At 39.6% G+C, this 452,500-nt stretch overlaps 18 protein-coding genes and 4 long non-coding RNA genes across 51 annotated transcripts in view; 12 read left to right on the top strand and 10 right to left on the bottom strand.

The window, feature by feature from the left end:
- The first annotated feature begins 8,452 nt into the window (after positions 1-8,452).
- On the top strand, positions 8,453-10,545 carry aurkaip1 (aurora kinase A interacting protein 1). 2 transcript variants are annotated; one of them, XM_077719906.1, is made up of 4 exons: positions 8,453-8,599; positions 8,972-9,078; positions 9,163-9,620; positions 10,213-10,545. In XM_077719906.1, exons 2-4 carry the CDS (start codon positions 9,027-9,029, stop codon positions 10,327-10,329), a joined length of 627 nt encoding a protein of 208 aa, XP_077576032.1. In that variant the 5' UTR covers positions 8,453-8,599; positions 8,972-9,026; the 3' UTR covers positions 10,330-10,545. The 2 variants fall into 2 exon arrangements, with proteins under 2 accessions (XP_077576032.1, XP_077576040.1); XM_077719914.1 differs by having other exon boundaries at positions 8,471-8,586.
- Positions 10,546-14,010: 3,465 nt separating this feature from the next.
- Positions 14,011-19,640, top strand: LOC144206047 (matrix remodeling-associated protein 8-like). Its single transcript, XM_077730739.1, has 8 exons — positions 14,011-14,329; positions 14,750-14,851; positions 14,925-15,380; positions 18,335-18,493; positions 18,575-18,605; positions 18,689-18,768; positions 18,838-18,891; positions 18,973-19,640. Exons 1-8 carry the CDS (start codon positions 14,125-14,127, stop codon positions 18,996-18,998), a joined length of 1,113 nt encoding a protein of 370 aa, XP_077586865.1. The 5' UTR covers positions 14,011-14,124; the 3' UTR covers positions 18,999-19,640.
- Positions 19,641-20,504: 864 nt separating this feature from the next.
- Positions 20,505-41,667, top strand: LOC144200031 (segment polarity protein dishevelled homolog DVL-1-like). The gene is made up of 15 exons (XM_077721917.1): positions 20,505-20,942; positions 26,086-26,155; positions 27,120-27,241; positions 29,715-29,833; positions 32,160-32,298; positions 33,197-33,290; positions 33,435-33,504; positions 33,674-33,813; positions 34,400-34,476; positions 34,602-34,669; positions 34,755-34,832; positions 35,183-35,317; positions 35,408-35,575; positions 35,645-35,860; positions 39,983-41,667. Exons 1-15 carry the CDS (start codon positions 20,773-20,775, stop codon positions 40,456-40,458), a joined length of 2,142 nt encoding a protein of 713 aa, XP_077578043.1. The 5' UTR covers positions 20,505-20,772; the 3' UTR covers positions 40,459-41,667.
- Positions 41,668-42,989: 1,322 nt separating this feature from the next.
- tnfrsf9a (tumor necrosis factor receptor superfamily, member 9a) lies at positions 42,990-47,779 on the top strand. The gene is made up of 7 exons (XM_077721965.1): positions 42,990-43,239; positions 43,934-44,053; positions 44,135-44,272; positions 44,581-44,653; positions 44,974-45,068; positions 45,146-45,316; positions 45,980-47,779. Exons 1-7 carry the CDS (start codon positions 43,104-43,106, stop codon positions 46,105-46,107), a joined length of 861 nt encoding a protein of 286 aa, XP_077578091.1. The 5' UTR covers positions 42,990-43,103; the 3' UTR covers positions 46,108-47,779.
- Positions 47,780-52,806: 5,027 nt separating this feature from the next.
- ccdc187 (coiled-coil domain containing 187) lies at positions 52,807-63,715 on the bottom strand. Of its 3 annotated transcripts, XM_077726842.1 has the most exons (13): positions 63,387-63,715; positions 63,040-63,101; positions 59,495-59,557; positions 59,154-59,292; positions 58,968-59,058; positions 57,589-57,661; positions 55,226-56,392; positions 54,721-54,842; positions 54,555-54,626; positions 54,341-54,475; positions 53,224-53,318; positions 53,049-53,143; positions 52,807-52,970 (listed from the first exon to the last, which is right to left on the bottom strand). In XM_077726842.1, exons 1-13 carry the CDS (start codon positions 63,395-63,397, stop codon positions 52,834-52,836), a joined length of 2,262 nt encoding a protein of 753 aa, XP_077582968.1. In that variant the 5' UTR covers positions 63,398-63,715; the 3' UTR covers positions 52,807-52,833. The 3 variants fall into 3 exon arrangements, with proteins under 3 accessions (XP_077582968.1, XP_077582986.1, XP_077582977.1); XM_077726860.1 differs by lacking the exon at positions 55,226-56,392 and having other exon boundaries at positions 63,387-63,697; XM_077726851.1 differs by lacking the exons at positions 63,040-63,101; positions 63,387-63,715 and adding an exon at positions 60,621-60,819.
- A 4,929-nt stretch (positions 63,716-68,644) lies between these two features.
- camta1a (calmodulin binding transcription activator 1a) lies at positions 68,645-336,639 on the bottom strand. Of its 12 annotated transcripts, XR_013325926.1 has the most exons (26): positions 336,152-336,637; positions 334,334-334,396; positions 333,150-333,251; positions 322,377-322,480; positions 215,497-215,564; positions 181,547-181,682; positions 117,063-117,134; positions 96,856-97,009; positions 93,130-93,270; positions 89,996-92,265; positions 89,351-89,477; positions 88,603-88,737; positions 78,597-78,784; positions 77,621-77,817; positions 77,455-77,533; positions 76,975-77,320; positions 76,304-76,767; positions 75,983-76,161; positions 75,276-75,519; positions 74,604-74,675; positions 73,590-73,610; positions 73,314-73,504; positions 73,072-73,146; positions 72,773-72,803; positions 70,916-71,219; positions 68,645-70,780 (listed from the first exon to the last, which is right to left on the bottom strand). XR_013325926.1 is itself a non-coding variant. In XM_077713736.1 (25 exons), exons 1-25 carry the CDS (start codon positions 336,174-336,176, stop codon positions 71,187-71,189), a joined length of 5,517 nt encoding a protein of 1,838 aa, XP_077569862.1. In that variant the 5' UTR covers positions 336,177-336,637; the 3' UTR covers positions 68,645-71,186. The 12 variants fall into 12 exon arrangements, 11 of the variants coding, with proteins under 11 accessions (XP_077569862.1, XP_077569883.1, XP_077569945.1 ...); XM_077713736.1 differs by having other exon boundaries at positions 68,645-71,219; XM_077713757.1 differs by lacking the exon at positions 73,590-73,610 and having other exon boundaries at positions 68,645-71,219; positions 336,152-336,638.
- LOC144194626 (uncharacterized) lies at positions 75,070-82,563 on the top strand. Its single transcript, XR_013325936.1, has 3 exons — positions 75,070-75,476; positions 81,512-81,696; positions 82,259-82,563. It is a non-coding gene; the product is annotated as an uncharacterized LOC144194626 (long non-coding RNA).
- Positions 94,895-103,627, top strand: LOC144194633 (uncharacterized). Its single transcript, XR_013325941.1, has 3 exons — positions 94,895-94,939; positions 103,080-103,214; positions 103,313-103,627. It is a non-coding gene; the product is annotated as an uncharacterized LOC144194633 (long non-coding RNA).
- Positions 252,727-253,037, top strand: LOC144207120 (uncharacterized). The gene is made up of 2 exons (XR_013328573.1): positions 252,727-252,868; positions 252,949-253,037. It is a non-coding gene; the product is annotated as an uncharacterized LOC144207120 (long non-coding RNA).
- Positions 336,640-337,265: 626 nt separating the features above from the next.
- LOC144206042 (uncharacterized) lies at positions 337,266-339,823 on the bottom strand. Its single transcript, XR_013328284.1, has 2 exons — positions 339,683-339,823; positions 337,266-337,931 (listed from the first exon to the last, which is right to left on the bottom strand). It is a non-coding gene; the product is annotated as an uncharacterized LOC144206042 (long non-coding RNA).
- On the top strand, positions 339,250-346,243 carry dnajc11a (DnaJ (Hsp40) homolog, subfamily C, member 11a). Its single transcript, XM_077730719.1, has 16 exons — positions 339,250-339,379; positions 341,174-341,303; positions 341,389-341,462; positions 341,575-341,676; positions 342,048-342,179; positions 342,261-342,383; positions 342,935-343,008; positions 343,088-343,277; positions 343,373-343,458; positions 343,541-343,657; positions 344,185-344,340; positions 344,489-344,558; positions 344,733-344,790; positions 345,316-345,458; positions 345,532-345,661; positions 345,842-346,243. Exons 1-16 carry the CDS (start codon positions 339,308-339,310, stop codon positions 345,865-345,867), a joined length of 1,683 nt encoding a protein of 560 aa, XP_077586845.1. The 5' UTR covers positions 339,250-339,307; the 3' UTR covers positions 345,868-346,243.
- A 617-nt stretch (positions 346,244-346,860) lies between these two features.
- LOC144207250 (F-box only protein 6-like) lies at positions 346,861-350,570 on the top strand. Of its 3 annotated transcripts, none has more exons than XM_077732627.1 (7): positions 346,861-347,217; positions 348,044-348,290; positions 348,369-348,483; positions 348,565-348,660; positions 348,856-348,991; positions 349,108-349,196; positions 349,293-350,570. In XM_077732627.1, the coding sequence occupies exons 1-7, from the start codon at positions 347,173-347,175 to the stop codon at positions 349,432-349,434; spliced, it is 870 nt and encodes a 289-aa protein (XP_077588753.1). In that variant the 5' UTR covers positions 346,861-347,172; the 3' UTR covers positions 349,435-350,570. The 3 variants fall into 3 exon arrangements, with proteins under 3 accessions (XP_077588753.1, XP_077588769.1, XP_077588761.1); XM_077732635.1 differs by having other exon boundaries at positions 346,871-346,988; XM_077732643.1 differs by having other exon boundaries at positions 349,108-349,444.
- A 50-nt stretch (positions 350,571-350,620) lies between these two features.
- LOC144207284 (cell division control protein 42 homolog) lies at positions 350,621-354,044 on the bottom strand. 2 transcript variants are annotated; one of them, XM_077732671.1, is made up of 6 exons: positions 353,779-354,040; positions 352,848-352,976; positions 352,705-352,777; positions 352,521-352,630; positions 352,240-352,437; positions 350,621-351,597 (listed from the first exon to the last, which is right to left on the bottom strand). In XM_077732671.1, exons 2-6 carry the CDS (start codon positions 352,950-352,952, stop codon positions 351,508-351,510), a joined length of 576 nt encoding a protein of 191 aa, XP_077588797.1. In that variant the 5' UTR covers positions 352,953-352,976; positions 353,779-354,040; the 3' UTR covers positions 350,621-351,507. The 2 variants fall into 2 exon arrangements, with proteins under 2 accessions (XP_077588797.1, XP_077588806.1); XM_077732680.1 differs by lacking the exon at positions 350,621-351,597 and adding an exon at positions 351,689-352,114 and having other exon boundaries at positions 353,779-354,044.
- Positions 354,045-354,169: 125 nt separating this feature from the next.
- Positions 354,170-359,737, bottom strand: LOC144207272 (CMRF35-like molecule 1). Of its 2 annotated transcripts, none has more exons than XM_077732662.1 (4): positions 359,650-359,737; positions 355,424-355,789; positions 354,590-354,623; positions 354,170-354,362 (listed from the first exon to the last, which is right to left on the bottom strand). In XM_077732662.1, the coding sequence occupies exons 1-4, from the start codon at positions 359,663-359,665 to the stop codon at positions 354,218-354,220; spliced, it is 561 nt and encodes a 186-aa protein (XP_077588788.1). In that variant the 5' UTR covers positions 359,666-359,737; the 3' UTR covers positions 354,170-354,217. The 2 variants fall into 2 exon arrangements, with proteins under 2 accessions (XP_077588788.1, XP_077588781.1); XM_077732655.1 differs by lacking the exon at positions 359,650-359,737 and adding an exon at positions 355,857-355,920.
- On the bottom strand, positions 358,564-361,386 carry LOC144207243 (uncharacterized). The gene is made up of 3 exons (XM_077732615.1): positions 361,180-361,386; positions 360,070-360,435; positions 358,564-359,900 (listed from the first exon to the last, which is right to left on the bottom strand). The coding sequence occupies exons 1-3, from the start codon at positions 361,241-361,243 to the stop codon at positions 358,711-358,713; spliced, it is 1,620 nt and encodes a 539-aa protein (XP_077588741.1). The 5' UTR covers positions 361,244-361,386; the 3' UTR covers positions 358,564-358,710.
- A 2,176-nt stretch (positions 361,387-363,562) lies between these two features.
- slc60a1b (solute carrier family 60 member 1b) lies at positions 363,563-367,658 on the bottom strand. The gene is made up of 10 exons (XM_077732561.1): positions 367,376-367,658; positions 367,095-367,293; positions 366,746-366,988; positions 366,495-366,657; positions 366,278-366,393; positions 364,553-364,726; positions 364,326-364,473; positions 364,163-364,233; positions 363,959-364,079; positions 363,563-363,853 (listed from the first exon to the last, which is right to left on the bottom strand). Exons 1-10 carry the CDS (start codon positions 367,603-367,605, stop codon positions 363,759-363,761), a joined length of 1,560 nt encoding a protein of 519 aa, XP_077588687.1. The 5' UTR covers positions 367,606-367,658; the 3' UTR covers positions 363,563-363,758.
- Positions 367,659-377,897: 10,239 nt separating this feature from the next.
- pm20d1.2 (peptidase M20 domain containing 1, tandem duplicate 2) lies at positions 377,898-385,597 on the top strand. The gene is made up of 13 exons (XM_077730226.1): positions 377,898-378,224; positions 378,314-378,400; positions 379,086-379,321; positions 380,194-380,280; positions 380,369-380,502; positions 380,574-380,693; positions 381,121-381,196; positions 381,270-381,331; positions 381,407-381,485; positions 381,555-381,626; positions 381,690-381,855; positions 381,922-382,021; positions 382,168-385,597. Exons 1-13 carry the CDS (start codon positions 378,032-378,034, stop codon positions 382,295-382,297), a joined length of 1,542 nt encoding a protein of 513 aa, XP_077586352.1. The 5' UTR covers positions 377,898-378,031; the 3' UTR covers positions 382,298-385,597.
- LOC144205495 (chitinase-3-like protein 1) lies at positions 382,960-387,841 on the bottom strand. Of its 3 annotated transcripts, none has more exons than XM_077729939.1 (12): positions 387,709-387,841; positions 386,939-386,972; positions 386,837-386,866; positions 386,439-386,643; positions 385,599-385,655; positions 385,320-385,485; positions 385,115-385,239; positions 384,918-385,041; positions 384,637-384,819; positions 383,923-384,039; positions 383,666-383,798; positions 382,960-383,565 (listed from the first exon to the last, which is right to left on the bottom strand). In XM_077729939.1, exons 2-12 carry the CDS (start codon positions 386,961-386,963, stop codon positions 382,979-382,981), a joined length of 1,752 nt encoding a protein of 583 aa, XP_077586065.1. In that variant the 5' UTR covers positions 386,964-386,972; positions 387,709-387,841; the 3' UTR covers positions 382,960-382,978. The 3 variants fall into 3 exon arrangements, with proteins under 3 accessions (XP_077586065.1, XP_077586143.1, XP_077586232.1); XM_077730017.1 differs by lacking the exon at positions 387,709-387,841 and adding an exon at positions 387,395-387,556 and having other exon boundaries at positions 386,939-386,974; XM_077730106.1 differs by lacking the exon at positions 387,709-387,841 and adding an exon at positions 387,389-387,556.
- A 1,104-nt stretch (positions 387,842-388,945) lies between these two features.
- Positions 388,946-402,945, bottom strand: nfascb (neurofascin homolog (chicken) b). Of its 4 annotated transcripts, none has more exons than XM_077729747.1 (28): positions 402,706-402,945; positions 400,744-401,004; positions 399,726-399,838; positions 399,528-399,633; positions 399,247-399,437; positions 398,932-399,054; positions 398,169-398,387; positions 397,901-398,012; positions 397,297-397,484; positions 397,093-397,224; positions 396,867-397,010; positions 396,014-396,125; positions 395,781-395,944; positions 394,861-395,008; positions 394,650-394,774; positions 394,468-394,569; positions 393,721-393,918; positions 393,381-393,451; positions 393,091-393,313; positions 392,889-393,004; positions 392,203-392,413; positions 392,007-392,129; positions 391,399-391,572; positions 391,209-391,340; positions 391,065-391,134; positions 390,625-390,636; positions 390,499-390,534; positions 388,946-389,916 (listed from the first exon to the last, which is right to left on the bottom strand). In XM_077729747.1, exons 3-28 carry the CDS (start codon positions 399,799-399,801, stop codon positions 389,682-389,684), a joined length of 3,543 nt encoding a protein of 1,180 aa, XP_077585873.1. In that variant the 5' UTR covers positions 399,802-399,838; positions 400,744-401,004; positions 402,706-402,945; the 3' UTR covers positions 388,946-389,681. The 4 variants fall into 4 exon arrangements, with proteins under 4 accessions (XP_077585873.1, XP_077585952.1, XP_077585711.1 ...); XM_077729826.1 differs by having other exon boundaries at positions 399,726-399,893; XM_077729585.1 differs by lacking the exon at positions 400,744-401,004.
- Positions 402,946-403,574: 629 nt separating this feature from the next.
- On the bottom strand, positions 403,575-410,987 carry LOC144201061 (calcium-independent phospholipase A2-gamma-like). 5 transcript variants are annotated; one of them, XM_077723510.1, is made up of 11 exons: positions 410,783-410,987; positions 409,552-409,703; positions 408,319-409,478; positions 406,268-407,373; positions 406,019-406,171; positions 405,633-405,790; positions 405,177-405,271; positions 404,930-405,101; positions 404,798-404,855; positions 404,529-404,723; positions 403,575-404,362 (listed from the first exon to the last, which is right to left on the bottom strand). In XM_077723510.1, the coding sequence occupies exons 4-11, from the start codon at positions 407,291-407,293 to the stop codon at positions 403,904-403,906; spliced, it is 2,316 nt and encodes a 771-aa protein (XP_077579636.1). In that variant the 5' UTR covers positions 407,294-407,373; positions 408,319-409,478; positions 409,552-409,703; positions 410,783-410,987; the 3' UTR covers positions 403,575-403,903. The 5 variants fall into 5 exon arrangements, with proteins under 5 accessions (XP_077579636.1, XP_077579645.1, XP_077579646.1 ...); XM_077723519.1 differs by having other exon boundaries at positions 406,039-406,171; positions 406,268-406,329; positions 409,552-409,740; XM_077723520.1 differs by having other exon boundaries at positions 406,023-406,171; positions 406,268-406,329; positions 409,552-409,740.
- LOC144201102 (monocarboxylate transporter 2-like) lies at positions 404,537-415,191 on the top strand. The gene is made up of 6 exons (XM_077723521.1): positions 404,537-404,740; positions 412,395-412,567; positions 412,651-412,882; positions 412,969-413,112; positions 413,702-414,538; positions 414,617-415,191. The coding sequence occupies exons 3-6, from the start codon at positions 412,666-412,668 to the stop codon at positions 414,823-414,825; spliced, it is 1,407 nt and encodes a 468-aa protein (XP_077579647.1). The 5' UTR covers positions 404,537-404,740; positions 412,395-412,567; positions 412,651-412,665; the 3' UTR covers positions 414,826-415,191.
- Positions 415,192-429,305: 14,114 nt separating this feature from the next.
- LOC144197830 (chemokine-like protein TAFA-1) overlaps positions 429,306-452,500 on the top strand; it is a 27,661-nt gene continuing 4,466 nt past the window's right edge. The window contains exons 1-2 of one of the 3 annotated variants that reach the window (XM_077718499.1): positions 429,306-429,322; positions 433,967-434,120. In XM_077718499.1, coding sequence (XP_077574625.1) covers positions 429,320-429,322; positions 433,967-434,120 — 157 coding nt within the window. In that variant the 5' untranslated portion in view covers positions 429,306-429,319. Of the gene's footprint in view, positions 429,323-430,732; positions 431,122-433,966; positions 434,121-452,500 lie in introns of those variants that run through there. The other 2 variants (XM_077718516.1, XM_077718508.1) reach the window with 2 other exon arrangements.

Raw genomic sequence — 452,500 nt, forward strand, 5'->3', positions numbered from 1 at the left:
GTTCTGGTGTCCATAACGCAATGGTTACTTTGAGTTGATGATATTTTTAGAAAGACTGAAGCATCATCATTTGTAATAGTGACTAAGTCCAATTTTATGAAAAACAAGGACTTTAAGAACACAGCAGTAAATAGAACTGCATCAACGGAGAGGGCTAGTGGTAGATATATGAACGGTGAGCAGTGAGAGAGTGACTGAGTGGTTAGCATGTCACCCTCACAGTTCTGGGGCTGAGGGCTTGATCCCAGGAGGGTCCTCACTGTGTGAAGTTTGCATGTTGTCTCTGAGCTTGCATGGGTTTTCTGCGGCTACTCCAGTTTCTCCCCACATTCCAAAAACCTGGAAGCAGGCTGGTGAACACTAAATTAGTGAGTTTGTGAGCGTGAATGGTTTTCAGTCTCCTCGTACCCTCCAAATGGCTGTACCCCGCCTGGTGCCCAAAGTCATTTAAGATAGGCTCCAGCACTCCCAGTGACCCTTGTGAGGATAAGCCGTACAGAAAATGTGTGAATAAATGTATATGCAGTAATACACTGCTTTAAAGTGTTATTAGTAACACTGTTTCTAATGGATGTGACAAGTTCATGTATGTCATGAACTTTTACCCTTTCTGTCTAACTTTTTTTAAAGTTGCGTGGTTGAGATCAATTTTGCAGGGAAGTTGTAGTTGTCGCCCAATGCGTTAGGTGTGTGTCTCTGTGTTAGCCACATTAAAACAAAACGGCTGAGTGGGTTTTTCGCTGCAGGACGAGTCTCCACACCCTGAACAATAGGGCAGGTTTTAACCGACTACAGGTGTACTTGAGAAGGGCAGGCCTTGGCTTTGAAGTTGAAGCCAACTGGGACTGCGGCCCATCTCTGACCAGAAGCAAGCTCAGATACATTCACTTTCAATTAACACTCTTGCTTCAGTCCTCAAATCTGCCTTTTTGTCTTTAAGTCACTACTGCACTCTTGAACATGGCGTTCTTACCTCCAATTTAGATTGGAATTTGCAATAAGACTGTCGATTTTAATGCAAAACAACCCTATTCACCTTGGAAAATATTATAGTATTATGATGATTATTATATTTGATGTGAAGTATTTCCTTATTCTCAATGCCCGAAGAGCTTTGAGTCCTCCGATGACACCCTTTTTATCAACTTGATGTTATTCCATCATGGAGCTTTTCCATCTTTGGCAAAGTAAATGCAAACATACAAACTCTAGGTTTTTGATCATCAATTCCAATAAAATTAGGACATTCTGTTAAACCCAAATAAAATCGAATAAAATCATTTGCAAATCATGTTCAAGTATATTTGACTGAATTCACTATAATGACAGATATCTAAAGTTAAACTGATACACAATCTATTTGTTTCAAAAATATATATAAACTGATTTTATAACTGCTATGTGTTCCAAAACAGCTGGCAAAAAAGACTGAGAAGTTAGGGAATCCTCATCAAACACCTATTTGGAACATCCCACAGGTTAATACACCAATTTGGAGCATGTGGGTGCCATAATATAAAAGGAGCTATCCTGAAGTGCTCATTCTCAACCAAAGCTGGGACGAGGTTCTCCTCTTTGTGAACAAGTAAGTGAGAAAATAGTTGAATAGTTTAAGTATCAATTTACAATTGCAAGGAATTTGAGGATTTGGCCATCTAAGGTCCATAATAACAAAAGGTTCAGAGAATCTGAAGAAATCACAGCATGCCAGCGCCAAGGCCGAAAGCACACATTGAATGCCCGTGACCTTCAATCCTGTAGGCGGCACAGCATCAAAAACCAAGATCAATGCATATTTTACCAAATGGACTTTGGAGCACCTCAGAAAGCCAATATAATTTGATATAGTAGTTTGGCATTAAATCCATTACTGGAAAGCAAATGGGATTTGCACCCAGAAATGCCACCCTCTTCACTAGGCCTGAGATCTTCTAAGAGGGATTAATTTGATTTGCAGATTTCTGTACGTATTTCTCCTTTTTTTCATGTTTAATACAACAAACAAATTTTATTAGAATGTGATTTGTGCTTACTGTATTTACAAGCGCACTTTCTAGTTGGAAATAAGTATATACGGTATGCACATATCTCATTAAAAAGTGTGAAAACGAGAAATACATGGATATTTCAAAAGAAAGCTCCTTGGAGACAACTACATCTGGCTCCTGTTAGCCGTGAGCATATAAAAAACAAATGAGGGTTAGTTGCACACACACAAGCAAACACACACGCACATACAAGGAGGTACAGGAATCTAGTATGGTGGTCACCCCCACTGCTTCCTGAATCTATGTTGCCATTCCTTATGAACACAGCATTCATGAAGAGGCTCAGACAAAGATGATCCTGCAAGAGATAAGCAACAAACTCTGCCTTTTTTCCAAATATTAATATTACAATGAAACCTTTTCAAACTGTCACATTGGTGCCTTCTGACATGACTTTTGGATGTTATGTTAAACATGTGCTCTGATAAAATAATAACTTTCACTAGAATATCATGAGAGACTTTGGATTTTGTCATTTTGTGCGTAGATGACAACACAGGAATTTGAGTTTGCCAAGAGGATGAGCGAAATAAGCAGACACTCACTGAACACTTTTACATGACAGTCATCCAAACAAATCTGCGTACACTATTTGACTTGTGCAGAAAGGCTTGCCTAATAGTTTTGTGTCAATGTCTTCTATCGATGGTGAAATCAGTGACACACTATCAAAGCATGCAGTCTTTTATATATCCATGTTTAAAAGTAGAAAAATAAGGAGTTTAAAGCTAACACATTTCCAACAAGTTAAGCACTAATATTTTTCAAAGATCCTGCAATATTCTGGATGTACTTGTTTTTCGATGTCAGTGAGGTCAAAGATTGCTCATCCTGGCCAGCGGGCATGTCTGAAAGAAGCCCCGTGAAGATCCCGCTAGTCTTCAATTTCCTGCCATGTTAAATCCTGGAGAAAGCGTCTGTCTTTCTTTCAGCTTGGGTGGGATGGGCACCACTTCAATCCCTTCTTTTATTATTGATATCAGTGTGTCATTTCAGAATACCTATAAGAAATAGATGTTTTTTTCCATAACTATCTTGTTATAATAATCCTTACTTTGTTGTGTAAACTTTGGGGGAAAAAATTGAATTACTTTTTTTTTCCTAATGTTATTTTCTGAAAGTCCCTTCTAAGTTTACCAGGTCACTAACCAAGCTTTTGTTATCATAAAAAGGTTTGTCATTGAAATACAGCATATTTTTTTACACCGAGCTTGAACTATTATTGAATTGGGGCCAGTTGAAAGGCTCCAATACAGACTGGCATGTCCTTGGCAGTAGCCGCCCTTCTTTCCTGGACTGTCAGAGTGAAATGTTGCCCATATGTTGGCTTTTGGACAATCTCTGACTGTGATGGACGAGTTCCCTAAAGTCTAACTGAACACCATTGGTTGAAGGAGAGCATGATATCCTCCTTTAGTTTAGGGTTCGGAAAAGTGTTGAGACTCAGAAGCAGAACATTTTACTTGGTATCAGCTCTACCAGTTGGCATTCCAACACAGATATTTTTTGGACGTAGGCCTATCAGTATTTTGGTGAGCTGGATTGCTGCAGAGGTATACAAATTCAATGCGTGGATAAAGGCACATTTCATTCATAAATATATTACTACCAAGCATCAACCCGTTGAAATCGTTACGGCTGGTGAGCAAAAAAAGGAAACAAGCTCATGATCCACCATGATAATCCTCTGTTCTGATAGAGGATGAGCTGAAAATCGTTGAGAGGAATTTTATCAATAAATGACTAGTGAAAGACCTGACATGATGTTCTGAGAAAATCCCACACACTGCCTTATCACAACAATTTGAAACAGGCGCCTTGTTCCCTAATAGTTTTTAACTGGGTTTTGTGCCCTCTAGCAAGCTGAGAAACACATGTACACACACTGAAGTGTTTTCAGTGATCCTGCTGATACGGTGAGATGAAAGCATACACTGTCAGCCCCTGGTGAACAAAATAGCTTGTATTATGATTTAAAACAATAACAAAAACAAAAAACAAACCTGCCTTTTATTTTAATACTGCTGTTTGGACTACAAAATGGTTACAAATCATTGAAAAAGCACTTTTATGAATTGTGAAGGCCTCTCCCTTATCTCTGCTGTTTGATTGGAACGAGTCATTTTCCTTGGGGAGGACACTTTTGGACAGTTATTTAAATGTGGATGTTTAATGGCTTTTTATCCATTCTAGTGTTCAACACAAATATAACACAGCATTGTTGGCATTTCAGAAAAACAAAACAGCAAGGGGGAAAAAGCACCACGGTGACTAATAGCAAGTGCAAATGGGAACCAGAGAATGTGAAATGTCAGGACTGCTGTAGATTTATACTTTACCTGCTCTCCTGGGATCTGCCACACATACACCTACTCCGAGCAGAACAAAAGAGCAGTGAAGGATGTGAAAAAGTATGGGCAGGGAGTCAAAGGTCAAACAGTACAAGAGGATTAGTAAGGGAGCCTACAAAGATTGAGGAGTGAACAGAAATCTCAGCTGGGGCTTATTTACATCAACCTTTGTAGTCGACTGTACACTCACATGTACATCTGCCCTCCATATGTTCTACTGTACTCCACTGGGCGGGCTGCCCTTTATGACTCCTTATCACTCTGCCTCGTCTTCAGTGTCGGATGCCTCTGTCTACTGGAGCAGAAACCATTCATGCAAAGGTTGTGGTGATTACATTGTGTTGATACCTGTGACAACACACACACACACACACACAGACACACACAGTCTTTAAAAAAAAAAAAGACAGATGCAGAAAAATGCAATTCTACTAGATATTGTTGCCAGATCTGAAAGACATTCTTTTTGCGACATACCTCATAGTGGAATACAGATTCTGGTTGACAGTTGTGCTTTGTCTCACAGCATACACCTTAGAGAACTCAGTAATCGGCAGGCGCGCACGACAGGAGGCGTTTCAGCTGTCAGCTGACAGAGCGCTCAGGTGTAAACTGTCTCTTTTTAATTGCTACTTGTTAGAGACAGAAAATGAGGAAGAATGAATCACCAAAATAATTATCTTTTTATGAATACACCTGTATTTGTTGTTGTATCTGTCACCTCAAGACTGAAAATCTGGACGTATTGTGTAAGCCTGTTTTATCGAAATATGATTAATGCAGCAGCCCGACGGCCAATTTGGAGTGTTCAATCATGAATGTTTTTGAAAGCATACCTACCAAATTTCCTTTTTATCCATTCACAAAAAAGTTGAGGGGTAGAAATTTTACTAGTCTCCCAAGAAGAAAAAGAACAGAGTAAGCATGAACTTGAGACTTCCCTCCAAGCGGTTTAAAAAGTTGAAAAAACTTCCGATCAAGATCAAGTAATGAACAGAACATTACTAAAACGAAGAAGAAAATAGGCACAGAGTATAACAAAAAATACAGGCAGCAAGGGAACTCAAGAGAATGAATGTGAGCCAGGGAGAAAGGCATATTGTTAACATACCCAGAATAAAGTTGTTTTGGCAAAGTGGAGCTAAGATCAGTTATGTACTCAGAGTGATGGATAATAAAAAACAGATGCATGTGATGAATAATCTGCTGATAAGAAACAAGGGCCAAACAGGAAACAGAAGCAAAAATATTTTTAAATAAAACAGGAAAATGACTCACATCAAGATATTTCATAAAACTCCTCTTACACTCAATGTTTTTTATTGGTTCATTTATGACTCTAATCTGTGTTTAACTGATTTTCGAGTGAGAGCAGATTTTAATGTGTACAAATTGTTTTTTTTTCCTAGTAAAATGTTTTAAAAAAATAATAATTCCCAACTCCTGCGTCACAGCAAATTAGTGCAATATGAGGGATCATCTGAAGTCATGTTGGACATTTTCAGATTTAACCCACTTGGTATAATAAATACTCTTTCATTCATTTTTTTTTTTTTTTTACTATTTCTTTTCACACCACGTAAATGTGAATGAGATGAAATATTAAATATTTTGGTACAACATAAACCAACACTCGTGACCCGGCATCAGAGTGGTTACCATATTGGCCTCACAGTTCTGGGGTCAGCAGTTCGATCCCAGGTGTGTCTTAACCCGGGGTTGTGTGGGTTTTCTCTGGGTATAATCCTGTTTCTTCCCACATCCCAAAAACATGCCGAGTAGGCTGGTTGAACACTCTAAATTGCCCTTAGGTATGAGTGTGAATGGGTGTCTGTCTCCTTGTGCACTGCGATTGGCTCGGCACTGATTTAGTGTGTGCCCAGTTAGTTGGGATCGGGTCCAGCACCCCCTGTGAACCTTGTGAAGATAAGTGGTTTAGAAAATGAATGAATGATTAATAAACCAACACTGCCTTTTTTTAACTCATCATAGGGTATGTGTAACATTTTATAATTCATTTAAGATATGAAAAATCAGTATAATTGTGAGTGACATGACTGATGAAAAATAGCACTAACCAAAATACCAGCATCTCACCATGTATATGAAGCCTGCTAATATCAATCAATTTAAGAGTATTAAAAATTCAGGGATGATAGTACATACCTGCAGAGAGGTCAAAACATCTTGATCCTAAACATGCTTGGACTGGGTGGAAAGGTCACAATGGCCGCTAGAATGTTCTTAGGTGCAAGTGTTTGAAGAGAAGCACATCCAGATGTGCAGTTGCGTGCGGCCTAACAGTTAATGGTCCACAGTGACTAGCTGATCACAAAGTGCACTCACCACGGGAAAACAACACATAAAAGCTCTGTCTAAATAAAATCCTGAAACCCCTTGACAGGAAGACCCCATTACTGCACATGCATCGATAACAGTGGTGCCCCTTTGTGCCCTGTGGCCCCGATATCCATCTCCTCCCCTCAGTGGGTTTTTACTCAGGCTGTGCAGGTCTGTCTGTCCAAGTGTCCCCAGAGAAACAACATAATGGAGTTAAGGACCCCACTTATGTACCATGCAAACCAAATTTACCGTAACTTTGTTAATTTACCCCCACTTTGTGTTCTTCGATTTGTATGATCACACTGGAGAACAAATACAAAGTCTGTCAAGAGCACCCCCTTGAAATATGCGCTGACACGTGCTATAAAGATATTCAACACTTGACGGCTTTATTTCTCATAAATGTTTTATTTTGATCAATGAAACCACAGGAATGTGAAATAAAGTTTCTCCTAAATGAAAGATGCCAAGTAGATAAAACACATGTGTATATGTTCAAGGTGTTGTCACAAAAATTTAGTAGGAAACCCCACAAAAGCTGAAGCGTTATATTATGTTTGAATAGAACTATTTTGACCACAATGTCATGCACATGCGTGAAAACACCACATCGCGTATTGGCCAATTACAACGCATTACATATCATGCCACTCAACAACTCCCGTGAAAGCAGACAAATGTTTTATAAAATGTCACCATTTTTAAACAAACAAACTGGCTCACAAAATTGAGTTTTCCCCAGGGCTAATCAGGGCCTTTTCTCCACTTGCCTTCTTCCCTTGGTTTAAAAAATTCCATTTTCAAACGTCTCAAAATGTGTTCATTCTTGAGAAACATCATATCAAGACATCAATTACTAAATTACAAGTTGGGCCTGTTGTTTTTCTTTCTTACCGTGAACAAAGAAAAAAAACTATAGTTATGATCCTCAGAAAACACACTGCAAAACACACACACCTGGTACAGTATTTCTCCTGATAATGGTTTCCAGTGCTCAGAAGATAAGGCACTAGCTCATAGTGACAGGACAGATAAACACACAGGAGTGGTACCCGTCAAAGGTCAATATACGTGCACCCACTAATTCTGCATTTTAAACGTTCACAGTGCTTGTTTGGTCTGTTGAGGTTCTACATAATGACACTAAATGTATTAGTTTTCCAACTACACAGCTCTGAGGTCGTGGGTTCAAATCCAGGTAATCTCCTCCTGCGTGAAGTTTGCATGCTCTCCCCTGGGCCTGTGTGGGTTTCCTCCGGATGTTCTAAAAACATGCATTCTAGGCTGATTGGACACTCTAAATTGACCTGTGGTTTGGGTGTGAGTGTGTATACTTGTCCGTCTCCTTGAGCCCTACGATCGGCTGATTCAGGCCCGGAGCCAGGTGGTTTAGGCTCCAGCACTCCCCATAATGAGGATGAAGCGGTTCAGAAAATTAGATCAGATGAGATTCTCTAGACAAATATTTTACCTGACTTTTTCCAGATGTTTGCTGCCACCTGCAGGCTGAACAAAGAACGTGATGCCAATAACAAAGGTGCATTTTTGTGTGTGTAGAAAATACGTTTCTCCCAAGAACAGTTCTCGGGAGAAACCTATTTTCTACACACACACACAAAACACATTTGTTATACTAGTACTATATACCGTATATAGTGACAACCCGTCTCCCGACGCAAAATGGCCGACAGTCACTTACGCCTAGCTCCACCCTTACAGAACATTGTAAGACTCGGGAAACGGAAGTGCGTAGAATTTGTGTGACACCAAGCAGAAAAATAATGCTAGTGTCACATTGAAAACTTTCTTCTCATTGAGAACGGACATTTTCATTTGTTGTCAAGGTAAATCTTACGGGTGAGTGATAACACAATTCCACGTATGCTATCGAAAACGTATGAATATAATTCATTATAGGCGTTAGATATATCTCTTGAAATCAAGAGCTACAACAGCATAGCAGCTACGAGCGAACGAACATTCGGCCTTTTTCCAGATAAAGATTATAATTCATGTACTACTACTTCAGGGTTTCCACAAATTGGAATTGTTTGTCCATTGGAATACTTTATCATCTTTTGAGGGGACACGTAACGACATGAAAGCTGACGTTTCTTAACAAATTTTAAATTTGGCAACATTGCAAGGCGCCCGTATGTTCAGGTTTAGTCGCTGTTCAGAAGTTGGTGCAGAAATACATGGAATAATTAATTGGTTAATATTTCACAGGACCGTTATTATAGAAATCTATTTCCTGATGACTTGACGTTGCTGCTGTCCAGCGATGTTTACGTTGAAACTCCTCCCTCGTCTCCGTCGACTATACAAGCCAACTTGTAAGTGAAGATCAAACTGCAGTATGTGCGTCCATGTATTTTTTGGCGTTTACATGACGTCTGGTGTCCTTTCCTCATGACTAGTTTTCCATGGAGACATTCTAAATGGATGTGTGCGGCCAGCAGTTCCCACGCATAGCACGCCATGCAGTGAAGCACCTCGGCACTACTCGACATCCGCCGACAATAGATATCCACCTCGATGGGTCCAACTGGAGCCCGAGCTGGATGAGGTGCTTGTGCCACGTAAGCTGTCAGTAAGTCCTCTGGAGACCTGGCTCTCCCTACGTTATACCCTTCCTCCCCTGCCGGAGTCGGCCCCGCTGGAACAGGAGCATCCTGACCTGCTAGTAGAGAAAGTGCTCCCACCCATGAGCAGTGCTGATTTTGAGGGAGGGGATAGCTCGGCAACACCTCTCAGTTGTAAAAATGTCCTGGAGATCCGGCGGCGCAAGATGAATCGGCACAAATACAAGAAGCTGAGGAAACGTACTAAATTCTTGAGGAAGCGAGTGCTGGAAAGCAGAGGCAAGAAAAAGCAGGTATGTTTCCGAGATGGTGGCAGGTGACTGTTTTATGAATTTTATTTAAATAAATAAAAAGCCTTATTCTCATAAACACCCAGAAACATTAAATTTGGGGTATTGTAGGCCACCCACAGTATTAGGAATATGATTCGTATAATGGACTCACTTATCCAGTGTTTTATTTAATGATTTGTTATTCATGAATAAGCAAAAATATACTTCTTTTAACTCATTAACTACCATTTACAACAATAGGCGTCCAGTTCTTTTAAACCAGGGGTGGGCAAACTATTCCAGAAAAGGCTGCAGTAGGTGTGGGGTTTTGTTCCAACCTATAAGACGAAACCTTTCCACCAATCTAGTATCTAGAAATGATTTTTATCAGAAACCTCAATGATTAAACTGTTTGCGTTGGATTGGTTGGGAGAAAAACCTACACCTAGTTTGCCTACCCCTGGTTTGAACTGCGGACAGGCTGTGAATGCTCATGTTTTAGTGGGAGCACTTGCTGCCAGCCTCTCCCATTCAGAATGGATTGGATGTCTGGGGCCGTCAATAGCAGCCAATAATTTAATTGAATAATCTGACAGCAGTTTTCGTCATTCAGAAACGTTTTGAGGAAGACCTGAAAAGGATCTGGAGACGGGCCGGGTTGAAGAAGGCTCCAGATGGATGGGAGACACCCAAGATCTTCATTAAACAATACGGGAACAAGAGGAACTGAAAGTCAACATTTGGGCCAAATCTGTTCACACTGGACTGGTTTGCTTATCATATTCTCCGTTTTTACGAAATGTCTCAACATTTGAGCGTGTGTGCATTCTCACAGTGCTGCACTTTTTTGTTGACCTCCAGGCACAGTTCCTCCCCAATGCTGTGGATGGCAGTGTTGCCAGTCGAATAAGTGTAAAGAGAAAATAAAGTCGGTTGTAGAAAAGAATGTGAGAGTTTGGTCAATTGAAAAAGTAGATAATAATCCTTGACAGTAAGCCTTAATAGAGCAACCATTCGAATAATTAGGTTCTACATCTAGTTCTTGATGTTGGCACTGAAATGAGTGTTCACAGTGGTTTTCATTAATGTGAATTGGATTGCATTCTTGTTAATTGCAGGCAATCCAGTAATCCCTCCAATATCGCGGTTAATGTAGAGCAGACATGGCCGGGATAGACGAAAAATCGCAAAATAGGATCACACCCAACATTACTACCGCAATACTTGCTTTTGCAACTATACAAAAAAGCACACGTATTATTATTAAAAAGTGTAGATTTTTTAAATATTCCAACTACAAACATAAAAAAATAATGGTTTAATATCCAAATAGAATCTATACATAGTGAAATGTAAAGACTTTTAAAATTTAAACTTAAAATCAAGTTAGTACTTGTATACCCCCCCCCCCCCAAATAAATAAATAAAAATAAAAAAAATGGTTGGTGATTGTAGTCCAAAAAAAGGTTAATGATTGTAATGTTATGTTGTAATCTACACAACCCAAAAATGTAAACATTGAACATCCACCACAGGCTATTGAGTTGATTTTTATTTTATTTTTATTCAATTACTCAAAGTAGTCACAGTGCTAAAAGTGAACATTCTATTTATATTAGTGATTTATCATTTTAGGAAGTCTTGCGTGTAATTTTGAGGAAAGTTTGCCAGTGAGTGTTGGGTTTCAAGTGCTGCGGAGGCGGAGCGTCTGCGGGCGGCCGGTCGGTCGGACTCAGCATCCAGACGTTCACGACGACATCACAAACACAACTGCTCGGTCTGCTCTGAAGTTCTTTTGTGGTAGACTTTGTCCGATTCAAGCCCGACATGCACGTCAGTTTGATTCTGCTGCCAGGTGAGACCATTTTTCCTATCTATAATCAATTACACAAAAGGCAGAGTTTTGTTGCTTAAACTGCCCTAGTTTTTATATAAAGGGAAAAGTGGGAATACTTTTGGTCAATTTGTTTGCTTTTCTGGTCTGCTGTAACATTAAGTATACTTTTTTTCATGTTTTAATGTATTTTTGTGTATGTTATTGTTCTTTGTTTTGGGGGTCAGTGTTCCAGCTTAAATGTAACCGGAAAAAGAAGAAGGGAAAAAAAGATGGATGTGAACTGCCAAGAAACATGACTCGTCTTGGCCCAGGGGATTTTTTTGTGTGTTTATGGGAATTTTTTCATGGTTTTGATTCAATGTGTTTCTTGTTAGCGGTGGGCTGAGGAGAGTAGTCAGCATTTTTTAACAGCCCCTCATTTAACATGTCGCACTAATGAATGTTTTTTCTCAAGAGGCTTTCATAATTGTGTTGTTAAAAGGAACCGGAGGGGCGTGGGGGTGGAATGGGTTTGATGAGGGCTATTAATTCCCTGGCTGCCATTGGCAGTGATAGGTCAACTAGATCTGCTAGGAATTTAATTTTTAACTCATTACACAATGACCACTCTGAAACTAAGTATAAGGCGATCAATTTACTGTGCTTACTGTTACGTCTGCTTTAATGTTACTTTGTACAAATTTCTTATTGGATATCATTGATGGTGATAAATTTCCACCATCGAAAGCGTCTCTTGATTGATGGATTGGACATCTAGTGCAGTCAATAGGACAGAAAGATAATGATTTAAAGCCAACCCAAATTAAAATCATTTGGTGCCTTATGTCAGTGAGATTACAATTCTGTCACACCTTGTTAGAAATGTCTAGTTCATGGTTTTAAGAATTTACGAGAGGTAAATATAAAGAAACCTATTCATGAGTTTGGCGGAAAAGTACTGCATATTAATGTACCTGTAATTCTGGCTTTTTTACCACATTTACGCCAGTCTGTGAATGTGCCTTTGTACTTGGAACCCCGTGTGCTGCTGCACATTCTTATTCCCAGCTGGTGTGAACATTCACAAATCACACTGTGCAGAGTGAAGACATATTTCAGATTTAATTTGCACATCTTAAATTCACCACAGGGGTGATGTTAATCTGATTGCTGCGGTTGGGAATTGTCAACAGATTTGAAAGTTCAATCGGCAAATAAGTAGTAAAGAACACTTTTTGATCTTTGTTGCTGTTACGACTCACAACCAGAGAGTTTAAATGGCAAATTCCAGGAGTTGGGATGAGACTTGGATTTACCTTCACTAGTGAAGCCAGTTTTAAGCATTAGTAGTCTAGTAGTTATTCCCCAGCCAGAACTATTGTTATAGTGCAAATAGCCAAACAAATTTGTCTGCATGTCATCCATGCAAGTTAATAATTTTATGATCTCATTGTTGGCTTTAACACAATGGAATGGAAAAATGACCACATTTGTTGGGGTAGCAACCAACACAGAAGTCAAACAAATGTGCTAACGTGCTAGTTGTATTGTGAATTTACAGAAATTGGGTGCTGTAAATACCACCAAATTGGCAGATAGAGGCTAGTGACAGCCACCTCCAAAAAAGAGCAGCCTTTAGTGCTAGTCATCCACCCTCTAAAGCAGTGTATCCCAACCTTTTTTGAGCCGAGGCACACTTTTTGCATTGAAAAAAATCTCAAGGGACACCACCATCTGAAAATCTTTGTCGCCTATATTTATAATAGTTATTCTCATCGAAGTTTTATCAGCAGAAATCGCATCCAAAATTATTCCAAAATCAAATTTTTCACAATGACCTAATGTCACGGAAATTTGGCCTGTGGACCCTGAACAACTTCCGGTTTGAGTGATGCAAATAACCAAGTAAAGTTATTGATCGCATCATTTTATGATTTTTCTCTAAATATTACTTAAATCTCCTAATATTCCGCAAAAAAATGTTGTGCTCACACAGACTTTACGTTGGCAAAAGTTGATGCCCTGGAAACCAGACAACTTCCGTTTCGACTAAGAGAAAGAGCAAAAAAATACTGTTTGACAACTTGAATCAAATAATAGTATAATCTACAATTTAACGTCCATCATATTTTGATTTGAACCTTGTAATAGTTCCATTTTAATCTTATATTCATATTAATTTTTCTCTCTCAATATCACATTGTATGACTTCTTGAAATTTCCCACGGCACACCTGACCATTGCTCACGGCACACCAGTGTGCCGCGGCACAGTGGTTGGGAAACACTGCTCTAAAGATCATAAGTCAGCAGTAAATCAGCAAAAAAACACGTAAATAAATCCTGTGTACCAATCTGAATGTTTCAATGTGTATATTTCTTGTTTACAAACCAATTTTCCATTACTCTATACATCCAAATAAGGTCAAAATGTACTAGCCAACTTATAAGTATTGCCCTAAATAGCCATTTTTTGGTCTCTTTCAGTTCTTGCTGTGTTCTTCATGCCTGAAGGTAAATCAGTTTTGTCAGTATTTTGTCCATCACCCAGGTTTGTACTAATTGATGGTTTTCTAAGAATGTGTCTGTGTTCATGACCATAGCATGGGGTCAGCGGAATACCAACAGCAGACTTGGGGTGTTGGCTGATGCCCGGAACATAACCCTCTCTGTAGGGAGTAAGGCTGTTTTACAATGCCACAGCCCTCGCATGGTGTGGACAAGGGACAGACTAAAAGACCGTCAGAGGGTAGTGCACTGGGACGTGACACGCAACACTCCAAAATACTCTGTGGAACGAATTCTGGATATGTCTCCTGGAGCCCGTCAGAGGATCTACAATAGCTTCAACAAGGATCGCATTTCCATTCCAGGTTCTGCGTTCAAAGATGGCAACTTCTCCCTTGTCATCAACAGTAAGACATCTTGTCAATATATATTATAGTCATCCTATTTGTTATGCATTTCATTGTTTTCAGGGATAGAAGGGAATTGGAAGTTTATCACAACATTGTTCTAGTCAAATCACTGCATACCTATAGGGAAATGGTCACAATTCTCATATTTTTGGCTTCAAGCACCACCTTAGATTTGAGATTGTGTTTAAAACAGTTCTTTAATTTATTTGTTTGTTGTAATGGTCTGTTGTTGTTTAGCTAATAAGCAGGACAGGGTGTCTACTATTTGTTTTTTTAGGTTTGGTTCTCCTACCGTCACAGACTACTGTGTGTTTTTAAGTGTTATTCAAAATATACCTTAAAATGGGCTGTCTATGCTGTCCTGTTTGAAATAATCTGGTAGTGATTGAGTTGAACCATGATTTATTTTCCCTCCAGATGTGGTCCAGAGTGACCGAGGCGTTTACACATGTAATCTGCATCATCATTACTGCCAGAATCAGCAGTCCGTTCAGATTCAGCTCAACACAACCAAGTCAGGTGAGGCTTATTTGTTGTGTTAATGCATCCATTAATACACTGTTATTTTAACAGTATATCTTATGTTTGGTAGCAAACAAGGAGAAGCGATACTGGGATGGAGAGAAGACTATTTTCGTGGTCTTGGTGGGCAGCTCAGTGGTATTGCCATGCGTCAACCGGCACCCCCTTTGGAGAGATGGTCTCCAAGAGGACCAGCAGCAAGTGGCACACTGGGACTTTCAGCCTCCGGGCGTTCGTCCAGATCGAGCCGACCGCTTGGTGGACCTCTATGCTTCAGGAGAACGTCGAGATTACGGGCCACTCTTTGCCGTCAAGAAGATGAGTGTGGCCGAGGATGCTTTTACAGTCGGTGACTTTTCACTGACCATTTTGGACTTGAGGCCAGATGATAAAGGCCTGTACTCCTGCCATCTGCACCACCACTATTGCGGCCTACACGAGAGACGCATCTTCAGACTCACCGTGATAACTTCACCACTTTCCACCACTGCGTCAGCAACCAGCTACAATGAGGAACCTGAACCAAGTAAGCCTTTCACAATTCAAAGCCTACCTAAAGGTAATTCATAGCATATACTTTATGGTATGCATGTTAAAAGATGATTGCTGAAAATGTACAAAAGTCAGAACCATTTAACACAGATTATGCACCATTCTCTGACATACATGCAAGAATGTGTGTGTCCACCACATTCAAAGGTTGTGGAAAGGCCACTTTGATTGGCAGCGACTTGAGTTTTCTGCAACCACTCCCAAAGTGTCAAAGAATACTTTTATCGCACACCCCGCCATATTTGTGCCGGTCATGAAATTAGAGTTTGTAACATTAGTTTTTCCAGCTTTTTTGGTTTCCTGATTTTTGACACACTTGGAGAACTTGGGCGGCTTTGTTCGGCTCAGCAGTTATCCTGTGCAATTGCTACTTCTGGACACCAGGAATTCCAAATACGTTTCTCTGTTGTTTTCGTTTTCAACTGAGCAGAGGGGGGAGGAAGGCACAGCTGTACTTGCAGTTATCAGCATAGTTGGTCAGTTAGGTCAAGTCTCATTCTGTTCCCATTTTTTCCTGCAAGAGGAAGAGCGTAGTGAAATAAACAAAGTCTAATTTAGGCTTAACTGTGTCTTTTTTTTTATGTCTGAGCTCATTTTTTTCCTATTGAATAAAAAAAAATTGTCCATCTGGAGATATTTTCCGAACACTTAGCTGTGTAGGTCCCAGCAATTTAGGGAGGGTATGAGTTTAGCTTACGTTTGACCCAATTTCCAAAAGTTCCGAGCATGCGTGCGAGACATCTTACATTGTTTCTCAACTTTGGTTTGCTCTCCTTTGCTTTACTGGGTCCCTGCTATTTTCTCAGCTGATGAGTATCAGCCTCGAGTGGAGGCATGTTTACCAGTGGTCAGTGGAAATCTGCTGCATCTGTTCAACATCTGCACCAGCTGTGTCATGCAAGGAGAGGTTTAGGGGTCTACTGTCAGAATGCAGAGCCCCCTCACTCTTTTAAAGAAATGCTCTCTTGGCATATATGGATTGACGGCCTGCCTCTGTTTAGATTTGATTCTTCCTTAAGCACCAAAAATCATCGAAGAATGACAAACAAAATTTTGCTTTTATTTGGCGTGACAGAAATGAAATATTCTTGCAGAGAGAACTGCCAATATGCCAGTGCTGATTACTGAAAAGTGTAACATGATAGGATCCAACTTATTTCCTTTTTAAAGAGGAAAAGGTAGCTCATTCCCTTCATAGATTTAGTCCACACTTGATGATAGAATTCAGTGGGAAAGGCATTTTAGACATAAATAGATAAGTAAATGAATAATGCTGAGTATTTATTGACACTGTATTAAGATAATATTGAGTGTTTATGAATGATGTTGTATGCTACAGTTTAGGCCTGTAGTGCATCATACTGGAACAGTGATTACATACCTGTCAACTGGTACGTTCTCGCCGTAATTGGTACAACTGAAAGCCCATTTTTATATTGGTACGCTGTACACATGAAAATGGTACGCTAAACGGTGATTTTGAGAAAAAAAAATAAATTAAGGCACTTTCTAGCCATTTTTCACCATCCGCCATTGTTTCTTCCCGGAGTGATATATGTACCGGCGCCTCTGATTGGCTAAAAAAAAAAGATCATGATAAACATTTCGTTTTGTAACACTTTCACCATGTGATTTCCGTTTCCTGTTCCCTTGTTTATGTTTACTTTCATTTTCTACTTGTTGTTCGTGATTTTTTACAAAAAAGTAAAGTGGTAAGATTTTCCATGTATTTATACATATATGTAAGGGCGAAAACAAAATTTGGTAAGATCACAAATGGTTCGAGGTTGACAGGTATGTGATTAGTAAGAAACCCTACAAAAGCTTAAAGACTGAAACTGTGAGAGTTCCTCATAGCTAAGTTGTTTTTGGTGACAGTTGTCATGTTAACCACACACTTGAAAGTCTCACGTTATTTCCTGACTAAAGAAGGATAGCTGGAATATACATTAGACATTACGTACAAAAAATAGTGACACAAGAAATCAAAAAGTGATCTGCAGACAGACCACATAAGAGAATGTGTCTCTCCTCACACTTTCCTCTCATTTGTGGTCAGTCTTTTTTTTTCTCAGGAGAGGGGAAAAAAAGGTTCTGGAACATATTTCTGGTCACAAGAATTTTGACATTTAATTTGTCTGCTTTTTCTCTTTCTGACTTTGGAAAAATAAACTGAAAAGAAGAAACCTTAAGACGGTGCTCAATCACTATTATAAGGCAACTAATTGATTATTTTTATTGTGGGTATCGTACAAGGGTGATTATAATCGCCTACAACCATAATTCCAACTTCCAACTAATATACATTAAACTAAATGGTAGCCCAAACACGTGGAAAGGGACTCATATTTACTCAACCACAGTGTAAATAACATTTAATTTGTCACTGCATAGTGGTATCTGGAGAAAAAATCTTAAAACATTGACATGAATGAAAATTCTATCAATCTGTTCAGGCTCCTTAAAACCATACCAGCAAATATGGTTGTATTGTATTGTACCATCATATTATATTTCATAAAAACATACTCTAATGACATAAATAAATAGAATTTAAACACAATGTGCCAATTCACTGGAGATTGCATTGCGTCAGCCTATTTTCAGCAAAAATCATAAAAACATACATCCTCTTTATTTCCAAACTAACAAATTTATCGCCTCATGATCTTATAATACTGCCCAAAGATGTAGAATACACATACAATTTAGTAATTGTTTTTTATGGTAGAGAACAGTGATATCTAATCAGCAAAAAAAAAAGCCAACTTCCCATTTTTCATTCTTTTTTAGTTAAAATCACAATGACAGTGGAATTCCACGTCCATCTTCTAGTTTTTATCACTGCAGTTAATCCCCCCAAAAATTGTGGGGACCATGAATGGAGTGGGACTTCTCATACATGATTTCCATGTTGTATGCTGGCAGGGATTGAAGAAGTGGAGAGCCCTCACGTGGTGAACGTCATCCTACCCGAGCATCGAAGCTACTTTGTGCATCATTTGGGCTATTTCCTGGCAACTTTACTGCTTTTGGCCTTCATCGTCATCGCGGTCATTGTGCTAACCCGACGCCGTCAAAAGCAAGGTGGGGTTGACAGGACAAAGATCAAAAATAACCAACTTAGTGGATTCAATCTTTTTGATGAGTGTTGAATATTATTTGCAGGCCTGGCATTGGACCTGCGGCGATACGACGAGTAAGATGTCAAAGTGCTTCCAAAAATAAAATATTTATCATTTCCATGTTTTTGTAAATTAAACCCATTCAATATCTGTGCAGGGGAAATGTCATAAATGAGGGTGAGAGCTCACTGGACTGCACAGAGCTTAGGACCCGCAACCAAGAAGCGCTCAATTCAGGTAAATAACATTTGTTCTGTCCAAATGGAAATAACAGATTTCAGTCAAATCATGTGTTTCACCATATAGATTACAAAAATAATCTTCTGAAAGAGAGAGACTACAGCAAAGACTGCAACAAGGGTGAGTCATGATGCAATACACCAGGCTTACTTTACAGTAAATGATAATCTATAAGTGTCCTCTCCTCCTCTTTCGGTGCAGACTTTGATGGCAAGACATGGAAGTGAGAGAGACGCTTTGGAGTTGCTGCTGGCAGGACCAGGGCAAATACTGCGAGAGAGAGATAGAGAGAGAGAAATAGAGAAAGATAAAGAGAGCGAGAGAGAAAGAGAGAAAAATAAAGAGAAAGAGAGAGAGAAAAGGGACGAAAAAGATGGCCAACACTCCTTTGCTGAAAATTCACAGCACAATTGTTTTTACCATTTTGTTTTCATTTATGGAATTTATTCTACTTTATTTGATATTTCATGTTGTGTATTTTTTTATGAGATGTCATTCTTCTCTTTTTTTTTAATCAGGGAATGTATGCTCCACTACTTCACTGCATATCATTATATAATTGTTAGAGCAGGGTTTTTAGTTCATTTTCCAGCACAGTCCAGGTTTAATGTGCATGCATGCAGAGCTATTTGCTCACTGCCTCAGTATTTAATGATAATGCTTTTTTCTTTTTCTTGTTTGATTGTTGCTGGCACAATTTCTGCTGTATTGTAATTTGCAAATCATCAATAGTCGTTTACTGTGTGTGGACAGAATCACCATTGGTGATGCATTTTATTGTTACTATCCTTTTTTTTAATATACATACAAATTCTTTCCAAGCGTGTATGCACCCTGTCCAAAAAAATATTAAACATTTTAAAGAGGAACTGTGGTCATTTTCTAATATTTTTAAATATTTCATGCATCAGTTTGTTTGAACTGAGAGTGTGCCCTGCCTGGAACAAGTGTGTTAACTCTGGAAATGGTTGGTTATGAATTTTGTCACTGAGTGACTTTCCCCATGCTGCCCAAGCCACAAAACATTTGTTATTCCTTTAACTCTCTCCAAATCAAATTTTGCACATGTGCAGCAGCAGCACAAATCACGTCACACCCCTTTCTTGCAGGTTTCTGGCATCAACTGCATTCTTTAATAATATGTAGGTTTATTAATGACTCCTTGCATTGTTTTGTTTTATTTTTCTGTGCAATTATTTCCCCCTTTTTGTGTCATATTTTTATATTGGATATATTTGGATGCATTTCAATAAAAAAACAAATCATTAAATTGAACTGAATGCTTTTATTGTCAATATAAAAGTATGATAAGATTTAAAGATTCACCATGAAGTGCACAAATAACAACAAAAAACTGACAGAAAAATAAATAATAAGATTTAATAATAAATAAGTAGTCAACGACATAAATAAGTAGGGAAGTGCAAAAATAAAAACAAAGTAGTAACGATAATCAGTAAATAATAAAAAAAAAGTAATACATTATCATAATCATCATCATTTTTTGCATACACAGGTGTGGTGGAGTTTGCATGTTCTCCCCGGGCCTGCGTGGGTTTTTTTCTGGGTACTCTAATAACTAATGAATCATCATCATCGTCGTCATTTTCAACTCAATACGGCGGTGTTGCTGATTTACAGCTCAGGTTCGAGGCCGTATTTATTCCCGCGTCCCCATTGGAGGGTGCACTCCCCAAACTGGCCACTAGATGGAAGCATCGTCTAGCCCACCGGGCACTTGGAAGCTCAGCCAATATTCTTCCCAGCGAGCATATCACAAGGATGTGGACTGTCCCTTCCTGTTTTACAGCCACCGTAGCTCGGCGGGGCAGAACGACGGGCGCTCCGAGGGCGAACATGTCGAAATCCGGCTCGCATGGCTCGTCCCCCACGCGGACGCGCTTGTACTAGCCCGTGTGGCGTTCCCTGCTAAAGCTTTAGCGGGCCTGCTCATTACCATTCCGTTCCAGTCCTGCCAATGCTCGCCCTCCTCTCGGTCTCATGGCGGAGACCAAAATCATTTATCACATAGACGAGGAGGAGACTCCCTATTTGGTCAAACTGTCTGTTTCTCCGGACAAAGTCACCTTAGCCGATTTCAAAAATGTCCTCAACAATCGACCCGTCCACAGCTACAAATTCTTTTTCAAATCAATGGACCAGGATTTCGGGTGAGTGGCCCGTGTTGTCCTCCTTGTCGTTGTCAAGCTTTGCTTATTGTGTTCGTATCGCGATCGGTGTGTGTGTGCTGAGTCGTGGTGGGATTATAAAAAAAATATAATAATAAACAAAAAAAGCAGTGTTTCCACACTTGCTGGCACCTGCTCATTCCCGTGCGCGGGGGTCGAACCACGGGTGTTCGAGCTCAGACCACATCCACCCGATGGGGGTCGTCATGACGCACCCAAATGCACATGTATGCCTTCTCGTTTGTTGTCGTGTCATTTGTTTCTCAACAAGGACTGCAGGTGAACATCTCGGTGGGCTTTTTGGGGTAGTGTCATCCAAAAACGTCATTTGTACACGCCTCTAAACACATGCACTGATGCTTTGTGTAAGGACACGCTTATTTAATGTCAATCTAGTATTATGCAGGGTCTTGCTGATGATGGGTACATATTAAATATTGAATTTCACTCTTCCAATTTAATGGTTTTATTAAATAAGCTAAATCAAACATGCAATCTCTAGGTTTGATTGACATTATCTATAATTTTGATCTTGTTGATAGACATTGCACTCGTAATGATGTCACTGGCACAGTCTTTCCAGATTAGGGATTTTAATTTCCCAATGACCTGGGTGGATTTTTTTTAGGTGTGAATGTGATTGACTGGTGACCAGTCCAGGGGTTGTTTACACCTATTTCTCTGCTGGGATGAGCTCCAGCTCTACTCTCGTAGACAATGGATGGATGGATCTTACTGAAATGTTTCTTATAGCACGGTTGGTTAGCCTGAAGACATGTCATATTAAGGATAGATCGCCTGACTGCTTGTACAGCTTCATGTTTTTGTCTTTTGTTCCAAAAGATTGACATTTTCCCGGGTCGGTATCAATTATTAGTCAACAACAAGAAGGATTAAAGTGTTGAATCTAATAATAATTAGCAATACATGGGGAACTATTTCTATCAAACTTTTGAATAATGCACCAAAAAATGTTAGTACAAAGATCACAAGTGGTTTGTTCGGGTGTAATGCAAATCTCAGTTGTATTACAATACAAAAAAAACACAATTCACATATGCTCAAATAGTAATAGTACCCTTCTGTTAACCTCACGGTGTTCACATGAAAGTACATTGTCAATACTGTGAAATTGTGAACTCACAATTCTGGAGAGAAAGGTGCTCCCAGGGTCCGAATGCCTGGTCCCAGGTAAACGTCATGGGTCTTGCAGCAGGATGATGATCTCAATCACAGCTCAAAATTCTCTTATTCTGAATTGGCCTCCTATGATCCCTTATCGGCATCCAGATGAACATCTGTGCAAAAAGCTGGGACATGTCGTCTGAAGAAACAACCGGCAAATGCAGAGATAACTGGAGCTGTTTGCTCTAGAAAACTGGGCCAGAGAAGTTTTGAAGTCCCCTTTGTGGTAGCAAGAATCTTTTGTTTGCAATGATCGCTTCAAAATATTACAAGATCGTTCTGATGAACAGAAATTTAAGAGCAATGGCTAATTTTCACTGTCCAAAACCTTTAGGTTTTCTCAGTGACCAACATGTTTTGGGGGGCCAATGGAATATTTATTACTATATGTCTAATCCACCACAAATGCATCCAGTTTAAGAGCTTTTCATTTTTTAAGGGATAATAAACGTGAGGTGACCAAAACGTATTTATTCTCAAATATTTTTTTCTTAAATTAAAATCCCCCATATTTAAATGCTGGTGGAAGTTGTTTACACACGAACCCATACCTTGTATTTTCCAAATAAAGGCAACTCTGACCAGGTATCCATGTTTCGTATTTGGCTCGTATGATGGTGACATATTCCATGTGTGAATCGCAGTCTCAAACAAAAATTTCTTCTTCTTTGGCTATATTTTCAGTTCTGGCAAAAAGTGCAGGGAGTTCACGCTTAGGCAGCTCATGCCTCATCTTATCTTTGTTTTTCAAGAAAGCAAAATGTTACCAGCATTCCTTCTGCAGTGAATGTGAGAGATTAAACCAAAATGTAGCCCCTATTCATTTAAAGAAAAATTAAAAACTGTGGGGTGATGAGGGTTCTTAGAAATGTTTAGAAAATTGGCATTTTATCTTTGTCAGCACTTGCACAATTGACTTGTTTAGTGACTTTGCACATCACATTCTACATACTGAGTGTGTGTAATTCTTTGCTGACAATTCCAGGTTAAATACCACTGCTGAAATGGCTCCCCAAATCCTGTCCCACGGGGACATCCATGTACTGGTGAAGAAATTAGTGGGGTTGCTACTAAGGATGACATATTTGTGTCATTTTTGTCATTCTACACGCTCTAAATGCCAAAACTTTGAGTAGAGGAAGTAGGAAGATGGGTGGCGTCTCCATGCAGACCCAGTCGTCATTTGTTTCCACTGCAGGCTGACCTTGGAAGGGAAACCGGCTCTTCCTGGTGGTAGGCGCGCTTGGGGTTGCTCTGTATGCTGGGCTTCCTGCGTCTCTGGCAGTGAGAGGCGGGCTGCTCCCCGAGGCTCAGGTGATCAGTTTATGAAAATAAACAGAACGTGTTTGGGTCTGTCCACTGACACTGCTACGTTTTACGAAGTCCAGTTTGCATATCAACACAGTGCGGGGCTCGGTAAAACCGAGGTTGGATTGAGCACGAAGCTGTCCGCGGAAGCTTTCCGGCCATTAAGTCAGGCTCGGATAACCAGACTTTGTGAGATGTGTATGGCACTGGCACACTATAGAAGGGAAGGCAGGCATAAGCCCAGAGGACGGCAGCTCTTTTGTGGCAGTAGTGCTGGCCGCGTTGCCCGAAGGAGCGGTAAGACTGCCGAGCAGAAAGGGAAAACATCAAATCCCTTGTAGTTCTCGATGCTGTTTGAAATGGAAATGAGCAGCCAGTGCAGGGCCCTCTATAGTAGACCCCCTGCTGCACAGGAAGAAGCAGACATTTTCCTACGGGATTGCTGCAAAACACGTACACCATTTTTATTACGACTTCGAGTAAGCAGCCAGGCAAAGAGCGATGAACGGACAGCCAGACAAACTGCTCGACTTGTCTTTTTTTTTTGTTTGGGACGACGTGTCCTTGCAGTTCCTGCTGGACTTCTAACTGCACGTTTGCAGGGGTGTGTATTATTTGCGCACAATTCCTACTTCACTTGTTTTTGTTTACACCACGTCATCAATATTCATAAGGCAAGTGGCTAATTGAGCGACCTGATTTGCTTGTCGTGAGACTTCAAGGTGCTGATGCTGCATCACAGTGGCGGGCATCGTTGCCCCTAGTGTGCTCAAGTGTACTCTGGATCTTACTGTGATGCTTGTGAAAACGGCAGCCGAGCTCAAGTCTCACACAATAAGGGGGCCTCAAGAGAGGGGTGCACGTTATCCTAAGGCTCTATATTTTGGAACCTACCCGATTTGCTTCGTTTGTTTCTTCCCCAAAATATACAAGGTTTTGACATTTATCATGATGTTTTGATCATGCTTGTACCACCCCCAAACACGGTGTTACAATAATTGAGTTTTTAAATTAGAGTTTAGAATATTGTTGCAGCTAATCATTTTGATTTAAGATTTGCAACTTTTCTGCACCAGCTGATTTTAGAGGCTTTATGCACTGCATCCCCACATATAAAAAAAGGGGGTGGGGGCTTTGGGGGGGGATAATCATGATGCATTTTCAATTATTTGTAGATTTTTATCACAATAGCAAATATTTATTTGACGGGCAAGCCAGTCAAACTTTTGCCATGTACAAGAAACGTGTGTGGCAGATTAAATGAGTCTTTTCTGGTTTGGGCTGGATTTCAAAATTAATGCTAGAGATGGGGCTAACATGCACACACTAAATCTTAAAGTACCTATCACCCAAGCACACGAGTAACAAAAACGCAGTGACAAAATACATATTTGAATTCATTGCAGTAATAATGTAAGATTATGAAGTGCAGTATAGTATTATGTATTGCTATTTTTCTCTTTGAAATTCACATTTTTGGGGGGGTTTGCTAGAACTGATAATGCCATTTTCTTTCACTTCTTTGGAAAAATAGTTTAAAACTCCCATCTCAAAATAGCAGTTCATGCCTTAGAAAGTGATATTTTTTTCAACAGATGTTTAAAGGATTACTTGAGACCCAAACACATTCATCCACCTAACGGAAGAATCAGGAAGGAAAGGCATTGCTTTTACTTTGTTTATCCTCACAATATGCTGAACAGCTCCTCATGTAGGTCCTGAGAGAGAATGTAAACACTTCCAACAAGGCTAGCTGTCACAACCGCAAAGGTTTCTGAAAGGTTGCGGCTTGAAGCCACCTTGCCGCAAACTTCCACATGGCTTGCTCCTGCATCGATTTTTTTCCTTGTTTCATATATTCCACTCTTTTGCATTGTCTTTTCAAAGGGTTTGCGCTACTAAGGTGGGCCACAAACCAAGTAACTTTGCTGAAGCAAAACGTACATACATGGTATAATGGTACAGTCTAAACTTCAACTGACGTGTGTCGAGTGAGTGACATGTTCACACTTGACGGACTGACTGAGACAACTTGACTGTGCCTGTACTGTATCTTTGTCATTGCTGTTTCATTTAGACTCCATAGATGTCAACAGCATACTGACAAATAGTTGTCTGTCAAAACAAATGAAGGCATTGGCACTTCAGTGGCTTTAAAATGATAGTGTTTATGAACCGAAAACCTTTCTTAAATGTTATTTTGTCAACTTGTAAAGAAAAAGGGGAAAAAAACAGGTCTAGCTCGTTGTATCATAAATTCTAGCTCCTAAGGATATGCTGATAATTATCATGTTTTGTAAGTGTGTTGGCCAGTTTATATCCTCGCGCCATCGGCCTGGCAGGTGTGACTCAGGCAGCTGTTAAACTTTGTCCCAGCAGGTCAACAGTTAACTGCAAGGTATTTTTGTTGGGGAATTTATAACTGCCAGTGATGAAGCTGCAATACGTGTTTATCTATTACCATGTGATAACCTACATTTTTTTTTCCCTGTGGTTTGCCACAATTATGTAGAGAGCCTGAATGCATTGTGGGATGACTATGTTATTTTTACTACTCAGCAGCATTACACAAAAACATATTTTTGGATGTTTTTGGTAGAGTTTGATCACGCTGTTTCTTTCTGCCCCTTAGGGTTGTCAAAGAAGAGATTTCTGATGACAATGCCAAGCTGCCTTGCTTCAACGGCAGAGTTGTGTCCTGGGTAAGTAAGTGAGATGATGAGGCATACATGCATTGCTCCGAGTGCAGTTGCATGGAACACTTGAGGATCATGTAAATGGAAACGGCTACACAAAGCTTTTTCTCAACGCTCTTTGGCGTGATGCAATGACTCATATATACTACATAGGTGTTCTGAGCTGGATTAAATCTTAAACTGCTTAAACACTCATTGAATTTGACAGCCAAAGCAAGATGTTTTAGCTCCAGTGCAACCTATTTGTCAATCTGTTACTTCAGTTGCTTTGCCGTGTTGTGTAATTACCAGAGTCTCCCTAGGGGGCAATAAGGGATGTCAAATTAAATCAAGCTGCCGTGTTAGCAGAGGATTTACATTTTAACGGTTACATTCTAATTTAGGGATGAAGATGGAGGTCAAGGTGGTGGTCTAAATTATTGATGAGCATGATGGTACAGCAAGCTGTTTTTTTTTTAATTCAGCAAGTGGCTCTTGGCCATCTATGATGTTTGTGTTCTTAATGGCAAATGTGTAACATTTAATTTCTTTATGTTGCCTCAAAGTTTCAGGGACCCATCATTTTGTAATGACAAAAAGTAAATCTGGCAGCCCGGTAGTCCAGTGGTTAGTTCTACTTTATTTTCATTTTCCAGTCCTATTTAAAACGGGTTACTACAACATGCTGGGATATCTCATTAAATCTACGGTCACCCCTTCTCACTGGATTGTCCACATATTTTTCTAGAAGTTTTTCATACTTCGACATGGTAATCGCAAGAATATCTTTCGGAGAAATCACCATTGAAGAGAATATGCTAGTAAACTATGGACTGATCAACCACTTCACACTTTGACTGCCAGCCCTCGCAAATCAAATAGATTGGAATTGATGGTCAATGGCAGCAAATTAAATTATTCAACGGTTAGATTTGTGTGACAAATGGCCTCAGGTTGAACAGAATCCATCATTACTTTTCTTTCCCTATAGTTGGTGCTTGCAGAGAGCTCTCACTCTGATGGGGGATCGCAGTGTACAGAAAGCCATGCAGATCTGCCCCCTCCCCTCGAACGAACAGGCGGCATCGGCGATTCGCGGCCCCCTTCCTTCCAGTGAGTAGGCCGATCGCTGCTTGTCATACATGCACAATTACACTCAGATACTTGTATTCAAGCACACACTCCTTGGTGAGCTTTTAACCACGCAGTGGGCCCATTTCATCGAGTCACATAGAATCATCATCACAAGCTTCATTGGAGGTGAAGTTCGCTATGCGCCTATGTGTGAATGTTCCACCTATGTGAGAAAACTCCTCCATATAGAAGCATGCTCCGGGGCCAATTTTTGTCCCTCTTTGCTTTCCGTGGCGTATAGAGGCGGTATTTACTCTGTTTTTTATACAAATGATGCATTCTAAAATAGCTTTTGCAGCATAATCATCTTCAGGCACTCATTGAGAAGCATTAGTCACTCTAAGTAGTCATACATATATGCTTTTTCTTAGTATTGGGACATACCGAAAAGATGCAAGAAAATGGCACAAAGATGAATAGATTTGTCTTTAATGTTTTCCAGCGGTATTTTGTGGTGAGCAAATAGCACTGGGAAATATTATTATTAAATGCTGTACAGTTACAATCTGCAAGGTTATGTCAAGCCGAGTCACTAAATTGTTTTGAGTCAGGCCTAATTACTAGGTTGTTCAGTTGAGTCATGCCAAGTCATGTTTGTAAAGCTGACTTGGGTCAAGTGACATGTTTCCTTTAAGTCAAGCCTGAGTTAGTGTTTTTTTTATCTTCCATGAGTTTATTAAATTTGTAATCAATTTGCACCCATTTTACACAAATTCAAATGTTTTCTCAGGGGCTTTGTAGTCAGCTCTGTGAGCCATTTGTATGCAAATAAACTAATTCCTTTACGGTAAACCTTTTAATTCAACGTGCATTATAGGCCAAAGAATACGATTATTATATTAAAATAATATTGACATGGTTAAAAAAGGCTCGTAAATGTGTTATTTGAATCTCAAGGAATGACAATTTTCCATTTTTTTCCAACTATAGTACTTGTTTTGTGGTCAAATTGGTATCAATGTATTTAAATTATTGCTTATTTTTTTCCTGAAAAATAAAATAATAACAGTATCCCCCTAAAACCGCGCATTTGCTTTTAAGCCTCACAATTCATGACTTTTTCCTTGGTTTTGAAGTACTATTTCAGCGGCCTGATGAGCAATACCTGGAGAATATCGAGCCTATCTAAATATAGCGTAAAGGGCTGTCGATGGGGGTGAGGGTTGTTGTCATTGCGAGGCCAAAGCAATATTCTATATAAAGAACAAGCAATCTGTCATGTCTCACTCCATCTCTTTATCTAGTGTTGACATCTCGGCTCGAGTTTGCCCTCTGCCGCCGAGTTTTGCCCTCCTGATCCGATTGTCCCCATCTTGCTCGATCCGGGACTACTGCCGCCACGTGGTGCTAAATGACAGTGCGCCAACCTTCACATTCAAATTCCCCCACCTTTCTCCGTCTCACCCGTCCACCCCCCTGTCGCTCTCTCTCGCGCTCTTTCTTTTTGTCCTTTGAGTCCGACAGGCCAGCCTTTTTTCTCCATAATCCCCATCGTGAGCCTCCCCGCTATTCTCCATGCTTTCCAGTTGTCCCTAAATAGACAGAATATTATTACTACTTAATTTCCCTTTTGTGCCTTGTACATGCCGCTCCCATGTTCTTCGGGATAAATGGCCGCATTTGATGAGCGCAGGGGTTAGCTGTTTTAGGAGCAAGTGATGCGTTTCTGCCGAGTAATCCGGATTAACAAACATTAAAAGCACCCATCTCCATTTCCCAAAAGGAGGGGCGGACATTGGCGGCAAAGGGGCTGGCCGGTTTAAAAAAAAGGGGGATGGAATTTGTTCACAGCTGCAGTTTAGCTTTGTATAATATAGCCCTAGATGAAGAAGCAAGGCCAGGCAGAACCCATTATAGTTACCACATAGCACATTTTCCGTACTGTTTATGAGTGCTCATTTTTGCATGAGCATGTTCATGAATTATGACAGGCATGAATTATGTATACTGGTGGAAAAAAACAAACATGTTTACCAAATTGTGCGTGACAGACCATGACATAGTTAAGTAGAGTTCTCAGCCAACTCGGGTTTCGTCGAGTCTCCTGACCCTTCAACGCCTTCAGCTCTCTGACAGAATAACAATGTACCCCCTAGCACTTCTTTAACCCCTGCAGACAGCAAGTACACAGACCAGTTTATGGCGCTCAAACACCTGATCTGCCACTGCACACCTACTCAAGCTATCTATCATTCCCTTCCGATGTGTCTCACTTCAAAATGTGCTCTAGGCACAATCTAGACTTTCAAGGGATCTTATTATTATCATTTGCCAGCAGTGTCCCAAATAACAATTTTCCGTGGCATTCTGGTCATTAAAGACAGTTGAAAATATAGCATCTACCATCAAACAATGACTATAGGTATTATTGATGAGAGTCAGTCCTCAAATGAGAAATGAAAATCCATGCCCCCACCCTTAGCAGAATCTGACTTAAGTTTTCTGTTTGTAGCGCCAACGCGGTGAGCAGTCGTGATGGCCAGGATACCGAGACTGGCACGGAGTCGCTCCTCAGCCACCGACGTGAGCGAGAGAGGGAGCGTGCACGGCGGAGAGCTCGAGAAACTGAGCGTAAGTACAACAATGCCGACAACGGAAACTTGATTTTTTGTCCGATCCGACTGTCATCTCGTGAGGTACCGGATTTAGTTGCTATGCGGCAAAAATAGACATTACTGTCCTCATTCCTTCATCGTAGCTAAACTTCTGGCTCATTCAACTTTGTTTATTTCACGACTACTGTTAAGTCTTTTTTCCCATTTGAGCATCTTGTGACTGTCCTTGTGATTTTCACATGTTTTTTGATCCTGGATATACACCATGTGCAGCTGCTTTTAACAATTATTTTATTTTTGGACTGAATTTAGTTTGCATGCATTTTTATTAGATTTAGAATTCCTGGAAGTATTTTGTCCTGGACATAATTCAAAAAAAATAGATCTGTGACTATCAATCAATCATCTCATCTCATTTTCTGAACCGCTTTATCCTCAATAGGGTCGCGGAGGGTGCTGGAGTCTATTCCAGCTGATTTCGGGCCCGAGGCGGGGGATAACCTGAATTGGTGGCCAGCCAATCGCAGGGCACAAGGGGATAAATGACCATTCATGCTCGCACTCATGCCTAAGGGTCAATTTAGTGTGCCCACCATGCATGTCTTTGGAATGTGGGAGGAAACTGGAGTACAAATGTCATAAAATTCATGTAATGATCAGTTCCATGGCTGGTATTCCTATGCATGCTATTCTTTGATTGTATAGGCTAACACACACACACACACACACATGTACGCCCCCTCCCTTCCCCCAACACACACACACACACAGTGCTTTCCTGCTAATGAACCAAAAGCAGCAGAGAAAGAGGTTCCTTCTTAAGCACAGCAGCAGCAGTTGTGTGCCCAGGAAATCAACCAGTCAAATCAATTTGAATTCATTAAATTAATTCTATTTGGATTGACTGACTAAATGGGGCCACAGTGCCTCAGATTGAATGTGAAGTTATAACAAAGACGGGCGGACAAAGTGAGAAAGTATTGCAACCTTGCCGCCGGCAGCTTCAACACCTGGAATTCCCCAGTTACCTTATCCACCCGCTCCGAGTGATGCTGTCAATGACATTTTACAGTGATTGCTTGAACTTGTTAAGCCAAGAAACATATCCCCTATTATTTTACTGCCTGTGCAAGGATGTTTTGAAACGAATTGTCCAGTTGAAACTTTTGGAAGGCTAAACAGGTGTTGGACCCTGCGGTTGTTGGTGGTTTAATGAGGGATTTGATCAGTTCCAAGGCTGGTATTCTCATATTGTACAGCCAGTGCATAACAGGTCATGTGATTTGTTATGCCAAAAGCGTGTACACAATTCTTAAATTGGAAGCTTTAACACAGAAACAACGGTTGTCCATAAAAGAGGAGAAAATACACTTCATATGTTTTTGAGGTTAAAACCTGAGACTGCAATGAGAACGGCACCTCATGGACGAGCTCATCTTGATTCTCTGCTCTCTGATTGGTCAGAGGGAGATTAGAAGGCGTCCTATAGCCTATAGTTGTGTGTGATGGGAGGCAGACACCAAGTAGAATACATTTGATCCTGACTGTCAGATTGTCAGCGCATACGATGAAGGCTACTGATGAAACCTGAATTGGGTTTTTTTTCCCACCACTTTTTAAAAAATGATAATTGCCCGAGCTTTAATGCTTCAGTGCCAATTATTACCAACATCTGCGTGAACATTTATGACACAACAATGGAGGGACTTGAAGACTCAGCTTTTAATTGAATAGTTATTTTTGTTCAAATTGGGACATTTTTAGATAGACGGGTGTCTGGAAGTGTGCAGGAGAATAATGTGAGAAATCTAGCAATGGAGTTACATCTCTGAAACGCAATGTGTTGCAATGAGGACGACATCATTACTGGAATGTTTCCCTGGAGCTCGGCAGATGCGTTCAGCGCCTCACCCTCTTTGCCTCGCCCGGCCGTTCCGGCCAATGCGTTGTTTCCCGGAGGCGGCCCCTCCTCAAAGGCGGTGTATGTATGCTGCGTGTAATTTCATGACTATCATCTCTCTTTCTCTCAAGTTTCCAACGTCGACAACACAAACCAATTTGATGCTTGCCATGAATCTGTAGCAAATTCCCCTTTTTTCAACTCGGTGGAAATATTTTTGCTGGTCATGGAATTTGGATGATGGGAAATATTATTAGAAACGGTGTAATGCATTGCAGTTATAGATGATTGCAAAGGATATTCATTCATAAATTAACCTTTTTTTAACTGTGTCCATACTGAACATTTGCTTTTTAAACCAGATATCTTTATGTCAAAGCAGGGAATGTGTAAGTGTGCCTGATTTTGCAACCGCTCTGATCACCTTCAACTTTGTGACCAGTCCCTCGCATCAATGGACACTCAAAATCTGAGCGCACTGCCCGGGACTCGGCCATGGGTTACGACAGCGCCTCCGTGATGAGCAGCGAGCTGGAGTCCAGCTCGTTCGTTGACAGTGACGAAGACCAAAACGCCAGCAGGTGAGAATTGTCTTCTGCCACATCACTGCCATACACTTCCTGCTAATAGTATAAAGCACATTTCAGTACAATGCTTTGCAGTCGGAAATGGGTGACTTGAGCACCTAGAATGGTTGCTGGTGAAATGTTTTTTCTGCTGCTTTTGTGTTGATGTTTTTTTTTTCCTAGTTTCGTGCTATTCTAAAATGCTATATCTCCATCGAAGCTAACGCTGAAAGTCGAGCCTGTCCTGTCTCTATTCGATTTAGTGCTGAAAATGTTCGTTGCCGGTTGTGACAGATTGGCTTGTTTTGGAGTTGTCCGACCTTTCTTAATGATGTCCAGTTTTTTTCTCTTGAAAAGTCCATCTTGAAAATGGCTTTAAGTCAACACAACAATATATTTGCTTGTGCACCGCGCTCCAGATACAGTTTGGTAGCTTCGGCCCGCCTACTCTATCACCAGCCAATCAAAGTTGGTGAAAGCGATGACGTATCCTTATACGTGCGACCAGGCATTGTGGTGTTGCCAACTCGAAATCTGATTGATTAAAGCAACAGTCTTGTCGACGCTTGTTTAATGCAGCAGAGCCCGCAGAACTGACTGTGAAGGCCTTGAGGCAGATTTCTGACCCTGGCAACAAATAATGGCCGAAATGAGATTGGTTAAATGCTTCAATATGAAAACACACATCTGGAAGCAGTGCAACCAGGGGGAAAAGCAATGAAAGGAAGCTAACAGACAATTTGGAATTATTTAATAAGTATTGATGGACAAAATATAATATATGATTCAGATATTTCTTAGGCCAGCAGAGAAGGCTTTGAAGGCTCCGACGGTTCGCCACTCATTGTGTAATCTTTGGCTGATGCGATTTATAGTCTGAAAAATACTATGATAGCACTCTTCTTTTTTTTAGGTTAAGTAGCTCCACAGAACACAGCACCTCCTCCCAGCTGATGCGCAGGCACAAGCTCCGCAGACGGAGACACAAAGTGGCCAAGATAGACCGGGTGAGCGTCTCTAGGACATATTACTGCTGTCATTTTCTGTGACCCTCTGCATAAAAGACAAAGGAGCAGCCTAAATGAAATTGACTTGCTGCCACATTGAGTTATTTGCCTCATACATTGTGTGTTCTCCCTCTGCCTTTTCAGTCTTCTTCTTTCAGCAGCATCACAGATTCCACCATGAGCCTCAACATCATCACCGTCACACTCAACATGGGTAAGTTCTCTAAAACTCCCCTTTTAACTGGGAGAGCTGTGAATGAATGATCATGTTTCAGCCCAAAATAATCCAAGCATGTCAATGTTGCATGGACAAATGACATCCCACTGCATCTCAAATTCGAAGCCAACTGATCATATTCTCTACTCTGTCTCTCCCCCATTAGAGAAATACAACTTTCTGGGCATCAGTATTGTGGGTCAGAGCAATGACCGTGGTGATGGTGGTATCTACATCGGCTCCATCATGAAGGGTGGAGCCGTGGCTGCTGATGGCAGAATAGAACCTGGAGACATGCTGCTGCAGGTACTGAAGTGCATCCTGTCCTCATTGTCTGCTTTTGATCTGGGGAACTGTCAAAGGAGGGGGATAAAAATAGAGCACAGCTCTTGCAGACATATATTTATTTATTTTATATACTATAGTACCGTATTAATTTTTTCAATATTTTATCATCCTTCTCTTGTCACTTAAATATTTTTCCGGGTTGTTTTGAATGTCTTTCAGCTCCAGGCAATGTACATGACAAAGGTTTCCAATTTCTTTAATGGCCGCTAGAGGGCTGCTTTGTGTCGAAAATTAAAACGGGGAGTGTTTTGAAAAAATGTTTATGTAGCTGCTTGTGTATGTTATGCAGAATATAGACTATGCGAAATTATGACTGGCATCAATTTCTTAAAGTGAGAAAAGTAGAGCGGGTTTACTTTTACAAGTAAATGGCCGTTCACACAACTGAGGCATCTTCATTCAAAATAGACTATACTCATAATGATGACTGTTGGGTTAGTTTTATTTGATAAAATAATGCAGTATCTGCCTTTTGGTAGGATGCAGAAAGGTCTTTGCAGATGAGATAATTGTCAATACAAAAATTGCGCCATTGTTTACCCAGGTGAATGATGTCAACTTTGAAAACATGAGCAACGATGATGCAGTGAGGATCCTAAGAGAGATTGTTTCTAAAACCGGGTAACAACTTTTGGCAAATGCCAGCTCCTTATAAATTGTCTAGTCTGTGACACAACTGGGAATTTAATTACTTAAATGAAATTTTTTTCCGTGTCTAAGCTTCTCTCATTTGCTCTTCTTTTCAGTCCTATTAGCCTTACTGTTGCCAAATGTTGGGACCCATCTCCTCGAAGCTATTTCACCATCCCTCGTGGTATGACCAATACTTGAATAGTTTCAAGGGCAATGTAAATTTAGATAAGTCAAAAATCAAGTTGTGTTCTTGTCATTATGTGTAGCTGAGCCAGTGAGGCCCATTGATCCTGCTGCCTGGATTTCGCACACCACTGCCCTAACAGGACCATACCCCCACTACGGTAACATCCTCAACTATTCACTGCCACACTAACAGTTGTAGACATTAAATCAATTTCAATTGTAAAGGCTGACATGAGTTATCATGTTTCACTGCCACGTGTCATTGTGAATCAACTGAAATTTCAAACTAGAAAGTATCTGTAAAGAAAGACATTGGTTAGTTCATAAGAAGGTTTCAATTGTCTAGTGTTGCCAGCTGTTCTGCAATATTAAGTGACAGAGGGGTGGTACTTGCAATGTAGCAAGGATTTTGGGTTGGTGTTTTTTTACAGTTTTGAATGAATTACCTCTATCAACTAGCAAAAGTGACATGGTAACCATTATTAAAATAATGCTGCTTTTTTGGCAGATTTCGATGAATTACCTCTATCAACTAGCAAAACCGACATGGCAACCATTGTCAAAATAATGCAGTTACCAGACTCGGGCCTGGAGATTCGGGACAGAATGTGGTTAAAGATCACTATTGCCAACGCTGTCATTGGTGGGTAAATGCCTTAAATGTGTTTGCGATACAACGTTTAAATTGAAGTTCTGAGGTTTAATCCACGTGTGGCTCTACCTGCTGTGTCAGGCGCTGATGTGGTGGATTGGCTCTACTCCCGGGTGGAGGGCTTTAAAGACCGGCGGGATGCTAGGAAGTATGCCAGCAGCTTGCTGAAACATGGTTATCTGAGACACACTGTCAACAAGATCACCTTCTCTGAACAGTGTTACTACACCTTTGGGGACCTCTGCCAAAGTAGAGTATCATGAAATGAATCGTTTTATTTCTTATCTGACTAAATATATTCTTTTCTGTTTCAAAAAGATATGGCGTCTCTCAATTTGAACGAGGCATCCAGCGGCGGTGGGTCTGAGCCTGACGCTTTGGCACCCTTGCCTCCCGCTGCCAACCCATGGCCCATGGGAGGGCAACCGTTCCCCTACCCTCCCTTCCCTTCCGCGCCCCCCTGCTTCCCGCCAGGATACTCGGACCCGTGCCACAGTTTCCACAGTGGTAGCGCAGGCAGCCAGCACAGTGAGGGTAAGTACTGACAAACTTGTTTTATTCCAGTTGGAAAATCAACATGCCAAATGACATCATTATTAATTTAAAATAGAATCTTTGTTTGTTAAAAAGCAGCTATTAAGGTGTCGATAGACACATGTTCCGGGGGCATCATTTAAAAAGTGGATCATTTACTGCATGTAGGTGACATTTTCATGCAGTATGAGGAGTCTTTTTACCTTCAAATATGATCTCGGGCTCTTTCACAAAAAATCACAACATCTTTTGCTACTCATTGCAGAACATGAAGGTCTTGGGTTAATAAAACAATTTAAAAATCTGTTATGAATAGTTACACAAAAAAATCAATTACAGAAAAATTAGAATTGTCATACTGACCTGCGGTGTGAACCTAGCCTCAATTGACATGTTTAACTTCATTAGTATAGCGATCACCCTCTCATTTCGACATGTTCCAGACCACCCCTGTAATAAGTGTAATCCACAGTCTGTTTAGATTTTTTTACAGTTTTGAATGAATTACCTCTATCAACTAGCAAAAGCGACATGGCAACCATTAATAAAATAATGCTTTTCTCAAAACTATAAACATTTACTAATCATGTCCAAGGGATCAACCCAGTGAACAGGTGGTCAGCGCGTCAGCCTCTCAGTTCTGGGATTGAGAGTTCAAACCCATATCAGCCCTCACTATGTGGAGTTTTCATGTTCTCCCGGGCTTGTGTGGGTTTTCTCCGGGGTACCCCCCCCCCCCACACACACACACACACACACACACACACACACACACACACACAAACACACACAACTCAATAACATGCAGGGTAGGCTGCTTGAACACTCTAAATTCCTCTTAGGTATGAGTGTGTGCGTAAATAATTCGTGCCCTGCGACTGGCTACCCACTCATTGAGGGTGTCTATTGCCTGGTGCCCGTAGTTTTCTGGGATAGGCGATAGCACGACCGGGACCCTTGTGAGGATAAGCGGTTCCGAAAATGAATGAATGACTGCCCAAAGAATCTACTCACATTGCAATGAACCTAAGGCTATTAATTTCTGGGGTTACGTTACTAAATGACAAATGTGACATTTAATATTATTTAAAATGCTTCCAAGTGGACTGTAATTCCTGAATCCATGATGATGATGATGCATTACTTCATCTTTAATAACTGTTTGGCACCATCTTGTGGCACATTTGGGAATTTACAGTTAAAACATAAACATAAAAATAAATTGGCCATCAGGCCACCTCATGAATCAAAACAGGGGGTTTGACTGTATCCCTGTGCATGTTGTGAGTCATGCAGCTCTGCAGTACTGGGTGTGACATATAAATATGACACATTTCTCTCCATCGATGTCGGAATCAATTAACATTGGGCCATGCTGCATGCTTTCTGTTACTTGCACTGAGCAAATGTGGACAATGAGTGCTCTTTGTGGGCCAGCGTGAATGTTAGTTTTAGTTGATAATATAAGCAAAAATGTAATGCCACGTCTTCATTTAAATAACTGCCAAGCTGCTACTTGGTTTGCAGTGATTTGAATCAATGCTACAATACCGTACTTGAGACTCCTCAATTTTCTCGCAAGTCGAAGCAAATTTAAAAAAAAAAAAACAACATCAGAAAGAATTGTATTGTTAAAACCTGAGAGTGGAGTCACTGGTATCTCAAGCTGCCAGTGTGTGGGAGGAGCCTATGTGTTGTTACTGTTTACATTTCTCGTGTGACATTGTGGTCGCGTGTGGCAAGATGCTCTTATTGAGTTGGAGTGGGATGGTTAGGGTTTTGGAGGATTTAGAAAGCCAGATGCGTCACTCTTGCTGTAGGGTCAAATGTATTGGTTACAAGTAGCCATTTTAGAATTCTCACCAAAAAAACAAAATAAATTACTAAAGGTGATCATAGGTTTCCAAACAACCGTACATGCAGTGAAAATGTAAACAAAGATCCTCCTCTTGCATGTATTGTGAATGGGAACTTTATGATTTCATGTAGTAGCATAAATTAGTAGAAACAAGGAAAGGATTGTGTCCTATTTTCATGAATTGTGCATTGTCTATTAAGACATCAGACCTGACAAGCTCTAGATACAGCCATCAAACATCAGAGTTGTCTTGCTTGCTTTTGTTGAGAACATCTTTTAGTTGTTTTTTTTTCCACACTTCTGTCATGGCAGTTCATTTTTATTCACAACATTCATTGTTTTGGACTATGTAGCTGTTTTTATTTTCACCACATGATGCCATTATCTGATGTTTGTTTTGGGCATGTTTGAGTGACTGTACAGTACATTCGGCCACAGGGAAGGTGTGTGTAATTGTGTTGTTCCCTCTGTTTCTGCTGGGCGAACGGTAGACTGAAGGAGGAGGTAGTCCCAGGACACTGGGGGAACCGGTAAGCCTGCTATACCCCTCAAATTTCCATCATCTCATCCCTCTTCATCTCTTTCTCTCGTCCATTTTCTGTGGTTCTCCACTCTGTGTGCCCACTGGAAAATTAATTCCCCTGTAAAGTGAAAAATAACTTCTACATTCTGGAACGGAGTTGGCAAAAACCTCGCCAATGAGTTATCTCAATTTGAGGTACCGTATTTTTCGAACTGTAAATCGCAAGGTGCTCTGGCAAAAGAATACGCAATGAAGTGGGGGGCAGTTTTTAATTCCTCAGAAACCAGGAACAAATATTATACGTTAAAGTAATAGTAATATAGGCAGCAACAGATAAAATAGCCAGTGGTAATGTAACATAATAGTTTTTGGGAAAACTATAGCGGCCTGTACAACAACATTACAACTGTTGGTGGTCAGAGTGAGAAAAAACTAAAGACAGGTAGATGTCGCTGTTGAGTATAAGTCATAGGTCCAGCCAAACTACAAAAATAGTGCAACTTTTAATCAGGAAAATAAGAGTCCAAATTGTGACCAAGTGTCAATATTCAAACCGCTATCAGAATTCATTAGGCCAAATATTTGTGTCGCTCAAAAATTAGAATACCCATCTGTTAAAGCTAATGGAAAACTACACTGTCCCTACTGCGAAATGTTGAAAAGTCTCTGGTATGGTCATGATGAGCGCCAATAGGGATTTTATTTATTTTTTTTTTTTAGCAGGGAGTCTGATTTCACTTCACATGGTTTTTAAGCTTTGCCATACACTCATTTCGTATTGTCTTCTGTGTCGTACGTCACCCCCACCCACACAGTACTCCACCCACACACGCACACACCTGCACCTTGGGCATACATGTTCATTCTTTGGTGGAAGTTTCAGTGTGAGGTCAGCGCTATCATTCTCAGTGTTGTGCCATTTCTACCCAGTACTGTTGGGCTCGTTGCTAAAGGGGAGTATTGCAAGGTTTATTTACTGATAAGGAGGCAGCCATGTGGTATTCCTCTGATAAGTGTATTGAGATGTATAACCTATTCCAAATATTTGATGGATACAGTTCTTTTTAAAAAATAGTTCAGTATTGAGTTGCTGAAGATAGGATCATTTTGAGCTGATAAGCGTGTTTTTAAACAGCCTTAATGACATTTTTGTACAAATACCTTTTTTCAAAGTCTGTACAATTTGCGCTATTTTGTTTTAACTCTTTTCTTACGTTTTTTTTTTTTCCCCTGGAAGGTGTTGGTAGGGTTTTGTTTACGTTTATTGTAGGAGACTTACTGCTGTCATTGAGCGTAAAGACCCCTTCAAATAAAACTCAAAATTTGACATGTGATCATATTAAAAGGTTTAGTACTATTTTTATAGAGTCCCATTTGATAATCAGATGTCAATACTTGCACTTATTAGATTACAATTACATATATTGAATATCAAATGGAATTTTCAATCCTTGCTTAATTTAAATCCCTCGTTATGAATATACCCGACATTTTCGGTACCTTAATAAGGCACACAGTGTAATATTTAGATTTTTTTTAAAACTAAATTTTGTCTATTTACAAAAAATTTTGGTTAGCCAAAATAAATTGTAGTTCATGACTGAATTGAGACATGGACATATTTTTTTGAATTGTTTTACAATCACATATTTATGCATGGGGAATCACAGCTGTTGTGCCTGCCTGGGTTGTTCTTCTGATGACGTTAAGCTGATGAAGAAATCCTTTTCTTCCCAAACAGGAAGCCGTAGCAGTGGATCCAACCCCAGTGCGGGCAAAGGGAAACGTTCGTCCCCGCAGGAGAAGACTCACAAGTCGACGTGCAGCGAGTCGGAGGCGGGCGTGCGCGGGGGGAAGCGGGCCGACAGGTGCGCCAGTCAGATGAGTCATCGCAGCCACGCCCGATCAAGTCACAGCCAGTCTCACAGGAGCCATCAGGCCTCCTTTAACTGCAGCCAAGCGCCCGTCTCCCAACACAGGCCGGGCTCGTGCCCCCGCAGCGAGCGAAGCCACGCGTCCTCCTACGGCCCCCCCGGCCTACCACCACCGTATTGTCTGGCCCGTTTGGCTCCCAAGGCTTCGGTCAGCAGCGGCACGCCACCAGGAGCGCCTCCCGGGCGAGAGTTGGCCGCCTTTCCCCCCGAGCTCACCGCCAGCCGCCAATCCTTCCAGCACGCTATGGGCAATCCTTGCGAGTTTTTTGTTGACATCATGTGACGGAACAATGCCGTTAGCCTGCCACCGCTACCGGCTTTCTCCTCGTGAGCAATTCCGTGGCTGCCGATTGGACGTGAAATGTACAGTTTGTGAAGTGCTATTCAATGTGGTGATTCTAATCTCTCAAGCGGCCGTGCCGGACGTTTATTTGCTCCCTCTTGGATATGCTCAACCTGCAAGAACTTTCAGCTGCCCGGGCCTGGATCTCAATCCCCAGACCGTCAACGTCCCGCACTTACTGGACTCGATGGAGTCGTACTGGTAAACGTTGGCCGCCAAATTTGGACTGGTTTTCCTATTCTGTAGCAGTACCACTGTTTATTTTCTTTTTCTAAACTGCGGTCAGGAGGGTATCTTCATCTTGGTTGGAAGGAGGTGAGACAATGCATGACTTTCAAGTGCATTTGGTTTCCAGTATGACCTTCATGTGGGCTGAGGTCCAAAAGGAACGATCCGTACACTGGAGTATGTTTGTGTTGTTATTTATGTGGTTGCGTTATATTGGTGGTGCCAAACATTTGTCCATTTTGACCGACTGACAATCACAAATTGGCCGTCTGTCTATCAGGGGCAAGTTTACAGTCGTAGCCGTTCTTCGTCGAATGTATTGTTGTCAGCGTCAAGAAAGTTGACTGTTCATTTTGTTTTCAATAAGATTGCAGACAGTGGACGAGGGGGAGCTTTTTGTCCTCCTAGCAAAGCAATTGGAAAATAGATGTGTCCAATCAGAAGGGAATCACGCAGAGATCAAATACAAACAACTGTGGAAAAATTGAATAGAATATTTTCAATGATAGCACAATTAGTCTTTAAACTGATCAAACGGTCTTTTTTTAATGTATTTTGGCAGCACTTCTCATTTTATTGACTCACAATCTGTCATAGGAATCAGCAATGTGCCATGCTTATATGGCTGACCATGTTTGCGTTGCTATGATACTTTAGTTACATCCAAACTTGCTTTGTAAAAAAAAAAAGAAAAAAGAACAACAACACAAAGCCAAACCCCTCATCCCAAATATTCAGACCTCCTCCTCACCCCCCCAGAAAACTTTAATAAGCACTTTTCCAAGTTATCTCTCCTGACGTTGCTATCAAACACTGTTTGCAATCAGCGCTTTCCCTTGCATTGTCTTTCTTTACAAAAGAAAAGTTAATTGTACATACAAATTTATTATATATGATTAAAAATCTCTATGTTGAAAGGTCGGACTGAATCTGTCACTCCCCGTAAACGTGCAAAAGTAGTGGACGTTTATACTCACAACTGTGATGTTAATGTCGATTTATTGAATACAAAGTGTACTTTCCAAGTGGGTAGATTCATCAGAAGGGTTTTCAGCACATCTGAGCCCACCTTTTTTCCTAAATGAAAGGAATAAGCTTAAGTGTACCACATTACCCGACAGGAAGTGAGCTCAGCTAAGATCTGAGGACCTATCGTATGCACTGTACATTTGAAGTTTCACACTTGTAGACCACAACTCAGTGACTGTCTCTGTGCTTTTAGGAGAAGCACACAGACAGTTGCCGGTCCTGTGTGGGAGGTGTTAGTCGAACGTGGGCAAATTGAGATAAAGCTGCTCTCAACATTACTTAAGTTTCCAGTCAGTCGTCACACTGCAGTTAAGTCATACAGCAAGTCAGCTTCTTTGATTGGTTTAAATACGTCAAGGCATTTATTAGTAGCACAATGCACACAAAGCCAATTATATGACATTCTGCACGGAGGTTGATCAACTTTATAGCCAGCTCGAGTTTAGTATATTTAATGATTTCATACAACATTTGTTTTAATACTTTGGTGGCTCTTGCACACAACCAGTGAAATAACCACAATGAAATGGATAAATTAACTTAATTTCAGCCATTTTAGTGGGAAGTGGGTTTTAGCTGTTTTTTCTCTTAGAATTTTTTTGGCAGGTGTAATCTGGGCAAGCTTAAACATGAATTTGCTCACTGGAATTTTTAGGATGACTAAAGAAAGATTTTAATTCCAAAAGTGGGAAAGGTGAGTCATTGGGATTCTCATTTAAAATAGAGTGACACATCAAAAAATCTCTACCATGCGTAATGAATCGAATGGATGGATTGAAACTAGATAAGCATATTTCTTTTATATTCATTTGATGAGAAGCCATCATGTCACTTTCAGTTGTCTTTTGAGTAAATTGACTTCATCACTATATAACTAAACTTAACTCTCTTTCACCTATACTTCCGAATTACACATAGTGGCCCAAAATGTAATATCTATTCAAAAACTTACAGGGTAAGTCGGTTTGATTATGTTGGGTATTTTTTTAACAGCACTTCCTCTGTTATGACCCGATGGTAATGAGTAATAATTTTTTTTATCATTCTGTAACTACACCTGTAGTTCAAAATAACCTTTCCCCATTGAAATGTCCTTTCTTTAGTGGAATACCATAGATTTACTTAATCAAATTTATGTAATCTATGCTTCATCCCAGTTAAAGTCCCGCCTCTGTTGGGGGTGGGAGAAGAAGAGTATGAGTAAGATGCTCAGCTGTACATCTGGGTAACCACTACTCACACAAATCAGATTGAGAGGGAAACAGAGCACATTTCCCTTTGTGTGTTGGTTTACTCACCCGTTCACTGTGTGATCTTCAGAGCTACGAATGGCCATGTTAGTGGGACCGATCCTCATCTGTCTGCTGGTCAGGAGCGCTCTGAGCAGCATGCCTCAGAACAACAGAGGCTGCAGGAGATGGACTACAAGAGGACAAAACCAATGCTGTGAAGAATGTCATCCAGGTGAGTTGGTATGATAGAAGCGTATCACACAGGATCCCTCAAACTTCGGTCAGTTAATTTGGGAGAATGTAAAGAATTTAAAAAAAAAATCTACATTAGCCTATTTTTTCCTTTTATTATTTTTATTTATTTATTACAAATTAGGGATCCTGACTTTTTTGCTATTTTTTTTCTTTCATTTTTTTTTGCAAATGAGCTCAAACATCAACTGTTACATTAATTGCTTCCATCTATTTCATATTTTCAAAATGTATTGGGGGAAGGTAGCAGAAATATATAAAAATATTATTACATTAATTAAATTTTACCCAAGTAAAGGTAGTGATATAAAAATCTACTCCACTAAAAGTAGTGTTACATGAATGAACTTTTACTCAATCATAGGCACATTAATTTAGTATTAGAATTCAGTAAGTTAAGAATATATGTTTGCAAGTCAGAACCCAGATACAAAATGATCTTTACTCCAACAACTACATATTAGTCTTAAACTTGTAGTAGGGCCCAATAGCAGTCACTTACTTACATAACATAAGAAAACTGCTTTTGGGTAATATATTCTAAGTTGATCTTCATTCAAATGCTCAATTCAGCGTTCATTTATTGGCCATTGAAATAAATTGATATGTTATTATCGCAGTTCTTCCTTCTTGAACAACGCACATGTCATTTTTTATTTCTGTTGCATTTGCAGGCAACCGTCTTGTTTCTATTTGTGGTATCAAACCCGAAGAGCTTTGCACTCCATGCCGTAAAGGAACCTATACACAGAACCCCAAAGAATACAAGTGTGAAAGGTGCACTCAGTGTACAGGTCAGTCCTTTCTCCACTGCCATTAGTTCATCGGCTTTTCAGAGCCTTCATCTAATCAACCTACCAAACTCGGCCACGCAGGTGCGCAGATTGAGTTGAAGAAATGTACACCCACGAAAAATACGCAGTGTGGATGTAAAGATGGGCTCAAGTGCGGCAATGAACAATGCTCCTTCTGTCTTAAAAAGTGCGGCAAGGGCGAAGAACCCACTGAAAACCGTGAGATGAACTAGGACGTCACATAGAAGACAGACCTGATCAAAATCTTAAGACCAGTTGAAAAATTGCTAGCATATGAATTTCGGACAAGTTTATAAAAATGGCTATAAGTTCTGGACAGTTGATGTTTTTTTTTTTTTTGGAGCCATCTTCACTCCCTTTTACGATATACTTAACAATTCAATAGGATGCAAATGGGCAAAAGGTACATTCTAGCTATTTTTCAACTGGTCTTAAGACATTGATCAGGCATGTAATTACATTTTAAGTATGATGATCCAGAAAGGGAACCATTTCTCCCTCCCCAGGTTCTTGCAGACAATGCCCAAATGGAACATTCAATGACCAAATTCATCACAAGTGTAAACCATGGCGTACCAAGTGAGATGCAAATTTGCTGCTTAACAAAGTACTGTCCACACAGTATGCTGTCATGGCAGAAAATCAATTCAGCATTACATTATAACATGTTCTGTGTTCCTGTTTTAATGTGAGAAGTGAATACATTATAACATAAATGTATCATATTCAGTATGAAAGTAGTAAGTATGCTGAATTTTTCACATTTTATCCTGGAATGTTTCATTTCCTTATCATATGTGTAATGCTTTAATGTGATTTTTTTGAATGTTTTTAACACAATACCGTCCATTTTTTTTTCATGATAAGTTGTGTCATCGCATTTTATTGTCTTTCTCAAGGTGTCCTGATCCATATCAAAGTATTGTGACCAGTGGCAATGCCTCCACAGACAATCGTTGCGTTCAAATTTCAAGCAGTAGTCTAAAACAACCTGGTAAGTCACTTCCTTCCTAGAATATGAATCTCTGTCTTCTATGCTTTTCCCACCTGCTTTATTATTATATCTTTCAGAATCCAAATACAATCACACACTGTCTGAGTGGGCACCAATCTTTACTGTGTTCCTGAGTATGGGCCTGTTGGCTTTTATCATCTTTCTAATCATAGCTGGATACAATTTGACGAGAAAAAAGAAGGCAAGAGCAGAAATCAACAAAGCGCCAATAATAAGAACAGCAACAGGTATCATCGTGTCAGCTCAGTTGTAGAAGCAATTCACTGAAAGTCATTCTGTACCACCTAAATGTTGAAATCCCAAATACAGTGGCCTGCGTGGGTTTTCTCTAGACACTCCGGTTACCCTCCACATTCCAAAGACATGCACGGTATGCTGATTGGACACTCTAAATTGGCCTTTTCGCCTCTGGGTCGGAGATAGCTGGGATTGACTTCAGCACCCCCCAAATGAGAATAAAGCTGTTTAGAAATGTGCTGAGTACAACTCCCGTGACTCGATCTAAAACGTCAGTATTCTGACAGCAAGAGAGATTAAACACGTGATATTAAGATAAAAAAAAATGTAATATTAAGCGATTAAAATCATTATACTATTGCATTATGAAATTTGACCTATACATTAAATACGATGATAACAATCAATTTATTTATACTATATTCATACAAATTAGATGATGAAACATGTAGATAAAAAATATCGGGACTTTATTCTTGCAATATTACAACTTTATTCTCATGATTTCACAACTTTTTTTGTGCGAATATGACTGTAATCTCATCTCACACTAGGAATTTTTTCACCGTTATACACATAACACACACTCAAACAAGTCCAATTTTGGGACTTCTACACTTGCATTACTATAAACTTGTTTTTCTCCTGTTTAGATGATCCTGAAATGTTAATGGCTACTGAATGTAGTTTCCATGAAGCCCAGGAAGAGCAAGTCAGCAGCTTGTCTGGATCTTTAAACTGCAGTGAGTCCGGAAACTCTCTTGGCAGGAAAACAACTTAGAGTGCATGTTTGTGTTGACAGCACATTTTCATCAGAAAAATGGTCATTTGGGATTTAGTCTTAAACTGAAGTGAGGAACATTCTGGGGAAAAAAACAAAAATCTATTACAGATTTAACCCCTTTAGAGAGCAAGAGACTAGTTTTTCCTCATTTCAAGACTTCACCTTCACCTGGACCTGGACAAAATGTCACGTATTTCTTGATAAACTACTTATTCCGTACGCTATTTTCATAGCCTTAATTTGTGACCAGTTTTCTGCCATCTTGTTTAATGTCAGTGCAATCCACTTAGAGGAAAGTGTTTTAGTGTATGTGTGGCACATTTGTTTTCTGTTCCAATGTATTGTGTACACATCTTGCACATGTACTATATTGAGGGTTGAGTGTGGGAAAGGCACTATTTGATGCCACAATATACGTTCAAGTCTGGTCTTGCTTGCATTAAGTGTCCAAAAATTGTACGTTACATACAAAATCATTGTTTAAATTTTCAGGAATCTTATAAATCCTGAATAAGATAAGCAGACCATGCGACTGGATGGACTGAAAATACATTCAAGTGCATTTGAAAGCTCAAACAAGACGTGGAAGTCCCCTAAGAGTGCATTTGACGCACTCATCCTTTTTCTTTTTCATTCTCTGACGTGAGTGGACAGCTACAATAACACAGGAAGGGGACATGCTTTCTTTTTAATTTAACATGTCAGCTTACTGCTCTATGAATGACTAAGCAGTATTTTTCGGAAGAGTCTGACTGGAGGGCAAAACTGAAACAGTAGAATTGAAATTCCGTCTGTAATTCCATGTCTTTTTACACATATCTTTTCAGAGAATTTAATTTCTCAAAAGTAAATTTAAACTTTGCTGGTAAGGTCCAAAATTGATTTTGATTATTCTGCAACTAGATGATGGGTTTGCTATTTTTAATTTTTTTTTGGCTGCCAAAGGATTCATAATGTTTCTCCCTGTACTGTGAATGTGTTCATGTTCCAGCATTTTCAAGAAAAAAATATTTTTATATATGTATATGTGTGGTATTAGTTTATGAGTAACTGAATCCCTTTCACACAAATCCACTAATACTATTTTTAAAAACAATTTTGATTACTCTACCCACCTGTACTTCTTTGTGTAAACTCAAGCAAATAATAGAGTGGTAGTTTGAGATACAAGTTCCTTTTTATATTGGTTTTGAAATAAAAAAAAAAGATGTGCTTTAAACTGTTAAGGGTTGGTTTTGTCATGTATTTCCCCTGTGTGACCTGATCCTATAATTGCCCATTAAGTTCACCAGTCGTTTCCCCCCCTTCCTGCCTCTTGTGTGACCCAGGTGTTTCTGATTGTCTGCCTATTTAAGCCCTGTGTGTTTGTAAGTCTTTGCCAGATCATCTTTGCCTGCCTGTAAAGCTTGTTTCCATGTCCTGTGAAATATGGTAAGCCTTTTATTTGTTAAAAAAATGTATAATTAGGCCTTTATTAGTTTGAAATCATGACCAAGTATAGTGAGGCATTTTTTTTTTTAAAAAAGGACCACGTATAATAAGACTTTTGTTTTTGAAAAGGACCGTGTATAGTAAGGCTTTTATTTGTTTGAAAAATGACCAAGTATAGTAAGATTTATCTTGAAAAAAAGAGCATGTATAGTAAGCCTTTTTTTAAATTATATAGTATAATAACCTTAACCCTAAACCTAACCCTGACCATGACCCTGACCCTAACCCAAATCAGGAGTAAAGTTGAAATAAGGAATTGGTTCAAATCCACTCTTTGCATTTGTCAAATTCTTTATTAAAATAATGAAAGGATAAATATAACTTCCAAATTTGTGATTTCAGAAGTCACTGTTGTCCAGTGGCAGGTACATTGCTCAGAACTTGAGATGGTGAAATTCAAATCAGGAGTTGGTTTGGATCCACTCTTTGGATTTTTTCAATTTCTTTATCGAGATAATGAAAGGATAAATATAACTCCCAAATTATACATTTCAGAAGTCACAGTGGTCCAGTGGACCACAGTGACTTCTGAAATCTCAAATTTGGAAGTTATATTTATCCTTTCATTATCTCGATAAAGAAATTGACAGTAGCAAAGAGAGGCCTTGAACACACTCCTGATTTCAACTTCACCGTCCCAAGTTCTGAGCAATGTACTTGCCACTGGACTACAGTGACTTCTGAAATATGCAAGTTGGAAGTATAGTAAGGCTTTTTATTAAAAAAATGACCATGTATAGTAAGGCTTTTTATTAAAAAAAATGACCATGTATAGGATGTTTTTTTATTAAAAAAAATGACCAAGTATAGTAAGGCTTTTTACTAAAAAAATGACCATGTATAGTAAGGCTTTTTATTAAAAAAATGACCAAGTATAGTAAGGCTTTTTATTAAAAAAATGACCAAGTATAGTAAGGCTTTTTATTAAAAAAATGACCATGTATAGTAAGGCTTTTTATTAAAAAAAATGACCATGTTTAGTAAGGCTTTTTATTACAAAATGACCAAGTATAGTAAGGCTTTTTATTAAAAAAATGACCAAGTATAGTAAGGCTTTTTATTAAAAAAATGACCATGTATAGTAAGGCTTTTTATTAAAAAAATGACCATGTATAGTAAGGCTTTTTATTTAAAAAATGACCATGTATAGTAAGGCTTTTTATTAAAAAAATGACCATGAATAGTAAGGCTTTTTATTAAAAAATGACCATGTATAGGATGTTTTTTTATTAAAAAAAATGACCAAGTATAGTAAGGCTTTTTACTAAAAAAATGACCAAGTATAGTAAGGCTTTTTATTTAAAAAATGACCATGTATAGTAAGGCTTTTAATTTAAAAAAAATGACCATGTATAGTAAGGCTTTTTATTAAAAAAATGACCATGTTTAGTAAGGCTTTTTATTAAAAAAATGACCAAGTATAGTAAGGCTTTTTATTAAAAAAATGACCATGTATAGTAAGGCTTTTTATTAAAAAAATGACCATGTATAGTAAGGCTTTTTATTACAAAATGACCATGTATAGTAGGGCTTTTTATTACAAAATGACCATGTATAGTAAGGCTTTTTATTTAAAAAAATGACCATGTATAGTAAGGCTTTTTATTTAAAAACATGACCATGTATAGTAAGGCTTTTTATTAAAAAAATGACCATGAATAGTAAGGCTTTTAATTAAAAAAATGACCATGTATAGTAAGGCTTTTTATTAAAAAAATGACCATGTATAGTAAGGCTTTTTATTAAAAAAATGACCAAGTATAGTAAGGCTTTTTATTAAAAAAATGACCAAGTATAGTAAGGCTTTTTATTAAAAAAATGACCAAGTATAGTAAGGCTTTTTATAAAAAAAATGACCATGTATAGTAAGGCTTTTAATTTAAAAAATGACCATGTATAGTAAGGCTTTTTATTAAAAAAATGACCATGTATAGTAAGGCTTTTTATTAAAAAAAATGACCATGTATTGTAAGGCTTTTAATTTAAAAAAATGACCATGTATAGTAAGGCTTTTTATTAAAAAATGGCCATGTATAGTAAGGCTTTTTATTAAAAAATTGACCATGTCTAGTAAGGCTATTTATTAAAAAAATGACCATGTATAGTAAGGAATTTATTTAAAAAAATGACCATGAATAGTAAGGCATTTTATTAAAAAAATGACCATGAATAGTAAGGCTTTTTATTAAAAAAATGACCATGTATAGTAAGGCTTTTTATTAAAAAATGACCATGTATAGTAAGGCTTTTTATTACAAAATGACCATGTATAGTAAAGCTTTTTATTAAAAAAATGACCATGTATAGTAAGGCTTTTTATTAAAAAATGACCATGTATAGTAAGGCTTTTTATTAAAAAAAATGACCATGTATAGTAAGGCTTTTTATTAAAAAAATTACCATGTATAGAATGTTTTTTTATTACAGAAATGACCAAGTATAGTAAGGCTTTTTATTTAAAAAATGACCATGTATAGTAAGGCTTTTTATTAAAAAAATGACCAAGTATAGTAAGGCTTTTTATTAAAAAAATGACCATGTATAGTAAGGCTTTTTATTAAAAAAATGACCATGTATAGTAAGGCTTTTTATTTAAAAAATGACCATGTATAGTAAGGCTTTTTATTAAAAAAATGACCAAGTATAGTAAGGCTTTTTATTAAAAAAATGACCAAGTATAGTAAGGCTTTTTATTTAAAAAATGACCAAGTATAGTAAGGCTTTTTATTTAAAAAATGACCAAGTATAGTAAGGCTTTTTATTTAAAAAATGACCAAGTATAGTAAGGCTTTTTATTAAAAAAATCACTATGTATAGTAAGGCTTTTTATTAAAAAAATGACTATGTATAGTAAGGCTTTTTATTTAAAAAAAATGACCATGTATAGTATGTTTTTTTTATTAAAAAAATGACCAAGTATAGTAAGGCTTTTTATTACAAAATGACCATGTATAGTAAGGCTTTTTATTTAAAAAAATGACCATGTATAGTAAGGCTTTTTATTTAAAAAAATGACCATGTATAGTAAGGCTTTTTATTTAAAAAAATGACCATGTATAGTAAGGCTTTTTATTAAAAAAATGACCATGTATAGTAAGGCTTTTTATTTAAAAAATGACCATGTATAGTAAGGCTTTTTATTTAAAAAATGACCATGTATAGTAAGGCTTTTTATTAAAAAAATGAGCATGTATAGTAAGGCTTTTAATTTAAAAAATGACCATGTATAGTAAGGCTTTTTATTTAAAAAAATGACCATGTATAGTAAGGCTTTTTATTAAAAAAATGACCATGTATAGTAAGGCTTTTTATTTAAAAAATGACCATGTATAGTAAGGCTTTTTATTTAAAAAATGACCATGTATAGTAAGGCTTTTTATTAAAAAAATGAGCATGTATAGTAAGGCTTTTAATTTAAAAAATGACCATGTATAGTAAGGCTTTTTATTAAAAAAATGACCATGTATAGTAAGGCTTTTTATTTAAAAAATGACCATGTATAGTAAGGCTTTTTATTAAAAAAATGACCATGTATAGTAAGGCTTTTTATTAAAAAAATGACCATGTATAGTAAGGCTTTTTATTAAAAAAATGACCATGAATAGTAAGGCTTTTTATTAAAAAAATGACCATGTATAGTAAGTTTTTTTATTAAAAAAAAATGACCATGTATAGTAAGGCTTTTTATTAAAAAAATGACCAAGTATAGTAAGGCTTTTTATTAAAAAAATGACCAAGTATAGTAAGGCTTTTTATTAAAAAAATGACCAAGTATAGTAAGGCTTTTTATTAAAAAAATGACCATGTATAGTAAGGCTTTTTATTAAAAAAATGACCATGTATAGTAAGGCTTTTTATTTAAAAAATGACCATGTATAGTAAGGCTTTTTATTAAAAAAATGACCATGAATAGTAAGGCTTTTTATTAAAAAAATGACCATGTATAGTAAGTTTTTTTATTAAAAAAAAATGACCATGTATAGTAAGGCTTTTTATTAAAAAAATGACCAAGTATAGTAAGGCTTTTTATTAAAAAAATGACCAAGTATAGTAAGGCTTTTTATTAAAAAAATGACCAAGTATAGTAAGGCTTTTTATTACAAAATGACCATGTATAGTAAGGCTTTTAATTTAAAAAATGACCATGTATAGTAAGGCTTTTTATTAAAAAAATGACCATGTATAGTAAGGCTTTTTATTAAAAAAATGACCATGTATAGTAAGGCTTTTTATTTAAAAAATGACCATGTATAGTAAGGCTTTTTATTAAAAAAATGACCATGTATAGTAAGGCTTTTTATTAAAAAAATGACCATGAATAGTAAGGCTTTTTATTAAAAAAATGACCATGTATAGTAAGTTTTTTTATTAAAAAAAAATGACCATGTATAGTAAGGCTTTTTATTAAAAAAATGACCAAGTATAGTAAGGCTTTTTATTAAAAAAATGACCAAGTATAGTAAGGCTTTTTATTAAAAAAATGACCAAGTATAGTAAGGCTTTTTATTAAAAAAATGACCAAGTATAGTAAGGCTTTTTATTAAAAAAATGATCATGTATAGTAAGGCTTTTTATTTAAAAAAATAACCATGTATAGTAAGGCATTTTTTTAAAAGCTATGCATAGTATGACACCATGTAGAGTAAGGTTTTTTTTTTTAAATGACCACGTATAGGCTTAAAAAAAAAGACCATGTATAGTAAGGCTTTTATTTAAATTAAAAAAATACCATGAACAGTAAGGGCAAATCTTTGAAAAAGTACTATGCATTGTAAGGCTTTTTACACAAAAAACATAGGGTGTTCAATATATATATATTTTAAATGACCTTGTACTGTTAGGCCTTTTAAGTAGTTTCTCAATATACTGAGAACTATTGTATCAGCAAATGAATGTTAGTGAAATGTTAAGTGTACAGCAGTGTCTGTTTTTTAATCAACAAATTCAAAAGCTATTGTGCACTTTAACCCCAAAACAAACCCCACATAGTTCAGTTTTTATTGAACAAGGTTGGTGTACATTTAATAGAATTACTTGAACTCAAAAGCATGGCAGGATTCCCTTTTATTCAATTGTTTACAGGAAGAAGAAAAAGTGTCTCAAACTTTCCTGCTCTAAAGTGCTGCTGGGGCAACTGAACCATTGTTTGTAGTTTACAAAACAAATCGAGTGTCAGACATGTAGTGTTAAAAAATAGCCATTAAAAAAGCGTCAGTGTCCACTTTTTGAACATTATTGTTGCTTGCAATTTTCCTTCTTTTCTTTGGATTTAGTGCGTCCCGCTTTGTCCTTTTGACGCTTGGTGGGTGGGATGAAAGTGGCCTCACCGAGGAAGTCGTGCACGTCAGGAACTGATTGACGGGCAGTGCCTGCATTCACGGAAAACCATGTGGATGTGCATCTTGTGATAACGGTAAACTAAGTGTTCTAAGTCTGATTTACGTTACCGTTTTGACCCGTTCGGAGGATGTCTGCACCTTGGCTCTTGGCCTGGAAAGTCGGATCCAACTCCTCCGCAATGTTTCGGGCTGGCTGGGATTGTCTGGAACACACAACACTTGCCGAGTCAGCGTGACATGAGGTCGAAATGGAGACGGGACATGCTTGTGCTAGGATAAGTACGCTAGTGTAGAGATGGGGCTGGGAGGCTGGTTCTCAGGTGAGTAGTCCTCAGTGGGGGAAGGGAGCCCCTCTGAGTCCAATCGCTCTCTCGGGATCTGACAAAAAGATGCAGACAATGAAGTCAAATTATTTTTTGTGCATTTAACCTCTAGGCACTTTTTATCAAGTAGGCTTTAAGGAACAAACCATTTCCTGTGGTGGGTGAAATAGCCTCACATTGGATTTAAGTATGATTATTCTTATGTTATATTAAGCGCACACAAAAATTAAAGTTTCAAAGAGTTTGAAAATGACAATCTGGAAACTATAATGATAGCAGAATACCAAAATAGAAACCAAGAGGGGTGTTGGGTTTATTCTGTATTACTATTATACATGTGTAGTAATTCATTTCTTTGTTAAATCATTAAAAGTCTTTCTATTGTTCGGATCGAGGTCATAAACTGCCGCCTCGTCAACTCTCACACGGACTTATCCAAGGCAAGGAGACGCCAAGGTCCAACAACAGATACGGATATCTGCCACTTCCATAACACTCGGACACTTCGGACTTCATTATGTAATTGTTATATGATTGTTAGGTCAAATGAAGGCGTGATTGTTTTTATTCAAAATGCCTTAAAGCTGTACAGAAATACGGTTCGAGAGGATACTTTTGAAGATCTCCTCCCTTAAGGTTTCTTATCTGTGATCCAATCTATTTAATTAAATGTCAATAATTGAATAAGATGTCTGCCTGCAGTTATTGATAATTACAAAGGGTAATTATTAATGAACCTATCAAGGGGAAATAAGCACAACTGGCAAGCAGATCACTAACATTTTTGGAATATGTTTGTCAAGTAACTCTGTGAAGTTAGAATAATTTATACTATATGTATTTGATGTATTTCCTAAATGTCAGCACTGGATTCCAAGGATTATTCACTCCTATGAAATAACATGAAAAAAAAAAATCAAAATAATTACTAGTATGCAGTTTTAAATAGAAATATTAAATAACTAAAAAAATACCCCACAGCAATGGTTTAGCCTTGGCCTTCATTTTACCCAGAATTTTAAACTAATGTTTAGTAGAGATTCTGATATATCCAGAGTTGGTGTGACGACTTCTTACCGGTTTATCTCGTGCCATTCGGCGGTCGTGATGACTCATCATGGCCCGGTGTTCCTGCCATGATCCTGGTCCTTCCAACTGGCGTGATAAGCGGTTTGACTTGACCTCTTGCTTTTGCATATAACGAGCAATTTCCTGGAAGTTACAGCTCAGTCAGGGTTGTGGATGTGACACTATAGCATGACAATGAGGTAATGGTCACACCACAGCATACCTCATCTTGGGCCACCTGAGCTACGCGGAAGTCCCCCTCAGGGTAACAATGACGTTGCCTGGACTGAGAGTTCTGCCAAAGGAAGGAATAGTAAAGGGAATATTATACAGTGTTCACAAATGTGTTTACAAACCAACCAAATTTGCATCGTATCATGAAACCTTACCTTTGTCAACTGCTTGCCTTCTTGCTCTTGTAATTTGCGGGCCATCTCCTCATCACACAAGACCTGCTGCAGGTCGCCCAAGTCCAGGCTTGTCTGCCTCTTTTTAGGGGCCAGTGATGCTCCTAATGATACACTCAAGGTTACTAGTCCAGCAGCGACTACTAACGGCAGTGTATGAGAATAATATTGAAGAATTACAAAAATTCACCAGAGAAGCAAAAGAAGATCAAACAACCAATTCAACAAATCATAAGAGGCAGTCAAGTTTTCATTTTTAGGCTGATTCAAGACTGGAAAAGAGTATGGATGAGCGAAACACGCATTAAATATGAAATTGCAAGAATCAAAGAAGAAACTATCATTGTAGCTGGAAAACCCCAAGCACCACAACCAGATCCAAAGTTTGTCCATGAAGGTCAGGCAGAATCAAACTCGGACGGGAAATAGCATCGGATGTGCTCATCCTGCAGGTTGCAGTTGGCAGCATTTCGGGTTGTTACGATACCTGCTGCCATGAGTCTCGACTTGACCCAGCCCCCGCTGAGGGTTCTCCGGGGAAGCCGCGGCTCTTTTCTTTCTGCCTGCTCCTCTGAACTCAAATAGTTTTTTACAGTCTTGTGCCAGTTTCTGCCAGTTTTTCTCTCAACTGCACCCTCCCTTGCGGTGCTTCCCTCATCCATGTTGTGGCGCTCCAAACTTCTAGTGTCTCTGATTTCAGAATGCTCTCCATTTCCTTTGTAGCTGTCTTCAGATACTCTGCTCTCGCGGCGAGTTAATCTCCACTCCCTAACGTCCCCATGGAAACTGTGCCTGGCGGAGGCCAATCTCTGAAAAGGCATCTGATGTGGTTTGGGGTCACTCCTGACAAGTACTGTTCCACCCTCTTGGCTTTGCTTTCCTATTTTCAGCGGAGCTCCACCTCCCCCCAAACTCACAGGGATGCCCCGTTCTCTGAGAACCTGTCCGAGCATCTCCCAAACCCGAATGTTTGTGTTCGGCTGTTCGTCGGTGCTCTCGTCGTCTGCTGCAAAGCGGACGCGTTTGTCAGCGCTGTCTCTGTAACTCCACGTCCTGGACGGGCCACGGTCACCGTGTCTTGATCGCACGGGCACCAGGACGGATTCGCTGCGACGCCACCGCCGTTCACGAGCCTCGGGCGGACAGGATCTTGCTTGGTCATCACACAGCGACCGAGTCCCATTTCCCATATGGTGATTGATTTCCCGTTCCCAGTCGCCAGCCCTTCTCTTCTCTTGAATGCCATAATACTGGTCTTCACTCTCCTCAGCAATTTGGCTGGGAGCCTGCAGACTCTTGTTGCCTCTCTCACGAGGTAAATGTAAAGATAATCTTCGAGGGAGAGGCACTGTGTTGTTTCTTATGTTTCGTCTTTGCTCAAAGAAAACTGAGTTTCCATGCACTGACTCTTTCAGTTCTTCCAGGAATTGCCCATGGGAATGTCGCTGCCCTTCATTTAAACTTGTAGTTTGGTAAGATGCCACTCTACCCCTGGGATAGTTAGGCAGAGGAGGGCTGTTGTAGTAATCTGGAGAGTTAGAAAAAATAGAATACTGCCACCTAGCGGTGGAATGCGAGTCTTGCGTCTGACTCAATTGACGTCTGCCGACTGCACGTTGCCTTGGTGACGACGATGCAGAATCACTGGAGCTGCCTTTTTTTTTTTAAATGGCAAACAAAAAAAGCAGGGAGGTTGTGTGAAGCAGTTAGCGGGTACTTGACAAAAGCAGTTAATGATGAATAATAAACATTCTCCGACTCTCACAGTAGAGCTGCTCAGCCATGCTGGTGGTTCAATATGAATTGCAATACAGTGTTACCTCACTACTTCGCGGTTCAGCTACCGCGGACTCAGAGCTTCGCAGATTTTTTGGGGGGGGAAAAATACAAATATTACATTGAAACAACCTATTTTACAGTTTTTGTTGTTGTAACATGAATTTCACTCTCTCTACCCGTATTCTATATGGTGTACTGTATACAGGGGGATAAAAAAACATTTAAAAAAAGATCTTTTTTAAAATTAAATTCAAATTAAGCATTTTTGAAGGGGAATCCCTACTTTGCGGAAATTCACTTATCGCGGGTGGTCCCGGTCCCCATTAACCGCGATAACCGAGGGAACACTGTACAGTCATATTTTAAAACCACACCTGACACCCCCTTGCTTTTCTAACAACTGTGTGAACTTTGCTTACACCTGCAAAATTGAAACTGAAATTGCAAGTGTTTGAGCAGCAAAGGCCATTTTGCTTAATTGGAGTTTTTCCATTCGGTAATTTTATCCTCCTTTCACCCGATGTCAACTGGGATAGACTCCAGCACCCTGCAATCCTAACAAAAGTAATAGTTGTTGAAATTGTATGCTAATTCTCCTATGAGGGTGAGCTCGACCAAGCAAAATAAAATTATTTTTGTTATCAAAAAAGGTTGTTCAGTGTTTGAGTACTGTGTGAGTATTTAATTCCAATATTCTTTTAGTTTTTTGGTGAATAAAGATTGGATGTAAACATGTCACCTGAAGGCACACTTTTACTGTAATATCAGAGTGATGATTGTTTTTATAATTGTGATTTAAACTCAATGCACTAAAATGTGGAGTAAGTCCGGCGAGTCCTCACTAAAGGCCCGTGTATCGAATTTACGGCCTACCATGCAATCAATCCCCTTCAAAATGTATACATATAGAAAAATCCCAATCAAGTTGAAGTAACATAACACTGTTTGATACACCCAAAAAAATCAGATGAATTGCAGAAATAATATAATTCAAATAAATAAATACATAAAAAATTATGTAAAGTCTGACTGAAAAAAAAAACGCTAAGAGAAGAGAAGGTAAAAGTGTACCTCCATGGCGTTCTTCATCTCTGGCTCTCCTCATTCTCTGCTCTTCTTCGGCCTGCATTTGTTTAGCCATTTCCTTTGTATGAACAGATACAAATATATGTTGTTAATTGTTGTTAATAGAATTATGAACTAGGATGGATTTCAGACGATTGCGCCAACAGAAAAGATTGAACGATCAGAATTTTGTCAAGGTTTCTCCCCTTCATCACCAGCAATGGCAAAATAACTTGCACTGTATGACCAATGTACTGCCACTGACTTGGTACCATCTTTTCAAGTCTTTTTATTGTTATCAACATATGCTTGGCAATTCTGACTACAGCAACCCAAGCTAGGTATGCAGAGTGATTCCCATCACAAAGCGACAAAGCAGTTCAAATGTGTGTCAGTCAGCAGCTTTGGCAAGATGAACAGACAATTAGCTGATTGCTATGTCAGGTTAAGTATACAGTGCCACAGGGATTTGGCATTTTATCCCACATGCCTCCTGTTCGGTAATTAAAGGAACAACCAAGAGGGAGACATGGATGTAATAAACACCGCAGCTAAGATGCCCACTCAAGAAAGTCTTCCCAATAAAAGTTCTCCACAGATAGGATGATACAAATAAATAAGTTAATTTAGAAAGATAAATGCTCATAACCCTGAACACAAAACTAGGCCGCCCAAATGGTGCTCCAGTCTCACATCCGCCAAAAAGGGCTGTTTGTGTCCCTCACAAAGCAGCATTCTCTAGAAGGAAGTTACAGGCCAAAGGAAAATATTACTCCAGAGGGGCCAAGTGAAACAACTCTAACCCTGTACCAGTCAGAAAGTTTTGTTCTTACTATGCTCTTCTTTTCTAAAGCACTTAAATATCAGTCATTCTATTTCAATGTGCTCTTAAAGAAAGAACATTTCTTAAAGGGCGGTTTAGTGTGCACAGTGGAACAAGCTGATTGATGGTTACCATGTGGTTGCTTCACAGTGTGTGCTTACGTTACATTTTTGGTCTTTGTTGTTTTCTTCTCCCTTTAAAAAATGTTGCCCTCCACAACGGTTATTACAAAGTTTATTTTTATTTGCTTGTACATGAAGTCTGGTCAACATTAACCGCGATATTCGTGGGATTACTGTACTCTGGGCATTTAGGCTATATTTTCCATTGGAAGGGGGGCAGCATTTTTACATAGAACAGTATTATATTATGTGGCCTTACCAGAACAAATGTCCTTTTAACTTACAGGAAAATGTTTTAACATATGCATTTACCCCTGATGTAAGGGTCTGTGAGTGACTGGAGTCTGTCGTCATTGGCAGCCAATAAATTAGAAGAACCACACCTCTATACGCACGTGCATGAACCCAACTAAATTTAAAGCATGGTACTTTGCAATTACCTCGTCATCCTGCTCTCTCCTCCAGTCCTCCTCTGCCCGCCGCCGGAGCTGCTCCTGGATTACGCGGGCATACTCAAAGTCCTGCTCCTCCCTTTCAGACAACAAGGACAGAGAATAATTCATTTTTTCATGAAAATGTATAAATACAATTAGTCAAGTAAAATGGCAGCCGAGCGATCCCCTTACAGGTGTCTGGACTCTTGGTTTAGGAGGGCTCTTTGTAGTGTCCGGTTGTGCTCCTCCTCATCCTGGAGCTGCTTGGCCACACGGATGTCATTTTGCACCAGCTGGCTCTTCTGAATGTTCGTGGTGTAGTACTGCTCGACTATGTGGGCAAAACACCAAAGGGTGAGAGAGTATCCAATCTATTACGCATGAATCAACGTTCAAAGGTTAGACAGATCTGTTCTTATTAAGTCACATTGAAAATAATGTTCGTACAAGACACACAGAGGTTGAAGAACCACATAATTGACATCAGGTGAAGCATTGTTGAGTTATCACATGGTAGCCGACACTCTACTTACTTTCCTGCTCCTGGAGAGTGTGTGCCAACACTCCATCTTCCAACACAGCAAAGTTCTGGCACACTTAACAGAGAGGAAAATGTAGTCAGTGAGGGGTCCTCATTAATATTAACTCATCTTCTGAGCAATGTATGCCGTTTTTTTGAACATAGCCCATCAGGTGAGTAACACCTGCGAGTGAAAACATCAGTTTAATCCCTTCCCCAAGCAAGCTGGCAGGATGTCCAAAGACTACTTTTGGGCTTCTTTGTCATTTGCACATTGTCCAGATGCTAAACATCTGGAAATATTATAGTAACCAATCAATGTTGTGTCAGGGGATGTTCTCGATCCGATCGATCATGTGAATGGGAAATGGGCCTAATCACAAAATTACCTGAGGATCGGAATCGAGTGAAAAGGATCAGCTTTGGAAAATGTTCTTACTTTCAAATTTTAAGGACTACAAAGCAACAAAATATTCCATATGTACAAGGAAATTGGCCTAAAAACTAAAATCTAAGTTTTATACTACACAAGGTGACAGCAGACGTAAACACCATCGAAAGGTGAGCACTTTGGTAACTTTTGCAGGAAAGTAAGGGTAAAATAAGACTTGTGCAAGCAAATGAAAATATTTTATATTTGAGTGCATGTGTCCTCTTATGTACAGTTCAAATTGTCACAAAACAGCATAAGTGCTTAAGTGTGCAACATGAAAAGGCATCAATGAAATCCTAAATATGAACATGTGGTCTCAACATGTAAAACGTCAAACTATAAAATACACTAAAATCATTCACTCTGTATTCAGAGATAAACCCAAACTGACCAAGCCCATTTTTTTTGTTTTTTTTTTAATCCCACCAAAACCAATGTAGAAAGAGATTCCTAGGCGTCATCATTGTTTGAATTAAGTTTTCCGATTTTCATTTGACTCGTCTACCCCCATTCTTGTCAAACCTCTTAGATAAGAAGAGCTTCGCCAGTATGAGTTGAATTTAAGGAAATTGGTACACTCACTCAACAAAATGGGAAAAATCTGTCCGTAAAACAACAAGTTGGACAAATGCTGACACTATGAATGACCCCAGTAAATTTACAGAGACTTAACCGCCTAGAACAACAGACATGCATTATTACTTACACCTGTTCAATGCCATAAGAGACTGTCCACTAAATGGATTTCCAAGTGGCCTTATGCCTTCTGTCTGCCAGTGAGGATGGATTAGGTCTTAGATTCACTCCAATAGCACAAAGTGGCAGTTTAACCACAAGTCGACTGCAAATCCAGAGACAAAACGCCAGAATGAGGGGAAGCAAGTGCCAACGGATGCAACAAAATGAAAGAAAACTCTCCATAAGACTTGTGAGGGTGTGTCAGAATTGCTGGTTAACTTGTTTTTCCAAACTCCCTTCAGTGAAAATAGCCCAACCAGGGGCGGGACTCCCACACCGTGTGCTAAACAGGTTTAGAGGGATGGCATGAGGCATTCAGGTCCAAGAGTCAAAAACATGTACTTATTGCAGTTCTGGCCAGATTGCTTTCATCATCCTTTTTTGTTTAGACCAAATAAGATAATTGTTTCTTATTAGCCAGGATAACATAGTCAAACGATTATCCGAATGTGAGCAAGTGAAAAAGTCTTACTTTGTCTACTCTTTTATTCTCTGTACCGCATATTTTGGGGAGGGTGTCAGAGCCTATTCCACCCAGCTTTTGGCATAGGACACCCTGAATTGGTGGCCAACCAATTGCAGGACACAAGGAGACGGGTGACCATTCACCCTCACACATAGGGGCAATCTAGTGTTCAACCAGCCTACTCTGCATGTTTTTGGGATGCAGGAGGAAACCAGAGTGCCCGGAGAAAACCCATGCAAGCCCAGGAAAGAACATGCAAACTTCACCCAGAAAGGTTTGAACCCTCGACCATGGAACTGTGAAGTGGAAATGCTAATTAGCTGACCAACAGGCCACCATGCAATAACAAATGAACAATTAATTTGGTGCGCAATTAAATACTTCACTTTACATTCTCCAAAATAATCCGAATTTGAGTTTCAACAGTAAATATTCTCAGATTTATGAAGTCTCAAATAAAAGCCGATTAATACCCGATTTCCCTTTGGACCAAGGAAGATTTTTTTTCTTTACCATGATGACATTTACAAAGCAAAGCTCATTGACATTTCTTTAGAATTTTTGGAATAACAATGACAGCGATGTGTTTTTATTTAAATAACGGAATTGTGCATTTTAAAAGCGATTGCAATAGACGTGTTGGGGTTATCAATATTATATATGTGCTTGCAATGAAGAATGCTTTGCTTACTTTGGACATTAAACATTACAAATATAAACGCTTTGCTCAGAATCCTCTGACCGGAGGTGTGTGTAGAGTGTAGAAATGGACCCTAGCAGAAAATAACATGATTCTCTTTGTGCAAGAATCAAAGCATATGATTTCAGATGCCTCCTTTATTGAAAGGTGAATTTGGGAATACTTATTGGTGAATTCATCAGACGTCTAATTCATTTCAACTGGGAAGACAATGGGAGTTACGATTTAAAATGATCTTTTAAAAGAAAACCAAGTCTTGCCAACCATGTTGACATTTGCACTTTGTAAAAACAAGCAATCTATGTACTTTTCACTTGGATAGCAATAAAAGCAAGTCTATACCAAACTAAGAAATGGACCCAAGCAGAAAATAACATGTTCTATTTTGACTCAAAATACACCTCTGACCCCCCTTCCTGCAGAATACTTCACAACTCAGCGTCTCTATGCCACAATTCTTTGGCATGGGTAGGCCAACCTGGCTCTATAGCAGAAAAAGGATGAATTGTATTCTGGATTGCCAGTTAGGGAGAGAGAAATTAGGACTCGGGGGCTGTGGGGGAATTCCGGAGGTAGCTGTGTTGCCTCGGCATATGGCGCTTTATCAGAAGCAGCAAGACAGGGCCCAAAAAAGGAACTGATAAGGATGTGTGTGAAAACAAAGGCCACACAAGTCATCTGGTCTTTTGGATGGAAAAGTGGGACACAAGGAACCCGGAGCTCTTGAAGAACCCCCCCCCCCCCCCCCCCCTGAACGAAATAGTCAAATACAACAGTACGACTAAACATTGTCAACATGTTAAGACATCTGATTTACAGAGAGTCATTGAGTTTGTAACCGCTGTGTTGCTTCCCAAAAAAGCATGATAGCCGGACAGTGAGTGCTTTGTATGAACAGAAGAGGGTCAAGCGCGATACCAAAGACATGCACAACTATTTCCATCCCTGTCATTAGTGTGGGAATGCCATACTACCACGGCTTCTACGAGAAACATCCAGAGATCATGGCTGTGTTTTAAGTTACAAGTCACAAACATTTCAAACATGTTTCATGTTGGCCATTCCATAATTTGTTTTGTCCCAAACATAAATGGGGTAACTCATTCAAATAAACTAAAGGCAATGATCTATCGCTGTTAAAGACAGCCAACATAAAAAAAAATACAAATAAAAAGTTTAAATGAAAAATAAAACAAGGTGTTGTGTCTGTAGTTTTCTCACCTTCCTGAACACGGGGTAGGTTTGATTGATCTATCTGGATTTCTGCCATCACTGTGCCATCACTGCAGCAAGGTGGTACAACAACACAATTATGATTAACAACAACACAATGATGATAAACAAAAAACAACAACACTTAGTTGGCCTGAGTCATAACCGTGATGACTGTTTTGTATTCATCACGGCTGTGACTCATCCAAATGTGGTCAACTAACTCATAATTAGGTCACAAACTTAAAGCGGGTTTTAAGGACACCAAGATCGAATTTCCGAAAATACCGAACGAGTAAAAAGAGCATTTTTGTCTTTAGAAGTTTAGATCATGCAGGATAGCGTTTAAAACCTACCTTTTGCCCATCGGCGTCTCTCGCGGTGTTTTCAACAAGTGGGATACATTTCCTTACTTATTCTTTGTCTGCCTTTAAACTAGCACGTTAAAAGGCTTTTTAGTTAAAATTGCACAAGCGGATGATTGAATTTAGTGATCCTCTCGCTCGCATAAATTGTTAGTGATCGATCAAAACAAAAGCCTAATAGACATTGAAACTTGAATCCTTCAGTTGAAGTGGACTCGTTGTGGGCGGATATCCTTTGCTGCGTTCGAGTACTCCGGGAAATTCAGAACTTACCTGTCTGCCGAATAGCATTTGTAACGACGCGTTTTGTCGTCAGTCAAGCAAAAAGTCTTCACAGATTTGGTGAAGGGGGGTACGTTTTGCAGTCAGTCACTATACGAATAAAGCCCAGGGGATCAAAAAGTAGTAACGCAATGCAAAGGTTTTCTAGCAGAGATGTGTTTCCTTTAGAGTCCAAAGGACCTCCGATTTTTTATGAATGCAGCATTATCTGTTTACAGTTAATAATTACAATAGCAGACTACAATATAAAAGTTTACAATCAAACAATGGCGAATGCTATGTTGTTGAAAGGACAAGTGGGCGATTTTAGTGATATACAGAATATGCACCTGGATACATTGCATTGCAAAAATATTTAAATCCCAAACAGTTTTTGATTAAATTAATATGTATTTTTTTAGGAAAATACTCCCCTTGTGAGGATAATTGGTACTGATAATGAATAAAGAAATGAATGAAAACACACTAAACTACTGACTAAACTGTTTTAAAATGAGTTTACAGTTTAGGGCATCAAGTTCCTTTTCGACAGTTTGTATGAAAATGCACTTATGCTGTCTGACTGTACTCATGCTTAAATTCAGTTGTTTATTGGCTTTGCAGCCACTTAAAATAAACGAGGTCATCAGTAGTATTTTTAAGATGATGCGTTGGGTTTTGTTGGGTAAAGTCGCCATCTGTTGGTCGCCCTTACTTCAAGCAAAAATAAACTGCTACCTGTAAAATGGGTCTTTAAACTCCAGCCCGTGGACCAGCTTCAGTCCACTGCCGTTTTTATTACTTGATTAAAGGCCGGTCCTCACTGTGTAGGTTTGCATATTCTCCCCGGGCTCATGTGGGTTATCCCCAGGTAATCCAGTTTCCTCCCAAATCTCCAAAACATGCATGATAGGCTGGACGAACAGTCTAAATTGCCCCATAGGTTTGAGTGTGAGTGTGAATGTTTCTCCATCCCTTGGGGCCTTGCGATTGGATAGCCACTCATGTCCCCTGCCTGGGCCCCATATTTAGCTGGGATAGGCTCCAGCACCCCTGTGAGGAAAAACGGTTCGGAAAATGTTTCATGATGGAAGAGGATACGTCTTGGTTTATTTGATAATCTGGAGTATAATGTGGGTGTATTTTAGTGGGTAGTGTGTAGGTGTGTAGTTTACAAAGTAAGCTTCGGGGGAATAGAATGTATGTCAGTTGATTTTGGTGTGTTAACAATTTTTAAACTGTGTGGTAAGTTTCGCTCATTATGTCTCGACTGTCGCGAAAAACTGTAATCAATAATTCTGGCTATTCCTTCAAGGAATTTTCTTGTAAATAATAATGTTGGCTTGTCTTTGTGTTGCAAAGAGGCAAAAAATGATGGTGCCCCCCAAAATAACATTTGAAAGATCCAGTCCATGATGAGCTCTCAGACTGCATTTCAATGGTGCCTTCCTTTAAAATATGCGACACAGTTATTGCGTACTACAACACTCCTGTACTAGTCAATCAGATTGTAGTTCTAATATTAAAAAGATGTAGATACAAAACAATCTAGGCAAAAGTCCATGGAACAAAACTTGCCTTAAAAGTGCAACCCAATACAGAGCAATATTATTGGCAAGTGCTGGCAGACAACAGCTATCTGCTTTAAGCGGGGTCCAAATATATACAGAATATAAATCTTAACATCTTTTCATGATACTTTGCAGCTCATAATGGGCAGCCTGCTTTTTCAAGCATAAAATTAAATGTCACTGTTGCTCCAAACTTCTCATTATGATACAGGAGACCAAATACTAGCATCACCTTTCTGATGATTACGCGACAAACATATAGTAGCATTTCAGACAGAGACATTTGAAATTGCTGCCTGCAGCTTTTCAGTTAATTGGAACACATTCGCGCCTCTTTGCATTTACTGGCCATGCTATTAAAGCAAAAACGATTGACAAAAACATAAATAAAGCCTCTAACTAGATCAAGGACGCTAAATATGCAACCTTTGGAATACTGCACACTCTTGTTTTCAATTGCCTGCAAATGTCAAATGGCTTACAGGCAAAGAGGTCGGGCATTTTATTTTCCTTTAATATTAATTTGTGTGTCTTTGGAAATAAAATCAATGTTTACAGTGATTACTTTTCAAAGCTTTTAAGAGCTTTCAATGGAGAATATAATTCAAACATCTGTTTTCGCTCCATTTTCATATAGTCAAGTTGTAGAACTTGAGTGACTTTAATGCGTGGGCCTTAGCAGGACTTTTATTAGGCTAAACATTCCGTGAGAGGCAGTCGATTTACGTCTTGTATAAACAGATTTAAAAACAAACAACAACAACAACAGAAAAATTATGAATGCAGTCCTTGCTGTTCAAATGGAATGGGCACCTGTTAGCTTTTATGGCAGTGAATGAGTTAAGATATTTTATACAAAGGGTGTCCAGAAAATGCACTCAGGGTTTATCTTCTCATTACTTAAGATTATTTTACAATAGACTAATACGTATTCACATCCAACCTAACTGTATGTTGCTCATTCGTATGTTATACTGAATACAGAATGTAGCAGAAGGTTTGTTAAAAAATGATTATTCATGTGTATTATTGGTATTCTTTTTGTGGATCACAATAAAACATCTTTGGTATCCACTCTTTATCTGTTTGTATTTTTTTTAGGAGTGTTTAAAGACCCTTTTGCAACAAAAAAAGGAACATTATCTGAATGTGCTGCAAAAGACAGCAAATCTCATGCAGAAAGATGTGCAATGGTTTAAGACAATGTTCCAACAGTTTTGTCATTTTTTATTATTTTACAGCAGAAAGAATATAAAGCATTCAGAAAACATCTTCCATATTTAAGGGCATTTCAAAATGTTTTGCATGGCTTCAGCAGCTGAAATCACTTTTTTTTTGTTTTTAAAACATATCCATCGAGTCAGTGACGCTTGTACATGCACAGTTTACAAAAATAAAAGCTACAAACGAGAAGGAGAGAAGGGGCAAAAAAAAAAGAAGCAGAACGCAAAAACACATTAGGAGAACCTAGGTTAGCCGAAACATTTGAGGGTGGGAGGAAAATTCACATAACATGGGAGGACAGAGAAAGAGCGCTATAGAGGAGCGGAAAGTAGATCTAACACTAGTTCATCACATGCAAAGTGTTGAGGACCCAGAGCTTTCTATTAAAGTAGGCCATTTTTTTCTTCTTGCTTGGACATTGATGAAAACGTGCAGTTGGGTTATAGGGTGCCATATAATTTCTCTCCCTAAACTACTAAGTGCTTGTCTTTGCATAAGAGTCAGTCAACTACGTGTGCCCAGTCATTTGAAACGAATGTCTCTTTTATTGCTCTGCTGACGAGTAGAGGATGTAGTGAGAGTATGTTATCCTGGCGTGTATCTATTGTACCTCTCTCTGGGGTTTGGGCAGTGGAGTTTAAAGAAGAGGAAGAAAGGTAGATGCTGAAATGTCATTCTGTCTATAAGGCAGACTTAGGCCACAGAGCTTCTCTCATGCTAATCTGTTGGGCACAATGATTGGATATGCCTGTAAAATAAGATGGACTAAAATGAAATAATTGTTTATTTCTCCTCTCCATTTTGGCACCCTGAGTAAAACACGGAAGGGAGATGAAATAGGAGCGCAACACTGCTCGCTGACCTGTACGACGGCACTGTCTTTTTTTTTACTCACACTCACAATCTTCTCATTTCCATTTTGGAACACAGACTCAATTGGAAGGAATGGAATAGAAATTAAAAGAGAACAAAAGAAGCTGCTTTCAAACTGTCCCCGTGCTTTGCCATGAAAATATTAGTAGCTACCGTTTAGACGACTTCTCCAGCCACTTGCCTTCCTGCGGCACGTTAACCCATTGCTCACCGTATCGCCGAGCCTGTTTGTCAATCATCTGTCAGTTCTACTGATTCTAGGAAAGAAAGCATGCATCAGGTGCACTTCTATCACCCAGTTTACTATTTTACCCATGCAAGCATAATAAATCCCCCTCTTTTAGCGGCTGTGCATTGGCCATGCTTTCCACCTGAGGGTGGAATTGCACTGCAACAAACTGCAGTAGTGGCACTAGAAAATGGGATTTAGGGAGGCTGTGCTACGCAGAAAGAAAGGCAGAAAGAGAAGATGAGTTTTCCATGCTTTTTTGCATGGACACAGGTGTGATAAGGAAATATTACAGAACCAGACATGAACATACACGTGCATTTTTTTTTTCTCACTGTGCACCATGAAATCTGACAATTCCAATTCCTTTCTGGTTACAGGTCAATTGGGATAAACAAAATATTTGCTGATTATGAGAGGATATATATACATATATATAGATAGATACATACATATATATATATATATATATATATATATATATATATATATATATATATATATATATATATATATATATATATATATATATATATATATATATATATATATATATATATATATATATATATATATATATAGATAGATAGATAGATAGATAGATAGATACATATATATATATATATATAGATAGATACATATATATATATATATATATATATATATATATATATATATATATATATATATATATATATATATATATATATATATATATATATATATATATATATATATATATATATATATATATATATATATATATATATAGATAGATATATAGATATATAGATATAGATATATATAGATATATAGATATTTTTTACCAAAGACATTTTCACAATATTCTTCATTTCAAAGTTTGAGGTTGCTTTGCTTCAACAGAAACTGGTGCATTTGAAAAAAAAGGCCATCATGGGTCGAACGTGGAAAAAGGAAGGGAGGCTGAGCAAGCCTCAGCAAAAGAATGGGTCTTCACATTGAAGACGACCAAAAGCATATCACAAAGCGATTTTTAGGGTTAAAAAAATATTGGTATATTTGTTTTGAGAAGCTTGTGGAAGGATGCCCAAAATGTTTGACCTAAGACAGACAATTTAAGGACTTTATTACAAAGATCGCTGAAGTATAACTTCTGAATTTGAGGAATATACGTGATATCGTTTTTTAAGATTCACACTTCAAATAAAAATATTGCAGCATTTAGCACATTATTTTGCTAATCCTAATTGGTATGTTTTCATGTTGGACAGTGAGAAAAGAAAAAGTATTTTTTTTTAAATAGCACATGTAATCATCTATATTCAATTGTAGCTGTGGTCAATGGAGGGTAACAATGTAAGCCTGTTTTTGACTACAATAAACAAAACAAAGCATTTCAAAATTGGCGCAAAGTAGGGTAAATAGGCACTTTTAACATAAACACGGACAAAACAGTAATTAGAGTGGGTTAAACAAAACATCTACTTTGCCAAATTACTGTTGAAGAAACAGTGATATGCAAAATACACCTCAAATGTTTCCAGTTTTGTACAAATTCTGAGTGAATTGTTAATATTCCATTATGGATAAAGTAAAAGTAGCACCTTTGGCTTTTTGACAAAGAAACACAGTCGTGCACTGTATGCTACATGTGTTACAGCTTGAAATATTGACTTTTTTTTTTTACACAGCATAAGATCACTTTGGATCTGGCAGCCTTGATCAAGAATGAAGTACTGAATGAGGGTGACGTCATCAGGTAATACAATGCACAGCACATTTAACAATCTTGTTGATGGAGATGAAAGAACTTACCTGATCAAGGCTGCCATTTACAATCTTGACTTATCACATTCCTTTTGGAGATAGATAGATAAAGAGAGAGATGGATAGATAGATAGAGAGAGAGAGAGAGAGAGAGAGAGAGAGAGAGAGACAAAGAAAAAGCAAAAAAACTTGGATAATGAGTGATAGTGTTTATATAATGCTTTCTTAAATATGACAGCCTATTAAAAATGTGCACTGTTGTTGTTCTTGTGGTCATCAGTCAGATGTAATTTTGAGAGAGTCACTATATTTCCCTGTCAGCCTAGCAAAATTATTTTCCCAAGCGGTGTAGCGTTCACATTTGGCGGCACCAATGGCAATGGATTCTGGATAGCTCAACATGAATTCATGGGAAAAGACAGTAAACGGTTGTTCTAGGGTGATTTGTTTTTTGTTTTTTTTACAGACATCTAACTCTACAAATAGTATTTTTTCATTTCATTTTATATGGCATTTTTAACATGCTTTAGCAAAATGTTCATTTTTGTTTTTTTGTTTTTTTTAGGAACAATCAAAATAAAATACTCTTAAGAGTGAAATAGTTTTCATTTTACAGAGCATAGCCACTACTGCTTTGTTGTGTCTTCCACCTACCAGCCTTGGCTCTTCTCACTTTACATGCACATAACTCATTTTTATCCCCGTTATATACACTATGTACAAACAATACATCTGTATGTACTTATTAGGCATTCAAAGAAATCTATACAAATATTAGTTTTTGTCCTGTACCTCTTTTTGGCCCATTTTTGAATGAATAAAATAATATTTTTCTAAAATACAATCCCCTCTGGGTAAATGTGTCATTATTATTGACATTTTTTTTTATTCCTACGTGCTTTCAGCCTTCTTTATATACAGAAATGTTTGCTCAATTCTCAAAAATATGGATTTGTCAAACCCCTATTTTGGGACAATCTTAGGGATCCTTTGAAGAATCTCTAAAGATGTCAAGGCAATGTATGTGATCTTTGCCTCAAAAACCCTCACAGGCTCTGAAGTTCATTGAAAAAAAAAAAAAAACAAACAAGCGTAACCTGACCATCAACCCGACCACCCGTTGCAACAAAAAAAAACAGGCAAAAGTTTGGAACAAAGACAATGAAGACTTAACCTGCCGCCAAAAGAAGCAGGCCATAAAACACACGAGCAAAGACTTTTCTTAGCCATAAGTCATGCATTTTTTTTTCTTAGGTTGGATTTTACAACATAGAACCTGGAGATTAATCACTGATACATCAAACATGAAGGGAGGAACAGCATGAAACCAATTCAAGCCATAACGTGACAACAGGCAACTGTTTGCTCCTCCGACTACATTCAGTTTTAACTTCATCTGTGTAGGACGGGGAAGAGTATTCTAGATGGCGTTGAGCTGACTTGATTAAGGTGTGTGTTATCCATGTAGCCTGATGTTACTGGTATGGAATTTAAAAAAAAATCCATGATTGGAGGAATTGATCAGTCACTTAAAAATATCCTGTAATACAATGAAGAGTCTTCCCGCACGGTGTCTTTATTTTGTGTCAGCAGCAGCGGCAGCCATGATTTACCTTTCAATTTTTGATCCATTGTCTTCTTTTTCCTTCATTGTTCAAAATCACGTCCGAGAAAAAAAATGCCATGAAGCTGAACTGTGTGCAATACCCACCCCTAAAGGTTTGTAATGCCATGGTAGAAGTTGCAAGTCTCCAAATGTAAGTGATGTATTGGGGAGTGGTGAAATTGTACTTTTTACTAATATCTTGGGTCCAAAAGGGCGGTGGGGGAGAAGAGTTATTAGAGGAGTGATGTCACATTGTGAGGGGGGCATTCTGTGTGGCCTCATGTTCCCTGGCCCTTTTCAATTCTTTCACCCTGGAACACACAGTGGGAAAAATACATGAACTTGAAATATTGCTAACATGAGTTTGAAATTATATGACAAAATATGAAAGGCGGCACCACCAGGAAGTATGACAGCTCTGTGAAAGGAAGTGCTTGTCAATACAACATCAATTTACATTCAAAGCATGAAAATGCAAGTAAGGCATTAACGTTCAACTGTATCCAAATGCATACTGCATATTTTCGTTTTACTTTTCTTGTTATTATTAAAATCTACAGTATTATCACTGTGTATGTGCACTAGCACCCCCCACACACACGGATAATATATTATATATATATCAATATACATATAGTAAGTATATGGGAAAACATTGATGCCTTGAGATATACAAATATAATTTACAGTTATGTCTCTAAATATCCAAATCATATCTTCTTTAAACAAAGACAGCATGTAAAATGTTTCCATTTCCTATGTATGTTTTTATAATAACATAGCAACACAATTGGCGGTGGATCTGACCTGTTTAAATGGATTGGACATTTATCACTGTTAATGGCAAAGAATGAGTTGATTTATCTCGCCTAACGCAAACCGCACTGAAGCCCAACAATGTGTTCAAACCATCGCTCATGATGACCATGCAGATTCAGCTTCTCTCTGCTTCTTTTTCACTGTGACATTTACGTGCATCTGTGTGTAGCGTGTGTGTGTCTGTGCTGCATTCTGTCATGCTCCGCTGGTGAACTCTCTGGAGGTAAGAATCCATTACTGTTCTCCCACTGGGTAGAGGAATCATTGTTTTTTTTTTCCCGCTCCTTGTGACCTACATGATTTCTTGCTGGTCTGACCTATTAGACAATATGCAACAGACTGTCATCTAGTACAGGATGCTGCACAATTCTGCCTGCTCAGTGCATGTGCATGTAGCAAATGTTGTCCAGTGATTGAATAACAAAGGTGGATTTTAATGGTTTCCTTCTTTAACTTGCCACCCCACATTTTCAACTTTTAACAGTTTGGGGCTTTCAATTATAAGATGGTTTCTGTTCGTCCCAGTCTGTCAAGCAGTAAGAAGCAAATCACACAGCCAGCTGGTAAAACACGAAGACAATTCGACAAAACAACAGCATGCCTTCAGGTCTAAAGTTGTCAACACTTGACATGCAGCAAAGTAATATGTAATTGAAAGACGCATCACCGCGCACTCTCAAACTGTCTTTCTGTGTGCACTGCCTCAACTGATAGAAAGAAAAAAAAATCAATGGGGGGCGAAGGGGGGGTGGCAAAGGCCTTTTGCACCGTTTTTGTTAGTTTGACACGTCTGGCACTGACTGGGAGCTTTTCAGCACACCTGTGGCTCCAGCTGGCAGCCCTCATGCAAGCAGGCATCAAGCAAAAGTGATGGAGGACGAGGTCGGGTTGGAAGAGAGACACGAAAGAGAGAAAGCAAAGGAGAAAATGAGCGCGAGAAGAGAGGGAATGCAAAGGCTGAGAGGGCAGGAGATCATTGTATTATTAAAGAGCAATAGATAGAGAGAAGAGGAGGCACGAATTGAGTTGCTGAAGCAGCACTCACCCGCTTGAACAGTCTATGGTCCATCAAGGGGCTTGGCATAAACAGCAAAACAATACCAGACAGCTATTAGCACACAGTAGGTACTCTTAAGCAGGAGTGCTAGGACAGGTGTGTATGTGTGTCAGTTTGCGTGATTACAGTGAAAGAGAGAAGGGCACCTTCTAACCACATCCAACCAAAAGTAATGCATGTTAAAAAAAGACTTGCGAAGGCAAAAGTCAGGAACCTAAAAGTCTAGTTGATTTGATTTGCTCAGTCGCAAAGTGACAGAAAGCAATGAGGTGTTGTGTGGGTTCTACCTGTGGCGGCATCGACGCAGAAACCTCATGATCTTCCTGGCAGCTTGATCCTGTCTCTTAGTGAGCAGACTTTCCCTGGAGGATAGCACACAAAAGGTGGAGACAAAAACATTGGGGTGAAATGGAAGAATGGGGAGACACAAGAAACAGATTTTATCCTATGGAAGAAAGCTACCCAGGGCACATTATGAGTCTCAAACTAATCCAGTGACTAGAGACAGGCCTCTTCATTGAATTTCTACCTCAATTTCAGGGCAGCAGTGCCAACACGGTGGTGAGGCCTGAGTCTACTTGAGTCCTTGTAGCTGCGGTAGTATTGCTGAATGAGCACAGCGGCCCTCCTGCTCTGTTGGAACTTCTTCTTCTCATGATAGCTGCGGAATTTACTCTGGATAAGGATGGCGGCCTGCGTCATCTTCTTATAAAGTGCATACTGCAAGTAAGAATGTTAATGGTAAATATTTTGCTGAGTCAAAAATGAGGTGCTTTTGTAAAGTGGTGGCTGTAAGGAAGTTTACCTTCAAAGCTATCCATGTAAGCTTGTATGAGGAAAAAATACAAAACAAAATAATTGAATCTGATTTTGTATTTGTAACACTACGCAAGTGGGAAAACAAGTACAGTCGTACCTCTACTTATGAAATTGATTGTCGTAAGTAGAGGAGTACAGTTGTAAATTTGTTTCACGGTCCTCACACAACTTAATAAGGGGGATTTTTTAATCATTAATGAGGGGAGCATTTAGCCGAGGTGGACAGTAGAGAGAGAATCTTGAAACATGGACAGTGGTTGTTGTGAGACAGCCAATTGAATTGAATTGAATGCTTTTATCATAATATGAGATAGAATGAGAGTGATGAATTGAGACCCCAGTAGAGTGTAGTGATGTTCCAAAGTGAGAATCAATGCATCTGCGACAATGTTTTCAAGATAAAATAATGGATAAGGAAATGCATTTACTTTTTGGGGGATTTCGTAACTTGAATCTTTTTCGTATCTCGAGTCACTCATTTGCAATGAAAAAATGTCATAACCTGAAAATTTGGTACCTAGAGGCATTCATAAGTAGAGGTATGAATGTACAGGTGAACCTCAATTTTGAAAAAATGTACCCTTTTTTTGGTTTTGTTATTTTTTTCCCCTATGTGTTTCTGCATAGTGCAAATTGGTCAATACCCAAGTTTGAGAATTTTAATCGCAGCACAGTCTCTCATGTCTTCTAAACATGCACCTTGGCAGTCAATGTGCATGAGTGACATTATTCAGATGTTTATTGGAATTATTTTGTTGTGTTATTGAGTGCTACTCTTCAATAATTTTCCATGGGCGAAATTTACCAGAACTTAAATAAAGAAGCCCAGAAGCCCCAATACATTCAGAAAAGATCAGGTAGAAATATACAGAATATTGTATTTTCTTTCCGATGTCAGGAAAAGATGAATTGGTTTTAGATTTTTCAACAGGAAATAATTTTGTAGTTTTTTTCTAGGCAGATTTATCACAAAAAAATAGGTTCCATCCATCCATCTTACCTGTTTGTATTTCTTGTAACAACGCTGAATAACAGCAGCAGCTACTTCTTGTTGTTCTCGAAGCGGTCGTCCCTGTTGGAGAGTAGAGCAGGATGGGTGAGAAGCCAAATATTAACCTACTATTTGCCACCTTCAGTTCAAGTGGCTTGGTCCAGTCTCTTTGAGTCTCCATGAGGTGAATGCCACCTGAGCCTGTGTCCAGTATCGATGAAGAAGATACGCACCAAAGATGATGAAGAAAAACAGACAGTTGATCATATTGAAGAAAGTAAGACAAAGAATTGGGGGGAGCTGCTTAAGTATCTGGTTAACAACAAGCAGCAGGCGCCATTTATCAAACAGAGCAGAGAAAGCTTTACCACCAGGAGGAGCAATATGGAGGGCAATGCAAAACAACATGCTTTGCTCAAGCAATCGTCTCATGCTGAGATCAAAGTGACATTTTCGTTTATGTGGTCATGTGTACTTTAGCAAAGGGAGAAAACAACAACAACACAGACTGTTACCAATGCATTGCCACACAAAAATATGACCTCTACTGGAGAAGTCACACTGCCCCACATGTTTGTGAGCAAATAAAGGCAAACCCATCGATGTTTCTCCAAAAGGGCTACATTTATTCGCTTTCCACTGCACATTATACAGAATCCGAGGTGAGGAGCGGGCCTGTACCTTGTACTTGCGGAAGGCAGTCTGAACTAGACGGGCAGCTTCGTACAGTTCTCTTTGTTCTGGATCGGAGAGAGTCAGCTGGGCCAGGTCTCTCTCCACTTTGCTGTTGGAAGCATGGATGAACTCACTCCAGTCTGCCGGAGATGGGAGTGTGGGCCTCTCCAAGGCTACCTCTGCCAGTGGGGAACCTCCTGGACTCAGGTTGGTGTTGGACGATGGGGTCAAGGGTTCATTATATAGAGACCTGTGGGAAAGAAATGGACAAATATCGAGATTAGGGACTTAGCTTTTAGAGACCCAATGCTAGATTGGGGAAAAAACCTGATCATCAGTCTTCCTTCATAGAGAAAAAACACATTCTCGGAGAAACAATAATTAATCAAATAAACTTTAAGCCTACATTACGTTGAAGAAATATAATCTAAATCTACAAGACCTTTTTGGTTAGACAAACATGAAATAACATCTCTTAACAATCCAATCACTCCAAATGAAAATGTATCATATGTCTTTAAGGAAGCACTTTTTGTCAGAGCAATTATGGCAATACCATTAGTGGCAGCAGAATGAAGTGGTGAATTTATACTATTGAAATAATGTTAAATTAAACACTGGAGTGTCAGTTAATGTGCTCGTTAATACTACTATTCCTTTCAAAAACCTACAGTGGCTCATCTAAAAAAGACCTACTCAAGGTGATTCATTACCGCAGGTGTAGGAGGCTGGGAAGTTGCTCCACATCTCCCAGGTAGTTGGCCAACCAGTTCATGGTGTTGTTGACCGCTGATGTGTCTATTGGCAAAGAGTCGGTAGCAGTAAAGTGCTCCCTCTTGATCCTTTCTGGTGTTGCTTCAATGATGTGCTCAGCCAGAGACATCATATTTGCCTGTTTGATTGAGACAAATGTGTATGACTATGCATTGACGCAGAAAGACAATCCATGTACCCGGGTCAAAGGTGTGTGAGGGCAGTGTAATAGATTGTATAAGTGTTACCACCCAACACAGGAGATATACTATTCATCTCACCTGTAGGTCATCCATCTGTGCGAGACAGTCATGATTCTCCAGATCATCCCGATAGGAGAGCATTTCCGCCTCATCCATGTTTCTATCTGCCATGACCAGCATGCCGAGCTGTTCCCGCTGGCGTAATCGGGCAACAAGCTTTTCTTTGCCTAAGCTTCCGCCGACACCTGGCCCCTTCCTCCCCACGTTGCTACTGGAGAAACTCTCCCGGGTGGTCCATCTGGCTGTCCCCGTGCTAACGCCTATTGAAAGACCCTTGTCTGAGCTTTCGGAGGATTGGCTCTTGGGGCTAGAGGACAGCTTGTGTAGCTGCTGCTGCTCCAGGCTCAGAGGAACGGACATGGCTTTGTCGGGCCGCGTCTGGAAGTGCTGTGGGTTGGGTTTATGCTTCTTAGCGAGTGGTAGGTCTCTTTGACCCTCACTAGTGTAGTAGCTGGAAGGCTCTGACCTGGGCCTGCGCAAGTCTGTAAAACACATTAGATGTGACGGTTAGCTGGAGCAATTCAGAGAAATTGATCAGTCTGACAGTTGACCTATTTTGACGACATTACTGTGGTTATATAAAACACTGAATTTCTATTGAAATGTGGCTAGAGATACAAATGTTTTAAGTTAAAGTAACAATTCCAAGCCACATTTCAAAGAGCCAGTGTAGAAAAAGAAGTACGAGCCTGGATTGTGGCTGGTGTTGCTGGATGTGGTTGTAGTTGTAGCGGAACCTCCTCTCTTGCCACTAGGTGTGACAACACCCTCATTGGCCCAACTAAGCATCCAGCTGTCTGTCGTGGGGGTGTCGGGAGCCGGAGAGAAAGACATGCGAGTTGTAGGAGGCAGAGCAGACGGCTGTTGCTCTTCCCGTTGTAGTTGCTCCAGACACTCGGCCAGTTTGGTGTGGCCACGGGAGCGGGCGATGGAAAGGGGTAGACGGCCCAGAGAATCAGGAATTGCCAGTGCCCGTCGATCCCATTTATATAGGACCACTGCTGCCTCCAGATGACCCAGTGCACAAGCCCACATCTTGCATAATTGTGGAAAAGTACAAAAGACACAGATGTTTTATCACGTCTAAATAAACCATGCTAGTAAATTGAGGGCTTACGGCAAACAGCACAAGTAGCTCAAGCTATCATAAAAATACTGGGCATTCTTACCAAAGGTGTGCAGGAGAAGTGATCCACATTCAGAGGGTCCACTTCCAACTCTAAATCAATGCTATCAGCATGCTTAGTGCTGGAATGGAGACAAAGAAAAATGCATTTATCTACAAAGCTGATTGTAAACCACATCACCAGGGTATTGTCGATATTTTGCACCCACCGCCATTTGATGAGCGTCTGGATGAGGGTAGCATAGCCCTGGCCAGCAGCCAGGTGCAGGAGCGTCATGCCTCGGAAAGTTTTGGAGTGGATTAGATGTTTGGACTTGGCCCAGCATGCTCGGCTCATCATCTTTTCACAAACTACCACGACACGGCTCTCAAAGGAGCTGCTGGCCTGCGTTGGGCCCAATCCACACTGCCAAACACACAAGATAGGATTTATTTTAAAACTTTTTTTAAACATTCATTTCTGAGAAAACAGTGAATGCGTTACATTCTTTATGGTACGAAACACAACATCCTAATGCTTTAAACACAATACAGTAATTATCTGCCTGTGTCGTCTCCTCCACATTAGGTACTGTTTTACATATTTTCCTATTGCTCTGTAATAACTTCTTAGTTATTTTCATAGAGGCTAGTATAATTAAAATGAGGAATTGGTGTCAGAGAGCAAAAAATGCTCCGTACATGTAAGCATTTAGTTTTTATGGTCGAACAATGGTATTGCATATCTCCACTAGTACCCTAAAAGCTAAATGGGCCTAACTTCAACGACATGTGTACAAACCTTCAGTTCACCCCAGAGACTTTTATTAGCTTCTGTTTTTTATTTTTGTTTGGGCTGTTCTTGGGCAATACTAAAACATTTATTTTGGTTTGCCTAAGGTTCTAATCATGTAGAGGTCAACTCCCTCTTCATCTTCAGACATCTGATTGTTTCAGGCCAACATTAACTCAAAAAAGGCTGGGCTGAAGAAAACATGCCCAAATCATGAAGCTCCCACCATCATGTTTAAAAAAGAGGTATACTTTTCTTCTGGTAATTAACATCAACCATGACTGTGTCCGATATGTAACGGATACATTTACAAGTATGGTGTGTCCTTTAGAAACAAAACACAATCACACACCATTTATATCAGCCTCACAGTAGTTATTTTTGTGCTATATGAGATGCCGGAGGAGATTTACCTGTGTTTGACTGTTGTTGTCTCCCACTCCGCCGCCACCACTCACTCCTCCTCCCCCACCAGTTCCTCCCGTTCCTCCTCCAGCTCCTCCACTTCCAGCACTGCTCTGCTGCTGGTGGCTGGCCATCTCGGCCATCCTCCTCTCCATCTGCTCCAAGCGCTCCAGGATAGACATTCTGAACTGGTTATCTGGAAACGTAGTCGGACACAAAAGAACACCACTTATCCAACAAATTAATGCATGTGTTCACAGTCGCACCTGCGCACCCAACCTTGTACCATGACAAGATAAATGATCACACTGTAGGCACCAAATGTGTTTCCCTGAAGCCCTTGAACCATAACCATCAAACATTTGTGACACATAACCCGTAAATCACAAGGTCCCTCTTCCGACAATTATATACAGTGTTCAATCATCATTAATCGGAATAAGACCTGACTGTCAACAAAGCCATCAATCATTAACCTCATCCTAACGAGACATTTTGCCAAAATGCAGTTCCAACATTTATCAATTGCCTATGGAAGGGCTCACGTCATTAATCTGCTTTCTCTAGTTCGGCTCCCTCCAACACATACCACAAAGATTAACAAGTTGAGCAAAGACATGAAATTGGCCACCCCTTTACACACAGGGCACACAGGATTGCAGGGAGCATGTGAGTGAAGGCCTCTCCACTTGATTAAATGCAAGCCATTAAAGCCAAAGAGTCCCAACTCCCTACTCCCCTTCCATAAGCTGACTCCATACAAGGGGTAAGAAGGGACATTACCAATAAATCACAACCATATCCAGAGCCCTTGAAGAATCATCCATTCCATACATCAGGATGGAAATGCATTAGCCTTGAGAGTGCTCACATGCAGCTTAGGAGGTGGCTAATATCCTGTGCATTTCTAAAAGTCAAAAGGTAGGTCTTGGACACCAGCATATGTGAAACAAATTGAACAATATTGTTATATTTCCCCCGAATATACACTGAAAAGGGGTCCTAGGGTTGCGGGCAATTCATGAGAGATCCAAACTGAAGGGGAAGCCGCTTGGGGATGTGTGTCTTTGGTCCATGTAATAGAAAAAAAGCACTGCTTGAACTGTGCAATAACAATACATGGCTGTCAGGAACAATCTTAAAAGGGGTTGTGAGCACTTCCTTCAACTATGACTGTTATATCCTACTATTACCTTTGGGCAATTATCATCGTACTATTGCAAAAAAAAATCATTGTTCAAGTTTTTTTACTTCAACTTGAAGTCATGACTTAATCAGGAAAAAACGGTCAAACAAATTAACCACGGCAAAAATCACTGCTGACCGAAAAAGAGGGAAAAAAGGCTTGTTGTAATTTAGCAAAAAAAAAAATTCTAAAAAATTCCCAAAATTCTTTTCAAGATTCTTTAGTCTGACAAAGCATAATGGTATGATGCCACATTTTTCAGAAAAGGAACATGATATAAATTCCTTCCAGATCTTCAATAGTTAAAGAAAAAGCATGATTTCAGTCATTGCTGCGTAGCGCAACCATTTATGAGGTTTGGAGGGTAATTACTATTTTTTTTACATAGGTTCAAATATCTCTGAAAAGTGTAGGCTTATTGTTTTAAAAAAGTAGTTGTCTTTACCAGGCTTATTTTCGTCAGACATTTAATTAATTTATTCATGTTCAACATCATTTAACATTCTTGGGGTCACGGAGTTCTGGAGCCAACCCCATCAAACCAAGGGTGGAAGGCAGACTACACCCTAAACTGGTCACCAGTCAGTTGCAGGTCAAACAAACAGATAGTCAACCACCGGCAGCCACAATTAAAGTCTCACTCCGTCGAAATCGATTTCACGCTGCCTGCACTGAAGTCAGGTGAATGAACCACTGCACCGTCAGTGACTGTTCTCTTCCATTTCTATTTGTTTTGCTCAAACACTGAAGTGGTCAAACTATACAAACAAATGTGAACATGAAAAGAGGGGAACTTTTTCATACTAAGGTTATGCATTTTGAGTGTAAAGGGGTGTGTACACAGAGTCCAAGGTAGAATGCATTAGCATTCCCTATTTAGCCACTGTGAGTCTGTTTCTGTGGAAACCTGCTGCTGAGCAGTAACTAGGCGACAGGAACATGGCTGTGTGTGTATGGTCTGTCTTCTATTAGCTTATTGATGAAGGGGAGGAGAAGGACTATACACAGGAAAGAAAGGAGGGAGGGACTGAGGGTCAGGATGGAAGAAAATCTATGAATATTCTTTCCTGTGCTTTATGTAGTAAACACTTTGGCTCACTTGTGTGGATTTTGTCAGCTTGGGCCTGATATCTTGAAGTGGGGAGTCTTCACAAGGCTGTGGCATTTGCTTTTTTTGCAACAGTGATGTCTCTAAAGAACGCTAATGTCAGCCAACAGCATATGTGGTCAAACAAGCAAACATAATGTCAGTGGCTAGGAAATTGCTGCTCTTCGTGACAGCATGCAGCACTGTCTATTACGTTCGGGTCGCTACTCTCCTTCCATCTCTGAGAACACCTCCCAGATCAACAGAGCTGCAACAATGCATGTGTTTACAGCATCTCCAGCTATCGACCTGGTATTAGTGCCAATATAGAATTCCTCGATATAAAGCCATTAAGCCCCGTGATTGATTGTTTGGCCACCCAATCAGGGCAGGTGTACCCTGCCTGGTGCCGATAGTTTGCCGGAATAGTCTCCAGCACCCACAGCACCCTTGTGAGGATAAGCGGTTAAAAAAAATGAACACATGAAAATAGGCAAATAAATCTGAAGTGCAGCACTTGGCTCATGATTGGGCAGAGCACTGCAAGCTGTCACAGCACAAGGCTACGCACTTTCTCTTTTCTCGGGCAATGCGGGTCAAGGGAGATGCGGAGCGGATAGTTAACAGTACGCTGACATGTCTTTGTTCAGGCCCTAGTGCTGCAGTGTGCTGCAGTGCAGATGATGTCATTTCCACCTGCTGTCTCTGAATGCGATGCACGTCCACTGCAGAGGGAGGATGGGGGAAGAGACGAGTGGGAGGAGACATGGAAGCTATTCAGCCAAACAGAAGTGCATCAACACGGTGACGTTGTCTGGCGCCTTCCCGCTCTTAGGTTCGTGGAGGTGGATGGTAGACGCGTGCGCACTCGCACATTTAGGGCAAACAAAAGTGAGCACGCATGGTTCATTCACACATTTTAAGTACGGAACAGAATATTGCTGATGATTATACAAGTCAAATTATGTCTTTTAAAAAAATCGATATATATATAATTTTTTAACATGTCTCAATAAACAAGATGAATATCTTTCAATTAGTCCATCTCACATAAAAGCGATACAAAAAAATATACAAATAGGCCGAAAAATACCACCAACGAACAACTTTTATGTAGTGGCCGTTATCAGAGCACAACGTAAAGAAAAATCCATTACTGTCCGACAAAAAAGGCTTGAACATTTACGACCACTACCACAAATGAGCCATTTTATTGCTTGCCATGGATCCTCATTATCCGAAATCACTCGCGCTGCCCCTGTGGACCTAAGAACCAACTGGCTGCATTTTTGCAGACCCACGTGGATGGCTGTTTTGCTAGCCTACTTTGTGCATGATGAAACTAACTTGGTACCTCCATCAATGCATGGGATGACTTAAGACTGTTTTTATTCCAGAGGTCACTCAAGCTAATTAAATGCAGAGAAGTCTCAATATAATGATGTCGACAGTCTCTCAACATGACTGCGACTTTTTAAGAGACTCCTAAAAGAAGAGATATATGCAGTGGAGGGAGATTACAAGCAAGGGCAACAAAAGGTTGATCTGAGATGACAAGGGCAGAAGGAAGAGGATGATCCTGGGTACAAATCAGAAGAAAGGTTGCAGAATTTTCAGGATGGGGGAAAGAACCAAATGCTAAAAATTCTGGACATTTCTGACTCAATATCTCGCTTTGGAAAAGCCTCAACAAAAGAACTGCAAATTTGGAAGGTCTTCATTCTGTTGAATGATGTATTGAGTAACTTTCTATATCTGTCACAATCAAATAACTTTTAGTTTATAAGAATGTACTTGTTTTCCTCAATTTAATTAGTGTTTAAAATTAGGACCCTTTTTTCCCCAAAGCAAAACTCAACATTCCAGGTTCCACAAATACTGTTATTTCCCATTAAATACCTGACAAAAAAATGAACATCTTTTTTTTCTTCTGTACTCATAAGGCTGTTTTTTTTGTGAGTTCTTAAACACGTTAGCTTTTTATGCACATTTGGGGCACTAAAGAAAAGGTTATTTTATATTCCACCAGTGCCAGTTATTGTCATGGAGTAACTTTGTTTTGTTGCCAATTAACAGCTTTTCTGTCTAACATCACAAACCATGATAGACTGACATCAAATCTAAGGAGGACATTGTGAATTCCACAGTTTTTCCTCCATTGTATGGAACTCTAGAGAGAAAAAAGTCCAGAAAACTCCCCAAATTTGGGAGAATCTTTTGGTCATTTCAGAAAATGAAGTGAGCAATAACGAGAGATCATGATTCTCATTCTCATCTTTCATATCACTCATCCCCACTAGGTTCGCAGGGGGTGATGAAACATATCTCAGGCAAGAATGGGCTGCAGGGGGGGGGGGGGGGCCCTGAATTAGTTGCCACCCAATCAACAAATATTTTCAGAGAATTTGAGACATAATGCGGATTCATTTTTTTTTCTAAGTTAAGCTTACTATGCCTTCCACTTGAATATGACAACAAATTATGCTCTTTGATTCAGAATCAACATGAATTTGTAACATTTTATTTTCCATTTTGAATAACAATGAAGGTACAGTACACCTATATTGACTGGCCAAGCCATTTAAAGATTTTCTTAATGTCGCCTTGGGAATCATATAGAAATATAAACGAACAGTTACTAAAGGTCACATTGTGTGATTGCACCACTTGTCCTGCACTAAGAGAGGAGCACTTAGCCTTCTGGCATGTGTCCAACTAAATAGGTCAATACAAGTCTCGTTGAAAAAGTGAAGAGATATATTTTGTCACAACAGAGCTAAAATGCCAAGAGTGAGCGCCATGGGGACTTAATGTCATAGACCATTGTACTAACAGACTGCTATGCAGGCTTGGGTTTCTTGGACAGCAGGTCAGTTTGTTTTTCTGGTTTCTAAATAATATCATACAGTACACTATTATAACTAATTTCATTGAATATTAGAGATGGTTTAGTAACTTAGACTTAAAAGTGATGCGGGACAAATATTGCATGAAACACCTAATCTTGAATTTGGTTAAAAGCACCTTATTAACATACAACTGCCATCACTGGCATAGCTTTTATCAGAACCTTTCAGACATTCCTGCCAAAAAGTATGAATAAGCAATGGGTGGCCACCACAGTGAGGAAGAAAAAGCAAGCTATCCAACTGTTTCCATAGATGTCAAGCCACAAGGTAATGGAAAAATAATTGTTTAATGATGATAAGGAAGATATTTTTTGCTAATTCTATTAATCATCGGTAAGCTGCCACCTGTAAGGCTTTCATAGGTGTCGTCACAGCAAAATAATAATAGGAGTGTCAGTGTTCTGTTAAAATGTTTAGTTTCATAAAAACGATATACATTTTTTCTCCTTCTGCTTTTGGTCAAATATAACCATATTGTATTTCTGATTTCTACTCTTCTTCTTAAAGAGGTATTCAAGTCATTTTCAGATATTTGAAACTTCATGCAAGAGATAGGTTGATAACTGCTATCGATATTTTTTTTCATTAGACTGCAATTGTTTTTGGAAGTTGTGCAAACGGTAGATTTTGAAATAGACATGTTGGGCTTGTGCAAACTTGGTAAAATGGCAACTAAGTTCATAAAAAATTACTTATTTTGATGTATGAACAATATAAGAAAATATTTTTTGTGTCTTGACAAAAAAAGAATCAAATTGCTCTTCAAAGGTGTTTCACTGGCAGTGAAAAATAAGAAAAATTAACATTTAATGTGTTAATTACAACTTGCTTAATGTATTATCAATGTAATCACAGTCACTAATTGATACATACATTGTTAGAGCAATACCTAATTGGTCTTTAAATTGTTTGGTTCCATGCCAACTCAAAGTTTTTTCAGCAACATTTGTATAAGTTTCCAAGCTGTAAAAGTCATGTACACAGGCACAACTTACTGGGGTACCGATAAGCTTAAATCCACAAAGAAATTGGTTTCAGGGTGTTGAATATTTAAAGAATTCTCAAACAAGTAAGGCATTGTGTATCTGGACCAATGACAGTTATAGGCAGATCGATTACCGAGAATGCTCTTCCCCTAAATGGAAAGTCCAATTAAACCGTGTATCTGCCTGTTGCCATTCATGCAAGAGAGTCCGTTTTGTGTTGACCAAAACAAGGCCACATTGCACAATTTATCAAGGTCCTTAGACTCCATCCAGTAGTAATGCATCAGGACTTGTCTATTACATCCAAAGAGGGCCATTTGTTTCAAAGTCTATTTCAGCTCAGTCAGAGCAACAACAACAACCGCATGCCACTTCAACTTGTTCTTAACCTCACACACACACACGATAAACAACAAGTCTGCACAAGCACAATAGCCTTAAATTCTAACCTTCTGTCTTATTTTCCATCTGGTAGAGAGAGAAAAGTCCACGCTCCTCTTTTGTTAGTTAGGAGGCGCAGTTGTCCGTCACCGGTATCCTGACCCACGCGAGTCCCTCCATGGCTGCGTTTTACTCCCCCCCAAGATGGTCCCAGCCTCCAAGACAGTGTACGCGTGGACAAAGGAATGCCAAAGTCCATTCGCGCGGATGTTGTGTCAGGCTCCTCCACAGAGTGAAACAGTGGGACAAGTGAGGGGCGAGAAAGGCGTGATGAGAGCTACTCCTCTTGTTCCGATGGCTCCCTCCTCTTCCAACTCCCTCCTCTTCTCCACTGCTTTCTCCTCAATCCACACACACACTTGCGCACACGTGTTGCCGGTAAACAGACGCTATGGTCCTCATTGGGGGTATTCTTCCACATTTCCATTCACTTCTTTGTCTACTGCCTTTTACATCCACAGCACCCCGATGTGTCAGAAGCATTCAAACAGGTTTGTTTAATCTCATTAACATGCATCTTTTCTGTAGTTTGGGCAAACACGCCCACCTCTAGAGCTTGTATTGTGCGTTTGCAGTTGCTCAATGTGCTGCTTGAGAACAGTCTGAAAGCTGCCTGGAGTCCAGCTACATTTTAAACCACACACACGCACACACACACTTATACCCCCCACGCACCCCAGGATGGGGTCTATTAGGTTAGGAGCGCAGGATTGTAGTGGAGAGATGTGCACTGATGCTGGCTATGTCCTGCTCATGGCTCCCTACCTGCAATGCTGCAGAGGAAGGGAAAAAACGCCCCTTCCCCCACTCTGCATTATGACAAATCAAGGCAGGCAAGCAGTCAGGCAGTATTTCCATTAGCATCATCACAACAGCGAGTCGTCATCTTTGCGCACATGCCCACGGATGAAATACAAAGTGTTATGTTAACCTCACCCGCCTTTAGAAATCAGGTGGCTGCATTTTGACTGCAAGTCACACTGCATTGCAAGTGCGGCGTGATCACCGTGCAGATGACGACAATATGCGCCAGTGACACAGTCTGCCCTACTTGGGAAGAAAGTTAGCAGAGATGGTCGTTTTCAACTTGTTTTAGGGAGAACAAAGCAAAAGAGTCAAAATAGTGGAAAGACTGAAATCTGTTTACTGATTGTGATGCTGCTGATTTTTTGTCTAAACAGCCTAATTCACCCCACATTCAGTTATACCTCATTCAAGGTTAGGGCCATAGCGACAGACGTCAATTTTAGTTTGAACAGATCAAATGGATGTAACGTCCATCATCGTCAATGAAATTAGATGGGCTCATCTAAATAAAACAGTACAACCAACCTATTCTCTTCTCTCTACCTCAACATTCTCATCGAGTTTTGCCCCAGATGTGTACCGATGTGGTAATAGGAAAATGGCAATAGAGTATAAATAAAATGATCAGAGAAGAGTTTACAAGTGTACTCATAAATTCAATGAGATGACTCAAAGCTACAGACAGTGACATTATTCACTTTCCAAACAATGCAAAGTTTCACAAGATGCATAGATCATGCCAGGTATACAGTCGTCCACAAGCCCAAATGTCAATAAAATGACAGTTTCTTCATTTTGCGAGTACAAATATGCAGCATCAATGAGTCACCATTTCTTCCGTAGGATAAACAAGGGCAAGTATCGATTGGGAAAACAATATGTACAACTTCATACTATAAGCTGTTTATACAGATAATGATTTACAATGGTACTATGTTTGCCTTAATTTAAGTGGCTATTCTACAAAATCTCTTTGCTGTAATTTCGTCATTTACAGACTTCATCCAGTAGATAAGCTCAATTCAATAATGGAGATGAATCAAAAATTGTGCTGTCAAAGAGGCATTCATAAACCATCTGTGAATTTTGAAATGACATTTTTATAAGAAAAAAACCTTTGAATTAAGGACACCACATTAACAGTGTTTTACCACTACTTCTACTGCTACAAGTAAGGAGTTAGTATAGGAAGGTAAAAGTGTGGGGCAGCATTTTCCTAAAGACAGCTCCTTCAGCTGGTTCTGTGAATGAGCCAGTGATGCTGAGGGGCCAGCATATGAATGGCGGAGGGATCCGTTGGCTGTGATGTGAACAAGTCACCGTATTTTATCTCCCTCCCACCCCCTACATAGCCGCCTGCAATGCAGCTGTCCTGGAAACCTGTTCTTCACCATGTCCACCTTTATCTTGTCAACGTTACGGCACTGCAGCATTGCTTTTCCTTACACCACATAGAACGTAAGCACCCGGGCAAAAGAGTGCTTGTTTTGGGACGTTTTAACTTATTGGCCCCCTTTGCCGTTGATAGACGCCCAATAAATTTGGGAGGGCTGGAAGTAATCATTGCATAAATTATATCATTACTAACATATAGGATTTCGGAAATGGGGCATCTTATTTTACTGTGGTTTATCTAAAACAACTCTACGGTAAAAAAAAAAACAACTGAAAATGGGTAAAGAAGAAAAACACTCAAATAAGCAATCCACAAGTGTGGATTTCTTAACTCTAGCAACCGCCTCCCATTGTGGCATTATAGTATTGACGTTTTTTGGGGTTTAGTTTGTAACTCTAACTAGGGGTACACTACTTATTTTAATGCTGTAAATTAGACTGATGAAGAAGAAGAATAAAAACAGGGAGTATTTCAAATCATCCTACTATTTTTTGAAGCTTAATGAACGTCATGCTGTATTTCATGAAATTAGATCACATATATTTAGATAGGTTTCATGTGATGATAAGTTTGTTAGGAAAGGCAAAATGGGTTTGCTGTTCATCTATGTTTAACAATGTGGAAGATAAACACAGAAGGATCAAACATAGATTTGTTTTGTTTTTCATTGCTCTTGCATACTATGTTTGGCATTTTTGTGTGTTTCTTTGGTCATTGGCTTACAAAGTCTTCAAGATTGGAGCTGTTACTTTGGCTAAACTAGCAAGCACAAATTTGAGATATGTTGGCACTGAAGTTATAAAAATTATAATTATTAGAAAATGTTTCGGTCAAAGGCTTCAATCTTTTCAATGTCACTTCCTGCTAAACCGTACTGTGAGGCTACAGAAAAACAGAGTGAGTTCCAAATGTAGTTAGAAGGACCACAAAACTTTCCACAAAGTCTGCGATCAGCATGCTTATACACCATGAGAAATACCACGTGTTTGCATTCAATTCAATGGTAAAGATGATATAAAATGAAGTGCACTCATGGATACAGTCGCGTGTATGAAAGTTCTAATCATGTGTGGTTCAAAGACAAGCAAGCAATAATATGTCATTTGTAATATAATTTAGTAACAGATTTCTGTGTGTCAGAAATTATTTAAGTGAGTGGAAGAAAGGTGAAATAAATGTTAAGAAATATCAGCAAGACATACCATCCAGTGAGAGCCAGTCATGCTGAGAGGAGGGCAAGGAAGGAAGTGCTCGAGCCTTGTACTCAAAGACCACAGAATTGGAAATGATCTGATTGCTGACGGCCACTTGAAGTGTCACCAGTCCTGTGTCGTGAGCTTGCAAGAGAGAGCGAACATTCACACAGTCAACATTCATTCTTTCCTAACTTTATTATTTTATTTATATATAGTGATGTATGTATGTAAGCCCGAAATAATGTCCTACATTTCTACTTATGTTGATCCTAAAATGTGATCGGGTCATCAAAATCACAAAAACAAAGAGCCTACCTAAACTAACATCACACACATATTTGTATAGTGCTATATCAGGTGAACCACAGATGTGTGTATGAATCCATGTATTTAATATATGCATATTTGACAGTTATAATTTCAGCCAAACCATTTCTGTTCTTTCAATTTCACGACCAAAACCATCAGCATCTGTTGATTTCTTTAAAATAAATGTGCACGTTTAGCAAAATTCATGGGCATGTGATGGGAATTGCTTCCAATGGTAAGTCATATTAAGGTCAGCAGCATTGACCACTACGCAGAATGTTCTTGGCAGGTAAAAGAACCAAAGATACTACTTATGTGTTGAATTACTTAAACAATTTCTTTATTCTTCTGATTTTGAGTAAGATCAGACCACATTCAATTGTCAATTTATGCAGAAATGTAAGACACTCCAAAGGACTCACATACCTTTTCCACTGTACCTCACCTGGACAGTAGCAACGCAACACCCCTGGTTGGATGAGAGAAGCTGGAACTGAGATCTGGTCGAACAAGCAGCTATAGTTTGATCCTGCCTCTTGCCAGGGGCCTGTGATTAGCACTTTGACGCCACCCTTCAAAACAATGTGGGGGTCATCAATCCAGCAGAAAAATAATAATACAAATATAATATATTGCAGAGTATAAAACTTGCTATTTTGACACATTCATAGCATTCATAGAGTAACACATGGGTCTATTTATAAGATGCATGGAGTTCTAGACAAAATAATAATTCTTCAGTGTATGTATGATTAAATTGAATCATGATCAATTACAGCAGGATGGAGTGTTTAACTGTTGTATGCTGCCACCCAGAGTCCAAAACACAAAATGACATTGACTAGAGTGTGGTGTAAAAAAGAATTTGCTTCTACTGCCATCTCGTGGAAAATAAATAGAAAAGTAACGTTGATCATTTCCCCTACCTAACAGGACACATATCCACTTTTACACTTGAGACACTTGCAAAGTATAATGTTATTTTGTGTACTGCACAATTGGGGATCTGACGATGAAAATGTAAATGTGCATACATGTACATGCTCACCCTAAGATTCAGTCAAGTCAAACAACAAAAAGTCTGTCTCACCTCAGGATAGGACCACTCGGGGGAATAGTCAGTGACCATGAAGAGGCGGCCAGTGGCCTGGAGCATGCCCAGCGCACCGTGAGCAACGGCTGCGGAGACCACGTCAGCTACATTCATGTACGACAGAGAACCCGCTTCTCCAGGGTTTCCCCCTGCAGTCGCTGCCCCGGTCAGAGACTGGGGGCTGCAGCACGATTGAAGGCAGAGCTCCGAAGCGTTGTATCCAGAACTCCTGGTATCGTCCTGGCTCTGAGGGGGCCCACCACCTGTGGCGTTTTGACCATCAGAGCTGTGCGACGCAACAAGCTGGTGAGCATAGAGGTTTCCACCGGCGGACATGGATGTCCCACTGCCATCCACGGAAATGAAGTCATTTATGAGATCAGAAAACTGGTTTCCAAAAGAGATGTCAAAGTGATCTAGGCTGATTTCCATGCTTGCCCCTCCTCCTGCTCCCCCTCCACCATTACTGGTGGCTCCCCCCATGGCTTGGTGGGACGTAACGGCGTTGTAGAGTCCTTGGACCATGCTTGCTCCCTGGAGGAGAGGCTGGAGCTGCTGTGGCGTACGATTGGTGCCATCACTGTTTCCATTGTGGAGTGCCATACCATCACCTGCGTTCCCGTTTCCTCCTGCTCCCCCATCTGACCCTTGAAGATAGTGCTCAGTGGCACCCACTTCTCCATTTCCTGACACACAGGCCTGCATTTGATCTCCCGGCTTGAGTAAATTTTCCACTCCGTTCTCTGAGGCTGTGCTCTGGCCAGAGGTCACGCTTCCCCGCTGTTCAAGACCCACCACCTCCTCGTGCTCAGTGCCCAGCCCAGGAAAGGTACCTTGGTACTGCAGCATCTGCAGGGAACCACTGTGGCCAGTGCTGGCGGTTGGTGAGCCTCCATTACAGTTGGCCCTGTGCTGGGTCTGCTGAGGGTGGTGCAGGTGACCGTTACTGCCCGGAGGTTCAGTCTTCACCACATGCAGCCCCATATATGCAGCACCAGATTCGTGGGCATTGTGCTCCATCATGTGTGTTTTGTGGCCCATGCTGGCCCTCCCCTGCTGAGTCTGGCTGGACTGAGAGGCATCCTGAAGGAAAAAACTAGGAGAACGGTTCTGGTGCGGCACATGGGGACCGTAGTTCACTGCAGGAGCCCTGGATGTGTAGTCCTGCTTGGCATCAATAGCACTGAAGTCCATTTGCTCCAAGGTGGTGCTTGGACTTAAACCACCACCTGAAGGAAGCAAGGATCCAGCCGGGTTCAAAGTGAGGCTTCCCTGACCTGAACCGGCAACAGGTGCTACAGCAACCCCGCTACCGCAGTTGACTACTGCTCCCACCTGGTAGCCACTCTCCTTGGCCAGCTGCTGCTCAAACGAAGTGTCTTCCGTCTTGATATTTTTCACTAGAGCTGAGCTGAAGCTGTAGCCGTTGTCTGTCATTGACGGAGAGGTCTGGAGACTACCGTTGGTGCTACCGATGACCCCGCAGGAGGATGAGGCACAGTTTCCCTCGGTCTTCATTGCACTACCACCATACGTCTGGCCTTGTTTGGGATTGTTCAGGAAGCAGTCCGGGTCAAAGTTCATATTGGTTTCAGGTATCTTGATGCTTCCAGAGTCAAGACTGCTTGAGAGCACCAGTTCCTCAGAAACCCCAGCTGTGGACAGCATGGAAAGCCCGTCTCCTGTATTCCCAGCTTCCCCAACTCCACCACTGGGGAAAGCAAATTTGTGACGATCAGGGGTCACAGAGAGTACCAAGCTCTGGGAGTTGGCATCTGTACCCATGAGGTGAGAGTTGGGGCCACCAGTTGGAGACATGCTGTAGATGGGGTCTCCAGGAACATCTGACATAAAGACACCCTGGGAGAGGCCAGACATGACGGAGGCCACGTGACTCATTCCTGTTACCACAGGGCTGTCAGCCATGTCTGGGTCGCTGTTGAGGCCACTGCTGATGGACACGGGGGAATTTTGGGTGGTGTCGGGTACCTCCACTTGGTTTGTGGATGACACCTCTGTGCTGTTCTGATGCAGCAAGATAGGCTTGTGGACTTTCCCGTTACGTTTCTCCCTAGTGCCACCCCCTCCGCCACCACCAGAGGTTTTATTGCCACCATGGCCGCTGTGCTCAGTTTTTCCCTCGGACACGTCGTTGTTTTGTACTTCTGAGTGAGCGCTGCTGTAAGCTCCTGTGCGGGGGTCCACCTTGGGGGAGATGATGCGGTGTTTAGCGCTGTTACATTTGTGGTGTACACTGCTACCGGCACCTAAGGGTGAACAAGAAAGATTTCTGTTAGTGAGGTATCAAAAGTTGGGATTAGATATGTGAAAAGGGATTAAACATTTAGAAACATTCATTTTCCATTTTCTTTCTCCACCCCTCTGGAGTAACTCAGCTTTACATTCTGAGGCAATTTTCCCAAATGATGGGCAGTAAGTTTGAGATTTTTATTTTTTGTAAAAAAAAAAAAAGGGGGGGGGGGGGGCTAGCATAAAAACAATTATACTTGCTTTAATTTGTATTCAAAATTATTTTAATGGGTTTTCTTGAAATCTCGAGCCAATTGCAAAACGACTATCAACTTTTTTTTTCTTCTCTCAAATAATAGATTTTTTTTCCTGATAATTAATGTTCCATACAAACATTTATAGAGGTAAATGTTGAAAATGTAAGGATGGCACAAACCCTTAGTAAACACTATTATATGAGATCAGCTCAGTTGAAAAGTATACAAAGAAGGTTTTTTGTTGGAGTAAAGCCCTCTGATTGCATGGTCTAACCGCTGATTAGTAAATGCTGGTCCTTATTGGTGAAAAACAATCATGTGTTTTTTCATTCGGTTCATTCAGATCAGAGTAGTTAGTAAAATCTCGAAAAAGACTGCTCTGAATATGGGTGAAAGTGAATGAGTTTTGCAGCATGACACTCTGGCATCAGAACTGTAATACTGGATGGGAGAAAAAATGATGCACCCACAAATACAAATACAGATTGCACCCTCTATCATAAACCACTCCCAACGGCATTCAAGCACAACCAGATTCTCTACTCTAACATATTGGGATCCTCAAGATATATTCCTGGTTGTCCCTAGAGCAAAAAACTCCGCCCCTGTCACTAAAGCCCTTACCCAGCGTGCCTGTGCAGAGGCAGTTGTGAGTCCGGGGAGGTGGCTTAGTTTGGTGGCTGTCCAGTATCTGCTGCACTAGCTGCTCCACTGAGAAGCCAGAGCTGCTGTTCCCGTTGCTGCAAGTCCACTTGATGCCATGAACTGCCGGGAGAGAGGAGGAGGAGACACAGATGTCAGACCACCAGCCACGCCATCGCCCCGCCCCACCCACTGCCTGCTACCTGACAATCGTAATGTTGGTCAAACGACCCCTCATGAATGCAGACAACAGTTACCATGTGCCGGATCCAAAGGGATTTCTTTGGGTGACTGTCTGTCTATCACGCTTACCATCACGCTCAGACAACCACAAAGAAAATTATCTGTGAAATTCCCTTATTCTGAGTGTTCGTCTTCCATCAGCTGCCTTTTCTTTGTCAACAAGCTATTGCGTTCTCTCCGCGTGCACTGATCCCAGTGACGCCATGCCCACTCCTTCCATCATCTGCTTTTAGTTAACCTAACCCTATTTGTGGACTGATAGAAACTACGGGGATAAAAGACCATCAAGATGATGTCACATTCGGGGAAAGACAGTCCAACTCCTGATGAGCTAAAACAAACTTCTTAATACTCTGACCATATTTCATTATTCGACTTGCCTAGGAGTATACACAGCTAATCACATGGATATCTCTTTCCAGGATACTTGGTGTTACACTTCTGCAAAAAGAAAAACAATAATCTGACTGATAGCAGTTTAAGTCAGCTAGGATAGGCTCCAGCACCCCGTGATGCTGGCGATCAAAAGCGGTTTTGAAAATGGGTGGATATTGTTAAAGTAAAGGATATCCAGCACCATATTTCAGAGTTAAAACAAAACTACTGTAAAAAATATCAGAGAGAAACTGTGAAGCATACTCCAATGTTGGATGAAAAAGTATAAGTAGTTCTTTTTGTTCTCTGTGTAGAAAATAAATGTGAAACCAAGATGGGCAGAGTATTGATATTTTTGCAATCAATTCCTTCTTTTCCGGATTAAGTATGTATTTCAGTTTCGATACAGCTCAATACTTTTAATAACCCTAGTATCTGTAGTCTCTGGTTGCAGCTTACTTCAAACAAGAATCATACATGCATATGACCTTGATTTGTGACGTCACATGGTAAGGTTCCACCCGTAAGAGAAATTAACCAGGCAAATGAATGGGGAATTATGTAATTCTCAAAAAGGTATTTATGCAGTATATTTGAAATCCTCGTATTGTGCTATCCTGACGATTGTACTTCATATGACAATATATTGGTAATATTGGTCAGCCCTACCTACTTTTGAATGATGATTAATATGGAGTAGTCTTTGATATATTTGGAACTGCACAGTGTGGTGGATTCTGCAAGCATTTAGCTTTATTGACCATGATGTTCACTGAAGTGGTAAAATAATAATATGCAAAACAGAGGCTAATAGTTGCTCCACTTTACTATTTTTCAAGTAACAGCCAAGTGATAGACTGGTGAATGTGAGGAGTGTTATCACACAGCTGTGGCACAAAACAAAATGTAGGAAATGCTCCTTCCAGCAGGATGCCACTGTTCGCCATGGGATGACAACAGAGCTCAGCCGTCCTTGTTTTTTCGACCCATTCTCCCTAGCCAGGAGAAGGGCCTTGTGTCTGTCTGTCTGAGTATTTGTTAAAGTCGCTCATGCGCTATCTGTCAGCAGGCCGGGGGGATAGCTGCAGTGAGGTGAGTTGAGCTAGCTGTGTGTTTATAGCGTGAGAGCAAAAGGAGTGAATCAAGCTGGCTGCCTTGTCTATGGAACTCTAGCGTGAGTAATGATGCCAATCTTTTGGGCTTCTCCACACTTTCTTCTTGACTCCCTATCTTTTCTAGCAAACAACATAGGGTGTGAGGTTGGGAGATGTCACATTACGAATAACTGTGAGTCACTCTGTGTGCATGTGAGAGTGTCCTTGCCTTGAGATAGAACAAGCTCAACTCATTCAGAAATGTCCTCTTCTGCCTGTATTTTGTGTGTCATTTTTTTGGTAAAATATTGAAGAGACACAGAAGAGTATGACAGGAGAGGGCAATTGCATTGCTAAAGTTGACATTATACGGATGTCTTTTAGCACAATAATGATAAGAAAATAGAAATGGTCTGCTAGTTTATCAGAAGAACCTCTTTGGAAAAGAGAGGGCATGAGTTGCTACATAAGGGAAAATATATCGTATCATTAAAGACACGTTTGAATGTATGTATAAATGAAATGGATATTACCGCTGCTGACCTTGCATTGGCATATATGCATTTTACAAATTAGGTCACATGATTGAACTACAATATTAAATAACTGGGATCATTTTGTACTCCGTGTAGAATCATTCTAAATTTCAAGTATTTACAATTTCTTGGGAGAAGAATGATAAATAGAGCTGTAGTGTGATGTATAAAAAATAACTGTCAAGCAGGTACCTTTTAACAAATTGACAAACAACATAAAAATATAAACTATGTGAATGACAATTTTGACTCAAAGTGTAGTAGATCAAATCAAAATCAGCCTAGTGAAGATTGCCAGGTGAAAACACCATATCTTATTTGAAGTCCTCCCTTCTTTTCAACATTTACTAACCAATGATACCAAAGAAAACCACTAGATGACAATGTTGCTCCATTGCAGATCTTACCTCAAGCCATCCATGAAAGGAAATAAAGGAAGGAAAAGATAGAAAGAGGAAAGACAGAAAGCATGACTTTTTTTTTTAACTTTATGGATCCCTTACGTGCAGCTTGGTAGCTAGAAGGCGTCACCCTCTTTGTCCCAACAATTCCCAAAGTTAATGACTTAACGCATTACTGCAAATGGTGCTTGCTTTTACATTAAGTCACAGATGTAATGAACACTTTGGGCCATTGTAGCTTGGCGGCTTTATGTCCTAAAAGTGACAGGAAGCAGAGCGGTGAGGAGGATAATGATGTGGACAAAACCTCAGTGATGATACCTGTCAGCGCTCTATGGGCAAGGGCAAGTGCCTTAAGGCTTATCTTTACCTGACCACGGCACTATTAATTGGCCACTGGAATTCATTGCCCTGCCATTGCACCCTCAAGCTTGATTCCCCTTAAATCACAAACAGGCCATTAGGGGTATGTATGCTCATCCCTGGAAGATGTTCTATGGTATATAACTTCCAAATTTGAGGATCACCATCATCTGAAAAACCTAGATTTTTTCCACCACATCACCTCAGTCTTTAAGTAGGCCCAAGACCCATTAAAACAGATCTAAGGTTGAACAGAACATCTGTAAAGACCATAACAACATATATAAACCCAGTAGAGCGGGTCACACAAGCAGTGAGGGTTACAGGGTGGGTGTGTTATATTTTTGGTGAGTCAGACATTCCTGCTCCTACATGCTAACATGACTGGATAGCTGATGTGATGCTCTCGGCCTGGTCTAAGTGGAGCCAGAAGTATAAGACGGGCTGTCCTTTGACCCACGACTTGCAAACGGTTCCAGGAAGAGCAGTGCACTCATAAAAGAATGAACAGACAGTGACCGGAGATGCTCCTTGACTGAGAATCTGAGGACACTTAGTTCAGTAGCAATCAGCTAATAAGAGTCAACGCTGGAACTCCAGACGAAATAACTCTCTGTCGTGCAATAGACCATTTTCCAAGGGTTGAATAATAAGAGCTATAAATAGAATTTTCCGAATGGATGGGTAAACACTCACACATGGGCTTGAGCTGGCCGATCAGCTCCTCCTTGGTCCATTTGGCCCACTCCTTCTTGTCTGTATTGATGGAACACAGGATTGGACCGCATGGTTTCCCACAATCCTCAATGGCTGGCACATTCAAATAGTGGACGAGCACAATGTCCGGGTTCTGTGGGGGAGAACAGAGATGAGATTATGCGTGGCGTCAGCCACACGCCCAACACGTTCAACGCTCTTAAAGACACTATGGCAAAGAGTGCAAGTGACACATGGACGCGGTGGCTCAGCTGGGAGTGCTTTCAGCAGGCTAAAAGGCGCCAGCTGGTTGATGAGAAGTCAAAGTAGATACAGCAAAGCGTTACAAACAAAGCCCACGAAAGCAAACTTGAAATAATCTCACTCGTACATAACTGTCCGAGGATGTCTTTGGATGTGTGTGCTTACATCCTTCCATTTGAATGTGTGTACACTTATGCAACATATTGATGGCACCTCGTCAAGTCCTCCCATATGGTAAGTTGATACCTTGCCCAAAAAAATAATGCCACACTAAGCCTTGTTTCAGGTTATAAGGAACAATTGAACTTCCAAAATTAATTAATGTTACACTTCATAGTGGCTTTGGAATTATCATTGAACTCTGAAAGCACTGTGTCCTGTCTTAGATGTAGTTGATGCCCACTACCACTAAAAATATAGAAAATAAAGTAAACCTCAATAATTAGAAGCAAGAGGGTGAATTCAGCTAAACAACACGCAAAAATGGACGAACAGCAAAGAGGCTGATCTAGAAAAATGCAATGACAACATGTGTGTGCAACTGCAGGTTGAAGCTTCATCAGGACTAAGTGGCAAATAAATCAAGGCGCGGCTACAGTACGTCTGTGCGCCCTCTCGCTGTGTACACCATTAATCAGGGGACCAGACACCAGCATTCCGTCTCGCTTTCTCCCCTTTCATCAGACAAGGGTTTGGCTGAGGGTGAACAGGCCCAGAAAAAACAATTACTTGTGTGAAAAAGAACCCCAAACATACAAACAACTGCCGCCCTCTCTGGTGACCTCACGTCAGCACATCGCAGAATGCTCTCTAGCTGATTTGCGCGTCTCCCGTCATTGATATGGACACTATACAATGGCGGCTGTCCTGTTTGGATGCAGATGGCGCAGGTTGGTGAGCCGTGCCCCCAGATGGCACTACCAGCTGTGTCAACGACAAAGCCATGTCCTCCATCTTCGCTTCAGAATGCAGAGACGGCGCAACATACTCACAAGCACGTATACAGTTAAACCTCAATTTAAAAGACAGGGAAAGAGATTTGCGATTTAACGGAGAGCGGGCTCAGGTAGAATGGTTGTGGGCCTTTGTAACTAAAAACATTGTTATTTAAATGTAAAATAGAAAAAAACCATTGTGTTTTGATACATCCACAGCTTTCTTCTGCTAGTCTATCATCATATGCCGCACACTGTTTTGGATTTAATCTATGTGAGTGCACAACAATCACACTGATGTTTCAAATGAGGTAAAAACAATGAACTATTTAACAACAAATGTTTTTTTCATGTATGTTTTGTAGGTCACATTTTTTTTTAATCCAATAAAATTGCAAAAACCTCCAACAAAACTTGCTCTAAACTTCTCTATGATAAATGCTAAAGCACATATTCTGATGACAACCGCCCACAGCTCATCTCATTAAAATAGCTGTCAATGTCTAAAGCTGTATTCTTTGGGTTGTGAGACAATACCTTTCACATAAGATCAATGATGCTGATGTTCGTATTTTCTGGACTATAAGTCGAGTGTCGGCAAATATCAAAAAAGTGACTTTAAAATACAAAAAGTAGCTACATGAATATGGACAATCTTAAAATGTCTCTGGAGACACGGAAAGGAAGAAATGGGGTCTTAGTGGTGAATGGATTATAAACAGAATATTTTGGAGGCTTGCTGGATGACAATTTGTTCAATGAGTAACCCTGAGGAGATAATGCAGAGAACAGCAATGCTGTTGAACTGAGTATTGAACGAAACTGTGTGAAGGGCTTATTGCATGCAGAGCTCCTTAAGTTAGCACCTAGCACCAGCACCGTTATCCGTGCCTGTCAACTTGTACTGTTCGAAATAAAGTTAGGAAAATACGGTATATAGGATAAGGTATACAATACACAATGCCGTACGTATACGTTATACACTTCATTTGGCACCTCAGAATAAAAAAATAATTTATCATTGCATCAATGTATCATTCTGGAAATGTTTTTAGTAAGAGTTTCATTCACCTTTGCTACTTGAACAACTATGAGGTTTTTTAGTCAAATAAAAAATCATAATACAGTGCTTAACTTTTTTAGATACAGGATTAAACTTAATCAAGACAATCAATTTCCTCAATTAATCAGAATTTGAACTCATCTGGGAGGTGAAAATAATTCCATGCTTAAAGTCCATATAACAAGTGTAAAGCTCATTCAAAGCCGAATAATGTGTATTATTTGAATTTAAATCTCTTGCACTATAGCTAGAGAAAAACACTTACACCACAATCTTGTTTTCCTTCTTTCACACTTCTCACACTGAGCAACACCCCCACATTTGTGTACACCTCCCCATTAAAGAGAACAGAAAAGAGAAATCAACACAATGAAAATGTAAAGTGCCACATAAATCTATCAGGATGGTGATTTAATTTAATTTCCTACTGGCTGCTGTCTTTTTTCACCACGCAATATCGCAACCTCGGCAAAGGGTACGAAAAGGCTGAGGGGTAACTTTTTTTCCTCGATACTCTTTTCCAGAGAAAATTAGATCTCATTAAGTTATTGATTAATTGTATAATGTGGTCTTTGGGTTGCTTTTGCCTGGTTCCCAAAGGAATCCTCTTCCCTCTTATCTCAGCTGCGGAAGGAAGGCTTTGACGCCTGTGGCGTCCGTGTATAAATGCCCGGGTTTGTATGAATCTATGGATCAAGTCTATGAATAAACGCATGGTTGCGCAATGATGTCTGTGAACACGCAAAAAAAGCTTCTTATTACAGCCAGTGTTAAATGTCTCCAGACAGTGTTTGTGTTCGTGTTTATTGCACCTCCCTAGAACAGATGGATAGATGTTCAACTAATTGCAAGCAGAGTCTCTGAGAGTCAGCCATGGGGGCGAAAGGCCTGCTGAGTGGGCGGGGGGGATGCTTTGCCTTCACATAAATCTGACAAAGCACATGAATGTGTGGGTGCACGCACACAGTTACCATTCATTTTTTGCGTATGAGAAACTAGTAAAAAAAAAAAAAGAAGTTGTGTGATAACACACGGGCATATGCAAGATATTGCCATCGCAACCAGTGACTGAAGGTGATCTTGTAGCCAGGCAACAGGTTTTCTCTGGCACCCACGCACTTTAAGGCAGCCTCCTGCAATCTATCAGTGGCTGCCTACCTTGTCCTGAGGTCACAAACCTTGTTCTACTCTGCTAGACAAGAAATGGAAAGAAGAAACCAAGGTAGGCAATAGTTTGGCTAATGAAGCTGACCATTAGACAGAATGTAGACAGCGTTAGATGGAGATGGATACAATGACCTTCAACGTCTGCTAAAATGGGATCACGCGGCTACAAGAAACGAAGAGTGGAATCTGTTGGCTGAGGCTAGCCACGTCATCTGTCTGCTGTCTCATTAAGCCTTTGTGACCCTAGCCACGAATCTGCCTCCCTCTTGGAACACCTCCACGTAACTACCGAGCCTCCGACAACTTAGGATAGTTTAATAAGCCACAAGGTGCAGCAAGCTCAGTCTAGTCAGAGACAGAGATGCACTGAAAGTCAAAAGGACACCGACAAGAATACCCAGCCGACACAAAAACAAAGCGGCCGGATCCGGAGCTCGTTTTCGACTGTATGTTGGGCTTTTGCTTCGAGAGGCCGGCACGGATGTGATAAGAACACCATTAACATGAAAGCATCTTAATTGAGAAGGGATGCATCACAAAACACAGAACAACCAGGGGGGAGGTTTGGGGGAAAACCCTTGTTCCCCACTGATACACATATCCCCACAAAGAAGAAGAATTGGGGCTACAAAGCCCATCAAAGTGGAAGAAATAGTAGAGCAGACATGCTTGCCTTCACTTTAAGGTGGAATGAGAACAACAGGAAAAGGACAAAAAGAGCCAGCAATTATACAGACGCTTTGTACTCACAGGCTATTGGGATATTCCTTTCAATGAACAAATTATATTGAAAAAAATGGGAACAGTCAACTGTTTTGTCACAAAAATTCTGCATCAAGGCAGTAACAAAGAGTAGAGGGACTTGTGTTGCCATGTTTCTTTGTGGATGTATTGTCACCTTTATGTGTTGTTTGGCTGGCTAGAATGAATTATAAATAGAATGTGAATGAGTGTCTGGAGGCACATGTTTGTATGTTGCTTAGTACACGCACATCAATATGCATAGAGAATGAGCACAATGAATGAAGTGTGAGTGCATCTGCTAGCTTGACTGCATTTTCTTGTACGTGAGAATTTGCGGTCTGTCTTTTTGCTGTAGAACGTCAGTCACATAAATGTACTTGCTTGTTTCGGTCTAGCTCGATGTACGGTAGTGACCTGACATCCCGCAAATGACCATGAATCTCTTTCTTTAAAGCAAGAAAAATTATGTAATGTGTATTATTTGTATTCGTTTGGAGCTTATACATAGTCTTTATCTTTGACTAGACCGATGCTTGATGTCTTGGGCTAGGGTCTGAGAGTATATATAGCAGATGTACTGTGCATTCCAAGTTTGTAGACAAAGTGAATAAAAAGAAATCAGCAACAGGGCAGAAATGTATCATCTGAAATCAGACTAGTTCACGCCCACACTCACATTACAAATATGCCTAGTGAAAAAAATGGCAGGGAGGTAGGTTGATACCAAAAATAGATCAATTGGAGGCATGTTGTAGTTTGTGGAGTTGGCAGAATTATACATGCATGCAAAATCTTCGCTATTTGAGGAGAACCCTACATTACGAGTCTCATATGGTTGCAGGCGTCACTGATGAGTGCTATTCACTTGGGAGCCTTCTGGCCTAAGGCACTAAGGTTGCTCACTTAAACACCACATCACTCACATCTTGTGTACAAACATTACCGTTCATTTCAAGGTCAACCGCCGAGGCGATTCTGCAGGTTCACTACCATGAGGCACGAGGAGAGTTCCTGCTTTTGCTTTGAACCTTTCCCTGCCAACGGGTGCGTGTTGAATTGCGGGGGTGGCTGGCAAACGCCTCGCCTCCCGCAGCCACACATGGAGCGCCAACACATACACAGACGTAAATAAAACCTCATGCCAAACACTTCCAACAAGACAGCAAATAGCCTGAAGCTCTTGTCTGGGTAGCATCAGAGTAATCCATAATCGAAATCTGATTCCCGCCCTCTCTTTCAGCCTAATTAGGGTATCTTGAGCACTGCTTCGACTCCCAAATACATCCCTCCTTTTCCCCAGTTACTGATAAAGTGCTGCGTCGTGCAGGTAGCAAACCCAACCAGGCTGAACTTGAATTACCTCTGTCTCAGGTCTCAAAGAGGAATTGGAGAGCGGATGGCCCAGTAGCTGGTCCTGATTTAGGAAAACTCCACCTCACTACCTTTGCTACCTCGTGTACTCGTGAGAAGATATAAAAAGGCACATGGTGGAACTTTTCAGGAACAGGAAGAGGCCGGCATGTTTGAGCGTGTTTTGAAGGAAGCCAGGGGCTGGGGCCTGTGATGTTTAATTCAGGAGCACATAATCACTTCGATGGAGTTGAGAGCGGGGGCTTTAAATAACTCAGCTTAGAGGGGCAGAACTGCTTCACTCTGAGTGGGGCAATGAAACTGTGTGTGTGTGTGTATGTTTGTGCAGATATTTGAGTGCATTTAGCTTTTCTTGGTGTCTGTGAGAGAGTGGTCCCCTATTTCGGTGTGTAGCTCCTCCCCTGCTTTGAAACATATTATTTGTGCACTGCATCACAGCAAAAGTGAGGTGAGTTGGTCGCTTTGCCGAGCGCCTGCATGCATTAGAAAAAAAGTGCAAAAGGCCAGCGTTCAGAGGCCGAATATGGAGGAGCACGCTTGATGCCAAAGCAGGCAAGCAGTAAGTCAAGCGGTAAGCTGGGCAGTGAGGCATTTTAGTCCCTGTAGCTGCCACAACTCAACTCACGGTTTACGGCCAACTTATTCTTTCTGAGAAACTCATAGAGCACACTTTCCATTAGATGAGGTGGTCCCAAGTGAGATGTGCTGTGCTGCTCTGGAGTAGGCTGAGAAAAGACCATCCGGAACCCACATGGATATCATAATAGCCTTGGCACTGCCTATGGCGCTGATCCTAATATTCACTGGACAGACAGGTGAGACTGAGAAACACAAAAGCTCTTGCTTCAAGGCGCCTTTCTGTTTCTTTTGTCTTAGACTCACAATATAGTCTCCTGTGTTTTTTTTCAATCAGTTTTCTGGATTTCTCTGGGGAATTGTACAAATTTTGGGTAGCAACTAAACAGCTGACGCCATCCCTTTTGATATCTTCACATCTGCTCTCAGTCGTGTTCATATTACCGGTAAGTCTGATTTGATCACGGTGTCTTTCTCCCGGTGCCAATCGACAAGACACGCCATCTATGCGCCATCATCTGGCGCATAAGAACTTCATGCACGGGAGCTGCCAGGGGTGAGAAAGGAGCAACGTGCTTGTGCATTTTTGCAGAAGGAGTCGTGGTGAGTACTGGTATGGGTCCAACTCGAGTATTATCTGATACTGCAAAGGCCCACTGAACAACGATAGAATATACACTGAATCTGAGCATCAACAAAAGCGCTACAAGTTGCAACAGAAAAGACGCCCAGTCAAGCATACACGTACATACAATAAATGAAGATGTGTACACATAAACACATCATACGATGACCGAAATCAAGGCCTGCTTAAACGGTGGGCTATGATGTCATACACAAAGACCTCGGTGATATTACTAGAACGAATTAAAGCTCAGCTTTATAAAAACTACTGCATGCGGACGCACGGTCAGGCTTCTTATTTCATTTTATTATATATTTGCCTGCAACAAAGTATAAGCTTGGTCTTGCTATTGAAGAATGCTTGGCTTACCCTTAGGTATTAACATACTTGCTTGCAATGAAGTATAAGCCAAACCAAGAGGAGCCAAGACGCCTCGGACTACTGGGAACCTGCCCTGAGCACTGCACCTGCGGCATCTGGTCACCACCACGGACGATACAAGAGGCTTCCTGGCGCTTTGGTCCTCATCTGTTTTGACTATTGGGGACATATTTTGGTACATGTGTACTAGGCTTAACTCACATGCACGCACGAAGATAAACACACCCAGACGTCTCAATTATGTTTTCTCTTTAGAGTTGAGGCATTCATGTAATCGGGGCCACCAGATGTAATAAAGCAACAGAAAAGATGTGTAAGGTTAAAATGGAGTCAGGAAGCTGCTGCAGCGGTCGTTCTCCTTACAAGAAAAAAAATCCAGAAGACTGTCTTTTCTTCTTTAGTTGTGGGTGAATTTGGAAATGTCTAATGGCGAATTTGACACACACAAACACCAAACAAATGGGTGTTCTGAGTATATAAAAAAAGTACTAACAAACGGCAAGATGGTTTCCTAGCAACTTGTGGTATGTTGGGCCACGTGGAAAAAAAAAAGCTTCTGTTGGTTGTGTGACAGAATGAGAGAATGAGTTTGCTATAAACAATGCATATTAGAAAAAGATGGAGGGCTTTATGGGGTGAAGGAACGAGTATCCAGAGATAAGACGTCATGAATAGCTTACGGGGGAATAATGAAGAGAGCAAAAGCGTGAAAGAGAGGAAACACACCACAGCAAATCTGATGAATCCACGGAAAAATAGCACATTTCCTCCACACTACTAAGGGGGCAGTATTGACTGTCAGTTGATTCACTGAGCAGGTCTGATGACGGCACTGCTTGTCAAACCTGGTTGTAGGGAGATGATATTGGGGATAAATAAGTAACAAAAACACAGCTATTACTAGAATGAAAAAGTAGAGCAAGCCAGGTGGTAAAAGAAAAATTCCAAATACAATGGTGTTTGCACTTGCTTCAAATGCGGGAAAAAAAGTTCTGGGTAAATCTCAGTGGCTTTTTTTTGTCAAGATAAATGGTACAAAAATCACCTTAAAATGATTCAACAAGAATTTGGCCTTATATCTTATTTCATTAACTTAGTATTGAGTTGCCATGTAATAGTCTTCCCGTGTGCATACAAGATACATGCATATTTGTCACATGGTGCTGCAAAATAGTGCTATGTTGAGTTGGCAAAAAAGAAGACTATCTCCATCCGGCAGCTGCCACAAAGTGGAGTCCCAAAACAAGCGTGGGACTGTGACAGAGACGGAGCGACCGCAGCCTCCTGGTAGTGTACTAGGAAATTAATTGAGACCATCAATATGGTATTAATCATTAAAGACCAGGTGCTGATGTGGCACTTTGCTGGCTATTCTTCGTTTCGCAGTGCTCACACACGCACTGACACAGTCAAAGTTGGATGTGCTGTGTTGCAAAAGAGAACAAAAGTAAAGTAATAACTGAAGAAAATGAGAAAAGGCAATTTCTTTAAAACATTGGGATATCTCTTATATGCGATTTTCGACGACTTCAAAAAGTGACGGTATTTATTCAGTGAAATGGTCAAATCAGAATATGTTGGGTGAATTGGGGTTAATAATCAACTCTTCTGGAAGCCATGTTTCTCATAAGACCTAATCCGTTATGAGGCAGAGCACCACCAGGCCTGGAAAGCCATTTTAATCAGCCAGAAGAGACGCAAAGCGAGGCAACAACATTAAGCTGTTAAGAGCACCACGTCTCAAAACTGTTGAAGGTGTCTCGCTGAGATGAAGGCGTCGTCTCATGAATCATGCATCACACAAAGACAAAACCAGACTCACACTTGGGTTTTGGTTTGTTTTGTGTAAAAGTATGCCAGCGGAGAAAAGCTTGTGTTTTTCAGTGTCCCTGCGAGACCATATGACGCACCCCAAAATATGCCAAACCCCACTTCAGATCCAGACTCCCAGTGCAGTACACTGGGAGTCTGGAGTCCCAGTGGGGAGTCCCAGTGCAGTACACTGGGAGTCTCAGCCTCAGCACCTGCTCTCTATTGGATTGGGTCAATGGGCACTTCATTCATGATTAAGGAGCTGCAGATATGATAGTAACTGATCTGGACGGAAAGGCAAAAATTGACAAAGTTTAGAGTCAGCCCAACAATAAACTGTGTAGGTATGAGATAGCATGAGAGAGAGTATAATGACTCATTTGTCAACACAATGGATAAAAGGCAAGACATCATAGATAACCCCATCATAAAGAGTTGATTAATAATGCAAGCAGGTATCAATGTATGTTGGGGAGTGTATTGGGATGGAAGAATGCTTGTTAGATGAGGGTCAACATTAGAAGTGAGGAAGCAAGGTGTAGTGCAGTAATGATGATCAGAGTGCGAACATTCTAATCAGTAGTTAAAGAAGTCAGTGGAAAGTGCGTTTGTGTTTTATTTGTTTTTCTCAGTGACAACACATTTTTCAAGCCAGGCTGGCTAGCTTGTGACATAATTTGATGAGGTTGAGATGACTCCCTCACAATTTGTGGTATTTGCTCAACAACTCTGTACATGATTGACCACCATCATTGAGTCTTTTTTTATTCCTTTCAAATAAAATTGCTCCCATTAATGTGTTGTACAAATCTACAGCGATGTTTGTAAATATTTGGAGAGGATGGTAAACAATTTTGGTGCAACTGTACCACAACTTTGAGTTGTATCTAGCTGTAAGTATGCATGTGAGATCGACTCTTGGAATAGAGAAAAAGCCTTTGATGCATATGATGGCAGCACATGCCAGCTTGCAGGAAAAAAAAAGTCAAAGACACCAGAGAGATGGGGCCTGTGCCCACGAGGCCTCTCCTTGCCCTCCCCGTCTTGGCCTCCCTAGTCTGATCAATAAAGGGTCCTAATCACGCAGGACAGATCAGTCCTTCCTCCTTTCTCTGATCTCTAATTGCCCCATGTTCTATTCTGGTTTCACGACCCTTACTCTTGCCAACTTCCATAGACTGAAACTGTATATGGACGTCTTGGTGTAGTTTTCAACAGCAGCACAGAACTTTTATTCCATCAGAACTTGGTCAAAGACCTCGCCCTATTTCTAGAAAAAAATGCAACGTAGGCATCTGCTGAATTTATTCTGAATAAAAAAGGATGGAGATTAAGTATTTAAATCCATTCTATAACATTCCTGATTTACTTGCACAATGTGATAGAATGAGACAAAAGTTACGTTTAATTATATTTAAAATGCTTTTTATAAGATTTGTGTTCAATTCTGCATTCAATAATATCAAAGCCTTATTGGCTATCTGGAGATAACTATTTCAAAGCCATTGCTGAGTATACTTTACAAAAAACAAAACATTCAACACCATTGAAAAATAAATTCTTCAATCATGTTTTTTCAATGGGCTAACCATTTTACTTCTGGAAACACGCCGTCAGATGGCAGCGATGAACACTTTGAATCTTTGCACTTTTGATTTGACATAATAATTTCTGTAATAATGTCAACATTGTGAATTAATGATAAAATATGATATCCAAATTTTGTTTTGGTGAGCGAGTATGATTTGGTTGTTCTGAGAAGAAGAAAAACATAATTGAACAGGACATAATGTAAAATTCTCTTTTTTTTTTACACTTTATTTTACTTTAACAACCAACATTGCATGTGATAGTTTTAGATCTAAAATTAATATCTTCATCAGAGTGTTTTACTTGATCAGGTTCACATTGAACTTAATGGTGTTCATATTAACACAACAATTCGTATAACGAGTGCATGTGTCTGCATGCAGCAAGATAAAAGAACATTCTCCAAAACCAACATAAACCCTGGCGAATTAAGAACAGCATGCATAAACTTAAATAATGACACATCCATTCATTTCTGGGGCTTCATCCCAGTTATCTAATTGCCTGTCTTTTATTTCTTTAATAAACTAATGAATGTGGCTGGGTTGAAATCCTACATTAACTTTAAATCCCAAATGGCATCAGAAGAGCAGAATAATTTGTAGGAGAAATAATTACAGAGCATAGGAGCAGGCATCAATTGCCAAACACCGACTGTGCCCTCGTTGGAAACTACCTCACCCGAAAGCCAAGGCTCCATTAGGTATTGTCTGGGGCCTACAGGCTAATTTGTTTGCATCAATAATACATTCAAAGGATTTATCTAACTTGCAAATGAGCTTGCATTTACTGGTCCAAGAGGCAGGCAAGATGAGGAGGCAGTGAGAGGGGTGGAGTGGAAGCCTGCAACAGCTGGATTAGGCTATGTAGGACACAGTTAGGACACCAGGAGACGAGTGTGCAATGGGGGACTGTTCAAATTTGGGATGTGTTTGAACACCAGCCTAAGTCAACGTGGGGTGGGGACAGGCCAAATTGTTGGTGACCAAATGTTGGAAAGACATAAATGAATTAAGAAAAAAAATGACATTGAAATCACCCTACAGCCACAACATAGTACCTGCTGCTCTGAATATTCTCTCATCCTGTGCCAGATGACAAAAATGACAAAGGAGAGCGAACATGAGCGTCTCTCATATAATTTGGGCAATCCTCAGAGGACTCCAAATACACTTTGATCTCTGTCCTAGGCTGAAGGAGAGCAAAAACAAAAGAAGAACAAGGTTGTGGCTAAATTGAGGGTTATCAAGAGTGAGCTGGGAGAGGGAAAGTAAGAGAGAGACGGAAGAGGAAAAGAGGAAGCCTGGCCATGAACATATGTTGGCGCTTCATGCCAAGCCCCATTGGCTCAGGAGAGCCACACATACGCTGCACCGCTGCCGCGCTTGCCACTCCAAACCTCTCCAACATCAACACCATGGCACTACTTAGTCGAACAAATCTACAGGGATGAATCTGGAAAGAGATGAGGTCTTCCCAGGCTCAGATCTGCCAGCCTCAGCCTGATTGGAGTCAAACATTCACAGACAAGTGGCATTTGGGAACTCTTAGGGTCGTGTCCCAACATATTTGGGCTGCAACTCATTTCTGTACAATAACTAAAAAGCCTTCATTCTTCAGGAGTTAGGCAATAAGCTTAACAACAGACCACAGCGGAATGGCCAATTATTTACGAAAATAATTGTTTTACCCGAATAACACAGAGTCTGCGGTATTTAATTCAGTTTCTATTATGGAACATTTATAATTAGTGTCATACTTGACTTCACAAAAAGGCCTTGCATAGTAATATCTTCACACAAGACTTAATATGATTATTTAGGAATATAATATATGTATGAAATATTTTGTGTAATAAGAGTAGAAACCCTTGAGCTATCGCAGAACAACGAAGATGTTCCTGCATTTAATTTTACTGTGACGTTAAAGAGGGACAGAGAGCTGGGGGGAGAAAATGAAGGTGAGAAATTGAGAGTGGTTGGATGGCTTTTGTACTACACTGGCACTACTTGGGATCTAACCATAAAGATACACAATTTATCTCATAAAGCCAGACAATTGAGCCAAGGGACACAAAACAATTAAACAGGTCAAGGCGTGTTGGGAAACACTGCAAGACAGTATGTCTCTGCTGATCAAAACCCAACTGGAACTTCTAGTTTGTTCAAGACACCGAATGGTTCCAATTGACAGTAAATTACTGTGGTGATATCTAAAAAAAATAACAATTTATATAAAAACATTTAACGTGAGGCATTCCCATCCAACAACACAGAAAAATAGTGCGCCCATATCGCCTGGGAACCGCAGGAGCGATGAGGGGAAAACTCTCATGGGAATAGAATGGGGACATTTAGCCCACTGTGTGTATTCATATATGTGGATGTGGACAGTATTGTAAAGAGACCTTTGAACACATTCTCTAAAAATAGTAACAAGGAAGCACGGGTGGGATTCGGGCTATTATTATTGCACACACGTACCACTTGGTCCAACCAAGGAAAGGGATGGGACTAATGATTTTCCTGGCGCATGCAATTAAAAAACTATTTGTCACCTGCCAGGCTGCGTATGACTTTAGGGCCCCTTGCCAGAGGAGCGAATAGTAAGTCCACATACACATACTACCTACTGTAAAGTGTATACAACAACTGTGTGTGCTCAAAGAGGAGTTACAGGTAGAAAATGAGCAGGGGTAATAAGGCAGACAGGAAGAGTGAAGTACTTTGGCCAAGTTGTGTAAAATACTGATTTACACAGGGAGGTCAATACCAGGACAGATAGATCCTCTGATGAAACACTTCTATCAGAAAGGCATCTAATATTTAGAATCCTTTCAATGAAAGTCATTCTCCGGGTGGTAAGCTTTTGGCTAAAACAATATGGTATTCCCTAAATCAACATGACCCCACTGCCCAGCCAGTTGTGCCCTCAGAGAGAATAAGATTATGGGAACCTCTGCTCTCCACACTATTGCTTTTGTCCATCTAACCAATTCTGCTGCACATGATCAAAAGGATAAAAAAAAGAGGTTTTGCAATTGTCGTGGACAATTTTTATAACTTTTTATAAAATGTCATATATTTTCCCGCTAGTTGATCTCTTCTTTTCTATATGTGAGAAGAGGGAACCACTTTAATTTTAGGGAGAGCAAAAATCAACTTCTAGCATTATCATATGCTTCTGAGAGACTAAAGTACAGTCATACCTCTACTTACAAATGCCTCTAGGTAAGAGCGTTTCAGGTTATATGAAAAATGACTGACTCGAGATACGAAAAAGATCCAAGTTTCCACATTTTTTTTAGAAGAGCCAAGTTTACTTTGATCATCAAATTAAAAAGTTGAAGGCTCTAATTTCCAGTGGCAAAGTATTAAGTCGATTCAGATTTGCTGAATCGATATTGAATGACACAGGAAAGAAATGCAATGTGTTGATTCATTAATATCTCTGCCTACAATTAGATATGACTGTTTTAAGTTACAAGTGTGATTACTGAACAAATAAAACATGTATGTCAAGGTACTGCTGTGTAATGAAAATGGGCTGGAGGAAGTAAATAACAGTAGGACAAGTGAAGGCTTCCTGTGCATTTTAAGGTTCCTTCGAGATCTGGGCATACGCTCAGTTGCTGTAATTTACAAGGCAGCTCGTTAACATCTGCTGATTTGCACCACTCATTTGCTCTCCCTCATCTTCACCCAATGATAACGTCTTCTGCAGCTAATTCTCCCATCTGCCGAGCCCCTCTGAGCTTTTTGAGGTCTGGTTAGGTTTTGAGATGCGACTGAAAAAAACAGCAAAGCCAACAAACTGAAGGCTATGTGTGTTCAATATGACATATATCCAGTTGGAAAAAAAAAGACTAAAAGACGTCTAGTTTGGCACCGATGGCTTGATGTTCCCTTGTAGTTACTTCTCTACCACCCCCTGCTGAGTGAGAATGATGAGAAAAAAAAACTTGGAGATGAAGGGATCACTATGAAATTGTGGGGGCGGCGGGCACTGTGGCAGAGACAGATTGGCAGGATGACCCAAAAATAGAGAGAAAAAAAGGAGGCTAACTAGGACATGCCAAACACAACAGCACTGAAAAACAAGGTAATAGATTGCTAAATTAGATAAATAAATACATCAATAAAATTCTTAATTAAATAGTCCACAGTCAATGGGGACTTCACTAACCACTTCCAATGACAAACTGCCTTGATGTGATGAATTGAGCACAAACCGAACTTAAAACCATCATCCTTCCACCACTGAGGAATGACCAGATAAAATACTATAATTTGAACAATGAAAATTGCCAATTATAGTAATTGCAATCAAAGCTGATGGCTTGTGTGCTGAGGAGGGCTTGTCGGTAAAAAGCAAATTGAGATCGATATCATTCTGGATGCAAAGTGAATGAGTGGCAGCTTCCATCATCATAGCACGTGCCTGTGTTCGACCCCCTTTTCTCCCTTTTAACCATTCTCGCTCTGCTGTCTTTTCTTTTCCTCCACGGCACATCCATGTGATCGTAGCACACTGTCAGCCCTCATCCACAGCTAATTGGAGCTCAGAGGAGCAATCAGGGCAGGACAAATCGGACAGTTCTGGTCATTAGGCGTGACCAGTGTTCTCTGGGAAGCGGGGTGACGCTTGCATGCTTCTGTCATCAAGCTCTAGCCTACACAGTGACATGGGCAATCTGCGGCTTGACATGAGAGGGGCCACAGAGATTGGCATAAACCGATTGGGAAGTGTTGATCTCCGAACACACACAGACACATGCACACATGCAAGACATGAGCACAAACAGCCCAGCTGGTCACACTTTGTTAAAAAAGACATGTCAGAATTTCATAAAAGTGCAACATCAAAGTCAGGTCACGGTTCTTGTAACCCAATCTTTTTATTTTTCTACTTTCAGTGTGCAAGAACCACATTTCCAGGGTTTTTGTTGGCCCTATCTCCTATGTTTGACATTTTTGGACTCATTGTAAACCATTTAGGTAGATATAAATCTGTCCCTTGTTGTCATTTAAATTTATTGTAACTTCACCCCAAACCCAATAAGTTTAGTCTTTTCAATCAAACTGTTCTGTATTTTATTACTCCAATAAGAAAAAAAAATACTTTCAATGAAAAAACAACACTATTTGACTTTTCAATGAAGAGTGACAAGTTGAAATCGTGTATTGCTTGGTGGCAACGTTTACACAGTGAGAGCGTGCAGTATTAACAGAATAAAATTATTTATTGCTCTGGGCCTCCTGGTGAAATAACAAGAGTAGTACACTGACATGTAAAATGTTGACGTCAATAAGGGTCGTGGAAAAGACCAAATGTAAACAAGTCGATGGTGACTCCCAGGGAACGCAGGCGGCACAATTGTGGAGCAAGATGAATGCCAATTCGCCTCGCTGGCCGAGTCCTAACCTTTCAGGATAACTGAATTATTTAAGAAGCCTATACCTGTTGTGGGCCTTTACTTGTCCGTCTAGGACTCTAGGCTCATGCTGGTTCGAGAAGGGGCAGACAAGGGCCCTGCACGCCTCTTTGGTCGCGATGTGAAAATGGCAAGACAAATGCAGCGGGGGATTTGTGATAATTGGCTGTGCTGGTGGGCTTGGCCACGAGTGGAGAAAAGGTCGTAGGCACTGTAGAAGAGATCATCCCATGCTCATTGTTTTTGGAGAAAGAGCTCCAGCGGGGGCTATTAATTAAGTACCCGGGTAACCTTCAATTTGTTTGGAGGTCAGGAGCTTCAGCATTGCCGCTTTGGGCCATGGCGTGCTCAGCAGACCAGAGGAAAAGTCATATCAGGGTGACGGAAATGTTTGAAAGTCAGACGCGCAATTGTTCTGTGACTGCACAGCAAGCTAGACACATGCTATAAAAGGGGCAAGGCGCGACTACTAGGTGTGCCACTGAATCAGTTGCTCATATCACGGCACCTAGGCTGGTATAGACGTAAGTACTCTTTGGTGTAAACTATCACAGTTCCTAAAGGGACTCATTAATCCATTGAATGTGCCAGTGTGGAGCATCCTGATATTCTTGTCCATGACGTGTCAAGAGGTACTGCCAATCCTGTAGTGAATAATACTGTCAGGCACTAGCGTCAAATTGATATGCGGTAGATTTGATCTCCTTCTCTGTTGAAGTGTACGTATTTCCATCTGATACAAACAACAGCCTGCATCGCTAAAGGCAATTATGTTTCTAGTGCTCGTTTGCCCCGAGGTTGCAGACAGCCAGTCAACACCTTGCCAGCTTTTCCTACCTCGCAAGCCTCTCAGTGAAATCAACTCAACGGGTCCCGGGGCTCATCCATGATTTATCTCTGTGAAATATTCATTATGGACCCTTGCATCGTTTGGACATATCTGATGTGAATAATCTGGAACTGACAGCCTTTCTTGGTCATCACACATCACCTGAGCTGGCCCGGCACTTGTCTCCTACCGCTCGGAGCAGCAGCGGCATCTAAACTGAGCTGAAGGAATACAGAATTCCCGTACATATAAAGAATATATCTGCCGGTCTTAAGTCTAGAGGCATGTCAGCCAAGAGCCCAGAGCTGTCACAATTCTCTTCTACGTAAGCAGGTGATGAAGCCTCACATATAAAACGTATCTAATCTGTATTTTCTTAAGATTGTGTGAAGGGGATAATCTGTATTTTCTTAAGATTGTGTGAAGGGGATGTAAAATCAGAATCTGGCAGGTGTAAGATCTCGATAGTCAAGGTGAAGCAATGATAAATAAATCATCAAAGACAATAAAAAAAGGAGAACTTGAGGCCCCCTGACAGTCTACTCTGTCAATCTTCCATCACTTACTCTGCTTCCTTTCCAATTAAGTGACCTTTGGGCTCATACATACATTAAAAGACTGAATACTGTCTAATAGTGCTGGAATGATCACAGTGACAACGGTGAGGGCTAATTTTCCGACATAACACTGGTTCAAGTGGTTCCAAAGTCATTAAATTCACGGGGAATAATGTCATAGGAAAAATGGAAGTGCGGTGAATACTGATATTAATAATGTATTCATGAGAGACAAGAGCACTGTGGTCGGAGCTGAGAAAAGGTTCGAGGGAGGAAGCGATAGCTGGAAAGAAACAAGGTCGTCAGCGTTCCCTCCTGCCTTGGAAGTCATTTCATTATCTCATCCCTCTCCCTTCTCTAAAGTGGGAAAGGCAGGAGAAGCTATTGACCCCTCTCTGAGAAGAGGCAGGCAGCAGGACAAATGAAGTTTCCCCTCAGACCCCCTCCATATTAATATCATAATTATCCCCACCTCTGTGCCCCCGCCAGCCAGCGCAAATGGCGCGGTCTTATTTGCTGGAGAGGTGCAAGCGTGGAATTACATTCGATTAGCTCTAAACAAAAGAGGGGGACATGAGGCGAGAGAATCAATCAGTGTCAGCGGCATGCTTCTTCGTGTCAATGGGCGCCTGCATTTTTCATCCCAACTTATGCAGGTATACATATCGAAAGCTTTCCCACTGACTTTTCCATTGTAGTCATCTTGGTACTCCTGCTCCATCGCACAAATGAGACGAAAGTATTCAATATTTTTGTGCTCAACACTGAGTTTGACCAGATGAATATTTAGGAGAAACCAGAAATCGAGATCCATTACATTTGGGGACCCTGGAAACGACTAAATTAACATACTAAGACAAAAGTTAAGACCAGGACTAGGAACAAGAGAACACAAGACCGAGTCTCAGACCAGGAAAACAATTTACATATGTGATCTTAAACCACGGCCAATTTCCAGTCTAAACTAATGTTTTGTTGATATCTCACTTCAGTACTTTCCAAGGAGACTGATTTTGCTGTAATTTATTCCACTTCAAATGGAATGAAGTGCTTTTGCGTTAATTTTCCATTTAAACTCTTGTGAGAACACATGAGAGCAAATTTCCTCCTCTGTAATGTTTTCCTCCCATAAATATACCCGACTGGGTGCAACACACAAAGCCAAAGTGAATGCTAGACTGGAAAAAAAACAGTTTATCATTTTTATGGATACAAAAGGGAACAAGATTAGTCACAAAATAACAATTGCTATTCCTTTTCTAATATCCCCAATTATTGAAATGGCTTCTTTAGATTAGAATAAATCCTTTCATCATCATTTATGAATATTTCTTTGTATTGATTTTTGTAAACATAGAATGTTTACAGAAAAGGTCAAAAATGCCTGCAAGTATCAAGTAATTCATTTTGATGGATGAGGGCGAGGTGTTTTAAAGGCACGTGTGCCATTACCACATACATCAAGCTCTATTAGCTCAAATATAACAGATTGTTTGTAACTGCAGGAATGGAGACCGATTTGGTGGTTGGTTTTAGAGACATTTTAGACTCAAGTATCTGAAGCTGTGGAGGGGTGACAGCAAATTGGGAGGTGAAAAGCACAAAATGAAGTGAATCGAGTGAGAAAGACCACCCAGCTCTGCACTTGTGTCCCCAGGCTCATTACCCAGTCTTTACCTGGCTCACTCAATAAAGAGTGGATAAAGAGGTGCACAACCGTAAGCTCTCTCCCTGAAACACCTTTCTCTAACGTCATTGTTTGTGTCCTCCTCCAAAAATACTGCCCTGCATGTTAAACACGGATCCATGCCCATTCCTTCAATGCTTCACTGTCCTTTTTTTATTGCATTGCATCTCGGAAGCCATCAGGGTTATTTTTAAACTTTTAAAAAGTTGCGTCCATCTTCCTTGCATTCACCCGCATTCCCCTCTGTCTCTCCCTGACTGTGCTGTGTAATGGAATATATTTTCATCCATGCTTCTGTGCGACAGTTGTTGCTGGATGCTTGAATATTTGCATTTTTCACTCACTGGTGACCTTTCCAATTCACCGCTTTGGGAGCACCAGTCTTTTTGCTGCCTGCCTGTTGACAGACTACTCCCTGCAAATCACATATGCCCACAGCTAATAGTGCACAGGGATTCACGGAGGCAGAGTTGAGGCAGATAGAGGCAAAAGGTGGAAAAAGCGACAGAGCGAAGACCTGACTGACTGTCTGGCACAATGCTTCTGAATGCAAGTTGAAATCTGCATGTAAATTTAAAAACGGGTGTATGTTTGGTAGCTTTGTGCACGAGGCACCTACGGAATCAAAACATTTATTGGGTGAAAATGTGGTATTTGTTGGGCGGAAGAAAGTGTCGCTAGGGAAGAATGTTGTGCATCAATTGAAGTGTAGTGGGGTAGGCACAGTATCTGTGTTTCTGATCACACCAACAGGAGTGGCAATAATAGGCAAAAGAGGGGAAAAAACTATGAAAAGTTTTCAAAAAGTACATTAAAAAATTGCAATGATGAATCTAGCAGAATCTTTGTCTGGTAAAAAGAGTGATGGGATGGACAACTAACTAAGATTGCAGATTAATGACTATGTAAGGAAACCCTGTGGTGCAAGGAAACTCGTATATTATATTTAACAGATGTGACACAAGGGTGATGGCTGGGCTTTATAGAAGACGAAGATTCTTCTCCCACATGATGGTATGTTTGTGCAATGCCATCAGAGACTTGGAAGACATGTGAACGTATAGTGGGTGTAAAGTGATATGCTGACACAATACTGCCATATGACAAAATAAAATACTAAAGGTGAAAAGGACTCACAGCAACCTATTCGGGTTCAAAGGAGGAGCTCTTACCTGGAGCAGCCAGTAGCACCTACGGTGGAAGGTCGGGATGATGGACGAGTGGACGTAGCAGCCATATAGACACTGGAAGAAGACAAGACAGGAAAAGGTGTCAGTGAGACAGACAAGGGGAATTGCCATCACAATACCATTCAATAAGTCACAGATGTGGGGTGTACAGAGTGGGTTCGGTTCCCACTTCTTGACTCGTGTGAGTGTGAATGGTTGTCTGTCACTCTTATGTTCCCTGTGACTGACTGGCAACCATTTCAGAGTTAAGTGGTGTACAATCGATGCTCCATCCTTGATGCGGACAAAAATGAATGCCCACAGTCATAGTATTGTTGTCGTTGAGCTGGAGAAAGGACCTGGATTGGTTTAACTGGTAAAGACAGCAATTGTGACTTCCCAATTTGACTATTTCTTTCTTTGCAATCCACTCGTATCATGACCTGCTTGGAAAGAGCCTCTGTCAAAATGATTAAAACCCTCCTTATGTCATCACCCCATGGGGCACCCCAAGCACATAACTAAACTACAGTGTTATTAATATCTTTATCGCAAACAGATAATGCGGTGCCTGGGGGCTAGTTACTGTGGAGTGAGCTAGGCAGAGTTGATAACGCCCCCATATCTGGCAGAGGGGACATTTTTCAACAGCGGTCAACAGAGGTAAATAAAGCCAGCATCATTCCCCCAAACATGGACATGTTCCATTATTCTCAGGCAGGCCATTGGCCGAGGCTCCCAGGTGACCCACAAGGGCAAGGGACAGGACAGATATTTGTGATCTCATCTAATCTACCATCTAATTTTCTGAACTGCTTTATCCTCACTAGGGTCACGGTGGATGCTGTAGCCTATCTCAGATGACTTCGGGCCAGAGGCGGGGAACACCCTGGATTGGTGGGCAGCCAATCGCAGGGCACAAGGAGACAAACAATCATTCACGCTCACACTCATACATAGGGCCAATTTAGAGAGTCCAAGCAGCTTATAATGCATGTCTTTGGAAAGTGGGAGGAAACCAAAGTTCCTAGAGAAACCCCACGCAGGCCCGGGGAGAACTTACAAACTCCAAACAGGTGAACCAACCTGGATTTGTACTCGGGTCACTGTGAGGCCGACAAGCTAACCACTCATCCGCCGGGCCGCCCGATGTTTGTTGGCAAACACAATGTACATCATTCAGGAGTTACCTTTTTTGATACACTTAACAACAATAGGGTAACAAGAGCCTTCACGCTTAGTAACAAATTCAACATGTAAATAAACAAGAGCTTCATGTTGGTCCACTCAAACAAAACCACAAGAACAATATCAAATGCGAAAAGCGTTTGCTCGAGTTTCTTTTTTTAAATAGAGCCTAATGCAATTTCTAGCCATTTCCATGAGTGAATGCATATATTAACTGCCTCCTCGTATCACCTAAAGACAGAACATAAAAAGTTAAAGATGAATTTTTAAATGAAGTTGGGGAGCCATTTAAGGCAGCTAGTTCTTAGAGCAATGGAAAATATTGCTCTGTGACAATGTGAGCACCAAACCTACCATAAGAAAGAGAGGGCTCTCTACTCACACCAGAAATAGACAGTCTATCTTTAATATAGGGGTGGAAAAAAAAGGGTTCTATAACCCAAAAGATTGAACTGGTATATGCAAACAGCAAGGAAACAACATTTTCAAGACATTTTCTACTATTTTTCTTAGATTATATGTGCACAATTTCTTGACTCTAATTAGTCGTGACACCACACTGACACTCATTAAGAAGTGATACTTGCTAAAAGCGCTCAAATAGGTTTTCCCAGCATACTATTGTGCATAAGCAATGGTAGAATGCTAAAGCAATGAATTGGACGGTGTGAAACAAAGCATCCGGTAGCATGTGATAAATAGGCACCCCTGAGTGTGTTGTCTCAGGTTGAAGCCAAAGGAAAAAAAGAGCGATACTAGTAAGGCTAGGCTTGCAGAGTAAAACTGTGTTTAAAACCATTTGTTTGGCAACACCAAATGCCCTGATTAATTATACTTGTGTAGCACTCCACTGCTACAAAAATACAATACGCATTGAGGGACACATGTAAAAACATACTGAGCACGTGCAACAATTTAGCTTTACATGAAATAGCTATAATTATTTTGTGTCTTTTGCAATTTATTTTAAAGAGCAATATGTACAATGTCATACTTAAATTATTCGTTAAAAGCCTCTACTATTTCAATAGACATTACAGCCCATTGAAGGAGAGAAGTTTTACAGGTCAATATTGTGATATTGGGTTGCAGTACCAATTATGACCACCATTCTTTCAGATTATTCCTTTAAATGGCAAACTGTCATACAGAATTCATGCTCCTTTTACTTTTCACTATCCTCTCTTCCATTAAAGCTGTCTCAAATTTGATGTGAGCCTCCTCCCACTTCTATAGCACTGCCATCCATTACTACACGCTGGCAACAAGCAGATGTGTCCTCCCACTCCCACAGTGTAGCCACTGTAATGTCACATTACTCCACACAATTACATTTGCTATCAGCTTGCGTGTGCCGGCTGTGAAGTTTTGGGAGGATTTAAGATAGAAACTTCTCTTGAAAACATTTTGAAATGTAAGGCAATTTACTGTTTAATTAAAATTTGTTGCAATAGCTACACTAGAAGAACAGATATTGTAGACAGAGACTGTACTACTGGGATTAAAACTGCCATAATTGGCCACAAAGTATGACCATTCATTGACTTTGATTAGAGTTAAATAACATGACATGAACAGTAGTGAGGAGTAACTGATTGCATGTAATAGCTTTACATATTTCTCTACTTTGACTAAAGCTATACCTGCCTTGTTCTTCTTTCTGGTTGCCCAGGAAGGCTCCAACTATTAAAGACACGTCTATGGTTGGAGTTCCACTTTCAGTAGAGATCGATTGAAAATATGGACGAGCAGTTTGACAGCCCTATACAGACTCTTGACCTCAACCTTGAAGCACTCTCGGACAATGGCCGAGAGCCAGGCATTTTTCTCAGTATAAGTGTGATGTGTGCTTTTGACTTGTAGAAAGCCAGAAGAGTTTAAGATGTTAAGAGTAAAGATGTCACAGTTCATAGGCAAGCTAAAAGAGGCGATCCATTACTTTAAACCACATTGCTTTGTTGTTTGAATTTCTGCAACATTTATGTAGACAGAACAAAAGAATGGCTGTCTTTGTAATTTGTGACTACCGATGATCTATTAATGCATCATGGCCGATACTGTTTCTGCTCATAGCAGTTGATCCACTGAGAAGAGGCTGCGCCGTGCCTGCATGCAGTTGGACGAGGCTTTGGCGTGCTTCCTCACAATTGACGGAGGCCGGGGCAATGGGCGTCTGTGACTTGGCTGGGGAGGGAATAAATTAGCCCCCAGGCCGCGGGAATAAATTAGCCCCCAGGCCGCTGTCTTTTCCCACTGTTTACTCAATTTTTCAAGCACATGAAAAAATGTGAAGAAAAAACAAGCAGCTTAAAACATAACAACTGTTGCACCTGCCAGAAACGATATACAGTCAGTATCAAACACATTTGCATACACACATAAGCTTGTGCACCTTTAGCCTCCAGCCACACTTCTACCAACCCACACACGCACACAAGTAGAATTTGGCAATGAGTTCTGACAAAACTGCGCCCACGCCTTTAGGAGCGCTCGCCCGAGTCAGACTTGCTCTTGCGCTCGTGCACACACGCCCCTTGCGCACAGTTTAACAGACAATAATGATACTCTTTTTGTGCATGTGTGTGTGCGCCTACATGCAAAGACCATCAAACTAGAGTGCTTATCAGTAATTCAAGACATATTTACTGGTGTTGCTGCTCTTTGCATGCCAAGCATCTGTGCACTCAAGTGATGGCAACATAACTATTATTTGCTGTCTCGGAGTTATGACAGATGACAGCAAATCACAGGGAAAACAATTAAACCGTAATTACACACACATACAGTAGCAAACATATAAGCCTGTGGTGTAAAATTTAAGAGGCCTTTGCACACATCAAAACAGATACATGCTGTTTTGGCGCTGCACATGACTCATTATAGAGGACTACATGGAGGTGTACAAAAGAAGTTTGTCCATAATGAATTCATGCGCTGTCACCGCAGACAGCAAAGCAAAAAAGGAGTTACAACAACAAAGTCAACGCCATTGCATTCATCATTCCGCCATGCAAAGCTGGCTTGCTACAACCACAGAACACTTCTCCATTTATGCCGCCCCTCCGCTAAGAGGTTGCGACTGATTCAAGTTCAAAGTTCACTCGGGGCAGAAGGGCAAGACAGCTTCGTGATAAACGGTTTAGCCTTAATAAAGCTTTCTTAAAGGCAGGGCCGCCAACAACTACCGGTCCTCCCTTCGGAATCATCAGCTGACCCTGGCCTGTCTGTTGCCGTGGCAACGCCACACTTGTACCCATCCATCATGTCTGAAAGGTGATGGGCACTGACGTGGCAGCAAAGAACAAAGTCCGCTTTGCAAACATGATTTAGATTCCATTCAAAAGTATTATTTCTGCTTATCCTTATTACACATTTCATGAAAATTCTAAACACAGCAAAGATATTAAGAGTCAGAGTGAAACTGGTAAAGTGATGGCATTTCTTTACCTGCAATTTATAATTTTGTTTTTCTAAAACGCATCTAAAGCAACCTTTATACACAGACATATTGCAATTGACTTCAGCCCTCAAATTGATCATTTATGGAACATTGAAATGGAGTCATTTAGCATCGTATATGGCCAAAGCATTTCAATAATCAGCCACTTTATTTTTCTTACTGGCTGAAATGAAAGTTTGCCATGTCGCAACTTAAGTAATTGTTTATATTCTTCTTCCTCATCATCTTGTGGACACACAATTTTAAAGTACTACTCCTCCAATACTCTTGATGCCTGGTAGCTACATAGCATGGGTCCATATCTATCGATCCCCAGTCCCCAGTTTTTATTATTATTTGTTGTATCACGGCTGATTATTTAATTGCAGACTTAGATTTACCTGTAGGTTAAGAGTTAGCCAGAAGAGGGCAGGAATGCTCCTTGTCACAATCTTTTCAGCCTGTAGTGTGTTATAGCACATTCTTCCTTAAAAAAAATCAGTTTCTATCAAGTTTCTTATTATTATTTATTTTTAATGGCTCCATTTTTGGACACATAATTACGGAACCTATTGCGTGACACGTTTTGGTGAGGTATTTTACTCAAGAGAAAAGTAAAGGAAATAAATAACCAAAATGACATTATTATATCAAGAAGAGCAGCAACCTGTGACTTTACAGGAGAAGCAAATATAGAATGATTCTCGGTTTATTCTACATGTTTTTCAATTATCAGCCTCATAGCAGTGAGGATAAAGGAATTTTCATAGAGGTTTGTTTTCCGAACGGTACATAATACCATCGACCCTTAGGGCATGATTTGCAAATTCACCGCCAAGTACGTGATCAGGATGGGTTAAAAGTCTTTCTGCTTTCTGGACCACCTGTGTTGCCCTTAAGATTGAAGCGAGTAATGATTTCTTTCAGACACCTTTTTGTCTTCCATAAAAAGAAAAAAGACAAACAAACCGGCATGGAAGAATAAGTGTAGAGACTATAGGTAAACATATGTTGTAAATATAAATACATTCAACTGAAAGATATGATTTTTCTGTAGTTGTGGGTGTAAATGATTAAAAGGAGGGGCGATAATACACATTGTTTGTAGCTATAACAGAGGACCTGACCTGTAATCATTTAGTCCTTACTCTGTTATGATTTATATTATTTACCATTTTTCTAAAGGTTTGGTAACGATTTCTTGGATATTTCTGTACCATTTAGGCTATGTTCACACTTCTCTATGCAACTGGTATTTGACTGTTTTTAATGCAGTCTGGACATCTATTTCAGATTTGAACTTCAAATTTGACCTGTGGTATTTTATATGTGGATAACAATTGGGTATTTTTCACATGTCACCGCAGTATGAATGCCAAGCCGTATAAATAAGACACACTTCCTCGACAAGTGAAATATGTCATCACTATTCGACAAAACAAACAACACGTGAAGGAACAATGGCAGATGGAGGTGCAAAGTGTAAATTTAACGTTGGGGCTGAGCACAAAGTCATGTTCTAGCATTCTAAACAGTCACACAAATAAAAATATAATAGACAAAAATCCAAAATGGGGCTTTGAACTGTAAGCGACTCAGCTTGTAGATGTTGAAGAAGGTACACGGACTGACTTAGTGAGAAGGAAAATCCTCTCATTATAAACTAACAACTCTTAATCAGTGGGCGGCATCTTATTTACAGTGTGCTGGCAATTTACTTTCTTCCTGCTGAGATGCAAACATTTTACAGTCTGACTCAAATGTATCACCCCGCTGGATCCAACAGAGTGTGGGGGACACATTCATAGATTTAAACATTTGTAGTTTGACTCCTGCAAGTTTTCTAAATAATAAATCTCGTACACATGCAGAAATGAAAGCCAGAACCGACAACATTTCTTGCCTTTCAAATATGCTCTTTCATTTTCATGTCTAATTGATATCTACTGTTGTCAAACAACTGCTTTAAAGATAGCTTTAAAACCAATTTATGTGAGACTTTTGTGAATCAACAGTTTAGATGCAACATTTTTCTCCTTATCTGTATTCAATGATTCCTTTAAATTATACATTAGCCAACTTCACTTTTTGTCACCAAGGTTCTAAATAAGGGGAAAGCCAACACCTTTATCAAGTAAGAATCTTGTTTATATATTTTTATAAAATCATTATTTGGATGTTTAATAGTTGAGAAAGTTGATAGACGTGCATGTTGCATATGACGGGTAACATCGGAGTCTCGGGTGCTCAAATGCACCCACAGATGTCATGCAGGACCACCAAATCCATACTCAGTAGAGATTCATGGACCATGCAAGATTCAAGCTACCCACAGCACTGACAGCATCCATGATGACTATTGATCAAGCAACGATTCCCAGTGCCATACAAATGTGATTAGATATGTTACGACTGAAAAGTGCCACTTCCAGTTTGCGGGATATGCTCAATTTCAATTCAGTGTCGAACTCTGCATCTCAACTGCTGTCTTCAAAAGACGGCAACGCCATATCTCCAAACTATTGAGGGAGAATGATATCACTGGTAGAGACACTCGAGGGTGGCCCTATCCTCAGAATGCACATAATACATACTATATGGTATTACCCACTTGCATTTCAGATGGAGACATCTACACAGCAGCCGTACATTATTGCCCCTATGACTTTATCATGGCTACTGTTTTGTTTATAATGATCCCATCTTGTTGAAATATAACTCATCTGTGCATTGGAATAAGGATGTAAGCCTCTGTTGATGAGATATTATACATGCTGTGGTAAATCAAAATAGACTTAGATTCATTTCTTGGACAAACTGCAGACTTAATCAGTCAAAGGAAGGCATACTGTAAAATGAATTGGCAGGCTGTACACATAAGGTGGAGTGGGGAAAATTAGAAACAAATCTAAATACAGCACCAAAGCAAAACAAATTATTCTTGGGGAAATATACACGTATAATAGAATTGACCGTCCCTAAAAATAGCCCACTCATTAAAAAATAAACAAAAACATGATAAACAGGCCCTGAAGAAGAAAGTTAATTAGCCATGCTGAGCGGGTAAACACAGCTATACATCAAGTTCAAGTGGAAACAATAAAAGGCATGATGCAATGGTGTAGAGCAACCCCTGATCACACAGCATGACATCCCAAAATCTTTCTGAATGCAAGAATTAGAGTAGAAGCGCTTTCGAGGGAAATGATGGCATGGCGTTTAATAGCTGGAAATATGATGCCCATGTGGGGGGGGGGGGGGGGGTGGCAGGGAGAGGAACAAAAGAATGATGGGGCTTTTAGCCACCCTTTGCCATGTGCCAGGGTAAATTCAAGCACAAGCCCCCCCACCCCCCGTACTCGCACCCGCCTGACGAAAGACGCGCTGTCTGTGGATGCTAATGCTACTGGTCCCGGGAACACGGCCAAAGGCATTAAGTGGAATTGAATTTCACCAAACTAGCTTTAATCAGCAGCTTTTTAAGGTTAGAATTACTCTCCCTCTCCTCCAGCCTACTGGCCAAGGTTAAAGCAGAATGACAGGGACTGAGCTCGCCTAATAGGATGCTGAACAGGGATGTGTGGGGAGAACACTGACATGCCAAATATGCCATGTACTCCACACAGATGAAGAGTATTATGATCTGAAAATGCTTGAAACACACACCTACACTAATACACACACACACACACACACACACACACACACAAATACACACACACACACATACACACACATACACACACATACACACACATACACACACACATACACACACAAACACACACGCAAAATCAAAAACCTATAAACATAGTGATTCAACTTGACGGCTTGAATAAGGTCATTTTAGCAAGACAATAAAAAATGGCCACAATTCCTACAGAGAGGAGCCTTTATTTTTATAGTTTCATTCAGTGGCATACTTTATTGAATGTCTATTGTACCAATTGCTTGTGGGTGATATAGTAAATCCACAAGCCCATGTCAACACCGGCTGCATAAATAAAACGTTTGCATTATTTTGATCTTGTTTGCACATTAAACCTAAATCCATTACTTCAATTTATTGTGAGCCTTTTTCAAAAAGTTTTCCAAATTGCCAGTCGCTTTAATGCATTTTGACTGATCTCAAATTTAAGGGCTTTGTGTATTATTTAGTTTGGGCATGCTTTACTCTAAGAAGATTTTGAGAAAACTATTTGGTGGGAAAGGAAAATTGTCAAGACAAGCAATGACCTCAAACTAAAAATGAGATAGACTAAAAAAGGACTTTTGTTGTCAAAATAATAATTTATGTATTGATACACAACTAAGGAAAGGTGGGAATGACACTGACTTATAAAATAGAATGGCAACAACTTCAATAATTTCTGTCATCTTTTTTCATTTAGAAAAGTATGCAGTATTGAAGTTGGCCACTGGGTAACAAAAAAGTTTGAGGCTTTGAGAGACCTTTAAAGAAGATAATTCAGGGTCACATTGACATTAACAGTGACCAATGTACTATGTATGTATGTGTATTATACTAGCAATACAATTCAGCAGTTGTTATTCATGTATGTATGTATGTATGTAACATTTATCATTTATTTATGGTAAACTACTACACATTGGTGTTGTAAAATAAGTAGCACTTGTCAGGGACAACATTTATATTTCCACAGCATTATTTATGTATTTATTTTTTTATACATTTCTCTTTGCACTGGACACGTATCACTAGAGCATGCCTGACTACAATGAAAACCTTAATAAAAAGAAAGGTGAAAAGGCTGTACAACTGAATGCATCACACTACTTTTCATCCTTTATAAAACGTCAGGAGAGGCCTTGCCTTGACCTGCCAAAGACACATTGACGAGAGGAGACCAAACAAATCTAAGTAAAGCTTGCAGCACTTCTAACAGTTACACAAAAGTCAAAAGAGCTTCTGCAATAGCCGTGACATCAAGCAGAGAATGGACAAAATATTTCCACTTTTCCCACTCGTTTTACTTTGAATTACTCACATTTTTTAACTAAAAATTCATCTTGTTTAATGTGGAATTTTTTTAAAAACAAATATGAGGAGATAAGCCTGTGTCAGTATGAATCATCTGAAAATTGCTATCCACAGTATAGAGGTAGCATCAATACATTTTTCAAACACCAGAATTAAGCATGAAAAGGTAATATTAACGCCAAGCACTAAAAATGCGACCCGAATACTGTGCCAAAGCTGCAAGTCATAAAGTTGAAAGAGCTGAAAGCCAATATGAGAAAATGAACACATTAATTTTAATCAACACTTAATGTGACATGTTGCAAATGTACTTTGATTATGTGCACATAAAGCCAACGCAGGTTGAAAGCACCCATTTAAGTTGAAACATCCTCACCTAATAACATCTGTCTATATCGGGTGCAGAAAAAGAAGCCATAATGATCTGTTTGCATTAGAAATGAGAAATTAATTTTCATCAAATCCAAATAATGGATAATCAGTGTGGAATAACTCGCGCAATTTTTGGCAAAATGGCAAACAGCGAGGAGACATTTCAGAATGCGTGTCTGCTTAGTTAAGGCAGAAGTACACTATCGTCCCGATTAGGCCAAAGAGTGCCTGTTAATCGGCTGCACAACTGCTAATCAATTGTGCACCTTGTTTGTAGCAGTAGTGGAGATCTAAATATTCAAAAAAGGGATTTTCTTTCTGAAGTTTGGGAGTGAAATTAGTACTTAACCTCATAGGATTTCATTATTGAAAAGACAACACATCACACATCACCAACCTTTCTGCTTCTGCCAATTGCAAACATTTTTGCATTACTTGGCAGATTCCCCATGCCACTTCTCTCTTTTTGTCACCAAATTGAGTACCAGTTCATGGCTGCCGACACAAAAGCATTCAGCACAATCGGTCTCAGGTTTACTACAAAAACACTGCCTGTGCTAAATTCATGTGATTGCATATAAAAGTGGGCCCTTGCTTATTTCCAACTCTAAGTATTTTTTTTTAATGACAGCAAAATAATGAAGTTATACTTTGTCCCCCTCAATGCCTGTTAGTCATTCACAGAGTTTCACTATTTATCAGCCATTGGTCCACTGCGCCCTCTCCAACCTGCACAGTCCAATTTTGGGTGCAACCGGTTAGTAGATCACTTTCCACAATCAAGCAATCAAGTTAGTGCTGCTTTTTGCACGCCTGGACCTTTAGTAAATCAGCCCCCCTATACAGTACTATACCTATATATGTATGTGCTGGAGAGCAGCCAAAGGGATATCAACACTAAACAGCTACACTGAGACAGAGAGCAATTTAGTTGCGCCCACTACGGGCTATAAAACAATTTATTGCTGTCTACTGACTTTACATTTACAAGGTACCTCATTGTCAATTCATGGTGCATTGTACATTGTAATGCAGGTAGACTGGTGAGGATACAGGTATGCAATTTAACAGACAAGTTGAAAGAAAACAGTGGCACCCAAGAATGAGTGTAGTTGTTTATCTTTCTATTTCTTGACTGAAATCATTTTTCACTCTGTTCCTCACTGTCTCCACTCAGAGACAGGGCTTGTACAAATCAGTTTACTTTCGGCTGCCCATTCTTCCAGCATGTTGTTTTGCCGGTGAAGCACTTTTTAAACCTGGAAGTCCAGGTTACTGTTAACTCAAACCGTGAGCCAAATGTTCTAATGGACAAGATAGTAACTGGTTCAGGATGTATTTAATTCACTGCTCACACCATCACTCCAAGTGCTGATAGCTGATGACATTTTGCCAACACAAAACTCACACCAACCATAAATTGGGATCAATTGCGATAAAAATTGAATTGTTAAAAAATGTAAAAATGAAATAAAATAATCAGCATCCCTGTAATAATAATTTTAGAGACCATTGAACAAATCCTAGTGCTATTTATCAGGCTGAGTTTATACATAGTGGAGTAGACCTTGGTTGCACATTGGCAGATGGAACTATAACAATACAACAACAAAAAACTAAGAGCAAGTGGAATCTATTTTAGCATTTTCCATGGCAACCTGCTAACATTCTCCTTACGAGCCATCAATATATTCAGATTTCAGCTAAAACAAGCATCACATGGGAGACACCTTCTGCTTAATAAATATAAAACATTATTCTATAAGAGCACACATTAAACTTTCATCCGCTCAGCTGTACTGAGGGGAAAAGTGCCACTGATTGGAAAATGAGAGAGAGATGACGCAAACACCACTTAAGATGACATCACAGCCTTAGCATCTGCTAGTGTTGCCAGATTGGGCTGGTACCCACCCAATTGAGCTATTTTCAATAACTCAGTGAGGGAGAGAAATGGACTAGGGCAGGTCGATAAAAATTGACCAAATTTGGCGGTTTCGGAAGGAATAATTTTGATTACTTAACCAGTCAAACTTGTATGGCTTCACATTGAAATTCAGCTACGCTGCCCTGCTTGTTTACAGCAACATCTTCACTCCAATTAGAAGTATCGGCGGTTTAGCACCTCACAATGCATGAGCTGTGAACTGTATGCAATTTGTAGGGATTTGCACCCTGCAAATGATTAATTATTCATTCTATTGTTTATTGAAACTACAAGACACTAGTTGTAACCTTTTCTAAGGAGAACAATAATGCTTACCGACAGCATTGATTCGACTACAATGTATTCCCTCGGTTCATTGTTGTTTTATTCAGGTTATAAAAGAAAAATATACATTAAGTGGGATTAAGGAAACATCTTTTTTTTTAAAAGGCAATTTGTAATTTGGGTTGGATTTTGTTAAAATTAGTTGGTAGTCATTGGACTGTGTTTCTTCTCTGGCAACCTGGCTGTCTGGCAGCCAGACCACAGCATCTAATTTCACGTGAGCACTCCAACTTGTGATGCCGCACACTTGTGTTCAGGCTGATTAGCAGAGGGTCACGTCCGTGCCCCCCGTTGTGATCTATAGGCACTTCAAATTTCCAATATATCCAGTGTGAGCAAGGGAGAGCACAGTGGGACTGTAAATCATGACGAGGCTCACAGAGCAGTGGCGAAAATATGATGGATGGATTGCGAGCAAGCTAGTGAGCGACATGGTTTGTATGGAAACATGAAGCGGGGAGAGAAATAGGGTGGAGGGAAATTACGAAGGGAATGAGGTGATAGGAGAGGGAGTAGGGCACATCTAGAGGGGAGAGGAGCACAGAACAGCCAGACTTCAAAGAGAGGACGAGGAGAAGAGATACGATTACTGAGGAGACGGCGAGGGGGGAAAAAAAAATCCTGCTAGGGAGAACGAGTCAGAGACCGTTGGGAAGAAAGGGAGTGGGAAAACAGAGAGAAAGGAAGATAGAATGAATGCTAACAGGGAGCCCAAAACCAGTACTGAGGCTTTATCCTTCACAGGCAGAGGAGCAACAATCGCAAACACATTTTCTCTCACCCTGGCCCTATGAGAGATAAAAAAGCAATTTGTATTCTATTCCTATTCAGAGTCGCTTGGCCTGTTTCTCTGCCTGCATATTTGTAAACACAGCTTTGTCAGAGCAGCTTAATCTTCCCAACACAAACACAGAGTACAGGAAGGGAGGGCACAAAGGGTGAGGAGGGCAAGGAGAATAAAAGAGAAGTGGGGGAGGAAACAGGAAAGGATGCCAGACAGGGTCAGACAAGATGCCGAGCCGGGACGTCACAACTCGTTTTAGTCACGACGGACACGGGATGCCCACATGTCTTGTCCTTCTACGCCATACACGCGGAGACACATTTGGACTTTCCCAGGCATCCTGAGCCTGATTTCCATGTCACAGCAAGATGCCAAAGCCCTTACACAGGGAAAGCTACAGTTTGTGCCTGCATATACAGGGTTTTCCTTTAGGATTTTTCTGTCAGCAGCGGGGGCAGAAATATTTATTATTCATCTTCCTCTCTGCTTAACCTCACGAGGGTGCTGGACCTTATCCTAGTATACTATTGGCAGTGAGCATATATACATATATATACACACATACACATTTTGAACGATGTTTGCACATGTGTAGGTGTGTTGCTCAATCCGGGGTCGATTGCAAAAATTGCAATGTGAAATAAGGAATCACACTTTACTTTGCTCTAGACCAAGGGTGTCAGACTCGGGTTTGTTCGCGGGCCGCATTAACGTCAATTCGACTTTAGGTGGGCCAGACAATTTTGGAAAGAATATTTAGATTCTTTTTTCATAAATGGAATAAAAGAACTGGATTAAAAGCCCTGCATATTCAGTTTTTGATAGATTTAAAACAATGTTTATTTTGAATATATTTTTAGATTTTACAAAATGAATTTCGAACTAAAAACACAAAAAAAATAATTAAAACATTACAATTATTAATTTAAACGGGGGAAATCAGGATATTTAATATAAATTTATACTCTTCATTTTAATTTTATCCTAAAACAGAAAGTCCGCACTCAGGATTTACTTCCTCGGGCCGCACAAAATGTTGCGGTGGGCCAGATTTGGCCCCCCGGACCGCCACTTTGAAACCTGTGGTCTAGACTAAAGAAAGTGAACTATGGGCTTTTTTTTAATAGTTTTTTTCCCTGTAACTGAGTGCATCCTTCACTTGTACATATTTTTATATATTTTGTTTATTTGTATGTATACACACAAGCATGTAGGTGGGAAGCTCACTGCCAACCTTCCTAGTTCAAATGGTTTGGATGACCATGGATGATGGACGATCATCCTCTATGGCAGGCAATGGGTTAAACGTGCATAGGCTGAGTTCTGCTGTGTAGTTGATGAAATACTGCTGCTTTCTTTCAGAAACAACAGTAATGACTAATAGCCTCATCAAATGCAACCAGTGGGGTTCAAGTTTGCTTGTTGCAAAATATCACACAGCTAAAATTGGTAAATCCTTTAATGCATCATATTTGCTAACCTGCAATTCTTTCCACTCTTTGATGATCCTGGTCAGCGAGCTACTTGGCCACAGGGTTTGCAGACTGGGCGTGTAGTTTCGTTTGGCTGTTGGCCGTGTGAGCAAAATGCTTACAGATTGCACTATACAGCGTTTTTTTTTTAAACAACCATCAAATGAGTGCAGAGGCTCGTGGCAACATACTCTCTGGAGAGATGTCGTCCACTGAAGAGAGCACTGTGGTTGGCTGCAGATGCACGGAATTCTGTTAGAAGTCTGCTCTGTTATTGTCACTATTATAACATAATTTAATTCATGTATTTCTAAACTGTTGTTTTACTTTTAGGCAACATTTATATGCATGTGCATTTTTTCGAGGACCAATTTATAAAAACAAACAGACAAACAAACAAAAACAAAAAGAAGAGTAGAAAAATGCAATGTTAAATACTCTGGAAACTATAGATTCTATGGTTAGGAGCGTCTGGTAACCCCCACTACAGGATCACCTGTATACACTGGGCCGGTAAGCATTGATTGTATGCCAAAGAAGAGCAAAGGAACCCCGCCATGTGACAGGACGTCCACCCTATCACAACTGACTGCACATAAAAGCCAAGACTGAACCACGGGGCGGTGGCTGCTGCGGCCGACCTGGAAGCGCTTTTCGTCCGGGTGCACATTCGCTCACAGAGGCATGAAATTGGGCTGAACAACACCTGCCAATAGACATTGCATGAGACCGTGCCCATCTAGCAAACCCACATTTCATATCACACTGTATCTTTTGTACATACTGTGAGATGACTTCGTTGTGGCCCTTGGTGCCCAATTAAAGACTGCTGGCTGGTCTGTCTCCACTCAATATTGCAGAGAAGACAGAGCGGCAACAACCTTCATCTGCTTTTTTCTCCGTGTCCTTAGTCACCCTCAAATCTGGCAACACCTCTCCCAATGTGGAAATTAGATTAGAGGCGATGACAATAATGATCACAGAGGTGCTACTACTAGACACTAAACCGGCCAAACTATATTTTGCTCCCAAGAATTGGGGACAATTGATGAGCCAACTGAATAAAACGGAAAGAACTCCCAAATGCACAATTTCTCAGTGAAAACATTCGTAGCAGCTACACAACTTTTTCCTCTGTTGCTTTATGGCCTGGTTTTGACTAGATAAAACCGGCATGCATGATCGTTTTGCATTCCATAGTCAAAAATGTTGAATCTCGCCAATGCCGGCGCTGACACTCGAGTCCGTGCAGGGGGTAAAGAGGCCTGCAGACTTGAGCAAACACACAAAAGACACATTTACAGAGAAAGGCGGCCACGCAGAGTGAAAGTGTGGCGGGCTAACGTGGAGGCACAGAGAGCAGCGGGCAGATGGAGCCGCCTGAATGCCCTCAGGCAGCCCTCTGATGAAGACAGTGGGAAGGCAAGTGAAAGGGTCCATGTTCTGTGCAGACTTGCGACGAATGTGGAGAGATGTGGGGGAAGCATGCAAGGGAGGGAAAGAGGAAGAAAGCAGACAGCAGCATTGGGGGGGAGCGGGCCGATCAGCCAGCAAGCCAAAAAGAGGGAAAGCAAATGAAATGAAAAGTGACACTTTAATTCGGAGGGCTTCTTCTGCCTGAGTTATTATGAGATGTTTGTAAACTGGCTTGTTCATGCATCTCCACTGGCCTCACGCCTGGCTCCACGCTCACTGAGGGTACCTGTGGCCCTCACTTCACAGCAAGGGAGCCATCAAGTGGGGAACAGCACAATGCCACCATCCTCTGCTTTGATCCTCCCAAGACTTCCTTAAATGAAAAAAATGTCTGAGGCTCTCTTCTATCACAAGGCCAAAGTCCTACAAATTCAAGCTTGAGACTAAGTGGTAATGGTAAAGGCTTCAGGTTTCACAAACATTTTTAGGACTCTTAAGTGCACATGAACCTTGTCCTTGGCAAATGAATGAATATGGAAAATAACCATTGAAAAAGAAATATTATTTGGTATCCTTGAAGAAACCTGTTCAAGCTTTTTAACTCAAATAATGGACTACGAAGAGTTTAAGAACACAGGTACATGCAGAAATGGAATGGAAAAAGGTGAGCATCCCAAGTAAGGCAATTCGGTTTGTGGAGATGAATATGGAATAATATACAAAAGTGGTTGCAACACAGACCAAAAAAAGTACAAAAATGCCTTTGTAGCAGCTGTGTGTTTCAAATTTTTTTTTTTAAATGCTGAAAAACACAAAATAACACCAACATAATGGATTATATGCACAATGTTTGCTTTTAGTCGTTATTATCAACTAAAACCTCAAGAAATCTGAACTGCTCTTCAAACATTTTCTGTATTCTCATGTACAATGACAACAACATCCTCAACAACAACACATACGCTGTCTATGACTATTTCAGTAATTCCTTTACCAATCTAACAATAGTGGTACACATACCTCAGTTTGAGAATCACTGCTTTAGGGCAAGGATGCCCAAACCAGTCCTCAAGGGCTACAGTTTGTGGACATTTTTCTTTCAATCGATCCATCACATACAGTTTAACCAATACGGCTTCGGCTGAAACAAGCAACACCTGACTGCATTCAACTGATAACACTTGTAAGACATCCGATTGGTCAAAAGGTGTCTTTTTGATTGGTTGGAATTAAAGCTTGCACTCACTTCGGCCCTTTGTGGAATAGTTTTGACACCCTTGCATTATGGTATCAACAGCAGTGATACAATTGTCAAATGTTATTTCACCAAGAAATTCAAATAGCACTGCAAAAAATGCCTTTTCTCATACAAATCAGTAGTCGTCAAATTGCTAGTATTGACAAATAAAGCAACAAGGACACAGGACAAAGTCATAGTGCTAAGTCCAAATGCACAGAGGCTGCAAAATATAGCAACATTTCAGCTCCTAATAGGAAATATAAGGTCTTGCCTTTTCATATCTGCGAAAGGGAAAAAAAAACACTTTAGTTGTTCGCAGCCCAGTTCACCTCCTGATATTAAATAATGTGGACATTACTTGCTCATATCTGTGTGTTATTTGTAGTGTGAATGGTTTCTTTGTTCCCATTCTCTGGTGAAATCTCAAGGTTATAAATGGTGTAGTATAAATTCAAAATGCCAACGTCAAACGCGTCTCCATGTTTGCCTTGTACCGTTTTCCTCTCTTGCCGAGACGTTTGAGTCCAGTGCTTGATTTATTTGCAGTATGCACCATTAATCCTGCGTCCATGCATGCCTCTGCTGAATAATTGATCTACACACTACTGTAACTAAATCCCTCAAAACGACAACCTGCCTCTTTTTCCATCCCCTTACATCTATTCCTCCTTATTTTCCCCACTATAAACATCTTTAAGTCCTAAAGTCTGCTGTAATTGCTCAAGTGACTCTTCTTACCAGAATGTGTAAAATGATTCAACCGCCAGGTGGCGACTGTGTCTGGCTGTTAATGAGGATTCAGAGGGGGAAGCCCAGCCTATTGGTGCACAAACATAAAACTAAATATGACCCTGGGAAGTCGATGGTCAGCTGATAATGCAAACACACCCCTACACTACCTAACCATCACTAGAAAACAAAAATAAAAAAACAACAACAGAGGCAGCAATCTAGTGAGCAGAGAAATTGTACAGTGTCCCTTCATTTAGTTTTCTTTGAGCATCCAACACTACAAGTAATAAGTATAGCATCTCTCCAAAAGCCACATGCTATAAATCATTGGGAAATGGAGCTGTCATCCAAACAAACAAGAGAACCAGTTATCATTAAAATGTTCTTGGGACACATGATACATGCTGTCATATTTTTTTTATTTATTTTTTGCACAGGATGTACCACAATTTATTTCAATGTGCCCCAATGTGGAAATGTTGTTGTTCCCAGAATACCTAATTTCTGTCACAGAAGGGTTGTTATTTAGAGATAAGTTATTTTTCTTTAAAAAAAAGACAATGTGCCTTCATCATTTCACAGTAAAATAAGAGTTGAGCTGAGTAAGTGAAAAGGATCCACAAGACCCTGAACAATGTGAATTTCCTACGACCGCAGTGTGTGAATGATGGCTTTACAAATAGCCGCCTGATTATGATATTTGAGCTCTTTAATGACTTCTTGTGACAAATAGCGCACAATCACACACTCATTCAATCATAACATGTGGGTCCAAGTGACATTATGAAGATTTAGGTCAGTGATTGGAAAACGAGCTCCACATTTGATTGCGGCAATGACATTGTTCAATGTCACCAGCATGACATGAAATTTTTGCATCATTTGTCACATTGCGCTGTCAGCCGTCCTGACAGCCAATAGGATGTCAAGTCAGCTATATGCCAACATTATTATCAGCTTCATGACATATGGATCATATAGTCTCAACTACTCACATGATGAGTACAGCATACGTATGTGCATAAACCCATGCAACTTTGATTGGCTCAATGCAAATCACATGGTAATGTTTCCTTCCAAAGGACAACTAATTCTATATGAATGCAGATATGCATCTTATTGTTGTCTGAGATTCTTTTCAATGTGATGTGATTTGGCTTACTGTGGCATTCTTTCACCAAAATGGGTTTATCTGTAAGTAAAACAGAAAATATGCGGGAGTTTATATATAGGGCTCCTACTTTGCGGAAATGTATTTAATACGGCTGGTTATTGGAACAGATTAACTGCGGAAATCGAGGCAATACTTATCCTCACAAGAGTCTCTGGGTGTGCTGCAGCTTATCCCAGCCAGGTAGGGGAGACTCTAAATCAATGGCCAGCCAATTGCAGGGCACAAGGAGAAAGAACTATGACCTCCATCAGTATCTCCCTAATCACCAATAAGAATCCATTGAAACTGTGGCTACAAAGAGGCTTCAAGTAAAATATAGCATATCGCCAAGGCCTGTAAATTGTTGCGCCAACATTTTAAAGAGGGTATGGTGCCACTCTTGCAGCATTAAAAAGTAAGGGTGAGGAGAAAAAAAAATAAAATCACAGAAAACGACACAAGCAGTTTAATCTTGGCGAGCTGAGCTGAGTGATGCTATCTAATCAAAACATACGCCTCCTTAATTATAGCTCAGTTTTCATTTGATGAACAAGTGTTGTCTGTCGCCACTTTGTGATACCTTCAGTGCGCCTGCCAGAGTTGCTCATCCCAGCTCGGTCTGTCTCGGGTTGCTTTATCTATTGGGGTTGTCCGTCTGTCCTCCCTGTGCTTGGACTGAAATGTTCCATTAGCTCTTTTTGCAGAGCCCCCAGTGCTGTGCCCTATCTCATTATGTGGGCGAGATGTTTGGGGGTCTCTTGGTGCCAGCCTGTCATGCTGTCAGTGAGCATAATGCCTCTCAGTGGCTGCATAGATACTGCAGTTTGTGTGTCTGTGGGTGTATAGTAAGAATCAGATGTACGTACATTAAGCTGCTGTCTCGAATTCTTTTGAAGCACTATTAAGATATGGAGGTTGTCATAATGAATTTCTGATCTAAATGTCATTGGGTCCCCTTGACTGTTGTAAATACATTGCTTGGACTTGTCTCCGTCTTTTATACTTGTGTCCATTGCTGAGGGTGAAATTTAATTAAGCTGGGAGCTTTAAATAGTTGGGTGACGGGGGAGTAAACGTGAGATTTGCTTGCCAAATGGCATATTAATAAAATTTCTGAGGGATGACAAATTATGAGGACCAGACAGCCAACACACACACACACACAAACAAAAAAAATCCCAAACAACTTCTGGAAAAGGCTTAAATGACATTTAATATATTTCCTGGCAAACACAAAAATAAACTGACACCAGGATGCAAATGGGAATGAAAACAATATCTTTGATTACTAAACCTGGCATACGTAATGACTGTGAAGACTATTATGGAGCGCAATATTGTATTTCATGTTCTCTGAAATGTGAGATATGTCTTTTGCAATTCCAAATCACCTCAACACAACATCTCCTTTTATAAGCACTAAAATTAAAATAACGGAGGAAACCAAAAATTGGATTGTAACCCTTTAAAGACCTAAAATCAAAATAATTTCCATCAAATTAAACACTATTTCCTGACAAGTTTACTGGTGATGAAAACAAAACACTTTCATCTTCATTACATTATTGTGGCAAGTGTGAAAATTGGACACATTTTTTTCTTGAATGTAAATAAAGACATTATAATAAGCAAAGGACGGATAGAAAAAAAAGAGAGTCAAAGTTCGAGGGCAAATGATAAGAGAATGTAGTCTGTTAATGAGTGTGATAAGTGTTGATGTCATTTGTGCTGCAATAGTGTGTTGCAACAAGACCGACACCTCAGGTGGGTGATTTGCGGTAATTATATAATTACACAAAATGTGATAATAAACACCACAGAGGGAACCAGCTCTATCATCTGCTTTGCAGCCACTCAAATGTAAGCGTATCCTCATGTTAATATAAACAAATGAAAACACTGCGAGAGAGAGAGAGAGAGAGAGAGAGAGAGAGAGAGCAAGCAAGCCAGAGAGAGGGAAAGTGAGAGAGATAGAGAGGAATGTGCAAAGCAGATAGTCCAAGGTGATGCAAAAACTAATGGAACACTCACACTTATACTCCTCCCGCACCTGTGAGTAAAAAGCGATTTGCTCTCTGACAAACAGTAACGGCCAATAAAACAAGTGCTGAGTCGCTCCCAAAGGCAGCCGAGGGAAGCGGTGGACAAATGAACACAAACTGGGAGTAAAAAGCTTCTCCCAAGAGGATTGGGTCTTTTCTGTAGTCTTCACACTCACTCTAACTTGACTGAGGAACACTACATGTGAAAGATCCTACAATTGTCCAGTTTATCAGAAGCACCACTGCTGGAAAGAAATAAAACGGCACGCAAGAGCATCGATGATAGGTAGTATGTGTTGTTGCCCTTTTACCTTTAAAATATGTATAAGTAGGCTCCAGTAAATGTTTGTGTTTATTTGTATGTCAAGGCGACCTTCAGCAAAAGACCTAGGGTAGATTGCGGCGCACAACACATTTCTAAAATATGCCGAAAAAGAAATATAAAATATTGTATTCAAATAAATGTCTGGAGTGAGCGGCCTGGTGCAGCAAGTGGTTAGTGTGTCGGCCTCACAGCTCTGGGGTTCTGGGTTCAAATCCGGGGTGTGTCCACCAGTGTGGAGTTTGTATGTTCTCCCCGGGCCTGTGTGGGTTACCTCCGGGTACTCCGGTTTCCTCCCACATTCCAAAAACATGCATGGTAGGCTTTAAATTCTACCTAGGTATGGATGTGAGCGTGCATGGTTGTCTATCACTTTGTGCCCTGCGATCGTCTGGCCTGGAGTCAGCTGGGATAGGCTCCAGCAGACTCCCCGACCCAAATGAGGATTAATCGGTTTAGAAAATGAAATGAGATGTCTGGAGAATGTGAATTGGAATGGGTCATCAAAACTAAAAAGAGAACAAAACGAGTTTCGAGGGGGGTTGATAATTACCGCTATTAAACCCAGCTGGATTTCAAGTGCAAATAAGGTATAAAATGATTCGATCCAGTGGGGTAATTGGGATTTATCACTAATTACATCATTGTCATCCGTTCCCATCAATGTGGGATGTCCAATGTGCTTTGGTGCACAGTGAAGATGGCAAGCATATCAAATTTAGTATTTGGAATTTTACGTTCAATGCAGTTAGAAAGGATAATTGTAGATTCAAACTGGTGGCAGCTAATGTGTATTTTGGCAGAGCTATGATGAGTCTGGAATTGTCAGGAAAGATAGTAAAGAAGACCAAAGGTCATATATGTAGGAAGAGAAACTCAGTCCATTGGAATGAGAGAAGAGGATTCAGAGGTATTTTTCCAAAATCCAAATATCAGCTCACCAAAATAGATTTTAACTGCTAATTTAGTCACACTGTCATTGATTAGAACTGTGCAGACTCACTTTTGCTACTAGTCGATCCCATTGAAACCTGCAGTGGCACTAAGTCCTCTGTTGAGAAGGCTTTAATTATGGTGTTACCAAAGAAAATGATTGTGGGTATACATCATCTCACCTCAAATTCTATTTCTACTTTAGTCTGAAAGCCAAAGGGGACTGTGTGTCAAAAGGTCTGGCTGAAAATGACTATAACACATTGTTTCACATTAGGTATTGCTTGCTTTTCATGAATCATGTCGTTCTTTGACAGTAACTTCTTGTGACCTGTGGCTCCTCTGATTCAAAGCAAAACCTATTACAGTTTCTGTCAGTTTTGGTTTGTGTATTTGGTGCACCTCATGTGTTTACATGCATGTGGTTTGAACTTTTGAACTAGCTCTCTCCCTCATGTGGCTGACGGCTGCTAACCTTGACTGAAAATCAAAGTCTGACGACGCAGAGGTCAATGGAAAATGCTGCCTTTTCGGATTACGGCAAACATGACGTATGTTAGTTGATGTAAGAAAGTATTAACAGGATGGGAAGGGACCGATGAAAGGAGATACTAGGAAAGCTGCTTTTCCATGCAATGTGGAATGGATGAAGGAAGTTTTAACATTACCAATTTTTAAGGAGGTTCAACTTATATCGGTTGTCCATTGATCAGCATATTACGTATAGTTGCATTTGAATCTACAGTCACTGTTAGAAATAAAGTTGTGAGGTTTAATGAAGAATCAAAATTGTTTTTTGGTGGGAATGGTTTGTCCTTGTAGGGTAAACAAGTTAAATCCAGGGGCGCAACACTCCTCATCCAAAAGCTGAGCATACAGTTTAAAAAGTGTTAGGTTTTAAATTCCAACTCGCACTATACGAACTAATCGCCTGTGACAGAAAGTCAAAGCTGACGAGAGACGTGCTCACACAGTGTGGACTGACTGAAAGACATGACTTGACTGCTCAAACTGTGCGTCTGGATCATTGCTGTTCCACTTAATTCCTTCAGGTGAAGATAGTGACTTTTCAAACGGTTTCTAATTGTCCAAAAAGTGATAGTGAATTTGCTAATACACTAAATACAAAGCTGCAGAAAGTTACAGGTACATTGCTAAAAGAGAAAATTGTGCCTCAGACAAGATGAATCGTGCACAGGCTCAAATGATCCGAACAACTATGAATGTCATCGTGTACCATGGAAGACCATCCATAGCTGGTTTCTACTCCAATGATGTGTACTGTTCAAATTTGGCTTTCTTTATGCTTCTTCAGAGAAATTGTCTCAGCATAAAATGGCAAGAAAAAGGAACAAGCGTCGCTAGCCTGGGAGGAGATGCCACTCTCAGCCAGCCTCTATCTCGCCATAGCACCTGCTTGGTCTCAAGATGAGATCAGGAAGGTGGGGCAGCGTAGGGCACAGGAAGGTGAAGCAAAGGCAGGCTGGAAGCATGGCGACAGTCTGATGAGGGTGCAAGAGAGAGATGGGAAGAAGGAGGAGGAGGGCTGTGCACAGAAGATATCAGCTCGGGCTTTAAACCTAGCTCGAGGCAGTCGTTATCATGGTTTGATTTCTTGCTATGCTGCTGCTCCACATTCTCCACTCATTGTAATGCTTGTTGGGTGTGAAAATAGACGTGGGGGCTTCAAGTCAAACGGATTAGCCATGTAGGGAGAAATACGTTTATTTACAAGCGCGATCAAAAAACATTTATCAAAATCAATATCTGAAAGACCAAAGGAAAAAGTAACTCCTGTGTCCTTCTAAGGTAAATCCACTTAGTGTAGTCAAGTTCAATGGAACATCGAAGTGGTGTAGGTAGTAAAGTCGTGGCCTTACAAATGTAAAACACAACCATTTTGGCGTATTTCTCTCTCTAACAGATATTGTCAACGATGCATTGAAAGGTGCAAAGATCATTTGTTACAAGCAGGGAAAGATGAAGGCCTGTATGAATCTTGTTTAAGGTAACTACATATTGACCTTGTGTTGACAGAGACAAACAACATTTCATATCAGTGAGAAGTCTTTTCTTCACAGAATCACCCTCCTACCCCACATATCATCCCATATCAGTGAACAATATCATTTAGTAGCGTAATCTCTATGGGAAAACAAACTACGTAGTCTCATGTCTATTTAGAGTCTCAGTGTGAACTTCCCACCAGCAACTTAGTTGAAGTCCCACAACAACTAATCAAGTCTAGTTAGGCTTTTAAGGGGTCACATCATGTATAAAAAGGTTACTGCAGCCTTGTTGTGGTTTTACAGAGTACCATCTCGTCGCGTGTGAGAGTCTGTGATAACATATTGGATGTTTATTAGAACTCAGCTTAATGCCCGAACTGACTGAGCGCTGCAATAAAACTCTAAGCCAGAGCAGGCAGTCACGTTAAGTTCGTGCTGACCCAGTCCAAATGCCTCTGGCCTCCATTCCCCATATTTCATCATCAACTCAATCTGGGATCTGCAGATCATGCCAACAAAAGAACATATTACAACCCTCAGGCACAAAACATCTACTTTATAACCTTAGAGACCCAAAACAAAATACTTTTACCAAATAATGACAATGTACGATGACGTACAAGGCGGACAAAGACATTCCCAGTTGTCTTTTTAATGATCTAAATCAAATGTTTTACAAGGAAATTGCACATCCTCTAACAGCTATCACCGATTACATTTAGTCATTCAGACAATTATACAGGCAGGATGGTTTGTAGAAACTGGGGAAGTGGGAGCTGACTTTACGCCACTCCAACTAGTAAATGTCCTGTAACATGTTTGAGAAAAATGTGTCATGAATCTTCTCACGCATATCCTTTGAGGTGATGATAATTCCAGTAAATATAGGACTCTTTATAGGAAACAAGCATGCATATATGTATATGATCATGTGATGACGATACTCTCTTTTTCCAAGGTAGTAAGTATTGTATGTAAGGCTGCATTTTAGCAGCTGTTCTTCAGTCTATTTTTGGGCTCCTAAACGTTTCAAGGGAAACAAAGGTATCATCCAGAAGCACTTTAGAGGGCCCTGCAGCAACATGAAAGATGAGCTTAGCTGAAGCGCTCATAAAGACAATGGCACACATACATCACGCACGACTCGAAACGCCGAATGCCCTGCAACTGATGGACGTGTTCCAGTCACTTTCTCGTTGATCTCATCCTAGGCCCTCTTTGCACCTTTGCCACTCCGAGCAGTGTCAGCGTGGCCACAGCTGTGCCTGGTTGGTCCTAGAAGGCCAGTTACGGTGTAGGACACCGGGAGGAGGCATCATGAAGGACTAAATTTCAGCCACCATTTTGGCAATGTGTCAGGCACTTTCAGGAAATTGTGTCAGTATTATGGAGCCGAAGGGAAGCAGCCCCATCTTTATTGCTCTTTAATCAGAGCAATGCAGGCTGGCTAAAGATCAATGATCTCTGAGCGTTCGCATTGACTAGGGCCTAGAGCTCCCAATCAAGGGCCCCTCTCCCACCTAATGTTACGTTTAATGAGCCAATTAGTCCAAAATGGCGTGGTCGGCATCTTAAACTGTTGTTTACGCTGTATTCATTATTAATATCTCATAGTTAGGTATGTATAAAATTAAAAGGAGAAGCGAGACCATTAGCTCCCCATGGTGGATGCTTATTAAGATACGATGCTTTGTTATCTGAGCAAGAGGTTGGGGGGGCTTGCGGCGTAATTGTTCATGTTGGCCAGGATATGCTGGTTCAGGAGCGGAGTACTGTGATTTATACAACCTTGGAGATGTTGAATGTGTACATGTGCAATCGAGTGTGATTTGCTCCAAAGCCTGTGAGAGAAATACAGCAGCAGCCAAACTGTGGCATCAGATGCCGTCTTTTCTCTTTCTCGTAAACACTCATTTTTTCCATGCCCTCTTTCCACTTCCTTATTACTTCTCTCTATCTCCCCCACTTTTAATAGATGCCACTGTGAGGGGGTATGCAAATGAGTTTTATCTCCCCTTTTTGTCATTGTAAATCTTATGCAAGTACTGTACAAAAGCCAGCAAGAGGGCCACAAGGTTTAGTGCTTTTCAAGACCAAAAATACGTTTCTGGACACAGCTACACACTTAGTTCAATTTAGAAGCGTAATTTTGACACTAACAAACATTTCTGAGAACCTGACATGAACAAAAATCATATACCTTAAACTATTAATTTTATTGCTATCTCAGCTATACAGCATATGAACACAACATGGTCACAATATAGTATCAGGGATTCATGTATGTTTACTTTAAGACAAAGCTACATCAAGCGTGTTATGTGGCAGTATTAAAATGCATCGACTGAAACATTCAAATCCTTTTGTCAACAGAATAAATAGTAAAATTGATATGCTTTTTTGATGCGGCAAGAAAACAATGTCAGAGGAAAGTATCCCTTTTCTTTGAAGAACATGAAAAGACTAAAGCATATAGCATTGGACCCCTCTTTTGTATTTAATATGGTGCTTAGAGACTGAAGCATGTCCAATAAGCACAAATATTTGCAGGGATTCATGAAATGTAATGATCAGTCAACTCGTTTGCAATGAATCACCTGAAGGCAAACGGTTGGACAGATACTGGCTGAAAGGCATGGTCATTAAATTATGACAAAGACTTGTTAAAGACTCATTTACACGAACTATCAAATGGCAACATTTGCAATAAAGTATTCACAATCCATCCATTATTTATTCTTATTCTTCAATTTATCCAGTGGCGAAAGGTACATCGTGCCACTAAAACAGTCCATAATAACTCAGAGCCAGCATCATGTAGGAAAGCGGAAGCAATTGTCTTGAAGTCCCCACTTAAAATAGTCCTTGTGACAGGTCTGCTGCTTTAAATAAGTGCCTTGGCCTGTCTGGAGAGGCGTCTTAATCCCAGTGGTGAGCGACATTTCAACAAGATAGAAGGAAACATAGAGGAGCATTATATCGGTCTATTTATGATGTATTTTTCCTGCTACGAGTACGGCACGTATTTTCGTGTGGGTGGTTGCTATTTTTAGAACAGCACTACTGGCCAGTCTTGGCTGACAGGCTATATGGAACATGTATTGTGCTCAACAATAGGTGAACGTAAACTAACTGAATAATTATTTTTGTAAATTGCTGGAGGAAGATCACCATCGAACACATGGAATGGGGAGTCTGGAATTAAACCCCCAACCTGAAAACTGTGAGGCATGATCATTCCTAACCACTTATTCTTTTGAAGTAAAGAAAATACATAAAAGATAACATTCCAATAGAAAAAGGCATACAACTAAGAAATCACAAGATAAATGTTTAATAAGAAAACCATGTCTGATAACTCAACCCAGACGTCCAATTTTTAAGTATAGTATAATAATGTGCCTAACTTCTGTCAAGATACTACACTTTTACTTGTATTGAAAACACAACATCCATTTTCCAGCCTAAAATGGCTAAGCAGAGTCAATAGTAATATTAATAGACTGGTCCACATTCAAAAAGGGATATCATGAGTTTTTCTATGGGTGATGTAACCTCATTTTGGACCGGAGCAGCAACCAACGGTGCAATGACGTCACCCAGAATTTCCAGCTGCCCTCACCGCCACACACACACATTATGTTACTCCCTTGAGAACATTGTGGCCAAAACTCAGAGGGTACATTTTGGCTCTCACTCCTTTCCGCCTGTCTCACCCCCTCCAACCCCCTATCACTCCCTCCGTCGTCACTCCCACCCTTGCCGCCGCTATACCTGAGGCTCTTGTTCTTTTATAGCAAATTGAACCTTTCACTCTGAAAGAAATAATTACTCTCTGGAGAGAAAGGGGACTGCCGTAGAATGCTGATATGACACACAATGTCACCTTGCCACTCAGGAGCTGCATGCACAGCCAGCTCAGGGAAAGACAGCAAAGATGAGAGGAATGAAGGAGGGAATTCCAGGATCGAACAGGCCAGGTTGTACAAAAAAAATGTGTGTGTGTGTGTTTTGGGGTTACAGGATGAAGGTATGAGAAAACGTCAAACAGCTTATTGATTGTTAAAAGCAAAATAAACCAAAAACAAGAAGGAGATGAGTCAGCACAAATAGAAAAGGAGGGTGTGGCAGGCCAATCCAGAAGTGGACAAAATGTAATAGGTATGAAAATGAGAGGGAGGGCAGGTTAGTTTAAATAAAAAGTGGATGGAGTAGAGGAGATGAAAGAACCGGTGATAAGAAATAAATGAGGAGAGTTGATGTTTTGGGGTCAAAGAGCAGGAGTGAGCGATAACCAGACCGTGGCAGCAAGCGCTCTAACTCAGGTCACCCTACAAATAGATACATCTTCCACTGGCATTTGTGAACTGGGAAAGCGAGAACAGTGAGTGCCGGATCACTGCCATTTCCACTTATTACCCATCATGCTTTATGGCAGTGTGGCCATGCGCTCACACTTTTGCCCTTAGGAAGCCAAATGGGCCTCTGTGGACTCTAGAGGTGGGAAGGGGACAGAGTGGTAGACCATGATGTCTTGAAGATGATACTGATTATCAAGCCTACAAGGATACAGTGGACTGAGCTCTAACTGAGGCCAAAAATACAATATTGTGGATATAATACTGAATATATGAACACATACTATAAGTAAATTGTAATTTCACTTCTTAGGGTGACAGCTTGTTTACGTGTAAGGTCTAAGTTCACACACAATTAGTTCCTTCTGGTATTCATTGTGATTTTATCAAATGCACCCGCAGCAAGTCAGCACCACTTTTGTATACAGCAGACACTTGAACTCATTAAAACAGTGAGAGCACAGACATTACTCATTGAATCATGTTGAGCCAGTTATAACAACCCAATATAAATAGGGGTTTATTTACAGTTGGAAAAATATTTTGTATTTTTATCTTGTCAGAGTCAACTTGATGTTTTTGTTTTAAATACATCATTGTATCTTGCAATGAAAGATTATCAATTGTTGGACGGGTACTCAGTATTTAAAAAAATGCTTAATTTAAAACAAAAACTTAATTTTAATATATTTTTTCCACAATCAGATGGTTCTCAATTTTAGTCAATGACTAATTCAAATAGTTCCATTATCATTGTGTTCCTTTTTAATTAATGACAGCATAAGAATACCAATATAAGCTTTTTTTTCAGCATCAATTTGAGTTCTGTGTTCAAATGCAATGTTAAATAATAACTATATAAGGCGGTGCTTCTGAATTATGAGATTTTAGTCCACACTAACATTACTTGTAATTAAAAAAAAATATATATATATATATAAAGGAAACACATTTCAACAACAAATCTTGCAGTTTGAACCAAAACTTACTGAAGACAATTTAAAAGAAAAAGTATGGGTTTCCAGAGAATTATCCATTTATGAATGCGTCATTGCCACAATTCCAGCTACAATTGCCCACCGTGGAAGTGTCAGTGGGCTTGACACAAGACCCCCAAATTGCTCCCATTGGGGTGCCAGTGAAATGTATTTGAAAGCAGAATGTATGTGTGAATGGAGGAATTTGAGCCTTTGTAAAAGTATTTCAACATGGCAAAACATGCTAATAAAATTTAGATTTATAAGTATTCTCCATTCACCATTGAATTCATCTGTTATTGTGCAATGTGTGACAAAAATGTCAAGCTGAGAGATGAATCATGTTATGTCTCTCTTTATGACAGATGTAGCTGGTGATGTCCACTAAAAGGAACCCGGCTATCAAACAGAATCAGTGAAGACTTCATCCAAATGTCAGACAGGACCAATGCCTGCCTGGAAAACATTTTATGTTTGATCCTGGTAGATGACAGACACGGCGACCAGTGTGAGAGAGTGAATGACAACACAAAGTGGACCACGTCTATCTATAATACACAGGACGGTAAAACACGGACGGCGCTCCCATGAGACGGCACACATTATTAATCACAGGGGTTTGCAGTTTACTGCCACGCAACGATAAACTATTACTATGCTCTGCCACTATATGCTTGCAGGCCTAAAACTCCTAGTCTGCGGTTATTAAATCCTACTGCCCCCAGCTTGCATCTCCAGCTATGATGCTTCTATCTAGGGCCAAGACCTTTATCTTCCTCTGCAGCACAGGCGTAGCACCTCCATGATGCTTTTAATTTTCTGCTCTGTGCTTCTCTGTTTTATAGGTCTGTGCAAAGGTTGTAGACGGACTGGCTGACTCTCAGCCCATTGGCGTGCTGCCGTTAGGAGGACATCAAGGCCACTGGCCAACCAGGGAAAGGAATAGTGTGAAATTGCCATTTGTTTACAGGACACGTGGTAGCCATTTTCCACAGACAAATAGTTGAATGAATCCTGGATTTCCCATGGAGTAAAAAATATAAACTTAAGTGGTGATAAAAGAAACAAATTGACTTTATTCCTTGACCAAATCACAAATTTATTAAATCACCATTTATCTTGGCCATAAAGTGCTTGTAACCCAGCGCATGATAGTCAAAGCGAAAAATAAATGAGTAAAAACAAAAAGTCTAATGAAAAAGGCGGGTCGCCTGAACAATGACCTTATCTTGAAAAGCTCTGGACTCGGGTTAAATTTCAAGGCACCAATGTGCTAATTTCCACTTCTACCACAATCCCCACCAATAGGCCAATAAGATGTTGGTCCACATCACATCGAAAATTATGAATCATGGTGGGAATGACATGCAATATGTATATATAAATAAGCATTTTTAATGAATGGTTCATAAAAAAATAATTGTGATATTGTCATGTTGTGGCCCTTTATCATTTGTTGTGTAGGGTTAGGGTAAGACATTCAAATGTGGATAACAGATGTGTTGCTTTTGAAGAGTTTTCTTTTTATTATTTTATACTTGTTTGCGTGTGCAAAAACAAAAACGCACAATTCAAAAAGTGAGCACTTTGGTTCAAGATCAGCTGTTATTGGATTGTACAGAGGCAATCTTAACAGTACTGAACAAATCTAAAAGAAAGCAAGACTGATTTCAGTGCAAACAAAGGACTTTGGGAAAGATCATGGAAAAACCTTAACATGGACTCTAAAAGTCACACTCTTTACACAGAAGAAGCTGCGCCTGAATAGAGAATAGCACAGCTAGGACATGCTTTTCTCCTCATTTTGTGAAGAAATTCAATGATACATTGAAAGAGTTGAGATCTCTCTATTTTTTGTCCAGTTTCAGTGAGAATGGGTCCATGAGAGGCTGACAATAAGACTATAAAGCAGACTTATAACAATCCACACACACAATAAGTTGAAATGCATTGTGGTGCTAAGGCTCTCCAAACTGGCTGTAAATAACAATCTATTGCATCAGATTATCAGCCGTATGTTCCACTGCAGTCAGTGAACTTCAAGTGACCGCATTCAAGTCATTGGCTATAAATGGTGAAAGAGGCCCAATACCTTTTGATTGAAATATTTGGCAATGATTATTCACCTCGATCCCGTTGAAATGGATTAATAATTGATGGATGTCATGCGTAGAAAATGAGTTCAAAAACTGGAATATTAATATCAATAACAACTTCTGCGTAATTAAGATGGGAGTAAATTCAAGTGAAAAATTGATACTGAAAGAAAAAAAAAGAACAAAAACAATGTACTACATACTATTCAATGAATAGATATTTCCCATGACCCCCAATCATTCTTGGCTGCTGTCTCTGTTGTAGAGCGAAGATCCAAATGAAATCATTACTTGGACTGGAAAGATCTGGAGCTGCTGTTTTTGCAGGTGTAAATTTGAGGCTAGCGTGGACCAAACAGTAACTCAATAAAGATTTACAAAGCACTGCCAAGTCCCAAGCTGAAGGAGCTGCTGTCCTACGGCACCTTTTGGGTTCTATTTCCAGAAGAAGAATTTCAATTCTGACCAGAACCGAGACCCCGGTCAAATCCTCCTCTAACCCAGGGCTTCCCACACTATTACATCTAAATCCCATGTGGAGAATGAATCAAGGCGGAAGAACTTTTCTCCCCAGAGATGGTCTAAATTGTGAGTACTGTTTTTGCTTTCCATGAAAGGAAATGCAATGTGATGCATTACATCTCTTTCCAGAAAACCTATAGCCTACCGCTTAGCTGATCTTTGATAGATATAGCTTATAAAAGAGATGACTCCAGGCGACGGCCAAGTTCTGTAGTTTTATTACACCTTGGAGCTACAGTGGCCTGTCTTTGGAGAGATAAGGTTGTACCCTTTTCATTTTGTATCCTCCGGCCGATATTTTAAGCTGGCTTGTTAAGGGCGGGGGAGCCGAGCGCTGGAACAGAGTTTGATGCATGGCTTTACAACAGGAGTCGGGCCCATAACGCTCAAAGGCCGATCATTACTGACCTTAATAGCCCGGTCTGCATCTGGGCTTGATTGATCGTGCCTAGCAGGTTGTGAAATGCACCATCTGGAAGGAAGGAATTTGAGATGGCCACGCAGAGATGGACTAGGGAGAAGGCAACCGCGGGACAGGAAGCCATCCAGAAGTGAGGTGATAGTGCCCTCCCACCCACACAAAAAAATAGCAAGATGATGATTTCGTAGTGAAATTGATGGTCATTTTGGGACTATTGTAGAAACTTAACTGCACTAACAGGCCCTCCAAGTACCATAAACACTGTCCCTGACATACAAATCAACACATAGGCAGGCTATAATGTAGGTGTATTCAATATTTATCCGAGGAGCTGCTGCTTGGCAACTCTTGTTTACCTACCGAACACACTTGGAAAAAAGTCAACACAGCTCGTCGGATGAGAAGGTAGCAGAGTGGAGCAAGCGTGGTATGCTAATACATGTGATTCACAATGCATATACAGTATGCCTGCCTTTAGAAAATGTCTATGAAGGGTACAAGAGGAACAGAAGGTGATTAAGTCCGCAGTGTCCTACAATTGTATAGTGCGTTATATCATGGAGTCTGCATAATGTATGATGTTCAACCACTACAGTGGTGCCAGAAATTATCATAGGGCACTCAATATACCGCTGCACAGCTGAACTCAAACATTGCAATAGCTCTATGCATGAATTACTCCTAAGAAACTACGCTCACACGCAGAAAAAGCTGTCTTGAAAAAGAAAAAAAATATTTTGATTATGTGATACCACTAATAATATTCCCAGCCTGTCATTGCCGACGCTGCAGATGATTTTGTAAAAAGTCCATGCAAAGAAACTGTAGCAGTCAAACTGTTCATGCGCCACGGAATTTCACCGCTATAAATATTTTAGTCGGAAGAATATTGTCAAGCAGCCCTCTTGTGTCAGCTCAAGCTCCTTAGTGGACATCAAGTCCGAGTTCTACATCACCAAACATAAAATCGATCAACAGTGTAGACACGCGAAGAGGTGTGCAGTTGGATTCATTTTTGCACGTCATTAGACCAATTATACTAGGCGTCACCAAGAAACAGGTGGGAGATGATAAAGCTGGGTGTCAACTTGAAATACGAAAACATAATACGACTGTGGTTGTAGTAGAGAAAGTTACGGATGCTCTGATCAGCACTGCCAATGTCTTTGGGGCCGACTTTATGCGAGTGACATCTGCCCGGAATAAGAAATCACGAGAATGAAGTGAGTAAGCATAGTGTATATGGGTGCTCCTGGGGTGCTCATGCATCTTTTTGGCAATTTATACAGGCTCAAATGCATACCATTTTGAGAAGAGATTGTGTGCAGGGATAGATGAGTGCATGCAAACACCTGGATGGGATACAGATGACAGAGGGGCCAGCTGGAATGGCAACTTCAGTCGCTGACTCAACACCTTTCTCATTTTATTAGCAAATCATCCATGACAAACAGCTTTGGTGTTTGGCAAAGGTGAGGCAGGCACGATAAGAACTGGGATGAGAGCATTAGAGGTCACCTCCGATGTTGCAAACATCGCCTTAGTAAAGTAACATGTCAGTGACATGACAAATACAGTATATATTATAGTGATGAATTAATTTGTGTCTTGTTTTCCTGCATGCCAAGGTTGACATTGATGAAGTTGATTGATATCATGAAAAAAGGATACTGAAATTCAGTGGACTACAACATGGATTTCTAGACTATGTGTAATCCAAACATTCCATGAAACATTTGTTGATTTTGCTTTCTACATATTTAATTTATTTCCCATGGGAGGCAGCAGAAATAAATTTGTCGTCAGCCTTTTCCTTGCCCTTGGTTTTCCACGACTGCTTGCCGGCCTTTTCGCCTAACATTATGGCAGCAATCGAGCGACAGAAGCTATTCGACGGATTAATCAATTATTAAAATAATGGTTAGTTGCAGTCCTTCAATATTTAGCAGCATGGTAATAAGAAAGTAAGTACATTTTATATTGAAAGTGTGATTTTCCTCAAGGTCTGAGGGCTGATAAGTGAGAACAGGTTGAATAAGGGCTAAAAAAGCGAGGACAGGAAGAATAAGGGTTTTGCTGTTATATTGTTCAATGACATCGTGTAGCACTGTAAAATAGAGAGCAACACAGAATTCCAAGGCGGCTGTGCTCAGGAGAGCACTTGAGTTGGAGGACTCGCCTCCATAATTCCCTGAAGCTGATATTAGTAGTGGAGGACCAGGTTGGTCCCAAACTGTATAAATTTTTAGCCAAGGACTAAGGCTCCAAAATACTATCTAAAGCACTTGCGGTTAAGTGACAAAAACTCAATTAAGCTTGAATGTGTTGCGTGATATCTAGTCTTGTTTTAAAATCATGTTACCAACCATTTTTGATATGTAATTAGTTACATAGCAGCCCCCGAAAGGCCCTGAAGATAGACCTTATAATTTGTGTTAGAGCTTTTATTTTTAAGAAGATAAAGCAATAGCAGTAATGGTATCAGAAGGGCCGGTTTGATGAAGCATCAAAAGGTGAAAATAGAAAACTGGATGAAACAGACAGGAAGGGTTCTGGCAGAAACCACAGAAGAAACACCTCTGACAGCTGTACGATGGGGGCTCACAGGAAAACCATTTCCAGCACTGTAACTGTGTCCAAGTCGCTAAGGATCAGTTTGTACTGTGAATAGAATGCTTCGAGTAGGGAAACTTGTTTGAATAGCGTTGACTACATAAAATAATCATGAAAAATGTGAACAATGAAGAAGAAGAATTAGAATGTGTATTTTGTTTATATTTTATCTTTTACTGACTTCTTTTGTGTTGCTGCAAGTATTAAGGTATGCAAACGCCTTACGACAAGTTCAGAGTGTAGGCCCTACACTCTTAACTTGTCGTAAGGCGTTTGCATACCTTAATACGTAATATCTTAATATACACTGTAGGGTATATTTTGCACATTGGCATAGGCTGCTGCGAATCTGAACAGGATAAATGGTGTTGAAAATAGATGGAATTTGTGTTATCTTAAATAAAAAAAAAACACCTGAGAAATCAATTTACTTTAAATTCAAACTAAAGTTAAGTCACGTTTTTATTCACTCCCAAAGACTCACACCCAATCCTTTTATTCAAATGAGGGATTTCTGTATAACAAAAGAACCTGTTGCCAACAATGGTCTGTAACACATTTTCAGTAGTTGAGTAGTTCAATGTGAGTGTGATCAGATTTGAAGTACAAAGTAATCCTGTAATGATTTTGATAAGTACATGACGCAAATTGCGCAGATTTGGTCAACTGGCCCAAAAACATAGTATCTATCACGTGCATAAGAAAGCCAACAATGTCTTTCCTTCTTCATCAATGCATACCAAACATGTATATTTTTGCTCTCTTGTAGGTTTTGGAGTGAACCCCTATTGTTCCAAGCATGGTATTGTTTGATGCCAGTGGCAAAAACTAAAGCCTTTTGCCATAACGTGAAGAAGAAGATTAGCTTGATTGGCAGCTATAAGATGTTCAGGATAGTTTAAAGCCAAGGCCAAGATGTTGGAGTTCATTTAGAAGTTATGAATCAGTGTAGTAGTGTAACGAATAAATCCTCCAAAACAGCCAAATGCTACCATTGATATATTCATTCATTCATTTATTATCAACATCACTGAACATCCTTGTCAAGGTGACAGGGATGATGGACCCTTAACTGTCTCAACTGACTTTGGTCGAAAGATAGACTACAGCCTAAATTGTAAAACAGTCAGTAGTAGGGTTGACATATTAAGATTTTTGTTCTAGAGAGGGCAAGAGAGTACTTTTGACATCATGGGGAATTAAGAATCACAGCAATATAAACAGTAACATAGCCAAGAGCACTTGTCTGCCTCACAAGGACTCACCTGTGAGGGCAAATGACTGCCTCTGACTCCCTGAGAGCTGAGAGCATGTGTGAAGGTGAAGAAAACCTCTTTTCACTAGCAAAGCAAGCATATTTAAACTTTTGCTCCTTTGAGCAACTTAAGCAGTGACCGGGAATTGAGTTTGATGTGGCTTGTTTCGCAATTTAAAAAAGCCTAGAGAGTTGACTTGGACTACAACAACACATTTCATTAGTGCGGGTCGTTTTTAAGTGTCAGTAGAGGACGTCCCCAAAGTCTTAGTTTATTATACGCCTGACTGGCGTAGAGCCCCCAGTTGTTAAGCAAGTGTTAGGGATTAACATGTCATCATAGAAGAGGGGGATCACAGTCGTTTTGACAGATACACTCGCAAACCTAGACATCATCTAACACCTGTCTCACACATCCTGTCCTGCAGCGCACCTGTTCTAACGCAGCAATAGCATGAGAGACTGAGTCAATCCTGGACAAGTGTTTGCACCTGTCCTGTGCAGTGCCCTCATAGGAACACTTAGTGAAGGAGAAATAATAGCATGGTGTCAGAAAATGGGGAATTAGTAGAAAGAGTCAGATGCAAAAGTAAAACATTGATGGAGTTTTCTTGCCGGGGTGGAGTAATGGCAAGGCCCGATCACGCTTAGCATCTCTGTGATGTCAAGGTAACACTGATGCATGCTGTGACCTTACATGTAATGCCAACCGTAATCTATACAAGTGGTATAAATGAAGTAGGGTTACTGCAGACGTGTCACCCCGACTTATAAAGACAAATCCACAGCCGCTGAGAGCTGTGTACACGTATTCATAAAAGTCAGAGAGATGCCTCGAACGTGTTGAATGACCGGCATTAGTGGCTGACTGGTAAAATACATCCTCGCCGGCTCTTATCCTGTCTCCTGTCCATTATTACATGAGATAAAATGAGACATGAAAAATAGATACATGTAGAGAGTCAGGTTTATCTAGCGTGTACACCTAAATATTGCTGGGTTATCGCGTCAAAGGTAAATTGTTTTTTTCCCTCTATATTGACTGATCTCGATTATTTTTTAATTTGATGTTTTTGTTTTAATAATAACCTTTTATTATTCTTTAAATTGTGATATTTCAGTTAAATTCATATTTTAATTGAAATTGATTCTAGTTATGTCTATCATTTAAAATAATTTAAAATGAGTAATACAATTACATTTAGTTCTAGATATCCAGCTGAAAAAAAATTCAAAAGGAAACACCATGTGAACTTGTATGCAAACACGTACACTCACACAACTATTTTCATAAACCGTAGTAGTTTCATTCTGTGATCACACTCAAAACTCAATACTCATATTTTATAGTCTAAATGTATTCATCCCACGATTTATTTTCAATTAAAACATAGTATTCAATAATAGTATGCCTTAACAAATTTTATGATTTCATGCTTCAATTCAATCTATTGTCCTGCTCCTTCTTGACCACTGGGGCAGATAATACAATCATCCAGACCAAAGAAAGCAGACTCAACATGTGACAATAGGGATTTAAGGAGGTGGTTATATAAAACTGTAATTTCTTGAGCAAAATGATCAATTGCTTTGATAAAAATATCATGGGTTATAGCGGGTTTTAAATAATGTGTTTAAGGAAAATGAAGACCTGTCCCATTATAAAGACATTTAAAGTACATAGGTGGAAATATGTAATTTTATACCAGTTTGATATGTAATGTATGATGTTAAAAATTCATAAATAATCCAATTTTTTTTGCATTTCATTGTGGAGCAGATCATCAATGTGATGTATCTGCTACAATATTGTAACATGGCTTAGTGTCCCACAACAGAAACCGACTTGTAAGTTTATGTACGTACTCGTGTACTTATAACGACAGATCACTCATGTTTCAAGAAAACACTTGATGGCCATCAATCCATCCCAAATAACTCTAGTCACTCATAATAGGAAGATTCTGGAATCCAGTTGGCAAGATTTTGATTACCGTCCGTTGACGGTCTTTCACAGGACTGACACATTACATTATGATAGCCATTTACTCTCAAATCTAGCAAAATAACATCACTTTAGACTAAACTCTAATTCATGATTATTTCTAACCGAGAATCTAAACGCCCCCCACTGGATTAAAAAATATTGGAATGCAATTCTCTTTCTGTAGCATGGGCTATGGAGCAACCATACAGCTTTGTTTACTTATTGCCGCACATTGTGACACATCCTCAGCATGTGCGAGTATTTGACAAAGATTTGTGGGAATGTTGTTGGGAGCTCATAGAGCTTTATGGCAAATCCCAGCTTGGCAAGTGTAAATCAACTTGTCATATCCACTGGTTGCAGTTTAACGACAGATGTCCTGACAAACGGGATAAGCGAGCAGCTGTCAGGTTAGCTGAAGTCAATTCATACTTGGCCAGCTTTATTGGCATGCAGTTCAAATATTGAAGTACATGCCATTGATCACAATGTGTTTTGGAGTAGCGGGAGCAAGGCGATTGACAAGAGGCTTACCAAGACTTGATAAATTATTCTGAAGGGCGACATATGCTTATTTGTGAGAATTGGTGAGAGAGATAGAGGTGTGGCATCCACATATACGACCTCCCCTCCCACTGCCCCACTCACCCCCTGCCCTCTGTCCATCCTTTGATTAATGTTCCCGGCCGAGATGATGACAATAATGGTCATAGTTAATCAAGCGTCTTTATGCACCTCTAGCAGCTCGTGCTGACCTGAAAAAGACAAGCACAGCTCCTTGCTCTAGCCCCTCATCTCAGTGACAGGTCTGAACCTCGGCCCCGGCAAAAAAGAACCATGCATTATCCTGCCATCGCCACATCTATTTTTATCGCACCGTCCATCACTATCACTTACTCTCTTGCACCCTCCTTTCATCTGCTCTGAGTTTTCTTAGCTGCCCCATATTATCTCCTGGAGTAACGCTTCCTATGCAAATGGCTGCAAGTCAAAGAAGCAGCCTTGGTGACAGTGAAAAACTAACATCATCTCGTTCTAAGACATTCACCGGAGCAGCGTCCAAAAAACAGGAGCTCCCATCTTCTGGCACAGCTTCTCCCTCCCTTCTGGAGTGAACTCCTTAAGAAGAAAGAGAGAAAAGATTTCTCGGAGCTGTCTCTCACAGACACCTACAATGTATGCAGCAGCAGAATGATATTTTAAATTCCTCAGTGGCTGCCAGGTAACAGTAGCCTGGGGCAGTAGAAAAGTTTTTTGTTTCACCTGCTCTTTATTTCCCCAGGTGAGAAGGATACAAAGCTCTTTTGCTCAGCTGAGTCCTACGTGCCAGGCATGTGTTTAAAGTACTCCCTCGTCCCTCTGTTACTCATATACACATTACATAGTTATTTTTCTCGTTTAGTGTCACTCTGTTTCCAAAGAACTAATTGATGACTTCAAAATGCTTACACAGCAATGTATGTATGGAAACGCCTGAAATGTCTTCATTTTCTTGCGTTTCCATGAGGAGTAGCTTTTAACAAAATGACTTCCTCTTTACTTGGAATTTCCTTCAAATCTCATAGTATTCCCGTATTTTTGTCACCCTGAGACACAGGCATCTCTCGATCTGCATTTCATGTTATTTCGTCATATTTGTGAGGTGTGCACAATCACAGACAGAGGAACCTCATATACCCATACAGGCTTATGACATTTTTAGAACTAGGACCAATCACAATAATATGCTTTCTTAACCTCTGTACTATTTTCTTCGGTTGCATGAGGCTCACAGTATTTTCTATTCCTTGCTGAAAACATTCTGCCAAACAGGTAAATTCATTGAGCACTGTTTATCGCAGGCGCTGAATAAATGCCGGATGTACTAAAAATGCACAAAGGATCCTACCCGAGCCAGAAATGCACTCTGCCGATTAACAGCCTCTCTTCTTTGTTCTGGTGCAGTTGTGTTTTATGATCTGATTCAAATTTTGTGTTGACATCATAGACATAAGCCTTGATTGTTCGCAAAGGCTACTTGCACTCCGTCGAGCTAAGGCACAGATAACCATTGAACCATCGACTGAGTCTGGATGTATGCTAGTAGTTCATCACCAAATTACACGTCCAAAGAACACAAACACGCCATTTTTAACCTTGCCCTTGTGCTGAGAGCATCCTTCGGGTGGCTGATGGTGGGGAGGAAATATTGACATGGAATGTCTTCAGATTATTCTCATGACTGAATCAATACACAGATGGGTGATCTCTTCAGCTTGGATGGAGCCGTTGTGAAGGTCAAACAGTTAGGTCATTAAGTAGGTAGCTTGGCACACAATTTGTCAGCACATCTACTTGGATTCTTCCTGCATGGCATGGAAGTAGCAACCTTGAGGAAATGATTAGCGGTAAAGTCGGCTCCCACGCCACAGGAGACCTCTGCCTCGTAAAACCCTAGACTCTGCAGCAGAACCAGGCAGCCTGGGAGAGTAGGAGCGGAGGGACGGCAGAAATGCCGGCCGGCCTCATCTTTTTACAGGACAAATTAAAGCCACACCGGAACAAGTCATAAAGCAGGAAATAATGAATTCAATTACACTTTTTAGTGTTTAGGGGCTGCTGCTGGTGAGATGTGCTGAGTGGGCAATGCGAAGGCGTGTGTACAGCAGCGGGCACAGGCTGATGACTGTGCTGCTGGTGGCGCAGAGCTTTGCTGAGTGCTGCGAGTGTGCTGACTGCTAGTCTGTGCGCCCTGAGGAGCAGTTTAGACCTCAACAGGGCCTTCATTAGGAAATGAATGACTCTTAATTGGCCTTGCAAAATACACAGGATGCTTGTTGATTATGAGTGCTTTTTTTTCCTACTCGCATTTGCGCATAGGCACACGCATACAGTACCAGGGGCTGACACAAAAGCATGCTTCCACGCACGGAAAAACTGTCATGTTAAAAAAAAATCACTGACATAGTAAATGGCCCAAATGTAAACGTTTTAGATGTGGATTCTTTTTCTCAAGCCAGTCTCCATACTCTTGCTCCCTCCCACCAACCACCACTTCCTTTTCACTCGTTTTCAATCTGCTATGTCCTGTGGCACTGTTACCACCTCACTGGGAGGCCAAATGACAGACGAGTCCCACATGGCGGGACATTGAGGCCCATGTTGTATGTTCTTTCCTCAAAAGTATGAGTCAAATGAAATCACTGTAGCCCAATACAAAAACAACAAAGACAAACCGGGAGACGTTATACAGAGGCATGCGTGAAACATACAAGAAGTAAACAATCAACGAATGTTAAGAGAGGATGAAAAAGACATTTCACAAGTGTGAACTCATATGCTTGGAAAGTCATTGTCTCCTCTATGCCCCGGCCAGTGGTGCCAATCACCCACTGCCAGCCTGCCAATTAAAGCCCTGATTAAAACAGACAAAGTGTCTCCAAATGAAGAAAGAGCTGCTGGAGGACTAAACTGCTGAAGCCTGTCAATTATGCCGCAAGTGGAAAGTGGTGGGGGAGGAAAAATCACATGCAAATAAGGGGAAAAGATGGCTATGACTCCATGTAATTTCATTTGAAAGTGTATAGTATATTTGTTTTTTCATGCTTTTTAAAATTTCCAACTGTTATAATTTCCCCTTCGTCCGTGTGTGCTTTGTAAATCAATAAAAGGGTTTGGATTAAAAATAAAATAAAACAAGATGTGACTCGGTAGACAAAATGAAAAGATAATAAAGACAATATGGTCGAATGGTCAAAGCAATTTCTTTTCTAAACCACTCAAAAACATTTTAACAAACAACCCAATGCAAGGAGATTCCTGCAGTTATAGAGCAGCATATAATAATTAAGTGCAGGTCTCCCTTGGAGAAACAGCAATTGTGTAAAAATACAGACAAACATCCCATATAAAATACACCCTGTGAACTTTTACGGTGTTGTTACAGGCTGCACAGATGTTGTTTCCTGAAATGCCAGGTGTTTGCCTTCATAAAAAGACAAGTGTTTTATGAATGCATCTTGGTAATCTTTAGAAAAGAAGGGCATTTTGGGAAAGAAAAACAAACAAACAACAACAAGCAACAGATCAAATGTTTTATCATTTCTCCAGGCTGCTAAAAGGGGACCTATTCGTCATGCCTATGGGCTGAAAGTATTCAAATGCAAATCTGATGCATTTAACAATGTGAACAACAGATTACTATGGCAAGCCAACCAGCTAATATAATAGGCAGTTAGAAAATAGGAGGTTTGCGGTTGGCCGGTGACCAATCAGGTCGTGAGCCTAATGAAAACACCTGCTTTGGCAACATGGTCGATAGAAGCAGGCGCTTTGCAAAATATAAAGTTACATTCATTTCAAGCAATGAAAACTCTCAGCCAGGCCTACTCTAATTTCCAATATCGAGATGTATTTAAGTAAGTTAAACTGTCAGTTTATTAAATCTCATAGGTGAAATCATTGCAATTTGATTCCACCTGTTTCACAGTGGTTTAAAATCATTAACAGTCCTACTGCTTTGAAAATAAGACTTTTCATAGCAATATTTGAATATATAGTTCATTACTTAAACTACACGTGTAAAAAATGTAATGTAGAGTTGACACACAGTGAAATAGTATACATGATCCTCAATGTATTCATTGCTAGCTCGTGAATGTACATATCAGTGCTCCTTAACAGTGATGAAATCAACCGAGACACAGCTGATAACGACCCAAGCAGTTAAGCCCTCAGTGTCATATAAAGCATACAGAGTGTAAATCAGTTGCTAAAATATGACAATATTTGTGAGGTGGTAAATCTAGTTTTAGCAGGAGGAATAAAAAGAAAAAAAACTGCATCTTTACAGCTGTATCCCTGTAGCCTGTTCCACCACTGTACAGCAAAATTCTGGTTCTTTTTTTATAATCGCAGCAGGGGAAATGTAGTAAAATGAGTAAACAGGAAGAAAACTACAAGACATTGCTGGTCAGTGACTTGGATGGCATAGAAGCATAAAGGAAAAATCAATTTACATGAAAAGAAGAGAATGGAACTGGGCAAATACAATTTCAATCTATATTTTTTCATTCTGCACTTGAGTAAAATACATTTTTGTCCTCTTTCATATATTATCAAACAACTCAGCCATACATCTCAATAGAAACACTTTACTGTGAAACTGATTCTAACGTCAAATGTTGTTTTTATTACTAAGTGAAAAATATCTAACAGTAACAGAGATAGAATAATTTACGTGTACAAGTTGACAAGTGAAAGGGACACCAAAAAGATGATGAAACCATCTCATGAAACTAAGATTGACAAAGAATAATAGCCATTTTTTCCTCCCCACGTGCTCAAAATACAGCGAAAAGAGAAACAACAAGCTGAAATGAAGCAGCCAGTTCGCTGGTCATCTGATCATATTAAACACAAGTGACATCTTCTCTCATACTTTTTTGTACCGTCATCTTACTTAACAATTAAAAAAAAAGCCAAGTAGCATAAATCACAAGATGAAGATGAAATAAAAGAAGACAGTAGTCGAACGAAAAAAATACTGATGAAATGAAAGAACAAGAGGTATGGTAAGAGGGGGAGGGGAGCTCCTACTACTCAGTCCAAGTGCTGGCCTTAAGGGGCACAAACTGTATTAAACTCTGTGTGAGGCAGACATCACCCTTTCGTACTCTATCATCCTATTCAGTAGGGAAGCTGCCAGAGTTAATATTTCATGTGCCAACCGCCAGTCTAAGGAGGTGTAAGCTCATGTGAGACCCTGGTTCACCCCCTGCTCCACCCTTGTTCTGGCTGTCAGGCTTTAGATGTGACCCATCACGCACATTCCGTGTGTTTGGATCACGTGTTGCACATGTACCACCACAGGCAGTTGCTATGTCCCCTGAAGAGCAAGGTTGAGTGGCCACGAACAACACGCTTAGTGGATTAGTGATGGTAGGCTATATCCTTGAACTGAGGAGATGCAGTGTGGGACAGGGGTCTTATTTTTCATCGTAATGTGATCTACCTGTCCGCCGACAAAGTAAATAACGCCCTATGAGCTGCCGAAGTGCACGGCCTGTTAGGGAAATGCATTAGCTTCCATTCTCCCGTCACCGAGCTTAGGCAGACACCACTTATACCATGAGATTGGTCCACGTTAAAAAGCTTTCAAAGTCCTCCGTCCTGTGTGCCAAAACAAATGTGGCCTTTTGTCTTTTGAGCCTCTAATAGATATGTCAGGCATGAGTGCCATTCTTCACTGTCTGGAGTGTAAACGTGTGTGTAGGGGCGGAAAGCAAGGCGGAGGCAGCAGGAACACAAAAGCGATTCGCACAATGAATTGCCTCCTCTGGTCTTGCCGCTTGTAGGAGCACTTTGCTGACTGTGTCCCACGAGTGCCAAAGCAGGACAGTACTCCGTGTCACTGGGACCACAGAATAGCCTGCTTCAGCCATTCTTCACTATAGGGACACTTCCCCAGAGAAGCCGCTTCTCCCTGGGCTCCCCAACTGTTACTGACGTCCACCTTCTGTTCGCTTGCAACCAGGGGTAAAATTGGGCCCCAGAATGGCCGATTTAATACTCTCCCATGGCTATTTCAATCCAACTGCCCTCAACAGGCAATGAGAGGTCAATCTTAACTCAAAAAGCCGGTGGTGTCTACAAACTAACAAAAAACTTTATACCATATTAGTGAGTGGGAAGTGGCTTATCCTTGCAAATCCAGGTAAAATTGTAAAAAAAACATTCTATTTTTTAGGAAAATCTGAGACAACAGATATTATTGTGCTCTGAAACTGAATTTTAACAACATAATATTTTTTATTCATTCCGAAAGGTCTCTCGGGACTTTAAAAAAAAAAAGACTAATAACAATTCCACACTCTAGAGGCCCAGAAATTGAGAAAGCATGGCTTGCCAAAGGACATTTTGAGGAAATTCTACTGAGTAATTGGTGAATAATTCCTGTTTTAATTCAACAGTTTGGTTTGTAGCCACTGCAAAGAAGGCCAAAGTATGACTTCAGTGGACTGATGGCCTGCTGAGAATACCACCCTACTCAAAACTTCTCTTTGAGTTTTCACATTCACTGGTATTCACTGGTACTTTGAGAAAAATGAAAATATAATGCGATGGTTGGAATGAAAAAGAGCTCAATGACTTATAATTAAGCAGATGTTCTTTACTGTACTGCATCATGTTGCCATTTGGGTTCCCAGTTGTCACTCAGAGCAGGTGTGGAACTTACTTAGAGTGAGTCACATTATCACAGCAATTTATCAATCATTTTCTTCATAACTATATTGCCTCAGACTTTGCTGTATCACACAATATTTCTAAATCAACGTATTACACAACAACGTGAATTTCCCGAGTACGGGATGAATAAAGTTTAATCAATCGAATCTAATTAGATATGTTAACTAGTCATGAATCCTATAACATATGAGAACATGAATGAAAACAGTAAAGCACTGTGCAGCAACAAATATATTGGAACCTGATAATAAGGAGACCACAATAAAAATGGTAATACACATATTTTCCAAGACAATACACAATATAATCTTTTGAATTCAGGAGTGACTGTTATTCTAAAAGGGAGATCACCTTGAGTATTTGACTCATTCACTAGAAAAACAGAACTTCAGAAACTCATTTTCATTTTCACCCCCGAGAGGTGTAATGTTTGAGGTTGATGGAACCTTGGTGGGGGTTGAACACAAGGAGGAAGTTAGTGCGAGTAGCAGGAGGCAGTGAATGGTTTCGATTTAAAGCACCTTGACAGATAGATCTCTTGCGAGCTACGAGGTTCTACCTTGGGGGACATCTGGCTAATTTCCTCTGAAAACAGCAGACGACCGCGGCAGCAGGTGGAGGAAGACTATCTTTATCTTATGTGAGAGCGTCATATTCTTTTCTTTTTTTTGTTGCTGAGAAGATTGGAGAGGAGAAAAGGAGCCCCTTCCTAATCTTGGGAAATGTTGTGCCTATTCAGAATGGCTTGTCATCCTCACTAAGACAATATTTGAGTAATATGAGGATATTCATATCACTTTAACAAAAGTTAAATAAATAAATAAATCAAGACCTGCCCAATGGTTACATTACCTTGGTGTTTTTTAATGTTGTATTTGACACTTTCAAATTTGCCCTCAGCCCTTATGTGTCAACAGATGTGATATTACTCATTCACATGGAAAAACTTGTAAACAGAAACAAATTATCTGGCCATATTGATTAGTGAGCTACTTTGGCAAGAGAATACAGATGCATTTCTGGATAAACACTTGTCCCTAAAATAAAGTTTACGTTCACGGCAGCTTCTGTTAAATGTTTCACTTGCACGTAACAACTATTGAGCAATTGCATGTAGCTTTTATGTTCTGATGAGCAGTATGCCATGGAAGAAGAATTGAAAAAAATGGTGATAAAGTGAAAACGGGGAATGTTCTCAGAAAGGTCAGACTGATTGTCTTTGCCCAAATATGCTGGCCTTTTCAAAATTAACTTGGCAAAGGTGATATTTCCCACCAAGAAGGCATCATGAATCAAAGAAGCATCTATGGTTCACTCTCGGAAAGCAAAGCAACCTCCCTTGGCTCGTCATCCAGCGGCCCCACCCAGACACCCGCTCGATGTATACAGCTGACATCTTCAGTAATTATGTAATTAACACCATGGCAGTTATAATTTCAGAGATAGCATGTTATAATTGCGTTTAGTCATTCATTAGTTAAGCCAAACATTTGACACAGTGTGCACAGGTGTGAACGCAGACCAACAACTGCTCTATTCTTTTTTTCTCTTTGTGTTTCTTTGTCTCTCTTCTTGCAATTTGACATTCATCACTATCTAGAATTCATCGCTGACAGGACAGGTTTCTGTAATTTACCAATAATTAGCCCTTCACTCTGATAAGAGCCAAATAATTGCTTCGGATAAAGCAAGTCAGCATAATTTCAGTCCTATGTCTTTAAAATAAACAGTACGAGATTGAAATATCAGAATATTCTCATGCCTTGAGTGTTATGACATGACCAAATGGAGTTCAAACATATTCAGCAGTTTGTGATTGAATGGGCCTGTTTCCTATAGTGGTCACAAAAGAGCAGAATGATAAATAGATTTACTGCAAACGGATGTCTGTACATCATAATAAATATGGGACTGAAATATTTCATGTTTGTATTCGGTGCTGCACAATTTGTTTTCAAATATACGTTGGTATTCATATATGTACATGCTATTAGATATTAGTAGTCGTATGTTTCATTCTAAGTGGTATGATTAGCCTGAAGCTTGCTTTTTGTTTAATTTGACTAAAGACATTGACAAATTTGGTTTCAACATTCCCTCCATTTTTTTCTAGAATTGCTCTTCTTTTGTGAAATGGCTGCTTACGAGCTATTAAGTGCTTGTATTCAAACTTTGAGATTCCCAGTAAAAAAAAAATAAAAAAAATACCGGATCTTTAAAACCACTTAAGTAGATTCACCCCTGTCTTAATGTAGCAACTTAAATGTCAACTCCCGGGTTTATGCTTACAACAAGCGCATGCCTGTGAAGCTCACTTAAATTGCAATCAGTCACCAACGGCAAAGTTATTGCGACCGCCACAGACTGCAATTTAATTAAAATGATTCCAGTCCTTGTTGGACACTATTTTTTAATGTAACAATATTTAACATTATTGTAATGTTACAGCCTGGAGAAGCAGATTTGGTCAGCGTAACGCCAGATCTGTCCCGTTCCCTGTGATGATTCCTTCAATTAAGCCTTCCTGGCAGCGGAGACCAAATGCTTAACTGGGCAGAATTGGAACCGCCACTAGCTCGAGGCAGCAGTGGGCTCCACTTCAACAGCTCATTCATCAGGACCGGCACCAACACTGGGCCACCTGTTCTAACACGACACCAGGATGGAGCCATTTGCATTCTGCTCAGACTGATCTCTTGACTTCTCTCTGCTTTTGCCTACTTCTCCCACTCTCTATGTCTGTGGACCCAACTTTTAAGTTCCTCTGAGGCAGGTTTGGCAGATAATTGAATAGTGGGGTTTGATTTAGCCTGAAATCAATTTGGGAGGGGGGAGCTTTTCATTCATTACACTCCTTGGCTTTGATACAGAGCTTAAAATCTCTCGAACCTTGGCAGAGGCTCAAATATCGTCGATTGAAAGTGAAATGAAGTAGTCCAAAGATGGATGGGACGAGGACGGTCTTTTGTCTGAGGAGGTGCTCCTCCTCCTCTCTTTCTTATTTCCTCACCTCCCATTGTTTCATCCCCACCTTTTTGACTCGTCTCCTTTCCTCCTTGGGAGACTAAACTCTGTGCTCTTTGTCACCACCAGGTGTTGCTGTGAAATAAGGAGTGAGGCGTCAACAAGAGGCAGCCGAGCACACAATTTGACATTTTCGCCTGTTCCCTGCAGACACTAACATGTGAGTGGACGTGTGCACATGAACTGATGTGTGTTTGCTTTGTCAGCAAGTAGGCATGTGCCCGTTTTTAAACACACATGCACTAATCCAATTGTTCTCGTGCACTTCACTTGTTCTCCTATGCATCTTTTCCGGAGTCGCCTCGACGGCAGGGTTGACACATTGAATGCACTCAGTTATACTGTAAATCAATGTAATGCAATATTCAATACGTTACACTGCATAATGGAGCATTATACCAAGCTGTATTTGAAAACAACTTGGTGCTATTGTGAAGAAATATTGAGGTGCTTGAGCAGAGGCACATTCACAAAGCTATTTATTGGGTGTAAGAGGAATCTGGATAACAGACTAGTTGGTAGAATGCCAGCGTTCAATTGAGAATAGAATCACATCAAGTGCACACCAGTGTCTTCCACAGGAAAAGTGGGAGGCACAAAGGCAAACATTAAGGACAAAACAAGGCCAGAATATGAAAACCTTTTCTCCACATTTCACCCCAATTGTTTCCATTGGAATGCACACAACTATTTTCTGACTTGAAACTGTGTGAGGATGTTGAAGCCTCTGTGCAACGTGAGCTTGTCTGACCTTAGCAGAATGTGTTTGCAGGGTGTCAGAGCCGCTAATTCATCTGAGACAGGTCATTACCTTGCTACTCAGCCAGCCAACAAGCAGCCGAACAAGAAACACAGTTTTCAAGGAAGCACAAGCAGCTCCCATTCTCAAGCTATCATTAGTTTCTGCCTTTCAAAACTGCTGAATTGGGACACTTATCTGACTTGCCCCATTTTAGCACCACAGGAGCCACTATGGTGATGAATGGTTGGCGGGAACTATCACTAAACCAGAAGATGCAAAAAAGAGAGGGACACCTTCTAAACTATGCCTTCAACTTAAAATGCAACAGAAAGTGGCATTTATTTTACAGTGCTGACGAAAAAAAATCTACAAAAAAAAAAAAATAAATCCAACTCTAGAAAGTCACACATTTCCAAATTATGGTGTGGAATTGTGACACAACTCACAGCTTTACCAAAAAAATCTTGGCCTTGGAAAGGTCTAAAGATCAACTAGATTCTCTTTTTTAATAGTTTAAATACCATGGAAACAAATGTCTCTATTGATCAGTGTTTGTGAAGTAGGAATGACTCTGTCCATTCACATTTTTTGCTGACCGACTCGTGCTACCTGGCAGTTTGTTTCTTTTCTATCTATACATTCACCAATTTTACTTAACCTGTATGTAGAGTCATCTATTGATTAGGCTTTGAAAACGTTTCCAGCTAGGTCAATCAACATAGTAGTTTTCCTTTTAAAATGCCAAACCTTGTTTGTACAGAGGCTTGTGACTTTACATAAAAAACACATTTTTTGCTTAGTGTGGCCAGTGCAGAAAAGTGTTTAATTCATTCTCAATTCATCAAATGAACATACTTTGGTGTATTGACGAGTGAACAACTTTATGGTTGCCACTCTAATAAACGAATGGCACATTTTCAGAAAACTCCCAATTTATGAACAATTACAGTGAAGCAGGACAAGTGCAATTTTAATGCAACCTGGCGTTATCGACCTTATGAGACGTAACACTTCTCAAAAATCAATTGATATTATTGGAAAATGAATGTCAGTTTAATTTTCCTTAGCAAAAACCTGTTAGAAAAAAATGGACTGTCTGTACCCTGCAAGCACCATTAGAAACAAACAAACACAAATATATAGAGTTTCAGATAATTGCTACAAATCTGCAGCATCTGCATATACCATTTAGCAATTCAAACAATGAGTGAAGTAAGGACAATTCACACCCATTACAACTATTTAAAATATTGCCAAATTTCCATGTGCATCCATGGTCATGAGGAAAAATGGAAATGTATCTAACCCAAGGCAGACTGAAATGGTAATTACTGTTGGGCTTCTTCCTGCTGAGACCGCTTGGGCGTCACATGCAGCAATGATTGACAGCCTCAATAAGAGACCCCTGCACTTCGCTTCCACACCCCTGCAGAGACTGGTCAAACCCATCGTCTGGTGCTTCCCAGGTGGGGCACGGGTGACACCCTTTTCTAATAATCCTGACCATCGCATCCATCATGCCACCCCATCCACCCTGAGAGAGGGCACAACTGAGGGGAATCTAATCAGGCATTCTAATTGAAGTGCCAGGCCGGCCGATACTCCGGCTGGGAGGCCTGCTTTGCTTGGGCAACCTCAGGCGATGTCAATAACACTCATTGGGTCTAGATTCATCAGACTTCTTTAATGTCATTAGCCTTGAGAGGCTTGACTTCACCCCATTCCCTTTTCTTGCTTCCCTCTCCATACATCCATCTCCTTCACTCGTGCCTACGACTTCCACTACTAGCACATGCTCTCTGAAACCTCATCTCCGCCCACTGTCTGAGTGCATCCATCTCCCACTCTCATAACCTTCCGTGTCTCTGCTTTGCATCACCGATAATACACTCACCTTGCCTAACAACTTTAGGACTTGCCTGGAAATTTTAATCTCTTTGTTTGTGTAAGCAAAATGAGTACACATTCTGCTCAGATTCTGTATGGTCTCCTGCACCTTTTGTCACCTAATTTGCTTTTCACCAACATGTGATACATATTCCAGCTGTTTATTAAACAAAGCCAGAGCTTCTTGTGAGCAGGCGATGCAGTCAATTACTCCACAATTACCTGGCTAATTATGCAAAGACAGAGAGGAGGGGAACTGGCTGGGCAGCGTTAACAGTTGTCGGAGCTCTCGAACACCGAGCGGTGGAGACCTTGAAGTGATGCTGCCAAAAACACTGGAATTCTGGAGGACAAGGTGCTCCCTCCAATCTGCCAAAAACTTGCACTCACACCTACATCTTGGCGGTTTAACACCTTAACGCCTGTCTGCCTTGTGCCATTTAATAATTCGCCCAGTCTTTATTTCTGTGGCAAACAAAATGTAACATAACATTCACAAAAGCAGGTCTTCGGGCAAATGAAAGTGTGAGCAGAAGACTGCATATTGCATATTGTCTGACAAGAGTTTTATGAAATCGGATTGAACATATTTCCACTGCCATGGCATACTGTAAATTGTTTGTGTCAGCTCATCACTTAAGGAGGTTTGTTGATCGGTATAATGCTCCCATGGATGAGGCTTGTCCAAATCATCTCAAAAGTGCCAAGCCCTTTTAACTCCCTCCAAAAATCTTGCAGCCTTGCTCTTGCTGGAGTCTTTTCTGCAGCCAGTGAGCTTTTAGTTAGGACTCCCCCATCGAGTCATTTTGGCTCACCCTCATGTCTGTGTTACAGCTTAATTCATAAATCCTCTATCAAGAGGAATGTTCAATTACCAGTCAAATCAAACAAAAGAAAAAGGGGAAATATGTATGTAAACAACCAATTTAGAGCTGGAGAAATGTTCAGCAATTGGAGATAAGAAATAAGTAATGTACCCCTGAGCAAATGTTTTCTGTTGGTCAACAGGCATATTGCCCATTTATACATTACAACATTTACACCAGCCCATTGGTCAACTTTAATGAGTTTCAGTTTTCTGTAAGGCATGAATTATTTGTGCACTTACAGTCCTCAAAACGGATCTTTCCATATTTCCAAGTACTTCGCTAAATTAATAGAGATGATTTTGCAAAGGGCGGTCTCATTAAATGGCGGCATATGCCCTTAAAACTTTATAAGAGGCATTTGATGAGATTCAGTTGAATAAAAAAAAAAAAAAACACTTGAAAACATTATTAAAGGCATGTTGGCTATGTTGAACTTCTCATCATGATGATTAATCAGTACTTAACTATGTTTATGAAGCGCGTATGGTCCAGTGATGAACGAGTCCCGTGTCCTCCCTTTATCCTTATCCTCCCTCTCTCTTGCCCTCTTCTGGGCGGCTATCGATCTGATCTCCCCCTTCTCTCAGCCGAAGCCATGATTCATGTTGTTCTGAGTGGACCTCACTCACCACATGCAGACACCGCTCAGTCATGCTCTCCCTTATCTATATGTCCATCTGTCTGCCTCGTAGCCTCTGCCAAACCAGCCCACTGTCCTGGGTGACCATGAATGTGTTCTTTATCTGATAATTACATTGGCTTATGACTGTTTTTTTAGTGATATGTATTAAGATTTCATTTGAGTCATTTATAAGATTCGATTTAGGCAAATCTCATCTCAAATCAGATATTTGTATTGTATCATGAGTTTCATGCGTGTGATGTGTGATCTACTCTTTTGGCTTCAAATGCATTTATCAGCGGGCATTCACAACCTCACCGACAATCAATTGTAACTAGGCAAGCTGCTGCTTAATGTGCGTGCCTGACCACCAGTCAGAAAAAAGTTCATTCGGCTATATTTTACATGACCCATGGGCAATTCAGAGTGAGTTTATTTATTTAGCACTCATTCATAGTTAATTGTTTCCAAGACATTTCCCAAAAAATATTTCAAACTATTACCCCGTGGGCTGCGACAGACATCCAATGGACTGAAAAGGGCTGTCTTTCATTCAACTAAATAAATAAAAATAAATGCATAAAAATAACACATTGTTTTGTGTTGTACCCCTGAATTCTGCCAATGTATTTGCCTTTAAAACACAGAGGGAAATAATCAGCCAGGCCAACTTTTAGTGATATGCCTGAACCCCCCCCCCCCCCCCCCCCCCCCCCGCGTCAGCTACACCCGCGTCAGCTACATGAGTCCAGACACGTAAATTCGAATACCGATCCATTCCCTTGCTATATGGCTGGAGGCATCAATAATCGAAGAATGATAAACACCCAATCCCAATATTATTTTTACATCACACATGCATTCATTTATAACTTAACTCAATTTACCCTGTCACATTTGATTAACCCAGTGCGTTCTTAAAAAAATGTCCCAGCCCAACATGTGCTTGTCAACCATATTATAATAGCTGAAACACTACATACTGGGATGAGATTGTTTTGCTATATAAAGGTTTAATGATTCCACTGTTGGGACACTCCAATGGGAGCCAAAATATGCTCTGTAAAAAAATATTTAAATACAAATAATTCATTCTCTGTAGTGCTTATGGTCACATTTAATTGACCCTCACTGATTTTTTTTGCATGTGAAAGGAAACCAAGACTCTGTACTGTATGGTGGATGTACAAAGCAGTTGTACAACATGCTAATTTATCTAATATATGTTTAAAATAACAATAACAATGAATTCAACTAAAGTAAAACAGTGACCTGGAGGAGGCATTTCTTTTGCAACCCAAAAATGATGTGTTCCTCTTAAACCCATGTTATGGATCATACTCAAACTATGTATCCACGTCAAATTTAAAATAAAAATTGGAGATTTTAAAGTGTAAATATAAAAAAAAAAACATGAGGGATAGAGAGAGAAAAGATTGACTTGGGGGAGGGAACAACAGCTGCATCAATAACATTAATGAGAAAAAGACTAATCATGGAAAAATTGGCATAAGCCCTTCACGCCCACAAGGCTGTTAAAATGGCAAACTTGGGGTGCAGTGGGCCAGCCCAGACAGCTGGCAAAAAGAGGAAGTCAAGGACCAAAGCAATTACTCCAAAAACAGCACTACAAGGATTATCACACAAGTACATTTATAAACATTAATTTTGCAATTGAATCATCCCTTGTGCCTATGATGCAAAAAAAGCCACTGAATATACTGCAGTCGTTGCTATGTGCATGTCCCTTAATATTCAGGCGTCAACTGTAAAAAGTCAATCTAAAAAAGAAAGAAATAATAAATAAAAAAAATTAGAGGACGAGACAGAGGAGGCAGAGATGTGTCGAGGCCTTGCAGCAGTAGCAGCAGCGGGTGCACATAAAAGCCCAGCTTCAGCCAAGGCCCCTGCTCCAATGTGTAGAAATTAATTGAGTGAAAAAAATCTGCTGTTTAAGGTTGAAGTGGGTTATGGGAGGCAGTGTAACAATTGTTTTCTGTTTGCCAGAGGCTATATATCGTTCATTCCGACTTTCTTTCTCCTCACCGCTCAGCCCAGCCTCGCTTGCCACCCTCCCCTCCCTCACAACCTATCTGCCTCCTAACCCTCTCCTACTCTTTTATTTCCCATACCATTTTTCATTCCCTTTTATCCCTCACATTGTCCGCATTTGATTGCATCCGAAAACCTCATTTTCCAGCATTTATAAAGCGAGGAGCTCCCCATCCATATATTTTTACATTTGTGTATACGTAATGAACGAGAACGCTAACTCACACATAACACTAATGTGGATTTTGCTCCCCTGAGAGTCTCAGTAATCCTAAACAAATGTACAGATGCGGTACAAGATGTATATGAGTACACAGGGGTGTCAGTGGGCTTACAGCTGTCTTAATCAGTCCACATAATAACGGTGCATGCATGGTTATCTGGCAATGGTGAAACTAATGTGAGGCCAATGTCAAAACAAACAACAGAACAATCCTCAAATTCCCCTGGGCATAAATAAATGTCTAATTTGCCATCCACATTCAAATGTGAACCTTTACGTCTCAGTTGGTGTCGCTATTTGCCTGAGCATAAGGCCAGGAGAACGTGCGGGTCCAAACCCAAGCCCCCCCGCCTTCCTAAAAGGCAAACATACCTTTCAAATGCGGCCATATTTCAAGAAAAACAGAGATCCGTGTGAATGCACAAATCCATTTAGATCACAGTGAAATGGACAGTAACACTCTAGTGTTAGACAGGGATTGAAAAAGCGAGCTATAAAGTGAAATACAAACTGAAAAAGAGAAAAAGACAAAGTAACAAGCCAATGGACTGATGATTGGCAGGGCAAATATGTTTTATATGTGGCGGTATTCTCTCTGCTGCCTGAAGCAGAAGGGTTAGACCTGCTTCCAGTTTTAAACCCCTCCTCCGGACGCTTTCATGTAAAGCAATCTTTCACTATCACTATGAGGAAAGCCCAGTTGCTCATACCCAATAATTCTATACAAACACTTAAGCATTCTGTTTGAACTTTGCTGGTACACTCATTACACCTCCTTTGAAGAGTGAACGTTGGAACATTGGAACATTTTGATGCATTTATTAGCTACAACACAGAAGCAAATTACACTAAAACCTCAGCGAGTCGCTGGTTAATAATACATGCAAGTGCAGTATAGAGCCAGCAGAAGAAATAGACCAGCAAAAATAAAGTAAGAATTTAACTCATCTCACAAACATCAATTGCCCAAAACATTTTTGCAGATGAGGTAGAAATGCAGAGTGGGAGATAACGGCGCAAATGTATGAGTAAAGAGGAGCTGATGTCTCTGTATGATTCTTACTGCTCTGTGTGGACCAGAATCTTAAAGCACAATTCTGAAGCCCCGATTTGAAGGTTGTTCAGAGGAAATAAGCTTTTTTATATGTACAGCAGAAGGTGTTGTGTATTGACCAAAGGGGGTGAGAGGGTGGCAAAGCCAGTATAAGATATGTCAAATGGACAAAACTGGCTATGCATGCTCATGTCTAGATTCTACAAAGCATTTTCACCCTCATGTCAAATAATTTAAAAGTAGCACAAGATCGGAAACCATTTTCTCTGAACTCCAGCAACATCTATCTTTGAAATGCAATTCATTTCAAATTGAATGTAGCAATACTTGGTGGGGATTCTTGCATAATAGCTTTTGGTTGTTCTTTTTTGAGAACTCCATGTTGTTGTAGATGTGATGGAAGGGAAATTCCGTTGTGAAAGCTTTTCATTTGGCTAAGAACAAACAAACCGACAGACCGTCGCCTGGAGATTTGTGTTGTTTTGCTCTTGAATAGAATAAAATCTAAAGCTGAAAAAAATAGTCTAAACTCACTGAATATCAGGTCTACTTCACTATAATATTTTCTGTAAATCAGTGGTTCTCAACGCATGGTTGGTGTATCACCAGAGGTATGAAAATGACTGAATTAATTGTTTAAACTGTCATTTTCTTTTTAACCCAGCACTGTACATCTGTTACATTGGAGTAGGCAGACATTTTGATATATATATATATATATATATATATATATATATATATATACACACACTTTTCTCAAAGCTTTCCTCTTCAACTTTTCCTATCTGTTGTTTGAATTTGTCAAACTCATCCCAAAGGTGACCATAAATATTTCATAAACATGGTTGACTACTGGAGGGCATTCAGTAATAACTAATATAACGAGTGGCGTGCAATGCACTGCAAAATATCCCTGTGTACCTCTCAGAAGATCCCTTGCATCCAAATGTCCCCAAATTATGCTCAACTCACACTGTGTCAAGTAATTTCCCTGACAGGTTCCTCTTATACACAAGGAAAAAAAAGTGGGGAGCTGCAGAGGGCAACCGCAATAAAGCTGCAAGTCTATATATGGAAGTCTTCAAGTTTTGCTCCAAATTAGAATATCTTCCTGGCTGTTTTCTTGCAGATATTACCTCAGTCACCTTCATAAAAAAGTAGGGATCCCTGTAGTGACGCCTCAGCAAGACAACCCCACAACACCAGGCAACAATTAAATTACAGAAGCTGTCGATAATGCCTTCTTTTTTTGACAGTCCCTTAATACATGTCTTCTCGACAGCAACCTTTCCAAAATTATCCCCTCAAGTCCAGACGCTGGATTGAATCGGTGATAGCGAGGTCAACATGAAAGGTAGAGTGAGGGCTTAACTGCTGCCGACTTATTCGGCAATTGCGAGGAGCCGGAGAAGAAAACTAATTACAGTGGGCTTAAAGAAAAACTATGGGTATAGTGGAATTTCCCAATGGCGGGGAGGTTAGATATTCATGTGGGAATGCTTTGGTTCAGTTGCTAATAAAACAGAACAACCCCATTATAGTATTATGCTGGGGATAGAGCACGCTTTAATCTGCCCTGCGGAATGTAAAATGGGCAAATGACTAAAATGCGTGCCTCCATTACTAACCCAGCATGCAAAGGATAAATAATGATAATAAAGCCTTGGTGATGACGACAAGTAATTTTGTACATTATGGACAGTGATGGCGAAGAGACTTCATCTTTTGGCAGCCAAACGATCAGGATAACTCAATTTGAGCATTTAGGTCGGTGCATTTGGATGAAGCTTAATTGGGTGCAATGCTTTCCAACTAAAGCCTCATTGGAAATAGCATAAAAAAGAAAAACTTCCTTTTAGAATGCCCTGTGCTTGTCATTCAGCTGACGAGACAGAATTAGCTGGATCATCATGAATGTATTTTCTGTTGATATCAATGGAAAGTAAATAGTCGCTCTGCATAACCTATTGCCAAGTTCTCACCGAACATCATTTAATACTCTATTCGCTTGATATTGCCCTAGATAACCAAAAAAAACATCAGCATCCTTTACCTTAGCAAAACCTCAGTCACCATATTTCGCTGCACAGGATTAAGACTTATAACCATGGTAACCGTTCTTTCAAATATTACGCATACTCCTCCACACTCATGGATCTCATAAAGACAGTGAAGTCTGCGTGGTGAGCTGTGAGGCAAAGTCCCAGAATAGTGAAAAACAAAGCGAGGTCGCTAAAGAGGCGCAGGCACATAAACGGAACAAGTAATTTCTTCTTTCATAACTATGCGTTCTAGTTATCTGACACAATTCCCACCACTTTAAATATATACATGCAACATATATTTGCTTTGAGCAATACTGGTGATCCTAATTTCATCGTTGACTTGGATTCGTAGCAGGGAAAGCAGCTTTTTTACAACTAGTCTTTGTTTAGTGCCCTTACCACATCTGGTTGGCAATCTGCTTCATTTGTAAATCAAAGCCACCTGTAAATAACACAACACTTTCGACAAAGCAAACATGGCGGTGATTAATCCCAAGCCTAACAAGTATACTATACGTCACAAACACACACACTAGGATATTATTATTGTCCATATATGGTGAATTTAATATATGTCCATAAATCAATAATATTGGCCCATTCCCACATTGACTGTTATTATTTTAATAATTATTAACCCAATCAAAGTGCTGAAAATAGCGCTAAGCAAACCTATTAATTCTCTTGAAAAATTAACAACCTGGAAAATGTTGTAAAAATCCACCTCCATGGGATTAAAAGTCTGGATGCCTTTTTAACAGGGGGAATGGTGGATTACATCAATGTAAGCCTTTTTTGGTCAATGAAGGTTCACTGTAGTGCTTTGATGCAAAGGAAATGTAATAGTAATGTATCAGTAATGAAAGAAAATTGTGCACAGTTTAATTTAGGTCTTTGAAAACACTTGGTTAGCTCATTGTTCTTTTGTGTATTACATCACTGATGGATGAACTTTTTGGATAGATGCACCTGCTGTCATTTGCATTTTTTGTGAACTATTAGAAACATGGTGGGATGCAGGAAAGACTTAAACATAAAAAAATCACTTAAGTTAATTGTATAATAATAATAATAAAAAAAATATGATGTCAATTTCTGCATCATTCGAACCTAAAAACATTTAGTTTAATTGACCAAATTATGATTAAAAAAAAACAAGTTTTGAGGCGCAGCTTGACTATTGATTTTGGATGCGCCGATTCTGTCTTATAAAAACTGTATGCAAACAAGATATGCCAAAAATATACAAATTGCGGATATCGAATTAACTCCCCAATAAAAGACAATTTGTTTATGAAGGTTATATGCAATTTGAAGCCAAACAGAACAGCATCCAGAGTGCAACCACAAGCATCAACTCTATTACAGTCTTTGCAACTAATGTTTTGACATTTGTCTTCATTATTATCAATGAACAGAGGCGATTGAGTCACCAGCATGCTCCATTAGCTTCCTTCATTGCATAGTTGCACAGCTGAAATCACACATTAGGATGGATCTAACACCAAATGACAAGTTACGGGTGCTAAGGACACACCAGCTGATTATTTAGGTGTCGGGGCATGGGGTGAAGGCACAGTAGGGGATGTGCCGAGGAGCAGAAGGGATTTAAGAAGTTGCTCAAAAACTGCATGGAATAAAAAGTTGTTGTTTTTCTCGTGGGGGTAAAAGGCAGCCCAACATACCTTGAGAAGACAAGCTCATTTCAATCAGCATAATTAACCAGAGGTAATGAAATAAGTCAGAGGCATTGCCACCTTCACTTAAGAGAAAATCGATCTACGTTTGTGGGAGTTTATTAAAGCTGGGAAATAATGGGAGGATAGGAAAGAAGGGGTGTTGGTGGTGGGGGCTTGTTTTCTGAGTGCACATTAACAGCTAATCAGCAAACGGTTAGTAACATTGGCGTGGAACCTTGACTGGAAGAAAGAGGAGTTTGACTCTTTAGAGAGAATTAAGAGGATACTGAGGTGAAATGAACATTTTAATACCTGAGCCCTGAATTGACTTGCAATTACTTTTCTAAATCAGGAAGTTCCAAACTTGTTCCACTAAGAGCCACATGGATCAAAGTGGCAAAGAACCATATCATCTTTTTTTTGGGGAAAAATGCTAAAAACAATTTAATTAACTCGGAGTTAGACTGTAAAGCACAGATGCTATACATGTACTGAAGTAGGGGGGGGGGGGCAGCCATATTTATATAAAAAGTGCGCTGTTTATTTTTACAGATTGAAATATTTCAACTAGATTAAAGGTGTCTTTCAAGTCGGAATATCATGTTACTTATTTCCACCATATTTTTCAATCAATTGTTCTATGTTGTATCTCTTTTGAAAATAGAATTATTTGTTTTCATGAATTAAAAATTTCTAAAATAAAGAATAATTTGTTAGAATGTTCAGCTCATCATGATGTTTTTGATAAATTGACAAACAATGGGTACAAATTGTCACGAATGACACTTTGAACAACAACGCTTTGAGAAAATAACACCACTGAGAGACTAAGGCACCCACAGATCGGTAGACATTGGACATATCCGCAAGAGCGTCACGTAATTTGGGGTGAGAAAAATCTCTGGCTTGGTGGTCTGTGGTGAGATAATCACAAACGGACATCTCTCCTAAGGTGCCCCAAAAGCATGGTGGGTGCTGCGGGAACCGCTTGCTCATTTATCCAGCCGTCTGGCCAACTCACCTGGAGTGATGGCGGAGACGTCAGCAAGGCAGGCTGCTATTTCACGGCCTGTTAAGCGCTAATTCTGCAACATGCCCTGCGCTCCAATTTTAGGGAACAGGGAGCATTACCGCCCAGCTCAAGGTTCTGTCTGTCTGTATGGTGGACTTGGAGGGTGGTGGAGGGTGGAGGAGAGAAAGGGCAGTGGGGAGAAAGGGCAGTGAGGAGAAAGAGGCGGAGTAGGAAACAGGGCCGTGACATATTCGCTAAAGAATTAAAAGACTGAGAAACAAAAGACTCACAGGGGATGGAAGAGACATAAGACAGTAAAAGGTTGGGATGGAAAGAAAAGTGTGTGGGTTGGGTACACAGAAGCTTGGGTGCAAACGACTTGCTGAGCCAGCAGTGCAAAGTAGACGGGACAGATATCTACTCTTGTCATGCCAGAAAAGGCCTCACACCAAGTCGCTAGACATCTGCAACAACTAACCGTTTATACTCTGGATCGCTTAGTATACTTATTTAGATCTCAGGTGTTGTTGTGCAACAAATGTATGTACAATAAATTTTGCAAGCATCATATGAAGAAAGCCCCTGAAACTGGATTGGAAACCCACAATCTTTATGATTTGTTATTAGTTCTATTGCTTCAATTGCAGCTAATTTTGGTGCTCTCCTTGATGTGAACCAATAATAATTTTCTGAAAGGGTGTTGTTTTTCTGAAAATGAGTCTAATAAGTTAATAAAAGTTCCAGTATTTTGGGAAATTGTCCTTTTTATTGTTGCTTCTGAAAGAATGAAGTTTAACTGATGAAATGAAATGCAAATGCCAATAAGTATTTAGTCCAGAATTGCTCAATCGTGGCAATTAACTATTTTTCATTAACTTTGCCGGCAAGATTTCTTTGGGCGGGCCTAAACAGGGTATCTGCTGACGTCAGTAAAAAAAATAGGTTTCTTTTCTAACCTCCTACTATACAAGGACTAAGTACTGCCAGTGCATATTAGGCGTAATTGCAAGGTCCTCCTTTAAAACTTGGCCATCAAACTGTACCAAAAAGTTAGTCTTTCATTTTAATCGATTTATTCAGTATGAGACAAAATGTAATCATATCTCTTGTGGAAACGAATTGCATTTTTTTTTTTAGCTAAGGCTAATGAAATAAAAAGCTACTCCGTAAATGTGTCTAATGCTTTGGAACATTTTTATTGGGGGAATATGCAGTGTAGGTTCAATGGTTTGACAACACCGTTTATATTAAACTTTTATTTCGATATATTACCATGCATGGTTAAGCAAAGGCGTAATAGTCACCAGTGCGTTATGAAAACGCATTAAGAAAAAGAGTTTGAAGGAGCCTCGGAGTGCAGTTATTTCCACATATTTGGCAGATCAGGTGGAATGGTAGGTAGGTTGGTATCTAGTGGTAGGGAGGCTTAGCTTTTTATCATTACATTAGAAACATGTTCTAATATTAAAAAAACTAAATGAAATTGCTTTTTGTTTTGTTTTCTAATGTCACAGAGAGTGATAGCAGAAAGATGAAAGACCCACAATAAGATCCCACTAGCATAATTCTCATTTGAATTGAACAACACCGCCTACTGACATCAACAAATATAAAATGACAATCTAGTATTACACAAAATGCACAATCGACTGGAGTTATCTATAAAATATTGAGGCAGTTGACAGGGAACAGTTTTCTTAAGGAAGAAACACTATTTTGGAGTCAATCAGACAGATATTTTCCAGCCACATGGGTGCCACTTTGGCTGTTACAGAAAACATAAACGTAGCTACTTTGGGCATTTTCTTTTTTTCAAAGCAAGTGAATTTCAATAAGAACCGAAGAAAAGTAGGAATCGAATTACAACCATAAGGAAAAAAGCACAAATGAAGTTATACATTACTCAATTTCAAGATTTTGGGCATGGCCTCTTATCTGTCCTACTTCATTAACTCAAACTAAAGAAAACTTAATCAGCATCTCAGATGCATGTGAGTACAATTTACTCCAGCCATATTGGTAGAGGCGACCTGAACAAACTATCGGAAGTATCGGACGTTGTGAAAATATGTAAGAGCTCAAACAGATGGATGTGCAATGTCCCAGCAGGTTATCAGAGCATTGCAGGACCGTCGATGACACCAAGCCATTTCCTGGGAGTGACAAATATCTGGAGGAGTGCAAACAGAGAGCAAAGCCCCTGTTGGGAGAATGCCTGAGCTTTGTCTATGTCACACTGTGTGACACAAACACCTGTGCCTGAGGTGCGCACTGTGTGTCATGTTTGTGTGTGTTTTTTTGTGAGGACACATAAATCAAAATCCTAAACACATAAATATGTCATATCTGCTGTACATCTCAACTCCTGTTCCACTAGCAATAAAGCAGAAGCCAAACTTCAGCACTATAGACAGCTAGGGAGAAAAAGTTTGGCTTGGAGTGGAATTGCTGATAAATCAGCCAAGCTACCTCAACATTGCATGCCACCACCACAGATCAAGCAGAAATAAGCCTGGGAGAGCCAAAAATAGATACAACTGGGTGTTTTATGGCCTGTACGGGAGGTGACTTGGAGTGAGGTGAGGGAGCGCTCGCTGCTCACTACTGCTTTGAGCAAGCAAGATTAATGTAGGCTCTCCGGAGCAACGGCAACATCCCGAGTCTTAATAAGGTACAAACAATCGGCTACACTCAACTGGTTTCCCAGGGAAAACTATTGTTGTGCTGCATTGTTCGCTGTTGAGGTTCCTTGGAGACGGCAGCATGCCACGGTCTCCATTACAGCCCAGGGAGAGCTCAACGATGGCCCAAAGGTTTCCCTTCAGCATAACTCGGCCTTGCTATGCTTGGTTTCACAATGCCACAGTAAGATGTGGACTACAGAATGTGAATCTGGCCTGAAGGTGAGATTTTTTTTCCATCATGTAAACACAGTAATAAAAGAGAAACTCAACAGCAAACAAAGTAAATGAGAAGCAAATAAAAAGTATGACATAAAAGAGGAATATTTCAACGTCAGTGAATTTTGCCTCTCCAGTTTTTAGGAAAGTAAAGCAATGATGATGGTTGGGTCACATCGTGTCACATGAAATGGAATTGTAAGAGAAAATAGCGAGCTGTGCTTAAATTGATACCAAACACAATATTCTACAGGTCTTCAAAAACAAGTCAAAAAGCTTTTAATGGATGACAACGTGAAAAACATCTGGCCTTTTGTCCACTCCCATTTTTTTTACAAGAAATGACAATGCTTTTAACCTGTTAACCGAGAATAATGACCCGATACTTAAGCATTCACACCTAAGCAAGGGTTTCTGCTCCTTGTTCTGCTTTCCAACTTTCAAAAATCAGAGTAGCAAAAACAGCATCGCTTGCTGAAAACAGCACTAAACAGACTTTCAATGCTTCCCATAATTCGTCATATAAGCTCCAACCAATGCACTCACCTCAACTCCTTGCACTTTCAGTTTCATGTGATCCTCCCGTGTGGTCTTCCCGTCTTTTCTCTTCTTCCAGCAGTAGCCATCCTTTCTGTACTTGACCTTCTTCCTATTGTACAATATCATCGACCCATTCTGCGGCCTGCATCCATGGAAAGAAGACAGAGCAGAGAAGAAATATTCAGGAATCGTTAAGCAGACACTAGTCTGACGGCAACGCACTGGTGACTTTAATGATACTATTTCTTATGGTTTTTCAACGTCGGCAATGAATAAAGCTTTTCGTAGCATGCATGTTGGAATCAGTGAGTGTGGCTTCAGTGACTTTCTTCGACATTTTTGCTTATCTCTCATTCATCCAACCTAAATGAGTTCAGCTGTTTGAAATCCCAAGAGAGGATTCTCCCTCACTCTCCATTCATAATTCATTCTCTCCTCCACCAGACCGCAGCCCGGAGGCTCATCATAATATAATGTAACTATTTGACGATAATCTGCCTTTCTGCTTCGATTTGTATCCGACGCATTTGGTGCTCTGTGTTATACCACATTAGCACAAAGTGTAACATAAAACATTTACAACTCACTCGACAATTAGAGAGCAGTTGGACAGGCGTGTGGGTGTTTGTGAATCGTGGCTTGCCCCCCGTATCATGAGGATGCATATGTCACGCGTGCGAATCCGTTTAACACTCAAAATGCTCTCGCGCTCACACACACACATGCACACACACACAGCTGTGATGATTTGGAGTGCTCCCAAATGAGTGCATGGTGCCTCACTGCGAGTGAGCGGGAGAAAAGGAAATAGAGAACGAGAAACCTCCAGTCAGCTGCGAGGCCTTGTTTGCATTGAGCTCATCACTCACATACATAAACACAACACCCACACATGCACCCGCACACCTAAATAGAAAAAATCTCATCAAAGAATAGAACAAAAGCCAAGTAGATTTTTGTCTCAAGGAACAATTTCCATAATAACAAACCCTGACGATTGTTTTGCAATGTTTTTGTTTTACTTATTTACGAAATGTTTATTTATAACGGCGTGCATCATTTTTGCAGAGACGCCTTTGGGGGCCAGGGTGCGCGTCTATCTCGGTATTACTCATCAATCACTTCCTCAGCTTGTTCTCAGGGGCGGGTAGGAAGCGTGATGGGAGGGGGGGGGAGCTCGGGGTCCTCGCAGTCCCTTCTTTGTGGCCCCAGACAACACTTTCTAATGAGAGACGCCACTCACACACATGCACTCCCGCATGTTTTCTTTCTTTTCCTGTGAATAACGTTCTTGGATGATTTTTATTTTTGCCTTTAGCCTACTGTGAGAAAATCGTCTCCTTCACTTGCAATCTTTGTCTTTGATCTGTCAAAGGATTCCTCACTTGCACCTGGTGGTACGGTATGTCATCCTTGTACACGCACAAAGTCTAGACACCCTTTGAACTTAACTCATTGCTATGACATTGGTGAAATGCAAGGAAATTTATGTCATCGCACACAGTCTCCTTTAATAGTATTGCCTTCTGTTACATTTCAGTAATACTTGTTGCCCATGGGCTCCTTCTGAACAAAACAGTGAAATTTGGTAGGTATATTCTGGGGCTGGTTACATATTGATCGTTGGAGCTGGATTTTTATATTTTTTTTTGTCTCAGGGCTAATTAATTACATTAATTGAATGGGGGCTCAAAGTGCTACTCCTTCGTCATGCATGGACGGATCAGAATGAGATTCGGCAAGTATATTCTAGGGATGTATATGCATTGATTCTCAGAGCCCTTTTTTTGTCTCATGAATTTGATTAATTAATTGTGATCTTATAATTGCTAATGCCCGAGTATTTGTGGACGGATCACAGTGCTCAGGGCGAAATCATTACAATAAGTAATTGTGGACTTATTGCTGCCTGTAGGTTTCAAGTCAGCCTATACAAGTCATCCACATACTTTAGTTGTGACTTATTTTTTTTTCAGGGATGATGAGACATTAAAGGAGCAAGTCGGGGAGTTGTCAATTGTTTTGAAATGACTCAACATGTGTTCTAGAACACCAAAAGCTGCCGATCTTGCGTGTATGTCCTCTTCTGTCTAACTTGTAACCCACAGGAAGACAGACACCATTAAATCCATAATAAATGAATCAGCCATGATGCCAAAAAGAAAAAAAAAACTATTCTCCAGCTTTGAGGATCAATAGATACTGACTTTTGCTTCATAGCTACCAAGTTTCAAGACCAAAGTTTCACAAACGACAGTGGTAACACTTCAATGTTAGATTCCAAGAACAAAGTCAAGAACAAGGTCAAGAACACCAACTTGGATGGCACATAGACATGTCTTCACCTAGTCGAAATTAATACAGTTAAGTTGACATGCATATGTTTTACATACAATACAATCCACAATGCAAGTACAATATATTTGAATATAATAGCTAATGATGTGCCTAACAAAAACATTCAATATCATTTTAATTGAATGCATGAATTAAAACAATGTCTTCTTTGTTTATGTTGGATCTTTCACCTGAAATGAACAGGAAAATTTCTATTTTGTTCATATCTGTTTGTTTCCATGGAGAGTATTCCTTGTAGATATAGTATTTTTGGGGAATGGTGATTTTTAATTGCCTACCAGGCAAAAGTAACAATGCAGTACTAGTGTACGCAATATTATTGACAAATGCAACACTGCATACATTGTAAAAAAAAAAAAAAAAAAGCTTTTATTGGGCAATTTTGAGGCGGGCATGTAGAGCTGTATGGGATCTTAATTATGTTCTATAGTACTTTATGCCATCATTAAGAAGGTGTCATCATAAACTGAGCTCCAAAAACAAAAAGTACTTGAGATGTACAACAAGATTTGCATCTTTTGTGTCAAATGAAGGACACTCATTAGACGTAAGCACCCAGCAGCAAACAGCAGGATAGTTTTGTTTATTCCAATATCGTTCAGAGTTTTGCCCTTCAAAAGATACAAGCAACGTGTGTTCGCTCTGCATGGGACTAAAAGATGGGCGCAGATGAGATAAGGCAGAAAATCAAATGACACGGGGCTATCTGATCTCCTCCAGAGCAGTGAAAATTGGGGTGAAGCTTCAGTGTCAGAGGCTCCACGCCATATTTATCAGCTTGGTGCAAAACTTTTTTTTTGTTGCAGCTATTTTTGAGGGTCTGTTAGGTAGATGCTGTTTTCAATTCGAACCAGAGAAGTCAGCCCCGATACCCTCCAAGACAGAGAGAGCAGGCTGAAATGAATGCTTTGGCAACAGCACTTGTCGCCTCTCCTTGCTGCCGCCTCCAATCTCTCCCTCACACTCCTTTCCTGCCACGTCCATTCAATTAATCTTATCAGAATTCAACATATTTATACATGAGAGGGGAAAGCGGAATTCTGTGTTATCATACAAGCGTGACAGGAGGCCTTCTGTCTCAGATGGCTAAATGTGCCAGATTAATATGGAAATGTGGACGTCAGACCAACTCCGCAGCTGCCTCTGTCCTCTTTGGAGTTTGAAATGATAATAAGCTCTGCCCTTAGGGTTGCGTTAGGCCTTGTCTGCACTGTTGGGAATCACACATTTGTCCAGGTAATGGCATTCGTTCAATCACATTTATTCATTTGAGAAGCTGAGGGCTAGCTCGTCTTTATGCGGCTGGTGACACATTGAGCACGTGTAATAAAGCCAAAGTGGTGAAACCCTGGCCTGTTTCACATGGACCAAGATCAACCACAGCCAGTAGGGGCTTAAGTGAAACCAGAATCGTCCCAAATGCTTTATCCGATCCCTAAAAGAAGGCTGGCTTCCATATTAGAATTGAGAGACACATTTTAGCAATAAATGTGCACTTGCTCCAGCTGTCATATGTCTATTATATTAGTGTGCTATTACTCTATCTCCCAAGAGATATGGCTTGTAGCTCAAGTTTGTGTCCACTGGCAAAGCATGCTAAAAATTGGCCATTCGCCAGATCATATCTAAAAAAAACTATAAATCCGGTCAATTCGTATTTTAAAGTACCACTGACCCCTACATAATTATATGTTCATATAAATACATATTATACGCCTTTTGGTGAGCCTGTGTAGTAGAAAAAGCTGAACTCCAGTCCCCGTTTCCCAATTTGTCCTATTCCCCTGTTGCCTTGAGTGGATTAATACCACATATGTTGCAATTTTCTCTCCAGCAAACTCAGCTGGCAATATGGATGAGAAGAGGATAAAAAAAGGAAGAAGAGAGCTGGTCCACAGAGCCTTTAGAGGTCGAAGGACGAGCTGGTTTAGGCCCAATGTGGCTCGGGAGGGAGGAAACATGCTGTTCTCAATTACCCCACTGGAGCCTTCAGCAATCTCAGCCTTTAGCCTCGTGTGTCAACAACAACACTTCTACCTTCGCATCTACAGACCTGCATATGACGTGACACACACGTTGACCCTATTAAGAGTAAATATGAGTCACAAATATGCCCTTGGGTACTCATGCACTCAAACATACTCCATGTTGCGAGTAACACTGTTGCACCATCTAAGGGTGGTGGAACATCAATAGCACTTTGAGGCTGACCATTACTTACCCTGTCAATCACCACTGAAACACAACGCCTTGGGTAAAGCGTCTTTAAGTGCTGTAATACAGGCGACTCATCATTCTCAAACATTTTTTCATTTTTTTAACCCATATGAGCTTGTGAGATAACCAAGCGACTCACATAATCACATAGAAAAGATAACCCAAGTAATAATAAAATGCAGTTTTTTAACTGTATTCATTAAGGGGAAGCATACTTAAAGCTACCCAAGTGAAAAAGTAATAGCCCCCTTGGTAAATTATTAGGATTCCTTTGAACCGGAAAGTGAACCATTATCTACGAATGGAGGAAACATGGACCAGTGTTGAATCTTCCATGGAGAAAACTGGCTACAAAAATGACCCTAAAAGCAAAAGTGAGAACTCATCCACAAGGTCAGAAAGGAACTCAGGTCGACCCAATTAAGTACGAGACTGAGGAACTAATGACATCCACGACAATAAACCAATGACAGAAACCACAGCGAAAGAACATCAAGGCTGGTTTTCCTAAGATATTTAGCAGATAATTCTAGAACTATAACAACATCTTAGATAAAAGATCACACTACAGATTAAATTATGGTGGCAATACTGTAATGGTCTTGGGTTGCTTCGCTATCAAGGACTTGGGAAATTTAAATATAAATAAATAAATGTATAAATTGTGCATTTCACGGGAAAAGGAAAATTCTGGAGTGTAATTTAGTGACCATGTGTCCTCAATGACATTTGATTCTGCAACAGGACGATGTAAAGAAGAAAAAACACTCCAGTAGGTCAGATCTTTTCTGTATGGTTTAAAATATTAAGAATAAAAATCATTTGAAAAATTTTACCTAGACCAGGTCAAAGTTTGGGCTTGATTTCATTTAAAATTGGTCTATATTTGGTGAATATGACTATATTTCATGACACTTGATTTTATTCATTCATTAAAACATTAAGTAGAGGAACTACGGCAAAAAGAAATCGAAATAAAAACAATAATTTAAAAAAGGAGCATACACTTTTTCATGGAATTGTATGTAAAGTATGTACACACTGACACTTAAAAATGAGCAGAGAGACATCAAGTCTGCATGTAAACCAATTAGATTTTCAAGCAACAGTGCACATTATATGGCACATCATCTTCCTGCAAGCTTCTGTCTGGACACTGTGCGCGTAACTGATGACTCACAGATAAGCCCGTCCCTTCAGCCACGCCACAAAAATGAATCTGCAATTGGAGCGTTTGCTAAAACTACTTTAAATGTAAATCTGGCATGGCCTGTGGATTTAGAGTCAGCGCCTGTTCTCTCTCTCTCTGGTACACGCGCACACACTGAAATGACCAAACGTTTCTCTCTGACTGACAATGAGGCCGTGGTGGCAACTTTATGTGTTGCTCTTCCAACTTGAGTGCACTGAATGCCTTATGATGCAAATGGTTAAGGGATGTTTGTGTGAATCAATCAGCTAAAAGTTACGGATCGTATTTGCGTCAAATCCTGTAATTCCTCTTTCATTCAAATCCTCCCTTTATAGACAAGCTGAAAGGTCACATTCACATTTAGCAGAAATTGGTGTATTTATTGTGAAGTAAATGTAGATGAATGATGAAACTGAATTCTTTATGGAAGAAATGTAGATCTTTAATAGAATGGGGCGAGTGGGTTAAGGGTATGACCTTTCCTTTTTCTTTATAATGAAAAACATCAGTGAATGCACAGAACCATAACCGTCATCTTTGAGCATAAAACTTATGTTCCTTTGCACTTTTCTCAATGAGACAAAAAACGATTTTACACAATTTGAAGAGGCGTAGATTATACTAGCTGTAGCTTTACATCTACATGTTTTTGTCCCTATAGGACATTGCATCCTGCAGGGGCAGGATGTGACTGTTGGGTCGACTGCATTTAATGTATGTCCAAAGCTCTCATCTGGTTCACAGTAGCCCAGTGAAGAACGGAGGGTGACAGGTGCCTGGTCATGATGCTTCAGAGATCACACAAAGCAGATTTCATGTACATTTTAGAGTAGTTGCTGTCACGCCTCACATAGAAAACTCACAACTTGCGTTACGAGAAGAGTTTACAAATATTAATGTTGTCCATTGGTTACACCACCCCACTCTCTGTCAACGCATATACTTCTGAGCTTTGATGCAGAGGTGACAAAGAATTTGAATTTTAAGAGCATATTTGTTTTAGTCCGTGAACACGCTTCCCACTGAACCATGAAATGCAGACTGCGGTTCAAAGGCATTTGCAGGTGTGGTTAAAATACTGATGACTTTCCACTGGTTTCTCAAAAGAATTTGGTGTCATTTGAGTGAAGGATGGCTCAATTTAAATTCGGAACATATGCTTAGTGTGTGGTTGGGAACCTTATGATTAAAATCTCACATCGAAATTGGAAATGTCGAGGTTTATTGTCTGTTCATTGTAGACAGTTGCTTTTTACATGGATGATTTGGAGAAGAATATGAAAAGGCTCACCTAAGAGCCCAGACCCAAGCAATAGATACCTCCCAACTGGCTCATTTTGACAATTTCTGTTGAGTTAGATTATTATGCTGATTATCACTAAAATTGGCATCTTGATTCAACAATTGTAGTCATGTTTTTATCTAGCTTTCACCTCAGCTCTCACCTACTTCAGATCTTATAAATACTTGCAGTAGGCATATTGTTTATACATGAAAATAAATGTTAAAGGGTTACATAAGCATTGCAGCCATGCATATTTTTTCATATATTATTGTAAGTTAATATTGTAACATTCCGATGATTAGGCGTACATTTTTTTTAAGAAAATGGGGATCGAAAAATTTTGAAAAAGTGTGATTCGAATAATAATAATACAAATATTAACAATAAAACAGAATTAAACTGAATGTTTTCTTAGTGCACTTCTCTTGATAGTAGTACCACTCTGAGATCACTACACATTACACAACATAATATCTCAATGTCATTTTCTCTATTAATAATGCATAGCAAGTAGCAAATTTCTATTTATATATTTTCATTGTGGGGAAATATATAGTATACATGTCTTTGTCTGTTATTCTTTACAACAATGCTGCATCATTGTACAAGATAAAGAGGGGCAACCAATATAGAATAAAATCATTCATTTTCTCTTTATGTAAACATTGTTGTACATTGTGTATGTGAAGAAGCCAAAAAGTAGGGCACACTGACACCAGCTTCTCTCCTGAGAGAGAAGATGTGGGGAAGGACAGGTTCTCCTCCCCATCCAGCCTCATGCCAGACTGAATTTATGGATCATCTGGACATCCCGTCTCTCCCCCAGTCAGTGCCGTCATTGTGCCACTGTCCTTTCACCATTGATCCCCCCCAGTGATGGAGCATATCTCAAGCCAGCTATTGAACCATTTATGATTTATTCAGAAATCTTGCCATGTCCACAAAAAGAAGCCGAAAATACACAAGTAAAAGGCCAACTGAAGACACGGAGGTGGAAGAACCAATGAGGTCAACAATAACTCTTGCTCTTATAGGTAAGATTGAATTAGAGACTTAGAAGTGACACTGCACTAGCTGAGCAAGCTGGACAAATAAGACGAGAAGAAGCTATTCTTCCCTGCCCTCCCCACTTCCCCGCTCCCATTTTCATTGGGGGGATAGAACGGCAGGGCCGAGACGTCGGAATTGAGCTGTAACTCTATCAGTGTGTTGGAGCGAATCAGAAAGTCTATCCCACCTTTCACCTGGGAATCACATCTTTCTGTGGCCTGCCTGGTCACCACACCTACCAAAGACAGGCATCATAGGATTACTCAGAGCCCGGGGCTCAGCAGCACCCACCGACAAAGTGTGGGAGAAGGATTTTAGGGACGGACACCAGGCAGGCTGAAAATGGTGGCTACGCAGATGAAAGTGAATTTCAGAGACCTCATATGCATTTGATGTCACAACCGAACATACTAAAACTGAAAATCTTGCTGTTACTGCTTGGGTGATAACAAATCTTAGTATTAAATCTACATACTGCATCATACCCCCCTCCCCCTTCCCCAGCACCCTCTCTTCTAAACAGTGTGACATATCCATGGAAGATACAGAGCCAAGAAAGTGGAAGCCCATTTGTGAAATCTCCAATAACAAATGTACATGCCGGTTATTCACCCGAAAAAGCTAAAGAATAACCATAAATGTTTTATTTCACATTTTAATGTTTGATTAATATCCACGATAAAAGCAAGACAAAGTGAAAGTCATTTGATTCCAACAGGAAATACTATCAGTAGCTAAAATCCCAAACAAAGAGCTGATCAGCAGGGGAGCTGAAATTTAGAGGTGCTTTTAACTAATTTTCTTTCATTATTTGCTGATTACTCACTTGTGTTTTGATTGTTTCACCCAAACTTGGATCATTTTATTATTTTTATGTTCTTGCTCGCCTCTTTGTTTTTCCTATCTTCATGAGCACTTTAGGTTGCCTTTAATAAATTTGCAAAATAATAAACTAAGTAGCTTTTACCTTGTTTTATGCCAGTGCCAGTATTATGCTTGGAGAACTTGTGTCTGATAATTCAGCTGTGCAGCAGAATAAGCACAAGTGTGAAAAAAAATCAAACTACGTACTGTTAAATGAGAATGCTTTTTTTCCCTCACCTTCAGTGTTGATATTGTATACAATTGATTACGATGAATAATATGAACATTTAAGTAAAATACACCAGAAAGATGTTAAGCACATTTAAACAATTGCAGAAAGTTTGAACATCTTGACATATATTCCTCTTAAAATATAGCAGAGATGTACTCGTAATGAAAACATATTTATCAAGCAAATCAGCGACTTTGATAGTATTTTTTTCAATTTTGTGTGACTTGTAACATGAACCGTGTTTTCACTTCCACTATCGTATGTCTTAGATCACTCAGCACTGTCTACATTGCTTTGACCTCAACTTACACACCTAGACCCCAACATATACACAAACACACACCAACACTTAGTGAGTATAAATCAAGTCCACTTCTCCTGGGCAGATTACTAGGCCATACACAGACAACAGAGATGATAGACTGCTTTTGTCTCGCTTTGTTTATCTACCTCTGTCCAGCTAATGATTCCCGCCACCATCGACATGCACACATCTGAATACTCTCATAAAATAGCCAGAGAGGCGCACCTCCAATCATGCCCACCACTGTCTGCTCATTTTCGAGGTTCAGCCGACCATGGAGCGCTGGCACAGTAAATCAAGTCAACACACTTGCCCCCATAAATGATCCACGACCATTCTCCTTTCCCTCCTCTTATTCCTTGAACATATTTACAGTACAGTATTGAATATGTGCAGACCCAAACTTTTCTGCCAGAAGCAGGCACCTCGGGATGGATGATGTACACACACATATGCTACAGAGCATCTAACAATACTTACCAAAGAGGGTGGAGGGGGTTAATCCCTTCTCTACCAACACTATAAAATCCCCAGTCTGGCACCGAACGTGACTTCTCCACACACCCTCCAGCAGCTTTTACATGGAAGCTGATTGACTGGTTCCCCTATATTTGACACGCTCGCTCATCAGTCACCTCTGCAGCAGTGGGAATTTTGGTGATTGACGGTTGGTGGTTCTAGTCGTAAAACCAACAGTCCACACTGGGAAAAGAGTATGCTTCTGAGCCAGATATACGCATTGGGCAAAGGGAGACTTCTCTTGAATGAGAACTATGTTTTATTCATCACTGTGGTACATGCACTTACTACTGTACAATAAATTGCTCATATTTCTTTTGAACAATATATTCAGCTGGATATTTTTTCTTTGAACAATGATGTTGAGTGGGGGTGGGGAGAGGTGTAAAGGGAGATCCACTGTCACCCAGAGACCAGGCAGAATGTGTGAAGAGTATTTTGTACTGTGAAAATAAAACAAGGCACAGCGGTCTAGTTCTGATCACAGTGACTGGTCTGCATGTTCATATCAAAGTCATCCAGACAGATGAATTCCTACTTTTAAACATAGACTCAGTTGACAAGTTGATTTCTTTTCCTTTTATGTCACACTCGGTTTCATTCACATCTGGCAGAATAAACATTAAGCAAAAATCAGATAATCCTTTGTGCTGATGAGGAAAAGAAAAACAAATATCAGAATATTGATTCTTAGAAATCCTGTCACAGAAATCTTAACTTCTGTACCAGTTCGATCCAAACCCTGGATTTGAGATTGACTGTGACAGCACCATATTCACGTCACCCAATTGCACCTCTCCAGTCACCCCCTAAAAGGGCACAAGCCCCTCAAATGGGTGGCCAGCTTGTGCCTTATGTGGGACTTAAAAGATCAGCGAAAATCCTCTAAAGTGGCTGGGAGACTCAGGATGACCTTTTTGAAATAGCAGTGAAATTGTTAAGAGAATGGATTCTTGTGCATGTCTAAATCTGCAACGGAAGCAAATGTTTGGTTGTGATGGCTAATGCCAACCAGTATATAAATGCAAGGTTTAACCATTTTTCTTATGTTTTTGCCATCCATCCATCCAACTTCAGGTTATCAAGGGGTGGTGGCGCTTCATCAGAAAACTGGTATTCGTTTAAGGAATCTATTCAATTTTGATTGTATATTACCACTTTATGTAGAAGAGTAAGTCCAAACGGTTCATCTATGTATTCCTTCATTTCTTGGAAAAATAGCAGTATACGTGTCCTTTTTTGTTGTTCTAGATTTTTTGGGATGTTATTTTAAATCACATTATCTGTTCATGGAATGGCTATTCCAAAAAAAAAAAAAAATCCTGCAGTGCGACAAATTATGCTTGATAAACATGACATTATGAATGGCACACAATGCTTAAATTTCTTCAAAAGTTGAGCTAATTTATTATTCTCTGCTGTGCTACTTACAATTAAGGACTAAGAAAAACTTGGGCGTTGTGATCTAGCTATCTAGTTGTGATTATTTCTCTCAGTGGTACGTCTTCTGAAGGAATCTGGGCTAGCCCCCCCCAAAAAAAAGATTGGAGCTCAGAGAGACTGGGGATTTCATCTGAGATCAAACATCCGCCCATTGGCACATAACGGGGGTGAGCATCCCCTGCTAAAGCAACACCGTTGGAGGACAATCACACATTGATCGGTCCACCGTTGTCATTGTGATGAACTACTTTTGGAAGCAATTGTGCAATTTTACATCATTCCTTGACATTTAGGTTTATGCTCACATTCTGTACATTCTCATCCTCACAGCAAAGGGTACTCAAGAGCTGCTGTAGGCACGGCGTGTGTGCAAGAAAATTAAAATCATTTCTCATATCATTTAATGCAAGCCCCCCCACCCCCATGATGCCCGAGCTTTATTCGAAAGGGGTTGTTTGGTGTAAACATATCAGAATAGAAGTGCTCGGTTATTCTGGGGGAAGCCTGTCAATCATGTGCCTCGAGAGGAGCGAGAAAACCAGACAACATATAGAAGGAAAAGGAGAAAGGAAAAACTAATGAAGGAGAGGACGGGAGAGGTGGAAGGTGTCAAGGCACCCATTGTATTACAGGGCAGGAGCAGTAAAGAAAAGCTAGTGGTCTACCCAACTTTAAGATTGCCATTAAACTCTGGTTGTACTCCTGTTTATGAGAGCCTTTGTGTGGTGGAGAAGAAGAAGATCATAAAGGCTTTGTCTGACTGCCATCGATTTATTTCCTTCGTTAGGGTGATGACATCCCCTGGTTATGATGTCCTAGCACCCACTGTAATTACAAAGCACTTTTGTCTCTATTGATGTCACTTTGTTAGTTTAATTACGTTATATTGGGTTGTAGAGTCACGGCAAGAGCAAAGCTATGATGTAGGGCAAAAATCATCAATGGAACATTCACTTTTGAAGTTGTCTGGGGCAGAGTCGGAGATAATTATTTCTTAGACATCTAAAATAGACCCTTCGAATTACCGTATGTGCAAAGGCAGAGGAAGGGCCACTGGAATTTAATGACTTCACTACATGTTTGGGCCAAAGTCAGAAGGAGGAGCCTGTGATTGTGATGAGAGCCTTAATGGAAATGAAACACCTGGGCTCAACCTTGAGGGTGACTGTTTACACCACTCGTCCCTAGGTGCTCCAGTTGACTGAGAGTCAGACAGTATGAGAGCACTGTAAGCGTGTGTCACTATGTGTATGTCTGCGTATCCGCTACACTGTATATATGATTGGACGAGACCCAGGGGAAGCAGTGCTATGTGAAGGTGACTCTTGAGGGGACCAGGAGGAGGGAGAGGCCACCTGCTTGCAAGCTCTGGCAAAATGAGGGTGACAGCCGTCCACCTGTCTGAGAACACGCTCGTAGCAGACCCCATCTGCCCAAACCCTTTGGGAATCTGCCCTCCGCCTTGGGAACCCTATGACCCTCGCTGTCGTCTACTTGACCACTCCTCCTGTATGTAGTCACCAGGGTTGGGGAAAACTACAGTGTGTCCTGAGATACAAGTATCCTTTTTTCCCTGGCTTCACTAGTAACTGAAAGTCCTCACATTATCTCCAGCACAAAATTGTCTCAAATACCATTAACCTGATGCAGTCATTAGGAAAATTAGCCCCCTTTAGAACCGATAACCGGTTTAGGCTGTACCCGCTCCTACTCCCCGTAGTTAGCTGCTCCAGCACACCTACAATCTTCATGGCATACATTTATATTCACGTTTGTTCTGGCAAATTACAAATTAGAGGAAAATAATTTTCAAAAAATGTCTAATTTAGGTACATTGTACACATTTAGAGAGCCAGAAGTCAGCTCCATGGGCTAAGTCATCACCGGCAGCCAACAGTGAATCTTTTTTCCTGCTCATGACAGTGTCCTGTAGCAATGCTCCTAACTGGCCACCAACAGAGCAGTTTGGCACCTCAAACAGTGGTCGCAAGGTGGAAGGTTAGTCACTTCTCTCTGCTCATGTTGCTGTTTGGGTTTCCTGCTATTGTTGGATGAAACAAACTAATCTACTACTTTCTTTTCCACTACTAACACTAAACTCTGCATATGCCTAATTTTTCAAACCTGTATGGAATTATGGTTCCTCATACCCAGAGCCCTATGGCCTTGACAAAAGGCCCTATGTGGACTTTTGCTATACAGGCTACAAGCATATCACTATGAGTGAGACGTGTGTGAAATCTGTGGCATATGCCATGTGTAAGGGCACCTCTCCTTTTAATTTGGGAGATTCCCCAAGTTGGAACAAACCCTCTAAACTGAGTTACACAGATTGAGGAAAATTTGACGAAAATCATTACAGAGAAAAAAAGTCTTGAAGACAAAAACAAATGCGAAAATAGCAACGTCTTGACAGAAGAGTGTGTTTCTAAAGTTGAGTAAATCTAAATCAGCTGCAGACCAATTAAGGTGAGCTGGGACCAATTTGGGATCTGGGAGCGAGATGTCTCATACAATATGAGGCCTGTATGTTCTACGTGATTGAATGCAGATTCCCCTGAAGAAAAAACAATACTTATTCATAGTGGATGCCACAAGGAGAAGCCAATTAACTGCTCTACTGCTCCTTAAAGTGAAAGAGGGTCCGTTCTTGTAAATCGTTATTTAAGTGTCAAAACTCTAGACAGAGAATATAGTGGTGCTGGTGGAGCGTGAGGCTAGTATTTCTGCCTCACAGTCAAAAGGTTAGATTTGAATCTCAGCTTTGGTGTCAGCGTATCATCCCCAGTCTTGTGGGGGTACAGTACAAACAAAATTATGTACTAAGTGGGATACCATACATGCAAAAAGTATATCAAGGTGTCGGGAGTTTACAAAAGAACAAATAAATGATGGGCCTCAAGAGAATGAACAGAATAGTTTGAAAATGTCTTAAGGAGCAAAGAAGACAAACACAGATTCTTAACACAGACCATCTTTATCCATCGAGGCACTGTGGGGATGTTGAAATATGCAGCACATTAAAGGTGCTGCTTCTGGTCTGTTAAACATGCAAATCGACAGGCCTCATTATGCAAACTTAACACACGTCTACATTCTCACACACGCATCATCTCCACATGATGACATCTGGCCAAATAACAGGGTGAACCATTGGATTGGATTGGATTGGATTGGATAACTTTTTTCATCCCGTAATTTCTTTGTTGCAATAGGAAGTGGGTGAGGATGCAGGAATAGAAAAGGCATTATACACAAATGGGTACTTAATAGTAAGTTAATAAATAAATACATGAATAAATATATAAATAGGTAACTGTGTTGGTGAGATATATATATATATATACATACACATACATGTATATACAAGCACATCTACACTGTATCCGAAATTCGGGAGGCAAAAGAGAAAGCTCAAATCAGTTTATATAAAATGGTGAAATAAGCATGTGTTTCTCAATTCAGTTTATATTTATCATTAGTTAACACTCTTTGATGAGTTTGTTAGGGTTACCACTGTCGACTGGATGCTCTCTAAAGCCGCCTGATCATGTTTACATTGATGGGATTGGGGTGATAGCGGAATAAATTGAGGCAGATTATTTGAGCTCATCTCATTTCCAGGTTGGCTGATGAGGTGAACATAGACGAAGCCACCAACAAACTCATTTCTTCCAAATTTAGGATGATTTACAAGTTTTACGTATTCTGTCGACCTCACTCATATGAAAAGGCCATGAATCCATTAAAATCTTTGATCTGAAAAAAAAGTGCATTTACTACTCATCTATCACGTTTTGGCTTGCAAGTCAAAGCAAAGTAATGAGCCAATTTCAAACGGCTGGTCTCTTCGAAAACTCTTAAATTGGTCACTCATATCAGGAGGCAGGTATTTTTCGTTTTTAGTCTTGAGTCACTCCCACATGTTGACAGGTAAAAATAGAATTCACCTTGGTTTTGGCATCAGTACTGATTGGACTTTGATATGCAGCTGTAAAATTCAATGCCCACACAGATGCCAGTCCCATGTTTAGTTTATTGTTGTCGCTCCATCCATTTATTAGCTTACCTGCCGATCTACTCCTCTGACTGACACAGATAAACAAACTACTTATAAATCACTGCTTATCACATGAAGTTAAACTGTCTGCCAGAACAACAGCATTAGTGCACATTTGGCCAGAGGCAAGAGAGAATAATGGATAGTAATATAGTTGTGAAAGGGGGGGAAGAAGGAGCAGACAGGGAAAGGCTCGATGACAGACAGAGCTGAATTTATCATGTGAATGTACGCCTGCACTGATAATGCAGCAAGGGACTTATTTTAAACCATTGTGATGGTGACCTTTAGGATCTAAAGTGCCGTCGCGTCATCATTTAGTCTCTTTCTTTATACAGTATTTGTGTCCAGATGTTTCCAAATCTTAAATGAAAATCATGCACACAATGTATTTAAGTTGTCCCACCGATTCCCAAGACACACCATACACAAAAAAGGACACCAATATCTGATATGAAGTCACAACAACCTTGACTTTTAACCAGCAAAATCCAATCAGCCGATCATCGATTCCAACCTATGTAGAGTTCATACAAGGTGTTCTCTCGAAATCACGCAGACATGAGGTCACCGTGATCAAACTGACCTTTAACAATGGCGCAAATTCCCTGCAGAAGTTTTGAGAAGGTGATGGATGGACATGTGCACGCGCACGTGTGTGTAGGGGACAAACCAGCTTAAAAGATAATGTCTCGCGTCAGCCCCTGAGAGGAGGGCGGCGACAGTGAGGAGTAGGAAGGTTGCTCTCATTACTATTATTCTCTCTCCCTCCAGGCTCAGGTGACCTCAGCTCTCTCGCCCTCTGCCTTACACACCACTAATCATTCGGTTTTAATCACCAGGATATTCTTCGTCCATTCAGCCCCCCTACACCCATCTCCCTCTCCTTTCCGGCTTGATGGTGTGCCCTAGCCTTTGCCAAGGTCCAGCTAATTTTATTCTAATTGGTTATATAGCTCGAGCTGGGACGGAGCCGCCTTGCCTGCCTCATACATTTGTCCACCCGGTCTCCTCCTCCATGTCCTTGTAGCTTTTCCTCTGTCTTACCCACTTCACGCCTCTCTTTCCTCATCTCCTCACCCCTTCTTATCTCTCTCCTGGCGCAACACCACCCTTCTGTCTTTCGTGCCACTCACTAACGTCAGAGTGGTACCCAATTTCAGCAGCCTTTTGGCTGTTGCCCTTACGTTCCAGCAGACACAAGAGATTGCTTTGATATGGTGCGCCAACAAATCACTTGGTGTGACTGCCTTGAAGTGTTCACAGCCACATGAAAGCGGGAATGGGAAGTGGTTCAATTAGGCAAACCTGATGCCTGGAGTCTGACACTCTCGATTTTTGTTAGAGGAAAAACAAGTAAAAGGGTTAGGGTGAATTAGATAAACTGACCTCTAGCCGAAATACATAATCTGAAAAGGCAGGCAGTCAAAGAGATGGCCGCCTTCCGGTTCACAAGATTAAACACTTTAAATATAACTGTTATTATTGTTCATACGTTGATTCTTCTAATCAAGCTCTTTTTTTTTTAAAGCAAAGTCATTAATCACAATTTATCCACCTTCCCCCACCCCCCAAAAAAGGAAGTTCTCTTTTCAACTATCCACACATGAAATATTCATAGCTGCTAGCTAATTGGTCCTCCAAAGAAACCAAATCTCACAATGTTGGTAATCATAACTAACTCTAACTGTCGCCACCAGCAAAAGGAGAAGAAAGGCGGATGGAATTGTGGTGTTACAAATCCTCTATCTGCTTTTCTTTTCTCCTCTGGATCAACAGCTCCAATAAATTCTCATTACACCTGTGCGGAGAGCTTCAAATAGAGCCACAGAAGCAGAAACTAATTACTTTCTAATTTATTGACTAATGGCCACAGCCCTGGGAGACAGCTGCAATTGTTCAACAGTCCTGCTGCTCTGACTGCACTCAGGTCCACTTTAGATTCATAACCAAAATAATTTATCATTACAAGCACATTAAATTGAACCGTATAGACCATACCAATGGTAATTTATATCATTTTGTTGTTAGGCGTGCTTTCCCTTTTGTGCATGGAAAAAAAAAGAAACATGGGAGAGATTCTTCTCGAAAGTGACAGCTTGACTTTGTTCTTCAAAGGATGCGTTGTTTGGTGCAACACTTCTCATTTGTCGGAGCTTAGAAAAGAAAGGTGATCAGGAACTGCCTTTTCCTTTTGGGACCGTAGATATAAAAGTGTGAAAAGTGTTTTCAGCGAATAATGAGTCCAATGGCCAGGCTGGGAGGGAAAAAACTACCACAGGATGCAGTTTATATGTATACGAAGAATAACAGCTTATTTTGCAATGACCTGGGGGGAACTGTGTGTCAGAAGGCTACCCCAGCATCCTTTTGTCAGGCAGCCAAATTCTACTCGGATAATCCATTAATTCTCGGCAATTGCCTTTACCTCTCTGCATGTCTATGTTGATGGGAACAGCGCCTTCCGGGATGTCTATGTCCCTATCAACAAGACATAAATGGTCAGCCAGTGGCTTGAACAGCATGATAACAACATTAGCCGTGCATCACGACACTACAGGGGAGGCAATTTGTGCTTGAGTATTCTGAGGCAAAGCAAGCCATCGGATTTTCTGCTAGTGGCATTTAGACGGACCCGGCAATGATCAAGCAAATTCATTATGTAAGTGGTGATTAGCATTGACCTTGTCGCCTTTCCCGGGAGCGGCCTGAAGCGCCGCCAAATACACAAAACCAATCCTGACTAAAGTAGCACAGTGCAATGTTACATTTGAAATGGTGATTTTAAGTTTAGTTATTGAATGCTCCTCAGACTTAATTATTTTGGATGTTTTTTTTTGTTTGGATGTAGACAAAAATGGTATAGGTGTGCTTGGATAACTGACTTAACATTGATGGTATTGCCCAATGTACAACATATTAAATGATGTAAATTAAGACCTAATTGTAGTATATAATTTTACTATAGCCCTGAGCAAGCATAATGGCGGTGTCTACGAGTGAGGAATACTATGGACCGGCAAGTATGAAGAAAGCTTTTTTTTTTTGTTATTCTTTTCGGTTATTCTGAGATCATTTGCCATTTTGATGGCATCAGAATTAGGACGTCAAACTTACGTTATCAAATGCTACAGACTATGTGGAATAAATTTAACATTTACAATTTCATTACAGGTTTCATTTTTAAGAACCAAAATATGTGCCATGTGCTGGTTAAACTTTACACCAAGATATATTGTATTCAATATTAATTCGGTAGATATTTTATGTTCTGGCTTTCAGGCATGGTTTTACAACAGCCATATAAACAAAAAGATAAAACGTTTTTTTTTTTTTTGTCCATGAAACAAACAGATGAGATCGTCATCATAGTAGAAGAGGAGAATAAATGAGAGGGCCCTATTGCTTGCTGAAGAGCTCAGAGGAGGAGAGGTGACTGCATCACCCAGGATTGTGTGTCTCCACTTACTCACTCCAAGCACCAACAAGACAACAATCAGGTGTTCCATGAAAGCAGAGGTTTCCATAGCAACTCAAGTACTAAATAACACATTTGACAGAAATTTTACAGAAAGCAAACACAAAAAAAACATACACACACACACACACACTAAAAACAGAGTGATGATCAATAGACCCAAGCAAGTAGAAATAAAAAAGCCATCCTATATATTTATTTATATATATAGATATATATGAGCCAAGTGATGGCGTCAGTCTCCTGTTTAAAACACAGCCCCACTTAATAAAGTGTGTGAGTGAGTGAGGGAGAGAGAAATAATGTTGGATTGAGAGAGTTTACCCGCTACAGCAGAGACAAGGGAAGGACACACCACTACACACAAAGTCAAGCACAATGGCCATTAAATCAAAAGCAATCTCTCTGCTCCTGGCACTACACACACATGCACAGGCACACACATTTTCTCTCATAGATCTACCAACAAATGCACACACAAGAGTGACAAATGGCACCACTTCATATGCTGCCATACTATTAGCTTATTTTAAATTTTAAAAAAGTATGGAGGTAAATGTCAGGAATGAATGACATTCAGGCACTAAATCCTGCCCAAACCTGAACAAAATGTGTAAGCAATGGGAGTATAGAATCTCTGAATGGGAGTTTTTTGGTGCCAGAGATATGAGAGAAATCAATTTCAGGGCAAGTGTGGTGCCAAGGACGTCCAGAAGGGCACCACTCTGTTGATCTGTTCATACCAATTTGCTTCCTCCCGCAGACGGAGAATGCCACAGTGTGCGGCATAGCATCTTTAAGGAATATCATGCTGATAACTGTGCTATAAAACTCAGCATTTTACTGTGAAACCATCTCTGCCTCCAACGTACTGGAAGCGCAGGCCATTTTCAGGCAACATAAAGTTTAACATGGGCTACTTCTGCTGATGTGCAAGTCCCCACGCTACATGGGACTGAGGGATTTAATTACAGTACACATCCACAGTTTCCACTGGAAGAGTGACAGTAAAAACATCAATTTCCATTATCAAGCCTTTACACTGACACCGCATTTATGAAGCCTAAGACAATTCTCATCAAACTTATACATTTCTATTCCGACATTTGTTTGTGCTTCAAAAGTTTCTTGTTTAGTAATGTTACACAATGCTCATCAAGTGAAACCGTTTAGATTTAGACAAAGGATAAAATTGAAAAAAAAAAAAACAATTACACCATAATACATTTTGAGAATGTGAAAACATTATGACCAACTGGCGACCAGTCTAGGGTGTAGTCTGCCTTTCCCATGAAGTCAGCTGGGATAGGCCCCTAGGATCCTCCGCAACCCTTACGAACATGTACATTATGGAAAATGAAGGATGACACAGATGTTCAAAGTTAATCAAACATCCCTCCATTAGGGACTCTTCCATGTTGCGACTTGTGCTTTCTTTGTTTAGTACATTTCTACTGGATAATGTGAGATTCCTCACTTAGAGGATTAGATTGCACAAATCTGTGTGAGGGGAAATTTTCTTTCAATTAAAAAAAAAGATAATGATAATAACAACAACAACACCCGGAAATTGTAATCGACTTCTAGGCTTAGGCTATGAAATATAATCAAGAAATATATCATGCTCGTAAAGAATTGATAATCCCAGGTGATGATTTTGTGGTTGGTTACATGGCTTTTGTGTGGGGAGAAACAAAGATAGATGTCAGCAACTCAGAATCGAATAGGTGATTGTGTTAGGCCAGGAAGTTTCCGCTCTCCCTGTCAGCCATCAATGCCGTTAGTGTCCACAAGTTGAAGTCTGCAGCGGCTAGACACGAGTTTAGATAAGGCACCCTTCCACCGTGCACTTGACAAGGTCTCCCTTTGACCCAGACTCTCCTGCCATTCCCCGCCCCTCTTTCTGTCTGGCCTATTATCCCTGACCATCTGAACACACAGGAGCACACTGCAACCGCCTGCCACATTCACACCGAGCATGCAAACTGCCACAGGACAGATGTTGGCCAGGCGGGAGGAATGTTGCCCATTGTGTGGATTTAAATATCACTGGGACCCTCTAGTAAGCAGGTGTGACGCGTACCCGCCAGTGCCTTCCATGTATTTGGATTCAGCCAGAAGGGCAAGGCTTAATCGTAGTACAACATGCCTACTCAACACTGGCGGTGTGAAAGCTGCTAATGCCTCATCTAATCGGGGCCAGTGTGAACACACCAGAAACTCTGGTGAAATCTTTTACGAGACGCAGAAAAAAAAAGAACATTATCTCCCTCTGTTCGGTGTTGGAGCTTTCATACCCATGACTGAACTGTATTGCATTACATTCATCAAATCAGTGATCCTTAATTAAGCTCAAATTAAGATGCCAAGTGCCTTTTGAATCCTCCGAGCATGGCATGATTGGATAAAAATGTGAAACTCCACGAAATGAAATTGGTTTACCGCTGAGCATGTTGCATGTAACTTTTTAGGCAGAGAGTAGGAATGAATAAGAGGGACGGAGGGAGGAGAGCTGCACAGAGTGCACGATGCAATTCTCAAGGCAAGTCGCACCTCTGTGCCTGCGAAAAACTCCACTTACATGCGTGACCTCGGGAGAGGGCTTTTAAGAGTCAGCTTTAAAAGTAATGATCCATTATTTGAATGTTGTGGAGGAATGCGTAAATATATTTTGCCACAGGTCACACTGCTGACTGTTCCAGACAGGATGCAAGGCTATGTGAACTAGGCCATTTGTGATGCTTTGGTGTGTTTACTGTATTATAAGTAAATATATGCAAAGAGAACACAAACCAACATTTACAAACATTCAAGCACCTCCATCTGGGATTAACTGTCCTCTAAAAGTGGGGCGTGATGGCGCCCTGCTCCTCTGGACCCTTGCATCTCCTAATGTCAGAATGGCCAAAAGCTTTTAAGTGCTTTAAACTCATAATAACCCTAATGTTGAATCCCCCCCATGTGGGCAATGCGTTTGTCAGTAAGAAATTAAATGCAATTGAAATAGATGCAAAGATGGGCTGCCCAGACATTAGAGCTAGCTGGGGATTCACTGTCTGTAAAGGCATTAAGGAGAAAGAAGAGTGAGCAAGCAGACTCTTAAGGTTTGGTTACTACAAGCTGAGAGGGAAAGCCTCTGGTGGTGAGACATGACAAACATTTTTCTTTTCCTCTTGTCTTGGAAACAAAGAATCACACAGAAAGATGGTGGAGTTTCTCAGATACAATGCATCAAAAACCCATGCAATAAAATAATACAGCCTGCAACAAGCTTCCCATTCACCACTAATCCTCTGATGGCCTAATTGTGGGCACATCAACTCTACATTTACTTCTACTTCACAACAAACCTGCCCATATCTCACTAGAAGCCATTTTCTGTTTACCAGGCAACACCAAGTCATCACATTTCACTCTTATCTGACATTCCGCCAACTACTGTAAATTGACGAAGGCTGTTGGTTCAGAAGCCCATATTTGTCTCTGTAACAATCGTTTGTTTGGCACACTTTGATACTCCTTAGTGATTGAAAGAAGTAGGTTACCAGACCTACAATCAAACATTCTACAACAGAGTTGGTTGAGATTGCAGTGACCGACTTTACACTTTTCTGGGAAGGAACTTGTCATTCAAAAAAACAAATTTACTGGCATTCCTAATTTAATTTCACAGTGAAACTGAATGGAACAAAAAAGGAGGAATTACATTTTTTGAATTTTCGTAATTGGCTTCAGCACCCCCCACAACCCTTGTGAGGATAGGCGGTACAGAAAATGAAGGAATGAATGAACAAACAATTCCCATATTTAAACTATGCCGCCTGGGGATGTAGGGGTTCACTCGCCTGACTTCCGTGTGAGCAAGGACGGGCTCGATTCCCGCTGGAGCCGGTATGATTGTGAGTGTGAATGGTCGTGTGTCTCTCTGTGTTCCCTTCGGCTGTCTGGTGACCAGTCTAGGCTGTAATTAATCTACCTTTTGCCAGAAGTCAGCTGGAAAAGGCTCCAGCAACTCCTGACACCCTTACGAGGATGCACGGTATGGAAGATAAATGAATGAATGAGTGAGTGAATATTAATACTAACCGATGTAATGTTGACCAATATATAAGAGCTAGGGCGGCAGTAATTATCTGAATTTTGTTACTTTTTTCAGACTGCAACGGCATTATTGGCATTTCCACGCATTTCAGTAGGGGAATATGATTTGACATTCAAGTGTTTTCAGTTACGATTGTGGTCACTAAAAATATTAAAATTGAATCTCAAGACACCAATGAAATGTATAGGGAAGAAAGTAAGAGAGAAATGTTTCCTGTGCCAGTAATCTGCCGCAGGGTAAATTACACAGAGGACATAATTTATAAACCCTACCATTGCCAATTCTACCAGCACATCACCTGCAAATTATCGAGAACCTTCATGTCTATTCCAATGAAATCATATCACTATTACATCGGTAGACGCAGCGTTGACAAGTTTTGCATCAGGGGAAAGAAATCTAAATCTCAAATCCAAGAAATTTAGAGTTTCTTGGCATGGCAGTGGCAACTGCAGGTGGACACTGTGCTTTTTTTCATGCTGGGTGGTTAATTAAATTGACTTCTGATGTGGAATAATGAAACTCATCATCGTGTTTATTCATCTCTCAGATTTCAGTCACATGAAAAGGCTCCACTCATGGAGCACCAGCATCAATTACAAGGAGTCGCGAGGGGACTCAAGAAATGAAATCTGATGCTTTTAATTGTGAGGGTTTGCGCAATCACAGAGAATTATTCCTCTTAACAACTCTTAATTACTTGTTAAATGTATTGCGATTTTCTCAATTCATTTTGAGGAAGTTATGGGTAAGAATGATCCCATTTGAAGTGAGTCTAACCTTTCCTTCTGCACACTATTTAATGCACATGGGGGTAAAAAAGAAAAGGTTTGAATTATTTATCAATTGGCTTTTATTTGAATTGATTAATTCAGTGATACAAAATTAATACATTGAACTCATCCACTTTTCACCAACTTCATTCTCTACCACCTCTAATGAAACAGTTTAAGTAGTCAAGGTGGTGCCTGGGGTACATCGTCAGGGAAAGAATGGAGTGCCTGGGTAGCTATCTAACACAAATCTGGGCTAATGAAGACATCTCATTCAAGCTTGGTCCATTTCAGGGGTTTTGCAATGTCAAGGTGGCACTTATTGGTAGGGCTGAGGGAGTACTGTGTTTGTGTGGCCAGTAAACACCGGTACCAACCTATTGGTCTGAATGACCAATATGTAGGAATACATTTTACCTATTTTTGACAAGTGTGGAAAGAATGGCTTGCTCGTATTTATGATGTAACATTAATGACTCCGTGAGCATGCCTTTTTCATGTTTTCTGGAAAGTGATGCTTTTGGACATGTAAGGGTTCCATGCAATAGCAACAGTGTGAAAAATACCTCTTAGTGTGATGTATCTTTATTCTACCAAATAAGGGATTCTGTGTGTCTTTGTATGGTGTTTATATTCATCCATTCATCTCCCATCCCGCACATCCTTGTAAGCGTTTCAGGGGTTGCTGGAACCTATCCCAGATGACTTTCGGCGAAAGGCAGACTACAGACTGGTCGCCAGTTAGCCACAGGGCACACAGATAGACAAATGACCATTCACACTCACAACCATAACGCCACCAGCGGGAATCGTGTCGACGCCTGCCTGCACCGATGTCAGGCAAGTGAACCTTGAAGGGGGCATGTAAAGACATATGAATGCCCAGTTCAAGGAAGTACCGTGAAAGGACTTACTGTTCAGAATTCAGCTCAGCTTGTGAGCGTGACTGATGGCAAAATCATCCTCATCATTTGTAACTGCTGAGGGCGGCAAACCACCCACATCTCCAATGGCTATATAAAGTCACCCTCCCCCCAACCCCCTATGAGGACTAGCAATGTGATGAGAGCCATTGTTTGTATCCATTGACAGTCACAAAGCGCTGTGTTTATGAAACGGGAAGAGGTGTTTGTCACATGTCTGCCTCTGTTTCAATTATTGACCTATGGACCATTGGACAAACACGGGAGTGAACATCAACTGGTTTCACTCTTCAACCTCTACACCATGAGGCGGAATTGAAATCCACATTAAAATGATATTTGCTCAGAATTGAAGGACGTCCTATGAATAACTGCTACCCAAAGATGGCTTTGTAACTAAAAAAAATGTAATCTATCACTGGCCAATTACAAAGTAAATGAAAGGCAGGGAAAATGCCAGTAGACTATAATAAGCCTCATAATTAAGGAACTGAGTCACTGCTCAAAGATCAAAACAAGCCAAAGATGTCTGTCACAAGATGTCATTATGATGTTCAGTAATGCAGCTCAATCAGTGGATGTTGGGCAAGGGTCAGCCAATAGTAGAGCATCCTGCTCACTGCTGTTTTATCCATGAAGTTGCCTGTGATTGCTGGCCAGCATGCTTTCTTTTATGCTCATCCAATTGATTAGGTGCAAATGATTCAACTGCGTCATTTGCCATTATTACACGAGGTGACACCATGTTACTAACGATCCTCCTATGGTACCTCCAGTTCTTTCTACCTAAGTTGAAAACATGTATGGGAACAGATAGTCTGCTTCTGTGTTGCTTCTCTGGCAGCAATCTATGATTCTATATTTTGTCTGTCTTGCTTCCATTGTCTCTTGAGTCTCAACCAGCAAACTCAATCAGCAAAGGGACCAGTGCCAGGGGCACGCCTGTGGCACACAGTGGCCAGTCAGATGTCAGCATGCCGTGTGGGGAAAATAGTGATCTCCATTGAGCAATGAGATGCCATATGCTGACAGAAAAGCACCCAAAGGACTCGTTCGGTTTGACGAGCTGAAGCTTGGGATTTGAAGTTGCAAAATGACTTTGGTGCATTCAAAATAATATGGGAGATGTTCACCACTTTGTTATTTAAATAAAACACATAACTGCTATGTATTTTCAATAAGTGTTGATTTATAAATTTAGTTCATTTGTTCTGCGCCCAAATAATTATAATAATAATTAGAACAATTTAAGTCACACGAGAAGAAATCGTAAAAAAATTCTTAACAATTGGACTACATTTCTGAGAACGGAAGTCAAAGTGATTTTTTTTAAATGTAGTCCAATGAATAGGGGTGTCATTGAACAATAAAACTAAACTTGACTTGGTGCACTACACACTTATGCATCGCATGGTCAACAATTAAATATGTAACTGGCTGAGATGGTTGACAAATTACCCTCAAAAGGATAAGTGGCCCTAACAAAAGATGGATTAAAATTCACAGACACCTGGCGTGCAAGTAAGTCTTCTCCTGACTTTGAATTATATTTTGAAAGGTCGATGGCAAACCATTGAGGAAGATGTGTGTCTGTTCAGCTCAATCACTCAGAGTTGAGTAGTCTTCGTGCGTGTTATGTATGTTGTGCGTGCAGTCTGGTCTCCATGTGTCTAGATGGCTGCAAGTGTGCTCAGCTGGTTCCAAGTCCCACTCTGTGACGGGCAGCCTGGACGCTGCTCACTAGTGCAGAAGCACTAATTGAATTAAGTCTTTATTATCAGGCTGCAGAGGCAGCACTTTTCCCGATCCCGGCCTGCTTGGCTGACACTTTCTCCTTGAACACCTGCTTGACATCAACTTCATCCTCTATTTATTTATCCCCTCTCTGCTGTGGCCTGCTGCTAGCTGCACTCCCTTTCACCGCCTGTTCACAATGACCAGTTGAGAATGCGTCACAAACTCTCCCTCGGCCTTATGTGCACCACAGCGGTTCTCTAGTGAGATAAACACATCTTTGCGCAGTGTTGGGGCAGTCCAACAAAGATTATTACCTTCAGCAAGTTCAGAATGCTATGTTACCTACAAACTGTGGTCATAAAACAAAATATAAGTATATTGATGAAGATGATCGGGAAATTATAGAAAGAAAATACTGTTTATAAAAAAAAGATTGTAAAGTCAACTGCAGACTGCTAATTTTGAACACACCCATTTAGACTAACTGGCTAACCTTCAAATTATGTATATCATGGATTTCAGTATTTCAGTATTTCAGTATACTCATCATTAATGGCTAGCTGAGAAAGTAGGTGGCAGTAGAAATTGTATTTATCAATGGAATGTGAGTAAATCTCGAAACAAATGAGGTTTGTCTATGTAAAGAGATCAAATTTAGTGCCGCAGATACGAAATAGACACTCGAACCTCGTTGTATTGACTGACTTGCTGTTGAACAAAATGGCTCGGTAATAAAAAGGTTGAGAAGGAGGTTTAGAAGGAAATAAAGACAATCCAGCAAGATAATGTTGTGTGTTCCACTGAATAGTCTCCAGTGGGCAAACTGGGCTTTGTAATAAACAGTGGCTGGAATGAGAATCAACATCTATCTGGTCCCCTGTCCATTTCCACTCGCCTCAGGCTCCGGCTGCTTCACTGGGCTTGGCTTGAGAGGACAGACAAACATGAGGCGCGATTAAGTCCAAGGCTGAGTCAGTGGGGCCTGCACAAGTAATAATCTATTGACTGTTTGTGTTTTCCCTCTAATGCCCCAAAACCACAGAACCTTTTTCGATCTGTCAGCAGAATCCATTTTTTACCTTTCTCCATCTCTATCTACTGTTTAAGCAATCTATTTTCTTTTTCTCCTTGCACCCCCGTCAGCTCCATCTTCCCGTGCCCCCTTTTTTCTTCCGTCTCTTTGTGTAAATCGTCTCCCCCTCACTTTTCCTCATCCCATCCATCAGGATTCCTCTTATCTCCATCTCATCAATTGCCTTCTCTTATCGACATGTTTCCATTCTCTAAACTGCTCTCGCTCCATCATATTCAACCTTCTTTCGAAGATCATTTTTCAGTTTGTCAAACTTTCCTTGGTCCACCTCAGGCCTTTCTTCTCTCTGCATCTCTCGGTGGGCTTTCACCCAAGCCACAGGGCCAAAGTGGGCTAAGCTGCCGCTGTTTGGGATCACCAGCAGCGTGTGTTCCAGGCCCACACAAAAATGGAGCATGGAACATTATAAAGCCTTACGCCAGAACTCCATCATGTTCTGTTTACACTGTGTATTTTTCTTTCATCATTTTACCCCAGATAAGAAGGCTCCATCGTTAAGCAGGGGATTTTTTTGCCCGTTCTAATCTTGGTGGTCATTTCAATTTTGTGTTGCTATGGAACTCCCATCAAACGAGGTGAAAATCCTGTGACAACTTGATTTTTATCCTGGACGGAGAGGATTTCATTTTGAACAAGTGATGCAATATACGATTGAGAGTCTGCCACTGGGGTTTATTTTGAAATTTGACAAGTTGGGCCCGCAGGAATTGTAACAACTGCATAAACCCTTAGGGAGGATTTAGGGCACAAGGAACTAAGCTTCTTCGCGGTGTCAAATGATGCATCTTTTTCTCTGTCTTTTTCCACTACTGTCATTCCAAATATTGAAATATAGTGTGTTTACTTCTAGTGTACAAAAGATACAGTTCACAATTACAATCACAATAGTTTCTCTTTCAATCATCCATTCATCTTCCATACCACCCATCTTTGAAAGGGTTGCGGGGGTTGTTGGAGCCTAACCCTTCAGGCAAAAGACAAACTACATCCTAGACTGGTTGCCAGTCAGTTGTAAGGCACACAGAGAGACAGACGACCATCTGCACTCCCAGTCATACCGACACCAGAGGGAATTGAGCCCGCGTCTGCCCAAACCAAAGTCAGGCGGGTGAATCTATGCACCACGAGGCGACGTTTCTCTTTCAACAGGGGCCAAATGATTTACTGGCACACATGCAATGAGAACTTCATGCATGTCTGAGGGTTAGCCCATTAACCAAGTAGGCTTTCTTGGCACAATGGGAAGGTAATACACTCCTCAAGGTCATATTATTGGTCACAGTAATTCTTAATCACAGGAGTACTGCCTCTAAGTGAGAGTTTTGGACAACTTCATTTGAAGTTCATCAGACTTCATCCAAAACAGTGCTAAGCCACAGGTGAGTAGAATTGCATATGGCATTGCTCCCCACATAAACTATGAATAGAAAGTCAGGCAATAATGGAGTCAGTAAGCCCTTGCAGCCAAGACGTGTCACCATCAGAATGGGTGGCATCAAGCAGTAATTCCTGATCAGTTGGGATGAAAAACAGTGGAGGACATGCAAAGTAAAGAGATGAAAGAGATTACACTAGTTCACCTCAGCCCACTTCACATTTCATTGACGTTCTGGCTTTTGACTCGCACTCGATTCATTACTGCTGTCTTCATTTGAAAGTGATCTTATCTAGCATCCCTTTATCTTTCCGTCTTTGTTTCTGAGTGTCCCTCACGCTCTCTACTATATGCCTTTCTGCCGCTCTTTTTAGGTTTGAAAAGTCTGCTTGAAAGCAACTCTTTCACAAATTCATAGAGAGTGTGTTTCATTCCAAACGCATTCACATGGATTTACTATTAATTATCAAACCTAATGTCATACAAATGTTACATTCATGTTTGGAATGTGTTTACCAAATGCAGAGTCATGCTCTTTCAAATTGGCAGACATACTGTTTGAGCGAGCGCACACGTATCACAGCCTCCATACACAATAGCAAACAAACAGTCATTAGTAGATTTCAGGCTGCCTCTCAGCTTCGCTTTACTATGTTGTTGGTGAGCCTGTGCCTCAAGGGTGGCACCGCTGCTGTAGGTTTTAATAAAAGCATTGTCTTTGCAAGCTGTCTAAAGGGACTGAGTTTCATTTTGGAGTGCTGTTGCTGTTGTTCTGTTGTGCTAGTAGGAGGAGAAAGGGCTATTGCGCTGGGATGTGGGGGCAGTAGGGTTCAGTGTCATTGAAGGACCCTCCAAGGACTGCTCGCTATTGTTTAATAGTTTCAATATACAATGATTGTGTATTTCATAGAAGTACAATCATAAGCATGTGTGTGCGTGCTTGTATGAGTATTTTTTGAAGTTGTAAATAAACCACTGGTTAATAAAGCCAGCACTTGCAGAATGGAGGAAAATCCATGTGCATTTTGTTCAAAAGTGTCTATTCAAAATGGTTTTCAAAGTTTAAATGTGGAGTTCATGGGAAAAACAAACCCAGCATGAACAGTTGCAAATGATTCACAGCACACTAAGACCAAACAACTAGTCAAAGATCAGAACTCCTCGTTTTTTTCATTCACTTAGAAACCCTTTGCAAACCAGAATTGCAATTTCTAAGTGATAATAAATTAGCTATATAACAGCTTAACAGATAAGTCCCATTCTTCTGTTTTATAAGTAGTGCTTTAACATTTAATTTTTTCCTGGAAATATAACATGCCAGGAACAAAAACATTTAGTGGTAGCATTTATATGGTGCATTCTGAGCACATAGTTGTTCATTTGAATTACCAGAACTTTATCATTTTACGACAGTTTGTTTTATTAGCAAAAAAAAAGCCATAGTAAGAGCTCTATTAACAACACTAAGTGATAGAAAAACAAAGAGAGTCCAGAAAATTAAACTATGACTTCTGAGTTGTATCCCAAATATAACAACAAGTTAGTGTGTGACAATTGTGTGTGATTTCATCATCAAATGAAACCAGTGGCAAAAGGGATAAGGGATTATTTTTCATCTTACATTAATGTTAACATGAAACAAGTGTTTGGGAGCCTGAATGATCAGCACTTCCAATAATATAAATAATGTAAATGAAGAACAAAGACCTCACATACATCCATAATTGTGCAAAGCGTGACATTACACCGTGCAGAATTTCAAATCCTATCGTCTTCATGAGTATTTTACTTCCGAATGTGATTGCGGTCACCTAAAACACCACTGGACCTTGACGTCGACCTATCCTATGCATGAAACAATTTCAAATATTGGAAAATGAGTTGAGGGCCTCTTTGAAAATGGATCGCAAAATGAATACCTCTGAAATGGTCGCTTTGGGTTTTTATGGTCGTAATACGCAAGTATCTATCAAGAGTTGGTTTTGTAGTCGTGCCTGTTCTGGTGAATTCATGCACTGTTAACAGCAAGAATAGTGGATCACCAGGTTTCAGGAAATAATAAAGATGAAATGGCTTATATGCCAACATTTCCTGTACCTCTACAACTCTCACTAGCAATGAGCGGAGATAGAATTACAACATGTTCCTAACTCTACAAAGGACAACACCAAAAAATGACAACCAACCAGAAGAACAAACAACCATAAGAAAAATAGCTTCACATTCCCCGTCATTGTTGTATATTTGTAGTCGATGAGCTTTTTATTGTCAGCTTCTGATGACCTCCTGTGAAAGTGCTTTGGCATTTTTAGTGGACACACACACGTTTGTTGAAACAGTTCCATAAACCTTTTAATAACAAACAGCCTCAAGTCATGATAAACAACAGAAAGGTATACAAAATAGATCAAGCATGCAACCACACTATAAGCCACACATAAAGTACAAACCATCACATAACAAACACCTTTCCCTAGCTTTTTATAGAGTTATGGATGCTCATGATAACAAGCCACCTTTTTCACAATACTCAGGTGTCCATTAGCTCTTCGGCCAGACCAGCGTGTTGCACCCTCTAGTCAATACTTTCTAGATCTGACAGCATACAAACACCTCTGAAAATGCCCCCGAGGAGACATTTGTCTCATTTATGGCAGACAAAGACAGCCTGCTCTCTTTCTAGCGCATACTCAAATGGGTTCAAATCCCCGGCTGTCTAGATTTGCATTGTTTCAGAGACTCGTTTGTGCACACTCTTCGCTCCCACAGGCACCCAGATGTCCAAAACGCTGAGGCAACACATGAACACATCGTCAATGACGACAGGCATGGAAGAATAAGAGAAACTCCTAATTGTCTCTTTAAATGCATTCCCTACTGAAGTCTAAAGGTGTGGTGTGGCAGCTATGTTAAATCACCGTCTGGCCGTGGCCTTCATTAAAGCCATAATGCCAAGCTCTCTCTTTAATGGAAATGGAAGCCAGCAAGGCAGTGAGTGTAAATTAAAGTGTGAGGCCTGAGAGCGGCAAGATTTCCAGAGCCCTGACAGGTGCGGCCTAAATTAGCTATAGCTCTGTTGAAGCAGTCGGTGAGAGAACACTGGTATTGATTTTAAGCACGGTTGCACTTCCTATCTGAAAGAGAATGTGTATTACGAGAGCTGTGCGCATCAATCACTCAGCACGCTGTTACTCTCATGTTGCTCATTCAGAATATGAGATAGTAAACAAAAAGAAAATCCCAAAATGAGAGTTTTGTTTGTATTGTTAGAGCACTACAAATACCTGTCTTGAAGAGAAGAATATTACTCTAATAAAATCAATCATGCTTGCAATTGCTCATCATCCTTGCGTTGACAGCCTGCCATCTCTTTTTACATTAGACGGCACCTCGATTGAGCTGCACCTTTGATTGATCCTTGAACTCACGCCGTTGCCGGCTCCTGTTTTTATGAGCCACATATGTCGAAGTAGTTGCGATCATTCGGAGTAGCTCCACATATGACTCTGCTGCTGGTTATCTCTTCTTCCCATCACGCCTTGCTCAACCGACCATGAGAGCTAGCAGGGGGGAGAATTAACCTACTTAGCCTATCCCAGGGGTCAAATCAAACACACATGCACACTGCACACTCCCAATTCAATATGCACACACACACCAAAGCCACTAGTCATGTGATGCAAAGGCAGCACTTAACCACAGGTGTCCCATGTTTGACCTTTAACCATTACCTTAAGAAGAAGGCTTTTGGTATAGAGCCCAGCTATCAATCAGCTCCCATCAATCAGACATATATGAGGCACCCTTTCATTGCTGACAAGCTTCCCTGGCCTACCATCCATCACAACACGCTGCCCTTTTACTGACATCTCGGAAAATACGATCGCTTCACCCAACTCTGCGTGTCTCCCTTGTTAAGATCCACACGCTCAGCATCAGAACAAAACCGCTCCCATAGTGACGGCTCTCATATGCCAGGGGACATGTTTTTGTGTTGTCAGGTGTTCTGCAGATGTACACACCAGAGGGACGATTCCGGGTGTTATGTTTTATTTTATTGCAGTACCTGCACTGAGACTTGACATGTGGTTGAAATCCCAGAGCACACAGGCTATTGAGAGCAACAAATACAGACTGTGACAGGCACAACTGACAGACTGGCCATGAAGATCCTGGCAAGAAACTCACTGGATCAAAAGTCTTGCACGAGTGTCATTGTTGGATTGCCTTGTGTTGAATGTAGAATGCCAGCGCTCTGACATTTTCAATATTGGCACAGGAAACCCTATTTTTTTATATTCCACCTAGGCGTCATTCACCAGAATTGCTTATTTTCTATTTCGGCCATAAGTCGTGATAATAAAAAAATGAAAATTTGTGTAAGGAGGCAATATTTTTCATGAAAAAAAGATGCTGGCTCTCAAATTTTTATATATTTTTATAACCAATTTTGGTTATGTCAACTATTGTCAGTGTCCCTTTAAATTTATGGAAGTAAGAAGGTTTGGGTTGAGGCGCTAGAGTGTTAAAAACCCCAGTGGCCTATTTACACATGCATGAGAAGCCGTGCGGGTGGCTGTATAGCAAAAGTGTCGGCCGGCGAAAAAGAATAAGACACGCTCAACATATTGGACTGATTCAAAATTCATGAACATGTCAACTTTGGCAGCGGAGGCCTTGCACGGGCAGACTGAATTTTTTTTTGCAGCTGACTCATTTTGTGCTCTGAAACTGACATTAGTGACCAGTGGTTTACATACTGCCATTAGAAGTAAATGATTAACAAAGTACATTAAACACAAATGGAAAGATGTATGTGAAAATGTAATGCAGTTATCATATCTTCAGCCTGATGTGATATGAACAAGAAACTTCAACTTTTGATGCTGAGTGAAAGGATATTAATTAATCCTAAATTATGTTTTCACAGATAATGCCATAATCGTCTTACCTCGTTTTAGGGGATGTTGTTAGCCATTCTTCATGCTTTTCAAACGTTATCAAGTAAGCTGCAATCTCCTGTGGAAAAAAAACAGAGTGGTAAGAGGAGGGGTGTGAGGCTTCAATATGTCATCTTTAATCACTATTCTCTGGTGTTTGGAATACGGCGAAACCACTTCATTGGCATTCCGACAGCCAAAGTAGCAGCATAAATGGAGGGAAAACAGAGATGGGGGCAATACCAAGGAGCTCAAGGAGGTAAATGGAGACCAGTGAAGCTAACGAGGTAGTCTGAAGTTGAAGGCAGCTAGGGTCAGATCAACTTTTGAGACCATCTTTGTTCTGAGAGCTTTGATCAAGCTCAAGGACGTTAAGGTGCTCACCGGAAGATTGACATCTATGTCTTCTAGAGAGAGCAGCTTTTAATATTTTTGGTCCTAACCTTCCCAAAATCCTTTTGATCTGCCCTTGACACTCATCTTTGAATCAATCCCCTCTTTAAGGTGTGCATAGTAATTCCACAACAGTCGTGTGCTTTCAGAAAAGCCTATTGAACCTTTAGAGTCAGTCCACTTATCTGCAAAGCAATGCTATATAAAAGTTGAAAAAAGACTAAAATCTGCTCGTGGCATAAATAGAGGTCCACTTTTATGTGTCATGTAGTCGCCTTGCCTACTTGAGTCATCAGTCTTAGTGTATGAGAGGAGATGCTGGACCCCACTTGGCCATTTTCTCACCAAACTAATGGGCATAAATAAAAGCACATTACATGCTGGTTGACAACCCAATGATTACCAGCGACAGGCGGCAATTCTGTCTTCAGCTAGAGCATTTATCATGGACTTGGACTGTCGAGAGCACTTGACACTGACAGACCTGTTGCCAGCGTCCATATGAAATTAAATGACGTGCAACCCTCTACAAAGACGAATTGTTTAATTTGTTAGAATAGTGTCTCATTTGTTGGGTTCTAATTTGTATTGAAACTCATTCAGGTCATACACTGCTCAATTTGCTATATCACGAGGTTGAGCTCAATTAACCACATAACGAAAGTTTCTAACTGTGGAACATCAGAGTGCTGAATGGGACTTAGTGGAACTAATTTCATTTCAATATGGACAGGCATTTTTTATATGTATATTATCTAAATTTAAAAAAATAACTGAGTTGCATTAAATATTTATTTTCCAGCATTGTTCCCCATCTTTCATACTTTCACGATTTGTAATAACAAAGTGAGTTGACCGCCCCCATACAGTACTCGAATATTAACAATGGATCCAGAGAAAATTAAGTAGAGACACTCGTTCATATCTTAAAGCAGCACCAAAGCAATACGGACACAGCCCATGAGCAATTGCCAATAACCATGCTCCAGGTCGCAGCGCCAAATGGAATAGGATGAATATCATAAACTGGTGGCCTTGCCTCTCAGTGCAGGATGGGATCAGTGGCAAGTTTGCCAATCTGGTGGTGATAGTTTTACCTCTAGCCTTCACAGCATGGCTAAAATTGAAAAAAGGTTTGATGAAAGTACAACAATAACCACAGCGACAAGTGTGTTTTAGAAGTACAACACACCAAGCAAATGTGTTAATTGTTTCAATAACAATTACGGAGAGAGCAAGGAAAAAGGGTCACTCTAACGTTATTTTTATGTCTGCATTTGTAAGTAAATTAGACTAACCCAGCTCTGATTAGATTAATGCAAGCTATTCAGCTGGGAGATTGTGGGGGGTGACCGCAGAGCCTGTTAGCACTGAGCCCCCTCCATCATCCCTCTCTTAAAAATCCATCCACATTCTACGACTATGAGAGAGGCTGAAGCATGGTCTCCTTTTAAAGATACAGATGCGAGCCGCTATACCTCATACCCTAACCCCCTTCCCCCACCTCAACATCCTTCCTCTGAGCAGATGCTAGGGATAATACCAACCCCCCGACCAACCATAAAGGTGGAATAATCTTATGGTGAGAAAACAAACAAAAACAGACGTGTGGCCATTAAACAGCTGCAAAGAGACAAAGTTTGCATGGGCGGCATAATGAGAGGCTAGCACGCGTTCAGGTTGAGCAAACACGCTTGCGGGTAAGTGTGAGAACAATGGGTGGGGGAGCAGCATTCTCGACACTGATGGTGCATCAAAGTCAAACCAGCAGCTGTCAATGGGCATTGGGCTATCTGCTGACCTCAATGCCTCTGGTCTGATCTCAGCCGCTGGGGAAATATTGAAGGGAGGCGTTCGGTATACACAGAAGCAACCTCATATGTGAGTGATTTTGTCAAGGAAGGTGGTTTTTACTTCCTGCCTCAAACGCCTCGCTGACATGATCCTGGCCGAGGTTTTCTATCCAGGTGTGGTTGAAGTACTTTAAGCAGTATATCCTATTAGGAGCTTTGAATGCCGCAGGAAAGAAAGCTCGCAAACATTTTCTTCAAACCTAGCTCGAGAACATTTTCTTCAAACCAACTTGGCGAGTAATGTTGGTGCTGTTTACGTTTCAATGTCATTTAAAAAAAAGCTGAAACAAATAAACATGAATGTTTTCCTTTGAAAGCCTTAAAAACAGTTATTTAAATTTTCTTAACATATGAACTTGTCCACCCTTGATTAATCATTCATTGACCACTTTACTTCTTGCCAGCCCGTTTTGGGCTATTTTAGTGCTTTAACTGTGAATATTATATCAATTCAAGTCATTTCATTGTTCAAATAGTGATTGGACTCCAATGAGACTGTTTTGCTTGATGTTTCCCCTCTAATCAGAGCAAGATACATCAGTTAACTGGTAAAAAGAAGACTTAGGTAGTTTGGATAGCATTAGTCTGAAATAGCAAGAAAATTAAATTTCAAGTGGTATCATTCTTTTAGACTTAAAATAGAGTGGCTTTCAGATAGGCATCTGTCCATCAACGTGGAGATACAGAGAGGGACAAATGCCGGTGGTAAAGTCGGGAACAGTGAAACGACAGGAAGGACCAAACCCTTGTGAGAACAGCATGCCATTGATTGAAGTGGAGTGTGTGTTTCTGTTGGCTGACTGACAATCAGATGACCTGATCTCTGGTCACCTGCCTTTGCTTAAAACACCATTTCCATTGAGTTGACAAGGACTTTTCATAACTGTATTCATTGATAACCATTGTGCTTTTGCCTCTGAATATTGTCTAAAACTTAACTTGAAAAAAAAAAGATCACTAGGGTGTCTTTCAAATGATACCCGCCCCTCTCTCTTTCTATCTATCTACATCACCCTCTCCCTCGGGGTTACAACTTCTGCTCCCCCGAAGAGAATCGGCTTTTGAAATGTCTATCTGGGTGAAATTGGAGATGACACTAACTTATTCATTGTATTTCACATCTTTTCACCGGGAAAGGGAGCAGAAACAGCAGTCTGAGGAAAATACACACCATGTGAGCCTTTCTTTAATATGCTTGTCGCAATCAGTTCCAGTCACCAAGCTCACAACAACACTTTGTGATAAGGATAACAACTGTCAACTTTTTTTGGACACAAAAAAAAAAATAAACTGCCAAACATTAGTGTGATAGTTGAAGGTTCTTACAACCATTGTCCTGGCATGACCCGAAGCCAGAATGGTTTGTTTTGTCCCACCTCTTACCATCCGCCTCATCCTTGCAAGTGATGATTTATTGCCAAAAAGTGAAGTGTTGAGAGGACCAACATTCAAGCATTTGGATGGCAGAGCTGATAACTTGAAACAATCATCACTGTTCCTTTCCAAGGGCAGATAGGAGCACTCAACACTGTACCTGTGGTATCATCCTATCCTTCTGCCTCTACTGTATATAAGAGCTGACATTAAATAATAGTTGGACAGACACTTATGCCGATTCCTTTCTGTACTGCACTTACATTACTGGGACATCAAAAGCACTGTCCGAGAAGTCAATACGCCCTAAAATGTAAGTGGAAGTCTTTTTAATATACTCTATCATTAGCCATTGTGGTAAGGACGTAGCACAGGCTGTAAAATATATTACACATTTATTCGGTCTGGTGCAATATGTCTAAAAACACAAAGCTCTTGAGACAATCCACACTGGTAAATTAAAACCATATCAAGTCTGAAATTAAAATGTCAAATTTCATTTATTTTATGACAAAATGTGGCTAGACCAGCAGAACAAACAAACTAACAACATCATGGAAATATTATTCCAATGCTGCCTTGAAATGGAAATGACTGGACTATTGAGTAATGGCATGTTTCCGGCCAATTACAGGGCACATATAGACAAACAATATTTCAGAATCAAAGACCCATGCGGTATTTAGTGTCAAAACTGTTAAGGATTGATTTCTGTATGTTTTTCTTTTACCTGTTGTCTCCTTGCCCCTGGTGTATCTCCTGCTTGCAGCCTGTTATGTGACCCAGGTGTTTCTGATTGACTCGTCAACCCATGGCGCATTGCATGTTTTTTTTTTTTTTAAAGTGACAGAGCCAATTAGATTTCTAAACAGTAGTCAGATTTTAGCAGCAAATTCTCTCTTCTTAAATAATATAGAATAAAAATATCTGGCATGCCACATTGAGGCCAAACCTTGAATGAAGATGGAGGTCTGGGGGGAATGGGAGTCACACTTTTGGACAAGCAACCCGAGTGGGTACAGGTTTTTGTTCCAACTGATCCAGCACAGATAGTTTAACTAATTAGATTTCTGCTGAAACAAGAAGCACCTGACTGCAATTCACTGATTGTACTTCTAAGATACCAAATTGGTGGAAAGGTCTCCTCTTATGGGTTAGAACGAAAACCGTCACCCTCTTCGGCCCTTTGTGGAATTAATTGTCCAGGTCTGGTATATTTGACCAGTGTAATGTGTGTTTGTCATTCCCTGTCAGATGATCTGCATTTGTTATGGCCCTTTTTTGTGATGCTGTTTGCCCGGATCCTCCCCATCAGGATTGATTTTCTCATTGGATTCCAAAGTATTTGTTAGTTTTTGATAATGTGCCACAGTCATTAAAGTTTTTGTTAATACACACCACTCCCTGTTCTTGTTTGCTTGCCAGTGTTTGGGCCCAACTACGCATCCACGAGCCTGCTAAAATCTTGACACAAACAGCTTATACTATGCATAACAAAATTGGAATGCCCTCAGAATGTCAGAAGGGAGAACATTTAAACTCCACACAAGAATGAATCAGGGAATGAACCCTTGATTCCATAAATGTGCAAGCAGTCATCCACCATCCCATTTCTTGCAAGTTAGTTTGAAAGCAGCAGTGGAGAGATGTCTAGCATAGGCAAAGTCAGCAAAGCCTTGTGGAAGGGTGATGCCCAGCACCACTGCATTGTTCTCTGAGAACACATTCAAAGAATTACCATCCCTGCTATTTGCTGGTTCAGCGCAATGGTGTCAAGCCTATCTCCAGTCTGATTTATGAAGGGACCTGCAGTCTTGTTAAAGGAACACTATGTAAGATTTGTAGAAATATTCTTTTTGAACGACCGTTTGCGACCCTACCAGTTATTATTGTTTTGATTTTGGGTCTACAAGGGATGTCCCCCATGATCTAATTACAAGATCCGTTTTTTTTAAATTTCCATTCAGGTTGCCACGGCTCTGTAAACTATGCGAAGGTCAGGTTGCTTCCACATTAACAGTCATAAGTAATGATGGGGTCTACCAATAGAAAGAAAATAATCTAGTCCTGAATCTCGAAGACGGTCATGAGACATTCAGGAAGAAAACAAGGATATAAATTGGAGATTCCTTTGAAAAATATGTATCTTTTAATAGGATAAACTTATATTTACAACATGAATTCACTGACGTGCAAAGAAAGTGTGTGCAAATATCTGAAATGGATAGAGGAATACAATTGTTTTTGAGGATGCCATCAATGCATTACCAAATGAAATATTATGTGTTTGTTTGTTGATATATTGTTGAGAAACGTAACAATCACCCCACAACTATTATGGCATGTAAAACTAACGTGTGTTTGTAATTCCTCTATTTTTTTTCAAGCTTACGGTTTTCTGGAAGAATGTAATCCACGCCTTTACTGAGCGCAGTAAAAGGAAGACAGTCCCTGCCGAGGATGCGGTCTACGTTCTCAAGAGACGGGGAAGTAGTCTTTATGGCTATGGCGGTTAAAATGTTAATTTGGCCTATTTTCAACTAGTCACTGTACTTTTTTTGATACAATAATAACATGGGGAACAATTAAGTAATATTGTATTTGAAAAACAAAAAGGGAGCTTGTTTCACATGTTGTATGCATGTTAAAAGACTGTGCCAATTTCTGGTTCATAGTCCTTTTGGAAATAGCTCGTCATTTATGGAGCGTAATGGATAAATATTCGAAAACACAATTTTAACAGCTCTATTGATTGCAGTAAAAGCTTGATCTAATGAAATGAATATGTGAGAGTAAGAGGATGTGAAAGACAAGATGAGCAAAGTGGGTTTGGAAAAAGAGAACAAGGCCAGTGCCCTGCCTTGTGGTGAAGACTGGGGAATGTATTCTCAAAGCTTTGACCTTGTCCTGTACTTGAAAGCAGGAAGTGTGGGCGAATGGAACCTAGGGAAGGAGATAGAAGAAACCTCCCTGGTGACCTGGGTTTTACTGCCAAGTGCCAGGCGATCTGATATTTCCTACAAGGCAGCCCAGGAAACTAACCTGCTCACGGCCATGCACAAATCCATTGGTGGGTGTCTGCCGAAGCTCGAGGCCACTACCAGATTATGCCGGGAACAAATTCAAATGCAATTAGAGCCAGAAAAAAAAAATACAAACACACAGTAATGACGCAGGAGGAGGAAGTTGAAGAAAAATAAAAAGGGGGAAAACGCTTATCTTTTTTTCTCCACTGTGTGACAGTGACAAATGCATTCAAACCATGAGAAGCATGAAGTTGGCGATAAAAAACGATGCCTGGATTCAATACGTGCAAAGCCACTGAAGCCTTTTGCTGTACTTTTTTGTTTGTTTCTTTAGTTTCGTTTACACTTCATGAATTGTTAATGCACAAGCAATAATATAGCACATACTTTATGTATGTAATCCTGGCCGTAATATTACTCTTTAAGGAAGGCAGAAGAAGTGAGTGAATCAGTTCAAGCATTTTAAGGTCCAACTATAGCCTTCACAATTGCTTGAGCAAATCTTATAATAGGATGCAATGCATCTTGTGTCGAGTTGAATGGTCAGAGCAGGAGATGGGTGTTGTGGATTCAGAGGGGTGAAATAGAAAAGACACATAAGAGAAAATGAAAATAAAAAACAATGGTGTGTGAGCAGGGTAAGGGCTGTTGACAGCTGCACTTGGCATCTGTTAGCGCTCTGAAGCTGCTCTATGAGTCCCTCTGCTGGCTTAAAGAGAACCCCCCCACCCCCCTTTCCATCACCACCAACGCTCTGCTCATTAGGACTTCTATCGGGCTTCTGAGGGATCATCAAGCTGCAGAATGGGAGCTGTCCAGTTTGGATCATTTGTATGGTAGCAACAGCCGTTCCACCCAAAGAGCAAACTAAGGTAGGCTTGGCGAATCAACAGTTTTAAAACCCAGCAGTACAAGAGATTGCCACTTGAGGCTGGTGTCCAAACAGAGCATTCTTAAGTTCTTCCATGATTTCTTTAAAATTATAAAATGCCCAATTTTAATGATCAAAATAAAATACAATACATTTGATTCTTGGTAAGAGAGAACCCTGCGGCTGACTCTGTTTTTGGTATTGGGTCCGGTCTTAAATTATGAGAATTTATCATAGCACATTCTCTGGGGCCTTGGCTGCTTCGTGACAATGTCCTACCGGAGTGTGACCATGATAGCATACTTTCCTGAGGGGAGGTTGAATTTTTCAAAGCACAAGGCCATTTCTTAGTCCTGTATGCATTCAAATATGATCTTTAAACTTGTATAATATATTCATCACTTAACATTATCTTTAAACTATCATTCTTTTTTTACACAGGATAAGGGACAAGAAACACACACCATCGATAAGATTTTAGAATAAAGCCTTATATTCTAAATTGTTCCATTTAGTTTCGAGCTTGGATAGGCAAAATGTTTTCCAGTTGGTCAATAGCTGTCGTAACATTGCTGTTTGGCATGCTGCTCGTACGGCCGCTCTGAAAAAGTGAAGTGTTCTCCTGGGGAAAAGTCTCTTATTCCTTTGAGCTGCATGCCCCTCTGCTCCCATAATCAATGTTCACTACAGTTGCTGGTCCACCACACATTCCTTTGTACATACAATATGTCACAGGCTTGGTGATGCATTCACTTATTTCCACTGTGCTTCCATGTGTACCTTTTTTCTAGTGTTGCCCCGATCGATTGGCCGATGACCAGAATCAGCTGGTTTCATCTCGTTTAGCCACAACTAGTGACCTCTTGAAACTGATCTTGTGCTTGCGAAAATTCACATCCCAAATGGCAGATTACACGCATACAATCAACACACACACACATACACACACAAATAAACAATAGTGAACAAAAATGGATGAAACTATTATCGATAAGAAGGATGTAAATGCACATTATTGGCAATTATTTGTTCTCCCTACTGGTAACCATAAAACTACAAATAGACCTAGAAGACAGATGAAAAACGGGAATGCTTTGAGTGCAGATCAACAATGTATCATAGTAGCACAAATTTGGATTTAAGGTTGACTAAGACAAAATACATTCTTCTCTGTCAGCCATATAATTATGCTGCATTGTGGCCCTGTAGTTACTGCTTTGGATGTCAGTGTGTGCCTGCTGTTTTAAATCCCACATGGGACCTCATACTGCTTGTACCCTTGAGAAATGTGTCCTGAACATGGATTCTCTTACACCTCTCCCTATTCTTTAATTCTTACACATTCTACCTCCAACTTGTGAGAAAGAGACAGTGAGAAAATGCATTGGCATTTTGTGTACATAGATGCATTGAAATGGGTTAGGTTGGCATCTAGCCACCCCATGGTTGCATGACCTCTGAAGTATATCTCGTCCTTTCCATCACTGAAACACCTTACTACGCCCAGCCATCCCCTGCTGGTAACCAAACTGATGAGAACAGTGGGTAGTGGAGCCGGCGTGATTCTAACCCCACTGCTGAGACTTCAGGGTGCGGCACAAATCTGGTGCTTAACATTTTCTCCCTATCAAATCTGCTTTCTGTCCAGGAGGGGAGGAAATCAGCAGCAGAAGTCAAAGCAATAGGTAGCGGCAGGCTGCGCCTCACCTCACTGTATGTCTTCTCGTTGACAGGTGCCGTTGTTGTAGTAAACTGCGCATTTTTAAGGTAAGTGTCAAATTGTCAAACCGAAAACTGCAGGGTCTATTTCTTCCTAATTCATTTTTACAATGTGATAGAGAGCAGACAGCATTGGAGTCTCCATCGGGACAAATATTGTTAAAAAGAATAATTATAAAAATGTGGCAAAGTCATTAGATGACATCAAAATATGTGTAAGCTTAGAGGAGTCATTATGAGAATCTGCTGTTTTTGCTCAATTCGAATGTATCACTCTATTGTTACCAATACCAGAGTATTATGACGATATTGGGCAATAATGAGATGACAGGGGAAGCTGGAAGGTCAACATTCACGTGGGACCAATCATGTTGTTTGCTGCACCTTACTGATGATGGAAGGAAGGTAGGCGGAGAGCAGTGACTCCGTTCGGGCTTCCATGTGCAAATGAGTAAAGGTATTTCTCTTGTGAGCCCAATAGTGTATTTATTTCAGCCCCAAGAATCAATTAATATTCACATTATCCTCTGAATTATGCTATTCGGTGGCACTGAATGATTGAAGCGCCCTTGCATGAAACCAATTTAAACTTTCAATTCAAGATACACGTGATGCCACCCACAACCTGTCCTCCTAAATTACGGGTTTCTTAGACTTGGACTCTCATACACGCAGTGTATGCTTCCTGGGCTATGAATGTAATATGCACATCATTGTTCTCAATCTTTAGTCAATGATGAAAAGTCAAATACAACCTATTTGTGAGCTGTGTTTTCCAAACCTAATTTTCCACATGAAAGTTTGACTTGAAAACATTGTACTAATATGTTGTGGGAAAAAAACTTGTTCAGCGTGAATTCTAGGCCTTTTCAACACAGTACATATTACAGTTAAAAGAAGTGAGGTGGTTTAATCAAAATTTCTGTAAATCTATAGCAACCATTAGATTACTTTTTTTTTGCAGTTCTAGATAGCGGAGAAGTTATATGTAACATTTGTTTCACTTCTCTTGACTTTTTTTTTACCAAACAGTAGTATGTCTTGTCCTGTTGGTATGAATTATATTAAAAAACAACTAAATGAGAGGGCTGGTTATATGGCTTGTGACTCCAAAAATGTACTTCATATATCCGAACAGTAAAAGATCTTTTGATCCGTTGTTTTTAACAGCATACTGATTTGCCTTGTCATTTTTTTTTTGTCCCTCAAATCCTCCACTTTCATAAATACACGTTTGGCTTTTTGATGTTCCCTTACAGAACGTGTGTTAAGAATTACTGTTATCACAATCTAGAGAAAAGCAGAGGAAAATTGGAGCACAGGGGAAGGTCAAGAGAGTGAGTGGGTAAGAGTGGCAGATGTTCTGCCGTTTTCAGTGATGACATGTATAAATAATGTATAAATATGAATGTGTATAAAAAAATGAAGAACTGAGCTACATCTTTAAAATGATAAAAAAGGTAAAAAGATTTCACCAGAGGAATACATTCGCTACATCAAGTCACTCAACCATCCAAAATCATTTTGCCTCAAGATCTGACAACTTTTTGTCATTAAACTATCCTCTATCATTTGTCAACTCTTGGCCAGCCTGTTTATGCACACCCTGACCACTCTAATTCTTCCCTATGCAAATCACAGTACATTTCAGTGCATTTGTCATCACTCACACATGTAATCTGGATACATACTACACGTAAGCACAAACCTCATGAGTCAAATGCTTTCACGATGTACTATTAGCTCTTCCTGCTGAATTACTTTAGCTTCCTAAGAGGGCCTTTCATAATTGAAGTGCTTGTAAGTGAATGAGTTTCTGTAAATTGTGTAGATCTATAAGTGTGTGCATGCATGTGTGTGTGTGTGTGTGTGTGTGTTTGTGTGTGTGTGCCTTTGTGTGTGTTTTTGTGCAACCATGGCTGTTATTTTGTGACCTATTGTACTGTATGACAATCGCTCTGTTGAACTGTGGCCTTTGTGCTGATGTTCCAATCACAATCATGTGGAACCACGCCTGACGACCAACCATCTTGCATCAGAAAAGACTGACGCTCCCTTGATGGGAAAAAAAATAAAATAGCACACATTCGTATATGATTATTGGCCTTTGCAGATACAGTGTTATCAGCATCTAAAAGTTTGGCTGGGTTAAGAGCCAAGTCAAAGGTAGCATGTGACAATTTCTCTTCACAGGCAGCAGAGAATCGATCAAGCAAACGCAATGGCCACCTCCTTTGTGGGGCCGCTCTGCCTCAGTGCAACAGTCCTGTTTATCTCCCCACCGTTGATCGCTAGCTTCATGCTCTTAATTAAACGCGGTGCATGGCTATTAATTGTCAACCAGATTCAATTTGTTCCCAGGACAGTCAGTGAATGGGCCTCTCCTTTCAGAACAAAAGCGTCCCAACAGCCATGTCAGAGTTGAACAAAGGGCTAAAGGCATGACTTCTATCTGCTACACTTTAGAGAGGCAACCAAAGAATTGTGTTTACTGGACAGGGACACAGGAGACATTCAGAAAGAAAATACGTTTTTTACTCCTCTTTTATCAACCTGTTGACATTTAAGGAGAAACAAAACCCTCCATTAAATATGTCTGACAGCATGAACACCTATTATTCTATAACATTCTAATCGTGGTGATTATTCAAATGTGTTCAATTGTGTTTATATGGAAATTTTTGTGACACAGAAAAACAAAACCATGAATCAACAAAAGACTGTTGATATGCAACTGGTAGTAAGCAGCTGCTATACCCTAATATAACTCATGGTTACGAGTCAACATTACTGTGTATACAGCATTGGTTATCAACCAGGTGCCATCACATTCACTTCTTTGCAATTCAAGCTTCTCAAGTCTACAATCCCAACGTTTGTGTGATTTCATACTCATTCTGCAATATTAAGGTGGCCTTATTATTTGATCCTAAGTGTTAATTTCATTTTCTAACCTTTTGCATTATTCCTGTTATCTGTGTGGCAGAACCAAAGGGGTGGAGATATCGCATTATTCAACAACATTTGATGTTAGTAAAATGTCTTGAGTTTCTCAGAACTACTGCAATCCATTGACTCAGTAGGACAATGCAACTGTCTGCAAAGTGACTTGAACGCTTGAATGAGGTTGGATATATTTGAGGGAACCTGATTTGTAGCTAGAATGCTTCGAGGCAGAAAGAAGGGCATCACCCCGGAAAGTAGATTTGCTCGCGTATTTAAATTCAACAATTACTGCCTAGCTTGGTCATGTTTTTTCAACCGCATTCATGATAATAAAAAGTAAAAAAAAGAAAAAGAATGGCGAATGCCAGTGGTAGTCTATACCACCAAGGAAATTATTTTTATTTTGTTTCTTAACTTTCATTTTGTTTTCTTTGCCTTAACATTTTCTGAAAAGCAACATGTAATATGTCCACAAACAGCATGTAGACCGTAGAACAGAACAGATAGTTGGGTTCAAACATCGAGGAAATTATAATGCGAGTTGGTTGAAAGTTCTGAGCATAGAGCACATATTGGGGTTTAGGGTGGGAGACTTTTCCCTAGAGTGTCTGTATGACTGCCGTTTCAGCATGCCCGATATTTGGCTGCTGGGGAACTCTGCGATCTGTTGCGGAATTACTTATTTAAAAGATAAGGTTTCCACTATTGTCAGCAAAAAAAGTGTCTTGTCCATATTGTGAGAAAAGCAATGCAGTGCGAAATCAAAGGTCGGCTGAAGACAAATAAGACTAACAGGCAGGAGCAAGGGTGACAAACGCTCCCTTTATGCACACCTCAGATTGATTAAGAGCAGCGAGATAACACAAAGGACAAAATGCAACTTTGTTGTTGTTGTTTTTTTTGGGAGGGGGCCCAAAATGCACCAACTAGTAGTCCACAGGTATGCTGACACACATTTGAAGCCATAATATTGATTGAACACTTTCTAGGTCAACACCAAGTTGAGTTACTGAACTCAACTAGAAAGAAAGCATAGTTTAACATTTCAGTGTCACGCTGGCTTCAACACAGTTTGCTTAGGGCACCACATTAAACACCTCAACCCTAGGCGGGGTGCTAATCCACATCATACGCAGGTGTCTGCCTGGCCAGGACCACAAGATAAGCACAAAGCTGGGCGACAAAATGGAACAATACACACCAAGTGTATCGTACAATGTGACATTGCATGCCAGTGGAGGAGATGTTGTGGCTGAAAGCAGCAAGCAGGGAGCCAACTGGGATGGAAAACAAGGGAAAAAAAATCCACCTATTTTTCATGTTACAGATCACATTAGTTACTGAATATTGTATATGTATACCTGAGCTGTTTCTGTACTAACAATGAATAAAGGGATGTGATTTTCAATGTTTTTACTTGTCCGTTAATGTGCTTATTTGGAGAAAAATGGCTGATTAATCGTTAATTAAAATAAATATTTGCAATTGTTTAAGCCCAGCTCTAATGACATCATACAATAAATGTATATATTTGATTTAAAAATGCTTACAAAGGCTACAATCAGCATTACAGTCCAATGTATTATGCTTCTTTGTACCTATGCCTTTCTGTTGAAAATGTAATCTAATAGCAATCAATTGTGCTGTAAAAAGACTGAGCGCATGAAAGAAACTGTTTATAGTGTTGTGTTTAGCCTAATAAAAAAAAACACTTTTTTTTCATATCTTCTTATTTCAAAAGAAAGCGCCTACATTTTGTAAACCTATTGCATATGTTCCTCTGCTGATTATTACTGGCATATTACACATTTTCCTTGTGAAAAATAGGGCATCATTTGGTAGATTCCAAAGGCGCAAACCTTGCATGACCCCACAGTTTTAACCTCTTCTCTTCCTGTATGTGCCATTGTCTTTTTGTTTGTTTATCTTAATGTGCCCTGCGATTGGCTGGTAACCAATTCAGCTAGTCACTTGCCTACTGCCCTCAGTTGGCTGAGTTAGGCTTCAGCATACCAATGACCCTTGTGAGGATTAGCAGTAATGGACAATGAATGAATGATTTCTTTCCACCCAGTGGGGGGCAGCACCACCCTAAATTTACTTCCTTCACCCTTTCATCTATCACATCTCTTGTCTAATTAAACATCGTTAACATTCATCCCAAGGTCTTATGCAGATGAGCACTGAGGGAATGTGGTGCACTGCACATTAAGAAAACAACTTGGTTGGGGGGGACGAGCGAGTATTGAGGCAAGCAACGATGGGATGAGGTTGTATGTGAATTGAGACATGCTTGGATATCCCTAGTTTGACCTCATTCATCAACTAATTACCACCATTAGTTGCAGGTGATGTGGAACCAAAGCTGAAATCAGTGCAGCGTGGCATCTCAGTCGCCAGTTTGTTGACTGAGCATGCGCTTGTGTGCGTGTTTGACAGACAGGGGGCTTTCAAACCTAGAGACAGGTTCATTTGAGTGTCTATATGTACACAGCTGCGGTATGACCAAGAAAGGCTGACGAAAAGACAACTGACAGACATCCAACCTAGGCATTGGCATGAGTGTCTCTTTAACAAGTCTTATCATGTCTTATCAAGTCTTATCTTATCATAAAGTCTTATCATTTAGGTAGTCACTCTCTCACTCATACCGTATATGTACACATGCATATATACATGTGTATATATGCCCAATAGCTACTTTAGTATGATAATCTATTCCAGATTAATATGGATTAAAATGGTAGTAGACGTAGCCAGCCCGTTACTCTGACCTACTCACCAGGCTCTAAATACGACACAAAAGCAAAGCACAGTAAGCGTTATGCTGAAGACCAGTTCTCTCTGTGTTATAGTGATCAATTCTTAAGCAAATAGGTTAAGTGAAATTAATGTATTCTTTTTGTTGTCTCAGAATTGGATAAAATGGAGATGAAATCATACTGGCCGCTCACTCTGAGTGAGGCAAGTAGATTTTTACCGCACTTTTCACAGGCTGAAGAACTGTTAAATCATCACTCAGGTTGTTGCTGTATTTTATGTGGTCACTAACTTTTAAGTGATACTCCTTCATGGTTTGTGAACCCATCATCTTGAAACTTTTGTAAACTGCCACTCTCCACCAATTTTTGGTGCACGATTTTTTTACATTAAATGATAAATAAGACAGTAGAAGACAGCTTTCTGTAGGTTAGGAATTCATCTATGTAGGGCATGCGGGCACAGCACATGGATTTATCGGTGCCTGTGTTGCTTCTTTATAATGTGTTTATAGTGAATCCAAATATAAATTTAAGTGTCACTAAATATATACTGATTTGTGGGTAAAATATGAAATTGATCCTTTTTCAAATACAAGTTTTTCAACAAACATTGATGATATTAAAGGAGAAAAACGGCTGTGAATCCTCCTTTATATAGCTCTAGGGTCAGTTTATGCTGCAGATTGACAGATTCAGTATATATATGATTTTCATTGCAATTTAGAAGAGAACTTCTGATGTCAGAATTTCTATTTTTCCTCCTCATCTCATCCCATTATGACACAAACTGCCAAAGGGATTTAAGAACAACTACTGTGTTTGAATTGTGTCGCTTGAATGGTTTCAATCCTGCATTTTTATTCCTTCTTAAAACCATACATAGACACAAATGGGGTTACTAACGTTTTCTCACAAGCTGACAAGTTGCAAATGATCGCTTAGTTAGTGTGAAAAAAAATTGTTGCGGGGAGGGTTAGGGACATCTGTCCTAGTCTGCGTTTGGCAACACTAGAATAGTCCATGGCAATAATGATGAGGAGAGAGTGTCATTTTGTCTGATCATTATCTCCATTTGCTGGAATCCAAAGCAGTAAAATGGATTAAGAAAAAGGATACAAAAAACTGTAGTATTGAAAAATAAAAATAAAGGTAACAAATACAATTGTTCACTTACATAAATTTGCCACACAAGATTTTGCCAAATGTACACTTAATTGTGAATGGAATAGAACAAAAGCCTGGGGGTGAAACTTATTTCACACTCACCTTCATTCTCTGTTTCAGAACTACCCCCGTGCACAGTAAGCCTCCTACATGCACTTGTGCACACATAAATTAATATACGAGCACACATTAGTAACACCAAGCTGTGTCCAAACACTGCACGGGGGGGAGTGAGGCACCACATGTGAGCCTTGACAAAACAAAAAAAAATGTCCTGTTCAGAACAGCCATGCATGAAAAATCACAAATGCAGACTTTGCATTGTACAACAGCCAAGGTCAGTCGAAATTGTCTCCCTGTCGGCAGACGCTTGAATCACCTTCAAGGGTCAATAGCTTTCACAAGGTGCATTTGGGTGTCTCCACAAACAGGCCTACTACCACTTAAGTAACAACCATTCAGTCAAACATGTTCATTTTGAGCTTTCTTGACATTATCATGGCTCAACGTTGGAAGCAGGGGGCGCTCGATAGACCAGGCAGAAAAGCATTTGGGCTTTGGAAACGATGATGAAGTGCAACATCAGTGTGCCGATTAACTCCTTATACCACTCTTCCTCCTCTCGTTAATTCCCATTTCCTCTCAGATTAGAATGGGAGGAAGACCCCTAAATGGTGTGTGTGAGAATCAAATGACGTCAGCTCCATCTGTTTGTATCCTCAACTATCCTCCAAGAGATTTTCATACTGAGCATCTCTTGTTTTTAAGGTGTCCGCATCTCAAACAGGTAGATTGAGAAACCCAGTTTTTTTCTGGCTCTAACCTTAACCATCTTATTTAAGGTGGGAAGGGTACAATGAGACAGATTGTATAAAACGGATATAAGATTGAGAAAGATAAATAAAATATGAATTATCCACTGTCTATTGTAACAAATCTTGACACATATTTCTACTCTACTTTTTTGTGATTATGGATTTTGGAATGCCAACCTCTATGTCAAAACCTAAATAAGCCTGATTAAAAGGGGTAAATAATTATCTCAGTGATATATCGGAAAACATGTAATATTGCTCCACTTTTTACAAAATAGATATATGAAGTGAGCCTTTTCTGGGAGAATGGACTGTCTTGATTATTTAGACCCTTACATTTATTAACAGTTATTGATGGTGAAAAATATCTGATCCATATCCAACACAACCTTTAAATGGCACACAGAATAATGCATGTCCAATTCAGGTACAAACCAGTTTTCAAGGGTTCATTATTAGGTTATTGGAAATAATCCACCATTAATGGGTTATTTAAACATATCACACAATGCAATCCCCACTCATAGTGTATCACTAGCTGCCAGCAGAGAAATATTTCTTCACACAGATTCTTCAGCATGGAAACAAAACAAAACCAAAATAATCTCAGTGGGAAAACTCGCGAGTGAGAACAGAAGACGTGTCTAGCTTCAGCTATTACCATGTTTGCTGAAGCTGCCTTATCCAAAGCTTCTTATATTCCATAGCGTGAACTGATTTCACTATGTTTCAGATAATACCATTGTTCCTTGTTATTGAGCTTTCACGTGAAACATAATGCACCCATGTTAGTACTTATTAGTGGAATAAATCTAGAGTAGGACACAAAGTTAATACATTATGTGCAATAGCGAACCTGTATGTATCAATTATTTCCCAAATCTTACTCATTTGCTGCTAAGCATTTAATATTTTTCAACTATATTTCATCAGTCTAGGATGTAGTCTGCTCTGGCAACCCTTATGAGGATGCGCAGTACGGAAGATGAATGAATGAATGATGAACTATATTTCAACTGTTGACTACCACTGACATTTATATTTCTCACATATCTTTCATTCTTTTTAGAAAGGAAATTCCCGAAATGTTGGAATTCTAACGAGTTGAGGTATCTCACACTGAAACAGTGTGTCGCAGCTGAATGTGAAAACACCTTGTTAGATATTCTGACACATTCTGATGCAAGACGCTGCCATGATAAAGTCGCGCACTGTCGCTCGGGTGGAATTCCAAACTTGACTTCATGTCAAGGCTGCTGCCAATGCTTGCGTCAAAGGGGCTAACTTCCATAGATGCTTTTCCTTTTTTATTTTTTATTTTTTTGCAATCAACCTACATCACAACAGCATTTCCTTCTTTGGTGGCTTTGCAGCCCCCCAAGTAATATAAGGCTTATTATTAAGTATCTTTCCTTAAAGGTGATTCTCACAACGGGATGTATGCCTCCTCTTGTCTCCATTTCTCCCTGATGTTCTTATAAATTCCTAACAATTACATACCCGGGCATCTTTTTCTTCCCAAGAGTGGAAATTATAGCTGTCTCCTTTTCTCTCTTTCACTCAGAGATCGCTCATCTATTATTTAGTTTTTAATTTGGCTATTTGAGGTTCACTTTCACGTTTGGTGACAAGTAAGCCTCTGCTAAACAGGTACCCTTATCCATTACACTAAATCTAGCACAGCACAGGGAGCATGCAGTAATTGACCATTAGAGGAGTTATTGATATTGCCACCATTCCCTTTCGTCATCATCCCTCTAATTCAGATGTAATTTTATTGCATCATTTTGGGGGGTTTCGAAGCTTAGCAGTGGAGCTTGCTTTGAAACACATACAGGTTAAGAGAGTTTACACAAAAAAAAATAGATAAATAAAAATCCATCCCAATATGAAGATGCAGCAGTTGCTCCAGGCAAAGCCAAGTCTCCATTGGGTCATTTTGTTCAAAGGCTTTAGCGATTATGACAAAACTTTCCAAATTACAGACAGCTTTTACACGCCATTTCTGGTCATCGTTACACTGAGATGGACCAGTCAGCCTGAGTCTGCGACTACTGTAATCATATGCAATTGTAGTCAAGTGAAAAGAAACCCATGGTTCTATACTGGGATCTATGTCTCATTGTATCTTAAGTGTCACATGAGCTAAGGATCAATACTGCTCAATAGTCTATTAATAGGCAAGTTCAGGCTGAGGCAGTGGTCTTTCTGTGCAACTGGGCCTTGAAAAGAAGAGAGCGTTATAGAAACCAATCGTCTTTTCTCTGTTAACAGCCAAAGCCTCTTAATTATCTCGGTTTCCCATTGATGCTGCCTTTGGTGCTTCTCCCCACTCATCAGGGGCCCCGTCTTAGATGGGATAGGCCCCTCCCTCCTCTAGTGACCAGAGAAGATGTCAGTTCCTATTGAGGAGTTTAGAAACGAGGTCAAGGAGGTTGTTGTCAGAAAAGAACTGCAGCTTTAGTTTCATCTAAACTGATTGGTCTGGATAATAATCCAGATATCTTGCATGTAAATATAGCTCTTTGTAGCACAAAAAGCAAACCTTAATCATTCAAACTGAAATTGATGAAACACATACAGACTAGGCATTAAAATGTGATGAATGCAATTAGGTACATGAGCAGGTAAAAGTACATGTTCACCTTTGTGGAAGAGTCTGTTTTCATGTGAATAAGAGACTCATCAAAATAAGAAATGTGTATAAAATAAACAAATATTCCTATTGATTTGCAGTCTCTTGTAATCACTTTAAAAAGCTAACACATGCCCAAACTTTCTACTCTTGAAAAATTATATAAGAAGAATTGTGAATTGAACCAGTCCCAAAATCCCTAGCTTTGTCTCTGATGACAGTTTGCACTTAAAATACATTTGGTGATTCAATATGATAAATTGAGTTGTCATGGTTGATATTTTCTTGCATTTTAATGTCATCTCCAAACATTTCCTTTTGTACTACATTTGCATTTTAGTAGTGTATGTCAAAATTGACTGGGGCATCAATAGCAGCCACTGAAATAATAGTTAAATACATTTCAAAAACCCAATTTAAAATGAATTGCGATCATCTGAAAACAATGCACTGTCTACATAATTCAAACTGCATTGATGATTTAATAAAGTAATTTCTTCTAGCAATGAGTGTGAGCATGAATTGTTGTCTGTCTCGTTGTGCCCTGCGGTTGGCTGGCCACTGATTCTCGTTGTCCCCCGCCCTGAGCCCGTGGTTAGCTGGGATAGGCTCCAAGCCGCCCACAACAATGAGAGAATAAGCGGTTCAGAAAATCACTGATTGAAAAAATAAAGGAAGAAAGAATCATGAACAAGTTCTTGCATAAAATCTCTAGTCTTCGGGCACAGACCGAAAAAAAGTTCAATGTATTACAAAAATGTCGATGGTACAAATGCTTTTGAGTCCCAGAAAAACTCTGGTAAAATACCTTTATAGGTTTTGGGCCAGACCACTATTGCTTTCTAAAAAATCCATTGTTGTGGAGCGTATGGCCAAAATCATAACTCTGTTCTCATCAAAATAATGGTGAACCTTACAGTCCCGAGCTATTTGGGCCTGGATTTTTTGGAGGGAAGGTGCTTAGAGGTAAAATAATCAGGATCCCCCCCTCGTCACAACCTTGAGCTCAGCAAGCAGGGGATGTGACTGAGAAGGGGAGGTGGTCAGTGTCACATGATGGCCCCTCGGTAGTTGAGCACCTCCCCCCTTTCTCGGGACGGGGGCTGTCGCATTCGTCTTTGTCACGGTGAAGCGTGCCACCCATTCATCAGGCCTGCCAGCATTGGCATCCCTCTCCTACGTGTGCCCAGAGACTGGGTATGTCTGAGCCTGACTGCATCCCAGATACACACAGACACTCTGATGGAATCATTTATTAGGCCTTTCATTACCCAGGAGGCCAATGGTGAATCTCAATGTTCTAAAAGCCACAGCAATACACAACTTTCTTGATGCCGTTTAGCCTGGCAGTTATCATAGATAGGTGCTTACATGACAGAAGATAGCTCCGGCGAGCCTTATAGAGCCAATTGGATTGCAGAAATAAATGAAAAGAGATGGTCTGCTTGTGCTTCTTCGCTTCTGCACAGCATCACAACTAACGTCTCCAGGTTGCCTCCAATTTTATCTGACTAAGCACTCAAAGGTGAAGGTGAGCCAGTCACATCGTCCAATTCTCATGGATTTCACACAGGTCTGAATCTGTGATTTTGTGCATGACTTGACAGTGAGTTCCAAAGCATTTGTCAAGAAACCAAGCGGTGGGTAAATGTGTGGGGTTGGACTTCTACATTGCCTGCAAAACTTAGTATTATCGATTGACTGAGATGGTAAATTCAATACAGTCTAAAGAGGTTAGGACTGTGGATCTACAAACCAAGCAATTGAACAGTGTTCAATGCATGCACTGTTGAGGAACCAGCAATGTCTGATTCAATTCTTGATGACCTCGAGAGTGATTAAAAAAGCCAACATAGACTTCAAAGCATTTGGTAGTCAGAACATTTAATGGAGTTACTTTATTCTCTTGTATATCGCTGCACTGAGATTGACTTTTTTTGTGAATACATCCTTATAGTTTAGATGCTTAGCCCAAACGAACTAGCACCTTTATTGAGCCCGTATTCAAGTCAGAGCCAAGCCTTGGTTTAATTATGACAAATCCACCCCATGTGTTCACCAAATGTGCCAGTAATGAAGGATGCTTAAAAGACAATGGCCTGAGGCAACTTCTATCAATAACAATGTACAAAGGAAGACATCTTCCTGTAAAATATTTAAGTTTCAGGGAGGCTGTAAATACTTAACTCCTTGTCTCTTCAGAGAAAGAAGGAAGAAAAGGAGATAAAGTGTCTTTCCTCCGATTAAGACCCATTTGAAGAATTGAGCACAATTCAAACCAACCCAGCAAGGCCATTTGTGATTCTAGTACATACACAATTGCGGTAAGACAGTCAGTTCACCCTGTACGATTTCAAATTCAGACGTGCATAAATTAGCGATAGATAACGACACGGTAATGCACAGGGGATGAAGGAGGGATATGTTGTACACCACTCAAGAGGCCATGATTCATTTTTATTCAATTAATAGTTTGAAGAATGTCAAAGCCTAGCTATAACATTACCCATTACAAAAGAACTCATTTGAATATCTTTTCCATTCTCTCAAGATATTAGGATGAGAAATCACATGTAACAAATGAGGGAAAGAAGAGAACAAGGTCAGAATATTTAATTGTTTCAATATTTGTTTCCCAGCACGTGAAACTAAAATGTGCTACACTCTGCATACAAAAGAGGCAAAGTGGAGAGACAGAACTGTGGTGCACTGAGAACTCTCCAAAGCAAATTTTGCCGGAAAGGGCCCAGCGTTACAAAAGCACTGGTGGTATAATCCCAACAATATGCTGCGCTGCCAAGCAGCTAATAAAATGGGCGTGTGGCAGATTGAGTCTTTGATTCAAATACGTTCAGAGCTTTTCTTAGCTCAACTAGAGAAAATTCTACTCACTCTCATGTTTGGTTTCTCCCTCTTCGTTTTGCTCTCGAGGTCTCTCTCGCCTCACTCGTGCTAGCTCACCCTATCACCCCTCGCACAATATCAAGGCTTAATCAATTTGGCACCACCGTTGGGAGCAAGTGAGCAGAAATAAGTTGGTGTGGAAAATGGCCTCTGTGATAAAAATACAAAGGTGGCGGGGAAATAGTATGTTAAATGTCCATGTGTTTGACCGTCAGCAGGCTCTTGAAACTGAGGAACCCCCCTTCTGCACAATGGGTCTGTTCTACAGCAACATGTGAATGGGAAAGCTCGGGAACAACCACATAACTTGACATACGCGGCGCTATCACAACAGTGCATGGAGTGGGGGGCTAGGGAGAGGGGGGTACAGCAGGACAGAAGAGTGCCTCCCATTTGTTGGCGTGAGATAATGTGACTTTGAGCTAAAGCCCCCTGAACCTCAAAGAGCACGCTCATCTCCGTGATTTGAATACATTAGCCATCAAAGATAAGTCTCCTTTTCACTGATGGAGTGCTATTTGTCAGTGTCACGATACAAAGCAGGGGGGAGGCAACTTATTCATGCCAAACATGTCTTCGGTTTCAACTTTTTCTTGCTCCTTTGAGCAATGTCTTATTTTAATTAAAGGAGATCCTCTTCTTCCCCTCGTCTCTGTGATACCACTTTCCCTTGCTTGAAATAGTTGCGATAACATATCTTTCAATTACGCTTTTATTGTGAATATCATCCGGAGGGCTTTCACGCTTTCTCCTCAAGCAGCCCCATACCTGCGAGGGGAACACATAGTTTCATGCCGAAACAACTCAAGCTGACTAGGATGAGAGGGTCCGGCGTTTTATCTTTAAGCTTTGCCGTCTGCAAAGAGGATGTGGGCCCCTGGCAGATCTGGAATGGGACGAAGCTGACCCAGCTACTCTCATTCCTTACCTGCTCTGCTTCCCCTCTTCACAATGACAGCTGTGCAGATTGAGGGCTAAGATTAGACGCCACTTTCTCACAGAAGGCCAGAGAGATACAGTATTGAGAATGAATGGCCTCGTCATGTTGTCAATGCTGTAACCTTGGTAACAGACAGAGTACTATTTTCGTCCCCCCCACGAGCCACCGTGATGGCTGGCAAGACGAAGCGATTCCTTTGGGCTTGTGGGCATTTTTGTTCCCGCTCATAGCGAAGAGTGTCATACAAGCCAGTCCCGCGTCTTTAATTAGCCGACCTCCGAGTTGATATGTAGACGCGTTCATGTTTCAAGTATGTCAGCAGGGTCAATCGGAGAGAATGAGCAACAATAGCAATTTAGTCGGGAAGCAACATTCATTCATAATCATCAATCGTAAGATTTAGCTAAGCACATTTCCCTTGCATGTTTCATTTGCTTGAGGCATTCAAAAAGTGCCTGTGTAGTTCTAATTCTAAAGAAAGATACAAAAAATCAGTCAAGACAGATTGCAGGAAGTTAAGAAAATCTTAACTGAATTCATACTATTCTTAATGGACAACCTCCTCAACAAGCGTGATGCAATTCTCTAAAAATAGTGTGCATTTTTCATTAAAAAGTCAATACTTTTTGCACCATTATTGATTAAAGAAACAAAAGTTGGGAGAATTTGTTATGCTCCAATAAATAAACAAAACACAGTTTATTAGTAGAAACACCATATCTAGAAGAGTGTATAGGGAAGGCAGCATTATAATTGGGTGGTGTTTTTTAGATAATTGTCGACACTTCCAAATAGCCATCAATGTGAAAAACTTAGACAGTAAGTGAGTTTGAGTGTGACAACTAATTCTACTGAGATGTACAAGTTATAGGTCATGTTGATTCTATGAAAAATGTTTCGACCCCTGCCTCCTATACTTACATTACAAAAAAAGGATGGGAAAACTTTTTTATATTTACTACACATGGGACATTTTTCTCTCCTATTTGACTAAACCGAATAAATTACACAAGTTAGAAGGCACTTAACCACCCACCGCCGGATTACACAGTAATAAAATGAAACTGAATTTTAGCAATGACAAAATGCAGAAGGAAAAAAAATCTTTGTTCAACAATTGTATAATTATAATCTTCCCTGACACTAATCGTTCAGTAATTTGGGAGTGTGCCACTGTTGCAGCTAATGTGAATAATTCACATTAAGGTGCTTTAAAAGAAACTCATCACTTCTGAAATGATTGACTCAGCTTGAGCTGAAACACTACCCAGAGCAACTAAAACATGGCAGCTTGTGCAAGGCTTTCTTGTCAAGGGCAAACAGGCACAATCAATTTCACTTGTATGAAATAATTCCTAATTTGGTTTTCTGCTGTGATTATTTTCCAACTCAAGTGAAGTTAGATTGCTGTATTAAAATCTAATCTTCAAACACCAAGCCAGCTTCTAGTGATCAGCCACAGGCTATTCATCACTGCCATTACCTCACCACCACTTTTTTATCCTCCTCCTCCTCTCCTCCTCCTCCACGCTGCCGGCCAGATCGCCTTCTCTTTCCTCCATCTGACTGACCTCACCTTTCTTGCTCCGTCCCGACTCCCGCCTTTGATTTACAGCCTCCCATTGCCTGCCAGTTTCCTCCCAGCTTTCCCCTGACTCATTCATTACTTCCCTCCACCTCTTCCCCTTTTACCCAGCATCATCTGAGCAGGCATTTTTCAGCTCCCCCCCCCTAAGCACACATTGCTACTGAGATTCACCTTTATGCATACAAGGGCTAGACATCTTCAAACTGTTATTAAGGAAGTCGTGGTCTCAAGGAGCACAGCATGTGGTATATGACATGTAAAATGAATGTAGACTGCAGTAAGATGTGTAGTCATTTATATTAATAATCCATTGAGTCAGTTGTAGGCAAAATAGCATCAATACCACTCAAACTATTCAATTCAAGGTTATTTAGTTGCCACATTAAGAGGAAAGACAGCTCAAGACAATTCCTGTGCATTTTTTATAGTACTTTTTTTAGTAGTTAGTAGTTTTTTTTTTGATTATCCAAATGGAATTAACTCTAAAACCTGGCTGTATTTGTTTCTGTCTGATGTGAAATGTGAACACAAATGACTGCGTATGTCCAGTGGGAGATATACGTAGTTTGTCAACATTGTATCACATTCAGCTATTTTAGCATGTGATTATACTATGCTATAAAGGCACTTTTGTGACTGCTATTTCGATGGCTCCAGAAGAAAACATCTCCTTCCCCCTTGCGCGTAGGCCCAGCAGGGGGTCCCACTTTTTGCCTCTGTGATGAAGTAAAAATAGCACCACTTCAGGGCAATTTACCCGCAAGTGCTTCTCCTTTCTTTTTCGTCTGCGCCTGGAAATGCTCCGAGACAGGCTGACTGCTGAATCGGGAGGATTAGTGAGACGGCTCTTTGATCAGGGCTGGGTGAGCTCGGAGATCTCCTTTTCTTATTCCCCCATATGTCTGTGTGTTCCCCCTGTCCCACTCTTGCTTGCTCAACTACTCAACCCCCTCCTCTTTGATTCTTCCTATGCACCTCCTGGCATTTGGCCTTACAAACCTGTGACCCTGCTCCCTCCCAGTTGAGACAAATGGGTGCAATGAGGACGGCGTCCCGAGAAAGAAAGCTGTGGAAAAAGCGAATCGAGGAAAAGGGCAGAGCACCAGCGACACGCCTCTGCACAGATGACATGGTGAATAAGTAATCCCCGTTCTGAGTCAGCACTTGTTTCGCCGTCTCCCACTTAGGAGATAAGTCTAATGCAATTGGAGCAATAGAAGTGCTGCATGGCCACAGTTGGGGAATATTTTCGCCCCAAAAAGCTGCACCGTCTGTTTTGACGCAGATTTGTTTGCCGTTTCTGCCCACTGTGTTATGGGTTGCCGCTCCTCTCGACGTGTGCGTCATCGTAGCGTGGGAGGGGTTCTAAACAGTCCAGTGCATTTTGGAGGCGGTACGGGGAGGGGAGGGGTGTCATCTCCTTTACAACAAACCTTTTCCAGGTTTGGCTAGTGGACCAAGTGTTGGGATTTCACTGATGTGTAATGGTAGAGGCTCTGCTGAGCCTTGAGCTGTTACACAGACAGCAGCACATCTGTGTGTCCATGAAATATTTAGCAGCGAGGCAGCTCTCCGAAGCCGAGTAAGCTACAATTCCTCCACACCTCCTCCGCCTATGTTAATGATTTATCGATAACTCCAGCGTTCTGCAGACTACATGGAATGCAGGGCGCACCTTATTAGGAGCACCTGGGCAGCGCAAGGAGCAACTCTACATCAAAAATAGATCTGTCTGAAATGTGGGAGTTGGTGAAGGGAAGGGAGAGGACGGGAAGGTCTTGCCTCAGCAACAGATAAAGAGGTTTAGGAGCCCCTAAGCATGTGCCTGCCTGTCCTCCATTCCAGCCCATTGCAGTAAAAATGTGGAACACTGTAAAGTCCACCTAGGAGTTTGCCAATCGAGAAACCGTACAGACATAGACTAGAGTGACACTTTTGTATGTGATTATAAAGGAAAGTTGTTTGTAACTGCCTGTTGGGAACAATCCACTGATGAGATATTTTGATGGTGGGTGATAGAGCTGATTTAGGATGACCATTGTTATCTGTTTCCTTGTGCCCTGTAATAGGCTGGCCACCGATTCAGGGTGTCCCCCGCCTGGTTCCCGTAGTTAGCTGGGATAGAAATATGTTATTTATTTTGATTGAAATAAAATGCTCTTGTAAGGGGTGAAATATATAGTAAATCATATTTGCATTCTTTCCAACAGAGAGTATGTAGAGACCGGAATGTTTTGAGCTATGAATGCAGTCAAGAAATGAATTGGACTCAAAGATCAAGGTAATAGTGTATTTCTAAAGGACACCAAGCTAAGTAGTGACTGACTAATGGAAGATAGGAGGTTCAGGTAACAAGGATTTGCAAGAGGGCATTGAAAATGAGCAGGTAGGTTACAGTGGGTAGCAATGAATGTGGCGGGTCAGCTTGTCGTGAGAACAGAGGGAGTAGCATGCACAAAAAGTTCACAAGCATGGAGGAAGCCTATTAACCTTGGCTGCTACTTTAAATGTCATTATTTTTAGCTGACACAACCAAAAAATGCCCGTGAGAGCTGTTCTCTTAGCGATGCGCCATGTAAATCACTTTGGCGAAAAGGAAATTACTTTCCGGGCCCCGCCGTTATTAATCTAAATTCTCTGGTTAGTCAAATTGTTACACATAATAAATATGGAGCAGCTCGTGATGCTTATCTACTGTGACATCCCATCTCGCCAAAACTTTTTTTTTCTCCTCTCATTTTCTCTTTACTGATGTTTCGGCGGTTTTGTTGAATGAGACAGCTCAACGGAAAAACGCCAACGTTGGAGAAGTCCGACATGTTTGGGACGGGCCTGGAGGAATGCAATCGCCCTAACTCCTGGCCATCTTCTCGTGTCTTGCTTATTTGATGTCTGTCTTGGACGGATTCACGCTCTCGCATGTCTTCATCTATTCATTGTCTCACACTGTCTCACTTGATGGTGCACGCACGCAGTTAAGCCCCTATCATCTCGCCAGCAGCCACGGATCTGCTTGCCAATATAGTCGCCCAGATAACTCACAACGCTGTCATATTACAATAAGCGGCCTTGACAGAGGAATCATTTGCATGCACCACATTCCCGAATACAAAGTCATCTCCTGTTTTGCTGGCGAGGCCAGACTTTGGCACTTGAGACACTGGTAACCAGAGTGAAACAGAGAAAAGGTGACGGTATAAAGCAAACATGCATGTTTTTTGGGGGTGTGGGGGTTGTTTTTTTCTGTTTTGCATGATAAGTTTAGTCAAGCACAAGAAAGAATTCTATGACTGTTTTTCTTTCCCATTAAAACATGTAATCCACTGTGGAGCCTTTTGTGTTGCAAGTGCAGTGGGGGGGGGGGGGATCCATGAACAGCAGTGTATAAACACTTACTCATATTCAAACACTTTTAAAGTAAAGCAATAAAATAAGAAATGGTTTACATTCTGACAGCAATAACTGCATTTGACCCAACTCTACTTGAAAGTCAGGAACATGAAAATTAAATGGACTTTGCAGCCATATGAACACATCATATCTTATACAATGAACAATTTGCAAATGTGAATACAATATACTATATGATAATAATAAAGCATCAAGCACCCAAGACACTGAAGGAAAGGAACTTTCTTAGAATGCCAGTTCCAAAAAGCTGCTCCCCACTTGTCTGAAGCAGTGTATGATTCCAAGGAACAATATGTTATGGTTAAAATACCATCTTCGAAAATCAATTGAAATGCCACAGTGCCTTGTAATAAGATTTCCAGTCATCGCCATGGCAACACTATCACCTATTTGAGTTATGTACAGCAGTGGTTCTGCCTGGAAGTATGTTATATTAAAGAGAAACTAAATCTCCCGACAGTTCAAAGCATCAATACACTTTACTTGATAGCACTAGTCAAAACACAGTTAATATTGACTTTGTGGAATCAAAATTAAACAGAATAGATAATCACATATGGAGAGAAGCAGCAGCTGACCGAGATAGAAGAACAAATCAAAAACTGTGGTGAACACAACCAAACGTAGATCCATATTTTAAACATTGTTTGCGTAAATGTTGATATGGAAGATATGTACATTTAAATGTGCTATTTTACAATATAACATTGCTGCCATCACTCCCAGTTAAAATGGATTAGGCAATTAACTAATATGAGTGGGAAAAAAATATTTAGAGCAGGGGTGCCCATTACATAGGTCATAATGTATGGGTAGATCGCCAAGGTACTATTGGTAGATCGCACGACAATAACATTTGATCTGTCCATTCTGTCCACCCCCATAGCTAGGCTCTTCTGAATTTGACATGTCCACAGTAAGCTTTACAGTGTTGTTAGGGACCACAACCAATGTGTATTTACATTTTCAATTCATTTTAATGTAATTACCAACAAAAATGTTTGTAGAATTTGGTCAAACAGCAGGGCCTGAAAAATATGATGATTGAGGGTGGGGGGACCATTGTCTATGGCCCCATCTTGCATTTCTGAAATCATGTAAAAGAAAACACCACACTTTGGCAAAAACAACAAGCAAGAGACAATGGATGAGAAATGTGTTCATAGTTTTCTGTGATGCATTTTTTTGGAGGGAGGGTGTATTTCATGACTCTGTTATTGTGTTTCCAATGTTTTGGTATGTTTTTCCTTTGCTTATTTTATATTTTTGCCCACAAATGGAAATTAACTTTTTGCTAAATCTGACGCAGGTAGTACTCACTTGTTTATCTGTTTAATGTAGTAATAATAATAATAACGACTGCGCCTGCAAATTTGTGTAATATGATTAAGGAAATGAAGTTAAACTGAAATTTGCCTTTTCAAATATGGCACAAATAGACTATTCATATGGAATGCGATAAAACAATATCCGCCTGGCTCAGAGGCATGTGCAAAAGCCTAATAACCTTTTTTGATTGTTAGGGTTGAAAATAATAATTTCCTCCACAAAGTAGCATAAACCACGCTGTGTGACAAAGTCTTTGTATATGTGCCAAGATTGTTGGGGTTCCCCAGTGATTTAGTGGCTCTGGAGCTAGTGGCAATGAGGTTGTGGTTGTGCATGTGGGCAGGTGTGTGTATGTGTGCGTGTGTCTGTGTGTATGCATAGTTCTTGATTATGCAGGTACAATTGCAACGAGCCGGGAAAAGCAGAGTGTCAAGGTCAGGGTGGTGTAGCTCATCAGCTCTAGCCTCTATCACTTTAATTAACTCCTCTGAGGGGCTTAGGAAAAGGCCCCTTGTTAAAGATTCACCACAATGAGGCTGACAACCATTGTATAAAAGGGAAGGGCAACATGCTGTCTGCTAAAAATAACCCCATTCGTAGCCAAGTAAGCGCATGGCTACTGAAATGGCCCATTATGTAATTTCACCACCTCAGAAAGTAGATCAAATTGCATCTCTGCTGGTCCCATTCATGCGGGCAACATAAATCAGGAAATAACTTCAAGAAGCAAAGAAAATAGTAGTCCCTATTCAACCTAGTTCCATGTTCACGGTTCCACTGGAGCACAGAATATGTTTTTGCTGTTGTACAGTTTGTTTATCTATATATATTTATAGTTTTATTTTGGAATATAGTACTTACATTATGTACCTAGTTTCTCGTTTGTAAACTATACTAAAGAAGAAGATTGAAAGTAAGAAGTATTTCAGCAAAAACATTCCAGTTATTTAATTTAAATGTATGGCATTAGGGACAATTTTTAGAAGCCAAAAGAAAAAAGAAAAATGGCACAGTAAGTTGTTTGTGTCAGTACGTACTATGGGAGTAAATGATGAATAGTAAGTTAGTCTTTCATTCATTTTCAGAATCAAGGGTCATGGGGGCGCTTGAGCCTATCCCAGCTGACTTCAGGCAACAGGAGGGGGACACACTGAATCGGTGGCCAGCCAATCGCAGGGCCCGAGGAGACAGAATAACCACTCACGCTCACACGCACTCCTAAGGGCAATTTAGAGTTTCTTTAGTAAATTAGTCAACAAATATTCATAGAAACAGATGACTGGGGAAAAGCACCGTTTGAGTGGGTTAAAGGTGATACATTTATACGTTGCTCTGGAAACACCAAAGTAATTCAAGGATTGGTTCACTGGGATCTTAATCATTTTTGAAAGACCTATGGAAACAGAAGGGGGAAAAGTTGCAACTATTTTATACTAGTGAGATTATGGGAGTAGATACCATTGCGCAAAGCAACTTTAGATAAAAATATGAATAAAAATATATTCAGGTAAACAAGTATCATAGTTGGGTTCTAAAGGGCACTATAAATCTTGCTTCAACATAAAATAATAATAGCAGTTTAATTTTATATTGATAATTTTGGCCATGTACTATATACAAGTACTATACTGTCAAGTATAGTTTGTTAGTTAGCTCCACATCCATACTTTTCAATGTGATGTTTAATGTTTTTGAACTGTGTAGCTGTAATTCCATTCATTCATTCATTCATTCATCATCCAAACTGTGTGTCCTCACAAGGATTGTGGGGGTTCCTGGAGCCTATGCCAGCTGACTTTGGGCGAAAGGCAGACTACACCCCAGATTGGTCGCCAGTCAGCCGTAGGGCAAACATACTTTTTTTATGCACATCTCTGTTTTAATGGTAGTATCATACTGACAGCCTAACTGTCAGGATGTGTAAAGTGAATAAAGGCCATCGGTCAGTATTCTGCACTAGTGTAAATTCATACAGAATTAATGAGCATTTCGTCACATCTTCATTGTATACTGTCCATAAACTGCATCGGTTGCTCTATTGTTGCTATACCACTGTGCTCCACTTCAAACTCTTCATCACTTGCACAGCTGTCATTGCACAGCACCTTTACAGTACTTCCATGCTTAAATGGCTACAGTATATGTCTATTAGTATATTGGTGTTACGTTCTTAATGTGCTTTTTTATTGGTGTTTGCTGTTGTATGTGTTTGTTTTTTTATTTGATTTTTTTTATTGGAGTGGCTCTACATATCAGAGAAAATTTCATGTGTTTCTAACGTAATTGGCCAAAATAGATAATCGCTATTTTGATCTAATCAAAGTGGCTCCTCCTATTCCCTTTAAATCTGGTATGCCAGGGGGTGTACTGATAGTCCTTGACATGACAATAGAAAAAGCGATTTAAGCCAGTCGAGAGATCGAAGTGCACAAATGCTGTTTATGAGGAACCACTAACATCCATCCTCGAGTGGATGATGAAATCAGAGATGCAGAGTGAAGTGGACACTTGGAGAACCCTTCCTACCCTGAGTGTTTCTGTATTTTTAATGTTAAGGAGCAAGGCTGATGAAAAGAGGCAGACACAGCGACATAACGAGTACACTGGGAAGACAGAAACAAAGTACACAGAGTAACAAGAAATAACAGTAACAAAACTAAATCCAATCAAACCAATCCGAAAGTCAGCAAAGACATGGGTGGTGATGGAATGGAGGAATCATCACAGTGGAGGATAAACTGACTTAATGTAAAGCGATAGAGAAAAGGGAACACAGTAGATGGAAAAAAGCACCTGAAACGACAGCCACACTTTGGATGCAAATGCATTGATGATTAGATAGAGCTTTAATGTCTTTACCTACAGCGAATGTAAAATGGATTAACTTCTAGTGCTAACTAAGTAATTATGTGAATTGTCCGCAATGTAATGGGAGGTTTTTTTTCAGCCTCTTCTCTTCCTCTTACGGAACACTCAATTCAAAGGCATCGATGTAGTAGGTGATTCATATGATCAGGAATTCTTTGTATGGAATAGCAGGAAAAAGATCTAATATAAGAGCTTGTACAAGTGTTTTTATTATTATGTATCATTATTATTAACTAAGATTTAAATAAATTGACCCATTTGAAATAGTAAATGGCCACTGTTCTTTGGGACTAAAATCACCTAAGACAAATTGTGATGTGTCGATTTAGCATATTTTACTGAATGGAAAGTGCATAAATAACCATGCCAAGGTGGCATGTCGAGGAAATGAGAGGTGTGGAAAACATTTTTGAAAATTGGGGCATTTTAATGATTTTTGTAGAATATTGTTGTATGTGTTTTGTACGATTCAGAATGATCGAAAATTACTTGTGTTTGAGTCTCAGAGGACTTTTTCACATCTGCTGCGTCATATTCGAAACACAATAGAAATCAGGACGGCATGATATGATTACATAAAACATAACCGATTAATTTTCTGTGTTTTCCAAAAACAATTCCAATCCCATCATTTGAAATATTAATTTGCACTTGCGGTAATTCCCCAATTGTGTCATAAAAAAGACCACAGCACTAAGCACTAAGGAACGAAACCCTCGTTTAGAGACTATTTTTAAACCTTTTGTCAAAGGCACGAGCGAGTGCACACACATATAGGTGTCCAGTATTTGTATTTTTGGTGAATGAGGCCCCAAATGAAGTTTCCTTGAGTGTGGAAGACCAATGCTTAGTATTTAACCATTACTGTGGTCATAACCAAATAAAAGTATCACAATCTAATGGATCGCAGCATTGATGTCAGGAAACAACCAAACTGTTGTTTTATGAGGCCATTATGGGATAGTTCCTACAATGAGATGTGTTCCTGAGGGTGGTAAAGGACAGATCTGTATCATGTTGTTTGTGGATCAATTTGAGGGCTTTAATTAGCCAGGGGGTCAGGCCAGCCAGCGCAGCAGGGCCAGGTAAAGCTCATCAACAAGGGAGCTTACAGGTGCCTTCGGCCCTAATCTCTCTGCACATCTCAGTGAAATTAAAGCGGCAAATGGGAAATTGATTTCTAGGTCCCCCGTCCATGGCAATATCTCCTTTTGTCTTGCGGACATTAGGCGGGCTTGCACTTGCCAAAGCTGTTCTTTAAAACGCTCATTATTGATACAGAGGGACGGTCTGGCGGACGGCCAGGGCGACCAGAGAGGATGAAGAGGAGGAGAGCGATCTGAGCTGCTGGCTTTGTTATGGCAACAAGTCATTCATGCAACGATCCTCAAAACAAGCAAAGTGGAGAAAACGACTTTGACCCCTCTGCCTTCAGCTTCAGCTGCTGCTACTGCTGACAGGGCACCTGCCGCAAGATTGGGGAGATTAGAGAGCTCTCAGAGAGCCAGGCTCAACTCTTCAAACGGGAACTCTCAATATCGTGTGGCCGATCAGTTCAATCACACACTGTATGTTAGTTCAAAGACGAGGATTGTCCACCTGTGGATGCATTGAAACTTACTCATTTACCGTGCCACTTTACTCAGATCATACTTTGTAACCTTGTTGATGCGTCTCACTTTATGGTGGAATACTATTAGTCATTCTAATGAACTGCAGTGGGGTACCAAAAAAAGCATCTGAGAGATCATTCCTCAAGATGTCAGTGCAAAAGGAATGCAAAGTTTGAACCAGTTAATTCTGGTGGCCTTGCCTCACAGGCAAGACACTTGGCAAGGCCACCTGACTAACAATCCAAATTATACAATGCCTTAGATGCCCTTCAGGCTGCACAAATAGTAAGTTGCTTGCAACACCTTCAAAAATGTTAATATACTCTTTCCTTCCATATATATTTGTCTCACGTTCTGCTCCTGACGATAATGGACGTCTGAATGCTTTAAACTGAGAGGGTGACAATCCATGATCAGTGCATTTGATGGCCATTGACTTCAGACTTCAGGCGGAACAAGTCCGCTCCACTCTGCTGACCTAACTTAGACTATTTATTTATTTCTTAGTTATTGATTATCTTTTTGTCTGTTTGTTGTTGTTATTTGTGCATGAAATGCTTTAAATCTCATTATTCTTGTATAACGACAATAAAAGAATTCAATTGAATTCAATCCAATGGTCAAGACCTGGAAATAGGACTGCTCATGCCATTGAATGAGTTTTTAACATTTTTTTCCAGTAAAGAGACCTAAACATACTGGCCTTCGTAGGCAAGTAGACTAGTATTGTTCAGATGTAAAAACACATCACCAGATAAAGACCATATGTGCGCACGCACTGAATTTTCTCAAGGGAATAATCGCCTTGAACCTTTTTTTTATTTTAAGGAGAAAATCTAACTTCAGAAACAACAGTTCTCTAAGAGTGCAGCCCAGTATCTTTAACCAGCCCCAGGTTTTCTGGGAGGCTGTGGCTAGATAAACAATATGTAGCTTCATATATTATGTACAATAGAACACCGCAGTCCTGCTGGCCCATTACTCAAAGGCCAAAGTGCCCATGGCCAGTATTGCTGGGATAGTAGATACAGCGCATGTTCGGCACAGTCAACCCGAGGAAGGCGTTAGCCAGTCTGCTGTGTCTCCTCCGCATGTGATAAATCTGATGGTATGCCAGGGCTTTTTTTCTCATTTGTTAGGCAGCCATGTGTGAAAATGTTAATGAAGGTCCATATAATCTCGGAAATTCTCACCATTAAAAATCCCTTCACGTAGCTGAGCATTCTGCTTACACACTGACTATTGTAAACATCAATCCTTCCTCTGTCGTACTAATAATAGACCTAATTGCCTTCCGTCAGCTCCCTCAGCCCCTCTATGCATCGCAAAAGCGCAGGACGCTCTCATGACAAGCGCGTGGCTAGGAGCAAGGAGTAAAACTGACTATAAATAACACACAGACACAAATACCAGCGGCACTCTGTGCAATTTCCATCATATAGCTCAAACTCATCTATGTCGTAAAATATTTAGCACCCAGATACCAAAATATTTGCCAGCACTGAGCATGTGTTTATTTTTTTCTATCCTGTCTATTTTGAATTTAAAAAAAGAAAACACTGACACGAGGTCTGCTCTGACCTCAAAGACCTTTCCCATTTCCTTCGTTTGTTTTCTTTTTGCGGGCCCCACAGTATCACGCTATTGTCTTACTTTGCATCATCCTTGTCAAACATTGTGTGGAAATATGTATAGTTGATCCCTTAAGTGTTCTTTCTCTGCCATCCCATTATTATTTTCAGTGAGAGGCAGCATAGGGAAATTGTTCTAAAAGGACAGGCACGGGAGCAGATTTGGCTGCCTTAATTCTACAAAGTATGGATCCTCTTGAAGGGAGTGGCGACCATGGGGCCAAAACATCCATAAACCTCAGGGAGAATGCCAACGCAAACCAAGCATGTTCACCTAGAAAAAGTGCTAACGTAACCACTGTTTGCAAAGCAGATTAACATTTAAAACATGTTGTGCACTCTAAAAGTCTCAGAGGATATCAAAAAGTCACAGTAGAGAAGAAAATTTACAGTACACAGCTCAGGATAGAAGATTAGTACTTCCTCGGCAGTACGGAGGCTCCTCATTATTAGTAACAATTTCCCCACAGAAATTCAAGGACTGACAACGAGATTCATGTAATACAAATGAATCATTCCATAGTTCAGTGCAGATGTTTTTACAAACTATCGTAAGCCATTCTCTGTACTCCGCTTTGCACAATAAACCAACTTAGTTGAAGCCAAACCCTGATTTTTGATGGAAAATATGATAAATGAATGGGTTTTCTATTGTCGTTATCAAAACAAACTGTCGTCAGGCCAACAGCCCTGATGCCTTCATTCAAGGCTAATAAGCCATTGTAACACTGCACATGCAAACCTTTGTTCAAGATGATGATTTGTTATGAAAGACTGCAAGATCAGACAAGTGATTGCTTTCTCCCATTTATTGTGAGTAAACTTTGAAATAGGAATTTGCTGTGTTTGTGGTGGATCATCTTATTTCGGGATAAAAAGCCATTCTTCTGAGTGTTCATAGATTCTCCAATTAACTTGTGTCTACCTGCGAGTGGGAGATCAATAGCTTGCTATATCTACTAATCAGGGAGCTGTAGCTGCAAGAAAATATTTAGCCTTTAAAAATGACATTATGGTGTTTTTTAAAAATACCTTACACATATCTAAGGGTCGGTGAGCCAATACAACAAACATAAAAGACTCCCCAGGTTGATCACAACATTTATGTAATTATTTATGTGATGAATTCTAATCATGGTAGCAATGGATTATGTAAATAATTTAATTACATTGATTGCATTTAATCACATTTTTATATAGATTGCTGACAAATTAGCTTAAAACAAACAAACAAAACCTAATATTGATGTTGAAATTGGGAAATGTCTCCATGGTATTCAAAAAGATGCTCTGAGAAACGCTAGCAACCAGTACAGGCTGTACACTGCCCACTGTCCATAGTTTTGATGTGTTTAGACTGAAACGCATTATCTTCCTTTCTTTCATAGCCACACCCAGAAACATTCACTACAGCTACAGATGGAAGACCAAGCACGAAATCGGCAATTGAAGCAATTTGAACCGACACAAAACACATTTACAGCACCTGCACGTTTCACCTGGAAGTCCCTCTTGCAAGTTTGGCCAACACGCTTTAAAATGTATTTAAAATATCCGCGTAATATTCCAATGTCCTCCAAGTCCATCTGTTTAGTGACAAGGTTTTTTTTTTTTTTTGCAGAAGACCAAACAAAGCAGCTGGGAAGAGATTTATTTGTCTGTAGATTCAATGTAAAAGAAAAAAAAACATGAATAAAAGACCTATGATGACAGGTGGTGAGGGTGCCAGTGGTATCATACTAAATGAAGGATATTTCAAGAACATCAAATGATTGTGAACTTTACTCTCATTCTTGCAGGGTCACCATAAATGGCAACCTTATCAAAGTCATTTGTCTAAAGACTTGTTGAACATCTCCAAAATGCTCTTTGGTCTGCACTTGAGTGACACTGTTTTCTGAAAGGTTAATTGCTCCTGCGTGTGATAAAAGGCCATATCTGAAGATGTGATAGACATAAATGGGAGGTGCTCCCTCCTTCACGTTGAGCTTTTCCCCCCCTGCCATGCCTATCCTTTCCGCCAGGTCAGCTTCAGACAATTGTGATTTATTATTAATGACAGTCAGCGCACTTCCTTTGACATTCTTTTAACCGAGTTTTCTTCCTTTGTGCGAAGAGAAAACCTTATCCGCCAATGACACGCTTTATAGTCGGAGATGGAATAAATTCTCCAATGTCACAACGACAGCCAACAACGACTTATTTGATGCTAAAGATCAAATGAATAATTCTGCGATTGTGCATGAGAATTTAGTTTTAAGCACCAACAATACAAACAGCGGCATAATAAATCTTTTGCCTCTCCATGTGGTGATTACTCTCTGTCTGCACTGTATTGGACTTAACACGCAGTCAAGGAGAGAGAGTTGACAGGACCATTTGCAAACACAGCCCATTGTGATGAGAGAGCAGAGGATATATAAGATGCAGGAACATAAGTTGGGGAAAAAAAAAGGGAAGAGGGCTTGAACGAGAAATTTTCACCAGAGCTCTAGCCTAAATTGTGATACATGATTGGTATTCACTTCCCAGCCCACAAAGCACCTTTGGGGTTGGGAGACAGTTAAAGTTCATAAAAAGTGAGCACACAAGACAGTGTTTCCAGAGTAATTTGCATGTCGATTTGGGTAACCTTAGAATTGCGGGCAGGGCATTAGGTCATCCTGATTGCACACTTTTACATAATAGGCTATGCAGACAACAAAGAAGAAAAATATGCATCACGCATATTCAATGGAGGTGGGATAGGGCAGCGTCTACCAATAATGGTGCCAAAATCACATTTTTTTGGGGTGAGGGGTAGTCAAGTGATTATTCTTTTGTAGGTAGATCACAAGATTTGAGGTGAGGTGGGAGCTAATGTTCTCACAAAATAGACAGCACATGAAATAATGCAATTAAGTGGACATGAATTCTATTAAGATCGTTAATTAATGAAGAGGACAATGTATTTTAAGTCACAACATCAATATTTTAGTTGCAAAAGGATATTTTTATTCTGATATATTGGACTGCTTTTCTCAATGCATTTTGGCTGGAGACTTGTCTCAAGCTTTTCTGTTTCACCAATTCAATGTGACTCAGTATGTTAGACTTAACAAGCCCATGATCGAAGACAATCGCTGCGACTATACAAAGAAAACTAATTTATGATTAACTTAGCAGAAACATATGTTGACGACTCACAATCTTTCACTACCCTGCACAACGCTAGTATTGATTCTCAGTTTTGGCGCTATCACTAACATGGGAAAAGCAGTGTTTCCTATTATAGTCTTTATTGTTTGCTTGGTAGGATTTTCTCTGATGCTTTTAATCTGTATCTTCAATTTACACTGCAGAGCGACAAAAGGCCAGGGGTAAAAAACAAAACAAAAAATGCATCTCATGGTGACGAAGGAGAACGGAAAATGGCTGCTATCGCAAAGGCGATAAAACAAAGCTATTCAATTGGCAGAAAGGACAGTGCGAAATGGAATGAGAGGAAAATTCATTGTATGACGATTGGTGAGCCCGGGTGTGATACAATAATCCGAACCTGAGAGAATCATAGCCAGTGTGCCTGCGGGTACGGACGGAGACCACCGGGAGGTGCTGTGCCAGAGACGGCTCTGACAATAAAAAGCTCCTCTATCCGCCAACACTTCTCATCAAGCAGAGTGCCGCTCCACAGCACAGGCTGTTTCCTCACGGAGATGGAACTGTAACGATCCAAGCAGGTCCCATAAAAAACTTTTTGCTCACGTAACAAGAATGGATGGCGGCACAAGTTTCACACAAGCCCCCTTTTTATCACCTTTTTGATATTACTACCTGAGTGGATATTCACATAACTTGTAATTAAGACTCCCCAATCATCCAACTTCTGTTCTGTTTTTGCATTTATAGTTGTTTAAAAAATAAATAAATTGCAAGCACTCCAGTGTTGTCATTGCAAAAGCCAATTAAACCTAAAAGAACGGATAAAATTCAGAGGCTACACAAATCACATGCAAAGCAATACGCTCTTTGCAATCGTACCTAGGCCTTTTCCCATTTCCAAGCGTACAGGGGCATAATTTACTTATTTGCTGGTTCATTTATTTAGGTGTGAGACTCTGGGGTATCCAAACGTTAGCAGAGAAGATGAGGTGATTTATTTCGGCTTGTTCTTTTGTTGTTGCACTCCCTAATGGTTTGATGTAGCGGAGGTAAAAAGGGAGAGAGTACATTGATCACAATGTTGACAAAACAAAAACATCTTGCCCCCTGCCAGGTCTACTGACTTGCATCACGTGACATGTTTTCAGAAATAAATGTTGTAAAGAAATCATTTGAGGTGCACTCGCAACTTGAAAATGTGTGATTTTAGATTATATGAAATTAACATTTTTTAGTAGTGTGCATGTATTGTAAATACAAGTACAGATTATGTTGTAAATATGACAGGTCACAAGTTAAAAACTAATGTAGAAAATACAGACTAACATGTCCTCAAGTAGAAAAATAATTGGTATATATACTTCACCCAAAATGATAACAGGACAGACTCCTGCCCTTCCCAATTTTAACTGTAAATAATAGCTAAACCTTAATGTGAAATAATAACTATACCATTGAAACCACTTCAGCTCTACTCAGTTACTAAATTCACACAAACAAACACACACGCAAGCCAACTCAAGAGTCGACATTGTGCCAAAGAAGGAAGTAAACAAATGACAGGAAATATTCAAAGTAAGAAAAAGTATGGTAAATGGCAACAAAGCTTGGATGAGAGAGACTGAAAAAAGGACCTTATTCGCTATACAATAAAATCTTCAGTTTGACTCGTTCTCAAAATTCCTGACTGCTATGCACCTTACTAGTAAATACTTTGTGACGGTGACAGATTTCACTATTGCTGCAGACCAATTGTACTGTCTCCGGGGTATTTTACACATTGTACTTTAAAAATGAAATACATAGGAAACAAAAGCAGATGCTGTATGGAGGGGGCTCACTCAGAGTGGCTAATCTAGAAGCGCGAGGGGCCACGCTCAATTGTGTTGGATTTGTGCAAGTAGAATAATAGCAGCCTTGCCCAATGATTTTTCCCCGAAAATCTATTTATTTTAATGAATTCCGCTAAGCACCTGTATTTGCAAGCCATACATGAAAGAGGAAAGGTATCATTTTTTAGAACACCACTGGTCAACTCACAAGAGGAGGAATTATGAAAATTTACAAATGTGTCTTCATGTACTTGCCACAGTAACCGCCTGTCATCGTCTCACTTCAAACTTGCAGCCACTAAAATGTGGAACGGGATGAGATTTTTAGGGAGGGGGATGTGGGGAAACTCTCCATATTCTTGAAATTGCTTTTCACTCTTTCCTTCAATCAGACCCAAAAGCCCCACCTGTGAAAAGTGTGCTAGAGAAGCATGCATTCAAGCTTTTCCATCAGATGAAAAATGCATTCTATACTCCCAAAATGAATGAGGAGAGGAAGCTTGAAGCCTGTATTACAAGATGTAAACATCAGGGGTGGATCAGAGAGATGTGGTGCACAAGTCTATGTCTGGAATTATTAGGAACCAATTGGAAGGCTCATGTATTTGCCCTGTGCTATGTATTCATTGCACATTACAAAATAAAAAGGTAAAAAAAAATATATGAAATATAAAATAAAACAAATACAGTCACACAGAAACAAAATAATTACTAGGAATGCACAAAAAAGAAAAAATAATGGTCAAAACAAAAAATTGAATACGTACAAAATCAGATTCATAATATTTGATTCCTATTTTTATAGGACATGACCACATAGAATAAAACAACTATAGATTAAAATAACATGCAAAATGCTAATAATAATCTTCAACATTATGTATTATATTCAGACAATAATTATATTTTGGAACAATAGTTTCACTTTAAGTTTTAGTCGCATTTGAGACAAAAATGTTCAGCCACCCAATAGCCAGTGCATCTCTAATAATTACCATACAATGTGCATGCACACACTCATTGTATTTTGAAATGTTTTGATCAAAACGTAAAAAATTTTTTTAAAAAAACAAAAAACGAAGTAGTTCCTTATCTGGTTATCCTTTCTTTCATAGATTATCGATATTTTTCCCTGCCAAACACTGATATAAGCATTTTTCAAAATCCTAATAACAGCATCCAATTATGTACCAACCGCTATACTATACTTTCTGCCATCTAACAAGTCTTACTGATTTATATTTCTTCATACAGCAGAGATAATAAATCATAAAAAAACATTTTGAGAATAAAATATTGTTCAGCAAATTATTGCCAGGTTTTTTACCAATTTCAAAGATAGGCGAGGTTTACACCTTAAAAAAAGAAATGTCAAATGTTGTCTGAAATTCAACCTAATCCAGTAAAAGAAGAACAAGTGAATCCACGCTGTGCTGGGACCCCACCTGCTCATCCATCTCCAACAATAGTTTCCTCACGACTCCCCCTGTTCACTTCCTCTCATCATAAATCTGTATAAATCCACAAACCACTGTCTGGCATGCTCCATCTGTCTCCCTCACTCATGTGCCACGAGAGAAAGCCCCTTTGCCTCCTTGCCTGCCAGAAGGCTGTCCTGCAGGCTCGCTTAAAAAAGAAAGAATATACAAGAAAAAATTCTGAGGTAGTCTTTTCTATATCATGTTCCTGTCGAATTGTGTACAATGTGTTTTAGTTGATTATTTTTTACAATGAAAAAACATTCTACAGTCAATCTTCTCTAAAGGCTGGCTTGAGGGTAACTTAATGATTGATGGCCTCAGTTCAACAGTTATGGCATGCATAAAAATCTCCAAATCGTCCTCACAATTAGAGATATTGATCATTTTTTAAATGATAGTACCTCTATTGCAACACTGATTATTGTTTGCCACTTTATTTTTTTTACCATCACCAAATTCTAATTCATTTGCAAACCAATTAAATTAAGTCAGGGTATGAATGATTTGGGTCTTAACAGTACTGCACACGTTGTAAAGAAATTGCTGATTTGACACTAATATATTCTGCAGAGTTATCACATAACTTCACTTGGCAATGTACTGTATAAATCAAAACATCATGCCTCATTTGGAGGCAAAATGTGGAATAAAGGGAACTTTTTAATGAAGTATATCCACAAAGTTGCCTTCAGATGTGTTTAACTTGTGACCAAGCTCGTACCCCAAATTATCTTACCAGACTGAAATAGAAAAGGTCAATTAAAAACTTTGCTCAAAATAGTTTGTGGAACTTGGGATGTTTGCAACAAATCCACACAATTTTCACTCATTCATCTTTCTCTGTTTCAGCCCCCTCTTATTATTTAAGTGTCATATTTTGATATTGTTTGAAATCTTATGAGTTGTTCAAAAACCCAAAACAAAACATTATGGAGAAGGGGCTCAGATATTGGTTCCTCCAGTATAGCTTGTTATAAATAGCAACAATATAGACACAATGTTTAAGCCCTATCATCCTCTCTTATTGGTGGTCACTTCTGTGGTAAAGTCATTTAGAAACAATATAATTGTCTTTATTTTATGTTCAATTTGACACTTAAGACTATTTGAATAACACCCGAATGCATCTTCCTTGGTGAAGTCTGAAGTTGATTGGTAAAAGCTATATATTTCATAAGACTGAGTATAAGGTAGCACCGAGCATTTCAGCACCATCCACCAGTAGACAGAAAAGTTCTAAAAACATAAGTTAATGTTTCAGAAAACCACTCTGATTGTTTTTTTAATCATGGAATGAACAAATAACCCCAAAAAGTGAAAATGTTCATGCAACACTCTCACACACTCTCAGTGACATTCAACAGCCAAACTGCTGCTCATTGCAATGTCCATGACCATAAAGAGTTTCTGTCTCAAGCAAAAACATCAGCCATCTTCCAACAAAAAAAAATGAAAACATGCAATACATAATTTCATTTATTTTCGTAACTAATGAAAGGGACCCTAAATCCCATGTTTCCCGCTTGCTTTGACATGGAGCAATATGTGATGGACTAGTGCCAAATCCTCAGAAGCCCCAAATAGCCAGTGGGTATGCCACTGTCAAAGCAATATGAAAAGCCTCAGAGAAGGCCCAGGGCAGCAAACACTTTTGGCAATATGGCAGCCCAAAATGCACAGACACATCAACAAGCACACCGTCTTCAACAAATCAGGTCTCAGTGGTCCAGAGTGGGATCATTACATCCACTTCACGCCATCTCACAGCAACCGGCGGGGTCCTGACCACGCGGCGGGTGGACACCAAGCCACACAGGGCTTCGTGTTAGCATTCAACAGAGTAGAAACAACAACAGCAGTGTGCTCATATCATCATCATCATACTCCTCTTCACAGCTCCATGGGTGTAACATCTCAGCACAGCACTATTGTTTCGCCTGAGCACTGCTCTCTTGCCCTTTTCCCTCCACAACAGGGCTCAGGAAAGGGCACGCACAGTCAGGGGGAAGGGGGCCAGGGGTGCAGGCTTGTTTAGACAGCGGGGGACCCCGCTCAGACACTCAGAGGCAAACATCAAATATGATTGGTCAAGAAGAGCAAAGGGGAATTTGACAAGGAAGCAATCTGACAGTTAAAAGGTAGACAATTTGACAGTATAGGAAGCCCAATAAAAAAAAGTGGAGATTTATCTTACCTGTTGTGGACAGGGACGGCCAATGAAAAAGGAAAAGACATGAAAGAGAAGAATGGAAAAAGAAACAAGTTAGTTAGCTTTACATACAGTACAACTTTGGGGGGGGGGGGGGTATACAAAGGGGCTCTATCCAAAGGAATTCTGAAACAATTATTTTCAAGAACATCAAAAAGAATAAAATGCAAACGGAAGCTTGACACTAAGAAGCACATCTGTTCTTTTCTTTTCTAGTCCTAAACATGAAGGCAAAGACAAAAGCAAAGAGTCAGTTTAAGTATGTCACTGTTGGCTAAATTGCTGTAGTTCTCTTCAGCTTGATGAGATGTCACTTTCCGTGCTGTTGTTGTTTGATGTGAAAAATTTCATGACAAAGATGCGAGCGCTTTTTGATTTGTGTTTTTCTTCCCAAAACGAACGAAGGAGTCCCCACTGAGGCGAGCATGATGAAGAGGACGCCCACTTTGCCACACAAGACAACTGATCTATTGTGGTAGTACATACAGCATGTTTATATTCTTGTGCCCTGGGCAACAGCGTAGGATTTTCTAAGATAAACCATTTTGACTATGGAAAATGGAAAAAAATAAACGCTATGACAAGTTCATGTTCAGTTCAGAAATAAATGCAACTGCTAAATGCTTGTATTTGTCATTGCTTTCACTCTGGAATTTGACATATAGAATTTTAGTTGCACCCATTTGTTTCCAATATAACTCTAACCTGCTTTTTTTCAACAAATAAACAATACTTATTTCAAGAGCCCAACAGATTTAACCCCTAATGTCTGAATTTAACAATATATGATTTTTTTCAAATTTTCCCAGTGGTTGGGAAACACTTAATTAGATGTAATGTGAACATTTTCACATTATAATAAAATGTTTGCTTCAAGTGCTATCAATGTTTAAATAATGCAGAATATTAATCAGCATAACTTTCTCCCTGAAGTGGTTAAGTATAAAAAAGTTGGATTTGTTCAAGTCATGCTCTGATCCATGACTTCTTGCATTCATCAAAATGTTGTCAATAAGTGTGAAATGGTCCTGCAGACACAGCATCACCTTCCACTGCCGCACACGGCCCATTTTCAACAAGAACAAAGTGAAAAATGTGTCACGCTATTAACACGAATGACTGAGGTAAAATCATGACGGTGTTTGTGCTGGATTGTAAAATTGCTTTCTTTTGAATCACTATGAAAAGAGAAACTATTCAGTTGTCCTTTCAAAACAGCACAAAATGATGAAGAGACTAGACATGGGAGCCATTGAATACCATGAATAAATGAATTGATTAAATTGCATCTAATCAGACTAAAGGAATCCCCCACTTTTGACTGCCAGGTCACAAGACTGCCAAGAAACCTCTGACTTTATTTGTTTTAACAAACAAACACTTCCTCTAATCTTGGCACGCACAAACTAGGCGAGTGTGCGGCAGAATTCACTATAGCAACAGCACGTCTAACCTTTTTTTTTTTTTTTTTCAATTTACTCCTTTGTCCAAGCTTCTTCATTAGGATTCATGAATCATCAGTGAAAACAATTCTCGGTCCGTCATTTGGCACTGCTGTGAATGATTGTTTGCATACAATATGATGAGGATGGAAATAAAGGGCCCTTTAAATTGGGATTAAATTGATTTTATTTCTGCTTCTACTTCAAAAGCAGTAATGTAGCTGACCGGTGAGTAGGTACAGAGTTGTTCGTGAAAAATTCTGCATTCTTGAATTAAACATTTTGCCTTTTCTCGCATATCTTATTTACACATAAGACTTAAATGCATCATACAAACTGGCATATTAGCATATACATGAACTGACACACTGAAACATGAAACAAATTACTTCCTCGCAAGGGAGGTCACAACTGAGGGTGCGGATTGAGATTTTATGCAAATAAAACATTATCTCTCTTGCATACATTGCATTGCCTTGAGTCTGATGAACGATCAAATGATGGGTTACACATGGTCTGAACTGCAAAAACGTACACTTGGCGCTGAGTGAGGACTGAGCCAAGCACCTCATTACAGCTACTTAGTGTCGCAGAGGAGATTTCCCCCAACTTCAGGATTGGACTAAGGAAAGCTGAGCTAGTATACTTCCTTCTCAAAGTAAACTCTTTGAAAACGAGTCTGGAGAGCACTACATGCTCTAATTGATATGACCTTTAATTGCTTATTCAGGGCGGGGTAGAAAAGAGGAAGACATCAAGCCAGTCCGCTGTGGCTCCGGCTAAAGAGGAGGTGTGTAGATTGGCCAGCACACACTTGGGCCCCGTGGACATAATTAAACCTGAATAACAAACACTTATACAAGTGGCCCGCTACCGTCGACGCAATCCTCAAAACATCCAAGACACGGCCTAAACAGCTCTCTTAGTTGCTTTCTTAATCAGAGCGGATTTGTTCCTGTGTTGGGAATTTAATTGGAACCTGGGCCCAGAACAGTTGCTAATATGCAAAACAAAATTTGGTTAGTTGTAACTGAGCTCACGTGTTTTCTACTTTATCACAACTATATGTCGACGCATTCTGCTTAACTGTAATCATTACCAAACAAGGAAGAAAATGTTGGGGACCCGGTAATGATTTTGGCACAATGAACAGAAAAATTAAGCTCTTTTGTGCACGTTAGTAACAGGTGTCATGTGGAAAGGAAAAGACTGACTCACACAGAAGATTGCTGCATCCAGATGGAACAGACTCCGTGCTCCCGCAGCAGGTGAATTAACATCCCAAATTCTCCTCAGGCACAACAGATGTACAAACTCGAAATAGCACATCTGCATTGTGCTCGTTACCATTTACATAAAGGCGATCTGCATTTTGCACATCAGCAGTCTACGGGGAACTGTCCACGTTTACTGTGCACAGAGTGCCTGAGCTGAACAACGACCAGGTGTCAGAACCTGAAATACACCATGAGCCATCTTAACTGTCTGCTACAAAAAGCACACAAATATAGCAAACCCAAAGGGGGAACTGAACAGAAGGGATCCCTTTTTTATATATTTTATGATATATAATTTATGATCAAATTCTGTAGGGTTATATTTCTAAAATCAAGTTAACTTTCAAATAAAACCATTCATATGACCAGTCTTATTAGAAAATTTAAAGACAATTCTTTTTAGCAACATTTCTTGGATTTACACTGATATTTTTTTTCTGGGTGTCAATTAGCTCAATAAATAAGAAATTGTGACACAGTGTGTTGCTCTTGCAACATAGTTGGCGCTAATTTGCATGTAAGAAGATTGCGGCAAACCAGCATAATACACCACTTAGCAGAAACACCCCAAAAACACGATGGACTGAAAGACAGGTGCATGGGGAAAATGTATATTTGCTAATATCATGTATGAGATATTGCCTTTTATTGGCTGATCTAGTACATACCCGATAAAATTACTCCTTATACTAAAAAGTGGTCACTTCCTGGAAAACAGAATAATTTATTCTGAACTATTACACATTAGGAAAATTAGATTGTGTTTTTTTTTCAATGTAAAGTAGTTCATGGAATAGGTGTTTTTAGTCCCTTTTATCATAATTCAAAGCGAATCGTCTTTATTTCTTTTCCAATGTCACAGAAAGCCACAGCAGAAGAATGAATTAGCTGCGGGTTTCTGACCCTGTACTGGACCTTTGCCTGGAGGCACCAAAGAAAGCCTGCAAGCCTTTTACTCCTAGCGAGTTTTCAGCTTCAAGGTGTCCATTTGGCCTGCATGAGCCACTGAATATGCAAAGCAGCAAATGACCAGTCACCGTACAATCACCCTGTTTCCTCTGGCCTTTGCTTCAGTTCCTCTCCACCTGCCTCCACCCGAGAGAGCTCCAACTAGAAGAGTCACGCAGGCAGGCAGGCAGGCAGGCAGTGGACGTCTAGACAAGGGGCTCATTAGCTTTCCAGAGGCTCACCAACTAGTGATTGCAGGGACCTAAACTGCCTTGCCTACAGGGAGGGGGTCAGTCCTGATTGAGAGTGTGCTTTATTACAGAGGCTTAGGTAGCAGGGGTTTCAGGATTAACACATAAGTCTTCCACCTTCACAGGTGCAAAGAGGACTTGTAGTGTTGTGTGCAACTGTGAACTGCTTCCCTATCTTTGCATTGATAGAGTGACCAGAGGCTTAACACAAATGTCTCGCAGTTGTGGATGAATTTGTGTTGCTTACGGCAGTCAGCTGAAATCCTCAGACAGCTCTGGTAAGTTTTTTTTAAAATGTTAATTAAGTAAATTACTTGTAATAACATTGGCTTTGCGACGAGGGCCCGCGCGGTTGTTTGAGTTTCCACATTTTCGGGCTGAGCTAAGGGAAAGATCGCACAGCAGCTTGTAATTGTTTTGTTTGTTCGTATGTTTGTTTGTTGTTTGTTTTTCCTCACAACCGGGAGCAACGGCCAAAGAGTGGCAGCCTGTGCCATTTCAGCTTACAGGTCTCTTTAATATGGGCAGACCTGAAGCCAAGCGGCCATTCAGAGTGATGCCTGAGAGGTTACACGGTGAACATTCCAACAGATCGACAGCCCAATGAGACCTTGCTCCACAACAGCGAGTATGTTTTAATGGGGAGTTAGCCTATTAGGAAAAATAAATGGATGCATTAAACTGTTGCTTTGGGGACAAATCTCGTAATTTGTAGCCTTCTTTACGTTTTCGACCAAGTTGAAACAATAGTGAGTCTCCACAGCTCAGGCTGCTTTGCATAATTAGAAGGCCAAAGGGCCAAACGATTTGTGGAAATCTGCCCTTCTTAAGGGGTGGAGAACTCAAAATAACAGCCTGTGATTGTCAGACAATGGGTTCCTGTGGGGTGTTTCCGCAGCTGCGTTCTGAGCACGTCTATCCGTCACCGAACTGATTGCTGCTAGGCTGCCAACCTATCAGGTGCATCATCTCATCATCCCCTCGCAGAAACACGGGGTCAACCACTGCATATAGAAGGCGTGCTGTGCTACTGCGTACAAGAGATCGGAATGCATTCAATTGTTGATTAGCCTGACACTATAGTGGCAGAGTTCAACGCTCAGATTGCACAGCTGCAGATAGGAGAGAACACCAACAGCACCGCTCGAGGATGGATGATGGAGAGAGAGGGAGGAGACAGAAATCAGAGCGGACATTGAATCCTGATGTTCATCCCTTTGTTTGTGCAACAGTCTACCTACCAGCACTCTTGATTTTGCATGAAAACTTTTTTTTTCATGCAATAATGCATTTGGCTAATGTAAATACAGCATTCTGATTAATACAGTTTGCGGTACAGAATAAATTGTAAATCCCAAAAACATGTTAGTGTATGATGCCAAAAAAACTGCATTTTTGAAGTCCAAACTGGTAGGCATTAGCAAGTGATAGCACTGTAAGACAGCAACCTTGCAAAATTAAACACTGCCATTTTAGAAACCGTGGTTAAGTCAGGATGAAATACACAGTACCCCCAGAAGAGATGTTTCAGAAGTCACTGAAGAATCTCAACGATAGATTTTACGAATTAATTCATACAAGAAGATGCTGTCTGGAAGATGTAATTTTAAACAAATTAAAATGTCATCATGGCTTCTGAAATGACATGTCTTGAAGGTTTCATTCTCTATGAAAAAAATGTGTTTTTTTCCGATCACTATTGGATTACTAAAGATTCTATTTTGTTGTGAGTTGGAGCACATATAGAAATATTTTTTCACTTTTATGTATGTTTTTTTTTTATATTCTATGAAGTAAAACAAATATATAGAATTAGTTTCATACTTAAGAGTTGATTTGAGAAACAGCAAGAAACAATTTGTATGTTTGGTTAAGCACAACAGAAAGAGCATTGCAATGGAAATTAAATTGAAGAGGTGAGGCAACAAAGGATGAATTATACTACGAGATTTTCCTGTCTTATATTTTTAATGAAATAATATTTTTGAGTTGTATTTCTAATATTTAGAATACATAGTACAAGAGGGTTGCTGGGTTGCTAGTGTAAGCCTGGAATAAACTGCCCCTGTCCCACTTATAAGAAATGGTTCGCAAACTTAGCATTTTGAGCAAAACTGCAATTGTTGAAAAAAAAGTTCAACTAGCAACTTAAGACACAGTTGTAGTTAAAAAATGGCCACTTTATCTGAAATGATTTCTAATCCATTCAAAAGAACGGCCAATGTTTGAAATGACGTTCAGCCATGTCCTTATTTTATCGACCAAAATCCTGCGTATGCTGCCTAACAATACCTCCAGTTGACAGTGTCGGCAATTACGGCACTCTGTGAAGAATGTAGCAGAAGCCTGGTTTTTATGTCCGCCGCCACTTATGATATACCTACATATTTCCACACAGCAACAATGGATATTTTAAATTAACATCAACATAATTCAGTTTGACTTGCACAGAGCACCAAAGTAATGATCCTCCAGCACTAAACATCTGTGATGTGGGAGTCACCAGAATGTCATTTGTAATAGTGCCAATGTAAAAGCGCATGAAGCATCTCCAAATATTAATTGGCTTTGCGGTGCATCTGATCACTGACACGCCTGAAGTGAGGCCGATAAAATAGCCGTGCTATTTTTCAGCTCCCTCCCACCATTGACAAAAAGGTGCAGATAAAGCCAGTATCATGTGCTTCATGCACAGGGAATCATGTCTAAAGTATTTCCTCTTTCTTGTGAAGTCAATAGGCCTGTAACATGAGCGCGGTGCTGAGCCATCCCTGGGCAGGTTGACTGAGCGGGCTAATGAAAACAGAGGCACTGGAGGCGGATGAGAAGAAACAGAGACTTTTTTTTCTGCTTGAATTAGCGCTACGGGGACAGCGTCAAGGTCACCGGCGAGAGAGAAGACGGAGAAATCATGTGAGTTTGAAATAGACAGGCTGCAGCCATGAGTGGAGAAAGGTTAGAATGGTTTTATTTTTGTCCTGGAGGCTAATATGTGGAACCATTTGGACCAATGTAATGGGATTCTGGGCACTAAATCATTATTTAATTCCATAGTTAACATACCATTTAAGTGCAAAGGATTACATGGACTCTGCTGCAATAAAACAATGCAGCTAAAGAATAAAAAGCAGGCTCTGTATCCCACCAGGCAAACAAACAAATGGGCTTTGTTTCACTTTTATGACCATTACTTTATCAATAACAAATCAGACTTTTTGATAGCTCAGCACTCAAAGTAATAGGCAACAGAGCAGCCCACGGAGCATGCTGAGAGCAGGCGAGTAAAATGGGCTGTGGCCGCAGAGCCGTGCAGCGCGAGGGGAAATAGGACGCAGCCTGTCATGAGGATGTCAGAAAGCGAACTGCTCAAGAAATGCTCCGTGTGGACACACGCTCAGGCGTGACGTTACAGCAAACCTATTATCTTCCGCTTTGTCACTTTGGCTTTTCAGCAACAAACTCTGGAAACGCATTTAACTTCAGATTCTTCTCCGCCATCAGAATTGAGAAGCTACGCCCACCTTTGCTCAGTAAGGAAAACATTGGACCAACAAGTTTCTGTTTTTGTTTTGCTTTGCGGATAATCAAACATTTGAAAGACAAAAACATTGTCAGAATGGATGCAAACTTCTCCAAAAGAAAGAAATCATTGTACTTTTCAAAGAGATGGAGTAGAACATGTACAGGATGTAAGGGAATGTGGATTGAGGTGACAATTTAGACTAAGCTCGATCAGATTTTTGGGAGGGATGAGGCAGTGCTGGGGAAAACACTCAATTTAAGGACACAAGAAGTTGCAATACAGACCTAGCAAATTTTATCGTAATATAGTAAGATGGACAAGACATGAAACAGTCAACTTTAACATTATCTGAAATTGTTTTGCCACCACTTTCAGAAAAATGACTAATAAAATTAAAAACTGTCTGAAACCATTATGACTTTTGTCTTAAAGTGAAAGCCCAAGTAAGAATTATTACTAATTTTGAAGGATTTTTGTTGTCAGAGTGCATTCACCTTCTTCAAAATTTCATGCAATCCTGTTGACAGAGAGCTGTGTTCAGTACTACACTTATTAGGGAGAGTTACAGACAGGATGCTACTCCGATCAAACCACAGGACCCCTGGGCTTCTTGCATCAGCCAGCACCAAAGAGGCAAATGCAGAACAAATAAGCATTGACGTCGCAGCTCTAGCAGAACTTTCACACACTAGGAAACTGCTAAGTAGCTGCTGCTCAGGCTTATTGGGAAATATGGTCTAGGTGGGTCTGCAATATATTGCTCACAACAGTTCTGTGATGGTGTGAATTTGGTGCATGCACTTGCATGTGTGGTTACACTGGCCAAATTAATAGCCTCATTGAAAATGGATAGTAACGATTTCACTTAACCTGTAACAAGCACATTTACATTCAGGGCCTGATTTACTAAATTTTCAAATAGCCAAAAGTGCATTTACTCTAACAGAAAGCATTATTTACCCCTTCATATCAACCGAACTTTGTTATTTCTCTTTTACAGCCACCGCATTCCAAAAATGTTGCATGTAAAGTTTGAAAAAAAAAATTAAATTGCCAGTGAGCACTCTGAAAAATACATGAAAATTACCAGAAGTGTCAATTGTTAACACAAATCAGTAATTTGTTCCAACTTTCAACATATGACATGAAACATTTAATAATTCTTAGATATCAAGTTATATTTAAAAATGTTGACACAATCCTGGTAGCACTTATTGAGGATAATCTACCAATATGTGCGTGCAATTAAGTTTGTGCATTTGAGCAGGAAACCAGTTCAAATATGTCCCCGTTGACTCTGCAAATTCCTAACCACACTCAGTAAAACTATTTGTTGTGCTTCTCAGTTGGTGCGACCAATTAGTGTGAAATTTAGTGACAGAGCACCAAAGGAACTAGGCCAGTCCTTCTGTAACTATCGATTTAAGCTTACATGCCGACTTGGCTTTATGATAGGAAAAGAGAACACAGTGCCTAATTAATAGTGACATCATGTGATACCATGAAAGTACCAGAGGTTGCTTGTTGTATAATTTATATGTGAAGCATGGTGTCACAATTAGTGTGTTTGCCTCCATTATTTTCCCCACTGTCATGTCTGGTAAACCTAAACTATCTGGGATTCATTCACTTAGTTTTATTTTGACATACTGGCTTCTAATCCTGCAGGACAGCAGTTTGAATGAGAAAGCATTTTGTATTGAACATAGTTTAAAATGACAGAAGATACAAGAGAGAGTCGCAAAGTCATTTGGAGAATCCCTAGACAAAATATCTCATTGAACCCTGTGGGTTACACAAAAAAACACAACGTGCGCAGCAGAAACTGAATTAGTAAAAAAGTCCAGTACTGCCTCTGCAAAGAAATGCTAACCAATGTATTTCCTTTTCCCACCTCTGAGATTTTTTTCCACCCGAATGCTCTGAGAAGGCTCCTTTGCAGCACTTGGGCCAGAAAGACACTCAGTATTTGTCAAAAGCAAAGAATGAAGGGGGAGCAATTTAAGTGGTGTCTTTGATAAAGTACTGTTTTTGAAGCGCAGCACATTTAAGTTTCAACAGGGCAAGAGGAAATAAAGGATGAGGGAGCGTGTCTCGGGACAGTGCTCCACATCAATACACGGCGCGGCTACCTGGATATCTCCCACACAGAGGAAAAACTCCAAAAGTAGCCCTCCTCCCTTTAAACCCATGCACTTTGATGGGCTCCCTCTTGAACATTAAGACGCTTGGTTCCTGTGCCACGGGGAGTTCAAAAAAACCTGCAACCTCCACCTTAACTCACCCACCGCAGTCTCTGCCCAACGGGCCAGACTTGAAAAACTTTAAGATGACTACATACATACTAACTTCTCAGCACCAGATTGTATTCTTGGCTTTTACTGCATGATGTGCACAGATATGCTCTTGTGATTAGCTAAATGAGTTGGTCAAAGGTTTGCTAGCACGATTTAACAGCAAATGATCACTTTTTCGCTTGCCTCCGTTCCTCTTTGCAGGATTTCTCATCTATATATATCAACTGCTGGGACAACATTGCATGTGTGTGTGTTTTGCACATTTTTTTATGATTTACGTGGTGAAAACTAATTAATAAAGCAGCAGGAATAGCATTAGTCAAAGACTAAATGAGACCCAAGGTACTGGTATGATGGATTCAATCGCTCCACCTTCATACTTTTGTTCAATGTGTTCTAATTACTCTGCTAGACTCTTCTTTTCATTCATATTAGTACTTGTGGAGATATTCATGCTTTCCATTACACAAACGGTGTACAACTTTTATTTCGTTGGGGGCGATTTAGGGTTCAGTATGTCATTCCTTCCCACTCGACAAAGGTGGCACCCAATTTGACTATGTAAACTATGTAATTCCACAGACCACGTGTTTGTCAAATCATCTTTAACCTTTGAAATGAACGTATATGAAAGTGAATAGAAAGCAGTAAACTATCACATCCCATTGAGAGCTGCACTGAATTTCATAAAGAGAAGGGGGTACTGTTACTCGTATGCATTGTAAGAAGTTTTAAGTACAGTTTTGTTATTGTTTGTCGTGATGAAGGACATTTGTGTAAACTAGGATATTTAGTTGGTTTATGTATGGGTTTAATGATCGTAATTCTGCTGTTTACTTCTTATTTACCCAAACATACTTGTAGAAAAAAATATATCATTTCGAGCTGCAATTACAATAATGTGATTGTAATAATGTTACACGACATTATTACTCAAGGTTATCGTATGTCATTAACTTGCCATTGCAATTGAAAGCTATAGACGTCCAATCTGTTTAATTTGGGAGGGCTCTGAACAATCACAACCACGCTGAATGGCAGCAAATGACACTGCTCTTAAACTGTATATCTTAGAATTTGTAAGTGTGTTGCAAAATTTCAAAGGGATGTTTCACAGTCAACATACATCCTAGAAGACCCCTCCTTTTTCAATGCTGTGTCATCTAAACAAGGCAATGACCATGCTGAATTGGTTTTACTGTTTTCAGCCAAATGAAAATGGGCAAAAGATCATGCTCTCTGGTCTTCTAGTCCCAAAAGAACAGAAAGTGTTAAGACAGCAACAGCTCAAGCATTTCTGAATGGCACTCAGACCTCTGAGGGAGTACAAGGAGTACAAGGACTCACCCTTCTCTAACCTTTCGATTGTTTTCAATGTCCAAAAAAAATGCTTTTACTTGACTCTTAGTCACAGGGTTCAACTTAATTGCATCAAGATCTTTAAAATGCTATAATTGCTCTGTTTTGGCGCTGCTTGTAATCTTGCTGTGACAGTCGTATACTGTTAATGCAAGCCAGTGTCCCAAAATGTATTTATTTTATGGCCAGGCAGCTAAAGCACAAACTGTACGCAGTTAGAGCGCAGCTCTGGATCCATACAGTCCACCATTTTGCCTAGGCCTAATTGCGTTTCATTTGGGAGAATGTCACTATAAACTGTGGGGGAATAACAGTGTACTCTCTAATGAATGTTCAATTAAAAAGAGAGCACCCACAAGGCAAACTGGGCCCATAAAACTTTAAACCAGCTGAATACTATCCAATAGAGACAATCACTTCCCCAAGTACCCCTGAAAGTCTTCAATCAACCACCCATGCTTGTGAATAAACAGTCCAATGCTGTATTTCTCCTTGCTATGACATAGATATTTTTATCGCGATGCTAAAAGATTCAAGTCAAAGATGCAAAAAAATCCACATTAAACAAGCTGCTCACTGCCCCATTCACAAAGACACTCCCAAAATAATGATTCAACAACAAATTATTATCTCAAGATAACATGCCTGGCAATAAATACAAGGGCAGAAATGAAAAGGCCCATTTAAAACAAAGCAACAGAAATAATGGGATTATCTTTTTATCTTTTTTTGGTAGTGTGTTAGTATTACTTTCATTTCCACGATACATTATGCTTTGGTGTAACTAAATTAGACTTTATACCACAAATGAAAAACCTCAAACATAGATACATCTGTGTTTTTTATTCCTTGCTGTTCTATGTTTTTTTTGTGATATCTAAAACATTGAAAAAACTGAATGCAAATATAATATATGGACAGCTGTACAACTAAACTATAAGCATTATTTTTACATCAATTCTGTTGCAAATATTTTACTAGTCCTTTAATTTCAAAGATGTTGCAAAGTGTTGTAAAGGGAAATTCGAGCACACAATTCCACAAATGAAAAATATCTAACACATTTGTGTTTTATATTCATTGCGGTCCTATGGCGTCTTAAAAGAAACAACAAAAAAAGTTTATAATAAGGGCAAAAATAATCATATATTGCTCACAACTCCCTACTTCGGTGCCTTTTTTTACATGGAATTTATTTTTTTTATGAAACACACAACCTACCACAACACACTGTTTCTATCATACATATCATAAGGGTGATTGCTGCCTCATCTTTTTCACCTAAATATTTGGACACTCTAGCCCTATTGGTTGCTAGTATTCTTGTGTAGCCCTTATCCAAACATCAAAGAGACACCTAACCTTCAACTGAGGTCAGACAAAGCGTTGTTTTCTTTTTGTAAGGCAACTATGCGTGAGACATGGTAGAAAATTATCATAAGTATGGCATCTTCATGCAAAGTTAGGTAATTGAGTAAGGAGAAAAGCAGTCAGGGTCTGTGGACTTTATCATCACCTCTGACAAACATGCATTTGTGTTTAATTATCAAGTGTTTACTCTGCTGCGCAGCACGCCAATCTAAAGGCGCCTCCCAAAATCTGACACACCGTGGCCCCACGCTATTAACTAGAGTCAACAGTGCAATGATCTGTGGCTGGCGTTGCTGACTGTTGATGGGTGCGGAACTGCAAGCCCATCCCTGCTGCCCGGCGCACCCCACTCGCCCGCCGGAGTTAATTTATCCGCGTGATAAGCAGGTGGACGAATAGAGGAGAGGCCCTCAGACCGTGCCGCACTGTCAGAGCAAGCAGACTGAGTGACAACGCTAATGCCCCGCTCCCATTAACTTCGCCACACGCCTCGACTTTATCTACCACCTGAAAGACTGTTTGTTTGCTTCTCGGGTGTTAATATTTGCTTCCAGACATGACAAATACATTCATGCATTTTGAGAAGTTGTGACTTGGAGCAGAGATTGTGCTCCTCACAGTCTCCAAACTGTGATAAGGGGTAATGGTGTTTGAAACATTTAAGTAAAAAGAACTCTTGTTTCTCTGACTTTTTTTCTACCTTTAAATGAACAGTGTCTTGCTGCCCATTATTCCACCAAGCAGTTGGCTTATCACTACACAACACAGTTCAGCCTGATAAAACATAATGCAACGCCGTGTTACATCAGTGCATTAAGGCTATTTATTCTTATCTGGAGGCCACACTGCTGTTATAAAGAAATGTTGTTTGTGTGTGGACAAGCCCGGTGGTGCAAGGCAAAATACCGAGGGATGTTGCTTTAATTGGCGAGCTAGAGATGGTGCGAGGTATTTGGGTGCCAGACGTTGGTGTCAATGCTTCTCTCTGGATTCTGCTGAGCAATGGCAAAAAAATGATATTGGGGGACAGCAGGTGATCCATAAAAGCTGTGTTTTAAAGCCTTGTTAATTATTCCTTCAGAAGTCTAATGAACAATGCCGAGAAAATCTCGCACGGAGGCAAATCTGTCCGAGGGAGGAGGAGCTGACGTTTCTGTGAGAGGCAGAGTCGTTAACCAATCTCATCTGTCTACAAAATTCTATCATTATTAAACTCGCGCGCACGAGCAAACGCACAGCCTCATGCGCTGATCATGTCTCTCTATAAGGAGACGACAATATTTGATAGCGCATTGCATGCGAAATTGCGCCATATACAAATAAAAATGTGTCTCCCAGGCATAAAGAAGCAAGCCAGTCAATATTATAGTGCCAAAGATGAATCTGCATAGATTATCTCTAACTTGATTTAGTGGCTGTTGTCTGAGTGCATCATGTATACAGTACATCTCTGATGTATACTGAGACCTCTGAAGAGTTGAATTGTATTTGGGTATAGTTTATCATACTTTCCTGCATACATCACACATCATATTATGTCTTTGGCTAGAGAGGGTTTAATACACAGCCCGCCTGCCGGCTCTTTGGCTGTGCAAGAGGAATGAGAAGAAAGCGATTAGCTCAGCTAGCCATCCGTGACCTTGATATTATGATGAAGACAGATAAGAGCTCTCTTCCTCCACCTGCCCAAAGCCTGTGAGGCTGTTTAAACAGCAGGCCGTCCGATCACCATCCATTCAAAAGCAAATCTCTTCTACCGAGGCTCAATTTCTCACTCGTTTCTTTTAATATCCGGAGTCAATTAATGATGTCATAACGGTAAGTGACTGAAACAAATGTGTGCCATACACATCCTCAAGCGAGGCAATAACAGTGCCGTTGTAAATTTAAGGTGTTGACATATGACTCAAATTTGAATGACTAGAAATGAAAGGCATTTTTTTACATTATAGTCCATCCTTTTCAAAGGTTAAAATTTGAATATTTTGCTGTTGTTTGGCATTTAAGGCAATTCCAGCACCAAGGCGTTTTTGGACCCAGTGTCGATGATCTCAGACACACAGAGCGGTGTCCACTGTTGTGGACATAAAACATTCAGATTGCATTCTTTGCGAATCAAAGCTGTGCCTATCATATCCTTAAAATGTGATGAACAAAGTACAAAGCTATTTGTGCTTGATCTACTGAGGTAATTTGAGTGAGACAACTCTGTTTTTGACTGACACTCTGCCAGTTAATTGTCAGTTTGCCAGGGTTTCTTCAGTTTTCACTTTCATTACATCAGAACGCCCAATTCGGCACATCCACTAGAATCCAGAACAGGTCTATCTTCTAAGGAAATAGGGCCCATTGACTAACAAATGACATACTGTTTATACAAATGAGACTATGTATGTCATGGACATAGTTTTTGTCTTGTTAACAATATCAAGAGTCGTGAGCTGTATGCGTTACAGAAGGCACATTATCTGAACTCGAGAAAGACCTTAAAGCAACTGTTAGAAATAATGAGCAAGGCAGAAAGGATCCACACTTCATCCTGACCAAACAAAGAGATTAAAAATGCGTGTGGAGCTATAGTACCCTGCAATCGCTGACTGCACTAAAAGACATTTGTTAGGTAGCTCCTGACCCTCCAGGGGTGCAAAAGTTTCTATTTTCTTCTTCAACCACATACTAACGAGGTGGATATGGCTCTGTTATATGAAATTAGTGTTAGAGCAGCACTTTACTGGTCCCTCTCCATATTTCTGTCAGAGCTGACCAATGATAAGAGATGTTTTCTGAGTATCGCTTCCCTCTGGTACTTTTCGTCCTACTCTAGTTGCCTGAAATAAAAATAGTGAATGTGATGCCAGTAATTCTGTGGAAGTCAGATTCCTTAAATAAAAAAATTATGACGCGGTTTCAATGTTATGATTCAGTCAACAGTACGTGAGTACAGTTCTTTAAAAAAAGGGCTTTGAGAGCTATAAAGCATACTTCAAATAGACTGAGCTTAATGCCTTGCCAGACCTGATTATTTAAGTCCCTGGATTTGGCTGATAAAGCTGGAAATGCCCTATGACCATTGAATGAACTTCACTTATTTTTAGAATGACTAGTGATTCATAGGCTCTAATACACAGTGGGCCAAAAGGAGGAGACAGAATGTAGGACAAGAGATGGTGAGAGGGTCTAAAGAGAAAGACTACGCAAATTAAGGTGTATTCAAACCAGGAAAGTCCATATTTTGCTTTTATGGGCTAAAAACAACATTTGATCCTGACTTTTGCAAGCAACCAGGGATTTGACAACAGGCATACGCATCTGCAAACACTATTCAATTATTGGACAAAATGGGGGGGGGGGGGTAAAATACAGAAGTAAACAATCAAAAAACTCTATGTCCAGCAATTGTGCTCATGTTGTCATGGTTCATCCAGGTACAAGCGTTTGCGAACATTTTGCGAATCAGAGGGTATTGATGCATTGTCGATTTTACATTGGCATCCGCCCAAATATTTAGAAAACATTCTGTCTGCTCATCGCTCCATGTCGAACACCAATGCCAGCTGACGTATTGTGAACCAAACAACATTCTTCATAATCCATCACTTCCTTGTGGCCATGGAAGCCTTTGTGTGCAAATATGTGGGTGATTTTAGCTTTGTTCAAAAGCACAGTGTGGTCGCTTTCAGGCAATTTAATAGCAGTAGCATTAACCAACAATTTTATATTGATGGCATCCTACTATTTATACTGAAACGGGCAAAGAGAAAGCTAAGTCTAATTGCAACAAAGAGAATGATTAGGGGAAAAATTAAAACGGGATTTGATGCCAATTTGGATCAAAATCTCTGGGTAACTAGAGCCAGGCACTTTCTGCAATTACGTGGCTACACAGGTGTCATACATCAACTCAGTAAACAAGGGATCACAAAGGATCACACTCAAATGTATTGGGGAAAAAACATATTTGACACATTGGCATATCAAAGGTCCTCTGAACAAGCATCCAGAATAGAAAACAAGACTACCCTAATTCTTCTAATTGTGGTTTCATCGGACATGACCTCTCCCAAAAAAACGTGCAAAACCAAGATTGCGAGGCAAAATGATATACGTAGATGTCAAGAATGATGAATTAGTCTAATGATTCCAGAGTAATATCACTAACAGAGCTGGAGGAAATTGCAGTTCAAGGAAAACGCCTTAAGTGCCCCTCAAGATATCTCTGAACTGTTGGCATTGCATTCTTAGATGTCATCATTAATGTCATCATTATCCAATGAACACTCTTTTGTTTAGCTCCCCTCCTCCAGTGGCCTCCATGGCAACATCCAATCCATTCCCATTTCACCTTTTCTCCCATGCCCTCGCCTTTCTGTGTGATCTTGTGCTATAACAAGCAGACAAAGTCCAGTGGGATGCTAAATGTTAGCTGCCAGAACCCCTTTTATCACATCTGACTGCTCCAACTGAGTCAAGTCTTGAGTGTGATTGTGGAGCTATGTATTGCAAAGGCATGTGCGCAGTCGAGGAAAGGCAGGCAAAACAAGCACACACACACACTTATAAAATGCAATGAGGCCTCAGGGGTAAAGGGCACCAGAATCAAGCGAGCAGTTCAATGTTGAACGCTAATTAGCTGTGACCTTGACGAGCCATGCTTTCGCCTGCATCAAGCGGGAGCTGAAGGCCCAGCACAACACACTCTGAAGGAAAAATCCCGGCAATGGCATCCACTGATGGCAAAAAAATTCCACAGAGATCGGTCCATGACAACGCACTTATTTTGATGCAATACAGAACCTTGCAAAAACAAAAACACAAATAAATAAGCTTTGCGGGTATCTGCTGAGACAATGTGGAGGGAAACATACCTTTTAAGAATGAGTGGTTAGCATAGAAAGCAAAAACTGCTTAACAATTTAAGAACAATAGGGACGAACGCAACTAATACTTTTTTTGTGAGTGAAATCTTGAAAAGCCTCAAATAAGGCTGATTGAATTTTCATGTAACAACATCGTGTTGTCTAAATCAGTGTTTCCCAACCCTATTGTCTCAGTATTTGGACCTTGGAAGCTTTTTTTTTAAAATGCTGGTCAAAGTTTAAAACTCTGGTTATTGTGCTCTGATGTAGAAACACATGCACACTATAGTCAAGACTTGAGTATATGTTTAATAGTGAAGCTTTATACTCAAGATGGTCAGCAACAAGCCGGGGCCAACAAGGGGTAACCTGGATTGTCGTGTGAAGCACTGCTAGCCCCTCTTTATTTGGGGAAGGGAGAAACAGGTGGACCCAATGCAATGTGCCGTGCCCACAGTGTCTAATACAGCCACAAAAATAATGACAAGCTAACTTCTGCGACCAGGTACAGGACATCATTATAAATCACAAATGGACTAGTAAGTCGTGTACCTAGCAAGCTGCAAATTTTCCACTCGCCCCAGTACCTTCTGTACGTCACGTGTTTGATGTTGCGTTAATAACACAAAGGAATATAAAATGTAGTGATGGTAATGCCTTATAACCCTATGTTAAAGAATAACATTTTATTTTCTAATCAGTACTATTGATCTTATCAATTTAATAGTTTAAAGTATTCATACATTTGTTATTTTATGTATTCATTTATTTTACTTTGCTCTTGGCAACCAGCTATGGCCAATGAGAATATTCTCAATGGCCATACCTGGTTGTATGAAATATAAATAAAATCTGAATTAATAATTAAACAACACAAAAACTTCACAATCATTTATTTATGTATCGTTTTTGGTTGCAATGGAGTTAAACTCACAATGAACTAGATAAGGCACACTAGATAAACACGAGAATAAAACTAGCAAAAAAATGGACTTGTCGTAGAAAATCAAGAGTAGGCTTGAACTTCAACGGTATGACTAATGTCAGTGTTTATGAAGAATGGTAGCTAACAGAAGCAGCGCATCAAAAAGACACCCCTGCTGCTAATCTAGTACAGTGATGCTTTTGCCAACCCCCCAATGGTTCACAATTACATCACACATAAACCAACCTGGGTGTCGTCTGCAAGGGTTTTGTGTGAAGTGTGTTACGCGAGTAGGCACGTAGCCCGGGGATGATGCAGTTCAGCTGTCTGGATGCTCAGGCTAGTATATCAGGACTGAGAGGAGAATCAAAACCTGTGACGGCAAAGCATTCTGATGAGCCTGAGATGTGTGTGTAGGTGCCGGGGTCATTCTCCAGTCACGGGGTTAATAATTACCAGGAGGACGGGGCCATCTCATAGTGTGACATTTGCCTATCTGAAGAGCAGAGACAGGCAGAGAGGGGTACTCATTCCAGAGGATAATGGGTATGAATACAGGAATAAAATTTATCATGCATATTAAACCACAAGCCTGGCTTCCGAAAATACCGAGTGCATAAAAGGACGAACAGAACGTGGTGGGAAAACAAAAAGGCACAAAGATGCCATAGAGAGAGGAAAGCCTGGGCTCAAGCCAGCCCTCCCCCATCTGAGAGATAAAGATATGTGCTCTACTTCCACCCCAATCTTTTTAATGCAAGAAAAAGCCACATATAGGAGCAAAGACACACTTTCTCCCTCCACAAGGCTGATCTTGGTTTCTCAGCAGACATTTCAGACTCCTAACCACTTCACTCAGCCTTCATTGCCTGTCTCCCTGCGTATGGTGGCAAGCAAACAAACAAAAACACAAACAAACAAACCAACATTAGATCCCTGGCCAGATGTGTTTCCCAGTGTCGTGCACTGAAACTAGACTGTTGAAAAGCTGAATAATTAGGATGATAATCATCCCCATTCCACAAGTGTGAAAAAAATGCATCCGTGACATCTGACATTCAGTATGCAGGGCTCCTCTTGCATTCTGCATAATCTCATTCTTATCTAATTTCCATGAATTTGGTTATGAGAGTAAACAATTCATTTGTTTGGAGGGCAGTTGTAGTTTGGTTTGTTTTTCAAGCAATAAAGTTTGGATATTTGCACAGTTGGAAGTAGTTTGGAGACCCATTTCACAATTCGTCATCAGAACTCTGTGTTAAGACCCTGAAGGCATCACAGTTGCTTGCGAAGAAACCGTGAAAAATAAGTTAATTTAGTAGCTAATGAAGGAAACTAAGCTCCACACATGATCCTTTTTTAAATCACACATAAAGATTATATGACACTACAATCTACGTATCAATTATCCAAGACAAATAGGTGACATGGTCAAATGCTATCTAATAGAAATGAAGAAGAAAAAAATAGCAAACGACACAAAATTGAACAGAACATACAGGTGGAGGGAATAGCTGTGTTCTTGGGACGATTTCATAGAGAAATTACTCAAAGGGAGAAAAAAATAAGAGCGGTAGGAAAAAAACAGACTACTGACTGACCCAAAGGATTAGTTCTCAAAAGGCTGCTGTTTTTATCCTATTATCAAGGATAGAACACATTTGTTTTTAGTTTTCAGTCAGGTCACTAAATAATTGGCAACAGTTTATTTTACGATATAATTTGCAGACATCAGACAGATTAAGATTTTGGATTATTCAAAATTAAAATATTGAATATGTTTAGTCATTGGTCCCGACCCATTCTGGATTGTAAAATCAATTTAGCCTCCTCATACGATAGTTGGGAAGACAGCATAACCTTGAAGGATCCTCTTAAAAAACACGCACACAAAAATGCTCTAGTGGGATTTTTTTTGTCCTTGGTGAGAACAGACAAAATTGTGGCGAAAAAAAAGTCTATCTTTTTGAATGGCATTCCTAAAATGCTCCAGCGATAATTAATACAGGTGTGCCATCATTGCGGAATCACTCGATTTTCATTCCATTGCCAGTCATTGAGCCATGTTGAGAGTGGTGATACGCATTCAGGTAGAAGGAGCAAGGGATCTGGATAAAACCTGTTTTCCACCGAGCGATTCATGTCAGTTTGGTTTGTCATGGTATGATACATCTGAACCAGTTTCTGATGCTGAGCGAGTAGGTGTTACGCTGATAGCTTTGTCAGACTAACAACACATTTTCCTTTCTCTGTTGTAATCCGCATTAGTATTTAAATGTTAGTTTGTTTTTCTTCCGCCATTCCAACCCACACAATGGAACTGTAGGACAATTGAAAGGTGTATTTTGTGATCCATTATCATGGATCTGCATCAATAAGATCTGTACTGAACTGCATAACTTGTCTGGAATGAGGCTGGCATGCCATGATATAATTTACTAACACACAACAAAAAAATGATCATAACTGCCCCCCTGTACAAGCCAATTCATTCGTCCAACTGATGCTTTATTATTTTTGAACACCTCCCTCCCCCTCTGCGGCAGGTGTGACTCACTAGCATGTTGATTTAATTATTCTATAAATGTTGCTCGTTCTAAATGTATAAAGGGTTAGAGACGAGACTCTGATGAGATTTGGTCTGATCCCTCCCAGAAGCAAATTTATTACTAGAATAGAATTAGAATTTAACCACCTATGGGACTAGGGAGCTTTTTTATGCTGCTGTTTATTTTTCTTTTTTGGCATGCTCATTCTACTTATTAATTAATTTTGCTTCATCTGCTTAACTGGCCACCATGAATGACCTTTTTTTTCCCAGAGCCCAACAAAAGTTCATCACACCAATTACTAGTCTGCATTAAATAATGTGTGTGTGTGTGTGTGTGTGTGTGCGTGTGTGTGTGTGTGTGTGTGTGTGTGTGTGTGTGTGTGTGTGTGTGTGTGTGTGTGTGTGTGTGTTAAGGGTTGCAGACACATAGACATTGGCAATTGGTAGAATCCAATGTATCTGGCCAAAATCTTTCGGCCATTAATCACCATTGCACAGGTAGGATACTGTGCATGATAGGTTTTGTCACTTTGAAAGCCCACTTTTCCCACAAGTGTGTTCAATGAGTGTTCTTGACCTTGAACCCAAATAAGAATCAACGCTTAGATTACAATTGACCTGACTAACTGAACCTTTAACCCACATCAGGAATCCTTTGGCAATGAAGTGACAAGTCCAGTGAGGTGTACAGGGGACAAAGATAGGTCAAGGTGATTCTTTGCTTGCTCAAAAAGCACACAGTGCAGTGGTTCCCCTGGGTCGAACTGCACTGTTCTATCAACTGATAGGAACTTTTTTTCTTGAAGGCCTGCTAATAGTGTACTCAACACAAACATATTTTAGGGTTGTGCAAAAGTCATGCTATAGCTGCCCCACTAACACAATTTGTCAATTTACAGATAAACCATCCATCCTCTTTCTGACAATGAAATTCTGTTGCTTATGCATATAGACTGGCATAAAAATGTTTGAGCTAACTTGTTGCAAATCCTTAAGAAAAAATACATAAAGATGTTCTTTTCCATTTGTATTGTTTTTGCGATTATTGGGAGTGTAGGCAATGAGATAATTTGCAACTGTAAGAGAACCAAAGGCGACATTCTAACCACAACACATGCATATACGATAAACAGCTCAGTGAAGCAGGTTGGCAATAGCCAACTCTAAGGGACTCCAATCCCTTTCACTCAGACTCTCACTAAATCATGCTGTGATGGGACAGCAGTCCGATCCTTCATATTTCTACAAAAGCACAGTCACTGATACAAAGCTTGACTGGCAGCCAGATGCCATTGTATCTTATTGTTGTCTCCACCGGAGAGAAAAGCCTTTTGATTGTGAAGGGCCACTGGCTGCCGTTAAAGCCTAATGCAGCTTTTATAACAGAGCAGCTCAAACGAGGTGTCACCTCTTGGAGGATCATACAATGTGGTATCACTAACTATCAACCGAACACCACCGACTTGGCTCAGCATTCACATTTTAGTTTTTATTATGAAACAAACTAGAATTAAGAGACTTCCTACCACGGCCTTTTTTTTTTCCAAAACTCACTTTTATGAACAACCTGAGGGAGATTTTAACATGCTGTGACCCTTTGACACAATGCCGGTATAGAGTCGTAGAGTTGGTAAGCGTTCGTCAAGGCACCAGACAGGGAAATGGAAGGCATGAAAAGAACTGCAAAAGGAGATGGAGAGGGTGCCTGGGGGCAGCAGGGGTTGAAAGGGCCTCAGTCTGGACCCTGTCCACTGCAACCTGCCAGACACAGCCTGAATCCCATTTACTCCTGGTGACCTTAAATAAAATGCTGGCTACCCCTGTGGGCCCCATGTGAGTCCAAAACCAAATGGGCTGTGCTCTCGACTTTTTCTACCCCACTGCTAAAGAAAATGAGCTTTATCAGTGGGGGAACTTGAGGTTATGTGACAAAATGCCCCTTTCCCTGCATGGGGTTCTCCACCAACTTTATTCTCTTAGGTAATCCTTTCAGCTGTCATCGTTTAATTACACTCATTCTGTATTGTGTTGGGAGAACTGGTTTAATTGTGTAAAGTGTGCCTTAATTTTACTGTCTTGAATTAGACTTTTGTTCTCATAATTAAGAGCCGTTTTGAAACCTTAACAAGTTCCTGTCCAGAGTACAGGACTACAAAATATTATGAACCACACAGGAAGATGCGTACGAAAGGGTCCTTTTGCCACAGTTAGAAATAATAGCGTACAAAACCCCGTCCATGCTGGGCAAAAGTCTGCACAAGCAAGCCTAATTAAAGTTGAGTCGATCACAAATTGCTGTACTGGGTCACAATCGAGGCATATGTTAAGAATGAATTACTAATTAGCCGAGCAAGCGTTGAGACGAGGCTCGGGCTGCTTGAGAAGTCCCGGCACGTTACTAATATATGAAAAGGTATAAACAAACAGCAATCTGGTTGTTTAGCGCCTCCATCCCACTTACAAGGATCCAATTATGGCAGATCCCCGGAGCCGTGAATACAATCAGCCAAGAGTGAGTCGGCGTTATGATTAAGTGAGAGGGCCGACCGACTACTTGCTTTGGCTTCTCTAGCCAGCAGGCCTTCTTTGACTAGAGCACCCGTGTAGCTCAACAAGTCCCCAGGCTCGACTCCTACGACAGGCCAGCAAAGTGCTTAACACAACAGGACACAAAAATACAACCTAAGAAGCATATACTGAATTAGAAGTCATCAACTAATCACTAGGCAGTTTAACATGAGGCCCTTTCTCCACTGGGTGCAGTATTAGATAGGATTAGCAGTGCAAATTCCTTCAACAATGCTCATAGTTTGGGTGGGCCGAGGGAACCCACCTATCCTAATGACTTAAAACAAGCATGTTTTGTTTTCCCCTTTAAACAAGAATGTTTTGTTTTCCCTTTTTAATTCCTGGAAGAAAAATATTCAATTTAAATTCATTCATGCTCACCATTGTTTTTTTTTATCTACTCCTTTAGGTAGTAAGTTCCAGTGAGTCATTTTCCACAGTTTTAATAATTTTAAAAACTCCCAACAGAGATAAGAGTCTGGAGAAATTGGTTTCAAGATAAGCAAACCAACACAACTTTGACCTGTGCAGGGAGGAAAAATTGAATTCCACAGTTTCACTGTACAGTTCAACAATATTTACATGAAAGAAAACCAACACTTGTTTTGGTAGTGTAAGACCCTACCTAAAACCTACTGATTAATGTTTTGATAATGTTGATTCAAAGATAAAGAGAAATTAATCTATTATTAAAAATATAAGTTGGAATCATATTGATTACTGGGGAAACACACACATTTTAATATAGTACACACATTAAGAGCTCTTTTTCCTTTGTTTCTGAAGCAATTCAGCCATTCAATGCTGAGAAATAAAAAGTTACAATTTACTTTTGGATTATTTTGGTGGCTGGAGAATGGAAAATTAATCCAGAACATGTACAATGATTTTTCTTAAAAAAACGAATAATGTGGAAGAAAAAAAATTAAGCAAGCTATTTGTGTAAACTGTGTATTTTTTTGTCCATCTGCAATACTATGAACCGGTGTTCACACATTTTGACACATAAAAAACCCTAGAGAATGGTTAGAAAGGTATTTTTTTTGTCATTTCTAAAACTGAGCTGGTGGAGGTCACATACAATTTGCCATCTGGATCTGGCAAAACTATTCAAAAGAAGTGCCACACTATGTGAAACAGCTGTGCCACAGCCAGAAGCAAAGAGGTGTCAAAGCGCAGACAAGTTTGCCATGGGAGTAATTAACACAACGGCAAAAGATAGTGTTGTTAATGCAGCTTGTTGATCCCGTGGTAAGATGCCCTCTCTATTGCGCCACAGGCAGTACGTAGAACATGTTTGCAAACTCAAAGCAATCTCTCGGCTCATCCGGCTGGAAGAGGTACACCGACAACCGCACCATTGGAGGTGAACAGCGTGGAACAGTCAGTTGTGTGCAGGCACACAAAAATATACACACATGCTTGCAGGTAGCGCCGCAGGAAGAACACAGCATGATCCAAACTTAACTTTGACCCATGCGGGGCTATGTATGTATCAACAAAGCCCTACTTCAATGCCTTTGTTTCTGTCACACTTGTCCACAGAGGCCCCCCTTCCTGCCCTTCCTGCCTTTCAGGTCCGCAGATGCTGACTGGTAGTCTAGCAGGAAGCTGCTCAAAATTCATCAATTTCATTCAACTATTTAGTCTGTGATATTTTTTTTAGCAATTGGGCCTTTCAATTATTATTTTTTCTTCATAAAGCTTTCCAAGTGTGTGCCTTTATTGTAACTGTTACGGCATGCAGTTAAATAACATCACTTGAAAGCACAATCACTTATTTCCTTTTGTTTACCACCAAACAACGCTTGATTGGGTGTTGTGAGTCGTATCATCATCGCAACTGAGACTGCGATTTAAATAACAGTTGACAACATAAATTATAATATTTTTCAGACTAGCAAACCTCTACTTTTCTCGCTTTGTTTGCAGCCTGCAGCATTTAAAACAAAGTGGTTATTTATGGATACCATTTTAGTTTTGGTTCATTTTTTTACAAATGAACTTTATACATTTTTGTTCAAATAATAATAATAATTTAACAAACAAAAAAAAACACTTATTTTGCTTCCTAGCTTTGCACATTAAGGTGAACTGACAGTCGGTTCTTGTTAATTTTAGGTACATAATTTGACTTTTTGTGAAAATAAGACCCTTGCTGCACTAGAGGAGTCTAACCATGGATGATTAGAAATATTAGAGTAGGGATTGCTATTCAAATTATGCATAACAAAGCACACATGAAGCTCCGTCAGACTGTAAATAAAATCATGGACATTTTATAAATGAATAGAATGCCATTTGATGCTAAATGCCACTAAGAAAATAACACTTTTGAAAAGATGGATATTCACAGTTTGACAGGAGAGATGCATGCTGTGCTAGCACCGATTACCTGTGTTCAACCAGCCCTTAGAGGACTTTATTGTCCAGGAGGGTTCTTGATTCCATTACAGTGGAACAGCTTGCTCAGGCTGTTTTGATTTAAATAGGCCATATTGCGACAGTTTTCTGCAACAAAACTGCTATACTAGAATAAGTGACTGACCTTCGGTTCGCCACAGCAAAACAGTCAATCGCATGATAGATAATAGTGAATATTTTAAAACACAACTGCATATGCTACATAACAAGCTCCACCTTTGCAAGAAAACAAGCGAGGGTAGTCGGTGGGGTAGGAGAAGAAATCTTGTGTCGCAGTCTGTGGCCTTTTTTTGCGTTGCCCGTGCGGTTTACTCCCTACTGACCTATCAACAGAATTTAACAGCCCAGTGGAGTCATTTGCTGCTTAGCAAACACTTCATGATGTTCTTTTATAACAGAGCACTGGCCACCACATCAGTAGGAACACACAACCCTTCCAATTAATAAACAAGCAAAGCTTGCAGGCACAAGAGGGAGGTGAAGGTTGCAAATTTGTCTGTGAGTTAATTAGTGCATTTCTTAGTAATTTCACAACTAAAAGCAAAATTGTGGGAAAGCAAACACTTACAACTCATATTCTGGCCATCGGAAAAGAAAAGGTAAATATTACGACTCAAAAAAAAATGCAGAATGGAATAAACTACACTAACTGGACAAACCATTAATAGACAAACATTCCATTGTCATTGGGATTTAAGCTTTGAGATGATGTTTTTTTTCTTTAGTATCCCAAAACCTAGAAATGATTCTGAACTTTCATCGACTCCTAAAATGTATCGGAAATTCAAATAATTGACAGTACTATCATAGACAGAATGAAGTATACTGGAGCAGGGGTCTAGCACAGTCCCCGTGCCTGAAAAGGCAGCAGTTTCAGGACTTACTTTTGTTAAAATGCTTAAAACAAACGAGAGTAGTGCTTATCCAGCAAAATTGCTGCTAGATGGAGCAGAAAGTGCACAAATTTTCTATGACACCCCAGTAATGAGGTTTTATATTGACCCAGGCACAATGAGTGGTAGGGCTGGCTGCTCTTCTTCAGTCAGCGCTCTCTCATTGCAAGACAGACTCGTGCAGGTAAGTAAGAGGAAAGACGCACCACTTGAATTATACTCAAGTACTGCTAAAGGCGAGCAATCCTGTTTATCTGTCATGGCTAAAAATGTGACGTGTTGGCAGTGATGTCCGAACCAATCCTTTAGATGGTAGTAATATGTGTCATTCAATTAGGATGCAGCACAAAAATATTGAAATTATTTTTTTAACTTATTGGCTCCCATTGACAATACGTACCAGACATGAAAACTAGCAGTGAATGTCGAAGCCAGCGAATGGGTAATTTTGGTCTCATCTGGATCAAAACCCAAACAAATAAAGTTATTTCTCGACATGTTCATGTAAAAATCAGCAATGCAGTGTTTGTCTTAAAATTCTTTGAACTGACTACGATCCAATTTTGTAATGCTGAATTAGCTGAATGAAGTGTATGACCCAACATCCATTTCTGTAAAACTTCTTTGTGCAGTCTTAGGAATTGATTTGATCAAAATCAGTGAACCGCTATTTAAAAACCTTGACTGCAGGTGTTTTAACGTCCCTTGAAATCATGTATGAGTCACTCTTTATTGTAATTCTATTGCTAGTGCTGTATTTTGATTCCACATCTCCAAATAAGGACACAATCCTCTCTGGAGAAGCCAGTCGGGATGCTCCTCCTGGGCCATTAAACAGATTGTAATGGAGATGAGAGAAGTTGATGTGATTACGTATGACTGAAGCTTATACCGGCTCCACTTGCTGGAACAATTTTCTTTTACGACCTGCTGTCATATACTGCATTAATCTGTTAATTCGGAACCATCCTCTTGGTCCATTGAGGGGGTGAATAGACCTCAGACTAAATGTAATTTTTTTACATTTTATAAAATAAAAATAGTAGTCATTAAAGGGTGATGTTGAAAAAAATGATTAAATTGTTCAACTGTGAGTCTGAAAATGGATAAAATGATTTGTATGTGTGGGCAAGAAACAGTACTCTGTGGCACTGATACAAAAATACCAAAAGAAGCAACTGAACACATCCTGAGATGAACAGGGGGTCACACATGACCTTTACAATTGGATAACACAGCTGAAAGGTTTTAGAAGATATGAAGAATTATAAATATGTATCACTCATCTCATTTTCGGAACCGCTTTATCCTCATTAGGGTTACAGGGGTGCTGAAGCCTATCCCGGCTGACTCCGGGCCAGAGGCGGGGGTCACAGACGACTTTTTGAATGAGTTGTTACCGCATCAGCAAAACAGTTCTGGGGCTGAGGGTTTGATCCCTGGTGAGTCCTCACTGTGTGGAGTTTTCATGTTCTACCCAGGCTTCGGAGGGCTTTCTACAGATACTCTGGTTTCCTCCCACATCCCAAAAACTCCCATGGTAGAATGGTTGAACACTCTAAATTTCCCCTAGGTATGAGTGAAAGCGTGAATGGTTGCCCATCTGCTGGTGCCTTACGATTGGCTGGCCACCCATTCAGGATATCCAATGCCCATAGTGCCCATAGTTAGCTAAGATAGGCTCCAGCACCTCTCGCAAACTCTTGTGAGGATAAGCGGTTCAGAAGATTAATGAATGAATGTATATTCAAAGACCAAAAAATGAAATTGAGATGGCTGCATTTCCGCCATGTTTAATTGGAAAGGATGTAGTCAAGGATAAAGCCAGTTTCAGCAGAAGCCCACCCAGGGCTCCACCAGTATGGAAGGAAAAATTATTTACCAAGTTGTCAACCCAATCACAAACCCCCTCAAACCCCCCATTGAGAGTTCAACTCAATATGTGCCTATACATACCTATATGAATTTCTTTAGGTTGAACACAGGCCAAATTCTAATACCAGGATTCCAGACTTAACTTCAGAAAGAACAAGAGAACATGTGGAAAGAGTTGTGCCTACTTCAGCTCATTGGCCAGAAAAAGCAACACCTTGAGCTTCCTTTTTATAAGAATAGAAGTGGTGTCAACTACATATTTTTGAGCATTTAGAAAAGTATTCTGTTTTCACGAAAAGATCAGATCATCATTTCCGACAGTCTGGTTCACCTGTTTATCCATGTCACAAATGTATTAAAATTGCACACTAGTCCAGCTCAACTATGCATAGGTGTCGATAAGGCAAGAAGTGCCGTTGAATGACCATATTTTAAGGGTTCAGTCAAATAAATCCCTTTTTAAAATCATTTCACAATGACAAAAGTGCATGCTGAATGTTTGTGGTTATGATATTTTCCAAATAAATGTCAAAAGCAATGTGCAGAGACTTTGAAAACAGGTCTTGTTTTGCATTTGAGGAGACAGTCACAGGAGAAACTTGTCTTCCACAATTCCTTGCACATCAGGGAGTTAGTAGTTGCCCATGATGGCACTGTTCCATGTCGTGGAACAGAATCAAGGACAGGTCAGCGCCGGATGCCGAAAACAGGTTATTATTTTTATACAGTCGCATACAGTATACTTTGTGTGCCACCGATAACAGGTGCCCTCACATAAATAGAAGAGTGAAGAAAGCCGAAGCAAAAAGCAAAGCAAGGCTTTGAGTGATGTATAAGATGAAAAGGAAGGAGACTATTAGTGTGGGTGAGCACATACGCCTAAAATTCCCGCTAGAAATATTTTTGCATGTCCGTCAGACAGCAAACCACTGAGCTATTTTAAGTAACTCCACTGGGGGTTCCAAAGTCTTGTTCTGTGATGAATTAAAAATGTATGCTTGGATGGAGCTAATTCTGGCATGTATCATAATTATTACCTTGAAGGGAAACTGTTATCTCTAATTATATCACTCTGAATGAGAAAAAGTGGTGTGTCTGCTTTCTTAACCTCAACCACAATTAAGGCTGTTTTTATTTTGTACGTGTATTCTGTCTAAAGTCCCCCGATTCACTCTGCGCTTTCTGACAACCATGAGCCTGAAAGGCCACTCACAATGCATTAAGAATGTTTTCTTTTTGACAGACATCAAAATGTGACCTTTAAATGATTCTTGTTATCAGGGAAGCTGAACAAAAAATCAATAGAATGTAGCTGGGGAGGAGGGATTAATGCAGAGCAAATTGATCATTCCATTTCATCTTGATTTGATGTGGCCGTCACACATTCACACACACACGCACACACACACACATACACACCCCGAACACAAAACCACTTTTAACCCCTCACATGACCAAGCATCAGAAAAGAAAAACAAGCTTTTGTGGCAGAAAATAAAAACACATCAGTAGACTTTACTGACAGTTAACCTTAATAATGGCCACATTTTCAGTTGCATCACTTCAATGCGTTTATTGTCTTTCTGCCACTGTTTACCACAGGGAATGCAAAATGACAAAACTCGTTGTCTCTTTCACATGCTTTATGGCGCCATCAAACATAAATTAATCATCACTGATAGATCATTAATTATTGTAGCTCATTTCACGCGTACTCAATATGCTTTTGGATATCTTTACTCAATTAACTGTTGGAGTGCAAAGCAATGTTTGGATGCACTAGTCTTTGAGATGAAAGTCAAATGTTCTCCTAAAAGAAGCTTTCATGCCATGTCCAGTGTGCGGAAGAGTTTCATCTTCGTCTTCCCGCTGAATCCCAAGCAATAAAGACGGCAAATCTAGGTAACTAAAAATGGCACTTCCCTTCAACAAGAAGATACATCAGTGTTTATTAAATCAATGGCAGACAGAGAATTGCGAAGGTAAAATAATGAAGCACTTATAAATGATCTTTGCTTCACTGGGCCTCACCTGATCAGAGTGTTCAGGGACCACCAGCGCGAGGCGTATTAGGGCAGGTCTATTAATCCTAATGGTTCTCATAGCCGACTATAAAACGGGCGAATCCTCTGTGACTTAGTTGAGACGGCCTTTTTAATTTTGCAACATGCAAAGCTAAAAGTCCACCAAATGGGTCCTGTTGACTGGGGTTTGAAAGTTTGGTTGTCCGGCCGATTGCTGCCGTAACATTACAGAGCTCTGGGACTGACGTTATACCCCTTGAGGCAACCTTTTACAGAATCCATGGCCACTAGGGACCTCACTGTCGGCGCACAATTGTGCCTCTAATTGAGTGACATCTAATCAGGCTGAGAAATACAGCAGTGAGGTTAACAAAACAGGTCAACAACGGACAAGGACGAGCAGCTGTGATTGCTACGCTGTGTGTTGCTGTGACGTGGGCCAACTTCCATTAGTATGTTTGGAAATAAATATGGGGATGGTGTGTGAGGCATTATTCACAGGATCATCACGAGAATACGAAGAATTCTTTCCAAGACTACAATAAACGTCTTTAATCTGTTATCTGAACGAAAAAAAACTCCTGAGCTTTGTTTTATCGTATTATGTATCTTCTTTGGAAGGGATTTTCAACTGTCACTGTCTCATTGCTTTATCTTTTTACCCATATCCCATTTCCTCAATCAAATATGGCTTGTATGTTTAGGCAGAATAGCAGGGTTGCTTCTTTATTGTGACAGGATGCAATAATTTCCTCAACCAAGAATCATTTACGCGAAAGTAATCAGGGGGTCGGAAAGTGTGACGTTGTTGTCTTCTCGCTGTGCTTTGGAGAATCATTGGAATTCATGATCTTTTCTCGGTATGCTAACAATAATCTTCTGCTCCCGCTGTCTCGCACATCAGCAGGCATTGCAAACACTTGTCCTCGCTGGCTCCCGGCGTCAGCCCCTGCATGCCATGCAAATTCCTTTGCCGAGTCCCTCTTTGTATCACAACTAGCCCCTCAGCCTTGTCAAGTCTCTCGTGTCACCGCGGGATAATGAAACCCACTCTGCGGTTGAAAACCTGACATACAGATTGAAGATTCGATTTTGATACAATCCTGTGCCGCTAATAATACTGTGTCTTGTAAATATAAAAAGAAAATCTCTCTAAAACAAATACGGGATTCATGGCGCTACAAAATAAACTGACAAGGTGCATTTGTTAGTCGCCGTGTAACAAATGCTTCTGACAAAATTTTGCTGGATAAATAAAATGCAAATCAAGTTAAAAATTTTGTCTGTGTTTATATATTCCATTATGTGCAGGGGTGCAAATAGGGCTCCTAATTGGAAGTGCCTTAGACACATGTTTGGGAGCAACACGGTAGTTGTGAAGCTACAAGAGAATATTTATTTTCAGTGGGAGAAAAAAAGTGCGTAAATGTGAAAATGTTCAGGTATTTGCATAAATCGGTCAAGAAATGTGGTCGTCTTATCTTCACAAAAATGAAAAGAATAAACAGACAAAAACAATGACAGATTTGACTGATGGATATTTTTCTGACTATAAAGTTACGAACGTGAAGAGTTAGAAATAATTATTGCAACCATTCAATCATTTTCAACGATTAAGTCCACACCTCAACCTGCCAAACTATTTTTTTATTGCGGTATACCTCATTTCAATCTCCTAGTATATTACTGCGATTATAATTGAAAATAGACTACATTTTATGCAGGAATTTAAAAATATCTCAGTGACATCATGTCTTCTCTCACTGGCCATTGATGTAAAAAAAAAACTTAAATGAATTGTTGATATTAAATGAGCTCGGAATAATCAAAATCATCCATCAGATAAATGCCAGATGTTCAGTTGAATACAAGACTACTGCCAAAAAATGTTTCATCAAATGTTTATCAATAAGAGGATGGTGTGGAATAATTACAAATTGTCGTATTTGTTCATTAACACGCGAACAGCAATGTGACAGTCGCCGCTTGACTGCGGTCCCATTCACAGACATTTCTTATCGCACTGGTGGCAATCGCAAAGCGTTTCATTCGTCTCACCTCCGGCGCAATGCTGTGACGGTGTCAAGTGAGAGACGGCAAGCAATTAAAAGAAAATCAGTCAAACAACTGGAGGTCACATCTCAAGATGCTCCCAATCACTCATAATTTCCTGTTGTTGTGCTCAATTCCATTGCTCTCAATTGGGGTCCGATGAGTCAGAGTAAACAACAGTGGGAGTGTTCAATATTAGCTGTGCAAGAAATAAGCCCGGCGAGGGGCTTTTCTTATCCATCTTGGATATGTTGGGTGTCCTTCGGCTCTTTAAGCGACAGAAAACATCAAGGGCAGAGGCGCAGCACCTATAATAATAGTGGAGCTCAGGGTGGTTCTGCTCATGTTTAGGAATGCAAAGGCTGTGAGATGATAGCGAGGGGGCTGCGTGAGGTCTGGTGGGACAAGGTAGCGCTACTGATAGTGTTTCTGCGCACGTCTTCCTCTGTTAGTCATTACTGTGTGGAGACGAGGGGTGATGTTTACTCTGCTGAGACAAGCAAGTCTACTGCTCTGGGCTGCAACCTTGCGACTTCTCTCCAACAACCCTATACACCCCCTACGCACACAAACCCACACCCCACACACACACACCAAGCACACACCACACACACACACACACGCACGCACGCAAATGTGCACCTGACAACTATGCCTCCTGCTTCCAGCAATCGGCTATCCATGGCCTTATGCTCCCCGGGATCGCCGGTGCTTCTACTGCCAACCACGATTTGCTTTTCATAATGGCGAGGAGAAAGAAAACTGTATGGTCAGTCAGTTAAGGGTCAGATTTACATTTCTGGGGTTGAGGCAAAAGGAACAAGATAGTGTAATACATTGTACAGCCAGTTTTCTGTCTCGCTTTGCTTTCCTAGAATAGTGTTAAGCAATCGTTCCACCCATAACAGGAACAGAAATAGTGAGGATACCAAGGGCTGTCATACCTCCTGTATAGAAAAATGATGTCTTCCTCTAAAACTAATGGAAATATATTTGACATTGAAATAGCAATTTCGGTGGTGCTCTAAGATATGGGTTTCATTCGTTTTTGACTATGCTCATGATTCAAAATACTTGTATGGAAATTTTCTTTATTTAAATAAATGATCACAATGTGACCTTTTTTCTTGCTTTGTATGCCTTTGCCATATAGGACCTAAGTACACGGTAGCATATCAGTCCGCTAGAGTAATATGAGTCTATATTTGCATTTTTTTTTACCTTTGTACCCAAGAAAAATTGGGGTTGTAGCTTGAAAAGCACAGTAACATCACAGCAAAGTGTAATTTTCTTTCTATTACATTTAGTTTGATAGTAACCATGATTTAGGTGTGGCCTTCAACAGCTTGAGTTGTTCATAAACTTCCAAAATGTTTGTTGTGAATTGAGTACACTTCAGTACACGTTGGTCGCAAAGCAACGCACTTAAAAAATGACCGATAAAAGATCCCTGAAAAATGAGGAAAGCGTGCCACTCGTATCTCAGGGCACCCCTGTAAATGGCATTCGGGTCAAAATATATGACAAAATAACATCAAATTTAAAAAACTCATAAAGGGGTAACAGAAAATGAAATAAAACATACATGACAAGTCCCTCCAGGATTTCCAATTAAATGTCCCATTTCTAGGTAACCCTGAAACTGTGCATTTCAGTCCAATATTTCATGAATTTTAACCTATATTTGTCGATCAAGTAATCATTCAATATTAGCTGGTGTATTAAATAATTATTTTGTCTACTGGCATGTCTTTATTTAATCATGAATCAATGTTAAATAATTTGGGCATTTCCTGATACAGTACAAAGATAAGGAATGACTGGTATTGTAGTAATAAACCTCGTAAAATATTACAACTTGTATCTGTGAAATTCTGGAGGGCCCAAGCAACACAAATAATTCAACTCATCATGTTCGAACAAAACAGTAGTGAAAAAAAACGGCAGTGGTTGTGATTAAAATGAAAAATGAATCATAATGTAGCAAATTAAAAAGAAATGAAATGATTACCAAGCTTATGCAGGAGGTCAGGGGTCATAGTATGAGAGAGCATGGATGTTTCTGGAAGAAATAAACAAGGGTTTTATGTAAGTACACTTCAGTGCAAGGGCATCCACTTGATAATATTAGTACTCAAATATTCATGTGATACTGTAGTAAGCACTGATTCACAGCCGAGAATCGAGCAGAGAGGCGCTCCGTTACCCTAAGTGGCGGTGCTGGTGAGCTATTTCAGGCTTTGTGAATCACAGACACACTTACGCCAAGCCTTAAACAATAGAAGGCATCTTTTTATCATCCTTTAACAGCACAGAGACCATAAATTTAGCGTTTGCTCATTCTAAAACCTCTCAGCAAAATGAGGTAGACTTTGCAAGATACCCATGCACTGCTGAAACATCATTCATGCTTTATGTTTCATGCCCGCCCCCCTTCCTATACGCTAACACACAGAGCAAATGGCGCCGACACAAGTGGAAAAAGAAAGAAACAATAGTAGCCTAAAAAAAGACCCTGTGATGCTCTAGCGTAGCGAAGACGTCAGAGGCTTTTGCCGTTTGCCAGACGTCAAGAAAGCAAATGGATGTGCAGTCGGAGCTGAAGAGATTCATCGCTTTTAGTTAGTTATGCTTATGCATCTATTGGTGATTATTTTAAGAGATTTTTATATATACTCCTTTCCATGATGCTATTCAATCTTTGATGTTTTTTTTTGCAAGCAAGTGTTGTGCTTGCACCATGGGAGAATACTTTTATTTCTTTTCAATATAAGGGGGTTGATTCCAAAAACAAAACAAAAAAGCTTCAAAATTGTGCGTCCACACAACTTTTTTGCCCAAATATACTTCTACACATCCTCACACCCGAGACAACCCCTTTACCGACCGAGTGCAGCAGCCTCTGGCCTTCAGTGAAGTAGATTTTATACAACTCTTTACAGCGTTACATAAAACTGTGAATACCTCTGCACACCTGCACCTCAATTTAATTCAGAGCCCAAATAGGAGATTTTCAGGAACACCTTCAGGGTCATTATGTAGATGTCATGCTATAAACGACTTTACAAACATTATATAAGACTGACACATTATGAGTCAGAGAAACCTTTGAGAAGAATGTCGTCATATTTTTAATAGAATCTGGCACAATTAAAAGAAGTATAAAAATAAATAAATAAAAGCAGTGTGAAAATATGTGATCTGAAGCTGATCAATGTGGAACGTCAGGTTTCCAAGCAGACAAGGCAGCTCATAGGTATTAACTGCTAATTGCCATCAACCTAACAATCTGCACTTAGCGGCGCAAACAATCTATATTCATTCTTCCTACACATTGGACGCCAGATAAATTCTTATACCGTAATTATAGATAATTGCAGAGATAATTGCAAAGCTCTCATGTTATGTATCCCTTCAATGAAATTGAAAGGGTCCCATTTCTGCAGTCTTGTGTCTCCTACTCATTCATTATCTGACATTTGCATGTGTTTGGCAGAAGAAAAAAAAATTGAAAAAACAAAAAAAAGAATAAGCAGCCAAACCCAAAAACATTGCAAAAGCGAGGGAGGCTGATGACAGGTATCACGAATGATCTGAAAGCAGACATGCGGGCGCCGTGCTTGCTTTGCAACAAAATTGTCAAAAAGCTTCAAAGCCCAAAGCTCTGGAATTTTATGATGATTAGATCCAAGTCTGCTCTGTTTCAAGGAGAGGGAAAACAAACAAATTAGCACCAGTAAATCTAGATAGCCTTGGGTTTTTGCACCTAATCCCTTTCATTTTGGGTTTGTAAAATGGGAGCACCATGAAACGATTCTGATTCTCACAGCGCATTTCAAAGAATCGTTGAAAGAGTGTAAGGGCAAGCAAGAAAGAAGAAGATTGGGCAGTAGGGAGCGTAAGCAATCCCCCATCTATTACAGCCTCACCAATCATCAAAGACAAATTACCGTACACTTCACTGGGATATGCTAATTTCAAATTAGATGCAAGTCATCAAAAGAGCCCAAGTGCAATATTTTGCATCTACAAATTGAAGATGTCTGCTCTCAGAACAGATTCTAAAACCAATACAGGATATGAAATAAATAAATAAATACACACCCAGACTAACAGCATGCATATACATTAGGTTCATATCAACACTACATTTATTAAGGGCATATATATATATATATATATATACACACCAGGAAAATCCATACTTTGCCTGGTGTGGACCAATAGATCATTTGGGTTTGGTATAGTTCCTTTTGACATTGCAATTCTCACTAGATTCCCAGGACATGACAACAAACCCACACATGAGCAAACATGGTTCAATCATTGGACAAAAACACATCGGTGGGATACCACGGTAGAATAGGGAACTAGAGTCACTGAGCTGTGATGCTAATAAAATAACATTTCCCAAAACTCCTGTGACTACAGAAGCCTGTCACGTGGAAAGAAAAAAAAGGTGTCTGATTTCAGAACTGGTTTGCATCACATTGCGGACCCGAACCGAGACCACCCTTAAGGCGCATGATATCACTGCTGTTTGCTGACTTGTTTTTACACCAACCCAAAAGTTGCATGTAACAAAATTGTTGGGTTACGACCAGACCAAACAGTGCAGGTAAGAATATTCCCTAAATACACAATAGCATGGGACCAAAACCTAGAAAACACAATGAAGCTGGGGTAGACGTGCACTGTTATGATCTAATCCAATCCGTGTGTGATGTCAATAAGTGCATTGTAGTGTGAGAAAGTCACCAAAAATATACCAGTTGATATTTCGGGTGAATCTGCCACCCTCCCCTCTTTGTGACTTACTTCGCTTTCAGTCTGGAACCTGTACAGAGATGTTAAGAAACAGGTTTGTTTCATCTGCACAACAACAGCAGAGTCACTACGTCTTTTGTGTGCGTATGTTTGTGCATTTGCATTTAAATCCAACACTAAACAAAAAACAGAATTGCTATTGTAACAATATAGATTTTAGTGATGTTTAGTTTGTTTGAACATTTTAATTTGGGTAAATTAAACTGAACTTCGAGTGCCTTTTCCTGCCTTACCTAGAGCTTTGCATGTGTGAACATGAAATTCAAAGTCCAAGTGTATTTACTATTGTCAAACTAATTGTTAAGATTTGTGCAAAGGTCCTTAAAAGTGACCAATCTAAGAATGATTGTTTTCAGTGTTGAATACATAATAGTGATGGAGCACATGATGCATTGCCTAAATTTGTTGTAAAGCTATTCTTGGATTTGTTTGAGATGTAAACAATTTCCTTCTATTCTCTAATTGCACATCGATGCCCGCTGAGAATAAACAAATCAGAGGAACGTCTGAATTTAGCCCTTCTAAAACAGCATTTCCCAGAGCAATAGGGTTTATTTTACTTTAGAAACTGTTGATTAGACTGTTTTGCAAAGTATTTTAGCAGACAGATTTTGATCATGTAATTTCCACTGAGATTATACACACTCAATTTGTATTTTGTTGTGTTAACTTAGGGATTTTATTTCTGCAAAACATGAATGCATATAATTAGAAGGCCTTCAATTGGGGAAAAAAGTATTATATTAGTTTTTAAATATTACCATGAAAAAGGGTGAAATCAGAGTCATTTTTTAATGAATAATTCAAAGCATTATGAGTAAAATTATTCAAGTAAAAAGTTAGAGAATATGTTTTGCATTTGTTTAATCTATATGTAAGGAAATTGAAAATAGATTTAATTTCATTTTCATTATTATTTTTTAATTAAATATTAATTGCTGGTAATCCATAATAGCGACTTCAGTCTGGGTAGAGGATAAAACGTGTAAATAGCTTCTTAAGAAAGATTTACTGTAATGAATCCTGATGTTAGAGGTCATATTATGTCGCTGACCTCACTTGAATGCAAATGTCACCACTTCAAAAAAGGCCATATATCTCGGGAGAAAAAACTAACGTTGACAATCTGAATTGACGTGATGAATGATCCCTGCTTATCTCAGCCATCATTGTTTCATTTAGGTTTCTAATACTGATTTGAAGCGGAGGCGTGCCAACATACTGTTCGTTTAAACAATACAGACAGACAATTACTTGGACCTAAGGGAGTCGCAGACTTAAGAGCTAGTCAATATTTCTGTGCAACATATGCATCAGAATGGCTGGGTCAGCTCCTGTGCCTTGCTATTGCTCTAAGTGCCTCTTCTCCCGATCCACGTAAAAGGTGATGAGCGTGGCTACATCAGTGAGGCGCAACTACGTTGATGAATTCGCCCTTTGCTTTTGACACCCGATATGTAAAAGCGCAGATGGCACTCAAAAGCTATGAGCAGTACTTGGACAATGTCAATATTTCTCTTCAAGGTGCAGAGTAGGCATATAGACTAATGACAGAGCAAGTATATAACGGCAAATGAGGCCACAACGGGAGCAGGGCAATGGGTGGAATTAATAGCACCAACAACAAATGACCTGTCAGGACAAGTGCAAACAAAGAGATAGACAAAAAGACTTTTAAACACACACCCAAACAAATACACTATTATAGACAAATACCCCCTAAAATTAACATTTGTCTTGTGGTAGCTTTCTGTTACTTTCTCAAGTGAACAAATTGGTTTCAATGTTGATAGATTTATGTATTTTCTTTCAAATTTTATCAACTGGCAACATATATGGTAACAATTTTGACCTGTATGTATTTACTGAAAAGTAAAAGACATTTTTTTCCATAAAATATGTGAAATGTATCTCAATATTATGTGGCAGACTCGATACATTAGAAAGAAACAACAGTCAAGCAAGTTCTACATACAGAATTCAAAAGACATGCATTTGTGGCAAAGAGACATAATTTTGTTGTGTTCCTTGCAGATATATATTTTTGCAGGTGAAGCACATTTTGTTTGTTTTTCTTTCATTACTACAGCAGATGAGATACCTCTTTCTTTTCGAATCTGGTATTTTTTTCTGTGCCTGTTGTGGCTCTTGTTGGGGCTGAGCTGGCAGAAAATACTGCTCTGGATGTGGAAGGACTGTTTCAAATGTAATATCTGAAGGGACACTCATGCTAAAAAAAACTGTTCCTTCCTGTAATGCATCCTAGAGCTCCATCAGTGGCCTCACTACTAGATCTGTACATAGCAGCATGTAAAAGAACACCTATTTTTATCCCTTGTGTCCTTTTAAGGACATTTTCAGGAGAATCCCTACCATGAATATCAGAAGAAACATGGCTCCAACAGGTATTGCCACTTCTGAATTCATATGTATTGAGCAACTTCCACACCAGGAAACTCCTTCCCAGATTCTGTCTCTTTGTCCTCAAATGGATACTCCACAATGTATTGCTTCTCAATACTCAGTTCGTCTGTATCCCAAATGTCCCCAGTCTCATCCTAAGAATGCTGCACCGAGTCCCCTCTCAGAAGGGTTGTTATCCAATGGTTGGCTTGCAATGAAAGTTCGTCTCACGATTGCCTGACAAGCGTGGACAAATCTTGAAAAGGCGCTAGAGGGTAGGGACAATATTGTATTTTCAGTCTTACATTTTAACCAGGTCGAAACTGACCCGAACATTACAAATGACATAATTTTCACCAAAGAATTTTAAAAAGAAAATGTGCACATTTTTCCAATGGAAAAAAAGATAATTTAAGTTCCTGATAAAGTCAATGAACCTTGATGTGATAGAATTTATTTTTTACTTTTAATAATTCAAAACTGAAGCTGAAGGTTAAGGATTTACTTTTGAACTAAACTAAACTGAGTGCTCTTCTAATTACAAAATCTGGTTATTTCACTGTGAATTTAATAAAATCTTTAGGAATGCATCCTTCATTATAAAGTTGCTGAAATTCATTTTGTGAGCATCTTGAGACAGCAAGCAACTTACTTGGATAATGGTATAGGGTTTATTCCTCCCAGCAGGAATATAAAGAGGTAGAGTCAAGGACCATTAGGGTCAGCCTTGGTGGGAGAATGAATACATAGAAACATGTAATTTGAAAGAAAAGTGATATTGAACCCATCTTGTAGTGTATGAACATAAACATCCCAGTACAACCTGTATCCCATCGCTAATCATAGATAAAGCAACATTTGTATTCAGCTTCATTGGTGTATTCCAAAGACCAGTGTATTAACTCAATCTTATTTAATTACAACCCCATAAAACGAAAGGGAAAATAAAAAAAGATTTTATTTATCAAGAAACACACACACACACAGACACACACAAACACACACAACCCCACGCAAAACTCATATTTCACCACAGCCCTGCCCACAGCCTGTGGCTTATTACAAAAGGACCACAAGGATATATTACAGGAAATCTTTTGGCCACTGCTGATTGAAGAGGCTGACTTTTATTCTCTCAAGTATACAACTTCCTCTTTCCCCACTGCTATAGTACACAGGGGTACCGTTATGTGTTGACTGTGGACTTCATCCATTCATCACTCTTTTCACCTATGAAGCAAAACACTCATATATCAAGTAGCGTGACCTACCTCTTCCCTAAATCATACTTTGTTTTTCAGTGTAAACAAAAGCTGCTAGCCCTGATGCCAAATAAGTATTACTATTATATGTGTGTTATTTTACATAACTTATTGCAATTTGCTATGGTTAAAAATCTCTCAGACATACCCCTTTAAAGAGGAAATGGTTTCTTTGCTTGACATAGTAAAGGGCATTCAGTAAACTGTCCTGGGCACACCATTTGTAGCGCCGTCCTGTCTTGAAACATTTAATAACACAACAGTCCCCAATCTTTTCTGCACTATGAACTGCTCTTACATATTGTACGAGACAATATATTGATGGACTATCAAAGATGTTGTGTAGCAATACTGAGATGCCCGCAAGCGTGGAGTACTCTGCATCGTGTCGACATGTAGATAATTTCAGTGATCAGCCAAATCAAGCCAGCCACTACAAAGTCATAGACATATCACTAGAGCACTGCATGGGCCAACAGGCAGAAGAAGTCAGGCATAACATCCAAGCAATACTTAGTTCTGCTTTAATTTTTCTGTTGACCTAGGACCTCATACATGCTGTGACTTGCTCTTTGCTAATTCTATCGGACGATAATCAAATCATAATCTGAATACGGTGTTTTTGTTTTCTCTTATATATATTATCCAATTCAAATATCGACTTTCTTTGTCTTAAATATCCATCTTATTGTTTTAGGTATAAAGTTTGTGCTCTCAATTCAAAGCAAAGGAGAAGCCAAACATTGGCTAAGTTCTCCATAAACTCAAAAATTAGTTCACTCGCATCTCAAGGCTCCACTATATATGTAAATATTTGTGTCTGTGTGTTCCTCCAAATGAAATTCATGTAAACAAGTTTCAAATGAAAGGCAGCTGTGAAGCCTTCAAATTTAGCTGGGTGTCGCGTCCACCAAGATGCAGTGTGACATGTTTGCTTATCGTGTCGGAGGGGATTAACTGTCAAGCAATTTTTGCCATGTAATTATTCATCTTAAACCAAGATTCTGCTTTTATTCACAGTTATTTGGACATATATACACGTGCAGCAGCACATCTTGGGTCAGTTTTGCCAATTTTGAACAGATTATAAAATTGTGCAAATATGCTTGGGGATGTTTACATGAATTATATTTTAAAATGAATGCAAAATGTGCAATTGAGCATTTTGATTGTTAGTTTGCTATATATGTATTGCATGGTGTGATCACACAACTCTGCAGGGGGGAGGCTTTGCTCTTTTAATCTGTAATCCTTTGCTTTCTTAAGGGAAACCAAGGCCGGGGATCAGAGGACAGAAAGCCGATGTATCCTTCGGCAGACGTGTGGCCGTGCCGGCGCACTCCGCCCGTCGTGTACTGAAGCTATCACAGTTGTGCTATGAAGCAGGCAATTTTAGCGGTGTGCTGTGAATCGATAGCCAATCACATCACGTTCACGGGCAGCACATTAACCTGAAGAGGCCATAGAGCAATTTACAGCGCATTGTTTTTGGCCCTGGGAGCAACAGGCGTGAGTAGCGATAGAAACATCACGTCAGAGCAAGACAAGGCCCTTGTTTTGACAACGATGGCCTTTTCTCTGGTCCGAGATCACTGCCGGGAAAAAGGTGCTTTACAAAAGGCCAAGAAAGATGCAAATGGCACTGAATTCAAGGACAAGAGATTTAACGTCATCTTTAAAAGAACAATGTCAAACACAATCGGCCAGCTCATTGTATGCAAATATATGAAGGACATCGAAGAAGCAAAAGACACACCGCACAGAATCTGTTGAAAAATACTTTGATTTTGAAACCATTGTGCTCATCTTGTCATGCCAACAAGTAGTTTCTACACACACCTGCAATCATTACCTTTGCACAGCGGGGCTGCCTGAGTGGAACACACTGCCACGCTGTGAGCACAGTTTGCATCATGGATTAGAGAAGACAGCCACAAGGTAAAAAAAAAAAAAAAAAAAAAAAAAAACAGGAATAGAAAATGGACTAACTAACCGACCATCAAAAATGGGCTTTGTTGATAAATATTTCCTGCATGAATAAAAAAAAATAAGGGTGTCATACTGTGTGGACAAATAAACCAACAACAGCATCGGTAAAGTTCAGTCATGATTGGTAATTAAAAAATGCAGTCCGTCAACAATGATTGGCTTGATAGCTCACATTTCATGTGAGCTCATTTGGGTACTCACTAACTATAATGGTCAAAGATGTGAGTGGCTTCTGTGAGTGGGTACATTGCAAAAAGAAAACAAAGCAATATTTGGAGCAATAAAAACAGGGATTTTAAAATCTCTGACCAAAATCAAGATTTGCAGATTCAGCAACTTTAACATGGTGAGAGTTTCAGTTTTTTGCAGGTAAAATTGTCACTGCTCAACGACAAAATATGTCCTGACATCATATTTGCGGCCCATGTCCAGAGATAGTGCACTTTCTTGCTTGTTTTTAAAAACCAAGATATTACTCCCCATTCGAGAAAACAGACAAAGGACAATGTGAAGGACAGTTCTATTATCTATGCTATTCCACATGCGAGGTATGTCTCAAATGCTGTATTACATATCTCTGCAGATTTGTCAATGTTTCATTATGTTCAACTGTTTGTGGAAGTTTTGAATAACAATGTGGAACACAATTGTGATGAGACTGTTATATAATATGTTCTATATAATATTATTAAATCTTGGCGAATATACACATGTTTCTAGTGCATAATAGAAGATAATCGTTATCATGGAATGTTGAGGTGTTACTTCCATGATGAAGACAGAATGACGCTGTTATAAGTGAAGTGAAGTGGGAATGGACATGACTCACGAGTGACCTATTCCATTAGGCGGAAATTTGTGCATATCAACACTTGAAATGTAAAGACTGGCTGGAATATATAGAAATTAAGTTAGCGCACATTGATATTTATAAGTTTCTTAACTACACTGGTCAAAGCACAAAATCTCTTGCATTCCCTTTATATCACAAGTCTAACATTTATAGGTGGCCACTTTTGAATTACAGACAAAGGAAAAAGATATAAAGTGATATAAAGTATCATGGTATTCAAGGCACTGGAATGTAAGGGAAGTAGCGTCTGTCAAACGCTCGACAAATATTTTATTGCCTGACATTAAACTGAGAAATGCTGAAGTGACTTTAATCAGTCAAGGTACTACAGTAGCTCATGCGAAGGTGGTCCGCTGTTTGTCAGTGCTCAATCACTAATCTAATCTGGAAGGAATAACAGGAAACTGGGTGCTCATGGGTGGGAAAATGTAAGACCCATCACAACTGTTTGATTGATGTGGCAATTCCCATGGCAGAATAAGCTGCTACTTCACGCTCAACAACCGCAGCTGACACAATGCACGAGTACCTAAGACGGTTGTTATGGCTACATAATTCCCTGAAAATGATGCTTTTATTCAGTGCAAAATCACCCCAAGCAAGTCAAGGGCGAACTCCTACAGCATTTACAGAAGTAGAGGAGACAAAAAGAAACACAAGTGGGGTGGGCCGGGTCAGGGTTTTAAAATGCATAATGTTTTCTTACTTCTACTTTCTGGGTGTGGTTCACTATTCAGCATGTAGAATTAGGTTATAAGATTTCTATTTTTTGTATGCGTGTAATCAAGTGCAGGTGAAGTAAAAAAAATATAATAGAGATGATTTCAAAGAATATTTTAAAAAGAAAATCCATTATGTCCATAAAAAGCATTTTGTGACTTAGTAACTATAGGAAAATGTAGGTCCCAGGGTGAAAACATCTGGGAACCTACTGCATTAGATTACTAGTCCCACAGTTGGCAGCATTTTTATTTTTTGGATTAATGTTTTGAAAGTGCAAAAAACACGCAAAAGCTATTTTTACAGACAAATATGGGAGAACAAAACAAAACTGACAGCTGTACCTAAAGAGCACCTCACCTTTAGAGTTTTTCGTGATACGAGCATCATCACGGGAGAAAATGAGTGTCATTATACTAGCAAATGTTCACAGTGCAAGGGAAATCTGCAAAAGCCTCTCGCTCACTTGCCTTGTCCAATTACCTCAGTGTTCCACTAAGTGGCATACGAGCATCTCACATCAACACCTACTCATCTCGCTCGTATTATAAGGGTCAACCTTACAACAAAATATTCAGACTAATTAATGAATTTCAAGATAGACATGAACTGAAGAATTCATATGTCAACAAGTTAGGTTGTTCAGCCAGCCTACTATCCATGTTTTGGAGATGTGGAAGAAAACTAGAGTGCCCAGAGAAAATCCACGCAAGCCCAGGGAGAACATGTAAACTCCTCGCAAGAAAGTCCGAACCAAGGATCGGCCTCCCGATCTCAGAACTATGGGCCGCCCGTAAATCAACATCATACCTCAAAACACTTACTGCCATATAGGCATGATCCAACTTCCCACAAGCTCCTGCAAACGAAACTATAGCTATGCTAAATGTGCAGTGATGGTGAAAATACGACAACAAATACAACACAGCATGCGCCAAAGACAAATGTAATATAAGACTCAAAAAAGTGTGTTTAGAGCTTTCAGTTTTTGTAAAATATTTGAAAAATGTAACAGGGAAAGATCACCCTCATACCTAACCTATCCGATATAATTTGCAACATGCTGTGTTTAAAGATTAGGAGAAGTAACCCAAGGAAGACTTCACAGATTCTCTGACAATCGGCAATCAAAAAAACTGCCACAGAGAATTGAGTGACAACTTCATTTCTCATCCGTTCCATGAATCAAGGAAGTAAAAGGAAAGTCGGTTCCACAAAATAAGTTCCCTGAGCCCTCAAAATTTACTAAGGATTTCTTTTAGAAAGTTTTGTTAAGAAAATCCACGAAAAAGTCAGGTTTTGACAAGCAGCCTTTCTGTGATACAAGACACTTTTCACTGCATTTAAGAACACGGCTACAAACAACAAAGGGACAGCAGCTGCTTAAAAGGCCAATTTTCCAGTCTACATTGTCATTGTCACACTCTTAACTCCAAAGGCAGACATGCACTCTGGCATCAAAGGCCATTGATTTTCTAATCAAGAACAAATGATGATTAAGGCATATCTGCTCCCTAATCTTTCTGTTTAAAATCCTCCTTTCTGGATCCAATCTGACTTTGGCTCTTTTTTAAGTGAAGGAGGATCAGGACAGTCAAAGACAAAGACACCTTGGCATGTCAAGAATGATTCAAGTTACTGAAAATAAAAATAAAAAATCACAATGGAAAATTTGTCTGGGTCAGTATGAGCTCCTACTATTGGCATTTTCAATCTAGGCAACGCTAATTATCTGTATTGATATGCTTTGCATTCTCATAATTTTTGTTTTATAGTTATAGACACAAAACATAAATAAAGATGCAGTTCCATTGAAGCTTTGAATGAAGCCTAATAAATAGCATATTACCTCTATCCATTTTTAAAATCCAAGCAAAAAAATATTCTGTTCTCGACATGCTGTCCTTTGGCACAAAAATGCAAATATTGCCCCTCGTCCCAAAAATAACTGCAATTGGGTAAATAGTTTGGTCTTAAAAATATTTCATTCTAAAAGGTTTCAATTCATTCATTTTCTGTACTGCTTATCCTCACAAGGGTCACGGGGGATGCTAGAGCCTATCCCAGCCAGCTACGGGAACCAGGCGGGGGATGCCCGTCAATCAAAGACAAGGAGTCGAGCAACCATTCACGCTTTCACTCAGACCTAGCGGCAATTTAGAGTCTTCTTACCATGAATGTTTTTGGGATGTGGGAAGAAACCAGAGTACCCGGAAAAAAAACCCACTCACTAGGAACCGATCTGAGATTGAATCCAAAACTGTGAGGCCAACAAGCTAACCACTAACTAACCACAAATTCTTTTCTAACACAAATTAAATGGTATTAAAGCAGGTGGATTATAGTTACTTAAACCTTGAATAAATAACAATGTATAAAAAATGATCTCAAGTTTAATATTAAACAATGTTAAAATGGTTATTCCAAAATAGATCCCCATTTTTATGACCCTGGTAACATTTATACAATACACCAGACAGCTAAACAGACTCATCCCAAGGGTATAACTTCCCATACAATGTAGATTTTAATTATCCAACTTTCTCTCATGGCCAGCCTCCCTATGTATATGTTTAGCCTTTGTGTAATACCTGCCGGAGGATGGTGGATTAACGCTGGCTCCTCATTCTGAGCTTGGTTTGGGCTTAAAGTTGAAATGTCCTTCGGGACGAGCCTGCGGCTCAGCTTAACAATGACACCCAAAAACCTCATCTCTATTCCAACCTCTATTTCACTCTGCTTCTATTTACCACATTCCAACTAACACCATCAACAGTTTGATGGAAGAAAAGAGTGAAAGGCAGATGGGCATTACCCATCCCTCCTGACCTTCAGGCAACACACATCTGGCCAGCATGTGATCCAGTGTTTATATTACAGTACAGCACCACTGAAGGTGAACAGATTGATAACTATCATAAAACGAAATGATGCCAATATCATGATGAATGCAATCTGATGGGGGATGTGAAAGCAATTCTTATTTCAAGGTGCATAACAGTTAGCTAATTAAATTGTGCTCATGTGGTCTAATTGTTTTGTTGCATATTGAATAACTATCTCTAAACACCATCTAAAACCATATAGAAAACATAAATAGCTTGAAGCCACATTTATGAAGAACTGTTGTTGATTTGGAAAACTGGTAGTAATTTCAGCCCACTCCCACCGTTTTGTGCTTGTATCTCAAATATTAGACGGTAAATCAAAGCAAAAATACCAGGGACTGTGTGTCACTTTAGCAACAGTCCTTTTTTTCCACCCAATCAAATTGTTGAGCAACTACTTCAAATGATTCCCAGTGCCATCCCTAAAATTTGATCCTATCTCATGGGGAAGGTTTGCACGGCTCTTAACCTGAACCTTTATGTAAAGGCACTGGTCCATGTCATTTTTGAAGGTTATCCGTAGATGTTTCACTCCCACAGCCTTATTCTTTTACATACTGTAGCTGCATTTGCAAGGCTCCAGCAACCACAGGGGGTGTGAGATGGGGAAATCTAGCTCCCAATCTGCCAGCGACACATCCATATCTAGGCTGCATGGCTCACTGATTTAGGAGGATGCAGTGTCAGGATTATCATCCGTTCCCAGGAAACTTCATTATGATCGGCGCAGGCTGCTATGAGCAGGCTTCAGGCAAGGAGTGTTTGCCTTTTAAATAAGGGGTTCCCTGATACTGGAGCAGCTAGTTAGACATTTTTCGACAGCTAGGACACAAATCAGGGCATAACAATAGCAACACTAAGTACTCAGTCAGAAAGTATTGAGTATGTTTACCCATGGGCAAGGGAAAATGGAAGAATAAATCATTCAAGAGAGTAAATGTCAGTGTATTGTGTACTTTTTAGAAGTATTTCTTCATCTGTGGTAGAAATTTGCTGAGCAGAATGAACACGAGCAGTTGGACAAAGTGATTTCACAGCAGTATTTTATAGCACCTTGGATAATTAATTCTAATGATAGTTTATTTTTATTTTTTTTAAATCCATGACACCCATCTCGATCAACATCATTGCACAAAAGCCACTCATGTGAATGTGCTATTGAGCGTGACACTGACCTTTCCGGTGTTTGTGGACCTCTAAAGACGTGCGCGTGAAAAATACACTGAACACTAATGCTGGCCTTTTAGTGTGCAGGACTGATTTGATATAAGCCTGACAGGGGTATTTATAGCATTGCAGAGAGTCTCCCCCCTCTGCTTTCTACACCGGCAGCCTATTCTGATGCAGACACTATTGGCAGGCCTGCTCACTCACTGGAAAAGCCATCATGTCAGCATACTGGCATCAGAGAGCATGTAGTGCTAACAGGTTTAGGGGTCTGCTAGAAAGAGCTGAATGTAGTTCATTATGCAGTGACAATGTACATCCAGCTTTCATGCCTTGCTTTGCATTCGACCGCGACAATCTGCAATTGAATGTCAGAGTTTCTTTGTACAAATGCAAATGCAAGCATTATTTTTTTGGTCAATTTTTTTTTTTCCAGCAACATGTACATGCAATCATTGACTTTTGCGGGAGGAGGTAATCTTGAGAAACATGGACGATTCTTTACTGATTTTCTGGGAGCCACATTTCAATTAAGTTATTCAATTCCGTGGATGTTTCTATTCGTCCTCTGGAATCCAACCATTTCCTCATCAAGAGCGTTTTTCGACGTTGTAAACGACGGTGAATAACAGGTCCTTGTAGACAGAGGTATGGCATCGATAAAGATATCGGGTTAACATAGCTTTGAGTTGAAGTTTAGGGGTGGAATGAATTAATTTGATTTTAGTTCATTTCAATGGGAAACGTTCTTTCGGGCTGCAAGAATATCGACATACGAGCTCAGTCCCGGAACGAATTAAGCTCGTATCTCGAGGTACCACTGTCTATATGTCATATGGCTTGTACATTGAATGATGCAATGATCAGCTGATTTTAAATAAGAGGACATATATAAAAAGCCAAAATTGGAGACTTGTATGTAACCTAAAAAGAAAAAGATACAGGTTTGAAGCCCGCCCACCCCCATTTTACATAACAAGAATACAGTCATCAATAATTTTGCATATATTTTTTCATTGTTTTGCTTAATTTCACATACGTGGTGATCTTTAATGAGCTGTGTGAGTTGTAACAAAACCGGATTTAATTGGATTTTTCTCCTATCATTCGAAAAGCATAGTATTCCTCAAAAAATATCTCGTCTGAAAAAAAAGTGTGTAGTTCCGAGGCTCTTTTTACAGTGATAAAAGTACTGATAATCATTTATTCCAGACAGAATGAATTATGATATAACGTGTCCACACACATTTGAGCATTTACTTTGATTTATGTGATTGTTCAATCAATATACCACTAATTGCACTATGCACATCATGTACAGATGCATCACCTCATCCATCTGTTGTTTAGATCAGATGGCAGATTTTTATCCCTTATTTCAATATAAAAGTCTTCAAAACTGCACATTATGTTAAACCATGATAATTTCCAATGATGGAGCATTTTAAGTTGTTTTCCAAAATTCAAGTTTCAAGGCATAACTTAATACTTGGAGCATTTGTATTAAAACTTCTTGGCAAGCATAACCTTTGAAAGTTACCCATTTAGCAAACAAATGCAAATCCCTAATATTCCATTCAACCAACTGAAGATCATTTTTATAAGTCAAGGGTTGTTTTTTTTTAAGAAACATTGCTCACAGAACCAAGGCTAACGGAAAGTACAGCATATTAACAGTAACACCAACAAGCGCGTAAGATTTGGATGAATGAATAAATTCCTAATTACACAGTGACTTTGTATCACCAACAACAAGATTATTAATAATACATTGCTTTGATCAGGTCATCATTCATTTCCTTTAGCAATGTGATCTGGTTCTAAGGAGGCTTGAGTTCAAAAGCAGTCTGAGTCTGATTCCTTTTGTCTTGCTTAGTATTCATCCTGTGTATGGTAATGTTCTGTAGCTGTACTGAAAGTCATCTACGACATCAATTTCTTATTAAATATCCTAAAGGTAAGATTTAAGACTTAAAACAGTGAAGATTGAATAGTGTGAACAAATATAAAATCCAATTTTAATTTACTGCTCTCCTTTCTTCAACGAATTCAAAATTGCCTTGTTGTTCACAAATGTGATCTTTTTGAAGGCTTGTATAATGATGTTTTTTTTCCTTTACTGGAGGCTTACAAATTATTAGCCTTTGAGCTTCAAAACTTAAACAATAAAAAAATCTCTAATAAACTACTCGGCATTACAGATGAATGTGTGTATTTTTCCATTCAATTACTCCGATGTGAGAATTAAGTGAGCTGTCTGTATTTTACCTGACACTAACAGTTTCAGCAAAAACAATCTATAGCTTGCTCGTGTAAATGAAAGCAAATGTTATCTGCCGACAACAACGATTAAGGCTGTTGAGTTGATTCAAGGGCCGATAAGTCCGTACCCCGTGGCAATTTCAGAGTAAATAACTGAGTAGAAAAATAAGAAATGTAGAGCTGCAGAAACGAGTGTAATATATGAAGGACTGACGTAGGATATATTGTGCCTATCGATTCCGAATTTACTGTAATGTAGTTGGAGATTACAAGCAGTGTCTGCACATGTTAGCTGTGAAACTCAGCCAGTTTTGAATTGGGCTGTTCCAAAGAAAAGGATTGCCAAATTGAATTTTTGGAGCAAAGTGTGCGAACTATGCAACAAAACATTAAAAAAGTTATATCATGAATTGTGCTTTTTGTTTCTTTGGAACACATCAATCTAACTTTGAAACGGGCTAACTTTGTCTGGGCGCCGCTGACTAAGTACAGTCTGAACTCAAAAGCTAAATTATTTAGCCAGCTAGTCCAGTTGATAAATGTTAGCGGCGCAGGTCAATACATTACAGGGATGTGTGGACCACCTTCCGTGGGATATATTATGCATTGGGGGAGATAACGGCCATTGATTGTCTCCAACAAGGTCACAGGAAGGTCTTTTTCTGCAGTGAAAGGGCTCTATCTCTTGTGGCAACAACTTCAGGCCACCGACTTAGCCAGACCACATAAAATAAGGTTAATCAAATCTGGGTGGAGAAACTATGAACATTCTTGCGTTTACAAAGGATATGGGCTGATAATGGCCAGTGTTTATATGTAGGCATAGCTAACGTTTACATTATTCATGGGGCTGTGGAAAATGCAATGGCAGTGCTAATATAATATTGACCTAACCCCAACACTACATGAATGGCAATGGAGACACTGTTGAAGACACGCACATGCACACACACACACCCCTACACACTCGCCCTGTGCAAAGTCTTACTGGAACATATCGTTTCCTCTTTTGATCAATCCACATATTATACATGATACGTGGAAACTCAATATTGAAAATGGCTTCGCTAAAGGTCAAATCTGTGAGTGGATACAAAGAAAAGGGAGATGTCAACAAAAAAGAAAGATATGTGAAGGCTTATCACAAAAACCTTGAGGGATAAAAGCTTGAAACATTCTGTCGCCTCTTATTCAAAATGCAGTGCAGCCTCACTTGAGGTTGCTTCGCAGAGCATGGTCAAAGGACTTTTGTAAACGTCATGAAATAAAACGACTGAAAGAATTAGTGACATGCACATCAAACTCATTTTAATAAAAGATGTGGGCTACTAACTTTAAAGTAAAGCCCAATTATCTTTCGACATAACAGCAAACCAACAGGCGAAAAATGAGATTACGTTGCCAGACTGGAACCACCGTACAAAATCATGCACATTAATCACTCCGTGGATGGCTGATTGAGGGCACAGTTTCTCAATATAAATATGATGATAAAGAAAATGTATTTATGAACTGTTTGTAAGCTCTTGTAATCTCTATGAATAAATGTTTGCATTAATACACGATTGGTTACACATTATATAACCCAAGGGTTACAATGAATGAGGCACTCCTGAGAGAAACAAATCACATCATACAGTGAGTCAAAGGAGATTTCTAAGCATTTTTGCTGTTAGATACCATCAAAGCATGTTCTATCCTTTCTACTTATAGTATATAAACATGACTTTGAAAAATATCCTGCAGTGGGAGAATAGAAAAGCCAGTGTGGGTCTGCATTGCCTCATCAAGCGAGATTTCAAAAGGCAGAGAGGAATTTCAATGGTGCTTCAAGGTTCTGCTAAAGGACAGGCTGAGTGGAGGAGAGAGGATAGGAGGACAGGTTATTACAGCTTTACTGGCGCCTTAACGTCTTAGGCAAAAGTCTGAGGTAAACAGTCACCAAAAAGTCTATGCCAAACCTTGTCTGTATACAGAAGAGTGAGTCAAACGACAATCTATTTTCTCGTGCAACAATGCAAGGTAGGCAAAATAAGAAAATCTCTGAGACTGGTGTCGCAACGTATCTATTGTAAAAAGGTAAAAAGAAATTCCCAAAGACAGCTCGGCTATATGAGGATGCTGTTCCAGCATGATGAAATTGTCTGGTATCGAGGGTTTTGGAAGCAGCCCACAGTCATAGCATCATCTCGTACACTGTATGAGATCATTTTGTAGGCATATTCTTTGATTATTTGGCCAAGACCAAATGGGGGAGACTAACTTTGGGTTTCAATATGTTTCTTATGGGACTAGTCCTGGAGATTTTCTGACACACGTCTAAATAAGAGCAACAGGTCTAGTCCACTTATCTTAAAATGACACTCTTGAAGCAGCTTCACCGTTGGCACCACAAATATACTAAAGATAAAAAACTGCCTTTCTAGTCACAAAAGGTGCATTTATGATGTACAGAAAAGTAGCCTAACTCGAGCATTTTCATGCAGTCTGCACAAAACATACCAGATTTTGTTTTCCCTTCATGGGCCATTTTCATTACAGCTTTGCCAGATGAGGGTCAGCGGAAAGCTGGAAACAATGCCAGCTGATTTTGGGTGAGAGGTACTGTACATTATGGAGTGGTCACCAGCCAATTACAAGTTAAATCATGACAAGCCAAAACCCACAAAAGATCACGGAATTAATGAATATTTAGCAATTACACAGTTAGATGACAACCTCAAACCTTTCCATACATTCTACATCCAAGAACATCATCTGCCAGAAAGGTTTTCAAATATGCTGGACAGATGTCTCTTGCCAGCCAGAAAATGCACTAGTGCAGAATATAATCAACAACGAGAGCTGAGAGCAATCCAATAAACTCCCTACTCTGCTTTCAGTGTGTGCTCAGTATAATTCATTCTTCACTAAAAACGGTTTTGAGCTCAACTTTTATTGGGAAGACTAAACATGGGCAAGATTTGCTGCAGCAAAGCTATGTTTTAGACATTTAGGTAACCAGGGAAAACAGCACAAGAGCACAGAGTCAACCCTGTTTCTTTTTACTTTAAAAAAACTGTTAGAAGAAAATCCACAGAGAATGTCCTTGTTGTGTGACTGTAAGGGAGCTCAAAAGGTTTTGAAGAACTTGCTCAGTCCTGAATCTTGAACCTTTGGGGAGGAATCATTATGTCCTTGTCAGCTTTATTTTTCCAACAGAGCCAGGTTCATTGATGTGTAAACATCTGCAGGAGAAAAGTGCCTTCAGACACTGGGACTAAAGGGCTCAAGGACATATTATCAAAAGAAATATTGCAATCCTAATGGAACAGAAGAGTGAGCAGATGAAACTGGCAGAGGTCGCTGCGGTGGTGGTGGGGGGGGGGGGGGGATCTGACATCTGTATTTAAAAAAAACTATATAAATATATATATATATATATATATATATATATATATATATATATATATATATATATATATATATATATATATATATATATATATATATATATATATATATATATATATATATATATATATATATATATATATATATATATATATACATATATACATTTTTTTTTTTTTTCATCAAATCAAAAAAAGCATGATTGGCTTTTGTCCAACAAGGCCAACAGAAGATTCTGGCCATCTGTTGATGCTAGCGACCTTTGGTGATCAGAGATGAGCAAAGTAGATGTCAAGAAAGGAGAGTCAATAGATAAAGTGCGACAAACCAAAGGCAGTGAGTAAAGAAAATCAACGGGGTTGAATGAACTACAACAACCGATACATTTGGTCTTTGGAGAACTACCAAGGGATTTCCTGCAGGAGAGAAGAGTCCTCAATCTAATATCAACACAACACGAACATCTTCTAAGTCTCTGACACACCAACAGCCATGATGGAAGGAGCCATTCTACTTGCTTTCATTGCCTCGGCGAAATAAAAAAGAAGATACACGATGTCCTTTTGCTGGCTCCAACTTTTGTTGGCAAAACACAAAATGGGAGAACTAACAGAGCCGAACAAAAGCCAAGCTACACGAAGGGTTTTTAAAATACCCCCAAAATAAAACTGAAAGGGCAAGTCTTCCGGATATGAACTCGGCTGAGAGTTATTGGATATTACGACTAGGAGTTCACCCGAGAGAAAGCTCAGTCAGATGAATGAACTCCATCAAGACTATGGACTGGTGTTCGTGACTATAAGTCGAGGACAAAATAGCATGAACAATTCATAGACAAAAATACTACATTTTTTAGAAGGAAAACCAGATTTTTCTCTCTGTCCATCTCTTGGCGTGTGTCACTTATACAGTTGTGATGTCGATTCAAAAACCTTGATTAGGGTTTCCAACCATGAAGCAGACTAGTTGAACAATATCGCACTTCTGTTGAGCAATATGCTATCTAGCGTAACATGCATAATTCAAAATGAAGTAATATAGCTTAGCAGTGGCTTTCTTGTAAGCTGCAATCTCCTGACACTTCCGACAGGATGTTAAACCACTGTTTTTGTATTCCAGCAGGGTACAAGTGACAAGAGCAAAGCTCGCATTAATTTTGTTTGCAATCTCTTACAATGTTTTGTCAACTCGTGTTACAGAAATTCAGTTACTTTGGTTGTATGTTTTGTGTGATGCTTGCAAAATCTGTATTAAAATATTTGAGGAATTGAGACATATGTATATATGTATTCCTAAAGTTTTCATATTTTGAATTTTGCTGTAACATTCAGCCTTCACGTGAAATTCAACAGAAATTATGTGGTCAAGTTTATTAAATGGAATTGGCACAAAATACTTTTGCACAGAAAGCAACTGACCAGGCAATTTACAGGAAAGAAATTGTAACATCTATACGTGAATAGCTTTACAGCTCAGTGAACACATGGTAAAAGAGAGTGAGACCGAGTAAAGGACGAGCAAAGAAAGAAGAGCGTAAGAAATCGAAGACACAAGCTGAGTTCAATTTAAAAGCTTCCCACAAGGGGTGAAGTGACCTGTATCTGCTACCTTGGAGGTCACACAATATATACGCCTTCAGGAGATATGACGGACCCCTACCACAAAATGCACACACACACACACACACACACACACACACACACACCGTGCAGGACAGCATCCAGGACACCTAAAACAACCTGACAGGAGTTTGCTTGTGACAAATTACCGGTCAGCAGTGCAACATCTGATCAGCAAACTTATCAAGCCCATGGGAAGTTACTAAGAAGTCAAGCATCCATGTGCAACGTTTAAATGCCACCATGTGATGAGGTGAAAAGTCGGGCATGAAACATATTTAGTAAACCGCAATGGAGAGGTTCTGCAGGCAAATCAAATTATATGATCACTTGACTCTTGGCGAATACATCAATTACCCTGGGTGATTGTGCTAAAGAAAGAAATCGAAGTAGCTGTCAAAATGAAACGCTATTCCTGACAAACTGAGCTCTGTGAACCGCCGAAGTAAATTGTGCAGGCATGCATTTAGCCATAAGGCTCAACTGAGTCATTTAGTAAAGAGATGATATGAAGGAAAAACAAACTTACATTAAAAGATCCCTGCAGGAGATCCATACAATCAATATTATTTATTTTCGGTTTTTGGCAATAGAATAAATAAATAAGACAGATTGCAATGTACCAAAGGAAAAATAATGAAACGTGCACATTAAAAAAAAAAAAAGCAGCATGACCTTTAACTTTCACTAACTGTATCAGAAAAAAAAAAGAACATTTCCACAAACATTGGAGTTGGTGGAAATGATGCTAATTAATGTGCATGGGCAGTCAGAACTCAACTAAAGATAGGAGGATGCTGAGGTCGGGCAAATAAATATGAACATGTGCAAAAACCACACCAGACGAGTTACGTTTAGCACGTGTAATGACTGGAATAGTGTCTCTAAACATGTCACATTAATTCCCATGGACAAAAAGCATTTTATGTTATGTTTTAATGAGGTCAGGTTCTTCTAAAGGGGCCAAAGTATTGGGTCTGCCATACACCTCACAAAAACCTAATTTGTCTATGTCCATAAAAGCCCATGGTTTATAGGAGACGCGGCCTGAGGAGAAGAGGTGAGAGGCTTTTATTGGCTACTGCACACAGACACGGCGCCATTGTCATTTAATGTGACATATTTAAGCACGTGTGTCTCATCTCTGTAATTGTATTCAAATGGAAGAATTGTTGTGACAAAACCATAAGGGCAGCATCCCAGATAACACTGACAAAGCACGGGTTAGACAAAGATAAGGACTGAATGACCAGGCGGCTGTGCAGCCAATCGTGTTGGTCGCCGTGGTGCCTATCTTAAAGTGTTACCGACAGGCGTGCCGGTTTATCCAATCCCACCTTTAATTGTATTTGTTGAGGCCCCTGATCACCGTCTTTTGTCATCTGTTACACTCTTTCACCTTGCATGTGCAGTAGGCACTGTGCTGCTGGCAGTGGTGCGAAACGCACTGGCTTAGTCCTAACAACACGGGCATTAAATGTGTAGCAGGCCAATGGAGGCGAGACAAGCTGCTCTCTTCTCTGGCGCGGTTTAGCGGCAATTCAGAAGCAGTTGCCGCTAAGCTGAGTGAGCTCTCGCAGTTCTCTGAGCGTCGTGTCATTCATTACAGCCTGAGGGTGTCGCGCACTGTTTCCACCAGGCTAAATGCAGCACACTCTCACTTTTTAAAGAAGGAGTGAGAAGAAATAGTCGCTGTCAGAAATTTATAAACATTCTGTTTGTCACGAGTGTTTTAAAAAGACAGACTATAGAGATACTGGTTAAAAGATCAAGCTGTTCCTTCAGATTCAAGCAATTTCATGATATGAACTGTCATTGAGACATTCTTTGCTTTGACTTGAAAACTTAAGCTTAAGCTGTCAAACGTCAAAAATCATATTCCGTAGAGGGTAAAGAGAATTTTTGTGATTTTTTTTCCTAGTGTCCTTTACCAGCAATGCTTATCAAATCGTTTTTTGCTAATAGTTAATTATTGAAAAGTAATAAATAGCACAAACAGCAAATCAACTATTTCCCAGATTTTTCTTTTGCGGAAATAGCTACTACATGTCGACACTGCTTGAAACAAATGATGCAAATGCACATATCATTGAAGAGGAAACTAGCACACTTTCAATATAATTGAGTTTTTGACAATGTGCAAAATGCAAAACTTTTTAGAACATCATGTTGCATTTCAAAATTAATCATCATGAAAAGCCAAAAGAAAAAAATGTTCAATACGTTTTTGTCATGTAATTGCTGGGGGGGGGGGGGGAAACATTGCTTGATTGTTTTGTAGTTTTCATATTAGAATGCACATTTAGTAGTTTGGTAGAGTAGTAGTAAACTACTCTGTACTATTTGGCAGCATTGTTAAGATGAGAGGCCCAAATGATGACCCTAAAATGGATAGATGACATGATAGTTTGAACTGAAAATGGGACAAGTATGTTTAATCCATCATGTTGTCAGCCCGTATTGACACTGGCTGTCACAGGTACACAGTAACTCTCAATTTCTGAGTTTGATTATATGACATTCAATGTTCTTGCGTCAAAGCCATTTTGATGTTAATTCTGGGTGACAACAGAGGGCAGTGTATGAAAGAATTACAGCCTCCCAGAGATGGAAGAAAAGTGAAAAAACTCGGGTTATTTGTTATTCCAGAAACACAACACCATTTGGAATGCATTTTTTCCCTGTGTGTGCCACATATGGAACTGATTTCTTAAAAATGTATTTTTTATTTGTTTTGATTTTTAAATCTATGATGCACTGCTGATAATTTCTCTTGAATTCAGCTTCCTATGATATAGTTTGATTTGAATCACATTGTATTGCATCTTGCAGCTGTGAACATTGTCATTCTCCAAGACATCTCAGGTGCTGCAACCTTCACGCCAGCATAACCAAACAAGAGGCAAACAATGTTTGAGCATAAAGGGGATATAAGTCTAAACCCATCCTTGTGTGAGATCTCCTTTTCTCGAAAGATTCCCATCTTAACGGAAATGTCTAGCAAAATAGAGGTCATGCTGTCATAGTGACAAAAGCATAGGGAGCCCTGAGAGGATTATTTGTCCTACCTGAGCAGAAAAGAAAATGACTGGTGTAGCTAAAGTTTGTCAAATGTTTCCATTCCAAAGTCATGGCAATGTTTTTTTTTTATTACTTCTGAGTAGACATTGTTTGATAATTACTCTCACTGTCTGCCACTGACAGTAATAAACACCTTATCCACATGAACAAGAAGGGTTGATAGTGAATGGATGTTTCAGGGCAGATTACCATCAGTGACAGCCAATGAGTTAAGGTAAAACTGCTCATCCCTTTCATAGATTTAGGCAAGATGAGAAAATACATATGAATAAATGATACCTGCTTTAGCTAATGTTTGAGCAAATACTTGAAATCTATTCACACACCTCTCTTATTCGTAGATTATGGGAGTCATGGTTACGATAGAATCGAATGATCAGTGCAAAATTAATTCCACTTCACCTCATCGCAACAGTGATCACATCACCTACTCACTCTTCAATCCAAAGTTTGCATAAAGCAAAATGTCACCTCAATCAAATAAAATATTTAGGGCATCAAACTGAATCTGGCGTGCTGATTTTACAAAATAGAATAGATACTGTGTGTTTGAGGGTTGTCACCAGTTAGAATCTCATCCGATAGCCACTACTATGGTGATAATGAAATCCGAGATTTCATTCATGTGTTATTTTGCATTAATAACTGCTTTGAGCTTAAAACATGGAATTATGGCCTCTTCGAAACCAATGATAAAACGGCAATACTATTCACAAATAGAAGATAACAGCAGGGTTTCCAAAGTCTGCCAGTGAGCTCGCTTTTGTTTTACTACTGACAAAAAGCTAGATGTACTGATTATTATTTTCGAAAAGGTTCATGTCCCATCAAGAGTGTCTCGCTCCCTCCCGTCACTGATAATGTTTGTGGTCTGAGCACTGAAACATTCTTCATTTTAGCAAATTATTCCCTGTTTTCTACTGTCAGGGAAAAACACATTGACTTGCATAAGACACCACTTCGGGGATCAAGCTTTGCTCTGGGTTTTCCTTACATTCTTATCAGTGGCATAGAAGATTGTGCTGCCAGAAACTCAGTGGCTTGGCTTGGTTGAAAACAAACGTGCCTCAAAAAAAAAAAAAAAAGTAAGAAAAAAATCATCCAGCAAACGTTCTAACACGTGTAGCCAACAGCATTTAGCCTCGTCGGAGGCTTAGAATTACTGTTTGAGATCAATTTCAATGTCGTGTTAATTAATTTAGACTGCAAGCAGCAAAATGCAGGTCAGAGAGGGCAAACATGAACACAGCCTTAGCCAATTAGAAACACAAAGCTTTTGCCTTTTTTTTTGGTACCCGGGTTGAGGGGCAAGGAGTCAACATATGACCGACACGTGTATAATTACACATTATCACTATTGGTTGGTATTTATCATCATTGACTGTTTCCCTTTGACATCTTGTAATATTTATACACAGCATTCCAACCTGAATCACAAGTTCCAGGTTTGAAGTCTTATTATACTGCGGATACATTTTTTATGACAATATATAGTGATATGAAAAAGTTATAGGATGCTAGAAAATGTATTATTTTGATTTATAAATTATCAATCATTGGTTGTTTGGAGCCGCAACTTAATTTTCATATAGATAACAAAAACTGATGAACAGAGTAATACAGTGACTTAGACTGACTTTTCGGCTTATCCCCTCAGGGGTCGCAATAGTGAAACAGTCAATCTGCATAGTAGAAATTTTATGCCGGATACTTTTTTGACTATCATAAGATGTGCAATGAGCATGAACAGGGGTGGCAAAGATTTGAACAAAGATGATACAATATTTTAAGCTGCATATTTTCTGAATGCATATTTCACATGTCCTCCTTTTTAATATTAAAATTAAGTTGCTGCTCCAAAAACTGGATTCATACTTTGTTATATAGTGTGGTCATGGCACAGTTTGTAGCTTAACTTGTCTTGGGACCACAAGGTGAGCAGTCTGATTCCTGGCTATGACTGGCCACTATGGAGGTGCCCTTGGGCAAGACACTGAACTATAATTGCCCTTTTAGTGTGTTGGCAGCACTTTGTATGGCAGCAGCACCATTGATGAGTGTGTGAATGGATGAAAAAGTTAAGGCAAAGTGCTTTGGGCACAGTGAAATGTGTAAATAGATACAATGCGCAATACAAGCACTTTACAATTACCATTTATACTTTTGAGCATTGCACTAAGCAGCCAACCACGGTTCAGCCTGTTTTCTTTCCATTTCCATTATGCAGATGGATATGCAGAGATTTAAAAAATAATAATAATTTAAAAAAAACATTTCAAATAGAATTACTAAAAATATCAACAACACTGTCATGTCAATAAATCATATATTAAAACTTGTCATTAGTACACCAACTCATTCACTGAAAACCCAGGTGTAATGTAGTAGTTAGTATTGCACATTCAAAAGGATTCTGATTATGATATATGTTGCATTTTTGTGTAATGTAAGATAGACAGAAATTGTTTTATACGTTAATGTTACAGTAAAAGGCATCGTAAATAAATTGAATGATACTCTGAGGAATAATTATATAAAAAAAAAAGTTGGTTTAGAAATGCCAGTTATATAAATACAAAATGATGTAAATCTTTTGCAGTAATGTATATGTCTTAAATGAACAGATATGATGTATTTATATTTTGTATTGCTTTTTGGTGATTCCTTATTTGTCCTAAAGATTGCTTTGGAAGCATGGTCTAATAAGGAATAATCATTGTAATAGTACTGATAGAATAATAATAAAATAACAATTATAAGACAACTTAACTTAAATAGTAGAAAAACAACTTCAGTCCATTGAATTTAAAACTGAACAGTAAAATAAATAAAAATACTATATTTCCCATTAATATTGTGTAACTGCTTCAGAAATGGAATCTACTGTGAGAATAAACTCAAGATTAAGAGCTAATGTGAAACAACATTGAATTTTGGTACGTAACAATGTTGGAGTAGAAATTCAAAGATTGCAGAAGTATACATTACTTTAAAACAATGTATTGTAGGAATATGTTTTTTAAACTATTTTTAGGCATATATTTTAGGTTTGAAGTGTGGATATTGTAGACATAATTTTAAGTGGGTTTGTTTCCACTCAATTATGCGCACCACTTTGTTTAGTTTATTAAAAACAGTAGGGAGGCCCAATAAGCTTATTGTACAAATAAAAACATGATTTTACAACAAACCGTAATTCGTGGGTCAGCTGTACTTTCAAAAATATTAAACAGTATATGCATTATATCCTAAATGTTTTACATTGGTGACAAATATTTGGTTTTACCTCATTGGTGTTCCACCGGTGTCTCTCCTTTGGCAGCGTGGTGCATTTTGGAAGACATTCAAGCAGCTTCTTGGGCAGATATATTTTCAAATGTCCATGTTCATCTAGAATGAAAAACACGACAGAACAGCATCATTAGGATTGCCCTCCTCCTGTAATGTAACCAATCCCAAGAGAGGAGATATTAAACCAAAAAAAAAAAATGAATTTTGCATATATTTAATTTAGCGCTTGAATACAAGATACTCCTGTGAAATACAATCTATCGAGGGAGTTGAGCCAACATTTTTCACTGTCAACTTGTAAAGGCTGTGTCTATACATTATTTGGACATAATAAACACTCTTGAGTGATTTTGTAGTGTTTGGGGATTTAGTGGAGGAATCTGCTGTGTGTCACAATGTGGTAAATTATTCAGGGAAATTATTACAATGACCAAGCCTGGTGCTTCTCACATAATGTAAATCACCCAAGCTATAATGTGAACTTCACAATCATTTTACAAGCATTATAAAACTCATGCATTCGCACATGCATGGATGCACTTTAATGTCGAATTCATTGCACTGCTTTCTTCCTACTCACATATGCAGACATGCGCACATTGTTCTACTTCAGGGCAACATGTTGATGATATGGGCAAGGTCCTCATGAGTCGAATTTGTGAGAGAAATGCAAAATAGCCGTGTCATTGATCTTACAGTTAACAGCTGGTGTGGTTCTGGACTAAAGGACATTTAACTGGGTTAATGAGGCAAGGGTGTACCTAAGAAATCAGCATCTCAAATAGCAGAAGCTGCAGTCTTTTGTCTTTTTTGGAATGAAAAGCAGGACAGAAAAAAAGAAATTTTACGCGAGAACCAGTCAGTATGTATGTATATCCATAAGCACAATAGGCTCAGAAGTCGAGATAGGGTAGGCATGAAAAAAAAAAAGATGATAAATGAAGGAGTGTCTGTTTCCCCGGGTTGTACGAGTGGTATTTGATTAACAGTTAATGTTTCTTCATCTAGGTTTGGTACGAGAGCAATCAGAGGACAATCACACCTTAGTTTGATTCATAATATTATACAGATGGTCTTTGAAACATTTAAATTTGTCTCGTTAATAACAATCCAAATGTTCTGTTTCTTACATATTCACGAGTGAATATCATTTTTTTTTGCTTACATGGTCTTTAAAGATGAGCACATCACAAGGATGGAAAGAAACAAGAATCCACGTTAGGAGAGGCAGTCTGAACAGAATGTGAACTAAGACAGAAAACAGCTGACTGTGTATTCTTCGGATGGCTGATTTCAAAAGTTGGCAGTAAAATAAGAGAGAAAAGTTCAACTAAAGCAAAACACCACTTAAAAGCCAAAAGAAATAATCCACTGCTGCTCTTGATTATAGGGATATAAGAGGAGCATATGTGGCTTGATGCACAATTCAGTGCTCCTGGCCAAACAGCTCCATATGGACAATTTGGTGCGAGTGGGTCCACAGAGATGGAGATGGAGCGCAAACACATGAAAAACCATTGTTCCCCGCGGAATTAAAAAAGAAAGTAGGTCTGGATATCTGTAGGATTTGTGGCATCCATCTGTACCTATAATTCTCAATGTAAACCGTTCAGTATGGGATGCATAAGCATGTGTAATAACTTGCTTTAGCCAATTAAGAATCACATACAGCATCTGCTCCAGGGTGCCGTAGGAGCTTCGTGAACTGCAAAACATGATGCAAATGAGTGATCAGAGATAAAGGGGGAAATGAGGTGTGCGGAATGAGTTTTAATAGCAAAAACATTGTATAGTGCTACATCAATGTGAGGTCAGGAAACCAATTCACACGAAGAAATTCGCACAGGTAAAGACCAACTGTGAAAATTGCACAGCGATAATTTCTTGCAGAAAGCAGTGGTGACAGATACATATAGCAGATATGAATTCCCACAGATTATTCGGGATTCAGTGCTGCCCTCCGGCACAATAACACCAGCATGGTGAGACAGAACTGCTCTGGAATACATCACGGCTCAAGGATGTCGAGGATTTTCTCGCCAGGAGATTTGAGATACAAATCAGATGTGTCTGATCTGTCTGCCAGCACGCCAAAACACTTAGGGATCGGCGAAATCCAGAACAAAATCATAGACCCTCACATCTTGGCATCCCTAAAAATACCCCCAGCGTGATTTGAAAAAGTGAAGCAATTTACCTTGAGGGTTTTCAATGCTTAGAAGCAGAAAAAATATATAGCAGTGCCCTTAAGTGACACAGCTTTAATGTCTTGAGATATTGAGTCATTGGGCCATTTTGAGATTTTTTCTGCACACACTCAAGTTATGAGTCAACTTACTTAACTTAAACAAACAGCAGCAGATATAATTGGTACATTTTCTTGAAACACTCAACTGAAGGGGATTGTATTATTACGCATGTAAAAAAAAACAAATTAATTTTGTATCTGAAAAAGAAATATAGCTTCTACAATTAATGTTGTCAAACCATAATCGTCTTAAGCAGATGGCTTAACAATTGAAATTATATACTGAAGGATTGGCTACCTTCTCTGAACACAAATGTTCCACCAGATAAGTAAATTATGTCAGCACTAGTCTTGCAGATATATCTGCAGATTTCACATTTACAATTTGAATCTGAAGAAGAAAATAAAGCACTGTGTAAGGCCTCCGACATCATTTTCTACCCAAACGTGTAATAGGTTCAAGTGCTGACTTTCATCTTTGTTTTTGCTGTTGTTTTTGTCGTCTTATTCTTTCTCGCTTGCAAAGTGAGCTGACCTGAAAGACCCATGTGGAATGTTCTTGAATGACTCTGAAGAAAAATCTGATCTTTATCCTCGCTAGCAAATAGCTCCCTTGGGGGTCACACTGAAAAGACAAATGTGTGTTCCTAAGAAAAGTGGAATAATGTAAACAAAGATGTGTTGATTATGTAGTTTGGACGTGTAATATTCGTTAACAAACCAAAAGAGGACATATTAAAATTTCGTATTGCCTGTAGGGGTTGTAGTTCTACAAGTGACTGGCAAGTTCTTATTAAGCCTTGTCAGTGCCACAACGCATTATGATAATGGACAAATCGTTTGTGTTTGGTTTGTCGGAGACAATTTGAAATGCCAGTTGCACATCAACATCTGAGAGCCGTCGTGATTTATGCGTCTTGGTCACAGATGACTGTATTTCCTCTTGCCTGCTCTGTTTCAAACAGTGCCTAGCGCTATTAAATAAAGCATGTGTTTTAGATGTGGCACTCAGCTGCTCACATGTTCAGACTTGGCCTTCTATAATCTGGCAGTCCTTGTCTTACTTGAGAGTCGCTCGGTTTTACATAAAGACACATCTCACGAGGCTCCTGAGGTACAAAAAAAATAAGACAACGCGACATAACTGCCGTTGCGCACCAAGGTTTTGCTACTTTTATAACAGTTTTATTTTCTTGGCTGTTATTTATATATATTACTCCAAGCCCAGATGTTCTGGAATCACGTTTCCACAACACTTTAAACACTTATCGACTATCTCATCAGCTCAAGACTGTGTGCGTGTGATTATCTTGGATGCCGGATTTGGAACATCGACAATTAATTTGAATTGATTGGTCGGAAATGAAAATACACATCTGCTATGTTTTGCTCAAAAACAAGTTTATAGCTACACCATGCATATTTTTCAACAATTTCAAGAATATTACTAAATGCTAATAAGTCCTCATAAAACAAAAGGCTTGAACAGTGTGTTAAAGTTTCATTATTATAACATAGTGTAATATCCCAATTAAAGTGTGAATTTATGAAGAAACATTGTCAAAAATGAAGAGTGCTGATTGTGCATGAGGAAGAACAAGAAAATGTATTAAATGACTATGCAATATTATATTTGAGCATGGATATTTGAACATCAGCACTAGTGTTTTATATATGTAAAAAGGAAATTCCTCTTTCAAAGAGCAATTTTGGCTGTGCTGCTTTTGGAATGTGAATGACCTTCCTTGGTTTGGGAGCACAAATTCTGCATGTGTTTGAGGGATTTCTGTCATGCTAGCTTTCTCCAGCCCTACCCTCGAGATGAGAGCGAGGGTCATGAGCCTGGAAAGGCTGACAAAAACAAATCTTTAATCAATATCTGAGCCCTGGACGCAAGCGTGGGTCCCACCAGCAGCCTCCCTCCTAGCCCCCGTCTTCTCTGTTTCTGTCTCAGAACGCTTGGAGACTGACAGCTTTTCTTTTTAATCTGTGCCCACATTGTGGTGAAACTGCAAGCTAATGTTTTGGCCATAGATCACTCAACAAAGCACTGCTGGTGGTGAAAATATTTTTAACAGCAGTGTAACATTTTTTTAAGGATGTGATGTATTATTTGCTCATCTATAGTTATACTGTACATGGAACATTCATAAAAAAAAAAAGATGAATAGTTCATTGACTAAACTTCAGATAGAATGTATGGTACCATGAAAGGATGTCTGAGCCCCTATCAAATCATTTTTTTAGCAGTAATATCCAGTTTTCCCCCACTTAATGCATAAGATTAACAAAATAATATAAATCCCCAACACAAATAAGTCCATTAAATATAAAGTACAGACCTAAAATAGTGCTTTTAATTATGGCCCTGTGGGAAAAGGTAATTGCCCTCCTGAGCAGCAGCAACTGCTATCAGGCATTTCTAGAATGGCTAATGACTCTTTCATTTTTGTGTGGACATATTTTGGTCCTCTCTTCCTTCACTCATTTTGTTGTTTCAAGCCATCTATGCACTGAATTGCTAGTGTGTTGCATTGATTGCTGAAGATTTTAATTAGGATTTTCTGGTGAAGAGCGGAATTAAAAGGTTGTCAATGACATCAAGTCGTCCAAGTCCTGGGGTAACAAGCGACCCCAGAACATCACACTCCCAACATATCTGATTTTGTGTATATTCATTTTCTACAGTTTTTTGTTATGCTGCGTTCACACTCAACTTAAACAGAAGCACAACAATGCCTTGCTCGCGCTTTGCCCATCGGCAAAAACAACTGTGACCTTATGTTGCAAAAAGTCAAAGCCTGTGAAACCAAACAGCTTAAGGTTCACACAATGTAAAAATATGCAATATAAACATTTTTATTGCATAATATTCTAACTTTATTCTTGTAAATTACAACTAATCTTGTAATATTGTGTCACACTTGAAATGTATTACTATGTTAATATTGAATTTTTAGTAATATTGTATTCATATTTTTTCTTGTAACATTAGATAAATGTTATGTTGAATTGTATCACATATTACAAGTTAAATATAATTTCCATCACATATAAATGTTACTCTTTTCACACACTTACTTGGGTATTAATTATTTCTCAAAATATTGCAACCTTCATCTTATAACATTATGACTGTAATCATAGTCCAAATATTTATTTAATGTTTGGCGATAGGATCATGCCAAAATTAAAAGCCGAAATATGTGTGGTTTGCAAATGAAACCTAGCATTAAAAAAAAGAAATAATTAATTTTCTAAATATAAAACATAAGCATTAAAAAAAAAATCAAGTGACAAGTGCATTTTTACAGATTTAAACGGGGGCAATGTTGAGGTTAGGTTAACCCACCCGGAATCGGTGGCCAGCCAATCGCAGGCAATTGTCATTATTAAAATGACTATATAATTCAGACTGAAAGCTTCAAAGATAAGGATTAGCGTTGCTATTTTAGGCAAGAAATCATTTGTCAAGTAAATTGGGCTGCAAGTATATCACACACAAATACAACACCGTTCTTATCTTTAACTGAATTCCTAACAACAGAGGATTGCTACTACTAGAAATGCGTTGTCATATAATGCACCTTCTGCAACTAACAATGAATCTCACATCTGCAGATAAGAGACCATTTTGACCACTTAATCCATTTATTAAATGGACGGAATAATACTCAAACACTCAAGCAGTTACAGTGTTTGCGACACAAACTCTGTATTACTTGCACCACGAGCAGCCAGGGGATTTGAAAGGCAATCTTCTTCAAGGGTTGATTCCATCAATGCAAGCACATCAAAAAGCATGAAAAAAAAATAAAACACAGGCCTACAGTCGACTGAAGTGAACATAAATGGAATCCATTCGCGGCATGCATGGAAGGGAAAAAATTGTCCAATACAAACATGCAGTTTCCCTGGCATTCCTAAAAGGTAAATCAAAACAAACCAAATTAAAAACAAGTAAGCACAAAAGAAATCAATAAAACTAAGTGAGATGTGAGGTAAGGACAGCGTTCAAATTAGTCAAGTGATGGCGAAAAAAAAGGCCCAGACCACATATAGGAATCAAGGGAGATGGAGCAAATGTGGTCAGCCAAGGCGGGGTGTAGTACCCTAATCAATCTATCAATCCATCAATTCACTATTGAGGACAGTCAGACAAAGGACGAAAGATAAAGATTGGTTCTATCCTGGTTGTTAATAGGCAGCCACTGGAGTCGAAGATTCTCATTCCGCTAAACGACAACATAATAGCCAATTGTGAACAAAAATCAAATATTTATCATTTATTCTCTGCAAAGAATGATTAATATTTGTACAGTACCTCATTTGTACTAGTACTACTGGCAAAAGATCATTTGAGAGATGTGATTTAGGTTAAAAGTGTGGTAATGGGAAACATAAACTCATATCTGAAGGCATAACTATATTTTAGTGTTTAACTTCACAGAATGAAAAAACAGTCCAAATAACCAATTGAGTTATGTTAAACACGGAAAAATAAGACTGAAAATAAGTATAATCTAAATTGCTTGAAAAAAAATAGGATCAGGCAAGATAAGACAATATGAGCGATACAAATTATATTGGCTGAAGACGTTATGGTTCATGTATGAGGACTCTTATTTTCCTAAATTGACAGGACAGGCTCACACACGCAATGAAGCCATCAAAAGAGCTTTGCACAAGGAATCCAACTACTACTGAACGTTCATTAAAAGACAAACAGTTGGAGTTTTTACTAGATTAAAAAAACACAACCTTAAAGTGGTACTGTCTCGCTGAAGTGAACAAGCACACTCATGTAAACAGCTAAATTCAGCGTGAGAGCAAGTTGTATATTTGATCACTTGTTTTTATACAGGCTCATCAAAAATGTACTTATACGGTAACAAAACAAGCTGAGCTAAACAACCGACATGTTTAATTACTTTGTGCTTTAAACGAGTCGACGTTACTTCTCTTCCCATGTTATATTTTGAGGAAAAAGCCTTGTTTATTTCCCTTTATAGATGACCTGAAATGAAAGGACTGCATATTTGATTTATCTAGGCTTTCCGCTCACCTGCATACCACCACTAGGCAAATGCCATTCCTGCATACGTTTTTGTGAATCCCTTCGTTCCCAAAATACTTTTGATATCATTAATTTCCTGCCCCAACTGACTCATTCATTACTCCCAATATAGTTATTAACGGGCTAGTGTGGTAGATGGACTGTTTATGATTGATCTGCTTGTTTTTACACCATTTAGAAGTCTGTTATTGAACATGTACTTTGAATTAACATAATCTATGGAACAAAATCACTTTGTATAATTTCTTGTAATAGCACATGTACCGGTATGTAGTGGCTTTTACTTAGCTTTGCTTTACTGTAGGCTGTTTGGGCATATTTTACATGGGTACAAGTGACTTTAACACAATCAAAATGTCCTTTGAGCTCTTCTTGATTTATTTAATTTCACAACAAGCTTGTTTGACAGCTTGACATCTATCAAGTAAGCTTGACAGTATTAGTCAGCACACTCCCATCTTGGTTTTCCAAACATACTTGACGATCTTAGGATCTACAGTCATTTCACTCGCAGTTCACATTTAAGCAAATTGCTTATCCGAGACATTTTAAGCTTCACCAAATTGACCAAAAATCTTTGTACAGACCTTTACTATTGTCATGATATGATCCATTTTATATTAGAGCAACAAAGAAGACGAGTGGCACTTGGCCAGGAACTTCAAATAAAGTCCAATTTGATTGGGCTGCCATTTGGGGGCCCACAGCCTGATGGCTCTTGATGACGAGATGGATAGGGGTGTGAAAACTTGAAATAGCGTTGGTGTGGAAGTGGGGAAGCAATTATTTTTATCATTTGGCCTATAGCCTGTTCAACAACACTCTTACATACAGTGAAATTACAAACCGCCCACAAGCCAAAGCAAAGTCTAGCAACATAAACGTTGTAACCGGCTCTCGCTTTGCCCCCATCTATACAGCGAGTGCTTGACCCGATGCTCACAAAATCAGAATAAAAAAAATAGATAAAAAAAAACCTAAAAATCACTTGACTGAAAGTTACAGAACCAGTTGTCTATGTTTGTATGTGATTTTCCCCAACCATCACTTCAGTAGAATCTATTGGTCGCAGCGTTAACACAGCTCCAAGTGGTTATTGTAGTGCAGCGGAACACAGTATAATAAGGCAAGAGTGTCAAAAAGTCAAACAGCTAGAAAAAAAAGCCTATTACTAGAAGTTCAACAAACATGCACACATGGTTAACTGCCTGCAACAAACTGAAAATGACTCTTTATGTGTTCTCGGCCCTCACCAAGCTCACCCATCCGTAAAAATCCCATCTCAAGGAGAGCAGAGGTGAGGTTTCTTGCTCTCCTTATCGTTCTCTCTTGTGCTCTCTCTCTCTCTCTCTCTCTCTCTCTCTCTCTCTCTCTCTCTCTCTCTCTCTCTCTCTCTCTCTCTCTCTCTCTCTCTCTCTCTCTCTCTCTCTCTCTCTCTCTCTCTCTCTCTATTTCCCTCACTATTGCCCTCCCTTTCTCCTTCTCCCTCTCCCATGTAACACTTATTCTCATTCACTCTCACCCAGCTGCTTAAACATGCACACAAACAAAAACCTGTGCTGTTTCATAACTGCTCACACAATTATTCAGACGATTACTCAAATCAATGGCATATCTCCCTGCCATAGTGTCCGGCCAGAAACACCCTCCAGGCTGAATGCAGTTAAGCAGCACATTGTAACAGTGCACAATAACAGAAGAAGCACTGTAATTTGCCATAGTCACGTGATGTGTGAAAGGCCAAAAGTGCAACAGCAGTCTGCATCTATGTTTCATAGATCTGCACGGGCAGGGCTTGGCCTTTAAATCTTTCAAAACAGTTGCTTTGAAGAAGCCCAAAAAGAAAATGTGCAGTGAAGCGGTGACACATATCAAGCGAGAAGTATAACAAGGGATTGCCTCTGATTTTAAACTCTATTTAGAAATGACAATACATGAGCACACTTAATTAGGCGGTCTCTAGTCTAGATCAACAGCCACAGTAAAGAGACTAGTGTATTCATTAACAGCGAATAGTTGCTTTCTCCTGAGGAACAATCTGGCTCTTTTTTTTCTAAAGACGAATCACAGTATAAGATCCCTGCAAATAAAAGCCGAGGCTTTGGCCTACATTTCCAAATGATTTGCTTGGCTCTATGCAACGCTTCGCAGACATGTGACAGTGTTGAAATCATTCCCAAGCAAAAAAAAAAAAAACTTAACTCTGATGTCAAGTTTAAAACAAAAATAAAACTTAGTGTTATGTTTCAGGTGGAAGAAATCCTTTGCCATTTATAGTTTATCTTTGACTCATGTTAAAAAAAAATGTTTGAGGGTGGGGTGAGGGGACAAAAGTAACTTTCTCCAAACTAATTTTTTGAGGTGAATGAACAAAATTGTTCCAAGTGAACTTAAATTGAAATAATTAATCTGGCTTTATTACTCAAGGCAAACTATTCTTTCAGTTTCACTTAAAGATTTTGACTTCATATAAAACAAGTTTTAATGTGACAGCAATCTACATTTTATCGTCAAATAAAGATTTAATGTGGTCGGAAAGGGCATTTGCAGCTAAGAAAAATCTTAACAAAGCTAGAATGATTAGTTAGGATTTAGCTTGGTTGGGAGGGGACAAGGGACTATTAAGCATTTGACAAAAAAAAAAAATATATATATATATATATAAAAATATTAGGTAAAATGTTGATATTGTTTGTGCAAGGGAAATTTTAAAGCATTTGACTGATATGCATACAAAGGTCGTATGATCAAATCCAAACACTGGTACTTTCCTTTTGCAATCCAAATTGAATCATTAGGTGTGCTGAAATTTTCTTTATCCACAAATATGAGTGCAATGGGGAGAGGGAGGAAAAATGGTATGGATAACATATTGAATAATGATGACCTTCAATAAGGTTCTTGGTTTCTTCATTTAAAAATAACTTGTGTAAACTAAGAACTGAATGGTTTAACTGAAAGAATTAGTCACCTTTACTAAAAGAGCCTACTTAATTATTTTAATTTGGGACCGCTTGAAATAATTGAATTTCTTCACCAGAGGAAATTAGTGCGTATGGAGTTAGAAACTTTGCGCTAAATGTATTATTTACATATGTCAATGCTACAAAATGACGAGCAAACAAATTATTTTTTTAACTGTTCATCCAGTTTCATTTTGTTCGGTCTAGATTGGGCGGGCGGGACCAAACAGGAAAAGCGACTGCTCTTAGTGTGGACCCTTTTTCTCATCCGATCAAGTGGCCTATGCATGGAAAGGAATATTTCAATCAGCAGCGTGGCTGGAGGAGGTGTTGTTTTAGAGAACACAATAAGAAAAGGAGGATGTGGAATGGTGAGTAGATGGAATCGAGGAGTAAATAAATGAATCGATGAATGAATAATTGATCGGCCAGCGTGCGGCCTCTCGGAGCGGCAATGCAGTATTAATAACTGACTCTTACTGTTGGTCTCTGTGTCATCACTGATACTCTTAGGTGGACCGTGGCCAGCATAACACACGGTTGATCTGTACATTCGATCCGGATTACGAACTTTCTTCAGTCCTTCAGAAGCCAAAGACAAAACAAAGTACAGAAAAAGAATCATTTTTAGAGTCTTCCTCATGTCAACAACAACAGAAATCACAAAACATGGCAACGGTGTATAACAAAATAAGAATACACAGGGTAACTGTTAAATCTGTCCACCGGAATCTGACTGTTTTCTGCCACCGACAAATATATTTGTCAAGTGTGTTTTATTTTCACTGCAAAGGCTTAAAAGAAGATCTCGCCCAGATGTGTAATCCACTGTCAAGTCAATAGATTCCTGTGCATGGCTGTGTTATGCAGCTTTTGACTTCAACTCAGCTTTTACATCCATACGTACATTTTCAAAACCTCTTATCCTCATAAGGGTTGTGAGGGTGCTGGAGCCTATCCCAGCCAAGTATGGGCAGTACGTAGGGGACACCTTCAATCAGTTGCCAGCCAATTACAGGACGGAATGAGATGAAAAAGCATTCACACACATACCTACGGACAATTTAAAGTATTCAACCAGCCTATAATGCATATTTTAGGATGTGGAAGGAATCCGGAATACTCAGAAAAGGCAATGTATTTAATACATTACAATTATAATAAACCTGACCACTATGTTTAAGTCGCATTTTTTATATAAACAGAACATTTTGTTTGCAATCTTTAGCCAAATTATTCTGGAAAAGAAATGTAAGTCTTCAATTTGAGCCATTTGTATAAGTTGTGATTTTATTATGAAAAGAGCTCACTCCTGTTATGGGTATTTCACAGTTTGAGATGTCACATAGAGCTAATGATCCTAGCTTTCCAGTCAACAGACAATGTTTGTCTGCTGATTACACTAGAATGGAAAAAGCTAGAATCAAACAAAAGTCTACATTTCCTTTGTTATATTTGGCGGTTTTACTGACCGGTTCTACTAATTTATGTGTCTTGAAAAGTGCTGTAAAACAGCTGACTCAAACAGTCAGCAGTCACTAACATGCTTGACCTTGAATTCCAATGACAATCCATAAACAAATCATTGTTTGGGGTAAATATTTTGAAATTTGCCACATCTTTTTTTTCCTGTTTTCATTGTTTGGTGAAGCTTAAAGACATACCAGTCCTTTCGTGTCCCCCAGGCTTTGTGCTCAGTAATGGCCGCATGTTGTCTTTTATGGGTGCTAAAATAAAATAACATAAAAAAAAACAACATGAGTGCCAAGGGCTCTGACAAAGGAGTTAGCTGGAGTACAAACCTCAGGGCATAAACAGTAGTGTACTGAATAAGACTGGGTTGGATTTAACACAACAGGAAGCCCTTAGTGGTTAGGGGCTTGTCATTGTTTGGGATGTCAAACTACTTAGTGGGGTCGGTGCAACCTGCATACCCCCAAGGTCAAAAAGGCACCTGGCAGCTATTGTGGCGTGTGAAAAGTGGACGCTCGTTTGCATAGAGCTTGCTTTGCCTTCTCCTTCCCACAACCTGGCCTCTCAGGGACACTGAAAATAACTTCCCGTGCTCAGCACTGGGACTCCTGAGTGGAGGTTGTGAGGTTGCATTCAGAACAACTGGACCCTGTTGGTTACGTTTCAGCTGTCCAGGTGAATACATGAGGATGCCACATATGAAGCCATGACAGTATTATACTAGCATACAAGCAGACGTCTTCATTTTTTTTTCATGGCAGAGACAAACGCCTCACGGTGAAAGCTGGCTTCTGTAGCTCAACATCACCCCCTGGTGGCACTATGTGTATCCGTCGGAACACTTGAGGCGAATTCCTCACATTGGAACACTACTAAACATTCATTCTTCAAATAAAAAAAACATAAGGTTTCGCAATCGTTGGTTGCAAACTCGGAATAATAGGCGAATAAAAAAGAAAGAGATTGCAAAGAGGGAATCATGCAGGGTTCCTGCTTTTGTTTGTTCGTACACGTGACACGACAATGAGAGTTATTGAGACATTTCAGCCTCGCAACCGATTTGCAGGCGTCATTCTACTTTAGGTGACTCAATCGTGAGAGATTCATCTCTCTTTTCAATCCAAAAAAGCGGGCAGCCAAACTCTTCATTAGAAAGCAAATTCCCTCATTTCCCACATTGCGTTCTCACAATTCCACGCTCCGTCCAATATCCCACTAAGTAAGTGTAATGGCTTTCATTTCAAGTTAGTGAGGCGTGTAAAAAAAATCAAACGAGTGGGGGGGATCTCAAGGCATCACTTTACCCAAGCGAGCTGCTGCAAGCCTTCTTGAACCTCAACCATTTCTCTCCGACCGATGTGATGGCATTCAGCCCCGGCAAAGTGGCGACGTTTCACGGGAGAAGCCCACTCGAAATATACTAGGCCAAGTACTAGGAGTCAAACTGGGATGAGGGGGGGAAACACCGGAAACACTGATCGCGTGGACTGTGGATATTTAAAAAAAAAACGAGTAAACAATACAACTAGACTCCGTTTGTCCTCGTGCTTTTAGAATCGCGACAGCTCAGGAGAAGAAGTTGCTCGACGCCAACTGACAAGATCGAATTAACTTAGCTTTGAACCCACGTCGGCGGGCGGTCAACACGGCGGCCACTTGGCACCTCTTTAGCCCGTCGCCCCCGAGGCGCTGTCCGCTTTTGGAGCTCCTCGACCGGACCAAACAGGCTAATATTAGCCGGCTAGTGTCTCCACGTTGGATCCGCTTGCTCGCGTGGAAAACAGCAAAGAAAAGCAAGGACGTGTATATTTTTGAAATATTATTATTATTTTGGATCGGGGGCGATATGTTCGCTTGGTTTGTTTTGGTTTCGGTCTTTTCGGGGGGGTTCAGGAGAAAACGTGTCCAAGTGCGCGCGTCGCCCGCTCTCGCCACTTCCAAATGACAACCCCACCAAAAAAAAAAACACGCGCGTCGCAAGTGAATTAATCCTATTATATTTCTCTTACCTTCCGGCTTGTTTTCGGCAGCCATTTCCCCTTCACGCGCAACATCCTCCTCCTCCTCACGACCGTGGGTACCACGCGCGTGCACGGCGAGGACAGCACGCGGAGGGAGTGGAGGAGCAGGCGGCGAGTCCGTCCGAACCAGGCCAACTTACTATTGGCTGCCAGGAGCTGACTGACAACACAAACACACACATACGCACACACACGTACACACGCACACGACGCCCCCCTCCTCACTTAAGGTGTGTGCGTTTGTGAATATAACAATATGACTTCCTGTTCAGACAATTTAAACCTCATCTTTAACTCATTGGCTGCCACTGAGACCCACCCGATCAGTTAATTTGCTGAGTCTTCCACTTCAAATGAATTGGGCGTTTATGGCTGTCAATTGCAGAAAATAAGTGGGGTGACATTGTTTGTCCGCTTGTTTGTTTTGTTGTTGTTGTTTTTACTTAGATATGCACAACATTCAATTCTCTTTGACCAAGTCCATTCCTCGAGATCCCATATCCAGTCTGTTTTCTATGTCTTCCTCCGCCAACACACCTGACTCAAATAATCGGGATCGGTATCAAGCTTGTGGACAGCTTGCTGATGAGCTGATCATTTGATTCAGGTGTGGTAGAGGAGGGAGCTATGCAAAACAAACTGGATAGGGGCTCTCGGAGACTGGACTTGGCCACCCCTGCCTTTGACAGTAACATCCAACTTTGAGTGGCTTTAAACCTTCATTTGGAAAGCTTTCTTTTTTTGGCTAATTAAAAGATAATTGACTTATTTCTATTCATATAACAGGGGTGGGCAAACCAGTCCTCCAGATCAGTTGTGGGTGCAGGTTTTTTTTTCCACCCGATCCAGCACAGACACTTTAACCAATGAGATTTCTTGCAGAAAACAAGAAGCACCTGAGTGCAATCCACTGATTGCACTTGTAGGAGACCAGATTGGTGAAAAGCATCCTCGTTGTTGGTTGGAGTGTGTCTATTAATGCTAGTCCCTTTTTTAAACATTGGAAAATAAGGAACTAATATTATTGCAGATTGAATATAGCAGTTATTATTGTTTGATCTGTACAAAGAATATTTATAAGACTGTACCCCTATGACCAAGGTGGACATGCAAAATGAGCATTTTTAATGGTTATGTGATCATTTAATTGATCCAGATAATGGGAAATTCCCTTTTAAATTACAACCTTTCCAATAAATCATTACAATAGTGACACATACCGTGGGAGACTGGGGATTATACTTGTGTTTTGACAAGTAAAATATACCAACAGTGCTATTTTCTTTATGTTAAAAACTAAAGATTGACTAAAAGGTTTGATTTTGCAGGGAGGCAGCAAAAGATTAAAAACATTTCCATTCATTTCCATGGCAAGAGATTATTTTCGAGACATATGTTTTGATTGATTGAGTGTGGTACAGAACAAACTCAGCTATCATTCTTCTAACCACAACTTTAAGGTGGGTCCTCCTTTCGCTTGTCCTTACTCACAAATGGATTTACTGAACAAAATTTGCAAATGACTATTGATTTAGATTTGAAACAGTTAAAATGATATGTTATGTCCTAAATGTAATCTCATAGATCCTCAGACAGAGCAAAAGGTCGATGATCAGATAACTAGCACAATAGTCTGAAAATGCAAGAAGGCACTAACAGTGAACTGAAAGAGACAATCCATTGATGTAGTGGAACACCGGCTGGCTTAAGTAAGCATGTGATGGTATTCGCTGAATCCTGCTTCTGCTCCACCCATTTGGTGCTGGTCCTGTAACGGGATGACACAAAAAAAAACATGCTTAGCCCAGGGATAAATTAGGTGTGCATTTTCCTATAATCTTACAAACATCTAACATTACCTCATCCATTTTTTTATACCACTCATCTTCACAGAGCCAACACAATTTGACTATGGGCAGTAGGACAACAATATGACATTTGTTCGACCACAACTTCAAATCAAGGACTTTTGATCAATTTCGTATTATACTACGTACACGTTTAACACATTTTGTTACGTTTTGCTTTTTCAAAAATCCCAAAAATACAATGAAATGTGAATGCTTTTAACACGTTGCTAAAGTATTTCAGCCATTTTGATTTTTAATGGAAAAATGAAAGGAATATATCAATCCTGATGTGCGACAAAAATAACATAAATAGTTTGACACCTCTAACTTTAAATAGTTGCAATAGTACGTTTAGTTTTTTTAAAATCTTATGATTTACAGTACCAATGTAATGGATGGTTTCTGGCATTATTGTCATTGTGAGAGACAGTGAATAAAGCCCGCAGAAGTTTTTTTTGGTAAAAGTTTGGCGCAAAGACAAAATATATCTGATATATTTCAATGTGCCTTTGAGGTTCTTTTCTTTTATTATTGTGGTGCAGCTAGGCTTGACAATAGTGCGGCTGCATTTATAACTACAAGCAATCTAATTACAGATCATTGAGCTTGATACACGTCGCTGTTGGCACTCTTGTCAAATACTGCACTTAAGGACAGCCTTCATCCTACATTAACACGATGTGGGCCATCAGTGCTGAAATGGGGGACGATGTGGTGCTGAAAGGACAGCTCCTCTCCGCCTGCTGGCCTTGCACAGTAAAAAAAAAACTCGTACCATTGGAAAAAAATGTGAAATGAAATAGGAACTCGCGAAAGCCCTGAAGTATTCATGTGGATTTATATTTTCTTTGTAGCGTTTTGTTTTCTGGGAAATAGGTGGCAGACTTTATATCCCTTTGTGTTCGGTTCCAAAAAGTGAAGTCTTGAATAGAATAAGTAATTCAATAAGTTTTCATTCATAAAATTATGTTTTTTTTATCTCTTAGCGTCAAGAATTATGTTAATTGAATTTAGATTTATATTGAAATGTTCAGTGCTAAAAAAACATTATTTTTAGCTCCTACGTTGAAATGCCAACATTGATGGGGTTTTTCAATCACAAAATTCCATTCTATTTGGGAAAAAAAGATAACAAAAATTTGAAAATATGCGCAACTGTTGCATTAAATTCATAATCAATATTCAAGTGAAAATGTTATTTTGTCGCACATCCGCAACGCTAGATGACGCCGTGGCACGATCGCAGTTATGTTACGCAAAAGATGTGACGAAGAAGAAATGACCGGGAGTAAACATGGCGTCTGCCTTGGACGATGATGAGATCTCCACTGATGACTACTATTCCCTTCTAAATGTTCGGCGAGAGGTACGAAACGCATTTGCTTGCTACAGAACTCATATATGCAAACATACTTGAGCGTTTCCGCCCGCCGTGACTCTATATTGTTTTCCCGTTACGCGATCTAAGCAGGTTTCACGTTAGCAGAATGGCTAACTTGTGACCCTCGACATTGATTAGTGCTCTCTGGCTTCGCCTGGAAACTTTTTTTAAATGACCTCCAACATGTTGCTGTCTCATAATTAGGATGTAAAAAAATTGTAAAAACAGATGACAACAATACATTTTAGATATGTTTTATATCCCGGCATTTTTAAGTTGAAGTCTTACCTTGATGCAATTCACATGGCTGCTTGCTAGTGCTGTCACCACTGACTACACCTGGATTTACTTACAGTTGATCAGATTAAGATTAGATTTGGATGTCGGGAGATCGAGGTTTTACTGGTGTAGTCAATTGACGGCTTCCCCGTGGATTTTATTGGGTTACAGTGATTAAAACAGCCACAAATTGTACCCAAGAGCAACGTTTAAACCGTTGAAATAGGTCAAGTAAATTAAGCAATGTGTGAATAAGAAAATACAGATGAGTTGGTGCTCTATACAATCTACAAACAGTGGGGAAGTGTAACTCCTTACTTAGGATTCAAGTAAAAGCGCCCAAAGATTCGGAAGTCCCTGATGAGAAAAACATCAATAAGAATGTAAGATCTGCCCCAGCAATGTTACTAACACTAGAATTAAAAATCAATTTGAAATTCAGAAAATTAATTTTAGAAATATTTTTACTAGGAGTTGCACAGTGTGAAGAGGTTAGCAAGGCTGCCTCGAAGTTATAGGATCAAGGGTTCAAACCCCTGACCCTGGCCTTCCTGAACATGATTTCAATCTTAATATGTGAATGTGTGTGTGAATTCTTGTTCCTCTCATTCTGCTGGCAATCAATTCAATGTAGACCTACTGCCTATAGATAACCAGAATATGCTCAAGCAACGATCTCTGTGAGGATAAGCGCCTCCTTTATTCTTAAAATGAATGTTTTTAACAGGGATTTTGAAAATGTCCCAAGTTGAAAACGCTACGACTCTTTGGATTCTCTGTTTCTTTTTAGCCGAGCGGCGTGACCCAGAATTACTTGGAGGATCGGTCGTTGTAATTCTGAATGTGCTAAGGGAAGGTTTCTTGGTGCAACCTATAATCCACCTTTAAAGGTTACTTGTGAAAAACCTTTCCGGAAGAAAAGGAGATTTACTACCCACCATCTTTTTCGCCATTATTACTTAGAGCAACTGACCACCGATAACATTTACAGACTGTAAAGACAATGGAGAAATTTTATGCTCTAGAATAAAATTGACAGCCCCCAAGGCAAAAGTCTTTCTTTTTGGATACATGAAAAAAAGGGTGAATGGGTGTAATTTATGTTACGATATAATATATTTCTTCTCAAACAAGATTACTCAAAAACACATGTTGCATCAGTACTATTCTGTCAAGTTATCAAAAAATAACTATAGTCCTAATATTATGTACTATGCAATATTAAGATCATGTCCAATTCACGATTACTCACAATTTTCTGTGTTTCGTTCCATGTGAAATAGCCATAAACTGGAAGTCTGGTACTTTCTAAAAAAAGAAAAAAAAGAATGAACTTTTCAGGAAATTGGTGAAAAATTAATAAATCTTTCAATTAGCTGTAATTGACTCGCGAATTGTTCATCCAGGACCCATTTGAGGACAAGCATTAATGGAAATGGATTAATGGCATCTAAAAATAAAAGAAAAAGTCTAACATGCACTTCTGGCTTCTTAATTCAGGCAACACAAGACCAGCTGAAGGCAGCATACCGGCGATTATGTATGTTATACCACCCAGACAAGCATCGAGATCCAGAGCTAAAGCGACAAGCAGAGCAGCTTTTCAACCTTGTACATGAGGCTTACGAAGGTAACAGACAACATGCTGACAGCTTAACGCATTAGCAAAATCAACATTCGTAGAAACCTTTCTGTTTGTATCATTTTCAATATAGTGCTCAGCGATCCACAGGGACGAGCAATCTATGATATTTATGGCAAGCGTGGACTTGATGTTGATGGATGGGAGGTAAGTGAGCTGAGTGGGCTTTCTGGTCAGTGTGATTTTGGGGACTTTTTCCACCTCAAATTCACCGTATGTGCTTGTGAGTGCAAGACATCTATTTATGTTGTTCCTGTAGGTGGTGGAGAGGAAAAGAACTCCTGCAGAAATTCGGGAGGAGTTTGAGCGTCTTCAGAAGGAGCGAGAGGAAAGGAGACTACAGCAAAGGACCAACCCTAAGGTGCCGTATTTCCTCACTACAAGGCACACCACAACGACAGTGTGCCTTATAATCAGATGCGCTTTACTATGAATATGGTTCAATATTGGTTAATCAGTGTGGATGACATTTCCTTTTGCGCAGCTCCATCTAGTGGATGCATAACGTAACCCACCCAACCTTCTCGCTACTTTTACTACGTTCTACTAAGCCTTGTATATGGAAACCGTTTTATAATAGGCCGTCTATTGAAGGTGCGTCTTATAGTGCGGAAAATACGGTAGTCATCTTTGTTACCCGCCTTATATTTAATGGGCATAAATGACTTGTCTTTTCGAGAGATTGTTCTCTAACTTTTGACTCCGTTCTCTGCCACTGCTTTTTATTCAAAGGGAACAATTAGTGTGGGCGTCGATGCAACGGACCTCTTCGATCGTTACGATGAGGACTATGAGGACATGGTCGGCGGCGGCGGCGTCCCACATGTGGAAATCAACAAGATGCATATATCACAATCCATAGAGGTGACACATGCCGCTACAATGCTCCACATCTGTTCCTCTAGGATTTTTGACAGGTCTAATGAACTGTGTGTTCTCCTTCAGGCCCCGCTTACCACAACTGACACGGCTATTTTGTCTGGTTCTTTGTCCACACATAATGGAAATGGAGGCGGCACTATCAACTTGGCCCTGAGGAGAGTCACGTCGGCTCAGGGCTGGGGAGAGGTACTTTTCAGTCATTTACTTAGTACACATCTCCCAAATCTATAGCTGTGCTAATCATCAGGTAATTAAACAATGTCAAGTTACATATAAATTGAACACAAAAAATATTAGGTTAAAACTATGCACCAAGGACACTTTTTCTTCCAAATGAATGGTGAAGGTCTCAAAACTTTTAATCATGGATGTACTGACATTCATTTAAGACAAACAATTACTAAGACTTAATTGATTGGGTTTGAACACTGGTGCTTTTGTCCTATGTCTCTATGCAAAAATAATGTAATGTTGATGAAAAGTACTTGTTTTGTTGATTTAGAAATATGGTATTAAAAATTAATGCCACTTTCCTAAAAATACATGGGTTGAGTTGGTTATTGCAAAATTCACCATTTTGACAGCAGGATCGCTTTGAAAGTAACAAAGTAAATGTGGTGCATTACAGCCCACTTCTGTTGAAGTTTCACCTGAATATCCCCTACATTTAACTTTTTTTAAAAAAAATACATGTTATGTTGCCTCATTTGAATGTTATATATTTTCTGTCCGTGCAGATAGAGCTCGGCGCCGGTGACACACACGGGCCTCTCTTTGGACTGAAGATATTCCGAAATTTGACTCCACGTTTGTAAGATTTCAGGAAGATGCACCACAAGTGACTCAATTGTAGACACCTTTGTTGTTATTTTGTCTGTGTTCCATTTCAGCTTCGTAACAGCGCAGTGCGGCCTCCAATTTTCGTCCCGAGGTGTGCGTCCTGGCGTCACCACTGTGCTGGCTCGCCATCTTGACAAGAACACAATGGGATACCTGCAGTGGCGTTGGGGAATTCAGTCCTCCATGAACACAAGCATAGTCAGGGACACCAAGAGCAGCAATTTTACCTTCGCAGTGCAGGTCTGCTGCCAGCACACATTCACATTTGCCTCAGCATCAATTATAAAGTCGCCCATCAGCAACGAGCCATAACGTCCTCTTACGTTCTGCTGCAGCTCGGCATTCCACACACTTTTATGATGATGAGCTACCAGTACAAGTTCCAGGATGAAGACCAGACAAAGATAAAAGGCTCATTAAAGTACGTGGTCAGAAGATAAGTTTGCATTATTGTGAATCCACGGGAGATTGATTTGCGTTTTCGTTGCCGGCTTATTCTGCAGGTCCGGTTTCTTTGGTACGGTGCTGGAGTATGGCGCCGAGAGGAAAATTAGTCGGCACAGCATTTTGGGGGCCACAGTCAGCGTCGGGGTGCCTCAAGGAGTCTCACTCAAAGTCAAGTAAGTGGGGATTTTATTCATATTTCTTCCCCTTAAGATGGTCAATTGCCATTCATGAAATTGGGGTTGTTTGTCACAACTTTTTAATTTTATTTAAATTTTTCACACATTTGGAAGTGTTTTATTTTGCGTATTCTTCGAACCATTCACGTCCTTCCTTGGAACACATTGTGATCTGAGACAAAATGGCGGTTTAAATGAGAATGACAATAAGCTTCATTTTTCTTATATTATAATTATTTTCAAAGCCTTTATATTATAAGTCTTTTTGGCACGCCCAGCCAAACTATGAAAAAAATGTGGCTTACAGTCCGGAAAATATGGTAATTTACTTTTTGGCAGAATTTTGAATAGTACCCTTTTGTGATGTGCTTTTTTATACTAGTGGTGGTGTGTTTGTCACTTTATAGGAACTTCAAATGACTTTTTAGCCTAATACATTCAAAGAAAGAGGTGTGTTGTGTCATCAAGGGAAATGTCACATTGTTGATCTGCTTCCCTGCGAGTATTAAAATGTCTGTCTGCAGACTGAACAGAGCCAGCCAGACGTATTTCTTCCCCATTCACCTGACTGATCAGCTCCTGCCAAGTGCTGTGTTTTATGCCACAGTTGGACCGCTGGTCTTCTACCTCGCCATGCAGCAACTCGTTATCCGGCCGTACGTGCGGGCCCAGAAGGAACAGTAAGAAAGTCTCCATGTATTTTATGCAAGGAAAGTTGCTGGTGGAAGAAGCAGCGCATGCATTATTTGCGGCTGCTTTTTTTTTTTTGTTGTTGCTTTTTTTTTTTTTTTAAGGTCCTTTTATTCCCTCCCATCTATCTTTTAACAGAGACTTGGAGAAGCAGCGCGAGAGCTCAGCCTCGAACATAGCTAAGAAGAAACAGGAGGCAGAGGCTGCGGTGAGCACTATGTTAGAGATGGGGCTGCTGTTGTGTCAGATGCAGCAGAAATGTTGAAACATTGCCATCAGCTCCGTGCGGAAAGGGAATGTGCAAGAAAGTTGGAGTGATTTCATGAATGCCTAAGATCTATCTAATCTCGCTTTTTGTTTCTGTTTTTTTTTATCTCCAAAGGTTTTGCTCATGCAGGAGTCAGTGCGGAGGATTATCGAAGCCGAGGAGTCCCGAATGGGTACGATTATTAATGCTTAAAAGATGAGATCCTAATCGCTTTGTCGTGTTTTCTTTAGCACCCACAGAAACGCTTCAGTTCTTTTGAGACTTCAATAGAATAAATAAATAACCTAACATTTTAGTTATCGGTGATTCAGATTTTACACTGAAAAAAAATTATGTGGCAAAACAGTTATTTGTACTGCCTCATAAACATTGTGAATGTTTTTTAATAGTGGAATAATGGGGTTGTAATTAGTCAGTGCCTTTGAATGGCAATAATTGGTGCTTTTAAGGCAACCCTTGATAAGAACACTCGTAAAATACTTTAAGCACACTGTTAAATTTTCTGCTGTAGCAACTGTCACTGTAAAAGTTGGTTGTTTACAGTTTTTAAGGGCCTATCAGATTTTGCTTTCCTAATGTTTTTTTTTTTTTAACTGGACTTCTTCCAACGGTTCTTTAATATAAATGTGTTGTGATTCCATCAGATGCCGTTACGTTCAGAAAAATATTGAATTTGCAATGGATTTCCGCATTCCAGGTCTCATCATCCTCAATGCCTGGTACGGCAAGTTCGTGACGGATAACAGCCGAAAACACGAAAGGGCAAAGGTGATTGACGTAAGCGTGCCTCTGCAGTGTCTAGTCAAAGACTCGAAACTCATCCTAACTGAGGCTGCAAAGGTATGAAAGGAAATTTTCCAATGTCGACCAATGTGTGTAGGTTTTTTAACCTGCTTGTGTTTTGTATTTTTAGTCAGGACTCCCTGGTTTCTATGACCCTTGTGTAGGGGAGGAAAAAAGCCTAAAGGTGCTGTATCAGTTCCGCGGTGTCATGCATCAAGTCTTGTCAGGAGACTCTGAACCACTCAGGATACCAAAGCAATGTGAGTTTACCCACCAATTCGTTGACTCCAAAGCATTCACGACCCCTTCTGTTGTATCATCTTTGAATCCTGATTAATCTCAATTTTTCTATTTGAAATTTTGTACAAAGGGAGGTGGGGTTATTATAATTCAATCAACACGTGTCCTCCCGTGTTTCACGTTTTTGTACCTCTTTGCAGCTCACAGGATTGACACAGACACATAGGAGTTCCTGTGCTGACCAAAAAAAAAATGGACACATTGAAGCTGTTTGACAGAGAAGATGAATTTGTCTGTTTTATATATGAAAGGGGGACCCCCCATGATCACAAAAAAGGATTAACATATATTGTTGAGCTTTATACTGATCAGTAAAATGTGCAGGATGGGAAATAAAGCATCGCAAATGGTATCCTTGAACACAGTTGAAATGTGACCATGAAGTCATCCTTAAGATCATTAAGGCCTCCTAAGTGTGCAAGGGATGTCTTTTATGAATCCTTAATTAAGTTTTCAACATTGCAGTGCCTATGTGATTTAAAACACAGTTGCACCTGTTTCTTTGCCATAAATTAAATATATATATAAATATCCATCATGTTTGTGTCATGAGTCAATCTTTCAACAATGTGTTTTTGCTGAAGAACTTCAAAGCGCAACACGGGGTCAAATAGGGGGGGAAATGTTTGCCCCGCAACCCTTGTGAGGATAAGCAGTACAACAAAAAAAGAATGAATTAAATTATTTTGTCATTCATTAGAAATTAAATGTTGCTTTTAATATTTTCATCTCGTTGGCTATCAATCAATGACTTAGAAGCATATGATTCATATCTGTATTATCATGAAACGCTCGCCAGATGACGATGGCCGGAATTGACACCTTCAGGCATAGTGATCGTGTTAAACGTCTGTCTCGCGCGCTCTATCAATGGGGGTGGCCGCTGCCACTTGTCGGCCATTTTACGTCGGGCCATGCGATAAATGTCTTTCTACATCCAGCCTGGACTATGGTAATATGGTAATAAGGTTAAAATAATAATTGTAAATCACCGCACATTAGTGGCAAAAAAAATCACCATAGATACGCTGCCGCAGAGCCCATCAGAGAAGTACACCGACTCCTTAAAAGGCTGTATTAGAAATGTTGTACTTGGAGTGCCGGGTGGGCGTGTTCATCAGTGAAGCTGAACATTCGGATTCGTTCGCGTAATAATTCCCATTTCCGGGCACCTCTGGTCATTTTAGAACTGACTGACATGGAGAGGAATCTCTTCCAGGTTTTGTTTTGACACTTATTCGGATGTGACCAATCTGCTATCAAACCTAATTTAAATTCAGGTTTTGAGTGAGTAGCGAATGACAATTCTGTAATCACATTTAATTTACCGCAAGGAGCGCTTTACTTGAGGTTTTCATCGCTTTGAATTAGATTTCAGAAATTACAGAGAGAAATCTGCTTTTGGTGAGGATATCAGGCAGACTTGTTTTGCCGTAAAGACGTCTTCTGTGAGGCGTAAAGTGGATTTAGTATGGGTGCGTCACTTTGCTCGACTCCAAGTCCTGCCATGTCAAAGGTACATTTCAGGACCTTAATAATGTCCGACCATTAACGTAATTTACATGCGATCCATTCTCTTACTTTTTTTATGGTGTTGCATTTGTGGTGCGCATGCAACATTTTATCTTTCCTCTCCTCTAGCTGGGGAGGAAAACTACATTTCAACTGCAACTGCTATAAAAAGTGGTGGATGATAAATAAATAAACACTGCTGATTTTAAAAGTGCGATTCTCGGTATATTTAGGTACAACTTCCTGGTGAAGGAACATAGAAAGCAAATGTCATCATATTATATGGAAATGGTGTAAGAGTTAACTCGTTCACTGCCATAACAACTACTACTATGTGTATGATGAGTATGTGCTGTGGTAGTTAATTAAAAAATATGCAATTTATGTAAAAATCATTGACAGTAATAGATGTCCAATCCACTTGGAGACCAAATGGATTGGACCTCTACAATTTTCAATGGCAGCCAATTAACCTGGAAAGTTATGGAGATCAAAATGTGCCAAAATAATTCAAGTTGTAAAGTCAAAATGTTTAACTTTTAAAACAAAACAGAACTTGAGTTGTGGAGGGAAATCTATGAACATGGAAAAAATAATGTAATAATGTATTTTATGAGTTGTTTTTGCTTGGGGGATTTCTTTCAAATCTGGTCAAAGTTAATAAAATAATATCTACCACCTACATTTTAGGAATACAAAAAATACTTAATTGAATGTCTTGAGTTTTGTATATATTTAAACGTGCTTAACAAGGTAAGAAGATGTGACAAATGGAGAGAAAAATCCTGTAAGTTTCACCATGCTTCTTAACCTTATTCTGTTTTTTTCAGATCTCTGTTCCTTTGGAGGTCCTGGAGGAGATCTTCATGAATCTACCCCCTGAGCAGGTGGTCTTGATTTGTCGCGTAGTATGTCATCAATGGAAAGACATCGCCGATTGCCAATCTTTATGGAAAAACAGATGCAGGCGGGAAGGCTATCGCCTCCATGATAACTCAAAGGTACCCAAAGATTGGAGGTTATTTTTCTTCATGTGCAAGAAGAGACGCAATCTTCTCAAGAATCCACAAGCGGAAGGTTGGGTGATAAGACGAGATGGCGTCACTACATTCCATTTGCCGCTTTCGTCTTTTCATTGTTATTTTTTTGTTCTAGATGAAATGAGAGATTGGCAGATATTGGAGAACAATGGTCACCATTGGAAAATAGAACCAATCATATTTGCGCATCCAAATGAAAGTGTCCAGAAAAACTTTGTGACATCATTTGGGTAAGTGTTGACATTTAAAAATCTATGTTACACAGTGGCATCTTCTTTACCGTCACGACCATTCCATTTGATTTTCTATAGCATGTGTACCAAGTGCCAGCTCATTGATTTGGAGAAGGAAGGTTACAATGCATCATTTATGGATCACTTACAGCCACAGATCAAAATATCAGATTGGTGAGTGGAATTCATATAATAATGTCAAATGATCACCTGTGAGTTTCATGTCATTAAATATAATGATCCGTAACTATGACTATATTTTAGTTCTAAAATTCATGTTTCAGGCACTATTTTTGTGTGCAGTTTGTCATTAGATTTCCATATGCTTTTGTTTGGTTTTTATTTACAAAATATGATCGTACGTTGTAGGTACGCCCCTCGGACAGACTGTGGCTGTCAATACATGATCCACGTGGAGCTTCTTAATCAAAAGAAGAAGCCAATTAAGACTTTTTCTCCCGAAAAGATCTTTTTTGAGCAATGGAATGACGGTACATGGAATCAGGTATGTTTAGGGCTTAAGTATGCAACTCACTCTGACCAATTTAAACAAATCAAGGTATAAATGAAGAGAGGATGAGTGAAAAACAGTGTTGTTATCTTTTTTTTTTTTTTTTTTAGATAACACATGTATTCCAGAACTACGGGCCTGGAGTGAGATTCATCCGCTTTGTTCATGGAGGTCAGGACTCGCAGTTCTGGGCGGGATGGTATGGAATTCGCCTGACAGACAGTAGTGTCGAGCTATGTCCCGCGATGGACTTATAGTTCTTTGGTGTTCACTTCCTTCATGCATTTGCTGCCAGTGAAAGCAGTAGACATGGAATCCTTGTAAACTGGGCTCAGATCCAGCGGGTTGGACACCTATCACCATCAATAGTGGCCAATGAGCTCAGAGTACAGGTGTCACAAAATATTTCCCATTCAAATTTTGCCCCTTGGAGGTAATCCCAATGGAGTTAATTGCACTTTTCCGTCTGGCCTGTATGCACTCCTGGGAGGATTTTGTGCCGAAAAAAAAGCTTGCAGAATGGCTACTTTATGACCATCCTCATTTTGATGAAAGTCAAAAGAATCAGAGGTGTGGATGTTCTTCTGATGGCAAGTTTTGGAACTTTTCTGCAACACCACATATGTGGATTGTTTTTGCCTTTTTGCGTAATATTGCACATATCATTTTCATCTGAAAAACGTATGCCTACAGAAAAGCAGCTTTTTACTTTGGCTAGTATCAGTTATGATGTTTGAGTAACCCAACTGACTTGTGAGCTATTTTAGGCCTTACTTGAGGAGTAATTGGGAACAAGATAATCCCCTAAGAATTGTGGCTTTAATGCATCTTGGGAAAGCAAGTGTTAGTGTTAATTATTATTTTTCACATGGTGTTTTGGGCTTGTTTGTTTAACCAATGACCAATTTGCCACCAGCCACCTCAGTGGTGGAAGTCTAGCTTTCTTCAGTGTGGAGTATATACTACTTTATAGGGTTAACTCATAATTACTCTATTGACTTGTGGCTCTCCGATATACCAAATAAAATGGCCAAAAATGTGTTTTATGACATGATAAATTACGTGTCATCACCATTGGTACTGCCTAGTTCTTGCTCTCCTACAAGCGAACTAGCTCTCAGCTGGAGGTGAGACACAGCACTTTGTAAAAAAAAATGGTGAAAGATACTTAATATTTGGGTCTTTATCTGGTCTGAGTGACTATACAGGATCAGTATTACCCATACAGATTTGATTCAGAATAGGGATGGCCCTAATCAGATCATGACTGAGTTAGGATAACAAGGAAAAACATGTTTTTTGTTGCTATGTTGAAATCCCTTATAAAAAATGTTGCAATATTGCTGTTCAAATTGAAAAAAAGTACGTAGCTAGTATGGGGTGCATCACGCGGACTCAACCAGTGATATAGTGCAAATTGCTGACCTTTTCCAGTGGGTATATACCGTGTTTACTTGCATATCACGTAGATATTGATTCTCTGTACTCATTCAAGCGCTTACTTTTCTTCCTGACATGCATATTTGCCTTGCCTATTTGATCCATTTTTGCAATAAATCCTTTTCTAACATGGGATAGTGTGTAAGTTGACCTTCCTTAAATATTAAGACAGAATTGCATGAATTACTTTTATAATACTGGTTTATTGTGACATTTAATCACAAGAAAAATACAGTACAGTTTCATGTTAAATTGAAAAAATAATACAAAAAAAAAAAGACGTTCTTCAATTGGAAACACTTTCTGGTCATTTTTTTTTTTGCAGCGTCACCTCAACTTCTCCCATCAGTAATGCACACTTATCAGTCAATAAGTTATGAATTATTCTCACTACACTGTATGTACAAAATAAAATCAAGCCGACATCTACGGATGAATATAGTAGAAGACAAATGCAAACACTGCTATTTCTGGCCTTTCAAAACCTTCACTTGGTCTGAAATCAAAACACTTGGTTTCCTTTTAAAGAAGTGTGCCACACTCTATCCCTATCTGACATAAAGAAGCTGTGTCGGCCAGTTTTAATAAGTCTACTGCGCCTACAAAGTGAAATATCAGCATTTGTGTTAAGTACTCAAGACAAATAGGTCTTACTGTGTTCACACTGCAAGGTAAATATGATTGCTGTTTGGTTAACTAAAAGCATGAGTATGTCAAATAAGCTTCATCTCAGTCCTGAAGCCGCAAATTATACGTGAGTGGATTTTACATTCAAACGGATTAAATGAGGGCTCTTGACAACATTGTGTATTAATACTGTATAATCAAAAGAGCCATTTTAAATGAAATTGTTGTCTACAACAAACATGTCCCCCTATTAAGACACATTTAAAGAATTTGTGTGAATGCAATGTCAGAACAAGTGAAGAGAAACAGAATCAATTCTTAAGCACACTCAATATGCATTTAAGTTGATTCAGGCAAGCGGCAACTATTTCATGATCTTTCAAACTGTGCTGGTCCGTGTACTGCTAACCTAGGAACCGCTGCAGAGGAGGCTCCACTCAAACTTAGAGCAGAAGACATTTACGTCTTTTCTTAGGTTCGGGGGGCTCCAGGGCAGCCAGTATTGCCTCGTCAAACACATTCTTTAATCCTTTCTGTGGAAACAAAAAAAATCAGGGGTTCAAAACAAAGACGAGGCGACACCTGCCACGATGAAACGGCAGAAAAGGAAGCAGAGTAGAGATGTAGCGAGAAAATCCAGATATTTATTTAATTGAATGGAATGATACAAGACTCCCCATATTCAGAGAAAGCTAAGGGGGACCAGTAGAAAAAAGAAATGAGATTGGAAACAAAACAATCACGCTCTGTGACAGAGACACACATGCAGGGAAGTAGAAATGAAGTTTGGCACTCTTGTCATAATCAGGCAGCCCGTGTAAGTGTGATTAAGTCGAGTTGAGCTTGAGGACAAAACGTTCCCCCTACAACATTTCGTCTTGTACCGTAGTTAGCTTGGCATTTTCTTTACAATCAGAAAGCAGCAGTCGATCAAGAGGCAAAGCAAGAGTCAGTCAGACATCAGAACAGACAGCATTTTCTCTTTCTCTGAGTTTCAGGGGGCTCTAAAGCGGCTAGGATAGCCTCGTCAAATACGTTCTTCAGTCCCCGCTAAGGAAGGAGGGAAAACAAGAAGGAAAGACAGGCAACCACACGGTTAGACAGCGTTAGAAAGGCGATTGCTGTCGGGAGAAATGTCAGGCCGGACGCTGCGCCGCTAAACCGGGAACTCTTACCTGCGTGAGGGCCGAGCATTCCACGTACTTGACCGCCTTGAGGTCCCGAGCCAGCTTCTCGGCCGTCTCCGGGGCGATGGGCTTTTGCTTGTTCTTGGCCAACTTTTCCACGGTGGAGGGGTCATCGCGTAAATCGATTTGAGTGCCGACCAACAGGAAAGGGGTCTTGGGACAGTGGTGGGTGATTTCCGGAACCCACTAAAAACGAGAGGGAAAATTACATGGTATTCAAATGGGAATAGTTATTTTAGCTTATTTTTGCTCAGAAGAAACCCACTCACTTTTTCTTTAACATTTTCAAATGAAGATGGAGAAACGACAGAGAAGCAGACCAAGAAGACGTCCGTCTGTGGGTAGCTTAGTGGTCGTAACCGGTCGTAATCCTCCTGACCTGCGAAAAAACACGCCTTTTAAATAAAGTAAAAAAAAAACGGACATGAACTACTTGAACTTGTTTTAACTCACCTGCTGTATCAAATAAGCCAAGTGTGTACGGTTCACCACCAATCATAACAGTTACTGCATAGTTGTCGAACACCTGGTTGAGGGGTGGGTGGGCATATTACCAACATGAATCATTTTTGAAACACGTCCAAACATGTACTCACTGTCGGCACGTATTCCGAGGGGAATTTGTTGGTGGTGTATGAAATCAGTAGACAGGTTTTCCCCACTGCTCCATCGCCAACCACCACACATTTGATGGTCTGCATCTCAAATTCTGGTGTTGGGGCTGCCTACAATGACAGGCATTTTATTTTACGTACAAACAATTCATTACTGGAAGTTGGAAGTAGCAACTCAGGCAGCTACATTAAATTGATGGGACATTTTGAATATATGAACTTAAATAATGATTCAGCTACTGATTACATTAGTAACAGGCAAAAATGTTGTTTCGTTCGTAATTTTCCATCAGTTACATTTGTTGTCCGTTAACCAATGAAGGTTGGCACCGATGATACCAACCTTTAAAAGTATAAATAGAAGAATTTTGCAAGGAAATGAAACAATAAGTATAATGTTGACCCAATTGTCAGAAATCGCAGCATTATCCGAACGTATAAACTTACATATTTTTCTTCATTATGATCACAGGGAAATTATACATACATCTATAAAGACGTCTTTAAAATATCAGTCTCATAACGCAGTTTTCTAGGAACATTAAATTCTTGACATTTTACAAACAAGCCAAAACTTTGTTTTACGCATCTCATTACAACATCAAAAATTGTACCAAAAAGTGTTTACTATTCACGATGAACCAATGTAGGAGTAATAATGACTTTAAAAACTAAAATCAGAAGTAGTTTGGGAGGAACCCCTGTAAATGAAGAAACGGGATGGGGGGTCTCGGTTGTTAGCAATGGGGGCTAACGAAGCGTTAGCTGTTTGGTTGATTCCTCTCCCACTAAAAAGGCCGAGCCGCCTTGTCTGAGTTGCTACAAAAGACCAGCAAGCGTTGGGGGAAAATGGGTTTTACGGTATTTTGCGCTAAAGAATAGTCGCTGTTTAATTATTTGGGGATGAACTTACGTGTAGCCCTCGGAATGTCCACTAGCTAGCTTTAGCTTAGCTTCAACGAGACCGGGCGTTGGCACAGAGCGTAACTTGGCCAACTACTTGTGCTTCCGGTCCATTTATGAAATTAGAAATAATTATGGCATCTATGGAGATAGTTATGAAAAGACCAACAGCTAAGATTCTAAAATGAAAAGATAACTGTTTTAAAAAAATTATAAAGACGTACGCTATGTTGTGCATAAACTAGCTCATTGTAATGGAGAGCTTTAATTTGAAAGTTAGTTCTTCCGCCAACAGGCTGCTCGAATGACGTCACCTATAAAAGTGACATTCCTTTCACATTCTAATTCCTTAAGTGTCATGAAAAAAATCAGTGTATAAAATGTGAACCATCGCACATACAAGCATTTAATCTTTTATTACAATTACTTAAATAATCATGAAGCTGTTTTCACTCATATATATTTGTACTCTGTTGAGAGACATTAGTGTGGCATAGTTTGCGCGTGGCCTTTAATCGCCACACGACCACATGTACCGATGCCAAACTCAACACAAGTAACAGAAAAATGATCCATCGAAGAGGTTCCCACCATCTACATGAGGAATAAAATAAATACTTTAGCATTCAAGGTTCATTTACCAGAAAGTTATCAATAGACAAACAATGTGACATTTAATAGACTATTTTAGCTGCATTTGCTTAATTCCATATTTAGTAATGTATTGGGAGTTTACTAACATGATTATATTTCTATTATATCTGGATAAAGAATGTATTGTCATTAGATGTATTGGCTTGTAATATAAATCTTTTTCTCACCGTAATTTGATTGTCTCAGATGGATCTTCTAGTACTGTGAAGAAGGAGGGAAATGTTATGTTCTTTTCAACACCATGTACTCTGAATGGCAGTTTTGTTTGACTTAACTTTAAAAAAATATATACATATCATTGATGCCATTTTATGAGGTTTGCGATACAATTGGTGTTAGAAAAAAAATGTCCGGCATGGCCTTTGTTAATCAACATCAGTTGGTCATTTTTGTGTGCTTCTACAAATAATTGTATTTCTCATTAATGTTTGACCTAATCAAACTTAAAATTATCAATTGAAACTATACTATAAATCTCAATTGGGGATATGTGATGGACAAGTTAATTATTTAAAACTTACACACTGATTGTTTGATGTCATTTGTAATAAATATATATATATATATATATATATATATATATATATATATATATATATATATATATATATATATATATATATATATATATATATATATATATATATATATATATATATATATATATATATATATATATATATATATATATATATATATATATATATATATATATATATATATATATATATATATATATATATATATATATATATATATATATATATATATATATATATATATATATATATATATATATATATATATATATATATATATCCTCCAGGTCACACTTTACGCATGAGAGTGAAAAATACAATGTTTGCAAGATGTCATGCATAAATCTATAATATATGAACTATAAGGTTGGATTAAACCTCTATTGGCATCAGTGACAACTAATGAATTTGCGTTCTTGGGCAGTAGTTACTGTACTCACAGTAAAACAAAAAACAATTTACCTTTGTCAGATACGATGAGCTTGACGCCAGAGAAAATATTCTTTCCATGTCTGGCAATCACACACCAGTACTTGTCCGCATCCGTTCTTCTGAGAGACGTCATAGTAATGATGAATTTTCCTGCCTTCTTGTCATCAGTGATGGACCATCGTTCATGATAGCGCTGCTTTGGCGTTTTCACCACAATCTTACACAGCTTGTATATCGGCCCCCTACACCAATACTTTGTGTACTCTCGGAACTTAGAGTCGTACTCACAAGGTACGGTTAAAGATTCTCCATATGCCGCTTGTATAAAACTAGGAGCCTTCAGCTGAATCGGATCTGCTGAATTCTTTGGCAGCCGGAGGATGAAGACAAGCAGTGCTGCAAAAGGGGAAAAATGACTCATTTGTTAGATTGCAGCAAGATACAAAATAATGACACACATTACCATTGTAGAAGCCAAACAACCACAAAGAGCCTCTCATGACAAAAGAGGAATCAACAATGTTGTGTGGAATCCAAAGAGGAAATATTTACTTCTTCCTCTTACGTTACCTCCATAGTCAGGTTTTGCAATCGGGTTCATCTTCCCCATCAATTTATGCTGATGAGTAAGAGTTAAAATATTAAAGAAGACTTAACTCATTTACTGCCATTGACACACAATCCATTTTACTAATATTTCAGTTTAATGATTTCTTTTCATTAATACCAGGCCATGTTTTTCCAGCATTAAATTTTCCCTCCTTTGCATCCTTGGTTTTAATACTGTAGGTCACCTTTATAATAGAAAGAGCCATAGACAATTCATATTTTTTTAAATGTTAATCCATGAGAGCCATGCTTCAAATTTAAAAGTCAACATACATGAAAATATGTGCCTTTTTTAGTCACTTCACCACTTTTTAAAGTACAAAAAGTCTCAGAATTTTGTTGACAACATTGTTAAGTTGTTGCTAATCAATGAGTATCAATGAAAAAATCCATGCCAAAGAGTGTAATGAAAAAAAAAAAAGATTAGAAGGCGCAAGGGGTAGTGTCAATGCCATAATATCAACGTAACGCTTCTATTCCTGCGCTTTCTCAAAAGCAGTTTCCATAGTTTACCTCACAGGTTAGTGGAGAGCCATATGCACACATCAAAAGAGCCATATGTGCCTCCCGAGCCATAGGTTCCCTACCCCTGCTGTAGGTTGTGTGACAGTGGAGACATTGATTTGTTTAAATTGCGTGTAAAATACGTCAGTAGTCTGTTTGAGTTTCCGTGACATTTGGTTGACTTCTGTTTTTGAATGTTCATCCACACGGTTGGCTGATTCTGTTATGGCAACATAATTCGTCATTACTTCTGCTCCTGGGCCTCAGCCAAGCTATTTCCTGCTGACAGCTGTAATATAACAAACTGTTAAAGATAAAGAAGGTTCTATGTTAAAATGGAAGCTATGTGATTAGATAAGTTGTTCTCTATTTACCTTTTTAAATGTTTTTCGTGCAAATTCAAGTGTATCTCCATGACATATAGTTTACCCTCTTCTCTGCACGATTAGAGTTGTCAAACATACTTAACGTCACACATCAGAAGTGTAATTAGCTTTCCCTAGGCTGTTATTCCTCCTGTTTATGTGGTTTGGCTGCTAATGTTTTATGTCACCTCTCAAAAGAGGCCGTAAACGTATTAGCTGGAAAAAATTAACAGCATATTCAATCAAAGTCCAAAAAAATATGGCTGTCCTAAACGTGCTGTATTAAAAGTTTGGAGTTGTGATGTATTTATAGCACAAAGTCAGAGACAAATATGTTATGATAACAGAATCTGTTCAACAAGCTTTAAATAATTGATATGAATGTTCTTAAGGCTAAATGAATGGCAGGTAAGTTTATGGTCATGGAAGTGAAGTTGTCCTCCTTGCAGGACAAGAAATGCCAAATAAAAACAACATTATTGTCTAACATTCCCTTGAGCTTTTCCCTCCTCACTGGAGCTTCAATACCACCATTCCACCGAGTTTGTTCTTTGAATTTAGTTTTCAACCATTTAGAAAGAAAACAAATCAGATATCATTTCCTCTTGCACTTTTACCATAAGTGATGACATTTTTTTACTTTTTTTTTAATGAGACGGGGGACAATTTACTGTTGATTTCATTCGACAAAAACTGTCAAATTCATTCGACAAAAACTGTATTTTTTCCAATTCCTTAGGCATGTCTTTAACTGTGATGACATATTTTCCAGATGATTTACGTCACATTATTGATTATTTACTTTGTAACTTCATCATTTAGGCTCTACGGTTTCGGATAGAATTGTGAAGTAAATAAAATCCTCAACGACACTCAATTATCTTACACAGTAATAACTTGACATACAAGTGTTCCAACATACGAGAAATTTGAGATGCAAGAAAATTCTGAGCAAATTCTTGCCTTGACTTACGAAAAAAAATTGAGATGTGAGCACACCAGATGGTTCCCGATTTTAAGTCGGTGGTAAATTAGAACAATAAAGATGTTTTTCCGTTGTAACATCCTGTTTTTTTTTTTTAAGATGGAAATATATTAATTTATATTCTGTTCATTTCTATGGGAGGAATTGACTTGAGACGTAGTCACATTTGTGTCTTTTAAGTCTATCCTTACGGCTAAATCTCTGGCAAGAAGCTGAGCAGGAAAAGGGTTTCTAATCGATATGGGTAATTGTGTTTTTAAGATATTCCTGCTACAAATTGGGCAAAAAGGGGGGCTTTTCTCCAGTGCGGGTTGTTAAGTCTTTTTTCTGGTTCTCTTATGTGAAAATGTTGGAACATTAACTGCACCTGGAAAAGATATTTGAATTGTGTAGCTGTTTAATTGGGCTGTTGTAGTGAATCTGTAGCCACAGACTGATCAGGAAATCATTGTTCTCCAGTGTGGGTTAATAAGTGTTCTTTTAAATTTCTCCTTTGGAAAAATGTTCGACCACAAACTGAGCGGGAAAATGTTTTTTCGCCAGAGTGGGTCCTTGCATGACTAATTAAGCTAACCTTGTGTGTGAACGATTGACCACAAACTGAACACGAAAATGTTTTTTTCACCAGTGTGGGTTATTACGTGTCTTTTTAAGTGTCCCTTCTCTGTAAATCTTTTACCACAAACTGAGCATGCAAATGGTTTTTCACCTTTGTGGGTTCTTGTGTGCATTTTAAATTTCCCCCATGTGTAAATGTTTTTAGCACAAACTGAACAGGAAAATGTTTTTTCTCCAGTGTGGGTTCTTGTGTGTATTGGTAAATCTTGCTTTTGAGAAAAGACTTTACCGCAAATTTAACACAATAATGTTTTTTCACCAGTGTGGGATCTTGTGTGCGTTTTTAAGTTTTTTTTGTGTGTGAATGATTGACCACAATCTGAGCAGGAAAATGGTTTTTCACCAGTGTGGGTTCTTATGTGCGTTTTTAAGTTTTCATTCTGTGTGAATCGTTGAGCACAAACTGAACACGAAAATGGTTTTTCACCAGTGTGAGTTCTTATGTGCTTTTTCAATTGTTGCTTTCGAGAAAAGGCTTTACGGCAAACTGAACACGGAAATGGTTTTTCACCTGTGTGGGTTCTTGTGTGTATTTTTATGTGCGTGTTCAAGTATTGCTTTGGACAAACTGAACATGAAAATGGTTTCTCACCTGTGTGGGTTCTTGTGTGTCTTTTTAAATCTTGCTTTTGAGTAAACGCCTTATCGCAAACTGAACACGAAAATGGTTTTTCACCAGTGTGGGTTCTTGTGTGTCTTTTTAAATTTCCCTTCTCTGTAAATGTTTTACCACAAATTGAACACGAAAATGGTTTTTCACCAGTGTGGGTTCTTGCATGATTAATTAAGCTACCCTTGTGTGTGAATGTTTGACCACAAACTGAACACGAAAATGGGTTTTCACCTGTGTGTATTCTTGCATGACGATTTAAGTTTTCCTTCTGTGTGAATCTTCGACCACAAACTGAACAAGAAAATGGTTTTTCGCCAGTGTGGGTTCTTGTGTGCATTTCAAATTTTCCCTTGTGTGTAAATGTTTTACCACAAACTGTACATAATAAGGGTTTCTCCCCAGTGTGGCTCCTCATGTGTCTTTTCAAAGAAGACTCTTTCCCAAAAGTTTTCCCACACTCAAAGCATTTGCAGAGTTTGTCGCCACTGGGATTTTTCTGAACATCTTCAACCTCATTATCGTCAAAAAGTAATTCTTCCACATCTGATAAAGGAGCAATTACATTTTCTGCCCGCCATCCTTCTGTTGAGCTGCTTCTTTTGATTGGAGGTTTCTCTTCTCTTTTGCACCTTTGAGGGAACTCTGGCTCCTCCTCTTTAATTTGGGGCCATGCTGAGGCGTTTGCAGACTCCGCCTCTTCGCTGGCCACGCCCAGATCATCCCTATTCACGGATTCTCCTGGTGACCAGGTGAAATGATATTCCTCCTTTGTGATTGGAAGTTGCTCATCTCTCATTTTTTGTTGAGGGAACCCTGCAAAGACACGAAGATAAATGAAACATTTTCCAATCAAAGTGACTGAATTTCTTGTTCACAGAAATGAAACCAAATGGAACAGGCCGCCATACATTCCTTTCGTCACTGTTACGGCTGTCATCCTGGCTATACATTATGTTGTGGGTTGTATTGACTTGATACTCACAGATTCGCAAGTGTGACGAGGCATCATAGCTAGCTGATGGTGGAGCCATGAGATTGTCTGCTTGGGATTCTTCTGTAGAGGTGCTGCCACTCAAAGGCTCCGCCCCTCCGCTGGCCTCACTTGGACCTTCATCTTTACCACTCAAGGGCTCGACAGCCCACAGAGGGATTTCCATCACTTCCTCTTTAACATATGGAGGGTCTTCCTCCCTCTTTATGAGGGGATGCCGCTGCTCCTCAATGTGGAGTTTCCGAACTGAAATGAAATGCTCCATTTCTTCCTCTGTAATGCATTCAAATTGTTCAATCTCTTCATCTTTCACGGGAGCCGACTCCTGGCGCTCAGTTTGATGCACTTGACTAACATCTGAAACACAAGGATCAAATCACATTTCTCTATTTGCAGTCTTATCCCCAAAATGATTCACCAAAAAACACACGCTAGTCCCAAGCCTAACATACACTAGCAGCTGGCATAAAATACGCTAGCGGATAGCATAACATAGGTACACTAGGAGCTAACATTACATATGCTTATGTAAGTCTTATCGGACGAGGTGCGTTGAATGTATTGAGAAAAAACTGAAAATATACCCATGGAAATTTGATATATATCTATACTCTTCGTTTGAATTTGATCCTAAAACAGAAAGTCAGCACTCATGATTGACTTTCCCGGGCCATACAAAATGATGAGGCGGGCCAGATTTGGCCACCGGGCCACCACTTTGAAACCTTTGCTCTAATTGAAAGACATAACAAAAACTACATTGGCTTTTTCCACCTATCTCACATTTAACACTAAACCAGCTTTCAAATGACATGTTATGCATTGATAAAATACCTGTTTATCTTCAAGGACTGTATGCAAAATTCTAACATTTTAACATTCTAACAAAAAATATAGACGGGTGCGCACCCAATCTGGCAACACTCGCTGCACTAGGGGAAAAGCCCCTTGGATCAAGTGAACGGTCCCTGGGTCTGTATACACGTGACAAACATATACAAAGCAGTACTAGTATACAAAAATAAATCCGGACGCAGTACATGTAAGATGTCACTCACAGTATATGTTATACAAATAAATAATCACTAAAAGTCAAATAACCTTCTACTCTGTGAAGAACAACTTTGGCATACATGATTTGGCCAAGGCGATGCGAAGGCTCCATTTTGACGCTTCAACGTCCCTCCTGGACGTTTTCCACAGTTAGTGTAGTTCTCGCCATTTCCTTTGACAGCCATCCACGAGGCTAGGTCGCAAAACAACATCGACTTGCGAGATGTCTCGAAAATGGACAAACTAGCCGGTCTCTCTGACACATGCATTGCATGATGGGTAAAAAAAACGCCCCGCCCCCTCGCGTCATAAAAAAAATCCAAAATTTAAAAAAAGGGAAACGAACATATGAAGCTTTCTACATGAAACCGCCTCTTCACTGTAATATAAGTTAAAACATTCATGAATTAAGCAGTGGGTTTGTCATCAACAAGTGTTAGTTGATTTGAGCAAATATTCTCTTGTAATGGATTTTTAAAATGTATTTAATTCTTTTTTCATTAGAAAATTCAACCTTAGCCTCCTGTGTGTGGTTCCAGTTTTATCTAAGTCTACATTGCAAATAATAGATGAATCATTTTTTAACCTTTTGTTTTTTTTTATTTAAAAAAAAAGGCTGATACATTTGGGTGTCAATGGGTTGGTGTTCGGGTTATGCTGGATGCTATTATATATGTGCACAATAATCATTATTAATAAATTAATTTGTGCTTGCAACAAAGTCAAACGCTTATTCCAAGGACAACTTTCCATGGCAGCTGGCTCCAGCTTGTTGACTTAACACCTCACACTGTCCTCACTCCGAGGACTGTTTACTGGGAGATACACCTCGACCCTTTACCTAGAAGCAAGTTCGAAATGAAGCGGATGGCTATCAATCAACCTCCGGGAATACTCGCTCGGTTGGCCTAATATGGAATTATTTTGCCGAATGGAGGCTTGTTTGTTAAAAACCTAACAGCAGTTGTTTTTTCTATAACCTTCAAAATGTTTGTCCTGAGCGGGTGAAATGTGTTTTGGCATGGGTCATATTGATGACTATTGGGATATTACGGATTGGATAGGCATTGATCAATTGATACAAACAAATGACATTGCTTTAAGGGCTGAAGAATATGACATTATTTACTCATTATTTTTATTGTAGCTGTTTCATTTTGATATTACTATTGCAGGATTAAACTCTTGTTCTTAACTCAATTAGAATATGAACTAAAGGCTTTGTCTGAGACTCTTCAATTACAACATGAACAAAATGCTCTGTCTGAGATTCTTGTTCTGAGGTTGGATTCATGCTGATAAGGAGACAGGTGGTCTGGAGGATGTGGATTCGAGGACGGAGAGTGTGAAGTCCGGAGAAGACACTCCTCTCGGCAGTCGTGGACCGGTCCGCATTATTGTCAACCAGCGAATAAATATGCATTTTTGTAATACTATAACTGGGAAAATGAGGGTCTGGGCCATGTCTTTCTCATCCTCCGCTAGGGACAGCGACACTCAGCGGGCTTATTCTTTGGGAGGGAGACCCGGAGCTCTGTATGGATCAATTTGTCAGGGATAAATCATCGGTGGATTAATTCGCTTAACCCTGGTTTGTCTCCTCCGATGCTGAACACGCTCCGTTGTTAGACGGGATAAGACAAAGTTAAGGAATTAGAGTTAGTCTAACAGGGCATACAGATTAAGAGAACTTTAGCTTAAATAGTATTAAAAGCAAGCAAGCCTGTCACAACCGGGAACAAACATTTTCAGCACTAAAAAGAATAAAAACATTTGCCAGAAATACAACAGGACAGGCTCGACTTTCAGAATTAGCTTTGATGGAGATAAAAAAAAAGGAGGAAAGAAAGGAGGATGGATATTGTGTACAGTTAAAAAGGATTTTTAATCCCAATTGATTTCATTTAATGGGTTGTCTATTAAATGGAGGGTATATTAAATGGGGCAGTCTATTAAATGTGGGGTCTATTAAATGGGTTGTCTATTAAATGGAGGGTATATTAAATGGGGCAGTCTATTAAATGGGGGGTCTATTAAATAGTGGTTTAATAAATTGGGGGTCTATTAAATGGGGGGTCTATTGGTAATCGACTCTCAATTTAATAGACCCCCAGTTAATAGACCCCCCATTTAATAGACCGCCCCATTTAATAGACCCCCTCATTTAATAGACCGCCCCATGTAATAGACCCCCATTTAATAGACCCACATTTAATAGACACCCCATTTAATAGACCTCCCATTTAATAGACCCCCATTTAATAGACCCCCATTTAATAGACCCCCCATTCAATATACCTTCTTATTTAAAAGACCCCTTATTTAATAGACCCCCCATTTATTAGACCCCCCCATTTAATAGACCCTTATTAAATGGGGGGTCTGTTAAATGGGATTTAATAGAACCCCATTTTATATACAAAGGTAGACAAAGGTAGACAAAGGTATTACAGGTGTTTCAAAATCTTTCTCACAATAAAACCTGTCTGACAAGTTAACACATGAGACATAATTGCCCTGGATTGTTATTTCAATATTTTCACAGTTTGAGTCTCTGAAGGTTTTGAACTCTGGCCCCCACTGGATAGAACAGTCTAACACTATAAATAAAAAACAGGCTTCCCCCCTCAGCTCTCCTGCATCTCGTCTGTTGTTTCACTTTTTGAAGATCCGTTAGTCTGTGGATTTTCTTCCTCCACCATTGCAGACTTTTTAGTTGTTCCTGATAGGAAGCAAGGGTAGTGCAGTTAGTAGATGATGGTGACCAGGGTCACACAAGTTACCCCACCCCTGGCGTATAGTGTCTGAATATGAGTTGTCTTTGTACCTGTGAGGTAGTTTCTGTGCATCCGGTGGAAGAAGAGGAGACCAATAAAAACGATCAAACCAAGGCAGGCGATAATCACTCCGCACATAAGAAAACTATAGCTGCCTTCAGTCTGGATAATCTGGAGAAATAATAGCAAAATTTAGGGTTGTTAAAGAGACAAATATTATCACTTAATAATATTTACAGGTATTGTTGACTTACCGAGCCAACCAGAACCTGCATTACCATCTCTCCCATTCCTGCACTTGTCACCAACACTGAGGTAGCACAACCTTCAAAAAAAATGCATCCACTTGAAACCATATTTATTCTGTGTTGATTGTGTGGTTTATTATCCTTTGAAATGTAGACTCTGTAAACAAACCCTGGTAATCAAGGATGTCCTCGGTGTATGCAAGCATGCATGGGAAGATGCTGCTGAGAAAAAGTCCACACAAACAGGTCCCAACAAACAAAAACGTGCTGCTGGTGTAGAAGATCAGTAACAGAATCACAGTGATAATTGCGCCTATCTGTAAAATGGACAACAAATCTATATTGACTTTGCGTTATCAATGTGCCACATCTGCCTTTTTTTGAATGTTTCATTACCAAGTTGAATATGAGCAGTCGCATAACTGGGAAACGGTACGAGAGAGGGATGGAAAGCAGCCGACCTGCAGTGATGGCTGCCCAGAAAATGCTGGCTAAGTAGCCTGCTGTCTTATGAGGCAGGGACATCGGTGATGCAACTGCGTACGTGTACACAAATCCGGCGTATGCCCCCTGAGAAGAAAAAAAACAACCCTAATCAATGTGATAATCAGACTATAACCGGCATTTTCCCCCTTAGTACATGACCAAATACCATTTTTGGGGTAAAATTTGGGTGCGGCTTCAAGGTAGGTGAACCTTATTGTTCAAAAGCTAAGGTACTTTATTTGAAAAGGCAAAGACTAAAGAGGGACTGACATAGCTAGCTATACTGTGAATTTAAAGCTTGGATTATATTGCAACATAATTGCCAATGGATGGATGGGAGTGACGGACTATTTAAATATTTTTACAGCTTGTCTGTTGTACTCATCCACTGCCATTGATTGAGTGATGGACATAGGTTAGGGAGAAAAGCCTGAGGAGAGGGGTGGGGGTGTGGGGGTTATTTTCTAGTATTTAGGACATGTGTCAAAGTGGCGGCCCGGGGGCCAAATCTGGCACACCGCATCATTTTGTGTGGCCCGAGAAAGTACATGATGAGTGCCAACTTTCTGTTTTATGATAGAATTCAAATGAAGATGTAGAGGCAATATTTCTTGTGCATCTTCATTTTAAATCAATAATTACAAACAATTTCTACTAATTTGAATGTCCAAAAAAAATGATGTATCGATCAGCACGAAAAAGCTGTCAACTTTTTAATCGATTATTTTTCGGAACCTAGTTGGAAAACATAATGGCCTTCCCCAACACGAATACAAATATGAGTGTGACTCATGTCAGGGCAGAAGGAAGAGGAGAAAAGGCGGAGATTGGTACGATCCAGTGTTTCGGCTGCCCCTGCAGGGAGAAGAAGTTCTCAAACATCGTTGAAGGGGTTAAAACAGACACTGCAACAGTATTATTAAATCAAGGAATGTCTATGCTATAGCATGATTAAAGGCTAAAAAAAAAGCTAAAATTTAGTAGGAAGTGCAACAAAGTGCACAATTGAAATATTATGGATATTATTTCAATTTTGAGCCTGTTGAAAAAATTAGAACAATTCACTTTAAATATAATTTAGTTACTTTTAAAATTGGATTGTAAGTAAATCAAATTCATTGCATTATCAATGAGTCATTTGTCATCAATAATCACCTTCGGGTTTCAATGTATAACAGTGAATTCAAGTCAAAATATTTCCATTCCATGTTTTTACGCTCACCTGAAATCTTTAGATCTTAAAATTAATCAAATTTAGAAACAGACAGCAGTGGTGCTGGACCGACAGCAGCACTCTATGAAAATGGTTTGAAATATTTATAACCCTATTTGACGTCTTCCATTCTTCTATTATTCTTTTTATTTTTCTCACACATCTTATGAACTGGCATGGATAAGGGCCCGCTGACCTTGAGAGTGTACAGGGCCCAGAATTTGATTCTTTGTTAGGCCTCTAGTGATAGACATAAACGGAAGCCAATGTAAACTGCTAATTATTTACCAACTGAAAAGGGTAGAGTCGAAACGTTTAGGAAAATCTTAAATAAAAACAACGTAGAAGTTTCAAGTTTGACATACGTATAGTGGATAGCGTTGCAATGTATGTGTGTATTTGTGTGTCTACAGCTCACTCACCACAATGCCATCAGTCATGAAGAGCACCATCCCACCGAGGATGTGAATCATGAAGAAGGATACTGGCAGCCCGTGTAGGTTATCATTCTGACAGCAGCTAAAGATATCACCGTGACCTGTGCCCACAAATGACACATTTCAGCGGCCCAAATGGCCTTTATTTTTCCCCCCTCAGGCGAGCGGGGACTGCTTTCATTATTCATGGGTACTAGTATACCTCCAGCTTCCCGTGCTTCTTGCTCCTCTTCCGTGCCCTCGGCTCCTTGCTGGTTCTCCATGGCCAGTTCGTCTTTGTCCAGAAGACGAGGTGTGCCGCTGGGGCAGCATGGGATCAGCTGCTCACGATACATCAAAAATAGCACTGCCAGGGGTACGGGCAGCTGAGGGTTCAAAATCAAATCATGTTCATTTTCCACTCGGGGGCTGAAATATCACCACTGATTCGGGGTCTTTCTTCAAAGCTTTTACATTGATAAGAGCCATGATCCAGAAGGCGTAGTGCACGGTGGACTCCTCTTCTTCTGCCCCATGGGGCAAGTGGCTCTGAGTGATGTTGTGCTCGGCAATCGGACTGTTCCTCAGCATGTTCCTGAAATGATGCATGATCTCTGTCGCGTTCTCAGTGTGATTCCCGCAGCCGTGCTCCGAGAGGAAAGGATCTGCAATCAGAGGGCTCACTAGGGCGCCAAAGCCAATAAAGAAATGGAGCGCCTGCCAAAAAGACAAAACAAAGAAGTGAGTTATACTTTTAATTACGTCCACCATGGCGCGCTGTACACTTCATGGACCGGTCCACTTGGAGAGGTTGCCATTTCACCTGCAAGAAAACAGCCGAGTCCTTCTGATAGATGGTGACCAGTTGAATATTGGCAATGGTGTCGATGAGACCCATGGCCAAACCGGACACGGCCATTGCGATGGCCAGCACCAGGACATTGTTGCAAAAAGGGATAATGGCAAATATAACCGAGATGACGAGTGCCGAGACAAATAAAGCAGATAGAGCGGTGAATAAGCTGAAAAGAAGAAACATACAGTGATGAATGTCTTGGTGATTTGTAAACATGATGGTTTTTTTTTTTTTTAGTCGCTACTCACGTCCTCTTAAAAACGCCACCGATTGAGCTGCCGATTAACAAGCAGAATTGCTGGGAGAAGAACACCCACGTAATCTGGCTTAGTGTGGACTTGGTTTGGCACTGCAAGTCCAGAATAGTTGGTCCCAGAAAGGCGATGCATAGTCCGAAACTGAAGAAAACACTCCAGTAAGTCAACGTGTGGTGGGCATTCCTTTTGAATAGAGTTACTATTCGTTCGTCCAGAAACATCTTGTGAAGAACAAAAGCAACGAGTGCTGGGTTGAATTGTCAGGACTTCCCATGGTTTCTTTTAAAGCGTTCCACACCCTTTCTATATTTTATTTCTTAACTAAAAAGGATGTCCCCTTGGGTTAATAGGTAAAGTGGAAATGCTTCTAAGAATAACAGACACATTCAAATTGGGTCAATAATTATCCGCTGGCCTCTGTTGAAATCCTACCAGAAAATGTGCATTTCTTTCCTGTCAGTCATAAATGTTTAATTTTGAGTGACAATGGCATATTGGGAAGATTATGTTCCTTCATCTTCCACAATCGGAAGTTCCATTATAAGCGATGTCATTTGGTCTGGGATGAATGGCATGGTTTTTTGCTATTCATTTCCAAATACAGTACATTTCCCTGTCCCTTTTCATATGATATTTATCTTACAATTGGAATTATGAGAAGTTAGAATCACATTCCAGATATAGAGTGGTATTTTTTGTTCAAATATTTGAATGGTTTTAAACTTCACCTTTTACAATATTTGATAAGAGTCGGACCCTTTGTTGTCGTAGTTAAAGGACCCACTGTGAATGGCAGTCACAAACAATAGTATTTACCCTGAAGCAATGTGAGTCACACAGGGAATTAATACCTAATCCTCAAACTCTTGAATGATTCCATGGGAGAAGTATTGCTAGTTAGTTTGAATATGTTCAAAATGGGCTTCCGGTAATGCAGAAACTTTTTGAATGCTTTTTGTCTCACACCAAATAACCTAGAAAAAAAAGACAACAATTAATGACAAAAGTGCATGATTAAGATTAAAAAATGTATTATATTTCTTTTAATATTTAACTGGTATACAATGCAATAAAACTGTTAAGTTTTGATTTTTTTCTATGTAAAAATGTCCATTGATTAAAAGCGACATGCCCCAACTTCCCAAATAATAGTAGTATTTCTTTAGACAAAAGGATCCATATACATACATTTTCTATTTTACATACTATTTTCTGAATTGACTCATTAGGTTTGTGATTCTGAAAAAAATGCGTTTTCTTAAGAAATTATGCTATCATATATTATTCATAATATAATATGTATGTACTCATTATCTTAACTCAAATGATGGGTTGCTTTTTACTAAAAGAAACAATTCTATTTTCTTGTACAAAAATAGCTTCTTAGACATTTTGCAATATTGGACTTTTGTCTTGTTGTCATAAAATACTTTTGTTTCTTAAATAAAAATGTCTTGCAAGCGAACATTATTATGAGCAAAACCTCAAGAAATAAATGTTTCTACAAAGATATTGATTAACATTTACCCTCCTCCGCTTCCTCTTCTTCCTTTTCTGTCAACACTGGATGACTTCTTGCAGGTAATTGTCAACTTTTGTGTTAAAAATCAACAGCTGGTTCTTGTAACTTACAAGAAGTAGGACATGAACTTATAATTTACAAAGACCAGCTTTTCAAAAAGGGACAGTGGGTCATCGATGGTATTGCCGATAATGTCAATGTTTTCTTTAATAGCAATTATTTCAAACAAAATTACAAAATGTAATTATGAACCACATGTGGGATGAAATGCATTCTTAAAACACCACAATAATAATGACTATAAAACTTAAGAAACATTAAACAGATATGTTTGGGATTTGTCCAAAATGCATTTGTCAGATATTTGTATCTGTTTGTTTGTTTATACGTCAAAGCTGCATAAGATCCTTCATTTGTGATGTCTCAGTAAAAGGGGAGTGTTGTACGACCATAGCACACCTTTAATTTATCTGGCAGGGAACAGTGTGTTATTTTTTTAACACAAGAGGGCGACAATGTACTGCAACAATCGTCACAGGACATGCCAGGTGCCAACAAAGCCTCAGTCCAATGAATTTTATTCATTCATTTACCAAACTGCTTATCTTCAGAAGGGTCGCAGAGGGTGCTGGAGCCGACCCAAGCTCTCTAAGGGCACCAGGCGGGGGACACCCTGAATTGGTGTCCAGCCATTCGCAGGGCACAAGGAGACAGATACACGCTCACACTCATAACTATAAGGGTAATTTAGAGTAGTGGTCCCCAACCACCGGTTCGTGGACCAGAACCGGTCCGCAAGCCACCTGGTGCCGGTCCCTCAGAGTAAAAAATATTAAGATTTTCTATCTCGCCCTCCTACTTGAAATGAGAAAAGTTGTTATCACACTAATAATAAATAATTGCTATTATGCTTGGGACTTTTTTTGCCGTCCTGGATGTTGTTCATGCACCGACCCCACCCCCACACAATTTTGTCTTAAATTGTCGCCCTCCCCATTAGCCGGTCCGCGAGAAAATACAAAGAGCTTTACCGGTCTACAATGAGAAAAATAATACACCTGGGGACCACTAAGTTAAAGTGTTCAACCAGGAATACCCAGAGAAATCCCACGCAAGCCTAGGGAGAAAATGCAAATGCGACATAGATCAAGCCCTCGATCCCAGAACTGTGACGCAGATGTGCCAACCATTAGCCCCACGGGCCACCTCAAATGATTTGATGAGACCTACAAAAAATGCATAGATGGCATAGGATGGGCGACTAATCAGAGGCCAACTTATATTCAAAGCGTGAAGAGGCTTAGTGTCGTGTACCGCATATAAATTCTATACGGACTATATATACCATTCAGCATTTCTATTGGCCTAGATTTGCAAGTAAAGTGTCCAAGTTATTTCTTTTTGTTTCATAACACAGCAATGAGCTGAATAAAGCTGGGAATGTTGACAAGAGTAGGAAGTCACTATATGTTTATGTTATTTTGCTGGTAATGTCGGCCAGCTGCAAATAAGTCAAGTGCTGTGCCAAAGTGAAGGTCAAGTAGATGTGACGCACATTCTTTGTGCTGCAAGACAAATTGTGACTGTCATCGATTCCCTTTTTTTTGTGTGTACTGAATTCTGGATGGCCACATATGGCAAGCCACCCAAAATAGAGTCAAGGATCTACGTAGACAGATAATGTGGTCTGACAAAAAGTTTGTACACCTTCTGAAATGTCACGGTTTGCGCAATACCTTTGTCATGTGCAATATATCTTCCTCAAAGCAAAGGGCATTCACAAATATGTAGCGAAAGAAACCCCAAAACATTCTTTTAAACTCGTTTGCTAAAGAAGCTCTGTTCTTGTTAGCATTACCATTACTCCTACATTATTTATAAAATCTTCAAATTGTATTCTGCAATCCATCCTGTTAGAAGAGCAATGTTTTGTTCAAGCAACAATGGAGACTTTAATAAGACATAGATGCTGACCAAAATATACAAAATTGGTAAAATTGTTCAAGACAATTGCCTGTTTTAAAAACAGACCATTCTAAGACTTGTAATATCTGGCCTTTCTTATCATTTTATGTGACGCTCTGAAGCAAATCATGTGAATTTATCTATGTTTTTTATCAAAATATGAGTCACCAAGAACTGTAGTTGGCTACCTCCATGCTTGCGATTTTGCAGGAATGTGCGTGAATTCAAATTTGGGCATTTGTCATTTGGTAGACTACAAAGTCAAGACAACCTCTCCTGAAAGATTGTTTCCTTTTAAATTTATATTAAATTCCACGTTGATACTTTTGTCATCTATAATGACTATAAAGACACTTTTATCCTATAGTATTGCCTCCTATTGGCCACGCCCTTTCTTACCTGTCTGCCACACTAATTTACTAAAGGCTTTGTTGATAACTGATTGTCTGATGGTTTGACCGGCATGATAAGACATCTCATGAATCCCCTCCAATTTTTTTCTCACACAGAGGTTATGCCGTATCCCGTTTGGGCAGTTTTTTGCCTTTCACCGTAAATTCAGCTTTTTTTCTTGTTTACCCATTTATGCAGTGGTTTCGTTCTACTGCTAAGAAAGCAAAGTGTGAGTTTCTCATTCTTATCTCTATGAATTGTGGCTCCGCTTGGCTTTGAAATGAACTGCTCTGTATGTCCGTACTTCAAAGTGACCAGTCAAGGTTGATGTTAAATTTGTTTGCAACTGGGTTCTGCCGATTATTAATAGGTACTTTTAAAAACAGAAATACATACACCATCCCACAAATATAGTGAAACAAAAAAAACACTACCATTTATTATACGGACAATGAAAATGATTATAATCTGAATATATTGATTTGTAAAACTGAAATCACACAAACATTATTCATTCAAGTTATGAAATATTGAACGTTGCAGAAATGGAGACGATGAAGTTTTAATTTGAAGAGCAAACCACAATTTACAATGCAAAGCAATGTGAAAAAGTAATCAAGTTTGACTGCATCATTAATGACACTTCACTGTAAAAAAAAGAAACTAAATTATTTCACAAATGTGCTTCTTAACATTTGAACAAAGGCAAAATATAACTCTCAAGTGATACTTGTCCAAGGCACAAAAAATGAGAGGCAATGTTAGGAACAGTGGCTACATAATAGTTGTCAAACTAAAATTGTTTTATCAGCAATGACTACGCACAATAATAAATCAAGATGTCAGTCACGTGATTACTGCAAATAGCTATACCAACATTCCACTAGTTTGAAACCAATCACTCCAAATACAAGCAAGCAATCAGAATACACCAAAATGTTCATTTTTAATTGGCGCGGTTAACACAGGATGCTTTGATTAGGGTACCAAATTGATACTACATTTTGGTACAACACTATTTGCAACTATTCCAGCTCTGATGCCACACTGCCCTGCGGAAACCACCGCATACCATCTCATGACTTGACAACTTAAACAGCATTTCGGGTCATCTCCCAGCTGCATCAAGCAATGGGGATTAACAACAGCCCAAGAGACACCCAAGAGAACGCCATAGCACCATTAAGTATCCAGATGAAGCGACTGATGGACACTTTAATATAGCCAATTGTACTTTCACATTCCTGAGCATCCTCATGGGCCAGCCGGCGTGAACAACCCCAAAACCTAGGTCAGGGGCTAAGAATGTTACGCATACAATCCCAAAACTGCTCTTTGTAACCACACCTTTGCCTAAGTCAGGGTTGCTTTTATACAACCAATTGTCGGGGTCCATACTACGCTGGGGAACCGCCCCTGTACCTCCTTCCTGGCATTTTACGCAGAGGTTTTGAGGCTTATGGTATTGGGCAGCTGGAGATTTAATGAATTTGCAGCAGGGGGCCAGTAAGAAAATGAGTTCACCATTGAATTTCAACTCCTGTCTTAGGTGACAAGGTTTTATTTCGTGACATGCCTGAACACATCAAGATTATTTTGACGTTCCAGACACACGGGTTGAGCTACAAAATTTGGATTCGTGCATCCAGAGAGAGCAAGAATAGGCTTAAAAAGACCACAAGTTCTGACATTCTGCTACAAAAACAACAACGTGCGAGTGCCTCATTCCTGCTCTCTGCAAATTGTGGATTAAGACAAGAATGAAGCATGAGCACCTCTGACCTGCGCTGACTGTGGATTACAGCGCATTACAGGACTTTTTGGCCCAAGACAAATTCCCAGTCTTCAAAGTCTACCATTTAGAATACAAAATTGCCTTCTGTATATCCAAGTTCTGAAATACATTTTCACTGTAGATTATAAAATCATTAACAAAGCCATTACCAACTCTCCCGGTAGTTTTGTGTGCTTCACTTCAGTGCTACCAAGCGCCGGTAGTTAATTGACAGTTGGCACAGATAGAATTTATAAGGAAAGTCGTTTTTAAGAAAAATCATACAACTATTATTTTCTTTTATTCATTCAAATTTGTCAGTGGGACAACAATAGTCTTTACTTTCGTCCAATCCAACAATCTATTCATTTTAAATAGACCTTAAAGGACTAGTATTGTTATGATTTAATGTCACTTTTCTTTAGTTGATTTCCATTTTCATTTATTAATAATACTTTTAACTATTCATTTAAAGAGCTTTCTATATATTTAATTCACTCCCATGTGGTTCTCTATACATGCCTGTCATTTTTTTATACTCAATTGGAGCATAGGGCAGTGATGTGTGTCCTCCAGGAAGCTGGTGAATAGCAATGAGCTCTTCTTGGGCCTATTTGCTGGAAAAGCCAGAGGAAGACTGGGAGGGTAGGAAAGGGTTAGTGGGGAAGGCGGAGGAGGAGGAGGAGGGGTTGACTGCGAGTGAAAACAAGGCTCTTCTTGCAGCATTGATGCAGCACAAGTGAGAGTTGCACTTGCATTAATGGAGAACACTTGGTCTGAACAACATGACATCACTCAATAAACATTTGAAAACGGTAATTCTTGTCGTAGTCTGCTTCTTTGAGCTATGGCTCACTTGAAAAGAGAAAGACAAGGGGGAGGGGGGGTTAAAACACCTGCTGTCTTCATCCCACAATCACACTGAGGAAAGAAAAAAACTCCCTGACTTGTTTTGGAGGGGAGGGGGGTTTCACCTCATGTCAATACTTCACATGGCATGCAACTCTTTTTTGTCTGTGACAGTGGGGGTGGGCGAGGGGCTAAAATACATTATTGGTGAAAATGGGAGTGGTGACAGTGAAGGATAACTAAAGAATATTCTCACTGGCTGCAAAGATCAATTTGAGTGGCTGGCCTGAAAGGAAGGGAACAAACACAATAGAAAGCCCCCCTACCTCAGCCTCTCTTTTATCCATCCAGGACCAGTGGGCACTCTGCCAACTTGAAGTCTTAAGAAATCAGTCAAAGAAAGCCAAAGAAAGGGACCAGGAACGGCATTCTCTTACAATCTCTCTCTTTTTTTTCTTTGACATTTCCCACGTGAAGCGGGGATTTCTACTTGATGTTTTCTCTGACACTACATCCAAGGGGGGGAAGCGGGGTGCAAAAGAATTGAAATTCACGTAACGTTTGGAGAGCGTTATAAGTGGGTGATCCCTTCAGACCCCCCCTTTACACCCTCTTTTTCTCCTGGTTTTCATTCGGCTTTTACTCCCTACTGCTCGCATAGTAACTCCTCCCCCCTCTGCTACCCATTGTCTCTTCATACAGTATCAGGCTAAGGGGATGCCATTCTGACTCCAGCGAGGGACCTGGGAGAGGCAGTAGAAGGTAAGGATTGGATTTCCATCATAAACACGGGGCTAGCCGAGCCTTACTTTCACAAGTGCGGAGAAGCACAAATCAGCTCCAGGGAGTGTTTTGCTCGTCTTGCTTTTGTTGTAGAGAGTGCAACGTGGGATAAGAAATGATCTTTAGATTTCAAGACAGTGACCTGTAAAGATGTATGAGTCATTTGATGCATCCTTTATAGAAATCTTGCAGTTCATGCTTTATACGAGAGAACATGAGTGTGGAAGATGATTGTATGTTATTGAAAACATCTGGCCAGAGTTGACTGTCTTAACTGCCTCCCAACAGAGGAAAGACCATGCACGATGTTCGGGGATTAGAGCTAATCCTCCCCATGGCTAACAATCACCTTCCTGTCTGGACAGAGGTTGTCACGGAGGCTTTGATAATTAATACTGAGATATGCACCGGCACAAGCTCACTGGGGCTCATCAGAGGTGGCCTTTCATGAGTAAACAACTTGGTGCAATCACTGCAGCAAATTCACTCCCAGTCAGAAGATTCCTTAATACTCTGCATAGTTCAATTTCAAGGTGGGGGAAAAAAACTGCAAGATAGTAACAGGTGCATAAAAAGTGGAGAGAAACGTGTTCCTCACAGCACCGGAAAGTTGCATCTTAGTACAGGAAGTTGAGGGGGGAAAAGGGACACTGTCTCAAAGGGGCTTTTGTTGTTTAAATTTGAGGCGAGTATATCACATACTGAAAAATACCTGCCTCCACCCACCTCAAATTCCTGTGTTGCACTTTACACAATGTCAATAAATGCCTTTTCTGTCCTCCAAAGTAGCCTGTTTCCACTCTGTACACAGTACTTTCCCTCCACTTGTTTGTACAAGGGCTACTGTTCTCTGAGTACACATCTGAGAGTGCAAATCTGGACTGGATAGTTGGAGTCATGACTCCAAGAGGATTATACTGGGTTCTGAACTCAGTGGGCATAAATTGGCGGCAATAGATATCTTCTAATCAATTTAATTCAATTCCAATTCTCCCATTTGAAATGGACTGCATTTATCTGAGCCCAGCGTGCAAAGATTAGGAAATGCTTACTCATCTAGTATCATAGATTGAATAAAGTTTCCGTGATGTGCTTAACATAAGCAGAAAAAAAGTTGGGCTCAAAATACACAAGATTATTTTCCCCAGCAAGGAACTCAAATCAGTCCCAGGATATGCTGCTGTTAGGTTCAAACATGGGGAGGGGGTAATTTTATTTTAGTGTGTGCTGTGAAAAGTAAAATTTCTGGGCGAGCGCTGGTTCCCCGGGGCTTTTGAAGAGCGCAGTTTCTTTGTTTAATTATTCATGCTTATGTGAGTTTTAAATACGGGATGTTATTTGTAAGCTCGCCCTCATTTTACCTCTTTTTCTTTCCAAGTTTTTACTGCTGCCGAACTACAAGTCTTGCCATCCAAATGAGCCCACAACTGTGTCATATGGCTTTCTATTCCTATGTGACTTCCCTCTACTTTGTCATGTAGGGTTTAAAGCCATTGGATACACAGTGGACTGTCAACAAAATGAGGACCTAGTTCTCCAATTGGAAAATGGGATTTTCTTCAGGTTACTTAAAATACTTTTACACAGTCGTCATCCAACTCATGCAATTTGTGAAATTTACAGAATGTATCAGAAATGCTCTGTGACTGGTACCATACCATGATAGACTTGTTAATTGTGGGGTATATTGTTACATTTTAAAGCTATCTTAATAATATCAGTCCAAAAAATATATACATTAAAGTGTCCTTGACTAAAAACTGTATGAGTATGATTTTTAAAGGCAGCTTCTGTCACTCCCTGTTGACTTATGTATTTGTTGACAAATGAGTGTAGGTGGATGCAATGTGTTAATTTTGGTACTGGTTATTTATATGTTTTATTTTAAAAATGCATTGGCAGCCGTGTGTTTCCTTGACCACCTGTGAAGCAATTGTAATGTTGTACTAATGTTTCTGACACACAATAGACTAATTAACATTCTGTTTTTCAGAGAGCTCAGCATTGTTCAAATGGCTGGTATCGAGGTTTTTTTTTATTTTTTTTTTACCACTTTTCACCATTTATATATCTGTTATCTGAAATACTCACTTGTTGGCAATGTGAAGGAACACTGGTCTCGGTCCAGCAGGTTAATAGGAAGTTTTCAGGTCATTCAGTCACACTTAAAGCTCAAACTGTGCTGATACTTGAAGAGTGGAAGTGGGGAATGCAGTCATGAGTGTCTTTATTAGGTCTTTCAAACCTCAGAAGCAGGGCTGTGCACTGCAAGCAGACAGAAGTGTTAAGTAAGGCCTTCTCCAAACATAGCAGTTTATTTCCTAAAATGAGCTTTATCTATCATCCACACAAACAAAGGCTTTAGAAAATACCAAACAAAAGAGAACATTTGCGAATTCTCCCTGTTTTGTGTCACCATTTGTGCAATTAATAAGCAGGGATTTGCATTTTTTAACAGTCGAAACAACACTACCTGTGTCAAAATATGATCATACATCATATATTTCCATTGTGTTTACATTCAGAGATTTTTCCTTTCCTGTTTTTAAAAGTCCGGATACTGCTCCGCATTCAAGAACTCACACAAAGAATGAAAGAATGATGTGAAGGATGGTTCTGTCATTAGGTGTCCGAGGCATGTTCTCCTTTCAAGTCTCCAATGTCATATTAGGTCTCTTTATAGATCCGACAATGTTTCATTGTGTTTAGCTTTTTGTAAAGATGTGAAACACAGTAGGTTTCTAATGAATGGGAATACATTGTTTAATAAAAAGTCAGGCGTCACCAGCAGGACTCAAACCGGGACGAAATGTTCACAACTATCGCTTCAGTTCAAGATCTTAATCGCTATACTAAGGGCACGAATGATTCTGAATTCAAAGTGTATAGTAAATTTAAATAATTTAAAAAGTCTGGCACTCACATGAAATGTGCGTAAAACTGCATTTGTGGTTGGGTGGAGAGGTTGTTTTTTTATTAAATGAAATGTATGTAGATTATTATTATTATTATTTTGACAGAGTGCAAAGAGCTCAGGCTGATGCTGTCCAAATGTGACTTTTTCAATAAAAATGATGAAATTTGTGCCAGCGTTTTCCATTATCTTTGTTGAGACAACTTTAAAAGTAAAGAAACAACAACAAAAACAATGAACATTTTTGTCTACCATATATTAAGGGGAAAAAATGAATAAATAAAGAAATCTGCTTCAATGTCGAGCGCTCATAGTGCGTGACGTCACGATGTGACGCATGCGTGCCGGCTGAAAATGTGACAATCGAAGTTTGAAAACATTGTAAACAAGCCCGAAAAATTGGACTTCACAAGATCGATCGTAGTTGTTACTCACGTAAACCTGACGATGATCAAGTTTCTAAAGATTATAATAGGTACAGGCTTTGCTGCTTTTCTCATCGTTCTTACGATAGCGTCAATTAGAACGCTGTCACTAGACGTCAACGCTGGATTTCAACTCGCACGCTGGGAAACGGTGAGCAACATTTCCCTCGATATAAACCACCATCAGCGAAAGGAACTACTAAATCGCTTTAAAGGTAACCAAATCTAGTTTATGCAAGCAGCGAACTCAATCCACGCTACTGATTCGTTTGATTTACTAATTCAATTTGTTTTACTGATTCAGAAGCCATTCGCATCCCTACAGTGTCATTTTCATCCACGGAGAGCAACACAACTGCATTGCTCCACTTTAACTCATTTCTACGAAAAGGTACTGCATCAACACGTTGAAAGGACTTAGCTGCAAGTTAAGTTAACATGCTGCTCACACTTTTTCCTTCTTTGTCGTGCAGTCGACCCTAATCCGCACTTGCTGTACTACTGCAGTGGTCCCCAACCACCGGTTCGTAGCCCAGTACCGGTCCGCAAGCCACCTGATTCCGGTCCGTCAGATTAATAAATATTAACATTTTAAATCTTGCCCTCCTACTTGAAATAAGAAAAGTTGTTATAATATGTATAAATAATTGTTATAATGCTTGGGCTTAGTTTTTTTCTTGCCGTCGTGAAGGTCGCTTGTGCACCAACGCCACACAATTTGGTCTTAAATTGTTAGAAATACCCGTCAACATCGGCCAATTGCTCCCCTTATTAATGATAGCAATTCTGCTTTTTAAGCGAAAATAAACCATGCAAGCACAACGTGGCTCATATTTACTCACATAGGGCCCACTGAAAAGTTCAAATAGGACCAATAGCCGGTCCACAAGAAAATAAAAAGAGCCTTACTGATCTGCGGTGGGAAAAAGGTTGGGGACCGCTGCTCTACTGGCCATAACAAACTAAGAATAGAAAAGAATATACATCATCTTCACCTTTCTCTGGAACAAGCTAAGAATAGGCACAAATATAGAGTGTCTTCACCATTCTCTATATTTCTTGGATTCCCTTGTCAGCCTTCCCCACAATTTTTACTTCAAGTTTGGTCCAGCATGAGCTGGTGGCCAACTACAGCCACCTGTTTAGGATCTCGGGATCCCAGGCCCATCTTCTCCCATACCTGCTGTTGGCTCATATCGACGTGGTGCCCGCCACGGAGTCTGACGGCTGGGATGCGCCGCCTTTTTCTGCTCAGGAGATAGAAGGTTTCATCTATGGTCGAGGGACCATAGATGACAAGGGCTCTCTAATGGTAAGGGAAAACTTATAGTAGGACATTTTAGACTGCCCATGTAACATCTCATAGTAAAAGTAGTCATAGTGAGCCAATTTTCACAGCGGAATAATCTCATTTTTGTAATCACACTGTTTTCTATGCTGGTTCATCTTCGTGAAACCTCAATTTTAAATTAGGTAGTCTGTCCATGACCTAAATGGATTTGGATAAATGCAGTTTTATGATTACAGCAACCTTACACTTGTTCTTAGTGACCGGGATGTTGTAATCAGGATAGACCGCTATTAAATATGATATAGAATTTAAGGACTTTCCTAGGGATTTATTTCATCTAAGTTTTACCATTCATTTTGAAACAGTGTGATTCACACTCACAATCAACCAACTGATCTTGATTGACTTGTTAATGTCCAAAAATCAACCATCATTATTATTATCCTAGTTGGTTTTACTGTGATCAGCATGAGTGTTAAGTTCACCAGAACCGTGGTCCTTCCTACTAGTCGCCACCATCTCGTCCATTGTCATCAGAGAATTATGATGACACCAGATCAGCAGCACCAACCGGATTGTAGGGCGACAACTGCTTGAAATAATGCTGTTTGTCCTCTTATGAATTACCTTCCTTATTTTAGTCCATAACAACATAGAATTATCAAACTGGGTATGAAATTAGCAAAAATAATCTCAAACTGTATACAAAAGTTGTTTTACCCATGCAGATATTAATTAAAATGGTTATTAAAGAAAATCTGATTGCTTTCACTATATAATTTGAGATAATTTTGCTATGATAGGTAACAAATAAACAATGGTGACCGCTAACTTAAACCGAAACAATAACAAAAAAAAATCTTTATTTTTCTTAAAATTCCAATGGCTTTCAGGGTATTCTTCAAGCCCTGGAATTCTTGCTGATTAAGGGCTACACACCACGTAGAGGATTTTATATTGGTCTCGGCCATGATGAGGAAGTAAGCAACCTTTCCCAAACTAAACTTTGGATTGAGGCTTGTTAAGATGTTCCCTTCGAAAATAGTGGTCTTTTTTTGTCTTTTTCAGGTCAGTGGTTATCAGGGAGCCGTGAACATTGCACGACTTCTTAAACAGCGTAACACTCGACTGGCGTTTATACTAGACGAGGGTCTTGCTGTGCTCGATGGAGTCATCAGCGGTCTTAATGGACCCGCTGCTTTGTGAGAACCTCAAAATAAAAATGAAAGTATTGCCATGGATAATAGTAAAATACTTTTTCTGTGTTTTGTAGAATTGGAGTGAGTGAAAAGGGTCTCGCCACTGTTAAGCTGAGTGTTTCAACCCTTCCCGGACATGCGTCAATGCCTCCAAGGGAGAGCAGTATTGGGATCTTAGCAGCAGCAGTCAAAAAGTGTTTCTTTTCAATTATTATTTTTAAATATCTTGGCAGCCTTTGACGGCATTTGATGCCAGGTCCCTTTAAACTTTGAGATAAAGTTTCAGTGCCACTGATGAACTTGCAATCCATTTGACTTAAGAGGACTGACAGACGCCATCAAGGGCAGCCAATTACCGTATTTTCCAGACTATAAAGATTTATTTCACACATCCTGCCACTTGTACAGAGTCAAGACTTATACATTTTAAAATACATAAATTTACATCTTCTGGCATCAACAACTCTTTACCAAGTTGAATCAGGCTGAAATCGTGTAGTCAGAGTCAGACATTTTACTCCTAAACGATAAATAGTCCAGAAAATACGGTAGTAAAACATCTAACATTTTTTGTTTGATCTATTTTTGTGCAGTCCATTCCTAAATCAGTATTTCCTTTAGACTGGAAGACAACCCTATGCCAATGTTATTTGGCTACGGACCAGAACGTGAAACATTTGAACACCTAGCTCACAAGGTACATTTCCAATTGTTGAAATTTGTTCAACATTCAAATGCATGAAAACTTTTTTTTTTTGTTGCTATTTTAGTTTGGGTTTCCAATGAAGTTCATACTTTCAAATTTGTGGATTTTTTCTCCACTTGTCGGCAGGTAATTATCGTCCGTCCACTGTATTCATATTTTTATTGTGCTTTTTAAAATTAAGGAAAGATGTTTCTGACCAAGGTTTCTTCAACAAAAACCAGACTCAAATGCCTTTGTAAGGACAACCACTGCAGTTACAATGTTTAATGCAGGTGTGAAGGTAAAGCCAATGAAAGAAAACTAGCTTCCAATCATTTAATGGGGTAACATTTTTCTTTTTTTTTCTCAGACAAATGTCATTCCTTCCTTTGCTGAAGCATATGTGAATTTACGAATCCATTCAGCACAGTCATTACAGGAGGTACTGAGTCAAATTTGTTCCGTCTGGGATTTTCAGCATTGCATGAAATGATTCTTTCTTTAGGTCCTGGACCTCATCGAAGTAACACTTGGAGACCACCGTGTAAAAATGGAGCTAATTGAGGGCTTTGATCCTTTACCTGTCAGCTCATCTGGCGAGAACTCATTTGGTTTCCAGATCGTCAAGAAAACTTTGTTGGACATGTTTCCAACAGTAACCGTTGCTCCAGGTACATTTCAGGTTGAAAGAGGACGTGCAGTATTTTGTAACTGCATTTCAATGTTTGAACATGCAGGTATTTGCGTTGGAAACACAGACAGTCGACACTTCAAAGATCTGACCAACGATATTTACCGTTTTGCCCCTCTATGGTTTAAACCAGGGGATGCAAAGAGGTAAGATGGAACAATCGAAACTGAACAAACTGGCCCATAGAACAGTATTCTCCTCTGAAACAGCAATTACATCTAAATGTACAATGTAGTCTTTGTTTTTTTAAAGCTTGACCCATTTATAGGTGATGCATTTTCTCTTCTCCTAGATTTCATGGCATAAATGAAAGGATTTCTAAAAAGAACTATGAGGAGCTGATCCTGTTCTATTCCAGACTCATCCAAAACAGTGACATTGAGAAACTCCCCGAGCCTCACACATTTGTCCATGAACTCTAAACAAATGATACAAAGTCATATGTTTTGACAAAAATCTAATTACTAATGTGATATGCTTTATTATTGAAGTGCAATTTTAGAGTCCCATCATATCTATATTTTACAACAGATGTATCTTTACCAAATCATAACATAGAAATATCATTAATGGTAACTTTACATATGTGGTAATGTATGATTATAGTTCACTAATATTTTATTTAGTGGTGTATCTTTGGAAATGTTTTTGAATCTATACACTGAAATGATTAAACTGTGAATGAAAAGCTGGAAAGATAAAGAATTTAACCTTTGGTTCAGTGAAGTGATATTTCAAAAAAAATGTCAACACTCAAGGTTTCCTGAACATGATTACTAATACGATTTTTGACCACCATTTGAGACCCATAATTTGTGATATGACGTGTATACTGTGAAAGAATAAATAGTTTGATCAACAATGAAAGTTGCGAAAGGTTGAACGAATATGCAGGATCTGTGTATTAGTACTTCCTTGGTTTGCAGGGGTCTATAAATGTATAAATGTGGGTGAATCTTAACAGATACACCAAAATGTAATTTGATTGTCACGCTAAAAAATGGCCACAAATTTAAAGGTATGAAGTTCATTGGAAGCCCATATTTATTGCTATCCACTTAAATGAAAAGCACACACACTTGAGCAGGGCAATTATTCCATATTTAATTGCTCCAATTACAGCACTTGCATCTATCATCGAAAACAAGAGTTGCGGGACATTTCAGGATGAACGTGCGGCCATTGTAGCACTGATAAAAGGAGTGGAAATCATTTTCATTTGCGTAAATATTGTCAGCTTTCTTGGCGCAGAAGTCACTGTCAGACGCAATAGTTGTGGTGGTTAGTGGTGAAGTGGTGGTCTCTGGAACCTGTTCGGTCTCTGCTTCTTTTGTTGTTGTTGTGGATGTTGCCATCGTTGTTGTGGATGTGGGCATCGTTCTTGTGGATGTGGGCATCGTTTTTGTGGATGTGGGCATCGTTGTTGTGGATGTGGGCATCGTTGTTGTGGATGTGGGCATCGTTCTTGTGGATGTGGGCATCGTTCTTGTGGATGTGGGCATCGTTTTTGTGGATGTGGGCATTGTTGTTGTGGATGTGGGCATTGTTGTTGTGGATGTGGCCATCGTTGTTGTGGATGTGGGCATTGTTGTTCTGGGTGTGGCCATCGTTGTCGTGGCATTCGTGATCTCGTCCTCAAGTGTACTTTCGGGTACCGCGTTTGTGGTTGACAGCGGTTGTGATGGGAAATCTAACATTATAAAGTAGATGGATGATAATGACCTATCTATTAAGAGCTTTTAACCTTTTTTTAAATACAAAATTTGATAGATATGCAAAACACGACTTACCTGACTCAAGGTGGTAGCGTAGGTGACTGATGAGTGGATAGTTGCCTTGTCCGCAGAACTGTCCGTTAAAATCATCAAGATCGAGAGCCCAAACAGACGCTCCACCAAAGTTTTCATCTTTCAAGTACTTTGCCTGTGGGACATCATGTGTTTTGACTACTTTATATGTGGGACACTAGTTGACACAATTTGCTGGGAGTCTTATTTTTTTTAGTTATTGTGTGTCCAAACTGTGCGACAAGAAAATCAAGTGTTACCTTGGTTTCAAAGCTCTGTCTGTTATCAAAGCCAACCCATTCATTGTTTTTTACAGCATAAGGCACCTTCTGTTCTTCTATCCAATTGAGTTGTCCTCCTTTGAGGAAAGTACAAATCTGTTGGGATGAAGAATAAAAATATGTTAAAATTATCTTGAAGGGTATCATGTGTATTTTAATTGTCGACAGGTGACACATAGAACTTCCAATGTCAGGATGCAATTGAGGGAGGATGGAAAGACATGCTATTTATAGTTTTAGAACTCAATCTTGTCTTGCAGCTTTGGAAACAGATAGTATAATTAAGAAAAAACTAGAATGCCATGAGTTTGTACAGCTTGTTTTTGTGTGGTGTGGGTTTTCCTTCAATAGAGTCGTTGTTAAGACTACACCCTTATTTGACTTTATTTTTGCATTTTATGGCTCCAAAGTTAGAATGCATCACTGAATGTATAGTATGTAGAGTGCAAATGCAAAATATCAATGGATAATCTAAATAGACAGATAGATGAATGGATAATGAGCTTGTAAAGTCAACCAGAATTCAAATTTTGGCTTCCATATCACTCACTACTATACCTCCCAGTCCAAAAAGTTTAGTGCATAGTTAGACAGAAAAAAAAGAAACTGATAAACTGGAAAAATAGTAAGTGTTCTCTATTTTGTAATTTCCTGGGGCAATGTCACATTTGACTCAACCAGATTTCAACTGACCTCGTAGTAGGACCAAAAGCCTGCTTCTCGCGTGTAGATCCCAGCAGTCGCCGGTCCGCTGGCAGCAGCGCCAACACCATTCTCCTCTGACAATGTACGAAACGTCCGTCCATATGTGGCAAAACCAACATTGAGCTTGTCTTGGGGAGCTCCTCGATCTCGCCAATATTTCATTGCAAAATCCTTTGGAAGAATTGGAAAAAAACATGTTTCTTTATATGATATTCAATGGATTCCTAGGCTGGAAGCCACAGCAGTAATTTAATGAAAACACCACTCACAGTGTTGTAGAAGATGTTGTCCCCATGGTCAAAAGAGGCACGGAACAGAGGGCTGTTGTGACCAGTGGTCTTGTCCCATGCTCCGTGTAAGTCATAAGTCATAATATTGATGAAATCTAGAATACTACAAGAAACCACAGTCTGTTTAGGTGGAAGCAAAGGTACTGACGGACTGCAAAAAATATCAGCAAACTCACCTTGCGACATTTGCAACATCATAACCATTGTCAATGACTCCCTTTACAGCAGCAGCTGCAGCTGTGAGTAGAAGGCGAGGTCGACTAGTTTGTTTCGCTTCCTCCTCAAAGGCAGCCAATAATTCCTTTACGTAATTGTAGTCCAAATTTAGTCATTTTCTTCGAAAATAATTGACCCCAACTATTTAAACAAGAGCCAGCCAACCTGACAAAGCACTGTGAACCTCTCTTTGTCTACCGGTGGGCTTCCTCGTGCCGCGGGGTACTCCCAGTCCAAGTCCAACCCATCAAAGCCATGCATTCGTAAGAACTTGATGGAAGACTGAATGAATGTCTTGCGGTTGGCCACAGTGGAAACCATGTTACTGAATCTGAAGGAACAGCAAACGTACTTGTCAAACAGAAAAACATGCCTTGTGTGATGCATGTCATTTTTTTTCTTCTAAATAAAATCTAAGTGAGTTGATATAATTTGGAAACTTACTGTGTTATTCCAAAGTTCCAGCCACCAACAGCCAGCAAAGTCTTTAGCTCTGGGTTTCTGTGTGATCACCACATTTAGATTTGACATGATTAGAATTTTAGCTGTTTTGACATTTTAATTTCATGCAGAAATTCATTTTGCCTTCCTTCATGTACTTTATTTTTTTTACTTTGCTTTCATTTCCAATTCTAGATTGAGGTCAGTAAGTAATTATGATGGAGTTTGTTCCCATATATTTCCAGAAATACATTCTCTAGATATAAAGTTATTGTTCTCTGTCATTGCAACTTGTTTATTTAATTCTGTGTAGAATAAGTACTATAGATGCAATCATTTTGTGAATATTTTTATGGGTATGGAACCAAAAACTTATGTTTTTTTTTTTTTTTAATATCAAATTCGGTCTTTAAAATAGAGTCACTTATTCTTTAAAAAACATTCAAAAAACAAACACACAGAAAAACAGTACAGAATAGGGCAAGATTTGTGCATGTAGTGTCAAAATAGTAAGTAGATAACCTCTTGGGAAAAAGTTTGAGGTGATAGAGGAAAAACTGGGATCGGCTTTTGATTCAGCCACTTAAAAAGTACTTAAAAATAGCTATCAGGCCCAAATAAACTGTTTTTTTAGTTTTCAAATGGATAATATTATCACTAAAATCTCAAACATTTAGGGGTGGTGTCCTGGCATTGTGCTTCTGGAGTAAAGCTTCCATCTTGTTGCTAATAGTATTACGGCAACTGACTTCTACATGTACTTCACAAGCTACGACTAACCACCTTAATAATAGTTGGATGTCTAAGAAAAATAATTCTATATTTTTTTCAGGAAGAACTTACATGTTCTTGAGTTGATTGAAGGATTGATACAAAACCTCATCATTCCATTCGTAAGTTGACAACTCATTTGTGGGGCTGATGATAGAGAACGCATAGATCAGGTGCGTGCAGAGGAAGGGGTCCACATTTTGTGGCGTATGTTTGCCAATGCCTGGTCTGTACTGGGACCAGTTGGTAAAGTAGCACACCAGTCTGGTTGAGGAAACTGTCGCATACAAAAAGAATGACGTGAATAATAATAATCGGACATAGGCTTTGTCGTCACTATCAACAACAAAAGCCTAATTGTCATCTTTTCCAGAAACTGCGTATGACGAAATTGGTACATTTCATGAATAAATTTCCTTTTAAGTTTAAAAGATTTTATCAGACTTGTAATGGACTAAAAGGAAACATACCAAATTGGAGGCACATTAAGAGGGACAGTCCTGAAAAAGACATTGCAACTTTGGTTATGTACAGCAAAATCTTTGGTTAAAATAGTAAAATAATAAGCTTACCAGCCAATAGTTTGAAGTGAGCCATCTTACTGCTCTGCAATCATGAAAGAAAGAGGTATGCAATGAATTATTCTTGGTAAATAGTTTTTAAAAAATCCACTCCATAAAATTTAAACAACTGCTGTTGTTATATCCTGTATTTACGCTGGAAACAAGGAGAAATAATCACAATTGTGATTTGTTGTTGCTTCCTCAATCCAACTTTACTGATATCAGTTATCAACACGTTAGAACAAAACCCATAATATACAATGACACCCATATATATATATTATAGCAACACGTTAGAACACAAATCATAATGTAATAATGTGTTATCTTTCTTTTTACAAGTCATTCTTAACTATTCAACAAGGTAAACAATGAACTATCGATAACATCAATTCCTTACTATAACCGTCATAGACACTATACATTCACGCACACACTTCAAAAGTAGATAAACATTACCTTCTCTCTCTCTCACACGCTAAACAGTGTTTGTTGCAAAAATAAAACTTAACAGATCTGTGCAATAAACCAGGGCACAATGAGAAAAAATCACAATAGTGATTGCTCCATCCTCAATCCGCTTTATTTATAGGAGGAAGATCTCCCGTATTGGCCCCAGTAAAAGCATCAAGGCATAAATAATCAAATACCGACATAGATCCAGTCAAAACTAGTTGTACATCCCCAACATGTAATCGTTAACGGGGTGTAAATTAAACACTCAAATTAAACCAATGCTTTTTCCTATCTAAACATTTGAACATGTCACACTGTCTTACCTGGTGTAATGCGATTGGCTGGGTGTGTTTGTCGTCTGTGTGAGGGGGGATTATATAAGCTGGGTCAGGAAGGTCAAAGGCCGCATACCGCCCTGCTGGGAGAGATTTTCTCTGAAGGACAATTTCCGCCGACAAATCTAAACCATTAGAGGTGTGCTTTAGATGATAGTATCTATGTAATTCTGGATATCAGGACGACGCAGGTGAGGCTATGTAAATACTCATCTGCTGATAAGAAACTCTTGATAAATGTTCTGACGGTGTATTTGCTTCCTTGCATGACATTTGACACTTGCACTGTATATCCAAGGACTCACTGCTCCAAACTTTAGACTTGAACTTGCCACACAGTTAGTCTGCTTTTAAGGGCCTGCCAAGTGACCAACTGGTTTTATTATCCATTTGCCTATAGTATCCATGAATTAAGATGAACATTAATTCCTGTGATAGAACTAAGGGTCAGATTACATTCTTTGACTATTTCATGCGAAATTCCAAAACTTGCATCCTGTACTAGTAATGTTTATGATTTAAAAAAAATGAATTTTTATTGTTCAAATGCTGGCGTCATCTTCCGCGTTTTTCATCCAAGTGAGACTGCTATAACGCAAGTGCACTGTATCTGTCAGCTATCAATGCCTCCCATACCATAAAGGTGATAAGAAGTTTCTTTTGTCAGTAACATGCATGATAAAATAGTGAGTTGTCTTCTCTGGAGGCAATTCGTTCAAGAGTTCAAGACAGTGAACACGTCATGCAGCAAGAATCCAAGTTACATTTAAGATCATTGATGCTGGAAGCAAACCATTTTTATTTTAGCAATCAAATGAAATTATTTTTGAAGATCTTTCTCTGCGATGTTATATTTACAACACATTTTGTTTTCATTTCGAGGGGATTTGAACTTTGAGAGAGCAGGAAAATTGAATGCTTTCATCATTTGCAATATATAATAGACTTTATTTACACTACATATTTGGGTGTAATAGACAATGTGTACAAACAACATGGATAAGAGCATCAACATTAGTCATTTCTATGTTGCCTGTGGTAGGTTACATTAAGTTTTAATTTACAATAATGCCCACATTTTCAATTTGGATGATGGAAAATGAAGTGATCGATTATTTATAAGATTTTGGCAATATTCTGAGCTGAGCAGTTATTAAGTTAATTGGTCGAAAGTTCTAAGGGTCCACTGTTAATGTTGACAGGAAAAAAAACCCACACATGATGGTATGTTTCATTGCGTATTTAGTTTTTATCAACATGATAAAGTGACTAAAAACATCCAGATTCTCACTTGACATAGTATAGCAAGGCAGCCTGTCTTTTGCCATGTACAAGGTCAAGTGTTGGTCAGTTTGGTTTTCTGTCACGGCACGCAAGGGGTGACTTTTTGTCGCGTTATGGGTGGAGCGATGGAAAATCATTATTATACTTTTTGGATTTTTTTTTTCTCAGTCTAGTTCAAAACACGAGAGAAGACCAAAGCAATCTTGGCATATACGCAACTTTCTGATAGACCGAGTCAAAGGCAGATCTAACACTGCATATCAGTTGAACAGACATTTAGCGTTTTTTTCCCCCCACTTTTTAAAACAAGTACTGTACTCACACTCTGTACACACTTATCGTTCACTGGTGTCTTCATTTGATTTAACTGCGTGCAGCGATTGTTTGTGTGCTATAAATTGATTAGAACCGATAACGTGAGTCTTTATTCCGATTGCTTCTTTCAGATTCATTCAGTCTTTGCTTGTTGGCATCGATTTTGAAATCCAGCTGAAACTCCAGAAAACCAAACTGACTTTCCATGTACTTTGTACATTGCAAAGGTATGGCTGGCTTGCCAGGCGACATATGACACACATGCAAGTGTGTGTGTACATGCATGTTTGATTATGCAAATGACCTTTTGTTTTCCCAGCTGCTGGTCCTGGCAGCCCACGTTTTCCATTTTCTAAAAAGTTCTAAGCCACAGAGTAGATGGCATTCATTGGAGAATGAAGCTCCAGACTCCCCCCAAAGTCCAAGTCCCTCACATCTCTCCTTTGCGCAGTGTACTGGCCGATGAAGGAACCGTCCTCATTGAATGGTATGTCTCCTCCTATGTCTCCGTAGTCCACCAGGCTGTCATCGCTATCAGTTCTTTTCATCGCAGACTCCCTGACAGGTGGGCCTCTCTGAATACTCCTTTCCTCCTCCCTATGAGAATGAAAGGACAATGATGCCTTGAGTTCGGACTTAATTTGTGTTCTGTGACAATACTGTAACATTTATTAATGCATCCCCAAAATGTATAGTACTATGTAAGGAATAAAGAATATAGAAACACGCTATAATATTGTAACACATACAATAATTACCGCTTCCAGACAACCCACAAAAGTGAAGTTCAACATATTCATTGCCATACTGTATTTGACCCATTCGCTACCATTTATGGCTACATAATTTAAATATTATTGTAACTGGCAGTGAATTAGTCAAGTAACATCATGCATATATTTTCAAAAGTTTACAACCCATACATCATTCTTTTTACGAGCCAAAAAACATTATCAATTAAAAATCAATAAGTCTGAGTGACTTTTTAGTATTCTCGCCATTTTGCAGCACTTGGTAATGTTTCATATTTCTGTCTCGAGTTGTAAGTGGGTTTTGTGTTCCATTAGGCAAGCAATTTATAGACAAAAATGTTACAAAAAATGCAAAGTTCTGTGTCACGAGTACAGTTCAGTATGATTTGCGGTATTTGCTCATAAAAACAGGTTGCAGCGTACATACCATCTTGGGTAGGGCAAGGAGGTGACACGTGTGATCCTGTATTATACAGAACAAAATATGATAAGTTGTTCATTCATCACTCAATTTTAGCCATTTATTCCATCAAAAGCCTTGTTGCGGCCATACCTTTCAAAAGATCTCGTTGTTTAGAGACAAAGAAAATGGTTGAGGGGATGGAAAACAAATAAATTAATGAAGGAAATCATTTTTAATAATTTCAACAGTAACTGTAGAATCGTTATTTTAGACACAATTTGGCATGCTAATATGATTTTTTTAGTCTTTTGTTAGAGTGCTTAGCTCCCTTCAATTTATGTCGCAATTTACACAGTAACAGAGCAAAGAAAAACTGAATACAAATAAAAAAAGGTCAGAGTTCATCATAACTTGATTAAATCATTGGTTGCCATTGACTGTGATTGATGTCTAATCTATAACACTAGGAGAGATGGCAGGGGTTATATACTGCTCACCCTCATAGTTTAAATCAATTGGACATCTTTTGCAGTCAATGGTTGTGTAAGAGTTGAGCTTATTTTAATCTGGTTAAACATAATGCAATTTACCTATAATCAAAGGAGCCCTCTTGATCTATGTCATCCACAGGTTCCAATGAAATATCTTTTTTTTCCCGCACTGCAATGTGAAAAACATACATTTAGGCTATACAATGCGATAAGTGGATGATCCGTGGAAGAGCGGAAGCACACCTGGGTATTTCCCCCCTCGGCTTCTTTTGATGAAGCACACTATGAGAAGCATGACCACAATGAGAGCCACAGCACACATAATTCCAATGAACCAGCCCTTGGTGGAAATGTCAACTTGATCCTGGGCATATACTGCAGATGGACAATGTTCACATCATGGCCGACTCGATAACTTTCTGCATGTACTTACTCTCAGTAGTGTAGTGTGGCGACTCTTCCGTATGCCACTCCCCTAGACCTAACTGAGTTCGAGCAGCCAGGGAGAATCTGTACCGAGTGTAACGGTCATATCGACGCAGCGAGAAACTCGTGACATTGGGAAGGAGCTCCTCGACTTTCAGCTCCTCTCCTCTGGTGGCATTAACTGTGGAGAGTGCAAAATTGTCAATGAAAAAAGAGAGTCGTAAGACTGTCACATTAAAATGACTAAAACCTGACTAGGACTATTTATTCCTTCCGTACCGCATGGCCTCACAAGAGTGGCGGAGGTGCTGTAACCTATTCCTAACGTGAATTGTAATTCGCCAATCGCAGGGCACACTAACAGAAACAACTATTCTTGCTCACACACATGCCTAGCGACAACCAGCCTACCATGCATTTTTAGCAATGTTGGTGAAAAACAAAGAACCAGGAGGAAACCCACACAGGAACAGTGAGAATATACAAACTTCACACAGGAAGGTCAAAACTCACCCGCCATTGAACCCTCGATCTCAGAACTGTGAGGCGAAAAGGTCACCTGACTAGGATTAATAACCACCAATGAATTAAGTGTAAACTAGATGTTATAATCACCTGTCTGGTACTTGAGGGAATAACCAGTGACAATGCCATTGGGTTCTGCCGGCAGGTCCCAGTCCACATAAATGCTGTCGAGGTGTCGCTGCTGGATCCTGAAGGATGTCGGAACAGATGGGACTAAACGGAAAAACACAGTGAGGCGTAAATTTTAATCAAACTCCAATCTATCATTGTTGTAGACTTTTTCTACCTCCTTCCGGTGTTGAAAAGTGCACGTTGTTACTGGGTGGCCCTTCATATCGACTGTTGGCTACCACGATGTACATCTTATAGTTGCTGTATGGAGTGAGGTCTGTAAGGACCCCCGATGGCGCGGGATTGGTGTCTTCAAAAACTTGGGATCTCATCGCTCTGTTGACACGAAGCCACCTTAGCTGGCTGCTGTCTCTCCAGTAGTAAATCTGCACGGTCGATGAGAACCAGGCAGCAAAGCAACCGCTGCTTTGTTTATTGCGCACATGATGTATTATAGGCTTGTCAATGTCACTCCTTATTAAATTCTTTGGCTGCTAATGATGGCGAGAGGTGTCAGCAATCAGATCAAATAGATTGGATTAATGGCAGACAGTGAATTAAGTACCTGCCCACTTTGTCTACTCATCTGAGGAAACCTTTCAAAGTGAGAATGCATCTGTGTCATGTTCAAAAAAACAGAAAAGATGAACTTCTCCATTGTGGGCCGAATAAACTACAAGTATGACCTTAAAAAACATAGATACAATTTGTAAAGTATTCATTCATTTACGCTTCATATTGTATAACCAGTCTAATTTTCTAGAATAGCTTTTAACTTAGTATTTCCCAAACAACATCAGATCTACTGCATTTTCTTTCTGTGTGGCTTCTCAATCTTAACAGAAGCAATCTCCTACCCACCTTATATTCTTTCAGTTGTCCCATAATGGAGCTTGGTGCCACTGGGTCCCAATGCATTGTCACTTGTGTGCTTTCAATGTCTGACACTCTCAGGTTTTGAGGTGCACCAACAGGACCTTCCAGAAGCCAGAAAGTCAATTATGTTTGCTGTTTAATCATTGCTGAAGAAAAATGAAAGAATGACAAGTTCTCTGGGACTCACGGTCCTCCCCGGAATACCCAATGACAATGGGCGACTCGGGCCCGAGACCAAAGTCGTTGACCGCCTGGACCTTGAGATCATACGGCGTAAATGTATCCGCATCGTAAATATAGTATTTCAGCCATTTAGTAGTGGCGTTCTTCCACTCCTCTCTGGAGTCTCTCCTTCGCCACCAGACCAGATACTTGAGGTGTGGCCCATTCCAATCTTTGTAACTAACAGGCTAAAAGAAAATACTTCACCATCATGGAGGTCCAGGTTACAGTATTCCATATTCAAGAGTGTTTTACCTCCCAGCTAATTTCCATGTTGTTTCTCCATGTTCCAACACCTTTTACGTTCTTTGGGATGACGTCTGGAGCTGTGGAAAGATTACGGTGTTACCTTGGGATACAAGGTTAATTCTTGCTTGGAAATAAAATCTCTCATCTCCCAATTCATCTTTTTCATTTGAAAAGGATGAAAATGCTATTAAACCTTTAGCCCTCTACTATCTAGTAGGTTGAAATTGAAAAAGCATCCATTCATCTCTAAACTACTTGGCCAATAGGGATGATTGTCAGGTCTCATTCTTGTACAAATGTTAGCAAAACTACACCCAAATCTCCTCAGTGGTAGAATTAAACCCACGTGCACCGCTGGTCTGGAAGCGCATTGACGGACGACTTGGGCGACTTGGACCAATTTCATTGATGGCCATGACTCGGAACTCATAGTACGTGAAAGGTGTAAGATGCAAAATGACAGAGTTCAGACTTCCAGGGTATGTTGATAAGTTTTTCCACTTTCCTGGTAACCAGTCATCATCATCATATTGCACCAGGTATTCTAGAAAGAAAAACATGAAAAAGAGTTCAAATGGAAGTGTTACAATGCATTACATGTTTTTTTTCACTTCTGTATTTACAAATGCACTCCACTTTTCTAGCATCCAATCTAACTGAACCCAAATAAGGTAATTACTTCCATTAAATCTTGTACCGTGTGGTTAGGCTATGATGATGACAGATCAATCGCATTGGTAATGCCACTTAGTAAGAGTAATGAATTAAAATCATGTTATCTTGGATGTACTTTTTAAATGGAAATTATCATTATTTTTATAGCTATGAGTCAGTAACATTATTGCTGGTTGTAAATGCAACAGCGACATTTAAAGAGCCTCTCAAATGAAAAAGAATACTCATACAAGTAATAATAATAATAATATGGCTGACATTTTGATAAAATTGATTCAGCTTTTTCATCCTTGGTTTCACGGTACGGTGCTCCGAAATACAATTCGGATGGGTAGTTATGAATGCTTGAAAATGTGATGTGGAATGGCATGCAAAAGTTTGTGGGCAAACTCAATGTATTGTGAACCACGGCTCCTACCTGTAATGGGGCTGAAATTGCTGTCCCCTGGGACCCAACTAAGTCTGACGCTTCTTTCGTATGGATCGGACAGCTCCAGTTTAGTTGGAGGTTCAGGATAGTCTGCACACAAACACATGCACCCATACTTACGGCATCAAAAGGCCGACATGCTGTATTGTTGAAGACCAAATATGTCATACCCATCACCATTAAGCGTGCCGATGCAGATATTTGCTCAAGTTCACTCTTGATGACACACGTGTAAATACCGGCGTCACCTCTGTTAACATTGGTGATGACCAAATTCGATTGATCCAGGGATATTCTAATATGTTGAAATAAAGCAAGAGAATATTTTAAGGCTCTTGTGATACTATCAACATGTGTTGAAGTTGGAAAAAAACAATTAACCTCCATCCAAGTGTAACAGTGATTTTATTTTTCTCCCAGGTGGTTGTGACGGTAGTTGTGGCGTCTGCTTTCACTTCACATTCCAAACGGATATCACTTCCACGGATGACTCTCATATCTTGTGGTCGTTTCGTAATCAAGGTAGGTTCTGAGTACAAATAGAAAAAAAGCACATCTTCCAAACTCTTGTTGTCTCAGTTTTGAAAATAAATAAACAAATAAATAAATAAAATAACCATATTTTACATATGCAGAAATCACGGTGTAAAGGAATTGTATTTTCAATGATTATATTATATTCTGATCCTATTATGCTGTTATCATCTTATTACTTGTCTGTGACTTCATTAGTTAGTTCACATGAAGTGTTTATCTTTGTTTGCTTTCACTTGTTTAAGAGTTGAGGCCATAAAAAGCCTTCGTGGAAAGAAAGCAAGAGATTATTTTTAAGAGGTGGAATATGGTCCCCTTTTTTGAGGATTTTATGCTACTGAAGTCACTTTTTCTCTTTTAATATGTTAGCTCCTTTCGCAAACCGTCATATGGATTGCTGATTGAGGTTACATCTTGTTCTTTGCTACAAAGACATAAACAAATTAAAAATGACTTTATCTTATCCAGGTGTCGAAGGCATTAAGATACAGGAGATCAAACAAACCAATATCAGTCATCTCAGGAGCTATAAACATACCCTGATGCTTTTGCTTGGATTGGTGAATTTAAAATAAATGAATAAATAAATAAATAAGATTCATAACTACAGCATGGACCTCACAGTTATGGAGTTATGAGTTCGATCCCAGGTAGGTCCTCACTGTGTGGAGTTTGTAATAAAAAATTGGATTCCTACAACTGTTTCCCAATGTATAGGAATGACCTCATTCATACAGAAATATGGTGACAGCCCTTTATTTGCCTACCTTTGACCTCAATTCGTATTTGACTCTCATCTCGACCTGCAATGTTGCTGATCACGCATATATAGGTTCCCTGATCTTCGATCTGAGTGCGCCTTATCTCCAAGGTGCCATTGTTGTGCGTCTTAAAACGATTTCCCTCCAGATTCCCCTGACCAAATTTGGACCTGTGTGATAGAGAAAAATGACAAATAGTACATAGACTAATAGTCAAGATGTTCGGAAAATCCACTCACCATCGCAAGTCAGGCACCGGTGAGCCAAAGTATTGGCAATCTAAGAAGGTACTGCGTCCCTCTACGACCTTGAGGAGTTCATCTCTCACCCCAAGAATACGGGGAGTAGCATCTACAGTGGGATGGAAAAGGTAGTGATAACCTATTATGTTATTTATCAAAATAACAACCAAACACTTTGATTGAACTGACACCAGCATAGATATTTTTGAAAAGGTGGATAAACAATTGGCGACGTCACCCATGGCATTGACCAGCCTTCATTTGCCTCTTATTTTTCAATGTTCAGGGTGCCTACATGAGTTTGTTTCCAGCCAACCTTTGTTAAACCTATATATAAGGTATTTGGACAGTACGCATGATTTCTTAACACTCCCATTTTTTACATCAATTGCTAATGAAAGAAAAATCCTGGTAGAATGAAGTCGTTGGAACCAATGCCTGTCCCAGTCACTATACATTTTTGAGTCAGCATTAGTTTGTCTGATTAACACAGTACACATTAATTAAGATGGTCCTCTACTTTCGCCAAGACACAATTTTAAAAGATACTCACCATATATCAAGACTGATGTGGAAGCCGTATTTGATTTTTACAGTCTAAAATAACACTCCTATTACCATAATAAAAGTTAATGAGCCAATTGCTCGGATTTATTTGATATGCCAGCCTCCAGTGGCAATCTGTTGTAGTACATGGTTTTGGAATTTGAATTTATATTTAGTGGAATAGAATAAAAGATAATTTCGGAAAATCCACTAAAATACATGTCGATTTTTTTTTTTTACATTTTGGGTGGTCTGTAACTTCCATTCCATTCAGGGTATAAACATATAACCTAGGCTTACTCACGGAGTACGTTGACAAAAGCATTTGCCAATAAATAGCCATATGGGTTTGAGGCATTGCACTGGTAGACAGCTGTGTCGATGGCGGTTACACTGGTGAGGCTTAGCGTATCTCCAGACACTTGTCGGTTAGGTTGCAGTGTAGCCTCTTGTACAAAAAAAACAACAAAGAACCATTTTTTAGATTCACTTTTGAACCTTGTTGTATTGCACGCTTGCTGAAAGCATACCCTCAATTGGTTCTCCATTGATGAACCAGCTGACTGTGGGCCGGGGTGCGCCATCGGCACGACACACCAAACGTCCACTTTCTTCTGGTGCCAAAACTAAATTTTCTGGCTTTTCCAACCAGAACGGAGCCGCTGTCGAACACACTCTTGTTAGTAGTTACCTAAACATCACCCCCAATATGTTAATGCATACAAGTTTCTGACCTTTAACCATGACGGTTAACGTGTGCTGGATATAGCTGATCTTATTGGTTGCCGTGCAGATGTACTCGCCTGCATCCTCAAAAGTGGCTTTGGGGATTTGAATCATTTTGCTGAAGTTTTTGATTTTCATTCGAGGGGTGAGCAGCAAGTCGTAACCATCTTTTTTCCAGGTAATACGAGGGGTGGGCCTTGTTGTTGATTGGAAAAAAAAGTTGTGAAAATGTTAATCTTACATTGATTCATGCAATTCAAATTGTTGAACAATTGTGGAGTTTTTATTTATTTATAAAATGGGGAACCATGGACAATTTAGGGTTTTATTGCTGAAAGAATGGTATAGTCAGATAAATCATAGTCCACTCAATCTTTAACTGGATGTATCCAACTGAGATTTTGTTAAATGTATAAAGGGAAGAAGTTCAGAGATATACTCTAATATTAGAAAGCAACTAGGGTTGTAATTCCTCTTTTCTTTTAGATAGTATTCCATTCATTCAACTAAAGATTTAGGATTACAAAGAGGAAAATATTTTTTTCTGGAGGATCTTGTAATTCATTCTGGAAAGGATTGGAGTCATAGCTGACAATGCGAAAACATGCTCACACTCCTGCAGCAATGCACTCCAGCAGTAGTTCCTCCCCTAACAGGACCAGAACAGAACTGGATGAGCCCTTGGGAGATAACCATGTGGGGGCCGCCTCCACCACTGCTCGAGCTGTAAGGGCAAAAACTGACTCAAAAATGGCCTCACCCAAAACCCTCATTAGATCGAATCTAGCTGAATCCTGTTTTGTTTTTTCCAAGCTAAAATAAGTCTAATCACCTATAACTAATCAAGGGCAATGGCAGAAAAGAAAATACATGTCCATACTTGTGAGAACCTTGACGACCACTGGCATTTTTTGTTGGATGGCATTCTTGTAGGGAAAGCGAGCGCTACAGCAGAAGTCTGAGACAGAGTCGTTGAATAGAACGTTGGAAAAATACAGGTCACCGTTGAGCCCCATGGATACCCGAGGGTTTTGCCGCACGGCGTGCATGGTAGGGAAGGCTGTTTGAATTGGCCAGTTGAAAGGTCTAGCATATGAGCCTGAAATGAAATAGGGTTATCTGAATACAATGCAAACAGTGGCGTCCCTCCCACCTTTAGATTCTTCTCTGCAGCCCTAAACACTACCAGAAGCAGTAACTATATTTTTGAATTTAAATGAAATATAGTATTAGTTTTTTAAAGTCACAATCTAGTATATCATGGTGTGCCTGACTCTTTAACATCCCATGTTTTTGTCTGATCAGATTTCTGATGCTATGCTGCTTTGTAATTGTATTTTGTCCACAGCCTTCATAATCTCAAATGGTTACAGCTCCTACTACTTATCATTTTTTTGAAACAATTCAGAATCGTCCCTCTAGCTATGGCAGCGGGCGTTAATTACCCATATTTTTTCTGCCACCAGAATGGTTTAGGTGTGTTAAATATTAATCTTTGTTTGCTTGAGCTCCTTCCATGCTCCAAAAAATAAACACATTTTGAGTACGCAGTAATTTTTTGAAAAAAATATTTTTGAAGGTGGCATCTAGGTACCATTTACATAATTGCTGCTTTCAAGATCTACCTTTGAAGAGACACTTACAACTTGTCATCCAGTAGGTTTCGGGTTTAGGTGGCCCTGCTGGGGTGTCACAGGATAGAACCAACGGGGATCCAGCACTTATCACCACAGGTTCCACAATGTCCTTCGGCCACACAGGAGCTCCTACTCAAGCATAACGTGCAAAATGGAACTTAATAGCCACTTTGCTCAATGCAAAAAGTCAAGTTTATAGTATACCTTAAATGAAATGAAAATGATAAAGGTGTCTAGGCCTGACAAATCTTAAGGAGTTAGACCCTAATATTATGGGGATTTTATATACACATAAAGGATAAAGAGTGTTTCTCAACCTACTGTACAATTGCAGTCTGATCTTATGAGAGTATGCAGAGCCATACTGATTGGAGGCAACACACTGATATTCTGCTTCATACACTTCGGGATTGTTGTGGGCGTAGATGTCCAGCGTCCCCGAACGTCTGCGCATTGATGTTTGCGGGTCACGTGCCACGTTGAAATATTTTCCGTTGCGTCTCCACGAGAAACTTTGTGATTGAGCAAAAGGAGAGGCTGTGTCAAGTCTTTGCTATTAGAGTTTGTTCAAATCTTAACAAGGGGCTGCATCTGTTTCTTACATTGGATGAGGGTTTCCCTTGGCCTCACACTCAATGACCATGGTGTCTTTGGGGTCAACAATATGCTCCTTCATCGACTGCTTTATGATGCTTGGGGGTTGTCGGACTGCATGCAGGAAAAGAATGAGCGTAGGCATGAAACCAGATTACAAATGTGGTATCGCAAAGTCCAAGCAGAAAATGAGTTTATTGACTCACTTTCCAGAGGGATGTCCAAAGGCCAAACACTTTGCCATAAAAGCATCAAGAGTGCTTGTTGGACCAGAGCGCCCATCTTTACTGCGCATGGGGTCCACCGCTTGTCACAAACTCTTCATTGAAACACATACAGGTAGTTGGCACGTTATTTAATTGTGTCATTGCGTGCTGTAAAAAAAAAGGTCGGCAGATATATTTGTTCTGCGATATGAAGTTAATATTGTGATCGAAAGTGGTTGCTTCATTTTTGATGAAGCATTCTTAATTACCAAAAACAGGGTTTAGATTGAGAAGATATTAATAAGGTGCAGCAAAGCCTCCGGGCGGTGACTATTCATATGGATTTTTTTAGTATTCAAAATTATTTCCGAAAAAAATAGCCCCGAATAAGTATGTTATTTATTCCCCTTTGTAAAATATGGTCCTCCACTTGATTGTATGGACTATACATTTGCAAATAGTGTGGATTTGAGATGTTTTTTCTTCTTTAAAATGGTTATTCTCTGTGCATATCACCAAAAAAGCCATTTCAACAGAGACTTTTTAATCTCCACTCCTTACATTCTTTTTTCATAAATGTACTTTGTTAGAACAAATAATTAAGTTATGCTGTTTTGGAATTCTATGAAAAGGTTGGCTGGTTGTGAACATCCCTCACCTCCCTCCCCCAATGTAGCCAAATGCTTGTTAATAAGTATAGGAATTCAGAAAAAGATAAGATATTTCTCTTGTCATCATTTCACTTATCAACAATACATGTGTCAACCTGAGGGTCTGATCTGCTCCTTGTAAAAATTCCAATCAGATCTGACTAACTTTATGCGTTTTTAATGCATTGTCTATCATGCGGATTAACAGTTTTGCAGTGGCAACCCTTGAGGGGATAACCCAAAAAGTCACACTAGTTTAATTATATAAATAATATGTAAAAGATTGATTTATGTAGTATTTATTAGTAGAAATATTTCAAAACTTGTCAGAAAAGTCTGTTTCAGTACTAATATATTATTGTACATACCTTTCTCATGTGGTTCTCCTCCCTATCCAACTCATCATAATTAATTATTCCACAAAGGATTCTTCTCTGTGTGGCGTAATGTTTAATCCACAAAATATCAGCAGCGTCGCACCTCGCTAATAGAGGTTGTGTCCGTCACTGCCACTTACGCAGTGACTCGCCAGCTCATGAATAAAGAATGAGCGCCATACAACCACCTACACCTCAGTCTCGTTGTTCTTTCTTCAGAATTTCTTCACATTTCCCTCAAATGAGCTTTGTCTGTAAGATGCAATGTAATAATGACAAATTTGTATTTTCATAGTCCCCTGAGGACAGGCTTCATTTGACATTAGATATTTTGATGAGATTGGGCCTTCTAATGTCATAACATTTGCTTAAAACTAAAAGGGTGTATAATGATAGTTAATGTGATTGTCAGAAATGCACCAGAAAGTTGATAAAAATCGCATAATGGAGCAAAACGGCATTCCTGCTGCTTTTGATGACATCTAAATGTGGGCTTTATTGTTCTCTGAATAACTGTGCAGCCCAGTATGAAAGCAATGTTTGTTTCTCTCACATGCAATTTGCATGTGGCAATCCTCAAGCCCCATGACTGTCTGGCAACAGACCAATTATCTGAAAAAAGATAAAATAATAGTTGACTCTTTATTTGAGACAAAAACCTGTCTATTATTGGATGGTAGCGAGTCTAACCATTATTTTAACCATTGATTACTGGCCCGTAGATCCTCACTAAGACAGGCGACACAAGATGTGTGAAGGAAAACTTGAGCCGGCATGTCAACTATGGATTTATTTATTGCCACTTTCATTGAAGGCATTCCAAACATATTATTGTAATGAAGCGACCAAAGCAGAGGCAGAAGGGGCCGTCTGTCACAGTGGGCTCGACCTTGTCATACTTGAGAGCAGCGAGTGGAGCACAGTGCCATGCACCACACTGCACAGTAAGGGTGGGAGCTCAGTGACGACAAGGGCCGTCGGATGTGATCTGTACTTGCGTGCGGACTGAAGCTTCAATGTTAGCACGTGATAATTGAAAGAAGGAGGGAGGGAGGGGGGTATTCTGCACATATCACTTACACTTTTCTAGCACTATGTCTGGGAGGGGAGACATTGTTTCAATTGGAAATGTCACCATGTACTGCAGGATTTGGAAAGGATTCTCTTGCTCACTCTAAAAAGAGATAATTAATTTTATCATTAAAAAGATAAATAAAATAAAAACATTTAATAAGCGTGAACTCTCCAAAGGAAAAAATATTTTTCATTATTTGCGAACAATTATAGGAAATGACGATAGAATAATCTTTATAAAATATTATATATATATATATATATATATATATATATATATATATATATATATATATATATATATATATATATATTATTCCATCGTCATTTCCTATAATTGTTCGCAAATAATGAAAAATATTTTTTCCTTTGGAAAGTTCACGCTTATTAAATGTTTTTATTTTATTTATCTTTTTAATGTTATTCATTTTGAGTGCTCTAATTTCTGAAAAGTCATCAGCATCACTATTCATGTCGGTGGGCTGAATACGCAACTTATTCAAAATCATACTCTATTTGTATGAGATTTCATCACCTTTTAAAAATACCATACATTATATTTTGATTGGAAAGTTGTTGATCTTGGACCTCAAAAAGGACAATATATAATCTGGATTCTTGCCAAGAGCTAAATATCGCCAACGATATACAGGCGATCCTTGAACATGACACTTTGCTTGAAAGAATAGTCGACTCAATATTTCTCAATTGGCTCATAGGATCTCAATGTACATTTAGATCCAACCCACTTGTGACATCATTGGTTCTTGACCATGTAGTACAAAAACACCCTTTCACAGCCTTACACTAAGTACTACGTAGGATAATGGCATTATTATACACAAGTTTTCTTTTCAGGGACAAAGTCGACTTTCTTACCTTTGAGTACTTGGGATGCTCGGTGTCCCTTTTCTATTCGTTGTTGTGAAAAGCATCTCATCTTCTCATCTTTAGTGTCACTAGTATCGCCTCCAGGTAAGTGAGCGCGTCAGATAAAACAAAAAGATCGACAATGCCTGCTCAACTACTTTGGATTTAAGATAATAGATACAGAGTGAAATGCAGACGAATATAATGCCCAGGCCAATGTGACACTAAATTTCAACTAAAAACCACTGCAATAAAACTAGAACAATACTACAACCCAATTAAAAAACATTTTCTTATTTTCCTTTTTCCTGTGAGGGAGATTTTTAGTGGCGCAGTCTTTCTCACTGACCTTATCTTTACTGTGACAGGCACCATGCAGCATTTTCTGAATAAACTATTGTTTACAATAAAGACAGCCTATTGTGGACACTCTGTCTCAGTTTCAAGAGATTTGGGCGGGATTATACTACAGAACTTCAGTGATTGGTTGACATGTCACTCTATGATCAACCATTGCATTCATTTGTCAACACTTAACACACTAGGTTGATGAAGACTATCAACAATAGCAATAGCAGCATATAAACAAAAATATTTTCCAAAAAGATTAATTCATGTTACACAGAGGAAGTGTGTTTTTAAGTGTTTCAGCTCTTTAGTCTATTTCAGAATTTCAGTTGAAATTTGGGTTGAAACGTTACTCACACCACGGAAATGTATTAGATTGCATATATACAAATTACGAGTCCGTAACTATCACTTATTTAGGTCTTTTGCCGAGTAAACGCACCTTATGGACAAGCACTACCAATTTTGTCACGCGCAGTTTCTGGGTGTGATGACAAGTAGGCTTTTGTTGGTAATGATTACGCCAGGCCTATGTCCGATGATGATGATTATTATTATTAAACACAAATTCCGGAAGTCCATCCCTCCTTACTATTGGATACTTCTTTTGATAAGATTGACATATTTGTAAAACAGTCCAACTTTAATGTCAGAGAACATCTAGCTTATTGTCAACCACCCCTGGTAAGCGTTTGATTACCATTCATGGCAATTAATTCAAACTTCTGCTTCAGCAAGGGTCAAATAGGATGTGTTTAATTGAGGCAAACAGTATTTTGCAAATGGATTCAACCCCACATTTAAGGCAGTCTATGTAATTATACATTAAAGAAATGTCTGAGCACCCCTGTTCTAGAGTCTAGAACAATCTGTGCTTCATCTCCCAGGCCCTTTCATTGATCCAGTCTTTAGTTTTGTCAACAGCCGACCGTTCCGCCCCAAGAACCAAACACAGTCGAACCAGTTTGAGACGGTTTCTCTCTAAGTAAACCTGTGTGTCCATCTCCAATTGGTCCAGGGCACCTGGGCGGCTCTCATCGAGGGACACCTCGGCGCTCAGCATTGGGTTAAAGCGGAAGTAGACGTCGGGGGGGAGCAGGTCATCCAAAAGCGTGTGGACCCCCTCGGTATCAGTGGCGCTGCTGATCAGGTTGCTTATTTTGGCCCTCAGGCTGGTGGACGTGACAGGGCCTCTCTTAGCATTGTCATAGCGACCGGTGCCCAGTGACAGCACACACTGGAATGCGTGGTTGGGCCACAGGAGTCTGCTCTCATGCACGGCTAGGGCACACGGGTTGTTCATGATAATCCCTCCGTCCTACAATGGAAAATAACTCATCAATTCTTCACACTGTTCTGTTGAAACCAATAGCCGTCCAAAAACGGGCTAATAACTAATTACATCTCAAGCAATTTAGCAGTGGGTGCTGAAGAGTAATGTCATATATGTCCTTTGACTAATTCTTTCAATTCATTCTTGGCACCTGGTGTATATCGCTTTGTAACGGGAATTCCTGGAAGTATCCCGGAGCAGCCGATGACGCTCGAACCGCTTGCCACATTGAGTAGCCGGAGCCACCTGCGTAGCGGCTGAGGGATCCCGGTTTGTGGTTGTAATTGCAGAAGACGAAGGCTTTTGGACTGTTGCCCCAATTGACCACGGCGCTGACAGCTGAAACCTGAGCACAATTGTACGGTAAAAGAAATCAAGTCAATTAAATGTAGGTGTATTTTCTTCTTTATGTGATCCTACCTTGGGGCTTGCCTCATCTCTGACTGTTTTGATGAGCACTCGATCACCAAGCTTCTCTCTGAAAGAAATAAAAATGTGACATTTGATTTCATATTCACCCGAAATCTATCTTGTCTCCCAAATTTCACTTACCTTAGTAAGGTCTCCCATGTCTCTGTGTTATAGTAAGAGTGACTCCAACCCATTTTCACAGTGCCGACCAAGCGGTTTTGCCGGAAGACTTCTGAACCAAATCGCCGATACATTTCGGTACACTCCTCCAGGGAGAAATGGGCCAGTCCAAGCATGAAGGCTAAAACGGCTCCTGGAGTGAAATCATTGTCACACTTGGGATTTCAATGTATTGATTCTGAAAAACGTAGTTTCAAGGTTTGGTCACCTGTGCTGACACCGCAAATGTAGTCAAACAGCTGATGAATCTTTTTGCCTGTCTGTGCTTCGAGTAGCTTTAGCACTTGTAGAGGCACCACACCTCTGGGGTACAAACAGGAAGTGGCATGCAGGACTGCCATATTTTAACATTTGAAAAGAAACTGGTTAAATACCTTACATAAACAGATGACAAAGTATTTGAACTTTGAAGTAGTACTTGTGAATAAAAGTTAGTATTTGACTCTTGGGAAGATTAATGTTAGTAACTAATATGTTTATATTGAGTATGAATTTCTTTCACAATGCACTGACTGCTGTTTTTGAGATTTGCCTTGAAGCTACAATGAAATTTCCCGCACCTTTTATTATACAATTTGAATAATTATAGGTTCCTCCCTCAGCTGTCACACAATCATGTTGTGTAGACATCGACAGCGATAATTGTCCATTCCATTATTCTAACCTTGTTCCTCCACCATCAATGGAAAGCACCTTTATCCCACGACCTTTGACTGGGTCTACATAGCCAATGAGTGCCAGCGCTTCTCTAGTGGCCTTCTGGAGTTCTTGCTTATCTCGATATACTCGCCGATGTCTCAGCAATGTCACTGGCATTTTCTCCTGAAACATTTAAAGACACCACTTCAATGTTTATTTGGCTTTAAACTATTTTTTCCCATTTTTTTCCAAAGAAAACTTAAGATAGATCATCTGTACTATAAAACATGTGACATTGACTTAAAGAATTGTACTTTACATAGTAACAACTGACAGCTTTGATCTAATTATTTATTGACACAGTATATTGTATACTGTCTCCTAGTGTGTAAAATTATTTTGGAAAAGGACCTGCCACATCAAAGCTTTACATGACGGGTGATGCCGAAGATGTTCATTAAGCATCTCCACATAGGTAGTCAGAACTTCTGCCGATGAGGCCCCTCTCAGGTTCTCGAGCAATGCATGAAACACTCCCTCGGCTTGCTTGTGGCTCACATAAAGCTGTGAAATGTAAGACAAACGTTTTTTTTTCCATTATATTTGCAATCAAAGTCATTGTAAGGACCATTTTAGCATTTCCCATTCAAAGAAACACACCTTTTCACTGATGACCGGATCTGGTGATGTCAGTGGAGGTTTTGACTCATTCAGGTAAAGCCCTAAAAGGTCAGGAATAGCTCTTGAGGGGTGACGAAAGCAGTCAATCAAGGATATTTTCTTTTGTCTTTTTGCAGCTGACAATTTGGTCTCTTTCTTTAGATTCCAACCTGTGTCATCCAAACTGGTGGCAGCCTTAAAAAAGTGATTAATGTGATTTGCCATCTGAGAATGGTTCTCCCCAAAATTGGTTGTGTTGTGACTCTTGTGGAAGAGGCCTATTTCAGGGCCAATCGGGTTTTGACTGTGTTGTGTTGTGTCGACTTGGTTGCGTGAGCTAGATTGCGTGGAGGATTTTGGTTGACTCTGACAGCCGGCATCGTCAGCAACCTTCGCTCCGAAGTACTTATTGATGTGTCTTGCAAAATGAACGTAACCATCTTCCCAACTCTTATTAGAATTGAGTTCCATTGTTGCCTGGTCAGCGCAAGATTTGAGTGGAGATTCAGTTTCTTTGCTAGACATGACATGATTAGGTTGCATTTTTATCCACATTTGTTTTATGTTGTCTCCTTTTGTGATTTGCCCTTTATCTTCAACTTTCATTTTGGAGAAACCCAGAGAGAAAGCAGAGTTAATGTGACCGGCGATGTAATTGAAGCTCTCTCCAAATCTGGTTGCCAAAGAACTAATGTGGAATAACTGTAGTCCCTGTTTTTCTCGTATTATAAAACCTGCGTCCTTCTCTTTATCGTCAGTTGGGGCTTTAGCGGTAGTAGTAACATCCTGTTTAGATGCCTGCTGACTTAGACAGCGCCATTGTGTGCTGCCCATACAATCTTGAGCATTTGGAGTTATATGTGCATATCTGGAGTGATGGGGAGCAAAAGCGGATGAATATCTTTGTAGGTCTACTGTTTCAAAGGATGGACTCTTTTTTAGGAGAATGATGAAGTAATTAATTTTACAGTATGAGTTCCAGTTACTGTCCATAGGCCTGAGGTTAATGCTAAGGTAACGTCCCATTGTTGGTCCAAAACAGACCCGCTTCAATTGGTCAAAGTCCACATAACCTTTGTCAGAACAGACGCATACTGATGATGGTCCTGGGGAAAACAAGACCAAATATTTGAATTTTTACTTGAAGCAATCCAAATGGTGTCAAGACTACAGGAAATACTTAACAAACATATTTTGAATAATTCTACCTATGAAGACCACCTACTTGGATGTCTATCACCATTATTAACAGTGACTGAATGAGATTTTTATTAGATCTATACAAAGTTATTCAGGAGAAATAAATGTATCACTATCAATTCTAGAGAATATATGCATGATCTATAGTGAATATTTCAAGATACTGTGTATTTTGCTAATTTTTGGGAGATTAGACGATAGATTAGATAGAATCTTTAGGATCTTTGAAGTAAATCTTGAATTATTTAGAGACATTTTAGAAAGTTATTGGATAGATAGGTCTGTTTTATGCAGAAGTTGGCAATGTGTTTAGGTGCATTTTTAAATTAGAATATAAAGTATGTGAACCACTGTTTTAGACCGGTAGGGAGCACAATGGATGTTTGGATGATTATACTGCTGTATAGTTGCTCTACCTAGTGGTGGAAATGATAAATTACAAAACTCATCAACCTCAATATTTATGTCAACAATTTATCATATGGAAACATTCTACATCTAGATATCCATTCCCTCTATATCTATAAATTTTGATTTAATTAATACATTTAGGTCATCTGATTAACAAAAAATTGCAGTCATGTACTTCTTTACCCTTACTCAGTATTCTCTAGCAAACAGTTATGCAACATGAAACCTCAAGAGTAATTCTATCAACACTGTAGCATGCCCTTGGGTGTCCTTGTTCATTTACACTATATTTGTTTGTCAAACAAGGGTTGAATTCATGAATAAAAACAGCAACAGCATAGTTGTAGATACAGGATTTAATTATTCCCACTGGCATCTAGTGACGACCAGGACAAACAGTATAGTCGCGAAAGTCTGTGTTGACATTGAATGACATTTACCTGAAATATCTAAGTTTCTTCTGTCCTTAAAAGTCCCCTTCACCCATCAAGTTGTTTTTTGAGGTAAGAAAATCCACTTATATGCAATGTCCTGAGTAGTATTCCACTTGTCTTTGGACACTTAACTCTTTTCTAGCCAAGCCTGAAGATTATTGGATGAACTACACTAGAGAAAGGGGAGGTGGGGGTGGTCCAGTTTAGTGTTCGGTCAAAGAAAACAGGCTTAAGGTCATGTGTGTGGTGTTGGCATTGCTGCATGACTGCAGGAGAGCCAATCAGAGGGCTAATGTTAGGCCTGTCTTACATCAAACAACACATAAAGTGAACATGGTGTACATTTTGCAAACACTTTCAATTCTGAAGCGACAATCCATATCATGTTTCACAATAACGACTGTCGATGTTATTGACAAGGTTTCTATATTTACACCCGGCATGCGTTCACTGACAACTGCACGTCATAAAAGACTAAGATAACTGTTGTGAATGGCCCGTTAACTTTTTCACATCCACAGAATTACTACTAAAATATTTATTAACAATAAAGATTAGGATCTACAAACACAAACTTTATCCAGCTGGGTGCATTTGACGGCGATAGAGTCTCTCTCAGTTTAGATTAGACGTCTATTAATGTCAAAGACACCAAATTAGTGGATCCACATTATTTCTTATTACTTCTCATTATTATGGTAATCTGCAAGACTTTACAAGATGTTGCTTGACCAAATGAAAGTGAAAAAACACCTATATAACATAATGTTGGAGCAAAAACATTGTTTGCTTTCCTTCTCCATAAGGTCTTTCTTATTAGTACTTAAATGTTGTTCTTTTGGGCTGCTCACCTTCAAGGCCTGAGCATAGTTTGGGGTGGCCTGACATTATGGAAGCACATTGTTGACTGTAAACACCCCAAGACCCCAAATTGCACTTTTTTTAGATTCTTCCGCTTCTATTTATGCCTGTCACTACGGTTTCTTCTCACAGCGTCCAGTGGCGCATTCCTCACCGCGCCCAGTCCACTTTAAGCGATTTTGGGCAAAGATAGCATAAGACTTGTCCATGAACGGTCTTACCAATGGCCACATCATAAAGCGGCCCAACCAACCCAATCCCACGGCACCATACATGACTGCAAACGCTGGAACTCCACGATGAACCTGTGAGGACCCCAAATATAAATTGAGTTTAAAATAGACATGAAGAAAAAATGCTTTATTCCCGTTAATTCACCTGTTCATTTTCATCAATTACATGCATCTCCTCCATTGCCACTTCGTAGCTGACTCCTTTGTATTTGCTTCCATCGTAGCCGGGAAGGGAAATATCAACAAAGTCCACTTTGTTGGGCTGTTTCCTCTGCAGAAACTGGAGGGCACGGATCTCTGTCACACAGATAGGACAAAGTCCATCATACAGAACCTGAAACAGAAAACAATTTCGTTTTATGAAATAAATAGTTCCATATTAATCTAAGGTGAAGAGCAACAGAATCCTTAACAGCACGATGGAATTGTAATTGACACCCTTTAAACTGGGAATGGCTGTTGGTTGCTTGTAATATCAAAATGCTTGGCATGGAGATAGCGTTTCAATGTAAATGTTATATATCAAAACACTGTCTAAAATGTCACATTGTAATCAAAAGTCATGAATGATTTTTTTACGACTTCTGCCTGTACCCACTGATGTAACAAAGTGTATTAACGGTTTGCACTAGTTTTAATAGTCGAGTAGCAGGTGGCCTATGTCTTGCAGCATTTGTGACATGTCGCATCAGTGACATTTAAAACTCTGGCCAAATATATCTGGTACTAGTCACTTTGCCAAGCAAACCAAGTTGACGCTTCAGTCAGTGAAGACAATCTGCCGCTTGAACTTGAACCAGCTACGGGTCCCTGATCTAGGAGTTTTTCAAGGTGATGTTCTTCAGATAATATGATAAGTAATTTGTGATTGTCCTCGTTATGATTATATTGCTATATTAAGATGTGGTCACAACAGATGATTGCTTTCCCTAACTTATTACAAATCGCCTGTCAACATTATTAAGATCTCATCTTATTTTCTGAACCTCTTTATCCTCATTAGAGTTGCAGGGGGTGCTGGAGGCTATCCCAGTTGAGACACCCTGAATTAGTGTTTTTGGAGTGTGGAAGGAAACTGGAGTACCCAGAGGAAACCCACGCAGGCCCGGGGAGAACATGCAAACTCCACACAGATGGACATGACCTGGATTTGAACCCAGGACCCCAGAGCTGTGAGGCCGACGCACTAACCACTCGATCCACCGGGTCGCCTACGGTACTGACATTGATTATGAAAATACGCTCATCGGATAATTTCCATATGCGATTTGACCCGACGTAGTAACTACTGTGCACATACACGTTTCCCAACGTCACATCTTAAAATAAAATAACTGCAGAATAGTGTTGTCTGTCAGGTTTGAATAAGAACTCGCCTTGACACAAGGAGGCTGAGAGGTGAAGTTTCGATGTGGATTTCTGCAGTGTAGTGCGCTTGCCATGATAGAATCGACGCGCATGGACAGTCTGGCGAAAGCGAGTTGTGCTCGTATCCCAAACATATTTTACTCGATTTTTATGCAAAGAATGAAAGTGAACGTCTTTGCTTTCGCAATGACAGCCGGGCAGAGGAGGCGTGATCATGAGGCGAAGAGGGCGAGAACTTCCGGGTTTGCAGCACCGAGGGTCCGCCCACTTCTAAGATGCGTCAAAGCGGACGCCATGTTGCTGTAGTCAAGACTGATTTACATTAGTCCAAAGTTTATTCTTTTGTAAAAATACCAAAACATTAATAGTAATTTTATATCACAAGAACATACCCCCCAAAATATTTCCCCCTTTATTTAAAGTCACCCAAAAAATTAAATAAAAAATAAATAATAAAATAATTTAAAAAAAATATTTATTTGTGCAAAAAAAAAAAAACAATTGGAGTGACTGCTAGTTTTAGTTTGATTGATAGTACCTACTTAGGGAAGGAGTTCAATTAAGTGGTGGAAAGACATGTGTGTGGTTGGGTCTAAATTCTTCCAAGAGTGAGTAACTTGGTGCGATTATCATCTGCCCTGAAAATGTCTTTATGGAGAGAGCAAATATCCTGTAATCTCAATGCAAGGTCAGTAATTAAGATAACTACAGTGCAATAATGTAACAGCCACAAGAATACAATGTTTTTATTATCACAATTGACAAGTCCACAGCAGCTGCATATCCGTTACCTGTAATTTGGCAATAATACAAAAATGGAAATGGTGTGGACGGTAGTAAATGACGGAAAATAAAATTGCTTTACAAAATAAGTTACTGTTTGGACAGCTGAGACCCCATACTAAGTTGAAGGAAATAGGACAATAATGGGGCACCTTTGAAAAAATGCCTGCTATTTCCTCACAGTTTGCTTTCATCCAACTCTCGGAACTTGTCAACAGATGCAGTATAATATTTTCTATGCAATAGTATTAGGTGTTGTAAAAGGGAAAACAAGCATGTTGTATACACTGTGAGCCATTAAAGAGCGGGTGTTCTCTACATATTTGGAGTTTCATCACAAGGTATTTTTATGAAATTAAATCAAAGTAGACTCTGAGACACAAAACACATCTGATTTCTCAGGGTTAGGGTGGTCGGAAATTCCCAGGTTGTTTAAACACATAAACTAGAATTTGCATCCAAAGATGAACCAAATGTGTGAAAATTCCCAATTCACTTTTGATTTTCTTATGATATTATCCAAAGAAAACAACTTTTTACAGTTTTAATGCAGTGTGTTAACCTGCAGTACACATTGTCTACATGTGAGAATGATCACTGTCAACCTTCCCAGTTAAATTGGAATGAATGTTTACGTCATCAAAGGCATGTAATGAGCTACTACTAACTTTTGGTTTTCACGCTAAATACTGCACAGAATATACTGCATATTTAATTCACAAAATGTTTTAACTGTTATATTTGTGAGGCTTATATGAGTTACTCACAACGGCTTTGGTTTAGGTGGACAATATCTTCTGTTCACAGCCTCGAGCTGACATTTTTTTAATTTTTTAGTTTGGCCCCACCTTCCTATCCGTTCACTGCTGCATGTTTATTGTGCAAGTCGAGCGCACGTGATGAGATCAGAAGCTCTTTCAGCAGGAGCCCTCTGAGGGTTTACCAGTCACCCTTAGACCCGAAGACATACTTCACGGGCCAGCCAATACACTTGTCGGGATTGTGCAGAGGTGTGGTTTGTTGTAACCTTTGCTTGGGGTCTTTGTAGAAGTCGCAAGACTGTTGATTGATTTTGGCTCTGTCTCCCATTCAGGCTATTCAATCCACCATGCCGGAAAAACCAGCTTCAAATCTGGGCTACATTCCACCAGACGGAGGCTGGGGCTGGGTAGTCGTCTTCGCCTCCTTCATTTCCATAGGATTTGCTTATGCTTTCCCCAAGTCGCTCACCATCTTCTACAAGGAGATTCAGGAATATTTTTCCATTTCCTACAGCCAAATTGCCTGGGTGTCATCAGTCATGCTTGCATCTATGTATGCGGCAGGTTAGTTGTAGTAATACCCCGTGTTTGTGTGTGTACTCTCAACTGTAAGGCCTATGGGGAAAATGTGATTGTTTTCTACTGTGCAGGGCCTGTAAGCAGCATTCTTGTGAATCGCTATGGTAGCCGACCCGTGGTAATGGTTGGTGGGTTCATGGTTTCCTTTGCCATGGTCCTTGCCTCATTTGGAACAACTATTATCCATCTCTACCTCTGTGTTGGAGTAATTGGAGGTAATACAACTTTTAATTACATATGTGTTTGTATAGGAATGCTCTGAAATAATAAGCGAAATATTTTGCGTCCACATATTTTCCTATCTTGGTCAAGACTGACCTGCAACCTAAACTAAACCCATTCAATTCTTATCCATAAACATTAAATATTGGCACACTGAGCAAAAAAACAACTACTAACTCATTTTTAAAGGTGGCAAATCGTTCTTTTTCACAGAACTGTTTAAGTTTGTGATGAAAATCTGCCCTTTATCAAATGAATTCTCAGATGATGCGGAAAATCATTACCTAAATGTGTTCGTATTTACATGCAGGATATAGTATTTATAAAACAATACATCTATATTATGCTACTTCTCTGAAATGCGACATAATAGTACAAACCTTCACAATATTGCTTATTGGGTGTACAATTTGGGCAACTAATTCTTATTAAAATCTCATCAAGCAAACATTGAGTGGTCTTAATGGTAGAAAAAGATGCCATTATTTGCTGTTTGGTGCGATATCTTGACAACAAGCCATCTTTCCCATCCATATTGTATTATTCATGATGTGCTAATGCACCCTTGTATAATTTCTCCAGGTTTCGGCCTTGCTTTCAATCTCCAGCCAGCTCTAACTATCATTGGAACCTATTTCCATGTGAAGAGACCAATGGCAAACGGACTGGCGATGACAGGAAGTCCGGTGGTGCTGTTTACACTTGCCCCACTTAACCAATTCCTTTTTGATTCTTTTGGCTGGAGAGGAAGCTTCCTGATCCTGGGAGCCATTGTTTTGAACTGCTGTGTTGCCGGTTCATTGATGAGACCCGTCAACAAAAAAGTACAAGTACAACTAAAAAGTGAGCCACACGACAGTGATGGAGAAGGCGAAGTCCGTAAGGATGACCAGCAAGCATTTGAAGTCCAAAATCAAAGTGATGAAACGAGCTGCATACGTAGGTTTATAGACGTTTCGCTTTTCAAACACCGTGGTTTCATGATTTACCTTGTTGGCAACGTGGTCATGTTTTTTGGACTTTTTGCACCCATCGTGTTCCTTGCTCCATACGCCAAACATTTGGGTGTCGATGAATATTCAGCGGCGTTCTTGCTCTCCATTTTTGCTCTCGTCGACATGATTGTCAGACCGGCGACTGGATTTATCGGAAACATGAAATGGATCCGACCCAGAATTCAGTATTTATTCAGCTTTTCCGTTATCTACAATGGCGTGTGTCACCTTTTGTGCCCTTTGGCAACTGGATATGTTGGCCTGGTCGTTTACGCTGTCTTTTTTGGGATGGCGTTCGGGATGGTGTGTTCACTTCTGTTCGAAGTGTTGATGGATCTCGTGGGAGCTCATCGCTTCTCCAGCGCCGTTGGACTCGTCACCATCATCGAGTGCGGCCCAGTGCTTCTCGGACCTCCTATTTCAGGTTTGGAACTGAACACAACCTCTGTGAGTATGTCAGATTGAAGGGATTGTTTTGCTATGGGTTTATTTTATCTTTCAGGAGCTTTGGTGGATATTTTTGGGGAGTACAAGTACATGTACTACGCCTGCGGTGTGTTAATGCTGGTGCCAGGCATATTTTTTTTCATCATGCATTACTTTAACTACAAGAGGCTGGACGCAGAGCAGAGACAGCAGCAGTCAGTGGAGATGAGGACTTGTGAAGAAGCTGTGCACCTGAAAATGAACCAGGAAGAAGGACGGAGATGAATGGATGCCAACTATGTGAGGGACACTAAAATTTAACCTGTTGTTTAATATTTTTACAAAACTCTATATGTGGCCTCCGGATCTATTTGGTGGCAGTTCTTAAATAACTCATGGTGCCAATTCAGTATGAGTGTGTGTGTGTGTGTGTGTGTGTGTGTGTGTGTGTGTGTGTGTGTGTGTGTATGCCAGCGAGCATACGTGCATATGCATGTTTATTGTCTTTAATGAATTTACTACAGCTAGATGGCAGCACATACCAACTTGTGCAATTAGCCAAGTTAAATGGTGAATAGAAAAGTATTTTTAATTGTGTAAAAAGAGTGGCTGATATTCAACTCCTTATTCATCTCATCAAATTTATAAACATTATACATACATTGTTTATTAACTAGATTATGTTTGATAGTGCCAAAAATTACTTTGTTATTTTCTGTAAATATATAAAAAAATGTAACACTAAATTTCATTCAAGTGTGTCACACACACACACACACACACACACACACACACACACACACACACACACACACACACACACACCTGTTTTCACAAGCATACAGTGAAGTGTAATTAAATTACGAATAAATTATAACTTCAATTTACGTTATCAGAGGAGTCAAACAATTAAAAAATGTGGTAATAACTAATAATACTCAGGACAATATATTTACCAATGTATTAATTGAAAGACATTGCATGGTAACATATTGTGATATATTGTATTACATATTTTAAATACATTAAATTATATAACAACACACCAATGTAACTAGATGTGTCAAAAATATACTTGTTAGAAGTAAATAACACAAATTCCATATTGGGAGAATACAGACGGAATTTTGCTGGCAGTGTGATTAAAATAAAAAACACAACAAAAAAACCCATTACACTTTCAATCCACTTGAAAGCCTACGCAAAGAATTCAAACCCAAACTAACCTGGACTTTTCAGATTCTCTCCCGTTAAACGTCTTCTGAACATTTTTCCTTGAACTTGTGCTGCGTACCCTGAAGCATGTGCTGCACGAGATACATTGAAAAGCCATTCCAGGAAAGACCAACACCATTATTACAAATGTATGCCTAAATGTAATATCCTTATTATGTCCCTGCAAGGTGCATATTGACTCCCTTTCCTGTGCACTAAAATTACTTATGTGAGTGAATCAATACGTTATTTTCTCAGCACGGATAACATTACCTGCAAATGGGTTTGTATGCCTAAATCTACATCTTTTGGGTTGAATGACCGACTTCATTATTCAAACTCCTTTGAGATTCAAGTGTCGCAACGTGGACCTAAAGTAACAGTTGAGGAGATATATAATTGAAAAAAAAAATCAAGACCTCCAATGGGTGCTGGTTCCCTCCCATAAGCGTTATATCATTTCCTCTCTTAGCAGTTTGAGTTTAATCACTGCGATGAACTGTGACTGATGTCAGTAAATCTGAATTTAATTGGGGCCGCACGATTTAATCCGGGCAGCTATTCCTGTGACGACTGCAACTGCATTAAATGTGCTCGAACGAATTGAGCCATTGGTCCCCAAGCTCAGTTTCAAACATGACTGATTTGAATCCAACATGCTGGTTGATAAACACTACTAATCTTCTTTTGTGACCCAACAATAATCTTGTTTTTGGCTATGTAGACACCAACATGCAGAATGACGTCATGTCAACCTGATTTATTTTACTCACACTATGTCACTAACTGCGTGCTATCCCACTGTTTATAAACATGCTTAGCAGGGATTCTCAATTGTCTCTAAGTGTGAATATTTGCTTGTCTGTACAAGGCAGTCTCCTTTGAATGGATCACCTGAAAGCAGCTCAAGAAAAATGGGTGGATGGTAATGTTTATTTGTATTTATTTTATTTTTTTTACACTCAATCCATTGTAGTCATTTATTGCACAATATAGGCATACTGTACATGTGACTGAAAATTTCATTGTCATTGAGTTATTTTGACAACATTGTGTTTAGTTCTATTTTTATTCAAGGCATGAGAGCTTGCAGTGATCCTGAATAATGTGCATTACAATCGAAACATGACATTTCTTGCAATTACTGCTTCGGAAACAAAGAAGCGTAGTCGTTGCAAGAAATCTAGAAGACATGCCAACTCGTTGACAAAGGATTATTTAGATTTGCCTTTGTATTACATGGTGGAAGCCTTTTTAATATGGAAAACTATGGTTTTCTAAAGAATCTATATTGTAGCATAGCATTATGAAATTGGTGATGTACACAGCACAAACAGTAATTCCATAAAAAAAAAGTCTGAATAGTTCATTTCCCCATGATGGAGTAAGTCTGCATAAAAGATTTATTCAAAAATACGGAAAAGCAAAGGCCTCTGAACTTCTCCGTCTTGAGCAATACATGAGTCGTCGACCACCAAAGGACTTAATGCGATTATACTGCCCATAATTAATAATCTGTGAAACACATTCCCCAAAAGGCAAAGCAAAAATGTCTTTTTTGTCTGTCGACTATTCTAAAAACGTTTGAATTTTCATCTTTATGCACATTTAGCCTACTTTTCTTTACTGACAATACAGAACCTCTTTGACCAATATCCTCAATCTGCCACTCAAAATTCTTCACGCATTGTTGGAAGGAATGTGTCATAGCAAAACTATACGTGGAGGCTCTGTGCTACTTATTTGCCCTATTGTTTCTCTTTATCTGGCCAATGCAGGAAGTTTCTAAAGCTCCCATGTCTGTGATCGAACCTCGTTCCCATGTGACTGTTAAAGAAAGGAAGACAAGGATTGTAATCAAGCCTTTGAATGCCACGCTGAATCACACCGTCGCTCGCGTAAACACATTTGGTCGAATTCTAAATGGCACTTACTGCCCATTGGGCTGCCCAGTAACACATTTACACGCTGAGCACACATGAAATAAAGTGTGTCATGCTGATGATGAAATGCAACTGGCTGTTCTTTTCATTGTATCAGACTTGCATGAGTGACCAATGTGACCTTCTTTAGATGGAATTTTCCACATTTGGATTGTTCATTCTCACATCCCTGACCATTCTCAAGTATCATCAGATGGCAACAGAAAGACCAAAACGATGCAGAACCCTTGAGAGTCGACACCCGAAGTCGGGCTGAGAGAGGTGGCATGACAGGGACCCTGCATGCAAAACGACGAGAAGCAGAAGTAATTAGAAAAGCAAGTGAGGCATGTCGGCTCGTCTCCAAAATGGAAGGCGGGGTGAAACGTGACCACGCAACCTGGCAGTGTCATCGTTGGTAGAGCACAAACAGTGCTGAACTTTCTTTTTTTTTTCATATTGGGAGAATTTCTATAACCCTAGATCAGTTATCAAACTCTGCCACTAATACCTTTAGTGCTCCGTGGGCTTTTTCTACTAGACTGCGTGATAAGTTACATTATTTTCTAATATAGTGCATAATCTAATCTAATCAAACATAGTTCACTCGTATTCAACTTGAATTTTGTTTTTAATGTTTAGGAACTTCCCAAAAGATATGTATGGTAGACTGATTGGACACTCTAAATTGCCCCTATGTATGTGTGTGTGTGTGTGTATAAATGTTTGTCCTTGTCCTTGTGCCCTGTGATTGGCTGACCACCAATTCAGCGTGTCCTCTACGTTGTACCTGTATTTGGCTAAGAGAGTCTCCAGCGCCCCCGTAACCCTTGTGAAGATGAGCTTCACGGATAATGAATGAATGAAATAATGTATAAATGTTTAAGAAATGTTTCTTTTCAAATATTTAGGACTGACTTCTTGATTGTTAAGCACATGACTATTTAATCACTATATTGTGATTTTTTTCCCCTAAAATCAAAATGCAGTGATAACGCTCAGCTGTGGCTTATAAAATAAACAAAACCTCTAGACTTTTTTTTCAAGATGAAGGAATGTATTTTAAAAAGACGACTACGTCAAAAATGGTTGCTCAAGGAAAGGAGTTTAAACATAAAACCACACTACTTGCGAGCGCAGCCATTGTGTGCCGCCACACATGACGTCAGGCACAGCATGCAATGAGCAATCCAAAATTTACAAAACGATAGAAATATGTTTGCCATTATGAGATGAAAGAAAACAAGAGACTAAAACACTGTTGTGGTCGCCGATTCGAGAGCCGCATGACACTGCCGTGCTTTCTCCGTGCATCATCACCTGCAGGCTGCAGCACCTCGTGAAAAAGAATGACAAACAACATAAGTCACCAAGTGACTCCTGCACAGCCAATCAGCTGTAATTTATTCTAATGTATTCATAAGGTCATTCAGTGGTGATGGATTGGCCAGGCTTGAGAAAGTGGGAAGCAAATAAGTACGTTGGCTGAGCCCTTTGGGTGGGTTTAATATTTTTTTTCAATTCCAATGTCATGTGCTCCCCCATGCTTTGAAAGCATCCAGATAATACTCCCATGTTTTGGAGATTCTCAATGGTTTTAAATTGACGTCACCAAGGTTTATCTCAACAAGCTGGAATTGAGTAATCGTTGATGTCGAAGTCTCAATTACAAATAGATGTGGTTTTTGATAAGGACAACACAGGCAACATTCTCGACTTAAGGTTTCACGTTACCTTATAACAAATCTCACCTGGTCGACAAGATTCAAACTGATGCTCCCAGAGATGAAAATACTAAATATTACGGCACAACATAACCGACCAGCCATATTAGTAAGAGCATCACTCCTATTTCTTCACTGATTTTACATTCATTGTTTTTTTAAATCAATTTCGAAGCTTTCACTTCAACTGATTGCATTACGATCTCTAATTATCTAAATGTAAGGCAATGTTGATTGAGAACCCTAAACAAACCAAAAAATCATGGACAAAAATTGTCTAGAAATGTCGTTTTTCTCCCTTTTTCCTAAAACAGTGGTTAAATTGACCAATTTCTTATTTCCGTGACATCCCTACATCACAAAGATGGCTCCCACCATCAACTTCAAGGTCTCACTGTCAATCCCTCCAATCCTTCCAACTATTACCATGCACCCCCTCCCTTGAAGTGATTGGTTCAATCTTTGTCATTTCTTTCTTCAGGGATCAAACGTAGGTAGCAAACCAACCAAATGGTGTGTTTCTCCCTCTTCCAACTTGCCTAATTTGTGAGCATTGAATGAACAGCGCTGTGGCCAAGGACACACTACGCCGAGCCGGTGTTGAAGATATACAGCGGGCTAAACTCGTCAGGGTCGAGCTTGCTAGTATTTCTTTTAAACGACTCGTGGGTAAAAACCTAAGTTACGTTAGTGTGTTTCCACCTTAAAATGTAACTCCTTCAGCAGAGCCTACATGAGAGATGGAATATAATTCAGGAGGGAGATGGCAGGCTTTGCCAACATAGTTTTTCTTGTTGCTGGAGCTGTATCTTGCATTTGACACAAAAAAAAGGATGGAATGTGTGTAAAATGTTTTCTTTCGTTGATAAAAGTGGGTTGAAGGTAATACGTTGTCCGTTTGCTGTGGCAATGCCAAACTATCGAGCAATTTGTTAGAATTGTTGGTCAGCCTTTTGCCTCATTAACTGGACTTTCTGATTAGTCTGATATGTTGGTATGTTAATCAAGAATTAGCGGCAGAAATCAAATAAATTGACCTAAAGCAACAGAGCAATGAAAATGTGTGTATTTGAAATTGTGATGATTTAGGAGCATACTCTGTTATACATAGCCACAATGCATGATTTTAACTCGGGTTGAAATAGTCTCAACGGCCTTTAAAACTGTCATTGCATTTACTAGGACAGTAAGATGTTTTATTAATAGAACTTGCAAGAGAATTCAGAAAATGCTTCTAGTACTGGTTCATCTTCTAAAATTTGCAAATGTTGAGCAGCTATGCTTTACTATCATCATCAACCTTTTCTGAGGTTGAGTTGAACTTCTTGCCTAAACAATTGTCCGGCAAAACATAAACAAAAGCGTCAAATGAAGCATTGTTGTGGCAGCCTGAAGTGTATGATTGCATTTGAAGTCTGCGTTACACAATAGCCCATTTTCAAAAGGAGGCCCTCTCAGCTGTCTAAATAGGATGATTGCTGGCAGCCTGAAGGGTCCTTGAGCCAGGCACGTACGTGTGGGAGGCCTCGTGTAAAACATCAGCGACGATGATGTGATGATGATCAGCATGCGGAGGGATTCACCTGTTATGGGTGGCCCTCATACGTAAGTCTTAATTCCCACTCCTTCAATCGCAGTTTTCAGCCAGGTAAAATACAACGTCAAAGAGAAAGGGAGTCTTTCTGCCAAAGAAGATAGATCCTAGCAATCATAAGCGCCATGTGAAACTATTGCATACCCTCAATGACGAGTAACAAGCAACTTACACTGTAAAACCTGTTGAATCCTATCATTTATCATTTAGCATATTATTGTCCATTAGTTGTATGAAGTCATTTTTTTAAGAATGTGTTAATCTATATAGACTATGACTCCTTGTTTCAGTGTTTAAACTAACAAATTCTCATCTGTGTAGGATTCCACATTTCCATGTCCTGGCTGCATTATGAAAATGAGTACAACTCCTGTCCCTGGTGGCTGACACGAGTAGACTCACTGAGTCTCTCAGCCCGCATCTGTCCCGTCTGTATCCATTTTCTACGTCTCGTCAACCCGTGCGTGAACCCAAACCATGCAAACTTGCTCATGGAACCCAATTCATGAAGACTAGCTATAGCCTCTGAGGGAATTACCTTCTAAATACAGTGCATGTGACTGAAGAGTGTACTTTTTTCATGAATCCCATAGTTAAATCTGGCTGTCATTCACAGAAATATATATAGGTGACCTGATTGGTGAGTGGTTAGCGAGTGGGCCTCACAGCTCTGAAATCAAGGGAATTCGAACCTTCTCGTGTGGAAACTGCATATTTTCCCCTTGCCTTGCGTGGGTTTTCACTGGATATTCCAGTTTCCTCCTGCATCCCAAAAAAACATGTATGTAAGGCTGGTTGAACATACTTAATAGTCCCCATATGTGAGAATTGAGCGTAAATGGTTCTTTGCCTCATTTAACCATGCAAAAACAATACAATATTTCTCCAGGCTACTGTCCAAAGTTGGCTGGGATAGGTCCAGCACCCCCACAACACTTAGAATAAGCAAAATGAAAAATAAATGAATGAATGAACACAACAGAGTGAATGGTACACGGTCCGGGGATGAAATGCAAGCCAAGAAACATGAATTCCTATTCATTCATTAATTTTCCATACTGCTTATCCTCACAAGGGTCGTGGGTAGTGCTGGAGCCTATCTTTGCCAATTAAGGGAACCAGGTGATGGACACCCTGAATTGATTGCCTGCCAATCGGAGTGCACAAGCAGACGGACAACCAGTCACACTCACACTCATACCTAGGGGCAATTTAGAGTGCCCAACCAGCCTGTCAAGCATGTCTTTGGGTTGTGGAAGGAAACTGGAATACCCACGCATGCTTAGTCCACAGAAGAAGGTTAGAACCCACTGAACTGTGGAGCGGACGGACGTGAGACCATTCTCCCAACAGGCCGACCTAAAGTAAGTTCATATAGTTATATTAGGTTAAAAACAAATTGTGATCAAAACTATAAAATAGTCTAAAACACAAGTTCATTGAAACTACTCTCTTCTCTGGGAGAAATGGCGACATTTTGATCATATCAACCCATTTCTACTATTTGAATTTGGTGTAAAATATATACAGCCATAAAACACAATACTATTCTCTGATATTTGAAAGCCAAACTCTAGAGTGGCTTTAAAAGCAAAGATTCTGCAGGGCCATCAAACTCAGCAGTCTATGTGGAATCAAGCATTCTTGTTGTAAGGTAAAAAAAAAAAAAATGCAGTAACGGAAACATCGTAGACACACTCACACACACTGTATGTGTCGTTGCGTGCCTTTGAGTTATGGCCCCAGCACGCAAGAGATGATAGGTCCATCGACATATCAATAATGTATCATCTGGTAAGAGAAATGATAGGCACTCAGCTGTTACTTTCTCCTCAGTAGTAAGCCATAAATTTGCAGGGCAATAATAATGACTCTTCTCAAGGAAATAAAGGCCACCCTCCGCCAAGCCCCCCTCTGTTTCCCCTACCACAGTCATAAACCTGACTCGCTCTTCCATCCGCTGGAAGAAAAATGTTTCCTCTCTTTGCACCCAGGAGTCGTACACGGGGGGTACTTGAAGCAGCCAACTTGATATGCAACAATTCCTCTTTACACGAGGAAAAAATGATTACAATTTGGGTTTCCATTTAGCTATCTTCACATTCTGCCTGGGAAGCTGAGTAAAGATCTGGCAAGCTCCAGTTCACTCTGATCTTTGTTTCCTTTAACCATCCAGTTTGACAATCACCACTCACAGCAGGTGGCTTTATGTATTTATTTATTTTACATTTGCATTTTATACATTTTTTTGTCAATGTACCATTATTCTTAGAGAAGAAAATGACTTCCTGCGATAGCTGAATTTGAAGGAAAACAAGTTAGATGGCATGGGTATGATCAGAAATTGAACATTGAAATGTTGGAAAGTCAGTCATGTAGTCAATTGTGGTTTGCATTGTTGGTTCTTTCTTTGTTAATCTTTTCTCTTTTACCCATCGTTGGTATAATCTGCTGATTTAGAAAATGGGTGTCCCTTAGTAGCCTGTAATTGATCTTATTTTCTCTCCGTTATCTCACCAGGATGCAGTTTTCCCTTCTTTCTAATTAAGTGTAAACATTCCACTTTGCTTCTGAGGACCAAATTTTGAAGGACTTGACTTGTTTGGCTTTGGTGAGGTGGTCTTGAGTGCAGCCAGAAAAATAACCAAACAATTGGCAGTTTGGTTCAGACACAACATTTTGGCGAGACTCATTCCTTATATTAAGTAGACCGAAGGCTCCGACAAGAACATTTTCCCATTCTAAGTTTGATTGAATTTTCTGCTTTTGTATATCCGGCCATCAAATGTCAGCCTTTTTTTCTATATATTTCATTAACTCTGCAGGCAGTTGCAGCTGACCTCTGCTGGTGAATTTCCCCCAGCTGTTCAAGTCATACTTGGGTGGCAGTGGCTCAGAACAAATGCTGGAGGGTGGAACGTGCCAGGGATGGAGTCCGTAATCGAGTCTTCCGAGCTGCTTTTAGAGCGCAAACAGCAGGCATCAAACTGTTTAGTCTACGTTTGTTGTTTCCAGTGCTATGCACAAATAAGTTACATGATACACTCGGACCCTGTCAGAGATTTTTTTAAATCATTCTCTGACTTCAAAGATGGATGAAGATTTGACGTATGTCAAAATATAATATAAACGATAGCTTCCTGAAGGATTTTTCACTCAGAACTGGAAACACTATTCTGCCCATATTATGGCAAGCAAATTTCTCTGAATTACCGTTGCTCTCTGCCCGCTCTCATTTTTCCACACTATGTAACTGAAGAAGGAATTATGCTTAATTGCAGCATATTCCAGATTCGATCCAAACATTTTGCTGCACATAGATGACACAGAACTCTCGTACCTTACCGTGATCATGTCGTTTTGAGACAGATGTAAACATTTGAGGGACAAACGTGCTTTCTTCTAGGGAGATGAATGGAGTGCAGCTGTCAGAGAGAACAAAAATTACAGGCGCAATCATAATTATTGGCTTTGCCTTATGATGTTGGCAAGGAAGCCAACGGTCTATGGCAGCATTGCACAATGAAGGCAACTGAAATGATAGATGGTGTGACATCTTATCAGATTCCCATCCCTTTCCATGTGCTTCAAAGGAGCCATTATCTCCCAGTGTGATGTTTCCTTATCTGGAATACAAGAAATGCACATCAAGCTCGGGACGATTGTAAATATTAATGCAGATAACTGTCAATGACATTCAGAAAGGCCACGGATAAACGCCTTGCATTGTATTCCTGTCTCGCACCTGCTTGCCAATAGCGTTGAACAGTCGCAGCTCTCAGGAGGCATTGGGATGCTTACTGGGCTGGAACGGCCCAGCCGGGAGCCAGAAGGTAAACGCATCTGTGCTCTGTGCAGACCGCTACCGGCAAAGGGGGAAAATTGAGGAAGCCTCATCATTGAAGCCAGCAGTTCTTTGTTAATTTGAAATATTTCATAATGTGCATGCAATGACATTTGACTCAGGATCAAATAGCATCGCCCTGGGTAAATGTCAATGTTGGACTCATGATGTAATGGAAAACATTTGCATTCTCTGAAATTAATTCAGAACGTATTTTCTGCCTTTTGCCTCCATTTTTCTCACGGCACACCTCCGGTGTGGAAAGGTCTGTCTGCGCCTGGTAAGTTAATGAGTTGTTTCACTGATTTACTTCTAATCCACTGCAACAGATTAATATCGCTATCAACGATAGGAAAGCTCAATTTCAAGTCAACATTAGGGGTGGAGCCAAGGAAAATTGAAAAAGATCCACTCAAAACTAATTTCCATTGATTTTACTCACTTAGATGTTAATACGCCACTAAAAGTGATTCAAAGGCCAGATTTCCTCGCTGCCTTCAATCAACATAATCTTATTTCTTACTTGGCTGAATTTGAGAGTTGCCTCATGCAGATAAAGTAGACAGCAACTGTTTCCTATTGACCTTTGTGGAAGGCTTGAGAAAACAAAAAAATGCCAATGAAAATGCAAATGGGAGGCAGTACTGTAACTAGGGACTAACTTATAGGTGGTGACATATTGAAATGACAGTCTGAATATTTGAGAAGCATTTTCCCCCATCAATACTTTAACACCGCTGTCAATTTGAGGAAGATTTAGTATTTACGTTTTTTCTAACAAAATGCTGTCTGGATCAAATGTTTAGACTTTCTTTAATCAAGTACAATTCAGTTTCATTCAACTTCGGCTACATTTTAGTCCCATTGAATGTTATATAACTCTCTTGTTAAATAAATAAATTTGAAATTTATTATACGATGGCTGAGAAGTGTCAGGCATTTTTGGGAATTCCTAACACAGCAGAAAAAAAAGAAAACAGGAATGCCACAAACAGAAATACATATAAAAATGTCTTCCTTTTTCAGAGGTAGGTAACCAGTAGAGATTCTTGTCTGACTTTACTCACTAACATAAGCCAGTCAGAATTAAGCTTGTACCTACTTTCATTGGGGTTTACAATGGAAGTTTGTATGCCACAAACCCAGGGGCAATTCAGAGCATACTTTGCATGTTTTTGGAATGTGGGAGGAAACTGGGGTACCCAGAGAAAACCCACAGAGAATCTGAAAACTCCATACAAAGTGAGGAACAACCTGGGATCGAACCCTAGACCCCAGAATCCCACATGCTTAGCACTCGCTCACTTGGCTGCCTACAATTTCCAAACATTTTTGCATACCACACTAATATATTTAAATTAATTGGCTGCCATTTCAATGCAAAATTGAAGGATAGAAATCAAAACTCATGTCTCAGTGCCATTTTGACTGGGAGGCCTTCTTAGCCACAGATTTCTCTCTCAGACAGATGATCCTGATGGTGGTACTCAAACTGTAAGTATTCTTCTAAGTAGTACTTAATGTAAAATGTTAGAGAACTACTGTTCTTCACTATCTTCAACTTTTTCGGAAAGTATTTCTACACGAGATGATTTTCATTGTGTCAAGTGACCCGCGTTCAACAAAATTCGACCTCTAGGCATGTTGTTGTTGTAATGTGAATATCATCTTCAAATGTCATGGGTTTTTTTGCGGGCAAGAAAAAGAATGCCTTGAGTAATTTTATAATAACAATACCGTGGCACTGCTGAGAGGGAATCTAAATAGATTAGAACTATCTTGGCTCCATAGTTCTTCCAGAGACATTTTCAATGGTCCCACCCTGAGCAAAACACAACGATTTATTGACATTTTTACTGTGTTTAGCCGCCCTCTGGAAGAAGCAACTAACACCTTATTTTGTAGGCACGCCATTTAAAAGCACAGAGTCAGACAGGCGTTAAGAGTAAACTCAGAGTACTGCCATAATTACTGGAAAACGTGGCTTCATGTTGCTCACACTTTGAGTATACTCTTTATATGTATTGTTTGTAAAACCGGGCTGCACTCTTGCACGTATCCGTGATGACCATTTGAAAATTAGCTACTATATGTGAACATTATAGGCACGGGGGAGGGGAACAAAAATCAGGCTGGCTTTTCAGAGAGCCGCCGTCAGAAGCATTCATGGAGAGGTCCGTTGAATCAGCAGTGCATGAACCTTTTTCAGACAGAAATCGGTGGTGTGCAGGTCAGAAAAAATCTTTGTGATTGCTTTGCAGCGCTGCAAGGATGATAGACAGGAGGGCATTTGTATTTTCATGTGTTGGCTTCACACTGCCTCACAAAATACAAGTCTGACTGTGCATTATGGAAAAAGCATTAAGAAGGACTTTATTTTATTTTGATTGCAGAGAGGTATATTTCAATGAACTAACTCATGACGTCCAATTCCTGTGTAAATGCTCACTGCCAACCTACCCCGTTCAAAATGATTCAACGTCCATCCCTGCCAATGGAAATGATTAGGTTGAACAGTTTATATTACGTTTGCATGCTCAAAAAGCAAAGCAAATGATTTATATCACATACATACACCTTCAAACTATTTTCAAGTAACCTAATGGAGTGAACCAAAATGCAAATGAAAGCCAGAACCGAGACCAAAACTGAACAGCTGACATTTCGGGGACTGATTGTTGACCGCATACAGGTTTTGCTTCTTCATATCCAACTATTCATTTTTTAAATGCATAGGAAAACCTTAGTCTCATGTAAAAAAAATGGGATTAAAATGACAGAAAGTGTTTGATTGAAAAAAATATTGTAGGTCAGAATGATGGTCAAGGCTGAGACTAACATTTTACAGAGAAGAGAAGAAAGTATCGTGTGTGAATGACCTAACAAAGGAAAACACATTATTTTAACCCTGCAGTTAGAGCATTCTAAATCCGGCTGGCTGCCTGTGGATCTGTTGCTCGAGCACGTCTAGTGAATCAAACTTTATTTAGTCAAGTAACGACACACATATACTTAACAGTTGAGACAATGTCGTAAGACTTTAATTGAAAAATGTATCTAATATAATAGCCTGCACAACATAATCAAAGCCAGCCATAATAAACCATTTAATCCACTTTTATCATTCCAGTCCTCCAGTACTTCGGACAGCAGTCAATAACTATGTCACATATATTTTAGCGATGAAGTTTCACCTCGCTTCACTGCCCTTGTTCCTTACCGTCTGTCCTCATGGTTCCGCTGGTATGAATATTTAAAGACTAGTGGCGACTGGAAAGACGCCAGCTACTATTCACGTCCATAACGGGGGGTTCTTAATAGTTGGGGCCATGCACAGGCAGTAAAAAAGGTGAGTGGAATGTTTTCTAGTAGAAGACACAATTCTAAAAAGATAAAAATATGTCATTATCGATTTATCTGTTTCAAGGTTTTATCCAATATTCATACAATACAAATTTCTGGACTACACGGAGAATAAGCTCAACATAATAACTTGATTTTGTACAAACTGGTTGCATCCTATAAGTCAATTTTAAACTTCAAATGTTGATAATGTATTGTCAAAATGACTCTTTGTTAAAATTTGGAGTAGTGAAGTCAACGTTAACTATTTGGCTAATTGGCTGAATCCCCAGAAGAGAACTTAAAATTCAGCCACTTACATTCTGGTTGTTTCCAATAAATGATTAGCAATTAATCGACTTCAAGCTTTAAACCTCCTTAAAGAGTCATTAAATTAACTTACTACACATCCACAAATTGAATAAAGCCCTGTTAAAGAACATCGAAGTAACCCAAAGAAGTATATACAGATTTTCTGCAAAACAAAAGTACTGATTAGTATTATCAATTGAATTAGTTGACCAGTCGAGTAATCAATTTAACGGCTTCAAGAGATCATCAATATAATCTGACATAAGTAATTTCGAAATGCAAAACTGAATTCCAGTACAACAAGTCATAAATCACAAACATTCTAAACATGGATTAATTATCAAGAGACTTCCAATGAGTCGAATTGTTGAATTAATTCCCAATAGCGAAAAAAATGAAGTTCAAGATTTATTATTTCGGTTTACATGAACAACCTGTTTTTGAAACTCTTTCTGCACAAGAACTCAAAAATGCATTAACATTTTGCTTCCTGCTCCCAAAGGGGCAAATCTCTCTTTTACCCAGGTGTCTTATCCATAGCTTCTGGGGTTAACACTGTATTGCCTTCAGTGTCTTGCTGCTTACTTCACTATTTCCTCAGCCGGGAATTTGTACTCAACCTCTGCACGCATCATGATGAAAAGTCGTCACAGGTTCAAAACTCTCACCTATATTGTGCATGCCAGACACAGATAAAGAAAAACTAAATCATCTTGTTCTGAGGAATGACTTGTTTATCCACAAAGCACACATTTCCTCTAAACTCACTTTTTTTTCTTGTTTCGTTTTGATAATAGCTTTGGTGTCCTACATCGGGGATAAAAGAATGGTGAGTAAAGTGGTTAGCATGTCTGCCTCACAGTGATGTGTGATTTGTTACTGTCGTTAAAAAGTATTTTTTCATATGAGAGTAATTTAGGAAAAAATCATGATACCCTGTTAATGTATCAACCTAAGACTTTTACAACTCAAATGATTCAAAAGCGCAATTATATTTTCAAACATGGTAGTAAATATACATATTTTTTTTGTTAAAAGTAGGATAGGATGTTATCTGTTTTCTACATCAATATACAAACATTTGTCAATTAGGATTTGAAACCTAATTGTAAACAGGTCTTAAAACTACCAAAGCATATTGCTGCCAAACAGGACATAATATCTAAATATACATATACTTCATAATATCCATTCATTCATCTTCCATACCACATATCCTTGAAAGGGTTTCGGAGCCTAACTCAGTTGACTTTGGGCGAAAGACAGATTACATCCTAGATTAGTCGCCAATCAGCTGTGGGACAAACAGCAGAGAGAGAAATCAACTTCCACATTCACAATCATACCAGCACCAGTGGGAATCGAGCCCACGCCTTCCCCCACCAAAGTCAGGCGAGTGAATCTCAACATCTCGAGGCCACACTTAATATTGTGTATACAATAATATATAGTATTCTGTATTTTAAAATATTATATGGTGACAAATTTAACATTTTTACGGTGTCATAATTAAATATACCACTAAAGTTCCATTTTAAAAATGATAGGCTATCAAGAACCAACAGGCTTAAAGTCTTTCTTTTTTTAAAATCTCTTTTACATTAGGAGGCAATTATTTTCACACTTTATTGTAATAGTTTTTTTTCATGTGGTAATTTCCAATTTTTTTGTTCTTACTTATAATTTGCTACATTTGCAAAACAACTTCATGAATTTTAGGTAGTTATGTGATTAGTTTCAACTTTTAATGCCGTATGTTTCATGTTTTAACATACTACGTAGAGCTTTTAATGGGTGGCATGCAGAAGTCAAACTTTGATAAGTTAGTTTATCATATTCTAACAACAAACTTTTTTTTCCTTCTGTGCCTGCAATTTGCTACACACTACCAATGATCCTACCATGTATGGCTTTCAGGAAACATTTTTCTGTTCAGTACACACACACACACAAAAAAAACAGAGTATTCCATAATATTTCCACATTTCATTTCAATTTTCCATGAGGGAGTTGCCATTCGCTATCCACAGAGTTGGTTTGTAATAATGTGGGGCAGCTGTACGTGCTAAGAAAGGTAGAAAATGTCCCCCAGATGATTCTTCAGTATGTAATTGGTTGTTAATCACGTAGGTGCACGCTGCCTGTCTCGCGCATTTGCATCTGCCCGGGTGCTGCAGTCCCACAACATGCTACCGTATCTCATTCAGAGATAGTCTTGAAGGTGCGCGGAGGTGCCTCATTGGTGTCTTAGTGTCGGCTGGCGGCGGGGGTGGGTCGAGAGGGGGAGTCTGTCCGAGCCGCTCACTCTGGGAGGAGAATGCAGACGGCGAGAGAAGAGATTCCACTACACTTGAACAAGGAGCTGGCAGCACGTGCCGACACATGCAAATGTGCAGATGAATTCCGTGGGAGCCACTCTTGAAGGAGCCAGCAGCTGTGGTGTTTCAGAGGTGGACTTAAAAGAAGTGAAGATCTCTTGCCCGTTTCTGTGACTCACTGCACTGTTGCGGGCAAAAGAGCGGAGCGGCAGGGAGGAAGAGTGAGTTGAGTTCTCAACATGAGCAGCATCATGGATGGATTTATGGCATTTTGCTGAGACATTTATAGAATCTCGGACCGGTTGCTCAGGTGAGATGCTCTTTTATGGCATGGTGCCTTAAGATGCAAGGAAAAGGGACAGAAATGTTAGTTGTTTTGCAAAGTGTTGTGATGGATGCTCCCAGAATTTGGAAGCACGGTAGAAAGCATTTCAAAATTGGCCACTCTTAACATTTTACTCTAAAAGTTGGAATGGATGGGTCACAAATTAGCTTCAAGTTCAAATCAAATCATGTCCACTGCATGCAAATACGGCGAGCCTTTTGAATTTAGTGAGTAGGCTGCGCGCAGAACTTTGAACGCGTCTGTGAATGTAATTCATGATGCCACGTTGTTAGAGAGGATGAAAATGAAATAGCTTCAACGTCACTCCAATGAGGTCCTTCTGTCTTCACCATTTAAGAGAAAGAAAAAACATGGTTGCTTTTTCTATAATCTATCATTTCTCTTATCTAAAAAAAAATGTGCTGCAACAGCTTTTCATTTCTATTTCTGCTGTGTCACTGTCACATTATTGTGACAGACAGAGAAAAGCCTCGGCAGCCTAATCGTGTCTTTTCTTTAAGTTGTAGTTTGGTTTGGAGGCAGGGACACTGCTCAGGAGTAGATGGGAATCAGTCTGTCAGGGGAAATCTCAGCTGCACGGGAACAAAAACTCCCCAGGGATCGCTCCACATTTGCAGCCGTGTCGTGCCACGCTAGAACACAGGGCAAACTAGGAAGACAAGCCATGAAGAATCAATTTCATGCTCCTGGTGATAATGAGAGCAACACTGTGGAGAAAAATGATAGGAAAAGTAGCTTTGCTACTGCCACCGTGACCCCCCGAATGATAAAAAGAGATATGAAATGAACATATCATCTTGGATCATTATGAGCATTAGTGCTGGGGTCAGAGTTGTACTGGAGTGTGCTGCTGACAAGCAAGGGAAAAAGGAAGAAAATCCCACCAAGATCATTATTTACATGTTAAAACGTGCCTCATTTGCATGGAAAATCCTTGGCCTCATTTGTTTTGCTTGTCTTGTTGTTCTTTGGAGTATTTTAGGGGGGCAGAATAGATTAAGAAACATAGATTTATTTGACGTACACATTCTGAACCAGAAATCTAATTCACATCGTTATAGCGCACTCAAATGTGAAACATATCCCATTTATGAATCAACCCCTTTAAATTTTAATACAATTCTTTATCATAAAGGAATGTGAAATATCATTTTAAAAGGTCAAATCTATCAAGGCTCAGTGTCAATGTTAATTTGTTGCTTTAAAATGTGCACGCAATTCCATTTAAACATGAGAAGTATCACATTTTAGGCAAAAGAATAGTATGTTTGAATGTTAACGTTAAAAGCTCAAAATGACCAGGTCATTTATCACATTAAAATGTCAAACATCACTGCCTGTTTACTATTTATTAGTATTTGTCCAGGCAAATCAATTGAATCTCATTTGCCTGGCTGGTGACAAATAACCATGAAATGACCCATAAATAAACTTGAATTGGAAATGTCACTATGCTCCTCGTCACATAAGTGTCTTTTTTTTTCAAACAGTGGAATTGTTTTGAAAACATACCACACAATATTGTGTTTACAGGAGGACCTCTAATCCAGCCACCGGGAGATTATTAGGGAATGAGCTGAATGCTGAATATTTTAATGATACGAATGACAATTTAAACCACGTCTCTGTCACTCCCTAGAGTTAGTAAGATGCTGCTTTTGCTTTAAGTAAGGCAAATATATGTTTCATTAAACAAATGAAACATTCTTCATCCCAGCAGGGCAGAGCGTACATTCAAATAATCTTTGTGCCAAGATTCACGCTTCACTTGCGTGGAGCAGCAAGAACAATAGAAAACAAATATTTGCATGCCAGACCACCAAACGGTTCCAGTCCCTCTCATACCCTGGATACCGAGTTTTTCAGGATTGGACAGCGAGTAACATGAGATTATGAATGATCAACAGATTAAAATGTTGAATAAACTGTAAACTGTTAAATTTGACATTTTAATGTGGTAAATTTCACATTTTAGCATGCAAATGGGATACCTGATGGTGTATAGGTTCACTTTGTCTGACTTTCGTGCGGGAAGGCATGGACACGGTCGTCTGTCTCTCTATGACTGACTGGCGACCAGTCTAAGGCAGGGCTGACAAAGTTTTCCGCAAAGGGCCACAGTGGATGCAGGTTTTTGTTCCAACCCATAAGAGGAAACCTTTTCACCAATCTGGTATGTTAGAAGTACAATCAGTGGATTGCAGCCAGGTGCCTCTTATTTCAGCAGAATCCCCATTGGTTAAACTGTCTGTATTGGATTGGTTGGAACAAAAAACCTGCAACCCCGGCGGTCCTCGAGGACTGGTTTGACCAACCCTGGTCTAGGGTGTAGTCTGCCATTCCCATTAAGTCAGCTGGGATTGGCTCCAGCAACTCTCACAACTCATAAGAGGATGCGCGTTACCGAAGATGATGATCATGACGATGATGAAAACAAATGATGTCAACCGTTAATAAGTTAACTTATCACAATATGGTATCAAACTTTTTTCTTCTTATTCGCCAGCAATGTGCTGTAAATTGAACCCTCGATCACATAACTGTGAGGCTGATGCACTTACCACAAGTCCACCAAAATATATCAATCAGATGAAAAATAAACAATAACAACATTGAAATCCGAAACATCAAGTTTTAACATGTTAACTCAGGACTTGTGGACCAAAGATATCGAGTTCAAAACAATGACACATGCTTAAAAATGTAAAAACTGAGAAAGTGAGGCAGATTAGGCCTTGAGGGCGGCACAAACTTGGAAATGCATTTTCATATGTCATCTGACGTCACGGTTTGTGAACGTGATCCCCAGCAGATGTGTCCTGTCATGTCCTGGCTGCTCTGCCTGTGCCTCTGGGTCAGTGTGACGGCCATTCAGCTGTGTCAGGCCACTTTCTACGACACCATACAGCAGCAGCAGCAGCAACATGGGACGAGGCCCGGCCGTACCACTATCCACATGATCGGTGAGTCCTTCTCTTTGCGATTTCAGAAAGACAAAATACCTTTTCGCTTGATTATCGAACAAAGCCTTTTGTAACTGGTTCTTGGCTCTCCGAGTTTAATTAGATTGTCACAAGGTAGCAGAGAGTGACTTCGATTTCCTTAGAGTTCATTTCGCTATCTCCATTGTAAATCACTTTTTTTTAACGTTACAACAATCAATATAGGCATTTTGATACATTTCCACATACATTCCACCCCAGCATGAATCTTGCATGTGCCAAGGATGCTGGAAAGGTTTCATATGTTTATCTCATATCTCAAGATAATTTCTTATCCGACAGTTATGTTTGGAAAAAAAAGGCTTTGATGTTTAATTTATTTTCACAGTAGCGCTGTTTTTCCCTTGAAAATGTTAATGCTATGACCCTTCCTGCTTACCGCTGTGCACTACAAACACCTTAAAGAAATCTGCTAAATTATTGTTGTTTATACAAGGCTGTCATACACTTTGTTCACCATTCAACGGTTATCAAATAAAAGTATATAATTGGTGGCAGTTGGGAAACAATGAAGGTTTGATAACTCTGGTTACAGAAAGTGACTTAAGACTGAAACTTACTTGCAGTGTTTTAATTAGTAATTAGCTGCTAATGACACCAGTAAATATCCGATGCCTTTTGACGGTTACAATGGATTGGACGTGTATTGCCATTAATGGCAGACAAGCGATGATTTACTGCAAGTCAAATGGAATTTTTCAAATGGAAGCGAATGATTTAATGCTTAAATCAATGCCTGGAAATGATTGTTTTCTTTCACATTGTATAAGAGGTAGAATTGTTTGTGAAGACACATTTTCCACTTGCTTGTTCTTCATTAAGATTGAACCTTAATTGGATTCGCTTCCTTAGTGAGGATCCCTCAGATATTCGCTCCATTTTGCAATTTCCTCCTTGAGTCTGCAGCTGATATTTCCGCTACATTGACTCCACTCAATTTGTTCAGCAATGGCGACAGCACACCTTGTGAAATTAAATTGAATAGGAAATGACCAAACCAGTGTAGTTGAACTTTGTTTTCATAGGGCGGGGAGGTGTGTAAATATATTTTCACCTGCAGATTTGACGGTGAGGAAGCTGTAAACTTTTCAAAGGTGACCATACGTCTTCCTCTCCTTGTACTTTGCATTTCAAATCATATAATTTATGTGGGAAAAAAGAGGGGAAAATTGAAGCGATTGCGTCAAAAGAACAATTTGGACTTGTCAGTGCTCTCCACCACTAAACGTGCAAATGCGCTGTCATTCCATTTTGCGTGAAGTGGCCTGTCCTCACTCTTGGATAAATGAGATGTCAGTTTTATGAGCACGGGATTGGCTGCCCGACCAGATTGATCCAGACACTGAGACATTTGTTCTGCGCTCAGTGTTGTGCAGCTGTTGGATTGGCGGCAGGATTGGGGTTGACGGGTCACGAATTGGTGGCGAGAAGGCCAGTGGATGGAGACCACCGGGCCAATCATTAAAGCCAGCCAAATGCCACAAGTTCAACAAGAGTGGCATTACTCCAGGAAATCGAGACCACGGAGTACGATGGCTGACTTGTGTCCATTCTGGTAGGAATTCAGATCCTGGAGATGTCACAAAAATGGACTCAATTGCTGTCACAAAAGGGTCTCTTTGCACATAACCCCAAACCTCCGTATTGGAGAAAAATGCTTTTGGAGAACATTATGACCCAGGGCTAAATAATTATGAGAGTTGTCTTAAAGATAACAACTCTAATTTTTGTTTTAAGTTGTTGTATAGTTGTAGTTGTTGTTGTGTTATTCCGAAACACTTTGGTCTTCCACTTGTTTTCTCATCTCATCTCATTTTCTGAAACACTTTATCCTCATTAGGGTTACCACTTGTTTTCCACCAACATTTTTTTCATAGCGCACTACCAGAAGTACAGATTGGGGATTTTTTTTTAGACAAAACACATGTTATTTGGACATTTAAGGCCACTTGGCTCAAGGGTGAAACCAAAGAAATCCAGTGGATCCATCAAACGAGTAATAATTCTAAAACAATGCCTTTTTGTTTACTTCTGGACACCAAGTCAGCCACAGAAAATGCTCCTCATCATCACTCACAAAGTGCTTATGTGGATGTAGTCTAAAGTGCTCCATGTGCATCTTACGACTGAATAAAAAAATAAAAAAGCTCACTTTGTCAAATAAGTCGGTAGCTACCTGATCTCCCAATGTGGGTGTTGTATATAGTAAAATATTTACAGTATACAGTCAGGGATTACAAAAAAGAAGATGTGCTTCCTATACCCTCTAGCTCTACTTTTGCTGCCTCACAATCTCTGATTGCTTGGAGGGTTTTTTTCCGCCTTACTGGTATACAGGCACTGCTGCACTCAACCCTATGATTCATAAGGTGTGCATTTATTTGCTGCAAAGAGCACGAATAGTGCACAAAAGAGAACAGATTGTGTTCTTCGTGCATCTCTAACGCACTGTGGAGGGATGTTATTTTTTGGGTCATGAATTCTTGACCCCACAATAGTGTCCAGAGGAGATATTTCAAATCTGAAATCACCGATTTATCAAAGCTAAAAGAAATGTTCTGCTTGAACTTAATAGAATGACAGATTCAATTAATCATTTTAACAGAATATTTCCTTTAAAGCACATGTTGTCAAATGATGCTGGACTCCCATGTGATTAGAGATTTGGAAGTATACCTTACTTGCGCATTTGATAACAGCAGCAAATGTCACATTAGATTTTACATTAACTTTAGCTGGGGTTTGGGATCAAATTCATGAATTAATGGTGTGTTTTTGCTCGCATTTCTGTCTGAATGCTTCATTTTAGAACCGCAACAAGCCATCAATGAGTCAAGGACTGATCATTTAATTCAGCTGGCGTCTTTTAACCAGACCCAACACCAGTTTTAAACACAATACTTAACCTAGGTCTTTGGGAAGCTGGACCCATTTGATTTTTTATGAACTTTTTGTCTTTGGGACATGCATGGAGGCATATTTTGCCCTTTTTATTTGCTTATTTAAAAGTGAAATGCTTGTAAAAACAAATGGGGTTTTGCGCTTGTATTCAAGTACAGGGTGACCCAAAAAGATGCGTACCCATGAAAATTTCTATACAAAAAGGATAGGAAGAAATGCACTGCACACACAAAAACATTGAAGCCACCATGCATACAGTTTCAGTGTTGACAAAAGCCCTTTTTATCAATAGAATCCATGACAATACATACAAAAGGGAGCGAAGTAGCGAAGAAGAAGATTGGTGAGGTTGTCCTTAGGAGTGACCAGGTTGGATAGAATTAAATATGAGACAATGAGAGGGTCAGTGAGGGTTAGACATTTTAGTGTCTAGGTCAGAGACCAGAATTGAATGGTTTGGACCCATCCAGAGGAGCGATAGGGACTAAATCGGTAAAAGGATGTTGATGATGGAATTGCCATGTAACAGGGCTAGAGGTCAATCCCCAAGACAATACATGGATGTAGTGATGAAGGACACATGAAAGTGACATGGGAGGATAATGAAAAGGAGAAGTTGAAGTGGAAAAAGTTGATCCACTTGTGTATTTTGTACGCAAGTGGTATTTTGTATGTCCAATGTGTATTTTGGCAGCAGTCCAGTATAGTATGTCACCTTGCCCCCATTGTTGCTCTCCTGTGTCTGCAGTTTTCTAAAATTTGGCACAACAGGTATTGTTTTTCTCATACTGTTACTTTTTGGCTATTTATTGCCAGCTCTAACAGTATCACTTTGTACTCTATCCAGATCACACATAAAATGCCTTGATTTGCTAGAAAATATAACTAAACTAACTATACTCTAGTATACCAAGTATAATACTACTCATATTAGAAAACTAGTGTTAAGTCATCATGTTTAGGTGCGACTGACGACTATGGATGTCCAATCCAATTTCACTGGGTTCTCGCAACGATTGAACGATTTGGATATACGCATAGTACTACATTTTAAAACCTGCTTTTTAAAAACATATTTTTTTCCTGATTCTGATTGTGTATTTAATAAATAAAAGTAGAAGGATATCAACTTTTCTCTTGCATCCTTTAAATTTTTTTGAAAACAGCCATCAGAGAAAATAGTTTAGACATCCCTTTATATTTGTAAAAAAAAATGTACTGTATAAAATGGGTTGGGGATGATGTGATTGGCCCAGCCACACCGATTTGTATGACTAGATTAGAATGGTCGAACTATAGCTTCAACGCACAATGTAACATTCTCACCTGTAGTTGAAAAGAAATTTCTCACACAAGATGCTGATTGTGAGCAGTTGCATTATGTGGAGGGACAAAGAATAACCGTAGTTGCCTGAGGTGGCCTCGCACTACCGTGACCTCCACCCACCATATGTCAGCTTCGTGCCATCACGCTATGCTCACCTGAAAGGTTGCCTATTGTCATCACTGCGTCAATATTCTCTCTCTGTGAGCGTACTTTTGGAATCTAACGAGTTGAAATATGCAGAAGCGAAAGAACACGGTGGAGTACAAGCAGAAATAACTCACGTGTAAGTACCTATATCATTTATTCAGATAAAAGTCATCAATCTTTTACTCAGCTTGATACCTCTTACACTGCAGTACATTGCCCTCTGTTCACTCGGCGGCGGGTCGTCATATTGTTTAAGTTTTAATTACCTTTGACTCAGTCACTGGCACTGTCAATTCAGAAAAAGGACATAATGTAATATATGCTCACCTTTTGGGTTGAACAGCATGGACTGTTGGAAACTGGCCAACACTTTTGATCACAAGGGAAATCGAGCAAATCTATTACCTTGCTTTTATCGTCATTGTGCTCCTTTGGGGAAAAATTTAAGGAAGTCTCCCATTAAGATGTAACTGTAAAGAGAAATGAAGCTTGTCAAGAGTATAAAATTCCAAAGATTTGGATCATTGTATGTCCAACAAGTTCTAAAAACATGGTTTATTTGTTTGTACAGGTGTTGATTAATTTGACTATTTATTTGTTGCGACCTGTACAATTTTCAGGACTGTGAGCAGCCAATAACAGCACAGTATTGACATCTATGTTAAAAAGAGTATAATGATAAATGATGACATTCAATCATTTATCATTATTGTATTTGATCAATAGGTTCTGAATTAAAACTAAACTAGTGAAATGAAAAATGAAAATAGCCATAAGTAGACTCATTTTTTGTCCATTTTCACACATTGACCTGTGTGAAGCAACACCAAAAACTCCTCCAATTAATCCAAATATTATCATTAGTGATAGGTTATTATGATTTTTAAATTTCCAAAATTATTCAAACCGCTCCCGTCATCCTCTCATAAGGTTAAATGGCACGTATATTTTCATTTTCTTTCCTGACTGAGCCCAAAGAAAGGAAGCTGCTGGCTGCTCACAAGGACATGAAAAATGGATATTTGGCTGTCACAAACAAAGGTTATATCCTCTCTACGCTGTTTTAGACACTGACAATTTAATAGCCTTATATAATGCATCCTGGAGGCACATTAGTTTGACATGCATCACCCTCTACTAACTCTCCCCAGCACTCATCTCATCTGTACGTTCGCTTTTGTCAATGCCGCTTGCATGGTGCCAATGGGAAGTGGCGTTCTTCTTCAGCCAGAAGGCCTCTCCACATCTGTAGAGCCCACTTTGTTTAGCCAGCGTCACACATGCTGCTCTGATGTCAGACCAATGACGCTTTGGTGGTGCACAGGGAAGTTGGATTATTGTTTTTTGTATGTTTTTTTTTTACCCCAAAATGGCGTTTCTCTTTTTAAATGGCTTTGAGGCGAGGCTGCTTCCGCGGGCATTGGATCATATTCCATATAACTTTTTTTCTTGCTTTTTGATCACTTCACAGATATCTTTTTGTTAGGCATCCTGAAATAATTTTCTCAAAGTAGGGTGAATAAATCTGAGGACTATCAGGATGATTATATGGTCATGGTTACAAATAGCTTTTGCACATTTCAGTATTTGCCATTTATTTTGTCTAACGGTGAATGCATAATTCATAAGAGAGTGCTCCTCTAAGCTTGTGGATATTTGTTTAAGCGGCATGTTTAATTGAAGTCTTTCAGCCAATGTGTAGGGGGCCCACGTTTCTTAGCAAAAACAAATTTCACTTGCCCACAGCTTAATTAATTAGCCGGTTTTCTTTGTCAAATGCTGCCTGCCCTACACAGAATGCAAGACCATGAAAAAAAGATTCACTACTTGAGACATAATTTGTGTTCTTTTTGTTTTAAGGGTGAGGTCTTTCAGTTGTATGAACTTCACGCGCACTTGGATTTAATCAGTGATTATCAATCCAATCACTAAAACAGAGCAGTTAGTTAATGTAACAATTTCTTATCATGTCATTGTAGTACCAGGTCCTGATTCACCGAATTATTCTAAATAATTTTACAACTTGACACTACAGCAAACATGCTGATGACATAGAGCAGTAAGTGCAGCATTTAGCATGAGGCGTCCTGTTATGCGTCATCCTCGTGACCTCTGAGCCAGCCATGTCCTCAATTGTTTTTCAGTAAGACGCCTCATCATCAGTCCCTTTTGGCACATCCTCATTTTCACATCTGCATCCATTTTTTTTATTTTCCGTCCTCTCGTTAGCATATGAACTGAGTTGCCTGACAATGGACGCTCACGTTTCAGTGCTATCGACGGCAATCGCTGTCCAATCGAAGTGAACTGAGAGGGCAAGCAGTTACTTACCACGTATCACTGCCACTGAAAGCAACAGATCATCAGAAAGTGGATTGAACGTCTATCACTGTCAATGGCAGTCAATGATATAATGTTGGTCCTGATGGTGGTGAATGATCCCTGCCAGACATCCCAGTTAAAATAGATTGGTTGTCCATCACTGTGAATGGCACCGGATAAGTAAAGAAAGAGCTATTTGAACACAAGTGATTAAATATTTTATATGTTTGGCACACAGAATAATAGAGGAACTTTCCGAGCACTTTGTCCATGACAGGTAAAAAACATCTCCCTGGTTTGTTTTTGTTTCTCGGCTGCCAGCGGTTTTCTAAATGCATCCTAGTGCTTCGTTGACTACCTGCCTTCTTACTCCGGGGCTCTTTTAGCATGTGCGTAGTACGTAAGGCAAACTATTAGTAATACCATTATATTTGGTTAGTGTGTAAGTTAAATAAGCAGCGTTGTTTGAGAAAGCCTGCAGAGCATTAAGAACTGAGAATAAATCAATGGCTTTTAAAGAGAGGTAACAGCAGAGTATGAATTTTTTATATTAATTTGTCTGTAATGGCCACTGTAAAAAGTAATTAGTATTAAACTTTAATTTGTCTGACTTTTGTTAGACATGGGCAGGAAGTTCCATAGAACAATCCTGTACATTAGACACAAATTGTTGCATTTTGTGGTTACTCAATGGGAGCTGCTGACTAGCATCAAAGAGTCAATGAATCTACTTCTTTTTTTTTGTTATTTACCGTCAAGGTTCTCATCTTGCATACTTTGAGCGTGTGTGTCACACATTTCAGGAAAATCCAACGCTCCTCAAACTATGACTTAATCATTGTCATGATGTAAAAAGTCAATTAAGTCATCGGATCTTAAAATCATTCGCTTTGTTGTCCTACTAATATTAAGAATGTGGGAAGGAGAGGAACTATTTTTATTGCAGAACCCACTACCACAGCTCGACTTTGAAATGCAAAATTACACTTGGCGCTATATTTGAGCACCGAGCTCTTTATATCGCGTTGTGTGTTGTCACAACTTTACACATCATAAATTGGCTGTTGGGAGCTCAAACACACCTCTTCTTACACGTCTGCCATATTTGGACAGTCAGCCTGACCTAGGAGTGTTGCATGCCAGTGCACTTATGCGGTGTATCATCAAAACAAAATGTCAGTAGTTTAATAACCATGTTCAAATCAAATCAGTGGTATCCATATTCTAGTCCACTCATCACTACAGTTGGGTGTAATCTTTGAGGTTGAAATCAGCTACAGGGGATATCTCAAGGTCTATGTATTGTTTTGTGGTACTTTTACCTTTTTTTTTTTTTTTACTTTCTCGATTTATTTCGTTTCCCTGTTTTAGTTCCGATCTTGTCTGATTGAATTTACATTCCAAACTTTTCCCCTCGGCCTACAATTTTTATTTATTTATCATTTTGCTGCAAACTAAAACCGCCTGACTTCGGTTTGGGCAGGTGCAGCCTTGATTGCCACTGGTGGCGGTATGATTGTGAGTGTGAATGGTCGTTTGTCACTGTGTGCCCTATAGCTAACTGGCGACCAGTCTGGGGTATGGTTTACCTTTAGCCTGAAGTCAGCTGGCATATGCTCCAGCACCCCCTGCGACCCTTACGAGGAAGCACGGTATGGAAGATGAATGAATAAATGTTCCAATCTATAACAGCCATTCACCAGGTCACCAATGCCTTCATGTGTTTTTTGAAGCTGATTTTGCATTTGATATATAACAGCTTGATAACAATTGACATTAGCAGAAGACATTAAGCTGTTTATAAATGGCTTTTATTATAATGAGATCTGCTTTTGCTGCCTTGGCTATTTTATTAATTCCTTCATACTTTTGAGACTGAATTAAAAGTCATCCTTCAACTCCGTTACCTTTTTTGATGGACATCACCCACACTGAATAGACTTTTTTTTCCTGTAACTTTTCTTTAAAAAAAAAATTAAAAGGAAAAAAAAGGAAAATCATTCTCTTTTGCGTCACTTGCCTACAATCACAAATTATAGTTCGTAATTATGTCATTACATTTTGTGTAATTTAGTGCACTCTTGTTGCCATGGTGAGTCCAATGGTTCTTAAATTTGGTTGCTACCTGGCAAAGAAAATCATTTCAATCCTTTTCTATCCATATTACTGCATTTTCAGTTTGCTAAACCAGCATACTAAATTATCTGTCTGGGATGGACGTTTGCTTACCACAGGAAATGTGTTTTAGTTACATTGCATACCTTTAAAATTCTGAATATTAATAATTTAATCAAGAATTCATTAGGATTTAATCAGTAAAGTACACAAAAGGAGACAGTTCATGCTAAAACTCAAACTGAGTCATAAACAGTCTCTGCTTTATCAAGGAAAAATATAGTTTCTTTCTCATTTTTTTCCCCAAGAAAACCTTAAAAGGTTCATGTTTGCCCATGCAGCCTTCAATATTTCTAATTGCGGGAAGGACAATTTTGGCGACCTTAAGAACTGACAAACCCTGAAGTATTTAGAGGACCAAAACAACAAAGAGAGATCTAATCGTTATTCTTTTTAAATAATAATCAACTATTTCAATGTTATGTGCAATAGTGCTGTTGTAAATAAGAGGATCTTGAAACTAATCGAGCATTTGCACAAGCTTTTATCAATGATGAAATGTGTTTTACACTGCTCTCTCAGACAAGATAAAAGCAAAGCCGTAATGACTTATTTTTCATCATCATCATCTTTACAACTCCCTTTAAATTGGCCAAGAATGTGACAAAATCACTCCAAATTAAGAAAACCATTCATGAACTGCATTTTAGACATTCAAATAACCTAAATTTCATTTTGCATCAGGCATGTCTCCTTGATCATTTGCCATAAAAAATGTCAGCTACGAGACGCAAAGGTCGGAAGTGTGTGATACAATATTTAGAAACAGCGGGAAGACAACGCTATCATTAATTTAAAAGTAGCTTTTGTTCCAAAGGCAGGGCTTCTGAATTAAAGACAAATGGTGTTTTCACATAAGCCCACACAGGTACTTCATGCACAACTGCTGAGAGTAATTACAATGAATCTGTACTGTGGGGGCTCTTTTTATTCTCTATGCAAATAATGCATTGGCAGTAGCTATTTAAAGTCATAACACCCAGCACTGTTCAAATGTATGTACACAGTACATGATTCTCTACTTATGAAATTTATTTAGACTGTGAAAGGGTGTGGGGGTGTACAATGTTTTTTTGAGCATTTGGACAGAAACAAATAAAAAAAAAAGAACCTTTCATTATTTTAAAACCTGGTGGAAGGGTGGTTAGCACTTACTTAATCCAGAATCTCAGTTATTCTAAAAGTGTGAATGGTTGCCCATCTCTTTGTGCCTTGCGATTGGCTGGCAACAAATTCAGGGTTTCCACCACCTGCTGCCCATAGTTGGCTGGGATAGGCACCAGCAACCCCGGCAACCCAACAGAGGATAAGCGGTAAGGAAAATGAAATAATTTTTTATATAATTTTCTCTAATCATTTATTTTAAACTCCTCTTATCCTTGTTAAGGTTGAAGGGTGCTGAGGCCTATTATTAACTTCAGGCAAAGGGTGGACTACACCCTAGACTGGTCGCCAGTCAGTTGTAGGACACACGTAGAAAGAGACAACCAATCGCATTTACAATCACACAACCACAGAGTAGTACCATATTTTCACGACTATAAGGCGCACTGCATTATAAGGCGCACCCTCGATGAATGACATTTTTCCCATATATAAGGCGCACTGGATTATAAAGCGGACACTCAATGAATGACACATTTTAATCTTTTCCTTATATACGGCGCACTGGATTATAAGGCGCCCTGGATTATAAGGTGCCCTGTCTATTTTGGAGAAAAATCTAAGATTTAAGTGGGCCTTATAGTCGTGGAAATACAGTACGTTTTTTTTTTTTAGGATTTTTTGTTTTTATTCTGCGTAGAGGCCACTATTGGTTGAAGTACTATTGTTTATTCAATATATTTTTTGCATTTATCAGTGTCAGTACAGATTTTGTTGTTTTCCAGCCTTATTCTATTTCAAACTTGACTGTAGAAGCTAAATACTGTATTTTCCATATATAAGACGCACCACATTATAAGGCGCACCCTCAATGAATGGGACATTTTATTTTTTTCTCCATATATAAAGCACACTGGATTATAAGGCGCCCTTACTATTTTGGAGAAAATTTAAGACTTTTAAGTGTGAATTATAGTTGTGAAAATACGGTTATCAATCCTACTCTGTCCAAATCAAAGTCAAACGAAAGAACCACTGTACCATTGGGTGGCTTTAATTAATTTTAGAATGATTATTTTTTTTATATTTGCGGGAAAAAAACAGGGCAAGGCATCATTTTGGCAGGTCTTTGACGACCTGCCGTAAGATTCCTGTCATTCAGGACCAGAGATCATTTAGCCATTGGGTTATGTTTTATTAGAAGATTTACATGCCGCATTCATGCTGGCATCCAACAGTGAGGCACAGCATCCACCCGAGGTCAGCCGGCAGCTCTTCACTCTATTGCAGATTTCTTTTTTCACTCTCTCTCTCTGAATGTAAGACTTTTATCAGTTCTTGCCATCTAGAATATGGAATAAGAGTTTAGAACGTTTGCCATATGAGGAAATGGATTTTGAAAGAAGGTTGTGTGCAACTTGACATTTAGAGGGGGAGCAACATTAAAGTTACAGAGGACACGAACGTGCCTTTAAATTTAGCTTTTCCTGAGAGGTAGCTGGCGGATGAGAATAATGTTAAGCGTGTGTGTGTGTGTCTTTGTTTTTATGAGTTTAATGGCCATGAAAAAATGCCATGTGTTGCTGGAAGCAATACATTACAGGCACAAATGGGTCTCACTCTCATGAGAGTCAGAGCTTTGTGAGTGTTTAATTAGTCCTAGTCTTGTAACAGAAAAAATAAAAACATTTTTTTCCACCTGATTGTAAATGTCAGATACACTCACGCTTGGTATCATTTTAAAATCTCTCAGTTCACACTTGTTCTCATGGCTGACGCGTTGTCAAGGACTATTTTGAATTTTTGCCTGGCGCTGTGCTTTTGCCAGCAATTGCAAGATTCTCTTTGCTGGTAACTTGTTCTGAAGTTTCTATCGCGATCCACTGTCTCATTTTGATGTGTTCCTAATTTGAAATTCTTTTCAAGCATTCACTTCAACTTCAATTGTCACATATACTCTGACTGGCTTCGAAAATTATTTACTCCAACATGTCCATCGTCCGTTGTTTTTTCTTTCTGGTCTCAAAACAAATTTGTCTCAGAGTTTATCGAGCAATGTGTCACTCTTGAATAACAAAAGCACTGCAGGGATTTTTATTCTTTCACCCAAGAACGAGAGAAAATAATTTGACAACGTGCAGTCACATATTTTAGTCCTCCATCTGCATTAATTTGACCTTATGCCGACAGAGAAAAAAACCCCAGTCGCCTGCTGGCTGGTGGAGAAAGCGCTTCTTATTATGGGTCACCTTGGATGCATTTCTCATTAAAAGGTGACAGGCATGTTGCCCAACAACACGGACCTCTGTGGTTCGGAGATCGGAACCTGCTGTCTCTTCTTAAATGACTTTCAAACTGAAAATAATTAACCACGGGGTCATGCTGTCAACTACTTTGCTTTTTGCTGCTATAGAAGAAGGGCACTTATTGATATTCATTCAGATGTCAAGCACATTGGAAGGAAGACATTCACGACCAACGACAGATTGGAGTAGAAGATTTATGGGTTTTTGAAGATAGGATTCTTTGTCCATCCAATTTTTTGCTCCACAATACAACTTGACTGATTTTACACGGCAAGAAGCAGTTCAACATTAAGTTATATATTGCCATTCCTAGTTGAAGTTCAACAAGTTCCATACCTGGATGGATGTAGGTAGAACAAAATGTTTTAAAGTTATTTTTATAGAATGGAGAAAAGAAAGAACATTCAAAAAAAATTTTTTAGGTGACCAAAGCCCGTAAATGAACAAAAAAAATCATTTTTTATTCGTTTTAATAGAAGTTCAGAATATGAACAAAGAAAATTAAACTATTATTTGAAGGGACCACTGTTCAAATGTAAAAAAAAAGACTTAGAGAAGAAAAGTGTTACACTGTCTGTGTTAAATATAGGCTTTATAGTGTGTCTGAGAGCACTGCCAATCAGGCAACGAAAGCTTTCGTGCCGAACGTCATGTTACCGCACTGAGTCCCTCAGGCTTTTTTAGTTATAGTATGTGGAATGAACAGTCAGGGCTGCCCACTCACTCATTAAATCAACTCTTGGAATATGAAATTTTAGCCAATAGTGCATACTGTACGTTTACATCCCTATATAATGTGGTCAGGCATTGTGTTGAAGGGCTTATTCAAATGACAGGGTTGACCACCTCCAGAGATTTAACAACAACTCAACTAATTTAATAGAGGCCTTTCTATAATGATAGAATGACCAAAATTCAGCACACAGTGCTGTGTTTTTGTCACGTTTCAAGAAACATTCGCAGGTCCCAGAAGAAAGTGCTTCACATATTCAATATGAAAGTGTAAGTTTGGAGCCAATAGAATTTAAAAGAGCACGTTCCAAGCATTGGAATAATTGGAAGATATCTAGTATAAAATCCTGGGCAACCAGGGAACTAAATACAAACAAAGTAATGAGACGATGAGGCACACATGGAGATGACACAAGTGGCTAGCAGAGTGTAGTTTATTGATACAAGTTGTAGACAAAAATATAATGAATGGGCATGGCAATAAATAGCAAGGTAAACTGTGCTATAATGTTAAAATAAAATAAATTAAAGAACTGCAAATGGAGAAATTACCTAGATAAGGAATGAATCTATATTTATGGTAGGTAAGTAATAAGTTTGTCAAAATTTCTAGGCACTTATGTGGAAATAAAACGGAAAGACTACATGGAAGAAAGTGAACAAAGTAACCACAGTGATGAAAAACATTAAGGAAAGCAAATATTCCCCAAAAATGTTGCCTTTTTAAAATATATATATATTTTTTTTCAATGTACAAAAATGATTTCTCATGAATTCAGTGTCCATAATAAATAAATGTAATGAAAAATTAAAAAACAAACCAGCCTGAGGTGGGATTATGTTTATATAATAAGAAGTTATTAAGAGTTAAAAGTTATTTTTGCTCACTCTTCTGTTTTCTGTAATACATCATTTCTTCATTCATTCATCATCAGTGGCGTAACGGGGATAGAATCTACTTTTGGTCAAATGTGTGCTGTAAGCTTTTCACCAAAAAGGCGGATGGATTTTTATGAAGTGAACTTAAACAAAGCGCATCCCTTGCCAGAGGGCTTGTTAAAACACATTTTACGCAACCTGTCAACACGCTGTTACATCTTGATGTGCATCTGTAACAAAACTGTCTCTTCGCGATGAACTATCGCGCAAAAAGTGACGGCAAATCTGTCGGGGCACGGATCAAGACATCACAATGTGCCTGGAACTATTTAAAATCTTTTTTCTCCTATAATTCTTTTAGTTAGATGATCTATAATTTGACGAGACCCGGAGCAATTTACACACTACAGAAAAGCATGGTCTAAGAACCCATGTCACTATCACAGGAGCTAATGAATTCTTTGATGTGAAAGTGTGCAATTATACTTTTCTGATGTAGGAAAAATCTGTTCAGTGCCCGGAATTAAAGCAGATACATCTGCAGTGAGAATGTTAAAACGGATTACATCAGCGCTTCTGCATCAAAGTTGATTCTTGACCCTCATAACAGCAGATGTGAAACGCATCTTGCTACAAAGCCTTGTCATGATTTTATATATATTTGCCTTCCATTTCTTCCATTTACAATTGAAAATTACTCCTCGGAAAGACGGAGCTGAGTAAAAATAAACCATCTTTTGAACACAAGTTTCCATTTGGGTTAGTTTTGAAACTACACATATTGACATCTGAAATATGAAAGGGCATTTCAGTTTTCATTAGTCTAAATGCTTGTCTATCAGCAATCAAGAATTTTATTGCTGGTTTGAGAGAATAATTATTCAATTGCTTCAATATCTCTCAAATACTTTTTAGTTTAGTATGAGTGTGTGAAAATAGGCCTTCAATAATTGAAGAACTGAACTGTTCAAAGGGACTACAGGGCTATGGCAGCCAAAGGGTTAAAGACACTACAATTAATCGATTTGCGTTTTACACCAAACGACAAAAAATTGAGAACATGCCACCCTTTCCATACATACTACACTCTCGCCCACCAGGGCTTGAATCCACATTGTCAACATTGTTGACCAACCAACCAATCTGGTCTGCCGTTACATCATTTTATATTCTCCGGGAGTAAGGTTATCTTAACCCTCTATCTACATACTTTTTCCAAACTGATCTGGAGTAGTTTGGTCATCAGCAGGCTCCACTGCCAAGACGACTGCTTTTTAAGTGACATCGCCATAAAGACTGTTTGCATATGGTTCACAATATTGACAAATGTTACATTTTCTATCTAAAATTTGCAGTAACTGCAGCACTATACAGTTTTTTTTGCGTGTAATTTGCATTTGTATATTTAGTAATGGTGAAATTCTGGAATCAGCAGCTACCATGTAATACATTCACCATTGTGTGTTGTGTTTTTGTTGATTTTTTCTTAGCGCACTATATTGTGCAGAATTTAAGAAAAATAAACAAACGGAAAAACAGTCCAGAAAAAAAACAATCCAACATCTGCAGCACAAGACTTTTTGAGGGCTAAAAATGATAGGAAGACCTCGTTACCTGGCAGTTTCTCACCTCAGCAGCATAATGAAGATGGTTGCACAGCAGCTCCAGTTGAGACCTCGTGCACCGACTCTGACCTGAAGCATAAAAATTCCTGCGAGACACCGTCAATCAAAATGTTCCCCGCGAGACCACACATGTATAGTACACAAAGTGCGAAGACAATTAGAATGTTGGCAGCCATGCTTTCTGTGAGGCATTCACAACACAAACAGAAAGTAGGCAACATTTAAATTAAATGACATAGCCTGCACCTGCTGGAGCTTTGGTCCTGATGAGCATTACAGTGAATTCAATGTATTTTTGTGAGGTGAAGATTTCTAAATATAGCGTTATCTTTGCTCTGTTTGCTACCGACAAGCAATGCAAGTTAATTCCGTTGAAGCGGCGTGTTTTTTAATAGATCAAAGCAGAAATATGGGGCTGTCTTCTGCAATTACGGCAGTGCATTAAGAAGAACAAACCCCTGTGGGCTGTTGTTTTCAAATGATGCCCCACTGCTTCCGCTGGTGCATCACGTTTAATGTTTCACATGCATGCCCTTTTCTTGAATGCATTAGACAGCCACAAACATTCTTCCGGACCGACTCCAAGAATTAAACCCAGTGACATTACATGCCCATTCTTCTCTACAGTACAGAAAATAAACAGGTAATTGTTTTTTCCTTGGCTGAATAATTATTCATTTCTTATTCAACAGAACAATAGGGGGAAGTATCTAGCTAAAATGAAAAAAAAAAAAACCCTAGTGACAATTACCGGTACAGCGGATGGATAGAAAATATTTTTGGTTCTTAGCCACTTATATCTGTGGGAGACTTGCAGCATATGCCCCCAGGGGTTGCAGTTTTCCAATGTTTCTGCCAATTTCTTTGTGTTACTTGCTAAATGTAAATTTAGGTGTCAAGCGTTCAAGGGTATCCAAATTAGAGTCTTCTTTTTTTCTGTATTTTTTTTATTTTAATGGCTTAAGTAGTAGCTGTTTGTTGACCACCTGAAAGCCACAGCAATAACTGGTGTTGCAGTGGTGCAGTGGTAGTTCTGGATAGGCCAAAGTCGGTGGGCACTGCGCATTTCTTTGTCCTCTACCTGAATCCTGGTTGGTGGCAACTCGTAGACCACCCTGGCCCCTGGAGAGCTTATGGCATCACATTCACTCCGTTTTTGAGTCTAGGCCAGGGGTTGGCGAACCAGTCTTCGAAGGCTGCTGTTTTTTCCTCTTATAGGTTGGAACAAAAACCTGCATCCACTGGAGCCTTTTCTGGAATAGTTTGCCCACCCCTGGTCTAGGGACATGCCACGCTCACTACCCGCTTGTTGGGGGTGGGGCGGCGGTTTTTGCATGACTAACATACACCAGAGTGGATATACAAAACCAGGTTTTAGGATTAGCGAAAATCGGAGAGCAAAAAGTGGGTTGTTGACGCATTAATGATTTATCGAAATGACGATTTGCCTGCCTGACATTACTGGAATGGCTTGCACCCTCACCGTGTCTTATTTTGTTCCTTTATTACTTAGCTTCCTTCCTCATAGGCTTTGGTTATTAGGTGAATGCCCTCCTCCCTCACTTTGTGTCCCTTGATAAATACAGTAAGATCATGGTACTACGGCTCCAGACAATAGGCAGCATGAGTATTTAATGATGTATGGTTTTCTTTTTTTTTATTCTTTCATTCTTCTCTGTGACCCAAATCCAATTTCTGTCCACTGCTTTCTCTTAACAAGCAAAACAACGTTACCAACCAAAATGAAAATAGCCTTTGGGCTACTAAATATGGCATATTGAATAACTTTAGCCTATAAAGACTGTCTAATTCCCATTCTCAATGTCAAAGCAGCTGAACAGGACTGCATTTAAAAATGAATGAATAAGAAATATATATATAAATATACATTTCTGGAATTGACCATTTATTTGTAAGTATAACACCCTCGCATGCATAAAAAAATACATGTTTTCCTCTCTATAATCATGTGTTATATGTATGTGCCATATCATACTGTGACAGTTGTTCTCTCGTCATTCACATCAAAGAAATTCGACGTCTGCTCACGAGGACGAATATCTTCAATTAGCCCTCTAGAGTTCACCCTAATGCAACGATGAGTGTGGAATATGAGTGGGTCAAGTGCATGAGAGCTAAGTGATCTACTTCCATCGAGCAGGTCAAGTGGGGCCCTGTTGAAAATCCCATAGGAGCTCACACCACACATAATTATTTGCTGTCTAAATTAGGAGCAGAATGATTAATCGGCTGACTGATTGAATTGTGATCTCCCAAAAGCCCAGTCTTTTTTAACGCAAACGTACGTTTTGTTAACAGAGAGGCAGACAACTTTTTTTTCCTTTTCCAAAATATAAAAGAACAGAGGAAGGACAACATAAAGGACAGTTATATTTGGCCACATTGCCATACCATCCCCGAGGAAGGAACTCCGACAGAGGCACAGATGCTGGTGATTTGTCATTCTTGTCTGCTTAACAAAGCGACATTGTATTCAACTTCATGTCCAACATTTGAATAAATGTACAATGCATTGGCTAATGCAAGGGATTTTCAGCTGTTTTTTTTTAAATAAAGTGTGAAATGCAGAACTCTTAAGCTGTAACATATAGACAAGGCCTCATAATTTTAGTTTTTGTCATTTCCAACTCTGAAAGAGTTTGTATATTGACTCCTGAACTGATTTAGACACTGTGGCATGATTTCAAAGCATCTATACCAGAAACTTTCCTGAAAAGCAAGCGTTTTACAAAGAATGGAATGCTTCAAAAGTCATCTTGATGGTTGTGCAGATCTGATGGACACCTTCAGGAATTGCTTGAT

The sequence above is a fragment of the Stigmatopora nigra genome, chromosome 1 (assembly GCF_051989575.1).
Source record: "Stigmatopora nigra isolate UIUO_SnigA chromosome 1, RoL_Snig_1.1, whole genome shotgun sequence".
In the NCBI taxonomy this organism is placed as follows: domain Eukaryota; kingdom Metazoa; phylum Chordata; class Actinopteri; order Syngnathiformes; family Syngnathidae; genus Stigmatopora; species Stigmatopora nigra.

Coding starts and splice junctions, on each gene's coding strand:
- aurkaip1 (XM_077719906.1), top strand. CDS start 9,027: ATGTTTACGTTGAAACTCCTCCCTCGTCTCCGTCGACTATACAAGCCA. Junction 9,079..9,162: donor TCGACTATACAAGCCAACTT/GTAAGTGAAGAT, acceptor CCTCATGACTAG/TTTTCCATGGAGACATTCTA. Junction 9,621..10,212: donor GCAGAGGCAAGAAAAAGCAG/GTATGTTTCCGA, acceptor TTCGTCATTCAG/AAACGTTTTGAGGAAGACCT.
- LOC144206047 (XM_077730739.1), top strand. CDS start 14,125: ATGGTGTGGACAAGGGACAGACTAAAAGACCGTCAGAGGGTAGTGCAC. Junction 14,852..14,924: donor GCTCAACACAACCAAGTCAG/GTGAGGCTTATT, acceptor TATGTTTGGTAG/CAAACAAGGAGAAGCGATAC. Junction 15,381..18,334: donor CAATGAGGAACCTGAACCAA/GTAAGCCTTTCA, acceptor GTATGCTGGCAG/GGATTGAAGAAGTGGAGAGC.
- LOC144200031 (XM_077721917.1), top strand. CDS start 20,773: ATGGCGGAGACCAAAATCATTTATCACATAGACGAGGAGGAGACTCCC. Junction 20,943..26,085: donor TCAATGGACCAGGATTTCGG/GTGAGTGGCCCG, acceptor TCTGCCCCTTAG/GGTTGTCAAAGAAGAGATTT. Junction 34,477..34,601: donor GAGATTGTTTCTAAAACCGG/GTAACAACTTTT, acceptor TCTTCTTTTCAG/TCCTATTAGCCTTACTGTTG.
- tnfrsf9a (XM_077721965.1), top strand. CDS start 43,104: ATGGCCATGTTAGTGGGACCGATCCTCATCTGTCTGCTGGTCAGGAGC. Junction 44,654..44,973: donor TGTAAACCATGGCGTACCAA/GTGAGATGCAAA, acceptor GTCTTTCTCAAG/GTGTCCTGATCCATATCAAA. Junction 45,317..45,979: donor AATAATAAGAACAGCAACAG/GTATCATCGTGT, acceptor TCTCCTGTTTAG/ATGATCCTGAAATGTTAATG.
- ccdc187 (XM_077726842.1), bottom strand. Junction 59,059..59,153: donor AACCAAGAGTCCAGACACCT/GTAAGGGGATCG, acceptor GTTGTCTGAAAG/GGAGGAGCAGGACTTTGAGT. Junction 52,971..53,048: donor CCTCCGAACGGGTCAAAACG/GTAACGTAAATC, acceptor CCGTGAATGCAG/GCACTGCCCGTCAATCAGTT.
- camta1a (XM_077713736.1), bottom strand. CDS start 336,176: ATGGCTGCCGAAAACAAGCCGGAAG. Junction 93,271..96,855: donor CGGCCAGCTCAAGCCCATGT/GTGAGTGTTTAC, acceptor CTCTCCCGGCAG/TTCATGGCATCAAGTGGACT. Junction 89,478..89,995: donor CCGAGTGGTCCTATCCTGAG/GTGAGACAGACT, acceptor ATTGTTTTGAAG/GGTGGCGTCAAAGTGCTAAT.
- dnajc11a (XM_077730719.1), top strand. CDS start 339,308: ATGGCGTCTGCCTTGGACGATGATGAGATCTCCACTGATGACTACTAT. Junction 343,278..343,372: donor ATTTTACCTTCGCAGTGCAG/GTCTGCTGCCAG, acceptor GTTCTGCTGCAG/CTCGGCATTCCACACACTTT. Junction 344,559..344,732: donor AACAGGAGGCAGAGGCTGCG/GTGAGCACTATG, acceptor TTATCTCCAAAG/GTTTTGCTCATGCAGGAGTC.
- LOC144207250 (XM_077732627.1), top strand. CDS start 347,173: ATGGGTGCGTCACTTTGCTCGACTCCAAGTCCTGCCATGTCAAAG. Junction 348,291..348,368: donor CAAGAATCCACAAGCGGAAG/GTTGGGTGATAA, acceptor TTTTTGTTCTAG/ATGAAATGAGAGATTGGCAG. Junction 348,484..348,564: donor AACTTTGTGACATCATTTGG/GTAAGTGTTGAC, acceptor GATTTTCTATAG/CATGTGTACCAAGTGCCAGC.
- LOC144207284 (XM_077732671.1), bottom strand. CDS start 352,952: ATGCAGACCATCAAATGTGTGGTGGTTGGCGATGGAGCAGTGGGGAAA. Junction 352,438..352,520: donor TTGAAAATGTTAAAGAAAAA/GTGAGTGGGTTT, acceptor TCTCGTTTTTAG/TGGGTTCCGGAAATCACCCA. Junction 351,598..352,239: donor AATGCTCGGCCCTCACGCAG/GTAAGAGTTCCC, acceptor TTGTTTCCACAG/AAAGGATTAAAGAATGTGTT.
- LOC144207272 (XM_077732655.1), bottom strand. CDS start 355,893: ATGAGAGGCTCTTTGTGGTTGTTTGGCTTCTACAATG. Junction 354,624..355,423: donor GCTCATCGTATCTGACAAAG/GTAAATTGTTTT, acceptor CCTTCTTCACAG/TACTAGAAGATCCATCTGAG. Junction 354,363..354,589: donor TCTGAGACAATCAAATTACG/GTGAGAAAAAGA, acceptor TTCCTCATGTAG/ATGGTGGGAACCTCTTCGAT.
- LOC144207243 (XM_077732615.1), bottom strand. CDS start 361,243: ATGGAGCCTTCGCATCGCCTTGGCCAAATCATGTATGCCAAAGTTGTT. Junction 360,436..361,179: donor TGTTCTTCACAGAGTAGAAG/GTTATTTGACTT, acceptor CTTGTGTTTCAG/ATGTTAGTCAAGTGCATCAA. Junction 359,901..360,069: donor CTCGTCACACTTGCGAATCT/GTGAGTATCAAG, acceptor GTGTCTTTGCAG/GGTTCCCTCAACAAAAAATG.
- slc60a1b (XM_077732561.1), bottom strand. CDS start 367,605: ATGTTTCTGGACGAACGAATAGTAACTCTATTCAAAAGGAATGCCCAC. Junction 364,474..364,552: donor GACTGCTCATATTCAACTTG/GTAATGAAACAT, acceptor TCCATTTTACAG/ATAGGCGCAATTATCACTGT. Junction 364,080..364,162: donor TGCAGGTTCTGGTTGGCTCG/GTAAGTCAACAA, acceptor TTATTTCTCCAG/ATTATCCAGACTGAAGGCAG.
- pm20d1.2 (XM_077730226.1), top strand. CDS start 378,032: ATGATCAAGTTTCTAAAGATTATAATAGGTACAGGCTTTGCTGCTTTT. Junction 380,694..381,120: donor TTAGCAGCAGCAGTCAAAAA/GTGTTTCTTTTC, acceptor TATTTCCTTTAG/ACTGGAAGACAACCCTATGC. Junction 381,627..381,689: donor CAGCACAGTCATTACAGGAG/GTACTGAGTCAA, acceptor TTCTTTCTTTAG/GTCCTGGACCTCATCGAAGT.
- LOC144205495 (XM_077729939.1), bottom strand. CDS start 386,963: ATGGCTCACTTCAAACTATTGGCTG. Junction 386,644..386,836: donor CTTAATGTGCCTCCAATTTG/GTATGTTTCCTT, acceptor TGTATGCGACAG/TTTCCTCAACCAGACTGGTG. Junction 385,656..386,438: donor TTCAATCAACTCAAGAACAT/GTAAGTTCTTCC, acceptor GTGATCACACAG/AAACCCAGAGCTAAAGACTT.
- nfascb (XM_077729585.1), bottom strand. CDS start 402,761: ATGCTTTTCACAACAACGAATAGAAAAGGGACACCGAGCATCCCAAGT. Junction 398,388..398,931: donor AACCTACTGGATGACAAGTT/GTAAGTGTCTCT, acceptor ATTTCATTTCAG/GCTCATATGCTAGACCTTTC. Junction 395,009..395,780: donor AATACGAATTGAGGTCAAAG/GTAGGCAAATAA, acceptor ATTTGTACTCAG/AACCTACCTTGATTACGAAA.
- LOC144201061 (XM_077723510.1), bottom strand. CDS start 407,293: ATGGGACGTTACCTTAGCATTAACCTCAGGCCTATGGACAGTAACTGG. Junction 405,272..405,632: donor ATTGATGGTGGAGGAACAAG/GTTAGAATAATG, acceptor TTTGTACCCCAG/AGGTGTGGTGCCTCTACAAG. Junction 405,102..405,176: donor CATTTGCGGTGTCAGCACAG/GTGACCAAACCT, acceptor ATTTCACTCCAG/GAGCCGTTTTAGCCTTCATG.
- LOC144201102 (XM_077723521.1), top strand. CDS start 412,666: ATGCCGGAAAAACCAGCTTCAAATCTGGGCTACATTCCACCAGACGGA. Junction 412,883..412,968: donor TGCATCTATGTATGCGGCAG/GTTAGTTGTAGT, acceptor TCTACTGTGCAG/GGCCTGTAAGCAGCATTCTT. Junction 414,539..414,616: donor TCTCGGACCTCCTATTTCAG/GTTTGGAACTGA, acceptor TTTATCTTTCAG/GAGCTTTGGTGGATATTTTT.